Raw genomic sequence first — 533,040 nt, forward strand, 5'->3', positions numbered from 1 at the left:
GCTCTGGCATTTTGGACCCTATTGGATAAAGTGACATAACCAAACCAAAATTTATATAAAAATATCAAGAATATGATTTTTACACAGTGGTCCCAAATAGTCTAGTAACTACACTATCCATATATATCTATCAGATTTGGGAATGTTTAAGTTTGTTATTCTTAACTAAGTATATCACATTTCTTGACATTTCTAGTCACTACAGGGGCTGCTTTGCCGGATTGTGCGGTAAAATCGTGAATATGTTGTTCTTTCACTAATTAACTTTGCCTTTTCATCACCTCCTTTCTTTTCACAGTACAGTATACTCTTTCCATTTTGAAGCAGTATTTTGTGTAAATTTTCTTTCTTTGTTACAACATTGTATCGGTTGTGTGGTAGCTTATCAAATAATTATGTTGTTTGTAGTTTATAGCAGTTCATTGTTGACCAAATTATGTGTTTTTTCTTTCGAAAAGAATCTCTTGGGGGTATGAGTGTGATGATAGACTATGTTAAGAACAATTTTGGGTCAAAACATTTTCAAAAATACTAACCGTACTCAATACGTACACTGCTTGAGATTGTCAAAAACGTGTCATAGAACACAAAAGTGTAAACAAAGTGTTGATTCGAAGAAACCGAAAGCAAAAAATCGGACAAATTTATTTCCATTATAATTACTAGTCAGTATTCAATAGCTTATATATTAGTATATTTAGTATATTTAAGTATATTATTATGAATCGAATTTTACCAGATAATATATGAGATTTCAAACAATTGTACATATGAATGGTTGGTTTACAAAGGATATTTCCAAACAGAATGACGAAAAGTACTGTTGATTTATCCAGGTAGAAACGTAACACTGCTAATTGATACAGTTCAAAAATGAAAACTTAAGGACCTTATAGATTTTCTTTATTTCATTTTATACATATTTAAAATAGATGAATCATATGCAAATAAATCAACAAAAGCAAAACCTTCAGAAAAAAAATCTAAAAAATGTTGTTTATATCAAGTTTGAGAAAGGATATCCTTCTCCAATATCTGGCAATGACTTTGTAGATAAAGCCCACCCCCCTCCCCCTGTCCAAGTAAAAACAAAACACTTTCAGAAACGTATAACAAGCTAAATGCTTGGGACAATTTTTAGCACCTACATTAAAAGAGACCACCTTCAGCATCTATGTAACGACGCCAATGTAAGATTAACTTTCACTTCTGATGGTGGACGGTCCTGCCGCAATTAAACGAATAAATTAAACTGAATTTGAAATTAGGAGTAAAGCGCCACTGAAAATTTAGGTCTAAAACGTATGGCAAGAAAATAATGTATAACTTTTTGTCAATATATCTTTTTAATACTTTGTTATCTCTCTTCCTTGTTTTTCTTCTTTTTTTTTTTTTTCCTTCTCCTTTTTTCTTTCTAAAGTTCTCTTTCTTGAAATGATGAGATATAAATGCTATGAAGATGTTAAGAGACTACTTCGCTTTATGAAGATAAAATGAGGCGAACATATTGAGTAAAATATTAAATTCATCAATATATATATGCTACCCTTAATTTCACTTATTAAATATCTCGTCAACTCATATCCAATTATTTCTAAATCATTTCATAAATAGAACTAATATTCACTTCCCTGATACCATCCCTTACAAGGGCATAGCAAGGTTGCTGAGATAGGGCCAATGGACAAGGTACTTCCGTGGAACCTCCGATTCTACACCACCTACCACACATCTCCCCCCCCCCCCACCCCTCCATCCTCTGGTCATGCTGAAATAGTGCCAAGGTATTTTGTATGCAGTACCAGCATCATGTAATGATTTAGGTTGCTGTGTTGGGCTCAGGAACCCAATATGCATAATGCAAGGAAACCATATTGTAAATTACCCTGGATGCCATTTTCCCTCTTTTGTCATGTGGTTGTTATTTACTTGGTCTCTCCGATAAATTATTTCAGATAATTCAAACTACTCTAAAGATTTCTTCTAAATATGGCAGATACTATACTCTGTGTATTATTAACAATACAAATTCATTTTAATACAAATCCAACATACTGAAGTAATTGTCAGTATGTTCCTTTTCAAGATATGACAATTCTTAACATTTAAATTGAGCAATTGTTTAGATATTGTTACTAACCTAAGCTAACCTGGTACTTAGTACAGATCTTGATATGAGTCTACTCCAACAGAAGCGAACCTACAACCAAGGCAACATGGCATAGCCAGGATGCTTAAAACAGGGTAGGAGGGGTGGAATGGTGGGGGGTGGAGGGGGATCTAGAGGGGCACCAACTTCACATCTAGGGCAGTGTTTCTTAACTTTCCACATTTCATAAAGAACTTTCTAGCAAACTCCAATCCTTGAGGGTCAGACAGGATATATATCATTTTGATAATTCAGAAAATAGAAATGTTAATAGAATTTTTCATATTTGTGAAAATATTTACATATACATTGATTATTGAACACAGATTTCCTACTTTTGTCATATGACGCAAGTTACCCTGTCAAACATAATACTGTGTTGTAATTAAATTTCAATCATCATAATTCTGAGCAGCAGGTATCATTTCTCAATTTTGGCGATAAAATTTATTAAAGACAGCATTCCTATCATCTCATTGAGAAGGCTGCAATAATATGAAATTCAAGCAAAGAATTGTTTGCAAGAACTGTTGTTTATGGAGAAGGATAGCGGTCAGATGTATGTGAAGGTCTTGCATTTGGTTTCACTGAAGCATCCTAACTACATTTGAAATTGAATTTCAATCATCGGTTCACCTCATTTGATTTGACGTGGGTACCCAAAAGTAGTAGCATTATCCGCCCATTGACCTCGCAATACCATTCATATCAATCTTGTACACGCATATATAGACTTTTGGGGTCCACAGTCGTGGGGTACAGACTGTTATATTTTTACATAAAATTATTAAACTACTGACCCCCTTTCGTGAGGACATGTCCACATGTCCCATATTAGCGAAACAGCACAAACAACATTGCTTATGTCCTCTCATACATCAACCATCCACAATATCGGCTCTGTGAAGTGAATGTGTTGTACATCAGTAATAACGCTATAAAGTCTAAACAACGTTATCGAGGTTGAGCTCTGGTTTGGATTAATGCTGTAGTTTTGCGATACCAAAGTGATACATTGAACCCAAAGGTAGGACCCTCTATGCTACTGATCGGTAAGAGCAGGATAAGGGCCAGAGATAAGTCTTGTCCCAGTGGATGAACCAGAGACAGTGCCTTGTGAAAGAGGATCAGTGCTGTACGAAAAAAGCTTGGTTGATGAAAGATGGCTGACTGGATGGTTGAGATGAGAAATTCACTTCAGTTGGCAAAGTAAATAATGAATAATGATGCTATTTTACCCTGTAATGGCTAGCTGAGGTATTAAAACCTCTGCTACAGACCCGTCTTGGAATATTAATCCTTATACCTGTTTGTACAGAATATCTGTTCCACACTTGTCACTAACCTGACCAATTTGAGGCCCTCATTACAGAGTTTCTTTCAAGTATTTGTCTAAATATGAAACAGCTTGAAATAATTTAATAGGAATCGCCAAGTAGTGCGTTGAGATGGATGAAGAATCCTCAATAACAGTATGCAGAATGATTATGAAAGCCCGCAACTTCTCTCCAGAGACTGCTCGAGGTTCAGTCCAGAAATCGTATACTCATAGTCTGCTCAGCTTCGACCCTTGTTAGTGCCTGCACAGTAATTACAAGGAATGAAAAAGTGAAATTAATTAATCTGCACTTTACTAGCACTAACAATAATGCTGACATACTCCTAAAATCAGTAGTAGTAGTATATTATATACTGTATGGCTGTACATACTTTCCTCTGTCAGTAGAAGTGGTAATATATTATATTCTGTATGGCTGTACATACTTTCCTCAGTCAGTAGTATAGTAACATATTATAAACTGTATGGCTGTACATACTTTCCTCAGTCAGTAGTATAGTAACATATTATATTCTGTATGGCTGTACATACTTTCCTCAGTCAGTAGTATAGTAACATATTATAAACTGTATGGCTGATTGGCTGTACATACTTTCCTCAGTCAGTAGTATAGTAATTTATTATATATTGTATGGCTTTTTCTTCTTACAGTGTCGGGAGGCTTCTAAGTTGAGAGACCTACACGAATATAATATCAGATTTGAAGTAAAAATACTCAATCCAGCGTACAGTAAGTCTGACTGATATGTTTTAAGCCACACATCGATAACGCTTATCCTCTGTAGTTTTCAGTTTTGTTGAGATAAACTAAAACTCTAAGACATTTTGTTTTTAATTTTACAGATTTACTTGAATGCTCACAAAAAAAGAGAGGACAGATCTGGGGAAATTCAAATGCATAGTAATGCATAGTATAAACCCTTAGCATACTGCCATAGTGTGTATGTATGTATGTTTTTTAGATCCTCCTGCAAGCAGGAACTCGCGAAGAAGTCATCATTTGCTTATCAAAGCCACAAGCTGACCGAATTCAGTTCTTACATTCATATTTTAATGTCCATGATTATGAATTGTCAACAACTCTGTAACTGGACGACATACATTAATCTTGAAGTGACTCAAACTCGGGACCTTATAATTGAATGGAAGATTGTTTGCATACCTGTTCAAAGTCATCAAATGATAGCATTCCTGTACCATTCTGATCGGCTTCATTCATGGTCCGCAGGGCGATGGCTTTCAGCTGCTCCTCGGTAATGTTACATCCCACCATCATCTTTAGTATGACCAGGAGGTCCTCACCGGAGACGGTCCCGTTATTCTCCAAGTCGTAAATAGAAAACGCAACTGGAGAAAGAAAACAAAATTGTTCAATGTAGAATACCACATGGCCCATTATTTACAATTTACATTTTTGGATGAAAAACAGTTGTTTTATTCCAGAATAATGGGCTCAAAGTTTTCAAACGTACTGGAGAAATAAGTTTCGCACCTTGAAAGGATATCAGCAAAACCTACTTTGTATTGGTCTTACTGCGAAGGTTTGAAAAATAAATGAATTGTGGACAAATGTAAGAACCAAGCATGCATCTTATTTTTTAGTTAACTTTGAAGAGATAGGAAAACACAGTTAAAAGGCTACCTTACGGAGACTAAATAATAGACAATTTTAAAAGTACTGTATTACCAGCAAATATTATTGGACTGCTCTCAAAAGCCTATACAGTAACTGGTGTGGTGTGGTGTTATTCAGGAAAATGTCAAGTGAGAACTTGATTTTAGTCTGTACAATTTTTAAGGTATTTACATTTTGTAACAAGTGGCTGAAACAGTGAAATTCTAGGCCTGAATATCTCCAGGAAAACACTAATATTTACTATAGATCTACCAACAGTCTATCACAACATATGCATACGACTACATGAACAGACTAGCATACAAATATTGGGAAGCAGGTTGAAGGCCCCTAATTGTGTCTCTTATAAAATATTATGATTTCATCTGTACAACAACGGCACCTTAGCACCTTAATAGCACTGAACTTATTTTCCAAAGCATTTTGCTATGTAATCATGGATGAATTATTCCCTGGACAAGCTTGCTATCTGGTTAGAAGGAATAACTTGCTAGAAAGGACTTAATAGGATTATGATAGACTTTGTAGATATTATTGGATAATAACAATGACAGGAACAGCTTGTTCAATAGTACGACTGTAGCTTACTACTGTAGGACTAGATACAACTACACTAGGTAAGGCTTGTCAGTATTAGAGGAGAGAGATAGGCCTCGATTGAAATAGTTTTGATGGCAATAGAGCCAAGAAGTTGCCATAGTAATTTACAGACACCTTCAACTACTGATAACCTTGAACAAGCTACATAAGTGAAACAGGATTACATTATTTAGAGTATGGAGCACAACCAGTTGCTTTGAGCATACACGGCTTATGTCTTGATAGACAATCAATTTTGTTGCTTGTTCAAACTGTACTAAAGGAATGTCCAGGTTGGTCATGAGAAAGCTGGAAAACTTTTTTTTTCTTCAAAATCAGCGCTATACTATCACTTCATACAGAGGAAAAACATTACATTGAAACAAACGATATCTTGCAAACTAACATTTCAATTTAGATGCTCTTGAGTTAACGTCATTGTCTACTTCATTCTTCCTCTGTGGTCTAAATATCGCTAACGTCTTCACAAATTGTCTAAAGTTGATGGTGTCTGACTCTCGGCTGCAGTTAGCAAAGAACGCTTCTACAATTCTGGAGCCCAAAGGGTTAATAGCCAGCTCTGGTATTCTCATCAAGTCAGTTGGGCTGTGGAAATGATAAAAAAAAAATAAAAAAATTTTAAGAACACAAACACCATTGAAAAATACAGGTTTCTAAGTTGGAAAGTGAAGACACATTTTTTTTTTAATTGTATATTTTGCAGCTCCCACTAGGCAATCATTCAACGGTGATAATAATAAGTGTTTAAAAGCAAAATAATATACTTATTCAAAATAATAACCTATTTAAAAGAGAAATTTGAAGGGGGAAATGAAATGATGAGGAAGCAGCACTAAGGCATAATCTCTAAACACACGTCATAGGTAAAGTCACATGCAAAGGTACAGTACATCATACAGGGTAATGCACTGTAACATAAATTGAACATTATCATGTTATTTTCCAAGTAATTCTGTAAAGGAATAACTCTCACCACAATTTCCCAGCTTCACTCTTATCTAGGCTAATGAACCGGCTATAGAGACGACTTATCTGGTTTGGTGTAACTGTTGAAAGAATATAGAACAACTGAAATATGTAAAAAATATTAAATATGTCAAATAGCTTTAATCGCACTGAGCAAAAGTGGTTTATAGCCAATGAGACCCTGACCATTTAATTACATAATTAGTACAGTAGCATGATGGGCTCATAATTGAAGCACTTAAGGATTTGATCAACGATGTCTCTCAAGGAAAAATCCAAATCACTCAATTGTATGCATTTTTAATATGTGTAGTTTCTCAGAAATGTAATGATAAAAATATTTATTGTTCTGTGCCTACCCAAAGTGTAAATGAGCAAAATTTGACCACAAAATGTCTGCCATGTCAAGTTCTTTCATAGCCCGAAATTGACGCATTCGTCGATAAGCTAATTGTAACGTATGTGTAACTGTAAGTATACATCCATTAACTCTGGATGCTGTTTGCTTTTCTATGAGCCTCTAAGCTTAGACAGGTCAGGTCCCAGAGAGTAGTGGTATCATGTTGTCAAGGTCATTTTGGTTATTTTTATGGAGTAAGATTTCCAAATGCCAAAAATGCATGCAAAACTGGGAGGGGTGTTAAATGCTAAAATAAAACCACAACTTGATCAGCACATTGCTGAAATGGATTAAAACGCATGACATATGTAACTCTGCTTCGCTGCATAAAGGTTAGGTTGCCTACTATATCGATGCTAGTAACATTTGAAGGTGCGTCAATTACGAAGGTGCGTCAATTATGAAGCCTTTACTATACTACAGTAGTATTGTTGTCACTCTTCCTAAAGTTGAAACATCATTTGTTACTGAACTTTATTAAAACTAAAAATCATGTTTATCACAAATAAACACCCCAATAATGCAAATCAATGTTTACCAAAGCAACTTCTCATTAATTACTGGTTAGGATTAAATGGTATTGGAAATAACGTTAAATTGCAAAAATCTTAATTATTCCGTAGCAGAGTGAGCTGATGGAAGGTCATATTTAGCAAATACCTTTTGAGACTAGTTGTTGAATCCATGACTCTAAAGATGAACGCGAAATTTGTTGCTTGTGTTGGCTACATTGTTTTTCGCTATTGACATTGTGTATTGCAGTCATACCATGTGCTTGCCCATGCATTTGATAACTGTTTTGTTCCACAAGTTTATCTTGGTTGGGGAACCATGTTATGTGTGAAAGTTTTCATTTGCTGATTTTGTGATTATATACAAGCCTACAAAGGTAACAACAAAGGTTACAGCGTTAGGAAACGATTATGTAGTGTTTGCAATGGAACAAACCTGTCCGTAATAACTTACAGTAGGCCTAAGATGGTCTAACGTTAGTCTGGCTCAAGAGTCAAACCTCCATTTATAAATAAAATGTCATGCTTACAGCCTGTTTCTTTGCTTATCTGGATAATTTCTTCTTCTTGAAGGAGTAGAGATGTCTTGGACCCCATGTTTTTCTCTACGCAATCGATCAACGTTAGCTTATCTGGTATTTCCTTTGGTATTCAACCGGTTACCTGTATTCTGTAAGCCAACGCCGCAATACGTACGTAAATGGTAGTACTACCTCGGTTCTTACATTAACTTATGCACACGAACTAAGCCTCAGGCTTACAGTTAGGCCCAGGTCTTCTATCGGAGTTTGTGCACGGTCATAGAGCATATCCTGCTATATGTGTACGGTAAAGACAATACGAACTCAGCCAGAGCTGGTGTTAGTCACGAACTCACGGGGTGTCAGTGTTCAGATGTTTCACAATGATGTCATCATACACCATGAGTATACCACATGGAACGCAAGAATTCAGGTAGCAATTTGCTATATGATCAATTTTTGTTTCATATACACATTTATCCATCAAATGTTCCGGTTTTTATATTAGAAATTTCTATTCTAATTCAAACATTTCTCTTTAAACCAGGGCTTCCCTAACTGGGGTGCATGAACCCCCAGGGGTGCGTGAGTCTATCCCAGGGGTTCGTGAGACGTTTCTGAAAGTCAAAACTAGAGTACTTTTTGTTGAACTAAATTCTGATATATCATATAATTTAGTAATGTACAAAAGTCGTTCCTATTGACAAACTTTTTTTCACGTTCCATACGCATATGTTGCCATAGTACTAGTAGTACAGAACCGTGCATGTGATAAAAGAGAGGAGCATCCGTCTCATCGTGTGTGATGGGTGAGCGATGCGTGATACAATTCGTGATCTGATCTTGAAGTTTCCAAATAAATATTTGTTCATCTCTTGTTTTTACATTACAATATTACACTATGAACTTGATCTTTAACGGAGCACTGTTATAGTATAATAATGACTCAGATCAGGGAGATGTTCTGGCTCAGGTCGAGTCTCGAAAAGTTGGGGTTTCGTGGACAACTCTGACATCCGCAGGGGTTTCATGGGGGGGGGGGAATAAAGTTAGGGAAACCCTGCTTTAAACCGAAGAGGGTTCGTGTGGAACTTTTGCCTGCATAACCTAGCCGAAGTTTTGAGAGAAAAAAGTCGATGATTTTTTATGTCTCTTTTGGCCCACCGTAAAATTTACCAAAAAAATGAAAAAAAAATTCAATAGGGAAGATCCCGGACCTTTATCGGCGCCGGTTTTCTCTGTACTAACCCCCCCCCCCCCCAACCCCCCCCCCCAACACACACACACGCCTATCTTTTTGATAGCGTCTAAGGCCACTGAATTGCCAGATTCATTATTAGGTAAAAAGCTACAGGAAAATAATAATAGCATTAATTTTTACATCTTCACAAAAGAGGAGTCTATTATGCTAAACTGAAATTGCTTCATCAAGAATTGACAAGAAAATCTCTCCGTACAAATCCCTTATTATTCAGTCTTACTGTACTACGTTATAAGAAGAAAAAAGAACGGCAAACAAACAGATATAGTTAACTCAATATGGCGTCAGCCTGTAGTTGCCAAATAACGACCGTGATGATATTGCTCGATTACTTATTATGGACGTTTGTACACAGAACGATCATTCAACGCAGTTTCATATGCGATACTTTATGTAACAAGTTAACAACATTTGATATCACTATACATTTGAACCATAAATGTCAAAGAGCGGTTTGTTTAGGAATAAGCCCTTATATGGCGAAGGTGGCTGCTGAATTTGTTTCTTACTTCACTTTTCTGCCTTTAATTTTTAATTTTCAATACATCAAGCTTTGTTTTAAAAGTCATCAGTATTGCCCCTAAATTTAGTCTGCTAAAAATTGGTAGAAGATTTTATTTTAAATGTCAGCTGGAGGATCTGAATTTCCAAATCATTCGCAGACTGAGAGGAGGGTTCTCTTATAACATAGCTTAATGCCAAAGAAAGGAACATATGCTCTGAAAGTGCAAGTAAAATGCTACTTCAAGCTTGAAGTTGTGTCACTGTGACCATTATTTGGAACTCTAGCATATTTGGGGGAAACACTGGTGGCCTTTAATCTTCATAAGTTGATTTGACAACGTTACATCCACTGTGCATCCGTCATAGTTACCAGCGGTTTGACCTGTAATGACTCAAATTCATCAATTCCTTGACCTGGCACCCTACAGAATATCCTGACAAAATTTAGCCCCAGTCAGGAGTCTCGACCTTCGTTAGTGGTGTTGGACAAATAGGCTTACCATACAATGTCAAATCACTCTTAAAGAGAACTGCAGGGAGTGTACAAGTATAGTACACTGTCTGAAAAATTGAAAATATCCACCACATAAAACAGAGACATTAATAGTTGAACAGCGCCCCGTTCTGCCAATGACGCTACAAAAGTATAACATATAGGGCAGAACACACTAATTCTGTTACAAAACAGTCCCGCAATACAGCCACCATGAGACCCTTACTTGAATTTTGGTGAGTGATATTTCTTTAATTCCTAACAAATTGCTTTCGTGGGCTGGGGGGGGGGGGTAGGGATCGACCAGTTTAATTTCCCATGTCCCTTCGATCGAGTACTCCCCCCCCCCCCCACTTTCTCATGTCTGATGATATCATGCACCAATAATAACCTTAATGATAAAAGGTTTTATCAAACTAGGCCTATAGTCTATACTTTGTTTCTGCTATTAACCACTAATCTTGTAATTGATTACGACAGCGCAGAGGTCCGCCATCTTGTCGACGTCGATCATGTGTAGATATTGGCCTAATGGTTCATTAAACTCAACTGGAGAGAGTGAGTTCTTTTTTTTTAACTGTCTCTATTCCATCATTGCATATCGACAATAAAGGTTGACATTATTCGGATGATATCCGCATGCTTCATTAACACACAGCGAGATCTGATTGACCTCTTTATGAACTCTTGATGTATATGCACAAGTGACCGATTTGACATCATATCGATATATGCTAGTCTATACTCCTGATTAATAGCTAACAACTGGCAGTAATTACCTCGCATAGTCTTCTCATTGTCGACCGGTCATGACTCGATATTAAATTAGAATACACACCTTAAAAAAAAAAAAAAAAGAACAATCCTTCATAGTCTTGGATGGGTTACATATTTACACGTAGAAGTTTTCATTCTTCCAATACCGCATTTAGTTACAGTAGTTATATGGTAACGTTCGTTATAAAGGATTCTATTAAGCAAACTCGTATAATTATTATATTAGTCTACGGATATTAAATCAAGGTTTTTTTTTTATGCCCTCCTACATTCCAAGAATAGTTTGGACACGATGAAATATGCTTGCAGACATTTTTAGACACAAACTTTTTGGCATCATGAATACAGCTCCCTCACTACGATCCAACGTTTTTTCCCCTCTGTTTAAATCTCGCTGTTTCGGAGTGTGCGGAATGCATGTCGACAGCGAGCTCAGTAAGTTTCTCGCAGGGTAGCCTTTTAAATCTGGTCAAGTGTTGGCGTCGCACTACAGTGTTTATCACTGTGACTTGCGGTCGGAGTGTCATAGTTTAATTCATGATCAGTTCACATGAGAAGGGTGCGGAAAAGGGGACGTGATTTCTTCAGCCGCGAAAGACCGACCTGCTTGAACTTTTGATTCGAAACATATAAAGACAACGATTAGCCTACTTGTCAGAGATGTGATGTTTATTTGGGATCAATTTATTTGAGGTTTCTGTCTGAATACAGAGAGAAAGAGGATTATTTGAGGATTAATAGATTACTTCCGTAAGTATACTGATTTAGTTTTCCTATATTTCGTGGATATACTTTGAATATTCCAGAGCTGCCAGATATTACGTATGAGAATGATGTCGATTCATTTTACTAATTTTTGAGTCACGAAAACCAGGTTATTGTACAAAAACTGTGTCTATATATATAAATATATATATATGTGTGTGTATATAATATCTGTGTATCAGGTCGCTCTTGATATGTTAACAACATTCAGACATTTATAGTTATATATTAATATATATTTCCAATGGGCTTTCGATAGACTGAACCGACACAACTAATGTAACATATACATAAAGAAATTACGCCGTTGCTCGAGGTTCAGAGTGTATGTATATATATATATATATATATATATATATATCATTTTTATTGTAAAAAAGAATGATGCCGAAAGGTTCATGCAATCTCAAACTAAGAAGTAATTATAGGATGAGTTTAATAGATGTGATCTCCATCATGTAAGTATTTGGCACCGTGGTTGAGTGACATGTCAGAGGGTCTTGTTTTAGGTGAGATGGTGTGGGGTGGGGTGGAAGAGGGAACTGTAAACAAAGTCTCATATCGGTTTGTTAATGTTATATACTTTTTTGAACGGTGACGTATATACTTTAGGCAGAGTTACCCCTCCTCTTTACCCTTCTCTCTCATGCATTGTTTACACATAGACATACTAAAGGCCTGTAACTGGCATGTTGTAATCAAAAATATTATATATTACGAGATATAAGTTGAGTTTAAAATATGAATCAAAATATCATTACGTGTGTCAATTTAAAAATGAAAGGTAAGAAAATTTGAATCCATCCACTGTGGATGTATTCCGAGGATTGGTCTATTCGTTATCGATATTTACAAACTTTCATTCAATATTTTATTACGTGGCACATGATATAGGAACCATCCATTGATGCAAATAAACATGCATAATTATATTAGCCGAATAACATTTACCTAACTTACGTGTTGAATCATTTTATTTTGAAATAAAGTCAGTGATATTCATATAAGTAAATTTCATCGTATGTCCGCGAACATCCATATATAATAGACTATATGGAAATGGTTCCGCATGACTAGTAATATATGTGGGCATTAACTCGATGCTATCGGACAGGAAGATTTATGGAAACACGTAATCGAGTTTAATAAATTTTAGAAATTTTAAAATAACAGTCATGCACAGCGCATATAAATAATATAGAACGGTCCTGTAAAATGTAAGTATATAATTATCTGAGCCTCCGAGACTTTACGATCTGACCAAACTGACCTATAGAGGTATGCTGTAATAAATATGTATATCACTTATAACTTACTCGACTGCATTCTTCATATATTTACGACTAATTAAGAGAAGAATCTACATATAAATTCGCAGACAAATAGGCCTCTCAGTCAAAACAAGCAGTTAGCGAAGACGACAATCTTCGCTTAATTTCACCCTACAGTCGTTCCATCAGTATTTACGACAACACTAAAACAGATTTTATTGCAATAACATGCCAACAAGAGTATATGTATTGTGTATTAGCCGACCCACATAAGCGTATATTACGTAATCCGTTACGATATGGGAATCTTGCCTAATAATAGAGCTATATGGCATTATTCGTTGTTAAGTACCTGTATACCTGGGGTAGGGGAAGGGGCAGGGGGAAGGGGATGGTTCCGACGGTGGGCGAAGATGTGTTGGGGTTGGGAGACTAATATATTCATGTGTTTGAAGAATCATTAGATAGATAATTTGCATTAGAAAGCAAGGTCTGATCAAACAAAATGGAAACATTCTTCCCCTTAGTTACTTGCAACTCCCCACCCCACCCCATTGCAGTTCTTCTCCATGCCAATGATGTTTATGCTGGCACAATGTGACTTATGTGAACACACGGTATATATATACTGGCTGTAATAGACCGTACTACACTGATCACAACAGTTCCTCCACAAGTATGACTCGACTACATATATTTAACATAACGTATGATTTACATACTAACTATTTGCATTAATAGGAAGCGCGTTTATGATATACTTAAGCGCAGACCTATCAAAATGTTTGAATTATGACGTAATAAATCTTCCTACCAACATTTGGCGATAGATGCATTATACTTGAAAGCTTCTATGAAACGTTTTAATAAATTAGTGTTTAGTCATAAACTAGTAAGTTGATATAGAATAAACAATTGAGCACAAGTACAGTATGGAAATAAAGAAAACACCAATTCGACTTGCGTACCAGTCTATACAAAATGAAAAGGTAAAATATTCATAGGCGACTTTTTGGCAAATACACACTGAATGGTTTCATAGCGTATATAATTCAGTCACTATTCTGCGTTTGAATACTGTTATTCATAATCACAATCAGGTAAATTCTGGAGGAAGAAGGAATTTGTGAGATGGATACTTTTGATAAATGAAAACTAAAAACGTTGGCTCCCTGAAAGTGTTCTTTATAACGTAAATGATCAATGAGTTGATTCATTATAGTAGAACCCCACCATAAGTCATATATATATATATATATCTACACATATATATATATATATATCTACACATATATATATATATATATATTTGATATATGTATAGGCTCTATATATATATGCTATATATATGCTATATAAAGGCTATATATATAGGCTATATATATAACCGATATATATAACCGATTTATATAGCCTATATATATCCTATATAAAGCCTATATATAGCCTATATATGGGCTATATAGGCTATATATAGGATATATAGGCTATATATAGGCTACATGTGGCTATATAAAGGCTATATATAGGTTATTTATATTTATAAGCTATTTATAGGCTATCTATATATAGACATATAATTATAGAAGGGTTTTTTTCAAAGATTTGTCCTTAACTTAAAGATGTAAAATTAATTGCTTGAAATATACTTTCCATGCGTTTATGCACCCTTTCCTCCAACACAACTACGCATTACCGAACCAAAGTATAAACATTATACCGTATATAGATAAACTAAACTATATAAATTGGATTTTATTTACCGCTCATTCCTATATCCTTACGTGGATACTTACAATGTTTCCATAGCAACAGAAATGAAATACGTAAACATCTACTGGCACATAAACAAGAAGGTGTCATGAAATGTCACTTTAGGTAGATAAGATGTAGCTGGATGTGTTTCTCAAGTTATTCACAGACCTAATCTATCTAAACCCATCCAATCCTTGATGAGGTGCATACACTTCACTATACTGAAGTGGCATCAAAGCCGGTGTCAGATGACATAAAAACGACTGATTGCAAAAGGTTAATAATAAATAGTGTATAGCTGACTACGTAGCTTAATATGAAGTTTGAACTCTTGGGAAGACAACCCTTTACAAGTGAACTATAGAAATTGTGACAGCTCAGAGGGGTTCTAACTGAAGTATATAACTTATCAATACTCATAGCCTAGCTTTATATTGCTATTTGCTAAATATCTAAGAATTATTGCAATAACCGGGGCGAAACTGTTTGCACTTCGGGAAGGACTTTGACCTGTTCGTTTTTGAAGGGCTTTAGAGGACACTGCAGTATACATTATGAGAAAATATTCAATGAGACAATTAGTAGAGTTAGAGATTGCACATAAACAGATGGAGAGCGTATAATTGCCTGTGTGAGAATGTACATAGTATTATTCAGGGATGTATATATAGTCTTAGAGCAGAGAATGTGTCATTTCAAAGGAAGGTGGGTGGATTTATTATGTAAAGCTAAATGGCGTTGTCTTGACTTTCGAACCTATTGATTGTCAAGTAAGAATTGCCTAAGCCATGTATACTTAATTGAAAGACATTGACCAGAACTTAAAAATGCTTTAACAAACATGAATAGGATCATGTCTGTTTTAGATTGTCCTGTGAGTTTTATTCCACCCCCACCCCCGCCCGCCCACTTCATCAATATATTCCGGTATAGATCACAGTGAATATAAGAGATATATAGCAGTCAATGTATATATAGATTAAAATCCACATTACTGTTAGCTGAAAGCGCCATCTCAATATCGTGTCCTTAAGCCTGGGTTGAATGAATGAAATATATCGTGACAGGCTTATCCTAATCTCACTCCCCGAAGTGAATCACAGTAGACAGGGTCGGATTATGCTAGTGCGGGGCCTGTAGCATTCAGCCAAGGCGCGTTCCATTTTCGTTTTCATCTTTGTGTATATAGGGGCTATGACTTCACTTTCAAATTTTGTTGCGTAGTATATGTATCACATGTATACCACATACCCATTAATAACTGTGTTAAATAGTAACCCCAATTGTAGGTGAAAATTGACTAAATTCGCTAACCTTGAAAACCCAGTCGTTCATAAAAGTTGAATGCAGTATAGTACTATATAGTAACAGAACACGTGTAGAATCACTGAATCGGATTTGATAGTTTCCAAGCATTTTAGAGCTGGGCCCTTGAAAATGCGGAGTCTGTAGCATATGCTAGTTTTTCTACTATAGGTTAATCTGGTACTGGCAGTAGGGGTTCGAAGATGTCAACTGGGGTATATATGCTCTTCAAAAGCTTGACTTAGGCTTTAAAAATATTACTGTTGATTTAGTCTTGAAACCTGATACATCTGGAATGGTTGATTATGGTAATTTTCAATGCTCTATGTATTTAGAATTTCGTCAAAATACATCCTTTTTTATAGAAATATTATTTTTCTATGTGGATAAATGGATTAAATATATTGAAAATTAGAGATATTTTCAGTTCAACGTCCTTGATGACTTAATTCAATCGTTTGGTGTTTTTTGCCAGAAACATGTACAAAACTGAAATCACCAAATTAATAAAGAAAACAATTATCTTCGCAATACAAAATGTTATGATAATGTAGTTTTCACCTATATAAAAGAATGCACAAAATATTCAACAAACTGCTCCAGTTACATGAATATCCCTTAAGTCCCAGACTTTGTTATATGTTTCGAATAAATTCTTGTTTACTTTGCCCCCCCCCCCCCATCCCGCCCCGTTCTCCCAGGTATTGCAAAATAACACAAACCGACATTTCCAACTTCTTTTTCAATGTTCACTTCAAAGGCCTTTGCAGTTTCCTAGTCAGGCGTAGACTTACATAACAAATAATTTCATGAAGTGCTTGGATGCAATATGATACATCATTAAACGAAGGGAGGCCATGTCCCGTAACATTATAAACACAAGCTCCATTGGGCAACAATGCAATCATCGATTTTATGTCATTATATATAGTATCCAAATCATTCAAAATGATGGAGTTCGTTTATAGAAAACGTAAAATCGTTTGTGCTAATTATCATTTTAATAACTCAAACCCGACATCTTCCGCACAGCCTGGTAATAAGTTTAAATTATAACTGTAATGAATTCTGAACGCTAAAACGCGCGCGATGATTAATTACACGCGAGAAACTGCAAGGAGGAATTTGAAAACATTGTTTCATTTCTCTTATAGGGGTCGGAAATAACGAAACGTATGCACTCTAATTTACGTAATTGAGGCTTGTACTCGCTATGCCTCTACTGGTATAGTGCATGACAGTTCCTCCGTATGGTTAGGATGGAATGCAGCTATACTACTGCGTTCAGTCATAATTCTTATGAGTATCCGCCCTGTGTTATTATCGCGTAAGTGGTATCCTCGCTATAAATGCATGCGTCTGAAGATTCAATTAGTGTCTGTTACGCACATTAGGATTTTTTTCGATGTAGTAAGCGTTAGAGGGTTTGTTGGATAGATGTCATCATAGCAACAACGTTAGACAGTTTTTAATATGACAAACATTATTTTTTAGACGCTATATAGATACAGCCGAAATATATGAATATGCAAACACGTGTTGTTGGAGAATTTCCTAACCACTTATAATAACACTCGTTAATGTCCTTCCATGTTATGAATCAAAGCACTCGCATTCACAGTACAAACAGTATTTTCTCTCTGATTTTGCTCTTTTTTCTCTGTTTATATATATATATATATATCCCATATATATATCCCATATATATAGGCTACATATATATATATATATATATAGCCTATATCTGGTGGCTACATGTTTCCATGGTGATAATGCAGTGCATATACGATACCGTATATATGGTTAATATGTGCAGGTCCCAGCATGGCGATGTACCGGTTACGTATATACGCAACAACGTTTGGTGGGTATAATATGGTACAATGAAGTGTTACTGTAAGAAGGCAAGTATACGGTGGATATAGGATCCAGAGATGTGTATATACGTATGATTACATGACGTGGTGTTTGGTATATCTGCAGGTATATATGGTTAATAATGATATATGTGAGTAAACAGGCATGGTGGATATATAACATAGTAAGTGATAATGTATATATGGATATATTATCCTAGCTGTTGTCAAATATGAAAATCCATAATAAAAGATGGTTCCAAGATCTGGTATAATATATTCATATGATCGGTGTACTGATATATGTTCCCATAATCTTGTATTGAAACATATTCGTACGATGTCTTATAGTGAGTGTCGTAAAAAAGAAGCGAAACATTCTACATAGAATCTTGTTCAAAATAATGCCTATATATGTGCACGTCACAAATCCACAGGTGTGATCATTAAAAGGATGGTTACCGGGAATTAAGAACAGAGAAACTAGGTCATTAATAAACACGTGATACACAGACAGTTCTATTCTCTGGAATTGTAAGCAGGTGTTGAAAGTTCATGTATAAGGAATATCGAATCTCTTTATGCGCGGTGAAGAGTGAACACCGTGTATCACGTATAGACAAATGCCTACAGTTGTTGCACATGTTCCCCGTGCCGATATCATGTCGATAAGTATTAGAACTTTTTGATAGAATTAAAACATTAAATTTAAAAGAAATAGACAATGATGATGATGATGATGATGATGATGATGATGATGATGATGATGATGATGATGATGATGATGATGATGATGATGATGATGATGATGATGATGATGATGATGATGATGATGATGATGATGATGATGATGATGATGATGATGATGATGATGATGATGATGATGATGATGATGATGATGATGATGATGATGATGATGATGATGATGATGATGATGATGATGATGATGATGATGATGATGATGATGATGATGATGATGATGATGATTATTATTATTATCATTATTATTATTATTATTATCATTATTATTTGCTTGTTACAAATTTACAGTTCACATTTTAAGACGATCCTGCAGGAACGAAATGTCAGGCTCTCTGACTATTTTTAATTGATTTATTTACCTATTACATAAGGCTTTTTAGATAACGGAATCGGTTTCTTAACATATTTCCCCAAATAACAAGAAAAAAGGGGAAGGAAAACCGACACTTTTAGTGATAATCGGGTAAGTTCCAACACCGATTCGTATATATTTGAAATTCAACCTAACGAACCCAATGGCATGTGCCTGACAATCGTGCATCTATGCGAACAGCACATAATACTGTGGTATTTAATTATACGACTGTAGCGACACCGCCAACATGTCTAATATAGTAGCACATGTGCATCGGTGAACGAGCTACTGAACACAGGAGAGGCGCTCATTGGCAATTACTGCAGACACTTCTATTATCGGATAGACATACGTAAACGAAATGTGACAAGATATCTTAAATCACTAAAATGTTTAAAGAGTCCTCGCGAAAGGACAGTTGGAAATTTGCTTTAAAGCAAATCAAGAGACCAAATTTAAGTTGTAATGAACTATATAGACCTACTTAGAAAAACATCGTTTTTGTTGTTGTTTTGCTAAATTGTATCAATATCCATTCACTAATATTCGAACATCCTGCAAATCTTATCGTTTGTGAAGGGGCATTGAATTGGGGGGGGGGGGGGCTTAAAGCTACCCCGGCCTGTCCTATACTCCATATGCCGCCAGATAAATTAAAGGGAGTAAAGACACCCGCACAAAGTAACGTCTGATGCCGGTAATCTGCCCTAGTTTCGAATGAGGTGTAATTTTTAGACACCACCATCGATCCCAGAAAATACACACATCTTGGTGCAGCTACGGTCAATACCAACAATACAGTGTACATAGCAGCGATGGACATCTCAGCAGGGAGTTGTTATGGAACTCCCTGATCTCAGGTCCAGATAAAAGACAACAAGGTACCACGTTTCATTACTGTCTGCATTTTGTAGCGACAAGGAGAAAACTTCACTTGCAAGCAACGGAAAGTTTTTTTTTTTTTTTTCAGGGGGCGGCACGCGGTTTGGGGCGAGTCTTATGTCTTAAAGCTGTAAGCGCGAACATGCTGCTATATTCACAGATATACTGTAACATCCGAAGTGAGCCGGGTGAATGAGAGAACATATTTTAGTTATAATTTGCAGATTGAGAGTGGCAGATCCGTTATTTTCTCGATGGGACAGGGGCATGGGGGAAGGGGAGGGAAGGGGAGGCAAGATCGGTAGATTATGGAAGTCCTAATGTACATAAATAGCGTTGTATATGAGATAACATCTCGTAAACTATAAGGTTTGCACGTTCAAGGTAATTGGTCCGCGTGCTACTAACGAGTGCAAAAGTAAATTTAAAAACTAAGCATAAGTTGTGAGGGGTCCACTGACCCCCTTTCTGGATCCACCCCTGTTATGTAAATTTTGAACACACATTCCCAGTGACCATATACATTATATGTACAATGTTACGACGTAATTCATACTTATGCATGAATCAGTATTTCTTAATGTTATTCTATATTTTTATCAGTCACTTATCGCTGTGTCATTAAGTTTGTTATAGAAAGTTCAAAAAAGATCGCAGCTGCTGCACTCAACCATTTCATTTTATGGATGAATCTCAATAAAACAAACAAGGAAAAAACACAGTAAAAGTTCTAGTAACTGTGCTGGCACCCAAACATGTCACATATCGAATTGTTCGTATATGTTAGCAAACGTCTCGATGAATGATGCAAACGAACGGAAACAGTTACTTTTAAGACTTCACGACAGATGAACATGCAAGAAGAAACACTGAATGTTTTGGTTAGAATATATCACCTGTTATACTCTATAAGATTCGTTTCAAGATTTCAATCAATTCCCAAGCGAGTTTTGAATCAATGTAATGTTTCCTGTGATTACTTGCGTTACATCAGGTACATTAATGCACATCATGTGCATATTTTTTTTTTTTTTGGATAATTCTTGCTTGTTAATATACTTGCGGCTGCTATAGCTCCTCGAAAGGAAATTTGAAACTAAATTAATGTTTACATACTTTAAAGGCTTCTGAAACCGGTGCTGTGGCTGAGTGCATTAAGGCGGTGGCATTGAAGCAATGAGGCTAAGCCATTTGGGAGGTTCCGGGTTCGATACCCGGCCGGGTCATAGTAAGGTGGGTTTTCATCCAAGAGCAATAGACGGTTTTCTGAAATGACTTTCTAAATTGAAAAGATTCAATATTTGAGTTAAATTGCTGAATAAGAAGCTACCCGACGTGGAAGTTGTAATCCATTAGCCCTTGCGGGTTTCTCCCACATTTGTGTTCGCTTAAGCGTCCTAAAAATAACTCATCATCATCATCATCATCATCATCACCATCATCATCATCATCATCATTATAACAGTTTTTCATTGGATATTAAGAATTCATCTCATCAAGTCTCACTTTGGAACCTTCGATTGGTTCGTAATGCGTTTCTTGGCGAAGTAAGTTTCAACAAGACTTAAATCATTTAATATTTACTGATTAGCTGCCAAAAAAAAAACACGCACAGCGTATATCTTAGTTTGAACAATTATTATCTTTTTTTGACAGTTTTCATATAAAAGTTTCTGGTATAGGATTGTAGCAGACTTGCAGTAAGTCCGTATGCTAGTACATGTATTCTAGTGTAATTGGTTGTACTCGCACTCTTCTGGGATTTGTGCTCGTACCCTGTGCGGGACATTGTGAAATAGATATATATGATTTTCATTTTCATTTATATATATATATATATATATATATATATATATATATATATATATATATATATATATATATATATATATATATATATATATATATATATATATATATATATATATATATATATATATATATATATATATATATATATGCCTATATCTATATATATTAGATTCTTTTAATTTTATTAAACCATTTCATATATTTCATGTTACAGCAAAATGTGTTATTGAGGGCAAAAAATAAATAAAAACAATGAAAACATCATGTTACAACCAAACTGTTACATTTTAAAAGGTTCTTTCAGTATAACAATTTCATTGCTACTGACATGTCTCTTGGTTATCTGGACTATATTGATTATTGACATAGCAAATCGATATTTACGAACGATGCTGTGCCATAACGTGATTGGCAATGACCGCGCGTTTGTTCGCATTCCATCCGGCTGCCTCCCGTAGCGGAGATTCTCTTTCGATCGAGATGATATATAACATGCAGGCGATGCAAGACTGCTCACAGCTTCCGCAGGAAATAAAACCAGAATAATAGCTTTGGTTTCAAGAAGATGATATTTTTCTTACAAGATCCTCTCTCTCGCAACGACAAGATCATCGTTCTGTAAATAACCTCTAACGATGCGAAAAGGAAGCGAGAGAGCCATTAACCTTCTCTGCATCGCTCGTGTTTAGTCGCCAAATCATAATCCAGAAACTCGTCACGTACACAATGTCAACTATGTAGGCTAAGTTGAGCATGATGACGACGAAGATGGTGATGATGATGCGATGCATGTAAATCGATTGTGGCTTTGAGTGCTCAAGTTCGACTGTAATTGGGCAGTATATACCAGCAGTATATATATATATATATATATATATATATATATATATATATATATATATATATATATATATATATATACATATATATATATATATACATATATATATATATATATATATATATATATATATATATATATATATATATATATATATATATATATATATATATATATATATATATATATATATATATATATATATATATATATATATATATATATATATATATATATATATATATATATATATATATATATATATATATATATATAGCTTCAAGCAATATGCCAATATCTTTGAACTGATCTGTTGGCCAATCCACTCATCGCCAAAATATATGACGGGTTCAACCGTGCAATTATACGTATTGCAAGTTCCGTGCGTGGTCTTTGATGTCATCAAATATGTTATCGTTGTATAATGTTGACTTCAAATATATATTGATCTTCAACTCTAAACTATACGTATAATGGAACCATAGCCAACAGGTTTAACATGCAAATTCTCTTTTTATTTCGTTTCAGATTCTATGACAATTTTAACTGCAAGTACGAGATAAAATTCAAGACAAGGAGCGGCATTTTATTCAGGAAAAAACCTTGAAGTTTACATGACAACGATCTCCTGATATAATAATTACCAAATAATGAGAAGACAAAAAAATAGCGGGTTCAACCAGGAGGCCATCAAACGCGATTGTTTTTAAAATAAATGTTGAACTTATAACGGTTAGCCTGGCTGTAGATGTAATTAAATTAGTCTGTTGCTTACTGCGTCAGAAACATCATCCGTAACACATTCTCAGTTGTGGGCCGGTTCAAACCAGGCGAAACATTTAAACTCTTCCAGTTTTATTTCTTTATTTCTTGGTAAATTTACAGTGATCTGTAGTAACTGTTTATCGTGAGCTCGTTTTAATTCAGAAATGATTCCATTTACACACTTTGGCGCCATACTAAATCTACGTGAACTAAGTCCAATGATATCACTGATTTAGACCTATAGAACATAAAGCTGATCAACAGTGCGGACGAGATTCTCCTTGAAATATCGAGCGATTTTAATTTCACGGAACATTTGGTTTGATTTTTTTCATCCTGCTTCTCATTCGATTCAAAGATTAAACAGAACTTATGGTTTCTCCTCTCTGGATACTATTTTTGTCTGCCTTTTCGTGAACGATTAAGAGGCCATTAACGATGACAACAGCGATCAATTTCCACTACAAAATTGTAATATAATCTGTTTTGATGTCATCCTGAAATATGAACACGCTCTCTAAAGAGGAGAACTACTCGAAACTATGATATAAAAGAATATAATACATAAAAACAATAACGTTCATCGCACAACCATTAAAGCGAACGATTATTAATTCCATCAGTGGACGTCAATACAGAATTATTATTTTATAGTTTTGACTTCTTGTTTTTCCGTTTGTATTTTTTTTACGAGAAAAGAAGGTTGGAAGTTATAAATTTTCCATCATGCATAAAAGTAAAGCCTTCGGGAGCAATCCAGAGAAACGAAGATGTGTTCAAGTGTCTGACTCCAAGTCACTGCTGCAAGAGAAAAATAACAGTACGAAAAACGGAACGCCAAAACAACGCCTCGCAGCAAAGAGGAGACGTAAGTATATAGAAATAGATATAAAAACATTTATTTATATCGTAAAAATATGTCATAATTTTCTGATCTAAGAGTTTTGTTTTGTGTTTTGGAGACATTTTGTATTTTCCCCGCCAAAGGGCATATCGAGGGACCAGCTTACTACACAGGTAGAGTTATTCACGATCAACGTAAGGATTAATGACAACAGGTGGCTTAAAGCATTATTGGAATAGTCTATCATTTGCATTGTCAGTCGTGTATTTTGTTTTTGGGCTATTTCTCATCCTATTCTACATGAAAGAAGATATATATTTTTAGCAATAGCAGTAAGTTATAGTTATGTGTTCTTCCTATACAAATGTCAAATTGTCTGCATATTGAAGAAAAAAAACAATGCCTTAAAATATTTCTGGAAGACAATTGTTAAAAAACAAAAAATAAATTTAGTAAGGTTTAATATGGTTCTCTATCTATTTAAAAAAATTAAACAATAAACTTGGACCGAAACCATAGTTAAGAAATATGCACTAAATAATGAACCACCGTACTAGTTTAATCGCTCCAATAGTTCGTAAAAAAAGGATTATAACATTATAATAAATATAGATGTTATACTATATGTAATTAATACCGCGGCCTGAAAAATCTAGGTCCGTTAAAAGAGTGATGAAATTCATGATTAAGATTCTTAAATCACTAACAGCTTTTTATCTTTCTTCCTCTCGAAAACACACTTTTCCACGTTTGCACTCACATTAGTTTAACATAAACCTTAAGTATAATACACATCATTTGCCTGGTGGATCTCAAACTTAAAACTATGTAGCCTTTTCTCACGAGGATTCCCCTAAAGGGATGCTTTTACACTTATCAAAGGTCGTTCACTCGTTTAATGCAAGGATGGCCTTTATGCAAAGACGAATTGGGCATCCCTAGAGAAATTTAAGCACCAAAGTTAAGAGCATGTGAGCAAAAAAGGGTTGGGGCAGTAAACCTTCATTTCAACTCTTGCTTAAACTCTATATATTCTACCATTGCATGTTCCACTTTTCAATATATATATATATATATATACATATATATATATATATATATATATATATATAAATGAAAATCGTAATGAGTTGGAAAATCAAGAACAGTGAAAAAACTTCCAGCCTCCACCGGGATTCGAACCCGGGCCTCCCGCTTTGTACGCGGACACCCTAATCAACTAGGCCATGGACGCTGATTGTATGTCCAGAGGTTCTAAACCGGTAAGGAAGGTCGTAATTCCACTGTAGGCGTTTGTCACCTGTATCGAACAATACTAGTTCTGTTTTTGGTGACATATTTTGCCTTACTCTAGAGATCAAACATGATGCTAACCAACTCGAAAATTATTTGTGATTCCTAAAGCCGGATCTCGAAAGAGATACTTTGAACAGACTTTATGTTAATGAAATGATATATATATATATATATATATATATATATATATATATATATATATATATATATATATATATATATATATATATATATATATATATATATATATATATATATATATAAAACAAATGCAAATTCCTGAGAAATTTGAGCGAATTTAGATTAGTCAGTTTGCGAAACCAACAAACAAGAACCTTCACCTCGCACTAGTTTTCACCTAACAGACTAAATAAGATGTAACGCGATATTGTCCGTCTAAAGATGAGAAAGACGGCGTTCCACAAAAAAAAAAAAAAAACAACCCCACGCACTCAAGTAAAAGCTTAATATATGTATAAGCTGAAATAAAGCTTCTATCCTTTGGCGTTCTTGTTTTGGTAAGATTATAAGTTACAAGCTGTGGAAATGCTAATTCTCTAATCACGTAAAGTGACCTACATTTTGCTTGCCAAAATTCCAGTAACCTTAAGTTTAAAAACAAAAGAAGAAGGTTATGCGAGTATCAGATTGGTTTGATAAGGCTATCTAAAACACACACGTGACAAACCAATTTAGGGGCTTATAGCTCTGCAGCTCCTGGTCATAAAAAAAAATATACTCAGAAAATCGTTATAAGTGCATTTTGGTTCCGAAATTCCCTCGCTGATTGATTAGGTCTCAATCAAAGTTTCATTTTTGTTAGTTAAGAATAAACGTGACCAAGCATATACATTAACTTGTGACGGAGCGGAAAAGTTTCCAGACTAGATTACGCTTGATCAGTGCGAAGCAGAAGTAAATAAAGCGTTCATTTTGAAGAGGTTACACTATAGGGAGCTATTGTTTCCTTTGTTTATTGTGTTAAAGGGGTTTGGAGGTCTTGCATTTTTATCTCCCCCCCCCACCCTCCCCCTATATTGTTATGCCCAGGAAGTAATTATTTTCAAACTACATATTTTGAAGAATCTTATCTCCTTTTCTCCAGTTAAATAGTTAAATTCTTATACTAGTTGATAATTTTTAGTATATAGAACTTTTTAGTCTTCACAGTATTAATTGGAATATTTTATATGAATTTCACTGAAATTTCTTTTTTTTTTACATATTAATTTGTCATGGTTAAGATTGTTGTTTTAGTCCGTAGTACACATGTTATTAATAATGTCTTTTAAAGAACTAGTTCAATACATTTTTGAACCACAACTGTATAAGTGGCGTAGCCAAGAAGGGATGTGGGGGGGGGGGGGTGTCGGCCACCAAATACTGCCAGCCACCCTCCTCCATATTTTTGTAGAAATAGAGTATGCCTGACTCTCTAAAAAAAAACGTTGCCACCCTCCCCCCCCCACCTCTAGAACTGAATTCTAGCTTTGCCCCTGAAGGGTACTTGTAACAAGTCCAATCCAATTATCTACTGCAAACTTGAGTTGCAGTCATAAAATGAGTACAACTTATATTCTTTTCTCGTTTTTTTTGTCAACCCATAGACGTTTAGTAAAAGCTGGAACCCTATACTCAATTCGAGGTCTAGTCGTATAGAAACTGTTACACTTCTATTTCTATTATCATTTCGATAAAACTTTATCTTATTCACAAGTTCCAATATTTTATAACATGTTCACTGCTTCATGCATTTTGTTTACACTTAAAAAAAGTCGTATCAGCTTCAGGCTTAGTCAAATGAAAGGCACGTTATTTGTCAATTTCATACATTATGTATTTGATATTTGGAAAGTCAAATATAACCATATAAATTAGATATTGACTTCGGTATACCATATTATATATATATGTATATATATATATATATATATATATACACACCACATAAATCTTATCATCACTGTAGCGATGATCCCGTTCTTTGATGAACTAACGTAGCCTATATACAGTTCAGCCATCAATGCATATGAACCTATATATAATTGAGCCTAAATACAATGCATCAGTGAATTAGCCTTGTATGTCAGCTGCATATAAAGACGACGGCAAATAGAGAATTTAACTTTCAAGAACCGGGCTGTATTGATTTCTGCAAGACTAGTCAACTCGAACCAAATGTAATAGATTCGACGCCTCTTGCCATGACGAGGATAGGGGGAAATTGATGTATTTAACCACTGTGTGCAAACAATTTCTACCGTGCAAGAATCAATGAGTCCAGATGAATACCATAATGTATAAGCTGTTTACCAGAAAATTTATATAGGCCTAGACTACATATAGGCACTAACGGAAATGCGCAGGCACAGCCTCGCTAATCTGTGTATTTGGTATGTCCAGCTTCGAGATGAGTATATCTGAAGGGGGGAAAAAGCGATTGTAAGTATTTGTTCATCTTCTTTAGACGAAGAAGTAAACTGCTCTTTTATATACGCACGGTGGATCTAAACGTTGTTTGGTGGGGAGGTTGATGTTTTTTTTAAAGAAAGAGGAAATGTTAGATTTCAGAATTGGGCGAGTTATGTTATGCCTCAATATGGTCAAACAAACAAACGACTCAGTTCTATATCAAGAAAACAGTTGACTAAAAATTGTAGTGCCGATAGTAAACGTATGTGCTTAAGTTATAGAATTATTCACGGATAATGACAGCCTGATAGAGCGAAGTATATATGTGCATATTTTATGCTTTCCAAATAAGGTCCTTTCATGGGCAGTCCGTGAATGTATATTTTTCTTTATTTTCTTCTTCTTCTTCCTTCTTTTTATCTTTCAATGTTACTTCAGAAAAGCTACAAGAACTTATAGATAGCGCCCGAGAGGGAAACACTGTTAATATACAGAAAGTAGCATCGGAGGGATTTAACCTCAATACGCAAGATGAAGATGGATGGACTGCCCTGCATCACGCCGCCAAGATGAAACAGGACAAGGTCGTGGAACTTCTTATTTCTCTTGGAGTCAATCAAGCACTCAGAAATAACATAGGACAAACGTGCCAAGATATCATAACGGAGGTTTCTCTTGAAGAATGTTTTTGACAGCCTGATTCTCAGATTCATTATTCAACTATAATATACGGTAGAACGCCACTACGATAACAACAAGCTGTGTAGCGCCAATATTAACAACGTACCGTATAGCACCATGAGCAAAATCACATATACAGCTCTGCATCAGCATATAGTCTTGTTAAGACCCTAGTATGAACAGCCTAGTGTACCTTTCTTTTTCACAAAGCTATTTCCCCGTATCTATTTGCTGTACTGCCCAGAGAACGCCCGTGGCAACGCTTTGGATTGATGCTAGGTATCGGAGAGATCCTCGGGCATGTAAAATACAGTGGGCAAGCACATTCGTGGTAGGCAGAAACGGACTCTGAGGCATGGACAGTTTGCACGCGAGAAAAAGAGTATTACAAACGACTTGGCCAAGACTACATACTGTGTAGCGCCACCACCAACATTATACTGTATAGCGCCACCAGCAACATTATACTGTATAGCGCCATCAACAACATCATACTGTATAGCGCCATTAGAGACATCATACTGTATAGCGCCATCAACAACATCATACTGTATAGCGCCCATCAACAACATCATACTGTATAGCGCCCATCAGCAACATCATACTGTATAGCGCCATCAACAACATCATACTATTTAGCGCCATCAGTCACAACTGGTCGTCGTTTATATCTGAGTAATATGATATTACTGATGTGTACTAATAATGGTGAACAAGCAAGTATGGTAAACAGCGTAGACATATTGTATCGAAAACGAAGAATGGTAGGTGTAAATGAACTATATCGAACTCTGTATATATAGCTATGACAGAGGTGATGCGGATAAGAACATTTTACGATTAAGATATCTTAACTGTGTTATCTAGTTATGGTGGTCACAGAATTGATTTAACAAGAAGCATTGTCGCCAGGGTGATACATCTATAGGGGGTATTCAACTCTATAATCTAGCGCATATACTGCCTTCACTGCACTAAATGATGTAGCATATATAGCATTGTGCGGTAGGATAGATGTGAGCCGTGGAACTCTAAACGACGACGGAAATGGCGTAAATAATGATGATAGGTACACATGAGTTATTTATAGCTCTATGGTGTAGCCTTTACATACTGATATAAATGACGTAAGATATAGCATTGTCCGTGGTGAGAATAGATGTGTTAATGTGGAACTTTATACAACAAAGGCGGAAATGATATGAATAATGATGCGATTGTGCAATGTGATAATAGATTCACATGTCTGTTTAGTAGCTCTATGGTATAGCCCATCATTACTAACATAAATGACGTATGATAAAATGATTCAGCGGTAGGATAGATGCGCTTTGGAGATCTATACGACGATGTATATATATATATATATATATATATATATATATATATATACATATATATATATATATACATATATATATATATATATATATATATATATGTATATATATATATATATGTATATATATATACATATATATATATATATATATATACATATATATATATATATACATATACATATATATATATACATATATTTTCGTGCAGTGAATATAAACGTATAGTTACCAAATGATAATAATAATATGATAATATGTATATATATATATATATATATATATATATATATATATATATATATACATATACATATATATATATACATATATTTTCGTGCAGTGAATATTTACGTATTAGTTACCAAATGATAATAATGCATGGCAGGCTAACATGATCTTCATGATTAAAGAATACGTTTTAAGTAGTTTTATCATTTAAACAAAATATAAATCACTTGCTGTCTGTGGCAGGTAAATCGCAACGTATCGTCCTGTCGATGACATTTTAATGACATGCGTGGGTGTAAGGCGTGGGGGGGGGGGGGGTAGTGGTAAAACTAATGCTGGACTAAATCACCTATGCTGCAATTAAAAAAAAAAATGAAAAAAAAAAAGTTGATATGATTCCACAATCCACCACGTTTTATTCTATATTGCCTTATAGCGCACACGCGCCCGACGTATTATATTGCATCGTCGAATAATTATTCAGCTTCCCTTTTAAAATGTTTCGAAAATAATCAGACATAAATAAATAAAGAAACAAAGAGCACGGGAGAACTCATCGATCTCTGATCAAGGAAATTACTCTTGACGAGAATTTGATCACATCAATTTTAATACTTATTATTTCACTGCAAATTGCTTTGTTATTTTTGCAATATATCATATTGCATTCCAATTTGGCGGCAAATATAGCCCAGGATTTGCCGCGGGTTAATTTTCGTCAGTCTACAGCAGAATATTTTGTGTTGCATGATTTTGTAGACAAATCATAATTTTTATCGACGCCGTACACATATGCTTATATCATCAAACAATATTGCGCAAGAAGTTTCGAAAATATGGTGTATCAAATTTGCTGTCAAATATATATATAATGCGGTAAAATATAATATTTATCTTTCATGCATGAATACATTCTCCACATATTCATAATGTAGGTGACGTCACTACAGGTTTATATCGAGCAAAAGGCTTCCAGTTATCCACCGAGTTGTCGGTACTAAATGTTGGGTGAAAGTTTTCTTCCTTCTTAATCTGACCTTTGACATCCTAACATTCAAATCTCATTAAAGGTAATCTGAGCCATCACATTATTGTTCAATATAGTTTTGTCCGGATAACTTCCTATCCTTTGGAACGAAATTTTGGCTTTTATTTAGGTATTTATCTATATCAATAGAGGATGTTTATCGGGGTGAAGGGAGGGGGTTAAAAACTAATTTTCTGCGAAGCCCAGAGTGAACAAAAGTCTCGCTATATCTAGATGCAATGTGCAGGCCGGTAAGGTGGCTCATGCCTAGATTTTATAACGGTCCGAATACCCGATCTGTTGTAAGATTGTGACCGATTTTTAAAAAATTTTCGCGGAAATCTTTCGAGAGCCCTTGGTGTATAGTATCAACCAAACTTATAATTGGTTAATGAAATATTGCCATATTGATTAGAAGATATGTAGACAGAATGAACTTAGACTATATCATATAAAATATTAGCATTACCAATATCAGACAATATGAGTAAAATGTGTGAAAATGTTAGTGTGCTCATCTTTCAGAAACGATATATACCAGTACACAGGTATAGGGTATAAATCGATAAGTAACAGATATCGTGAAGTTCCTAAAACGATGATGACACGTACTCAATCTTTGCCACACATGCTCAAAACAATTCTTCCGAAAATTATTTCATTTATGTACTGAATTTTGGCAAATTTTGTAAATATTGTAAAAAAAAGGAAAGACAATAACATTCTTGTCCCTTGCTTACATTGTTAACGGAAAAAGAGAATTAAAGAAGCTGTCTAAAAACAATGGAGAAAAGAATTTGTGTATTTGTTTGATACCTTTTGTTATTGTTGTTGTTTGAAAAGTTATATCATGGGACTCTAAGTCAGTTTGTTGCTACAGTGACGTCATACTTTTGGAAGCTACTACAGCTGTTTACGAGAACGGATGCAATGTTATCTTGCGATTCATAGAAATAGTATATGGTTGATCTCCGTACTATGAAGTGACATTGTGAAGTATACTTTTTTTTTTAATTTCTTTTCTTAATACATTGACACAGGCGACATTTTTTGTCTTGAAGGATATTTAATTGATTTCATTTGATTTTCGTTCTTCGATAGAGTCCTCGCAACTACACCACTGATTAAAATTTCCGGTATCTTTTCTAATATTTAATGTTTTCAAAAATCAACACCAAGGACCAGTCTACCCATAATACCCCTTCCCTAAATCCAGTCAAGGGTTCTCATGCACCCATTAACTTACTTCCCCATAAAATCTAGTCAGATCTCCCAGCCTTTCACCTTTTCCCTCATGCCAAGGTACTGGCCCCAAAATTAGCTTTGTAAAAAAAAAAAGAAGAATAAAAAACAATTTCAGAAATATCTCGCTAGATAATCTGACCCTTCCGGTTCTCTCAGATATTGAGGAGTGCTAAGAATCAACAATACGTCACAGGCCTATGAAAGAAAACATTGCCAGGGGTGACGGTAATTATCTGGTAGTAAGCTGATGAAGTTCCATTTGCTTAGTTTCTAGCATAATCAGACCTGGAAATCTGGTAACCTTTAACAACATTCGTTCGGTCTTGCGACTTGTATTTATCAGTATCAATCGTCTGAACTATAGCGTTCGTTAAAATAAGTCATCGGATAGTCTACATGCAAATATAGAAACAACTATTCCATTACGCAGGCAAAAGGGACATTGCACTTTCAACAATGTGATAGTCTGCGTGTGTAGTACACACAACGATGCATTTCTATAATAGTCTATCCAATTCCTGGTGGCACAGACTCCGACATGGCGAAATTATGTTAGACATATAGTGGGATGTTTTTACAGCAACGAATTCCCAAATATTTTGCCACTGGCATCTACATGCCAATATCAATTTGGCGTTGATACTGTCTTGCCGCAGGGAAACTTTGAAAATTCTTTTTATTAAAATAATTACACACAGAGGCCGTTGTCTCAGAAAACAATATCGTATGACGAGACGACAACGGTAGATTGTCAGTAAAATATATCTTTGTCATAAAGGTTGTCATGGTGTTGTATATGTAAGGGAGAGGATACTGTCCATAAGAGAGAGAGGAATTGGAAGTGAGATGTAGTACGGTAACATGATGGGATTCCTAAAAGACAAAAACTCAGTATTTGAGTTGACTTTTCGTTGGTAAGTTGTCGAAACAACTAAACAGGTCATTAAACTTGACTATAGCTAAGTTTGTTACAACTATGACTGCCGGAGGGGAAAAAAAGCAGTTATTGGGTATTTTGCTTGCGATCATTCCCTGTGTACGAGTCTGGGCTATGAAACATTGAGAATGGAATACTGGCATAGAAACACAGTACTACGCGAAATCTAGGATGGTGTTTAAGTTTAATCAATAACCGATCTTATGTTGAATTTAATTACTCGGTAAAGTTGGTTCATCTGGCGAACAAACTTAAAATGAAGCCTTGAACAGAGATATAACAAGAGCAGCAACGCCGAAGAGGCTCAGTTAAGCTTTTATTTGAGAAATGTGTTCTGATTGGTAATATTCCTGAGCAGTTTAGCCATTTGTTTGTGGCGGGATGACAGTGTCATTTCCTTTCCTCCCATCTCCCTTTATCCTTGCCTTAGGCTCCTTCTTAGCCCACATAGTTTGTTACAATGTAAAAAAAAACTTGTATTCCTTCAAAGTGGGAAAACTGCCACGAACTTCATTATGCAATAGATCGTTGTACTTATTACTAGGGATAAACTATGCTCATTGCAAAAAGCAAGAACCAACAGTGTATGCCCTCCATAGTTTTCATTCATGCAATGATAGTACGAAAACGTGAAAAATATATTCCTCTGCTAACTCTCAAAAAATGTTGTGGATATCACGTTTAAATTGTGCTGACCAAAAATTGCTCATGAAAATTGCACCCATGCAATAATAGAACGACCTGCAACTCGTTTACAATCGACGTAATACAGAGAAACTTTAAAGAGCAGAAATCGGAATCGGCTCCAACAATGTGTTATTCTCATATGTCGTATCACACACACAAACGGTGGAATAGTTCAAATCGCGAATCTGCCAAGTAGTTCTTTTTTACAGAGAATGACATCGATCTAGACACGAAGCCTGAAAAACAAGTAAATATTAAAATATGAATTGATCAAGTCTCCCACATGTGGAATTATTTCCCAATGATGATGGGAAACTTAAGATGGAAGACATTGCTACTCACATCAAAACACATACTGGTCACAAATACTAAAATCTTGACAAAACAAATTTCATGATCATTGCATATGATCTTTTGCCTACATTTCATCATAACTGAAAACTCTACAGAAGGCCCTGTTTTGGACCCTCACGTGACGACAAAAATATTGTTCTTGAACAACTTTGGTTCACCACCATGCAAACGTTATATCCACAACATCTCAGCAAAGTTGGACAAACGCTCTAGGAGGAGTAGCATTTTTTACGTTTATCAGAAAGTTACCTCTCGTGGCCTCAAATGACTTCCCGAAATTTCAGCCAAATCGAATGAAAAAATGAGTAAATGGCAGTCATTCAACCACGGCGGCAAAAAGTAAGAGAATTTCGGCAGCATCGCTATAGCTTTCAGCTGAGCTAAAAATGATATTATATACCATACGTGAGTGTATTAAAGCCCGTGAACGTGATATGGAAGCTCGATAGTCTTAATAGCGACTACCAACATCGCAGGGAAGGAAGGATTACACCTATACCCATTGAATGGACATCAACTCTCCGTTCCAGCACACCAAACGGTCACCAGTGTACATTGCACTCATATTTTCTATACATATCCCAACAATGTTCCTTAATGTTAAAGTAATAGGCGTAAGAACGTGGGGTGGAGGGGGAGGGTGGTGAGGCAGAGGGGGACGTTGCCCTCTCTTTGAAAAGTGGGCGAGCAGTAATGTGTTTATACCTACTCACATTTTCAACTAGGTATGCAGGTCTCTACAGGGATAAATTATTCAAAAGGATCGATAGAGCAATAGAAGAACTAGGCAATCAAATAATCAGTTTTGAGTTTCATGTTACTCATATTACGTATAATTTTTGAAATTTCTTCTCGAAACCTCTTCTGGTAAAAACCAACCCCTACCACCCCCCCTTTCCGATCTCAGCGCTTTTCTTCCCCTATACTATAACTTTATGAAAGTTAAACAAACATTTTGCTGCCAACCATATACGCAGTTAACCTTCACTGGGACTATACCATTCCTAAACTAGGACGTCTGAATGCCTGCGAAAACTATCAAGAATCAAAGCCTAGAGCAAAGTAATTTTGGTAACTTGAAGCAAGCCTTAAATTGCAAAAATGTGGGGGCCCAGTATGGATGACTTTAAAAGACAAAAATGTAAGGTAAACTAGTCTTATACCCAGTGGCGTAGGAAGGTACTTTTGAGTGGGGGGGGGGGGGCTGAAGACTGATGGCCGGCCTGGGGGAGGGGTCTAAGGGGAGGGGTGTCCCCTCCCCTTTGGAATTTTTTTGCATTTCCAGGTGGCCTCAGATGCAATTTGGTGCAATATAGCACACTTCAACACCCAATCCATTTTGTAAAGAATTTTGCATTTTCACCTGGCCCTAGATGCAATTTGGTGCTTCAAATGGGATTTTTTTCTAACTTGCGGAGCGGGGGGGCGGAACGATACTTCCGCCCCCCATGTTTTTCACTGGGGGGGCTAGCGCCCCCCAGCCCCCCCCGGTTCCTACGCCCTTGCTTATACCTCTCGATAAAACGAAATGATTCGAAACGTGAAGATGCATTACAAGGATAGAAACTTTGTTTAAAAAAAAATGAAAAATCGGTCTCGGTTGAAATTAAAATCTTCTTGTTGAAAAGTAACCTTCATTAATGTTGGTTATCGGATTTAGAATGAAAAATGAATACTGTACTAATTGTCTTTCTCGAGAAGGACTCTGTCGTTGCTTGAAATCAGTTCAGAAAGTCTTTTATCTTTTTATTATAATTATTATTTTGTCTTGGTAGTTTCAGTTTAACCAATTCGTGGTCGAGCGGGGGAATCTAAAGGAAATACGTGTTGGCTGGCTTTTCTCTTTTTAATGTTCCCTCAAGGTTTTGCTATCGACTTCCCTCGTTTTTTCTATCCTTTTATATATTTTTTTTAGGAGATGAATGGGTCGGTACTTTAATCAAGCGTTATACACTGAATGTTTATACTGTAAAATCGATAACACGAAGTCGGAAGTTAAACTAAAAGTGTCTTGTGACTATAGCAAATACATTGCTAATGGTTAACCATATATACAACGAGTCCCCCCCCCCTTGCCCCCACCTCCCTCTTCTCAAATCGACGTTGCATGGTAGGAAAAGGTCGCGTTTGACCGAATTTCCTTCGGCAATCGATACGGGCTTTCACTAAATACAACTGAGAAATCTTCAAGTTTCTAATTTTTTTTTTTTCACGAGGCTTACGGTCGAGGTTCCGACATCCGAATTGAATGAAACTACTCTTCGTTTGAACGCGAACGGTAAATTAACAACAAAGTGTGAGAAAAAACAAAGTACGTATACCCTGTTACAAACATGAACCTTTAAAATATAGATATGTTTGTAAATATGCATTATAGATAGATCACTTGGAAGAAGAGTTACAAATTGAGGGATATACCTTCTTGCTTGACATCAAATTCTCGTAAAAATTCCGTGCATGACCAAATCACCTATATTCATGGAATAAAATAAGTACGGTCTTCGTGATGTACACACTAACTCAAAGATTCACGGTCATAACAAAGACATATGGTATCATTTTGCTTGGATATTAGGCGACACTTACCAACTCGACTCTTTTAAAGTCATGCTTTGTGCGATGTATCCAGAACTGGATTACAATCATCCGTATTATACAGTTTATATGGACTGTTATTCCAGAAAGCGAACGAAAATTCACCGTCCTGATACACGTACATTCAGAATCTCCTTACAACCACGCGGGCGTAATCGAGGTCAGACGACTGCGAGAAAGGCGGGTGGAGGGGTTGGGGTGGGGGGATTGTGCTGACTTATTACCAGACGAAATTTATGATCACCTAAACAAAGCGAACGAACAGGAATCCGACCTAGTGATCATCATTTGTGTTCGTGACATCTGGGAGAATTTCACGACATGATCAGACGTAACCCTCAGATATTCAAAAAGTATGCGGAAAAACTCGACAATTTTCTGACCTTTTTTTTTTTACTGTGACCTGATCGTGAAAAAGTGCCTGGAGTATCACGATTCCCTATACTGTATGTGATATTGGCCGTTAAGCATTATACGTGTTAATACTTCTCGCTCGTTATTTGAACCATCATTTGTGAACGTCCCTGTTATTGTTTCAGTGAATGTTAGAACCATACATATTCCGAGCGGGGGATAGGGAGGAGGTGGGTGGGGGGTTCCTCTCCCCTTTCCAACGTCACACAAGAATCTGAAAAATTAGCTATTAACACAACGGGGGCGGCTAAGCGTAATTAAGTTTAAGCCCCCCTCCCCAACCCTCTACATAGGAGTCGGTTTAAAAGACCACAGTACAGCGCCAAGTTCTTTATGAAATCCTTGATCCACCCATGGTATAGTAGGTGACCGTCATAATCACATGATAAATATCAGAGAAACGTTTGAAACCAGTCAGCCAAAACTCCGATCGTTTCAGAGCTGTATTTGTAATTACTCTTTGGCTTCTGTGCCCAGTTTCTTTTCGGGTAAACCACTCTAAAAAATATAAGGACTTAAACAATATGTCAAGCTTTCAAGATCTCCTAGACATCATGTCGAATTGATAATTGATAAGACAGTACACTTCTCTAAACGTAAGGCTCTCGTAATGTCTAGTAGGGGGGGGGGGGGGAGCCTCACCTACTTCATAAATTATGAATTGCTTTGAGAATATTAAACAATCAATGCATTAAGTCTCGTTCAAATGATTTCTTCCTGTAAGTCATAATCTCGCAGGGGTTGGTTCAACTTCGTTTTTTTGGGGAGTTATGATGGGAGAGCAAGGGTATATTAATCGAAATACGCCCAAAAGTAAGCAAATTGATTTGGAAATTTCTGAATTATAGGCCTAAATTGGCCCAAACTGGCCTGCCTTTACCTCACCCTACATAAATCGGTCGAGTCGAACATAAAGCAGAAGAATAGATTACATCAGCTAGAATATTTCTTCTTCTTTTTTTATACTACAGTATGTTTGAGCTCCTCATCTCTGATGATGTAATCCAGTATACATATAGTTGGCAAGTTTCAGGTAAACTGTAATTTGTAATTGGTCCATTAAAATATAAGAAAAAGTTTTAAAAAAAACAGAACTTTAAAAGCATATACATGATGTGTTTATTTTTCAAAATGTATATATTTGACTTTAAGCTTCATCAACAGATAAATTTTTATAATTTTAATAAAAAAATAAATATAACCCAAACTCAAAACAAAAAGCAAGTCGTCCAAGGAAAACCTCTGCTTCACTCAATCTTCTTCCCTGTTAGCGCATGAGCTTTTATGGCAGTGACTGTTAGGACCTAAAGAATATTCCCATGCGACCAAAATATGGTATATTATTCTCAATTATATACATATAAATTCCATTTCATTTTGATTTTCAACCCATTTACACAGTTAATTGTACATAAAAACACACAAAAACACTGACACATTGCACTTTAATGGCATCAGATGGCTGGACAAAAGCAAAAACAAAAACAAACAATTATCTTCATACATTTGCATAGCATGGAAAACTAATAAAAACTAATATTATAAATCAATAATAAAGAAAATTGCACATACTAATACTAGTAATATCATAATAATAATAATAATAATAATAATAATAATAATCACCTTACTTGATGTATTCTAACCAGAGCCTCATATAGACCAACAACTAGCACAGATAGAAAGAATGATGCAGTGCCTATTAATTTTCGACATCTTGCAATCTCCCACACCCCTCCCCCCCCACCCTTCCCTCATCTCTATAGGATTGGAGATTTAACAAGAACTACCGAAACGATGGCACCAATTACCACAGAACCTTAATATTAATTTTACTAACAACTTGAGTTCATACTCAATATCATATGTCAGTTTTGTTGTCTCATTTCACTTTACTTCAAAAACTACAAAATAAATGCAAACAGATAGGGCCACCTTGTAGTCATGTGAGATCTCCTTTTAGGTCAGAAATTTAAAAAAAAAGGAAGAGAAGTTTCTTTCTAATAAAACTTGAAGAGAGGGAGAGTAATAAAACTTAACAGCTGGTTATTTAGAAAAAAAAGCAGAGGGTATACTTTATATGTGTCCAAGGCAGAGACTAAACTTATAAAACTCATACACACCTTTTAAGAAAAAAGTTCTGAAACACTAAGGAAAGGGGTGATAAATATAAAAAAAAATACCTACTGATATTGAAAAGAAGTAAAGAGCTTTCAATGGACCAAAGCACAGAAATAATTACATGGATATTTGTCTATAAAATGTCTGATAGAAATGCAGTCATATCTCTATATCCATCCGCCAATCAATCCAGTTATCGCCAAGCCCCTTTAAGCCCCTCCATTTTCCTCTACTTCCGTATCATGAAAATTCTCGGCCTCTTTGCTAAGATCATGTGTAGCATTAATGTTCCCCTAGTTAGGGAATCGTGATACACACCTGACGATGATCAGGTGGTCACAGTTTCACTGCAAGGGGACTGGGTTGACAGTGGCCCAGTCGTGCCCAGCTTTTCTTGGGTGACTTTTCTTAAACAGAGAGCCAGTTAGCTATGTGTTACCTTGTCGTATACACTTTGCTCAAATAACTATCTGACTAATGTAGAGCAAGTGAGTTAAAACTTTGTCCAAGAATTAAGTGAGAACCAGAAAAGATTAGTAGAAATCCCATGTCAATCACTGGTAAGGATTGTACAGTATAGAATTGTAAACCAAAATGTTTCAATATCCAGAAAGTACAGTCTTCCTGCGTGAAATATAGATACATTTTACCAATTTTGAGCTTACCAATCCCTTTAGCAGTTTTCGAGAGTTACATGATATTGTTTATACACTGTGAAATATTTTTGAGAAAATGACCAAGTTTTCCACCATTTGAGATAACCTGTTGACTCCTTGAACTCCAAGGGACAACAGATAGGAGGTTTAAGTGCATATTCAAAGCAAGAGTATGAAGTCTGAAGCAGAATTTCATCACCAGGATGACAGGTATGTTTTGTTGAGTACCTTATATAGAGCCCTTCACAGAACTAGACTGAACCGAATTTGCCCAAACTATTAAAATTATAGCATTGGAGAATTCGCAGATTAATTGTAGCTTTAATTTCAAAGTTATCATATTTGAAACATTTTCAGACTTTGATGCCTATTGACCTCATGTGACCTTTGACCTCTACCAATTTCAATAGGATTCTTGCACTCACCAAGCTGGATCTACATACTAAGTACATTCAACAAAGATGTCCTTCGTGTTATCGTGTTTACAAGATTGTCAGACTTTCACTTAAATGTTGACCGCAAATGACTGTTGATCTCCACCAATTTCAATAGGGTTCTTGTACTCAACAAGCTGAATCTGCATAGCACGTAGAAAGTTCAACAAAGATACACTTTTTGAGTAATTGTGTTTACCAAGCCTTCAGACTTTGACCTCTGTTGACCCAAATGACCGTTAAGCTTCACAGAAAACAAAAGGCTTCCTGTACTTTATAAGACGGATCCACATACCAAGTATATGACGTCAATCCACCAATTAACTATTGATTTACCATGTTTACAAGCAGGTGTCACATAAACAATACACACACATACACCCCATCACCATCAGATAGATTCCTTCTGCCTCGGGCAAGGAATAAAAAAGAATCATGAAATTTCAACAATTTTAACGAAACATTACTCTGCTTAGTGAGTCATTTGCAGCCTGTTTTGTGTGTGTGTGTGTTAAGGGTATTATAAATGTCTTTAATTTCAAAGCGTACAACATTTCTTCTATAAGATATTCATGATACTGATTAGTAATGTTTTATGGAGAGCAGTATTATATGGATGAAGCTATCACTTTTCATAATTTTCATAATTTCACAAATATTTAGCCTTCAAACTGAATAATCTATTCTTCTCCTCTTATTTTAATGATACAAACGTCTAAACTACTTACCAACTTATTAAAATATCAATAATATCAATAACCATTTTAGCTTGTCAAATTTGATAGTTTACTTGAAAAAGCTGATTCAAGTTGTATCTGATTTCTATGTCTCTCAATAATAAGTGCAAAAGAGTTTCTGTGAGTCGGATTATCAGCTTTGAGTTTCCAAAATATTGTATATAAAGAAACATTAACACACAATATAAATATCAAAGAACTAGTCGTTTATTACTGGTTTCTATAGCAACCGACCCTGTCAGTAGATATATTTTGATAATAAACATTACACCTCCAAGAGAGGCTCCGCAGACAAATATCGCCATAAACTTTGCATGTGATAATCTTCTGTTTGCAAAAGAATAACATCAAACTCACCATGCAGGATATGTTTGCATATTCTATGAAAAGTTCCATTAGGAAAAATTATGGAAAATCATGTAAAACGTTGCATGAAATTAGTAGCGTAAAACGTTTGTGTCTTCGAGTAAATGTTTAATCAAAGCAGTTTGTTCCTAGATTTGTGTGGGGTTTGCGTGAGGTTTACGTGGGGTTTGCGTGAGGTTTGTGTGATTATACTAAGTATTTTGTGTTGCATTTTTACCATCCTCTGATCTCTACTGATTATTGTTCCTCTCTCAATATAAGACATCACTCTAGGACATGTCAAATTAAAAACAAAAACGAAAAAAAGATAAGAAAATTATCTCTTTTATCTCGAAAACACTCATCCATGTCTAATCCTTCTTATATTCCACAGAAACCAGTCTATGAAACAACATACTTCTGTATACAATAATTCACACAGTAAATTTGCCTTTTTTCTTCTTTTTTTCAAATGCCAATAAACCCCCTGCATTTACAGGTTTCCATTGAGACTGCCACAGGACGAACATTGCAAACTCTTTTTACATCTTTGAACAAATCTGATAAAAAGCGATAAAGGAAAACACTTCTCCATCAAAAGAAAAAAAAAGGTAAATCAGTTAAAGCCACCAGCGAGGACAAACCCTCGGGCTGCGATTTCATGTTTCTTTCGTTGACTTTTAGAATCCAGGTGGACAGGATTGCCAGGTTTATGGCTCCGATGGAAATGTAATCGACCACAAACGGCCAAATCAACCGAAAGACAATCTCTAACAGGCTTAAAGTGATTCTGTGCGTTTCGAAAGAGGAAATACATAAAACTGTTCGTTTTCAAAAGAATGGAACTTTGTTTTAAGCTGCTTATCTGACGAACCATGAAAAATGAGACTGTTTCCCCAAGCTAATTTGCCAAAAAACATGTTTCGTTAAGAAATTAATGATCAAAAGTATAAATAAACCTATCCGGTGAAGAAAGATTTCATTCATATATTCTGTTACACCGTGCCTTTTAAACAAGCCAATTAGAGAACGCATTGTAATGTATATTAAGTAACAAATGAAGCTCTCCGTGCTCGAAGAACAGCTGATCGTCGATGCGACTGGCAGACTACTGACAACAGTAATAAGTGTGCAAAACCTTTGAAAAATAAAAAAAAAATCCCATTTTGACAACAAAGTCAATGCTCCTCATTTAGAGCTTCATATTTGCAAATCATATATTTGAGGAATAAAATTTTCAATTATGTGTCAAACTTCATTGAGAAATGTGTGTTTATTCACTCTGTGTTTTGAAATAGTTGTCTTGTAGTCGTGATTCGGTGGTTGATGTGGAAACTCAAGGTTACATGGTTACTGACACAAAGGATACAATATATTCATATGACTGCAAAAAGCTTTAGAATGGATGGAAAGAAAAATATCCTCTGGAGTTAACGGAGACTTGGAAGAAGATTTAAAAATCCTTGAAAGTGATACCCTAAGAGGATGAATATCTAACTGCCAAACGAATGACGACGCCCGGATGCTGCAATGTGTTATAAGTCAACAAAAATGGCATCAAATGACGACTGAAAATCTGCTGGAATCCTACTTGAGAGCTCTCTGTTCCTCGTTAAAGAGGGTATCGGTAAATATGCAATTCTGAAAATCTTCCATTAAATTCAAGGTAGAATTTTCTCTTCTAAGTACTTGTTAAAAAGCCAAAGTTTGCTAAAACAAGAGAAACATCAGCTATGGGACAAACTTGAACTTATAGGCAACACAGTGTTAGAGGTCTCGAAGTATATATATAGATATATGACTAGATAGATATATATATATATATTATATATATATATATATATTATATATATATATATATATATATTATATTATAAAGAAAAACCATGTTTACTCCAAAAGAAAATATTATTAGAAAAAACCAGAGAAATAAGATATGACTCATAATTGACAAATAAGGAGTAATTTTTTAGAAAATATATTAGAATTTTCGGTCCCCCTGGGACCTTTGTCAGCAATACTTAATTGCATTACTTCGTCAGCAATACTCGACTGCCAAGTATTGCTGACAAAGGTCCCAGGGAGACGGAAAATTCCAATATATACTCTAAAACATTACTCCTTATTTGTCAATTATGAGTCATATCTTATTTCTCTGGTTTTCTCTAATAAAATATATATATATATTTATATACATATATATATATATATATATATATATATATACATATATTAACATATATTAACATATATATACATATATATATACATATACAACTTAACAGGATCTCATAATTGTGGAGTTTCAGCTCTCCTCAAGGTCTTCTCTCCCCTCACTCTCGATTCCCAGATTATGGAAAGACATTTCATGCAAATGGAGGTACAAACGCAAGGAAAAGACAAAAGCCTGAGAACTCATGGTCGACAGTGGCTGACACTGACTGTTAAACACAACAACATACCTAGAACTTAGTGTACTCTTACTGGGTGCAATCAACAAATAGTGTTACTCCACACAAAAAAACCATCAAAGTCAAGGTTAACATCTTGTCAGCCAAATATTTCTAACAGTAACATATCTCTTCAAATAAAACAAATTCAGCTTTCTATAGTAAGGTAAGCTTAACCCAAGGTGTTCCAAAGAGCACTAATCAGGTATTCAATGTTTATCTGAAACACGACAAACAGAAGATAGAATGGTGGTTTTAAACTAGGAACGTCCAAACCACTTACTCAAGGAACCAACAAACACACACATAGCGAGCTCCCTGGTTGTTTAGTTAATTAATGCCGGCAGATATACGGCGCACTGTGACGTCTGGAGATACCTTGCAAGAAGTACAAGTGAGTCGTTCAAGATGCGGGAATTATCTCCCTGAGAGGTGAAAGATATTGATCAATCGAATCACCAGTGGCGGCCCTTTCATATTCTCGAGATCATCATCACCATCATCATCATCACCGTGATGGCTGCCTCTCCCGGTAGCCACACTCAGAGAGATATGATGGCTTGACAACGAACATCTCTTTGTATAAAGGGCAAAGAATCTGACTCGCAAAGGACATGTCTATCATTAACTAGATAAAGTAAGGAAAAGCCCTCTGGCGTTTTATGCAATTTATTGTAAGATCAAGTGAATTTTACCATCCACCTGGCTTTTCAACAAAATTAAGCACAAAAAAATCCTTCATCTGCAGTTAAAGAGGGAATTCTTTGAGATAGAGCATCTTACATGTCACAGAAAAAGAGAGAGAGAGAGAGTATTGAGTCGAAATAATTTGATATTTAACAGCAGGGCGTGTCAAAATTTCAGTTGAAGTTAGTTACTTCAAAGACGTTGGCAGCTTTATGGCAGCCATTGGCCAATTCTCAGTTGCAGCTCAAAGCTTACATACATATATTATCTGAAAGAAGATTGCCAATGATTTAAAAAAAAAACATAATATCTCTAGATTTCTTTACAAAATGAATTTTAAAGATTGCTAGTTGTAAATTATTCCATTAAATCTACAAAATGTTGCTGCCCAGACCTTTCATATATTATATTGTAACCATGTAACCAGAGGACTTGAAAAAATTGTCTTATTAAACTTCTCTTCATTACCTTACACAAACCTTGACCAGCCATATTAATGAAAACTATAGTTATTGATACAAGGAATGCAAATCCTGTAAATTTCCTGAATATAAATATTGTATTTTAGTTCAAGAAATTGCTTTCAAAAGAGACGCACTTCTGGTTATAGGCTTGTTAAAAGCCAAATTTGGCATCTTGATTAAATTCACATAAAGAAACAGACAGATAACATTCAAAATGGTTGTGAATTTTATAACACACTATCCCCCTTCCCTCCCCAACCCCCTGGGGGCAAATTTGTTGCATCTGTCAAATCTGAACATACAATAGTGGATTATAATAGTAGATAAAGCCCCTAGGCTCATTTTGCTAATGAATGGAAATTTCCTCTCAGAGAGGGGCACGTCGTCTAAAGTGAAGGAAGGATCTTTGTCACTTCTTTATCGACGGACAAAAATTGCAGACGTTGAGACGCAATGTTCCTAATAGCTGATGTATAGAGAGGGACACATTTAATATGACATTTAATGCGTAGATGTGGCTCAAGAGGGGTTTGCTTCCTTCACATTTTTCTTTTGTTTTAGCGTAAGACACCTGCCATCTTTATTGGAAGTGGCTGAGACCTGAATGAAGATAGAGCTAGTTGGATGGATATTTCCAAAAGGTTTAAATCCAATTCCAACTGCTACGAACCTTCCCATGTACAACACTGAAGGTAAAGTAAAAAAAAATTATAATGAGACTGAGAAAGAAATAGAAGTTCCTTTCTTCATTTCATAGAACTGCTTCAAAATATTTCCACTAAATTCCGGCAAAGAAAGGAACAGAAAAAAGAAACAGAAGCAAAGGGAGAAATATACTGTAGTGATGAAGTGCCATCTGCATTGTTTTCAGACAGACATGTCCATCCCATTAGTTACGTGACATGAACACATCTCACGTCCAATCCTTTCAATCGCACACTGAAGTCCCAAGATCTTTGTTGAACCAGGCAAACAGCTGATCAACTTTAAGTGTTATATGGTGTGTGTTCATAGATTTGTTAATGATGCAAGCTGCCATTCAATCTGTAAGTATTGGTGTTTTTACATAGATGGTTAATGATGCAAACTGCCATTCTATCTGTAATAAAGTATTGGTGTTTTTACATAGATTTGTTAATGATGCAAACTGCCATTACATCTGTATTAAAGTATTGGTGTTTTTACATAGATGGTTAATGATGCAAACTGCCATTCTATCTGTAATAAAGTATTGGTGTTTTTACATAGATTTGTTAATGATGTCAACTGCCATTAAATCTGTATTAAAGTATTGGAGTTTTTACATAGATGGTTAATGATGCAAACTGCCATTCTATCTGTAATAAAGTATTGGTGTTTTTACATAGATTTGTTAATGATGTCAACTGCCATTAAATCTGTATTAAAGTATTGGTGTCTACATAGATTTACTAATGATGCAAACTGCCATTCACTCTGTAAGTTTTGATGTGTTTACATAGATTTACTAATGATGCAAACTGCCATTCAATCTGTAAGTTTTGATGTGTTTACATAGATTTACTAATGATGCAAACAACCATTCAATCTGTAAATTTTGATGTGTTTACATTAATTTACTAATGATGCAAACTGCAATTCTATCTGTACAAATGCAAATATTAATACCTAATCCTAGAACTACCTTAGTTTCCTAACAGATGTACAGTATCATACATGTAACCTACTTTACTGATATATATATAAGAATCGCGGCCCAAGTAGTGTTCTCATTAACTGTATATAAATACCCAGCAAATTTCCCATCCATTTACAGTGATGCTAAATAATTTGTAAATAAATCGTGTTAGTGAATCTGGCCACAAGGGGAAAATATTTTTATTCTAAACAAACGGCCGACAGCATCAGTACATTTAAACTTTAAGAATCCCCTGTACTGAGACCTAGACGATATTTCTATACTCTAAAGAGAGCAGGCTTCACTAAGGCAACAGTCAAAGCAACACTCCACTACTTGTGTACACAATCTTACTTCCATATTTGCCATGGTAACCAGACTATTGTTATTTACTATAGGTTACATCCCATGGCATTTAATATGCACAGCACACTTGCGGTCTCCTTAAATGGAATGTATCGTCTTAATTGAAATGGCATGTGACATGAATCATGTTAAAGCAGAAAAAACTTGAAGCTCACAAATTAATAGCCACTACACAGCTATGCATCATATCCTTTATAATGACCAGATAAAACCAGAATTTCATCGAAAAAAGACAATTCTACTTAAACCAGGCTTACAGACTGCACTTGACCTTTGCATGAAAGTCTAGTACTCACTTGTCTGTGGTTCCTACAGGACTAATAAGAGCAGCAGCAATACAGGACCAGGAAACAAAGAGATCTACGGACCAGACGATTAATCCTACTTTTCTTGGCTCTCGAGGTAATCTGGGAAGAGTTGAGTCATCACAAAGAGGGCAACATCTAGAGATGTCCAATACGAGGTATGAGATGTCAGAGCCGAGTAGTACAAACTACCGTAGCTGCTCTCCTTCAACTCAAAATCAATCCGCTCGTCCAACTCTGACGAAAAAGAGAGATTAAGAAAATCACGTCTTTGCTAAACAGATGGGGTAATTTTGGGCAGTTAAAGTTCATAAATAAAGTTCAGAAAGTTTTGAATGCTTGAACCCAAAAAAATTTTACTTAAAGAAAAAAAAAACAGTAATTCAGGGGTTTCAATGGTGGAGAAAGGGGTGGGGAGGAGGTGGAAGAAAAGGGGTCGGGATGGCTGGGAGGGATGGTTAGGAAGAATGGGAGAGTGGAAAGGGTATGGATGGAGGTGAGAAATGGGGTGGGAGGGAGGGAGGGAGGGAGGGAGGGAGGGAGGGAGGGAGGGAGGGAGGGAGGGAGGGAGGGAGGGAGGGAGGGAGGGAGGGAGGGAGGGAGGGAGGGAGGGAGGGAGGGAGGGAGGGAGGGAGGGAGGGAGGGAGGGAGGGAGGGAGGGAGGGAGGGAGGGAGGGAGGGAGGGAGGGAGGGAGGGAGGGAGGGAGGGAGGGAGGGAGGGAGGGAGGGAGGGAGGGAGGGAGGGAGGGAGGGAGGGAGGGAGGGAGGGAGGGAGGGAGGGAGGGAGGGAGGGAGGGAGGGAGGGAGGGAGGGAGGGAGGGAGGGAGGGAGGGAGGGAGGGAGGGAGGGAGGGAGGGAGGGAGGGAGGGAGGGAGGGAGGGAGGGAGGGAGGGAGGGAGGGAGGGAGGGAGGGAGGGAGGGAGGGAGGGAGGGAGGGAGGGAGGGAGGGAGGGAGGGAGGGAGGGAGGGAGGGAGGGAGGGAGGGAGGGAGGGAGGGAGGGAGGGAGGGAGGGAGGGAGGGAGGGAGGGAGGGAGGGAGGGACGAATGTAAGACGATTTCTTTTAGGAAAGTTAAAGCTTTGTAAAGCATCCTTTATCTAGGATCCAAAGTGCATCTCAAACAAAGATTGACATAACTCTGAAAAATTGTCACTTTAAAAGCTAAAGCCAATGTGAACCTTAAAGATTCAAAGGTTTGTCCCCTAACAACTCCCTGATCACAGCATCAATCTCTTTCATCATTCAAAGCGTGTATCAGGTCAAAGGTCAAGCAACCCAAGTTCAAGTACATTTGTAGATACTGAGATGTCTATGTAGGAAAATTAGGAACAGCATTTTTGGTCCCAATTAAATCGCTTGTTTAGTATGAGTGCATTTAATTGACTTCAACTATATTGAAATTTAAATCCTCAAAATAAGAAGTTTGAAAATAACTAATACTGCAATATTTCATAAATTGGGACAGCTTTAGTAAACACTGTGCAACAGCCAATCTCATCTAAAATTTCACTTTGCACAGATGTGTCCGTTCCATTAATTAGTGGCCCTGTGAGTTAATTAGGGGCTATGTGAGCTTTATGGCTTAACTCATGTACTTTCGGAGTTACGTATCAACATCATAGATGTTCTGAGGTTAAGCTTGATACAGTTCTTATTTACTTTGATGGATGTATGGCAATCCATAATATCCTATTTGGAGAGTAGATTAGATTTAGATTAGATTAGGTACTGAGAGGAAACGCCACAAATTATCATGTATACACTTGGCACAGAAAGCAGTCTCCATCTATTCAAATTTTTCCTACTAGTTTGTAGTGACAAATTAAAGAACCTTCAGCTAGTTTAAAACTGATAAAAAAAAATGGCTGACTCAATCACCCTGGAGATCTTCCACATATCTTTCACTTTAATATAACAAACGTAGAAGAATGACTGAATGCCACAATTTCATCGTTAAATTTAACCACTTGTTCATATTTGTGCAGTTTGCCAACACCTCTATCCCTTCAATAAGAAAGTGTGTTTGCAGTACTACAGATGAAGGTGCTACATAATGGGAATGACAGAAGAACATTCCAGTTCTCCGAATAAATTATGAGAGAGTCCTCGAGCCCAACGTTAACAATTTTCCATTGATGGTGAAGTGGATGTAAAATGTAACCAAATAACATCTTCTTTTTCATCAATGAAATACAAGTTTTTTTGAAATACCACACTTTCCTGTTTTATCTCGAGTGCTATCAGAATTCGGGACTGATCTTTTCATGACAAAACTTGACTGAAAATGCCTTTTACGAGAACTCTCGAGCATATGTCTTCTTCTGACCTTCGTTGACAAGAATACACTGTGATAGCAAGATAGCTAGTTGAATATGGTAACTTGATGACAAGAAATACCAGAGAAGCCATGCTTCTTCAAATAATACATAGAGGAAACTAGGAAATCCTTCACACATAACTATTAGCAAAGAGCACTATGTACAGTAACAATGACATAGATATGTATAGAATTCATGTGCCATTAAAATGATACGGATCCTCTCCTTCCCATTAAAATGATAGAGTTCCTCTACTTCCCATTATAATGATACGGTTCCTCTACTTCCCATTATAATGATACAGTTTCTGTACTTCCCATTATAATGATAGAGTTCCTCTACTTCCCATTATAATGATACGGTTCCTCTACTTCCCATTATAATGATACAGTTCCTGTACTTCCCATTATAATGATAGAGTTACTCTACTTCCCATTATTATGATAGAGTTCCTCTACTTCCCATTATAATGATATGGTTCCTCTACTTCCCATTATAATGATACAGTTCCTGTACTTCCCATTATAATGATAGAGTTACTCTACTTCCCATTATTATGATAGAGTTCCTCTACTTCCCATTATAATGATACGGTTCCTCTACTTCCCATTATAATGATAGAGTTACTCTACTTCCCATTATCATGATACGGTTCCTCTACTTCCCATTATTATGATATGGTTCCTCTACTTCCCATTATTATGATACAGTTCCTGTACTTCCCATTATAATGATAGAGTTACTCTACTTACCATTATAATGATACGGTTCCTCTACTTCCCATTATAATGAAAGGGATCCTCTACTTCCCATTATAATGATACTTTCCTCTACTTTCCATTATAATGATAGAGTTCCTCTACTTACCATTATAATGATAGGGTTCCTCTACATCCCATTATAATGATAAGGTTCTTCTACTTCCCATTATAATGACAGAGTTCCTCTACTTCCCATTACAATGATAGAGTTCCTCTACTTCCCATAATAATGATAGGGTTCCTCTACTTCCAATTATAATGATATGGATCCTCTACTTCCCTTTATGATATAATTCCTCTACTTCCCATTATAATGATATGGTTCCTCTATTTCCCTTTATAATGATATGATTCCTCTACTTCCCATTATAATGATACAGTAACAACTCACAAGCAATTTTGCCATGATACAAATAAAAATCCCAGCAAAACAATTTTCACAAAACTTTTAGGGAAGAATATTCCAACTTTGAATTCAGGATACAATATCAGGCTAAGGAGATCGTGTTCTGATACACACATATATATATATATATATATATATATATATCTAACCCTTGAGGTGACATACGGGGAATCAGCTCAGGTGACAGCTGAGGGCCTTTATAGAACAATGGGATCATTTACAAATCTTGTGACGGACTGGAAATTAATCACGTATGCACTCGAGAAAGGACTAAATCTGGAGACATCAGAACTGAGCCACAAGTGTCACTCTCATGATGAAATTACAGACGGAGCAATTAAAATTAGAAAACAGATTCTTCTCTGTACCGAATTTGCGCCTGCCTGAGTGAAATGATCAAAGGGATAAGACTTCTCTTGTCATGGACTGATTCCCCTTTGGCATGTTCGAGCTTAGTTTTTTGACACGTCATTACTTAGTTGTAAAGCAATGTAATAAATGCGAGAAGCTATTTCAGTTTCAGGTTTATTTTTAACCGTGTGAGAGAATACGATCTTGACCAGGTGATGATGTTCAAGCGGTGCAGTGACGCAAGAATTTAAGATCGATCTGGATCTCACAACTACGGTGAAGAAATGAAAATAGATTCTATATCTTTGCTCTTGAGGAGAGAACCATTATAGAATTACATCAAATCGGTCTTATTGGCGATTCAAACTTTGAAAGAAAAATTAAATTAAATTTAAAAGACGCTAAGGAACATGGCTAAGTTCTCTTCAAAAAACTTGAATTCTTGGAATCAATTTTAAACTTCCTTTCTTGCACTCTGTCTGCATATGTTTATTAAACCTATCAACTTTTGATCCAAACATGAGATGGAAATGAACTAAGTCCTCAAAGACACCTTTGACCTCTGCAGCAAATAATGAATGAATGGGATGAATAAACAAAGAACTAAAAGAGGTCCCTACCAACTTTCTCTTCACTAGTAAAATCTGATGCAGACCAACTTGGTATTGAATCCAATGTCTTCATAGCATTCTGAAACTCTTCAAGGACATCTGGTTTGGCATCTCTCTCGTCCAGCTGTGAGAACCGGCTACGTAAGCTGAACCTAGATGGAGGTTTGGCCTCATTAGATTTAGAGTCCTTGGCTTCCGACCACGACCATATGCCCCACAGACCACCTGATGGATCAAATTATCAGCAAAATCGATCGATCAATGTTATTTATAAAGCATCTATTGCGAACATTTCTTTAAATTATTGTAAGCCTCGTGGGAGTTAATTAAAGTGCATATGTAGAGGGGAGATAGGTAAGAGAGATGTGAAATAAACATTACCAAAACACACTTCATTCCAAATTATGATAGATAAAATATTTCTTATTTATACGTAGTTAATATTCACCAAGTTAAGATCCTGAACTAACACACAGTGACAGCAGTCCTCAATTAATTTGTAACAAGGGCCAGTGAAAACCATCGGTTGGACAAACGACCAATTAGATAGAAAAACTCATCCATACCCAGATTAGAAATGTACACAGTAGGTAGGTGGGTATAGGATACTCAAGCCTAAGGCCTCATAGGTCTGTATGCTCGAATAATACAAACTTGTGGACTTCTATTTCCTTTCTTGGATTCGAATGAAATTTTTTGTGGGCCCAGATTTAGCCTGTGGGGGACCTATTGAGTACCCCTGCACTATGAGATGTAAATGACCACCTTTCACGGTGTTATGAGGCAAATTTCCTGGCATGCATCTTGCATACAAATATCTATCACCACCAGTGATCGCTATAGTGTGGCCGAGCTTAGCTTACAATAGCAGATGGTCAAATATATTTTCAATGTCAAAAACTTATCTAGAAAGAAACTCAACAGATCTGTAAACTCTTTGAATAATCATTGACCATGAACCTCATGAATAGTCACATTTATATGAGATAAAGTCTCAAAATTTTTAAATTACCCGAGGAAGATTTTCTCTTTCTCTCAGACAGTGAATTGTCTTCATTAGAGTTGGTGCCATCTTCCACAGTGACCGACATTTCCTGTTCTGGACTTGAAGCATTCTCTGTGGCTTTCATCTCCTCTGCAGATTTGGTTGCTTCAGAATAGGGAATCGGTCTCATTGTGTGGTACGAGGGCTGAGGTATGCTCTCAAATCTATGCACGTTGACAGGCTGTATCGTGCAGTAATGCTTCACGATTAAAGGTTCTATCCGATAGGCCTGCAATAAGTATTGAAAGTTATGATCAACCCATGTCCGGAAATATTAAAAATTCAGCCACATATATTGAATCTGATCAAATTTGTTTACAAGTCTTTTTCCCCCGCTACCTTTCCTCCTATCCTGAAGGGATGAGCAAACAGTGGCTTGGGAGCTATATATATTTGTTGTAAGAAAATTACTATAAAGGTTAAAACCTGACAGCTTTGTTTGTCCTGTGGCACTAAATCATCGGAAGTTAGTAATCATATGTGGATCTTACCTTAAAGCAAGTTTTTCAGTCAAATAAAATAAACAATCAATGTTTTTTTGTAAAAAACTGCTAGCCAGATGGACGATATCATGAGATCAAATATGTATGTCACATCCAAAACCTGGGTAAATCTACGACAAGCATTTCATCTTAACATTTCATCAAGAGGTAAGGAAATTAGGAGAAGATTGAACAATAATATATTAACCTTGCTACACACTGATACTGCTGTACTGAACCTTCTCAAGAATGGAAAACCTGTACACAATTTTTCCAGCAAAACAAGATTTAAAGCTGATATTTTCTTTAGGTGAAAATGGAAAAGATCAAAGAAATAAATGGCTTTTTCATTGCTCTTTGCCATCTGTCCAACATGTCCCAGACAGGTTTTCTTTAATTCATATTATATTTATATCATTTTTAGTGACAGTTATATAATGAAAGTGAACATAAGCCTAAATGCACCAATTCCATTCCAACCTCATTCAAGATTCAAAACTTGGCCAAACTAACTTAGCTTCAGCGGTCTAAAACACTCAATTTTTATTATTAGCTTTTACTACCCACTTTTTCTGCATGGCAGGTGCAAATATCAGCACTTGGCATATATGTAACAGGGATATTTTACTTCTTTTTTATGTTTTTAATTCCCTTTTAATCCAGAAAAAACACAAGCACAGACAACCACTGCAAACATATCTAACAGTTTCTTAATATCTCCATCAAAAGAGAATACAAAAATGTAGCAGCAACTGCATTATTGTTTTAACGATTGATTCCTTCCAATAAATGCAAAACACTAAGTTGATTGCTTCCCTCGAGGATATAGATCACTAATAGAGCTATAGAACCTAAAGCATAAACAGGAAGAAGCTTCTCGGGGAAAAAAGGCTTCTAGAAGATAAAAAGTAAATTAAAGAAAATTGATGGAAACCATCGCAATTACGAAGCCAAAGGAAATCAGTAATGTGACATTTCAAAAATAATCCCCACAGTTTGTGAGTCTAAATGGCCAATCCTTATCAGTTCAATCCACCCACGGTTGATGCAAACGCTACGGTATGTGAAGTTTTGTAAACACTCGTGGGAGAGAATGGTTATCTAATCATTATCCTTCACTTTTGTTCAACCATAAAAAATAAAAAGGTTTGAGGTGGGTGGAAATACTCCTCCAAAATGTCACCTATAAGGTTACAGAGATTATTTCTTGGTGGCCAGCCCATATAAAACCATCTAGAAGTTTCGTTGCTGGCATAATTGCTTTGTCTATTATGCCTTTTCTGCAAACTACGAGGAGCAACCGGAGAGTGGGTTGGCGAAAAATATTGTTTAGTGGGTGGAGGGATTTTGCCAGAAGTCAGTTTCCAGAAATCAGTATCTATGGTTTTCTGAGCTTGCTAAAGGCAACCAATTAAGTTTTTTTTAAAACATTAAGTCCATAGTTTAAGGTGGCTTACATGTATTCTGAAGTGTAGGGTGCAGACGGTCGATGTTCGGTCCTCATGGAAGAAGACCCTAAGGGGTGGACCAAACAATTTCCAAACCGCTGATTTATAAGTCTTGAAAATTTACAAAAGGTTAAGAATTGAGCAGTGATTCTTACGGTATTATTCAAAGGAAAACAAACCAGAACCAAGAGTGGATGCCGCTCAGGTTAGTATTAGTAACCACGAGACTGAGGGCGGCATATCACAGAACTAAATCTCCTATGTCAGGATATCGTCTTGAACTCTTTTGTGTTTGCGCACGGTTCTAATTCAACCAAATGTCAGGTTTGAATTCCAACTTGCTAACACTCTCTTTTGAAATATGAAGCTTTGTTGAGTCACATTTATGGTTAACGCTTGCATAAGATTAACAGCAAATGTCACCATTATCTCAGTCAATGAAATTGCCGGCGGGAGCAGAATGCAATATCATTTACATGGTAATTGAAATCTACCTGACGTACAGATCCTTGAGGGATATCTAGAATAATTTGGTAACATACAACAATGCTCCAAATCTACTCTAGTTTTAACTTTTCTGTAACATTTCTAGGTTGAAAACTTACAATCTTCTCGAGACTTACCTTCTTTCTTTCCTCTTTAAATTTCACACATAGAGAATTGGACACATTGTTAATTCATTCACCCAATGTTTCTTTCTATCGTGTTCTTTTTTCTTGGGGGGGGGGTTTCCTCATTCTTCATCTTATACCATGATAGTGATAGAACTATCTAAACGATGGATTTTCTCCTCGTATGAATGGTAAGAAATATCAGAAATATGACCAGCAATTGGTTGAAACCAAAACAAACTACGAAAACAGTCTGTTTTTGTTTCAGCTTTCCTGCAAGGATCAAAACATCACACCCTCTAATCTTTAAGATATTTACCTACATAGGTAGATAAACAGTCTTTTCTACAGTCTTTTCTTCTCTCTTAGGTTTCTGTTAAAAAATATCGAAAGGTGTATTTACCACTGGATCAGAAGGAAAATAAATGTTGAATAATCTTTGGCAGACTCTCTTTGGCAGTAAGTGATCCATGGAACCCCTCTCCTGAGGGCGCACACCTCGTAAAGTTAGAAAGACTCCGAGGGGTGAGCCGACACAAAAGAGATTCTCAACCTGAAAAGAAGAGTTTAAAATGAAAAATTTATCGGACACGACTATTAGAACCCTGACAATCATCTTCAGAAAGAAAGAAGGTGATTAGAAAGTATTAAAACATTTGCAGCATTTAAAAATATACGGATTAGAAAATTAGAATAGGTATAGATCATTAGTGCAACCTTATTATGCATAAAAGTTAATCAGCCTTAATTAGTCTGAATGGAATAATTGGAGGAGAACTAAACAACACATAAAGATGTCATGAAATACAGCTTTTCAAATAGTTTTGGCTTGCTGAAATATGATTAAATAAAAAACCACATGCGATCGGGAAAGCCTTCTAGCATATGAATAACCATGCGGAGGCTAATGCCCCCAGAAATATGAATAACTGGAATATGAATAACCATGCTGAGGGTTAAGCCCACTAAAAAAAACACAAGTGTAAGAATTGTGACGGTAGTCTGACAGCAAATTAAAAGCCAAACAAGATTGTCAAATTGCTATGCAGTTGTAAGAATTCCTAGCAGAAATTAATACATGATAAGTTCTTTGCAATGAAAAAACCATTCCATTATTGATGAAAACAGTTAAGAATACAATAATTTTAACATTGCTGTATCATTACTCTCTACTGAATAAACCATGCATGGATTTTGATTATTTTCAATACTATTAGTGTTTTTAACAAAAAATCAGAATGAGAAGATTGCTAACTTCACTCAGCTACTAGATATTGACTTTGCGAGCCGCTAGAAGTGTAAAGCCTATCAAATTTTGTAGTATCACTAGGCTTAATGGGTAAACAGCATTAAAACACGTTTATTTCATAATTAAGTCGAAGACTTTTACATGGTTGTTATAACAATGGACACTTCATCCAATGCTCATTTTTATTCAGGAATATTATTTTCATTTTTCTGGCTATGCTCTGTTTAACCTTTTCTTAAAGACACACTCTGACTGATATTATGTTTTGTCGATATCGAAATCACACTGATCGACAAAAGATTCACTCCACCTTGTCTCATTAGCGCTGATTAGGTTTGTATCATTGTTTCATATAATGTACTAAAAGTTAACTACAATTACTGACCATAAAATTGAGACTTGAAGTACTGATAGCGACCGCGACCTGGTTGGTGGCTAGGAGCTCATCCTCGAGTCTGGCAACTCTAGAAAGATTAAAAGTAATAGCTTTCAAGTAACGAAAATCCTGGTTTTATTTTGAATTTAATGATTAACATACATAGTGGATTGTTGTTAAATTAACAAACTTAGGGTTATGTAAACTATAGAACAAATCGTAATACTCAATTCACAAGATAGAATTTCAGTTTCAGAGGAAAGGCTTATTTCAGACATTTCAGTTCTGAACAAACTCGGACAAAGATGTTCTAAAAACACATCCATCTCATATTTGTAAAATATGGCAGTTATGATTAAGATCAAATTGCAAGGCAACAATGGACGGCAACATACTCAAAATGAATTGACCTGCAATCAACAAGCAATAAAAGAAGTATTTTAAGAACTTTCCAATTCAAAAAGGAAAATACAGTATTCAGCAGATGCTCTAGACCCTAGGTTCTCAACCTTTTTCTATCCAGGGACCCCTTGAGATAAACTGAAATGTTTGGAGGACCCCCGGACAGTGACCGCCGGCCTGGGGAGGGGTTTAAGGGGAGGGGGTGTCCCCCTCCCCATTTGAAATTTTTTCAATATTTGGGGGTTAGATGCGAAATGGTGCATTATTTTGTGACTTTTGAAGTAACTTTATGTTCAAGAATTTATGTTTAGAAATGCATTTTTTCTGGGCCTGGAATGCAGTTTTCCTAGACCTGCAAGTATTGCTAGGCATAGGCCTACTTGGAAATTCTTCCTTTCAAATGATATATTTCCCAATTAAATTTTAATTTGGAAGCGATGAGTTGTCAGATACAAACTGGTTGATTCTGCATGAGGTCAGGAGAATAATGGGTTTTCTTTGTCAGAGATAGCTGTAAATGGCACCGTTTTTTTGTGTCAAATCCAAGTTTGTTATAACTTTTCCTCCACCAAATTTCAACTCAGTCATCAATTATGTACCACCAGTCTTTTTTACCATACTAGTCTTCCCCCTGGAACCAACCCGCCCTAGTCCTGCGGGACTAGGTGGGCATAGGCAAAAATCTGATTTGATCTGTGCTACTGCCTTTCATCTTTGTTACATCGAAATGAAAAATTGTAAGTGTATATAGTCTTGGAAATTACCAAAGTGGGCTACTATTGAACTCCAGTCCTCGTTCAGTGCATTGCTCAATAGCTTCCTCGTGATTCTGTAATCAAAGTCTTTATTCTTGAGACTTAAAACGCATAATGAATATAACAAACGGAACTCTAAGAAAACATTGGAAAAAATAATATAGCCAACAAATGAAAGAAACCTAGCTCTTGGATTCCAGTCCTTATTCTGCTCAAGAGTCAGTGGCTCCCTTGAGCCTGTACATCAGAGACCAGTTTTTGTACATTTGGCTTCACCTTTGTTACGGCCATCCGTAAGTCATTATGAATTGTGAGTTTGTTCCGGAAGTAGGTTTAATGTGCACAACGGCACTGAAAGTAGATTCTGCCAAGTATGCAGTTGCGAAAGGGATTATTGCTTTCGCCAAAGCGATCTTCGTTAAATTTGGGGCTATCAATGCTCCTTCAGCAATCCAAAATATCTTCTTTTGTTGATCGAGGTTTGAATTTCGATGAGTTCCTCCGCATCAGAAACATCTTCAAGTTTGGCACTAAACGGGTCGAGCACAAAACTATATTCATCTGCATCGGCAATATCTTCAAATCGTTCCAACATCTCAATTCGAAGAGCATTCAAGTGTGTCAATATAACAGTCTTCATTTCTGGTGTAGTGATCTGTCTATGAAAAGTTCTGACAACTCCTGGAACATATATGTAGTCATCCCTTTGTATCTTGTCACTCCAGAGTGAGAGTTTCCTGGTAAAAGCATCGACTGCCTGTTTACATGTTATGATGTTCGCAGATTCTCCCTGCAGCTTCATGTTCAGATTGTTATACTGGTCAAATATGTCGACAAGGTAAGCTAACTTGGTTTGAAAGTCGGCACTCAAAAATGCCTCGGCGTGATCACTCTTGATAACTTGATGACCCGCAGCTCGAATAACCGCGCAAGCGTTCTTCCCCTTGAGAGCCACCTCACTTCTGTATGAGAAACTATATAACTTGTTTTCATCGGGGAACTCACGATTCAACATTTATCGACTTCTGACGATACGGTCTGATCATCAGGGTCCAGGTATTGACGGCTAGCCTAGCCTACATTTCTAGAGGCATACATACTTCTCCCTTCGACTATATCTCTCATTCCATTTTTCACGAACCTCTTCACCTTTCGCGGACCCTTATTTTTTTCCATGGACCCTTATTTTTCACAGACCCCCTGCGGACCCCTTCGCCCTCACGGACCCCCAAATAAATTTCACGGACCCCCTAGGGGTCCGCGGACCCCAGGTTGAGTAACCTGGCTCTAGACTACCAGCAGCTCATTAGCAGACATACCTGGATCTATCCTATATTGCAATAAGACATCAGCACTAGCAGGATATCCTTAGCTTAATCACTAATCATTCACATATGCTTCTGACCACCCGCCCCTTTATTACTGTAAGTATTTTAGGTACAACCTGATGACAGAAAACATGGAGGTGAACCTATTTTGGACACTACAACAGTGTTTCGGTTGAACTATTGTAATACATTGACACACCTTCTACTAACTATTGTAATACATTGACATACCTTCTCCTAACTATTGTAATACATTACCATACCTTCTCCTAACTATTGTAATACATTGACATACCTTCTCCTAGCCTCGTGCAGTTCCTCTGCTAGTCCTTTCTGCTCCTCTGTGACTGTTTCCAAGTCGGGATGAACACGCCTTTCATGAGAGAGATACTGATCGTATAAGTGTATAGGATTCCATCCTGTCAGTATATCGTAAGTGATGACACAGCCTAAAGAATGACCAAAGATTGAGACTTTCCCGTTATTTGGTTCAAATCCCTCATTTCTTGCACAAAATAGACTATACAGTCGATTCAGCTCCCCCTGGAGACCCTTGATAATCTGAGAAGATGAGAAAGAAAGGGGGGGGGAGAAAGAAATGTTGGTTAATTTGATTGTTGTGCTTGTCACAAGGAGAATGTTCTATTGGTTTTTCATGTGAAACATATCAACATTCATGATTGCAGTTAATGAAGGATATGTATGTTATCAATCCTTTCTTCTTAAAAATTTTCCACGGGAATGTTTTTTTTTGCAGCAATTTCCTGAAACAATTAGTCTTGAGCCAATTACCATTGTAATTTATCAAATGTTAGGACAACCCCAATACCTTCAAATCACACAAGACTACCTGATAACCAAGTTATTACAACCGATTCCATCTAGTTCCTGAAGAATTTTGTCACACTGCAACCCTTAAGTAGCACTGAGTCCATTGCAATAACAATTTCTTTATAATCTTAAGTTGAATTGTTTGGCTGTGTAGAATCATGATAATATCATGAGAATATGACTTGGGAAAGAACTACAGAGTGATAGAACACTGGTAGGCAAATGACAGAGTTGTTTATGATAGATGCTGCATGGAGTTATGGCATTACATGGTCCATTCTGTTTTGGTAAACTGCATGCTGGTATGGTAAGTAATTCTCAATGTTACAAATTTATACAACTACAGTACTGTGCATCTCTTCTCTGTAATGTGACAACTGAACAACAATTTAATGTGTATATATGATCAATATATCAAATGCATACATAAGTCAGACAAGAATTATGCCAAAGCTTTGAGATCTATTCATCTACAAAATTTTACCTAGTTCGAACGAACAAGCGAATGAAGGGACGAACGAAGGAATAAATAAATGAAAATTTAGGACTACATTGTACTAGTTTTTATTACTGTACCATTGCAGACTTCAGTTACATTCTGTTAAGGAATCTCCAAAAGGACACTGGGCCTCAGTTATCACATTCTACATGTTCTATTTGGAGTGAACCTTGACATGTCATTTATGGATACTAACCTCTGACCTATATAGTGGGCTGGTGTAGTACATTATATCCATCACAGAGCTATTAAGTACATGTCTGAGTCCCTTCATTTTCTCTGGTGTGATGGTGGCTACAACTCCACTATCCAGCTGTAGAGGTGACCTCCACTCCACCGGGAGAAATTCAGCTCTGTGGACGCAACCTCGACTTAACAGCTCAGGGAAATGCTTCTTTATCACCTTATGTTTGCCTTTGCTGAAGCTAAAAAGGAAAGCAATTGAACACAAGATGGATTTAAAGATAAATGTAGTCCAACACCTGTCCAGTCTATTTCTGGAATTAAGCATTGACATAATAAAGTTGTTCTTTTGCTTTCTAAGTAGCCACGGTTAGCTCCCTCCCGATTGACCTGTGGTGCTGGGACTATTATTGGAATTAAAACTACAGCACTTACTTCAAAACAAAACAAATCAAATCAATACAATAAGATCTTGATGGACTTCATCCAGATGTTTCTTCTAGTGAGCAGAAACATAATTTCTACAACTGGAGACTGCTGCTATGAAAATGATGCGTCATAGTTGCTCAGATCATATTTTTGTACAGAGGTCATATATAAAGTGATACTTCATAGGTTTAAGGCAGAGCTTTCAGCTGTTAATTACAACCTCCTAACTTCTATAGCTATCATGTAGCAATTTCAGCTAAATCATTCATAGAGATTATTTTCTCATAGACTGAAGTATAATTTTGGTTATTTTGGTTAATTGAGTCTAATATTTGACTGTTATATGTCTATTTAATTGCCCTTAATGGCCAAATCTGCACCAATAATGTGAGGTTAAGTAAAAAGCTTTGTGTTGCGTGTGAATGTCACCGAAAACTGGTTAAAATTAATATTTGACAAGGCCCGGTGACAATCTACATCTTGAGTACCAGGAAATGAGAAAGGAGTACACCGTTGTTGTACTCACTCAGCACAGGTCTTTATAATGCTTCGTTTGTCCATGATTTGTCCGACGCCATGAACCACAAATACCAGATGCGATACAGGAGGCGGCTTGTCCTCCAGTGTGGCAATGACTGGGTATCCTCGCAACAACTTATAACCACTTGTTGAAGCTGACAAAATGATGAGCAAGAAATTGAGAAGTAATTTTACACATTCACGCTTTTACATGCACTGTATACCTGGAATTCATCATTGCTGGTACAGTACAACATTAAATACAAACAGTCCATATTTCAGAACAGATACAGCAAGTGTGATCCCTAAAGGTAGGTGGATGTTGCTATGTTACGAATGACAAAGCTTACCTGTCTCCTCTCAATATATGCACTATGATCTACCCGTTCTGCAAACAAAATGGCAAAGCTTTCAGTACTGTGTCCAATTTAACTGGCATCCACCTCACAGCCTATTTTCTCTTCGTTTTAGATGTACAACTCGAAAGTCATTACAGATGTTTCCTAGCATGTTCTATTTCATCCGTTGTACACTTGTTTGATACGTAACCAACACTTTGTTGAGATAAGCAGCTGTATACAATTCATTATATAAACCTAGTTTGCTGTCGACCAGATCCGCATATCTTTCTTGTAACGAATACCAATAATATGAAGCAGTTCTTGCCGACTAAAAAATATCAGTTATTTGGTTCTGAAACAGGGCAGGAGAAAAATTCAAAATAAAAACTGCAAATTGAGAAAGAATATGATAGTGATCTCACCCTTTGAAAACCCTATGGATTGACCTATAGAGCGTGCTAACCGATGGCCAGTGGTATTCCAATATAGGTAGATGTCACCTGCAGAGTACCAATCAACGTGATATTCTCCAACATTGAGGTGATGAACAGTCGCTGAAAGAAATAAAAAAAATATATAAAAACTCTATAGTTACTTCCTGGATTGGACAGTTATGTAGAAGATGAACTTGTGGAACAGCTATCACACAATAACTAACTCTTACTTTCATCAAAACTCACACAACGTTGAAATCATATAAAACGTATTCCAAGATGCCAAAAATACCAGAATGGAAATATATAACAATCAAACTGCACTTTTTCCCTACTATAGTGCCAAATTTTCACCAGCCTTTCATTTCACTTTTTGACATATACTTTCTCACACAAACTGAGTTGGTAGAAAGGTATGCCAGCATTTATTAGCACATGTGCATAAGAGCGTTTATCGAGGCTGTGAGACACCCATACATATTGCATCCGTTCCTCATGATACAAACCATTGTTGTAGCATTTTCTATGGCATCATGTGTTAACCAACTTCTGCTCCACTTATAGGAAGCTAAAAAGTAGGGACACCTCCTAAGAAACATGTCTTAACAATAAAATTATTTTAAATAAAACACCTGTTTTAACATGAAAAGTTTCATAGTACACAGTACTAGTTAGAGCCAGTGGACATTTTGATATAATTAACTTACTAGTTTTAGCACTGATAATCCCATCAGTTTCAATGGTCTGACCTTTGAACTTGTCCATGTGTTCCTTTTCAATCTTCAGAGCTAGTTCTGCCTCCAAGGGTTGCCTGGTGCTCTGATAAAACCAAGTTCCTCTCAATACATCACACTGATCATCTGCAACAACAAAGGGACAACATATAAAGAAGAACAAAAATACAATCAATATACAGAACTTAGGGAATGTTGTAAAGATGGAGTTTGCTATTACAGGGAAAATTCAGTCGTCTGAGAATACCAAATAGTGTTCGGATGACCGAAATCAGCTTTAGAGGTCGGACGGCGGCCGACTAGTTGTTGACATCAAATTCAGATTGCATTGTAACTAAATACAGTCAAATAGGTTAAATGATGGATTGGTATGAACATCCTCCATTGGTGATACTGACATAAATTGCATTGTAACTAAATACAGTCAAATAGGTTAAATGATGGATTGGTATGATCTTCCTCCATTGGTGATACTGACATAAATAAAATAAACATGTTACTAGACCAGCATCGATCTACCTGTTTTACCGGCCCAAAGACAGTATTCTATTCACCAAACCTACACATCTCTCCTACATTGTTCATAATGGTCATTCTCTGTTATGTTACCCCTTTTTTTAGGGAATACCAAATTTAATTTCTGTCAAAAGGTAAGACCTGGTTGTCCAAGGGACAACCCGAAAAATTTGGCTTTTATTACCTTGTCCTATACGATATGAAATTTTCACGAAACGTTATGGCCAGTTCCTGTATGTTTATATGGTGAAGGGCTGGCGGGGGGGGGGGGGGGGGGCTGTAGCAGCTAGAGTGTCTGCCATAAAACCATCAGGTTTTGGGTTGAAACATCCTCACCAGGAACCAGGCTTTCTTGACCATTTACAAATTGTGTTGTGGAGTCTTCCTGGGAAATTTGGTATTCTGTTTTGCAAATTGGGAACTGGTATTAGTTTCTGTTCTTTCGGTGGTGTCGAAACAACTTCGTTCACCATGGCTGCTGCACCACAGTGATGATGGATGGTATGCCATCACCTTCCTCAGTACTTGAGAAAGTGAAATCAGATGCTGAGGTACAATCTTGTCCGTCAAACATGGAACGTCAAAAAGTGTCGCTTGCAGGAGCAGGAATGATGCGGCAAATACAGGCCTTCATCGTAAAATCTCTGAACACTCATCAAAAAGAGTGTGTTCATTCAAAATCACCACATGGATAGGGTTTGAAATGGACTTCTGTTAGCTTCCTAACCCTTGGGAAAATACCTTAAATGTATGTATTTGTATGTATTTTAGATACTCCTGCAAGCAGGAACTCGCGAAGAAGCCATCATTGGCTTACCAAAGCGGCAAGCTGACAAAAGTCAGTCTCTTAGATTCATATTTAATGTCCATGATTATGGATTGTCAACAACTCTGTAACTGGACGACATCCATTAATCTTGGAGTGACTCGAACTCGGGACCTTATGATCGGCGTTAACCACTGAACTAACACTCCCAATACTCCCAAATAAACACTATTAAAAAAACTAACACTCCCAGATCAACCAAAGGACATGATATAAAGCAATCTACTGCCAGTGTATCACTCATATTCCATACAATGACAGGTGCTCAATGATAACAAACTCAAACATTTCAACCTTATATTGCATTAGATTATTTGTACTATTTTCTGGGCAAACACACGTACCAGACCAATAAACTGATGAACATTTCCTGTTCAGGACGTCGACCTCATACAGCCCCCCTCGGACAAGAACCACGTCGTCATCATCTGACAAATCACCAACAGTCACCAGTTTCTGATACTTCCATTCCAACTGACAAGAATCGTAACCTATAAATGGGCTCCACTTCTTTTCAGTGTCTTCCTTGTAAAACCATCTGATTTTTGTGACCGTCAGATTCTCAACGATGCCATCATTCTGTAAGGAACTCCTCCTCTTTCTGAAATCCGACCGGTCGACGTCAAATGAGGATGTCGGAGATTGCTGGTCAGAGTTCAAATTGTTAGATGGACTCTCAAAATAAAATGGAACAACCTCTCCATCGCTGGAAATATTTATAGGCTCATCAGCTCTCAGGGGCTCTCCCACTTCCTCTAAATTCATGATGATGATGTTTTATCCTAAGAAGAAAGAGAAGATTTTCAAATATTCAGGAATTATGTCACATATTACTTGAAAAGGGCCAGAGAACATTGTTGAAAGCAGAAAATTTCCACATGAACCCAAGTGCACATTTTCTGTGCTTACAGTTTATGTATGTTAAAACCCTGCAAGAAATATCCCATATTCATTAGAGGTCAACAGAAAAAGCTGATATCCGGGAAAATACACTCAGTAATTCCAAACTACGTAATAAGTATATAGCAAATTAACATAGGAATGTAAGTAATTGGAATGTTAGAAAATTGATTCCTTAGATCTGCAATGTGTAAATATATCACTGGCAACTTCTGAAGCTTTGGGGCAATGACTTGATAGCTGACAGAACGTACAGACACTCCTACAATAAATGCCTTGTCTTTTTTGAACACCTTGGTCAAGTTGACAAGAACCCACAAAGCATCAAACTGGTAGACATACTGTAGCAAGGAACAACTGCTGGTTTGGGCCAGCAGGGAACACCTTTTGCAGTAAAACTTGCTCCATACATGAGAGTGATTCACACAGGAAGAATCAACATTGAGAACATGAGTTTAAGCATAGCCACTAAAATAAAAGGCGTAAAGTCAATACATAGACTTTATCGAAAATGAAGAACATAAGACTTCAGATGGTTATGAGCAAAAGTTACTTGACTGAACTTATCAACATTAGGTATGATCACTTACATTGGTCTTGTTGAATGTTGCCATGTTGAAAATGATCAAACATGCATGTATGTCTCAACTATGATACATTGATGTGTTTAAACCATGTACATAAAGTGTTTCCCTAGGCACACAAAACGTCTTGATTCAAACTGTAAAAGTTGTGTTTGAAAATCAAATCAACGTTACTCATGTTCACACTTCATAAATGGTACTAGGCTATCATACTTGAGTATAATCAATATTACCTTACATACATCTTAGTTTGTCTTAATATACCTCCCTCAGGATCTAGGAATAATGTTGATGGTCAGAAATGTTAAAAGAATTTATGTTTAAAACCTTTCAGCGATGCTAGCATGCTACACTTTTGTGGCAACGTTGTGTACCTTTTTAGTGCTATAATCCCTTGAAGATTCTGTTTATCTCATTTACTATATTTACCAGTTTGCATTGTCAATGACACAGCCAGTTTGTACATTAAATGAGACAAAATTTGTACATAGCCTACATAACAAAAACATCATTTAAACACCTGTGTTATGTAGGTGACTTTCAGTTTTGTTGGTATTTTAATTCCAATTGGTACCAATTATTGTCCATATTTGGTTTCCCTCAAAATGATTGCTCCAACTACGTCAAAAGGCCATAGCCTAGACCTAACTTGAAGTCTCGAGTTGAGCCTAATGACTTTGGCAATAGTAAGTGATTCATCCAAATAAGTCCTACCGACAAGGTCGTGACAGGTCAAACTTTCGTCCTAAAATAAGGGTAAGTTCGGATGGCTCAAGGCTATGCTTATCGTTCATGACAAGTGCAAAACAACCTAGCTACCATGGAACTGGACAATTACGTTAGCCTAAATTTACGAATAGCTTAGGTCTACCTGATAGTGATACTCTAGTCTAGGGAGTAGGGATGCCAAATAACTACTTTGACTGGCTACACAAAATACCTACTATCCTATCATTCGAAAGCTGCACATTCGACCCTTCGAACCACAAACCTCTGAAACGACAGGGTAATAATATGCATATGAAGTTAATTGACTAGTACTAGTAGTAGTAGGTGTCGGGAGTTTGCCGTTTGTGTGAAAGTGACTGTCATATGCTATCTCAAGATGACCTGCTCCGTGCTTCAGTTTCCGTACGAACGTTTCAGTTACACAGAAACTCAACACTGTTTTCAGTAACAAAGTTGATATGATTGCGCAATCGACAGTAAGCTATCGAGATATGGAACGCCGAAAGGATAAGTTTTTGTTTGCAATGCACAAAATTCAAATCTAAAATGACTTACACGATGATGTACTAAAAGCATAAATTATGTACTTAATTTACGCGATGATTTACTAAATATATAAGCTTTTGCTCTACAAATATACGGTGATGGAATACATGCAATCATCTGATTTAACTCACAGAATGACGTACTAACAGTATAATATTAATGTTTATGCATACTAAACATGTTCGCGGATGGAGGGTACTAATTTTATACGAAGACGTACTAACTTTACAGGATGTACTAAATTTACACGACGAGGTGCCGAAATTAACAACGATGTACCAAAAATATACGATTATGTACCACAGTGAAACAGTGAATAAAATGAGAGATATGCCTGTATGGGTAACTGAACGATTGCGCATCGTTAATTCTTGTGCAGATGCAGTACAGCTATGCAACACTAAATATTTAATTACAATGTGTTCAAATGTAATTGTTGTCATTTATTTAGTTTCTTCCTCTCAGTTTTTGGCACTACGTGGCTATAGCGGTATTAAATTAGTATACATTATACACATTCAAAAGCTATTCTATGCTGGAATGGCATCTTGTAGTCCATAGGTTCTCAACTGTGACGTTTCCCATCCACTGACCTATACAATGAAATTGAACATATTCCCTTCATATGCACTTGTCATGAAAAAAAAAGAGTAAAATGAACTGGTGCTCACCCTCATCCACCAGATGGGGAAATTAGTGGTCAGGTGGCGGTCCAGGAAGCTGGAGTAAGCCTACATAGGAAAAGCTCCACATCTTGTTCCTGATAATCTGAATAGTCGTCGAAAGAGGCAGTTTCATAGTATCAGCCTGCAGTGTTCATCACGCGGGTACGAAATAGTATACGTGATCACTGTCGGTAAACTTTAAGGAGAAGCAGACGCAACCATCATCATTAACTTAATTCAATTAAATGATTATCGACACAGCACAGAACTTAATTTTTGACTAGATTTGGAAGCCTATTTGAATTGCTTCTGAAAAATGCCCTTAGAGCGTAGAGTTTAGTAAGTCTAAAAACCAACATCACAGAGCTACTTGATACTGTGCTTCAACATTGGTCAGCTTTCTTTGGTTTGTTTAGAACTTATATGTCATATGAGCTTTTGGGGTGGGTGGAGGTGGGGGGGGGGGTTAATGCTGGACTAGAGACTTCAGTAAATCTAATAAAGGATATACACAGCCATTTTGATCCAGGTTTTCTTCATACATTGCTGATATTTTCTTTAGTTGAGGTGGGATTTGCAACTGATTCAGTAATGAAATTTGTAAGATTTTTATTTTGATAATTTTGATATGAAAAGAAAGGGCATGAAACGAAACGATTTAACTATGGTAACTATAGCACTTTTAACTATGTAACTATTGGCATTGCATTGGCAATGGCATTTAACACATTTAATTATTGCCACTATGACATCACACATGGACTAAATGCTATAGCCACCTGACAAAACTTTACAACATGATATCTTCATCAAGTGCTGATCCAGGGGGATGTGGGATGTTACAACTCTCCCACCACACCCCCCCCCCTCCCCCTTCAACCACACGTCACAATGAAATAACTTGAAATTATTATACACAAACTGTACACCGAATTATATACATAATTTCTAGACTAAATATGCCCAGAAAAGTATACCATTTCCAGTCTATATTAACTTGTTTGTGTGTTACATATAGGAGTAGACCATTACTATAATCAGGGTCTCACACCCTCCTTCTTATAATCTTGGATACGCCTCTGTTCTAGAGAGAGCAACATATTATCTGTTTATGGGGCTGTTTATCACATGTGTCTCTGTCATGTCAGATAAAGATGATTCCGAATTTCTTTTCTTTACTTTTACCTAATCTATAAGGCCCACTTTGAATAGGGCAAATATATAACAACTATTTCCTGGGAGACTACATTATTATCCGTGACAGAAGAACTAAAAATTATAATATTACTAAGAATAAATACAATGATACAGCCATTTACGCAAAAAATATAATACACGAACTTTTCGATAAGAAATTTTAATTTTCCGATCAATTGAAAAAAGTCACATATAACAAACTATACGACCAAACTCCTACTATACATAACAAAACGATAAATCTTATTTACAACTGTCTTACTCGACTTGTACAGCATAACGATACTAATACTTGGCAAAATATTGCAACTGATAATTGACCATTTTTTTCACAAGATGACGACAAAATATTTTATAAATGCATGGAATAACTTTGCAAAGGAAGCTTCATATCTATGCAGATCTAACATGGTATACATGAATGCATATGTTACGCTGATTACTTCATAATTAGCAGTAGCACATAGCTAACTCTTCTTAACTTCAAATTTAATGCCCTTCAAATGTTCCTATATATTCAATTCTAAAAGGTATATATCACAATAATCTTTCTTTCTTCTCTCCATAATCCCTTGTCTACTAATCCCCTTACAACTATCTCTTTGTGTTCACCGTGTTCTGTATTCTGTGCGTGTTTTTGTACCTTCTGTTGCTGTTAATTGTCATTTAGCCTTTGAAGAAGATCCTGCTAGGATCGGAACGTCAGGCCAACTTACTTTTACACAGGTATATATCACGTCATATATGTTTTTGGTTATGAAAAATCACTCAGGAAAGCGCAAAAAATATGAAATAAATCAATCAATCATTCAAAACAGAAATCGAGAGCGAACCCAGTACTGTCAAATCGAATCCCCATTCTCAATATTGATTCCTATCAGCAATGTGTTCATGTATTATTATCATCAAGCTATCATGTCCCCTTATTCATCAGGACGGTGGCTATGCATGGAGCTTAAACGTGCTATGCGCGTGATCGTGATGTGCCATGCATGTGATCGTTACGTGCTATGCATGTGGTCATGATGTGTCATGCATGTGATCATGACGTATGGTAGTGTACCCTGCACAGTGTATGGTAACCAAATATAAAAGAATAAACACACTTCACATAGATCTTACTTAGCTAACGGCTGAGAATTACATCAATATAGATATCACATAATTCATCGATGACGACATGTAAATTTGGATATCAAATGTAGATAGAAGATGGATCCTGGGCACGAAATGTCAATATAGCAATGCACGTGCATACGTAACATAAAATCTCTATATCCTATATGGACACACAGATGGACTAAAGGCCATAACCTCGTACCTCATGGATTGATTTAGATAGATTATAAAATGATTCTGTAAAGTGGTTACATTATCGAACAATATTGAACAATTTTGTCTTGTTTTGATGTAACGGTCTAAATATAGGAATTGTCTTCGTGTCTTTATTTACTTCCGTTCGACATATTCATATTGTTCTGAATTCATTCCTTGTGTTGATCTCCATGGAATTTACTAGATGATGACGCGCATGCGTACATCTCGACCAATCACAATTCATCAGACGTCCAGCTTCTGTCCATCGTGAAAGTCCTGTGTAAGTGCCTTACGATCAGTCTCCGCACTCCTTTTGACGCTTCTCACTTTACAGGCTTTGAGTATGTAGAGACTACCAGCCAAGATCATAGATATCCCTGTAAAAGGAAGATTCGGATATATGATTGGAGCATGTTTCACAACTCCCCCACCCCCTCCCCACCCCTCCCACCCCCTCCCAAACCCTCCCCCACCCATGATGATCTAACACACCCCAACTTATATCCATGAAAAAAAGCAACCCATTGTAAATTACAAGTCACTTACTGGTAAATATGATAAACTTTATCAAATTCTACTCCTATGGTACTGCCAAAGTAAAATACTTTTAATCATGTAAATCTATGGCTAAATAAAATGTTTACAAACATTTTCCAAAATTATCAACATAGAGTATCGGGCAATCCGCTCTTTAAAACGATTGGTTGGACGAATATATCAACTCAGTCATGGTTGCTGGAACAGAAAGGTCTGTGAATGGATTGCCATGTATAGTCTTTCTGAGAGCATTTCTCCTTATAACATGTTAAAAGTTATCGCTAAAGATTAAAATCTGTGTAAAGGACTATAACATAAGTCTATTCCTCTAATCCACGCCTCACTTATATGAGTGGGTGTGTAGTCGCGAACTTTAAACAAACGGATATTAGCCACGCTATATCCCCTTCCCGTTGAACCTATAGAAATCCGGCGTATGCAATAATGTGTATATTTAATTACATCGGCAACTGTTTGACATTGAATGATAACTAGTCAAATAATTGGTGAAATTGACGATATCAAGCACGAAAGCGGTACAAATATAATTGATAAATATTCCGAAAATTGACAAATTTAAGACAAATCTAAACTTTTATTGTGAAATGAGTCTGTCTGTACATATACGTACCGCAAACGATACTGTACTTTGTTCGCAAGATAGCCAAGAAACAGATAGCACCAACGATGGCATAAACCAATCCGCGCTTCCATGTGTCAAACCAACCAACAACTTTGGTATATTTGTGGCAACAAGTTATCTTTCTGAAAATGGATAGAAATGAAAATAAATCTACAAGAAATGTGAATCAAGAACTTGGGGCTATTGATATATCGACATATAGCCCCAAGAAAATGTCAAAGCAGGCCTACCTTATAACGTCATCACTATGAGGTAGATACATTATAATGGAGTTGGTCTCTGAATTATTTAATAATCATAAAACACATTAAAATTCATAAATATTTATAAGTAAATATAAGTACAGTTGTACAATGAGCGAACAGTAGATTTGTGCAGCTGATGAAATTATGTTTTAGAAAGTTGTAATTCATTACGGATATTTCTGAAATAATTAGCAACTAGTCCCAAATTTTTAGCAGGATGAAAGTACTGGCCATTTGGTATGGTACTTTCCAGGAGGTTCTGATCCCTCTGACCCAAATTTCATTCAGACGTCGCGAATTGTTCCCATAAGATGAGTATAAATGTCTCAAGCACCCTGAGTGGGACAGGGGTGGAGGGATGGTTCGAGGGGGGCTGCTAATAGGTTGTCAGTGCAACTACTGCTGTTACAGTATAGAAGATCGGTGACCAGTTTTATTTTTAGTATGATATTTGGGGATAATATCGGTTACCTTTCAACTCCGTTTGCAACTGGTTTAGGATCTGCGAGAACCCCAAAATACTCTATTTTTAATGACTAAATTCGAATGAAGAAAAACTATAATATAAAACAGTTTACCTGCAACAAGTGAGCGCCAAGACTGATATAGATTCTAGAAGAAGCACTATCACACCAACAGATCTGTACAAAGAATAAATAACGGATAAGATTGCGTTCACAGTATGATTCGCTTTCCTGAAGATGTTTAGCTTTTGATATACTAATGCATAATGTAACCCGGTATTTGCAATGCATCGCCACATGCATAAATTACAATTCCGCCGTTAGATAAAAATCTCAAAATGTAACTTTTATTTAATGGATTCTTTTCATTTAATAAATACGTTGGATAAATTAGGTTCTTCAGTACATTTTTTGAGCATCTATTTTGATATTGTTGGGTATAGGAAGCCGTATGAAGGGAAAACGTTTGGCATGAAACAATCATTATCATAAAACCTATTTAGATCTACTCACATAACCACACTTCCACCCCCACCCCCCCCCCCCATTCTCTCTTTCACTATTCATCACCTTCCCCTATATACCAACCACAGTCATTCTCCTTCACTAATTAAAAAGTGTTAACGTTTACTGATAATTAACAAGTAAGTAATTGTTGTTGCTATGGAAACGAATGAAAGAACCGCTTCATGCATGCTTACAAGAGGAAAATTCCTGTGAAAAAGTGTCCATCTGCTTTGAGCAAGTCATACACTCCAACTGTTGATAAACCTGGCAAAAAAGAAAAGCAAAACAGATTGAAAATAAGGAATTAAAATATACCCAAAAAATTATATGAACATGAGACGACATTTGTTTTAATCGCATCCTTCTCCGGGCCCCCATATTGATCGCGGGCGGCCTTTATTTACCCTGCAGGCCCGAGGTTATAGCCCAGGAGAGCAACCACCTGATTTATGAACTAAGGGGAAAAGGTCTAAGTTGTTACGTCGTCCAGGGGAGGGGAGTCCTCTGCCCTTATTAAAATTTTGGTCAATGTGTGGAGCGTGGATTTTGTTGTTGTTATAATATTCTGTGTGTTGGTAGTGATGCAAGGGTGGGCTGAGCCCCCTTCATTTTATTATAGGGTGGGGAGGAGGATAAAATCCGCATCACCTCCCCCCCCCCCCCCGAGTATAGGTGATTGCTCTCTTGATAAACCAAGATCTGTTAACCACCAATCTTCGGGTATCAGAGTTCAGAGCCTATATTCACTTCGTGGCCAATTCACAGGAGACGGCCAGAAATCGAGTAACAATTTGTGAACCTTGTTATCCACAATAAACTTAGAATATTCACCATTTCTATGACACGGCATGTCATACCTTGCTGTAAATCACTTGCAAACACCACATCGCGTCCCAATGTACCATTCTAGCGATATTAAAATCGATTTTGGTCATTTCGAAAACATTCTTTTATTAACGTTTATAAACCTAAACTCAATTGCATATCGTTTCCTTGCATAGTGTCCAGCTGGCGATAAATTCACTGTTTTTTTAATGCGGTCCAAAGTTCAAATGTAAACTTCAACACCAATTACGCAATGTACAAATATAGAGTTGATAAACCCATAACACCAATCATGAGACATACCGCGGCCTATATGCTTTACATCACGCGGGTGGAACGTATAAAAACAATGAAGCAGATTGGGATGTATAGTTCAAAACAGAAACATAATAAAACCTCGAGAAAGAAAGACAAAATGGATAATTGCTTGATTAATGTCTTTCGCAAGGATGCTTCATATCCATTTTACATTTTGTTACAAAGATAAAAGCTCACTTGCTTACACGATTCCACGTAATGATATTTTACTAGACAAAGGCCTGTGCGATCTATCTTCCAAATTCTTCTTGAAATATATACTTTATCCTGGCTATATATAGGGTCTCCACTCGTGCATCAAAACCGTGATACTCCATAACTCTCAGTTCCAAGTTCCTGCTTAATGTCATTTTACCGACAGAGAACCCCGGGTATGCGGGTTTGACATTTTGTATTAAAATAATAAAGACTATATAATGAATCCTGCATGCATGATACTGCAACAATTGACCTAATATCTATCTTATTATGGTTTTATAGTTTAGCTATTGTACTGAACAATATAAGTAAAAGCACTGCCGAAAAGTAAATTAAAATTTGTTACCTAAACCCGAAATGGAAGCCCAAATAATAGGTAAGCAGACGAATGGTTGACAACAAGCCATCTTCATCCCGTAAGTTTTCGTCTCTATCTCCGCCTCAGCCATTTTCTGCAGATAATTATGCCGCTACTTGAAATATACACACACGCCTTTTGCGAGGTTCGCTTGTTTTAATGACTGATATCCCCCGATCCGTTATCCGTTATGAGTCACGCGTGGATTTCTTTCATCGCTCAACGAGCTTTGGTTATATCTCTGTTGTATAATCAAGTGCTTTAGAATGAATGCAAAGATGACTACACACGCAGTCGACTGTGTAACGTTCCGCATTGTCAGTGTATGTATGTATGTATATCCTTATTATTAATTATACCGTTATAATAGGTTATATATATATAGTAGCCTACATCACATGTGTAATATAGAAAGCAGTTGTGCATGTGTGAGGGTAGATGACGCTAACATATTTCTGCGAATTATATATGAGGGCTAATAATTTATTCAATACATTATGAAGGCATGCATACCGGTATTGAAAAAACAAAAAAACAATTGGTTTTATTCACTTACTCATAATTTGTGTTTTGACTATGTGAATGTCTGATCAATAAATTGTATCGATTTGTGAGAGGAATAAACGGATAGTATTTGTCCAGGAAACAATGTAGTAAAAAAGGTATCGGAGGGGACCATGCGATCAACTGCGGGCATTTGTGTGGGAGTTGGGAGGAGGGTACAAAAACGTACATTGCGTGAAATATGTGTATTTGTGTTTGTGTGGAGAGAGGGGGTGAGGTGGGCTTTGTTGGTTGGGCGTTATGCAGAAGAATGTTTCCCACAGTAAATATTGATTTAGTGGCCTAATCCTGATTATATCATGTGCGCGCATAGGATTCTCGTTCATGCTGATTTCATGTTCCCTATTAAATATATGAATATGTTGTTTAATGTTACTCAATACTGATATACGCAACACACTCTAGATAAAGTTGTTGTACAAATTACACGTGAACCAACATTAGATTCATATAATCACTGTAAAACCAATTTGGCTGCATGGGTAAAGTTTCGCCAAATTGAAAGGAAAAAAAATGACTATAACTTTAATTAATTTAACTGACGAGTAAGAAACACTGTAATTAAGGACATGTATCAAACTAAATGTAAACTCTAATTAGATTGCACGGTCGCACTTTATATATGTGATTTTGTATAGAACTGAGTGCACCGTTGGCTATATGAATGTTTTTTATTCTGACAATGAGCAGGCATAACTCCGGTATCTCATGCATCTCTAATTGTGTTTCATGGTTTATATATCAACAATCGGCATATTGTGAATCTGTTCATTATTACATAGCCTATGTAATTATTTTCTAATGTTTATGAATTTATATATATATATATATTTATATATATATATATATATATATATATATATATATATATATATATATATATATATATATATATAAATATATATATACACACACACATATATATATATAATATATATATATATATATATATATATATATATATATATATATATATATATATATATATATATGTATATATATATATTGCGATGCCGTTGGTCAACATATCTGTCGCCCTCTATTTCTCTAGGCTACATGTCACTGTTTTTTGCCAAATTTGCTTTCCATGTGGACAGTGACGTAAGTATTACAGGTCACATGACGTCTGCTCACCAGCTCAGCTGAATCAGACCCTGGGATTAATGAATCAGTCTTCGCTCCCGTTCTGAATCGTTCGGTTCGGTAGTAGCCCTGGCTCCGACCATTGTGGTCGTATTTGTATCTGTTTTGTATTTGTCTTTTATACACTTTTGTACGTAGTATCGTTTTAGGACTCTATTTCGGTAACCATTTTGTTTTTCTACTTATTATTGAGTGCTTAATGCCGATGTTTTGTCTTTACTGTTGCTGATTGTAGTAACTTACGAAATATACTCAGCGCTCGTTCTTTACTCGTTTATCTATGTGTAATATTCTTTGCATATTATAGCGAGGTTCAAGACTCGCGTCGTTTCTAACACACAACCATCCAAGCCGCATTTGTTTCATACCACCACCAGTCCTCAGAAGAGACTCTTTGACTGAATTAGCGTTTTTAAGTTGAACTTGGTGATATAATTAGCTTTAATTCGGACACTTACATGTCAGGTTATGGAACGCGAAAAGAGAAGACTGATTGTGTTGTCTAAACTAAGTTTGTTGTTGTCTAAACTAAAGTTTTTGCAGCTATTTTACCATATTGCTGTTGTTAGTTGGTGCATAAACTTACGTTGATGTCTAAACTCACGTTGATGTCTAAACTTTCGTTGCTATCTAAAGTTCCTTGGATGTCTAAAATAACGTTGATGTATAAACCAACGTTGATGTCAAAACTAACGTTGATGCCTAAACTCACGTTGGTGTCTAAACCAACGTTGATGTCTAAACCAACGTTGATGTCTAAACTAATGTTGATGTCTAAACCAACATTGATGTCTAAACTAACGTTGATGTATAAACCAACGTTGATGTCTAAACTAACGTTTATGTCTAAACTAACGTTGATGTCTAAACCACGTTGATGTCAAAACTAACGTTGATGTCTAAACTCACGTTGGTGTCTAAACCAACGTTGATGTCTAAACCAACATTGATGTCTAAACTAACTTTGATGTCTAAATCAACGTTGATGTCTAAACTAACGTTGATGTCTAAACCAACGTTGATGTCTAAGCTTACGTTGCTATCTAAAGGTCCTTTGTTGTCTGAAGCTCCATCGTCATCGGCGCTGTTTAATATAAAGATGCGCTTTTCACACGAAATCAACCATTTCATGAACTCAACCGCGCATATCTGAGTTTGACAAAGGTCAGGTCATTCGGGACTATTTGCTGGATCAAGTTTACATTTATCAGCGCTGTACTGTATACGTTCCTTGTCCGTTTCGTTTGAGTTCGAAGAAAATATAATACGCAGATTTCGGGTAAGATTCGTCAAGAATTTCCAAGTTTGCTATCCTTGAACTATAACATATCTAGTTTTGATGACCATTCTTTTAATATGATGATTAGATTATTGACATTTTTTGAAGTTTTACTGTATGAAAGAACGCCTTCGTTAAATCCATTCGTACTGTAGTATGTGTAGCGTACCGTAGGCTCATGTTACGTCCTTGGTTACTTGCCATAGGCAGGCCAGTAACCTATGTAGTTGGCTTGTGTGTGTGCGGGTATGTGACTGCACCCTAGCTTGTAAACACGATGTCTCCAGAAAGGTAACTTCTGCAGTTTTCATATTTAGTATGTGGCTTCTCCATAATTAGTACAAAGAAAGAATCCTATAGTGTTTTGTATGGAGGTCAAAGCTCACTTGGCGTCAGAAGAGGACAAAATGTGCAAATCTATAAAACGATGTATCTTCAGAACCTGAACATCAAAGGAATTTATATATTGATGGGTAGGATAGCCTTATGCAATGTAAATGTTTTTTTTTGTAAACACGATACCTTCAGATAAGAAATTATATTGCCTCTCATAATTTGCAGGTGGCTTATATATCATAAGTACAAGAGCCCTATTGTTTTTGGTGGAGGTCAATGGTCATTTGGGGTCATCAAAGGTCACACTGTATACAGCCTTACAGATACAATAGGAGTCACAACCCAATCAGCAAGAAAGAGATGGAAAGCAACCATCAACAGAAAAGCCCCATCCGGTGTAAACTGGCATGTCTACTGTGGATGATAGAGTATGTTACATTCATTGCAAGGATGGAGAACCAACTGCAGAGAATTCCAGATCAAACACAATGCCTGGGGTACTCCTTATTGCCAGGAACCAGAAAGGTAACCCAAAGAGTGCCTGTGTATTAAAGGTTTGGCTTGGTTAAAGACCACCGGTATACTGGAGAAGCCATCGATCAACATCTAAAGCTGTTTTGACGCCGCCAGCACAGTATACAGACCAGAACATGGTCACAACAATGTTTTGAATTGTAATTGTTCCAACAATTGTACATGCAATGGGGTGAAAACAAAAGCTGGATTCTCCAAAGATATACCATAGAAGTAATGAGAATCCGAAATCACCATTGATCAGTAAATCCTATACGTCTGAGAGTTCTTCTGAAGAATGATGATATTGAAAGAAAGTGTACAGGACTATCTTCAAAAGCTGCTATTGAAAGTCCGAACACACCCACTTGGCCAAGAAAACCAGGAAAATGGGATAATGGGAAGGGCAGCATAAGTTCGAAATAAGTGGAGAGCAAAGGTTTAGGTCTTCCACAAAGAAGCAGGTCAGCTAAGGAAACTGGATTCAAAAAGTGGAATTTTCATTGTACTTTTAATTTGACCAATATTTGTTTTGGTGATTTTGGTGATATGGATAATCCTGTGAACTTTTTAATTTTGCATGCTAAAAAGTATATTTATACTTGTAAGTTGAATAACAAAATCCCACATGTGCACGAATTTTATTTTAAGTTTCGCTTTCAACTTGACCTTCACTATTTCATTTCTAAGCAAAACAACAATTTGTGTAACCTTAGCAACTTCTATGATTTCTTTATGTAAGCTTCTTATGTAAGTCTTTTTGCTGATTCTTTTGTATTATGTGTTACGGTATTGTAAATAAATACAGTGGAAAAAAATTGTTCTTTTGAAACTGCGGTCAATCAGCACTGAACGATGTTTTTCATATCAACTTTTTTTGTTGTTGTTTTTTTTGTTTTTTGGAATTTCGACATCACTTGTTTCAAAGAGCGAGGATCTCAAAAATATTCCATCTTCCCTGAAATCTAAGTACCGCAATCTTCGATGTACCATTGATTGTACAGAGGTTTACAGTGAAATACCCAGAAATCTTAAAAACTTGAAAGCTCTCACCTCGTCAGGCTACAATCATCATAATACTGTGTAGTCTCTTGTAGCAATTGCACCAGATGGGGTGATAAGTTTCCAGGCTCTCTAAAGCATGGACGGGAGAGCGTCAGACCAAGTAATAACCCAGCAATCTGGATTTTTTTGCAGCGGCGGAGCGTCCATACAGTCAGGGGGGCGGATGCCCCCCACCCTGACGGACTCAAATGGACTGCTGGAGCCCTTTTCAGCTATTTACCACTTTTTACTTATTCGCGATTATTGACTTTTTTATTGCGCTCTCATCTACCTATTGACATTTGTCACATTTTGTTGGTGTAATTTTCTGACAAAATGCTCTAACGGCGGTCTTTAATTTATCGGCACTTCCGTTGTACGAAACTATTTCCAAGAACTGTACGGGGGTTTCGATCTATTTTTAGACGATACGCCACGCGCAGTTGTCACAAATGGCGATGACACATATTTATTCTTCGTTTATCTGCAAATTAAGAAGGCCCAGAAAGGGTCATTTCCGGCGATCTAGGGAGTATATCTTTACTCAAAAAATGTCTATACGCTCCGCAACAACCTGTGGTGGCGCTCATCTTAGACAGTGTCGAAAGCGCCTCTACAGACCATTCTCCCCCTCCCCCCGACCGATACCCCTGGCTCCGCCACTGATTTCTTGATTTGATTGATCTAGGCAATGTTAGCTGTTCGTGGGTTTAGAGAAGATTTAGTTGCGTCATGTCACACTGGAAATTCCACCAGCTAGCAAAGGATTGGAACAAATTATTGACCAAGTAAGCCTTTGCTTGCCCTATACCATTTCCCTACCACATATATACTACAGGGCTGTACAAATGCGGAAGTGGGGTTTGTGTAACCCTATATTTGCTTCACTAGGGGTGTTGTGTCCACACTGAGATCCTCTTTTATAAACTGTTCTGACCACCAGCAGGTGGACTACTGAGGCAATTGTCATTCCCTTTCTCCTGTCAGCCCCAAACTTACATCTACTTTAACTCTATTTAAGTTCTTCAATACGATTAACTTGAGAAGAATACAGTGGGATCGCCTTGAGCTTAGAGTCAATGTCTGCCAACATATCTCTACTAGCTCACAAAAGCTTGGATGGTCTGCATCTTCCGTTTCAACTTACTATAAGTATAACAGGGTATAGAGGTTGGTCTGTATATCTTCTGGTAGCGCCTTACGAAGACTTGAGATCCTTGCGAGACGAGATTCGACGAATTTTACATTTGTTCAAACCGATGCTGGCGAACCCTCAATTAGCGTATTTATGCATAGGCGTAGGAGCCTAATTTGATTTGGGAGGGCTGTAACGACTTGCCCGAAAAATAAAACCAAAATTTTTCGCGCGTTCAACATGCTAACGTGCATATCATATAGGCATTCATCGGTTATTATATCACATGCCAATAACATACAATCATTTTCCGTGTTATTACCCTTCCATATTGGTTTAACTATTGGGGGAGTTGTTACAATAATAATGATAATAATAATATCAGTTTAACCATTCAAAAGCACATTGCAAATTATTTTTCTTTCAGTAGGTGCCCAAAAAATTCTCAGCATATTGCCCGAATTTTCAACAACAAAAAAGTGGTTGGGGGCTGCAGCCCCCCCCCCCTCCAGCCCGCCCCCTCCTGCGCCTATGTATATATGAATAGGCGTATAGTTTCAATTAACACTGGACAGCAGTAGAAGTCAAGCCTAGGCTGAACAACGAGGCCGTAGTATAACATTATGACAATGGGGCAAACATGATATCTATAAAGGACTTCTGAGTACAGGAAAAGAACCTTTTGGAAGTGATGTTAATTTCTTCGGTTTTTGCTTGCGTGAAGATTCATGCATTTATACCAGTTCAGCTTTTATTCTGGATTTTTCTGGCACACTCTCGTTGAATAATTTATACAAATAGAAACACACATTCTGGAAGTTTTTTACATCTTTGCAGGAGTTATTCTGTATATCGTGCTATGAAAGTTGTAGCCTGTTCGGGACGAATCAAGGAAGTTCTTTGGTACGCCAAATACGACAAAAAATAATTACTCTTGAAATTCCTTGCTCATTCTGGGACTTTTATGGAATGAATCGTATCGACGGCTCGGCGATTCGGATAGTGGGGATGAATTATTGAGGAATTCTGGAGCTTTCAACGAAAACTTTGAGAACAATAATTTTAGTTGATATTGGCTGATAAGCGCACAACAATAAACTGTGCGCGCGAAGAAAGCAGGAAAAACCCACTGTGAAAAGATGCTGGGGGACCTTTTGTGATCAGTTGGGCCACTGTCCGGTAACGGTCTATCGGGCCCCGACAAGCTGTGAGGTATTCACAAAGTTATGGACATTAGAATGCCGCTTCAAATGTCTTCAAGTGGTATTGGGTGCAAGAATCCAATCTTATTTGTATAGTCTTTATCTAATTTGAAGAAGAAGAAAAATGGCCAAATAGCTGTTCAATCTGGGGAGGGAAGAGTGTTGAATGTGGAGGATGAATGACAAGAGTCTTATATATATTATATATATATATATATATATATATATATATATATATATATATATATATATATATATATATATTAATATATATTAATATATATGTTAATGCTGTAGGCAAATATGGCTACAGCATATATTGTAATTGTCCATGTATTCATTCATCATGGTAAAGTGTATAGAGAAATATCACTATAAGACCACTGGCTTGTATATAATATATTTGCCTACCCGTCTCTTTGTATTTTTAATGAAAAAAAAATAGTTTTGATAAGCATACGAACAAAATTATGAACGTGACACGGATAGTTCTCGCCGTGGTGTGAATTAACCTATTGTATACAAATACCGAAGTATTAATATAAAATATGTTACTTGATAAGGGGAAGAATTAATCGCAACTTTAGTTGAAGGTTCACATTTGTTCGCTTGCTTGGAATACATTCGGAAGGTTAATAAGGTTTGTGAAGATATTGAAAGGTAATATTTATCATCATTTTTTAGATCAGAATCACTTTTACGGATGATATCGAAAGGGAATATTTATTAATATTTTTTAATTCAGAATCGCTTTTAAGGATGACAATTTTGCAAACCTTGCAAACCTATAAATTAATATATGCGAAATTCTATTATACAACTGACAGGATATATCACAAATCTCCATTCGTCTGATTTAAATATATTTTGCATAATTCTGCCTTATCTGGGAAACTTCGTCTATTTCTGGTGGATATGTTACCTGTTTGCTCTTATTTTCAAGTCATTCATAAAGCAAAAATGAAAGTGCACTTACTTGTTATACTTTGTGTTTTACATATATGCAACAAGGATTTTCGTTTTATTTTTGGATACCGAGACGATTATCCAAAAAGCATTTCGACGTGGAACATAATATATCGTTTAACTTATTTACTGACTATTGCTAATATAAGTTATAGTAGCCTATACAAATAATGAATGGTTATGAGTGCAATAGTGCAAATATTTCATGAGTTGAAAGATGGAATGTTCCATTCAACGAGGCGCAGCCGAGTTGAATGGAACAAATTACATTTTTCAACGAATGGAATATTTGCACTATTGCACGAATGGAAACCATTCATTATTTGTTATATACAACATATTAGATTCAGATGGGTAAAATGCACTCATGCAACAGATTGTTTCGAACAGACAGGTTTCTCTGCTCTCTTACCATTGAAAAAAAGTGATACCAAAAAAGTATAACCCATGGTTCTATTTCATAGAGTGGAATAGAGCGGATTTTGCATGCAATCAACGAGCAATTGACCAATCAAATGACCAGAATACAATTAGGTGTTGTATAATAAAATATAACGATTATTACTAATATAAATTATACTTCTGAAGAGAAACGAAGCCATTTACCAAAAAATGTCACTAAGATGGTTTGGTAAGACAGTGTGCATCTTTAACAAGTGAAAAAACAACGACTAAGTCAGTTGCATATATTAGATATTGAGTGCAATTGAAAAAAATCAATCTATAAGAAAATCGGTGTACCATCTAAACACAAAAAAAGAGTGAAATAAAATTTGGGTTATTTGAGCCAAGAGTTTCAATAAAATTGGAAAATGTGATATGATCAGATTAGAGATTATTATTAATTTAATGATATGACGGATAATGTATGTTGTATCATACCGTCACCCTCCCATGCACTTATCTGCAATGACGACAAGACAGCTCGAAATATAAAATTTCGTGCATATGCATATTAGAAAAATTTGCTAGTTTGAAGATTAATATGTAATCGAGTTTCTTACATTTCTCTTCGTTAATCCTTGTCCGTTTTTTTTCCTTCTTCTTCTCTCGATTTTACTAGAGGTCTACATCATCACCATGGCAACAGCTAACATTGTTTTGAAGACCAAGCTATTCACGGCGATGCTTATTCGAAATTTTATTTTTCAGGGTTGCATAAAATCGTTCGGTGTAATTATTGCTGACACTGTCAACCACGTTAATGCATCTCTACCTGTAGTGGCACTCTCCTTCACTATTCTGGAGGGACTCAATTTTTTATCAGGTTTGGAATTCCTTTCAGGGGAAAATCAGTAACAAAACGCTTTATAAATCGGCGGTATCTCTATTCCATACCCTCATGCATGCAGGCCCGCCATCAGGCAAGGAAACGGGGGATGTTCCACTGTCCCCTCCCCCGTATAGATCACTGTTCCCCAATTTGAGCAACTACCGTGGATACACATAAAAGAGTTACAGGGCAGAAATGTTGTGGCCCTCCTCAAATTATTGGTGTCCTTCCTCCTACCCCCACGCCCGGTCCCTTACCCCGCCCTTACTTAAAATTCCTGGCAACAGATCTGCCATTTCCTATACCTTCCTACCACAAGGGCCTTATACTTTCATGTTCATGCATGCATGGTTATATGATGAAAGTTAACCTGTCGTTATTCACTGAATATACATTTTTTATTTAATATATATACTTATAATAGATAAATAATGTATATACATTTTCTTAAAATTTATTCCATTTTATCAGTGGCCCCACATCATTTCATTACGAGTTAATTGATTTGAAGCTCGTACCCATGACAAGGGTAATTTTTTCTTAATTCCCCTACAATTGACATGCCTTCTTTACAGCACCGATTTCCATACTGGTTACAAAATTCTTCCCGAGAAGGATTGTCGTGGTTTCTGGAGGTTTTCTCGTCGGTGCGGGTTTCATTTGTCAGGCGTTCCTAGCCGACAATATTTGGCTACTTCATGCTACAAATATAATCACGGGTAGGTAAAGCTTTGAAAAAACACATCATGCTATAGTGTACTAATTACTTATACTTCTGCAGTGAATATGGGCAAGGCTAACCGAGATTTTAGGACCACCCAACACCCCCTTTTTCTTTCACCATATACTCTTGAACGTGTCACCCATGCATGCACACAATGCACGTAGGCTGGAACTTGAATGCAGGCGTGTGATTTGCGTTTATCAACTGTTGCGTATAATTACATTATTATTATTGAATAATATATGCTTATATGAGGTTATGCTCTAATGAAAGTTTAGAGCAGTACTGATGACATTGTAAACCAAATCCCGAATACTCATTTTTGCCATTTCAATTGTTGTACGGTGACGTCAAAATGTTAACATCTTTCTTTGCATGCAATATTGCTACAATTCATGATTTTTGCTGCAAAATGTTTGAAATAAGGACATTCTCATGTGAGCGTATAATAATTCAATATTTTGTGGTAAAATGTTGCAAGGACCGTAGATTGTAAGTACATCAATTTATCATTTTGCTGCAAATGGTTAAAATTGATGACATTTGATAAAAATAATCATTTTTTGTCATTTTGCAGGAAAATGTTGAATTCTTAATTTCGTGTCCATAACTAAATATGATATCATACATCTATATGTATCATCAGTCTTTCGTGTGATATACGGTATTTATCCATTTGTATTCGTATTTTTTTTATAACCTCTTGTATAGGTACAGGATTTGGCCTGATGTATCTCCCAATACTTGTAGTTGTAGCAAAATGTTTTGGTGACGCCTACGGAAGTGCACTGACCGCGTGGAACATCCTTTCCAACACAGCTATGGCGTTATTGCCGCCTCTGCTCGAACACTGGAGGGAAAAATATGGACTAAACGGTGCCCTTCTTCTCTTGGGGGCTTTCACGTGGAATATTATGCTATGTGGGGTACTTACTCCGAGAGACTCCGAGCAAGACCCGACCGACTCGGATAAAAGACTCGAAGGTAGTGTCGATAACCAAAAAGTCGACGGAAACTGTTCGGTTTCAGAGTCGAGAAAACTTCAGCAACACGTGCTCGCCGCACATCCGACTTTACGTTTTCTTTACTTGGCACAGTTTTGCAACATGTTCGTCCTTATATCGTGGGCGATGTTTCTCTTACCATACGGCGTCGAAAAGGGCCACCGACAGGGCGATGCGGTCATTCTATCTACCATTGGTGGTATCGGGGTAGTCCTTGGTCGTATTCTCATATTTTTGGTGTTTTATTGGAAATACCACAATAGTTTAATGATGATAGTAACACCGTTGCTGCTGTTGGTATCATCATTCATACTACTGACACAAATAGAGGAACTTCCATTTCTTTGTCTCCTCTCGTTTATCTCGGGAGCAAGTGTTGGATTTATCTCTTCGTGGATATTCGCCTATACGAGATATGTCACGTGTTTCGCTCACTTCCAATCCGCATCAGCTTGGTCATCTGTAGTTTTAGGGGTCGGGATTATATCGAGTGGCCTTGTGTCAGGTAATGTATACAAAATAATCCAAATAAATAATGTAAGCAAGTTTATTTAGTGTTGGAAAGTATAGTAAATTGTACTCTTTGTTGTTGTTTTTGTTGTTGTTCTTGCATGTTGTTGCGGTAAACCTAATATATGATGTATTGTTATATTAGGTAGACAACATTTGATACAACGATTCACCGAAGAATTATAACGGCTTAAGTGTAAGATTTACTGCAACTTGCCATACACTAAGTTTTCAAACAATAAAGTCAGTGTCTTTGCCCATTAGCAATACCCCATTTTCCAACAGATACATGAAACAAGTGCCTAGGGGTCCCATTGGCAGTTTCAATTTTCAACTTGACACAGAAGTATTTTTTAGCACAAGTATACACACATACACAGATTATGTAATATAAGGTGTATATATATATATATATATATATATATATATATATATATACATTGCTACAGAGTGAACATTCCTTTTTTCAGGTCTGGTTCACGATTTTCAGGGTACCTATGATGATGTGTTCCTGTTCTTAGCCGTATTTGTTTTAGTCGAGGCCGTCTCCACCTCCGTATGTATTACTTGCACCAGACGTAACCCGCGATGTAACTATACTGACGAGGATAGGGAGTAAACCTGTCCAAGTATATCGACCTAACAGGCAAACTTGGAGAAATCAATCATATATATGGATAATCTAAGTTGATGTAATGAAATTGCGTTAGTTATATCGCGAGTCTTTGACTTCGCGTACGTGTTAAGACGACAAATGTGTTTGTTCTTGTCGAGTTGACATTTTCGCTGTCGAGTTACTTTGTGCAACGCAATAACTCTATAATTTGAACTTTCGACAAGATATGATATTATCATAATTTGTCAAATTTAGACAAATATCGTATTTTTTGTTCGTATGTGACAATATCATGCAAAGTACCAACTCGACCTGAGTTATATAAATTTCGTCACGTATCAACGTTAGCGTAGTTCTTCCACTCGTATAATATTGACAACAATCGAGTTATTAAGTTTTTTTTTGCTATCTGCAACGTGTTCATTATATAAATTCTGTTTCATAATGGTTAATATAAATGGCGAAGATGCCAAAAAATATATCACAGTTATCACATATTTATGTTTCGTCACAATGGTTTTATATTTTTTAACTTTCTCCTAGTTGTTGATCTTTGCACAAAAGTTGTGTTTTGTTATAACTGTTATACCTGGTAAAATGAAGTAGGTCTATAATCAGGGGCGTATCCAGGATCCAGGCCCGGGGGGGGGGGGCGCGAATTACTATCTAAGCGGAGCGCCACCATCGGTTGGCGCTCAACGTACAAGAAAATTTCTGGTTTTGACAACCCCCAGATCACCGGAAATGGCACATCTCGGGCTTGAAAATGACCAACTAGATGTTCACTATTGCCTGAGTAACCAAGTATTTTCCTAATATTTTTTTTCTCCATCCGTAACCTTTTTGAAGATTGTCACCAGTCACACATCATGTTCGACCTTATCGCATCTCCTGTGGATCATTGCTTTTGTAGGTGATTCTACGTCGCGGCCCACAATACCCGTCAGCCCCACTTTTTAAGGTTTTAAGCCCATTATTCGTTCAGAATTTGAAAATTCACACTTCTCGTGAAATCAATTCACTTCAAAACATACCCATAATGTTGCACAAAATTTCATCTATGGACAGCCAATACAGAAAAACCTCCATGTTTAGGAATGTTTGTCAGGGAAATTTCGAAAATTCGGACACAGTTAACATATTGGTGCATGGGCGCAGATCAGTCTTGGATAATGGTGGGGACGCGTGTCTGTTCTCTGATACTATCTAAGCGGAGCGCGACCATGGCTTCGCGCGTAGCGTACAAGAAATTTTTGGCAAATACTCCTCCCAGATCGCCGGAGACAACATTTCCCAGACCCAATGATGCTCCCATACCTCCTTCAGTGTTAGACCTCGTGGCTTAGAAATTTAGTTTGGGGAAATGCATGGACGTCTGCAGAAAAAAATCAGGGGAAAAAATAATCCAAGTAGACTTTTGTATACGATGGGTCTGGTTTTGTAACTCATCGGGAAGCGATTAGAGGGGTGGGCGTAGGGTTGTGGGGCGCGCATTTTCATGCAGATGGGAAAAATCTCAAGAGGTGATGGGTGCGTCCGCCCCCCCCCCCCCGCCGGCAATGATACGCCTTTGGATCCACTACATGATATTCACAAGAAATGTGCTCAATTCTCAAATCGCATGCGGAATTTATTTTTAGATTCATTGTATGAGTTACGGTATACTAGGAGTGGGGTTACAATTAGCATTCAGTTCGCGTTGTATAACATTTTGACTCTACATGACAGTGTTGCATCGAAATTATGTCTAGTGCAGTTCGCATATAGATCCTGGGCTAATACCGAAGTCCCCCGACTGTTCCCCGACGACTCGCTTGAGTTCAAGACCAGCCACAATTGGTTTCATAGCACAATTTTACCATTGTTTAAGGCGTCCATACACACACACGCGTCATGATATACTATATACAGTATATATATATATATATATATATATATATATATATACATTAGTGAGAGTGAGAGAGGAAATATGGAAACGTCAAAAATGGAGTTGTCGGTGTAAGAGGTAGGCTGAGGCGCACGCCCCTTCCGAAATCCTCGATCCGCCACTGACTACCCTGTGTATATAATAGGGATCAGAGCTCTATTATGACTGTTCCTCTTTCTCTTCCCGGTGTCTAGGCGTTTTCTTCTACTCCCCCCTTTTCTCCTTTTTCTCTCCTTCTTCTTTTTCTTTTCCCTTCCTTCCTCTCCTTTCTCCTCTTTTCCCCCTCTTTTTTCCCTTTTTTCTTCTCTCTTTTTTCTCTCCTCTTTTTCTTATACCCGGGGGGCGCGCGCCCCCCTGGATACGCGCCTGATAATGGATTTCTCTTGCGTGTTTTCTTCTGTTTTGTTTGATCTATATGACTCGGTCAGGGGGTAAGAAGCTTCCAAAAGTGGGGGGGGGGGGCACAACATCAGAGGGGTACTTTCTCATTCCACAACCACCACTCGTTATGCGATACACCGATACACACCGGCCATATCACACAAATATATACGATGTGTTAGTATATGCTATCAATAGTAATTATTGAGATTGTTAACCGTGCTACAAAAAGATATGGGATGCCATTTTAAAAATAGCATGTACAGACTAAAAATAAAGAATTGAACTAAAATATTAAAATTAACAAAGGCTTAAGATATCCAAAAGACAGTTCTTCATCAAAGGGGCACATTTGATTTGCCAGTAGGGCACATTTGCTATTTTGGGGGAAAGTGGGGGCACGTTCCCCCAGTGCCCCCCCCCCCGGCTCCTACCCCCTGGACTCGGTATATACGTGCTTAAGGTTCACTTGGATCGTTTTACACCTTTCAAACTGACTAAGTCATATAATATATCATTGTACACAATAATATATCCCTCTATATGAAACGTAACGATTTAGGTGGTTATATATGCCGTTTGGACACTGTTGCGTAATATGATGGAATATCTTTCATATATTCTGCATATATAGGTTGTATATAGACACCCATGCAGACAGACCTATTTTACGACTTTTTAAGTGCCGCATTAGACTGTGCATTCCGCTATAGAGAGGTACACGCATATTATATAAAGTAGTAATAGTAATTTGGGTCTCGTCTATCCGACATGCTCAGTGATTAACCTCCGCCACGTATCACGATCTTGCGCAAGGTTAACTGCTTCCTCGAAATTGTTAATGTTAACATCATTATTAAAGTCGTTAGTATATAAACATACTGATTAATGTACCGTTTCTATATATATACTGGCAATTTAGCTGCATCATTAATTAAGTGTATACGCGAACGCGCTGCAATAAATCACATATACGAAGAGCGTGCATATGTATGAACCCGCGGGCGTTATACAAACGGGAGCATCTTATATACCGCCTTCGAAGCGTTACCAATTTGTGTTTGAGCAGCACAGAAACGGTACATTAATGACGTGTATTCGGTTGTTATGGCTGGTCGTTGCGTGGAACTGCGTTGCGCTATTGCTACGGATGCATGAGAACAAACTGAAGTTGTTTTCACTATGGATACTGAGGAACCCGTACAATAGAGTAAAGCCAAAATTCTGGCGCAAATTTAGATAACAAATTCAAGTTGAGGCTATATGAAGTAGTGAATACACAATTTCAGATCTCCATTTGAATTAGAAGAATAAAGGTGTGCGTTTGCCTCGATGCGCAACGCACACATAGCGACCGTCTTTTGCGTACTATATCACGGAGAGTATCATTAATTGTTACGCAATAATCAATCACCAGAGAGCAATTTCCTATGTACTTGTGTACGTAAGGAAAGGTAGCTTTGGTTACATGACCGTGCACTGCTCAAGGAATCAATGATGTGACCGACAGGAAGGTTGACATACCGGGACAGGACGATTGTACTAAATATATAGTAAAGGCTGCCTCATACCACATACGGTAAGTTTAAGTTTAAAATACTTAGCGTAATTATCTCAATTATATAGGTAAATGTAACAGGAATACCTATATACTTGAATCTTTGAAATACATGGACTTTAAAGCAGAATTTTGCGTTTGGTCGCCGTTTTACTACTTTTTTGACATGTCCATCGAGTTTTTTCACATATATCAATCACAAACAGCAAACTAAGATATTAGCCAAGTTTTTCCCTGCCAATAACGTTAATTGACGAGTAGTTAAGGATATTTGCAGATAATGAGAAAAGTGTCCACGACAAATTCCACATTTAAATTAATCGCATACAGTTCCCCCAAACCCACTAGTTTGAATTCAACCAATCAGAGATGTAGGTTTAGTTATGAGCCGTTGCTAAAAATAGATTCAAGACTTTGCGTTGGTACAACCAGGGAGTTGTTATGGAACTCCCTGGTACAACTGCCATATAGACTGTACACAAATCAAAACATGGTGTTGTATTACGTATTGGTCAATGACGTTCGTGATGTTAATATTCATATTATGGGCGAGGTTTATTGGGATCCCAACGGAAAATATCTTGGAGACATACAAAGTTGAAAGTTCCAAATTTTTCGACTTTTATGCCACCATTTGAAGTAAGATCTAAATAGATAAGCTAGTTATGTATGTCGTTATCGCATAATGGAGTCAGTGGGGTTGAGAAAAATCATAGAAAAGGACGCAAAATGCTGTTTTAAACTGTAGCCAGTATATAGTGTTCCAGATCATTTACGCTCAGCCTAAACAAAATTAACGTTTAAAGCTATAGTTGAAAATAAACATATCTGTGACTTCATCCACTGTCTTGTGCTTACGAGCTTACCCTTTCCTCCTTATTCACTTTAAAACGAGTTGATGTTATTAGAGTGCAGGATTTCAACCGTGTTTTTTAAGGATACAATCGACGATAATGTAAGCATGAAAGTAAAACAAATATAAACCTGCAATTGTCATGTAAATGTTTATTTGTCCAAACCTATGCATGATAAACACAAGTGTATTGCAAATGTATAGCTTTGAATTTCCTTGATTTTATTGATTACTAAATTGCTTGGTTGAATTCCCTTTTTTCCGGAAGGAGGAGGTAGGGGGCTAGGCCTGACGTAAGGTTTGGTACCCAATTTGACTAAATCCAGTGGTTCAGTATATTATGTGTACACGCAACATGTATTATGATGATCTCATTCATAGCTTTCGAATTGTAGAATTTTCTATACAGTTAAGGAAAGTAATATCAATATAGGTATACCGAAACAAAAGAAAATCGTTTAATTAAAGTTCGTCGGTGAAATATTTCTAACAGGTTACTTTTTAACCGGACCCCTTTTTCCATTTTTTCTATTTCTGGCCTTTCAATTAAGTTGGAGTCACGTATATAGATCAGTGGCCCTGGACCAGGATCCATTTGACTTATGATACAAATTCTGCTCTGCTAATAATAACAGAAACAAGCAATATGTATTCGAGTATGTTTGCGTGAAGAGACCGGGTGTGGAGTAATTATAATTTATTTGGCTTTCTTGTCAACATTCCCAGTAAACCGTTTCACATCGTTCAACGTTTCCCATTCTTGAACTGAAATGTTTAACCTTGATTTATTATCATTTCTTCCAGAACAAGTTTAAAATCTACAAGCCATGAGTCGTCGGACGACAACAGATAAGATGAGTATGTTTGTTCCCTTGGATAACTCCGAATCAAGTTTCGAGTCAAGCACTAGCTCAGAAAACAGGGTAAGCCCAGACCATACCGTACTTCCCTAGCTCCGAAACTTAGGTGCATAAATCAGACCAGGCTCCAAGCCACACTCATCCAGACCGTTTCTAACATATATACATTACTTAAGTATACGTTTAATTATATTGTATGGTTCAGCGCCGATCTACCTAGAGGAACTCCTCTATGAACACAGGACAGGTACGGTACTTAGATCAAGCACACAACACATGATATGTGTACCTGCTGTACGCACTTCCACCTATGGGGACCGCTACATCAAGCACACAACACATGCTATTTATACCTACTGTACACACTTCCAACTATGGGGACAGCTATAGATCAAGCCTTCACAACACATGCTATTTGGACCTACTCTACACACTTCCACCTATGGGGACCGTTACATCAAGCACACAACACATGATATCAATACCTACTCTACACACTTCCACCTATGGGGACCGCTACATCAAGCACAACACATGTTATCAATACACTTCCACCTACGGGACCGCTAGATCAAGCACACAATACATGGTATTTGTACCACTGTACAGACTTCCACCTATGGGGACCGCTGTTTTGCAAGAGCAGGTCCACAAATCTGGAACAGTCTTCCCTTACATTAAGAAACAATCCAAGATTTGTCAACTTTTCAGAAGAGACTCAAGTCGTTCTTATTTGTAAATGCTCATTATCCCAGCTGGTTAACCCATGTTTTGATGACTGTTATGTTGTTTTTACTGTGTACCTTGCACAAGCAGCGCTTCTAAGCAGTTTCTAGCTGGATAAAAGCGCTATACAAAGTCATATTTATTAATATTTTTATAATACTATTTCTTCTAACCTATATGTCGATGCGAATCCTCAACTATTTTAATCCGAGAAAATAATTAATCAATTTTTCTTATAGCGACAATGATTTCCGACAATGTTCCCTTTCATTTCACGAAAGGCGTTAGACACCATAAGTAGTACAAAAGGATTTTCCAGCAAGGTTACCTCATTCAGTTAACAAAAGAAATAAGTTGAGTAGAGCTCGCCCCATTTTCTGTAAGGAATGCACCCTTATTTAATACCCCTGGCCCAAAGATCGATAAAGCTGATGGGGTTTTTCAATCACGGTCGATATAAATCCCTATGCAGTCCCACAACATGCGGGGGGTTCAGTTGCTACAGTAATAGCAAACAATAGCGTTTGGAAATGCAAAACCGCTTTCGAATGTTTGTAAACGTACGGGGATCGTTTTAAATTAACTCAGCGTGTTAGCGCAAAGCTTAGGATGCTCAAGTTTACGACCATTTATAATATACAATTTCATCTTATCCGTTAACTCTATGGAAACAGCTTTGCTTTACCCGCTTCATTGTGAACGAAAATCTTTCCTTCAGTCGTTGGCCATTCAAGTAACAATGGAGATTTTATAGTTTTCAAAGGTGTTCGCTCGTTTTACGAAAAGATAACACTATAGGTGTAATAGGATTATCATATAGTCTATTTGTTTGAGGAAATCTTGCGACATGGCGTTTAGCCCTCAGAGGGCGTTATCTCGGACCCCTCCAGATAGGGGTGGGTTAAGGCTAGGGTGGGGTTCAGTGATGGCTGCAGCTAAAAGAGACAGGAAACCAGTGAGTGAAGAGAGTGGAGATTCAGACGACTCCGATTCTTATTTTCAGGATAATAAAGGAACAATGTCTAAACAGGGGGATGGAGGGATAGGAGTCAAACTCGAGGATGAGATGAACAACGACCATCTACAGAAACTACAAGAAATATTCGAGGTAAAGTTCAATCAGAAAATCAAGTACATATTTACTATGTAACACGTCAAAATATCATGCAGCATTAAATGTGCCTCCGTTATAGGTTTTAATGGATTTTTCCTTTTTTGTGTTTGTTTTGGAAATGGCAATTGTTTTATAGAGTTAATATCCCACGGTTAGAGCTTTCTTTATAATTTACTATACATAGGTACAGGGTGGTGTACTTCTAACTTTATGTCGGGAGTATAGGGGTGAATAGGGGGAGGGGTGTACTGTACACCGCCTCCCTCCCTCCTTTATATGGATCCGCCCCTACTAGGCTAATAGCTGAGTATGCGGGGGGGGGGGCAAGGTGGGGTTGACACAATAGTAAAACCGACATGCAAATATTCTTCATAGTCAAGTTTGGTATATTCAAGGATTTTTTCCTTGGTTGGTTCTTTTCCTGCAGGAGGCTGACGAAGACGGTGGAGGTGGCCTGGACATGGAAGAGTTTAGAGGAGCCATGCGTAAGATTATGGGAGAAGGGATGGTAAGCTTTATATTAATGACATCATAAAACAAATGTAGCTATTTGCTATTGTGAAAGAAATATAGTTTCAAATCTCCTTTGCTCTCTTGTAAAGTGTATGTCCTGTATAGCATTATTATCTAAATATAAATATAAATATTTATTTATTTATATATTTATATATATATATATTTATATATCCATATAAACTCAATTTAATGATATGCTTTATAATTATGCTTTATGATATAATTTTGTGGTTTACTGGATCGATGATTAAATTTGTTCTATATACAGGCCTACAACTAAAATTACTATCGATATAGAAATGGTTGGTTGGTTTTCATTGGCATAGTCCACTGAACCACAGATTAATTGCAAACTAACCGGGTATGCAAGCTATATAGGCAACTCTGCAATAACAGAGTGGTTGTTTATCGGCTCATCGTTCATTATTACAGTTCTTATGATAAAAGCGTCAGTTTTTTTCTCTCTCTCTCTCTCAAAAAAGTTTTGATATGATGTATCATTTATTTATTATTTATTTATATATTTATATATATATGTATTTATATATCCATATAAACTCAATTTAATGATATGCTTTATAATTATGCTTTATGATATAATTTTGTGGTTTACTGGATCGATGATTAAATTTGTTCTATATACAGGCCTACAACTAAAATTACTATCGATATAGAAATGGTTGGTTGGTTTTCATTGGCATAGTCCACTGAACCACAGATTAATTGCAAACTAACCGGGTATGCAAGCTATATAGGCAACTCTGCAATAACAGAGTGGTTGTTTATCGGCTCATCGTTCATTATTACAGTTCTTATGATAAAAGCGTCAGTTTTTCTCTCTCTCTCTCTCTCTCAAAAAAGTTTTGATATGATGTATCAAATAAATAAACTTGTTTCGGTTCAAACCGTTCCGTATTTGTTGGAGAGAGACATTTAGTTGGCAAAACTATGGAGTATAGAAAGTAGCTACTGTACTCTGAAATCGAAAATAACCCTCAGCACGGTATATATTTCCTTCCTTTAAAAACACAAAGAAATGTTTCGCGCCGTATTTGATCTATGTTTCCACTTTACATTGTACTATATCGATAATAGTTTCTCTATGTGTTTGTTTTACTTATTATTCTTTTTCTGGAAAACAAAACAGGACGATGTAAGTATTGAAGCTTCAGTCTGGGTGTGACGTTTTCTTCTAACTCCAATTTTTTTTTGTTTTTTTTTTGCACACTCACCACCGACACTATACATATTTGGTTTTGTCAGAACTTACACGATTCATCTTCCTTTCATCTGTCATGAAATCTATAACGTCTCTAATCTCCCGTGAAATAAAACACATATATAGTCCTTGTATATAAAGGTTGAGAGTTCACACTGGAAGACTAGTGCAGTGGGGGTGGGGGCGTGGATCGGTAATGGCGGGGTTAACCATCGATCATCCTTTCAAAGTACCACAGGTACAGCAATGTTCTGATTTTTAACTCTCGTTTTGGGATTCACAGAAATCTGAAGAATTACCTTACCCCACTCCCATTCAGTAACCATAGACCTTTACCGCACAACATCCATGCACTTCCATCCTTCCTCCTCTTGCGTAATATATGTTTTGCTAGTTCTAAAGTAGCTGGCTTTCCTGCACTTAATGAAATGTTGTTGCACTTCACAACTTTGCACAACGTTGTCAAACCAAGAATGTACTGATATCAGAAGAATCAACACCCATTTAGCCCCCCCCCCCACCCGCTCCCCGCGGTCACATATAACAAACCTTCCAAAAAGCACCTTTTTTGTTGTACTAACTGAAGTTTCTTCCTCGGTCCAGTAAAATATTTTGCACTTTGCCACTTTTCTAATCAAGAATTGCATGTTTAAAAGAATAGTTACTGTATTTTCAACCAACGATCACTGGTTATACTTTTTGCAGCTTGCGAGAGAGCACAGTCAGTATAGTTATTTTAATATGCGTATAGTATGAATGTAAATGGGAACATATTTATTTCTAGTATCTAGTATCAAGGCCAAGAATTATTTTTACAAAAGTGTCTTGAACTTATAAATGAACAGAATTGGTTCAACATGGTTTATGTTAAATATAGGGATATTTTCGAGGAACTATTTTGATAAAAAAATGCTGCTGATTTTTTTTTTCAGTTCTCCGAGAGGGACTTTGATTATTGTAAATTGTTTGAGGTTGATATTGCAGGCATGGTCATCAGGATAACGTCAAATCCTAAAAATGCTCCAAAACTTATAAAAGTTTATTTATCATGACACAGTTAACTTGAAAATTGCATCGAATTAAAGACAGAAAGAAACTGCATCTATAGGGATATATTTATTGTCCTGGGCAGGGGTATAAATTAAACATGTAGATATAATTTTGCGTTTTGCGAGACCATTTTTATGCTACTCCTAGCATATTTGGTATGCAACAGTTTGTCAGATTATGTGAATTAAATTAATTTATGAAACTATTTGATAATATTTTAAATACGCAGGTGGACGATAGAGAGCTGGCCATTGTCTTCATGAAAGTAGATGCTAACTGTGATGGCACTGTCGATTGGGTGAGAAGTTAGAATATTTCAAATTTTCGTATTTCTTTGTATTAATTTACATATACCGTGTAAGGAAGACTATACTGTCAGTGGTAGGATGAAAATATAGGCGATCTTTTATGTCGGTATGCTTGAAGCCAATTAAACGAACCATTTAAGGTTCGGATGAGTTTTTTAATTATGTCTTTCGTTTAAGGTATACTTGTCTGTAAAGGACATTTATAATGCCCGAACATCCCTTTAATGCTTAAATTGATGACGTCATTTCCTCATTTCATGCGTACATTCACTGTAAATACTAATAACTGAATCATGTTAACCTCCTTAGTATCACAGCTCAAAGGATGAAGTTCTCAGTAGATATTTCTTTGATAAATATTCTAACCATGTTATGTCGTTACGATATATAGTCATGTGTTTCAAGTTATCGGAGTGTATATGCTGAGGCGTCTGTGCAATGTACCGTACTTGATAAGCATTCACTCTTTAAAGGATAAATTCCCGAGAAAAAAAACAACAACAAAGATACTGCAGTAATGATCCTGCAGTAATGATAGTTAATAATCCGTCACATATTAATATTTATATCTGAACTCTAGGGCATCTTCCGAAACATGTATACGAGAAGATAATAGCACGGTGAGGAGAGGAGAGGAGATGTGGGGATGAGGGATGAGGGTGAGGGATGAGGGGTGAGGGTGAGAGATTTTAGAGTGCACGGTTGAGAAGAGAGAATGTTGCGTGTATGGGAGAAGATAATAGAATGGTGAGGAGAGGAGATGTGGGGTGAGGGATGAGGGTGAGGTATGAGGGTAAGGGATGAGGGTGAGAGAGTTTTAGGAGTGTGTATTGTTGGGAAAAGGGAATGTTGCGTCCTTCAATTATACGGTCAACTCTATTCATTTCCTTACTTTTTTGTTCCCCGTTCCGACTGCCTCTTTTTCTATTTTTTGATTTAATGAATATCCATATTCACTTTCCATTTTTCTCTGCTTCCGACATCCAGGATGAATATTTATCATACATGCTGCTTGAATACCAGGAGAAAGATCACATGAGCAACTTATTTAAAGAGGTCAGTATTAATAAACTAATAATAGTTAATGTAACTTGTAATTTTTGATTCATCTTTAAAGTTAGTCATAGAACTTTGTTATAGAAATAGAAGTTCAAGTTTTTATCTCATCCGTGTTATCGACGTCCCTATGCGAAATCAATTACGAGTTATCGTATTGAAAATTCATTTGATTTAAATGTACTTAATATTTTTCTCTCTGTTTGTTTTATCAAAGTACGGCAGACCGACTTTTTTGTGCGGCGGGCGGGGGGGGGGGGGTGCGGGGGTGCGGGGGGGGGAGATGTGTGTTACTTATGAAAAATATAACTTGTCATATATGGTCTACATTTATTGGTCAAAAAATATCGTAATAACACTTTAAAATGCATATAATATGTTTAACATTCGGAAATTGTTCTTATTTTGTCAATTTCATGCGGATATAGAGGGTAAGTTTATATATTTTGTGAGTGCGTGTGTGGTTCTTATTTCTTCTCTTTTCTTTCACTAAAAATTGTGTCTTTTTGTGATACTCCTTTTGCAAATATTGAGTAAAACTCCTAAAATCAAATAAGGCTCTATACTCCACTACCCAAGCGGACTTGGAAGTGAGATGTCACGTGACAGAAGCAACCACCTGGTTGGAATTAATCTTATAACAATAATCTGATGCAATATGAATGACTAATATGACTTTCATACTTTCTCTTTCCTTGTTTGCTAATCACTCTAATAAAATAATAATTTTTCCATCTTTTTTGCTTTTCCATTTTTTTCTTGCGGTTGGACAAACCGAAACGTTGTAGGAATTACTATAACTTACATTGCAGTTGATCAAACTAGAACACATTGTTAAATTATTACAGTAAGTGAATTATAATAAATCAGGGATTAATGAGTTTGACTGCGATTTCTTCGCCTTTCGTCGCACAAACACATTTTTATATCCCTGGATGAACGGAATTAAAATTTTAAAAAATCCACAAGTTTACACTTTTTACTTCAATATTCGAACTCAAACTTGACCAGTTAAGCTATAATGAACTATGTATTTTGAAATAGAACTTAAAAAAGTTCAAATCAAAACAAAAACCTGTTGTTTCTTTATTTCGTTTTTCTATTGCCAATACCCATTATATTAAAGTTATTTATAAATATTGCATTTCCCAAAAATAAATCAAGATAATAAGTTTCAAAGAATTTACATTCTTGGCGTATTCCTGAAAGCAACCTTCAATATGGTTATTTAATGATGAAACGTTTTAACATATCCCTTTTCGTCACCTTATACTTGTTCCAGATACCATTTCCGAAGCCTTTACGAGTCATCGCGAGGTGAGACAGCCTTCACTCTATCAGTTACATGAATGTACCGTTATTAATAACATAATATGACATCATTTGCTGAAATACAACATAGCCATTGGTTTTTAAAGCCCGATTTCATGGTGTTCACCACAGACGAGCAAAAATTGAAAGCGGCAATTAAATTTCTCATGAAAAAGAAAATGCTTTGTGAGCGACAGTTATAAACTTATGATATAATTAACACGTCCACAATCTCGTGACAAAGTCGTGATGTAATTTGCATAGTAAGTACATGTAACCCACCGTGACTTTTGTTACAGAGCATTGCCAAAATAATTTAAGCGTCATATTTTTTCTTTCTTTTCTAAACAATATTATACCGTACATAACGGCACACATACTTTGTAATATCGGTCAGGAATTTACACATGCGCACTACACTGCAAAGTGTTATTTTTTATATTTTTTATATATTTCTTCTCTCCTTGACCAGCAATCACAGGGATACTCTTACTAAGGTAGGATTCTTCCAAACCGTCAACTTAAGACACAGTTCCATGAGTGAAGATAGTGAACAAGGCGGAAGGTATATCTCAGTCAGTAAAGAGGGCGTCATCAATATTTGGAACATTGAGATGAATATGATTCGATCTATTACGGTAAGGGATCCCATTCTAACTATAAATCACATATGGTGGGTTTGAAGTGGGTTGAAGTGCTTTTTATGTAGTTAAGCGAACCCAAAGTGTGATATAGGAGACCTTAAAGTTGTTTTAATTGCCACTCTCTCCTTGTGGTGATCGTGGATAACCACCGACTAGTACTTAGGCGGGGGTGGTGGTGGGGTGGGGGTGTGGGTGATGGAGGGTGCAGATTTCTAACGAGCAAAGAATACATACAAACGGCAGAGAGTCGGTCGAGAGGCAAGGAAGTAAATAAAAACCTAATAAGCCAACTCTCTTCAGACTTCAGACTCTTCAGTAAAGTTGGTTGCTTCATCTAAGTATGTTGTATATTAAGGTTTTAAAATACCTTGCCTGCAGGGGCGTGAAATTCCCCTTATATAAAGCTGACATCCCATCTGCCTTACAACCCCATTTTCTTTTCGTACCTTTCAGTTGGAGCAGCCTCGAGAGAAGACGAAACCTATGTGGCTGACTGACATGGTCTGTATGCCGAACGTTAACATGATAGCCATATCATCAACGGAAAGAGACATCAGTAAGAAACAAAAAAAAACCTTGAAAACAATTTCCCGAGTGCAACCGACTTCTTGCAGAGCACAATATAGATTAGCAGTCCATCGCCTTAACCACTAGGCCACTTCGGCTTGTGTTATGATATATTATGATCATAAAGTATGAAAAAGTTTTCCACAAAAAGTTTTCCACAAAAAACTGAAAAAACTAACAGTCGACGAGGATTCGAACCCACGCGTGCAGAGCACAATGGATTAGCAGTCCATCGCCTTAACCACTCGGCCACCTCGTCTTGGTTATGATATATTATATATGATAGCGTAAAACGTGTTACGAAAATCGGAACATGTTAAAATATGAAAAGTTTTGCTTTCCAAAAGGCTAGAATAAATAACAGTCGACGAGGATGGGATTCGAACCCACGCGTGCAGAGCACAATGGATTAGCAGTCCATCGCCTTAACCACTCGGCCACCTCGTCTTGTGTTATTAATATATTATGATAGCGTAAAACGTTTAACGAAAATCGGTACATATTTAAAATACGACAAGTTTTGCTTTCCCAAAGACTAGCATAAATAACAGTCGACGAGGATGTGATTCGAACCCACGGGTGCAGAGCACAATGGATTAGCAGTCCATCGCCTTTACCACTCGGCCACCTCGTCTTGTGTTATAATATATGGTATATGATAGCGTAAAACGTGTAACGAAAATCGTAACATCTTAATATATGAAAAGTTTTGCTTTCCAAAAGACTATCATAAATAGCAGTCGACGAGGATGGGATTCGAACCCACGCGTGCAGAGCACAATGGATTAGCAGTCCATCGCCTTAACCACTCGGCCACCTCGTCTTGTGTTATAATATATGATATATGATAGCGTAAAATGTGTAACGAAAATCGTAACATCTTAATATATGAAAAGTTTTGCTTTCCAAAAGACTAGCATAAATAACAGTCGACGAGGAAGGGATCGAACCCACGCGTGTAGAGCACAATGGATTAGCAGTCCATCGCCTTAACCACTCGGCCACCTCGTCTTGTGTTATAATATATGATATATGATAGCGTAAAATGTGTAACGAAAATCGTAACATCTTAATATATGAAAAGTTTTGCTTTCCAAAAGACTAGCATAAATAACAGTCGACGAGTATGGGATTCGAACCCACGCGAGCAGAGCACAATGGTTTAGCAGTCCATCGCCTTAACCACTTGGCCACCTCGTCTTGTGTTATACTATGTGATATATGATAGCGTAAAACGTGTAACGAAAATCGTAACATCATAAAATATGAAAAGTTTTGCTTTCCAAAAGACTAGCATAAATAACAGTCGACGAGGATGGGATTCGAACCCACGCGTGCAGAGCACAATGGATTAGCAGTCCATCGCCTTAACCACTCGGCCACCTCGTCTTGTGTTGTAATATATGATATATGATAGCGTAAAACGTGTAACGAAAATCGTAACATCATAAAATATGAAAAGTTTTGCTTTCCAAAAGACTAGCATAAATAACAGTCGACGAGGATGGGATTCGAACCCACGCGTGCAGAGCACAATGGATTAGCAGTCCATCGCCTTAACCACTCGGCCACCTCGTCTTGTGTTATACTATATGATATATGATAGCGTAAAACGTGTAACGAAAATCGTAACATCATAAAATATGAAAAAGTTTTGCTTTCCAAAAGACTAGCATAAATAACATTCGACGAGGATGGGATTCGAACCCACGCGTGCAGAGCACAATGGATTAGCAGTCCATCGCCTTAACCACTCGGCCACCTCGTCTTGTGTTGTAATATATGATATATGATAGCGTAAAACGTGTAACGAAAATCGTAACATCATAAAATATGAAAAGTTTTGCTTTCCAAAAGACTAGCATAAATAACATTCGACGAGGATGGGATTCGAACCCACGCGTGCAGAGCACAATGGATTAGCAGTCCATCGCCTTAACCACTCGGCCACCTCGTCTTGTGTTGTAATATATGATATATGATAGCGTAAAACGTGTAACGAAAATCGTAACATCATAAAATATGAAAAGTTTTGCTTTCCAAAAGACTAGCATAAATAACAGTCGACGAGGATGGGATTCGAACCCACGCGTGCAGAGCACAATGGATTAGCAGTCCATCGCCTTAACCACTCGGCCACCTCGTCTTGTGGTATGATATATTATGATAGCGTAAAACGTGTAACGAAAGTCGGAACATCTTAAAGTATGAAAAGTTTTGCTTACCAAACGACTAGCATAAATAACAGTCGAAGAGGGTGGGATTCGAACCCACGCGTGCAGAGCACAATGGATTAGCAGTCCATCGCCTTAACCACTCGGCCACCTCGTCTTGTTTTGTGATATATTATGATAGGATGATTAGTGATGATTAGTTCCTTAAAGGGTGTTCCTTATTATAGTCGGTTACAACTGTTGAATCTCACCACACTGGAGCTCAGGAGGTTACGTGGTGACTTGATTCAGGTTTTCAAGATTGTGTATGGTTTTGACAATTTATCTTCACTGACTTTTTCATGTTTGCTAATAGTAGTTGTACCAGAGGTCATTGTCTTAAACTCCAAAAGACACAAAGTAGGATTAATATTCGGCATAACTCTTTTTTCTAATAGGGTTGTGAATGAGTGGAACGGTTCGCCTGAGAAAGTTGTACTTGCAAGTAGTGTGAATGGGTTTAAGAATGCCTTGGACAAGCACTTTAAGCAATGTAATAGGGTCTGAGTCTTTGTGTCTTCAGTTTTTTTCTCTCCTATAGCTAGGTCCTTGATGGGGACTTGAGTGTCCCACCTGATCCCTTTTTTCTACTAAAGTAAACTAAACTAAACATAGCGTAAAACGTGTAAAGAAAATCGAAACATTTTAAAATTTATGAAATTTTTTGTACTCCATAAGACTGAAAAACAATAACCGTCGACGCGGATAGGATTCGAACCCACGCGTGCAGAGAACAATGGATTAGCAGTCCATCGCCTTAACCACTCGGCCACCTCGTCTCGTGTTATGATATATTATGATATAATATATTATGATATAACATATTATGATCATAAAATATGAAAAGTTTTGCACTCCATAAGACTGAAAAACAATAACCGTCGACGAGGATGGGATTCGAACCCACGCGTGCAGAGCACAATGGATTAGCAGTCCATCGCCTTAACCACTCGGCCACCTCGTCTCGTGTTATGATATATTATGATATAATATATTATGATATAACATATTATGATCATAAAATATGAAAAGTTTTGCACTCCATAAGACTGAAAAACAATAACCGTCGACGAGGATGGGATTCGAACCCACGCGTGCAGAGCACAATGGATTAGCAGTCCATCGCCTTAACCACTCGGCCACCTCGTCTTGTGTTAGGATACGTTAAATATGTAAAGAAAATTGAAACATCTTAAAATGCTCTCCATAACGATAGGATGAAATGAGGTTCGATCAAGGATGAGAACATTGTTGAATAATATTCAAATAAAACTTTAATATTTCAATTATTATGTAGACAAATTTGAATACAACCGTCGTTGCATGTTTCTTGTTTTTTTAATTAATATTATTATTTACAGGTTTCTATGACGTTAATGCTACAAAGTACGACCGTTGCTTTCATGTGACTGGATTAGACCACTGTGCATTGACTATGGACTACTGGTATGTGCTGGTTATTCATTCACCATTTACCCGTTTTCAAATTACCAGAGTTTGATTTCAATTTTACAATTAAAACATACAAACTCATATATTTCTCAAATAATCGAATTAAAAAAAAATGTATATATTAATTGTGTTTGGTGCCATATATATATATTTCCATTATGTAAATGTTGTATATTAATATTGTACAATTTTGTATATTTCTTACTGTTTTGTACAATGACATTTTTTATAAACTGAAAGAGAAGACAAAGATGGTCTTCAAACCTGGGTAACAATTCAGGGGTGGGGTGGTGGGGTGGTGGGGTGGGGGTGAGGGGTTGCGTATAGCACATTTTTTTTCAAGTTATCAATCCGTCTATCTGAAAAGAATAACAGCTGTCATTTATATATGTTACTAGCAAAAATAATTTGTCACCGTGTGTAGTACACCACAGATCTCCTCCCAAACTACCCCCCCCCCAACCCCACCCCAATTCGTCTTTCCCCATTGTTTATGCAATATTGCTACATTATAATGGTACTCAATGAAAATGTTGACATTTAACATATTTTATTTCAACGTGTTATATACATATCGAAATTGTAGTTCTATATATTATATCATGTTTGATATGATACATGTTCCGTTATTGTCTCACCTTTTTTTCTTCTATTTTTCTTCTTTTGATTTTTTTTTTTATTGGGGGGGGGTCCCGAAAGGAAAAACTATGGAGTCACTCTTACCGTCCTTGCAAAATTGTAATGGGGACCGCGGACTGCAGAGTCAGCAAATGACTATAACATGGATTGCAAAGTCGGTAATTACTATGATGGTTAGATTCGTCCAACACGGCAGCAGGTCACATAGGCCTATCAGGAGTCTATGCATGCTAAGTTCTTCACTACCGCCCTCACTACCTTTTGAAAAACATTTCATACTGTAGTTTTGATTTATGTTCCCAAGGTTCGATCCCAAGAATATGAACAAAGCGGTCCTTGTATTTGGTGATGCTGGTGGTAACGTGTCTTGCTTCCTCTTCACCGAGGCTCTGGGAGCAGCGCTCTTTGGATCTCAAAATGCTAAATCAGGTAATAAATATGAAAGCAAGAGGGTGGAGGAGGGAGGAGGGAGGAGGGAGGAGGGAGGAGGGAGGAGGGAGGAGGGAGGAGGGAGGAGGGAGGAGGGAGGAGGGAGGAGGGAGGAGGGAGGAGGGAGGAGGGAGGAGGGAGGAGGGAGGAGGGAGGAGGGAGGAGGGAGGAGGGAGGAGGGAGGAGGGAGGAGGGAGGAGGGAGGAGGGAGGAGGGAGGAGGGAGGAGGGAGGAGGGAGGAGGGAGGAGGGAGGAGGGAGGAGGGAGGAGGGAGGAGGGAGGAGGGAGGAGGGAGGAGGGAGGAGGGAGGAGGGAGGAGGGAGAAATGATTATTTCTGTTCCCCGTGACAAGATGTTTGAAACAAGGCTTGTTATTGCTTTTATGAAACGTCCTTAGTTGTCATGAGGACCCCAATTTGAATACCTGCCGATTGATAACAACCAATCAGCTTTAAGAGATTCGACAAGTCTCGATACCTGGCATATAATCTGTTGTAAAAAGCTAAAAAAAAAAGAAAATTGTATTCGAAGTGTATCGGATTCGAACCCACGCGGGCAAAGCACGGTGGAATCTTGGTCCATTGTCTTTCTTTTTCTTCTTTGAGAGATGTGTCCACTGGCCTACTCATTAGAACATTTATTTACAAAAATGATTGGGTATATACATTAAAACAAATAATTATTAATTCATATACAACGTATTTACTTATTTATATGTTATTACAAAAAAAAATTTCTGAGATCAATCGTCATCTCATATAATATATTATCTTGAAAATTGTCTAAATAGTATCTCAAGTCAATAATAAATCATTGAATTTAGTACTAGGATTAATTGTTACTGTTATAACCATACTTAAATATTCGTATACAGGTATCAGTAAATAATTATAACTTAGCATATAGTTAGTTAGCTTAAAATCAAAATAGCTTGCCTCTATATAAATGGTACTGTTGGGTATACTCTTTGTCCGCTAAAAGTAGAAAATTACCTTTTCCTAAACTTTGAAAAATTTATTTAAATTTTTATGACTCACGTAAACCTCATAAATATGACGTAACTTTTTCTTTTATTTAATTATGAAAATAGGCTGTATTATTAATAGCACCACAATTGCCTTAACCACTCTTTCACCTCGTCTTACGTCATGGTATATTATGATAGCGTAAAACGTGTAACGGAAAGTGAAACATCTTGCAATAAGAAAGCATTTGCTTTCCATGTAAGACTAGCATAAAATAACAGTCGACGAGGATGGGATTCGAACCCACGCGTGCAGAGCACAATGGATTAGCAGTCCATCGCCTTAACCACTCGGCCACCTCGTCTTATGTTTTGATATATTATGATAGCGTAAAACGTCTAACGAAAATCGGAACATCTCAAAATATGAAAATGTTTGCTTTCCAAAAGACTAGCATAAATAACAGACGACGAGGATGGGATTCGAACCCACGCGTGCAGAGCACAATGGATTAGCAGTCCATCGCCTTAACCACTCGGCCACCTCGTCTTGTGTTATGGTATATTATTGTATTGTATATTAGATCCTCCTGCAAGCAGGAACTCGCGAAGAAGCTTCATTGGCTTATCTCTTACATTCATATATAACTTACATTAACTTACATTCTTACTTACATAACTTACATAACTTACATAACTTACATAACTTACATAACTTACATAACAACAACTTACATAACTTACATTCATATATAACTTACATATAACTTACATAACACAACTTACATAACTAACATATAACTTACATATATAACTTACATAACTTACATTCTCTTACATTCATATATAACGTCCATGATTATGAATTCTTAATTGTCAACAACTCTGTAACTGGACGACATACAATCTGGGAGTGACTCGAACTAGGACCTTATGATTGAAGGGCACCGTATGACACCGTCAAACGTGTAACGAAAATCGTAATATCTTAAAATATGAAAAGTTTCGGTTTCCAAAAGACTAGCATAAATAACAGTCGACGAGGATGGGATTCGAACCCACGCGTGCAGAGCACAATGGATTAGCAGTCCATCGCCTTAACCACTCGGCCACCTCGTCTTGTCTTGTAGTGTTATGGAAGTATATAAAGTGTTAACTTTATTTAAGTACTTAAAAAGTCATTTTCATTTGTTGATTGGAATTTTGATTTGCGCAGATGGGGTTCGAACCCATTCGACATTCGCCAACAGGCGTGTTAAGGTGGATATAACATGTATCTCTGTAACTAACTATATGCAGAATAGCTAAGAGAAATCAAAGTAAACACTCTAGCACTAAATCAAAGTTTGTGCGTTCATTGGAAAGTGAAGAAAAGTTTATCGCAATAGAACAACCAAAGTTATGCATACTTCTTGTATAATTCAATTTAATTTTCATGTAAATTGGACCTTTTCCCCCCATTTTCTTCATAGTTGGATCTCGACGAGTTCCCTTCCCAGAAATACTGAAAGGAAACATGAACGGTGTTCGAGCAATGAAGTTCGCTGTGAGTATCTTCACATCATTATGTAGAGAACACGCACTGGGTAAAATGATGAACGGGTGTGACGTTATGAACAATGCAAGAAATAAAATATGGTTCATCCCACAATAGATGATTGGATATGCGCAGGCTCAAAGTGGAATCGTGGCGATAGCAACACGGGTGGGGGAGGGGGTCAGATAAAAAGGGTAAAAAGTGGTACTTCATATAGGCTGTACACCTGTGAGGGCTGTGATCCACATCTAAAGCACATGAAGATGATTCGACGAGGATGGGATTCGAACCCACGCGTGCAGAGCACAACGGATTAGCAGTCCATCGCCTTAACCACTCGGCCACCTTTTCTTATGTTATGATAGCGTGATAACATGATAACGTAAAACGTGTAACGAAAAACAAAACATTTTAATATATATGAAAAGTTTTGCACTCCATAAGATTGAAAGAATAACAGACGACGAGGGTGGGATTCGAACCCACGCGTGCAGAGCACAATGGATTAGCAGTCCATCGCCTTAACCACTCGGCCACCTCGTCTTGTGTTATGATATATATTATGATAGCGTGAAAAGTGTAAAGAAAATCGAAGCATTTTAAAATATATGAAAAGTTTTGCACTCCATAAGACTGAAAAACAATAACAGTCGACGAGGATGGGATTCGAACCCACGCGTGCAGAGCACAATGGATTAGCAGTCCATCGCCTTAACCACTCGGCCACCTCGTCTTGTCTTATGATATATATTATGATAGCGTGAAAAGTGTAAAGAAAATCGAAGCATTTTAAAATATATGAAAAGTTTAACACTCCATAAGACTAAAAAACAATAACAGTCGACGAGGATGGGATTCGAACCCACGCGTGCAGAGCACAATGGATTAGCAGTCCATCGCCTTAACCACTCGGCCACCTCGTCTTGTGTTATGATATATATTATGATAGCGTGAAAAGTGTAAAGAAAATCGAAGCATTTTAAAATATATGAAAAGTTTTGCACTCCATAAGACTGAAAAACAATAACAGTCGACGAGGATGGGATTCGAACCCACGCGTGCAGAGCACAATGGATTAGCAGTCCATCGCCTTAACCACTCGGCCACCTCGTCTTGTGTTATGATTTATCATGATAGCGTGGTGTTAATAAACTTGAAACATTTTATATTATGAAAGTTTTGCTCTCCATAAGACAATAACTTAAAACATAAAACAATAACAGTCGACAGGGATGGGATTTCATTTCATTTATTTGTTTTTTTCACATAAATATTCAAATGTGAATTTGTAACCAAGGGTGCAGAGCACAAATGGTTAGCTGTACATCGCTTTTTTTTTACTTTTTTATTTTATGGCAAAACGTGTAACGAAGCTTGCAACATCTTGCTCTCCATAAGACGAGGATGGGATTCGAACCTACTCATGCGCAGCACGATTGATTAGCAGTCCATCGCCTTTTTTCTTTATTGAAAGGTGAACCCACTGGCTCACCCATGTCTAATATATTCACAAGAAATGTCTTTCTACATAAAATTAAGAGTATTTTCAAAATAAGTTATCAATGACACAAATTGACTTTACAAAAGTTGTTCACCGCCTTAACCACTCGGCCAACTCGACTTGCTTATTTATGCAACTATTGTAAATTAAATAGAATATTACATGACATGTTATGAGCATGGTGCAGGTACATGCGGGTATATTAGACATATATGATGCGACGTGTCGTGATACACTGCAAACTTGTACCACCACACCCAATGTAACAATGAAATGACTGTGTAACAGAATATCCTCATCCTAAAGCCTATAACACCTAGAAATATTTTCTACAAATATTAAAAAAATCCAATTACACTGATTTGAATCTCTGAACACTAAAAGCAACTTTTAGGAGCGAATGTAATAGTCCTATGATGTCGACATGGCAATGTTGGGACCTTCAAAGAGATGGCTAGATCAGAAACCAAATAATAAATACGATGTGTTGCAAGTGACGTTACTTCGATCTGAACATGTCCCAATTAACTGCAATATCTCCTCTGTCTGTCCGTTCGTTCGTCCGTCCGTCCGGCCTTTTGTCCATGCGCTCCTTTCTCCGTTCATTTATGTTTTCAACTGCTTCTGTTCATTTCGATTTAGCCGTTGCACGAGGACTGGGTACGGAAAGTCAAGTTCATCCCAAATTTGAATTCATTTGTATCCTGTGCGACCACTAATGAGACCTCTATCTACATTGGAGATCTGGATCGCAAGAAAACAAATTGCTTCTTTAAAATCAGAAAAGGAATAGTTTGTTTCGACTATGACAAAGAGACAAATGTGATAAGTAAGTATTACCGTCAATGAAAACCTTATAATCTTAACTTCAGTTAGAAGATACTTCAGGGTCTTAATTTAAGTGTTTATTTTCTATTATTATTATTATTATTATTATTATTATTATTTTTATTTTTTTTTTATTTTTTTTTTCTCATTGTTCTTGGGAAATGGGAGATTGAAACATTTAATATTTTATTGACCACTTTTCATTTTCTCACGACTTTCATCTTTTGTTGTTGCGTTTGATAGTGAAGTATACTACAAAAACAGTCTGTAGCTTAAAGGATTCTGCGCAGCAAACAAATCTTGCACAACCCCCTTCACATTCAATGTTGCTCCCACCCCCCCCCTACATAAGAAGAAATATTGATGTGTTCTATTTACACCCAAAACTAACAAAGTGCTCATCTTCTCTTTCTGCTACCAAGTTACGGGCGGAATGGATCGTTCAGTACGTATGTGGAACCCTTACGTCACGACAAAAGCTACCGCAGTCATGAAGGGCCACACATCTGCTGTTACACACGTTGTTGTAAATGGTCACCATGGGCAGATAATAAGCGTTGGAAAAGATAAGGTAAGAATCATAATATCATTATTATGACGATTTCTGTCTTTAATGAAATGTGATTAATCTAGGTAATAAATATAGAACAACACACCAGAAAAAAAGTCCACTTCACGACCGGTTTCGAGCTTGTGGGACTCATCAGGCGAAGGTAGGAATCGAACCCCCGGGTCTTGTGTCACAAACCGAAGTCCGTACCACTCGACCACAGTGATTCTACTGGTGTGAATGCGTATAAATTGGCTTAGTATAACTGTTATTGAGGGCGTATTGTTATTGTAGAGAGTGCTTTGAATCTGACAATATACACAGAATAACCACTCTTTTTAGGCAATTCATTATAATTATATATATATATATATATATATATATATATATATATATATATATATATATATATATATATATATATATATATATATATATATATATATATATATATATATATATATATATATATATATATATATATATATAACCAAAAGCCTTGCTTCTACTCCACCGTCCTCACCAATCTCAGGCCAAGTTATGACATTCAAGCAATTTTGTTGCCTGCTTACCTGCTAAATACTTCCTCCAGCTGACTGTTCGCCGTTGTGTTACTTAAATCTATATATCCTTTTGTAGGTTCATAAACATGATAAGCAATCGACATTCAATATGTTGTATGTACAACAATAGGTTTATACACGAGAGCAATGATGTTATCAACCCTCGAATGAAGCTATGATTTTAAAGAATGTGACGTCAAACACGTATGAAATATTCACATGTATCTTCAATATCTATTTTTTACTCCTTACTTATTCAGGGTATCAAAGTTTGGGATATGCGAGATCAAACCTGCCTACAGAACATTAATCCGAGAAGTATCAACATTGGACCACATGGCATCAATACTGTATGTTTCCACGCTAAGACGGGATCACTTATACTAGGGTCTAACCAGGTAAGCATTGTGACTATAAGATCTTGTCATTATGTCAGTATAACATGCATGCTTCACTCTCATAATCTGAGTAACATATAATCCGAGATATAATCAGTTAAGTACAGACATTAAGACATATTATCTATATATCGTAAGTTTCCACTCCCTCAAACGGGATCATATATCTCCAGATCTAGTCAAGTAAGCGTGGATACTATACGACCAGTCGACCATATCAATGATAATAATAATATGCTTTTACTCTCTAACGGGAGCTAATTGTGTTAAGCACGGACACTATACATCCCACATGCTACCCACCGATAATGTAATGATCCTGTTCTAAATGGAATCACTGTACTACGGGATCTAATCATATGACCATGTACATTACGTGCGGATATATAGCCCATCGGTGTATGTATATCCACTTCTAAACATTAATACGATATCTAACAAGGCAAAACGTAAGCAGTACGAGCACGTCAGCTGATCCATAAATTACGCTATAAATCGAATACGGGATCGGATATATACCTCTGATAAGTATTTACCCAATATTTGATCTCCAGTTTTAGAAGTCTCATATGTTTTTTATTAATTACTGAATTTTTGTATTAATTTCCTTTTCACCTTGTTCATTGTAGCTTGCTCTTCTCGAGCATAAATGGGAGTCTGAGTCTGAGGATGACGAGGCCGTGTCTCATACTAAGCCAGTGACGTGCGCCCTCTATAACAGTCTCTTTAATCAGGTCGTCAGCAGTTGCCATGAATCTGTGGTCAGTGTCTGGGATCTCGAGACGGGAACGAAGACGATACAATTCTCCAAGGCACATACTTACACTGAGAAAGGAATCGAGAAGAGTGCTGAGATCACCGCTATGACCTTTGACCCTTCGTTAAGAAGACTCATTACCGGGGGTCGTGATGGTACAGTGAAGGTGTGGAACTTCAATAACGGGGCGTGTCTGCGAGAACTAGAGGTCTTTGATTACGTGGAGGTAATATTTGAAGAAAAATTATTGTTTTGTGAAATTACAAATATCCTATTTGCAAAATTCTGTCAAGAAAGGAAACTGAGTTGGGATATTATAAATAAATTGTGAGGGGGTAAAGAAAATTTGGCAGGAACAAGGTTTCGAACCTGTGACCTTAGTTGAGAATTTGATAAACTTGAAAAGGTATACAAATGTTATGTTCTTTTCTTGGCTGATTGTTTTTCATGCAGGGGTGAAACCACTATCTTTGGTTATAATGAGTGGTTCCGGGAGAGGGGGAGGGGTAAGATGTTATGTCGTCTTGGGAGAAGAGTATATGGGGAGGGAGATAAATCCTCCCCAAAGTATATGTGGTTGCTCCAATTTTTTAAGTACCGGAGTTTATTAGAAAAACAGCGCTTGAGCATATTTAGTGGCGCTATTCTGGAAAAGAAAACATGCAATCTGATGATGTCAGTAGTTTATTTCATTATTGCGTTTTATTTTGATCTGATGGTTGTACCTGTTCAGCTTCTTCAGGGCATGTGTCACATGCGTATGGTTTTCCTTCATATATTGTATAAATGTATAAATTACATTATCTTTATTTTATTCCTTTCATAATATTAATTTTCGTTCTTTGATTTAATAAATTCTATCTTTACTTCTTTCCTCCCATCATTTCGCATGTATTTTGAGATCATCATTGTTAAAGTTTGAGAAGGGTTGATGAGGTGAAATGTAAGGTTTTTCATATTTTATTTCAGGTCACGGGAATTGTTTGTTCCAAGCTGCGGATAGTGACCACCGGATGGAATAGAAGAATTACTACTTACATGTAAGTATTTCAAGATTGTAGTCTTTGCTACAGTGTCGTTAGATGCGGGATTTTGCTATGAGGTTACCAAATATCACTATAGGTTTAATATCTCAAACAATGCTTTCAGTGGTTCAAATAAGACACCGTAGATCAATAATTCAAATGAAAAAGTTCATTTGAAACCAAGCTGACTTTATTGTAACCGTAGCTATATATACTGCATGGAATGTCGGCATATTCATTTATAGAAATGCTGGAGCTGTTAACCATTTTAAACACAAACAAACAAAGTTTAATTATAATGCTGACGACGTCAGGTTCAAGCTCATTCTTGATATAATTATAACCTATATACTCCCTCCCCCCACCATTTTATTTGTACATAAATTATAATAATTAAAATGAAAGCGAAAATTTTGTTTTGTCAACTTCAAACCTCTACATTTTTAATGAAAGATTGAAAATCTATACCATTTCTCTATGGTGTGGGTCGTTGCAATTAAGATCAGATTTTAATTCTATCTACTCATACAGTGATTGGCGGGGGTGTGTTAAGACATTTTTGTATTTTGCTAACTTTGCTTTTCAGCCGTTTTGACCTATGATCCATCTTTATTTGAACCTTTTAACATCATTTCATAATTATACAACTCCCAAAGTAGAACTTATATCACTGCAACCACGCATGTAAGCGCCGATTATAGTGAATAATGATTTGTATTTTCTCATACAAAAATATTGATCGTCCAATGTCTATCTTTGAATTTCAACTATATAATCTGGCTTAATTTTTACTATTTTTTTTTATTATTATTATTTGTTTTCATTCTAGTGATTCTGACGAAGATGAAGATTCCAGACAATGGGCTGTCAAACACAGTGAAGATATCCTCTCCATTGATCACTACGACAGCGTATTGGCCACATCCTCTTACGATGGAGAAATTTGGGTTTGGTCTCTAGAGACCGCTCATCCCCTATGCAAACTCTCTGCCAATGAAGGCCTAAAACCTCAGACTGGATCTCACATTGTCAACTTAGATACCGACTTTATTCACAAACCGCCTGCCAAAGTACCCCTCGAACCCACACAAAGCGGGAACGGAGTCGAAAGTAAAGTGAGTAGTAACATTCAGCATCAATTGTCGGACGAACAGATCAAGAACTCTAACACTTCCAATGAGAAATTTACAATCGATCGTAACGGGAATATGAGAAGGATATCCTACGATGAAAGCCGTTCAAAGTTACCTGCTATTAACCTAGCGAAAAGGCCTAGCCTTGTTGACAATTCTTACGAGGCTAAACAAGATACTACGGGTTCGAAGACTTTCTTTACCGAGAGTATGACGAACTTTAGAAAAAGGATTGACGTCGAGGAGCAGGAGGAGGAGGCGGAAGAAGAAGAGGAGGAAAATGAGGCGAGAGAGAATGGAGAGCATCAAGAGGCTGATGATGATAATATTAACAGAGAAAGAGAATCACTGTCTAAATTGGGCTTATTGGAAAATAAACACGAGTCCGCCGTAGATAAGGTATGTACATAATTATGTCAAAATTGTACCAGATTGAAAATCTTTACGTCACTTTCTCTGACATGGTTTGGTATTATCAGTTATAAATTGAAAATGCCTGGCTGTCTGCATGTTGATCATATATTAATAACTTATTTTTTATATGTTTGCTTACCTGCTTTTGCTATGGATGAAACTTGGTCGAATGAAATATTTATAGTTTTCAGTATCGTAATATTTGTAACTAAGGTATAAATTATACTATACAGTTCAAAAAAGTTAAAGTAAAGTTTCAATCTATCCAAACGGAGAGTGTATTCCAGCTGAGCATAACGCGTTGCAGCGTCAATGACATTGGGCTGTAGTGGGCTTGCATATATGATTTCAAAGGTTGGCCCATATTACACTTTCCCTCCTCTTCCCCTCCCCGACTGAATTAATGATGGTAATGGACCTTTACGGAAGGGCTAGAGGCAAATGAAGGATTGTCTTTTTAAAGGAGGTGATGTGGCCCTGGATTGGTTGAATAGCCCGACTTCCTTTTAGGGGAGGGGGTGGGGGTCTGGGGATTCATCATAACAAAATTAGACGTGTACACGTGGAATGATGTATTTTGAGGTATAGTTAGACTGTCAATTAGGTCTATTTTCCCCCGACCGAGTATATAAAACTTCTCAGTCTGAACCAGTTTCAATCGACCGACGATGGAGGTGGCGACAATGCCCCCCCCCCTCCGCCCCTTCATCCACATCAATATATACAGGCCTCTCTTGGTCTGATAAGAGGGGGCTTTCGTAATTACACAATGGAAATGTTTGTTCCAAAACAATGCATCCTTGATTAACGACCATGAATTATATAGGTCAATGAAAATGTCAAAACATCTCCGCGGTTTTCTTCCATTAGGTTCTTTTCCTGCAGTCAAGACCAAACGATAAAGATACGGCGACCCTAATGGCCAGCGGTGCCGAGGGTTGGGTGAGGGCGTGGTCTATTCATCACAAAGGAGGGCTGCTAGGTCAATTCAACGCTGCTCAGAAACCTAGAGAGTCCATCTTAACAATGGCTACCGACTCCAAGAATGAATTCCTGTTTACAGGCGATACACTGGGATATGTAAAGGTAAGTTTAATTATATAATCAAACTCCTCTGTACTTCACATTGGTCCTATAGACAAGTTGTATATGTAATTATGGGCGGATCCAGGGATGAGCCAGAGACCCGCCCCGCCCCTTCTGCGTTCGTCGGCACTGAAATGAGCATATCCTATCCTTGAGGACCGACACATAGGCCTGTAATCACCAAATTCGGACCAGTCGGTATGGGGATAAGAGATGACTGCGTGTACCAACACACGCTTAAGACGGTGTACACTGTTAACACATACCGTACGATGATACTTAAATACAACCAAGAGGGAGAGGGCGGGGTGGGTAGGGGTGGGGGTGGGGCGGAGAAATTCTTTTGCAATGTTTGTAATCAGGAAAATGTTCGTTCTTGACAAAAGATAGAGAGAGTGGTGTCTTCTTTCCATGAATAGTTCCCATCCTTTCCTTTCCCAGTCTTCCGGAGGTGCTTATAAACTACCGTATTTTCTCTTGTTTGTCTCATTTCTTTTATTTCATTATCCCTCCTCCCTTCCCCCTCCCCCGGCAGGTCTGGGATATTTCTGATTATTGCATCAGTGAATCCAAGAAGGAACAGCAACCAGAAGAGGACGCTGCGGAGAAACACCCGAGAGAAAAACAATTTGCATTTTTGAAAGGAAACGAAAAACTGAAAACTTTGACACAAAAAATGATTGAAAAATCAAGGTAAGCCGCATCCATGAGAAATGTAGTAATAATATTAGGCCACGGGGATGTCTTTCTTACCACCCCCCTCCCCCCATCCTCGCTCACCATTAAAACCAATCCATGCAGCCCAAACAGAGTGGTCTGGGGACTAAAGGCCCGCGGAAACGCGTTCAATTATGGGACAAAAAATACGTGGGATTCACACTGTTTCTCATATTCATTATAAAGTGATGAGGAATTAATTAAATTGGCCCGATGACATTATTTTTTTCCGGCCATGACAGGTTGGCTTTTGACGCCACTGAACCCATCCCTGTTGGATAAGGTTTCAAGTTGGTATCTAAACTAAATAGTCTTATGGGTAATCTCTAGCAAAAGATAACCGCTTGGATACAGAAATCCTGCTCGATTAACCTTTATATAGATGTGTTAAATGGTTGTCATGTTATGATACTGACATTAATGACCTGTGCCATCATACCCCACCTGAACAAAGAAACGTTCGAGGACATGTCTCTGATCATACTTTCTCACTGTCTATAGAAACAACCGATTCACATAGAATCGCATACAATAATATGTATATTACAATAATATAATACCAAATATCCACAATAATATTGTTGCATATATCATTACATGGTACAATGATATATTATGATTATTTAAATATTACAATTGTATACTAGCATACGAATCGGCTGCTAGACAAGTCTGACTAGAAATGTCAAATATTCGCATTAGCTGTCATCATATTTGTCAAGTATATGGTATAATTCTGGTAGACATGTGAATATGAAATGTTTGAATAGAGGTCTCTTATCGTGGTGTTTTTATTTCTTTAATTTGAATTTTTTTAATTTAAATGATTAATATTTTGCAGAACGTTATATCCGGATCCTCCGCCACAGACATGTCCCGACCAGACTATAAAGTGGCCGCCATTGCTGAGTTCTTATAGAGCTCATTTAAAAACAGTGACATACGTAGAGTATGCAGAGGACAAGAAACTAGTTATTACATCTAGTGTGGATTGCTCTGTCCGCTTGTGGACTCTCTGTGGTAGATACATCGGTGAGTGACATTGATATAACACTGATATGTATAAAGACAAGTTACAAGGTTGTAAGGTAAGAGAGGAAGGGAAGGGGGGAGGAGGAGGAGGAGGAGGAGGAGGAGGAGGAGGAGGAGGAGGAGGAGGAGGAGTAGGAGTAGGAGGAGGAGGAGTAGGGGAGGAGGAGGAGTAGGGGAGGAGGAGGAGGAGGAGGAGGAGGATGAGGAGGAGGAGGAGGAGGAGGAGGAGGAGGAGGGGAGGTCTTACAATATCTTTAAGATATACAGAGAACATGAGTAAAGTGTAAAAGAATTTAAGTAACCGTTGGTCCTTAATTAATCAATAACTTTAAGGTGAAACTAATCATAAACCATAACAAACCTTATATATATATATATATATATATATATATATATATATATATATATATATATATATATATATATATATATATATATATATATATATATATATATATATATATATATATATATATATATATATATATCGAAATTTCCCTTCTCTTATCCAAACATAATATCGCGATATCTCAAGGATAAAACTTTCACATGTCCAACTGAGCTATAACTAATTATTATTAGTAAGGGCGGCAACATTTGTGAATGGAAACTTCAACAGAACAGAAATTGCAACACTTTTTGTAATTTCAATTTATTTCTTAAGTATATATTCTGGCATTTAAATTTCTGCTTTACGTTGAGATGTAATTAAAAATACTGAGACATAATTTGTGAAATTTAGTTCAAATTAATGTCTGGGCTAGTTTTAGAAACGATATCGAGGGCACAGAGTTTTTCATGGATATTACAAATGCCGTAATATCCCAACACTTCTTGGTTTTCCTTTACCCATCCATGCATCTATAGGTACATTTGGACAGAAGGGAGGATGGCCTTCTTTACCAGAGACCATTATCCCCAGTAAATTCCCTCGGAAGATGCCACGCGACGTCCAAAGGGTCGCTTCAGCTATGACTCTAAAGGTTCTCAATGGAGGAATTCAGCCAAAATGGAGGTGAGAATAATACTAATAAAAACAAATAAGAACACGACGTCTTATTTATGAAAAAGGAATTTATTTTCACAGACCTAGAGTTAAACCAGCCCCTATTCCACCAAATTGTCCCCCCCTCCATCAGCCCTGCAGCAGGGGAGGGGTTGTAGCTGTACGTCACTGTACATTGCCCTCATTACCATCGATGTAGGCCTACTATAAATATCAAAGTCTGTTATTATGCATGCATGCAAATAACAGCTTTGCAGTCTGAATCTGTTATTATTTATTTTTCTTTTCTTTTTTATATATTCCAGACTAGCAAGAAACATAATGATGATAGTCTCTCGTAACCAATTAAGAAGCGAAGAGGCGGATGCCAACTTTCAGCCTAGATCACCATCCTATGATGATGACGACATCACCGCGGACGAGAAACGACAAGAGTCTTGGGGGACTAGCGCCATCCTTGGCAAGTCGTATAAACCCAAAACAAGACATAAAATCCCACCGCTGCTACCAGAGATTAAACAAAACCAAAGTCAGGTGAGAAAGATTGGGAGAAAGTAATTGTCGAAATTTAAGTAACGATAGGGTTAGTGAGGGAGGTGGTATGGGATGGAATGGGAAAATGGGGTGGGGAGGGGGAGGAACTGTAAACGTAAATGTCGGGCATGTTTTTCCTATTTGCATATGACGTAACTTATATTTAATCAGTTGCAGTTGAAAGTATTTTAATGACTCTATTTAATCTTTTCAAAGCTTCCAAATGTAACAATACATGACCTTAAATGTCAAGAAGTTGGTCCCTTCACCGCACTCCCCCACCAACCCCTCACACACACGCAATACCACATTCAATGATGAAGGTATATGTTGTATATATCATACTATATAATCACTGATGGCCTAACATATCTCTTCTCATTTATTCTACAGGTGGTCGTTTACTCGTCTTTACCGTTTACTGATCTGGCACCGGTGAAAGAACCCGACGTTCCAGCTTCGTTACAAGAAATCCAATTACGTCATCATACGTCATCCAGTGACGCGGTCGACGTCCCCACAGGGACAAAGGGCAAACACGGAGGAGCAAAACGTACTCGTTTACAAGAATTCTTACAAAAACAGAGAACTGTTCGAATGATAACAAAAGGACGACAGCTAGCTCAAGGCAAACCTTAGCATTTCATCAATTTGTAAATTATGGACTTTAACATAAAAATGGGGAACGGTTTTCTAAGAGCGTCTTTTTCAATATAAAACTTTCCATATATTATTAAATAACACTGTATAATCATTGCAAACTTGCCTTTCATGATTAGTCCTATTTTTTCACGGCCCCCAGTCGATTTTCATTGCCCCATCACTCCCTCACCCCTCGTTCCCCAGGCTCCCTCGTTCCCCCTTCTTGACAACGTGCATGATACAATATGATCTACCTGAAGACCGTAGGCATCCCAATCCTTCACCCCGGGTCTGTCTTTACCCCTCCGACTTGGTACGTGTACATTCTGGATCACTAAAATTAGTCCAAATAATAATTGGAGAAAACTGTATATACCGTTTACTGTATACCGTTTACTGTATACATGCAGTTTACTATACATATAGTTTACTATATACCGTTTACTATATATATTTACTATATACAGTTTACTGTATACCGTTTAATGTATACCGTTTACTACATACCGTGAACTACATACAGTTTACCATATACCGTTAACTACATACAGTTTACTACATACAGTTTACCATATACCGTTAACTACATACAGTTTACCATATACCGTTTATTACATACAGTTTACTACATACCGTTTATTACATACAGTTTACTATAGTTTACTACATACCGTTTACTACCGTTTACTATAGTTTGGTATCATGCTTGATCGATGCTGTTCCGAAACTAACTCCCATAACGTCGTTTGTTTGTTTAGTCAATTAGTAATACTGCAAATAGTGAACTTATTCCTGAAAATATTGACTTTTATTTATGTAACACTAATATTAAAAATGTCCGTGTGAAGAAATTGGTGACGAGAAAATCATTACCTATATATACCTTTCCAAAAACCTTCATTTTGTTAAGAAATCTAGGACTGCCTGTCCTAGCCTGATCAATCTTGAGTAAAGTTTTTTGAGTATGATGATATTGGCAGTAGGTTTAGGAAAATTGCCTACACAGCACGAACTGGGATATCTCGTTGAACAATTATCGATGTAGAATGTTCCATTGCGACGTTATCTCTATTATACATACACGACGGAGATTGGTACATGTATATGACTGTAATTATTCCACGTGAACGTGCAAATTGCTTTATGCTTGTGCATATACATGGGCGGCGATCCTGGGGGGGGGGAAGGGGGGGATATATCCCCCCATGAAAATGGGTGGAGGGGATGTAATACACCATATCCCCCCCACCAAATGCCAGGGATAAGAATATTTCCATGCCTACATTTATGCATCATCGTTAATGTACGGCTCTTTTTTAGCTTCATTTCTCGCCTACCATAAACGCAGTGCGATCTTTTCAAATAAAGCGTCTTTATAAAGCAAGAATAGTTGACTGTAGGCTTCATTGGCCCTATAACAACAAAATGTATTATTGCGCCCACGGTATTGATATAGTACATATATGCACCCTCATAGTACTCATATAGGCCCTATATAGTAGGCCTACACACGCACATGTTCCCTCGAACAGCTGAGAATCTCATGTTACCAGGGTAATGCTTAATACACGTTTCACCTGGATGCCCTAGCAATCGGTACCTAGGAATGTAACTATGTGTAATTGTGTATTGCATGTGTATAGGCCTATAATAGCCTGCATGAGGCCATTTTCTTCATCGAATAATATAAAAGAGCTCTCGAACATTCTAACGTTGCGCCTGAAACAAGATTGACAGGGGCAATTTTCCCAAAATAACACCCGAAATTAAAAAAAAAAGTATTTTGGATCCTGATTATGAGATATTTCGGACATGACATCCCTATTTTAAAGTTGGGTATATGCGCTTGGAAACCTCGGGAAGTGCCGTTTCCGGCCATCTAGAGGGTTTGTTAATTCCAAAATTTTCTTGTACGCTTCGCGCCAACCTATGGTGGCGCTACGCTTAGATAGTCAACAAGGTCATATCCCCCCACTCGGAAGTACGGATCGCCGCCCATGTGCATATATAAGGAGTGGTCCAGATCTGCATCAGGAAAAAGAGGAGTCGATGTAAAGCAATTTAAGTTGATGTGAATTTCAGTTTAAATCGACATTTACCCATTTAAATCAATATATGTCATTGAATTAGACTTTGATCAGTTAAATTCGACTTAAATTTACGATCGATATATACCGGTTAAAAACAAATCGCCATATGTCAGTTAAATTGGCCATATATATCGTTTTTAATAGACATATCATTGCTTTTACCTCATAAACATAGTTTGATATCAACGATTTCGAGAATTATTGACAGCTCTGCAGTTACCAATATCTTACCACATTCTGGTGAACATAACAAACACAGAACTTTGAAGCTAACATGCTGTCTGCACGGGAACTTGAATTATTTGTAAGAAAGAAGAACTATCAATCACTTTCGAAATCGTCGATATAAATTATGTTAATGAAGCAATCGATTATATTTATGTCGTTTAAAAGTGGTATATCAAAGCATTTAGTCCCTAAATGTCTATTTAAATTGACATACCCACTCCCACCATTTCAACTGGCGCATGCGCAGGCTCTCAAATTTCTCTACGATCGCTGAAGGATACATTACTAGAACTGTTGAACCTATAGCGTTTTGTGGACTGTCTAGTCACCAACACAGAGTGAGGATTGTAACACTCAATTGTGTTGACCCTTACTTATTATTGAGTCACAGCTCGGTATAGTCTAGCACACAGATCATGGACCCTTAAGAAGCAACACATTACTCAACTTAGAAAACTATGGATATCATATACATGGGTCATGCTCTATTGTTCATCAGGGGACTAATTCCCCCCCTCCCCTGGAAATTTACATAAGCAACAAACATACATTCCAAATTTTCACAATTTCAGAGCAATTCCTCTCTAGAGGGAACACAAAATATCTCCAAATGACAGATTCCAGGACCTCCCGCCGAACCCCCCCCCTTGCCCCACCGGTTGAAATACAGTCCAAAGAAACTGTCTTCTTGTCTCTCTGATATGTATTATTGTGCTATAAAATCACTTCGAGACAACTAAAAATAACTTAAAACGCTGCAGCACTCTGGGGCTTCGGATAGTAATGAGTACTGGCAATCGGGGACTTCTCTAGAATCATGCAGGAATGATTTTCATTGCAGAAACATATCCACAAGAATTTCCTTGTCAATGTTCCAAAATGATCGACAGTAAATGCCATCTAATAAAACTCCGCAGAAAGAACCCCCGGCCCAACCCTACCAAAAAATCCAACATGGCGATGATTGCTGCGGCGTAACTAGGCCCGTGCTTCTGGCGGGCTCAGTGGCTTGGTACCGAACAACAAATGATCAAGTATCCGCTGAAGCCGGCGGGCGAAGCAGCTGGTTTCGATATTGAATGTGCAGTCAGTAAACCAAACGTACCTCTACTCTTTTGGGCCCATTGCATATTCCTTCAGATATTCAGATGGGCCCATTATGTAATATGCCGTCGAGTCCACCAAACATAACGGCCTGTCCATCAAATATACATACATGGCCTCATGTACTATCTAAGGCATATTTGAATAATTTATTAATGTTACTGAAACTAGTGGTAGAGTGTGTAGTATGTTAATTACAGTCAAGGCTGCCACTCCTAGCCTATGAGTGGCATCCTTGACTGTAAAGAACATATACTACACACGCTACCCCGGGGGAACCCTATAGCTCTACGGTAGGGGATTCTAGTAAATTGAGTATAATGATTTTCGAGTTGGTTAGCATCATGTTTGATCTCTAGAGTAAGGCAAATATGTCACCAAAAACAGAACTAGTATTGTTCGATACAGGTGTCAAACGCCTACAGTGAAATTACGACCTTCCTTACCGGTTTCGAACCTCTGGACATACAATCAGCGTCCATGGCCTAGTTGGTTAGGGTGTCCGCGTACAAAGCGGGAGGCCCGGGTTCGAATCCCGGTGGAGGCTGGAAGTTTTTTCAATGTTCTGGATTTTCCTTCTCATTACGTTTTCATTTATATATATATACATATATATAATTATACGTAACGCCAGGCCTAGTGACCAGTTCCAAGACAGTTCGGACTTTATACGTGTCGCTAAAGTTACCAAGAGTGCAACGAATTGGGGATGGAGTATGGAATGTCCCTTACTTTTTTGAGTGGGTTGATACTTAAGGACCCCATCTCCCCCTACGCACACCCTTTTTGTGACCTGAAGTTGGCAAAGCAAAACTACAAACCGTACTGGACTATTAAACTGATACCATATTCACAGTGCTGCCAAGTCACCCGCTTTGGGCGGGTGTCACCCGCATTTTCGGGTCGTCTCCCGCTCACCCGCCCACCTGTCCGAATCTCCCGCATTTTCCAAAAAACTCCCGCATTTTTGAAGAATCTCCCGCATTGTAGGCCCACAGAGTTTTTCCTGTGAAAGTGTATCATTGCTAGCGTGAAATTCATTTCATCACACCAAAATGCGAATTATCTCAGAACCGCCAGGATCGGAAATTACTCAAAACCGATCGTGCTAAATATGCCCGGCTGAAAGCAACGTTACCTATACGATTCGTGAAAAATAATACCGTTACGACACACGTGAACGCTACAGAGTCCGCAAAATTTCAGAGATTTTTTTTATTTCAAGATATTTTTTCCTCTGGAATTAAAAAAAAATAGACACAATACAAATATGGAGACAGTATAGATTCAGCTTAGATGACCCGGGAAGTGATGTTTCCGGCCATCTGAGGGGCCGTAAGATCCCAAAATTTTCTTGTACGCTTCGCGCCAACTCATGGTGGCGCTCCGCTTAGATGGTGTACGTAACCAACAGCACCAGACAATTTTCACCCGCCTAAAATACATCTGACCTTGGCATCTCTGTATTCAGCAGCTTAGGGAGGCCACTGATTCCACTCCAACAACATAACCTGTATTTAGTTTTTAAGGCCATTACTGGTGCATTTTAAGTTCATAAAATAACTATTGTGTAGTGGGGACTGAATTTAGTAAGTGAAAACCAAATTTTGTAGGGAAAACCGAACTTTGTAGGTGGAAAGCGTGGTAGGGAAAACGGAAAATTTAGAGTGGGCGGCCCTGATAAAAGTCCGAAGTATTTCTCTCCTCATTCCCACCAAACTGGAAATTAAAGAAATCTTGTGTTCAGCAGAGATATATATACTGAGAGTGCCATATCTAGGCGTCTAGAGGTGCCAAATATAACGAAGAAATTAACTGGTAAGTTTTCGTAAACCCGAAGTTTGCTTGCCCATTCCCCCTCCCCTCCCATCTCTTTTTTCAGCTGACGCCGACTAAGTTAGAAAAAACGTTTTCTTGCTTGAGTTTTAAAATTGATGACACAATGTAATCTACTGTTAGGCATGCACAGAGAAACTTACAACATCATTGATTTAGATTGTAAAGGAGTACTTCAGACAAATAGTTGGAAACCAGATGCCGGCTGAAAAAACTGCCAACACTCAAATCGGTTGAAGAGGGCGTTCTTCGGATCCACCGAACCACATGTTTCAATAGCAGCTGATTTGCGAACGTGTACACACATTAACTGTGCAAGTCGTATGCTAAATAACGGTATCCCATTTGCAGCAATTTGCATGTTGGCCTACACGCAGCTACGTTAGTGCAGTAACACCAAAGGAACCAGAGAAAATGGCGAGCTGCACATGTGCGTTCAGTGGTAATGGAAATTACCTCGCCGTTTCCAGCCCCGATGGACGATTGTCCATTTGGAACACCCTAGAGAAATGTTTGCAGCAGCAGTATATTCCTTCAGCCCATTTATCAGCTACTTTAACATGTTTATCTTGGAGACAATCAAGGAGGAGAGAAGTGAGTCTTGAGGTTGCAGCTTAACCTAGGCTAGGCCTAACTTTGGCCAGGCTAGGCCTAATGACATATTGTTGAGCCTAGCCTCGCATAGGCTTGACTTAGTAAAGTTAATCTAGGCGGAGCGGCCATAATATTGAACTTAACGGCAGACTTAGCCTAAGTAACTACCTAACACCTGACATTGGCCTATAGCCAACATTTAGGACTGTAGTTTTACCCAAATTAAATTTGGAGCCTAGCCTAATTAATTGGCAACCACATTTTTATTACTTTGTAAAATTGTATTAAGTAATTGATACCCAACGATGGTTACTTCAGGTTTTCACAGAGTTTACCTAATATTAGTAGCCTAATGCTACTTCCCAAGTAAGCTGTGATGTTTGTAATCTCCTCGTACGTTTTGGAAGGAAGGAAGAGAATTGCAGCAGTTGTAGGGTTTTTTCACCTTTTTCAGTGGAACACTTTTGGGTTTTTATTTCTTTTCGACACACGCAAGGAACTGATGGTAGGAGAGTTTGTTAGAACTCTTAAATTGTGCACTTGCAGTGATCACTAATCCAATGTTTAATGATTTATTTCACAGGAGCACAGTAAAAAAAGGAGGCGTTCCAAGAAGGCTCAAAAGGAATATGATGTAGAGGAGAGCCAAGTTGTTGATGAAACAGATCTTATTGCCATGGGAACTATTGGAGGCAATGTATTACTGTATAGTATGCTACAGGGGGATCTCAAGAGTAGGCTGGTGAGTATGCAAATTACATGGGTGACACAGCTTCCGTTAATCAATAATTATTAAAGATACGATCCACAGACCAAAAAATAAAATATAATCTGTATTATACTGGTCATCTCAGCAACTGTGATGAATATATTTTCTCCCTGACAAGAAGAGTAATTTCGTTTAAATATTTGCAAAAAAATTTAAAACTTATCAATTGGGTTGCTGAACAGATTACAAAGTATGCAATGCAGTTGGTGGACTTACCCTGGACATTGGAAAAACTGGAAGAACAACCCACAACTATGGAACCAATATTGTCCATTTGGAGTCAATTCAATCATTTTTAAAACATTTCTGTACATACAATGGTTATATTGTGTTCTTGTTTATTTCTTGTAGGAGAGAGGTCATGAGGACACAGTGAATGACGTTTGCTGGCATAGACTTGAGGACACCTTGTACAGCTGTGGAGATGATGGGAACATTGTAGAATGGGATTTATCTAGTAATACACCAAAAAGGTAAAGCCCTTTACCTAACTTGCATTGGCAAACTTTTAAGGATTTATCCTGGCGGTCCATAGCACACCTTTTTTTCAAAGTCTCATGCAATCTGAATTTGATGCAACAATGATTTGTCCTCCAAAGCTGAATTTCATTGGATGTCCATGCAAAATTTGCCCTGCTTTAGCATCATATTCATATAGGCTTAAGCCTTTGCAATTTTGTCAAAGTCAGTATTTTTTCTTGGTCTTGCTGTCGCTTACTTGATGCTATTTCTGTATCATCTATCAATAAAATCATGGAAGAAACTCTGGACATGTCCATTGTAAAGAGTAGAGCAGTATAGGATCTCTTTGCCAGACAAACACTGAAGCATAAAGGGGTCTCTTTGCCAGGGTCTCTTTGCCAGGCAAACACTGAATCATAAAAGTTATTGGTGGTGTACTGCATGAACTGCGACCACCACTATAGCTGCACTCACAGAACTTGCCTGTGTGTCAGAAAATACCATAATCATAAATACACAAGTATAAGTATTTGAAATCACAATATTAATAATCTCATTACACTATTTATTTAAACTATTCTGTATCATGCTGCACTTTACACAAGTTGGATAGTTTTCCCGGACAGGCCCCCAATTGTCTCCTACAAGAGCAGGGTACAATTTAGCGTGTTCGAATAGAGGCTATCCGACCAATATAAAGACACAGTAAAAGAAACTTCAACAACACATTCAAGTATAAGCTTGATAATAAATGTAATTCTGCAAGGTTACACAAAGTTTCGTCTTCCTTTAATTAATATGGGTATACGGCTAAATTATCAATACCTTGGATTCAAATATTAACCAGGTAATATCATGTAGTTCATGTACTACACAATGTTGAAACCATTTGCACAAGATTAACAAATGTTAGGTGTTTCTACATAGTTTTGTTTTACACTGTAATGCTTACTCAATACCCCAGCAGTTCGTTTACCCTAGAAAAGCTAAGTTATACCTCATACATAGATAATGTTGGTCTTACAACTTAATATTAAAAGTAGGTTATTGTGAACACGAGTGTTTAGTCTGTAACTTTTGTTTCTTTCAGTAAATGGAAGGCTGATAAGCACTCTGTTCATTCGCTAGCTGTCTGTCCGTCATCTCATGCACTCTTATCCGGAGGCAGAACGATAAAGTTGTGGAACCTCAAAGACAAAGAACAGCTTCAGGTAAGTTTGCAGCTTGTATATATATATTTACAATTTTTTTTCTTTAAATTAAAACACGGAAATGCTAATAGTTTGTAAATGAAGGCCAGGTATTCATTGGTTAGGTGCATGTCTGATCAGCCCACATTTTGTGAAAAGTAGCAAAAGTTTTGAAAATGTGATTGTGTGCTCACCATGGGTATTAAAGGAGAACCTTCAAGTTGACAGGCATCTGCTTGTAACTTTACCATAATAAACAGACTTTATGATGGTGGTGGCTTCAGTTTATTTTTCTCCTTCTTTGATGGAACTTACACTCTAAACCAATTCATGCATCTTCTACGCCATCCAGATTGATTATTAGCACCAAGGCCATTTAATAAACGAGAAAAGTGATGGCTTTTGTTGTATAGATATTCCCTGTATGGTTCGTTACAGTTGTTGGGGTCATTTTGAGATGAAATTGAGATATCATTGAAACTTATTGATACGAAGCAAGTTCAACATAGACTAATGGACTAACACCGTTTAGTGCGGAGGTATGTTATTGTAGTTGAATTCCAGCATGGTCGAGATTTGGTTTTGAAGGTTGCTTATATGTCTTCGACAGGTAGGTTCAGGTTCCAGTCGGAGTGTTAACCTTTGAACTTGTCTTTTATTTTTACAGCAATTCTCAGGTCATGCAAGCCCTGTAACAACATTACTCTTCGTTCATCGGAATTTATATCCGAAAGAAACAGATTCTTCCAACGATGCTGTCAAATCTACACAAGGTCTTCACTTCCTATCAGCTTCACAGAACGAAAGAGTTATCAATTTCTGGTAAGATGTTATGAACTTGTTAAATCGACTAGTAGTATAAGATATCTCTCCTTGCTAGTGATATGTTGAAGCAGAGTTTCTGTATTTTAGTCTGTCATTCATATCTTCAGTTATAATAAATTTGTCTCTGACACCTTGATGAGACATTTGATTTGTCACATTTTCGTGTCTGAACAATCCCTGATTTAACTTTGTCAGACCTTTTCAGATCCTTGTTACTATATTTTGAAAGTTTTAGATTGGAAACTAGGTCCTGGTAATTATATTTAGAATTTTTTTGAAGCTGTTATTGTGTAATTTTGTACCAAGTGTTTCAAAGGAAGGAGCTTATAATCACCAATGATGATAAACAATGCACCACTCATAGTGTCAGTGCTGATACAACTTTCCACTTTATCTGAGGTGCTATCCAACTGCTCTTGTCACTACACTCTCATCAAATCTAATTATTTATTAGTCTTTTGGGGGTATATTTAAGATTGGAATATCCATCATTTCTGCAGTGAAACTTTAATCTCTCTACAAAATTTGTCAAAGCACACTACATGGCAGATTCTGCCAGTTAAAATTATTTTTGCTGCATTACACTCTGCCAGTTCTAAAGCATCATGTATCCGATAAATTGATGTTGTTAAGTTTTTACGTTTGTTGAATATTGCTTTAAATTTGTGTCCAGTAACTTCTAGTTTCCTATTTTTCTTTCTTTTGAAGGCAAGTGAAAAGTAAGTACAAGAACAAAACACCAGTGGCTTCATTGATGCTGCCACATGAGCCCTTACACGTAGACATATCTCAACCTGGACAAGGAGAAAAAGTAAGTAGTAGTTTTTCAAGATTTTGCAAAATATTCTGTAAAATGTGGAAAGTTTTGTCTTTGTTCCACAGGTTTGTAGAGGAGTAAGAGATTGTTTGGTTTGAGTGAATGTTCAATAAAGAGCTGAGGATTGTTTGTCCAGAATCTGAATATCCATTGTTTAAAACTTGGGCAAGATTTTGGCCAAATAAACCACAATTGCGTGTATTACCAGCTACATTGTTTAGAAAGCGTCGTGCTTGAATATCTTCACAGAACTTTCTCTAAGTTGATGTTTATTCTGGTTCCACTACCAATCACTCTCTCTGAATTTTGGAAATTTAACTAGAGACAAAATCACTTGTTACAAGATGATGCACTATTTATCTGTAATAAAGTAATCCTTATGCAAATGATTCTCAGTGTTATGTGATAATGGTAGAATTAAACACTGGAACTTTTATTGGACGTTTTCATTGCGTGGGCCCAAATTTAGGTTATTCATTACCTCCTGTTAAGGTTTTACTTTTAAGAAATGATTCTTATCAGAAAATTACCAGAAAATGCAATGTAAACTTGTGGCAACCCTAGTTACTCAGTCATGTACCCTAGTTGGTCTGTCCATCTGCTCTTGGAAACATTTGATTTAATCCCCTTTTGCTGTTGTGGAAGTTTAAAGGTCTGATTGCTTCCTGCCTTGAGACATAACAAGGCACACTGACACTCCAGGTATCATTTAACAAAGACTTAAATAAAATAAATTAATAATTAAAAATAATATAATTAATAAAATAATTAATAAATAAAAAATAATTAGATAAATCATCTCCACTTGGGATAGTTGTCTCTTTTTCTCATGTAGCTCTCTCTTCTGTTTTCTTTTCATCGTAGGTAATAAAGGTAGCAGCTGTGACCAAGGATGGTTGTGTTCAAATTTTTTCCCTTCTCTTGAATGGGTGAGTTTTAACGAATCAAATCGTTAATAGACGAGGATTAAATGTATCTGTCTCAGTATAGCAGAATATTGCTACACAAAGTGACCAACTAACTGTGATGCGAAATCTAAATACTTGCTGTTGCAAACATTTTATCATCTGTCAAATCTTTGGTGAAGTTCAGTCACAGCTTAAGACTTGTTGTTAAAGTCCTATTGGACTTATTCGTTGGCTAAGCAGTGTGAACTTTGACCTGTTGTAGAAGGACACAATGATGAACATTGCACTTAGGACACCACTGATGTCTCTGATTACCAAGTGTTACTGAGTGTCCAATTCAAAGCATAATCAAAGGTCATACAGAAGAAAATGGTTATATCTGCCCAGCCATGGGAGGGTTAAACATACAAACAACTTAGGCAAGTTGCAGTCCAAAGGAAAACTAGGTATGTATGCTCACAAGAGCTTTGCAAGAATTGAAACAAACAAATAATTGTTATGGGTCATATTAATTTAAGAAATGTCTGGTAGCCCTAAGAAGTTACCTTAAAAAGGAAAAACAATTTCCAAACATGTTCTCAAGTATGAGAACACTAATATTGCATTTGACAGAGAAACAATTTTTTTATCGTTTAGGATGGATATATGAAATATTCTTTGAACAGTACAGAACGTGATGTCGTCTGGCCAAATGCAGATTTTGAAATGAAATGAATTTTGAATGAAATTTCCATATAAATTAAATATGTTTTAAAAAATCATTAAGCTTTCATATATGTAGTGCATCGGTGACTTTGTGGTCTTTGTGCAACACAAGATAAGTTTGAACAGCAGACTCTTCGTTGTTTACATTGTGTTGTCCAGCTCCAATGCAAAGAATGTTTGCATGTAGGCTACTGTAAAGTTTATTTTCGAACAGTTCTATGAAGCCTTAGCTTCTTGGTTCTAAGTTCTGCTCTGACATCGATTCCGCCATGTTTCACCTTTCGATGTTCCAAATACTTTTCAAGTAATATTAAAGAAGCTTCCTAAATGGAGGACCACAAAAAACTGTTATTTATGACAAATTGAATCATATACCAAACACTAAGGATAGTTTCTTATGTCATCGTTGACCTATTTTAACATTCTTTGCAGACATGCTAAAGAACCTTTCCAGCCGTCCCAGGTAATACAAGTAGCAACACCAGGGAACAAAGCACTCACTCCGAGACGCATCAACATTATCGCTGCACAGTTCCCAAAGACCATACAGGACAAACTACTGCTTGGCTATGGGTCCTCTTTTAAATCAGCTTTCGAATCTATGGTAAGTATTTTGTTTCTCTCTCCTCTGCCCCTTTTATCTTGGGGGGGGAAGGGAGGGGGCATCGCAGAATTCATACCTAAGCCTTGCAATCATTTATAAATAAAGTAGGAAACAGGTGAAAGACAAGTTTTATTTCGTTCTGTTGAACAACATTTGAAAATTGTCTGTATGCTACAACCCTTCAAATAGAGTAGTGAATTCGGGTTGACGTAAAGCGATGATCAAGTGAATCTTAATCCACCTTAATCCCTCAGAGGTTTGTTTTTAAATTGTTTTGAACATTTTCTTGATTCATCCTTTTAAAATTCCTTTCCTCTATTGGGTTCATTTAAAGATCTTCTGTTTTCTAGAACCAGTGGCGTGGGCTTAGTAAGGTAGTAACGTTACTTGTTTATTTCTTTCCCTTCGAAACATCAGGCTCTCGAATCGGATCAGAAGGAAGTCTGTTTGATACGAGATGATCCATCTATGTCCAAGCCAAGACCAGACTCCTCCGGGGACAAGGTAAATACCGGCATTGACATGCAGCCCTTTCTTTAGTATGTGTGTAATTGTTTTGGACATGTTAAAGAACTACTCTCGGCCTCAGCTTGCAAATTCTGCAAAGTCCCCATTAAGATTTATGTACGTATTTTAATAGGTAACCAATGGAGTCACACATAATCGGTAAGATCAGTGTGATGAACGTAGTTTACTTATATACATTCCAAGGGTTAATAGCTTCAAGGTCTGAGTGTTTGTTCTACGAGTAGAAAATGCTCTCTTCTTTGTATATTATTGCAAGCAGACATCAACAGAAGGGCTGTCTCAGCCGAAGCCAAAACAGAATCTGGTAATCTTATCTGTTTGGCATATATGTAGCAATCTCAAGCTGTTTTTAACGGCAAAATAGCCATCAGAATCAACGTCCCATTAATGGGTGGATGATTATCGAACATGTCCCCCTATTTTGAAGCTTTGATGAAACATTTTGACTAAATGTCACTTTGCCTGATGTCTAAAGTACTTCCTTTTCGTTCGCTTGCAATAGTTCAATATGTTATGTAGTTGAGATTTCTTCGCTCTTTGACAATTTGGGATTTGCATGTGAACTTTGACCTGTTGTAAAAGGACACAATGATGAACATTGCACTTAGGACACCACTGATGTCTCTGATTACCAAGTGTTACTGAGTGTCCAATTCAAAGCATAATCAAAGGTCATACCAACTAAAAGGGTTATATCTGCCCAGCCATGGGAGGGTTAAAATAAACAATTTAGTCAAGTTCAGTCCGAAAGAAAACTAGATACATCTGCTCACAAGAGCTATGCAGGAACTGAAACAAAAAAATAATTTAAGTTAACAATTCCCAGCCAGCACTGTGCTATTTTCGAGGCTTTGTTTCAAGTGTAATTCAATCCACTCATTGCTTTCTGTGAAGTGAAAAATTTAACTTTTGATTTGATTCATTCTTGACAAATGGTAAGAATGTGTGTCAATGGTCTCCAATATGGTAACAGATATACTGAGCTTTGATGATTATCAATCAACATGGTGACATATTTTTACACAGAAATTCCAAGAATTTTTACTACGTCTTTCTACTGGACATTCCTCACATTGTTATTTTCTTTTATTTCTTGATTATCGCTCTGAGAGCTTCTACATGTTGTATTGCATATCATCAGTGATTCTAATGTTAAGGTTTACTTTCTGCTGCAGGTGAGTAGGCCTGGTGCAGCAGAGGATGCCACAGTCTTGACGCCACACAGCTCAGCACCGTTGCGACCTGCTCTTGCCACCGACAGAGAGAAGTCCGTCAGGAGTAAACGGAAAGCGGAAAAACCAGAAGTGAGTCTTGCGCATGTGTTAAGTTTGTCACATAGTACACAATTTCTGACCTTGAACGGCTACTTCAGTTCTCTCGTTGCTGTCAACAGCAGAGCAGGTTTTGAAATGAATGTCTCCATACATGCATGAAATTAACAGAAGATGATGAGCTAAGATGGAGCCTGCTGCATCAGTCACCTTTCTATATTTGTGATGCTCTTAATTGCAGTTATCGTTAAGGCTAATATTTTTCTAACACCGTGATTCAGATTAGTATGGAACATTCAGTGAGGGTAACTCAAGCTTGTGTCTCCAAAATGATGGACATTGGTCTATAAGATAACATAGAACATGTCCCCCTATTTTGAAGCTTTGATGAAACATTTTGACTAAATGTCACTGATGTCTAATGTACTTCCTTTCCGTTTGTTTGCAATAGTTCAATATGTTATGTAGTCGAGATTTCTTGGCTGTTTGACAATTTGGGATTTGCATGTGAACTTTGACCTGTTGTAGAAGGAAACAATGATGAACATTGCACTTAGGACACCACTGATGTCTATGATTACCAAGTGTTACTGAGTGTCCAATTCAAAGCATATTCAAAGGTCTTACAGAATAAAGGGGTTATATCTGCCCAGCCATGGGAGGGTTAAAATAAACAATTTAGTCAAGTTCCAGTCCAAAAGAAAACTAGATACATATGCTCACAAGAGCTATGCAGGAATTGAAACGAAAATAAAAATTGTCATAGGTCATTTTAAGTGATGTGCCATATTTGCTGATAGAGACTTGAGGGAATTGAAACTAAAATAGGGTGCTTATAACTGATCACACACCCTTAAGGTCAGGGAATAAGGTCAGCCAGGGAATAATTTAAATGTTCAAAATTGTGTGTAGTAGTTTGTGATGTCTCTGAACTTTGTCGCACATAACACACTACTGCTTCTGTGTGCAAACACTGCTACACATCTGTGTATTGTTATAGCAGTTTGTCCGTTATGCATAGCATTTTGGGATGCGATACTGGATAAATTATTCCCTGAAATGTCATTCTAAATCTGATCACATTTACAGAAGTGGGATTTATCGAGGTTTGAACGGTCGTTAATTGGACACAGAAGGACCCAAATTGTTACCTACATATCATTTAAAGTGACAGCTATCACAACATGTGGCAGCTGCCATTTGTGCTTTCAAAAGTTATATAAGCTTACTAGCTCAGTATTCACTTTAGGTGCAGTTATATATCTAACATAGAGGAAACTGTACTAAAAATAATAAGAAAAATGCTGGATGTTTGCAACAATGTTGTTAACTGTCATGTAATGTGTAATGTTCTTAATGATTTGCCACTGTCTGGCCAGGTGTTAATACCATATCATTATCTTGAGAATTGTTTGTATGTTTATTTCACTTGATATTATCTGTTGGATATAATTTCATGGATAAATGCCAGAAATTGTGGAATTCATCAATGAGAGTAATGACTGAATACATGATGTTTTAACGTCACAGGTATCTTTGGAAGACAAGCTGAACGCCATCAGTCTGGCGCAGACGCAGTCAGGATCTGGCAAGACGGAACAACCAAACCTCAATTCCATGGTCACACTCTTGACTCAGGCCTTACAAAGTCAAGACAAGAATCTTCTACTCGTAAGTCAAACACGTACAAGTGAAAGGGATATTCTAACCACAAACAATGGAATACTTATTATTGAAGAGCAACAATATTCCATACTGCTGGTTGCAAACTCCATCTCACCATCTTGTCCTCATCCTATTATACTAATCTAGCTTTTTGCTTTTAAATGGAGATACTTTTGTTTCCAAGATTCTTTCCTGCTTGCCATTTGTTTCACATCATTGGGACCAAGAAACTGACAGGAGAGAATTATCGTAAGGCAAGCTATCCATCCCTGATTGTATAGTTATGAGTGCTGTCGTTGTTTATGGCCTTTTCGTTGCTTTCTTTTTCCTCACAGAAAGTCCTAACACAGACCAAAGTACAGTTGATACAGAGGACGGTGCACAGACTCCCGGTGGTTTTAGTGGAGCCATTAATACAAGAGCTTGCTAGGAGACTGGATCAGACACCTGAAAGGTCAGTATTGTAGGGAGAAGGAAAAGCAAAGAAAAAAAATATACGGATGCTTAATGGCTTGTGGTGTTGTCATATATGTCATTTAAATTTCACATTGTGTATCGATTTTGTCCATGCAACAGTAGTGCACAGACTTTCAATGCCAAATATTTTGATATTCCTAGAAGTTTTTACTGCAAATATAGAAATTTGATAGAAAATTATTTTGGTAGAAATTTATACTATTGGGTCTAATTTAGTTACTGCAAGAACAGAACCTTGCTGATCACAAGCATGCTAAAAACATGAATACCTTGTGTTCATTGATAAGGTAATGTTCTAATATTGGCAAGTAATGTCTAGTAAGCCCTTTGGATGTCTGTTTCTAGGAAATTAAGCAGTTGTTTTTCTGTCAATATTTCTGGGATGTATTTGTAGCACGTTCCTTTGACTCACCTATGATGATAGTCTATGCACCACTCAGAATACCGTTGCTGAGACGTCCCATTATATCTGAGGTGATGAGAGATTTGGAAACAAAGTGAACAGGAATATTTCAGCACAGTTTTCAAGTCGGGATTTTCCCATTAAGACACAAGTCTGGGATCGATGGTTCTTTATCTTACCCGAGGATCCACAAAATGGATTCTGGGTTTGTGAAGGTTATTGAAACTCTTTGTCTAAGTGGTTTACAGGGAATAATATCTTGTTCAGAACTTAAGATTTTGTGTAGCAGTTTGTACTTGGGTCCTAATAAATACTATGGTACCCTGTACAGTACAAAAACTGTTGTACATCTTTTGCACATGTATAGCAATTTGCACATTTTGCATAGCATTTTCATTTGTGATAGCAGATAAAATTGTGCCCTGGTTTATGTTTCAATACTGGAAGCTACCCTGTTTCATATCATGTATCGAAACATTTTGATATGTAGTCTGTGACTTTATGACCGAAACAGAGAAACATTCCTTGCTTCTTATTTGTAAGGTTTTGTTCCAAAATATTGTCAGAAATAGTAAAGGCATATCCTTGTAATTTTAGCAGAACAAAAGATCTTGCAATTTCTGCGGATGGTTCTAATTGTGATAGTTTTGTCATTTAGTGCAACATATTCTATTAGTATTCTACTTTGAAAATCAAGCCAGTAATTTCTGTAATATTCTTATAATTTCCCAGTGGGATTTCTGTTGTGTTTGATGATACATATCTGCAAAGTGCTCGATTTCTTTTTGAACCCCTTCCACCCGGACTCTTTTGAGTTATATGAAATGCAACTGTTGTATTAATCCCACTTTACATGGTGGGCAAGGAACTGCTTCCTTGTGACAGGCATCACCAGCAAGGAAATGGCCGATAGGGTTAGCCCTGAAACTCAAACTGGAATGCTCAGCTGTCAGGGACAGGACTTACATTCCAGAGGTCAAAAGATAGTTCCTTGTATTGGTGAGTTAAGATATCGAAGGGAGCAGTACTCTTAATGAACTTCCATCCTTGTTCCCTCCCATCACAGTGCCATTGTCACCACCATTTGGACAAAGATGGTCTTGAAGGAGAAGGCGTCCTACCTGACATCCTGTCCAGGGCTGGTCAAGATGATCAGCGAGATTTATGAGAAGATCAGCGCTAGGACTCATGCAGGACAAAAATTGAATAGACTCCAGGGAAAATTAGATTTGATGTTATCACAGGTGAGGAATTATTGATATACCCCAGTGGATGAGTGGGGATGGGGGGGGAGGGAAGAGTTGTAACACATGAAGTACAAGGTTGTATTCAGATCTTGCCCATCTTCAAAAGTCACTGCTGAAAAAGTAAGCTAAATCAAAATAAATTTTTCGAAGTTCTTTTTATGGAGGTTCTTCCTCTCACAAATTATTCGAAAACAGTAAAGGAGAGCTAAACTAGAATGAAATGAAATAGGGTTTTTTTTTTTTTGGGGGGGGGGTTAGTCTGTCACTGAGAGTGACTTGTAAATACATCTTGAAGCTTGAATGAAACTGACCACTTTTTCACTTGCTAGAATATTTGCCGACAGTACATATGGCCTTAGATGTGTGGAAATTTGTTTGCCTCTGAGTTCACCAATGATGATACATGCACCACTCTGAGATTTTGTTGTGGAAAACTTTGCATCATCCACATTTTATCTGAGGTGAAAAAACAGTGGCAAATATATTTGATCTAGTCAGAATACATTGCATGGCCTGGACAGTACTGTGGCTTCTGACTGGTCCTACAGCATTAAAATAATGGTGGCGTGTTCAATAATGTGTGAATGTGACACTGCTTGTACAGAAGGAAGCAAAGTTATAACTGAACACTGTTAAAATACATCTTTGAAGCAACCAGTGTTTGCAATCTTGGTGAATGATGACATCTTGTGATGTCAAGTCCCATTAACTGTGAAAGCAAAATATGTGAAGAATCCTTGGCCAGTACATAGGAACTTACCCTTTCATAATCTGTGGTAAGCAGATGGGCAGGCCACCTCTCAAGGTGTGTGTAGTTGTAACACATGAAGAACAAGGCTATATTCAGATCTTGCCCATCTTAAAAAGTCACTGCTGAAAAAGTAAGCTAAATCAAAGGTGTCTCCCGACAAAGAATTCCTGAAAATTGTTGACGTGCTATAAGGAGTGATCGAGCTATGAACTGCACCAGCTATCCAACCATGAAATGTCCTTAGCTCTGTTGGTGTGTGGTTTTTAATCTGTGAACAAGATCTTTGTTGTTGTCGTAGCTATTCCTGGTTTCATGTTCCTTCTCTTGTTCTTTTCAAGATCTCCTCCCAGAGCACAGAGGAAGATGACTCGTACAACAGTGCCCTGCTGGTTTATGAAGACGGTGAGTGGCCTGCTTAACATTTAATTTTCTTAAAAACTAATATTTTCTCTGCTATTAGGTGACAACCACATTCCAATAGCATGCACTACGGTGAAGATGTAGAGCTTTTTAGTTTTGACTGGATTTTATAAATATATGACAGCATATATAAATGTGCTTGAAAAAAGTCTAAATTGCATTTTTTCATTATAATATGCAAATCACTTCTCGGTTACAGATCAATTTGGCAACTATTTCTTTTCCTATGTGAAGCTCAACATTGATGTTTAATAATTTGAGGGTAATTTTTAAGTAGTTTCAAAACTTTACAGAGACATTCCTAAAGACCACTTGTATCAGAGGAATAAACAGTCATGAATTCTTATAAATCAAACCCTTTCAGACCAATAAAATGATTTTAGACAACCACATGTTTTGAATACATCTACCTAAACTAACCAGTCTTCGGTTTATAGAATTAAAAGTCGTCAGACATTAATGATAAGAGATTTTTTTCTCTCAGAATTTTTATCAGGGACTGAATTGACTAACAAAATCTTGTGACAAATTATTACAATGTCTGTCCAGCTGTCAGCTTACCTCACCATCCACGTCACCCCCCCCGGCACCACCCCCCTCCTCAACTCCATAACGCAATTCTCTGCCAATATCAATGGAATGCACCCCTGCACAGGTTGGTTCTCTCTTGAATCAAACCTAATTGTTCCAATGCCATTGTTAATGACCATTTCCATTGCTTTCATTTCTTAAATAAGTTATATTATTTATAATTAATATGAATTAAGTTTTGAATCCCATTTTATGACATATTCATTTCCTTTTTCATTGATTTAGACTCTGACGAGGAGGATAATTTACTGGACAACATGCCAGCAATGACTTCTGAATCAGAGGTAAGTTTCATCTTGACAGCTTCCTCAATTCATAACATCCCCTCACATTAACGCTAATTTATTGATCATCAGGACAGCCTCAAATTTTGCCCACTAAACATTTTTTATGGAGTTTCTTACTCTCACAAATTATTCTAAAACAGTAAAGGAGAGCTAAACTAGCATTAAAAGATTTTTTTTGGTTTTTTCGGGGGGGGGGGGGGGGGCGGCGGCAGGTAGTCTGTCACTGAGAGTGACTTGTAAATGCATCTTGAAGCTTGAATGAAAGTGACCACTTTTCGACTTGCTAGAATATTTGCCGACAGTTTGTTTGCCTCTGAGTTCACCAATGATGATACATGCACCACTCTGAGATTTTGTTGTGGAAAACTTTGCATCATCCACATTTTATCTGAGGTGAAAAAACAGTGGCAAATATATTTGATCTAGTCAGAATACATTGCACGGCCTGGACAGTACTGTGGTTTCTGACTGGTCCTGCAGCATTAAAATAATGGTGGCGTATTCAATTATTATGTGTGAATGTGACACTGCTTGTACAGAAGGAAGCAAAGTTATAACTGAATAAAACTGTTAAAATACATCTTTGAAGCAACCAGTGTTGGCAATCTTGATGAATGATGACATCTTGTGATGTTAAGTCCCATTAACTGTGAAAGCAAAATATGTGAAGAATCCTTGGCCAGTACATGGAACTTACCCCTTTGTGAAAGGTTTCCGTTTGAGAAGTCAAGTCCATTATTATATAGAATCTGTCTGTTTGTGATTGTCTTGTTCGATTTCTTGCTGATACGCAAAAGAAAATCTGTGATTCTATGTGTGGGTTAAGTCTGTAAACAAGATGCGAAATTTAAGTATCAGTTGAATTTCATAATAATGAGTATGTTGTAGTGAATACAGATCCACCTCAGTGACCCCTACTGCAGTTATTCTAACATTCAATGAATAGCACATGTCCAAGGTAAACCTCGTGTTCGTACATAGGTAAGGAACAACAAGTGCTTATTTGCTTCCCGTTTGCATTGCTTTTTGAGTCATGCTGGAGGAGGATGACTTGAACATTCCTAGCTCTAGACAGAGTTTTATCGACAAAGATGTATGTATGTATGTGTGTGTGTATGATGTATGTATGATGTATGTGTGTATGTATATATATATGTGTGTATTACTTTCGCCCTTGATGTTGACAGTGTCTTTTCCCTCTGTCGCAGGTGGATTGGGAGGAGGAGGAGGAGGAGGAGGATGATGATGATGATTCTGGAGATGGAGGGGAGGATGGGTCAGACATGGAGATGGATGATGGTCCACCAGAAGATAAGGTTGAGCAGAATGGGAAAGACGAAGACGATGAATCCAGCGAGGAGGAGTCCAGCGAGGATTCCGACGATGACGATGAGAAATGATTATGGTGGACACGATCGTGTGTTACCATGTGCAACCATGAAGGATTGGTATACACCAATGATTTGCCATTTGTGCCGATCTAGATGGCGTGGTACCGGTTGACGTGGTATCCGATGTCGACGATGGAAATGACGGGATGGATCAGCTCCCGAGTGTACTCGAGGTGGTACGTCCTAGTACCATCAAGAATGCTCCCTGTCGAGTGAATGCTGGAGCACAACGGGAACGTTGTAAGCGGACAACGATCTTGAGAGATGTGATGGCAATTCAATGGTTCTGGTATCTTACAAAGCTAGAATCACCCATTAGCAGCAGAACCATGATGTAATGTGATTTGAATGATACCCAAGCCAATTGAGCAGTAAATATTTTAAGGAATTAAGTGGTAGGGAGGATGGATATTATAAAGTGACAAAAAAACCCTTGTACTGTTTGGGCACTTGTGTTTTGTATTTTGGCACTTACTCCGAGCACCTTCTCAAATTGACCCTAATTTGGGGTGCATGCTCCCCCCATAGTGGGCACATCTTTGTAGAGACAATGTCAAAGGTTAGCCAATCACTTCCTTCTTGATAAATGCAACTTGATGTTTTAATTCTATCGCGTTAAAAGGTAGTGATGTGTGATTCCTGGAGTTTCTCAAGATACCATCCATAAATTTATTGACTATTACCACAATATTTTAACGTTATTTTTTGTACTGAATTCCTTTCATCATACCTGAGACTGTTTGTTATTTTAACATACTGTAACAAGGTCAATGGTAGTTATTGACCTCAATAATGGCTTGTCTTAAGATAATTCCTGACCGTTTTGATGGAGTTGTAAAAAGTTGATAAAAAGATGGCAAAATTCATACGATTACATGTACTATTAAACTGTAGTTCTAGTATCTATACTAGAATTCTCAAATGCCAGGAGTTCAAGTTTAAATCTATGAGGACTTGTACAGCAACAAAGCCATGAGAGCTAGTGTAGGTAGGGACAATACAAATCAGTTTGTAGCTAGGGACCCAATACAAGTCAATTTGTAGGTAGGGACTTAATACAAGTCAATTTGTAGGTAGGGACTTAATACAAGTCAATTTGTAGCTAGGGACTTAATACAAGTCAATTTGTAGCTAGGGACTTAATACAAGTCAATTTGTAGGTAGGGACTTAATACAAGTCAATTTGTAGGTAGGGACCCAATACAAGTCAATTTGTAGCTAGGGACTTAATACAAGTCAATTTGTAGGTAGGGACCCAATACAAGTCAATTTGTAGGTAGGGACCCAATACAAGTCAATTTGTAGGTAGGGACTTAATACAAGTCAATTTGTAGGTAGGGACTTAATACAAGTCAATTTGTAGGTAGGGACTTAATACAAGTCAATTTGTAGGTAGGGACTTAATACAAGTCAATTTGTAGCTAGGGACTTAATACAAGTCAATTTGTAGGTAGGGACTTAATACAAGTCAATTTGTAGGTAGGGACTTAATACAAGTCAATTTGTAGGTAGGGACTTAATACAAGTCAATTTGTAGGTAGGGACCCAATACAAGTCAATTTGTAGGTAGGGACCCAATACAAGCCAATTTGTAGGTAGGGACCCAATACAAGTCAATTTGTAGGTAGGGACTTAATACAAGTCAGTTTGTAGGTAGGGACCCAATACAAGTCAATTTGTAGGTAGGGACTTAATACAAGTCAATTTGTAGGTAGGGACCCAGTACAAGCCAATTTGTAGGTAGGGACCCAATACAAGCCAATTTGTAGGTAGGGACCCAATACAAGTCAATTTGTAGGTAGGGACTTAACACAAGTCAATTTGTAGGTAGGGACTTAATACAAGTCAATTTGTAGGTAGGGACTTAATACAAGTCAATTTGTACTGCTGGGTCTAATACTGATCCAAATTTGCAAAACCCTGAAAGAACAGTGTCTTGGTTGTGATTTTTCTCTTTGGACACATTTTACTAGACGAATGGCCCAGGTTTGTCGTTAAGGGTGACCTAATTATTTATCAAAAAGCAACGTAGCTTTGTAATATTCTTAAATATGTCTAGTAAACAAAAATATCTTGTATGAAGAGTGGGGGTGGGGGAGGGGATTTTCTGATTCATTCTTATGTTTTGGGATTTTAATATTGTGTGGGGTATGCCATCTGGTACGGTGAATGCCGTCCAGTTTTATGCCAAATAAAGTTGTGTTACAGTTGAGGATTTAATTAGTGAGAGTAACATTGGTGGTGGGAAGCGGTAATATTGATAGGGGAGGGGGCTACTCACATAGACACTCACACACAATATATACTTATATATGCTCTCTATAACTTACCAGTGTGTTGACCTCGTCATTCAATCCTTAATGCTTCATTTCTTGCACTCTACTTGATAGAATTTCTCTAATCTGATCTTCAGCTTTCTAAAGTTGCCAAAGATATTGGTTCAGGTCTATTGTTTCTGTCAGAATGTTCTGACATGATTTGATGTAAAGTGGGCTTTTAGTGAGGGCTGTGTATAGTAGACAAGAACGGTAATGAAAGTAACATCTAGAAAGGAAAGTAGTGAAGGAAGTAGCTTTGGCTTGACTCTAAATTTGTTAGCTGTGTGATGACACTCTTTTACCATTTGCACCATCAATTGTTTTCCTTTTTTTACTTTTCTTTTTTTGTGAGGGGAGGGGTGGGGGCAGTAGGAGGTGGGGGCAGGAGGAGGGTGAGCCGAAGGATGGTCATTGTTTGCTCTGAATTTTGAATCACTCTGTGCCTTTGTGTCTGTCTATCGTGGTTCTTTGTTAGATTTTGAGTCAAGTAGAACAATAGATAACAGCTTCTTGTTCTATTTGAGGTAGGAGGCTCTTTGGGGATCAAAACCCTTGCATCATAGGTTGTCACAATATAATATAAGTGACCTGTGAGTGGAGAGTGTATATAACCAAGGAATTGCTCCCTTCCATATAGGGCCGTTATTCTATTGTAGCGTTTCGGTTTATGATAGCAAAGTAATTACATTTTTCCCTCATTACGAGGGAATCAGGAAATTTATCCAAAAGGAATATATTTGAAAGACTAATTTAACAGATGACACTAAACTGTGTCCAACAATACCTTGTAAAGATTAAAGTATATAAGATACCATTGGGCTTCACAGGAAGTGTATTATGCTTCTTAAAAGCCTATGCTTCTCTTTCTGTGGTCAAATGTAAAAGCTTGTATTTAGCCAATCTCCTCTTCCCCATATCACTGAAGTTGAACAATATGTTTGCCCTTTTGCTTGCATGATCTCATTAATTCTCATCTTTTATCAAAACGTAATTTCTTTGTTAATTAAGAGCCGATTTTTCTTGTGGTTGCGTATGCTGCATTTTATAACCAACAACGAGACCAAGCTTGTCTTCCTTTAAAGTGTCAATGCTATCCTTTCATGCTCACGACAGCTGTAGGTGCCAGTGCCATATATTAATATTCCCTAAATCCTCTGTATTTTTTATTTTGGTTTTCATATACTTTTCTTGGATGGACTGCTTCACACTCTTGTAAAGGCATTATGGTTAATGGTGCAGCTATTTTTGTTCCAAATGATTATTACATTTAATTGTGATATAATGCAGAAGTTTGTAATTATTCCGGAGTGGATATGTAAGTCAGAGATTAGCAGACATATCTATGTTATCAAATGACATGGCATTCTGTTTTAAAAAAAAAAGATTTTATCATGTTGTGATAATAAAGTCTAGTAACACTGAAGATAAAACAAATGTACCTGTTCGTTTTGTTATTCTGATCTGGTCTTATGTGGTTTTGCGAGGTGATACATCAATATAGTTGCAGAACTATCAATATATCACCCCTTGATTTCACTTTCTGCTGTATTAATGCAAAATTTTGTTGTAAGCTACAGTACAGTAATTGCATTGCTGTCCGCTGTTGCGAACATTCCTGACTACAGGCCGGGGTTTAGCCCTGGCGCCAATGAGGAGCTTTGCAAATATGCAGGGAGCTCTGGAAAATATAGGATAATACTTTATTCTCATTTTGTAATATGGGTACAGAACATGAAGAGGGGAGGGTGGTGACATAATTGTCTCCAGGCACTTCCCTGGCTCTCAAAGACCCTGGGTACAAATATGATAAGCGATAGTATTATCACTGCACGGTATACGATGATGCTTAAAAGAAGGTGTATGGAAGGAGGCAAATAAGTTTCGAAGACTACTGACGGTACTAAGACTGCTACGTTTGCGTTAAGAGAAAAAGCAAAAAAAAGCCAACTACTCAGAAAATCAACTTTTAGAGAGGTGATGTCATATCCGGCCACCGCCATTGTTTTGATGGAAGTTAACAGCATGCTATAGTATACGGCGAGATTAGGATCATTCTAGCGACTGAAATCGTTTCTCCACCGGTGTGTCTCATAAAACAATTTCATTTCTTTCATCGTTATAGTCGGTTTAGTGCAATTTATGAACCAACATGCCGTTGTATGTGATGTACTGTTATCGATATTTTGCAGCCTTGAAACTTTCGATTCCTCCCACGTCGGCGAATAAGAACTACCACAGATGACATATTATTGAACGCCCCATTTATCGAATGGTGTAGTTTACTGATGATACCAGTTAAGCAACCAACTCTAAACCAGATGTCCATTTCTAATCCAATTAATATATTCCTAAATATAAGCACAAATTTAGCGTAATAGACCCGTTTTAATCAATCCATTTATTACAGTATATTTTGTCGCCAAGCCAAGAACAGTTATATCGTATACGACCAATCGGACTAACGGTTATTCACAACTAGTTCTATTGTGATAAAGGTAGGTATTTCGAGAACTTTTCATGTGTACGTTAATCCTTTGAGAATTTCGTATTCAACATAAATCACAAATAAATTGGCTGACAGAAGCAACAACAATGTCTCGCTGATGGGATGTCTTGTTTCAACTGGTGTTGCTGTAAATTTCGCTCATTATGGGCCGACAAGTGAATATAACAGTTTGATGTACCCCACGATACATTGAGCAAATGATTTATGACAACACCACACACAGTTTTCCCCGAGGGCAAATTTTCCCAAGCGAGAGTTATCCCATTACCCACACGAAACATGCAGTGGGCTGGGCAAATACTGTCAATGCAATACTCTGTGTAAACTTGAAACGAAAACTGCTGGGAGTGCCTTTTATCAAAGGTAGGCGACAGAAATGCGAACTCGTGCTGCCTGAACTTGATTGATGCATTTTGATAAATATCGTATTTTTATGGTATGTCTGTAGCCTAACTGAAAATGAAATGATGGACGTCCTGCCTAAATTAGGCATAACGTTAGGCCAAGGCTAGGCAGTGCTATGCGGTATTATTTGTACAATGGTGCGCATACTATTGGTGATTTAAGCTATATCAGTTATAAATGTCTATGCGTGTGCCGTAGAATACTAGCGTAGTACTAACAGACACACGAAAGTATATAGGTTTCCGACTATGCTGCTAGATGTAGTCGTTTAGACACAATCTGTTGCATTCACTCCTTAGCAATGAAATATCAACCATGCACAGACTACTTCTAGTCCTAGGCAATTGTTGATACCTCTTGCTAGTCATACTCATAGTCATTCACAGGTGAATGAACTTCAGGACTGAATGCACTTCTGGCCAAAGCACTTTGTGGCAACAACTATGATGCATTTAGGTCTAAATGGTAAATTGCACTCATGGAGGGTCAAAATTTCAAACACATTTTAGCAGAAAGTTGCTTTAGACAATTCTTTTAAAATGTTGCTAAATCTCTTTCTTCTCCCCACTAACTTGCCTCCATCTGGCAAGTGTAGTTTTACATGAAATTATATTAATCAGTTTAATAGTATACTGTTGTGCCTACTACTGTAGTACTAGCTTGTACTTTTCATTATGATCAGGTGACTATTATTTTCAAAGTTCTTTGTCTAAAATTTGTCAATGTTGAATATATTTAAGAAAACTAAGAGAATTCAAACAATTTTTTGGGTAAGGACAAAGTAATTTTTTATATTTGTCAGGTAAAGTACCCTATGAAAGTTTTGCAAACACATCCTCTCAATCATTTTGGTGTCAATTGAAGCTCTTTAATAATTAAGACACTATCTTATTTCTATTTGAAACATGCCATGAAGATGATTTGTAATTTTCATTACTTTACAGTCGTTTGTCAGAAACTGGTTGCATTCATTTCCCTGCCTGGTTTCATGGACCACTACTAACCAGTACTGAGGTGTAGTTGCCACTTGGAAAGATTTGGGAGCAAGGAGGCTGGATTCTGGGGAAAGAAAATGTGCCCGAATGGGGTTGATTTGTCCTTGTGGAACAGGAGCAGATCAAGAGGAAAGAGAGACCCATAAAACGACAAGTACAGGGGTCTCAACTCAACACGTCCCTAAAGGTAAGTACCTAATCAGTGGCGGAGCTAGGGGTATTTGTCAGGGGGGGCGAGAATGGTCTGTAGGGGCGCTTTCGACACTATCTAAGCGGAGCGCCGCCACAGGTTGGCGCGGAGCGTACAGAAATTTTTTGAGTAAAGATACTCCCTAGATCGCAGGAAATGACCCTTTCCGGGCCTTGCTTATTTGCAGATAAACAAAGAATAAATAGGTGTCATCGCCATTTGTCAGAAAATTACCCCAACAAAATGTGACAAATGTCAATAGGTATTTGAGAGCGCAATAAAAAAGTCAATAATCGCGAATAAGCAAAAAGTGGTAAAAAGCTGAAAAGGGCACCAGCAGTCCATTTGAGTCCGTCGGGGGGGGGGGGGCATCCGCCCCCTCTGACTGTAAGGACGCTCCGCCACTGTACCTAATAGCTAACCAAAAGTTACATTAAGAAAACTTAGATCATTTTAAATTAGACAGTCCACTCTGTGTTCGGTTCCATGGAGTGTAAAAAGAAATATTTGTTTAACAAAGCTTTACTCAACCAATGTGTTGGCAGGGAAACTTTTTTAATCCTCAATTACTTTGGAAAATTGAAATAAAGCAACATTTGGTCTGTAGGCATATAGTATACTCCATCCAAAGTGGAGTTTTACTAATGCCAAGCTAGTGTTCTATCTCACCAAACCTACACATCTCTCCTACTGTGTATGTATTGGTCATTTCTTTATTCTTCATTTGGCTGGATTTTATGGACAACTAAATTTGCTGTTCGGACAACCAATGTACGGTCTGGTTGTTAGAGGGAGAATCTTTCACAGTCTGGGTACAGCAAGTTTGAATTTTTATCTCAATACATTACATGTATAGAGATATTGTAACAGTAAGTGGGACTTTCTCTTCTCTTAAAAATTTTTCAGCGTCTTCAAACAAAGTTCTTTTTCTCTGGAATTTCCAGAGCAAGAATATATCATATAGACCAACAAAAGTTACTATTTTTTATTCCAGAATTGTATCTCATTCTGTGACTTTTTCACCGATTTATGTCCAAATCGGGCCAATTTGGACTGAAAACACACTTTGACAGACCTGTTTTGCACACGCTCCAAAACTTATGTTTTATGAAAGAGAATAGAATAGAACTGTCTTTCAACAGTGGTATCGTCTAAGATAGGGTCCTATGTATTATATATTTTATTAAAATTTTAAACTTTCATTTGTTGTTTACAGGTAGGTATTAATAAGAATTTTACTACATATATATGACATTTAATGGCTTTTATTTGCTTGATTTGATGTTTAAATGATTTTTCTTTCTTAAAACAACACTGAGCTGCCGCCCCTACTTTTAGTAAAAAGGTCCGTTTTTGATGATTAAGCCCCGCCCCCAAGTCTGTTTTGTAGCAGATTGGCTATGACTCATAACAGCTACATGTTAGATATACGAAAATGGCTACCCTCGCGAACAATTTTCTGTTCTGTAGTTAGGTACGCGGAAAAACGTGGGTTGTTTTGATATCTAGAAGTGGACACAGTTTTGATGGTAGTCACCACTACAGTCTACAGTAACATACAGTAGGTCAATAGGCCTAGCTCTCAAGGCAGGCATCAAGAATATGGTCGAGTTGTTCGCCTCTTCTAATTTGGCTGTTGTCATTGACGTCAAACTATATGACCAAAAAGTCCAACTGAGACTGACCTACAGGGATGTAAGTCTTCCGTATTTTTACGGAAATCCGGTTTTTTTTCATTCCAATAAAGTTCCACAAAATTGTTCGAATATCAAAGACACAACGCGGCAAAAATGCCTGGCCCGTTGCAGCAAGCTAACTTCAACTTTCACTCATCGATCAATCAAAATACCATTCCTGTTTCGCATCATCGCATTGCACTGTACAACATTGTGCCATGTGAATATCGTTGCGTACGTGCGAACTTCAAATCGCCATAACTCATTTCTGTTCTTTGAAAAACCTTGCCTAATTCACGTTGATTGGACTGCTAATTAATATCTTCGTAACTGCTGGTGCTCGACATAACTTTCGGAATTAACGCTTGTGATATTTGTGAGCGGCGGAAATCTACGGGATACGCATATGAAAGTCGATATTTGTGATCGCATTCGAATGTGAGACTGTTTTTTATTCCGTAGTTCGCTGCGACGTATTCGTAACTTTGAGGTAGCCTAACATAACGATAGTGTGTAAGTAGTAAGAACTAGGGGTAAGATGTGTTAGCGCTAATACTTCTGAGCTAGCCTAACATAACGATAGTGTGTAAGTAGTCAGAGCTAGGAGTAGGATGTGTTAGGACGGCATTCACCCGGGGTCTCCGAATAGTTTTCCGGTTTTTTTTTTTTGGCTGCACTTACATCCCTGGACCTAAGATGAAGGATACCACATAAAAAACAAGTTCTTAAATATTCTATGACATTACTAAACCTTGCAACGTCGTTCTTTCGACTAACAGGCAATGAGCGCTAAAGGCAAGACTAGCAGGATAAAGTGTAACCTGCAGAGACTATTCGTGGCAAAAATGCAAGTTATATATTTGTTGTACCATGATTGATATTGATAATTGTAGAGACAGAGCAAAGATTTGAAATTAGGAATAAAAACTGAAACTTCCAGTATTGAGATACTGCATCATTGATGCTCTTGTTTTCTTTTAGGGATTGAAAGTCATTTTTAGCCTTATCCATGTGAGGATTGTTAATGCACACTGAATTATATCAATCCTTCTTACGAGACAGGCTTGTAGAAGTCTCACCCATTACTGCTCAAGACGCTGCCAATTAATGTACCCATCCCGCGGAGGATGGTGTATAACAGCATTTGACCACGTCCTCAAACACCGAGGGATCTAATGGTACCCAAATCATCGTCATGGTGATCAAAATTGTTCCAAAACCAGTGAAAGAACAGAACCAAACCCCAGTTCCCAATTTGCCAACCAGAAATAATCCAGAAGACTCTGCTCTTGATCAACAATTCAATTGTTATAATCATGTAGTAATGGACCTCATTGGTCCTTGCAGCTTTAAGTGAAGGTAATAGTTAAAGTGTGGGTATAGAAGTTAAATTTCTCTGTTACTAATTTCACTTTCAGAAAACTGTCGACAACATCGACAGAAGAAGCTAAGCTCTCCTTCTAAGAAGCCCTTGGTGGTCAGTGGAGAATCAACTGATTCTTTCCGAAAGTTGGAACATCAACGTCAGACAGAAGGAATCTCTCACAATCCGAAAGATATCAAACCATGCATACCAAAGAACCAAACGGTTAGTTGTCAAGTTGTTGATTTGACAATAATCCTCAGCTATTCGCTGACTCCGAATATCAGAAGTTTTGAAAATGATTGTTCTTGAGTTAATGTTTGATGTGATAGATTTGAATGGTAAATACTAGCTAGACACTAGCATATAGACGTGTATACAATAAATGAAGAGTACTGTACTGTACATACTGAAGCGTTCAATCATTTTTGCCTTCGCTTGGTTATTTGCCATTTAGTACTAAGTAGGCAAGTTACACTTACAATACAGTACCTAATAATGTTGAGAAGATACCAGAGTGCCTTAAACTTGCCAGTTAGAAATTCACCGTTTCTAATATCAAACTTCACAAGAAACCACTCTGTTTTTTGTTTTTTTTTGCCACTGTAGGGATTGCCAAGGAATGAACATCATCAGAGGTCTAGATCTTCATCCTCCCACCATCAAAGAATAGGCAAAGATGTCCAAAAACATCAACGACGAAGCCATTCTTCAGAGGCTCGATCTGCAGAAAAGAGGACAGTCTTGCGTAACAGAAGGGAGCACCACAGACAATACGGTGGAACCGATGACACGAAGGGTGTGTCAAACGTGAAAACCAAGAGAGACCTTCCACACCCGGAAGTGAAAAAGGATCACGGCAAACATCGAGACACAGAGGTGAGCATTTCCAAGTCCAAGGGTCGCAGCAGACATCGGGAAACCGAGGTGACCGTCGTCAAGTCAGAAATGAAGATAACTAGGAACTCACACTCGCCGAAGCCAGAGAAGGAAAAGAAGGCCAAAGAAAGGTTACTACCATCAACCGATCCGGCGAAATATGTCAAAGTGGAGGAGAAGAAAACGCAGAAATATGTCAAAGTGGAGGAGAAGAAAACGCAGAGGAAGCCGAGGTCATCGACACCGGCATATGTCATACCAATGTCAGCCATGTTGAAATGATTGAAAACTTGCAACGATTTTAAGTAGTCTGACCGAGGAATGGCAAATCAGATCTATAAATGTACATGTCGAGTTTTATAGCTGTGTCGATGCGCTTTGAAAGTGAGAGGGCTTGAATTGCAAAAAGGACCAGTTTTCAAGAGATTGTCAAAACCGTAATGTGTTCTTACTAATTGGTAGTCTTTTAGTCAATGATAAGCTCAAATAAAACAAAATTCAACTGCTAGCTTTTGAGGATGTTTTATTCCATGAGAGAATCTGTCTTTTCTGACAGTACAAGAAGTAATTTAATGAATTGTGCCAATATGCCAAACCATATTTTTTTTTTTTTTTCCTTCTTATTAGTGGTTGGTTTGTTACTTTAAGACTTATGGAGAGAACAGAACTTCAGCGTTTGTTCTGTGAAGTTATTGAAGGTTTGTGCTTCGTCAAGTTTTCTGTATAGATGTGCTTTGAAGAGTACTGTAAATCAGTTTGAATCTTAATGTGACCACCTTTCAAGAAAGTGTGAAAACCATAATGTGTTCTTACTAATGGGTAGTCTTTGAGTAATAATACAAGTACTGCTGCTAGCTAATGGTGCATTTAAGGACTGAATATTTGATACACTTCATTTTTCTAACCGTCCATGAAGGTACTTAATTACAAAGTCTTTTTTGCAAATTGTAGGTTGGTTTGTTATAGATATTTATTTAATGTAATGCAATCCGAAACAAAATGGTGAATTAAGCTATACATAGCAATAAAACTCAAACTTTTGGAAATTATTCAAAACTGATCAGAGAGCAATAAGTAGAACATGCTTAACATTTGTTGAAGCTGAAATTACATAATTTTTTTTCTTATAAAATCAAAATGAATATTCATGCACAAGATATTCAGTATTTTCAGGGCAAGGCCATTGGGTTAAGTTTAGCTTGTGTCATGTAGTTTCTCTAACATAGTGTACTGGACATCATAACCATAATGGAATGCATAAAACCTGTAGATGGACTGTGTGTATAGAGTTGAACTATTCTTGAAAATAGTCAAACTTGGCTACAACCACTATTTTTCTCCCCTTCTTTTTCAAGTTGGGAATGTTTCAGCACATGATTTAAAGCCAGTTGTTACTTAATTTTGTAATGGTATATGTTTGATGATATCAACAGAAAACAAGTAGTATCAATTAATATCAATTATGTACAAACCTCAGAATTAAAAACTTTGTATTTTCAGACATGAATAATTAACCTAATTTTAAAATATATAATTCAATTTTGATAAGTAGTCAATATTCCAGTATTCTTATACCACTACAGGATATCCTGGGGGTATTTCTGATCAATCAAGAAGTTTTATTCTTAAGCCAAATAAAAGATGTCCTTTATTGTGTATAAGTTGAGTATTAAAGCCCAATTTTGTGTCGTGAAGAACTAAAAAGATATGCAATGCAACGAGCTGTGGAGATGGGCATTTGAAGCAACGAGTGTCACATGGAATTCTCAGCATCACATACTTTTATGAACTTAATAAGACATTTGGTGTCATTTGCTATCAATAGCTATTGACATATTTTTTAACAGAAAAGTTTCATAATTCACAATGATGTGACAGAAAATATGCACTTTGATATAAAAAACCTGACCAAAGTTTGTTGAAGAACAAACATTATTTTTTTTAGGAATGTTTTGAAGTAAAAAGTTGTAAACCTACAAAAAAGGAACAATGATTTTCATTGAAATAAAGTTTAATGTAAAACAATTGCAATAGTCTTAATAGTCCAGCCTTTGTACATATTTAACCCTTTTCAAGATTTGTATCAATATTTATATATGTCATCATGTATTTACTGGAATAGTTTTATGTAGCATAGCAACCGTTTCCTTGAAATATTTATAGCATGTTGTATTCTTTCTTTACGTTGAAGTTTTATTTTATTGCTGTATGTATCTTTAAAAGTACCTTATACTGTTGGACTATGCCAACATTACTTTTCAACACTGAGTATTAGTTTTCATTTTCATTATATATTTGATCCAATCAAAAAGCAGTATACAAACAACAAAGTACGAAAACACAAAGCGGATCTACGAAAACACAAAGCGGATCAGGATGTACAAAAGGAAACCAAATTCCTGTAGCCCGAAGGCCTGTACACTCTTACAATAAGGGACTTAGAACTAAAATAAATATATAATATTCACAAATAATTGTGTATCTTTTTGTTTCTTTCTGTTTAGAGGATTTGGGAGGGTTTTGTTACATGATGTAAGTATTATCAGTGAAAGATATCCTTGCTATATAATATGGTCCTTTAGTGTTAACTCTAACAGAAAATTCTTCACTGCATATATAAAATTACAATGACATGCTTACCTGAGATCACTTTAATATCCACTTTATAACATATTTTCATTGCTTCACAGCAAGCAAGCAAGCAGTGACCAATCACCTAACCCAAACTATAGTAAAATTGAGGTTAAAATTGCAGTCAAAACTCTGGCTGTTTCTCTTCTGACAGCCTGTTAAAAAAATTCAAGTGGTTTAATTTTGAAATTAATATTAAAATGTGTGTAACAGTGTATCCCATTGTATCTTAGATAAATTTGTTAACTGTGATTATTTAATGCAGAGCGTAGGCAGACTTTAACCCTGCTACTGAAATAACAAGATTTATTTTAACTTTCCTTAGTCCAATGAACTATTGGGACTTTTTTTGGAAGAGAAAGAGGTTACTGACATGCTATGAAATGATTTTCATAGCAATTTCATAGCAGATATTCATGATGAAACCTTCAAATTTAGGCCGATATTTATTTGTACAATTGTTGAGATGTTTGTTTGCAGAACATTATGCTAGATTTTTATAGTCGTCTTCCTGCAAAGTCATCCACTTTATTACTAAAATAGTATTTGATTGAAGTTTTGTTTTTGTTGAAGTTTATTTATTTCATTATTTTGGCTCCTACCTCTGTATATATGGTTTTTAATTTCCTTTTGAAATCATTGTCTTGGATTACATCATTGACTCTGTGAAGTTTGATTGTCATATTTTCTCCCAGATATCACATACACACTACCAGTTACCCTTTAGTATACCTAGCTATTCTTGTGTCGTTTATTTTGTATTAGATTGCTCAATATTTTGTTGAAGGTGTCCAAGCCAGTTTAACTTGCCTAAATTAGCAAAGTCACTTGATTTGAAAGATGCAATCTATTCATCATTTCACATGATAGAAAGTATTTATTCTTCTTCTTGAAAATATGGAGCAAGAATAAGGAATATTTTATGAGTATTTATTCTATTCAATTTAATCCTTTAACCAATAAATCCATTTTTTCTCCTTTTTCAAGTTTTTTTACACACATACATTGTAGCTTATACTAGCATCCATTAAGTTTTCCATGGTGCTGTACAGTCATGTGACATTTCAATGCGGATATGTATAGAAAACTCAAGTTAAGCTTTAGAAATAAAGCTTTACACAACAAATTCATTGCATGAACAGTCGAATGTACCTAACTGTGCTTAAATAATTTGTTAAATAATTGTCACTGACAGGACTGAAATAGACTCTATTATTGTCATTCTCCGAAAAAGTCTGTTGATCAAATTGAAGTACAGCATCTGGTGATCTGTTTACTTTTGTTTTTTGCTGGTAATGTCTTACCTGTTATATTTCGATGCTACTAATGTAGATGGCTGCATTCATAGTTTCAGACCACATCAAGATGGGCTACTATAAATTTCAAATTTTCATTTCTATATCAGAGTAAATGATTGAAGGAGCAGGGATCACATCAATTAAAGAAGTCATATTTAAACATCGTTATTTTCTCGCATATATCGTTGTACATCTTCCATCTGCGAATATTAACCAATATTATTCAGGAGTCAGTCTGGGCTTAGAATCTCAGGATATGAGGGAACAAGAGTCTAACAAGGTGCGATTCTCTTTCACCCCTCTGTTGCTCTTGTGGTAAAAGTTTCATCTAACTTATCATGTACAGTATTTAATTTCTGAATTGAAGATTGCATTTTGTTAGCACTGATGTAAAAGCAGTATCTACAACTACATAAATTACATGCAACTTACAAATGATTTATAACAAATTTGAAACTATGGAATATATATTGGTAAACCTGGCAAAGCACATTGACTAACGTTTTGCTGGTCTTTATTATGAATAAAATTTGTATGAAAACGTCCACAATATGAATTCCTCCAAAACCTTAATAACGTGATTCATTCATGACCAATTCATGCATATTCATCGTGATCAACAACGTTAAGGCTTTAGGTGTCCTTATCCTTCTCGTAGTGATCTCTATTTTAGAAAATCAACTATTTTTAATCTCATTATCGGCTGCCCATTGGTTACTTTCCTCCAAAGTAATGCTGAGAACTTAACAAAAAATTCAAATGCCCTAAGAGTAATTTACTGCTTTAAAATTGTGTGAAAGTTTGACACAAAGTGTCTGTGGCATATCTGTATATGTACTCACTGGCGGATCCAGGGCCTTTGTTTGGGAGGGGCCAAAGTGGCATTAGAGTGATATGGGGAGGGGTCTAAGGGGAGGGGGTGCCCCCTCCCCTTTTGAAAATTTTCTATTGCTGAATGCCCTCAGATGCAATTTGGTGCGACAAAAGTGTACAATGGTGATGTTAATTTACTTCTAAAAAAATGTTTCCCAGGTGTAATTTTCTAAAATATTTATTAAACAAAGTTGGGATCATCTTTCTCAAGAAATTTTATTTCTCATAGGTTATAAATTTCTTACAACCAGCCTGTAACTCCAAATGGTGTTAAACTGTAAATTCTCATGCTCATACATTCATGGGCGGCGATCCGTACTTCCGAGTGGGGGGGATATGACCTTGTTGACTATCTAAGCGTAGCGCCACCATGAGTTGGCGCAAAGCGTACACGAAAATTTGGGGATTTACAAACCCTCTAGATGGCCGGAAACGGCACTTCCCAAGGTTTCCAAGCGGCATATACCCAACTTTAAAATAGGGATATCATGTCCGAAACATCTCATAATCAGGATCCAAAATACTTTTTTTTAATTTCGGGTGTTATTTTGGGAAAATTGCCCCTGTCAATCTTGTTTCAGGCACTACGTTAGAATGTTCGAGAGCTCTTTTATATTATTCGATGAAGAAAATGGCCTCATACAGGCTATTATAGGCCTATACACATGCAATACACAATTACACATAGTTACATTCCTAGGTACCGATTGCTAGGGCATCCAGGTGAAACGTGTATTAAGCATTACCCTGGTAACATGAGATTCTCAGCTGTTCGAGGGAACATGTACGTGTGTAGGCCTACTATAGGGCCTATATACTATGAGGGTGCATATATGTACTATATCAATACCGTGATAAAGATAAAGACGGTTTATTTGAAAAGATCGCACTGCGTGTATGGTAGGCGAGAAATGAAGCTAAAAAAGAGCCGTACATTCACGATGATACATAAATGTAGGCATGAAAATATTCTTATCCCTGGCATTTGGTGGGGGGATATGGTGTATTACATCCCCTCCACCCATTTTCATGGGGGGATATATCCCCCCCCCCCCCAGGATCGCCGCCCATGCATACATTTACATAGCTCCCAACTCTTGAGAAGGCAAATGCTGGTCCATGCCACGAATCGCCGTCCTGGGGGAGGGGTATAAGGGGAGGGGGTTCCCCCTCCCCTTTTGATTTTTTTTGGAATCCTGGTGATGCCTACATGTAAAATGGTGGCACTTAGAAAGGCTTTTGTCACCCAAAATTTTCTGACAAATATGCATTTTTTTTGTGTAACATCAATAAATTGAATAGTAGGTGATAATTCATTCTTTCTCGTGGCATGAAAATGTTCGCTGCTCGCCACAATGAAAAGAAATATAGGCTAATTTGAGGTTCAAATGATGCTGTAAGGAGGTTTTATACTCTATTATGCTAAATGCTAAAGAAATGATGGTTGCTAAGTCAAAAATTGATGCAAATTTTTTTATGTATACTTGACAATTACAATGCGGTTTTTTTCGGACGCTTGTGCGGGTCAGCGGGTTTGGGTGTTAGAATGCGGGTCTAATTCCCGCGAATTGCGGGTCAGTTGGGAGCTCTGCATTTAATTTTAAACCAGAAAACGAGAAGGTTTAGACTAGTCTACCACTGCTATTCCTCTCGATTTTTTTAATTTCCAATCATATGATTTAGCGGATGTTCGGAAACACTTTTTGGCTCACCTTTGGGGGGGGGGGGGGCCATGGCCCCCCTTGGATCCGCCAGTGTATGTACTGTATTAACACAGACAAATAAAGTGGTGAAACATTGCAATATTATTTTTTACTTTCTTTATTATACACTCTTCCTTCATCACAATTGTTGTACATTTTTGTTATTTTCTTTTAAATGCATCTCACTTTGCTACAGATTTACAAGATGAAGTCATTGTCTGCATGTCCATAATGAAAAACTTCAGACACCATTGGTTTGCATAAGTACGGGCCATCCATTTTGCCCCTAAATATATTAAAAAGACAAGAATGGTCACTTATTACTGTAACTTCAACATCGGCTTCTACCAACTTTTTAGTGCTCTGACTCGCACCTTTCTGATACGACCTTCCCTTATTGGAGTCGCAAACCCAATTGATCATCTACGGCCTATCTGATGGAAATCTTTGTCAAGAACTACTGTACTCTCCAGTACAGAGCCTAGGAAAAAGTATGCCACAGTAAGGAGATATGGTAGTATAAAAAGTCGTGTCTGGGGGTTCTGGGGAATGACACTTTGTGACTGTGCGATGTTACAGTGCCACCCGGAGGTGACTTTCCCTAAAGTGTCTTTTCACATGAATTGTAGACAGTATTGACACCAAAATCAACTGGAACTAGAAAGTTCAAAACAAAGATTTAGTATTTTCAAAACTTATAGATCTCTAGCAAAATGTTAAAAGGAACTTTAAAACTGTTCCAAACCATTACCGAAAAGTGTTCCCAAAGGAATACAATTGTTCTTAACTGTGTTGGGATGTTGTTAACCACAAGAACACATATTTACCATAGTATTGATGATGGTTGGTTTTCCTTCTCCTTTCATGATTTGAAAATATTTGGCCGGTGGAAACTTTTACATATCTTGAAAACGGGCTGAAAGTAGCATGTTAACATTGACAACCAAGACAGATGAAGTCTTGTCCAGCTAAGAGATGAAAGATTTTTGAAAATATTAAGGCTACTTTAATAATCATGCCCATTTGCTTAACTCTTTTCACCAGTTGTTCAGTTATTTAATATCTATTTCAATGTTTCCTTGGTACAATTGGTTGATAAAGCTACATAAGATATTTGCATAATTCAACTTTCATATTCTTCAGTTCAAGATAATAAAGATCTACTGACTGTGATTAGATTTCACTACTATTGTTCACAAGTTTCAAGTTTGACCTGAAGTGCAGTACACCAGATGCAAAAGTTTGATTAAGTGTAATATCACAGAGTGCCAGAGACATTTTATGGCAATAGAAAATATCCAACCGACCAAGTTGACTAGAAGATGGATGAAAGAAATATGGCTATGTAGCGATATTCCACGCCCCTTCTACTCACCCCTTCCCTTCCTCCCCCCTCCCTCCAACCTCTTTTTTTTTACTAACAAAATTAATATGTTTTATAATGTATTTTCACACAACCATTTCATGTTACTGCCAACACTTTTTGCAACTCTTATTTCTGTTCAATGGAAGAATATTGCATTCATATTTAAGTTCCAGTCCAGACAACGTCCAAGATCATCGATGCTTCATCACACCCCTTCGTAAAAGTTCTGACACCATCTACACTTTTATCTTCACAGCTTTGGACATCAAAATCAACCTTTGAGGGATTTAATTTTCTTGATTTCTGTGAACAGAACATGTCTCCGTACTGTATGGGGGGAAGAAAGAGAGAGAGATTCCACATTTAAATACTGAAACCACAATAATCAGGATGAGCGGTGAATAAAACTGATTGTACCTTAAATGCAATTCCTGTTCTGTTAAGTAACAAGATACATGCAATGCAAATAACATTGTTGCAAACAACTTTTCCATCACTCATGACATCAGTTTTGTTTGAAGTATTGAGCCCTGACTGACTAAATGAAATTAATATTACAAAGATTATAAAGGAAAGTCTTACCTTTTCTGTCAAACAGTTTGACAGCTAACTTGTCTGCTAACCTTGGTCTCTTCAGAACTTTGGAGATGCCAGTGCCAGCAGAGCTTGACACTAAAACCAATACATCTCTGAAATGAGAATGATGATATCAGTTATGAACTGTATAGCAATATTCTCCAAAGAGTCCATCCAGTCTTTGAAAATGATTCATGAGAGTGTTTCTCATCAATAACAATTATTTGTTTTATTTTCCTTTTTGCAGAATAATGTCTTTAAACATGATGGAAAAGATAAACTTTATTATCATTATTACTTTTTTTTTTTTTTTTGGGGGGGGGGGTTGCGACTGTTCCTTATGGAATAGGGAGTAATAATAATAATATAATGAATATAGCGCCAAATACCAAAAGGCCTCTAGGCGCTTTATAAAACCTAAACAAATAAAAAGACAGAGAAATCAAAGGAATAAAATTTCTAGAAGTAGTTTTCGGTTGATCTGAGGACTCAAAATATAACAATCCTGAGGAGCCACCCAAATAACCCAAATTAATATCCAAATAGTATAGTACTAAATGAAAGTTATCAAAATCATGGCATGCTTTTACTATCAAACTATCATACAACTGCAGCTGTACAAAATGCATAGTTATAGAACTTTGTCTTTTTCTCCACAACAAAGCTTCATTCTTGTATTTAACAAAAGTAAGAAAATTAACAAGTAAATATGTAACACGATAAGTTTAAAATTAAAAACTGGGTGTAGAGTTTTGTGATAAGTGTGAAGGAAACTCACCTGGACTTTGCATCTGTCAAGAATGAAACAGAATATAAAAAAAAATATCATAAAACTGAGGCGTAAACATTTCTAAACATACAGCACATTGCTGATGTGTTTTACCTACCATTGTAACAAGTACATAATTAAGAAAATAAAATGAGCAATATCAAATGGTTCCTTTGGTGCCTTGAAAGGAGTAAAAGCAAAGCAAGATGGTAACTGTGATTTAGGGGTAACTCTTTGTAATATTTCATACATGTGAAATCTCAACCTGATTCAATGTGCCATAGGAAGGACAATGTCCTTTTAAATGATAGCGGTAAAGTCGATCTCCCTGATTTTGCTCAGTGGTTCAAACATTAATTCTCTCCTTCAGTTATGTCATTTCATTGATGGTTTGACCAGACTCCGCCAGATATAGAAAGAATGATACTTGAAAAGGTCGGTAGTCAAACTACTCAAAGCAACAAAAAATTTCCCTAACTTAGCACATGCATTGAAGTTTACTGTATTATTCAGCTAAATGGGTGGACTTATCCACGGAGGTGTATCAAAATATATAACTGATGGTTTTTTCGTTTCACTATTACAATTTCGTTTCCGTTAAGGCTTTGTGGATTAAAATTGCGATTGAAAGAATGGCTACAATTTGACTTACGTACACGGCAACTTTAGTGTCTACAGTATCAGTGCAGCTACATGTTTAACAGACTGAGTACGCGAATTCACCGTACATCACCATACTTGTTGACCATAACTTAGGCCTAACTGTTATGTTACTAACCATGTACTGTACGGAAAATGTTAGGCCGTCGCATCAGCCTCACTGTTATTTAGTGCTAAAGTAGAAGCTGAACGCCTGAACTGAAGGTATTATATGACAGAATACTCACATCTTAACAACGAAAGGAACATACTATAGGAAGTTACTCTTTTCCCTTGTCCGAGTGAAAGTTTGTGTCGCAGCGGTACTTTTCTTGCTCTTATTTATTGTATGCAATGAGAAAGTTCAATTTCTGGATTCCAATTTTTCCTCACATAGTACATGTGACCATTATACCTTATAGTTTCCGGCTATAATACCTGGAGAAATGTCTAAGCGGTCACCGTGTGAAATGAAGTAGTCATGGTTAAAACCAACAATCATAGGTAAATGCACAATTTGTGTCTGTACAAGTGCCTCTATTAAAACATAGAACGTCAGCGTTAACCCTGACTTTGTTCACCAAGTACTTTACAAACGCATGCCACGTCCTTGTTCAATTCTTGCGCAACTAACCGGTGCTGCTAAGCAGTTTGGTATTTATACGCTCAACGTTAGCAACTCGGGCCACTGCTTCACTCAGGTCGAACTTTCTATCACAGTTGTGATTTGAGATTATGAAATAGGCCTAGCCCTGTAATAAAGACATTTCCCGTTCGTTGGTTCCTGAAACATTATTTCAAGATATCATCAGAAGAGAGACAGCAATGTCGGTTGAGGTACGCAGACGTGTAGGATATGCCTAGTATGACTGAGTATGATTATGATTATGAAAGATGTAGGCTAGGGGATTTGATATGCTCAATGGTATTATTGTTACTGCCAGTGCTACTGCTAGTATTCAGTTGGGTCATACAGTAGCCTATATTCATCACAGAACTTTCAAATTCATTTCTATGAATATTTTTGTTGTCGGTACAACTATAGAGTGCAGGGTTACTTGAGATATATCCTCCTTCCTAGTATTCCTGGTTGTACAGATGGCTAGTTGACTCTTTTCCCACTACGCATATCCACTTTACAATATTAGCCTTGGATTTTTTTGAAATATATAAACATGTAAATTGTAAATGAACAACAAATTATAACAGCACAAAGTTGGGTCGATCTCAAATTAATGTCATTGACTTAGATTTACCCAATCAGTATATGAACAACTTCTCATCCACTTCAAAAGTTTAGCCTTGGACTCAAATTTTAGACATAACCCTTTTTTCCCTGTTTCAACACCATTTACATTACTGCAAAATTGATTTTTCAAAAGTTCAGTTTACAATACAACATGATCTTAGTCACCAGTGAAGTGAAAGTAAACTTCATTTTTGCCATGAGACTAACTTACTTAAATTTATTTCTCTAGAATGGAGATGAGCTGGAACTGGAGCTGTTTGATTCCAAGCTTTTGCAGGAAATTGATTTTGCTAAATCCCCTGTTTCTTTCCCAAATGGAATATCAATCACAAACCCTGGTGAATCACTGGTTATGAGGTCACTTAAGATAAGTGACTTTGATAAAGGTAAGTTTGGCTGATACCTTGAAGTCAAGATCCCATTATAACGTTAAGAACAGAAAGGTCACAACCATTTGGCATGCCACAGTAGCTTGGTGTGTGTTTATAGAGATAAAAAACAATGAAGGAATGTAACTTACTGTAGCTTTACTTGTAAGAGATTACTTCATGCACAAATATAATTTAATATGTAGAAACTATCGAAAACAAACTCTCCAAATAATGTTGCAAAATGTGTTGCATCACTAATAAGTCCCTTTGAAATTACTGAAAGTTCTACCAATTCCTTTGACTGAGTTTTAAATTTGAAAGAATGTACATGCTCAAATGCTATCTGGTTCTCTTCTCGAAAAGAAATTAAAATTGTAAAAAATTTAATAATTCAGTGTTGTATATCTAGATCTTCTTTCATCCCAACCTGTCTTCTTTTTATAAACTGAGTTTATTTATTTTTCTCCTTTCTTAATTTTTCTTTCACTTTTGGACAGGTTATATTCAACTCTTAAGCCAGTTGACAGACACCAGCAATACAACCAAGGAGATGTTTCTAGGTGAGACTTAATGTTGTATTTCCTCTATGGCTACTTGCTGTAATAAAGGTTCGTAACCTTTTGTAATGTATACCAAATTTAGTCCTAAAGGTCTTTCCATCATACTGGACTATGGCATCTCCAAACTATGGTTTTTCTCAAAATCAGTCTTAATGATACAATTTGAAGAATTTAAGATAAATTTGAGAGAAAATTGGCTTTTGAATGCGGCCCAAGTTACAGTAATATTTAGCAGTAGGAACATGGTTGTGATTATGAAACTTGGTAGGTGAGATCTGAAGTAGGCCTACTATGAAAGCAAAGTGAATCCATTTCCTGAGTTTTCCTTACAACCCCTACATTATGAGCATAGTATATGGTGTTGTGTCAGTTTGCAGTTTATTGATTATCTATGATAAATATGATATAAACTCTGCACTATATATTTTGTTTCCATTATAGTTTATACAAAGATGTCTAATGCCACAGAAAATTACAAATTTGATTCCAAATGATATCCTTTTCTTTCCATTTTTCCCTGACAGAAAGGTTTCATGCGATGAAAAATTGCAAAGATACTTACTATGCTACAGTCATTGAAGATACCTCAACTAATCAAATTATTGCCGGAGCCACTCTAGAAATTGAACAAAAGTTTATCCGCCAATGTGCAATAGTAAGTATGTATGTATATGTGATCTTCCCGCAAGCAGGAACTCGCGAAAGAAGCCATGGAGGCTTATAGACTCGCAAGCTGACCGAAGCCAATCTCTCGGCACACATCCATTTAACGTCCATGTCGGGAAGTTGTTATTGAACAACACCCTTGCCAGACGACACACCTTGCTGTCGGCGGGGAATCGAACCGGCAGGGAATCGAATCGAGTCCTCAATAAGTTCTGCCTGATATGTGTTGGCTCATTGTGTTAACTTGTATGTAAAGAAATATGTTTTGGAGTGGTGTGTGGGTGCACACACCACTCCAAAACATGAGAGGGGGGGGTAGGGAGGGATTCAAATACCTATGAATTAAATACACATTATGTAGAATGATGTCAATGGAACTGGTCTCTCTACTAGCAATTGAACAGCAACTCAGATCAATAGCTACAGTTGAAATCCAGTTCTGGCTCAAATCAACAAAAGTTTGTTGTCATTTTGTTCTACTGACATATGAAGTCTGTCTTCGATGGTGATATTCTAATCAGTGCTTTCTCAGTTGATCTGACCAATTGTATATGTTGATAGATGTAAGTGCAACACAATATATCTGCTGCACTGTGACTGGGAGTGAAGGGGGAGGAGGGCAGGGGGAAACAGGGAGACTTACTCTACCTCAGAAATTAATTCTTCTTTGATTTGAAAACTTCACAAATGTTTATTTCTTGGAGAGAAGACTCAGTGTATTATTGATAAGTATTTATTTATACTAATCCACAACAGAAAATGGATTGGGATATTCTAAACAAACTTGAAAGGTATTTCTTTTGTTATATTTCACTTTTTCTTTTGTTTCTTCTCTTCAGAGAGGAAGAATAGAAGAGGTTGTCGTCCTGGAGGAATATCGAGGAAAACAACTTGGGAAATTGTAAGCATAAACTTAAGTGTCTTGTTTTGTAGTTGTACTTCACAATCAACAACCAACTTGAGACCCTAGAAATTAATACCCATCCTCTGTATCCCATCCAGCTCCCCCATTTGGAGAAATTGTATTGTTGTCTGTCTTGCTCAGGAAAAATCAATGTCACTACTGAGTACCCTATTGCCTACTCCTCCACCCCCCCCCCCCCCACACACACATGCATACATCTATTTTCAATTCATATTTTTAGGATTTTAAAGTAATCAGTTATCCCACTGATCACAAGAGCTGATAGAAAGGAGCAGTGGTAACATATTAAGTTGGAAAACACATTGATATCTTTTTGTTTAGTATACCTTCATTTAAAACAAGGAAATTACTTTGTAACTAAAGTCCTGAGCAAAGGCACACATACTAACAAAGGCTACAATACCTCAAAGGTGTTTCTTGAAATTTCATCTGTAAAAGTTCTACTTGATGGCTGTTTTAATTTAATCTACATTTTGGACCATGGCGATTGATGTAAGTCAACACATGAAATGTAGTTTAAGAAAAATTGAAAATTGTGCAAGCTGATACTTAGGGTACAAATATTGTTTTTCAGATTGTTGTTAGGTACTCTGTGGAGCTTCATACTTCTGTAATGTTGGATATAGGACAAATATAAGTAATGAAATGCAACCAAGGCCTTACATAACTGAATCTCTGACTGTAATGTTTGGATCCTGTTATGTCTTTTTCCTTGTAGTAAAATGAACTATTATGATTATTATTCTTTTGTTTCTTTTTTTGCTGTTATATTGCAGACTCCTTTCAACTCTTACTTTACTGAGTCAAAAACTTGGCTGCTACAAGTTAAGCCTCGAATGTGCCGAAGACAACATTCCATTCTATCAAAAATTTGGATTCAAACCACACACAGAGTGTTACATGGTCCTGCGATTCCGGCCAAAGTAACTTCAAACCAGACCTCCAGGGTTAGGGTTGTGAGCTCTAACTAACTTAATAGTTTTGTTGATGTTATTCCCAAGTGCAATCTATCACATTAACCTAAGTGCCAACACAATTTTGTTGCTAAGTATGCTAGGAAAACCCCTGCTCAAGACAAACAAAATGGTCACATTGCTACAAAATATTTCATTATCTGATCAAAGTTTAAATTTCTCTTCCCTTTTTTCTTTTAAAAAGAATTTGATGCCACTCAGCTTCTGTGAGCAGATTCATATTGCAATTAAATGACCCACAACAGGATTACAACTCCTGCAGTCACTGGATAGAATCCCGACTCCAGCCAATTAATTTAATTCTCACATCGATATGTCTTTGGTCCAGTGGGTTGGAGAAAATGTGCGCATTTTAGAGTAATTGTCATAGCGTTAGGGAAATAAAATCAGCCTATACATGCAAAAAGGTTTAAGTCTGAAACTAGAACAGTAATACTTAACTACTGTAAATAAAATAGATGTATTCTAAAAAACTCATTACAATAAAATTACTGCTGTTTGAAGAATGCAAAGTCCCACAACCATTGAGCTACTAACAATCTGGGGCCTGTTATTCTGGAATTGTACAAGAGATGGAAACCGAGAACGGTTAGAACAAGAAATCTTGGAACCAAAGATAATGCTCAGGTATTGCTGTGTCACAAAAGTCCTGTTTCTTTAAGATCACAACGAAATTAAATTAAAGAAATTATTCAAAGTTACATAAGCTGCTCATAAAACAAGCAAATTGTTTATTCTTCTTAATATCAAATAGTGAAATTTCTTTTATTTCCGCGTAAGTTTGTTTGAAAACTGATGGCAGCAATATTTCGCCTCATTCCGTCTATTTCCTACTGGACATATTATTTATTGATTTTACCGTTTTTAAATTTCCATAAAAGGAGCTCTGAAGGTCCAATTGTTTGGAATCAGATGTAGTTTAGAAGAACTTTTTTGCTTTTTCTTTTTAAATGGGCAGAATTAAAACTTCCTAGAATGTTGAGAGGTTAAGTAATGTTGAGAATGTTTTGGTGGAGTCGTGACTTCATATTGGAGAAAAAGAGATGAACAGGTTACAGGGAGATGCAAGGTTTGATGAGAATTTTCATCTGTACAATATTGTCTCGTCTTCACGAACCTTGAACTAATTCAATCTATGTCAACTTTGTACTACTTGCATAAAGGGTAAGAGTAATGAAAAAGAGGAAAGATTAGATAAAAGTTTATTCTCCCTAACACCTAAAGTAGGCTCAGTTACGTGGCTCCAACACTGCGATATCAAATTACATAATAAACCATTGTAAATGTATTATAATTGCAGTCTTTAACCACACTTATAGACAAAACATAATGGATCACATGATTGAGGAGGTTCTGCTTTCTTTTGCCTCTGGTGGATTCAGAGGCATCAATATGGAGGTTGTGGGGTTTGTCGTTCTGCCCCTCGTCAGAGTAAGAAATGGGTGTCAAATCGACGCCTGTTTGGATTCTGTTCAGAACCAAAGTCAATGTGCTTTACACCCACGGGCATGAGAGTAATTATGAAGCAAATTGCTGCATTCTTGACAAACACGCGTGGAAATAGTTAAGTGTACTCCATGAGTTATGTAAACGCTATTAAGACTGGTGTAGAGGTTAAAACCTCAGCTACAAGTTTCCATACATGATGCATGAATTGGAAGTATTTGAGGGGAAAATATTAGCAAATCAGAAGCATATGGAAACCCAGCACCTCCCTGTAACTTGGTGGAGCTGATATTTACAAATATATTTGTAAGCAGGTTTAACCTGAGGTCATTTCATAGTGTAATTATTATTCATAGTACTTAATGAAGGGTATATCTATCATATAATACCTAACTTCCTGAATTTCAAATTCTTTTCAATGGCAATAGTCATTAGTAATATTATCGTTATTTTAATCCCTCATTTTTGCCACCGAAGTCAAACCAATTGCAAGATTTTTCCATCCTATTTCATACATGTTGTATCTTTTAAATCTTTTATTGAAAAGTTCTATGAACTTGTTTATCATGCCTCCTGCCTTATAAGAGTTTTAGAAGACAACTAAGGGTGCAGTTTAAAGCACAACGAAAAGAAATCAGTAATTGGAAGTATGTTAAAGATGAAAATTTTAACAAAATGCTGACAGGAATACTTATTTCTGTGATCCAGTCTCTCAGAATTTCAGCATGGTGTTGCACTTTTGCTACATCCATTGTAGATTCAGTGACATGTTGTATTTCTGATAGTTTCCATATTTATTTGTTTTATGATTGTATCTGGCTTTACAATCTGCTTCTATATCAGTAAATATTGAAGGGAAAAAAAATTGAAATTGGGTAGATTATGTCAACTTTGCAGGGGGAGGACCCCTACCCTACATCGGAATCCACTTCTATGACCCCAGGACAATACCCCCCCCCCCCTTTATGAGATCCTTCATTCCATTAACACACTTTTTTAAAGGTTCAAGCCCCTTCATAAATCAGTTTAGTCATATTTTGAATCCCTTTAATTACATATTGTTATGTGGGATATCTAGAAATGGAAACAATTGGACAGGAGGCCTTTGAACTTATTTGAAGATGGTTACTGGTGGATGGCGTTGTAGTCATCATATATTTCATCGTACCATTTTTTCTTGTTCACACCATAAGATTGATGGAACATTTGCTTCTTTTTTTTAATCTTTTTTTTGATAACATCTTAAAGTCTATGTTTTCTGTGAGTTTCTTATTTTCTATTATCTTTGCATGGAGGAATGTTGCAGTTGTCTTCCAATTTGTAAGTTTTAGATAAAGGTAGAACTTATTTTACCTTAACAATGCCTTGAATAAATTTATCTATATCTGTTATCACTTTAAGTGTTTGGTCTCCTCATGTCATCATTGGTCAAATTTCTTGCTCCCATCATTCTGCCATCCCACCCCCTTTCCCACCCCCTCTGTCACCCACTCTTCCACCTCAAATACACATCCTTATCTTGATGAGGAGATTCAATATTGACCAATGCTTATGGACAATAGATGGATTGCAGGCTACCCTATGCAACTGATTAGAATGCTTTGGTCAAAGAGAGTGACTATATTATTTTCAGAAAAACTTGTGAAATGATTGTGTATTTGAACCTGTCATATTGACATCAGGGACAGTATCATTACTGTATGTTCATGGGGAGTGGTGAAATTTCATTATTTGGAGGTCTTACCTTTTTAGGATAATGGTCAGATACAAAGTTTCCGAAAAACCTCTTCCAGAATCGAGCGTTTGTCCAATATAAAAATCAAGGGCCAAAGTACTTAAGTAATTGGAACTCTTTATTATCTTTCTGTAAATGCCAAACGGTGATTAGAAAGTGAACGTAATAGAGAATTAAATGATCTGTGTCGCCCTCTATCTGTGAATGAAATTTGTGGCTGTAAACCTACAAATTTACATTCAAGCTGTTTTTGGGCATGGAAAGCCAAATATGTACAACTTAAATATTCAGGGACTTTCCACAAATTTGGGGACAGTTCCGAGGACCCTTATAGTGATTACAGATACATGAAATCCAGGGAAAATTCTGGAGACATTTTAACCTGGGGAAGGTACATGACATACAAGGACCATTCTTGATTTGTTTGTATTTATTTGTGTAAAACTGACTTGATGTACAGTATGCATAATCAGACTACACTAATGATCCTCCATCACTGTACTAGTTCCTTTCCTTGATCCCACCATTTCTACGTCTTTAAGAACTCTACAAAAACGAAGCTAAGTAAGCCAATGAGACTCCAATTTGTCATGTTCTTAACCAACTTGACTGGTAAATTATCCGCATCAAATATCTGACGAATGCCTTTGGTTTTGTTATTCTGTCATCGTGCATTGTTCCACAAGGTGTTTCGCTGTACCGAATGTTCAATGAAACATTATCGTTCTATGTTTGGTAACGTTCGTAGACAAATTCCTCGCTCTCTGTAGCATCGTAGGTCACGTGTATAGAACCTAGTTCCAAAGAAAATTCGCCATTGACGGCATCTGCCATGGTCAGGCCAATGGAAGTAACCCGCTCTAAATCCACGGGACTTTGTTTGTCTTGCACGCGACCTTGGCTTGATAGGAAGAATTTTGAAAAAGGTATCTGTAAAGAAGAAAATAACGATTGTTTATGAAAACAAACTCAATCGTCCAGTATCCAAACCTGTTTATGCCACTGAGGCTAAGGTCAATTACAGTTTTTCTTTTTTTATCAAGGCATTCCAATAATTTTGTCAGCAAATTTCAATCTTCTCAGGAATCAGAAATGGCTAGTAGGATGTAATAAGTATAAAAGGTAATGTATAGCCTATTGGAATAACAAGTGGAACATTGCCATACATATATATCTATATATGTATATTGTATAGAAGGTCACCTTTCTGTTGAGATCCCTTTGTTGCCACTTTTATGTGTTCTATTCCATTCTTTCAAGCACACTTGGCAGGGAATGACCCTCAGGCTCCCTATCTTGGCCCTGCCCCCAACTTATGACTGAGTATGACAGTATGACTGAGCAGCTCCAAGAGCACAGGAACTTTAACTAAACCGAAATTGTCTTAACTGCTTTTGTGTGTGCCACATTGTCACAATCAATTATGTAAGCAGTGAAAACACCCCCAACCTTTTGAAGGTTATACCAAACACTACCGTAGATTACAATACCCGTGCATAGATGAGAGACTGACTTACACTGACATTCTGCCAATGAGGGCCTCCTCTAGTAAACAAGAAGTAACTCCAGACATCATCATGCGTCAGAGTAAAATAACTGTTGCAGTACATGTTTATCATGTAGGCCCTTCCGTCGCCTCTCAGCCGTAGATGTAACGTAGTGAAAGGTGTGAGGTCTATTTCGACCTTCCGATTAAACGAACCCTGTTAGACAGAAGCCAACAAAAAAAGAAGGAGTGAGTTGAAAACTTTCCTAAATATTTGCATCTCTTCACATAAATGTTCTTTTTTTGAAAGTGGGCACAAACACAGCCATCATCTTTAGTTTGACAGATAGAGTATCTTTGTGAAATATCCTACTCTACCAGTGGTGTCTGGGAGGCTGGGAGCATGCCATCATTAGGTCATATTAAAGAGGTTCACATAAATTTGCAAAATCCACCTCCATTATGGAAAATAATTGTTATACAGAAAAGAAATGAAACAAAGGTTGCAGCACATATGGGTAGATGATGTCATATTTAGACTTGATCAAGTCTCCAGCCATGACACTAAATCTGTGATATCTTTCAAGTGCTATAAGATTTAGCCTCACTGCCAGTGTTTGGGGGAAGTTATTTATGACAGTTATGTCTAACACAAATATACATGTCCCCTTTAATATTATTGTTATAGTTACACTTGTAACAAAACTGGATCATCTTATGTCAGCAGGAAAAGGGAGGGGGGGGGGGGAATAGAATATCGACAATGATCAGAATGGCTAGAAATCAGGATTTAACTAGAACCTTCAATTATCTCTATTCTCTCCACTGCTTCTCCAATTGACTGGACAAGGAAGTCTTAAACCAACTACTGTTCATGCATGATAAATTGTAAAAGGAACATTATTCCCTCTCTGGAGATTAAGATTTGAATTCTGGGAACTTTAAGTTAAAACCAATGCACCAACTGTGGTGCAGGTTTCCAATTGTGATGCAGGCTTCCAATTGTGATGGAGGTTTCCAATTGTGATGGAGGCTTCCAATTGTAATGCAAGTTTCCAATTGTGATGCAAGTTTCCAATTGTGATGCAAGTTTCCAGTTGTGATGCAAGTTTCAGTAATTACCTAGCAATTTACGAGTGACTTATACTGTACACACTTTACTTTATACATTATATATATTAAAATTCATATCATATTAGTTATATATACTTAACAAAAAACTTAATATTTCACTGAGGATAGATACATCTGTAAACAGTGAATGCATTTTGCAACATCAACAGAGAATACATGGATAAATACACTGTATGGTGATTATAATACTGGTCAGTGAAATGGCGATTTGTTATTAGGATAACACATTTTTAAATAACATTGGTAAATATTACTCACAAATTGTTGAAGAGTCTTTAAAGTACAGAAACCACTACGGACTGTTTCTCCATCCTTTGGAACATCTGTGTTTAGGTTGCCTGTAAAGAGTAACTTGTTGTTCCTGCTGATACCAAGTTTGGCTGTGCTCTGTCCACCTATTGTGGCATCAGTGACAACTTTGAATTCCTTCAAACTTTCAGGACCCTTATATTCCCACAGGACTCTAGATCTATCAAACATAGTATCTATATTAGGGCTTTTTAACTTTGTCACAAACTCTTGCGTCATAAGTTTAAAATTTCTGGTCAAGGAACCATAAAAGGATTCCTTTTCCTCTGAAGAAAATGACCGATGCAATGTTTTTAAAGTTCCGGCATGTGCTACAGGTATCGTCCTAAGAACACCTGAATGAAGAATGAAATGTCGACACAAGCCTTGGTACTTCACACATGCCATCATCTGAATAAAGTATCAGACAACTTGACACTCAAAGTTAGATCAATAGATCAGGTGACAGCTCCTGGCATAGGCCTTCTCTGGAAGATATAAAAAAGAAAGACAAATTCAGTGCCAAAGTACAGCCATTCCTTTGGGCATTACCATCCAAAACACAAACATAAAAGCAGCAGGAGGGTACAGTACTTCAATATGTGATTTCCGATGCATAGCTTGGGATAAATACACTCGTCCTTGATACCTGCTGTATGATCATACAAATTGAATGACATTAGGAACACTCACTAAATGTATCTAGACTATTGCTAAACTTAAGAATAATTATTGTGTATAATTTATAATACTAATTTGTGTAAATCCAATATAATATGTCGTTAACATTGTTTCCTAATGTTGGATATAGGCTAAGCCCAAGCTTTATTGCAGCTAGTATCAGGGCATCATTTGTGTAGCAGTTTTGAAGACTCTGAAATCTGCCTCTTATAAAATATAAGATATGTTCTGTATCAAAAAACTATGCTCTTGTATAGCAAATTAAACATTTTACATAACATTTTGTGATGTGATACAGAACAAATAATTCCATGAGAATGAAAACAGTATAGGGTAGCCTTAATAGTATATGATAGTCGATCTAACATGGATAGGGTCTCAAATAAGCTACTAAAAGGCTTCCTGATCCTTGGGTCTCTAAACTAATAGGCCCCTTCTGATGTCTGTGTCTACAGACTGTAAGTGTAAGTAAGCCAATGGATATGTGTCTATTGTCTAACTTAGGGCCAATTTTGATGCTACATACAGTCGTTGAGTCATCCTACTGCCACTGGAATAGCTCAAATTAGCCCTAACGAATGCCTGCAGCCTCGCGCAGCCAATATGCCTTGTAGTTGTATTGCTAAGATCCTGTTCGCTTATCTGCTGTGTGTAGAAATGTTTGTAGTACTACGCAAAATTTAAAATTTCGATGAGAATCCTGTTAATATGACTTATGTGTCATGTATCTAATACCTCAGGCGCTATAGAAACTATATAGGTACAGTATGCTATCAATTACAACTTGCAACTCCGTACACACAAAATCAGCGATAATTTTATCGCGGAACTAGACCCCAACAGAATTGAATTCAGTCAATGCATGCAATAATTGATTAGACCTGTCTGTACTAGCCTATTTACGTAAGTTCTGGTCTTCTGAAGAGTACTTATAACTGTCATATATGAGCTTTGGGTACATTATACGGAATATTCGTACCTCGCTCCACTTCCTGGCATTTATGTTAGTTCACTCTAAGTTCAATCTTTCGAAAAGAGTTTCAATTTTGCACGTTTCCACCTCTTGTTACTATCACCATCGAGTTAAATAAATCAGATTGATTAAACTCGTAGACTATCACTGAGTGGTTGCTATTTGTATGTAGCGCCACTACATTGCGAAGTTGCATTTTTTGCATTGAACTATTAATATCATGATAAATATAAATGTATCCATGGAGCTGCTATTCATCTTACCTGGTTACGTCATTTTATCAATTCGATTCCAAAATAATAGGCAGTGGCGGATCCAGGATTTCGCCGAAGGGGGGGCCCAGATGGGAAATGCCTAATCGTCGTCCTGGGGAAGGGGTCTAAGGGGAGTGGGTGCCCCCTCCCCTTTGGGAAAATTTCACAAAATATGGAGGTCCTCGGTGCAATCTGGTGCTACTTTTCGTGAAAGTTTGGAGTAAAATTTATTTCCAATAAATCATGTATTCATGGTTTGCCGGGCATATATTTGCAATTTCGAGCAATGAGCTGGGATTTACGTCTTTGGGGAGTAGGTGGTGATGAAAACTACTTTTTACCAGGCTACTCCAGGCCATTTCATCTTGGATGCCCCCTTCCAGATGGAGACTATTGATGCAGTCAGAGTGCCCCTCTCACCTTCACTTTATCAGAATGATGGTGTACTCTTTTTGCAAATTTATTTTACAAAAAATTACACGCACAGTGGCGTAGCTAGGATTTTTTGAGTGGGGGGGGGCATGGGGGGCTGTTCTTTCTTGTGGGGGGGGGCGGAGTTTACTATCTAAGCGGAGCGCCACCTTGGTTGGCGCGGAGCGTACAGAGAAAATTTGAGATTTCAGCACCCCCCAGATCGCAGGAGATGGCACCTGTGAGGCAAAATAGCAACCAAAATGATGTGCAACTTTGGTGACAGAAATGCAAAAAAAGTTTTTTCTCTTTCATGCTGACTGGCCTTGCCAACTCAGCCAGACTTTAAACTTGAGGGAAGTTGGCATCATTTGTCGTTTCAAGCTGTCAAGGCCTTTCTCCCAACTCAAACCCCTGTGGGCTACCGGTAGATTTGCAGGATATGCCCACATGTGGACTTAAATAGCATTAGAGGAAGGGGGTGGAAGACTAACACGCATCGATGTTTCGGTAATGGTCCACATTGATGGCTCGGTGCTTATTAGGCCATTTATTGGGTTTCTTGAGGCAGCTGTCATCAGAATCTGGCTTTTTGTGCCAATCGATGACCGATAACATGTATTGGTATGTAAATTTCTTCTTCATATATCTAGCAACACTCTAAAAACAAATGAGTGGATTTCATTCCATTGGAGTGATCACTCGGCGCACTTCAAATTAAGAGTAAAATTTAACTCTATTGGAGTTAACCCTCACTCCTAATATGAGTGAATATAACTCTATTAGGAGTTAAGATTTACTCCAATGGAGTGGAAATTCACTCTTATACCGGAATGTGCTCAGTTGACACTCCCATGGAGTGTAATTCACCTATGTTTTTATCAGTACAGTACAGTGCATATCATCATAGACGTACGTACTTACGTACTACGTACGTTCGTATATCAGACGCACTCGATACCCACGATACGATACGGTCCTGGAGAAACTATTTCCACTCATCATTTTTTAAGGCGATACAGTAGTGAGTATTGAACAGGCACAGCCGCATGTTTGCAGGAAATTCAGAATTCCCAATATTTTATATCTCTACCAGTAGTGAAAATCATGTTTCGACAGTTTCGTGGACATAAAAAGTTGTTTTGTGGAATATTCAATGACATATCAGGGGCGGATGCAGGATTTGTGACAGGGGGGGGGGGGGGTCTGACTGGTCCAGCCGCGCCTGAACGTAAGACTATCTAAGCGGAGCGCCATCATCGGTTGGCGCGGAGCGTACAAGAAAATTTTTGGCTTTACAAACCCCCCAGATGGCCGGAAACGGCACTTCCCGAGTATTCTAAGCAGCATGTACCTAGCCTGAAAATATGGATCTCATGTCTGCAATTTCAGGCCCCCCGTAGCTACGCCACTGATCACGCATGGGGCACTTTCCCTCGAACGCGGAAAAAACAATCAAAAAAAAAAAAAATCAGGATTTTCAAAAAGGGTGGGCCCGGGCCCCCCGGCCCCCCCCTGGATCCGCCCCTGATAGGTATCGTGAATAATCTAAAGGTTTCCACAATTAATTAAGACATTTTGAATAATCTAAAATGTCTTCACTTTATGCATATATTAATTTGATTAAACAAAATCAATATAAACGAAATAGGCTAGAGATGTATGTTGAACTGTAAACGTTTGAATTATTGTTGCTGTACAGTCGGTACAGTCGACCAACGATAAATGATAACTTTAGTCTGCAGTTACAAGTATCAACTGTTTTAATAAATTATATAGGCGAGTTGCCGTGGTCGCGCTATACAAGTACCCTTTCAATACAAATGTCGGCTAAAAATGGCAACCAGGTAAAATTTGTAAACACATCATTATCGATAATAAGAGCTCGATGGTACGTGAACCATCACCCCCTCCCCATTCAAAACGATAGCCGCCAATGCAGTACATTTCTACACTGATTGCTATTGACATTTTCAGATTTTGGTACAATTTGAGCAACCATCCGATGGTTACATAAGTGGATAAGTCGCATATGGGCGCAGACCCTGGTGGGGACAGCGGGATGCGTCCCCACCAACTTTTTCAGTGGTGGGACATGATACCGTGTTCCCACCAATTTGTCTTGACCAAACGCTGCATTTCAAATTCCCCTGTATTGAACTTTGGCGCAGTTTGATCCAGCATTGTGCAAATGATATGCTATAAAAGACGAGAATTATTACTATTGGCACTGTTAGGCATGGGCGTCAACAGGTGGGGGACGGGGGGGACATGTCCCCCCCACTTTCAAAAGTGGAGGGGATATCATATCATTTGTCCCACCCACTTTTCAGAGCAGTTATTAAAAAAAATCACATGCATATGCGCGATTTTCTATTTAAGGTCAAGAAATCTGGACTCCCTGGGCCCCTGCTATCTATCACTTGCACCGTCATTTATCTCCCATTCTCCCAATATCCTAAATCTGCCCATTTAATTCGTTCGGGGGGTATTGTGTATTGAATCTTGCACACATGTTGTTTGTATGGGTTCCAAGGGATTAGGTAAGCCATACAGGTAGATGGTGATGAGTTACTATGTTCATATCACTACCTCCAGTCCCTTGGACTGGACGGACGAATAGGGGTACATGTATTCGCCGGATATGGTAGATCTTTATTGTTGAGTGCCGGCTAGGCGCTACACACGCTCTGCGCGGTGCCTTTTTCTGATTATTATTAAAGTACCTGGGCACATAACAACTGACGTCTCGCACCTACATGCATGTATTATATATACCACTCCACTCATCCCGGAGGTGACGGCGCCACTTTTTCAATATTTCGTTTGAGATGGACGCTGTGTAATTCGTCTCCCTTGGTGTCAGAACGGCATCTTTCTACCAGTACTTTCTGTCGGAATTTAGTTTTGTGAGACAAAATTTCTCCTCACAGATCTGGTTCTGATGTAACTAAAAACGACTCAGGAAGGCCGTCTCCTGCGATCTAGGGGGTCTTATGTATCCAAAATTTTCTCGTACGCTACGCGCCAACCAATGGTGGCGCTCCGCTTAGATAGTATAGTGTCCCCCTCACTTTCTGAAACCTGCTGACGCCCATGCTGTTAGGCGTGACTTCTCCGCTGAAGATTAACACATTCAATCATGTGAAACATGTTAATCTATACACGAGACTGGTAAATTGTGGTCAGCAAAACGGACTGAGTGAGAACAAAACAATCGTTAACAACTCACACTGTGTGTTGCCAATTTGAGCTAGCTTCACGTCCTGCGGTGTTTACACTTTCAGTTGAATTTCGGGAAATATTTTGAGAAGATAACATTTTGGAAGGAAAGTATTTGGATGTATCTAATTATATGTCTCTGAAGTAAGAATAAACTGGGCCTTACAACCTGCTACACTAGAGTACCCTTTTCATCGTACTGTGAGACGTATGAGCTTTCTAAAATGAATATACGACTTACGAGCATGCAGGAGCAACATTTATATACATCGATGTAACTTAAATTATCACTAGTTCTCATATTATTATATTTATCCACAGTTGTTAAATATAGGACGGAAATCGCATTTGCGGCAGTCTATATATAATTGTTTTCTCTGAGAGGACCCCATACCCATCGTATACAAAAGTATACTTGGAATTTTTGTCCCATGATTTTTTTCTGCAGACGCCCATTTAGTACCCCAAACTAAATTCCTAAGCCATGAGATCTAAAACTTAAGGAGGTATGGGAGCATCATTGGGTCTGGGAAATGTTGTCTCCGGCGATCTGGGAGGAGTATTTGCCAAAAATTTCTTGTACGCTACGCGCGAAGCCATGGTCGCGCTCCGCTTAGATAGTATCAGAGAACAGACACGCGTCCCCACCATTATCCAAGACTGATCTGCGCCAATGATAAGCCGTATTTGAAGGTGCTTGCAGCCTCGATTGGACATTCTTGATAGTTCAGCGCCAAAACTGAATCCTGCAAAGTACCGTTCTGACGAGTGTTCTAAAACCTACAGAAAATCCGATTTAACTTGGCCGACTCCAAATTTCGCAGTTAACGCTGCGAGTTAAAAGTGGTTCGTGAAACAGTCATGGTTACCACCGAGTCCTTTGCGAAGCACTCATGTTTAATTTTTAGTCCTTGGTTAAACACTTGTAATTTTATTTGTATTTTTCTTAATTCTTGGAGTATAGAATATTGAAGGATGTTTCACGAACCTTCAAGGTTAGCATTGGGTCTTTCATGTCACAGGCATTTACACTTTCGAAATCCACTCATTGGAGTTATGGTAATGTGAAGGAATTTTCGTGAACCCCCAGGCCTGGTAGCGAGATTTTTTTTCCCAGCGCGGTAAAGGACAAGATTAGCATACCTCGCTTCCCATTGGCTGGGGTCCGCATACATAAGATACATTACAAAATCAACTAGCAGCTGCTGCACTGAATCGCTCATCACATTTCCCAAGGCCACTTTGCTACCCTCAAAAAAGAAAACAGTCTAGCAGCAGATTGTACAATGGTACGCGTTTGAGTAGAGTTCATTTATTTGTCGGTGTGTTATGCCATATGGGTGTAGAGGGTCTGTGGTTATGCATCGCACAACTATGTTGCTGAAAGAAGTTAATCAAACTGAAACAGTTTCAAGATGATAAAAAAAATCACCATATAATATAAACGTAAGACAATTTATGTGTTCAATAACTATATAATCCACAGTGGCAGTGGTACTTTACTAACATGCATGACTAAATACTAGGCCTATATCTTTCGTATTATATTATCTGAAAACCGTGCCAAAGGGTCATAATAAACCGTTTCAAAGGGTCATAATTTTGAAAATCAAATCAATGTCTATGCTCAAAATTAAGAGTCTATCAGTTTAAACTTAAAAGCATCTCAAGTAAATAGTCAACCAGAAACGGTCAAGCTGTCCAATGTTTTTAAGCAGTTTTGAAGCAAGCAAACGCCTGGTTCTTATCTGCGTACATTGCCATCGCAGTACTCTGTACAGCAAGTTCCACCATCACTTGCACCCTTGTCAAAACTAACTTATTCGATTTATTGGCTTTTCAGCTTTGGATCATCAACCTAAGTAATCATTACCTTCAAAGAAGGACAGTCATCTTCAATGAGACGTGTACACTCACAGTCCATAGTCGCAGTGTTGTTTTACTTATGGATGTAAATATACACAAACAAGTCCGCGCAAAAGCAAAGAAAAAAAATTTTAACAAATTTGTTAACAAAGTTGTCTCAAGACAGTCGCCAGTTCATACAGTACGTGTATGCGAATCACGAGCCACTGCGTGCATGCACATGTATGTTCATGTTAATACATACACGCATAGCGTAAGCAAGAACTTCCCAATTCAGCGTCAAAAGTGCAAGACACAGCCAATGAGAAGCGAGGTATGCAAATGATAGCCTTTACCGCGCTGGGGAAAAAAATCTCGCGGCCTAATGAGTCTTTCATGTTACAAGTCTTTCCATTCTCGGAATACTCGTATTTCCTTCATAGTCTTAAACACTCACGTTTACCATCATTGGGTTTTAAAAATATATGCAAGTATATGGGCCCAGCTTCATGAGCCCTCCTCATGTTTGGCAGTGAGTCTTTCATGCCGCATCCCTATCATGAAAGATTGAAACACCCATTTTTACCTTTGATGTAGTTGATCAAACACAAACCTTTGAGTCATTCATGCATTTATATTGAGGGATGTTTCATGACACTCAGGTTTGGCGTCAATTAATCTTTCATATCACTAAACTACCCCACAATGACCCCACAATTAAGCCCCGCCTTTTTTAACCAATTAGCAACTGCCCACCCCTGCCCCGCCCTCATAAATTGCTGAAGCATGAGAAGTAATGGTTCTCTCCAGAGGGTGGTATTGCATGGGCAGCCCTCCCAAAAAAGTCAGCTCTTATTTCGTATACACTTCCAATCTGAAAATTATTCTTTTCACTTATTTACTGTACCCTGAATAAATTTATTTATAATACTATTTATGTCTGTTTACTCCGAAAAATCTAGCAGTGCTTTCAATCACTTTCAATCGTCCGCACAAGCACATGTGACGTTTCACAACACTACATGAAACCCTTGGAAAGACATGTTGAGCGTCTCATGCAGCATGAAACCCCTGCCTAACTTGTTGCTAGTTCTTTAGTTGGAACTTCAGTTCTTTTTTTTTTCAAATTTCAAGGACCGTTTAAAATTTCGAAGATGGAAAAGCCTCGTTATGAAATACATATTCTATACCTTTTAAATTCGGGTATTTTCTTCCATTTTCCTATGGCCATTGTCAGTGTCCAGTACTACGGTAAGACGGTAGGCCTAGGCTAGTTGTCGGTTGTAAGGCGGGAATTTATCGTGGGGGGGGGGGTGTCTTCCCACAGCCCCGAATTGTGGGCGTACTAAACTCTTCGATTTGGGGCTGGGCAGTCCAAAACTGCATAAAACCCCCAGCATATAGTGAGTTCGTTCACAACAAGAGTGAGCACTGCAACCCAAGCAGACGACAACTTTTGGAATGCAGGTTTCCCGTACATGTAGCATACATGATTGAGTCACATGTAGTATAACGTTAGACTCAAATAAACCAAACACCCGAGAGATCACCCTTTGTGATTCAAGATTTTCTTTTATAGAAGAGGTAAGTATCGTTAAATGCATCAAAGATTTAGTCGATGCAATATTTGCATCAAGAGAATAACTCTACGACTACGTACTGACTGCTCGTGAAGTTAGGCGTAAGTGACATTTTGCGTCAGCTCTTCGCTAACGTACAGAACAGAGCTGTGTGTTGTTACTGTGAAGATGACTTTGACTGTTTAAACTCGGTCATATCAAAGTTTACTTTTGTGTGAGGGTAAGCTAGAGCTTAATTATTCGGAGGTCGTCATTAACAAAGATATATAAATAAAATAATTTAGACAACATAGAGTAGATACAAGTGAAAAAGGTTCAATAATCTCAGAAATGTATTATGGTAGGTTGAAACACAAAACGTGTTAGGCCCTAATACCAAAGTGAAGACGTGGTATTGGTAAGAAGAAATTAATGTAAGTTGGCCTATATGTAGTGTCTTTATTAGTACTAAGGAAATAAGTAATGTATGCAGTACAAGAAATAAAAGCTAAACAAAGTAGTAGATTGAACCTGCAGTATGGTCGATACCACTTATTTGGTGCACCCAGAAAACGGTGCACAGCTTGTACAAATTGTTCCATATCACCGTGACCGTAGTACTCAACATACTTGTCTAATCACTGGTGTACTGTTTTACTACTGTTTTACTATTTAAATACACATTACCATACCATTACAATCCAAAGCTATTAATGATATCTGCAGTGTGGAAGGCACCCTTTATTCCTTGCCTACCTTGATAAAAAATAATATATAAACACAATCTTGCGATGACGACGATGATAATATAATAATAATAACTCCTATTCCTAGTCTCATAATTTCATATAGTGCAGAATCCATGAAAAGTTGCTCAATGCACTAAGCAGGTGATGTCAAATAGAAACATCTAATCACAATGTCAAAAAGATGAGTTTTAAGATGATGCTTAATCTGATCAAGGGAGTCCAGAGACCTAACATCTACAGTACTCGAAGTGAGTTCCACAAATGGGGGGCAGCATGACGGAAGCTACGACCCCTGTTCGTTTTCATTCGAGACACAGAAAACCATCGGGCTTCATCAGACAGTGGTTACTTCTTGGGTAAAAACTTGTTTTATAGTAATGTGGTTAATACATGAAGTGAAAAAGATTGAAACTTGAAAATATCCTGTGTTTTACTGTATATCAAACAGGTCAAGTGAAATGTAGTTTCAAGTCTACGGGAACCAATCTTACATTCACTCTGAAAGATTGTCAAGTTTGTTTTAATGACGTGTAAGTGTACAACTTTATTAAAATGAAGCAATCTTTAAAGTCGATAGTTAACAGTGTCTATTAATTGATCACAACTGTAATTGATCACAATTGATTGATTGATCACAACTGTAAATAGGAAATGAAAATGTTTGTGTCATTGGGAAAGATATAGGCAGAATCATGTAGAACTGCACACTTAAGTTTCTTAAAAAAGATAACAAGATAAACTGTTTCAAGTTCATCCTTAAATTGGAGTACACGCCTATTGGATTGTTGACATCATCTAGCAGTGAACATAATAATAATGTTAACTGTTTGTAAACATAAATACATGGCATGTTCAGTGACTAACCTGATTAGCAGATCAAAGTTTCAAAAGAGTTTGTTAATCTGAAAGATTGTAAAGTTTGTTTTAGTGACATTTAAGAGTACAAATTTATCAAAATGAAACAATCTTAAATGAAGCGATCTTTAATAAAGCTATCTTTGGAGATTTTGTAGATTAAATTATCAGTTTGTAGGATCCAGGTAAACTCTTATCAGTCTTTTTCAAGTATGTTTACTGTTGTTTGCACAACATTTATTAGGATCTACCATGTGCAGATAAAAGCAGTATAATCAACATGAGTAGCCAGTAGCAACAGTCTCCTATTGTAACTGGAAATAATTCAATAAATATAAGGCATTTGAGCTAAATTCGAAGCCTTGATATGATGGGTTTTGGGGAAGTTTTCCTTTAGAAACAGATGATTTACCATGAATGGAGAAAAGGTTAGAAGCCCAGTAATCAAATAGACAGATGTAGTGTGATGTTATAGCATGACTTAGAAGATTTTGACTTATTGTGGACTTTGGGCAGAAGAAATGATTAAAAGCATTGGGTTTATGTCGCGATTGACTGCATGGGTGGCGCCATTGACTACTGAACTAATGTAAAATGTGAATATCCCAACCAGGAAAAATTCTTAACGGTCGTTGTACCAAAGTCCTCATAGGCGTAGGAGACTGGGGGGGGGGGGCTGCAGCCCCCCAACCAATTTTTGTGTGAAATTTCGGGCAACATGCTGAGATTTTTTGGGCACCCACGGAAACAACAATAATTTGCAATGTGTTTTTCAATGCTTATATTATTATGATCATTGCAACGACTCCCCCAATAATTATAACCAATATGAAAGGGTAATAACACGAAAAATGATGGTATGTTATGGCATGTGATGTAATAACCGATGAATGCCTAGATATGATATGCACATTAACAGCACCCAAAAAGATGTGGTTATATTTTTCGGGCAAGTTGTTACAGCCCCCCCAAATCAAATTAGGCTCCTACGCCTATGAATGTCCTAGACCACCAAATTTTCTGTTTGGAAAATCGATTCAGCTTTGGAGGTCGCCCAAGGGTTGACTAGTTGTTTACAAGAAATTCAGATTACATTGTAACTAGCACACGCACAAATAGATAACATGATAACTTTCCAAATGTCATTGGAGACATGGAAATAAAACAAACATTTGGTAAGCCTAAAGTATGATCCACACAAAGGGAGTTTACTGGCACAAAGCTGCTTCACTATTCACTAAGCCTACTCATCTCTCCTACAGTGTAAATATTGGTCTTTTTTTTTACAACACAGTACACACAGTACTGTATGGTAGTTTGCTGCCTTATTTTTTGATTTGTTATAATAATATTAATCCAAGTTTTTTGTTTGAGCAACCAAAATTTATTTGGGACAATTTGGAATGTACAATTTAGAGTACATATGGCATAAGATATGAAGGATGTGAAGACAGATCTAAGCCACTTGGTAGTTTTTATTGAAGACATTTTTGTATTCAGTTATTAAATTTTTCCTTTATTCATTTTACATTTGAGTTTGTCTTTAAATCCTGTCCCTGCACTGTCTGGGTATGTATCCAATAAAAGCGGTTACATCGTACTACAAGGTTACTGTGGCTTCTGACTGGCACCCACAGCAAAGAAATGGTTATATATAGGGATCACTACCAACTAAGGGCCGGGTAGCTCGGGTGGTAGAGCGCCGGACTTGCAACCCAGAGGTCACTGAGAGCTCTGTATGCTGTAGCTCATTGGATGAGAGGCGATGATATCGGAGCGTTTGAATCTGCATTGCATATAAAATACAGTACATACAGAGAAAGGAATGTGAGGCAAACATTAATGATGTATGTTGTGGTATGTTGTGATGTGAAGAATGTACTGCACATATATCTGTCTGGAGCAGCTGGCATGAAGGTGAACGAATGTGAAAAAGGAGTAAACATAGTTTGAGACAGTCTTGTTTGTCAGTCGCCCCAAACCGCGTGACGCCCTCTGAAAAAGTTAACTTTCCGTTGCTTGCAAGTGAATTTTTTTTTCTTGTTGCTACAAAATGCAGACAGTAATGAAACGTGATACCTTGTTATCTTTTATCTGGACCTGAGATGTCCATCGCTGCTATGTATACTGTGCTGTGGGTAGTAACTAAAGCTGCATGTATTGACTGTACACTAGTGTCTAATTACCGACGGTAGCAAGCTGTGTGTGTATTTTCTGGGATCGATGGTAGTGTCTAACACTTCTGTTACACCTCATTCGAAACTAGGTCATATTACCGGCATCAGACGTTTCTTTGAGCTCGAGTCTTCACTCCCGTTAAGTTTGATCAACTACTGTACAGTATCTTCCTCCATAAATGTGTCTCTCATTTCTTGTTTGTCATTTCTTTTTGTTTTGTGTTTTTCTTGCTCTGATTGGCTTAAATGTAGCTCAGCGTTTATATGTACAATGTACAGTGAATGATGCGTATACCCGTTGATCAAGTGTGCAACGGATTGACTGTGTACAAGTCTTGTATGCACAGTATCTATTAAATTATGTTGTGCAAGTTAATAGGCAGGTCTAATTTTTTTTCGCAGGACCAGTTTAACGCCTGTGTTGTCCATGATTTCTGTCTGTCTGTGTACTAGTCAGGCGCATAGCCAAGGGGGCCAAAAGGGACACGGCCCCCCCTTGAGCATATTTTTTTTACTTTTTTTTTTTTGATATTGCTAGTAATTTCAAAGTAAAAAAAAGTTACATGCAACTTACAAGGCCTGGGTAGTGCCATTTCCAGCGATCTGGGAGGCATTTTCGGCCAAAATTTTCTTGTACGCTTTGCGCCAACTCATGCTGGTGCTACGCTTATATAGTTTGCCTACAGGTTCGCCCCTCCCTTGGCAAATTCCTCGCTACGCGCCTGGTACTAGTTACCATTACGTAAGAATGATCCCTTCAATTAACATCCTTAGTACCAGTCATCTCTGATGTGAATATGAAAGTGCTTGTAAACAGGTTTCTAAAAGTAATTCACCTGCATGAAACAGTTTGCCTTGTGTATACAGGGTATGGAATGTTCCCATTAGACTTCCTTTATTAAAACAAAATGTAATTACTGTGAGCATATTGTGATGTTACTACATACAGAAGTACGTGTACATGTTCTTTGCAACAACAATTTTACATGATTAATATTCATGATGGGTGGGGCTTTATGACAAATTGTCAAAGACAGCTGGTAAATATAATATCTCAACAAACACACCCTGAATCAATGTGATACTGTACTTGGTAGATAGATTACTGTACCCATGATGAGTAGATGTGCCCTATTGTTCTTGGTTCTCATCTCATGAATATTAATGAGTGGATAGGGCTTATCCTAAAATGTCAATGTCTCTGCAACCATAGGTCTGATTTGAGTTGAAAAATCCAGAACAGTGAAAAAAAACTTCCAGCCTCCACTGGGATTCGAACCCAGGCCTCCAGCTCTATATGCAAACACCCTAACCACTAGGCTATGGATGCTGATTGTACAGTATGTCCAGAGGTTCGAAACCGGTAAGGAAGGTCATAATTCCACTGTAGGCTTTGTCGCCTTTATCGAACAATACTAGTTCTGTTTTGGTGAAATATTTGCCTTACTCTAGAGATCAAACATGATTCTAACCAACTCGAAGTCATTTGTGATTCCTAAAGCCGGATCTCGAAAGAGATACTTTGAACAGACTTTTGTTAAAGAAATGGAGGTATACCACGAAGGCAAATTATTATATAAATTTGAAATCATAACAAGTTGGAATCTCCAGGACAGTGAAAAAACGGCTAGCCTCCACCGGGATTCGAACCCGGGCCTCCTGCTTTATATGTGGACACACTAACCACTAGGCTATGGACGCTGATGGTATGTCCAGAGGTTCGAAACCGGTAAGGAAGGTCGCAATTCCACTGTAGGCGTTTGTCACCTGTATCTAACAATACTAGTTCTGTTTTGGTGACATATTTGCCTTACTCTAGAGATCAAACATGATGCTAACCAACTCGAAATCATTTGTGACTGATATATATCATTGAAGTCCTAATGAGTTGGGAAATCAAGAACAGTGAAAAAACTTTCAGCCTCCACCGGGATTCGAACCAGGGCCTCCTGCTTTATATGCGGACACCCTAACCATCTTATATATATATATATATATTTATATTTATATATATATATATATATATATATATATATATATACGATTCCAAAAAAAATATAATAATGTGGTTTATTGGATCGATGATTAAATTGTTTCTATATACTGTACAGGCCTACAACTTAATTGTTATCGATATAGAGACAGTTGGTTGGTTTTCATTGGCATAGTCCACTGAACCGCAGATGAATTGCAAACTAACCAGGTATGCCGTAAAGAAATATTACCCAGTTTCTTCACATTCTGAATAAATTTACTGTATTTATGTACATGCATAGTTAGCTTAATCTTTAATGAGCAAATTTGGTTATTATGACCTACTTAAACACGTGTTCATTCTTAACGTTACTAGATGGTTAATATTAATAAATGTGTGTTATTACCCCAGATAAGCATAAGTGCACTAAAATAATTTAATTTTGATAATTATCCCATCGATAAACAGAAACTATATAGTGTGGACAAACTTCCCATTCGAAACTTCTTTTTCACCATGTTACACTACTACACTTCTTGATCTACAAGTGTGTCCTTTCGTACACCCTGCTTATTATTAACACCCTGCTTATATTATTCCAGCCTCTCATTGTTCCAAATACTGTAACACTGATAATTTATCATTGTTCATAAATTTACCCAATCCAGGCAAGTTTTAACACTTGCTGAGATCCCAGATCTGGGCCAGATATAAGAATCCAGATCTGGGCCAGATATGGAATATCAATCTGGGTCAGATCTGCTCCAGATCTGGAATGTATTTCTGGATCAGATAAGAAATTGGGCAGATATAGCATTATATAAAATGACATTTTATATGGCCCATATAAAATTTTATCTGGAAAAATCTATTGAATCCATATCTGGGCCAGATAAATCTTTATCTGGATTGACTGTTTATCCAGTTATATCTGGCTTTATATGGCCTGATAAATCTTTATCTGCATATCTGGAATAACTATGTAAGTGGGTTATGTTGATCAAATAGGAAATAAGTAGCCAAAACTGGACTAGCATTGAGGGTAACTTTCCAGCTTGATCAGTTATCTCTGTTCTGGTATGGAGACCCATACAGAGAGCAAGACACACACGAAATATAAACACAGAACTCAACTGCATTGGAATATAGTAAAACACATTTTTACTTAACATTTTCAAACTGATATATAATTCATTTACATTCAGATTTTGGGCCCAGGTAAATCATATTTTAAAGTACTTACTAAAATAAACTGGCATCGCGCGGTACCACTAGTACACTTAAAAATATAACTTCTTTCACATAGTTTTTTCGCGTAAATTCCCAAATTTGGGAATTTACGTATATCTGTCATGATACGACATGGTAAAACTTCCCCAACCAGATGTGGTTAAAGATGGCCAGATACACAGATATGGTTAAAGATGGCCAGATACACAGTTATGGATAAAAAATGGCCAGATACACAGTTATGGTTAAAGATGGCCAGATACACAGTTATGGTTAAAGATGGCCAGATACACAGTTATGGTTGTAGATGGCCAGATACACAGTTATGGTTGTAGATGGCCAGATACACAGTTATGGTTAAAGATGGCCAGATACACAGTTATGGTTATAGAAGGCCAGGTACACAGTTATGGTTAAAGATGGCCAGATACACAGTTATGGTTAAAGATGGCCAGACACACAGTTATGGTTGTAGATGGCCAGATACACAGTTATGGCTAAATATGGCCAGATACACAGTTATGGTTAAAGATGGCCAGATACACAGTTAAACAAGTTTTATCAGACCAGGTTGAATGAAATTACAAAGGTTCTAATGGCTTGATATAGTATATTCAGAGAGACTATAATCAACTTGATCACATCTTTAAAGATAAGTTTGAAGAGATTATTTTGACTGGACAGTGGAAGTTTACCCATCGTGCTGGAAAGCAAGCACTATCTTAAAAACTTACCCATCTGCATTAATAAGTAATATTACCGCATACATTAGGAGACTATATGCAGTAAGAAGGACAGAGCCCATTTTGTTTTTAAACCCTATGAAAATGTACTTTGTTCAAAGAACTACCCTAAATCTAGATCCAGGGATGTGCTCACACTGTGCGGCACCGGGCGGCTGTGCCCAGCAGTTCTGAATGCCGCCCAGCACAAACAGTATTTTAAACATTTCCACCCGGCACTTTTTTGATGATAATTTAACAAATTTTACCATAACCAAATCTGGGAGAATACATGGCACAGAATAGGAAAAATAGCACCACCTAAGCATACTTCATGTGCAAAATTTGTCCAGTGGGGAGGGTATACCCCACTCATTGTCCTTCTCCCTGGGTGTGGATTACACTACCGCACAATCTGCCTGGCACTCAAATACAGTATTCCTGAGCACATCCCTGTAGATCCAACTCTAAAAAGAATGTGGGTAAAAAAAGCTGGTATTGCAACATGATACAGATCTAACACTGTTTAAATTTGTTGTACAGTAAGTATGCTTTCTGTTCTGCGTTAACAAAAGCAGCTAGAATTCGAGAGATAGAGGGATTCACAGTTCAGCCTAAATTCAGAATTTTTCTTGAGATTTGTTTTCTATATTTTATATTTATGTTTTGGTGTTTTGTTTTGTTTGGTTTTATGAAAACACACTCTTTTTACATTTTATTCTTCTGCAGTACATTATGTTTATCTCCACACAAGTGGCTCGTGCAACATTAAGGGTGCTACTTCGACAAAGTGCAAATACCTGCAGCCAGCGCTTTGCGTCAACTTCCAAAAATTCTCTACCAGTGGTCAGCGCAGGATCCGGGGAAACAAGTCATCTACTTCAAACATGTGCAAAGAAGAAATCAGATCCACTGGAATATGAAAATCTGCTGGTAAGTTGAAATCTAATATTACAAGGAATTTTTTATATTTCTGTTTTTAATTGAAATATGAGAATGTCCGTGTAATTTTAGATCTTGAAGGTTCAACTATGGAGAAGGTTGAGGACAGGGATCCTTTAACCATGGAGTCTCTTCTAACTCCATGCTGTAACCTAATCTGTATGGTTGTTGAGAAAGCACTGGATGTATGCTTACAGTGCATACCAGAGCTCTACATCTAGTTGAGTAAGAGGGCAGGGGAAGGGGGAGGGGGCGATGGGATACAAGGAAGGAATCTAACACCATCAGAAAGAGGGCAGGGGAAGGGGGTGGGGACAAAGGGATACAGGTAGGAATCCAACACTGTCATGTAGAGGGCAGGGGAAGGGGGTGGGGACTAAGGGATACAGGTAGGAATCCTATACCGTCAGTAAGAGGGCAGGGGAAGGGGGTGGGATGAAGGGATACAGAGTAGGAATCTAACATCATCAGTAAGAGTGGGGGAAGGAGGGTGGGGATGACGGGATACAGGGTAGGAATCTAACACCCTCAGTAAGAGGGCAGGGCAAGGGGGTGGGGACTAAGTGATACAGGTAGGAATCTAACACCGTCAGACCAGCAAGCTGTTGACTTTTTTTTGTGATTTATTTAAACCACATTTTGCTAAACATGCATCATTGGGAGATGCAGTCTATATTTCTCTTGCCAAAGCTGGTGTTCTATGCACCAAACCCACACATCCCTCTCACAGTGCACATAGTACACACTGTATTGGTTGTTCTTTTTCATGCAAGGTATGCTAAAAAATCTAGAGTCTGATTTGCCCGTCATCGTCAGCTGATGTAGATTTGTAACGTTACTTTCCCTTGTGTAGATATAGCTAAGTTTGCGGTATATGGCTATCATATATGTGCACTCAAATATCATAACGTTAAATCATTGTTGTCACATGCGTATGTTTTGACAAGAAGCGTTTATGTCATGAAGATGCACATGAGTTGTTTCTGAGACTATCACGTAATATTTGATTTACCTTGATCACAAAATGTTATGAGTTGAGACAATCTATGAATTTTGTTAGAAGCTAACATCTCTGATACTGAAAAGGACTTTTCATCTCACAGTATGTTGCTCTCTCCGTATTGAGAGTTGCTAATGTATAATGTGCCTTCATACTACAGTAATCTCTTGGTCGTAAACTTGCATAAATTTTCGCGGTACCTTTGACCATGTGCTGCAGTTATTTTTGGGGTGATTTTTTGGGTGCAACGTCCATGTCTAAACTACTGTATTTCATGCATCGTCAAATGTAGGGAGATTGATTTAATCGACATGCGTAAAAAGTTATTTACATTCTATCATGTTCGTGGAGCTGGTTGTTTGCAAATACTGCAAAGCAGCTAGGGTACATGATTGATCAGGTGCTCTATGGTTTCGCGAGCAACTTGAAGGGCACAATTGAAGTACCTTTAGGCAGTACACTACACTGAACTACTGCAGTTAACTAAACCTGCCAAGCAAGTTCTTTCGTAAAGCGAAATCCTTTCGGAGTTTTGATTTGCATAGGGATTGAGTGGTAAATGACATAAAAATACAGAAACCTCGCTCAGGATTCTGACGACGTCTTCAGCTTTGACTACAGTGTCACTGTTTCTGTTATGTTGCTGTGTTGGAAAAATCTAACGGTAATAGTAGTTACCAACTTTGCGATCCGTGTTGCAGTCATTTCCGACAAACCGCGGTCCCCCTCACAATTTTGCAAAGTCACTCATTTCCAGGAAAGCGAAAACAAGCTCGAATAAGTTCTGCTCGGGAGACCAAGGGCATTAAATTATAATGCTTCATATATAAAATTTTATGTATTTGATTAACATATAATAAAATGCAAAAAGGTACGGTATCATAACCCTCATATTTTCATTGTATCAACAGCAAGCATCTCTGGGTAGCCAAGTCAAAAATAGTCAAATCGTTAAGAAGCTAATTTGTCAGGATGGCATGGTTGATGTCACTTGGAAAGATGACGGTACCAGCAGGTAGACATGCAACATCAGCTTTTTAGTTTGAATATCTTTCTCTATAAAACTTGAGCAGCAACGCTGCAGATGTGGCCCTAATTACTGTAGGGTGTCCACAAAAAAACCCCATATGATTACACGTATGAAAATTAAATCACAGCCGAAAGCTACTGTATCACTAAAAATCACTGATTGGAAATTTCTAGCAGTGAACACCAGTTTTTTATCAACACAGATTATTACCACTGTATGCCAGGCAGCAGAATTGTTTACCTTTCAACTTGATAAGATGAACATATACCCTGCATGCTATTGATTTAAAATTCTGGTGCATTCTGTGAGGAACATCAAAATTTAAGTCTCAAGGACCAAGGGGCCTGGATTCTTGCACTGTTTTGGTAAAACCAAGGGCCACTTGAATGTAACCAAGGGCCACTTGAATGTAACCAAGGGCCATTTTGTCATATTCTTATAAAGTTCCCAATTGTAGCATTTCTTTTACTTACAGAAATAATATGAAGAAACAAGAATTCATATATTATGAATCATTGCTCTTCTTTTCTTTTCCCTCTCTTTTTCTTATTGTTGACATTTTTTTCGGAGGGAAACGTGTGTGCGAGTAGTTGAATGGCTGTGCAGTGTACACTAAATGAACATAAAATAAAACATACTCTTGGCAATTGAGACTCTTGTTATTTTCCTAGTTGATGCGAGTCTTATAGTCTTTTTCGCTTTTTAAAAGGTTGATTTCCTGTTAGACTTAAATCAGAGTAATTAACCTTGTAATTCTGCCAATGTATTAACAGTGTGAATGTGCATGTTAATAGTTGCTCTAGCATTGTATTTGCCAATACTACTGTAGAAGACCTGTTGTTTAGAAGACTTTATTTTACGCAAAGAAATATATATAACAAGACCTACTTAAAATAGACACAAGTCACAGTTTCTCACTGCATTCCATTTCAGATACCATTCGAAGTGGCTTTGGTTCAACTGCTTCTGTTCTGAATGTATGCAACCCAACAGTGGCCAGAAAATTGTCAAACCTGGCGACATTCCATGGAAATTAACTGCTGTAAATGCCAAAGAATTTGAAAATGATGGTAATATCCTAGATTCTTCTGTCTTTATCCTTCTCTATTTTAGTCCCTACCCTCTTCCCTTAATCCTCTCTTTGTCCCTCTACAATTTATCTCCTACCTCTCCTCTTCCCCTGTTGGTTTCTTTCTTTCTTCACTCCATCCCTTGTGTATTAATCCCCTTTCTTCTATCTCTTTGTGTTCACCATGCTCATTAACCTGTCTGTATTCTGTGAGTGTTTTTGTCCCATCTGTTACTTGTCATTCAGCCTCTGAAGAAGATCCTGCTAGGATTGAAACATCAGGCCAACTTACTTTTACACATTCCCTTACACAGGCTCTTTAGTGGATAAGCAGTTTGCTAACAGTTTTATTTTAGTTTAAATAAGAACTTGCAAGAACTTACAGTATACTTCACACCTCTCTTTACACCTGCCTCCATTCCACAAATGCACTCAAATCAGCCCAGCCTCCAAAAAGTGGTGCACCCCACCCCTCCCCCTCACCCCCACACCCCCACTGACCTACTTCACAGTCACACCCATGTCCTCCTCCTGTTAAATCGTGTTGGTTTTCAAGATGATATCACTGGTATGCTCTGAATAAGTAACCTGTTAATTTTTTTTTTTTTTACATGAAATGTCAGTATTTGAGCCTCCATATACTTTGCTATCTGTATGTTTTTGTACACTGGTACCAGTTGTCTGAAAACCATAGTACTCAAAAGTGCAGGCTTATAGTGTAACAAGTTCTCATTACCCAGCATGCATCATGTGGAGTCTCTTATTAATTCCCAATGCTTTTGGTGGATTTTTATCATCAGCAGAGGTTAGAAAGTTAAACAGTTGTAAAATCGGGGTAAATTCAAGGCAAGAATATGTTATGAGAGGAGATCAGAAATTGAAATATCAATATTTCCCTTATGAAGTATGTACAGTAAGGGAGAGTAAACCATTAAATGAAGAAGTCTTACGGGTGGTTGCAGATGACCACGATTCATAATATTCGACTGTGAATGCTTTCAACAGGTCAACCGTCCAGATGGTCATAATGTAATGCCTTAGTTACGCCAAGACTTATAATACTAACATTCTAGAGCTAAAATTGTAGGGCTTTAGTTACAAGCTGTAATAATTGTGCTAATGTTTATATCACTTTCATGCGATGTACCAATGTGACTCATTCTGTTTTATTAAGGAAGGTTGATTTTTTATATTGTTTTTATCATTTATTGATGACTTCTTTGAAACTTGCTATATCCATCCTTCCATATTTCGTTGGACAGTTTTAAAGCTCTCTCTTTCCCCCCCCCTCTTTGAATCTTGGAAGAAGGAAAAGGAGGAATAGTTTTTTGCCCCTCGTTAAACTCATCCTTAGCAAGATTTCTTAAATTTATCAAGGTATCATGTAGACATAAAATTTCACTCTCACCTTTCTTTCTGCCACCACTGTCTTATTTTTTAATTTTTGTTTTGTATTTACAGATGGAGCTTTCATTGAGGTTCAATTTAAGGAGGTCAATCACATTGTCAGACTTCCACAGGAGTGGCTAAAGCTTTACAGTTATAGTACAGATAGTCTACAGGCAAAATCAGAGATGAGGGATCCTCCATATTTCACTCAGGTATCATAATTAAATCACAATATATCCCAATCATTATTAATGTATCGAATTAGTAGCTCACTTAAATATTAAAGGGATTGTGTGAACAAAAAGTATATTGGATGGTCTCATGAGAAGGGAGGGCATTGACCGGAGGGGCCGGTCATAGAGGGCGCACAGTGTTAAAAGGTTACCACTTCATTCTAGGCACGGTAGAACCAGAGCGCTATTAGGTTGTGGGGAGACAGGTAAGCTTGTCACTCGTCACTCATATGTAGCCAAACAAGTAAGTTTTGAGATCTCATGTAAGTATAAATGGATAGTATGAAAAAAATATATTAACAGAATTGATTTTGCATCACAACATTGGATCACAATAGAGCATACATAGTCACTCAATGAGGAGAAGAATATCTCACAGGATTAATGGTGCATACTGTGTGATAAGCCTGTACCCTAATTGTGGGTACTGCTTGTCGAAAAAAGAGGGCATAACTGTCACGGTTCGTTACGACAGATCAGTTTTGACACCACCGATGAAACAATACTGTTAATACTCATCAAAGTCCTAATACTGGAGAGCCAAGTACTGTCGGCACCAGGAGTCGTAACACCATTTCAGACTGTAAATTTATTTAAATTGGCATTCCAGGTCATTTCCCTATTTAGAATGTGGTCTGAGTATATGTGCACCATTTTATATTATAGAGTATAAGTAAGTGGGCTTGACGTTTCCATCCCAGCAGGATCTTCTGCAGAGGCTGAGGTCTCTGAAGAAGATTCTGCTGGGATCAAAACTTCAGAGGCTAAGGCCTCTCAAGAAGATCCTGCTAGGATCAAAACTTCAGAGGCTGAGGCTTCAGTCTCTGAAGAAGATCCTGCTGGGATCGAAACGTCAGGCCCACTTACTTTTACACATTCTCTTACACAGGCTCTTTAGTGGATAAACAGTTTGCTAACAGTTTTGTTTTATTGAGAATATAGAGTGTGATATTGTAGCATGATACTTGCAGCTTTGGTCAATGTTTCCCATTGACTAATCTTTATCTATAATGATTGATGAAAGTTTTACTTCTGTTACAGGGCCCAATCAAAGCCTTTGACTATCAGGCAGTTTAACTAATCTTTATCTATAATGATTGATGAAAGTTTTACTTCCGTTACAGGGCCCAATCAAAGCCTTTGACTATCAGGCAGTTTCAGATACAGAGAGTAGTCATTACTTTGAGTAAGTCACCTCTGATTTGTGTTTTTGTGATAAAAAATCTGGCTACTTTGTCACAGCCAGTTTTATATGTTGGTATGTTATTGATATAAACTGTTTGATATGTTAACAATCTAATTAATAAGTAAATCTTACTATTTAGTGTCTCCGTCTGTTTCTCAAGTCCACCTTTGTTTCAATCCTCAGGTGGTTACATAACCTCAACCTTAGTGGTGTGACCATAGTTAATAATGTACCAACAGAGACAGGAGCAAGTGGAAAGGTAGGTGCTGAAAATGTCAACTCTCATAGTATGTTTAAGGGCATTGAAGACTCGCCCCAAAATGCATGCCGACCTCTTATAAAGTTAACTTTCCGTTGCTTGCAAGTGAATTTTTTTTCTTGTCGCTACAAAAATGCAGACAGTAATGAAACGTGATACCTTGTTATCTTTTATCTGGACCTGAGATGTCCATCGCTGCTATGTATACTGTGTTGTGGGTATTGACTATAGCTGCATGTATTGACTGTACACTAGTGTCTAATTACCGAAGGTAGCAAGCTGTGTGTGTATTTTCTGGGATCGATGGTGGTGTCTAACACTTCTGTTACACGAAACTAGGTCAGATTAGGGGTATCAGACGTTTCTTTGTGCACGAGTCTTCACTCCCTTTAAACATTCTCTAGAAGGAACTGGAAATAATAGAAAACCCAAGAGATAGATTGTAAAATGTAAGATCATTGGTTACTTGAAAAGATATACCGTTGCAGATTGTCTGCTTTCTCCCTTTTTCTGTCCGACTGTCTGTATGTCTTTCTGTCTGTTTGACTGTCTGTATGTCTTTCTGTCTGTTTGACTGTCTGTATGTCTTTCTGTCTGTTTGACTGTCTGTATGTCTTTCTGTCTGTTTGACTGTCTGTATGTCTTTCTGTCTGTTAACTGTCTGTATGTCTTTCTGTCTGTTTGACTGTCTGTATGTCTTTCTGTCTGTTTGACTGTCTGTATGTCTTTGTCTGTCATCCATCAGTCTGCATGTCTGTTCGTCTTGTGCATCTTTCTTCTAATACAGTTTACTATGTGTACTGTTAGTTATTAAATGAAAACTCAGTCTGCAGTTAGCTGAGATCCAACCAACCAAAACAGCAAAGAACTTGAAGATGAATGCATGCATCATGATTAGAAGTAAAGGTTAAAGTTGAAGGCAGAGAGAAAGGGATATGGGATGGGGTGGAGGGGTCGGAGAAGGATTTTATATGCAGTACTTATACTAACATACGTTTTATATTTGAATTCTATTGTCACATCTATTATTTTATTCATTTTCTTATATACAAAGGCTTTTTTAGATTAGTATGTTTTAGTCTTTGTTCTTCTCAAACTGATCAAGTATGTAATTGTACTTTATAACTTTTCAGGTCGGTGAACTAATTGGACCTGTTACAACTACTCTCTATGGCAAGGTAAGACCAATAAATGGCCATTGATTCTTTGCTCTTGAACTGTTAAACATCAATACTGTTACTCTGAGCAAATTTAAACTACGGTGTAACACCGTAGCAATCCCTGGATGCATCTGACATTACACGAAAGGTTAGTACTTAACAATGTTGAACTGAGTTGAATTATCATTTAGTGCTAATGGTCAGAGGTACTAGTATGGTCAGAACTACTAGAACTACAGCTGTACTAAAAACTGAAGTAAATTCAGGTGTCTGAACTATGAATCTCGCTGGAAATTTAAATGTTGAGATTTAATGAGTTTTATCTTTGGCTCCAAAAGAATTTAAACAAATGACTGCATGAATACCAGTCAGCTAGTGTGCTTCTGCCAGCACATTTATCCAATGCTAGGTTGGATCCATGTAGATATATATATATATTTGAAGTGGTAAAGAGTTGGAAAATGCAGAACAATCAATAACCTTCTAGCCTCCACCAGGATTTGAACTGATTGTTTGTCCAGGATTCAAAACCAGTAAGGAAGGTTGTTGTTCGCCACCTGTATCGAATAATGCTAGTTATGTTTTTGGTGACATATTTTGCCATACTCTAGAGATCAAATCATGATGCTAACCAGCTTGAAATCATTTGTTCCTGCTGTTAGGTTTCAGATGTGGTTGCAGTAGAAAATCCAATCAACGTTGCATATTCATCAATCAGCTTGGACGTTCACCAAGATTTAATGTACTACGAGTCTCCTCCAGGCCTACAGCTCCTTCATTGTTTAAGGTACTGAGAATCCTTACTTTGCCTGTGATGGAAATATTTGCGAAACATAACTTTGTCGAATTTGGATCTCTCAAGTGTGGTTGTTCTGATTTGTGGCAATTTCTGGATATATAGCATTCTAACAAGGAGACAATTGTTGTACTGTAGTTGAAGGATAATTATATGAGATCATTTCAGAGAAGACTTAAACCTTAACAAAATATAATAAATTAATCAATAATGGATACTTGGTTGGAAAGTTATGGTCAACGCTTTAAGCAAGTCAATAAATGTTTGGCTGGATTGAGCTGCAAACCATGCAGCTACCATATGATCATATTTACCAGCCAAGCTTTCCTATTAGTTGTTGGCAATGCCTATTTTAGCCATATCTTTGCTGGTGATGCCAGTCAGAAGCTACTGTAATTTGCATACCTTGGGATACCATATGTCCCAATTAATTAGCATTGTCCCATATCTTGCAACTGAAGTATATCGTCCCTCGGGCATACTAAAATGTCCTGATCTTGTAATGGTCTTTGTGACTTTCAAAAATATTACTGTTGTGAAGATGTACAAAACCCAAAAAAATTGCACATGAAGTACACATCACTGTATGTGATCAAATAAATAAATTTGTTTTCAAGGAGCTGGAAAAGCTGCATAACGTGGGCTTACATAGTTGCAACAGTTACTAACACTAACGTTTATCAAAGAAATAACGCATTGCATATACGTCTGATTATTTTCACGTTTTGCTTGATTTGCAGATTTTGTCCGCAAGTCACAGGAGGTGAGAGTCTATTCATCGATGCCTTCTATGCAGCTGAGAACTTTCGACAGGAGCACCCACACCACTTCCAAACCTTGCTTAAAGTACCTGCCACGTTTAAGAAAATACATTTTGACAGGTGAGTGGTTAACTTTATCTTTGCTATCTAACTTTGCCACTGGTTTTCTAGTTTATGTCATGTTTTTTTATCTGTGGCATATTTTGCTTTCTTACTTTGCTTTTTTAGTTTGTTTTTGTTTATTGCTTGTATCATATTAAAGTTGGTGCTTTTTTTTCTGTTCATATTTTCCTTTTTCTGAATCTGTAATGAATAAAACAAGAAGCAAATATCAGGTTAAGTTTTTTCAAGTCTTTTATTTTCTTGCTCTCACTTTTTCAGAGACAACCCTGCAGCATATCTGTACCAAAGACCTCACATCACAGTTAACAGTCACCAAAAGGTATGATGCTAAATTGTACAGATGACAAGATTCATCTCTTGTCTAATTAGTCTTTGTAATGTTCTCAGTTCTTCATGCATATGAAAACTTTTGCTCTTATAAACGACCCATTATCGGAGAATTAAATGCTGTTGTATATGCACAGGAAGCGTTGTTGTTTTCGCTCTCCGAAATTGCTGTGAGAGCACTGCACATCGGGTGCAGTCAGATTAGCCGTGTAAAGGAGGACTTCACAAAATTTCTTACGATGCTTTTGATCTGCTGGTGAAAAGTACGAGCCTTAATATTGACCAATCTTATATTTTATATCACTAGAGAGAAGAGTCAACAAACTTTTCTTTGGCATAGGAAAGCAATTGGTTACACAGTCACACTCCCAGCAAGCACAATGTAAGCATTGAGAGATAGGGACATTTTGAAGACGTTCACTGCTTTACGAAGTGGTTTTCACTTTTTCAGAATAAAAAGTACAGGCTTTAGTTCACACGCATAATAAATAACGACACATTATCATAAAGAGGACACAATATCCTTCAAAATGACATAAGAAAGAGTTTTCTGAGTGCTATACTTAGAAAGCTATGAAAAGAGTTAGCGCAAAATGTGCTTATTTTGTAGCGATATTTGCTCCGTAAAGGGGTGCTTTGTGAAGAGTTCCGCAAAGATTCCATATGTCACCTTACATACTAACTTTGCTAGATGTTTATCATTGATTGGTTCATCTGTTTCTGTTTGTGTGTTTGCTTGTTCGATACTCAAAGTGGACGTGTAGCATTGAACTATTTTCATGCTTTCTTCTCTAAACAGATTACAAATGTTATTTGGTCACCACCTTTTGAAGGCCCACTTCAAGTCTCAGAGGTAAATGATAATTCCAAAATGTAGTCATTTTGTTTTGTATTACATGATCAGTCAGAAATCTCTTTTCATGCTTTGAATGTTTTATACTTATGGATTCTTATAAGGTTGTTCCTGAATTCTGAATTCAAGCTTTGCTGCAGTTGTCTTTGATATGCAGGATGTTATTGACAACCATTGTTTGTTCTTGTCTTATTGTTGCAATGTTTTTAGGACAGACAATAAAAGTTGCATTAAGCATTTTAGTATTTTTGTCAAGATCTGCTTCAGCAATACTCATCTATTGAGGGAAGCATGAGGCACCTGGCAGCATTTTGAAATCACCATTGAAATGAACATTAAATGGTTAAATATATCTTAGGAAAACAATAAAAGTTGCATTTAGCATTGAATTTTTGTCAAGATCTGCTTCGGCAATACTCATCTATTGAGGGAAGCATGAGGCACCTGGCAGCATTTTGAAATCCCCATTGAAATGAACATTAAATGGTTAAATATATCTTAGGAAAACAATAAAAGTTGCATTTAGCATTGAATTTTTGTCAAGATCTGCTTCGGCAATACTCATCTATTGAGGGAAGGATAAGGCACCTGGCAGCTTTTTGAAATCACCATTGAAATGAACATTAAATGGTTAAATATATCTTAGGAAAACAATAAAAGTTGCATTTAGCATTGAATTTTTGTCAAGATCTGCTTCGGCAATACTCATCCGTTGAGGGAAGGATAAGGCACCTGGCAGCATTTTTAAATCACCATTGAAATGAACATTTAATGGTTACTATATATATTTATGGCTATATACTTAGAGTTCCCTGGTTATCTGTAGGCAGTTTAACCTAACGGTATTATTCATATGACCTTGAATTTCCCCGTGAAAGTCACTCTGAATAACTGTGTGTTTACTTTTGGCACTGTTAACTACAAAGTCTCCCTGATTAAAAACAAAAACAGAAAAATATTGTGCAAGATCATAGGTACTATGGAAAGATGGGCCAACACCGGTGGATGAATTACAGATGTCATTGAGAGATTAGACTCAATGCCATTTTCAATTACTGTACTTTGGACATTCTAAACTAGGTTTCTAAATATAGAATTTGATACCACAAGCAAAGGTTAATGAGTTTGTGTTTTCATTGTTTACATAGTTAACACATGTTACTCTAGCAGTTGTAACATAATTTTGGTTAATATGTTAAAAACAGACAAAAGTGTCATCCATTGGTGCCTAGTTGGTGCTCAGTTGGTGCTCAGTTGGTGCTCAGTTGGTGCTTAGTTGGCATTGTCACCTCTTGAATGATAAAGAAAAAGGACATTTGATATTTTCAAAAATGGTTTAAAATTTTTCAAGCATGTTTGTTGTTGCATTTCAAAGCCAATTATTGTCAAATATAAGCCCTGGACCTAGCAGGGGCTTGTCCAAGATTTTAAAATGCTTAAAACTTAACATGTTAGACATACAACGTTGAAATATGAGGCATATATAGGCAGTAAAATAAGTTTAAAATTAGGTTAACACACAAGGTTGAGCTGATATAAACTACTTCTGAGTAAGCTACTTTTGATAAACTACTTGTGAGTTTTTTGTGTCGAGTTGAAGATGGTGGTGCGTACCCCCCCCCCCACCCTCCTTACGTGGACATGCACCTGCCTAATACCCTGTTTTAACAGAGATGCCTAGCCCGCTTTGTCCCTATGACTAAAGTCATTGATGCTTAGGATATATACAGGCTAATCTTGCCTTAATGGCAAAAGAGAGAAACTGCTAAAACTTTGAACCCTAAATACTGATTGAAGCTGATGAGTATTGTCATATTGTGAGGCATGTGCTTAATATTCTGTGAGTCATATTCGATATCTTTTCATTCCAGGAACTAGTTGAACCCTACTTTGAAGCCTACCAGGCATTTGCTGAGACAATACACAAAGCTCCTGTTGTAAGTGTAAACAAAATTTGGATCAAACAAATATTGATTATTAGTTAACTTTAACTTTATTATTTTATGCTTCCTGTTACAAAACCAAACCATTTGTAGACTTGGGTAAATATTTGCTGTATTTCCAAAGGAATTATTATGCTGGTTGTCTGCTTGTATAGTGTTATAACATGGCAATTTGATGCCAATATACAAGTTTGACAAAAAATTCAAAACTCTTCTGATTATAGAAAACAAAATTATTCCAAATAATCTTTTTTTCACAGTAATATTTGATTTTTGATTTTGTGTCAAAAAATGGGTGTTATTGTCTTTAGTTGTTGATTTTGCAAACTCAAATTTTGTAAGACTTACATTTCCAAAACTATAGACAAACAATTCCATCTCATTGAACTGAAAAGCTGTCGCTGCTGTGAGGTTAACAGTGGTTTTAAAAAAAATTAAATAATAATAAATAATAATAAATAAATAAAATAGTATCAATAAATAATATAAAAAATAATATAAATAAATAATGAAATTAATTAATTAAATGAAAAACTTTTTGACTGATAAGTTTGGCCATTCAGGAATTCATGAATAATCAGCAGATCAATCCGATGTCACTTGATCTCAGTCAAAGAGATGTAATAAGTGTGTGTACGATGTGACTTGGCTGCTGAAGTATGAGTCATCAGGACTAATAGAACTGGGAGTATGATCATTAGTATAGTTTTCAGTTCTAGATTAAGTTTGCATTTGAGTATATGAACATAGGAGAGTACCCATACCAGCAGAAGTGGAAACCAGTGTTATCCTTATGAATATTCATACCATTTAAAGTGAGGCCATTGGTGTGTGGTCATTGGAGTACCCATGCCAGTGGATGTGGAAATCAGTGTATGTCCATATGAGTTCCCATGTCAATAGAAGTGGGAATTGGTATATGACAATCAATACTATTAGAAGTGGGAACGAGTGTCGTTCCATATGAGTTCCCATACCACTGCAGGTGGGAACTGTTTTATGACAATACTAGTAGAAGTAGGAACCAGTGTATGTCCATATGAGTTCCCATACCACTACAAGTGGAAATTGTTTTATGACAATACTAGTAGAAGTAGGAACCAGTGTATGTCCATATGAGTTCCCATACCACTAGAAGTAGGAATTGGTATATGACAATCCATACTAGTAGAAGTGGGAATCAATGTATGTCCATATGAGTTCCCATACCACTACAAGTGGGAATTGTTTTATGACAATACTAGTAGAAGTAAGAACCAGTGTATGTCCATATGAGTTCCCATACCACTACAAGTGGAAATTGTTTTATGACAATACTAGTAGAAGTAGGATCCAGTGTATGTCCATATGAGTTCCCATACCACTACAAGTGGAAATTGTTTTATGGCAATACTAGTAGAAGTAGGAACCAGTGTATGTCCATATGAGTTCCCATACCACTAGAAGTAGGAATTGGTATATGACAATCCATACTAGTAGAAGTGGGAATCAATGTATGTCCATATGAGTTCCCATACCACTAGAAGTGGGAATTGTTTTATGACAATACTAGTAGAAGTAGGATCCAGTGTATGTACATATGAGTTCCCATACCACTACACGTGGGAATTGTTTTATGACAATCAATACTAGTGGAAGTAGGAACCAGTGTATGTCCATATGAGTTCCCATACCATTAGAAGTGAGAATTGGTATATGACAATCCGTGAGGGTAGAAGTGGGAATCAATGTATGTCCATATGAGTTCCCATACCACTACAAGTGGGAATTGTTTTATGAAAATACTAGTACAAGTAGGAACCAGTGTATGTACATATGAGTTCCCATACCACTAGAAGTGGAAATTGTTTTATGACAATCAATACATGTAGAAGTGGGAACCGGTGTATGTCCATATGAGTTCCCATAACACTAGGAGTCGGAATTGGTATATGACAATCCGTACTAGTAGAAGTGGGAATCAGTGTATGTCCATACCAGTACCCATACCAGTAAGATTGGGAAACATTATGCAGATACCCTTCTCCTTCCTATCACAGGTCACCCATCGAATGGTTCCTGGTGATTGTTTAGTCTTTAACAATCGTAGAATGCTCCACGGTCGAAACTCGTACGAGCTCAACGGTGGAGCGAGACATTTTCAGGTATGTCTGCATATTCAACTCTATTTAATGTAAACATGATTAGCCTTGACTCTTATTTAGAGGATATTTTTGAATCTTTCAAGATAGTAGATAAATGAGCCTTCATATACAGTATGGACTACCAAGGGCTTCAGAATACTTTTAACAATTCAGTATTTATTGTTGTTATGTAGGGTAAGAAGTGAACAGAAAAGCTAAAGGAAATTCATGTTGATTTTGTCAGAGCATTTATAGCAATAGTGCAGGTTGCATTTCAACACCAATTTCATTTTCCAGTAAGTTAATAGTTTAAATTTTGTCAAATCTTTTACTTGTCAGAGTGATTTTTGTTTGTTGTTGTAAGTCAAACAGAAGCTTGATTTGATCATGTTGGTTGTGAATTTTGCATCTCTCCCACCAAGTCAGGTGACATTTTAACTCGAAACTGGAGACTAAAATATATATTTTCTTGGGGTTCTCTCCACAGGTCTGTTATGTTAACACAGATGATTTCATTCAGAGGGTACAGGTAGAACACATCCGAAGAAAGACAGGGCAGTTTGCTAAAAGGGTTGGCAATCAATGCAACTTTTAAAGTTCTTTTTTTCCCCCTTTTTTCTCTCTATGTCAAGATCAAATATTTCAAGTGCTATTATGTCTTTAAAAAGGAACTTGGTCTTCCAGAGTAGTCTTTTCATTTATAAGAAGAAGAAGATTATATTTACTTTTAAGCCAATAATTTTTTTTTGCTTTGAATTTAATTATTCAAGTATTTCATCTCAAGGAAATGAGAACAAAAAACGGAAGGGGGCAGAAATATGTTAGAAATTTAGAAAACCATGTTCTAATTATCCTGGTGAAGTTTGCAAACATAATGTTCCCTCCAGACTACCCTTTTCAGTCAAGTGGGGCCGAAAGCATTGCTGGTTGAAGTCATGCCCAGATCATTACGCTTTGTCCTTGGGGCAAGACATTTAATCCCAGTTGCTTCCTCTCTTCACCCAAGTGTATAAATGGGGACCTGCGAGGTAACTTGTAAATATAGTTGTTTGCTTAATCAGTCTCACCAAGGGATGTGTAGATGTGGCACACTGTGGTACCCTGGCAGAGACTGTTGAAATTGTGCTTAACAAAGTTACTGGTGACCAGGGGTTACCGTTGTAAAGTTGTGTGAGAAGGCTTTCAGCCTTGATACAAACAAGACTGTGAACTAACTAATACAATAGTAAATGCGCAATACTGCATATCTGGGATAACTCTGCATTGCAATTTTTTTTTGGCTGAATCAATATGATGATATAGATAATTATGATACTGTTGCTCTCTACCAGCATTGGGTGAGCATAATTTGTAGATCTGTGATTTGTTTTTATGTATTTATTTAAATTGAATTCATATCAAGATGCTCTAATATGCACTTGGTTTGTTTCAACCCACATATTATCTCATGAAGAACCTAACCTAGCTATTTCTTTTTCCTTTATATGCTACAGAGTTTGTTTGGAATTAGGTTTCAAATTTATATTTAAGAGAAATTTTATACATCCTTATAGACGTATTCTGATTGTTATTATTTATAAAAAATGTAATTTATGAGAACATTTGCGATCCTATTGTTGTTTTTTTTGTACTAATACCAAGGAAAGTATTTCATCTTTGCTTTATTCATTGAATACAATGAATTTGATAGATATATGTATATGTGTTATTATATAAGGGGAAATGAAAGAACATTTCCATTAGAATAAAAAATTAACTACATTTCTTTGCTGTAAAATTATTATATTCTTTTACAAGAAGGTTTGATAGAGAGGAAAGAAATTTTACATTATGACAGGATTCACTTTTAGGAATTAGGAAGGAATTGTCTGGTAATAATAGCTCAATAACGGGTTTCATTATTCTACCTACATCAACAACGGGTTTCATGATTCTACCTATATCAATAAGGGGTTTCATGATTCTACCTATATCAATAAGGTGTTTCATGATTCTGCCTATATCAATAAGGGGTTTCATGATTCTACCTATATCAATAAGGGGTTTCATGATTCTACCTATATCAATAAGGGGTTTCATGATTCTACTTATATTATAAGGGGTTTCATGATTCTGCCTATATCAATAAGGGGTTTCATGATTCTACCTATCACAACATGAGTTTTATGATTCTGCCTATATTAATAATGGGTTTCATGGTTCTACATATTTCAATAAAGGGTTTCATGATTCTACCTACATCAATAACGGGTTTCATGATTCTACCAATATCAATAAGGGGTTTCATGATTCTACTTATATTATAATGGGTTTCATGATTCTACCTATATCAATAAGGGGTTTCATGATTCTACTTATATTATAAGGGGTTTCATGATTCTACCTATATCAATAAGGGGTTTCATGATTCTACCTATATCAATAAGGGGTTTCATGATTCTACTTATATTATAATAGGTTTCATGATTCTACCTATATCAATAAAGGGTTTCATGATTCTACTTATATTATAAGGGGTTTCATGATTCTACCTATATCAATAAGGGGTTTCATGATTCTGCCTATATCAATAAGGGGTTTCATGATTCTGCCTATATCAATATGAGTTTTATGATTCTGCCTATATTAATACGGGGTCACATGATTCTGCCTATATTAAAAAGGGTTTCATAATTCTACCTATATTATAAGGGTTTCATGATTCTTTCTGTTCTGGCCAGGCATTACATATCACATGGTATTGCAGTAGTACAGGAAACTTAAATGACATTGTAAAATCAAAATCATAGCCGAGTCCCTTGAGCCATTTATTGTATTCTTTGTAACAAGCTTGTTTAATCTAACAGACTGTTAATTGCTAGCAAATCTATTTACCACTGTGTTTAGTGATCAGTGGTATCGTTTATGTTAGCTATGATTTCACCACATTACATAAAAGATGGTTTAACTTTTGAGGGGTTTCAAGATTTTGCCAATAACGAAAAGGTTTTTTAATGTTTATCAATAAGGGGTTTCAGGATTATACCTATATCAATATGGGGTTTCAGGATTCTGTCAGTATTCATAAAGGATTGCATGATTATACCTATATCAATAAGGGGTTTCATGATTCTGCCAATATCGATAAGGGGTTTCAGGCTTCTGTCTGTATTCATAAAGGATTGCATGATTATACCTATATCATTAAGAGGTTTTATGATTCTATATATATCAATAAGAGGTTTTATGATTATACCTATATCAATAAGAGGTTTTATGATTATACCTATATCAATAAGGGGTTTCATGATTCTGCCAATATCGATAAGGGGTTTCAGGCTTCTGTCTGTATTCATAAAGGATTGCATGATGATACCTATATCATTAAGAGGTTTTATGATTCTATATATATCAATAAGAGGTTTTATGATTATACCTATATCAATAAGAGGTTTTATGATTATACCTATATCAATAAGGGGTTTCATGATTCTGCCAATATCGATAATGGGTTTCAGGATTCTGTTTGTATTCATAAATGGATTGCATGATTATACCTATATCATTAAGAGGTTTTATAACTATGAATATTGGTAATGGGTTCCATAATTCTACCTATATCATTAAGGAGTTTCAGGATTCTGCAAACTCTATTAGGGGAGGAGGGGGGGGGGGAGTTGAAATACAAAGAGTTGCTGTAAAGGGCTTGAACATGGTGACCATTATTTGGCAGTACCTCTAGCATATTTTGGTTTATACCAAATACCTTTTTAACACATGAATTGAAAGCTTTGAGGTTAGTATGGAGTTATGAGTTGTTAAAAGTTGGAGGTATTGTCCCAGTTGAATGCTTGCTAATTGTCTAGGAATTATTTTTTGAACAAATAGTAGTATATATGACCTCGGCTGTCTTCTCCATTGAACCGTCGTCCAAACTACTATCTGAAGTTGGAATACAAATGAATATATATCCATAGATACTTTCTAATATGTTAAATTCTTGGTTTACCTGGATTTTTCTATTCCTTTCCTTGTTTGTAAACATTCATACTTTGCAAACAAGAAATGCGGTGAATTTTGGAAATATATGATAAGAATGAACAGTCTCAGTGGTTTCCTCTTTTTGACTCCATGTTGTTGTTGTTGTTTCCATTGTGGGCATTATCTGCCCATATGCCCTCTTAATTGTTAACGACACAATGGTCCTTCGTAAATTGCAACTGAGAAGCCGAACGATTATATGATCTCTCTCTGTCAAGTTTAGGAGGTAAACGAATTGATGAAAGTAAACTGTATAGCAGAGTTTCCCTAACTTTATCCCCCACGAACGCCCCGTGGATGTCAGAGTTGTCCACGAACCCCCAACTTTTCAAGTCACGATCTGAGTCATTATTATACTATAATACGCATAACAGTGCTTCGTAAAAGATCAAGTTCATAGTGTAATATTGTAATGAAAAAAACAAGCGATGAACAAATATTTGTCTGGAAACCTCATAATCAGATCGGCTCTTTATCTTCACGAAGTACTGTCATGCGTACACCAACTTCACCAAAGTCATGCGGCATGTGTCTGTTTCATAATCGTTAAATTAAACGAGACCATAGGTTGAAGTTTGATTGAGATTCTACTGAGACATTACACGAACGAAGGGATTACTTGAGATTGTATAATTGAGGATTAGCTTCAGTTTTTAAAGTTACCATATGCGATTGAACACCACGAACTTCTGGGAGGGAAAATTATGTGATAATAATCCTGCATGAGAATGCATTACATGGGAGGGCAAGTAATCCCTTCGTTCGTGTAATGTCTCAGTAGAATCTCAATCAAACTTCAACCTATGGTCTCGTTTAATTTAACGATTCTACTTCCCCATTACACTTCACTACGGAACTACTTGAGATTTCAAAGCAGTGTTCAAGCGCATACGAACAGAAAGATTACAAACGAACACAAATTCAAAGTTTGTATCTTTTTTAATTTGCTTGCTGAGCAACAGAAACATTTCTTTTCTTTTTAAACAAGAACTGAGGTAATTTCATTACCACTTGGTACCACTTGGTACAAAGGATAACACAACATAGTTACTTTCAATACTTTGGAAATCAAAAAAAAATTATTCTCATTCTTGTGAATAAAATCTATCATAGCATCCTCTTTGAGGAATATTCAAACATTGTTATATCACTTCTACATCTTGAAGTATGTATATCACCTCATACCTATACATAACCCATCTGTTAAATTATACCACACTTTTTATGTAATGCATATAGTAAAACTACTTTTACACTTATGCATCCAAAACTGCCATTGCAAAAGTTTTGTTACTGACAATAGGTTTTTTGTAATACTGAGCAAAGGTTCTTTCCGAGGCCCACCCTACTGTACGTAAAATATCATCTACAGGCAGATTTCTTGAATCTGCAGCGGAGGTAGAGGCTGCCCTGGTACTATGGGCCGCATATTGAACTACATCAACCCCAGCCTCCTCCAAAACAAGTTTAATCCATCGTGATAAAGTATTTCTCGTTACTGGTTTATGTGGTGGAACATAACTAATGAAAAGTTGCGATTCCGCTCCTCTTAATGAGGATGTGACGTTAATATAATGCTGAAGTACATGATAAACATCAAGATTCATGTCAGCCTGGTATGATGCCAACACAACTCTTAATGGATTGGAACCAGGCCGTGACTGCTTTAATTTATTAGGTAAGAAGAAAACAGCTTCCTTCCCATCCAAATGAAGATTATTGACATCTAATAATTGCAGAGTTTGTAGTCTCTGAGCAGATAACAAAGCAATAAGCATTACTAACTTATGGGTTAATTGCTTTAAAGTCAATGATAATGTAGGATGAAGAGACCGGAGATAGTTCAACACAATAGACACGTCCCAAATTGTCGTGTATCTGGGGGATGGGGTTCTCAATTCGAAAATTCCTTTGAGAAAACGGCTGATGAGAGGATGTGAGCCAATAGTATTTCTTTGTTCATGATCCAATAATGCAGAAAGCGATGACCGTGCAGTGTTAATGGTACTATAACTAAGGCCAGCATTGTAAAGACTCGTTAGAAAGTCAAGCACCTGATTTACAGAGGGATGAAGTGAATCAATTTGTTTCCTTGAACAGAACTTAAACCACCTATCTTGATAAGTGCTGTACTGTTTTTGAGTGGATACCCTCCAGGATGCCATGAGGATTCTGGAAGTTTCTTCTGGAATGTCAAGGTTTCGGAAGCGTTGCCAGACACCAGGCATGCAACCAACTGAAGGTTGTGATGAAGGGGGTGTAGTTTGCTTCTGTCTTCGGATAGAAGTAAGACTTCTTTCCCCAGCGGTAAATACCTTGGAATAGCTATGGTCATGTGTAACAGTTTTGTGTACCAGTTCTGAGTTGGCCATAAAGGTACCACAATTACTCCTCTTGCCTGGTCCCTTTGTATTTTTTGCAGTACTCTGGCAATTAGGCTAAAGGGGGGAAAAGCATAAAAGATGTACTTATGCCAATTAAAAGAGAATGCATCAATGAATAAGGCATCTGGGTCTGGTCGCCATGAAACAAAGGGAGCGAGTTGTTTATTTGTACGAGATGCAAATAAATCAATATCAAAGTTCCCCCACAGGGAAGAAATTGCATGAAATATTTCTGGATTTAGCATCCATTCTGTGTTACTCTTAAATGTACGGGACAGCATGTCAGCATGGACATTAAGCTTGCCCGGCAAGTAACAACAAGACAACCACACTTTGTTTGATGCAGACCATTCCCATATAGCTTTTGCTATTTTGTTACATTGTGACGAATGAGTACCTCCCATAGCCTTAATGTATGCAACAGCTGTCGAGCTGTCAGATAAAATTCTTATATGCGTATGATCGCCCTTTAAGCATAACGTTTTTAGAGCAAAATAGATAGCAAGGAGTTCAAGCACATTTATGTGATATGTTTTCTCAACGGTATTCCACTTTCCTTGTGACCGTGTAGAGAGGGTCGGGCAAAAAGCACCCCATCCTACCAGAGAAGCATCAGTTTCTAGTACGATATCTGGGTTAGGCTCTAAGATATGCATGCATGCAAGCGGAAGGGACTCTAACCACCATTTCAGCTCTGTATAGTCCCCCTGAGCCAATTCTATTTCTGTATCAAAATTTCCCTTGTATTTTTTCAACAGAGAAATCTTAAGTTTTTCCATATCCCTGTAATGAAGGGGTCCATATTTAACTCCTGGGAACAGCGAGACAAGGATACCAATGATATGTGCCAAGTCCCTGATAGTCTTTTTGTGTTTGCCCTTAAATTTTTGTATCTCATTTAAGGCAGATTCTATCCTTTTGGGTTTTGGCCGAACAGTCATATGTTGGGAATCAAGCACAAATCCAAGGAAAGATAGCTTAGTACTTGGTTCTAGTACTGATTTTTCGGGATGAATGATGAAGCCTAATTTCTGAAAAAATTGTACAGCCGTATGCACTGCAGAAACACATGCACTTTTGGTATTAGCCTGGATATAAATATCATCAATGTAGCTCAGGCAAGAAATACCCAATTTCCTGAGCTCAGCCAGAATAGGTTTGAGTAGTTTAGTAAAAATGCGAGGTGCTGAGGCCAACCCATTTGGTAGGCAAGTATACTGATAAAGTTTGTCTTTGAACGCAAGCCTCAAAAATTTTCGACTTGAAGAACTAATAGGTACTGAATAATAGGCGTCTTTCAGGTCAATTGAAGCCATGAAACACTGCGGCTCTACTAGCCGTAATGCAGCCTGCAAAGTATCCATTTTAAAATGGTAATATTTGACACTTTCATTTAGGTTCTTTAAATTCAATATCATTCTGAAAGAACCATCTGGCTTAGGCCTGAGAAACACTGATGAAATAAATTCCCCTTGGGAATGGGACGTTTCCTCCAAAACATTCTTTTCCCAAAGTTTAGATATTTCATTATCTAAAAGAAGCTCTTCGGTTGAATTAGAGCATATATATTTTGTTTTGGATCTACTATACTGAATTGGCTTTTCTTCATCAAATTCGATGTCATAGCCATGAACACAACTTAGTATAACCGAGTCAGCTGTGATTTCTTGCCAGTGCTGTAGAAAATGTTTCAAACGGCCGCCAATGGGTAATTGCTTTGTTTTACAAGGCTGTAAAGAATGTACCGTAACAGAATTGACACATACCTTACCTCTTGTTAATTCCTCGTGCTTTTCTGAGGATTTCTCGGCAGTTGATTTGTGTACTGCCTGTGACGTTGGCCTAAAAAAGGCTGGTAGCGTCTGTTGCCTCCTCTGTATGGGCCACGATAATTGATTTTACCTCTAAAACCTCCACCTCTAGCTCTCCCCCTAGTGGGAGTTAAGCAACACTTGCTCATTTTATTTGCATCGGTTATGTCACGCACTTGCTGCGATATGTCATCCCCAAATAACAGAGTAGACATAGGCACTGAGTTTGAACAAAGATTTTTATACTCTGCCTTAAGTTCCGGCTTGAAAAGATCACGCCGAAAATGGTTCAAGTCTATGTTAGATGAACCAAGAAAGGCCAAGGCATCTGTCAACTTCAACAGGACATTCTCCTTATCCTGATCAGCCTTGCCAGTCAATACATCATTAATTAGATAAGTCAGAGCAATCATAGCCTTAACGTTCCCTGACTGTATCTTTTGTAATCTCAAATCTTTGGTTCTAGCTTGCAGCTGAATATTGTCCCAGATCAATTTGTTGACCTGAGATGTCTGCAATAGTTCCATATTGCTTGGATGTTGATATTTTTCCATCTTTTCTTTCAGTTTTTGTGGTGCCAATTTTTTGGAACAAATATTTTTGACCAAATTTGCAACCTTTTCTAGTACCGCAGTACCGACTTTATTGCCCAAATCAAGGCTAGAAACAATGTTACTAAAAGCAGTTTGTTCCTCCGTAGGGATTTTTACAGTTTGCTTTTCAAGTTCTGAAGAACTTTCAAGAAGAGAGATGAGATCATCATTCTCATTAGCAGTATCATCTGGTGAGTTCAATAAGTCTAGAAGCTCATCATCATAGTCCAAAGATATCCCCTCCTGATTGTGAGGGGGAAGAGAACAAGCCTCAGAAAGAGGTCGATTTTCAGCAGAGGTTGCTACCTCATTTTTAGCTTTCTCTTCATTGCCAGGAATAACTTTCTGGCACAACAATTTAATCTGTGCCTGCATTTGAGCAAGCATATCTTTTACATCGCTTTGGGCGATTTGTGTACCAGAACTTCCTTCTCCCGAAGGCGAAGGTAAGTCAGGTCCTGCCTGGAACTCTAAGTCCATCACAGTAAAAAATTAAACCCCGAAGCAAAATGCCAATTGGGTAGTTATAACGTAATTAGCAATTACTGCTAATATTAAGTTAAGCAGAACGCAGATAGACAGCAAAATACTGCTACTGCAAAGCTTAAACAAGTTAAAGCATAAAGCCAGCAAAATACTGCTCATGCAACATGTGTGCCGCCTGTAAATGTAACGTATGCCTACAACAATAATGTAGGTTCTAAAGGCTAGTATTATTATTAAGCCATGTATCGTACAGCAACTCTCAAGTGCTCGCAACAACACCAGAACAAACCAACTTACGTGCTAGAGGCTTCGTTTGCAAGTGACAAGAAATTGAAATGACTCGACAGCATTGTTTAAATGCTGTGCGATTTTTTTTTTTTTTTTTTTTTTTTTTTTTTTTTTTTTTTTTTTTTTTTTTTTTTTTTTTTTTTTTTTTTTACGTAATTGAACACAAGCTTGTTAAAGAGCAAGACAAAAGGTGGCAGGCACAACACTATCTGAAGCACATAGTTCAAGCGCGACGGTTTTGTTAACAAAACCCTCAACGTTAAACCATGCAAAGGAGAGAGAGCCGCAAAATACGTCTACTCTCTCCAAATCCAATCACACACTGAAGCTAATCCTCAATTATACAATCTCAAGTAGTTCCGTAGTGAAGTGTAATGGGGAAGTAGAATTCAGTTATTTATCACATGTACGGTACGGTACGGTACGGTACTACTATATGGCAACATATGCGTATGGAACGCGAAAAGAGTTTGTCGATTTTGTACATTACTTAATTATATGATATATCAGATTTTAGTTCAACAAAAAGTACTCTAGTTTTTACTTTCAGAAACGTCTCACGATCCCCTGGGATGGGCTCACGCACCCCCTGGGGGCTCATACACCCCAGTTAGGGAACCCCTGCTGTATAGGGTCAATCCCAACTACCGATTTCTACATCTGACGCAAAGTTTAGAGTGCTACAAATTTGTTAGACGTTTTCAAAGAGATTTTCATTAGATTACAACATCCTCTATATTATTTCCAGACATATTGGACTTCCATTAGAATTTACCGAAGTGTGTCAGTAAGGTAAAATGCATTGAAGACAGCAGGAAATGTTCGTTAAAAACCTTTATCGCAGTGACCATTATTTTGACTTTCTAGCATATATTTCGGGGCAATACTGAAAGTTAAGTTCTGCTAAACTTGTGTCGACAAGTTGTCTCCGTGAAAAATATTGCTTTTGTTATTTTTGTTTTGTTTTCTTAAAAGTTTATTGACGTTTGGTGTAGTATAGACCGGTGGCCAAAATTATATAAATAGTCTATATTTCACATCGATTAATCTTTATTAAAACATCAATAACGGGTTTTCTCATCATTAAAAGTCACCAGCAGCACAAACAAAGTTGGCTTACATTCAGTCACGTAGGCAAAGATCGAAATTTTTTAAGAGGTTTCAAAATCTTTAAAAAAACGGAAGGAGATATATTCCTTTTTTTCTGTGAAACATATCCTGACCCGTTCACCCCACCCTACCCACCCCACCCCCCATAAAAAAAAACCAGGAGGAATTGGTTAACTTGCAAAGTAATTAAAGGTAGAATGCAGAATGTGCGAAGAAAACTCACAGCCTTTAAATTTAATCTAAAGCATGTTACTACAAACCTCTCTGCTTTCGATTAGAACATTCTGATATCTTAAAAGTCTGCCCGGAAAGGGTCATTTCAGGCGAATTGACGAATTCTATGACGTTAACTACATATATATGATAAAGGTGAAAATTCATTGAATATTTCTGATTATTCAATGCTTCAATACGAGTCCAAAGAACAAGATATTCAATCACGTTATTTTATTTTCCAATCAATCAATCTTGAATGTAGATCATAATATTAATTTGATTAGCTGCTATAATGAAATTGACAAATTTTTAGTCATCACCCATGCAGGAAAAATGTCACGATTTAAGTACAGACATTGACTTGTATGAGTGAGAGTAAAGAACATAGCTTTAGCATTATGAGACAACCATACTACAAAACTGAAGTTTGAAACGGTTTCTGAACTGTTGCTGTCATTCCGTCGGAAATGAAAAGAAAATAAATTGCTGGTCTTCCCCTGCTGGGGGTGGGGGGGGGGGCGATCATCGTCAGTCAATGGAAATGGTTCATTCATTTTGTTACATTCAGCCGGGGAAGAATGAAACCATTGCTATATAGAGGTGAACATCCCCTATTCAGCAGCACACTACAATCGTTAGTATTTATTGGCACAGCCTTGCGTTTAGAGCGAATTTTAGATATAATGTATAGTCTACGTGTGCCTCCGAATATACCATTTGACATTTAAATTTGTCATTTTTCTTGCGGAGTCGGACTACAAACACGTCTCCCTACATGGAAGTCGGCATCAAAGACCCCAGGACCACATCCATTCATTTATGAAATCCTTCATTCGCCTCGTGCCCTTCGATAAAAGGTTAGCTCCGATACCTAAATCAGTCGGTGGAGGTGGGGTGGGGGTTGGGTGGGGATTATAATTTTACCCCCCACCCCGTTCATCTTTGACATCCATTCCACTCTACTGGGTCATCTCTCTGTCTCATCGTGTATAATAATGCACACGTATATACTACTAGGCTGGCGTTACAAAATCAAAGCATAAAAACGGCTTGTGGCAAGTCCGTATTCCTATATTATTACAATCCCATCTCCGATCAGGATCTTTACTTTCATCGATTTTGTTTAAGGTTGCATTGAACAAACAGGATATATATTCGAAATGCGTGCTAGTGTTTACCCGCTAGAATGTTAATATTTACTAATAGACTAAGAATAAGTTGACCACAAATTTGCTTAAAACAATCAAGCCTGACATCCCTGGTCACACATCGCTGTATACAACAACCTACTTTAATATTCTCAACACCAATCATCACTACGGCTTGAATAATTCGTTGAAGCTCAAAGCAGAACACCCCTGCTGCACTCGCCTGTAGACTGATACAGGTCTCGGAAAGCAACCACTGGTTGGTCTCATAAGCAATCTGTAGAAAAATAAAAATCGGTATTAATCAAAATTGACACTGACCCCCCCCCCCAACCCCTAACCCTCCTCCTTCCTCTGGTATAGGGATGATGCCTTTTTCGTCAATTTTCTTTTCATTTTTACACGTTCAGTCTCCCTGAATTTTGCGACTTCGCAATGCCTATGGGAACATTGAAGGAAAGAACTATACCAGGGTCGTCGCTAATATTCGACGACTGGGGAAGAGGAGGAGGGGGATGGAGGGGGCTGTTGACATTCGACAAAAAGCTCTGGTTTTGTTCCGACAATAAGTCTTCAGTTTCCCGTAAACCATGTACTCCTAGCTCAAGCGCCATGGTTCTGACACTATACATTTTGCAAAAGATGAACAATCACGGGAACCATTTTTACTCTCATATTCCATAGAATTTGAAAGGGAATGAAAATTTTGAAATAAAATATCGAAATTTTGAGATTTAAAGGTAACATTTCGAAACTATAAATGTCGAAAGTTGGGATAGTTCGAAATATAAAACTCAAACTTGAGACATGTAAAACGTTGCCATCTCGACCAGTGTGGTCGAGTGTGACGAAAACTTGCCGCGGAAGTGGCAAGTAGAAACCGCTCATTATCTGAGATAGCAGAAATAATGTTATATAATGTAATCGCACGGTACTACTTCATCCTCGAAATCAAACTGAACGAAAATAATTCTACCTGACAGCCTGGGGGATTATGAGAATGTAAAAGTTCCCAAATTCCCCATCCCAATCCCCACCCCAAACCCCAAAATAAAACCAAGCATGATTTCCCTGATAAACCTCCAAACTTTCAGGCGATAGTCGCTTTGGCCCGGCGGAAAATATTTCTGGGTGACACTTCCCGCTATGCAAAAAATGAACAATCACGGGAACCATTTTTACTCTCATATTCCATAGAATGTACCCTTTGATCGGTAAAATTAACACCCATATAGGCTTTAAATTGCATCTAAACAATTAATGAACGTGTGTAAATTTAGGGAGGGCGGATAGAAGAACTTATATGGTGATGTACAACTGAAGCTTACACGTCACTATTTAGGCGGTGCACCACCATCAGTTGGAGCGGCGCGTCGAAATTTAAGCAAAAAGGAAATCCTAGATCAGCAAAAATGACACCTCTGGTAACAATAAATCGCATCTAGACAGTTCTTGCCCCCTAAAATTATTAGTATATTGTGCATTGGATCGATCAAGAATATGTTCAGCACCCACTTCGAAATTCTCCCCGCGGTCCCCACTTCTTGGAGCACTTGGCAAATATTGGGGGCTGAACATACCTTTACCCCCCCCCCAAACACACTTTTTAATGAGTTACTGTTACTGATTTAATGAGTTACTGTGTTAGTACCAATTTTGTAATTTACATTATTCGATTTGCATGCATCATTCCAGGATTTCGAGCAGTAAAGAAATTACATCGGCATTGCCATTGCATATTGTTGAATGACACGGGGGGGGGGGGGGGTCATGTGTCAGTGTATTGAATTTAATTATTGATATACCCAATATGCAAATCTGGCTTTCGTAAATCGTTTCTCTGGATTTAGTTATTCAACGCATTCAGTAGAGCAGCAACGTTGAAATCAATTCCTGAAGCTAGCACTGTAGCACATGCCGCGGATTCATCACATGCAGAATTGAATCGCTAGTGTGTTAGCTCCAGGATTCGTAACCTGTGCTGCGAACCATGTGCTAGCTCCAGCTCCAGTTATTCTGCATGCTACATGTTACGATGTTAAACACAATTTCGACTTAGATTCGAAACAAATAGGCCTATTTGATAGAGCTGTTGTGGGGGAATAATTTTGATTAGGGTTGTGCACATTTGTCTGCAAAAACGACAAAAAAAAGTGAACTAAGGTCTGGAAAAAAGTGGGGGGGGGGGCAAATGCCCCCTCTTGCCCCCCCCCCCCGTAATCCCGCCCATGCTTCGTATTAACACAACTGCACTATAAAGCCCGAGTGAAGGCAACCCGACTTGTTAAGAGCGATGTGACGTACGCACACTAAAAGACTGATGACTTCAGATATCAACGACTTCTGCTTCCGGTACTCATTAAGGTCATGGGCAAAATTATCTCCAAGTCGGTTGCTACATTTAGTGAACCTGAGCCATAAACTGCCGCACGCAAATTGACATATTCTACATGTTGTGTTTCCTCCGTTAAACACCCAAAATCTTGATTAGAGGAATAGCATAGTCTTACACACATGTACACTGTCCGACCATCCACGGTTGTCCCACTTTAAAAACGGTCAAATGCAGTCTGTTCACGTTCAGTCTGGCAGTGAGAAGTCGGCTCAACAAATGTATGTTTAACGTTTTGTAGGTAACGCGAAGCCTACCTTATGACGTCACGCATCAAGACGACCTATCTGACCATATTTCATAAAAGGGCAAACCGAATATCGTGGTACATCTGTCTCGGAGGAAAAACGAATTGATTCGAGGTGCGACTTGTCGCTTACATCTATCATCATCATCATCATCGTCGTAATCATCATCATCATCATCATCCTCATCATCCTCATCATCATCATCATCATCATCATCATCATCATCATCATCATCATCATCATCATCATCATCATCATCATCATCATCATCATCATCATCATCATCATCATCATCATCATCATCATCATCATCATCATCATCATCATCATCATCATCATCATCATCATCATCATTATCATCATTGTCATCCTCATCGTCATCGTCATCATTATAATCATCATCATCATCACCTCCATTGCCTGGCGGGACAGGTCCGTGAAAGAAGCTTCCATACTTTAAAAGGATCAGGTCTAGCTGATTTGTGGTAAAGTCCACGATCGGTTCCTCCGTATTGTCTTCGCATGATACTTCGCCGATACTATCCAAACATTCCTGTCAGATTGTCTGAATTGTTGTCGTTTTGTGCAAGATGTTCGGCTTCTGTTCCACCTTCAGTTGCATGGCATTGTTATTAACGACGTTCACACACGTGTTAAATTCACATGCTTTACATTATGTCGTCGAAATGTGAAGCATAAATACCACTGGGATCGCTCATTGTCAATGTACAACGGTAAACCACGAGTAGTAACGCTATGATGGCTGATTGATTTAAAATTCTGAAAATATGTGAGTAAATTACGTTCCAGTGTAGTTATATGTTATATTCCATTCCTACATTAAATTCTTGAAAATAAATGCAAAGGAAAGCCTTTCGGTTCGATTTTACTATACGACAATCCAACTTATAAGTTTCGCTTTCCAACTGAATTTAATTCACAAAATTATGTGCGGAAATATAAAATGTAGGCCTATATATTCCAAGGGCTCCGGGTTGAGAGATCAATAACAACCTGAATTGATTCTCATGCGCACAAGGTTGCTGTTCACGGAAGTTGGCGATATCTCTTTGCGTAATTCAAACCCTCTTACACACGATATATGAACGAAATATGTGGAATACGAGGGAAGGTAATTGTACCATGGAGCTATCTGTTTATAGCTCCATGGTCAAACGAACGAACTTAGTTAAATCCCTTCGCCGATGTAGGTCGCACCGCACAGCAAGTATAGTGGGATCGGCACCATATATCTAAGTGTAAGCAAGGACTGCGCTCCGTGTTTTTGTCAGCTTATTAATTATTATAGGACGCAGAAATTTGCGAAATTTTACTAACGTGATTATTTTTTCCGTAGACCAAATCATAAACATAATTTATAACCTAACTATGCCTCAGAGTTCCCACCGACAGGACCACACCCCTTTCTTTATCAGATCATGGATCCGCTCCTGATCCCTCCATAAAGCTGTAACATACCGATCGTACGTGGCAGGGATATATTACTCTTCCCACAACTCACTGTACCACCATTGCTTACGGCATAAAAATGTGTTGTTGGCGGGTTCGACCTTTCTCGTAGGCTATTGACTGTGACATTAACTGTGACAAGCGGGATCTAGGTGAGGTGAGAGCATGGGATGTAATTTCTGTGAAAACATTAAAGTTTTATGATGGTGGTCAGACGGGAGCCTTGGGTTATTCCTTTGTAGTAAAGATTGCTGTCAAGTTATTAACCATTTACAAGCTAAAAAAACTTAAAATAATTATTGAATCACAGTTTATACAAGTTGAGAGTAGGATAATTATCCATGTAAAAGGTTGATGCCATCGACTAATGATCATAGAGTTGGATACACATTGATGAATTATCTCCACCTAGCAGTACGCTAATGAGCGATTGCTCTTCTCAGAGTGGCAGAGCGCATCGATAGTGGCAGAGCGCCTCCATAAAGTCACAGGACGTCATTAATTTGGTGACGAGTGCCATTATATTGTGAATACTGCCTTCTCACCGATTCAAAGATGGATACGGCTGTTCGACTCGCGGTGGAGGAGCTAGCTCCCTCAGGACTCGAAAATAAACATTAACATGGTAAAAGTTGTAGAGTGAATACGTAATATGTCTACACAGTAAAAGGAGGAACTTCTTGATGACGTCACTTGATGTGCTTCTTGATGACGTACTTCTTGATGACGTCACATTCATATTTAGCATACATACTATGTACGAGAGTGTAATAGCTATTTCATGATCACAGCTAGCATCCTTCCCTCACTAACCTATTAAGGATCTCAGCCTATACCACATTTGCCGTATGAACCTAACTGTAGTACCCTTATGAGAGTGTGACAGTAAAACCTGCCAATAACAACAGGTTTCGTTTCGTAACTATGGTTACGTTATCGTATTCCACTCAATTAGGTCCAAAACTATAAATATATACCTGGTGCGTAACCTTCAGCCTTCACTCAGTTGATAATATCAACTTCCGCCCAGGTTGTTATATGCAAATTAGGTTAGGTTCGGTACATCCGCTTCAATGGCGGTTGGCTGCATTTAAATGGACGCAAGTGCTGTTGACCTTAAAATGAGTAAATACATCAGCTTCGGGCATATTTATTCCAACCAAACTTGTTTGATTTTAGACGTGATTCAATACAATCTGGATCACGAATACAATATTGACGGATGTGATGTGAAACGAGAGGTGACAAAAGAAATGGAACAAAGAATGAAAGAAAACTACAGCTCAGTGTTAACAGTCGGTTGTAGTAATACCAGTCATGGCTTCACCAAACGGCCGGGGGGGGGGGGGGTTAATGCACGAGGGCACGTTTTAATGATATTGTGTAACGAAAAGCTAACAAGCTCAACCCAAATATAGCTGTTTACCAAAGTCCTTAGTGCAGGCTTGAGTTGAGGGAGGGAGGGGTGGATGGGGCTTATGGCCCAACCTTTTTGACAGAAGTGTTTTTTCATGCAGGTGTGTTACCTCTAAATCTGCTGCAATTTCCACACCACTGAAGTATATATGTTTGACTCCTGCCTCTTTCTTCCCCTTCTGTCTGCTCATCCGCGAACCATTTCAAACCTGTGTTATGTCCCTGTTTTGGATATACTGTTATTTGTTTATTTCTTCTCATTGTTCGTGGAACTGGATCAACATCGAGGCCTGTTTTTTATGCTGGTAACAAAGTGAAACGAAGGGGTCGTTGATTCTTTAGCATACAAAACTTACCCTATAGCTCATATACCCAGTAGGAAAACAGTGATACTTGAAAGCGAAGCTTGTTTGAACCTATTTCTCGCCATTCTTGTCAAGTTGAACAGTGTAGAACCTCCTTGTTCATACGAACTATTGTTAACCCGTGCTTCTATATACCAGCCACTTAAAACCCCATCACTTGACCGACAAAGGAGAACATAAATTCGTCCTTTATTTGTCTGCTTTCCCCAAGCAGTGAGCTGTGTTATTTGCACCGAGTGACAATCTCCGCCCCCTTTGCGCCCTCAGTTAACCCAATGTATGTAAACGTATAGTCTGAGCAAATAAAGGGGTTTTGTCAAATGTTTGAGTTTGTCATGTTTGCCTAATCACCGGGGGCTGGTTCGACCAAGCGAGATAATACCGTTATAACCCAGCACCTGCTGTTCATATACACAACGGCGGCGAGTAGAGGATTGTGACAATTCCATTCACTGATTTTACTCGGGATACCACGACGACATGAATGAGCCAAACCTGGCGGCAGGACGCTCTCTCTCTTCACGAAATAATCAGTCTGGAAATCAGTTTTGTTTTGTTTTCTAGATTTTGTGGCAAATGACGTCAGTCAGAGTACTTTTAGACGACGGCGCCTCTGTCTCCATATTTGATCAAATTATTGTGTTAACTTTTTTCGTTGTTTTCATCACCGTTAGAACTTTTACTGACATTTACGGAGTACTTTATTTTAAACACAATTGAACTTGAAGCAGAGAGAGAGAGAAAGTCTTTTATTTTTGTTTTGTTTTTCTTCCCGTTTCTTACTTCGTTAATATTACACACGGTTGTATCTCTCTAATTGCGTGGCTGGTTTCCCCTACGGAATAATGGATATTTTAATAACTGCCATCTAAGGAACCGGGTTATGATGTATTAAATATCATCGTTGTGGGAAAACTTCTCTACTCACATATCTCTACAGTCGAAAGGAAAGCGAATTATGAATATCGAAAACGGTCAAATTCATTTTATGATCTGGAAAATTCATTTGAAATCTTTAAATAAATGAATTAAATTGTCAAATGTTGTTTTATCCTGTGAAACGAAGGAAATTCGCAAGACTCAGTCGGGAATAATTGGTTTAAAATACTAAAAGAACTTTCCGCTGCTGACAATATTATTTTATTGGTTTCGGGACCGACGCTTAGTTCTGTAGATTATATATATGAGTGGTTTGGTGCAGGCCTTCATATAGAATGCAGTCGAGCAAGGAGCTGGACATCCTACACTAAGGTGAGTCTCTTAATTTTTAATATTAGTCATTAATTCCCAGTCATGTGGTTAACAATTTCACCATTTAAGCTACACAAAAGAAATTAAAGTTTTGTATTTATGTTAAATTTACCACAACCTTGGGGGTTGGGGGGGGGTCAGGAAAACCCAACCCAAATAATTGATATAAGAAACTTGTATTGTATATTAAATCTAATAACGTAAACTAAAAAATGCAATTTATAGGTGGACTGTTTATACAGTAATTCAGTGTAAAAGTTGCATCTATATACGTTTAAGTCGCCACAATTGTACCCGATAGTAGTATAATGTATACTCTTCGTTCATATAAATTATTACAGCCAAATTAGAAAAGCAAGCTAGGGGGATTATGGGAGCAGAACTTATCAGCTTCAAAATTAGCAGAATATTGTAGTTATATGTTTACTAGATAGTAAATTTTAATTCATAGGAATGAAAAGAATTTGTGTGTATCGTCCTGCTTATTATTATGATGAAGATTTTTTTCGGACATGGTAATATTCTTATGAAGGTTAATTATTTAATTAGAGGCTTTTGCATTTTGCGCTTAATAAATTCGCCATATTATTATTTATATTTTCACACTCTGACCTACGATGGTCAGCATTTCGACGCCCAGACACTTGTTCACAATAAGATAACTGAATTTTCAACAGTTTCGAGTTTGACTTCATAGACATTTATTTGAAAGGAATCTTGAATACTAAAGGTAATAATGAACAACATTTCTTTATGGAATATTTGTGTCCAACAGCATCGAACACTTGAAACTGAAAATCAAATAAATATAAAGCCCAAACGATACATGTCTGATATATACACGAATTCTGAACACAACAAAAGCTACAAACTTATGCACACATCATAGCCGCCGCATCGATGAAGAGTTTTGTTTTTAGATTTGAACAGCTTATTTCCAAATGGCATCTTTTATAGAGAAAGCAGTTACATATAACGCAGAATCAATGAGTATAAGCATTGTAAGAGTCTATATAGGGAAGTGTGAAATGACTCGGTTCTGTTAAAATAGCATTGAGCATGAGTTTGGTCGGCAATTTTCATAAGTATTTATTATGAATATTTCTTAAATTAAGATTACAAGTAACCAAAGGTAAGATATCCATCTAGATCAGAAGTTCCCTAACTGGGGTGCATGAGTCCATCCCAGGGGGTTCGTGAGACTTTTGATACAATTCGTGATCTGATCTTGAACTTAATTTCCAAATAAATAATTGTTCATCTCTTGTTTTTTTTTCCATTACAATATTACACTATGAACTTGATCTTTTACGAAGCACTGTTATGCGTATTATAGTATAATAATGACTCAGATCGTGTCTTGAAAACTTCGGGGTTCGTGGACAACTCTGACATCCGCAGGGGTTCGTGAGGGATAACGTTAGGGAATCCCTGGTCTAGATTATTCTTACCAATATTATTAATGTAACCAAGTGAGTTATTAATGAATGTGATTCAGTCCTCAACATTCGTCGGCCGGACACTTTTTATAGTCGTTTATGAAAACACATGTAAAAGCAAATTTCAAAACGTTTGACGTTTGCTTCACTACTTGAAGTGAAACCTGATTAAACAAACTAATGAGTTACTTTGTTATCGGATTTACTATCGTACTAGCAATGAAGAAAATTGATCAAATTTACAACTAAAAAATGCTGCTTTATTATTATTTACTTCAAATGAAGACTCCCTTGGCAAACATAATGTCAAGTCTATATGGTTACAAAAATTTGAGAAATTCCATTACAGTTGTATTTTAAAGACTCTCCCTAGCTTCCTATACTTGAACATTACACTTTCATGTATGAAGACAATTATAGGTTAATTGTAATTGGCCCTTTATGCCAAAATACTTGTATTGGGGTGAATTTGAATGTTATGTGGACATTGAATGTCACTTTTGTTTATCATAGTTACAGGGATGCATTTAAGGGTATGTATCCGAAAGAAAATGCATATCACACAACTCATTTTCCTTGGTAAAAAAATCAAATATTTTACTTTGGAATGTATTTACCAGAGAATGTGTAGACAATGAGATATGCAGTGTGTTCTAAAAGATGTTTTATTTACATGCTTACTGTTTTTATTTATGGCAATTACTTGTGTAGGCCTACTGTCGTTTTCAGTTTTCAAGTGCACATACGCAGAATGAAATCACAGTTGAGACAAACAAGAAATTCGCCTAAACAACGGTAATCACGAGATTGACAAAATCACTTCAATTCCACGAAATTTGGCAGCAAATATTTAAAAAGAAATATATTCCACTTCACGAGAGTGAACAAATACGTTTGTGCTTGTGTTTGTACCAATTGACGTGACCCGAAACCACATACGCACATGCGCATTTGAAATTGTGAAACCACTATAACGTGAAGAACAAATTTGAAAGTTTATGAGTGTCAGTACGGTTGCATGTCGTGCATGACCCGAATGTACCGCGCGGGCTTTACATAACAGGCCTGTTTATTGTTGCCTTTAGCCGGTGTGAGGGGTCGAACAAGTATGAACTTGAAGTTGACCCCAACGGAGACAACTCGTCCCATCAGTCCTGCATCCTGTTGGGTTGTCATAGCGACTTGCATATGGGATTAACCCTATCAATTACAATTGCCTTTGAAGTCTCAATTTTGGGAAAGTGACGTTAACTGTAACAGTAGATTATTTAGCTGTACGTAGTGATACCCTTGTAAATTATTGGAACCACCCACCAACAAACCTTGGCAGAAGCAGAAAGTCTGTGCTAAAAAAAAACCTTGATGAAAAGTCTTGAAGACCGACCCAAATATGCCATGAAAGGGATTTGGGTGACGTTTCCCAAAGAATGTCGAGGAATAAGAAACCGTAAAAAAAAAATGAAACACTTCATTAATTTTAAAACAACAAGACTGGGCGATAATAAATCCCCCGGGCGTTTGCTCAAAGCCTTGCAGGGTAACTGAACACTGTCTGAAACAAGATAAGTAAAATCACCGTATTTAGTCCATGATTGAGTATATCTGTAATGCTATTTGATAGCACGACATGTTAAACCAGTAAGAGCACCCCCTTGGCGCATTCGGCGTCCCAGGAGTGAGTATTGCTTGGGAAAGAAATCGTGACCTGATGTTGAGGACGCAAGGAGATAACAACTGTCTCGTTCCTCGTGGTTGAACCAGAATCTCAACACGTATTGATTACACTATCAGTTTATTTAATCAAGATAATCCATCTTTCATGGTTGATTTGATGGAAATGAGGTCAGCGAAGATGGTCAAAACTGGGTCACAACTTATGTATGTGTGTGGGTGGCTTAGTTGTGGTCGTATGTTACGGACCATGCAGTTTTGCATCAATTGCGTATGATTTATTGCACTAAGTTATAGACCAATTTCGTTCTGTTTTTCTTTGCGTAATGATGTGTTATCAAGCTTATATAACACGTGGACTAGCTTCAAGTCTTTGCTCTGCGTATATGTTAACAAGAATATATAATACATATACTAGTTTCGTTGTTTTGCATTGCGCATATGTGTTATCAAGCATATAATACATAGACCAGCTCCAAGTATTTGCTTTGCGTACATGTTAGCAAGCATATATAATTCATATAGACTAGTTTGGTTGTTTAGCTTTGCGTATATATGTTAGCAAGCATATATAATACATGGACCAGCTCCAAGTATTTGCTTTGCATATATGTTAACAAGCATATATTATACATAGACCAGCTCCAAGTATTTGCTTTGAATATATGTTAACAAGCATATATTATTCATATAGACTAGTTTGGTTGTTTTGCTTTGCGTATATATGTTAACAAGCATTTATAATACATGGACCAGATTCAATTCTTGTCTTTGACAAATACGTCATTATGACGTTGTTTGTATATTGGGATCAATTGTGTTAGTAAATTTAACATAATATGGATAATTGGGTATATGAGCAGAGTACACCCCGTCAATCATCCTTAGTTGGGATCATCCAGCCCCACCCCCCCCCCTTCCTTCGTCCCTTCAATCAAGCGTTTCGAAATATTGTCAGCAAGAACAAACCGTCCACCTGTGCCCAGGCGCGGCGGAACGGAAAAATTATTGGGGGGGGGGGGCTAATGTGTGGAGACTTTCTAAGCGGAGCGCCACCATCGGTTGGCGCGGAGCGTACAAGAAAATTTGGTTTTTTTTTCAAACCCCTAGATGGCCGGAAACGGCACTTCCCGAGTGTTTTATGCTGCAAATACCTAGCCCTAAAATATGGGTCTCAAGCCTGCAATTTCTCAGATTGCACGTAAAAGTCTGTAAAAACATTGTAATTTGTATATTCGATGGTGTTTTAAGAGAGTAGCTATTACTCGTAGTGTACTCGCAAAGACGTTTTTGAGTGTAGTAAGCGCAGTGGCGGAGCTAGGGGTATTGGTCGGGGGGGGGGCAAGAATGGTCTGTATAGGGGCGCTTTTGACACTATCTAAGCGGAGCGCCACCACAGGTTGGCGCGGAGCGTACAGAGAATTTTTGAGTAAAGTTACTCCCTAGATTGCAGGAAATGACCCTTTCCGGGCCTTGCTAATTTGCAGATAAACGGAGAATAAATAGGAGTCGTCGCCATTTTGTCGGAAAATGACACCAACAGAATATGACAAATGTCAATAGGTATATGAGAGCGCAATAAAATAGTCAATAATCGCGAATAAGTAAAAAGTAGTGAAAAGCTGAAAAGGGCGCCAGCAGTCCATTTGAGTCCGTCAGGGGGGGGGGGCATCCGCCCCCTGACTGTATATATGGACGCTCCGCCGCTAAGTAAGGGGATGTTGGAGAACTGGCTGAAATGAGGCAAGTCATTGGCCTAAGACGAAGTTGTGTTACGCTTACCGGTACTCACACTCACTGCTTCCACTTTTCACGGTGCGTGAAGACGCGGTCGGGGTGACAATGTGGTCTATAGCCAGGGGACGGGCCGAGGGTCCCCCAGCAAATACTAAATTATTACACCTATATAGTATACGTGTGCATCGGACAGATCGACAAGTATGCATTGAAAAATGGGCAGATGCACGTTTCGGAGCCTTGGTAAATATTGGGGGGGGGGCTTATCATGCATTTGCCCCCTCAACTTTTTCATTGGGGCGGCTGAGCCCCCCCCCCCCCCAAGCCCCCCCCCCCCGGTTCCGCCGCCACTGCCTGTGCCGATATGCAGGGCTATTCCTAGTATTTTATAATTCCTTAAATAACATTAAACTATTTATGGAAAACAATATCAAACTGAAACTGAGCAGTACTAAACAAGAAGCTTTCCCCTAATTATAATAAATTCCTTGATTATCGAATAAGAACATACCCAAAAGCGAGATTTGTCTATAGTAAAGTTGCCATACTCAGCCATCCAGGTCACACGTAACATTATGTATAGTTGGAGAACCCTTTCATCGGCCTCTCTCTCCACTTCATACCTTTAACATGCTGTCCTTATCATCATGATTTCAAAACTACCCAACATTCTTCAATCTATCCCTGACTTTCTTCGGATCGAAGAAGCCTTTTACCATTTCCTCATGTTTTTTCTGGGTCACATGCCAGTTCGTATATACAAGGAGTATTTCTTGAAATCTAAATCTAGGAGTTGTTTTAAGTTGTCAGGTGCCTAATTCATCAAAGCGTCATTCGAAACTGGGCCGGTTGTCAGATTTTTGTCTTTCCTCGGGCTGTAACAAGCGAGAGATGTATTGTAGAGAGAGGAAAAAAAGCTCTTTTGACGCAGACATGCATACCAGCGTTCATGCATGAGATTATACATAGGCCTATAGGAATAGTTTAAAAACATTATGATGTTCTTCGATTCGGACACTTTTGGCCTTCCATAGAAACAAATGAAATAATTCCCTGAAGGCTGCCGGTAATTTCTCCCAGTTGGGATCATTGATCAAATCCAAGGGAATAAAAAAGAAAGAAAATGTCGGTTCGAATATATCTGCTTGTCATCCGTTCACTAACGTCTTCTCGTCGATTTGCCTCGCTATTTCAAGATATCGCCGAGTTTAGTTTGACAAATCACTTCCCTGGTAGCAATTAGGGCCAGGTGTCACGGAAATCTTGAATGGAGAAAGTATATACATATAAAGAAGTATATACTTGGTTATCGTTCGGGATATAGAAATGAGTCAACTTCCTTGAGGCAACTTGTGTAGGCCTATACTGAGTGTATATATATAAATAAAAATATATAAATATATATAAAAATATAAATATATATATATATATATATATATATATATATATATATATATATATATATATATATATATATATATATATATATATATATATATATATATATTGGTCACACGCTTAAAAAAACATGTATTTGGATTTTCGACACAAAGTTATAATTAATGGAATAACCGTGATAACATACACTTTTTTGGTATGAAAGAAATTGCTATACTGTCTGTATTTTCAATCCCAGCGTGATAGATTTGATACGGTACGCAATAATATATTAAAACACTGTAGGCTTATTTAGTGCAGTGGCCAGGGACTGCTGATTTCTTAAACTATTACTCAAACGGTCAAATTTGGCACTAGATTTACGCCTACATATTGCGTTCTTAGTATTCTTGTATTCCTATTGTGTCAGTCGGAGAGCCTATGCAGAACATCATTCAACCCCCCCCCCCCCCTCTCAAAAGATATCGCTTATTCTTCATTATACATGCAGTTCATTTGATTATTCAAACTTAATATTTTTCTACTCTTCTATATCGTATATATCAGCTGTGTGTTTTCCCACTCTTCTTTGGCCCCTTTCACAAGCGTTGATGTTTGCAAATTGCTATAAAACTTATACATGAATAATTCATGATTAGTTCATATCATAAAAACGATGCGGAGGATAACACGGTATTGATAAATAATATACTGCCACTTGACACCATCAAATCCCTCCTTGGGATTTGGGCTTCCGTATGAATCTATAAGTCTCTTCTTGTGGGGTTTTTATTTTTTATGTCAAGTATAGCAATTAACTCGAGCATATATACAGGCTATTTTCTCCTTCCACAATAGCGAAGCAGAACCTATTTCACGGGCCCCGGACACGGAGAATGCATCCCACATGTTTTGTGTTTGTGTTGAGGCTCTAGGACCAGTCGTTCTATATACTAAGAAGTAATTCAGGATTACGGAACTTTGTCTAGCAGGTAAAAATCACTGCCACTTTGTTACTGATGAAAAGGAACTCGAATTTCTAAAGTTTAAAAGAGGAATCATTTCAAGTGCACAGAAGAGCAACCTGATTCTTTCTCCACCTCTCTCTCTCTACTGAGCTTTATTTTAAGTCGTTTTGTAGATAAGATAATGTTACACTGCATCGGTTGCATGAAGTTCGAACTAGGATTGAACGCGCTGCATGGAGGGATTCAATACGAACCAAATTCGAACTAGGATTGAACGCGCTGCATGGAGGGATTCAATACGAACCAAATTCGGAAGAATATATGTATGTGTGGTTCATCGGCCGGTTACCAACTTCTTACTTTTGAAAACAAAAGTGCAGCAAGCCAATTGTAATATTCGCCAAAAGTAAAATAATCGATTCATACATAAAACATGTAAAGAGCATTGTATTAAATAGCACAGTGAACGGCATTAAGTTAGTTCATATATTATCTGTGAGTTTGCCGACAGCCTCTGACAGTACAGAGTGTGGAGCGTACTTTATGTGGTAAGTTTGCTGTAGATTTGATTTATTTATTTAATTTTTTTGGGTTTTTTATACCATCCCTGAAAACTCTAAACCTTTAACTTAAGAAAATGTGCTTGTACTTTTATTATCAGTTTATACACATTAATTGGTAGCACAGTCACTTATTTCCGCACCGTTCACGTTGAATTTCTCACCTGCCCCCACCCCATCACCACCCAACCCCACCCACTTATTCCACCTCTCACCGCATTTGGAATAGTATCGGCCACTACTTGGTAATGCTAATAACTATTATAATCAGTACCGGTAGTGTGTGTAAAGGTACCCAGGAGGGGACGTGGATTGGGGGTGGACGTGGGGGTGCATGGTCAATCGAGGGGAAACGTTCAATCTGAGGGATTTTACGGTCAATATGCGAAAATTGAGACCACCCCCAGCACACAGGACGCCCTTTCAAAAAGGTTCATGCCTCTACATAAATCAGTGGGGGAATTTATACCCCCTGCTCTCCCCTTCCATACACCCGGGTACACACCCAATCCTATCTTTGAAATCCTATCTACGTTACTTATTCTACATGCTAGATTTGATATTGGTTGATATTTAACCTGTAATTAATTGTAACGTGTTATAAACACCCCGTGCGATATGTCATTGTCTGCTTCGTGTTCACCTTGTGTATAGTACCAAGTTGATCGACAGCGCGCTTCAGACACAATACTCGCGTGCCGACGAAGTAAAACCCAGTCATAGCATAGACATTATATGAATAATAAAATAATAAATAAGACGCTTTTGTAGATTAAGTCATCTTATTGCCCCGGTTTATACCCTTGTTGTCATCACGTATTTATTTAGTTTCTCCTCCTGACCTCTGGGAATCCATCGATGACAAACAAACATGGCCGATGTTAAGTCATCTGTTCCACTGTTGAAAGTCGGCATCAGTCACTCTTTATGCTGTCATGGATCACATGGGACGCCAGGATGGCCAGCCGTATGATTTCAATATTTCTGTACCGTGATATTAATATGATAGTTGATATTTATATAGTGTGCATGGATGATGTGGTACCGTGCCAGTATACACTAAGATAAATACCAGGTTTAACGTATAGCTAATTGGTACCGTCTGTTGGTTAAAATCATATATGTTTATAGTATCAAACGGCGCCCTCAGTCCCGGATAACGAGTGCCCGTCGTATACGTATCCCTCCTCCTCGGTACGTCTGACATTGATGAACCCCGACACAGGTTTGAGATGGAATATGGGGGCAGCATTGAGAGACAAATGTAGGCCTATATGACGGCACCAAGCCCGCTTAAAGGTGGTTGATGTGGAAATTATGGGGGGGGGGGGGGGGCTCTGCATTGTCTCTTTACATCAGTTATATAATTCTTCAGTGTATTAACACATTTTCACATAAGTCATCTCAAACTTCAATCCTGCATCCAATCTTCCCACATCCCCTCATCTCCTTATCCCCTCATCCCCTCATCACCTCATCCCCAATCCCCCCACTCCCACCCCATCCCCCATCCCCTCACCCCTCACCCCTTACTCCTCCCATCTTGATTGCGCCAAAATCGTATGTAAGCTGCAGGTAAACTGCTATTCCCTCTGTCATGTTCATGTACCTAGCTATGGTTTGTAGGACAACGTCTGTTCTATCTAGATAATCTCAAGATCTCATCAACATTCCGTCATATCCATTGGCCTTTTGGCGATTGATTTTCGAGCGTTCTGAGTTTTTCACGTTCATGTGCTATAGGATTACATTTGGCAGAATGAAGAATGGTATAGGGAAGCCTAGGGATGGTTGGCATGGTATATAATATTCTCATCTGCCAGCTAGCAGCACTCCTCCACGCTAACATGGTAGTAACAAAATAAAACAAAACTGTTAAGCAAACTGCTTATTCACTAAAGAGCCCGTGTAAGAGAATGTTTAAAAGTAAGTTGGCCTGACGTTTCGATCCTAGCAGGATCTTCTTCAGAGGCTGAATAATATGATAATAACAGTAATACTGGTTCTAGTTTATTTTGTGATATATGCTGTTCTATAAGCAGCTAGACAATTACATTTTGACCCCCCCCCCTTACCCCTACCCATTCCAGATTAGATACCTTTCAGTAGCAACTATAGGATAGGAGGAGGATTTATAGAAGTGCGAACAACACAAATTCTGCGCTTATTAAAAAAAACGTAAACTTTAAATATTTCACAACTTAAGGCATGAATAAAGTTAACCTTCTGGAATATAGAGAGTGCATGGTTAGCAATGGTCATTACCAAATACTTTCACGTGTCATTTGTACACGGACACGATAACCCCCCCCCACACCCCCACCACCACCGCCGCCATCTCAACACACCCTCCATCTCCCACTACGTGTCCCCCCACCCCGCACTGGCTGTCTGTTATCCCCGCTGCTTAGTAATATAAAATAAAAAAAGAATTGGGCGATACATCTGTAGTCGTCTGCAACCCACTCATCATCCCATCAAGTATCTAGGTTATTACTCCCTGCCATGGCCTCCTTGATAACATTCGTTAAGCATATAGCACTATATATAGTTAGTTTATTCATTACAGTTAGGGTATATATATATATACAACGCTGGCCTATTTATGTAGTACAGTATACACGTCTGGTTTCTTCAAAGTCGCTGCATGTATGATCATCTGCCTATGAAAAGGACAACTCTGAATATTTTATCCTCGCAAGAAGTACATCAATATAATAGACCCAGCCTCTAGTTTTGTCTTGTCTGATGAAAACAGACAAAATAGATTTGAGGCAAGGCATGGGAAAGCGAAGTTAAAAGTTCATCTTGTAATGGTTTCGCCGTATTCGTTGAAGAATTGAAAAAGCACATGTAGGCCTGTATGTGTCTCTGTGTTCTATTTATTGAAAGACATGTAGGACAGCATAGGATACGATAAAATGTGTGGGTACCTTAAAGCGTGACAAATAAGTGGCACTGTTTCTCTTTTATACGATTGTTAGTCTAATAGATTAAAATTTCATTCAATCGTTTCAATCTAACTGTAGTGCGGCGAAAGTTTGCGTTTTACTGGGTAATATTATTCAGTGCAAAAACCGGCTGATTAATTTGATAAAGTGTATCACATTTCAGACAATATTTAGGTCCTCTTTTTTTTTAGAATCATCTGAAACTTTCAACATTCAATCAATATATGAAAGTAAACGAGAATAGCTTAGAGGGACTGGCAACTAAATGATATGTGTTTTTTTCATATAGGCATATTTACCCGGGAAGTATAGAATATTGGTTATAACCTTGTTTGCATTGAAAACTCTGATATTTGTCAATTCGTATGACTCCCAAAAGCAGGTAAAATTATAGCCAATTTATACAACAAGAAAGAAATCACATTTTCAAAAAGATAAAGAAATAAACGAATAAATAAATGAATAAACAATCCAAACGAACAAACACACGCAAGAAAACAAAATGCAAATTAAAAAAAAATTGTAATTTATATAGGCTGCATGTCATCTAATTATGATAACGTTAAATGATGTTTCAATTACGTGAAGCCCCTGCAGTGCGACACGGGCTATTCCACTTCACCAATCACACATCTTAATTATAAAACACAAACTGCAAGTGTGTAGGGACAGACTTTTAGGTAGAGCCATAGTTACAAACCTTTCACATAGCCATATGTTTAAAATAATATGATGCATTATAGTGTGTACCATATTAGCTACATCACTATAGTTTCCGTCACACCAGATGGCTTCCCATAGTAACGGTTTGTTGACCACCACGGTGCGTAACATAATCATCCAATAAACCTATGGAAGCATGCTCCCCCTTTATAGCTATAATAAACCGGAAAGTGATAAATTTCATTCAACGATTAACTGCTATAATATAAATTGAGATTATGGAAAACCCAGAAGTTTCTTTTTTAAGACCTCTTGCCCTCAATGTGATACTTAATCCAGCTATTAAAATTTACGACTGAGTTTTTTTTTCAAGTTAAATATTCTAACGATCCTTATGGAAGAAACTTCCGACCTATTTGAAGCTATAAGTAATCTTTTGTTAACACCCAAACTATAGTCAAACCTTTAGTATGTTATCGTCCAGTGAGTAAATCGAAAGACTTTTACAAGTGGGGGTGCTAATTGAGCTGAAGAAAGTCAGTCCCTTCTATAATCCTTTTAATTGCTGTTTTCTACTGTGGAAGGCTTGATTGAGTTGCCGTTTCTCAATTTGTGGTCATGAAGGTCATTTCAGTGGGTATTTCTCCTTTCTTTAACCCTTGTTTGTGTGCTGGTCATTATATAGTATAAGCATCATTGATCCGTCGATAACAACTCCAGATTCAATAGCAACATCCATGGACATTAAAAGGATACCACCGGGGCGTCTCTACATAATTGATCACGTGACTGGTGCACCCCGTATTCCACCCCTTTCTTTATGTTTTTCTGAAACGAGACTCATTTTCTCACCATCTGTGAAAAAGCGAGTTTCATGGTGGGCCGCAAACCCTGCCTGATTAACTGGGATCTGGAAGTGAAATCAGTTTCCTTGTTACGTATAGCATTTGTAGAATAACAATTTCAATGTTACCGTAGTTTTGGTTTTCTTGTCCGTAACTCTTGGGTTGCACGCTGCGAAATGTGTACAAATCCAGCTGCAGCTGACATGTATCAAAGAGTGGTTGGAGCTCCTACAAAGACCTGTGCATATATATTTGACCGCCTTTACATGCATGGTAATGAGGTAGGTATGTATATATAGCCTACTCCGGTTGGAGTTTGAATAGTTTTAGTCTTGTTTGTAACAGGTAATTTTACCTCCAGACGATTTGACTGTATATATGTAGATTTAACAAGTAAGAGGGTGTTGGTACATAATCTGCCAAGAGCAGTGTCAAAACGCATTTTTTTTGTACCTGTTTTTCTTGATATCTCTCTGTATATTATGTACTTAAATAAAGGGGGAAGGAGTTGGTAAATATTAATTATAAACTTCATCTCATATTTTCCTCTTTTAACCCTCAGTTTATGAAATGACGTAATCACCGACGGGATCGCATACTTGAACCAGCCCCGATTGATCGAGGACCAAAGATGTGGACCAATACTCTCTTAAAATGTTAGACTGAAGAATTCAGTCTTCTTTGAGACTGAAATTTTTTTCAGTGTTATACACTGAGTTTAGACTGAGAAACACTCTACTTAGACTGTATTATCAGTTACACCGTTCAGTCGCTGTTTTGGACTGACTTTATTAACCAATCAGCTAATCACATGTGGCATGTCATCTTACCATTTTCAGTCTCTGTATTCCACTGAAAAATGTATCCAATCAGAGAACAGAAATGCGCCTACGTCATCCGAAAACTTGCAAATACGCCGCAAAAATAAGTGTGACAACGAGCGCTACAACTTGTGTACATATATACTACTATATTCTTCGCTTAGCCAGGTACTCGCTGTACTGTACGTACGCACGCCGTACACACAGCTAGGCATGAACGAGACAGACGACCGTATGTCTAAGCTAGAGTAAAGGTTATAAATTAGCAATGGCTGAGTCTTTAAGAACTTTTCTTACAAATAAAGGTTTCCACGAAGAAGTGATAACAGTGTTCGAGGGTATGTATGTATGTTTTTTGTTGTTTTCCAATTAATACAGAATAAAAGCTTGGCAGTTCGTAACGTTAGTTATTCTAGGCTTGTGCGCGAGGTAGGCCTAGCTAGGCTGTACTATAGCAAATAGGGCCTAGGCTGTTGTTATAATTGGTGGGGCCTATTAACACGATCGTCGGGCGAATAAGCACGCCGGTCCTGCATATGTACCCGATCGTCGGGCAAATCAGCCCGCCTGTCCTGCGTATGTACCCGATCGTCGGGCAAATCAGCCCGTCTGTCCTGCATATGTACCCGATCGTCGGGCGAATAAGCACGCTTGTCCTGCAGTATGTACTCGATCGTCCCAAAATGAATCTAGGCTAGGTTAACCTCATAACAAATACTTGGACATAATAATGCTCAAGAAATTGCAAAACACAGTACTATTATGCATAGATTGTAAGCACCCTTAATTATTTGAAAAATGTAGTGACTGCTACAGCCATTACAGCATGAAGCTATCACGGTACCAGATCGTTGGGCAAATTAGCCCGCCTGTCCTGCATATGAACCCAATCGTCGGGCGAATAAGCACGCTTGTCAGGACTGCAATATGTACTCGATCGTCCCAAATGAATCTAGGCTAGGTTAACCTCATAACAAATACTTGAACATAATAATGCTCAAGAAATTGCAAAACACAGTACTATTATGCATAGATTGTAAGCACCCTTAATTATTTGAAAAAATGTAGTGACTTCTACAGCCATTACAGCATGAAGCTAACACGATTCTGTTAAACCATTACCCTTGTATTTAAATCATGTGGAAACTGGAAAAGAATTGGTATGCTTTTGTTATTTTATTAAACATATAGTGGGCCATCAGTCTTTATTATAAGATTTTACAGTAATATTACCATTCACTAATGTTATGAAATCAGTTTCTTTTACAAGCAGATAGACATATTAGTGAAATCAGTAGGCTAAAATGTAAATCATATTCCTTGTTCACTGGTTTTCTATGCTGATGTAATGGAATCAGGAGATGTCATGAACAATTTATCCTTAAAAAGAGAAATTTCTGAAAACAACTAACAACAAACCTTGCTTGGTAACCATGTACCTGCCAAAATCAACATGATAACCCATAAATGTTAGGTTGAATTTGAATCCACCTTCACATAACACATCTCACCCGCCATGGATGACATATTGCTGCCTATCGTGAATTGATATATCTCCTTTGTACAATGCCAGTCATGTTCTTGTTTCTCCATTCTCTCCTAAATATTATTCTAGTCTAGTCTCTCTACCTCTCAACATATCATTTTTTAAGAATGTTTTGATTTATACCATATTGCTTGTCCTTTATCACATTTATTTTTATCTTCACCAAACAGGAGGGCACATATTGAGAGTACAGCACAGGGCAGACAAGGACAATATTGACAGCCTTTCATCCTATCTCTCGGACCAGAATTGAACCCCAAACAATTCTTCATTGTGGCAGATAAACTGGCCATTCCAGCTGGGACAGAGGCGTAGAACATACATTTAACATAGACTATGCTCCCCCTCTACAACACTAGTTTTGTGAGTTCCATGCTTCCATGGTGTATGGAATTTTGCAACCAACAGAAGTGAAGTCTCTCGTCCGTATCCATGCCACATCTATAAGGGCAGCCAGCATGGAGTTACTTCAAGGAGTGAATGTTACTTTTTTATTGCTCTGTAGTCCGGAACCACGTGTGTCAGCATGGAGTAGCTTTAAAAGGGTGTGAAGACTCGCGCAAAAAGAACGTCTAATGCCGGTAATCTGACCTAGTTTCGAATGAGGTGTAACAGAAGTGTTAGACACTGCCATCGATCCCAGAAAATACAAACACAGCTTGCTACCGTCGGTAATTAGACACTAGTGTACAGTCAGTACATACAGCTACCGTCAATACCCACATTACAGTGTATAAACGATACAGCGATGAACATCTCAGGTCCAGCTAAAGATATCAAGGTATCACGTTTCATTACTGTCTGTCTTTTTTAGCGACACGAACAAACATCACTTGCAAGCAACAGAAAGTTAACTTTTTCAGATGGCTGCATGCTGTTTGGGACAAATCTTCAATGCCTTTAAGGAGTAACTAACACATACCCTAAAACGTTAAATTGATTACCCGGAGTTTACAAACAGTTTTATATGAATAGGGAGGGCTCCAGAAATAAATATTTAATTGATTTTTGGTTTTTAAAAATGTTTTTTAATGATACTGATCTAATTATGAATGTAATTAAACAAACACCTAGTTGCCAAAAAAACTTTGTTGTATGATTTTTCGAGCATGTTATTTTAATGTTTACTTTAATGTTCCTACATTTCACTGCACTCACTATGTTGAAGGTTTATTTAATTAAGCAATTAATTAAGCTAATATTATTTATTGTGCACAATATTCCATAATTTGTTCCATGAAAAGCAAGTAACCTGATTATTATAAAGTCAGTAACTGTAGAAAATTCCATTTGAGAATATCCTTTCCTCATTATTCCCCCCCCCCCATTTTTTTTAAATTTTAGTGATGTAATGAGTCAAAACTGTTTTCAATTTTTTAGTCGACTCTCGAGTGACATTTCTTTTTCAGCTAGAGGCCGACATTAAAGGATTCACGTGAGATAATTTATAAAACTTTAAAATTTGATTGAAATCCCAATCAAAATCACTATATATGATTACTATCAGAAAGTTAAGAAATAATTGAGGGTGGTATAATAGTCACATGTACTGTTTTTGCATACAAATTTGCTTTATATGAATGCCATATCATGAAATCGTGAATGCAGTATATAATAGTTCATGTTTATCTAATAGCCATTATGAAGTTTGTGCCATTCTGTCAACTGCTTGCTTGTAACATTTTGTTTTGTGTGTGCTGGATAATGACTTTCAGCAATCGCCAATCTATATCATTGAAACACAAAGTATTAAATGTTCACCGCACTGATATATAGTTTGACCATTCCTAATATTTTATAAATAACCTGCTGAAAATTTGTCATATGTTTTCCCCATTTTGAAATCATTCTAAGAAAATTGTTGCTACTATACATTAATGATTCACAACTGGAAAAAAGGCAATGTACCAGATCCATTGTACTATCGTCGTGTTTCCATCATATCCCTTTTGTAAAGGCAAGATCGTATAGTTACTATATCCTTTACAGTGGAAAATTTAAAGTTCAGTGAGATCGGGAGATGGGATCAGCTGGGTATATAACCACTCAATTTACAGCTGTGTTGTCAATGAATTCCAGGATATTACCACCTGGTGGTGACATACAAAGAATTTAAAGTGCTTTCTGTTACAGTGGTGTTGCCAGACATTTGAATCTTGGTTGGTGATATGTCTATTTGTGAATTCCTTCTCGGGGGAGGGGTTCCCCAGGCCACCCATTGGCGACACCACTGATCTGTTCTCAGCTCACCTAATCCTTTCCAAAAAAATTAAAGAACATTTTAGATCCAGGCCCAATTCAAGCAGAAATTTGACAGATTAATATTGAACTGAAAATATGTCACTGTTATGTAAAGTATCTTTATAATTTGAACGTTTGTTGCAAAGATAACATGTTTTGTTGAACATCCCTCAGAATATTGTAGTTTTGATTTCTGTTTTTTTTTAATATATTAAAAATTATATAAGAATATATAAGTGGGTTAGTGGGAATAAAATTACTGTTCGGTGGATATTGACAATTATATTTCTTGATGGAATACCATTTTTAATGTACTTTGTGTGTGACTGTCACAATAATTTTCTGGTCTTTATAGCCTAACATGATTGGATGTGAAGGTGAAGTCACTCCATGAAGTAGCACCTTTCAGTAAATTCCCCTGCATTAACAGATCATTGAATGTTGTCTTGATGACCTTAACTGCATCTTTATTGAAGAATTCCAGCACTTAGCCAACACGGAGGATCTATAGAAAAGCTTGCTCAATCCAGAATTTGCAATTTATAAAATTGACAGTATAGCTGTGATGTGTAATAATTCAGTCTAAAGGACCGACTGTTCAGTCTGATATCAGTCTTATAGACTGAAAGTATTCAATCTTATTAAGACTGGTGCTGCAATAAATCAGTCTAAACTGCTGACTGTTCAGTCTAAAGTGGTTTGATTTTCAGTCTATTAGACTGAAGAGTATTTAGTCTAATTAAGACTGACCTTCAGTCTTTACATTTCAGACTGGAATTCAGTCTAAGTAGTCTGATCCCTTATCCCATCCATCATTAGACTGAAATTTCAGTCGATTAGACTGAAATTTCAGTCTCTCATTTTAAGAGAGTAGGAAACTGAACGTCGGTCTCCTCTTAGCAGTAGCTGGCACCTTTTTGACGAGTATCTCCATGATCGGTACGTTAGAGCAGACGTCAATGGAGTCACGTGATTCTATTTCACGTCCAGCTAAGAGTGACGTATGGGAAAGGTTGGGTGACGTCACAGATCTCCTCCGTCAAAATCATCTCAAAGTCATCCAACTTCGACAGAAACTGGATCGATTAACCTTCAAATTTAATGAAACAGATGAGGATGAGAAAGATACACAGAATGTCTTGATCAAGCGGCATTTGATGGACACTGTACACGTGGAGCAACCACCAGTGACGTCACGTGGTAACATGATGCCTTTTGTAGAATTCGGAAAAACAGCAGAGAAATTTGTCAAAGAAGACATCCAGTTGATTTCTTCTCAAATTGATAAATCGGAGAGGATGTTTGATTGTAAAGATATCGCATCTAGGGATGAGATTAGCTATATCGGTAACGGATACACAAAGTCGGTAAGTTTGGTGTCCATCAATGGGACCAAAGTGGCCTTGAAGCGTCCAACTATGGGGGGCAAAGATATGACCCATTGCGTGGAGAGTGGTACATCAAGAGCTGACTGTTGGACGTTATCTAGTTACAAAGTATTGAAAGAAATGGCGTTATTGCATCAACTAAACCACCCTGGTATTATAAAGGTGAGTATAGGCTTGTTTTGATTTCATAACCATTCTATATATATTACATTCAATGTAAACTTGAAATTAATTTAATAATGCCCAACATTATCATGGTCATTAACATGGTTCTCGTGCAAAGTTTATTCAACGCAAATTTGTAAAATTAGACTGAGAAGTTTGGATATTTCAAATGTAGACTTTTCTAATAATTGGAAGAATTAGGAAAACAACTTACGGTCGTAATAAACAAGACTTACTATTCAACAAAGTGGAACGGATCAAAGGAATTGAAGGCTAGCACGTTATTCGAAAACAGTGAGGGACCTCTGGATTACAAACCCAACGCTTAGGCTAACAACTGAGATATCCAGCCCTTAGTTGGTAGTGTTCCCTATATAGCTATTTCTTTGTCAATGGAGCCAATCAGAAGCCACGGTACCTTACATGCCGTGTAACCAAAGATCACGCCCCAGTTTCATTAGATACGACTCAGAAAGCGACACTAGGGAAGGAATTTCTTGAGAATTCGACTTTACATCGTATTCATAAGCTCCTCTTATGCCTTCGTCTCTCTTACTTCTACGTTATACTTCCGACCTCCACCTCCCCACACATCCTTCATTGTCATGTTAATTTATTCACCCCCCCCCCCACACACACCGACTTCCCATCCCTCGTTGTCATGTTAATTTATCAATCAAATGGAAAGTTTAAGGAAACAAACCACGTTCGATATTACGTAAGCTATTGCGTATATATATATATGTATGTATGTATATATATATATATATATATATATATATATATATATATATATATATATATATATATATATATATATATATATATATATATATCTTTACATATGCAACTGTATAACAGTTATCCATACCTTATATTACTCACTACAGCTTATTGAGCTGTCACTAGCAATTATCTTGAAAACCCATTACACTTGATACAATGTCACGCAGGATTCTTTCTCTTTCAAAGACTATACCTAGCACTCTGATTAAGTGAAGCGCGACTAGCTTCCTCTTACTTTAAAAAATAACCTAAGTAAGATAATACTTTGTAAAGTAAGGCATGTGTGAGGGGAACAAATTGCAAAATGGGTCACATAACATCATTTTCGTTCTGGTTGTTGATGTGCTGTTCCCATTATTATTGGTAACGATGCTTTGGCATCCATCAGAACCTATGCAGTCAAGTCGGCGTGTGTGTATGTGTATGTGACGCCCTTATGGAAAGCCATTTTAACAATTTTAATCGGGAATTTCGGATATCTCGAAATAATTTCAGATATCTCAAATTAAATTACAGATATCTCCAATTTATTTCAGATATCTACAAATAATTGCAGATATCTTAAAATCAATTTCAGATATCTCGAATTCAATTTCGGATATCTCGAATTCAATTTCGGATATCTGAATTAGAATTTCAGATATCTCGAAATCTATTTTAGATATCTCGAATTCAATTTCAGATATCTCGAATTCAATTTCAGATATCTGAATTAGAATTTCAGATATCTCGAAATCTATTTTAGATATCTCGAATTCAATTTCAGATATCTCGAATTCAATTTCAGATATCTGAATTAGAATTTCAGATATCTCGAAATCTATTTTAGATATCTCGAATTCAATTTCAGATATCTGAAATAAGAAATAATTTCAGATATCTAAAATTCCCGATTAAATGTTAAAATGGCTTTCCATACGCCCTAGCTTGTAAACACGATATCTCCAGAAGGAAACATGTGATTGATGTCATACTTGGTATATATATTGGTCGTGGTCAGTAGATGATCCCTACTGTTTTTGATGGGGCTATCATGCATATTGATGAGGTGTCGGGGTTTAATGAAAAATTCTGAAAATGTCGTTATCTCTTCAATTACCGTATGTCCGATTTAGTTCGTACTGGGTCTGGTGATGTAACTATATAGTAAGTTCATATTCTTTGCAACAACCAAGGTTACCTCATTAATATTCATGATGGGTAGGGTTTTATGGGAAATTGTCAAAAACAGCTTGTAAATATGATATCTCAACAACCACAAATTGAATCAATGTCATACTTAGTAGGTTAATGCCCTGTGATGAGTAGATTGTTTTTGTTTACCATGTCATGAATATTTATGAATGGACATGGCTTATCGTAACCTTTGGTTCATGCTGGTATGGTGATGTTGGTACAGAATTAAGCACATTTTCATGACATTTCCATCTTTATGTCATTAATATTCATCAAATTGTAAGAAATGGCTTTTAAACACAAGACAAGAACCAACAGTTCTATGATTTTCATCCTTGACATATTTGGTTTTCACATTACTTTCATACAATCAACCGTGTACATTTTGGTGTGCATATCATGAATATTAATCAGTGAACATAAAATTCTTAATCAGATATCTCTGCAATAGTATGTGTCTAATTAGCTGTATACATATGTACTTGGATAATACAATGAAAGTACAGTATCTAAATATGCTTATGAGATCATAAAATTTGACCTCATTAATATTCATGCATGTTCCCATTTTTATACTATGTCACTACATAGACTTTGTCAACATTATAACTGACTCCTGATACCCTTATATGTTGATGCATTAGTCAATAGACAATCTTCTTCATTTTGGTGTGCAGAAGTCCATGAATACTAACATGCATGGCTTACACACTATGAATATGCTTAGGCGTTTGTGAACGACACCTCAAAACAAAACCAATTCCCCCCCCCCCCCAAAAAAAAAAATGGCAAAATGTCAGAAAATGAGAAAAAATAGTTAACAAAGATTTTTGTTTGTCCTCGAGTTTTTAAGCAATTGTACATGAAATGATCTGGAGACTACAAAAAAAATGCTATGAGAGGATATTCCAGTTTTGAAAATATGATTGATCGCTTTGGATCTATCTAGCATATGTTTATAGAAATCATGTTTTATTGAAAAAAAAATTTTTTTTTACTGCGTCAACTCATCCATTGTGTTACAACCGTGACTAAAAAAAGCTTTAACATATAATATAAGTTATTATTACATGTCAAGTTGTCAACGGATAATCTCCTGCTGATAAAGAAAGGTCACGGTTTATATGTATTTTGATAATTTAATCCAAAAGCTTTTCTCTGCATGTTAAGATGTCAAAGTCACCCTGCATGGTGTAATGTTATATCAATTGAGGTAATAAGCTGTACACTCATGTGCGTGCGTGTATCGGTAAGACCTAAAAAGAGAGGGAAATAAGGCAACTCTAATAAACTCGAAAGCTTCCTCCCTGCAGAAATTTTCATGAGGCGATGAAAGGAAGCCTCCGTATAGTATAATATCACGTATAGTTATTATTGTTGCGGCCAATAGATCAAATCTGTTCCTAATTGTAATTGGATACAATTCCGATTCATCTTTTAGTGCACCATGTCAATCTTTTGGAAGGAATTCTTTTAAAAGAATAGTTAATTGAAACCAGCGGGTCGACTTTGTGTTGAGCTTTTAAATTCGGAATTCGATTAGTTTGATATATTCTCATGGGAGGTACAGAGGAATGTTGCATCGAAATCGATTCATTATTGCCCTATATATATATATATATATATATATATATATATATATATATATATATTCTCATGACATAAGAGTGACGTTTCACAGTCCATGCATTATTAGTCCAGACTGTCCTACTTAGTATAGATCACTTATTGATGGAACTGATTTTTTTCACCCATGCATGGCACCTTTTATGGCCTATTTGTCAATCATGCATTCCCAAGTACCACCATACTTAGTCAAAGTGGTTAAATTTGCGCATTCATAACCTAAAGATATACAATAATAACTTTTAAAAATCTGGTCAAAAAAAATATTAAAAAAATGAATACAGCACAACAATAATAATAACAATGCCACGGTCAATGTAAAGTTATTAGTAACGTAAATCAAGCGATCAATGGTGCATTTGGAGATCACACTATATGGTTTTAGTTTACGTCTCTTTCTACTAAAGTAACAATCAATATATATATCTTGCAGCGATTTTCACTTTATAATTCTGGATGAGTTCTCTCAGACTTTGTAGAATCATTTTCTTCAATTCAAGAGTAAAAAAAAAGAAGGCTAAAGCTATTTTCTTTCTCCCTTTTTGGTTGATAATCATTCTGACATGTCTTGAAAAACAGCTCCAGGCTTCAAGGAAATGGAAAGGAAAAACGAGATAAAGATTTTCGTATTTGGTCAGTCAAGAAGAAAGAAAAGAATGAAAGATCAAAACTTATAAGAAGCTGTATTTGAAAGAGGCCTTTTGGGAGGGCATACACATGTAAGGAATCCTCGACAATTAACATATCAAATTTAAGTTACAAGTTTTGACAGTATATTACCCGCGTGCTCTTTCGTTTTCGTCAAGTCCGTATAGATTTTGAAAGATTATGGCTTGTTTTGTATAATTTATTTAGCCCCAGTTGTTTACGAATATTTGGTCAGAAATATACGATGCAGTGGTGCTCAGGATTGGTGTTGATGTTGGGGGAGGGGGGGGGGGGCATTCTGAATTTCCCGACTGATTTAGGTAGAGGCATGAATTTTTATGGAAGGGTCAGAGGCGAATCAAGGATTTTTCAAAGTGGGGTATCTGGGGATCTTGCTCAGAAAAAAAAGATCGACTTCCAAAAAGATTCGACATCAAATGGTGCATTCTGGGACAAATTAAAACTTCAAGTTCTAGGTCTATAATTAACACTAAATGAAAGGTTGTGCTAATAAATAGTCTGGGTTGTTTTATGACGTCGACATTTCGGGTTGTACATCCGCTGCAGTGGTCTAATTCTTTCCCGGCTGTATGTAAACTTGTCCCCGACTGAACCATATCCCCGACTGACGATGAGACGAGGTAGGGGTCGTGCCTAGCACTCTCACCCCCCCTTCTTTACGCACGCCACTGATATGGTGCAAACTGTACAATCCAACGCAAAAATTTGGTTTTACTATACGCACGACTGCTTCGATTTGAACAGTCTTTATCATGCATGTGAGTGATTATTCTTGGATATTATAATAAATTGTGTCGGAAAATTAATGAGAATATTGATCAGTTATTCATCACATAACCACCTCCAGATAAAAGTAAGAAGAAAAAACGACTGTTCATGCAGTCGCATTGCGAAGCGCATCATAACCATTAAATATAGCCATTATCATTCATCGTTGCCAAAAGCTTGCCATCTTTATATGTAAATGTCTACGAAAAGGCCTTGATATATTTTTGTTTAGGAATTGCAAATTAGGTTCCTTTGCAAATCTTCCTTAAAGGAGAATTATCTGTATAAGGACGAATAAATTATGCCGATACTGAGTACTGTGCATTACATGTTGATATAGATGATTTGAATAAGCCTAGAATCAGGTGTTTATTTTATATCCTGTTTGTCAACTGTGATTTCTTTCTGTGAGTCGTACTCTTTCTTGAGATTATTACATAAATCATGGACCACAATAATAACACAAAAGATTAATTTTATCTGTAATTTTTAGTCTCATCATACAAACCATAATTCATACTTCCCTTTACCGCATAATAATAATAATACCATATCGTACTCGGAAGGGCTTTGAGAGGAAACACATGTTTGTGAGAGCAAAAACAAAAAAATAAAAAGGAAGACATGAAGATTTTGTTTAAGGAAGAGATAACTTGCACTTAATATAATAAGCACCACTCCAAATCCTTAAGTACTTAGTTGCATTAAAACGTGACAGATAGGATCAAATTTACATAAAACGTCGTCGATGGAGATGGATCCATGCAGCGTATATGAATTTGTATGCACGATCGATAAATGTCATGGGTGTAAGCATGTATATATAGCTATATGGTTAAATTTAGAAAATCTGAATGTTCTTGAATATGAAAAACCTTCCCGACTTGCTGATGCTTTTTAAGAAAACTTCAGGCCACCTAAAGAATTAATTTTCTTCTTGAGGTATATATATATATATATATAGATAGATATACATACACACCTATATATATATATGTATATATATATATATATATATATATATATATATAAACATACACACACACATATATATATATAGCCTATACATAGCCTATATATAGCCTATATATAGCCTATATATAGCCTATATATAGCCTATATATATATATATATATATATATATATATATATATATATATATATATATATATATATATATATATATATATATATATATATATATATATATATATTCCTTCTTCCCCTTCCATCCTGTTTCCACTTCCCCTCTCATTTTTTTGCATTTGCTGTATATATACAAGGTAAAAAAAAAAAATTTGCGCTAACTCACCTTTGCCAATATTTTCTTTTTTCTTTCTCTTTTGCTATGAGTCATGCTTTTCTAATTTCCTTGTGACTCAGTTGAGGCATAAATTGTAGATTAATGTAGGCAAACGTTGCAGATTTATTGTAATTTTCTTATTCCATGCGCTTCGTTTCCTCCCAATTGCATCGGGAACAATTATTGCTCTCAGTTGTCTCTGACTGTTCATTATAGGATCGACGACTTGTAGAAATTGCAGACTCTTTGCAGAATTAAATTGCAGTAATACTCTTAAATTTACGATATATTGGTTTTTGCATTATAAACAGGCAAACAAAAACTGCCGTATATACTTGTAATACTTTATTGAAGCTGTTCATAAATAATTAATGTACTCTCTGTATACTAAGAGTGGGCGGTGGCTTTGCGAACATGTGCTTCACGAAAATATAGGATATGGTGTAGGATAAGTTGTATTAGCAAGATTGGGAGTATAACGTATGTGTTTGCAGTAGAAAGTCGTTTTCATTAAGTTACGAAATTGGTTGGCTTTGAATTTTCGCCATACTAACACTAGAAAAACAAAATATTCGAATGTCAATTTTAAGTTTGTCATTAGAACGTTATCAGCGATAACAGCCCCAAAAAAGGAACATATTGCGTCATTTGAAATATACTGACGGAAATTTTGCTTAAAGACGGTGTATATATGAAAAGCATATAGTCAGTCAAATTTGTATACACAGTTTATATATTTATACACAGAATTACATATGAATCTAGTGATCTACACTGCTATAATTGGATTTTTAAATATAAAAAACAAACACTAAAAGCATTAAAAATAAACTGAAAAGATGTTTTCGCGAGAAGACCGAACTAAAGTTACTAACTTATAGCAAATGTGCTAGGCTGATAGCAGTACCGTAAATCTGGTTACAAGAGGACAAAACATCTAACCACAGACAGCCGAGGTTTCGCCTCAATTTAAAATTATACAACTGTTATTTTGTTGTTGCTCGCCTGAACTGAAAACGAAATTCTTCGAAACAACCTTTATTCATTATACATCTAACTGAATAGACTTTGTGAGTTTCCTTGGACAATACCGGTTCAATGTACCGTATATCATAACGGTTCACCCAAATAACAGCAGTAATACTATAATGGACTAGATCTGCTACATTATCCAGCCCAGGCTCTTTTGGTTGTCATTTACTGCGATTTTTACATTCATCGTAAACCAGTGAAATCTCCCCCACAAAAATATCAACTTTCATTTGTCTGATAACCTTTGAAGGAGTTTTATTGGTCGTTAAGACGACTTCATTTGACAGGCCGGGAAGTTTTACGACTCGTAAAGTCGGTTAAGTGTGCCTCAAATAAAAACAGGCAAAAGAAAAAGAATAGAAATTGTAATAAAGAAAAAAGATAAAGAAAAAAAAAGGAAATTCTGACTTGGTCTTAAACAATGGAAAGATGGAACTCCCGCGGCATTCTGTTTATTTATTAAGGAGGAAAATTTTATTGATTAGGAGCCGTACGGTTGTTGAACAAACTGGTTCTATAAGCAATATAATTACGTATACATTAAGACCCAAGTGATGGAGTAGGACTATATACATCGTAAAAATAACTCTGCTGTTGACAGGCTTGGAAACAAAATGACTAAAGATGATAAACGATTTGAGCATAACCAATAAGATATACTGATCTCTCTCTTGTCAAATTTATACCGAAACTATGTTTATGACAGCCTCGATAGGAATATATGCAGTTAGAACATCTTGAAGCTGGGATGTTAAGCCAGTTAGTGCGGGCAAACAACCAACCAACTGACTCACCGGGTGAAAATTGACCTCATGCAACTTACTATAGGTCTACGCTTATATCTGTGCATAACATGCTATAACATCCTACAGAATCTAGATACAATTTATAGGCTTCTGTTAGATGTAGCAAATGATAGCAACCAAATAATGAGGGCTTGCAATGCGAACCGGGATATTGTCTGACAATGTCATATGATCCCCACCTCCCCTCCCTCCCCTCCATCTCTCCCCTCCCTCCCCTCCATCTCTCCCCTCCCTTCCCTCCCTCCCAAGCCCACAACTGCTCATGCAGGAAGCTTGTAAAATATAGGAGTTCCCTGGTTTAAAGGAATGCCCTCATTCCCCCAAGTTACTTGTAGCCTATTTAGGTATAGTGTATGCACGATTAGATTACTTTGTACAGCGGACCGGACCAGCGATATATCTTTACACTTAATTGTTTCAAATTTTGCTTTTTGAGGAAAATGCTAGCGGTTCAATCTAATGATAACGCACAAGACGGTTCAACAAGTAAGGTATAAAAATGATAATATAAGGAATACGTCGCGAGACATTACAAGACATGGCAAGAAAAGATCAGGAAAGGAAACTCTACTTGTACTTCCTGTTTTCTAGTTTTAATTTTACCAATTTCTTAATTTTGAATATTTTATATGAAACACACATTACTGATTTTGTTATTCTTGTCTGCTTTGCTTAGCTCAAAATGATGCACCTTCAAAATTTACGTGAGTTTGAGGGTCAAGTATACTTCAAGCCTGGTTAGCGAATTCACTGTGTACAGTAAGAAGCTCTGCTTCTACAATCCATGACTAGGGGTTACTCAGCGTAATTGGAAGTTGATTGATATTACTGTCACGTGACTGACAACCATCTACTATGCAGTGTCAATCCTTTGATTCTGTTTAGCCATTTACATATAAAATCTGTGTATACACGTCTCTCTGTTAGTTGTTGTACATGTGAAGAGTTTACCTGGCGAGTATGTATGTGTCAGTGTTTTTGTGATGGGAATATTTTAAGCTGCGCTCTTCTAAAGGTAATTGAGTTACAAGCCAAGATTTCCATGCATCGGTCGAGAGATTTTAAACTGATAGAGAACTATAAGATGACTCAGAAGGCTAGCGCCTCAATTGTAGGCTAATTTCACCCTCAACGAATTGCTCACGACGATTTTGTTCAAATAAGCGAAAAACGTCGAAAATGTGGCACTGATTTTATCAGACTCTAGATTTGTTGTTGCATGCTAAAGGACCATAGAGGTTGCTTATTCTTACATTGGAAACTTTCATCGTCTTAGCTTTGCCAATGCATGCATTGATAATATGTGTCTATATATATATGAAAACACTACGTGCTACTCGAAAAGATTGGCCAGGCTGTATACATATCAAAAACACGCAGCATTATATGAATCGGCCTCACAAGTTCAATAAATAAATACATATATCTCTATATATCTATATCTATATATCTAAATATATATATATATATATATATATATATATATATATATATATATTATATATATTATATTATATATATATATATATATATATACATACATATATATATATATATATATATATATATATATAGGCTGTGTACATACCACAAAACACACAGCACTATATGAATCGGCCCACAAGTTCAATAAATAAATACATATATCTCTATATATCTATATATATATACACACACATATATATATATATATATATATATATATATATATATATATATATATATATATATATATAGGCTGTGTACATACCACAAAACACACAGCACTATATGAATCGGCCCACAAGTTCAATAAATAAATACATATATCTCTATATATCTATATATATATACACACACATATATATATATATATATATATATATATATATATATATATAGGCTGTGTACATACCACAAAACACACAGCACTATATGAATCGGCCCACAAGTTCAATAAATAAATACATATATCTCTATATATATCTATATATATATACACACATATATATATATATTATATATATATATATATATATATATATATATATACACATTTACATATACATATACATAGGCCTATACATATATGCCTATATATAAACATGTGTTTTGTTTCTTTCCCAAAATTGTCTTCAGTGCACAGTCATACATATATGCATGTAATACTGATCATATTCGTTAAAACCAATTCGCAGAATGACTACTGGTATACTGAGATTTTACCTTCCTTAGGCTTAGTATTACTGAAGTCTGTCTTCAAACTTAGAAATAATAAGAAAAATATACTGGGGCGTATTTGTCTGTCTGTGAACTTCCCAATTTGACTGAATTTTTATACTGTGCAGGTGAACGAAAAAGTACAAACGCAGTTCACTATTTATACATCTTGTAATGCTGAAATGAGAAAAGACAAGCGAACCGTAAATAGCCTATTGGCTATTCTTTGTCGGGTTCCTATACTTTAATCAACCAATCGAAAGCCTAGGGTTGGCTTAAGGCCTTTACAAGTCAGGCAGAACTAATGTATGTCTTTTGGGCACACGAGTTCTTTGTCAGGGTGACATAGTTATTTCTTTGGTCAAAAAAAGTGATTCTCTTCTTTTATACGAAAAGAAAATATCGAATTTTGAAATTCGTTTTGAAGGCGTCACTATAGTAAAATCTTGACGGACATTTGAAAGTGTCAATTAGCTTAAAGGAAATATGTAACACTTGTTGAGAGGGAGTTTTTTTGGTTTGGCTTTCAATGTCTAGTTTATGAACAGTTTTGGAAAATTTCGATTATTCAGTCGCAAACATGTTTAAAACGATATATTGTGCTTTCTACACATCAGAACATGTGCGTGACATAGCTAGACATTTTTCATACGGGGAGGGGGGAGGACAGGAGAGGGGGACCCCTTCCATTTTAAAGTAAAATATCGGGTGCTCCATCCCCTCCCCCCATTCCTCCATTCCCCACCCCACCCCCCAACATATATCCATCCTCCCAATTCTCAATTATGTAACTGATGCATGGTTGAGTTCTTTCTTATTGAGATTTTTTTTTATAAGAAAACAACACGTTAACGATACGGTAGTCCATACAGAGGAGGGATGTCACGTATTCATCACTATAAGCAGATACACTATAAATCTCCCAAGTAAACGTTATCTGGAGGTTGTTCAGTGTTTTGTATAAGCAGCTTCCTCAAATTTTGTTTATCTAAGTCGTAGCAAAGTATAGAGGCTATTAATGTCGAACCTTAACTAAATAGAACACTCCCATGCAAGAAAAGGAAGAGAGAGAAACAAGGAAGCAAGAGAAAAGACCGAGAAACAACCAGATGGATACACTTAATTAACAGTTAATTAACAGTTATGGGTGATCATTGGATTGATAAAAATGGCACAAAGATATATACAAGCAAAAGTATATAACATATAGCTTTAATGGAATTTGTACACCATACGCCAGAAAAAGAGTGGCAAAAAATGTTATCAAATGAAGTCACTCTCCTTTTCAGAAATTCTTTTTTATTATAGCTATGTCTTTATGTGATTATAATATGACGTCATTTTGACATCGATTCATTGTCCTCGTCTAAAAATTCTTAAAAGTTCTTATAGTTGACTTGACCGTAAATGAGTTACCTTATAGGCCTATACTGCAGGTCAATATGCCGAAAGGCAGAGAAGGACCCAGTACCGAATGCAACAGTAAAAAACCAAACGGAGGAGTCATCGATTAATTAATTTAATAAAAGAAAAAATACTTCATTTGCGTTCTTTCAGGATTTTTTGTTGTTGGTATGTTTGTGTCTGGGTTTTTTTTTTTCTGTTTTTTTTTTCTTGCGTTTTTGCTTTTGTGAAATTGTGCTAAAGTGAATAAGAAAAAGTGAAAGAACGGCAAAATTGAAAGACAGATGCCCTAAGACTTCCCATCAAGCTTGTCAAAGCAGTTCTTGAATATCGTAATTTGCAAATGTATTTGCTGCCTCTGGCTGTATACTGTATTGTTTTTGCTCATTTCAAGTAAAATGCCCCGGCGCGTTTAAACTACATTACATTCGGCATGGCTATATAGTATACCTGCCTTGTCAATAAAGAAAACATGTGCGTAGGTGTTTTGTAAGTAACTGTATATATTTGCGCTGTGGTAGACATTGAAGTTGCAAGGGACTACTGTATATAGCGCTTACACAAAGCTCAGAAGAAAGAAAGAGTTCAGACCTTGTACTGTATACTACTGTGTGGGGAGGGAGGCGAGGGGAGGGAGGAGGGGAGGGGAGTGGAGAGGAGGGGAGGGGTAATAGAGTTGATCATAGATCAAAAGTTATACATCCTTCCAGTTTCCTATCGTTTACAAAGCCCGTAGCTTCGGGTCTAAATCTCTATCGTGCTTAACCGGCCTGAATTCATCTCTGACTTCCTGTTCTCAACATTAAACATTTCCAGAATGTGAAGTGCTTCCTGATTCCCGAGATAGTCATTACACATTAGCTTGTTGCTCTATCCAGTAGACTTGACTATCTGTTTGTTTTACATCAGATCAAAACTTCAACGACAATAACGAACAGAACAGACGATGAAATCGGTTTTATCGGAAGTACATAGTTCTTGTTTCCAGTCATCTAACCTCTTATACCCGGAAAACATATATCTGTCTTCGACGTATGGCAGATACATACCGGTTTAGATTTCTTTGCTGTTTGTATGGCTTGGTACGTTAACAGTGTCAAATTGTGGCAGGTTGACACACATATATATGTGCAAATAAAGTTAGAAGGGCATGGGAGGGGGAGGGGCGAGGGGGGAGGGCGAGGGACGGATCGAGGACTGACTTCAAAAATTGGCAATATGTCGACGAAATTCTTAGTTACGTCACTGATTGCATCATGCATGAGATTTATTAAACTGTTCCAGAAGATAAGCTTCACTGCAATCTACAGCATGCTATACGACAGGAGTTACTGTAAGGAACTAATTGCTAGATATATAACGAACTAACTCCGCGATCACGCTTGTTGTACGGTTAATCAATCTCCCGCCATTTCTATCTTTAAGTACGGTATCGTTTTCTAGCAAGGCTGTCGTCTGTCGTCTGTCGAACGCTATGAATAATGTCTCACGGTATATTCTTCCGCCATTCTTTCTCTCGACAATAATATTTATAAACCATACTAAATGGTGCGCTCAACCAGGTACATATCAAATCAACAAACTGTTTCTGAGTCAGTGTGGGAAGTGAAAACGGAGCGCTGTGATATCATGTAAACATGTCTTGATTTGATTGTATAAGGAACGGGACCCGGCACGATTTTACGGCAACACTTTGAAAGTATAACAATTCGCCTCTCATATTATAGGCCTATACTAAACCTATCCCCGTACAATCCCTCTTTGAAAGGGGGACAACCATGATGTTCCCTTAAATATAGTAAATAATCCTTCCGACTGTCCTGCCTTCAAGGTCAACGTCAATATTGCCATCATATATTAGATTAGGAGGCTATAGCATGCTAAACTAGCTACAAGATTTACAACAAAACAAAATATTCCTATACAGGTTTTGAGATTCTCCATGAGTATTCCCCCTTATACACAGAACAGTGTGTTAAATTTTACAATTAAATGTCTCCCTCAAATGGAAACACTTTGATGGAGGCAGGGAGTATATATATTGGGTTATGTACTTGAATTATGACCATTATAGGACCGACTAGCATATTTTAGAGTATGCATGTGATAATTAAGCACACTGTATACGAATGCACGCAAATCCTAATTTTCATAACAATGTCAACATTGCGCATTCTTTCCTGAAGGAATGCTCGCGTCAATGAAGATAAAAAGAACTGTCAATAAGAAATAATATGCTGTACTATTTCTTGCGTAAGTTGTGCCAAACCATCGAGCCAATAAAAAAGAAACATTATGTTATTTTTTTCATCAATTAAGAAGCCTTTTAAAGTCTAAGTCGATACGTTTTGCCAAACCTACCAATTAAACTTGAATTTGATCAAGAGAGGGCACCCTCCTTGATGTTTTAACCAAATGAAGGTAAATGAGGGGGTAATTAATGATTCCAATCATTCCATTCAGTTCTCAACATTTCGTCAACCAGACAGTTTTTGGTTACTTGCCGTCGGCAGGCAACTAACCTATGCAGTCGAATTGGCGTGTGTGTATGCGTGTATGTGTGTATGTGACGCCCTAGCTTGTAAGCACGATATCTCAAGATTTGTAACCTCTACAGACTACAGTTCTCATATTTAGCACGTGGCTTCCCCATAATTAGTACAATAACCCTAAATTTTTGATGGAGATCAAAGGTCATTTGTTGTCATCAAAGGTCACACTCTGTAAAGCCTTGTAAGCACAGCCTTCTAATCACGACATCCCAAGATAGTTTACATCACTCAGGGAGTTGTCCCATAACAACTCCCTGTTTGACACAAGTACTTCAAACAAATCTTTAGGACCATACCACGAGGCTTCAGTGGCAGTAGCCGATATGCAGTGTAAATGAAATATTTTTTGATTTCAATTTATATAGCATTTTAACCTTCTTTCCCCCAGTATACCTGCATGTTTCAACTCTATCTGTCCATATAGAAACCAAAGTTTCCTATTACAGTATTTTAAATTGACATGTTACATGTTTTCAGTTCAGTCCCATATAAGTGATTTAATTGTAACACAATACACATCGGTGATATTTTATTCTTTGCTGTCGCTAACGTCAACACTCATCTGTTTTGTTGTCAAAACCATATAATTCATTAGGTATAGGGTTCTCATACCGCTGACATTTTATAAAGCAAAAAGCGAAATCAAAATGATGGATTTCATATTTCATGTTAAATCGTCCATGCATGCACGCACCCGCCGTTTCGTTATCGTATGCGCATTGGAGGATTGAAATTCTTGGCGCGGTTTTTTCTTTAAAACTTCTTTCAAAACTCAAAACAATAAGGATAATTTCACGAAAAAAAGAAACGGTTTTGATTAATGTCTTCCGAAACAATCGTTACGTGTGTGGATATGTTAAATGTCAGAATGTATAAGTAATGTGCGATAGCACGTAGTGGCCTACGCGGGTTAACTTAGAGGTCGCAAGAAGGGAAAAAACTGGATTTAAAGTAAGAGAAATGAAATTATATACCGTGTTTGGTTGGGATTGTATATAAGGTACAATAAGGTAACCCACTGCATGCTTGCAGTATTTGTCAGTTTGGTTTTTTTTTTTTTTTTTTCATCTGTCTGTCTATATAACTTATAACCTTCTATATAACCATTTAGCCTCTGAAGAAGTCTGTCTATATAACCATTTAGCCTCTGAAGAAGATCCTGCTAGGATCGAAACGTCAGGCCAACTTACTTTCACACATTCTATTACACAGGCTCTCTAGTGGATAAGCAGTTTGCTAACAGTTTTATTTTATATCTATATAACTTATAATATTTATTGATTGAAGCAAAGATATCGTTACCTATATCTCACTTAGTGAGGTACTTCGTTCATTAAAAACTAACTGAGCACTAGATACGCAGATAAAAATGATTTATCAAGATGAAATGTGAATTTTAGCATTTCCCTAATTGATGATCTTTATCCTGATCACCGATGTATACAAACATACAGACACAAAGTCCTCAGTCTGAATACAAAACAAGTGCACAGACACAACGACACAGGTGTGTCTTACATTCAGACTGGGGACCCCATTGTTTTTTCCATTGTTCAAATCCACGTATACCACAACCATAACAATACCCCTAGTTCTTCTGAGGACGTGGTAATTTGTTTCAAATGACGCCTGAGGACTATAGGAATTCCTCAGTCAGAATACAAACCAAGTGCAAACACGCACCCCAACTACCCTCAACCCCCCCCCCCCCCCCATCACGCCCTCCCCCTCACACACGTAACGGTGCTTTTACTATGGAGCTACATTCACATTCAGACTGAGGGCCCCATTGTTTATTTGTTGTTGTTGTTTATTTATTGTTTGAATAATATACAATAATGACAATGCACCTCAACAATGGAATGGATCTAAGAACGTGCAGATTCTTTTCAAATGAACATCTGCGGACCTGAAATTACTCTTCTTTTTTTTCAAGTCCTCAGCTTGAATGCAAAGTTGTGCATATGATATCCAATACTGGGAGGCAGACATGTGGGTCAAAGGTTATTATTAACCACAGTTGTGATTTCTTTAGCATTCCCTATCCGTTCTCACTGCCCCTTACGCACTGTATATGCCTTCAGCCAATGCTTTGAACATAATATTATACGGTTTATGTTATGCCTTTAATAATAATGCAAGCAGCTTTAGGCTATGAAATGTGTTTCTGAGAAAGAAACTCATTGTGTATGTATTACATGAATAATATCGTAATGATGTGGTAAAAACATCGTGGTAACATTTAGGGGTTTTTTGGCAGTCAATTTAACTCTGAGTTTCTTGAATTAGGCGGCGCTTACCGAGAAAGGTATTATAAACAACAGAAAGGTCTAGCCAATTATAAATAGGATGTCTTCATGGTGGTGTTTCATCTTTACCTATCGTATGAATTAACCAACGATGGCACACTTCCGTTATGCGATCCGCTTCACACACTAGTCGCTAATCAGCTACATGGAAACGCAGTGCTTTCACTTAAAAGGAAACAACACTGTCCTTTTTCGAACCTTTCCAGGTAAAGGAAGGTCAACCTATACTGAGGAATAAGAGTCACCCGGATATTATAGGAAAAAATTTACGAGCAATGGTATTTATACAAATCAAAAACAAAACAAACAGGAATATGTTATATTTCATTCATTGGCCATGTTTAGGGGGTTATATAGTTGTATACCCGCAATAAATTACTCCTTGGGTCGAAGTCTGAAACTGTCAAGTTTTACTATGTTATGATATGTCATGACTTCTCAACATAACAGATGAGGGAAAACATTCATCCCAGGTTTGGAAACTCATGATAAAATTCTCATGGTTAAGATAAAGAAAGAATAAAGAAGTAGCCTATTTTGTCTCGTGATTGGAACGTTCTGGTCACGTGATATAATGTGCTATCTGAAGTAAACCTCTACATATATATATACCATACATCGTAGAAAATCACAATGTAGAAAGGCGAAGATATTTCAATGTTAGGCTCATGATAAGACTAATAATGAATGCAGCAAGTTTTCTTTCGCACGTCACAGTATATAACCACATATAAGTGTCAAGTGTCAGGTCTGGCTATACAACCAGTCACTGGCAGCCCAAGGCGCCTAATTGCAAAATATAAAATAAGACCAAAAAAATAAGTAGATACTACGACAGAGAATAGGGTTGTACAATCTATCCTCTACAAAATCCGATTTCGAGTTTAGGGTAATCCGAATCCCCGATACGAGTTTGGACAGTGAGTTATAACGTATCGGACAGTCGCAATTGTGATCGTGATGGCCCACTCTACCCCTCATCACCCCTCCCCGACATTCAATGTCCTTGTCACGTCACGTCTACACTCATTAATATGAGACACATGCCTAAACTTGCAGCTTGGAAATTTGATAAATGATACTGTTCGAACTTGCTCGCTGCAAATTTGTGACAAACAACAATAATCCTTAGTTTTTGGTTCCTTGCTTTAGCAAAAGGAACCTATGCAGTCAGGTTGGCGTGTGTGTGTGTGTATGTATGTATGTATGTATGTATGTATGTATGTATGTATGTATGTATGTGTGTGTGTGTGTGTGTGTGTCTGTGACACTTGCTTGGGTACGCTCTATCTCAATAAGGGAATGTTGGATTGAGGCCAAACTTGGACTATAGATCCGCCATATGGAGAAGGTGTGCCCTATTGTTTCTGGTGCCCACAAAGGTCACCAAAGGTCAGTTATGGTCCAAAAACCGAAAATATTAAAACTGCAATAACTCCCAGTGCCAATGTGCGACAAGATTGATATTTTGGGACAAGTTGTGAACTGGTTAGGGGAGCATTTTCAAACTTAACGATCATGTGATCCGAGGTCACCAAAGGTCAATTAATGATAAAAAACTAGTATTTTTGCGATAACTTGAGAACGAAATGTCCGTTAGGGTTGGGAGTTGCTTCAATGTTATCCAATTGTCGACCCGCATCTGGGTGACCCTTGACCTCAATTTGACCTCTGGTGACCTTTACATGTTTTTGGGGATTTTTACAGTTTTGATGCTATTTTCAGATGTCAAAGGTACCTTCTGATCATAAATGTCATCAGGTTGACCCCGTGTGACCTTTATGTGCAAAGTTATATGGGGTCAAAGTTTTTCGGTCAGAGTTAGGATGGTTGTACAGACTTGTCGTTTTGTTTTTTGGAATCAGGAGATTAAACTACATCTGAAACCAAGGTCAAAAGGTCAAAGGTCACATTAGAAAAAATGTGCTTATTTTGGGAGGAAACGAGCAAAAAAGAAAATGTTTGGTTTTGATGCTAGATATGGATATCAAAGGTACCTTCCGATCAAAAATGTCAATTGGTTGACACCCGTGTGACCTTCGTGTGCGAAGTTATACGAGGTCAAAGTTAATTTTCAGACATTTAATGCAACAACTCCCAGTTCCAAGGTGTGACATAGTTGATATTTTTGGACAAGTTGCAAATGGTATAGGGGAATATTTTCAAACTTAACGGTCATGGGATCCGAGGTCACCAAAGGTCAATTAATGTCAAAAAACTAGTATTTTGGGGGTAGAAAATGGGCAAAGAAGAAAATGTTTGAATTTTTATAGTTTGATGCTCTAATTTAGGTCTCATCAATCAAAAATGTCAATAAGTTGACCCAAGGTGACCTTTGTATGTTAAGTTATATGAGGTCAAAGTTAATTTTCAGACATTTAGTGTAATAACTCCCAGTGCCAAGGTGTTACACAGTTGATATTTTGAGACAAGTTGCAAATGGTATAGGGGAATATTTTCAAACTGAACGGTCATGTGATCCGAGGTCACCAAAGGTCAATTAATGATAAAAAACTAGTATTTTTGCGATAACTTGAGAACAAATTGTCTGTTAGGGTTGGGAGTTGCTTCAATGTAATCCAATTGTTGACCCGCATCTGGGTGACCCTTGACCTCAATTTGACCTCTGGTGACCTTTTTAGTGTTTTGTGGATTTTTACAGTTTCGATGCTATTTTCAGATGTTAAAGACGTGTACCTTCTGATCATAAATGTCCATAAGTTGACCCCCGTGTGACCTTTGTGTGCGAAGTTATATGAGGTCAAAGTTAATTTTCAGACATTTAATGCAATAACTCCCAGTTCCAAGGTGTGACAAGCTTGATATTTTTGGAGTAGTTGCAAATGGTATAGGGGAATATTTTCCAACATAACGGTTATGTGATACAAGGTCACCAAAGGTCAATTAATGATTAAAAACTAGTATTTTTGCGATAACTTGAGAACAAATTGTCCGTTAGAGTTGGGAGTTGCTTCAATGAAATCCAATTGTCGACCCGCATCTGGGTGACCCTTGACCTCAATTTGACCTCTGGTGACCTTTTCGTGTTTTGTGGATTTTTTACAGTTTCGATGCTATTTTCAGATGTTAAAGACGTGTACCTTCTGATCATAAATGTCAATAGGTTGACCCCTGTGTGACCTTCGTGTGCAAAGTTATATGAGGTCGAAGTTAATTTTCAGACATTTAATGCAATAACTCCCAGTTCCAAGGTGTGACAAGGTTGATTTTTTTGGACAAGTTGCAAATGGTATAGGGGAATATTTTCAAACTTAACGGTCATGTGATCCAAGGTCACCAAAGGTCAGCTAATGTTAAAAAAGTAGTATTTTGGGGGAGAAAATGGGCAAAGAAAAAATGTTTGAATTTTTACAGTCATGCTCTCTTTAGGTCTCACCGATCAAAAATGTCAATTGGTTGACCTCCGGGTGACCTTTGTGTGTGAAGTTACATACAAGTTCAAAGTTAATTTTTTGACATTTAATGCAATTAAATCTCAATGCCAAGGTGTGACATGGTTGATATTTTGGGACAAGTTGTGAATGGGGTGGTGGAACATTTTGAAACTTAAAGGTCATGTCATCTGAGGTCACCATTGTTATCATATCTGTTGACACGCTTGTAGGTCTCTTATATTTCTTACATTTTCGACGCCATATTTAGATCTCAAAAGTGCCTTTTGATAAAAAATCTGATCACATTTTGTGATCACAAAAGTGTTGGCTATAGTGTTGGTTACTTTATGGGAACATGTAGGACCACAATTACTTGGACTATTTCAGCCCAATCTTGCTTGATAATATTATGTGTATTGTCATATACCCCTACGCAAGGAACCACAGTGCCCTTGGGCTCTTGTTTCCCAAGAATTTCACATTAAATAACGAACATTAAATAACGTAAAAGATCTTTACTTTATCAATCGAGTGAAAAGGTGGATACATACCTTTTCTGCGTCCAACTACCGTATTTTTTGTAACTTGAACAGGGAACACATGATGTGGTACATATACATTGTGTTCCGACAAGCATTGTATGAAATTATTTCTCTTCAATGGTGCGGCCGGTTGTAAATAACCCCCTAGATTTCATAAACAGGTTCATAAAATTATGTTCTTAACTAGAAAATGCTAAATGTTGATTCACGTGTTTCTCTTTCATATTATAGTTACTTGGCTTTTGTACTGAAGAGCAAGTGAACCATTTTGGCAGATTCTCCGATGTGTCTCTGGTCACTGAAGTAGGATCACCAATTGACTTCTTACGATTAGTGCAAACGCCCTGGGAGGATCGACTCAGAGTAAGTATCCATTGGATGACGTAATGCAAGTCCGATTATAACTTAAATATAGTTTGACTATTTATGTTTATGAGACAAACCGTATATATATACGTGTCACAAACTGTTTGAAAAAGAATCTTGTTCTTGGTGTTCATACATCGAACGACCGTATATTAATACAAGAACTGTAAATCGGGATTCAATAGACATTTCAATTTCTGAGGCGGGAAAGAGGCGCCGGGGTAAAGGGGGGAGGGGGAGGGGTGTGAGAATGCCATGTCCATACCACACGTGCATATCACTGAAATACCCACGTGTTAGTAATTCTATCATATATATTTAATGTACGCAATTATCTGTTTATGTATTTTGCTGTTGTAAGAAAAAACAAAGAATGAATAAATTGAACTGCCCTTTAGACTTTGGATTGTCTTCCAAAAGAACGAAATGTGATTCAATGAGTTATTTACTTTACAGAGGCGTCGAGAGCCAGACCGGGACCTCGGGGTTAATTACCAATATGTCAACGATATTTATATATAAGCACTTTTCATTCATCCATAAATATGTTATGAAAATAATATCGTAATACATTATTCTTTATCACATACTCTCCCGGACCCTTTAACTTTTCCCCGGGTGCCCTAACTACCCCGGTTCCGGTGCTATATACCCCTGACCCACCCTCCTCTCATCAGGTCTGATGTCTTCTTGATCAACCTTCAACGTTGTATTGAAATAATTATCTCCCATTTGTAATTACAGATGATATACGACCTGACCAGCCTGTTGGTATATCTAGCCGATTCACCGCTAGGACCTCTCACTATACACGACTTCAAACCAACACAATTTGTACTGGTTAACGGACAGGTACGTACTACAACGCTCATCAAGTAATCGTGAGTTCGACTCTGTTCGTAATTATTAGTATATGCATAAATTATGTCGTCATAGCTCGATTGCTAAACAAAAACAAAATTTTCAGGGTCATCGAAACCGGAGGCTGGAGATGTAGGGGCATGGTCCCCGAATAAATATTTGTCTCAACAATGATTCTCACGCCGCCGTGATGCCGCTGTGGTGCCGCCGTGGTGCCGCCGTGTTGCCGCCGTGGTGCCGCCGTGGTGCCAGCGTGGTGCCGCCGTGGTGCCGCCGAAGGCAGGAATTTCAGCAATTCTGAACTTTGGACTAACACCTTCCCCCTTCCGTAATCTCAAACCTGTGTCGGGATCCCCGATCTTTGAATATCAATTTGTGACTTTTTATTCTTTCAAAACTGATGATAATTTGCAATGTACTTGAAGTATAGAGAGTTAACCAGATATGTTAAGCATCAGATACGTGTATATATACTAGGATCAATAACAATGTAACCATACATCGGCACTACCACACACACACCCAACACTAACTGTCACTACAGTAGGGTACTGTGGGGGGGGGGGGGTGAAGTGTATGCACCAAATATCACTGTCGCTTACAGAAAACAGTGTGCGTTGATAAGTCGAGTAGTTATAGTCTTTGCCAAGTCGTTTGTAATACTCTTTTTCTCGCGTGCAAACTGTACATGCCTCAGAGTCCGTTTCTGCCTACCACGAATGTGCTTGCCCACTGTATTTTACATGCCCGAGGATCTGTCCGATACAACCAATCGTATCAATCGAAAGCGTTGCCGCGGGCGTTCTCTGGGCAGTACAGCAAATAGATACGGGAAAATAGCTTTGTGAAAAAGGAAGGTACACTAGGCTGTACATACTAGGGTCTTAACAAGACTATCAAGTAGTCTGCGTGGTTCAGTTGTACGACAGGTCACCACGATCAAGTTGAGTCGGGCAGAGTGCGGCGACCATGAGAAACTATTGAAGTCATTTCGAATTTTTTTCATGAATTGAAAGTGCTGCTTCTTTTATTAATTAATATCTTTCGTTTTTATGTTGTTTTTAGATGAAACTAGCTGATCTTGACGACATTGATACACGTTTACCCAGTTGTTCACGAGCCAATCAGTGTGTAGTGCCACTCCCCGGTGATAAATATCAACATATACCATGTAACTCGGCAGGGTTATGCCCGGAATACGCCGATAAATTGAACCTACAGTTGGCATGGCAACACTTCTATCTGTTACAACAACATGGCGGGCCGATTTGGCTTCAACAACAGCTAGATGTCTTCTTGAATAAAACAAGTGAGATCTTAATTTTTAATTTTTTTTCGTTTTGTTTAATTAAATTCATGGAAACATGAACCATCTATTGAGAAAATTGTGACATACATCTGAGATGTTATTTCGTGTATGGGTAGAACAAACGTAGGAGAGTTGGGGTTACAGGGGCAATGCAAATACACATATCGCTCCTCACGGTTATTAGGCCTATTAACTTATCTCGATCAGAATTTGAACTAAGCGTTTGGGATAATAAATTAACTACGGTACATAACCAAGGTAGTACTGAAGAGTGTAAACAGTATTATAATACACGGGACAAATAATATACAGTTTTGAGTATTCTATACTGACAAGCAATATAAACTTGGTGTTATGGTCTTCTTAATGCCAAGCGACACACTGAGGCTCTACTTTTAAAAGGAAATTTTGAATCGAAATGATTAGGTTAATCTGATGGATTGATTCAAATCCAAATGTATAGGCCTATATCTTGCTCTGTATATTCTAGTCAGGGCAGATTTACAATTTAAAGTCTTTTGCTTATCACCATGGTTACCAATGTGACGTCAACATCACTTATGACGTCGAAAGTAACTTTATACCGGGTGTCCTCTCCATAGGGTCTGCTGAGATTTCATCGCGGGAAGCACTGCGTCTACTTGATCAAGTCGTGACGTCATATAGGAAGGGCAATTACAACGTCAGCGGGCAAAGCCGAAAATGTAAGTTACCTGATTGCCTTAGCAACGAAACGTCCCCTGCAAAGAAAAAGCATGAACAGAAAACATTACAATGAATAAACACATAGCCTATAATGTATATGCCTGTCAAACACATTCTACTATTGTGTGCAGCATAATCGCAGCGACACATACCGTATGTGTTTTTTTTATTAGCATATGAGCTAAGTATGCTAATATATTAGAAGTTCTGCAACATTTTGCATGAGAAGAAATACTTAGGCCTACAGATACGGTACCGGTAACTATTACCATTCAATCATGTTTCGAATATAGAGCAATCTAATTTGTAGACAATATTTTGCAATTATCCTTATCGTGTTTATGCTTGGATGTTAAATGCTTGGATGTTCCAGTAGATCGTTTTGGAGACCCAGTCCACGTACGTAGCACCAGCTCAAGTACACTTTTCATGCATGCAATTCTCTGTCCCTTTTTCGCTCACTGCTTTGGCATCGGGAGCCACAATAAAGCAACCTGTGCCTTCCACCTAAACAGCGCGGCGACGCGACCGCAATATACACGTTACGTGTGTTATGCTACCACTGCATGAAACTGTGCTATACATTATACGTATATTTACATACAGGATTTACACTGTACAGTGGCAGTATATTACAAATACCGTGTCACGTGAGTAACGGTGTACCAGCGAAACCTATGAAATTGGCCCGCCCTCTAAAAATTTCCTAGCTGAGAGAATGCCTTTAAGTTATTCCAATAATGGTGTAAACATTAGGGTGATTAATAGTGTTTGAAAGTGCTTTAGTTTTGGAATTCGCTAATTAAATGGGAGGGGGGAGGTGGGGGGGGGGCTCCGCGACGATAGATGTGAGGCTGGGACAGCCACTTTGCTACACGTTCTCCACGTATTTAGCTCATACCTGTTCACACCGTCATGGGTATATGTAAATTTGCAAGTATCGTGACAGATGAAATCATCAGTTATTACACGGTGGGTATGTATAGGATGTTGTTGAAAACTGAGTAAGCGACCTTGGAATAGCACGAAATTTAGTTTGTATGGCCCAGTTGAGCAATTAGTTGTACTACATAACCTATATAGGCCTAAGTATACAAACAAAGCAACACTTTATGCAAAAAAAAAACTGTCCGATCGACATGGTATCCATATATACAAAGATTCTTCGAAGATCTAGTTGTCAGCTGATCTACATGTGACTAGATGCATGGTAACCGACCGATAATTCCCATTCGTCGCATGAAATTAATCTTCTTTCTTTCGTTTGCTTTGTTTTCAAACAAAATGCATACAAAATAGTGGAACAGAATTGTATGTCTTTCCGTGTACGTGATGTAGTTGACTATAACGAAATACTATTTAAATCGTTTAGGATCAAGAAAGGCTTATATACGTTAATAACTTCGGGGAATTGCAATTGTACACGGAATGTGTTGCCATAGTAACAAATAATACGACAAAGCTCTGAAAAATCTTGAAAACTCTGTGAGAACTGTTAATTTCGTGTTCTAATTTATATTCCGTTTTTTTTCCTTTGATGGGATCTAAAAATTGACATGAATTAGAAAAAGAAGGAAACGAGGAAAAGAGAGAAACTTAAAAGTCATCTCGCAGTATCTCAAGTAATTTAGCGTTATATACCCTTCCTATACCATTACACGATACAATGATCCATTAACCACCAGTGCCATGCATTAATCGAAAATAAAATCTCTCCGGGAACTGACAGAGATCGGAGTTGGGGGCATGACTGACATGAAGGGATTGGGTGAGGGGGGGGGGATGGTCAGGCTGGAGGCTACAAACCCGGGGCCCAGTGTCAATTTGGGTTTCTATAAACGAACTATTCCTGAGCGGTGTGTGACGTCAGAGGATCAAACTCATTACGACATACAGTATTGGGACTATGTTATTCTGTGCGGAGAGTCCCTTTAATATCAGAGACTTTCCAGGACGCTATGTCCTACCTCTATATCCATGCCATTCCCCGGCTGCTGTGTTCATGCAGACAAGGCAATTTATACATTTTAGAAGCATTTGTAGTTATCTTTATATTTATCTGTTTCTTTGGAAATTTCGTGTTTACTTTCGTTCAGATATGTTATTATAAACTTAAATTCCGTTCTTTATTTCGTTGGTGACATAGATTCCTATAACTACACATCAGGCGTAGATCTACCTGGCCGCTTCGACTACTGGTGTACCTACACGAGGAATCCCCATGCCAACAGCTGTGTCTTCTCGGCAGCGAGTGAAGACGAAGCAGAGTACATATGTTCACTCGATGATAATTGCAGAGCGTTTGTGATAACGGATGAAATAACTTGGACAGGTATGATGTACCAGTCAGTATATTCAAAGTTCCCGCATTAGGCCGTGGAGTGGTTGCTTGAGGTCCAAATACAGAATTCAAAAGTTAAAACTTAACCCAAAGAACAATATAGTTAAACATTAAAACAAGTTTAGTTAACAAATAACATAAAGAAATTACTACTACAGGGAATTTGATTGAAAATATATGTTACCTTATCTTCATAGCACCTTCTGGACTGCGCATGATCAGGGGTGGAACCACGGTACTTCTGGGTTTGATTTATACGCCTTCCTATAAGAAACTCAGGAGGGGGGGGGGGCGGCGCTCTCATGGACGACTTAGCCTTTTGCCATCATCGTCGTCATTATCATTATTATTATTAAAGGAATATATCAATAAAGGGTACATAGGAATTGTATGAAAATTTCACCAGAATGCTTAGATTATGTTCCTCTTTAACATATCAAAAAGAAATGTTGACCTGGACTATTCTTTTAATCTCAATATTCGTTTCTTTTCATTTGCTTCTAGGAAGACGTTTAGTGTATTTGAAAAGTGGTTTCGGCCGACCAGAGAAAAAACCCGGATGTAAACTATTTGTACGAATCAGTTGATGACAATGACCTTGTGATACTAGTGTGAATAGATTACAATCAACAAAACTATGTATTTCAATGGAAGAACGTCAACGGTTTACACTGTGATAGCAGTGGTATAACAGGAAGGAACTAGAACTAAACGTCGGAATAAGAACAACAACAGAAACGAATGTGACCTTACCTATCACAGGATAATATACATGGTAATGGTTCGTCTTGTTAAGATCCTAGTATGAACAGCCTAGTTCACCTTTCTTTTTTCACAAAGCTATTTTCCCGTATCTATTTGCTGTACTGCCCCGAGAACGCCCGCGGCTACGTTTTAGGTATTATAGGTTTGTGTCGGACAGATCCTCTGGCATGTAAAATACAGTGGGCAAGCACATTCGTGGTTGGCAGAATCGGACTCTGAGGCATGTACAGTTTGCACGCGAGAAAAAGAGTATTACAAACGACTTGGCCAAGACTAGGTAATCGTGTCAAACTTAAATATACCAATGCATTCCATGGAGTTATAAATTTTGTAATTATTTTGTAATTGCCATAAAAGTGGTAAATACATTGGTGGAAAAGCCGAGCCGTGGAGGATTGCGACAGAGTTCCTCTACAATAATTACTTGGAGGTTGAGCCCATCACTTTCTCCCCCTCCCCCACCCCCCTCTGGCTCTCTCCCTATCCGTCACCCCAAAACATGTCATCATCCACATATATTCATGCAACAAGATGACCCAATTAAGGAGAATACTACTATAGTATAACCAACCAGCCACAAAATCCGGGATACTGCCCAAGTTGTTCGCCACTATCCGGAGATGGCCATGCAGATTCCTGTAATACAATGATAACGTGGCTGTGAGCGTGAGGCCATTTACAGTTCCCCTTAGTGTTTGTTTCTTCGTCATATTTTCAAGCTAAAGTACTAAGTGCGTTAACAATTTTTTGGAATACCAGGGTCGTATGGTACGGTAATATGTGGCATATCATCTTCTTAAAATTATGTCCACGTGTTTTTGACATTCTTTTTTCGACTTTCACGAACATGTTTGAAACATTTTATTGAATAAAAAAACTTGTGCAATGTAATGTAAACTTTATAGATCTAACTGAAAGGAATATAAACGTTTCTTATTCATAAATACTCTAGTCTTTTTACTTTGCGTATCACACAAATGAAAAGTAATTCTCTTTATATGAAATTGAATGAGCCTCAAAACTTGCCAACAGTTAGATGGAAAATTTTACAGCTCACGTGTGCTGGATGTGATTGTGTATTGAAAAGATACCTACTCACCCGCTCACCCACTCACCACCTTACCCCATCACTCATTACCCCTTCCTCTTTTAAAATCCAGGCTGGATCCACCACCATTGGGATGAATCAGAGTGCAAATTTGACAAAAAAAAGTTGCTACTGTCTGACCGTGCAGACAAAGAAGTTACACAACGTGGTCAATATGGGATGATTCATGCGAGATTTATGAGGGCATAGTCAGTCAACATCGCTGAAAATATGACACGATTTCAAAGGTAGCAATGTTGGAGATGGGGCTGCATTGGATTAGTACATGAACGTTTCCGAGAGTACCATATGCGAAAAATGGATTTCATAACGAATAGGTGGGGCTATTAACAATCAAGGGTCTTTGTAGTCGACTCAGAGGTTTGGGGTGTCCCATTGGTACAAAAAAGAAAAAATAAGAATACCGAGAGGTTAAATGGTGAATTCTGGAGCATATTTAGACTATAAATTTAGTCTCTAATTAGGGTTGCATTTGGTTGTACTAAATACCCTTTTCAATCTATTCTGAGGTTGAAAAGCGGGATGTATATTCTGGAGTGGTATATGACTCTTCCTCGATTGAACGTTTTTGCCCCGAACGGCGAAAATATATGCGGAAAGTTTGCAAACATAATACACTGAATGTAACAGTGTGTAGGCGGTGACATTTTGGGCATCAAATCATCACATGGTGCATTGACGTCAGAATGGTGTTTATTATTCTCGTTTTATAAATACCATTCATATGACTACGTGGGACACTAACGGGAAGTATCTCTCAATGTGAACAACTTGCCGCGGTCTGATTTTTGTGTTGATAAAATTGTCAGTTATACTGAGTTTGGTATACCGGCGACCAAACTCAACAAATTTTCACTGTTTTGATAGAACCATCATTTATCCCCGCACAGCCACATATCAGATAAGAGCAAAACTTATTTAGTATGATAACAACTCATAGCTGCTAGAGAAATAAATATGTAGCCAAGTTGAGACCAGGCGAAATCAACCTCAGCATTAGTGGCCTACGTTATATACGTGATAAAGATGTATGATAAACGACCTACTCTCCTCCACTCCACCCCCCCCCCCCCCCAACAAAAGAAAGCGAAATAGGCCTACAATCCCACTTCATTTGAGAGATCTCTTATAGTTTGGAAGTTCCTTCACAAGTACAGTCTAATTACTGAGCAAGTCGTAAAAAATGAGAGGAAATTTAAACCACTTTGCCTGTAATTAGTCCCCCCTCCCCCTCCCCAGTCCCCCACCCCTTTATCCGTTTCTTCGTCTATTTCATTCCGGAGAAAATTTTTAGTGCATCATACTTTCATCGCTTCAGAAACACTTTATTTCACTTTTATCTTTTTGAATACCGTAAGAAGAAGGATGAAGAAGGGGAAAAAAGATGAAACCCAAACATTTCAACCACTTTGTTGCACCAGGATACGCAATGGAAGGCTCAGACAAGTTTGAAAGTATTTTTGTTTTTATACATAAACTAGAGAATTGTCAAACAATGAACTATCCAAACAAGTACAGTCATACAGACCTAACGGACACGTCAACACGTCATCTCCTTATTTATATCTATTGTCCAACTCAGGTGCAACATCTTAATTGCCACGAGAACCCAAAGTCAAGTTGCCAACAAAAACACCCATTTCCGGAGCCTAGTCAGGGTTGACTCTGCCGTCAAGTAACTGAACGTACAACTCGGTGTAACAGTCGTTCTAGCTGACACGACCAGTATTCATCGCAAAACGCATAAGTGTCGGGCCCTGCTTAAAAGAAAAGAAGGAATACGATCCCCTCCGTCGGTGTCAAGGGGGTAGGCAGCTTCCAAAAAGTGGTGGGAGCACAACATCAGAGGTGCACTTTCTCATTCCACAACCACCACTCGTTCTGCTATAAACCAATACACACCGGCCGCATATCGTTTAATACATATGATGTGTTGGTGTGCTATCAATACTTGTTTATTGAGATTGTTTATTGTTAACCGTGCTACAAAAAAGGGGCACATTTTATTTGCCAGTAGGGCACATTTGCTATTTTGGAAAAGTGGAGGGAGGGGGGCACGTTCCCCAGTGCCCCCCCCCCCTCGGTTCCTAGCCCCTGGTCGGTGTCCATGCCTTTCAATAAGTGTCAGTCTCTTGAGAATTATTTCTCAATACCACTTAGTATCCCACTTTTTCTTCAACCGCAGAAGTGGGATCTTATCTTCAGCTCTTTGAAGTTTGAACGTGAAAATGTTTGGTAGACATAATTAATGAATCTGAATTGCATTGAATTGAATAAATAAGCTGCTATAAGCATATTCAAAAAAGCCCATGCTATGTGGAAACGTACTCACGTGGCCATTCTATCCCACATCGATAACAAATACTGTAAGATGGAACCCATATTTGCACACAAGTGCTCTCAAAATCCTGTTTTGCATATTCCTCGTATGAATAATCAATAATGACGGGATTATACCCACCCAATTATATTTTCTAATACTAATGGTGGACCGTTGATTGGGTCGGCTTTATCAATTAAATCGATCGATACATCGGCATCATCGCCATCATTTTCGTCAGTTGACTGAACCGTAGCAAATATTGTGCGAGTCGATCAAACCATGGAGGTAAAAACAGAGTTTTACCTCCACGATCAAACTCATTTAACTTTAAAGTGTTCAAAAAGGGCGCCATGAAGATGTAGGTCTAGCGGTACTTCCCATTTGCGGAAGTAGATCCAAAAATAGCCATGTTTACATGGTGTGTACACTGTTTTAGAAATGGTTTTCCAGGTAAACCAACAGACATTTTTAGCACTGTTCCCGGAGACAGGCCCACAGACGGAGCTTCGAGCCGCAGTACAAACGATATGGTTGCAGTAGTAGAAGTTTATGTTTATTTTCTGCTGAAGAACGGTGAAGTTTTACAGTTTCATTCGGAGAAAACAGGTGAAGTTTTCGGGAAGCTGAAAGTGTGGTTCCTTTGACCGGTAACTTTTAAAGATTTGGCGCAGTGCAGCAGTATATTATTTATTAGGTACAACGGGGTAGTATAATTGTAACGTGTACGTACCCTAAAGCCACGGTGGAATAGTCTTTGGTGTACACTCGGTCAATATAGTCTGTGTCATTTCCGCGAGAGACAACACGAATCTCATTCATGGTCAATCAAAGATACATTTCACGACTTGTGTGGGGATACAACTCAATTTTAGACTACAATTAGGACGTTCTTAACATGGTATTTGTAACTTACTATGGAGCAAGGTTACAGTAACTGACACTTGACAGTCAAGAGACTGATTCGTACGTTAATGGTACTATAGCCTAGGCCCATAGCCTAGTGCAAAATAAGGCAAGTACGGAATACTAGGGAGTAGCGGTACCAAACATCTACTACCATAAATCCAGCAACTTGGGATAGGAGCTTCCTATTCGCTCCCTAACTCAGGCTAGAAATTTTATTTCAGCATAATTTGAGTTGACAGTTGTTACTAATAACGATGGCAACAACCAGCGAAGAACCAACTAACTTAAAGTTTGTAACATCACAAATTAAGGCCCTCAGATTGCTTCCTGGAAACAAGCAATGTGCTGACTGCCAAGAATGCCTGTGCCCACAGTGTTCAATGAAAGGTAAGTTGGAAAGATGTTGTTAATTTGCTTGTCATATTTATTCTTTTTCACTGCTTAATATCATATGTCTAAAGTATGCTACCTTGTGCTGCCAATGCATCTCAAGGGTCAGTAAACAGTTAATAATTGCTGCCATTTGCTTGTAACATTTTGTTTCTACTTTAAATGGTCTACACAACTTTGTTTGTCATGGCTGCACTGCAGTGACAGTCAAATGGGGTGCCTTTTTAATGTCTACCTCAGTATCTGAGAAAGTGGTCATATGCCGGGCATACACTCTTGTCCGTCGGATGGGGCTGTAAATGTCGATCCTGGGAGCAGGAATGGGAGCGAATTCACACCCCTAGGGGTGTGAATTCGCTCCCATTCGCAGCTGCCTCGTTATCCTCTGAACACTTACCAAAAAGAAGAGGCTCGATACTGTATTAAGTTGGTGTTCATCCACGATCTAACACGGATAGGGTCTCAAATAAGCTGTATGGTTTCCTGATCCTTGGGTCTCTATAAACTAAACTATAGGTGTATTTATTTAATGTCTAGCATACATCAATATTCTTAACAAAAAAACAACAAAATAAAATCCTCAAACTGAGGATTTTACCTTAAATTTATGAAAGAGAATTATCAAGGATGCATAACCTTTTAGGATTTGGATCCATGTTAAGAAAAATGTTACACAGAATCAAATGCTTGTACAGTAGTTGTATAGCTGTAGTAGAATTTTGAAAACTTGAGGTCCGAATAAACAGCTACTCTGCAGTACTACTTCTGACAGAATTGATGTTATTTCACTTAAAGTGATGCATTCTTTGTGAGAGAATTTGTAGGAGCTGTTATTTACAAGCATCATAGATGTGTTTTTGTTTGGAAGCAATGTTCCCCTGAGATATTGACAGTAGAAACAATCAATACTTGGAATTTAGACTCTGTGTAATTGATACCACTACTTTATTTCTTGTCTTAAAACCTGTATCGTCATGACAGCTATCAGTTTGCTCGGTATGTAGTTGCCCGATTGGCTGTACTGTACGTGTAGTTTTATTCACAATTTGCCCAAGTGCATGCTACTGAACAAATTTAGAGCTGATCACAGACTTGACACTTCTATGAAAGTACTGTGAAAACTTTATGGAACTTACAAACTTGCACAGGAATACGACTGTTGAATTTCATTCCTATTACTTCCTATCATAATTATGTAAGCAAATGGATTCCAGACAGAGTAAGACCCAGAGTCGGGCGGGGGAGGGGGGGGGAGGGGGAGGGGAAAGAGAGAAAAAAGAAGGAAGCTCAGAAGAAACATAGGACAGGGGTAGATCTGCAGTATTAGAAGGTAATATATGAGGACACTTTGATAACACGTATTCTCGACCACCACTTTTGGCAGCTCTCAGCTTCCGAATACGCAGTGGAGAGCTGGACGGGAACTTGTCCTTTCATTGTTTGTCCTTACTTGACATTACTTAGTCAGATTCGTTACTTTTTCCTTCAATCAACTAGTTTTAGATTCATGATCTCACTCAAAACAGCCAAGTGACACTTTTTCCTGTTTGCTGACATTTAGAGGTACAGTACTGTATCACCATATTGTAAGTTAAAGGTAAAAAGATCTAAGCTCTTCCTTATATATACGTTTTTAGAATTGCTAAAAACTAGTAGAGCATATTGACTTCACTAAGTTCACTCCTCACTTATCTGTCTCTTACCTTTGAGGAATGGTTAGTTCCGGAAGGAGGAGGTCAGTGACCTTGGAAGGGTCATTGGGGTCGGGGGGGGGCGCAATGCAAGAATATTACCAGTTGATAGGCTAAGGTAAGTATCCTCGTTCGTAAATAATCAAACCAGTAAGGCTTGGGGGATTTGCCTATTCACATGGCTGCCAGGTAGATAATGTGGGTGGCAGTGTGTATATGATTATAATTGAGATATATTCTGACTTTGGCAGGGTGAATTAAGTAGTTCTAAGAAATCCCTGTTTTGTTTTTCTTTCCTTTCTTGTCTATCTGCTAGCGAGACGAGCATTATTGGAACAGCACTCTAGGTATCTTTCACTGTATTAATCTCTGTAGTTGCTGGTGACCACACTTTGAAATTTAATTAAATGTTATTTGTGCCAGTGTCATAAACAATGCGGTTTCCCTTTCCCTTTCCCAGAAAGAACAATAATTATTACTTAATAATGGTGCAGTCAGAACATCTACTGTACTGTAGGGCATCAAGCTTCCATTATATACTAGGGATGATAGATAAAGTAGCCACAATTTTTCACATGTAGCACATATAATTGGTACAGTTCCCTTACTGACACATATCCTAACAAGTTTACAGTACATATATACATAGATGCAGACCGTACAACACAGCGTGAAATGTGACCAGCCCAGCCTACACTTTCTCAATTATCACTTTAACACTACATGTACTGTAAAAATATGATCTTTGCCCTTCGATTTGCCAACGAGAATCAACCATCACTCACTTATCAGCTTCGCTAACCAGTAAATTAGTTTACTCCGCTAACAGCTTGCAATTAATTAATACTGAGGAAGTAAGTCAATTTTGAAGTTTGTCAAAATGAATATTCGTAATATGATGCTACTGTAGTAAGTCTTCAGTTGCCTCTGTCATATGAAAGACTTTAAACTCACATATTTTCTTTTTAAGATTAATCTTTATAAAAAGGGGGAGGGGAGCTGAGGTGGTCGTGGGATGAGGGGGATCATGGGGGGGGGATAAGATTGATGCAAAAGGTAACACAAATGACTGAAGTCAGGTCAAATAGTTTGAGGGATTCATTTGGGCAATGAGTACAATTGTCAGTTTAAAAAGATGCACCCCACCATGCTGTAACTTGTGTTAGGTCCGCCATGTTAAAACGCAACATTGTTATACTGACATATGAGTAAAATACAATGTACAGGGACACTGAGTGTTATACTGTAGTGCAGCTATCAGATGACTCACAGTTACTGTACTTTAGTGTGTAAAAGTTAGAGGGTCTAGAGGGCCTGGCGTTTCCATAGTAGCAGGATCTTCTTCAAAGGCTAACTGAAATGTTCTTTCCCTATACAGGCATTTTGCAGATACAAGCAGTTTGCTATAAACAGTCTTTTCTCTGTTTGAAGTTACAGTTAGATACTGTACTGTACTGTATGTGACTTAATGTAGTGGTAAGGTCCAAATGATGTTACTACTTAAGTACTTACTACTGTAGATCATAAAAATATTACAAAGTAGCCATGCATTAGGATAAGTGGTAATACGTACTTGTTGCACGTTCTAGACATGTAACCCATGTCACAGAGCATTTCCTGCCAAGCTTGTGGAGCTGATAATTTGTGGCCATCATTCATGTTTGTGTGTTAGAAGTGGTTACTTAGGTTGCATCATGCTTCCGAAATGATCAATTATGGTAAGTGCAGCGTACCACATGTACTGTTTCTAGCCTGTGTGCATCCGTAAAACAGTGATACTTTTGAACAACACAAAGACCTGTAGCAAATTGGGACAATATACACTTAAACAGTATTTATACCTTCAATGCAAAACCGGGATAATTAATCAGGACGTACGGCAACTCACTTGTACATGTATGTAATATACTGTGAGGTCAGGTTTGATTCAAAGTTGTTTTTTGATATCACCGTTGAAATTATGAGATTCACTTTACACACACACTATGTTTTATTTTTTAGCAGTTTTACAATACCATAGTTCTCTATTACAGTGCTCAACATTTCATATTAATTATATACTGTATACATATAATGTGTCAGATACAGTACGCTACTATTGGCATAGAAACTGATTTCTATGGCAACCATTTGTATATCTGAAATTTCTTAAATTAGGTTTGGAGGATTTTGAAAGGCTTAACTACAACAATTCTATTTCACTTTCCATGTATTGTGTTGTGTGTTGAAAGAATTGATTAATTTATAAACTAGAAAATTATATTTCATGTACTGCTATAGATCTCATTTTAAGTTTGAATATGTCTGTTCATAATGTATGCAGGTTCCTAAACCTGACTCTGTATGAGCCTGTTTAGTTACATATATATGTATTGAAGACTCAGTACCTGTGCAGTCATACCTAAGAAGTGATTCCACAGGTGAGAATTCAGTGTAACTAGATCAGAGTCGACCAAAACTTTTTTTTTTACATATTGTATGCAGACATTTGAACTGCAGGGTCATTCTGGCACTCTGTCTGTCACCCTGTGTCCAGCTTGAATGATTGTCCCACTCTGTAGGCTGCATTTTAAATATCTCAATAGCTCAGAAACCTGAGTTACTGTATCCCCCCCCCTTCCCCCACCAAGAATACAATGAGAGGAGGCTCTGATCAGTACAAAAATGGTCGTTGCACCCCTGATTCATGACATCACTGTACCTCAAATTTTTTCGATGGAAGTACATTTGAATAGAAAATTTCTTGTATAAATTTATGCAATCCAGATTATGGAATTCTGCATCGTGAATTATTTAATTTCCTTGGCGAAGGGGAAAAAAAACCAATGTACTGTAACTAATCATGACATGGCATGTCATGTTAGGCTTTGACTCAGAAGAGTTATTATATCACATACAATAGTACAGGTTGTGTTAAGTGTTTGTATTTTATAGCCGGTCTACAGTATGTCCAAATTAGTGACTGCAATAAGCCTAGATAGCAGTCAAAGGTCATGTAAAGTTAGATAAAGTAGTTCTAATCAGAGTTGTATCAGTCACACAACTTTTCCTAGATAAAGTCATATTTAGCAGTTTTTTAGTTTCTTTTGATAAAAAATGCTTCATGCACCTCTTAATTCCCTACTGAAACCACATCAAGAACTACCATTTATTACTTTGACTGTGTCAAGTGTCAATTTCTAATTTAACGAATGATAAGCAATAAAAGAAATAAAAGTAAAAAGGAAATAAATAAAAAGGGTGTTACCTGCTTTTGTTTTTACATGATCAATCATCAGGCTACCTGTAATTGATATGAAATAAGGGAAGCCTTTAGGAAGTTGCTAATTAACGTTCACTTGGTAATTAAAAGAAAAGAAAGTTAGAAAAGAAAGCTCTGCGTTCATATATTTAATTAGTTATTTACACAGTTGTAGTTTTTTCGGAAGCTGCCGGACAAAATGCAAATAGTTGCATTGTACAGTTAAGTGTATTGAGCTCAAGTTCATACAAGATATATCTCTTGTTAGCTATTTCCTTCTATGTTCTTACCCAGAAGCAAAACATTCTTTATCTCTTTAAAGCAAATGATGCATCACTAATGTGCATGTTAATCTTTGTTCCCAAGTTACTTTCTCTTAAGATGTTGGCAAGGAATTACAGTAAAGTACGCAGTTAAGACTGAGCGCATCTACAGTAAACATTTTGTCATTGAGAGATTTGAATCTATTCATTTTAAAGGCATTGAAGACTCGCCCCAAACCGCGTGCGGCCATATGAGAAAGTTAACTTTCTGTTGCTTGCAAGTGACGTTTTGTTCGTGTCTCTACAAAATGCAGACAGTAATGAAACGTGATACCTTAATTGTTATCTTTAGCTGGACCTGAGATGTCCATCGCTGTATCGTTTGTATACTGTGCTGTGGGTATTGACCGCAGCTGTATGTACTGACTGTACACTAGTGTCTAATTACCGAAGGTAGCAAGCTGTGTGTGTACAGTATTTTCTGGGATCGAGTCGATGGTGGTGTTTAACACTTCTGTTACACCTCATTAGAAACTAGGTCAAATTACCGGTATTAGATGTTTCTTTTTGCGCGAGTCTTCACACCCTTTAATAATTACTGTTCATGCCTTTGTAGAAATACTTGTTTGTTTGTTTGTCTCATTTATATATGTAAATATGTAAGTTCATACAGTATACTGCAAAATTCGCTTCATTTGTAAAACATAACGTAATCCAAAACAGCGTACTCTGTTTTCTTTCTTGAAAGAATATATTTTCCTTTAGAAATACCTTTCTATTCAATGTGGTAATTTTATATCCACAAGGGAAGATTTACGGTATGAATAGTAAGGCATGCTCTCAAGCTATCATCACAATTTAAGAATCACCCACGATGGAGGCCTTCCTAAGTTGTAAAACTTACGGCAACCAAAACAGCATCCTTTTTCTTGAAAGAATATATTTTCCCTTTAGAAATACCCTTGTATTCAATGTGGAAATTTTATATCCACAAGGGAAGATTTATGGTGTGAATAGTATGATGCATGCTACTCAAGCTTTGCATGACACAAGTTTTAGAAGTACTGTACCTGTACCGCAGTTTTCTTTCGGTGGCGGGGTATTGAGATTGACCATTTCTTCATGATTAACCCTAAATACACGTGGCACCAAAACTGTGGCATTAATGAACTATTTCCTAGTTCTATAATTTATAGCAGACAAGTTGCATAAACTGAAGCTGTCCTGTTTAATAAGCTGACATAAATAGTTTGATAACTGTTCAATTGTACCTCACAGTCATTTCTCCCACCCCCCCACCCTACCCTTGCTCCCTCCCTCCTCTTTGATGGAATCACCTAGGACAGTGTTCCTCAGGTACCAAAGAGGCTAATTTTATTGAGCTTTTTTTCATACCTTTGGAATCATGAAATCAAATCTTATAGATAAAGTTAGCAAATATTAATTAATTTACTTAAAATGATATCGGGCATTTAATTCAATGATCACATTTTCCAAGTACGTGGCAATTAAGGACATGTTATCAAAGTCAAATTGCTCTCGATTTCATTGCAATTGAGACTTAATTTCTTTCAGATTTTGATTTTTGCCATCAAAATGAAGTTTCAGTTTTTTAAGGTCGATACTTTCCATTCTCTTTCAGTGTATTCAAGGAAAGGTAAGCAGCAGAATAACTAATTAATAAATGTTAATCAATCATACAATTAGTGGAGTAGATAGTAATTCTCCTTCACCCTGAGTTAAATTTACTGAGTTTCACAACAGTTTTTTTTTTTCAGTTTTAAAGATGACTAACACCTAGTTTCAAAAAGCAAATAAACACCTTTTTTTCACACCTGTATTTATTAATTTAAATTGGTTTATGGTTACTTTGTTATCTAGATCTATTAAAACCTAACATTCTGTGTTTTATCATTTTTATGTTCAATTTAAAGATTATGCAGATTTTATTTCAAGGACTGTTGCATGGTGCTGCTGTACAGTTCTGTTCTTACAGTGCATATTGCACTTCACTTAATAAGTAACCTGCCGAGAATTTCATACCAAAGATTTTAAAAGATCTGAGGGAGATATTACTTGTTATGCCAGCTGTTCAGTTTTCCATCAATAGGATTGAACAAAATAAACATGGGGCAATTAAAGGACCCATCTTGAAACCCCTCCCCCCCTCAGAGGGATATATTTGAGGAATTTACAAAATATGACCAAGTACCTACAGGTAATCAAGTTTCGTGAATCAATTTATGCTGAACTTGGAACATAGATACATACAGGAGATGTATGGGCAGTGACACAGTCAGCTAACTCATATTTGTATTTTGTACTGTACAGCTACAGTAGTTGAGCTACAAATCTGTAAACAACACATAATGTAATATAATAATAGTAATAAATAAGTTTTTAATATAGCGCCAAATACCAAAAGGCCTGTAGGCGCTTTACAAAACCTAAAACAAATAGAAACATAAAAAGACAGAGAAATCAAAGGAATCAAAAGTCTAGAAAACACATCAACGAAAATTAAACAGACTTATGTAAAATACGAACACAAAAATCTTAAAACACGAGAAGATTTTAAAACAGAGCAAAAACAAAACAAAGGATAAGCACATAAAATAGAGTTATACAAAAGTAAAAGTCTAGATAAAAACACGAGTATATGAAAGTGACAAAATCACGTTGAGAAACTAAAAAGATGTGTTTTTAAAATTTTCTTAAATATCAACTGATAATTTGCTCATCTTTTCTGATTTACATGTTAGGAGTTAAATGAAAAGTTACAAATGGCTTAAGCAAATCACTAGTAGCAGCTGTGATCTAAGTTTGTTAGATCTCCCAAATTTATATCCAGGACCCCCTCCCACCCCCAGGCCCTCCCCCACTCATGTTAGTGCATCCTGCACAAGCCCCACAAGAGGTTGAGACATCCATTTAATGTGCATTACAAGTTAGAGACCATAGTCACCAAATTCTTAGAGAACACTTCACCTTGCATTATATATAATCACATGCAAAAAGACCGATCTCCTTGAATCCCTCTCACCCATTCCCCTACCCCTGTTCGACCCCCATTCCTTCCTTGCACCTTCATATATAGACCACCATGCAATAAAAATTGAGTGTCAAACACCATTCATCGTACAGTTTACATGTACTGTACCCTTTGCATATTCATACGGCCTGTTTATCGTTACAGTTCCTGTAAGTGTACACTAGTGTACACGAACCGTCTATCTGTAAGCTGTTTTGTAGAACAGTGAGTTCACAGGTTGGTGCAAAGAAATTCAGGGAAACTAAACTTTCCAAACATGTTGGAAAACAAGGAAATAAACTGTACTGTACATACTGTTCACTTTGCCCGGTACAGTATGTGGATGTGATACGAGAAAATTTACATTTGAAGGAGCCCTGACATTTTTTGGAGGTACAATGTCCTACTGTAGCATCCAGTTTGTTTGGCTACTTTTACGGTTTGATTGTGCACATTTAAAGGCCAGTGTTTACTGGAACTAATAAGTATTTAAACAAAAAAAAGACCTGGAACTAATAAGTAGTTAATAAAAAAAATGATTGATAACTTTGCGTTGGCTTAGACAAAACAAAACGCTAAGGAAAGGCAGAAAATGATACTGAACAGAATTTATGACACATTTCAAAAACTTCGATTCGTGGAATTCCATGATGCATTTTAATCAACATTGTTGTTTTGCAGTGAAATGTGAATATTATATGTACGATCCTTCAGTCACTGTACTGTAATGAGAAAATAATAAATATTGTACAATTTAGCAATTTACAGTACTCACTTACCTGTCTCCTCCAAACAACTACATGTCTACTCTGATGTGTCTATAGAACTTGAAAGAGCTTTTAGCACTGTACAGTTGTCTTTTTCTCTCTATACTATTCTGGTCAGTTGCACTCAGACTTCTCCTTCTACCATTTGAATTGTGTCAACAAGAACAGTTCCTTTGTTTTGTTTTTTTATTGAAGGGGAGGGGGATTTGGATCTCTAAAGCTACAAATATCTGTAAAGATCAGAAAACAAGTAGAAAAATGTGAAATTGTCAGTCAATTTACAAGTAAATGTATAGCACAGGTACATGCATCTATGGTGGTGTAGTAACTTTTGTATGATGCTAATAGCCCTCTTGCACCTTGGATACAACACTGGTTTAGTTTGCAATCCACTGGTACATGTACTCTTTTGTAAGAGACACTTCCAATCAGTTAAAAATTTAGAAATAAATACTAAAAAATATATGCTCAGTGGATTCGATCAGGATCTACAGTTTATATGTGCAACCCCCCCTCCTCCCCCCTGCTGCACAGCGTTAATGTGAAATGTGAAATTGATCACCAGTTTTATCAGTTCCTGGCAGGACAGCACATGTTCTCGAGGCTTGTTCCTTATCAAATTGCCAAAACGTACACAACTTCACTGTACAGTATGTTTACTACAGAGAGACCTGCACTAGAGGTGTCAACATGTACAAGAGAACGTAAACAGTAACTGTGAAGGAGGTGCAGTGCATTACTGTTCATAGTAATACAATCTGATTAATAACAGAGAAATCAATCAGCCCTGTACGATACACTGTACTGTAGATGGAAGTGCTGGAGGAGAGGGGAGACAGGTAGGTAGTGTAACTTGTATAGTGTGGTTTGTTTGCTTTACCTACAGTTCTGTGTCTTATATAGTGTTACCTCTCTTACCTAGAGGACATTGTACAAAGTGTGCATTCCCCATACTCCAGTAGGTACAGTATAACATAGTCCTTCAATTTGGTAACTTTTTAACACTGAACCGATGGCCCCTACCATCTGGGGTTATTACCCAGTTCCTGTTTGCATATGATCCTACCATACATGATCCAAAGATTATGGAGGTTAAATGTTTTGGGTTAACGAGGCAATTTGGGGAGAATGTTCTAAATTCCAGATATATACAAACAAAGTTTGTACTGAGTCAAAGAGCAGGAAGCTGCTAAAAAGCATAGAATGTGAGAAATTAAAAGTATCACACAACCAGTTAGTATTTTGATTACAACTATAGCATACAGTAACACTATAGTGTATGTTAGGGTACAGTATTTATCAAAGACTGTTTGCTTGAGCTATGGAGTTCTCTGGCCTCGCCCTAAATCAAGAGTGGGAGTTGTCATATCGGTCCTATATCTAGTTTTGCGAAACTTGACAAAAAACCTGTATTTTCTGACGACGGATTTGTTACGGTACAGTGACTCGGTTGCTAGTATTAAGTACAATTTCAATTTCATTTATTGATTATTTAGTTATGTTTATTTATTATTGGAGAAGAGATCCTATGTATGGTTACAAAGCATTCCAAGTCAGTCTTATCATGTTCAAGTACTTAAAACCTGTGTTCTGCAAATTACTTTTTTCGTTCGGCCTAACTGCACTGTATAAATGGAACCTTGAATTAGACATGGACCTGGTGTGTCTCAGGCCTTGTCATTCAAAAGATTCCAGGCGTGCTAAAAAACAGCACTTCGCAAGAAATTCAGGGTTGCTTCTAGGTGTGTTCAAAACTTGAACACATTAAGATAGGTGTCCTGCTTCCAATTGGTTTGTGTGTGTGATTTCAACTGTTCTCCTGACATAGGTTACTGCACATAATATAGCATATATGTACCATCTGTTAACAAGCATTCAATTTCAAAAGATCTGTTAACAAGATAGATCACACACATTGGGTCCGATATGATATCGCCCTCGCAGCACCTTCTCTCTAAAGGCTGGAGGACTCCCCCCCCCATGGGGATGAATCATCCAGATTGTGAAATCACATTTGATACTGGATGCATTTTCTGATTTGATAAATTTATCTAGCCTTCAATTTTCAATATGGTTGGCGACTTTTCCAAGCCTACCACACAAGTATAAATATTTAATTATTAATCTGACTTAAAGTAAGATTACAACTTATATTAATAATTACACTAAGTACTTTAAGGCGTACACCCTTTTAAGTTTTCACCAAAGTCCTGTTTAATAAGCTAGTGATTAAATATTCCATTCAATCCTCCACTTTTTTGTTGCATTCACGCTTGTCATGTACATCATACTTATTTGGTCCTTTTGTAGTTCTTTTAAAAAAATTTTCATTGTGTTTTTTCTACTCTTTGTACTTATTCTGATATGTTGCATTCTTGTGTTAAGTGCCTAGAGGCCATTCTTGGAATTTCTGTGCTATATCAAGCACCTCATTATTATTACTTTTATTATGGTTTTTGTTCTTATTATTATTTTTTTTTTTTGGCCCTCCATTTATTCGAAATCTGCTTTCTGTTACAGAATGAAAATAGAACATAAGGTAATACTAATATAATAATAATATAACTCACAGTCACCAATGAATCATGAAGAGGCACAGCCAAAGGCTTGAATGGACATGCAAATACATTATTATAATTATTATTATTATAATTATTAATATTAATATTAATAATATTATTATAATTATTAATATTATTATTATTATTATCATTATTATTATTATTATCATAATAATTATTATTATATAGTAAACTAAATCACATACACTCAAGTACTTACAATGCAAATTGAAAATATATTTCTTGACATTTCAAGGAATAACTGAGTTTTCAAGTTTCACAGTTTTGAGTGCTCAGGGTTTTGTCTAGAGCTTATAAAATACCATGGTTTCAATACCTGTACATACCAGTGCTGATAGTCGTAATTGATTAATCGCCAGAAGTTGTGATTACACTTTGGAAGTTCGATAAATCTCGCTCAAAGTTGCAAAATACTCGGCTACAAGCTAGTACTTCACATAATCTGCTTTTGAAAAATAGCCTAACCTATCAAAAACAACACTAAAGCAGTTGTTTGTCAGCAAATATCGCAAAAGTATACAGGTAGTATATATATACTACTATATAAGTTATACTTTTACAGACATGTAGTAAAAGTATACTAGTTAGTCTTCAAAAGTGTGTTTACTGTACAGTACACGTACTGTACATAGTAATCTTGAAACTTACTGAGTTTTTGTCTCTTTATTGGTTCTTGTGTACAGTAAATGATACGGCTACAATGTGCATCTTTGGACTTGCATATAGCACCCTGACAATTTTGCATAGCATTTTGTGATGCGATACTGGATAAATTATTCCCTGACACATCTTAGAAGACTTAGATGGCATCTTGGAGTATTAGCTCATTACACTGGTTAACGCTGGTGCCTTTCAATCATAAGATCCCGAGTTCGAGTCACTCCAAGATGAATGTATGTCGTCCAGTCACAGAGTTGTTGACAACTGACAGTTCATAATCATAGTTGTTAAATATGAATCTAAGAGACTTACTTCGGTCAGGTTGCGGCTTTGATAAGCCAATGATGGCTTCTTCGCGAGTTCCTGCTTGCAGGAGGATCTAATATACATACAATACATACAAATACATACTGTATGTATCTTAACACTGATATGCAATTTAACCATTTTGCATAGCATTTTGCTACAGGTAGATGCAAAACTGGATTAATTACTCCTTGCATTTTTACTTTACTATTTGAAATTAAGTATCAGGACAGATGCTCAGTGGTATCCATCAGGATGGCAAATAAACCTCTACTGTTGCATAGCATTTACATACTGTACACTCTGAATAATGTGTGGCAACTTATTGTTGATGTCTTCTATTATTACAGAAATTTTGGCACCTTCCAAAGGCACTATGCAAGGCCAAATCGATCACCATTATTAGTTCCTGTCATGGGTTAAACATGTTCCCCATCAATGTTCCTCGTTAAATTGCCAAGATATTCAAAACAACTGCAATGTACTGTATTCCGATTGGCTATTTGTACAGTACGTTCGTTTGGTCTATATAGTGAAAACCCCATGTCTCCCTGATAATTTTTATTTATTGTTTTTGTCACAGTTCATACAGAATATATCCTGTCGACCTGACAACTTGTTTGTTGATAATACAGTGAACTTATGGTGCCTTTACACTAGACCCGGAACCGATCTCCCTGATCTTATCAGGTAATCATATCACCGGTATCAACCATAACATGCTTGATCCCGTGTGAATTTAGCTGCTACTGTGATCCCTCCTCCTGCACAGGGGCGAGTGCTTAAGTGGATTAAGTGGCTTCCAGACTACTTCAGTTTACACACTGGTTATATATGCAGCACTACGTGCTCAACTGCACTGTGAAGTTCCCAAGAGGAAGTTTGTCGTTGCATATAACGCATAAAGGTCAGCGATGATCTTGGGTCACCGTTGATCCTACACGCATGATCTCTTGCTGGGGGTCTGATCCTCCCCCCCCCTCATTGCCAGGATCTAAAATCGGAGGATCAGATCCAGATTGAACTCGAGCAAGGATCTGATCCTGAGCAGGAGATCAGATCCGGATCTAATGTAATAAAGCCACCTCAGTTTAAACCTGAGACCAGGCTCTCCTAGCCGTTATCAAAGTCATTTGAACTTGACATTTTCCAAAAATTGTTATTTATGGAATGAAAAGTACTTTCAGAAATCTGTCAGTTTAACATAATGTATCGCACAATATTATGAACATACACTGTCAACTATTTGTTTCTTTAACTAAGTACTGTACAGTAGTCTGAAAGAGTGAGAAAAAAGAGTTAGAGCTATAAATGACCAAAAGTTAATTTAAAAGTCAATTTTCAAAACCATTTTGGTTTGTGCAGTTCTTTAGTGTTTTGACAACCCTGAGTTCCTGTTGGTTCCTCACTGCTCCAATGTCTTAACATCATAAATTTATTTACTTTCTTTTGCATTTTAATAATAATGTAATCATAATAATCAGGCAGTTACTTTGCATGACGCTTAAAGCGACCGCGAATATGTGAAAGGCGCTAATATGGACTACAACATTCAGGTTACAGTAGGTGCCTTCCTATTCAACATTTAACTGACATTTGGAATCTTTCCAATTAAGGAAGTCATTTCGATGATAAACCCACCTTACTATGTATGTATGAATGTATTTTACATCCTCCTGCAAGCAGGAACTCGCGAAGAAGCCTCATTGGCTTATCAAAGCCGCAAGCTAATGAAAGTCAGTCTCTTAGATTCATATGTAACGTCCATGATTATGAATTGTCAACAACTCTGTAACTGGACGACATACATTAATCTTGGAGTGACTCGAACTCGGGACCTTATGATTGAAAGGCACCGGCGTTAACCACTGAGCTTAAAATCCTGGCCAGGTATGACCCCGGCCAGGTATCGAAGCCAAAACCTCCCGATTGCTAAGCCTCAATTGAGCCTTCAAATGCCAATGCCTTTATCCACTCATCCACAGCACCAGTATAATATATTACAAGCCTTAATGATGACTTTAATCCCTAGATTAGGACAGACTCAAAAAGAAATTAAATATTAACACTCAGCAGTCTTAGTATCACAGAAGGTAAATAGGCTGTAACTTCCCGGAAACTGTTCAACCTTCCTTTTTGATTTGACAGCATTTGGTTGTTTTAAAATCATTGTGACAGTTTATGTGTCATGTTTAGTCGGTGAATAAAGATGCACCCCCAAACTTAGCCATACCGTAGTGTCACACATTTTAATACACAGCATGAGTGTCCATTTGACTACATGAAGGATACAGAGATTAAGATTAAAAGATTAAAGGAAATGGCTAACATTTTTTATTAATGATTGGTCTTGTTGTAAGTTGTAACCAACTTTAGCCCTGTAAGTAACTGTAATTAATTAGCTGAGGGTGAAAATTGCTTACCTGTCTCCCCACAACCTCAGCACTCTTGCCGTACCTTGCCTATAGAGTGAACCTTTTGAAAGAGGTGCCATGTGTTTGTAAAAAATAAATATTTTAAGTAATATTTTAATTAATTTGAAAAGTATATACTAACTACTGGCTGAAATATTTGAAATTTCACTTTAAACTACTTATTTTCTTTTGTTTTTTTGTTTTGCTAACTTTTTGCAACACATACTGTACACTATGGATGCAGAATTCAATGACAACTGCTGCAATTAAAGCATTAACTGCTAAACTTATTCTATCATCTTATATAATTTCGACACCATATGGAGACATATAACATACCGTACAGCAGAGCAGTACAATACCATCTCTTACTGTATGTCTTAAAATGTCTGAAAAGTCAACGGAACTGTGTCATTACCATATGTAGCTTGTACTACAGTAGTTATAAATATGGCAGGACATAATAACCATAAGCCAGTGACTTTGTACAGAATACTGTACAGCCCAGTACTTTAAACATCTCTTTTGATCTTGTTGTAAAGTACTCTTACAGGTCACGGAAGTAACTCCTTGTCCATTGCTTTCATAAATGAGGACTCTTTCATTCCTGGAAACGTATGCATTCTTTACCTTCTTTGTAATACACCACCTTACTTTTAACAAAACATCATGACCTTATTTTTTTGGTTTTCTTTAGTACTGCGGCTCTAGTGGCGCAACTTTGGCTCTGCCGTTCTGAGCTCTAAAAGTAAATATGCTGTATGCTACCCTTGCTAGCACATGTATACATATATATGCCTATTGGCTATTAAAGATCATGTGTAGCATGATGTTCCCCTTCGAGGGGAATCGTGATACACACCTGACGATGATCACAGTCACAGTCCCGATGCAAGGGGACTGGGGTTGAGAGCGGATCAGTCGTTCGGTAGTGTGGTTTTTCATGCCCAGGTTAACTTTCCTGGGTGACTTTTTGTTTTCTATGATGGAGATGGGTTTTGCAAATTCTGAATCTAAAATATTGAAGGTCTTTAAACATGACATTGGTTCCAATGTCAACACTGGTTTACCTTGAAAGTATGGTAAGAGAATAACAAACTAAAGGAAACGATTATAATATTAGGAGACACAAACCAAAGCATCGTGATTGGTCTAAGGACGGTATATACGGTAGAGATACACTTTCAGTGACCAACAACTTTACAAAACAGCTGCAAGAAATCTTATTCCCATTTACCAGATCTATCAGTTTTAATTATCACACACACACACACAATGCAGAAGACTTGATCAAGTCTGATGAAGTCACCATAGCAACCATGTGTTTCAGTTGTAAGGATTTTCTTTACTTGGCACTATGACATCACAGATTTACCGCAAAACATGGCAGCCCCAGAATATCTCCCAAACGGAGCATGAGTTTCCTTAGCCGTCTGGTTGGGGGGGGGGGGGGGGCGGGGAAGGGGTTATAACGAAGAACATTGTCATGTAAGCTACTGTAATGACGATGAATGGGTTAATGTCCCCTTGACAAGTGCAACGAAGAAACTTCACCACGAGCAAATGCTTTGCTTTAAAGTTTCAACTACAGTATAAAACAAATATAAAAAACCTTTGTTTCATGATTGAATATTTTTGCACCAGTTTGTGATTGATGTATGTACAGGTTGTTCATGTGATTTTCATTTTAGGTGAGAGTTTGATAGATGATATTATTCTGGATGATGAGGAACACCTTCATCGGTTTGGTAAGATTATTAACTCTCTTTTCTGCCTGTAGAGACCACCGCTGCCTGAGATCCGGAGACTGCATCCTATTTAACCACTCCAATATTTAACAATGTGATTGAATCCTTCTCAACCTATTAAACCACTCCAATATTTAACAATGTGATTGATTCCTTCTCAACCTATTAAACCACTCCAATATTTAACAATGTGATTGAATCCTTCTCAACCTATTAAACCACTCCAATATTTAACAATGTGATTGATTCCTTCTCAACCTATTAAACCACTCCAATATTTAACAATGTGATTGAATCCTTCTCAACCTATTAAACCACTCCAATATTTAACAATGTGATTGAATCCTTCTCAACCTATTAAACCACTCCAATATCTAACAATGTGATTGAATCCTTCTCAACCTATTAAACCACTCCAATATTTAACAATGTGATTGAATCCTTCTCAACCTATTAAACCACTCCAATATTTAACAATGTGATTGAATCCTTCTCAACCTATTAAACCACTCCAATATTTAACAATGTGATTGATTCCTTCTCAACCTATTTAACCACTCCAATATTTAACAATGTGATTGAATCCTTCTCAACCTATTAAACCACTCCAATATTTAACAATGTGATTGAATCCTTCTCAACCTATTAAACCACTCCAACATCTAACAATGTGATTGATTTCTTCTCAACCTATTAAACCACTCCAATATTTAACAATGTGATTGAATCCTTCTCAACCTATTAAACCACTCCAATATTTAACAATGTGATTGATTTCTTCTCAACCTATTAAACCACTCCAATATTTAACAATGTGATTGAATCCTTCTCAACCTATTAAACCACTCCAACATCTAACAATGTGATTGATTTCTTCTCAACCTATTAAACCACTCCAATATTTAACAATGTGATTGAATCCTTCTCAACCTATTAAACCACTCCAACATCTAACAATGTGATTGATTTCTTCTCAACCTATTAAACCACTCCAACATCTAACAATGTGATTGATTTCTTCTCAACCTATTAAACCACTCCAATATTTAACAATGTGATTGAATCCTTCTCAACCTATTAAACCACTTCAACATCTAACAATGTGATTGATTTCTTCTCAACCTATTAAACCACTCCAATATTTAAACAATGTGATTGATTCCTTCTCAACCTGTTAAACCACTCCAACATCTAACAATGTGATTGATTTCTTCTCAACCTATTAAACCACTCCAATATTTAACAATGTGATTGAATCCTTCTCAACCTATTAAACCACTCCAATATTTAACAATGTGATTGATTTCTTCTCAACCTATTAAACCACTCCAATATTTAACAATGTGATTGAATCCTTCTCAACCTATTAAACCACTCCAATATTTAACAATGTGATTGAATCCTTCTCAACCTATTAAACCACTCCAACATCTAACAATGTGATTGATTTCTTCTCAACCTATTAAACCACTCCAATATTTAACAATGTGATTGAATCCTTCTCAACCTATTATACCACTCCAATATTTAACAATGTGATTGATTTCTTCTCAACCTATTAAACCACTCCAATATTTAACAATGTGATTGAATCCTTCTCAACCTATTAAACCACTCCAATATTTAACAATGTGAATGAATCCTTCTCAACCTATTAAACCACTCCAATATTTAACAATGTGATTGAATCCTTCTCAACCTATTAAACCACTCCAACATCTAACAATGTGATTGATTTCTTCTCAACCTATTAAACCACTCCAGGGCAGGTCCAAGCTATTTGCACTGTGACGTACGGGACATTTCAGAGACTTAAGTGTGTCTAAAAGTTATAAAATTTTCCAGAAACTTTTTCAGGTTTTCATATTTGTTATTGCTGCTACTTTATTACAAACTCATGAAGATTTCTTACACTTGCTTTAATTAGGTCCCATCTTAATTAATGTACAGTGTGACGTACGGGACCAGAGAATTTTGTGTTTTTTTTGCTAAAGAGCAATGCTGAAATCCCTCTGAAATTAGGAGGGCAGTGATCAAGCTGTTATAACTAATGAATAGCCTAACCTTCCAAGGGCTAAGCTGTAACATATTAGAAAAAAATATGAAGCCATTCCAGTTCAGTGATTACACAAACGAAAATTGTCCTGTGACGTACGGGACATGTGACGTACGGGACAATTTGTCCAAATAAAAATTGACTATGAAAACTCATATTTTTATTCATGAATATACCATAACAAGCTGATTTCTACATAAAAACATTAATTTGGATATGCCAGAACAATGTCATTGGTAATTTAATGCCATATTTCCTTCTTTCGGGGATCGAAAAGAGCAGTGACTGTACTTGTGAGATCATTCCACTACATAAAACATGGAATGCGTAAAGTATAAATCTACTCTACACATTCATCAAATACTCATAACATCAATTTTAGCTTTGTTAGACCACAAATGATCCAAGATGCAAGTTTTGGTGCAAAACTGTCTCGGTATATACTGTACAACACTGTATCATACTCCACACTATTGACCCTCAAGTTGAAATATGATCCATCCCATTCAAAACATACCAAAATGTCCACAGTAACATCCACATAATGTTTATCTATGAAACTAGTACAACAAAGAAAACTCTATAGACCTAATACTGGTTACCAGACCAAATACTCATCATAACATCAATTCTAGCTTTGTTAGACCACAAATGATTCAAGATGCAAGTTTTGGTGCAAAACTGTTTCCAGTATATACTGTACAACACTGTATCATACTCCCCACTATTGACCCTCAAGTTGAAATATGATCCATATCCCATTCAAAACATACCAAAATGTCTGAGGTAACGTCCACGTAATGTCCATCTATGAAACTAGTACAACAAAGAAAACTCTATAGAACTAATACTGGTTACCAGACCAAATACTCATAACATCAATTCTAGCTTTGTTAGAACACAAATGATTCAAGATACAAAGGTTTGGTGCAAAACTGTTTTGGTATTTACTTTACAACACTGTATCATACTCCCCACTACTGACCCTCAAGTTGAAATATGATCCATCCCATTCAAAACATATCAAAATGTCCACAGTAACGTCCACATAATGTCCATCTATGAATCTAGTACAACAAAGAAAACTCTATAGACCTAATACTGGTTACCAGACCAAATACTCATAACATCAATTCTAGCTTTGTTAGACCACAAATGATTCAAGATGCAAAGTTTTGGTGCAAAACTGTTTTGGTATATTGTATACTGTACAACACTGTATCATACTCCCCACTATTAACCCTCAAGTTGAAATATGATCCATCCCATTCAAAACATATCAAAATGTCCACAGTAATGTCAATGTAATGTCCATCTATGAAACTAGTACAACAAAGAAAACTCTATAGACCTAATACTGATTATTGAACAAACTCATGAGTGATTGTCCTCTGCAAAAATTGGGCGAGCAAAACTCTACACTTGTAACTAAAAATCTCAATGTCTACTATCTAAGTTCAGGACGCAAGAACATTGTTGCACAGTCATGATAGTCACACTTCACAATAGGCCTACGAAATGTTGAAATGCAAACTCAACATTCTTGAAGTCGTCCTCATTCAACGTCAATGTTGAATAGCATTGTAGATGATTCTGTATCCCACACACACACACAATTGACTTCCCGATAGTATATTGAACAACACCTGGGCTGTTGGTGGTCATCAGTCAATGGTTTATTTGAAGCCATGTTGTGCTCTTCAGGCATGCAGGTATTATAAGTTGCAACTACCATCTTTCAACAAAATAAATTGGTAAGCATTGGAAGGTTTCCAGTAGAGGTCCCCATTGAAGCCCATGCATGTTTATTATGTATAAATACAGGGTTTCCCCCACACTATGTCCTGTACGTCACATTTTGTCCTGTACGTCACATTTTTAATTTTGATAATTAGATTTGCTGTGAATATTTTTTCAATTTTTTTGGGATGGATTTTGTTGAACAATGTTCTTAATTAGAACTTTACAGAATATCACCAAAAAAAAATTGTTCGTCCATATCAAAACTTGAAAAAAGTGCTGAAAATTGTGACGTACGGGACATCAGTATTTGGACACTAGCTAATTAGCATATTTAATTGATGAACCCCCAAACATAATATGTCAAAATTATTGGAAGGAAGGGTGTATCATGTCCCACATAACTTATATTCAATAAGTTCATATTGCTGGCAGGGAAATAGGATTCCAAATGTCCCGTACGTCACACTGCAACTTGAATTTATGCAAATTAGCTGGCTGTAATTGTTCGAATAGGCAAAAAAAATTTAAAAAATTATGAAAATCTGAAACTTCAATAATTCAGCTTTAACATGACACCACATTTAGGGTGCATTAGTAAAGTTTGAAATTTGGCTTCTAGGGATACAATAGCTTGGACCTGCCCTCCAATATTTAACAATGTGATTGAATCCTTCTCAACCTATTAAACCACTCCAATATTTAACAATGTGATTGAATCCTTCTCAACCTATTAAACCACTCCAACATCTAACAATGTGATTGATTTCTTCTCTGGTTTGCTCGACCTCTAATATGCCTTTAATGGTAACCCAGAGACCTTGCCCTCTACTCACTTAATCCTTTTCCACATTTTTTTGTTTTTTTTGCTGACATCAAGGTCTGCTTTCCCAGTTTTTGAAGGTCACACATGTCATATGACAGTCAATTTTTTTTTATGTCACAGAAGTGTTATATTTGCTATTAGTCATGCTAGATTGCAGGGGTATATACTGCACCTGAAACCATGAATGGAAGATTGTTTCTTATAGTTGATGCCCACAAAGGAGTGTCACAAATAAAAAGCTGGTAATCTCTGATCTTTCCTGGTTCTCATTTAATCGTGGGACAAACTTTAACTCCACATTAATTAATTGAAAATTTGAGCAAATGGTATGGCAAGGAATCACAAAACCAACTGGCTTTCTGTTATAAACCTTTTTAAAAGTTTTTAGTGCATATAGGGACTAGGTCTTTAATTGTTGAGATTTGGGAAATCTATGAGGGTATGGAAAAGATTATGTAAAGAAAATAATAAGCATATGAAATACTTATAAACCTTAGAACTGTTCTATTCTGCAAAAAGTTTTCAATAAAAAGAGAAATAAAGATTGATCTCTTGAAATGTCAGTGTGATATTTTCAGAATAGGAATTTAAATGGTTTATATAATAGGATGTTTTTGGTCTTCTTTTTCTATATTATAAATTATATTCTTGTTATTTGTCTCTTTTTTTTTGGGGGGGGGGGGCTGTTGTCTACATTGAAACTGTTATATGTGAAAGAGTTTATTACAGCTTTGATTGCACATACTGCACAAGATAAAATTTAGACACATTGGTTTTTGGAATTTAAAAGGACAAAAGTTTATCATACATAGTTGTATAATATTACACACTGTGTGATGCAGGGCTTATGAGTTGTTACAATAAATCAGGTAAACAACATCTATGGCTGCGCTATGGACAGACGAAGCAGTTAGATTGAATTTTCTTAAGAGTTAATATATTGACCATGTTGAAATTTAAATTGTTCCCTCTCCTTGTTTCCTTTGGTCTGGTAAATTTACTCCAGGGCTGTAAAAACTGCTTGCAAATTGTAAATATTCACAACTTGGTCTGCAGGGAATATGATATATACTGCTTTCATATATATGCTCTGATCGATGATCTATGAATGTTATACCCCAGAAAGTAATAAAGTTTATTTCACTAAAGTATGATGAGCAAATGGTGTGTTGAGGAAGTACTACAAGTCTGGGTTTATTACTTATATATATATAGTACGTGTTTTAGTTGAAAGTGGAAGTGTACGTTGGTAGAGAAGCATCGAGGTCAAAAAGTGCAATCATTGTTGTCTCCGAGAGTCGAATAAGTGTTAAAATGTGAGACGTTAGTCGAGATCCCTTTAACATGATCGCACCCACGCCCGTAGATACCATGGTCCTGCATAGCAGCACCGTGACAATGGTGTTTGTCAGCACCGTGACAATGGTGTTTGTCAGCACCGTGTCAGCACCGTGACAATGGTACGTGTGATTAGTTTTGGTTCCTGCTGGTTCTGATCCTTTTAAGTCTCACAATATACATGTAATGCAGAATCAACAGCTGATAGGTTTGAAACTATAGAAACTGTAGATAGAGACTCTAATTGACATAGGTTTGATATTGGGCATGGGGTGGGGGGGGAGGTGGGGTGGAGTGGAGTGCAGGGGGCACACCAGTGTATGTTCATGGTGGCGCCACACTGTACTGTGAAATTTTACATTACGTGTAAAGCAAGGTTAAATATATATGTCAGATACAACAACGCACAAGTATAACTTCCATTAGCAATTGCTATATATACAGTATAGTCATATGTTAGGTATCTACAGTAAAGAACAGTACACTGGTACTCAAGTTCAACAGTTACTATATACTGTAGCAATGTTACTGGCCATAGTCGCTACTGTGTATCATATCATGAAAAATAATCAATGATGTGTATACATGCACTTCCTACTCTAACAGCATTCAAGTAGAACAAGTTTCACGTTCTGCGTGAAACTGTGTTTGTATTGGGTCTCAAAGAAAAGGAAGTTTACCACACTTTGACATAGAATTTCAGGAATTTGGTACAGTAAATAAATTTGAATCTGTCCTTTGGACATCACACTGGGCCAAGAAATAAGTTGAAAACATATATAGTAGGTAATGGGTTGATCTGAAATTTGTGATGGTTGCTTATAATGAAATAAGGTGAAAACATATATTTATAATACAGTAGGTAATGGGTTGATCTGAAATTTGTGATGGTTGCTTATAATTATAGACTCAATGACGGGACTAATTTGATACGCAGTATCTCACAGACTGACAGTTTGTTAGTTTGCTGGGTTGCTTGTTGTACTGTCTACAGGCTTGAGCGAGAGAGTGACTAGTTTGTTAAGATGGTGTTGTTACGAACACAGGCAGTCGTAGAGGTATTGGGAGAGGTGGGACCACTCTACTGGTCCTCATTTCTTCACACCAAACCAAGGGACAGTTCATGCCATCCCATCCTAACTCTAAAACCCCTCAACAAAGAGTATGTACACCAAATTACATATGGGAACTCTAGCGCTTATTATCCCATTACTCTGAAATGGTAGGTGAGCGGCCGGGAGCATCGATCTAAACGACGACCACTAACATACATACCAATACACGAGAAACATGGACGATATCTAGCCTAAAGATGCGAGGGAAGAGACTGCCAGTTCGCGGCACTACCATTCGGCCGGTCCGCATCTCCCGCAAGTGTTTACCAGAGTGGCGGGCCGAGTTGTCTACCTCCTCAGGAAAAAGGGGTTTGACACTGTGTACCTCTATGACTGGCCTATAGTAGGAGAGTCACAAGAGAACAGCGTACGTAAAACCCTAGAATTTCCTACAGGGTTTAGCTTGGATAGTGAATGGTGTGATATGGAACCTCATCCCTGCACAAACCGTCCAGTTTCTGGGGGTGGTACTGGTACTTCTCATGGGAGAGAGAATCAGATAGGCGGTGGAAGCTAGTAGACGGAATTTTATCTAAACAAGAGTCTCCAGCAATAGATGTGGCTAAGGTCATTTGGGCTGATGACCAGCATGGTGGATGTAGTCTCAATAAGCAGACAGAATGAGACACTAACAAATTCATCTGCAGGCGGTCATCGACCCAAAGAAACTGGACAAGCAGGCACAAGTCTTTGAACAGAGGAGATAGTTTCCAATTCTCCGGTTGTGGTCCACCACAGAGCATTGGAGCCAGGGTACAAGCAGGCACAAGTCTCTCGAACAGAGGAGATAGTTTCCAATTCTCCGGTTGTGGTCCACCACAGAGCATTGGAGCCAGGGTACAAGCAGGCACAAGTCTCTAGAACAGAGGAGATAGTTTCCAATTCTCCGGTTGTGGTCCACCACAGAGCATTGGAGCCAGGGTACAAGCAGGCACAAGTCTCTCAAACAGAGGAATAGATTCCCATCTCTGGTGGTGGTCCACCCCAGAGCATTGGAGCCAGGGTTATACGTACTTCCAATGACGTCGATATCAATGGATGCCTCCCTAACGGGATGGGGAGCTCTCTGGCAGAATCGGACAAGGGTTTTGAGATAAGTTGCCTGGAAGCTGTCAGGGCTTCTTTCAGACAGGAGGGCTTTGAGAGGCGGCAGGCAGCTCAAGGATATCGACGATGGCAACTTGCCGACTGCAAAGATTCGGGTAGGGGTGCCACAGCAGACAATTACTTCCTGCAGTACTTGTTAAAAGGTTTAACCAGTTCACTCTTGACATAGTAGAATGTGAGTGCTAAGGTTGTGAGGAGACAGGTAAGCTCGTCACTGGTAAATATCCAAAGCCGGTTAGTTTTGGAATATCTTTAAAGTAAATTATCTGATCGTCAATACAGAAATCTTTATAGAGCCGGAATCAAATAGAGCAATTTCTATTGGTACTTGTCACGATAAGTGCCTTTCTTTTCCTCATACAGATATATACATTAATTATGTTTAGCTTGATAATAATGCATTTTATTATCCTACTGTATCTTAATCGCTTTTGATCGCTTGAACACATTCAGGCAAAGTTCAAAACCCCTACAGGCCTACCTTGATCCTGGATACCAATCTCTATACAAAGGGACTGTAAAGTATGTTTCCTTTGGTATGATAATGTTTATTCAATTGTAATTTGTAAACAACGCACAGCTCAAAGTTTAATAGCAGGTTAGGTTTATCTCTTTGATACATGCGCTTTGAATCAAACTGATATGGGATATGTTAAAATACAGGAAATTTGGAAGGATATTCATGTACATATCACTTTTTGATATTTCTTTGAAATGTAATGTTACACACAGTTTCCTGGCTCATGTACATATATACACAGCTCTTTTTGTTGTATGACTGCATAGATACACAGTTATCTATACTGCATGATCATACATACAGTAGTTGGTACGAGATCAACTGGCTAGTGTTGAATTACATGCTGTTTATTAACTGAGGCTCATCGGTACCTTTTACAAGTTTGTGGAATTTGTCTTTTGTTCTGTATTGTTGTTGTTGTCTTCTTTTCTTTTGTTGTGCCTTTTATGGGTTTTCAAACTACCAAACCTTTCAGTCCCTCCAAACACTAACAACAGTGTAGTGGATAAGGCTGATGGGTGCCAGAAGCTGGCTTGTGGCTAATGACCTTTCTATATATAGATGTGATCCCCAACACCCAATTTTCCCCGTACCCAATTCCTACTCCCTGTTTATGCATCCGCCAATAAGCAATACAAACAAATTCACACTATTCATGAATATGTCGTTGTGACTTGAGTACTATAGAACACTTGTGTCTGTCATTTGGAATTTGCTAATTTCATGTATGTACAGTATGCTACAATCTTTTCCCAGCTCCCCCCCCCCCCATACACAGTAAACACACACCCAACCTCCATCTCTCCTTTTATGTCCTAACACCATGTTCCTACCATTCTGTATCCTCATATATGTATATACATACACACACAAATATATATATAAACATATACTTGTATGTATTTATTTTGATTCTCTTTGTTAACCAACAATAGATGCCATTGTCATAATTAACCAAGCAACTTTATTGTCTGTCATCCTCTCTTATAGTAAAGCTAAGTTTGCCTGCAACTTCTTCAGTGTACATCAATGTGCATGTTCAACACCTCCTCTGTTCCCCTTAATTGCATTCCTCTGGTTTTTCACCTTTCTTACCATGTTTCCATGAGCATGTTTCAATGAATGAGTACTAATATCTGTATTTATGTAAGTACAGTATGTGTACTGTATGTACTGTACACAATACGCTTGGTTTAATATGGCTGTATGCAGTATATCATGCAACAGTTGGCATATAATCATGTGCCTTTTCCTAACAGTTCAGCTGAAATTGGTTTCTAACAGGAAGTTCTCTTTGAGAGCCATACTGAGCTCAAAATGTAGAATACGGTTAAAAGCCCATGTGTAAAGGTCGACTGTCCTATATATAGGAAGTCTTTCCATTAATTGTTGGATGTTGTACAACTTTGTTGCCTTAACTGACATTTGAACAGTCAGGTCTTCAGAATCGCTATCAAAGTATTTTTTAATTCACAAACAGATATTCTTAAAAGTAATTTTCAATAGTGCTGTATCTATTCTGGAGGTTTCTCAACTTTCCCAAATCATTCCCAGATAATAGAGAGATTCTAAATTCAGATATATGTTTTTACTTCAATGATCTCTTACCTGTCTCCCATTCCACAATTGCACTTTCCTATCTCAATTCAGATATATATGTTTATGCCATGAAGGAAGGATTTCATCTGCTTTGAGGATATATATAACTGCAGTATAAATTTGTTGTTGAAGTTTGAAGCCAAGTGGGTGACAGTTTGACAACTTTTGCTTAGAACTTAAAGTAGTGATGACATTGTATATCTTATAGGCTACATTTATCTTTATTAGAAAAAACCCTTCTACAGGTCTCCAGATTGAGTTCGGGAAATTGCTGGGAGGTGGTGGACTAGTTCAGTTAGTTCTAATTCCAGACATCCCAGTCTGCAAAGTAAACGACAAGAACAATATGGGGGGGGGGGGGGGGGAAAGCCCCTCCAAATTATGAATTTCTAAAATATTCTATCGCAGTTTTCTTCAATTAATTATAGTGTCCATATTAAGTGAACGTCGAGATGACAACGATTAGGAATTAAACTGGTAGCTTGAAACTTCCCATTTCAGGCTTAATCAATTTTTTTATTTACACATTTTTTATTTACAAATCATTATTTACACATCATATAGCTCAACTAAGCTGGTTTGTAATAAGCATGCTTCATAGTTTAATATTAAATTACATACATGATATACTTTCTCCTTTTATAATTTGTTATCCTTGGATTGCGTCAATATGTGGTACAAGTTTGTGTGCATTGTTGAAAATTTGCTTTGAGAAGTTTTTGTTTGAAACATTTCTTGGCACAGACTTACTTGAAAACGACCCTTTTGAGCAATTTTCAAACTTGTCAACTACTCTTTAAAACTGTAGTGCAAGTTAGGGAATGCTTTAGCATACAGTACGTGTTGTTTCATATTTTTCTCGCTATTTAGGATTAATATTGGAAGCCTCTGAATTATCTTTTGGATATAAAGGTTTGCGTTTATTGGGATCAATTTTTAACGTATCTATTCAATCAAACATACGACTGTAGTGGTTTCGTAGGCGAAAACCAGTGTACGGTGGCCTCATCCTACCAACTCTAACATTAATTCTGTTTTCAGCAGAAAATAATCGGCCCTATATGTGGCTCGGGAGAGAGTAATAATCCCTCACAGCGGACGGATGAGACTTGTAAACAAACTCTAGGACCGTTGCTTTTGACTGATTATAGAGTGAACAAGTAGAGCCTTAAACACTGCATGACCTCCCACAGTGACCAGTCACTGGAATTACTTAATAGGCAGCTTTCTTGTTCAAAAGTACAGCTTTATGCACGTAATAAATGTGACCAGGCTTGATTATTGCTACCGCCCATTTCTATAGACCCCGATAGTCTATGCCGCGGAATACAGCCCATCAATTTGATTATGCCTACTTGCATGTTATGCACAATGTTTTTTGCTTTCACTTTGCACCGAAAAGAACTATTTGAAGTGCTTGATCAATAATTGTTTATAAACCGCCTAAACATAATCACCACTTTAGCTTCAAAGCAGTCTATAATGTTGCAACAGGTAAATGATGATCATGGACAATTAACTCTGGAAACATCGGCACAGTTTCGGCATGTGAACATGTCTTTGTTCTTGCCGATGAAATGGAGGTAAAAACAGTCTAGGTGACTTTTATTGCTCAGCGGAAGCTATTCACTGTATACTATAAAAGTAAAGTAACCTGCATCCTCCGGATTGAAGTTTTAGAAAAAATCATCTCTTTCGTTCGACTATAATAGACTCATTTTTCGGTGAAGAAAAGAAATCGTTCGGTAGAATCCAAAACAACCTGGAAATGGGCAGAAAAATAGCAATTAATTACTGTACAAACCACTATCGTTGCTGCAATAAATACTCTACTGCAGTCATTGGTTTAAATCCTACTCTAGCAAATAAATAAATATACATATATATATATATATTTATTATATATTATATTATTATTATATATTTATTATTTTTTCTAATATCACTCTCTCTCTCTCTCTGACGTTACAGAACCTCACTGGATCAGTGAAGAGTTAGAGATCATAGTATGTTCAGAATGTAAATCCATTCACGAGGGAGTCACGGAAACGACCTTCCGGTCACTCCAGGTGGCCTCTGAATGGACCGCGGAAAGTATTCAGGTATGACACACTGCTCTGAACTTGAGGATGCGACCACTTTAAACACACAGTATACTTATACAATATCAATTAGTTTGCTGTGAAGTAATATATCATAGTTGCTAACCAGCAGTTGGATAAAGGACCTGGAACCATTGCTGAATTAGGGCAGAACTTAAAGTTTCAAGACTGGTACCTTGCAGGAAAAGAGATTTTTGTTGTTTCATGGCTAACTTCTTCTCCTTCCCCATCCCGACCCTTCCAAACTCTCCCCGTTTGGATTGAGATTGTTGGGGTCGTCATGTGACATACCATGTGACAATTGCACAAACTTTTTACCTTCCGATGTGCTGCACGTTTGCAAGACAAGTGGGTTGTCAGTGAAACCAAAGTTGTCACTTTCAGCAGACAAGTGGTTTGAAGCACTAAAATACAGTATCTCCTTTAAAAAGCTTTCAAAAGTCAGAAATTGTTTGTTAATTGCTCTCAACATCAATAAGTACAATGCTCATTTAATTGAAACAAAAGGATTACACTGATGGCAACTCCCTCAACTTTGCAAAGTGGTTTTAATTGTCATGTTCTGATTGTGTGTTAAAAGTAAGTGGGCCTGACATTCCCATCCTAGTAGGATCTCCTTCAGAGGCTGAATGACAAGTAACAGAAAATACAAAGGACCACATACAAGGGACCAAATACTTAGGTTCTGATTGTATCAATTTTGAAACTTGATTTACAGGACTGGTTCTGTTGCTGTGAACATTTTGTCAAAGTTACAGAAAACAAAATGAAAAAAACTATCAGACATCATTAAAACCATGTCATTTTGTTTAGATTTGATGAAAAGACAGCACACATTTTTGCCCCCCTTTTTTTGGTTGACTGCTTGGGGGCAAGGATCAGGATCGAGGGAAACAGGATTGTGTTGAGCAGTACAGACTAGAGTACTAAACCTTCTACCAAGTTTATTGTCAGAATTGCCAGTGGGTATTAATATCAAGGCCCATTCATTTTCTTTTAACACACACATATATACTGACAGATCTGATACAGTACTGTTAGATTGACTAACTAAGTTAAATACATGCTGGCATCCTGTTGACCAGTGAGTTTAAATCAGAAACTTTTTGTCCTGATAGGCATTCATACAGTAGGACCTAGCTTTTCTTTCCATGGTTTCTTTTGTACATGTTCCAGGAAGGGAGGAGTTATAAAACAGGGACAATTGTTTATCAGAATGTAAACAGCCAGGCATTAACGATGTGCTAATTATTGTGTATATCATACGTGACTAAATCCTTTTTGCCGTGCAGCTGATCGGGGTGGAATTTTTGACGTACAGTAAGGTCGACTTGTTCGAGCAGTTTGTAAACTACATTCACGATATTCTTTGTGCAGCCTGTGACATATCTGCGCAGCTTCACACTCGCCATTTCGAACCGAGTGACGGGTAAAACCGTCACCCGCGTCATATACTACCGAGATGAAAAAAACGATAGCAACATCATCAGCTCTTTACAGCAGGAGACACAAACCCAACCATATCATCTCTAGCTTACATGACAGAGATCTGTGCATAGAACACTTCCTACAGAAAGCATATTAATAAAAAATTATAGTTCTGTTTGCGTCAAGATGTCCTATTTTGGGATCTGCGGTTTTGTTAATCTGTGAATGTCATAGGAACTGAAACCGTTTACATATTTCTTCAGATGTTATTCTTTCTCTTCATATTTTCAAGTTATGAAATTTTAACTAACATTGCTGACACCATTGCCTTTTAAAAGGTCATGATCGTCAATATTCTAAGATTCAGCAAAATCTGTCTCCATTGCAGAAAAAAAATTAAAAAATGGTCAGTATATAGATAAAGAGAATCATAAGAAAACAAAAGAAACATGGAGCAGGTTTGGCTCGATGATATGTCGACAATTATACAGAAATTGATCGAGTCTTCAGTCTTGTGTGCTGGAAAGAAAAACGGAAAAAAAAAATAATGTTAAATCTGTGATAACTCTCAATTGGAAATTTTGGAAGTTTTGTCCTCTTGAAAATGGTTTGATTAAAAAGTTTGGTTTGGTTTTTTTTGGAACTGTTTTTTGAAAACTTGACTCTCATTTTTATTTTGCCTCAACCAGAAAGTCAAACATATCTCAAACGATGTCACCAATGCAATTTACGAGCGTGAACTGCCACCAGCTTTCAGGAAGCCCACAAGATGTTTCGATTGGTAAGGTATTCTGTTCAAGAACGAAAATCTCTGTTCGCGTAAAAAAAATAAGAAAGGATGGAAATTAAAATTATTGAGGACATATTCCGGGTGTTCTTGTCAAAGGTTGTTCAGTGGTTAATCATATGTATGGTGCATATTCAGTCCATATGATAAGAGTATATTTCAGAATCCTTGAAGGTTAATGAAGATGCCCATGGGAATACCACGTCTTTGTAAAATGTTTGTTCTATTGTCTAAAGTGTTTCATTGACAGGGACTCCAACACTGGTTTGGGATTGGGGAGTGAAGGAGGGGGGGGGGGAATGTGGTGGGTTGGCCAGGAGTCCAACCGATGTACACTGGTGTCGAAATTGATGCCATAGGCAGCGTACGTGAACAAAATTAATTGCTGTGAAAATTATTGAGGTCATGGCATCCCTGGTTTGAATTTGGAAATTGGATGTAAATCTTGAAGAGAAACTTTTGAAGAGAAATTTTGCAATGTGCTTTGACAGTATGACATCACATCTGTTTGCCTCAAGTTCACTTTTGGGCAGAATGTGTCAACGTCAAATGTTGTCGTCTCCAAAACGGAACATAGGAATGAATGAAATATATATGCTCTTTCTGCAATCCAGACTAAACTTTCATTGGGATTATCCTTTGAATGTCAAATACATGTCCCTGATTAATGGCTTGTTTCGGGTATGAACTTTGCCGTAAGTCAGATACTTGTTTGCAATGTGAACCTGAGTAGTAATATTTTGATTGTGTTTTTAATATGGAATAATTATATATGGTACACACTTATTCAGCCTAGATATTAACAGTTCTAGTATCATTACTGTTTAATAGAAAACGTACATATGTGGGCTTCATTTGATCTTAGAACTACCCTTTGCATGACTGGTGTGTTCGGTTTATGGCACAGATCTTACTTCTATGCTCCCTTTGATTAACTAAACATGACATGGTACTGTCTTTAAGTCCATTTTCTCACACACCCACAGTACGTTGGTCACTTATCATATAGAATCTTGTACACTGTCAAAGTACTTTAGATATTACATTTCAATAAATTCATTAATTAGGGGTGGAAGGAGGGAAATTCCCTTTTGTGCTGCTGAACGTGGATCATCTAGTAATTAATGTCGCACGGAAAGTCAATTAGTGTGAAGTACCACTGTGCATACATACATTACACTCTTTGATAATTTTTTGTGTAGTTTACTTTACATATCTCACATCAAAGGTCTGATAAGTTCAGTCATTGAACCTTTATCTGCAGCGGGACTTGTCGTTGATGTAGAAGTTTCGAAGGCACATCTCAAGCTTAATTTTCAACCGACTCTTTTAGAATGGCAAAGTCCATCGGAAAGGGATTAAACCATGCGTCAGTTGTGGGGTGGGCGGTTGGGGGGGGGGGGGAGGGTTGTCACAAGATTGCTGACCTTTGTTAACTTGTTAGTTGAACAATCTTGTCAGGACGAGAACATGATTTGAAAGAGCAAAGAACGTTTTGGCCAAAAGCGAAATTTGAAAGACTCAACTAAGGATTTGGCAAGCCCTTTACTGATCTGTTATACTGCATAACTGTAATGCACTTGCTTGGTGGACACCTCTTATATCATCATTTCTTTGATGGGGACATAAATATCCAAATTTAGCAAGAATTTTTTCTTTATCTCATATTTTCTGGACCACCTCATTGACCCTGGATCCCATCATGCTGTAGCCTCCCTCCGACCCCCCCCCCCTCCCCTCATCTGGTCAGACTTGATCTCCAGCTGTTTTCAAAAAGTCCTAAACAATTTCGGCTTGATAGTACGCATGGAGTACACATGATTTCATTTGACACTTTAATCTTCCCATTTGGAGTCGGCATTGAGGTTGGAAGGAGGGGTATTTGGCTGGGAGTGGGAGGCAGTGAGTTCATACAGCCTTAGTTTTACTATATACAGTAGGCTAGTGCAATATAGAATAGAGAGATGGATGGATACAAGTCATTGCTTGTAATATCATCAAGTTCGGGAGAATGGTACCGATTGCAATGCCAAATGGTTTCTTTTTTTCCCCCCGTCATGTTAAAGACGTATGCAAGCCAGCCAAACTGTGTACCGTTCCACTGTAGTTTTCTAAACACCCTCTTCCAATTTTTACCTCTTGTAACAACAGGAGGTTTCGTGAACACTGGATAAAATCCAAGTACATCAAAAAGTTATTCAAACAGAGGGGTAACCCACCAAGGTACCTCTGGGGCACAAAGACGGGCTACTTGTGGAAACGGGGTCGAGACGACAGCCTATTCATGAGACGGTGGTTTGTACTGGACGTGGAGAACACACCCATTCTGAAATATTACTCGGATGCAAACGTAAGTACACATTGTTGTTGACGACGGCCATGGGTACTCAGCTTCTAACGAAGGGTCATCAGTATTGGCTGAAAATATGCTAGAAAATCAAGGAGAATGTTCACCCCCCATGGTCAGGCCTCAAGAAGCATTTGACTGTGGCCACTTGTCAGTATTTATCCAAAACTACTGTGATATTTCATTGAATAGATTTAAACATTTCTCAGTATCTGGGAATAAACTTTTAAGATCAGAGCTTCTCAAGGAAAGTACCATTGAAAACTTCTTGCAATTGTAGTTAATGTGCTTAAATTTGGGGTGAGTTCTGATGGTTTGGAGCAATATTCTATTAGCCAAACTATGGCTTCAGCCCAAAGGAGTATTTCAGTTAACTTTCCCTAATTTAACCCTAATTAAAACAATTACACTTCATTCCTTCTTTGAAATTGTCTAATTTTATCCTCTTTCTTTGTCTTAGATGAGGAGGGGTGTTGGAGGGAGGGAGTGGGGGGGGGGGAGAGAGAAAGGGAGGTTGGGATGGGGGCAGACCAGGAAAGAATTTTTTGATCAAATTGTTAGCAATACTTTTTAGCAAGCTTCAATTGGCAACCAATAATGATGACATTCAAGTTTATTCGATAGCTAATATTATTCACACCAAATTTCCCTGTGTGTATCTCTTCACCCAACTCTTGCTCTATCCCCCTCTGTCACTTTCACCCCCTTTCTCATTTTTGCTCCAAAAAAAAAAATGAGACTTTGAAGGGAAAAAAGGTGACCTTTCTTTATAATCTCACTGTGCCACCATCCAGGATGTTAATCAGAAATGCAACTTTATTATAACTGATCCATTAGTTTTATGAATGTCAGACCCTAGGCTGCCACATTTTTATCTTTCTTGAGTATGCTAAAAAATCTAGTGGCTAAGATTACGTCCCCAGTTGGTAGAGTATTGTCCCGAATAACAGCCCTGGACATTACAGTAGTTTACTTTAGAGGCTGTTTGGGGTAGCCTATAATGTAGTAAAACAGGGACTTAAGCTCTGAATTCATGTGGGTCTACCACTGATAGTTTCTATCATTATGCATGTGTTTATGTTCTCAATGTGTATACTGGCAGAAAAAGTGCAAGTGCCTTTTATTTTCGACTGGCAAACGGGAAAAATCCACTGGCATATTTGGCCAGTAAATAACCTGAATTTTCAAGGGTCTGCACTCTGCATATTACGTCACTTTCGGTGATCATGCACTGAAGAAGAGCTACTGTTGCTCCAAAGCTCTGCAAAACCCAAACATTGGCTGTTTTAAGTTCAATCATTCACTTAATTTAATTTGTTGTATCTCACTTGAGATCCAGCCATTCTCTAAAAGCAGCATAACTGCTTGACAGTTTGTTTCTATTATTCCTTGATATATATATATATATATATATATAAATATATAAATATATATATATATATATATATATATACATATACATATAAACATATATACATATATACATATATATATGGGCAGGTCCAAGCTATTTGCACTGTGACGTATGGGACATTTCAGAGACTTAAATTTGTCTAAAAGTTATATAAAATCTATTTTCCAGAAACTTTTTCAGGTTTTCATATTTGTTTTTGCTGCTACTTTATTACAAACTCATGAAGATTTCCTACACTTGCTTTAATTAGGTCCCATCTTAATTAATGTACAGTGTGACGTACGGGACCAGAGAATTTTGTGTTTTTTTTACTAACGAGCAAAGATGAAACCGCTCTGAAATTATGAGGGCAGTGATCAAGCTGTTATAACTAGTGAATAGCCTAACCTTCCAAGGGCTAAGCTGTAACATATTAGAAAAAAATATGAAGCCATTCCAGTACAGTGGTTAAACAAATGAAAATTGTCCTGTGACGTACGGGACATGTGACGTACGGGACAATTTGTCCATATACAAATTGACTATGAAAACTCATATTTTTATTCCTGAATATACCATAACAAGCTGATTTCTACATAAAAACATTAATTTGGATATGCCAGAACAATGTCATTGGTAATTTCATGCCATATTTCCTTCTTTCTGGGATACGGAAAAGAGCAGTGACTGTACACTTGTGAGATCATTCCACATAAAACATGGAATGCATAAAGTATTAATCTACTCTACACATACATCAAGTACTCATAACATCAATTCTAGCTTTTTTAGACCACAAATGATTCAAGATGCAAAGTTTTGGTGCAAAACTGTTTTGGTATGTATACTGTACAACACTGTATCATACTCCCCACTATTGACCCTGAAGTTGAAATATGATCCATCCCATTCAAATATACCAAAATGTCCACAGTAATGCCACGTAATGTCCATCTATATACAGTAACTAGTACAACAAAGAAAACTCTATAGACCTAATACTGGTTACCAGACCAAATAGTCAGAACATCAATTCTTTCTTTGTTAGACCACAAATGATTCAAGATGCAAAGTTTTGGTGCAAAACTGTTTTGGTATGAATACTGTACAACACTGTATCATACTCCCCACTAATGACCCTGAAGTTGAAATATGATCCATCCCATTCAAAATATACCAAAATGTCCACAGTAATGCCACGTAATGTCCATCTATGAAACTAGTACAACAAAGAAAACTCTATAGACCTAATACTGGTTACCAGACCAAATAGTCATAACATCAATTCTTGCTTTGTTAGACCACAAATGATTCAAGATGCAAAGTTTTGGTGCAAAACTGTTTAAAAATTGGTATATACTGTACTGTACAACACTGTATCATACTCCCCACTAATGACCCTGAAGTTGAAATATGATCCATCCCATTCAAAAATCAAAATACCTGTATACCAAAATGTCCACAGTAATGCCACTAATGTCCATCTATGAAACTACATAGTACAACAAAGAAAACTCTATAGACCTAATACTGGTTATTGAACAAACTCATGAGTGATTGTCCTATGCAAAAATTGGGCGAGCGAAACTCTACACTTGTAACTAAAAATCTCAATGTCTACTATCTAAGTTCAGGAAACAAGAACATAGTTGCACATTATCATAGTCACACTTCACAACAGGCCTACGAAATTTTGAAATGCAAACTCAACATTCTTGAAGTTGTCCTCATTCAATGTCAATGTTGAATAGCATTGTAGATGATTCTGTATCCCCCACACGCACAATTGACTTCCCAATAGTCAAACAACACCCGGGCTGTTGGTGGTGGTCATCAGTCAATAGTTTATTTGCTGCCATGATGTGCTCTTCAGGCATGCAGGGATTATAAGTTGCAACTACCAGCTTTCAACAAAATAAACTTGTAAGCATTGGAAGGTTTCCAGTAGAGGTCCCCATTGGAGCCCATGCATGTTTATTATGTATACATACAGGGTTTCCACCACACTATGTCCCGTACGTCACATTTTGTCCCGTACGTCACATTTTTAAATTTGATAATTAGATTTGCAGTGAATATTATTTCAATTTTTTTGGGATGGATATTGTTGAGCAATGTTCTTAATTAGAACTTTATAGAATATCACAAAAAAAAAAATTGTTCCTCCATATCAAAACTTGAAAAAAGTGCTGAAAATTGTGACGTACGGGACATCAGTTTTTGGACACTAGCTAATTAGCATATTTAATTGATGAACCCCCAAACATACTATGTCAAAATTATTGGAAGGAAGGGTGTATCATGTCCCACATAACTTATATTCAATAAGTTCATATTGCTGGCAGCGACATAGGATTCCAAATGTCCCGTACGTCACACTGCAATTTGAATTTATGCAAATTAGCTGGCTGTAATTGTTTGAATAGGCAAAAAAATTTAAAAAAATTATGAAAATCTGAAACTTCAATAATTCAGCTTTAACATGACACCACATTTAGGGTGTTTCAGTAAAGTTTGAAATTTGGCTTCTAGGGATACAATAGCTTGGACCTGCCCATATATATATATATATATATATATACAGTATATATATATATATATATATATATATAAATATATACATCTGTTTAAATACTTCCATCAGTTCAAAGAGGAAATAGTTAACCCCTTTTCATCATAGTTGTTTGTCGTCTGGAAACACTTTAATCCTTTCTTAGTTTTCTTAATACATATATATTGGTTTACTCAGGGGTCAAATCTGGAGAGATATTTTGATAAGTACATTGTTTGCGGTTTAGGATTGAATCATAAGCTTCATACATATACATCACAGACAGTTTGCATATATATCACATCACAATAAAATGAGAACGTACCACTGAATTTTATCGTTATTCGCTGCATATGGTCTGGTTTGTCGCCTGACAGGTCAATGAAAGGTAAAGCGGTGACTTGAAAAGCAAGACCGTGTTACCGCTTCCTTTCTGAGTCTATTGTAAGTCACTGTACTGTAAAAACAGCTTGTGAATATACTGTCCATGAGCTGTGTGTAGCTAAACAGTGTGGTAACTTAAATGACAGTGAACTTTAACACTGTTACTGTAGATACACATATTATTATGATGTTTGATTTAGGCAGTTAGGAGGGAAGGCATTCCTTCGACATGCAGCTCCTAATAGAAGCTTTGGATTGAACTGGTAAAACAGAATCAGTTTTGTAAACATATTTTTTTTTTCTCAAGCAAATCATAGAAAATCAGTGTGCTTTATATTAAAACAGTCCACTGTTGATAAATTTTAGTTTTGTGCTTAGTACTACACACATTATTACAGTGCTCTGTACAGCACAATTTATGACTTGTACCAAATGCAATGTATTATAATGCAATGTAATGATGATGTCTTTGTAATGGTTCACTGATTAAATACTGTTGACCCATTGACTCTCAGTGAAGAGTAATACACTTTAAAATATTACATGCAACCAAAGCGCATGCAGGTATACAGTATGAATCCAATAAATGGAACCTAAACCATTGGCCAAATATCCATAGCATTTTCAAAGCTTGAAAAGCAACCAAACAATGTTTCACCTCATCGAGATGCTCAGCTGCAATCAATAATAATAATAATAAATAAGTTCTTAATATAGCGCCAAATACCAAAAGGCCTCTAGGTGCTTTACAAAACCTAAAAAAAAATAAAAAATATCAAAAGACAGAGAAATCAAAAGGAATAAAATGTCTAGAAAACATATAAACGAAAATTAAACAGTATGTAAAATATGAACACAAAAATCTAAAAACACGAGAAGACTAAAACAGACCAAAACCTGTAAAAAACAAAACAAATGCCCAATAGTCTAATGTCTACAGTATATCCATAATCAGGGTTTCTTGGTTCTGTTAAAATGTTATTTTTTTTAAATTTCAGAAAACGTAATACTATTCTGTACAAAATCTTAAAACTTTTATAGATTTTGAAGCACAGGGGAATATAGTAAAGAAACAAGTAGTTCAGAAAATTTCTGCCAGATGCGATGAAATTTTTGGTTGTTAATATATCCTTAAAATTTGTCTTTGGCTATTTCCATGTATTTTTTTATTTCTTTCATTTTTTTTAAAGGAAGAAAATCTGAAAGGTGAGATTCCTCTGATGAGTTTAGATCTCTGTCTGACAAGAGAAACAAAAATGGAGAATCCAAATGCCATGCAAATATTCTGTCCCGAAGATAGAAATACCACCAGAGTGATATACCTCTACTCTGACACGCCAAAGGTAAGAAGAACAGTATGTTTGGCTGAGACTTGATAAGAGTCTGCTAGAACAGACCAGTGGCATTTATACTGATCTACTCTGACATGCCACAGGTAAGAAGGACAGTATATATTTAGTTTGGCTTAGACTTGATAAGAGTCTGCTAGAACAGACCAGTGGCATTTATACCGATCTACTCTGACATGCCATAGGTAAGAAGGACAGTATATATTTAGTTTGGCTTAGACTTGATAAGAGTCTGATAGAACAGACCAGTGGCATTTATACCGATCTACTCTGACATGCCATAGGTAAGAAGGACAGTACATATATTATATAATTTGGTTGAGACTTGATAAGAGTCTGCTAGAACAGACCAGTGGCATTTATACTGATCTACTCTGACATGCCACAGGTAAGAAGGACAGTATATATACTGTTTCTTGTCATCTGTTATCTTTTTTTTATCGCTAAGTCTTTTGAGTCATCCGGTAATGTGGTATCCTTGCCAGTTGATCGAATGCCAAACCTGTTTGTTTTATTGGTGATTCCAACAAGTTATGACCATGCAAACTATGTTTTTGTGAGCCCCGGGAGTTTCAATTTGAAAATTTGTAGCCAGTAAAAGTGTGTCAACTTGCTTACAGGATGTTTGATTCCGTGCGATGTTGATGTATCATAGGTATTACCATAGTAACATGTTTTCATTTACTATTATAGATATTCAAGAGATATCTACATGTGTGTATTTGTTACCCTTGCTATTTAGAAAACTAACATTTATCCCCACAGTAATTTTGCAGAGTTGCATCAGAATGTTCCCAAAAGAATATAATATTAATATTAACTAAAATAATATTGTCTAATTGTCATTAAGACCTTGTAGACATACAACTGAACACCACAAGGGAGATTGATATAAGAATCAAGGGAGCAGACCGTCAACTATTATTCCGGACAAGTTAGAAGTTGCCTTGGAGTTTCATTGAAGACTGTCGAGCACCGCAGCAACTTTTCAGCTTTCGAAAAGGACACCAAGGAAAGTTTTGATAATGTGAAAGTGCACCAACGTGGTTCTTTCTTTACCGAAAATGAGAGAAAACATTTACAGGAAAGACAGAAAACAGGAACGATCGATAAGATCTTTTGTCAAAATCGTACTTTTAGATCTTTACGTTTACCCACAGTCTTTTATTAATGGCTGTTGTCTAGCAAATTTATCTGGCCGGAATTTCGTACAGCTTTCGAGCCCTGTTTTGTAGTTTGATAACAAACTTCAACAGCAAACTTGATTTAGAGGGTGAAGCAGTTGTCGGCCTATTTGAGCCCCGCCCCACACACCGAATGGCCGATGTGGGTACACGACGACGAAGACGGGTGCTCTTTTGGTGCTCGTGTGGTGCTCGTGTGGGGGTATCTCGCCGGGATCATTTCCTTGCAAATATCACTACGTGTTGACGATGCTAATTAACATTGCCATAATATTGATATATGGTCGTCCGAAGTAGGCAATCGCTCAGTCTTTGTTGCCGACCGGCTTAACAAGCATGGAGCTTTTTCCTACTCTTGTAGGTTACAGCCTATACCATGCCCTTGCACTGTGAGTCCCCAGAGAGATCTTTTAATTGCAAATATCTTAGTTTTAAATATTAAAGCAACTGTCTCAGTGAACCTGAAGAACTAATGCCATTCAGTGGTGTAGGATATGTCATCTCTGAGTTCACAGCGATTGTTTAGTGTGGACTAGGTTAGTAAGTTCCAAGGGTTAGGAAGCCAACATTTTGAAACCCCTCATTTTGAAACCCCTTTCAAGGCGATGATCTTGGATTAACACTGGCTTACACCAAGCCCGTCTCTTTCAATGAGCGTTCAGAGAGTTACGAGGCAGACGTGTGATTTTCGCACCCATTCCTGGTCCCAGGAAATGGCATTTGACGCCCCCATCAGGGGGGACAGGAGTGTACCACGGTCAGCATCTGACCACTTTCTCAAATACTGAGGGCAGTGAAGTCACCCATTCCATCATCTCTGTAGTCGTGTGAACTAAGTTGTTTCGAAAACTATTGAGAGAACAGGAAGATATAAACCGTTGCACTCTACTTGCGTTACACTGGAATGTACAGTAACTGTATATAATAAAACGTAATATACTATCATGCAACATACTGTACATTCCTGGATCGTCAGGACTTGATACATAATATGCCCCATCACACGAACTGTTCTCTAAAGGGATATTCTGTATGAAATAAAACTGCCATAAATGTCAAAATCCTTGTAACATTCTCGTAGGGTGATTTGGTAAAGATATGAATTTGTCTTACTCACTTATAGAAGTAGTAGTAGTAAGTTGAGTCTCGTCTATCCGACATACTCAGTGATTAACCTCCGCCACGTATCACGATCATGCGCAAGGTTTATTGCTTCTCGAAATTGTTAATGTTAATGTCCTTAAATTGCGACTTTATTTTTCCAAGCAAAGGTAGTCACGGGCCTTCCTACTGGTTTAGTAGTGTGTCTCAATGCTTCTCTTAAAGCAACCTTTGCTGGAGCGTTCTCCTGGAGTCTTGCTACATGACCGAAAAATCTCAATCTTCTATGTGTGACTATGGATTACCAAGGTGTTTGGTTGGTTTCATTGTAGAGCTCATCTTTTGATATGCAAAGAGGAAAATATTATTTCTACAAAACAGTTGCATTTAAAAAAAAAAAAAAAAAAAATCTTAAATTACAGAGAACCTTAGCAGCTACAGTATAAAGCAAACCTTCCAAATGTATCAGGTTTAAAGGATAAATCAAGAAGAAGATTATGAATAGATAATTCAAGTTTTGAAGAACAGTTGCCCTTATGACATCACAGACCCTCCAACTGTGATCTAGCTACTTCAAGAATGAAGGAGAATCAAGAGTTAAAACCAGTCATTAAATAGGTTTCCATTCAATCAACCAATCTTGAGAATAGGGGCATGATACTAGTGAGATTAGGCTTTTCAGCCAACCTTGTGGAATATTTTGTCCCTTAATCACATCATCTGCCACAAGAACTTCCCTTTAATTATATATTTTTTCTTCTCATTTTTGTTCCCTCTCTTACTTGTATTTGTTTAGGAGCTTGTGGAGTGGTATCAAACGATAAGGATCAGGAAATACCATCAGATTTGCAAGAGAATGCCAGACCTGTCGATATCAATGGTAAGAAGACTCAGTATTCCTTGTATAGGCTACGGTAGGATAGGAAATTCATTCCTTGTATAGGCTACAGTAGGGTCGGGCATGTATTCCTTGTATAGGCTACGATAGGGTAGAGCATGCAGCCAACATCAAGTTTTAGGTCAGATTGAATGATTTCGACATTTGCCCAGGGAGTTGGTTTGCCGTACATCTTTTCAGTGGGACAGAAAATCATTTCTGTCATATTTTGCAACCACAGTAAGACGATGGTAGTCGAGGGATTGATCTAACCAACTTTTCAAAAATGTCCTCAGTGTTTGGCGCACTCCCAAGTTTGGTTTTGTTGTTGGTAATTTTACTATTAGAAACAGTTTAAGGAAACGTGATTTTGAAGATGGCAAAATGTGTAAGGTGATGCACAATCCCATTTGAACTATAACAGGGATCATTTCTACTAATATTCAAGACCGATATGTTATACTCTTTGTAACTGTCTGCTGTGCTGAAGATCTTCAGCAATTAATGTAGTATGTAACCGATATGAAGGTGTGGGCAGTTCAAGCCAGAAATTAACATGAAGATCTGCTACAAAAATCAAATGTCACAAACTGAGTAGGCCTATTAATCTCAATGAATTATGAGTTGAGAGGGGGGGGGGGAAGGGGGTAGCTTTTAATTTCAGTGTCCTGATGGTTCACAAATTTGCTTAATTCCTTACCTGTCTGCTCACGACAGAAGCACTCTCTCCCTCTAATTTGTGTCTAGAGTGAAGTGGTAACGATTTTAGTACTGTGCACCCTCAGCGGCCGGTCAGTTCCTGGTCAAAGGCCCTTCTCCCTCATTCTTCCTCTTTCTAGTGTCTAGAAGGGGTATTTTCCTAGCAGGCTTTGTAATGGTCACGAATTTACACCTCTGGTGACCATTGCAACAAATTTTTCCACGATCGATCATCATGCCTTACACAGTATCACCTCGTCTCTATTCCTTGTTCATATAGTTACAGATAAACTTTAAATAGGTAATGGTCCAACATTGCTGCTCTAGTGAAGTCTGTTTTCCCTGTCAAGTAGCACTCTCGAAGCATACAGCTTTCAAAAAGGAAAACTTGTGTGTGAGACATGACATTTGATCTAACGTCTAGGTCAAACAAGGGAGTAAAGTTCCATTGAAACTGATTATTTTGCCTCAACCTCTGGAAATATGATGGACTTTCTGATAAAAGTTTAATATCTTCTCTTCAATTTTTAGTTTCTAACGTAGGTTCTGCTTGCTTTTATTTCTATTGTATCTTTGTTTTAGGATGTGGATTAATGAGGATAAAGCTTTTTAATAATGAATGTTTTTTAGTGCTAAAAGTGAATAAGAAAGGCAAGCACTCTGTGAAACATTTTAATATCAGAGAAACGATAGAGTAAAATTTTTGTTGTGGAAAAGAATGGCCGGAACTTGTGCGTCGCACAGTGATGGAATTAAAGCCTATTACAGTTGTTCCACCTGGAAATTATTACCTTTTGTTTTCCTTCTTTCCTTCCTGGAAACACAAGATATCAAGGAAAGATTATGTTTCGCCTGATGTTATCATGACCTATCGGATAACATTGTATGATTCAAGATGTTTACAGAGAAGTCTTTCGTTAGCCTATGTTTGTATCTAATTTCAACGTAAAGAACGATAATTGTAAACGTGAAATGAAAAGCAAAACTGTAACCCTTCCAGACGTTTTTTTTGTCCTAAGGTACTACAAAGGCTTGGAAACGACATACTCCACGAAGGTCACTTATCAAAGACTGGCAAGAAAGGTACAGAAACATACCGGCGGCGATGGTTTGTGTTGCACGGCAGGAAGCTGCATTACTTTAAGGAAGCTTTGGTGAGTTTCCAGAATGTGTTATCGTTAAGTGTCTTGATGTAATATATATATATAGTTGTCTGATGATCGCTCAGCGCGTGAAACTCTGAGTAACAACTACTAGTGTTCCACTTATCTCAACTAGTCTCAACATATATCAAATATATATATATATATATATATATATATATATATATATATATATATATATATATATATATATATATATATATATATAAATGAAAAATATATATATATATATAGACAAGTGGTTTGAGGAGGATTGATGAAGCATGGCTTTAACAAAAAGTCCCCATCTAAAAAAAAAGGTATAAAAAGAGAGTGTAATAAAGAAAACAAAACTAAAAGTGAAAAGGAAAAGGAAAAATGAAGGAACGATTAATATCAACCAAGTGACAAGTGATAATAATCGTCAAGCACAGTAATGGAGATTTAAGCTTGCATTGAAGGGAAAGTAAAGTATTGCATGACCAATATGACATAATGGACACATTACCTACATTTTGCGACATTCTCGAAAATATGAGATGAGCGGTTATTGTATGAGTTTGATGAAATGAACTTTTTTTTATCAACAACTTCTACAATCGCTCATATGAGCGTTGTTTTACTATGGAAAACTTGCTCTGCGAGTACCAAGTCCAGAGTACCAGTATGGAAAAAAGGAACTACATTTGACTGACAAGTTTTATATTCCATCAGTGATGGGGTTGGGGGAGTCACATCTACTGTATGCTGTGGAAGATGGGTAGGTGATTTGAAATTGGGGGACCATTCCATTTTAAACAGGGAATATGCCCATTTATCGCAGTGAAATTCCATACGAGCTGCTCATTTTGATAACTTTAACAACCTAGAATCATCAAAATAAGGTGGTAATTTTGATTCTTTCAACAACAAAATCTACGAAGAGCATGTCATATAAGACAGTTGCATTTTGCTCTCTTGTTCCTTTCACTGACTTTAAGAACCCGAGAAAACTTTCAGTATATACAAAAGCCACAACAAGTCAAGATCACAGTTTGGTGTAAGTTGCACTTTTCTTAGTGAGATTAGAAACAACGTTGTTATGACTTTTGGTTGATCTTTCAGGATGCCAACCCAAAAGGGACGATATCGTTAGACGGTGAGGGTATTTCAGTCATACTCACTGGACAACGAGACAGGTTAGGCTTCCATTTCAAGCTGAAAACACCTGAAAGGATATATCCGCTAATAGCTGAAGACGAACAGCAAAGAGAACTATGGATAAAAGCTATCCACCAGAGCTGTTACCAAGGTAACTTGACAAATGAAGTTTGATTTTAAGTACATGATGTGTCCTTTTGTCACTGCCACTGTACAAATGATTTTAAAGCCATCCATCAGACCTGTTACCATGGTGACTTTACAAATGAAGTTTGATTTTAAGTACATGATTTGTCCTTACAACACTGTCAGTGCACAAATGATTTTAAAGCCATGCATCAAACCTGTTACCGAGATGACTTTAAAGGTAAAGCATGTGTATTGTGTAGGGCGTGATGTGTCCTTATCACACTGTCACTGCACAAGTGGTTTTAAGAGCTTTTAAAAAGGTGACTTTTCTTGTGACATTGATAAAAGGAATTAGCTGACATCGCATTGTTTAAATCTTAGTATTGTGTTCCCCTCCTCCACCCCTTAAAGGGCCTTCCCCCCCCTTTGTTTATCTCGATAGTAAAATTACAAAATATGACCACTGCATGCTCTTTTTCATGTCAACTATAGATCAAATCTTGGCTAGCAGACTCGCTGACAAGGCATCAACCTTGCCCATTCGCCTCAACCGGGACCCCACGGAGCCCACTCCGACGAGGTCCAACACCACTCCCGCACCATCGCACGTCACGCCGAAGGTGCAGGAGGAGAGCAACTCGGACTCTGATTCCATGGGGGAGTTGGTCTCGGGATTAAACTACGTATACCTCCAGAACGGGAGCATCCTCGCCAACGAAACCTGGGATGCCGAACACGGCCTGATGGTTAAGGGTGAGGTTCTCATGCTGAAGATCTCCCCGGGGGGGCTGACATTCGAGTCGGACTCCAGCGACATCACGGTCACCGTCCAAAAGGTAGACCTGATCGACATCAGTAGGAGCCAAGAGTTTGGTGACGTTTCTCTGATGGTCAAGTGCAGCGGAAGCCCCGCCCCTCCGGTTGTCTCTCTTCCAATGAGGATTGAACTCTACCACTGTGCTATTCTGTCCAGTAAAGAAAATGTCAAACCTGTACTCTGGGTTAACAAAGGTGAGTGATGCAAAAACCGATCAGACCGAAGCAAAAGCGACATTTCTAAAATATTCAATCGATTGAGGGGGGGGTGAGGGGGGAGCTTGAAAATTGTCCAACCATTGCCTTTTACCGACAGAGAAGAGAGTACACGGTGGATACATGGTGCCATGGATACACGGTGCCACACTCTGCCATCATTCTCTGCCATCATTACCATCTCTGCCATCATTCTCTGTCATCCCATTCCACTCTTTTATTTTATCAATCGCAGATTCAGTCGGTTACTTTTTCAGCATCCATTTTCACTTTAATTGAACTTATGCACTATTGCTGTCATTCCACTTCTAAATATGACAAGCTGAAATTTGTTTATCAAACAATTATGCAAAACATTGACCTTCGTCTGATTTGGTTTCATAAGTTTGGATTCCATTTCGAGGGCCATTAATTATGACTTGTTTGATAGAATTCTTTGACCTAAATAGTAATATTGTCAGTTTCTTTTTGCAATTTTTTGCCATCTTCCATCATCTTTGTAAATTCAACTCACAGAATTTTTCAGATCAAAATAAAACACTTCACATTACTTACCCAAGTTGCGTTTTAATAAAATCCCATTATTTTTTGGGACAATTCAAACATGTGTATATGCCAATTGCAGATTCGATATTTGATCTCAAAAGGTGTAAATTTATGACCTAACTGCCGTTCACATATTTTTTGTTCAGATTCGACGTGGTCAAGACTGACCATCGAAGAGGATGACAAGATCAGCTGCGAGGTCCTTGAACATACCTACTGTATCTCGACAAAGTATTTTGGAAGTTTGGCAGCCTCTTTGGAAGGAGAGAGCGTCCTGGGCAAGAGAATGCGCTGTGCTGCATTTTGCAAGTTTGAAGAAAACAGTGAAAATCTAGATGTGATTGTTTACATTTTCAACAATCATGTCAGTGAATTTATGTGGAAGGTCAGTGTATCTTGATTTTGATCTTCAATTATTGCGAACACTGTCCTGGATTGAGTCATGGATCATTATTGCATTAGGAATGTGAATTTTGTTCTCATAACTCATGAACAGTTATGTTATGCATGTGGATTCTGTTGTCATGACTCGTGAGCTTAGCCATTAGACATGTGAACCCTGCCTTTATGACTCCTGAGCTACTCGTTAGACATGTGAACCTTGTTGTTATGACCCCTGAGCCACTCCATTAGACATGTGAACTTGCTTTCATGACTCCTGAGCCACTATTAAGCCATTCCATTAGACAGGTGAACAGTGTTGTTATGACTCCTGAGCCATCCATGAGACATGTGAATCTTGCTTTCATGACTCCTGAGCTACTCTTTAGACATGTGAACCTTGTTATGACCCCTGAGCCATCCATTAGACATGTGAACTTGCTTTTATGACTCCTGAGCCACTCTTAAGCTACTCCATTAGACATGCAAACCTGCTCTGACTTCACAAGACTCATAAGCTACGTACTCCATAAGACATGTGAACCTTGTTGTTATGACCCCTGCGCTACTCCATAAGACAAGTGACTCTTGTTTTGTCATTTGTTTTGAAATTAAATGGCAAATTGAAAGTTTTCATCTTCACAACTACACATCTTCATGATCATGATTTACTATTTTGATAATTTATTGTTAATTATTGTTATTGATCATGATTTACTAATTGATAATTTATTGTTAATTATCGTTACCTTTTACAACCATATACACTGCCCTCATGGTTCAGTGTCACTCTCTGTGCAGTTTTTAATCGCACCATTTTTTACTCACTTCCTTTGTACTGATAAATCTTCTACAATTTTGCTGCGTGCTTGTAATACAACCGAAAGTGCTAGTGATAAGGACAATTCCCCCATTTGATGTATCTTGTGATATGCAGTCTTTTATTGTTTCTCTAGGCTCCACTCTCAAGTCACTTATAATATAAACCCATTAATACTCTACCAATCCCATTACCTTTTGTAAATATCGCACTCTCTCGTTCAGATGATAAATGTCAACGAGGTAAGCAATAACCACTCGACTCTTTTGGACATCAGCAATGAATTCAGCCTACTGAAGGAGAACAAGGACCTTACGCTTTCGATAGAAACAATACAAGGACTTCAACTCATGCCGGGAAACTTCACATCCCTGGTGAGTACAATCTGCATGGTAACATTGAAAAGTATCTAGAATTGATATCCAGTGTCAGGGTTGAGTGCACGCACGTTGATTATTAAGATTATTAAAGAGCATCATATAAAGAGTGTATTAAGTTAAAGGCAGTGTGTGATAGCAAGTTGAGGCAGTGTTCGGTATCATGTTACAGAAGTGTTTCATATGGAATGATGTAGCAGTGGCTAACCTGCAGATTGAAGAGTTTATTTTAATATAAGATTATTAGTTAGGGCTTGATATAGAGTAATATTGCTAGTTAGGGCTTGATATAGAGTAATATTGCTAGTTAGGGCTTGATATAGAGTAATATTGCTAGTTAGGGCTTGATATAGAGTAATATTGCTAGTTAGGGCTTGATATAGAGTAATATTGCTAGTTAGGGCTTGATATAGAGTAATATTGCTAGTTAGGGCTTGATATAGAGTAATGTGTGATATGAAGTAATGTCAGATAGTAAGGGCTTGATATAGAGTAATAGCAGCTAGCTAGGGCTTTGATATAGAGTAATAGCAGCTAGTTAGTGCTTGATATAGAGTAGTAGCAGCTAGTTAGTGCTTGATATAGAGTAGTAGCAGCTAGTTAGTGCTTGATATAGAGTAATAGTTAGGGCTTGATATAGAGTAATAGCAGCTAGTTAGGGCTTAGTAATATTAGCTAGATAGGGCTTGATATAGAGTAATAGCAGCTAGTTTAGAGACACACCTCTGCTTAAAGTAGCTAATCTGCCGTTGAGTTTCATTATAGCTTCCTGTCTTTCTGATGATTCCATTAAAAAAAAATGGGGGCTACCCCATTTCTGTGTCTTTCCCGTTTCCCATTACAACGCAGACCCAGTCTATAAGGGACATGAAATTATTTTGTTATTTAAGATTAGTTAATTTACATGGCTGAATCATCAGTTTTAACTAATAACTATGGCTTCCCCTGTATACAATTTACTATTTCCAGTTGATTCACACTCCCCCCACCATCTCCACCCTCCCCTCCCTCCCCCCTCCCTCCAGCCACTGTCATGCCCTGCACAGGCGGCCAACGATATTTTGACCGCAGGGAAACATCCGATATGTTCGGATAGAAGGACGTATCGTTATTAAGTGCATCTCCGAACTCTGATGCTAAATGCAACAGGTCTGTTTGTATAATATTAGACACTTTGGTACAATATTTTGAAGCGGTGTCCATGGTATTAAACAAACTGTCTCTATGATCAAACACTAATACAAGATGGAAAGTCTAGTACTTGATTTATATATTAGACATACATATATCAAGTAGCTGTACTGCGAATGAAATATAATGACATAAATTTATTATATATATATATATATATATATAGAACTAAATTTGACTTAACTTCCCATCCGATATCACTTTCGCTTCCTTCTTATGTTTTGACCGATACGGTACCTGATACTCTTTTACTTGACAATTTTCTGTTTTAATTCGTAGAGAAAGCCAGGATACATTGTAAGTTCATCAGAATCGATTCCTAACGAGGGGTCTTGAATTCTCCTATCAACAATATTAACATAAATACTGATATTATATCACCACCACGCATCTGTGTAGCTTGTAAAGTTCGCTGCGGCTTTCATGTAACATTTGTGTGTTACTCTGTCTACTGATACCCCCGTGGCATATTATGCTGCTGTGTATTTATCCGTTTCACTCGTCTGAGTCCGGTCGTTCTTTGTAAACATTTTCACTCGCAAGTGTAATCAGTGATGTCATCGACATAGATAACAACCATCATAGGGCTTTTGTATCAAATAAATCAGTTTTGGATTGATCATTCATCAGCTAGATACATGTTGTGTAATAGCGCCCTCAATTTTTATACATTAATATGATTGGAGATTGGACATTTTGGGGGGGGGGGAGGGGTGAGGGGGTAGTGGTGATGCCCAACAGTTGTAAACTTTAGATATCGACAGTGCCTCAGTTATGGGCGGCGGTCTTAGAGATGTTTAATTATTATTGTTAAATGCCGCTTAATTTTTCATAATTACAAATTAATGACTAATATGGTTCTGTGTGGACTTTTAGATTTAATCTCTTGATAACGCCCTCAATCTGATAACACATTGCAGCAAACTGGTAACGTAGCCGTGAAGTGTCTTCCGGAGGTAATTTTTTAGTCCTTTCGACTTGACCCTTGGTTTGAAGCTCTAGCTGTGCACGTAGACCAATTGAGTCATTATCATCCAGATATTAAATGGAAGCTATCCCATGTAACCATTTCTTTGTTGGTCAGGGGGTGGGGGGGGGGAGGATGGGATGGGGTTACCAGTTAGAAGCCAAAGTTCTTTGTATACCCCATAAACAAGGAGTTATACCTCAATTTTATTCAATACATCATCACTTTGCATGCTTACAATTACTTATTAACTGATAAATTTAGCTAAAGAACGAATGTATATCAACTCGGCATACATAGTTGTATGAACTTGACAATTTACATGATGTTTATATCTTTTCAGACACGAATAGCTTACAGATAGTATGGATAATATTTCATAATCGTCAAGTCATATGCATCATGCACTCAGACACAAACATATATTTCCTTTCATTAATTCTTACAATTCTTCAAATTGTGAAAACCATGTTTTACACAATATTTCAAAAACGATAGATGTCATATTTAGTATGTTGATGTATCAGATCTAATTGTACAAGAAGCCTGTTTTCATTTCAGGACAGCTTGTGTCATTGTGAATTTATGGTTTTTCACATCACACTGCTTTTCACAGTAGAAATACTAAGATCAAGTACGTTGTACACCATCACTATACATTACATCAGATTCATGAAGAAAACTGCTCATGTTACATCATCGAAACCACGATGTATTTTTGCAATTCCGGTTCATTTACACAGCCTATTTTTACCCAGGGTTCAATTATTTTTTCTTGAAAAAAAGTAACTTTCAGTTTTATTTGATTTTGACACTTTGAGTGGCTACGTATGCCTATTAGATATTAACACACAAATTAACAAACAAGTTAACAATTAACATAGCAAATTAACAAGTGTCTTCTCTCACCTGTTCAACTACCCTAAAAATATATGCTGATCACCTTTCATATTGTCTATCAAGATATTTACTGATTTATATATAAGTCTAACATTGAAACTGGGAGCAGGCATCATTTTTAAGTAACATGCAGGCATGAGCTTTTCCGCGAATTCGTGGAATATCCGTGATTTCTTTTCTACCTCCGAGATTTACACCTCTCAATTTCTGTGAATTTCTAACAACATCGTTGTATCATTGGATCCGTCGTTCGCATATTTTTCATTACCTATGGATATCCAACCTGCAGGGAGACAAAAATTATTACCCTAACACACTGTAACATATGCAAACTGGAGCCTATATTGCAATTTTTGCAAAACTCTGTGATGTTTTTTTTACCCCAGGCTCATCCCTGAACATGTGAAAGGATCAACTCAAAGAACTTGTTGACAAAATTATAACTGTAGCATAGAAATATGGTCAAGTTCTGATAAATCGTAAAAATCTTTTCTTATCCCTTTGAGATATGTTAGGTGTTGGTTAAGGGTCTCACATGCAAAGTTGTGCTATCATTTCCATCATTTTAACAACATTAGTGTACTAAAGCTTACATTTTGCCAACATATACAACTTAATGTGCATACTGTTTTTTTTTCTAACATCCATGTTTCTTCTCCTAAAATTTCTGTTGGGGGCACTCTGCAACCTTCCCCTCTCTGACTATGCCATGAAACAAGGCCAGTGCCTTAAAACAGATGAATAGGAAAGTTTATGCACAGAAGACCTTGTTACTTACTAAACAGTGATTTTCTCAGCGTTTCAAGTTTATCTCTAATCTTCTCGGGGTGTGGACAGAGTGAAAACCAAGACCTGTAAACAGCTACAATTGAATCCATCTTATGACAATAAACTTCCTTATTATAAACTAAGGCAGCATCGATAGATCTTTTAACCAGTAAGACTTGGTTACCATGGTAATATCAGTCAACTAGTAAGAAGTAACCATAATATTAATATTAAACCCGTTTACAACATCGACCTGGTAGACCATGAAAATATTGATTAACTAAGAAAGCTATAAGGGTTGTAGTTACCATGGTAATATCAGTCAACTTGTAAGAAATAACCATAATATTAAACCCATTTACAACATCGACTTGGTAGACCATGAAAATATCGATTAACTAAAAGCTATAAGGATCGTGGTTACCATGGCGGCAATATCTATTAACTATGAGAACCTAGTCATCCTGTTCAGCTTAAATCGTAAGTTTTTCCTCAAATTTTCTCATTGGCAGAAAATACCATTCGCAGAGGTTTGGTCCAAGAGCTTCGTTTCCTACCACATTGAGCTAATCCAGACCGGTAAGGTCGGGCTATGTAAGATCATCGTCGCACAGGAACAACCAGTCAATGGCAACAGTTCGGCAGTCTTGAATCTGAAAAATACCTCCGAGGTAAACTTGGTCAAAACTATCATTTGCTTCTTTTTTACAATTTTTTTTTGAGTATATATTTTGTTTGGAAAGTCGACAGAGAGCAAAAATGTCAAAATAGATAGTTAGTTCAATACCACAACCATGCATATTTCATGGTAGGCATTTAAATATCAGAAGCCGAAGAGAGAAAAACAGGCTGGAGAGGATATTAGTGTGTCACATAGATATAAAATGAACTTTATTCAAAAAATCGATCAAATTTAACTATTCCATCAGGATGAAATCTTGTACATTTTGTTCAATAGCCTTTCATGATATTTTCTTACCCTATCGTCACATGCAGCTTGATTTTGGGAGTCGAGCGGTCGGGAAACTCGAACGTCAGCTGACACCTCATGCCATAGCGGTGGCTCCCCCCGTACCGGACCGGTTACCCGAACGGCACAGCTCCGACGCTGTCCTCCTAGAGGGGCCGAGAGATGTAGATAAACCGCACTTTGCCTCGCAGAGGAGTAACAGCGACGAAGAGCTTCCGTCAGGAGTGCAGGCACTGTTGCCGTTCTCCGTCAAACAAGAGCTAGCCAAGGTGTTAGACTCCGCCTCGGAGGGGAAGAACTGGAGGGCGTTCGCCATCGAGATGGGCATCAACCACACCGTCTGCGAGGGCCTGGCCGGAAAAGTCAGTCCCACGATGGACGTGTTCAAATACTGCGAGTACGTCGATTCGACTCTGGACGAGGTCAAGGAAGCGCTTCGATACATCAGGAACGAAGAGGCGTTCCAGATATTTGTGAATTACGCCACAGAAACGTGAAAGAACGAGGATATTAGAAGAAAACATTGACGAGATTTCTTTTATTTGGCTTTCTTCCGAATGAAATCTCATTGCACAGTATTTTGGTGCACTTGAAGGCTATTACTTAAAGGTAATGTCAGTCATAGATTATTTTGAATATACAACTGTAGCATGAACATTCCTAGATGAATGTGAGTACATATTATTACAGAATCAAAAGCTAGCCCAATATTTGATAATACACCATAGCATCAAAGATCTGCTAAGTGTGAGTATACACCATAGCATCAAATATCTGCTAAGTGTCAGTATACACCATAGCATCAAATATCTACTAAGTGTCAGTATACACCATAGCATTAAATATCTGCTAAGTGTGAATCTACACCATAGCATCAAAGACCTGGTTAGTGTGAATACCATAGCACCATAAACCTGATAAGAGTCATATGCCACAGCATAAAAAAATCTGCTAAGTGTGACTATACACAATAGCACCAAACGTTGGTAAGGGTCGATATACTGTACACCATCGCATCGAAAAACCTAGTAAGTGTGACCATACAATAGCATCATAATTCTGGTATATGAATGTACGCTGGGTTATGTTATATGAAACAATGTTTGTGTGTGTGAGCAGAATCATTAATTACAGTTTTGCTAACAAGAAATAGAACCTCGCAGTTATCAAAGTCAGATATCGTCTATTTTGATTATGGAGAAAATGCATTTATTATGCATTTATTGAAGATTTTATGACCAGCTGAAATAGGTTTAAAGGTCCATAATAATAATAATGTGACATTTTTTTTCTGAACGGATGTGTTTAATTACAATCTTTGTTTAGGGATTTAACGAGGGTATGAATATCATTTGCACTACAACTACCAGTAGGAAGTTTATAAAAAATGTATGTTTGGTTAAATCTTTAGGAAAGATTTATTAACAATTTTTTTAAAGGATCTTTGCTTTAATATCGTTAACATAACGAAGTGCCAACGTGCCATGTTTAGCAGATGAAATATTGATATCGCAGCTTTCCAATATTTTTGTATTATGAGCTAACATTTGTTTTCTAATTTGAAATTTTTTGGCAATAAATTCAAGAGCAGTTTTACTTTCTTAAAACTAGAGGACAAAATTTGAAATGAAAATTACACTATGTAGAGGAAACTCTAACAGCTATATTTTTTATTGAAAAAGAAGAAGAATTTTTTATCTTCATTTTACCAAAACAACAAATTTGTGTCTTAACATTGTGCTGTAAATTTTTAGTCTTTCCACAATGTATGCACAAGTCCTCCAGTAGCCTATCTGCATCCATTGAGGTGCAATTAATTTTAGATTATTTTCTACTTTCTTGTTTTACTTTTGAAATAATTTTTTTAAATAATTAATTAAGTTTTGAATTTATGCAGCCATTATGGCAAAATCGAAAGTGCAACACTGATATTTTCAATCCAATGCTTGTAAAAGTCTCTAACAGTACCACAAATAAACCTGTAGATATTCATTTTATCACTTCATAAGATAGATAGAAATAAAAAAATAAACAATTACTTGCAATTAACATCTTGCCAAGTAAAACTGCAATTTTAAAAATTGCATCGTCTGCATGAATTATTGATGTAAATATAGATGTACATATTTATGGTAAGCAGTATCTGTTCAATTTGTCAATTTTCAAAGAAGACTTACTGAAATTTTTGAACCATAAGTTGAAAGCGCAAAGTCTCGTGAGAGTACAAAGCATTCGATTAGCTTGGATTTGTGACTGGAGAACTTAGGCTGGAGAGAAGGTGGTTGTAGCCTGGACTCTAATTAAGTAAACTGTATAGGGATATTCTGGTGGTAAGCAGTGTAAAACTTGAATCGAAGAGAAAAATATTTCTGAAAACTTCCTCTTAATATCTTACCTCTAACTCTAGATATGGTTGATTGAGTATATCCTTATTTGATTGGCTAAACCTTCCACTACTCCAGGAAGGTAGTTCACAGTAGGTGTGGGCAGGGGGGGTGGGGTGAGGGTCTGTGATGTCATCTTACTTAGACCGTTGTGATCTTCTTGTTGATTTCTCCCAGAAACCTGATATCATTTGGAATGTTTGCTTCTTCGCTGTTTAATTTCGTCTGTTTTAAGAATTTCATCAAAATGTGTATGATTATGATTGTTTTATTTTTTTTTATAAAAATATTAATCATGATAATAACAAGCAACTTGTATAGAGCAATACAAGATGGCTTCAAAGCGCTTTTTAAAACTTCCATAAATTATATGAAAACATCTAGGAGTAATAAAAAATACAAGAAAAAGGTCCAATATATGAAAACAAAATACAACATAAAAATATCCAATGTGGAGAAGCAAAAGGAAATATCTGAAATACAAATATGAAACAACAACAAATATAAAGGGGTCATAAACAAAATAAAAGAGAAACCACTATTTATCAAAAATCATATACACATGAAACAGGATAAACCAACTACAAATATTGCACAAGAACCTAATAACACAATCTCAGTTGTCGCAACAATCACCAAATAATAATTAGGCCAGATAGTTTCATCTCTCACAGAAATGCAGCCGTAAACAGATAAGTCTTGATTATGGATTTGAAAAATTCCCTGAGATGGTGCATGCCGAGCGAATATTGGCGGGAAGTCTGTTCCACAAGTTGGGACCCTGCAAAAGCGTAGGATCTATTGCTGTAGAATTTTGTAGAAGAAATTAATCATGCTAAGCCGACAATCTTAAGATGCGTGGGAGGGCTCGTACCTAGCTAACAAATCCGATATGAGTACAGGTGCTGTATCGTTCAGTGCCTTGAATGTAAGCAGGACTATCCTCATTTTCCTCTGTGGATAATTGATGGAAATACTATGTCAAGAAGATCAAACACATTCGCAGCTGAAATGTCCTAATGACATTCATTCATTCTGCTGTTGTCTGAAGCAGTTGAAAAATATCACAAAATTTGACAAATTCATATCTTGGCGATTAACAAAATGCTATGGAGATGTGGTCATCGCCTAAAGATTCAGAAAAATTGTCAGCAATTTTTTTTTCTCTAACCAATCAACTTCAGATATTTTCATATGTGATATGTTTGAATTAAAACTTAAAGGATGTCACATATTTAAGCAATATTTGTTGTGACTTTCATACCTATAGTTGACAAAGTCACAATGGCTCAGATATCACATATTCTGTTTTTCTTTATAATTTGATGGGAGGGGTGCGGTGGGGTGGGGGATGAAGGGTGGGGCATAGTCTCTATTTTGTCTTCGATCTTTCTATATATCATGATTATTTTGACATATATTAAACTGTGTATGAATTATTGATGTCTTTGAAGAAGAAAGTGTTAAAACTTCACATCATATAGAAAGTGACTTCTTATTGTTTATCAGAGTGATCTGTCACAGGAGTCTGATCTGTCACAGGAGTCTGATCTGTCACAGGAGTCTGATCTGTCACAGGAGTCTGATCTGGTCTGTCACTCATAAACCAGGTGTATGGTATTTGTTCTCAGTAATGAGTGACAGATGTTGGACTTGAATGAATAAAAATTTGGAACTTTGCCAACAAGAAGTTGTAACAATTGAGGCCTAGAGAACAGTTACATACTTTTTCTTAATACTTTTTTTTTTATACTTTTTATATTCCATGGAGAAGTGGTAACATATATGGTATTATTTGGCATCACCACACAATTGGTGCTATACCTCTAAAAGCTTCCGAATTAATTAGCCAACAAAAGAATGGTTCTTTTGTTTATCTATTTGTACTTTAGCGGTTTGTAGAATACTCAAGAAATTGAGTGAATACTTTGATCAAAGTGTCGAAAACATTTGTCTTGTGTTTGTGGTTGCCTGCAGAAGGTAATTTAAAAGGACACCAAAACAATCCTTGCAAATATAATTATTATTATTATTATATTAATATTTTATTTGTTTGAAGTTCTCCTTCATTACGTCTTTCTTCAAGAAGGGAAGATAATAATTTAAATAAGGTATAGTCAGTGACTTTGTTTTTAAGAAGTTTAATATGTATGAGAAGGTATAGATTCTTGTATATCTGTTTCAGCGATCTTTGATATTTTTTATCAACTATAACTTATTTAATTGTTAGATTTGGTACTGAAATTACTGAAACAAATAATCAATTTTTGAAATGTTCCCATTTATTGTAATAAAAACATGTTTACATGATAACATTTTGTATATCTTATAGTCTTCTTGTTTTGAATCCTAGAATAATGTAGTTGTTATGTTGTCATTAATTTAAGATGCATACTCGGAAGTTTCGTAAGGAAAAGAGGGACGAATAAATTTTAACTATAAAGAAATTTTCAATTGTTCTCAGAATTATTTTCTTTATGAATTTTATGACCTTGTTAAAACTGTTGAAATCATCTTCACTTATGATAAAGAACAATTACAACAACAATAATAACAACAACAAAAACAACAATGTATTTAAGTTTCACCCACATTTCTTGAAGGAAGATTAACAAAACCGGAATACGGTACCGGTGTCTTTTGGTGTTCTCGTTTCATTTGTCCACTATCTCAATTTCAATTGGCATCTTGAAAAAGCATCCGAATCATTCAACTTTTTGGTTTACTGGTTAAGAAGAGTCATCCAAGGTGCGTTCTGGGCACTAAAAACTAGACAAGGCTGCTCGACTCTCGACCCCATATATTGAGACTGTATTCTTCTTAAGGGAATTGATACTACAAAGGAGGCTTAACCAGAAGCGGAAATGTCATCAATGCTGCACACATACCTTTACTGCGCACGTAACTAAACTTGTGCACGCACGTAACTTTACAATACACATAACCTTACTGCGCGCATACTTTGACTGCGCACGTAACTTTACTGTGCACATAACCTTACTATACACATAAGTTTACTGTGCACATAAGTTCGAACATGCACGTTCGATCCGGATCATCATCGAACGAAGTTATTTCCCTAGTGTGTTTAATTAATGGAGCATAATATCATCCTTTTAGACTTGCACGTTTAATTTTGAAAGCATTTTAATGCATGCGCTTGGATTTTTCCTAATCTTTGCCATTTTGACGAATACGTGATCGTAATTACTGGCTAGCCTATTTTGAAATAACAGAGTGGTCACATTGCATCATAATGCACGATTCCACACACAAAGAAACTGTTTTTTGTGTACTTATCTTGATTGCCTGATACCAGGAAATTGCATCTAACACTATCTTATTTCAAAATTTGCCTGGGAGGAGACCCCCCCACATTCCCTTCGTCGAGGCTTCGCGCATGAGACCAGAGGCCCCCCCCCCACTTTTTGTAAAACCCTTGATCCCGCGCGCCCTGCTCTTGACCTATGCACCGGCCTTGTCAACACTCAATGCAGATAGTCAGCATTTAAACATTCTCAACTTGAAGTTACTGTTAGACTTAGCTACATATCCTGTAAATGGAGACGACCTTTTCCACAATTTGAAAAAGGCAAACCTTTGACAAAGTCCCCCCACCCCCCAAGAAAAAATGCCATCTTTTAAAGACTTAACAGGTCTTCAGAAATTTCTTTATAGCCTACAATGATGCATTCGCAATCATTTACAGAATGCTTGCACGTGCATAAAGCGTTTGGTGCTTCAAAGTTTCTCTGTACACTTACCCGCACTCTTACACCTCACAGAAAATCAATGTTGCAACAGAGGCTGGGAAATCTCAGCATCCTGTCATTTGAAATGGATTCGACTCTTAGTATCATACATGATGAGGTCATGAGGACTTTCAAGCACCAGAGTAGACGTCTTCTGTATTGTTAGAATCCTTAACATTATGTTTAAAAAACTGTAAGCTTAGTATTTAAAAACAAATAAAGTAATCAAGGGTGGAATCCCTTCCCTAATACTCTCTGCCCAAGGAGGTGCCCTCTTTTCAGTGTCGGTCCCCCCACCCAATTTTGAGAAGTCCTGGCTACGGGCCTGGGCACTGCAAGGGGTCTTGAAACAAGCAGTGCATTTGACGCTTCGGACTAAACTATCGCGACCTATGGCGCCTCAACCGTGCGGCGCCTCGGTCGTCCGCATTTCAGCCTATACGCCTATAAGATAATCGGCCATTTTGTAGCGTTAAAGCAGCTATGTTTGTGTTTTGTACCAACTCTGTCTGATACAATCAGTACTGCCTGTGTGACATGACGATACCTTAGCTAAATCGTGGATGGCTAATGAGTGGTGGCAGCAGATACAAATGCATAAAGAAATAAAGTGGTCATACAAAATTACTGCAAAATTCGTTTCAATGTATTGCATTTTCTTGGTTTACCTATGTTACCCCGCCCTGTAGTTCCCAGCATGTTGAAAATGCGCATTACTATCGTCACACAAAGTTTTCGTCGGTATCCTAGTATACCAATGTACATTATAAGCAATTACTCGCACAGAAAATCCTTTTTGTGCGTGCCGTAGCGTATTTCACTCACAAATCAAAACACGATGCCCAAAGTATTCATTCGATAAAAGGTAATAAGTAATTGCTTCCATATCTGAGCCTGTTAGAAGTATTTTGGTGAGAAAGCTGATCCTGCAGATTATTCCCAATAATTAGAGATTATTAGAATATAAACTCTGAGATATCTCGATTCATGTCTACATGCAGACATGTTTCAACATCGATGACCATAATTTGACTCTAGCATATTAATTCCATATAGCGATTGTATCAAACAAACCAAGTGTTCTCCTTCAAGAAAATTGTCCGGAAAGCAACAGAGGCTCATCTTCTTCAAGACTTCCGTTATCAAAGAGGATCTGGTTAGTGTGGCTTGGGTGTTGCAGAGCATGAATGAAAGCACATATAGTGAAAAACTTGGGGAAATTCATGCATGCAACTTAAGAACCCTCATACCGCCTTCCAGGAACAACACAAGTAAGCTGTTAACAGGTGGCTAAAGGGGTTTGTTTACAAGTGAGTAAAACTTTTGACAAGTGACTAAAACTAAAACTTTGACAAGTGACTAATACTGCAATACATTGAAACGAGTTCCCATAGCTAAATATCTCCATGGTCGTAGGAGAAAAAAATATTAAGTTGGCTATGCATAGTCAACGTGTCAGCTATCATGTGAGGGGTACGGTTTAGCTGGTGAGAACTTCTACAAGGGCTTGAAGACCACCATTACTTTACGATTTAGTGTGTAAGTCAAGGGGACATTTATGTGGAGTATGCTACCTTTGGGGTAAATTCATATTACCTTTGGAGTATGGAACGCCAAAAGGACCACAGTGACATGTACCACTACTAATTTGACATGTACTACTACTAATTCGAAGTGTACTTCTACTAATTTGAAGTGTAATACATGTAAAATGTCGCGTACTACTACTAATTCGAAGTGTACTACATCTAAAATGTCGCGTACAACTACTAATTCGAAGTGTACTACATCTAAAAAGTCACGTACTACTACTAAATTGGAGAGATGGCGCTATTCACAATCTTTCCGAAACCATGTCATCGAGTTGCGCATCTGCATTAAAATAATGATGAAGAAAACATATTCTTCAATACTCTGTTGATTCAAATGTCTATTTTACAGCTTGGTCTGTGGCAAATATAGAAAATAGCATATAGTTTGGCACAGCTGGGGAATCAAATGCATTCTTGACATTTCAATGACGGGGAAATTGCTGCTTGTGAATAATAGTGTGTATAACAATTTTAAGAGTTAAAAACTGAAGCTACATTAAGCACATTCTTGGGGATCGATGGTTCCACCTGCTGGGGCTTCGAAATCTTGTTGCTTTTCCACCACCGGATTTTTATTTTTGTGATGCCCAATGGTCACAGACAATGGTGATTATAGTATTAGTAATGTAGGCAAGGATAAGGGGAACATTCAGGAAGACTGACACGTACATATATACTCCTAATCCTACGCATACTAAGCTCTGCATACACACATTACTGTGCCAAAATCTAAATTTAAACGGTAACGTATATTTGGGCTCTTAAGTTATGCTCGGAATTAATCCATGACCTAGTACTATAGTAGGCCTATATTCAGGCCCTTTGTAGAACACCTAAAATGCATACGGTACTAGACCTGTATATAATTTAAACAAGTAGCAGTTTTGGAATATCATTTAAATTAAACACTATATCCTAGCCGCAGCCTGGCCTAGCATATAGAAAAAGTCTAGGAAGCCTAACTTTAGCTCATTAACAGTAGCACCTCACCGGTCTTTTCTGAATGTAAAGCAGCATTTTGCGTTTGGGCGCCGTTTTCTATTTTTTTGACATGTCCATCGAGTTTTATACATATATATATATCAAATACACCAGTTTTTAACTCTTAAAATTGTTATACACACTATTATTCACAAGCAGCAATTTTCCCGTCATTGAAATGTCAAGAATGCTTTTGATTCCCCAGCTGTGCCAAACTATATGCTATTTTCTATATTTGCCACAGACCTTAAAGGTATAAACTGTAAAATAGACATTTGAATCAACAGAGTATTGAAGAATATGTTTTCTTCATCATTATTTTAATGCAGATGCGCAACTCGATTACATGGTTTCGGAAAGATTGTGAATAGCGCCATCTCTCCAATTTAGTAGTAGTAGTACGTGACTCTTTAGATGTAGTACACTTCGAATTAGTAGTAGTACTCGACATTTTAGATGTAGTGCACTTCGAATTAGTAGTAGTACGCGACATTTTACATGTATTACACTTCGAATTAGTAGTAGTACATGTCAAATTAGTAGTAGTACATGTCACTGTGGTCCTTTTGGCGTTCCATATTGGAGAAGCTCAAGGCATTTGACTAATAATGTTACCAAATATTAGCACTTTGCAACAGATCATCATGAATAATATCCTACTTTTGAGTCTGAGTATACCAGCTAAATGCATCTTATCATCAGGACGACAGGACTGTTTGACGTCACGATTTGTACAGGGCGGGAAACTCATCACTAGAGTGAGAAGCGATTGGAACTGATGCGAAGTGAAACCAGATAAATTAATTTAATTGCTTTATATATAGTACTGTCGCAAGGCTAGGTAACAAAGTTATCATTATTATATCTCTCTGTTGTGGGTGGATCAAGTTGTTAGGTTTTCGTGTCCTGGCTCTGCAGGCTTCAGTGACTTTTCCTAAAAGTATTTTTCTCTGTGTCTCTTATCCAAGATGTTTATACTAATGTTTGAAGGTGCATTTGCTCGACTGTAATCCTTCCGATTATCACACAATATGGAAAGAAAACTGTGGTTGTAACTGAGGGCGCGCTCGAACAAAGCTGTATAGAGACCCGATAGGGTCTCTAAAGCTGTACTCAGTCGTATCAATATACTGAATACCATCTTTTGCAGGCTATAGATGTGTGTCTTTCTTGTCACACATCTTTCATCGTAATAGATCTTCGTTAGTACAACCGAACTTAAATCACCATGACGTCATTTGGTGACCTCTAGGTCACACGCTCTAATCTTTCAGTCAAGATGGATTTATTGGTTTCATCACCTCTGCCATTATCATCGTATAGAAATAATAAAGCATGATATATGTCAGCTTAATTCATATACAGAGGAATGTAATAGCGTTTATATATGTTGTTCTTCCGATGGCCTGGCCTGGCTGCCAGGATAAATATGACGTCATCGGTAATATTATGATGCTAAGTTCAAACCGTCTTAAATTTCAGTTCAATCAGTGTTGTTTACGTTTAACGATGGATGTCTTGATGTGACTGGAAGCAGACGTTGATATTAAATTTTGAAGTACGTATTTTGTCATGAGCTGCAATGTGACATTTTCAATCGATACTATATAGATATATACGTTGGGCCCTCCCTCAGATAAACAAACGGATTTTAGCATAGTATTAAGAATATACCCAACGCGTTGAGTGAAATAAAGTTCTTTAATGTCATAACATGTCACAGTGTGGTATTTTCACTGCTGAATGAACGATATGACCTTCTATTTAATGATTATAAACCTTCTTGAAATCGACCGACCCATCAGCCCACGAGCTTCTTTCAACATCGTATAATGAGATGACTGTACTTTACCAATGTCAACTGTTAGGTCTCGCTCCAGCATTGATTTGTGTTATTATTTATTAAGAAAACCATTTCCTTCTCGATCCTAGGGGTATTTGTACTGGTATTTGAATGCTAGGGGTAGTTGTACTGGTATTTGAATACTAGGGGTATTTGTACTGGTATTTGAACACTATAGGGGTATTTTTTACTGGTATTTGAATACTAGGGGTTTTTGAACTGGTATTTGAATACTAGGGGTATTTGTACTGGTATTTGAATACTAGGGGTATTTGTACTGGTATTATAATACTAGGGGTAGTTGTACTGGTATTTGAATACTAGGGGTATTTGTACTGGTATTTGAACACTATAGGGGTATTTTTTACTGGTATTTGAATACTAGAGGTTTTTGAACTGGTATTTGAATACTACGGGTATTTGTACTGGTATTTGAATACTATAGGGGCATTTGTACTGGTATTATAATACTAGTGGTATTTTTACGGGTATATGAATACTAGGGGTATTTGTACTGGTATTTGAATACTAGGGGTATTTGTACTAGTATTTGAACACTAGGGGCATTTGTACTGGTATTTGAATACTAGGGGTATAATAGGGGTATTTTGGAACGAACTAGCATAAATTATAATGCAAGATTAAATACTGTTACCCTCATTTAAAGGGAAAAAGACTCGCCCCAAACCGCGTGCTGCCCTCACAAAAAGTGAATTTTCCGTTACCTGCAAGTGCCTGCAAGTTGTCTGCAAGTTTTTTTTTGTCGCTACACAATTATGCAGACAGTATACAAAATGTGACACCTTGTTATCTTTAGCTGGACCTGATATGTCCCTCGCTGCTGATGTACACTGTGCTGTGGGTATTGTACTTGTACTCATATCAAGAGGAACTCTACTTGTACTTTCACTCATAACTATACCACTCGTACCACTAGTCTGCCATATGTCTATGGATTTAAGTTTATAAGTTTTGAACAGTTGAAAGGACTTAGCCCCACAGCCTTAAGTCTCGGCAATCTCTTGAACACTAGGTCGGGAGCCTGAGCCGATATATTCACCCTATGCACAGTGGACAGTCAAACAATGTTTTAAAAGGCTTGATTTATTAGCTTCTGTAGTTGACAAGTGGATGTGAAATTGTGAAGTGTAGTTTAGGCTTTAGAAGGACTGACCTATTGAGGAACATTTGTATTTGCCTTCAAATACCAGTGGAACTCCTGGCCTGCCGCATACACGGTGTGTTGGTGTATACAGAACATATTCCCAGTAAAGGCTATTCAAACCACGCTTTGATTTCACTACATATTGCAAAGTACAAGCACTCTTTTGAACCTTACTCCTGAACATATTAAAAATGACAAATAGTAAATACTGAAATTGCGAAATCACAATAATCATTTTGAAGAACAATACCGCGGTGTCTATATCGCCTCTGAAAGCATACTTGGTCCCAGTGCTGTAATGATACTTTTCCTCTTTAACTAACTTACAAAACATTAATTAAACAAAACAATGTTAAGTCAAATAGTGGCTTATTTTTTTGTCTCTCAATTTTTTCTGCCTTGTGTATACTGAACACTATTCATGATCATATTTGAATCGATAACATATTAGTATACTCATTAGTACTCACTTCACAATTACTTAATGCTTTGTAGTATTCGAACTCGTACCCAAATCAAGAGGAATTCTACTTATATTCCAACGTATATTCATGCGCTTGTGCTCGTGCAACAAGTCTGCAATATGCCTAGGATTTATGTGTTAATTAAAGCAAACTATGAAAGCCACAATGTCTCTGCACTTTAATATGTACATTTCTAAACTGTGTGAGAAACCTAAGCATATATTTATGGGACGCGAAAAGGGTCACTTTAATCTGACGGGTGCATTTCAAATGTCAACATTGTTCTGAGACAATTATTTTGTGAGGTTTGAAATCTCCTGTTTTTTTGTTGTTGTTTTTTTTATAAGGGGGGGGGGGCGTTTGAGGACTGAGATATGAAATATACAACATGTGTGTAGGTCTACTGCAATTAACCCAAATTCAACTTAACGCGCGGCGCGCGCGCTTAATGTGGAATGCTGAGAATTATTGTCCATGCCTTTTCCGTCAGTGGCGTTTTTGCGGGTATGCCCTATTCTGAATTTACTACCTAGGACAAACGCGAATCTTGATTTTATATGCAGTGCTAGCAATTTTTTTTTTAAATTTGATAATAAATTAAGAACTTTCAACCCATTTCTCAACACATAGATATAACATAAGGGATGTCTAGCATATCCAGATCGATTGAATACACCGGGAGCTTATAGTTTTAACTAATATCAAACTTTCAGTCTGTGTCTGTACATTGCTCTATAATAAGGCATCGATTGATCGACGCAATATCGTATATCGTCCGGTAATTCGTCGCTATTTGGCGGTGTTTGTAAAGGTCGGGAGAAAGCAGAGCTGTGAGCTGCTTGTGTTATCCAACCATTCTGTGTACACGCTACAATGGCTTCGTAGGACGTTTTCCAAGTTCTGATGACGTCATGATGACGTTCCCATCGTAAATAGCTCTCCTTGAAAGGAATACCAATCATGCGAAAATATTTCGGCAGTAAGATATCCGGGTAAGTAGCCAACTCATCCCCGTCAATGACCACAGGGAATCGCCCAGTCTGTTCGATGACGAACTTCCATAACTTGTAAGATTTCTTATACAGTTCATCTGAGGGATAAACATCGACGTCATTAACAATGTTAAATGTCTCCCTCTCCAGTTCTCCAACCTCGTTCATGAACGCGTTCTTGTATGAAAGAAACATATTGCGTGGATCCCTGATGATGAAGGTATACTGGAATGCTTTGTTAGAGGGCAGAGAACGATAGTGGCCGTCGATGGCGAAAGCAGAGTCTTTCACGAAGATTAAATCTTTGCCATATTCATCAGCTTCGAGCTGACTCTTGACCCAATCGTATCTGAAAATAGGTCAATAAACCATTATTATATGGGTGTCAATTTCATATTTTAGGCCGATTACGTAATCGATGGCCATTCAACCCCCCCCCCCTCCCCCCGAGAGATCACCACCTCCACATTACGAGGAAGGAAGAAAGGAAGAAAGAGCATTCATTCTCATTTCACGTCTACAATACAGACGATCTGTTGTTCTTTTCAAACAAAACTTTTTACCCGGACCTTCTGGCAACTGTTCAACAGTTGGAGGGTTCACCAGAATTCGCTCGAAATCTCAGCAGGCTAAAATTTGCTTAAGTTTTGAAATGCCCAAAGCATGTTCATAACGTCAAAAGGAATTGTATATGCATTATTATATATTACATATAACTGTGGAAATGCATTACATACAAAAAAGTGTAACGTAACCAGCATGACTAGGTGGGCAATACATCACTTTTGGGGTGGGAATGGGAGAGAGTGGGAAGTTGGGGGAAAGGGGGAGGAGTGTGAATGGGAGGGGGGGGGGTATTACCACAGCTATCCTAATTATATAATTTAGAATGAGAGATAAAACATTGTCCATGTTTAGTTTTGCTGTGGACACATGCACACACTTGAATTATACAAGCTCTTTGTGAGGTGGTTTGATGATTACTAATAGTTTATGGCAGGTTTGCCGGATGTGGACAGGTGAAACCGTAGGATTAAATTTTAAAGCGATTGAGACGGGTTTCCAAATTAACCCAGCGGTTAATAATAATAATAAACAGTTCTTATTAAGCGCCCGTAACAGAAGTCTCAGGGCGCTTTACAAATAAAAAGGTCAAAAAATACATAAAAGAATACAAGTCAAACACACAGCAAAAGAAGCATATGACCGAAAGATAAAAAGTAAAATAGCACACAAAAGGACAAGGTTAGTCTCTAATGCTGCATAGACAGACATCCATATCTCACTAATTTGTGGACGACACAGTTTAACGTCATCAGACATTGATTGGAAAGATGATGTCATTATCCTATATAGATGGCATAAAGAAAACACTAGACAACACGCTTGTGGTTTCTCGTGGAAGTTTCCGTTTTCGCAGGCAACAGTGTTTCAGGTTTGAAAACTGTTTTCTATAATGATGATGTAAGAACAAAAACACACACAGAGAAAGAGACAACAAAACACCCAGTTATGACAGGTTTAAAGTGATAAATATAACGCTGAAAACCCCACTTGCCATTTATATAAATGTTGGAAACTTTCCCTGATATGTATGATAAATTAATGCCCTAAAATGCTGGATTACAAATCCAAATCCATGTTGACAATGTTACTGAAAGTTCCAATTTTTTTCGATAGAGTAAGTTATCACCCAAGTAAGTATATCAGAGAATACAACCCTTCCAGAAATTCCAACATATCGAAAACGTTTCGTATCATCGTACGTACTGAGATTTGATAAAGTTATTTTAAACTGATTCATATAGCGTCACCCACCACCTTCTTGGGCTGGTAACGTTCCTCCCGTCGTTTTTAATATCATAATCATATTTCGACAAGAAGCGTAGGGACTGTGTTGTGGTTTGTGGTGACCTCCTAAAGCATTTTCCCAGACTTAAAACATTTTACAATTTTAGTGCTCGGAATATTTTGAAACAATCAGTGACGTGTACAGGATTTCAATGGGAAGAGCGGGCAGGGAGGTGGGGGGGGGGGGGTTCACCCCGATTGATTCAGTACGGTAATGGAGCCAAACCTTTATGGATTAAGGGCCAGAACCGAAACAAGAATTTTACGAAGGTAGGATGTGGTCCTGTGATAATTGAAACCGACTTGCCATGTAGGGGCTCTGGCCAACCTCCCTTCCCCGCCCCCGGGGAATAAATCAAACTTGCACATTCTCATGCATTTTTAGACCATAAATGAAGTCTTCAACTGGCTCTAAATTCAACTTTTTAGTAAAAAACTATATTGATTTGTTTCCTGTAAGGTTGAATAGGTTTGGTTTAATTCTCCCCTGGCTGTATGTAAAACCTCCCCCGACTGAAGCATTTCCCACGACTGACGATAGGAGTTGAGGGACGTGGTCCCCTGCCCCCTCCCGCTTGAGGGTCGGAGCATCCAGAAAGGACTTTTGCAAAACTAATGATAAGAAAAAAAGAAATAAAACCCAGCAATTTTAGGTCCCTTATAGGCAATTCGCATTGACCTTTACCTAAAAAACATGATAAAGATGTTGTGACAATGAAAATGTAAGGCTGCTAATGTTGTAACACTAATGCAACACAGATGCCCGTTGCATGAAGGGAGACTAACATTACAATCAAAGCCAGTTGTTGTAAGTTACATAAATGTCTCTTTCACAAAGCGTACCCATTATCGAATCAAGTGTCCCTTAACATCAATAGATACGAAGCAAAGTAACGGTCACACCAGTAACCGACTTAAGTTTCGATTCCAAACATCGGGGTATGAATATTAACATTCCCCTGGTGGTTTGGAATAATAATAATAATAATTTAAAAAAAAAATCACAATATATCCATAACCAGTGAAAGCTTTCTGAAATTGGCGATTGCCATTTTAGGTTGCATTTCTGTACTATAGGCCTATACTCAGGTTCGACGTTATGTAACTATATATAGGTCACTGTACTATGTTATGTGTAGCTTTGCGCTGCGGCTCGGAAGTAATATGATTCAAGTTAATCTGTTAACAATGTCAGAGTACAAACTGCGCATAAGAGAGAAACGCGTCGTATACAACATGAATCTGAAATATCTGACACTTGTGAACGAAATATCAAAGATTTTAACGACTTCCTCAATGAAAGAAGGCTTACGATCATGTGAACTCTTGAACTGCATAGCCTATGCGCTATTTCGGTTAGAATTAGCAAACTGATCATATAATTTATTCTGACTTCATTAGTCAGTAGTGTGCAACCTCAAGATTCTAGGCACGTGCTGCAAGCATGGCGTTCAAAAGAACACAAGGTTTATTTTGACAGTTCATCACGTATATATATATACACACGATCACGGATGCGATGACCGTGCTTTGGTTTTGGTTTTAACGAGTTTGGTTAGAATAATAATAAACGTAGAGAGCTCCTAACATTTAACCTGTGTGTGTGAACAGTGAAGCAGTCTAATGTGAAACTACGTTTCAAAAATATATTTATTACGTCTATATGATTTATTTATGTAAAACAAATAATGATAACACAAACCTAACAATTAATTTACACCTAAATTCCCCATATGGCTTCCCCTCAGCATATATATAGGTTACGGCTACTATCAGAATGACCTAACGTACTTTTATATCTTCAATTAACAGTGTAAAACAATTAATAAAGCAGAGCTTATAGGTAGCGGAAAGTCCTAGTTTTTCTCTACAAACTAATTGTACCGAATAATATTTTATATCCTCTAATTTTCCTCATTTTTTTTGGGGGGGGGGGGGGGGGGAGGTGGGAGTGTAAATTTCTAAAACATGAGATCTCAATATTAAAAATGTTTAGATGCAACTTACAAGGCCTTGTAGATGCCATTTCCGGTGAATCTGGGAGGCATTTCTGGTAAAACTTTCTTGCTACGCTATATGCGCCAAACGACGGTGGCGCTCTGCTTAGATAGTGTCATGGCGGTGCCTTATGGGGAACGGCCCACCACTAAATATATCTTAAAACAGGCCCTGACATATACGCACATTAAAGCTGAACTATGTAAGAATTGGACGATACATAATGTTTCTCGATGTTCCTCAACTGCCCCCCCTCCTCCCTTGAAATGCTACCTAGGCTACGGCCCTGAAGTATCTTTATTTTACAGGTGTTTATGTTTCCGATAAATTGAATGGGCCCATGTACCCATTGGTGCTTTTTAAATGTACTTATGATAACATAAGTGAGCATGTTTTAGACACCTGTGTAACAAGATCATTTTATTCTTGTGTGCAAAGTTTAACAATGTTTCTGTCTTTGGATTAACGTTCAATTTTTACGCCCTAAATGTACCCCCTGATGTTAAATAGACAAATCTTTCTTAATTTTAGCCTAATCACTGGTCGGATGTGTACTGTTGTTAAATTTCAGGGACCAACCAGAAGCCAATAATATGATTTCTGGCCCGCCGGGGCTGCGCCCGTAGACACAATCAGGGGGCCTAAGACAGGTGTCTGGACTCCGCCCTATAGTATAAGGCTTTGCGCCAAGGTGTTATCGGTGTGCACCCTGCAGTTATATCCATGTTTGGTAATTTATGCCCCCTCCCCCAACCCACTTTTCAATTGGGATTGACGCCACTGAGTGGCGCAAATATCGTGAGTACTAGTTCAAATACGGCAGCGCCTTGCCTGGGTAAAACTTATAGTTGAAGCCGAATGTCACCCGGGCTTCAATGAGATGCTTAGTTTCATCGCCTTGACTATAAGCCTTCACTTCTGTGAGCCCCCGTCTGTTACGAACTATGAAATTATAGTTGCGTTCCTTCTATAGATAATCTGAGTTATAGGAAAGATTAAGCTGAAACACACGCACACCTATACGCACACACACATCAATCATCAACAATAAATAATAGGATAGGCTATATACACTGTCTGTCTGTAGGTTGTGTAGGGGGATATATAGCATTCAAACGGCTTGCGGGGAGAATAAAAGAACAGCCAAGCATAGGTTTTCAAAATTGTTTATCGGAATGCAAACGTATATATAACGCCGCGATGAATAAGAGGCACTCAATGTATAGGAGCTGACACTGATGTGTAAACTAAAATGGTTACACTAACTAGATACTCAAGTGTGACGTGTTTCTCTGTCTTTTCGAACATTATTATCTGTAATTCAGTAAGTTTAAAACAAAAACACGTTTCAATTGACCTAATCAAGAAGAAAAGAATTTCAAGATTGAAAAATTAATTCACTTTTTTTGTTACGACTGGAATAGGACTAAACATGTCAAGTTGATGGTAAAGCTTTGATAGTGATACCAATTAAGTACAACCCGTGGCACTATCAGCGTCTTATTGGTTTTACAAACGTGGGTGAGGGCATGCGGGGATGCGGATGGGAAAAGTGATGGTGACATCGGTGTCTTTTTCAGTTTGCTGCAACTTAAATTTACAAGACAACTGTTACAACGTATCAAGAAAAGGTTTCTATCATGTATTATCATACACTACCGAGAACGAACGAATTATATTTGTTTGGAAGAAACTCCCTGTAAAGCGGAGATGGAGAGGAGGGATTTACGAAGGAAATTGTAGAAGTTGTTTGGCAACAGTACTTCTTTTAACTTACCGTACATTAAAAACAGAGCAGTTTGAATTAAGTTCGCCACAATCTGATTGTATCATACATAGGGACCGCCAGCTGGAGGCATGACCTCCATGTAATTTTTAAAGTAGGCGTCAATTTCAGCATAACTGAATAATTGGTTTCTCGCCACCCCCGCCCTACCCCACCCCCCATTACCATCTCGCATCTCAAACTACTGAACCAAATTTACTTGCGAAATTATCTAGTGACAAACTCCATTCACTATTCCCCATAATTGTCAAGTGGGAGTTAAACGCCGTAGTTACGTCACAATAATTAAAGGAGACCCCCCCCCCCACACCCGTGTCCGACTAACTACAGACTCGTGAATGGAAGAGCTATCCAGTAGGTTAATTGCTTGTTTACTTTTTACGTATATTATGTTCCTAAATTCCTAACCTTACGTTGAAGTCACTATACAAACCAGTGGCGTAGGAAGCTACTTTTGAGTGGGGGGGGGGGGGGGCTGAAGACTGATGGCCGGCCTGGGGGAGGGGTCTAAGGGGAGGGGGTGTCCCCCTCCCCTTTGGAATTTTTTGCATTTCCAGGTGGCCTCAGATGCAATTTAGTCCAATATAGCACACTTCAACACCCACTCCATTTTGTAAACTTAATTTTGTATTTTCACCTGGCCTTAGATGCAATTTGGTGCTCCAAATGAGATTTTTTTCTCATTTGGAAATGAAAAAGGGGTTTTCTGACTTGCGGAGCGGGGGGGCGGAATGATACTTCCGCCCCTCCACATTTTTCACTGGGGGGGCTGGCGCCCCCCAGCCCCCCCGGTTCCTACGCCCTTGATACAAACGTCTGTAGTGAAATTTTGCTTGTCTACCTCATTGATATATTTTTTTTAGTTAGGACCTGAATATTATATATTGATTTCTCAGTAATACCATCCGCGGGGACTAATGTTATCAACATTTTCAGTCAGGTGCATCAAGATTGTGTAACCATACATACAAACACACTACGCCTACCATAACGCAAAAAGCTTGTAGAACTTGACCTTCAAACATGACTTTGATATTAAAAGAACGAAAATTCAACGAAGTCAGCTTGTATACTGTAATAAGCCGCCCCTTGACCCCCCCCCCCCCCTCCTCCATCCTATATCTACGAATTATCCAGGTTAACCAAGAACGATTTTAATAAAAAAATTATCATTACTGAACTGGTTCATATATATATATATATATATATATATATATATATATATATATATATATATATATATATATATATATATATATATATATATATATATATATATATATATATATATATATATATATATATATATATATATATATATATATATATATATATATATATAAATGAAAATCGTAATGAGTTGGAAAATCAAGAACAGTGAAAAAACTTCCAGCCTCCACCGGGATTCGAACCCGGGCCTCCCGCTATATATATATATATATATATATATATATATATATATATATATATATATATATATATATATATATATATATATATATATATATATATATATATATATATATATACTGTATACCGTAGATAAGTTGACTTAATATGTACCTACCGAAACTGTCTCCAATGGTAGCCTCTTCCCCGCGGTGTTTGCTCCAGAATAGGTCGCATTCTCTCCAGGCCCTCCCGAGCCTCTCTCTCCATCTGCTCACGGTCACTATCTGGATGAGTCAGCAGCTCGTTATGGTAACTGTACAGGTAAGGCTCATACCAAACCTGCACATTTTCTACGAAACTCATGCATTTCACAAACACAGTGGAGCGAGACCTTGGAATGGACCAGAGGAACACCCTTCTTGGACCATCCCGACCAGCCCCTGGTAGGTGGTGGTCTTGGGCGGTAGAGCGGGTATCGACAAGGTTACCTGCAGTATGGGGAGTTAATTGCACATCGGATGACATGGTGAGCGTCTCGGTCTATAGAATGTAACGTTCGGAATGGTGAAACGATCTGCCTGCCATGCACCTAGTGATGTGAGTTGAATTATTGTAACGTATGCGAGAAGATGACGCACAAACCACACGGGACCCATGCGGTTTGTCTTGGTTAATCAAAACAATCCACTTTCTTTTAATTAAAAACTTCTTTTCCCGAGTTGTCGCGGTACGAATCTGGTTTAGCGGTTTACCGCCTCCATGACAGACATAACAACTGCGGTGCTGTTGTGAATATGTATACGTAGACTGTTGTATGTCAAACTTAATCGCTATAGTTCAATTGATAACAAAAACCTTTTCTTCAAATCTCCAGATTGGTGAATGTCGTGCCCGGATAAACAACACTTTATGACATTCTTCAAATTGTACTCCGATCGTCTGCGCTTTTCTCTCTGTCTCCACCTCCTCCTCTCTCTCTCTGCCAGTTGGCGTCGCTGTATCAACACTAATTGGTTTGATTGTTTTGCAAGTTACAGCTATCATCGTGTGGATGCAATGAAACTTTGGCATAGTTACCTACAATTTCTAAACGACACCGTTGAATTACTCACCTAACTTTCTTTATTCGTAATCTGATCCTGTGAACGGTATTTACCGCTCGGATGATCGGCAGCAATTATTCTCTCCTTTCTCATTGGTCAATGTTATTTCTCCCGATGACGTTTCCGTTCCTGATGACTGCACACCACGTGTCCAACCTTTGTTGATACAAATCCGTTTTGAAGGCCTCAAGCACAACCGGGAGCTCTCTGGCACGATTTACTATACAAAATCATGGCATACACTAACTTGTATCTCGTGAAACTCACTTGACGTCACGCGATCGCCATGACTACCAGTCTCCGGCGATCATCACAGTCTCAGATGTATAACGGGACTGGGGCTTGAGATTAGATCAAGTTGTTTGGTTTTGGAGCACAGTCACTGCCTTGGGTGACCTTCCCTAAAATGTATCATGTAACAATGTATACATCTTGACAGGAGCCATAAACAGACATCACTATTGCAGATCAATATGCTAGGAAGTCAAATAATGGTCACCCATGTTCAAATTGTAATTTTTAGAATGTTTAAATGGGGGTGGGGGCGGGGAGTATGTGACTGGGCCCCACAATGTTTTCATTTTCCTCCCCCTAAATGACCTCGGGCATAGGGCCTTACCTCGACCTCCCCCTCCCGTTACCTTGTCAGACCTTTCTCAGTCTAGATATTGTATTTTCTCAAATACTTTCGATTACTATCATGTACTGCCATTTGTAAATCTTTGACGTCATTTCGTATACTTACATATACACCAAAAATCAGCTCATACTGCCTCAATCGAACAAACAAAATAAACAAACTCTAAGGCTATCGACATTCGACCATCAAGAGAGCTCGTATATGTGGTTATCACGTGACAATGATCACATTCTTCCACGCAATACATATTGGTCACATTCATAGATTGTACCTATACAGGCCTCACAGCATGACAATATATTAGTATCTCTGCTGACATTTAAATGAGGATACAAGGTTTGATATATATAAATAGATGTATGAATCAACTGTTATGGAGTTTTGCACTCTATAACATATAGGATACTTTTTATTGAGAACACACACACACACATACATACATACACGCACACACACACACAAAGCTGTACCTATATATCTAGCGAGAAATTAAATCATGTCAATTTGTTGAAAACTCTTCCTTGATACATTAAAGATGTTGTAGATTGGTAAAGCCGTTTTAAACGAATGTGTCTTGTTCCTATAAGCAAGTGTGATACGCATCCTACTGCTCCAAGTTGGGACATTTTTGTCTACACTGTACTTTCATAACCCGCTTCAAAGCACTTGTATTGTCAGTATGAGCAGTATGAATATCTTGCTCCTATCAGAGAAAGGTTAGGAACTGTTCATACTGTCAAAGCGAGTGCTCTGAAGCATGATATGGGAGGACAGTTTAGAGAGGTAATAGCATTAGTAAATGGCCCAACTAGTATGGCAGGCCATCAGTCTCAAATCGTCAGGTGATTGCACGTGATGTATCTTCACAGGTCAATCATCACCGAAATCGGGATTTGGAATATGTTAATGAGCTAAATCGATGATATGTCGATTTAAATAGGTATATGTCAATTTGAGTTGCTAGAAACTGGTATAAGTCCACGGAAATTGACTTCTACCGATTTAATTCGTCATATCATTGATTTAAACTGGTATATGTCGATTTAAATTGACATATACCGATTTATTTTACTTATCATCGATTTAAATTGGTATATGTCGATTTAAATCGATGATATGTCGAATTAAACTGATATATGTCGATTTATATCGATGATATGTAGAATTAAACTAGTATATGTCGATTTAAATCGGTAGAAGTCAATTTAAGCTGCTGGAAACTGGTATAAGTCGAAGGAAATTGGTATATGTCGATTTAAATCGGTATAAGTCGATCTCCCACGATTTGAGACTGATGGCCCGCCATACAACTGGCTGCCTACTGTGCAAGCTGTTTGCATATTATCACCTGCTCTTCCCATTTCTCTGCTGCCGAGCACGTGTTCCTTGCAACTGTCAAGGGAGGGAGCAAACCCGAAAGAACAGCGTTAAGTTTTCAGCGTTTTAAAGGATGACGTAAACTTTCTAAGACGGGGGCCATCGACTTTGCCAAAGTCTTGAGATGCAAATTCCTAACATTAGCTTGTCGGCCTCTTAGCAAAGATTAGGTGTAGTATATGTTTACTTTATCATGGGACCCGTGATACTCAACCGACGTAACATCATGCATGATCATACGATTACAGTCTAGATGTAATAAGACGTTAATGGATCGTGGACAGTTAAGTCGTTTGATTGTCGTGTCCAGGCTCTATCGTGGGGGACTATATCTACGAATATTCCTATACAGTAAGAGCTTGACGCTGTTCTGTGCGGTATTACTCACTCCCTCTGTAAATACGTACCAACTGCAACAGCAGAGAGCATGCATTCGAGTTAGGCAAAAAGTCGACTGCAGAGAGTGAAAAGAAACTTCGGATTAAACATTTCAGTCTCGGCAGGCGCGGCGGAACGGAAAAATTATTGGGGGGCTAATGTGTGGAGACTATCTAAGCGGAGCGCCACCATCGGTTGGCGCGGAGCGTACAAGAAAATTTTGGGTTTGTCCAAAGCCCCAGATGGCCGGAAACGGCACTTCCCGAGTGTTTTATGCTGCGAATACCTAGCCCTAAAATATGGGTCTCAAGCCTGCAATTTCTCAGATTGCACGTAAAAAAGTAAAAACATTGTAATATGTATATTCGATGGTGTTTTAAGAGAGTAGCTATTACTCGCAGTGTATTCGCAAAGACGTTTTTGAGTGTAGTAAGGGCAGTGGCGGAGCTAGGGGTATTGGTCAGGGGGGCAGGAATGGTCTGTCGGGGCGCTTTCGACACTATCTAAGCGGAGCGCCACCACAGGTTGGCGCGGAGCGTACAGAAAATTTTTGAGTAAAGATTCTCCCTAGATTGCAGGAAATGACCCTTTCCGGGCCTTGTTAATTTGCAGATAAACGGAGAATAAATAGGTTTCGTCGCCATTTTGTCGGAAAATTACACCAACAGAATATGACAAATGTCAATAGGTATATGAGAGCGCAATAAAATAGTCAATAATCGCGAATAAGTGAAAAGTAGTGAAAAGCTGAAAAGGGCGCCAGCAGTCCATTTGAGTCCGTCGGGGGGGGGGGGCATCCGCCCCCTGACTGTATATATGGACGCTCCGCCACTACGTAAGGGGATGTTGGAGAACTGGCTGAAATGAGGCAAGTCATTGGCCCAAGACGAAGTTGTGTTACGCTTACGGTACTCACACTCACTGCTTCCACTTTTCACGGGGCGTGAAGACGCGGTTGGGGTGACAATGTGGTCTATAGCCAGGGGACGGGCCGAGGGTCCCTCAGCAATTACTTAAATTATTACACCTATATAGTATATGTGTGCATCGGACAGATCGACAAGTATGCATTTAAAAATGGGCAGATGCACGTTTCGGAGCCTTGGTAAATATTGGGGGGGGGGGCTTATCATGCATTTGCCCCCTCAACTTTTTCATTGGGGGCTGAGCCCCCCAAGCCCCCCCCCCCCGGTTCCGCCGCCACTGAGTCTCGGCAAGGTCTGTCCAGGTTTGTTCCATTGTCCGTAATGGAACTCGCTGAAATACTGGAGATCGATTCAGGCGCGTAGCCAGGAATTTGCCAAGGGAGGGGCAAACCTTTAGGCAAACTATCAGAACCGTATATATGGCTCTGCAAACTATCTAAGCGTAGCGCCACCATATGTTGGCGCGAAGCGTTCAGGAAAAATTTGGCCGAAAATGCCTCCCAGATCGCTGGAAATGGCACTTCCCAGGCCTAAACATTTTCTATTTTGAAATTACTAGCAATATCATAAACATACAAAAAAATATGCTCGGGGGGGGGGGGGCGGTCGCCCCTTCGCCCCCCTTGGCTACGCGCCTGGATCGATTCCTTGCAGTCTGGTCCCCGTCTGTTGTTTACATTCATGCCAGTCAATCTTACGCTTGTTTACATTCTAGTCTCTCTTTTGTTTGTGTACATTCTAGTCTCTCTTTTGTTTGTGTACATTCTAGTCTCTCTTTTGTTTGTGTACATTCTAGTCTGTCTTTTGTCAGCATGGTACTTTCAAATGACAAACTAGAATGTAAACAAAAGTGAGACTAGGATGTAAAGAAACAAAAGACAGACTGGAATCAATGTAAACAAACAAAAGACAGACTAGAATGTAAACAAACACAATTGAATAAACAAAGTACTATTAAAACCAGATTGGAATTTGTATCCATTTATTTCAATGAATTTTGTTCACAATTTTGCATAGTATCAATTAAACAATAGGCTCATTTAGACAATTACATAAATCTAGTGAAGGAAACAATAGTGCGGTTCAACTAAACTTGAAAGCATAATATGCAAAGGTTACAAAGATATTTACATTTCTTTGATAAAACGGTTGTTTTTCTACGTCTCTCGCCACTAAAGCTACTATTTCATTTTTTTTTTACTCGCAACGGAGTTTACAATAGTGTCATTCACACAAATTCTGTAATGTCTTATAAAAACATGACTTAATATACAAAATGTAAAAACATAAATGCATGGTACCAAAATATTCACATTTTAAAATTTCTTTATAACCAAAATATACAAAATATTTACAAAATATAAAATGCATAGTAAATAATTCTGTACAAATAAATAAATAAATAAATATATAAAATAATTAATCATTCAAAATATCAACTGAATACACCCTTTCTTTGGAATAGCAATCTGGCTAACCTTGTACTGAACTATGATAATTTTGTAATTTAAGTACTGTACTTATGCAATAATATCATGTTAATTAATTATTCCATTAAAAGTGACCTTTGTTTGTAACTAGGGTCTGTATCCCCCAAAAAATTACAAATTTTGTAGAATTCTATGGTCTTACATATTTATGTTCAAACAAGAATGTAGTTTTGATGACATTCATTAATCTGTTACCCTTTTCCAAATTTTTACTCCTTAACATAAATATACTAACTGCATTTATCATAAAATCAATAAAATTATATGACTTGAGATTAATATTAAACCATAAATAAATATATTTGTCATTTCAAACTGAAATGAAGATCGTCTCATGTAAAGTTGTTTACACAACTTAATTTTTTTGTACATTCACAAAATACCAGTAATGACTTAATTAATTACTTATCATTGTTTACCATAAATTGTAACCTTGAATAGATTTTTGCAATGTCTTTGATAACCGTAGCTTTGAAAGATGGATTTCATATAAAATTCAACAAAGAAGGAAGAAATATATTTTTTGTTTTATTTTTTCTTATTTTTGTAAAAAATCAGAAAGTTGTTTTACACTTTTTAAAATTGTGACAAAAGTATGAGGGCCTGAAGTTTTGACTCGAGCAGGATCTTCTTCAGAGGCTGAATGACAAGTTACAAAAAGTTTAAAATTGTTACATTCACAAATACCAGCAATGCCTAATTAATTTAACTCAATCATTATTTACCATAAATTGTAACCTTGAATAGCTTATTGCAATGTCTTAGATAATAGATTTTTTTCACATAAATATGAACAATAGACAAAGGCAAATATTTTGCGTTTCTTTTGTTCAAATATTGCTTGCATATTCCTTACTTGTTCAAAAGTTTAAAAAATACAAAGTTAGTCTCTTCAAATACAAGGTAGGAATGGAATAACCATTTTTTTTCAATTTTTTTTTTCTTCTTGTTCAAATATTTCTGGTCTAGTCACCAAGTTCTTATATACTTTTTGAAACTATAAAAAAAAAATCTACTAAATATTACTATTATTATTATTAATTATTATTACAGTGGGCTATTGCACATTATATGAATATTTCATAGATACTTCAACTGAGGTGAAAACTTTTTTATTGTGGAAGAACTAGTTCATCAAGGTAAAGAGAGGAAGACACACAGAGAAGGGGAAAACAATGCTAACCTGTGCAAGTTTCCCCCGTGTAAGTACCCATGACAAGTTTGCTTGCTCTCCTCTGGAGAAGCATGGCGCCCTCCGATACCACGACGACCCTCCCGCCCTCCTCTGGAGTCACCGAATCGAGGAGAAGGTACTTGCGGTTGAGTATCAGAGAACACGAAGAGCATGGAAGTACCAGAGTTGTTATTTTCTTCAGGGACTTCTTTGTAAGTAACTTCTGATCGCAAGCTGGACAGAACTTGGGTAGCTTTGAGACTCGAACCGTCACTTCGCCGCTGGAACTATTCGTAGCGATCGGCTTGACGTAGACTTGGAATGTGGAGCTGCAAGCTGCCTGCTGAATCATACTTTTGGTCTTTTTCTCTTCCGGACAGATGCTGCATCCTAGCAACGAAAGAAAAGAAGGCAAAATTTACTGATTGGATGAGAGATATGAGGAACAGTGGAATAATACAGAGTAAATGGAACAACATTCAAATAGTCTAGCTCGCTATGTCAGAAGGTCTTGGCCATTTTTCTCATGCTTGAAATACTTTAAGTAGACAAGGCATTAAAAACACATAGCATTGTAACACTGAATACCACAAACCAACAATACATTTTGCACCTGTCCATTAATATGGAAGGGAGAAGAGGTAATCTGCCCGATCTCCACGACCAGCGGCGCTAGAATGTTTTTCCAAACAAACTATTGTACGACTGCAATCTCCGACTGCTGATGTTTCTGGGACTTCTACAATATTTCCATTATCTATCCCCTCTCTCAAATTGCTCATTAAAAACTCATGACAGGGCAAAACCATTGTGCTGATATTACAACGGAACGACTTTATCTAGTTTTTTTCTAATCTTTCGGATTTACGAAGGGAGAAGAGGTAATCTGCCCGATCTCCACGACCAGCGGCGCTAGAATGTTTTTCCAAACAAACTATAGGACGACTGCTGATGTTTCCGGGACTTCTACAATATTTCCATTATCTATCCCCTCTCTCAAATTGCTCATTAAAAACTCATGACAGGGCAAAACCATTGTGCTGATATTACAACGGAACGACTTTATCTAGTTTTTTTCTAATCTTTCGGATTTACGAAGGGAGAAGAGGTAATCTGCCCGATCTCCACGACCAGCGGCGCTAGAATGTTTTTCCAAACAAACTATAGGACGACTGCTGATGTTTCCGGGACTTCTACAATATTTCCATTATCTATCCCCTCTCTCAAATTGCTCATTAAAAACTCATGACAGGGCAAAACCATTGTGCTGATATTACAACGGAACGACTTTATCTAGTTTTTTTCTAATCTTTCGGATTTACGAAGATGTTCAGACTATTATTGAATCTTTTCAATTGTTTTTTTGGTTTGTTTATCTAGTGATTCATCCATCATATGTAACCTTTGCAACTTAACTAACACATCTTATTAACTTTCTGTACGGATAATAGAAAAAAACAAAATTTGAATACAAAATTGAATACTTACTGTCGCTTGTTGATGTTGTGGTTTCGACATCCTGACAACCGCCATGACTGAGGCTGAACGTTTGTCCAGGATCCGGACAGCATTCGTCCAGGTCTAGGGTTCCGTCCTCCAGGTCGCGCACAGTGCCCCCACAACAAATACTGGTTTCACTGTTGTAAGCTGACCTCTTACAACAACTGTTTTCCCCATTTGTGATTTTCCTTGGCTTGTCCATGCAGCAGATCTTCCTTGATTTGTCTATGACCTTCTGGTTGCAACACTCGTGGGTACTCGCCTCGTAGGTGACCCCTCCGCAGGTTGGCAACAACACGTTGTCCCTGCAAACGTGCGTAGAGCTGCTGAAAATGACCCCGGAACAACAGACTTCGTCGGCATCCAGCAGTCGCACGCCACACCACCTGGGATCGTCTCTGATATTGGTGAACTGCAATCCATCGCAACTTCCGTTTCCGACGTAGAGCAACCCCGAGCAGCAGGTACCCCCGGGTTGGTCGGACACTGAAGAATCACAAGTGGCGTTCAGATGTTCTCTTCCTAGTACAAACTCATCGTTCAGGCAGGTGCCCATCTCTGGGCCCATCAGGGTTGTCCCACAACAACGGTGACCCGGGATGGAATCGTGCAGTGTCTTGGATTTGCAGCAAGTCTTTGACGGGTCGTTGATATCGTATGAAGCAGTCCCACAGCAAGTCTCCCCATCTACGGATTTGGTTATCCTGAAAAAGTAGTGATGAAAAAGTTGATAAACATTTCTGTAAACACATTTTTTGAGATGCTGAATATCATTGCTTGTTTCCTTTATTAGAAATTTTAAAAAAAAGATAAAAATAAAAAGCAAATTCCGATTCCCTTTTTATACCGGCTTTCATGGGGTGAATGGATTTTGCACACATCATGGCTGGTTTGTATTCACTTGAATCCTGCCTGACAATGCCACAACAATACAGGGCTTTATATCATTTTTGCAAGTAAAACGTAGGTCAAGTTGCCATGTCTCGGGATCACGTTTTGAAGCAATACATTTCTTTCTTGTTCACATTTCTAACAAGAGCAATAATTCATCTCAAGTTCCGAAGAGAATGGGGGAGGACGATGGGTTGGGACGGCAGGATGCGGTTAATGTTTGATCCCAAAAGGACTTGCAACAAGACCAAAATATATCAAAACCTCGCTATCTACATTTCAAATTGCTGAACCCTCCGTTGAATCAAATCTCTCTCCCTCTTCGGCCTCCCATCTATAAAGCCCTTCCCCAAAACTGAAGATTTATTAAACTTACTTCACGTTTTCACAACACAGTTCTGTGTCAGGATCAAAGACCCCCGAACCGCAGCATGAACCCTCTGTTTTGTTGAACAGGACGCCATTGCACACCATCTGGTCTTGAGAGTATGCGATACGGCCTTGGCATTCCTTTGGCAGGCCACCAGTGACATGGAGTACCCCTTCACAACACACATGGTCGTTCGATGCATTGTCAAACATGAAATTTCCGCAACAGGATGGATCTGGATGGGATGAAATGCCAAAGCAAAAATATTATAATCAACTGACCAAAGCTATGGGGGGGGGTGAGAAAGGGGGAAGGGGAGTTGTTTTGTGATAAATGTCAAAGAAGAAACAATACATCTGCTTCATAATCCATTATAATCGACTGACCAAAGTTATAGGGGAGGTGGGTAAAGGAGGTGGTTTGTGATGTATGTGTGGAAAGTATTAACCAATATTCAGTAACAGTAAACAGTCTTGCCAATGAAGCATGGATTTTCATGGGGTTCATTAGAGGAGGGGTAGGGGGAGGGGGTACTTCTGAATCTCTCCTCCCCCACCGACACCTCTCTAACGTTAGCATTGTACTACCTCATGTTATCTGAAGTATTTTTCTTACCCGGGACATTTTTAAGTTACTTTCATTTGCATTACGTTATAAACGCCTCTTTATTCACCAGCACGATTGTCTATAAGTAGTATAAGCAACAAAACTTGATAACATTTGCCATATTTGCTTAATGATAATAAGGTGGAAGAAACCCCTTAAAATTGTCCGGACCCTTTCTGTAGCGACACAGTAAATACACCGCTATGACCTTTGCTATTTTTTTATTATTATTTCATATCACTTCCAATTTTTTGGGTGTCTGGGTGTGGGATGATATGATTAATGGTTTCAGTCAGTGTATGCACAGCGTGTGCTCAAACTATAACGATAATATCTGTAAAATAATGTCTGTAAAATTATGTAGTTATGAAAGATTACATATGGAACCGTATATTTTAGAGCATCACTTTTCAGAGCCTTGCCCCTTTTCCTCATTTTTTGTGTGTACATTTTTAAAGTGAAACTTGATATAAATACACACCTTGTATGCCTCCTACACACCAGAGTTGGCCGTTGCAACAGATGTGCTCGTCTCTGTCATACCTAGAATAGCCACCATCTTTGAAATAGCACACCGATTGATTCTCGGCAAATTCCTCTTTTGAAACCACCATGAGATTTTCGTCGTCACATACGTGTGTCCTCGTGTCGAACATGTTGCCATGACATCTGGTAATAATGAAAAAAAAGGAGAAAGAAAGAAAGATTAAAGATTATATCTAGATGTTAGAATAAGATATCATCACAAAATCCAAGAAAAATTTCACAATATTCACCTCTTTTCAAATCAAACATGGTATGAATTCCTCCTGTAGATGCCAAAAATTCTACTGTCAATTTCTGAAATCAAGTCCAATCGACTTTGCTTCTGTCACAGAAACTTTTAGACCACTATCTGTAGTGTTTACGACCACTGACAAAACCTGTGGTAATATTTACAAATTCCAAGAGTAGGGTCATCATTTCAAGAAGCTAACACATCCATGGTTATTAACTCAGTATAACCTGCAGGTACTTCAAGGAAAGGGGGAAAGCCGAAAGGAAATTTTGAATCCAATTTTTTTTTTTCTTGATTTCAGCCAAATTTTCAGCAATATTTCCTATATCACCATGCATTAAAATCAATAATGGCATCTGGTACATATTCTTTCTTTAACTCCCCCCCTTGTTTTTTTGTTATAACATCATATAGGTTTAAGGATAGTGAACATGGGAGGGGGAGGGGGGGATTCAAACAAGTCAAAGGGTAAAAAAAGGTTATTCATAACAGTCCATTAAATAGTGTGATAAAATAATGTATTAGGCCACATTCTATTATTAAAGCATGTAACACACATAGATTAATACTGAAAACAGATGAAAGTACATTCTGAAAACAATATGTTCTACTCACGAGTCCGATACAGCTGTTGGAATGTCTACAACATTGTTAGTGGATGGATTACATGACTGGAAATCTTCAAGGAAGACATCCCCTCCGCAGCACTGTCTCTCACCTCCACAGGCTGACTTCAGATCATACAAGTTTCCATAGCAACAAATCTGTCTCGAGAGGTCAAACAATTGATTGCCATATTCTGTGAAGCAAAGACCATCATTTGGGTTTCTCGGAATCAGATTGTCTCTGCGGTCGCAAAACTGTTTGGAATGAGAATAAGACGGAAATTCAGTTTACACAGCTTGATAGAATCACTTGATACAAGGGTGGGATTGGGGGGGGTGGGGGGAAGAGGGTGCATATACGTTACAACACTAAAAAACAGCAACGATGTCATTTAAAATGTTATCGCAGACCCTCCCTCTTTGAACAATCCCTCCCCTCCCACATTATTGTTGCATAGATTTTTACCACAATAAATCAAAGTACTAGTGACTATTGTTTTTTAACTTTTTCTGTCAAACAGGTGCATGAACAAAGAATGCATCTATAGTTGTTATGCAGTTACATATACAAGTGATGTTTAATACATTGAAATCCTGTAACTTACACAACAATTATTGATTAAATTTAAAAAATAGCCCGGCTACTCTTTCCATAGCAGATATATTACAGATACGCCCCGGGACAAATTTGCATACAAGAGTCTGGGCTGAAGTTAGTCTGCTCTAATGTTTCCATGTACCCTCTTTGTCATTTTCTGGAACAAAGTTATCAACCACAATGCAATTTTTTTTTTTTTTTTTTTTTTTTTTTTTTTTTTTTTTTTTTTTTTTTTTTTTTTTCAGCTGGGCCCTGGTCAGTCTAGTAGGCATCTGTCCTTTTTTTCAAAGTTCTGCTCTTAACTGAAATTGGGAACTTACAAATTCCTCAGTATTGAAGGCTTGCGTCCCGCAAATGGCATTATCCCCATCTCGGCCTTTGATGATCGTGTCCGGGCCAAAGATTTTTTTTTTGCAGAATTCGTTGGCTTCCAGGACCAGTCCTGCGCACAGTCGGTCTGATCCGACTTTAATGTCCAGTACTTTCACGGCTGTGTTGGCAAAGAAACGATAGATTTAAAAGAATAAAAAAAAGAATAGCAAAAAAAAAAAAAAAAAAATGGAAAGAAAAACATGACCCAGCCTAGTTTGATCAAAACGATAATGAAGAAAATTTGCAAATATTAAATGATAAGCTATTTTAGTTACAGAATACTTGGTGGGTCTTGCTGCGACTGTATATTACCCCACAGTACCTTTATACCTATAACTCAAGGGATCGATATAAATGGTAGGATATGAATGCTCTTTATAATAAGGTCACAGGAGCAAGAGTACTCGCTCATAAACAGAGTGAAAGTCACAAATAAATCGACCCCCTGACCTCTCTTCTCATCATCATGCTTAACTTGAAATTAAACAGAGTTTTTTACTGATTGTATTCATCATCATAATCACTGTTACGTACCTCGGGACCAGTCCTCCCGTGTGTACACGTAACAGGTCTGGACTGTGGGATCGTGGACCAACGTGTCACAACATTCCATCGCAGGGGATGTCTTTCTCTGGATCTGGTCGGAACAGCACAACTCTGTCTGATCGTCAAAGAGCTCTACAAAGGAAAACGATTTTTTATTTTCATTGGACATTCTGGAGAGAGTGAATTGCAAGAAGGAGAGAAACGACAAAAATAACGGAAGAAAGACCAGAATGTTTCTCATATCGTCCGACTGTAGAGGGCTGTCCGAAAATTTCTTGTAAAAAGCGGTTTAGATGTTAATAAAGGAGTGAGATAGAAAAAAAAGAAGAAGTATGAAACGATTCCTAGATGCTCCTTGAACTAACAATGCATACACCATTCATAATACATCCTATCATAGAATGCAGGGAGAGAAAGGTGGGGGGGGAAGGGGGTCATTCCTTCTTTTGGAACATCTCAGTCATTATAGCCTTGACACAGGTGCACTTTATTCTCAAGAATAGCTTGAACTAAAACCTTGCACAGAGCTTTCTTTTTCTCTGGCATAACAGGGGCAGTTTTGATGGGTGGAAAGAATTGCTATGTTAACTAAAATATACAATGGACTACCTGAATGCTATCAAATATATAGCAGAATTGTTGCCTCTCCTCCTTCCCACCCCCTGCCCTCCACACTCCTACAATTCCTCACCTACCAACACCTCATCCCCCAATCACCACATCTTCTATTAAAAGCAAAAAAAGGACACATATCAAGAAGAAGAAGAAATAAAAGAGTTTTGTAATCAGTGATCATATAACAGCACAGCAAAGGAGAATAAAAAAATAAATAAATAAAAAAAACCAAAAAGCAAACAATGTATGACTGACTAACCAGTTCCACAACATTGTGTTCTGGATGTTTCTGTGATTGTGTGAAGCTTTCCTTGGCACAGTCTCTTCTGTGAGTTTAAGAAAGCAGTGGTGCCTGCACATTCGGTGATGCCCGGTATCTCAGGTATTCCAGGGTTCAATTTCCCACCGCAACATGAAGTCGTCTCCCTGTTGTACGGCAAAGAGCCACAGAAGGCTCCGGATGCTGGAGTGAAATAGAATCAAAATGGAAACATTCTTAATCAATACTCTAGAGGCAAGTAAAGAGAGGCTGCACAATCAAATAAGGCAGAAAGTGTCTGCTTTGCTATACATATATAACTCTGCCTTTCTCTTCTTTATACCTACGGAGTACGGAACACAGCCGAATGGTGCCAAGTTCACGACAATATACACTGCAATGACTGCACTACCCCATCGTGCTCCCCATTAGGCAATTGACATGTCATTAACCTTGCAAGTATATTAGCACAAATGTAGTAGTAGGTCATCCAGTTCTTGTACAGAATGCAGGCTACTAGACCATCTAACCCCCCTCACACTTCACACTTCACTTCACACTTCACTTGCACACTTCACTCTACTCTCCCTCCACCCCCACCCAATTCCTCCTGGCTCATGCAAGTACGTGTTGTCTTAAGGTATTTATGGACCCTTTAATAAAAGTTTTGTTTCTTTCACAAAAATTTTCTCTCTTCCTTATTTGACATCAAGAGAGTGAAACTACCTGCTAGTATCCGTGCTGGAGTTTTATCTTGAGGCTTTCGATGGAAAGCTTTTAATGTAATCAAATCGAAATATATATTACTTTTCGAGAGGAAACATTTACTTGGTAACAGAAGAGCCATTTGCTTCAAATAGGCGCCTGAACAAATTTTGATGCAAATGTGGGTTCGTCTGACCCTTTCAAGAAATGAAATGGAATGATCGAAGGCTCCCGTACAGCACTGGGGGTAATATTAACACGATAGAACAAGGATATATATATACAAGATGCTGGAACCAATACCAACATCTGTTTATGACAAATCATGGTTTTGATGTTCCATGAGACATTGAAGAGTTTCAAAAATGGCGTTACAGAGCCACCCATCGGGCCACCAAATCGGCTTCTCCCACAAACACATGCGGCAACTTGGTGTTCAGTGTAAAATGACTGTTTCGCAGGCTGATATTATATTATTATTATTATTGTTATTGTTATTATTATTATTACTAACCAGAGCCTACTTCTTGACACAAGGTATTGAAAGTTTCCCACCAGCAACACACCGAATAGAAAGGATTGATGGCAGAACTTCCACATATCTCGGTTTTGCCATCTTCAATTGGTTGCAGATTCCAATGTCCATTCGATGATCGAATTTCAATGTGTGTCCTTGTGTCGTAGGGCTGAATAGAAGGGTGTTGTCCACATACCATACTTTCTTCTTGTGCATAAAGTTCCTGATGGAAATATAAACAAACTATGTTGTGGTTATACTGATAGATTTTCCCAGAAATGGGAGGGGGAACTGGGAAGGGAGGGTTGGGGAAGAGGGCTGTTTTTTTTCATGCAACTTAGTGCTTATAAATATGCAATATTAAACTTGTGGATTAGTTGGCCACTGGTATTAAAGTGTTGCATACACAAAATGGTAAGTTGTTACTTTGTACTTTAGTTTGAGATGAACAACAAATGTGATATTGAACTGGTTCAAACATCAAGGCCATTTCTGTATATGTTTATTTTAATTATGCATATTTATTTATATATATATATATATATATATATATATATATATTCCTTGCTTTGTTTTGTTAACAGATGTAATTCAACTGCATCCTTCCAGCTTGTTCACTTGTCTTAGTTTGTATGAACTAAGGCCTTGACACCAAGGCCAACAAATTCCAAAGAAAAATAGAAAATGGTACACAATATTCATAGATGTATGATATCAAATGGAAAATGAAACCAAATTCCTTTGTAAAAATGAATCATACATACATTGAAGCAGCATAGGTGAGTGTCTTCTGAATACGGTGAACCAGCGCAGCAGTGAAGACCTCTGGGTTGGTCCGCATCGTTGGTGATCTCTCTACAGCATTCCTCTGCACTGAGAGGTAAAGTCCCATTGTTTGTCTTGCAGCAGAATTCAGAGGAAGAATCATAGCTCTGGTCCAAGCAGCATGCATCCCCTGTAAACAATCAACGACGAAAAAAAAAGTCCAAAGAAATGAATGTTTTTTCAAATGTCCTTCTAGATTTAGAACTGCAGTTTGATAGGTAGCTGCAGTTATATTTCCTCCTCCCAAGCGCAATTCAAGTTTGACTTTTAGTATATAAGATTCTGGGCCTTGCATAGGGCTGCTCAGTATATAAGGTACCCCCCCACCCATTCTGGGCCATACATAGGACTGCTCTGTATATAAGATAACCGCCCCCCCAATTCTGGGCCATGCATAGGGCTGCTCGGTAAATAAGGTACCCCCCTATTCTGGGCCATACATAGGACTGCTCTGTATATAAGATAACCCCTTCCCCCATTCCCATGCAATGGGCTGCGCAGTGTATATAAGGTACCCCCCAAGTTGAAAACTAATATCTGTCAGTTTAGTATATAATTAATGGAAGGATATGGTCAGAGGAAACTTCCAGACACGACGTAATACTAAATATTTATGAGAACCCCAGCAATAGATTTAAGCTGTAGGTAAGACGCTAGATATCAATTATTTGCTTTCACATACTCTGAATGACATGAAAACCAATCTAATTTGCATTGATGAATATTCATAGCATCACAAATCACACCTACCGTCTGCCTTTGGAAAGACGTTGCCCATACATTCCATATCTGTACTCGAATTGTAAGGTCGACCACTCTGGGAACATTTCATGTCACTGTCTACATCCAACAGTACCTCTCCACAGGGACTGGATTTTGTACGATCGTACATGACATCGTTATCTGTGATAAACATTGCGTCCAGAAAGTATATTATCGCATAATGTAGAGCTAATTACTATTCCTCTCTCTGACAAAGATGATTTCAATATTTTTTTTCTACAACATTTTTCCAACTCTCTTACCAAGACATCAACTTAAGGTTACATACATATATAACATTTTTGAAATCTTATCTCAACAAATGCCGTAATGAGAGATATTGGCAAAGCTGTAGCACACACATATGTAATGTATGAACGATGGATCGTAGACGGAAATGTCTTTTATTGCTTCAAACGAGCATAAATTTAATTGTGACATAAAATATAGGTTTTTATTTGACCAGTTTTAAAAGAAAGGAGTACTGGACAGCCATGGCTGGAGTGCCCATCTAGACTGGCATAGTGGTGGATATGGCAAAATACTGTACAGTACTTAGTGGGTATGGTGCTAACCCACTCAGTACTGCCTGTCTTTACCACTACCCTGTTCCCTGTATGGTCCCGAACTTTATTACAGGGAGACGTTTAGGGGAGAGAACCACCAGCATTTTATAACTATGAGCGATGCAGGAAGAGGATACCGACTATAATGTCACTAATACACAAGCACAACCTCCTATTTGCACAGTAACAGAGTAAATCAATGGGGACTTTTCCATTGAGTTTATAACTGTATGTGACAGAAATCACACACTATACAGCCAATTCACTTGTCGGCGTGAAATCAGACTTGATTTAGTCGATTTTAAGAACTAATAATTAACAAATATTATATTGTTTTTATCACTTTATGTTATATCTTGAGCAAAAAGGAAAAAGTTAAATCCCCCCCCCAAAAAAAACTATTTCTTGAAAAGTTTGACAACAAATGTAACTTCCTAAAGCTCGCAAACAGTGATGTCCAGATCTAACAAAAACTACATTCTCTTACAAAGGCTCTCTAGTGGATCAGCAGTTTGCTAACAGTTTTATTTTATTTTGAAAAACTACTTACGGCATCCATATCGATGGTCTAGATGGTTGACTACCTTTCCCTTACAGCATAGGTCGGTCCCCGTATCGAACCATAGTTCGCTGCTCGTTGCATCATCATGGCACCTCTGCTCATTTGCATCTCCTGAGAATAAGAACACACATATATATTTGTTTTTTACTACAGTACATAATTGAAGCACCTAAAATGATTATGAAAAGAGGGCCTTAATTTTCACCCTTACAGGACACATTTTTCTGGCAGTTGACTATTTTTAATGCAAAACTACATTAAATTCGGATTGCTTTGTAAACTTAGATTCCCCCCCCCCCTCTTTCTTCACCACCCAATATGCAAAATGATAAATTGGTACTGTATGGTCCTTCATAACATGAGCAGATATTGAAATAATACAAAAATAGTTGTGGTAGACAGGCCTATATGATCCACCTAATGGGGGATTTTTTTTTGGCTGCAATTTAAGCTGGTGTTTTATTCACCAATCCTACACATCTCTGCTACTGTATAGTGTACTGTAGGTTGTTCTTTGTTATTTTGCTTCCCTTTTGGGACACCAAACTTGCTGTTCAAAACAAACAAAACGTAAAGAACTAGTCCCATTCGGGGAACCAGAAAACACCCTTAAAAATTTCCAATACTTTTATAATTCGCTTCCCTTCCCCCGACCCATCCCTCGCCCTCCCCAGTCTACACTGTTCAAATTAAAGAGTCTTAAATGTCAGATTTATAACGAGATTAACCAGGAATTCTGAAGGCAATGAATAATTCACAATAAATATATCATTTTTGGGTAACTTTGATGCAAAGGTATTATCTTGCTGACTGGGAAGTGACAGTTACTGGATATACTGTGGTACAACTGTACATGTACATATTGTGAGAAGTCTTAAATCAAGTCCCTCCACGATTCTATCCATTAATCTATTTTTGCCTCACTAAATTACTATAATCAATGCACTCTGATCACTATGTTTGAAGTTTCTGTTAATACTGTAACTTTTAAAAGCTAGTTACTTCACAATATGCCGCTTCGCCCTTGATCCTGTACATACGTAGCTACTGGGCAGAGCACATATATATACTATGCATAGCACACTAAGGTCTGCATCTTAAAGTTTTTAAATGGCTGAGTAACTAAATGAATTTCAGTGTACAGTAATACCACAAAAGGCACAATCAGGGGAGGGGGAAAAAAATGATCACTAATTACTTTTCTACTAAGAGGAAGTCAGCAATTCATGATAATTATATAAACATAAGTAATATTTATATAGCGCATAATCAGCAAAGCTGCTCAAAGCACTTTACAAATGTAAAACCTAAAAACAAATAGTAACAAAAACCAAAATATTAAATATATAGAATGAATAAACCAAAAAAATGTAAAAGCAATAATATAAAAAACACCCGTACTAAACGATACTACAAAAAATAAGAAATTAAATTAAAAAATTAAAAAAACAAACGCAAAAGTCCAAAACAAGTTCAGAAGTAAGTAAATAGTAAAATAGATTATATCGTAGTCAATGTTTAAATATGAATAAGTATGAGAAACTATAGTACAGTAAGACGATTATTGTAAAAGCCTAAAACAGAGTAACAGAAAGTAAACAGAGTAATAAACACCCAATACTAAACGATAATAAATAGAACACTAAACGTAGTCAAAATAAATAAATAAAAAATTAATTAATTAATTAATAAGTATATAGTTCCAAACGTAGTATGATCAATTATTAAATATGATTTGCACAGTTATGATTTTATTTAATGATCTCTTACTATATAAAATTTTAGAAATGATTGATAAAAAAATCTGTGGGTCATCTTTGATGTGTTTGTGCAGTAAAAATCATGAACTGGTTGCAATCATTTAATCATATTTATAAAGGCATTTAAAAGCACAGCTAGGCCTAATTTAAAAGAGTAATATAACCGGCTATGATCTACTTCAAGATACATAAAGATCTAGCTAAATATATCTAAACCCTGTTTTATTTGCAAACATAAAATAAACACATTAAATTGGAACAGTGGGCTACTGTTCATGGTGGTACTGTACTTGCACTTGCAGAAATCAGTGCATTAAAAGAATAAATTCTTGATCAATATATATATGGTTTGAATCCTAGAAATGGTCAGAGTAATAGCTGTTGAAAAGGTTAGTAAATAAACATTCCTATATACATATATATACATGCTGATCACATATTTAATTGATGTATAACATTGCTTAGCTTCTTAAATCCTAGAGCAGTTTTGAGTAACTTGACAGGTTCCAACTTAGCAAACCACAATGTACTAATATAACAGATCCTGCCTATATCTGCTCTATCTCTCCTCTCTTGTTGAAAGGAAATATAAGAAAATTCTGTCAGCTTTAGCTGCGGTTGCTTAATTGTATGACATCTAGTTAAGCAACAGTTTTTTGATAAGTACTATGTAAAGTATGTCTTATTACTAATTAACTATATAAGATTGGCCAAAAAGAAATGTCAAGTTTATTATTACTGCACATTGGTTTCAAAGATAATTTACAATGAAAATGATTAGTAGATTGAAGCGTGAAAATTTTAACCAATTAATTAAACAACAACCTTTCCTACTGTACCATATACATTATACAGTAGCTAGCTTATTATAAAAGATGTGAAATAAAAACATAGCTCAAATGGCCCTAATGACATTTGATATTGCCGGTTCTCAATCAGAGCAAAAATTTGAGAAGTTGCTATGAAATAATTCAAGCTTAGAAGAGATCAGACCCTCAATAATGCATGAACTCACCAAAAACGGATGAAAAGGATATTATTACTGTGGCCAGTAGGGTTTTTGAGCACATATTGCAACAATGTATAATTTGTAAAGTTCACTGGAAAGTTGGTTACAGTATATATATGGCAGGAACATATAAAGCTAGTCTCAAAGCTATGGTAGGTCCTTATCCTTTCAAGGCAAGTGATTGAATGAGCTTGTTGCATACAAAAAGCAGAAGTAGGGGATTTTGGTTCCTTAAACTCCCATCCTGGTATTGTGCCATCATTGGAATTTCCCCACTTAGACCTAGGCTACACTATAATGAATCCTGAAATTTACTGGGAAATAATATTTTAGTGGTTGCTTTGAATCTCATGATTTCTCTGATTTTACACAGGAAACGACCCCTTGGACCTTCAAAGCAGGCGCGTAGTCAAGGGGGGGGGGCGAAGGGGGCAGCCACCCCCCCTTGAGCCTATTTTTTAATTTTTTTTTAATGTTTTTATGATATCGCTAGTAATTTCAAAAGAGAAAATGCTAAGATGCAACTTACAAGGCCTGGGAAGTGCCATTTCCAGCGATCTGGGAGGCATTTTCAGCCAAAATTTTCTTGTACGCTTCGCGCCAACCATGGTGGCGCTACGCTTAGATAGTATGCAATGCCGTATTTACGGCTCTGAAAATTTTTCTACATTTTCGCCCCTCCCTTGGCAAATTCCTGGCTACGCGCCTGCTCCAAAGGAATCTAACTTGGGGCCAATTATATAGCCCAAAAACTTTGGCATGCCATTTTTCAACATAGGTAATTATGAGGAACAATTTTAGCAACTACAGAATTAACTGTAGCTAATGGTTGCCCTTGAAAGAGTTTTTAGTATTCTAACTTATTCCTTTAGTTATGCAAACTTTTTAACACGCATTCTCTACCGTATTATTAGGCCTGGGCAAGTACTAAATAGAATCAGTAAAAGGGCACACCTGCAACTAACATTAGGGCATAACGATTGCCTAACACAGTAAAAGTAACAGTTAGTTTAAGGTTAGTTAAAGTTGAAGGTGACGTGGAAGAGCAACACGTTTCTTTGCATGAAACGGACCAAAACCTAAAGATTAAGCGAATAGAAAGGATCCTAGCTTACCCTGGATCAACTTAACTTATATTACATACCCTTGTAAGACGGTCTTGCAATGATTGGACAAAATTAGTGACTGGATTTCATCGTAAACATTCGCCTGACCTAACAGCAGTAGCACTTGCCACAAAGTGTGCAGTAGTTCTGGATTTGTGCAATACAGAGTACTGACGTCAAGCTACTTCGCAATCACAGGTTACGCTGTTTGCACCTCGTTCATTGTACATTGATAAGTGGAATTTCCCTATTGCGCAAGAGGCCTCGAGAAGGCTACCCTTTCCCTCCTCAATGCCAAAACGCTACTCTATGCCATTGCAAACACACCATACGTACACAAAAGATAATCAAAGAAAGTAAAACGTAGTGCGTTAAAATAATGTTCATCCTTTGATGAACAAGCGTTTGTCAAAGTACATTTTACAAGAAACATTATTTACAAAATTCAAAAACCAGATATTTGTACTATCTTAAAGACAATATATTTTGATATGAAAGAGATCAGGCCGTAGATAATGTATGGACTCACCAAAATCTATTACAAGCAATAATAATAATAACACTTTCACTATATGGCCTCTTGCTGCAGTCTTGAAACAACTCTTTGACAGGTGGAGATTCATTCGTAAAGTTATCTTGAGTTTTTTGTTTAAAAATGTTGGCCAAAATATTTATATCCTTACTCGTCCCCTTCAATTTCAGTTATGAATTATTATCGAAGTTCGTGAAAGGAGCACTTCCCTTAATAGGAACTTCCCATGCAGGTAATAAAGGTCCCTTATTACCTGAATGGGAAGTTCCCGTATATATATATATATATATATATATATATATATATATATATATATATATATATATATATATATATATATATATATATATATATATATATCCATGTATATATTACCAGTTTCGAATTAGCGCCCATAGCCTATAGTGGTTAGGGTGTCCGCATATAAAGCGGGAGGCCCGGGCTCGAACCCCGGTGGAGGCTGGAAGTTTTTTCACTGTTCTTGATTTTCCAACTCATTACGATTTCAATTAAAAAATTAAATTAAAGAAAATTCATTTCTAATGAAGACCGAAGATATATATAACGCTGATATATACATATACAAAGTTGACCAATCAACTTAATCAGTTAACAAAGTGCTATAGTTTCATTTTTGTTTAACAATTGCAACAAGATTTCTCACATTGTTATATGTATCGTAAATTTACTGTATGTCGTAGATGCTGGTGAAATATTAGACAAGACACCCCATATGATGACTTAGATTCGAGTTTACACAGGAGGGAACGTTTTGTTTGGTTTTGGTTTATCATTATATCATTACATTAAAGGGAACTTGTTTTTGTATACTTTGATTATTAAATCAAAATATTTTTATTTTATTGTTGTTATTAATTATTCGCAACGATGTTATACCACAAAATAATGCGAAATATCATTTGGTTAGAAATAAGATTCCAGTAAGAATCCGATAGTCTTTTCAGAGAATCCTTTTGTTCTGTTTTTTTCTTCCCCCTTTCTTTTTCTTTTCAATTATAACTAAAACAATCAAATAAACCTTTCATCACATTTTTTTTCTGACTGGTTTGTTGCCCAGGCGGTATACTTTGAATTATATACTAGACACTATATCATTTCACATGGATAACAGTATAGACATATATGTCTTCAAATACTGATCAAAATTAAAATTGAAATAAAGAAAGAAAACCATTTAACTAATTAATTAATTAATCAATGGAGATAATCTTACCTGATGTAATATAAAAACACACGGTTAACCAAATTGTTAATCCTTTCACTAATGATATCATTTTGTCCGTATAGTATATATCTTGACTAGAGTGTTGTTCGATTAAAAGTGAAAATCTTACCCGAAATCGGTTCCTTATAAATCCTCGGTCTCCATGTTTTCATTTTCGAAAATGTTAGTAAAGATCACCTGTACCAGTGTGACAAACCGATCTGCTAATTTTATCGACCGGTAATTGTTTTTGATGACGTTTGTTGATTATACAAAAAATCACCGTATAGCAAAAAGGTCTTGTTTCACTCTATATAGTATGTGTAAGTAGAAGAGTTAAACGGATCATACGTAGATTTACTTGCATCACTTTCGTTTTGTAATTAAAGAGCGGACATCCGGGTCTGATACTTGCGTTGCTCTTTGAGTTGAGTCAATACAGTTGTAAAGTATACGCGAAGTTAGTCGAAGAGCGAAACTTGCTGATAAGATACGGATGGATGAAGGGGAGTTGGCGATTTATCTCCTGTGGAGGATGGTTCTTGCGAAAATGACTTGTCGATTGTTACTAGAATAAGCAATACTCGTGTAAAAAACCCCAAAAAACTTTCTGTTTCTGTTTAATAAGAGAACGGCTGGTCATTTTGGGGCTATATTTATCTTGTGGACATTTGATAATGTATCCATTTCATGTTTCAAACTCTGCCAAATTCATCATATGGAACACCATACAACGTATATGTATATATATATATATATATATATATATATATATATATAATGTGTGTGTTTATATATTATATGTATATATATATGTATATATTTATGTATATCCTATAGATACATATATACATATTTAAATATATACATATATACATATACATGTATACATATGTACATTTATACATACATACACACATACACCCATACATGTATTCAGATATACATATATATATATATATATATATATATATATATATATATATATACATATACATATACATATATACATGTGTAAAGATATATTTAGAGTATAAATAAGGTGTACATTAATAGCCTAAAACGCTAGTTTTTGCTAATAAGTACATTTTATAGGGTTTAAAAAAGGAGGGGAGGGCGGGGCCGGGAGGGCGGGGGTAGGTACACCCCTAGTAGTGGTCCACTACTTTCCAGGCTTAATGAGAGTCTCATCAATATGATTAAACCGTTTTGTACGCGACCAATGCCCTCCGAGTCCGAGTCCACAGAACCGAGTACGAGCCGAGTCCACTAGGTCCGAGTCTGAGCCAAGTCCGAGTCCAATGTACTCCGAGTTAAGAGAACCCGAGTCCGAGTCGAACCCAGAGTCCGATCCGAGTCGAAGTCCAGAGAACTCAACTCCGAGCCGAGTCTGTCCAATACTCAAAGTAATATAATTCTTGTTCAATTAGAGGGATGACATGTTAGGGAATGCATAGAGGTTATCAGGTTGGCACCAAATCATTACCGGTAGCTAACGTTTTTAATTTATAATTAATTGTATTAGTAAATATATTAACATGAGCATGCGGCGCAACCGCCTTTTATGTGATAAAGAGGAATTGAAATATCAAGTGATCCATGGGAGTTATGGTGTTACACTTTGCAAGTTTTGTAAAAAAATTGAAGAATATTCTGTCTGCCGGCGAAGTGCAGAGGGCAGCTGTTACCCCTGATGTTGTTTTGGTGGGGGGGGGGGGCAGAGCTACAGCTCATGCCAGAAGTATACGTGGTTTCATCCCTGGACTATACATATAGGACAGTATAATTACATGTTCAGCTAAATTGTAAAGGGTATAATAATCCATTGGTGACAAGGATGCTTACAATCCGGCTTTCCAGTTCCGTTCTTTTTTTCTCAGAGTGTTGCCACCGTAGTTATATATCTCTCGTATTGAGTCCTGTTCTTAATACGATTGACCTATACATGTGTTGTTCGTACGTACTGGTAGAAAGCTTTAAAGCGGAAAAAATAACGCCATTTTCACTTTCTCTTCGAGACTAAAAAGACAACCACAGGTGACCCAATTTGGCTAATCATTTATTCACGGTCATCACGCGGTGATTGAAACTAATTAAAAAACAATGTCAACCTTGGTGTTGTGCCTCTTTTAATGATATGTGTCAATTTGTTGCTGTGGGGGGTGGGGGGCGCATCTGAGTACCGTGTTTGGGGATGGATCTGAGGAAATATTGGCAAAATGCGTTTTCTGCCCCGCGGCAAGAAAAGCATTCCAATACCACAATACCAGTTAATACGTATTGCAAATTTGTTTAGGATCAGCGTGGAGAGGCGTTATGTGGGAATGCAGGTTATTAATAATAAATTTAATTGACCAATAAAATAGAGGGAACAACTTTCCCAGTGTCCCTCCATTAAGGGTTCCAAATCTAAAAAGAATGGTGGTAAGGGGGGGGGGGGGGAATGACATGGAATTAATTTTTGTCCTCGAAGAATGTAGAGGGCATGTATCCATGTCGGAGTTACACGTTACATGCATTTGGCTGGACCAAACGTCAGCGAATTACTAACCGTTTAATCCAATGCTATAACATTGAAGTTATTGTATGATGGTCTTACGCTTTGTTTGTTTCATTTGCGTATCTTGTATGCTAAATGAGTTGTGTAAACAAGAATGCAAGTGGACATTTGTCCTTCCTTGTGCAACAATAGAGTGTTAAGTAGCAGAGTCTTTATAGGATAAAATTACCAAATTGGGAGTAATAAAAACAAAAAACAAATCACGTCTACCCTTTTAAGGTTTCACCGTTCTAAACTTAAAGCGTGATACTGAAACATCTTAAAATATGCTATCCCATGTCCCAACGACCCCTTCATCATCTCCTCCTCTCCCCTCCTCTCCCATCCTCTCCCCTCCTCTTCTCCCCTCCTCTCCCCTCCTCTCCTCTCCCCTCCCCTCCTCTCCCCTGATGCTCTTTATCAGTGAAGAAGTCTTGTAACACCACTGTTCCAGTGTCAGTTTCGAACTCATTAAAGCTCATGAAAACATACGTTGCTGTACCAAAATTATACCTAAAATTAAAGATAACGCGACTGGAAGTACAATAACAAAAAAACTTCAGTCTCGTTCAATTACCCCTTCTCGTCTGAAGTTTTCCTTCACTTTATAAGCGTTCGTTCAAGTTCAAAGAGTCTATTATTTCGTTCATTGTGAATCTGCTAGACAATCACTTTACATGCCGGGGGGGGGGGGTGGGGTTGGGGGTGGGGAGGGGTGAGTGGTACGGTCTATACATAAGGTATGGCGACTTGTGAAGCTGCCGCGCGATATGCCCTGCCATCGATGCCATCCAGACGTGCCTTTCAAGTCTTCCATTTTTGCCAACGAGCACATTTGATACCGGCCTTAGCGATACATCATCATTTCTGTTAACAGCAGTTCAGTGACATCTATACTTTCGGTACAACAACGTATATTTAAAGTACAGCGACATATATTTTTAGAACAACGACGTATAATTCAAGTATACAGCGACGTTTAGTAGTATTTTAGGGGGCAAACGACATTTATCGTGACCCCTTTTTGCGTTCGATACATTATTTTCTGTAAACAACTATAATATAGCTATTATCTCTATATAGGACACCTGTATACCACACGCCTACGCTGCAAAATATACTAACAATTTCTCAAGGATGTGTCGGGGGCGAGGATATGTTAGTAATGATGTTTGTTACATGGTGTTTGACAGGCTTACATTTACCTGGAATCAGGCGTCCTTAAGTCACGTGTAATGTCAAGAAGAAGAGAATTTACTTCGGCAAACCAAATATATATATATAAGTTTGTATTATATGGTATTTAGCATATGAATATGCAAATACGTGTATCGTTCCCGGATTAGAGTTTCAAGCTCAGTGCTATATATATTACGTATATAGCAGAGCGTACTAATGCAGTTACTGTATAGTGATGACATGGGCACTTGCAACTTGTAATTAATCGTAATTCGAAGGTCCTCAACGATAACGTTGCAACCATATTTCCATATTTTTTCAGCAGAATCATGATCGAAATTTGACAAAAACTTCGATTACAGGGTTGGCAAGGGAAAACATATAAAGTGATATGTGCGGGCCGCTAAATTGAATTGAACAGAGGCCTATACCGCTAGATTCTCGTTTGTCAGAAACAGCTCTATACTGAGAGGGTTGTATATCCCGTTCATATGGATATTTCAGGTTACATTGAGGGATATAAACTTATACATGTAAATATTTACGGTGCTTGATCAGGCGAGACACATATACAAAAGCTATACACAAAAGTAGGAATTATGTCATTGTTGTGTACGAGGTAAATCTTTCTATGGTGCAATAGTCTGCAGCATTATCATGCTTGGTAAAGGTTACAACTTAAAAGTTTTCCATCAACTTTTCGTTGGCGGTATATGACGTCGTTTGTCTTTGAGCTGAAGGAAATAAAGGTGAGGGGCAGGGGAGGGGGTTGGGGAGTTCATAAAGGTTCCTAGCATTGCAGCTTCCCTCGTCAGCTGGTCTCCGGATTGTTTCTCTGATTGCTTTAACTTCATCTGTTTGATCAGGGAGTTGTTTCCATAACAACTCCCTGGTTTGATTCAACCGTTGAAGTACAATACGTCGTTTTCATTTGCGCAATGATGCACGCAGCTTGAGAGTGGTTCCCATCACGGTTCAAAGCTCCACTGTTTATGTTAGATTTCCTGGGTTATAGGGGAATTTAAAATGACGCAATGGGCAATAACAAATTTCCCTTGCACACCTTTATTATGATTCGTAATTAATGGACTCAGTCATCATGTCGAAATTGCAATTCCTATTAGTTCCCAAAGTCCGCACACTACCTTTTATGGCTTTTGGAATGCACTAACTGAATACAACCTGTAGTAGCAATACCCATGTTTTAGGTATCTGTTGATCAATATATCGATGGAATTTGTTTGGAAAATTTCCTTAGAAATATATCTCCGATAGCACTGGCGCAAGTTTCGATAACTAATTTATGGTGTATAGTCCAGCTAATTAAAAAGGGTGGATTGCAAATACAATCCTTTGTTTTTAATACAAAAGTACAATAACAAAGATCTAGAAAGAATAATAAAGGGACATTCTTTCATCTTTCTTGCTAACCCCATGTACACAAAGTACCGTGCTCATTAGCACAACTACAACCTTGCGTTTAGAGCTACTTATAAAAGCCTTACATACCTCAGAATGCATCATTCCACACCCCAGACCCCACTTCGTGGGATTCCCGACCAATGACCCCAAGGCAGCACCCCATACGTCATAAATATCCTTCATTCGCCTGTGGCCTCCCATTATGCATTCAGGCCCTTACCTACATAATTATTTATGAAAAAAGAAGAAAGAAAAGAGTGAGTTATGTAGAACGGAGTATAAAGCAAACATCCCTGAAATAACAGTACATCGACAATAGTCCCTCTAACGACTCGTGCATGCGGAACTTAGTATATGCGCATGTGTAGTATCTATTTGCGAGATCGAAAGTATCCACATGACTGTTGTGGTAATTTGATATGAATGGAAGTCCCCTATGTACAGTGGCGAACCTATTTATATCGTATTACACATTCCGCGTCATCCGACTGGTATTGAAGCTCATGCATATGCATGCATTCAATAAAACACTGACCCCGGATAGCGGATCCAGCGGATTTTGGTTCTTCGTCTGAGTGAACCGCCATCGAATTTGTTCATTTGTGGCCTCGAAATTATAGAAAGTCAAATAAAGGTCAAACAATGCTTATAATTTGTGTTGATAACAAACCTTTTAAAACCACCGTTAATTCATCCCCGTCTCCTGCTCTTTTTGAGAGAGATATACTGTCTCAGGAAACCCGATTACCAGTTCTGGAAATAATCTTTGAGGCTTCAGAACCACCAAGAAATCTCTTGTCAGATATCTTAGCAATTTTTTACCCGCATAAATTGGGAGGGGGGGGGGGAGAGAGAGTGGGTATTTTTGAGCTTTATACCAGCTAAAACCAAAGATATCTGTTCGACAACTATAGTTCCACCTGTATAAGTGCCGCGGTGTGCTCTCCACAGTGTCACAAGTATAAGTAACGATGACAAATTAAACATACCAAACTTCCACCTCCACATCCACCCTCACAACCCACCCCACCCCCTCCCACACCCCCACACACACCACTTAAATCTATGTAATATATCCGTCTGTCCATCTGTGTCTTTATTTAATTTTGTTTTTTTATTTCGTTGAAGGTCACCTCTGCTAGGATCGGAAACGGCCAGACCCTCTTAAATTGTGCATATTTGAACATGTTTTTCCCCTCTTTAAACTAATATATTTAATTCGATAAACCCACGTCCACCACATAAAATAAATAGACATATCCACGATTTCCTGATCCTTGTGGTTCGGTTCGCAGTCAATGTATTTATAGAGTATCATGTAGTGACGTCACTACTAAATTTATAACGTCATTTTTGTGATGTATTTTAAAAAATTTAAAAATTCAGGAGGGCCAAAAAAAAAATAAAAAAAAATACGTGGTCCATGATCTATACAAAATCAAGGCCATGCACGTCCTACTGATGTAAGACTTAGCAAAGCTATATGTAAGTCCCACGTAATCATGCAAAGAAAAACTTCCTGTAATGTCCTTAATTGGAGACGAATCCAGTACGGTAATCTTTCACTAGTTGGGATGTAAGTTTGCCTTATTTTAGCAACACCGTGCATATTATATAGTTACCTCTAGTTTGATAGGCTTCCACACAACGAAAAAATATATATAGGCCTATAATAAAAATAAAAAAAATAAAAAAATTAAAAACATTCTTTAAAAGATCTTAGTAGAACCGCTCGGTTTCTCCTAATCAAAATCCAATTCTATACAATATTTTATCATCTCTGTTTCAACTTCTGGTCAATATATAAGTTCGCCAGGGTAGGGTAGGGTCGGCGAGGGTGGGGTGGGGGGGGGGTGAGGGGACTTGGGAGGGGGTAGTACATTCCCTTCCTTGGATGATAGAGCCTTATGATGGATAACATATCACGTTTCATATCACACAGCTCACAGAAGATCGCTCATCCGTTTAATTAACAACCAATGATCACGGATATGAAGTGTCTTCACTTGACGCAACACCGCCATCATTTAGTTTACTAGTTCCATTCAAAGTTCTGTTTCTTCCATATATAAGTCCTGTTTCCAGATTACTGTATATTAGCTGTTTGGTTGCATATATATATATATATATATATATATATATATATATATATATATATATATAGTGTGTGTGGTAAAGGAACCGGCAGACGAGAAAATAGACGAAAAGGCAGTTAAATGTAAAACGAAATGTAATAGAACTGTCCTTGTTATTACATGAAATTATACAATAAAAACACAACGTACCGGTACTTACAACTTAAGTTAACGCGCGCAGAGGTACCTCCTTTTGGTAGGGTCCGGCCGCTTCGTACGAGACTGATGATGTTAATGCGTTTTCCACAGGTAAGTATTTATAAAAGTTCAGGTTAGCAGGTTATTAATTCTGAGTTGATTACGATATGGACGTCGGTGCCGGGGCAGAGTTACAGGAAACGGAAAAGGGTTTTTACAAGATAAAAATCCAGGCAGGTTCACATGTTACGGCAAGAAGATATAACTCAAACAGCAGCAGCCGAGGATCTGAGAGGCTGCGTCACGGGAAAGAGAACCAGACCCACGTGGAACTGTTCGTTATATTATGGGGAGTTCAGCCGACCGTATACCTCACCTTGGTTTTCAGCATGGCGTAGCTTGACAATAAAGGACTCGGTAAAAAAAAACACGGTATACAGACAAAAGCAAATTGACTATGCATAACAATATTTATATATATTCTGTATATTTAATTGTGTGTGCTTATATTAGGTGTTTATGCAAGCTAATTGTTTGTTTAAGTGTGCTTGCTTAGTGCATGTTTGGCACAGATAGGATTGTAGGTCTATCATGATCTACTATTACGGGGCTGGCTCACAAAACAAGGTTTCAGTATAGCATTTCAATGAATCTCCCCAACCGTTGTGTATATATCTATACGTTGTATTTGCCACACTGTATTTATATCGTTGTTGCCACTATCTACTATTACAGGGGTGGTTCACCAAACAAGGTTTTAGTAGCATTTCAATGAATCTCCCGAACCGTCGTGTATATATCTACACGTTGTTTGCCACACTCTATAGAGTGTTAGCTCAGTGGTTAACGCCGGTGCCTTTCAATCATAAGGTCCCGAGTTAGAGTCACTCCAAGATTAATGTATGTCCTGCAGTTACAGAGTTGCTGACAATTGACAATTCATAATCATGGACGTTAAATATGAATGTAAGAGACTGACTTCGGTCAGCTTGCGGCTTTGATAAGCCAATGATGGCTTCTTCGCGAGTTGCTGCTTGCAGGAGGATCTAAAACACATACATACATACATACATACATTATGAATACGGTATGCAGTCACAATATTGCATGATGGGACAAACCCCACGAAGATTTAGCGAACATGGTGCAGATTTCACATGAAACTTACAGACTTTGTTCCGCTTACGCAACTCTTTGCTTGCATCGTTAAGAATTTTTAGCTTATTGTATCGCAAGGAACCGGATCATAACATTTGGTCCAGCCTGGGTTGTATACCAACCATTGAGTCATCAATCAAATATGGTAAAGTTATTGGTCCTTTGTAACCATTGGCACCGGTTGTATGCAATATTTCAATCGGGCGGGATTTATGGGCGCGATATTTCACACTAGAAACCTCGTTCCCACACAGCACGTTAATTTTCTAGCTATGGCCTGATAACACATGAAAACTAGTCACTGAAATAAAAAACTTTTTAATAGTCACTTTCGCGGACCCACCATGTAGCGTTACTATCAACATTGATACACAACATTAAACTTTTGAGTCTGCTGGTGGGAGAGGGTGGGTGGGGTGGGGAGGTTCACTTGGCTGCTTAAAGACAACTTGATTTGGCTAATGTAAACAGTCAAGGGCGGCGGAAGCACTTTTAATCTGGGGGGCACCGACATCAAAGGGCACATTGCAGAAATTCGATTGGACTGATGCAGCCTTATATTTAGTTTCCTTTATAACTCTTATTGTCTTATCTTATTTGCGTATACACATCACTCCATCAACGCCCCCACCCCCCCCCCCCTCAAGGAAAATATACATACTAGCACTGCAATATCCAATGTGCAAACTGGGAAAAAAGGAACAAGTTTTCTTTTGAGACAAAATGAGGTGTAATCATGCTAGTTGCTAATGTAGGAATCCTCCGAGTTAGAGTTTATTTCTCGTTAATATCTTAACCATTTTTTTCCATTCGAAATAGCTAGAGTTTGACCCACAGAAATTCATTAAAAGTCATGGGCGTAGCCAGGATTTGCAAAGTTGTATGCACGACTATCTGAGTGGAGCGCCACCATCGGTTGGCGCGGAGCGTACAAGAAATTTGTTGGTTTTACAAACCCCTCAGATGGCCGGAAACGGCCCTTCCCGAGTGTTCATTCTGGTTCCCTGGCCTCTTGCTAACTTGAGACACCCCAATTTTTATGTAGAAAAAGGGCACATTTTTAACCTGAGGAAAGTGGGGGGGGGCACGTGCCCCCTGTGCCCCCCCCCGGTTCCGCCGCCCTTGTAAACAGTACAAAGTAAAACCAGGAAACAATGGTTTTCTTCAATCTGTGTAATATTTCAATATATAAAGAAAATGCTTTGAAAGAGAATAATTAGTCAAAATAAACCTAAAAGAAAAAGATTGTGAAATGTGATAAAAAATGTCATTAGCAAAATAGTTTATGTAAATAAAGCATATAAAGTTAAATATCAATTAAGTTGGTAATCAAATCCATAGGATATGATCAAAAATAAATTCTGTATCAAAGATATGATAAATTCTTTTTTAGAATGCCAAAGGTGAACTAATCCAAATCGAACATTTAAAAAAATAAACTGTGAACAAACGGAAAGGATGCCAATCACAAGGGTCAGTAAAATTCACGGAAAGAGAATAATTATTAATCTTTATATAAATTTATACAAAACTCTTTTATTTTGAATTATTATTAATGTTATTACATTTTCCTTATTCATGTAAGTTATGAAAGAACTACACTTTTTCCCGTTTCAGTATTTTAAAACTCCCATAAAATTAGCATCTTTATGATACAAAGATATGTGACTCCATTATATGAAAGACCCATTACCTGAATAGCAATGCAATTTTTTTACAGCAATTTTGACCTTCTAAGCTACACTGCATCTTTTGCAAAGATCGAGTGACATTTTCAAGAGCAATTTCAAAATGATGACAACAAATGAACAAAGAATAATGATAATAGTAGTAAATAGTAGTAGTAAATAGAAGTAACAGTAGTAGTAAGTAGGAATAATGATAATAATAATAATAATCATAATAATAATAATGATAATAATAATAATAAAAAATAATAGTAATAATAATAAAAATAATAGTAATAATAATAAAAATAATAATAATGTTACTCTTATAACAAGAGTTACTAATGTGAGCCATTTCTGACTGTTTCTTTTGAATATTGTTTTATAAAAACATTTCTTGTTTGATGACAAATGAAGACTCATTTATCTTAAAGTTATAGTAATGAAACATAAGCATTTGAAATTAAACAACAACAAATTAATAAATAAATAAATATATTTATATAATATTTAAAATGAAAGAGAAAGATTAAATATATAATAATAAAATGGCTATATAATATATATATATATATATTCAGTGATACAAAATAATATTTTTGCCTGCATTTTTCTCCTTTGCATTGCGGTCACATAAAACACAACATTGGCAAACCTTTATTTCCACCGATGGATTTACTTTTGAAATTGAAAAACGTTCTCCAATTTTGTCAGACATATTGCCTGACTTAGAATTGATATGTCACATTTGTTTGGTTTTTGTTCTAGTGGTGACATATATAAGTATGTATGTTGCTGCTTGATGCAGACATACAATGAAAGTGTGACATTTCACCTTGCATATTGCTTTCATGAAACATTGAATACAAATAGCCGTAGAGGTGGAAGTAAAATGATAAAAAAAACAAAAACAAACCTCCTAATGAGAGGAACATAACATATTGTTTGTAGATTTAAAAACAAATCCTAGTTGCAAATCAGAAATAGACAAATACCCACCCCCTCCACTCCCCAAAATTGTCTGGACTACGATAACTTAAGTAAGTTATCATAGTAGCCTCCAAATATACATATACGCCACTTTAAAGGCTTGCCAAAATCAATGAAAACTTTGCACTGATAAGAAAATTGTAATATGATTTGAACAATTGCACTGTTAAGGATAATATAAGTTATCTTGCCTCTCTGACTACTGCATAGACTCCTTATAGGTAATAAAATAGCTTTGCATTCATTTGGTTTGGGCACTGTTTTTTTGTGATTCACATTTCATACAGTAATATAGTTTTTTGTTTTGGTTAAAATATATATTATATTACAATTGTTCTTATATAAATATTCAATAATTCATGAAAGACCTCTTGAGTATTGATAACTTGTAAACAAATAGGCACTCACACTCCATACCATATACATTTTTTTCCATTGGGGGGGGGGGAGAGGGGGCTTCTCAATGAATAGTGTAGTTAGTGGCAGAAAATATACTTATGAATGTAATTATGCATGTATGTATGTATGAATGTGTATATGTATGTGTGTGTATATACATACACATGCAAAAAGAAATTTGATTTATATATATATATATATATGTAATATTTAGTAGAGAATATCACCAATTCTTCTATGATCAAATGGCAAGGAAGAAATTATAATTGCCTGAAAAAAACATGAGCAGTGCTAATAGATGTGGGCAAAGCTAACAGATTAATTTACAACCCCGGCCCTCCCCCCTCCCCATATCTAAAGAATTAAGTACAAAACCACTACATAGCAGCACATGATACAACCGAGCCAAATCGCATCTTACAGATAGCGAAACCAGAAAAACAATAGTTGCCATTGTTATTGCATACAACATACACATCATTCCTCATGCTCTCGATAACTTCTTGCAATGTGATAAAGCAACAACGGACTTGTAATGAGGAACTAGAAATATTGCCAGGAAGGGCGAATGCTACAAACGGCTAGTTTCAATGTCCTCATGATGAGGAGTTTCATTTCCATGACATATTTCAGCACAAACAATATTAATTGCACGATCTCTTCTCTCATTGTTTGTCTCTAGCTTTTGAGGTAATGTTTCCCTTTTCTTTTGGCTATTTGCGTATGTTCAGATATCGGACAAAGTTAAAGTCGAAAATTTATATATATATATAGCGGGAGGCCCGGGTTCGAAACCCGGTGGAGGCTGGAAGTTTTATCACTGTTCTTGATTTTCCAACTCATTACGATTTTCAATTATATAAATAAATATATATATACATATATTTTTTGTTCTGTTTTGTGTGTGACTGCAAAGTCTTAAAATGTTAAATAACTAATATTACTGAAAAATGCGAGAGATACACCGTTCAAGAAGGGATTAAGCAACCCCTCGCCCCTCCCCTCCACACCCATCTGTGGAAACCTCTTCTAATGTATAGTGTAGAGGCAACTCACTGTTCAAAGACATTTCTTACTATCTTCCCATTTTTCGGTGGCAACAGAACATCGTTACTTTGCAAATGGAATTGTCCATTTTCTTGGAGCATGCCGGAAGTGAGGAGAACATATTTTCCTTGCCTTTGAAAGGTCTCGCAGTTACAGCCCTCGGGTAGCACCATCGTCTTTATCTTCCGTAACTGTTTCTTGCTGAGGACGGCCGGGCAGTCAGGGCAATCTCGAAACAGAGGAGTCACTTTGACTCCAATTGTATTCTGGTCAGATAACGGGCGCGTGATTCTGATGTTAAAATGGTGCTGAGACTGGCCGGCTAACTCTTCGACTGCTCTCTTCGACAGAATGGTATCTTGGCATAGTGAACATTCTGTGGAGAGATATGCAAAAATGAGAAGGAAAATATCACGTCTGCATCTGAAATGGACCATTGTTGATGTCAAGCTTTCCAGAGTGATTCCCAAGCTTTGATGCCCAACACCCAGCATCTTTCATGGGACTAAGCCCCGATCCATCAGACCGCCACACGTCAGAATCCGTGCAAAGAATGATCTATGAAAGCTAGCTAGAACTATGGACTTGATATTTAGATAAAACTGATTAATTGACCTATGTGAGCGAGCTCCAAAAAATATTGTATGTAAATTTAACGGAGTCCATAAACAATCCAGTGACCCGCCGAAACTGTTCTCTTACCCTAAAGTGGGTCGCACTTCATTATTTTACAGAACACATGAGATTTGAAGGATGTCTTTACCTTCTGTCTCTGGTTGGACTTGTCCATCCTGACACTGCATGGTTTGAAGGTCAAAGTACTGACCATCTCTGCAACAACCCTTTGCGTCCCGGGCTTCGCGGATGTCCGCCACTTGCTTGATTCTCTCGCCACAACAGACAGCTGTGAGATTGTTGTAAGCCGTGGAACCGCAGCAGCTGTTTTCATTTTCCTGAGTCAGGTTCTGGACTCTGCCATTGCAGCAGACTTGTCGGCCATCCTCGATGACCGTGTCATCGCAGCAGATGTGAGTCAACGGGTTGTAAAGTTCATCTCCGCATGCCACGCTGGAGTAGAGTTTCTTCTCTTCAATTCCTTCGCTGAGGTGGTCATCTGCCCGAGCTTCACGGGTTCCAGGGTGGTGTCTGGCAAACCGAAACCCTTCGCATGCTCCAAATTCTCCAGAGTACAAGATACCTCCGCAACAGGTACCCAGTTGGTTGTCAAAGTCGGTGGCGTCGCAAGTCCTACTGAGTAGTGCCCCGCTCACCTGGTAGTGTTCATCGAGGCAGCGATTCTCCGGGAATTGCTCAACCAGCGAAGACCCGCAGCATCCTTGGCCGGGTACCATCTCATGGAGGGTACCTTGGCAGCATATCTGGTCAGTACTACCGCCATGATACTTTGTGGTACCGCAACAAACTTCGCCTTGGTCTTCCTTTGGCAGGCTAATATGCAAAAAGTAAATTGGGACAAAAAAAGAGATAGTTTTCACAACAGCTCAGGGGAACATTTCAATTCTGAAAAACAGACGAGAACAAACATTTTTATGGTATCTCTTAGGCTGCAGGTGTACAAGGTGAGGTGAGGAAAGGGCATGGTTGTGGGGGAGAAAAAAATTGGGACTTCTTTAAGAGAAATGGGTCAAGAGGAGGGAATTATAAACCTGGGACCTTTACTACCTAAAAGGAACTTGTTCTAGCATTTTCCCTCTCGTATGTCTCGTCACCGAGAACCCTTGACGAAAAATATTTTCACCCTCCTGCCTCCATTTCTATGTTTTTTTTTAAATTGGGCTTACCGGACACCATCGCAACACAAGTGAGTGCTGTCATCGAAAATGCCGTCACCGCAGCATTCGCCATCTGCTCTCAGGTAAATGGTATCGCCGCACAACTGTTCGTCAGCTGCCACTGCTACTTGGCCAATGCAAGTTTTGGCTACTCCTCCTGTGAAATGCCAGATGCCCTCGCAGCAAACAGCTTCTCTAGCGTTTGAATCGAACACTCTTCCACGACAACACTGTGGATCTACAAATGAAAAAAATGGAAATTTATAACTTTCCTCTCTCTACATATTTTGTGTGTGAGTGGATGGGACAAGGTCATCCTGGAAAATTTGCAACATTAATAACACAGACTATTTCAGAAAATGAGAAAGAGAAAGGTCACGTTTCTAAAGGGTCGGTTGAGCTGCACCATCTGTTGAAGTATAATAACCCTAGCTATGATAAAAATGGGGGCAGCATTTCAAAACTTACCTTCCATCCCTGCTATGGAATATACATGGTCGTCACAGCATTTATGTGTGCTGTCGCTGATGGGTTTCCCTTGGCAGCAAGTTTGGCCAAAGGCGCTGAGCTGATTATTCTCCTGACACATCTCGACAGTAAGCTCTGTGATGGTTTTACTGTAAACATGGTCTTTAATACAGACTTCCGTGACTGTGTTATAGAGGGACAAACCGCATCTGAAACATCAATAAAAAATTTAAAAAATGATAACGTTGGTAAAGGGGATCTTCCAGTGGCAGATATATTCGGACATTTGTAAGACGAAAAACAAAAGAAGAAAAGACACAAACAGAAAGATCTCACAAAGCTGATTGAAAAACCTTATTTCAATATTTTTGTTTTTACTACCTTTTAGACAAACAAACCTTATCTATAAATAACAAAAAAGTTCTGAGCAGCATGATTTTGTACTTGCAATGTCACTTGTAGAAATAGCAACAAGATCGATTCAAAAAAACAGTTGAAAGTTATTAACAAACCTCTCAGCAAATTCCGAAGGTATTGGGAAAACACGATCCTGAAAGCAGCTTTGTTCCTCTGGGTGGTGAACAGCATGGCCACAGCAATGTCTTTCCAATCCCCAAGGGTTAGATCTTTCGTGCACACGTATGTTACTGCAGCATATCTCGGTCCGAGTGTCGTAGACTTTCCTTGCACCTTCGCAGTATTCGTGGTGTGGTTTCTTCACTACCAGGGCGCCACCTTTGCATATCTATAGGGGGGAAAATAAAGATAAAAGAATGAAGATTAAAAAACTAGATTAAACAAGTCAGATAATGTATCTTTATACTTTCAAATGTTTAGTACATGCAACAGAAGTTACCAAAACAATATGGAGAAAAAAAAAGAAAAAAAAATGAAGTGTGGCAGAACTAGGAACAACAATTTGTGTTTTTTTTTTTTCATTTTGCAAACTGCTTGGTATGTTTATAACTTGAACTAAGACTTGTTCATGGATACAACTTGTGGAGAAAAAAAGTCTAAACTGATACTTACATAGGTATCACTGTTGTAAGTAAGAATTCTCTCGATCGTAAATGGCCAGTTATCACTTCGCAGCGAGCAGTACGAATCTTCGAGCACGTCCCTATGGACAATTTTACCTTCGACGCAAAAATCCCTGCTCGGCAAGATGGCGGTACCGCAGCAAATGTCATCCGGACCCTTCCTCTTAAGGTTCTCCCCACCACAGCAGATTCTCTCATCAGTATTTATAATCTCTGGAATAAAGATAAGACAAATCAAATAATGGAAGAGAATAAAGACAACATACATTTTTAAGGACATCATTAAAGACACAGGCGGGATAAAAAACCCCAAAAAACAAAGAAATCCCCAACACAGTTTAACACATCCTTTTTGTGCGATGACTTGATAAAAAAACTACAATTAAGAATGGAAAATGTTGTAGAGATTGATCCTTTTTGAGGTGCCACTGTTAGGTGAGGTTCAATATCCCTCTGTGGAACATTATTACTTTAATGACAGACAAACATTCTTCCTGCCTTAAAAGAACCTTGTTTTGACAACTTCTTGATTTCAGATGATCACAAGGTCAATTATAATCCAAAAGCTTGGAGTTTGTAATCCCAACCAAACATTTACTTACTGGGTTATTCTTCGACGACTGTTGGTGGGCAAATACAGATATGTCTTGTAACCTAAAAGTTTAACATTTTACCATTTAATAGCCACTGGCTAAAAAATAAAGGGACAGTGTTTCTAACATCTCGTGGCTTAAAGCGAATTCTGACTGGCATTTTCCTGAATCAGTTTTACTGTACAGGCCTTTTAGAGCAGAACAAATACTAATTGCTGATAAAAAATAAGCAGTAATACAAGGAATATGTTAGGTATGGAAAATTATGACTATTGTTTTGCCTTTAATACCATGAGTTAAAGATCTTTAATGTCTACCGGCAGAAAATTGAAATTCCCATCCCCATTTTTTTTCTTTTGTCTACTGGCAAAATCAAACGGCAGAATCCACTGCCATATGTAGCCGGTAGATATCCCTGCATTTCAACACCTCTTTTCCTTTTTGCTTTCTTTTTTTTAGTAATGTCCAGAGAGATCGGTCTTACCGTTCCCGCAACAAGCATCGGAGGGATGTTTATCTCTAACTTGACCATTCTGGCAGGATATTTTGTCTGAGGTCCAGTAACTCTGCTGACCGCTGCATTCTTGGATGCCTGGGATCTCTGGTACTCCTTCTGTGATTACTCCTCTGCAACAGCTGGCATTGTGTCGACTGTAAGGCATGTGATTGCAGCAGGCACCATCAGCTGCCGAAGGGAATAAGTCAATAATTTGATCATCCGAAAATGTTACGAGGCGAGGACGCCATTTTATAGAACACTGTTTCTTTAAAATAGAAATATCATGGAAATTTCTGAACGCTTTAACAGATGTGCAATGATTTTAGTTCCTTGCCATTTTTTTTTAACCATCTGATCTACTTTGACGAAAGAAACAAAAGAACTTCTGATTACCTGACCCGACATCGTGAACTTGTCCATAACAGCAAACTTCTCGGTTGGGGTTTAGTGTCTTTGAACCACAAACGCTGTTTCGTCCCAGTTCGATTGCCTCCTTTCCGACCCCATGGACCCAGACGTGAGTCGTGATATCGTACAAAACGTCGCCACGACACCTCAGATTCGATTCCTTAGCGATGACTCCCTAAAAAATTGACAGAAAACAGGATTCTATTTACCAGTTCAGTTTAGAGTACATTGAACGCTACAGCTAACGAGTCTATTAGCCAATCAAGGATTATTCTACAGATCATAACATTATAACTACAAATTATACTGATAATATATAATAATTTAGAAAATTAGACAAACATTTAACAAAAACACAAAGTGAAAGGCTGTTTTCTTATTGTAGGCCCATTTACTTCAGATTCCAAACACTAAGATAATACATAGAATTTAAGGGGAGAGAAAGCCTACTAAATCCCTTTTGGGAACTACTTGCCCCCTTGCTCATGGAAACGGTTACTTCATACCAATTTTCACAAACATTTTCTCTCACCTCCTCTCTCAACCCTCCCTCTATATTCTCTTCTGATTTTGACCATAAAATGAAAAAAGATGAATTGAATACTCCTTCCACATTTAAAACTTCCTCACAAGCTGGTTAAGATAGGAATCTCTGTCTGAGTCAGTAAGGACAATGTTTGGGCACTCTGAAATTTCCCAGATCAATTTCTACATTAACCAGTTTAACAAGAACATTAAGAAAAGTTCCTCACCGAGTCACAGCACATTTCGTTATTTACATGATAGAGTTCGATGTTTCCGTCGGACAGGCGACAGGTACCGTAAAGCCAAGCATCTTCTTGTTCCGGTACCTGGTGGACTACTCCATTCACACAAATTTCAGTAAGTGTGTTGTATACTGCATGCCTTCCGCAGCAGTTGCCGACACCATGTATCACCTGACCGTAACAGCATGTGTCAGTGGTGGGGTCAATGTAATCTTCTCCACAACACTGCAAGCCTAAATAGAATCCAAAACCAAATTAGAATGAACACAACCACTGAAACAGGATTTTTGTAAAATTGCTATTTTTATCTTTGTCATGTGATCCCATTTGTCTCTCCTATTTATAAAGATTTACTACAGAATTCAAAAAGTGATCAAATTCTGTAAAAACCAAAAAGACAAAGTACATCTCGTTTACATTCTTCTAGACTATATTAAATAGTGAAAATGATGAGAAATCGTTTAAAGTGCATTTGTCACACTGTAATATATGCATCCTCTACCCATACAATACCAACCCCTCCCCCCCACACCCCCCACACACCCTTATCAATGTAGAAACAACTTACTGTCACTTCTTGGGAAAGGGTGATCATTGCAGCACTCCGTTTCTATCCGTTTGTGGATCCTATTGTTACAGACTATGTCTTCATTTACCGAGATCAGAAACTGGCCAGATGGCACTGAAAGGGAAAAAATAAAAATACATCAAAACGTTGGTTACTATATGACCAAACTAGTGATACATAACTGTTATAGATGAAAACTACCTCAAAGGGACATACAGTTTCTGTTGTTGCTGTTTCTATTGTTGTTGTTGTTGTTTTTATTTATTTATTTTGTTTAGAATCTCTCTTGACACTATTTCAACCAGTAAGAACAGAGGATGAAGAGAATGCTAAGGGAAAGAACAGAAAAAGACACCAAGCAAATATAATTCATTCATTTACAATTACACAAGCATCATTTCTAACAAAACTCTCTTTTCCTATCAATTAAAGATGATGACAAAAGCTGGGAGACCGCAGTAACAATAAAGTAAAAAGAAAACGGTGAGGCAGTCCATTTTTTTCAATGTAAAATTAAAATGTAAAATTGTCATACTATTTTGTCAAAGTTTCACATTTCAGACCACTTTAAAATATCTTAACATGTTCCTTTCATTCATTGAATCTTATTGTTCATTGTAAAGATCCTTTAAAAAGGAAGCAAACTGTCTGTCTCTATATGTTCATTTCATTATTGGACTTAATAAAATAATAATATGATATTTGGAATGATGATCAACAAAGTTGTCACTAATTAATGTAATATTAACATGCAAAATACAATATCTCAACTAAGACTAGCTTCATATGACATGGTAAACACACAATAATTGATTTGTCAAATAACTTGACGGAATGAATGAAAATAACATTTTGATTGACAATTGACTTCTGTGCACTTTTAGACACTAAAAAATCCATACATGCCGAATCATTTAAGATGACCCGGTGAATACTTATCAAATATATACATAAGCCAATGCCAGATTCATCACATATCAGAGGTAATTTATGAGGAAATCTTACCTTCCACACAAGCATATTCTTCATTGGAGTTATCAAAGACTTTTCCTTGACAACAGAGTTCTCGCCATCCGGTCTTGTACTCTTTGTCGTTCCAATAGTCATAACAATTATCATTCCCGTAACCTACAATAAAAAGATGGAGAATACATGTGTAACGCACAATGAATTACGCTGTGAAAAAGTAACGAAATTCTGCTGGTGAATGCAATCCATGCATAATTGTTGCTTACATGGAGGAGGGTGTGGGAGGGGGGGAGGGGAGGGGCAAGGGATGAGACATGATTGAAAATGGGTACTTGAAGTAATATAATATATAATATAATATGGGAATGAAGTAATATATGCTCAAGATTTGTCCAGTACTTTGTTTTTAAAAACAAACTATTGTTTTCCTTTCCTTACAAGGAGCATGATGCCCATATTGAACACCAGAGCATTGAATGGCTTAGGATCTCACCAACATTTGTAGCTTTGTTGATCATTTGCAACTACTAACTATTAATTGTTAGTCATTAATAGTTGACGCGAAGCGTACAAGAAAATTTCGGCAAAAAATGCTTCCCAGATCGCTGGAAATGGCACTTCCCAGGCATTGTAAATTGCATCTAAGCATTTTCTATTTTGAAATTACTAGCAATATCATAAAAAACATACAAAAAAAATATGCTCAAGGGGGGGTGGTCGCCCCCTTTGCCCCCCCCCCTGGCTATGCGCTTGACCCTATTAGCATTTCATGGTTTTACTACACAATACTGAATGCTACCTAACTGAATGTATCTCACTTTCTAGATACATGTGTAAATACAATACGGTCATGTATTCATACTGCCAACAATATGGAACAATTTGTAGCATAAGTACAGTAATGTTAGTATATGAAATTGTGAGTTCACCTAAGGTAGTGACTGTATTATACTAGTTTGACACTGCAATTACAATTTCATATTCATATAAGTTATATTGATTACAGTAGATGTATTGAGACATTGTGAACTTTAAAAAGTTCCTTTTGCTTGCAATAATAAGAAGGGAACAGTTAGTCTATAAAAATAAGCCTAAGATTTTTATATGGTGAATTAAAAAATGTTATCCCCCCACCCCCAAAAAATAAAGTACTCATATTCAGTTTATAAATTGCTGTATTCAGACAACAAGACTGGGTAGTTTGATTCCATAAAGCAGTAGGCCTAGGCTCAGATTGTGGTATTTGGTACCACCTATGTAAGTACTCTGAACTTCTTGGTTTGCCATGGTTTGAGGAACTATCATACATCAAACTCAACTTCTACACTGCTACCCAGTAACACTAACAGCCTAGTCTGGGCCTCGCCTATGGTGCAAACTCCCAAAAATACTCTCTTCTAAAGGACAGACGGATGAGCATAAGTTTGGCAATGGCAGTTTGACGATTTAATGTGTAAGTTAAGTACTAACTTACATATGCTTTACCTGTAAGCTGTAGGCAAATTGGTTACGCCTATGCTTTTGTTGCCTAATAAGTAATAGGCATATTCCAGCTTTGTCTAACTCTAAGTTACGAACGAGCACAGTGCGGACCGATAACTAAGCCTAGGGCCTAGGCCGGTAGTTCGGCTGTGGTTGTTTTTCTTCCTTTTCTTAGCTTTCAACCATAGTCACCAACATGCGAGCTGAACGTAATGTCTTTTTCTTACTCTCCCCTCACGACATACTTTTAGGTTACAGTTAAGTTACCACGACTAAACATAACTCGGCTAGATTTTCTGCAATGTTCCGCCAGTTAATATTTTCATGGAAGTACACTGCCATGGCGTTTACAGTAGTATTCATGAAGTTCCAACTTCCGAGTGTTCGGGAACAATGGTTGACCTTGCTCTACGCAAACATGCGTCTTCGTTGTTTCATAGTTCTATATGCTAACGCATCCCTGTGTGCCTTGATTGCGAAATTTTTGAGGTCAATTGTCACTATTATCTTGGTGACCTAAACAGACAAAGCTATTATCAAGTTTCACTATATGCTGATAAACATCATATATTGCGTACCTGGTCGACCGTCAAGTTGCTTCACTACATTCTAAAGCAGCGCTTTCAAAATTTTCTTCATTGAGACCACCCCCCCCCCCCTCTTAGCCATCCAGCTAAGCTGCGACCACCTTCCAGAAATATTTTTGTGATGGCTGTCCTGGGGGAGGAGGGCTAAGTGTCCCCCCCCCTTGTGATTTTTTTGCTGATATAAGTGGCTAATTAGATGCAAAATGGTGCTACCATATGCATCATTTTATGTATATTAAAGTGCATGTTTTCTTTGTAGGAAAAGTAGCCTAAAGTTAATAAATTACATTTGATGAAATAAAAATTTCCGAAATGATAATCAATCAATATCATATCAATTTTTTTTAAATAAAGCAATTACCCACAATGTCGAGATAACAAATAACTTTTGACAAATAAAGGACATAAGATACAGTTTGTAATGTAAACATCGATAAATATAACCGGAAATGTAGCTATTGTTTAACAAACATGATATAAAAAAATTGTTGGCTGATCGCGGCGAAAATTGCCCCCCCCCCCTTCACTTTGGGAACCTCTGTACTAAAGGAAGTTGTAAAAGTGAGGAAGTGCAAGTGTTTGCCGCCCACGCCTTATTTCCGACATACTGTGTATTAACATTAATTGTCTTCGGATTAGGCTATATCCCTAGGAACAATCACTGATCCAATAAATACAAAACACCGATAAGCTTAAGTCGAACTCTGTGTACAAAGTATGGAACGGTTTCAAGCAAGTTTTCAAGCACCAGAATGTGCCCTTAATTTTTTTTGAACCTATATAATCAGTCTTCCCGCACAAACAGTAATTTAAATGACAGACAAATTCCCGGCATGAAGTGTTGAACAATTATTGAACTCTCAAGAACGGTCATTTTGATCGTTAAGGCCTGGTACAAACTGCCTATATAATTACAGGCGTGAAAATTTCTAGTTTCACAACTCACCAAATGTAATAGTACTGAGATATATTGTCGTGCTGCAACTATAGTTTACTATGTACGGTATGTTAAAGATAGAATGTTGCACTAATGTGATGTACCAAATCCATGCATGACACTTGTAACATGCATATGCATATCCCGATTGTGCTATAGTTTTTTTCTAAAAAAAAAAAAGGTCTTAATGCATAAGAGTTTCAGAAAGACTATATATCAAGTTTACACGATCTAGATGCGTAATTTTCAACTGGGAATCAGCGATGAACCTTCAGGCATAGCTCACCAGATGAATGATAAGAATATAAGATCATACAGTGTACACCACTAAAGGGAGTTATAGCTATACCGAATGAGGCAAGGTGGTAATATACCAGTGCCTGTAGTGTATATTTGACGTCGTTTCACCGGGACGGATTTATCGACGACGCAATGCTTGGTCTATAATTCCGAGAAAAAAAAATCGACTTCTATATGGATATATCCGAGAATGCAACATTAAAAGTCGATCAATACTTGTACAATTCTTATTATGATGTTTAGAGAGGGCCTCTGAATCTTTGCCTATACCTCAAACTATAATATGCCGAAAGACAGTACTTTTGCATCGACGTATATCAGTCGATCGCCGGTTTTCCCAGCTTGGCTCAAACCAATTTTTGCCGTATATATAATTGAATTTCAAAAGATATGTTCTCGTTCATTCATGTTTTGAACGGAAACTTGACTTTGACCTCAGTTCCATCGAAAAATTGACAATCATACTAGTAATTTTCGAGTAATATGCACTTTTGAAATAGAATGTAGGGACGTGTAGCTAAATAAACCGAAACAATATTTAGATTGAGTTGTTTGTCACAATTAATGATATAAAGGTTATTTTGTAGGCTTATCCCCTCTGTAAGAGACTAAGTTAGTATGATAGGATGATATATCATCCAATGTATCCCTATATATAGATTGATAGTATCTATAGATTGACTGTATTGGTGTAAAGGATGTATATAAAAGCAACAAAAAAAGTCTAAGTTTGAAAATAATTGAAAGCCAAGCAATAAAACCATCACGGCTGGTCAAATATTAAGATACAGTTGTTTTACCCAATTAAAATTTTAGTCATGTTCGATCAAGTTTATGAAAACGTATTCAATGCTGTGAAAACTGTGTCTGATATACTTTATGGTCATACATCTATTTTCTGATCCAAATGGGGTAAAAAGAACACCTTGAACTATTGCTAAGTATATACAATATAACTATATAGGTCTCCCATATTTACTCTAAGTTGGAAAGAGTTAACTTCAGATGCAATGCCAACTATAATCCTTATAGAATACATTATGATGCTAATATTTTGTTAAATTTTTATATATATATTAGTGAGAAATGACAAACATTTCTCGGTCTTAATACTTCTTTACTTTTCTCTTCGATCGTATAAAATGTTTGAAAAAAAAAAAAAAAAACTATAGCAAGATTGAAAGAAATAGTAAATCCTTACCTTCTACTCTTCCGTGATTTAAAAAGTAACCCAGAAGGGTAAGCGCTGCTAAAAGTTTATTCATTGTTGTCTCTCACTTTGCGTATTCTAAGTTTACTGGGTCTGCTCAAACCAGACGGTCTTTTTATAAACAAAATCAGCTTGATTTGCCGCCATTGTTAATTCAACGTCGTTGGTTGGATCCCCTATTTTTAGAACGGGGAAATACCCTTCAAACCATGCGATAAACCTCAAGGTATGTACTTTGGACCTCGCGCTGGATGTATACGGACTGTGTACAAGTTTAAAAATATGCATACAATTAACTGATCAGTTGCATGAATGGATTGCGTAACGCGTCCGGTATGAAAGCTCGATTGAGCTAAACTGAAAGTTGTACATTATAATGACGTTAGTTTGACAACAAAAATAACATCGAAAATTTTGGAGAGTCATTATTTTAAGTATAATTATACTATATCAGGGGACTGTTTTAGAAACAGATTTTGATTGGTTCAAAGATTCAAGGTATTACTTTTCGGTAACAAGGTATGATTATAAGTCATGCGTAGTATTTATGGCACAATATATGGATGCTATATATTGCAAAATGACAAGCATTTCAATCCGGTAAATTGGTAAACAGAAGGAAAGCAAAAACAATAACTTAATAGTTTTGAGTTTGATCTAATAATTACGTAAAACTGGAAAGATTTTTTTTTTTATCTGAAAACTTTTTAAGTCGTGGCATGCAGGGCTTGACTTGAAGAACAAGAGGGAGGGGGGGGGGGGAAGTTTGACATTTGCCTTGCTTTCAAAAGGGCACACCGGGCAAACGAAAGGAAACAAGGCTTTTAATACAAAATAGAACACAAACACACATTCCGGATTCGTGACAGAAAACCGGAACGGATCATGGAATCGCTTGTTATACGAGAAAATAACGTCTAAATGACTACGTTTTCCGCAGCTGTTTTCTGGCGCTGACATCCGGTACCTATCATAGTTTCCGGTAATTTTGAGCCCTCATAAAGATAATAATGAGGTCACCTACACCTGCAAAAAAGGGGGAGAAAAGGGAGAAGGGGAGAAGGGGGAGAAGGGGTGGATGAATAGATAGGAATACCGATGTATTGTTTCACGCCACTGTATCACACTCATTCCGGCCATGACGTCATACATTAAGAACCGTAATCGTAACAAGTTTTTAAGTTGGTATATAAGCTAATGATATCATTGGCGTAGTTCTCGAAACGGGAGGTGAAAATATCGGTAGAAACCGAAATTGCTATACCGAAAACGCGGTGTAAAATAATACATTGAATGGTAAAACGTAATTACATGCACGTCCATGAAACGTGCTTCACTTTTCACTGTATATGCCTATAAGTTGCGTTCGTATAGCTATGATTTTTACACTGATTTGCAAATAACAAGGGGTAGAAATCAGATCGGTCGATTTGGATGGGAAACCAAAAAAAAAAAAACCCCATCTATACTTGTTAATCCATCCATGGTGTGTCAGAGAAAAGAAAAAAAATGTGACCAACTTTGCTATGATTTCACAATATTGGATAATTACATTTACAAGAACCTTATGTAGTGATGATAATGCTATAGCATATATACACGTGTGAAATGGACGTATACATAATGTATCCATGGTAACACAAGGGGTTTGTCAGTCCGTTACGCCTCCTCCTTCAAAACCTATTTGTTCCCATCTTTAGGCTAACTATCGTAAAACTAGAGCCCAGTACAGGATTTCAAAGGTGGATGGTGGTGGTGGTGGGTGGGGGGGGGGGGGTGGACGGGAGCTTAATTCCCTAAACAAATTTAGGTAAGGCCTTTACGGAAGGACGTCCTCTGAACCGGGGAGTGGTGCAATTCTCCCCAGACTGAATGTAAATACAAAATCCGCCTACTGACCGTTCTACCCACTACGACTGAGGATGGAGGTGGGGCATGCCCCTCACCCTGCTTTGATGGCAACATTTCATCATAAAATGTCGATAACCCGTTTTCGTATTAAGTTGGTGTTATTAAGTTTGACACCACGTTGCACGTTATACATGGCTCATTATCATGATGTAAATAACTTAGGCTACCTGCAATAGCCGTTCTCTTCCCGGGGAAACGTCACTGAGCCAATGGTACACAACTTCATACCTTTGGCACACAAGATATTGGGTTGGTAGGAAGGAGGAAGAAATTGCGACTACCATGGGGAGGGGGGAGTAGGGAGGGTATGGGGGAGGGGCGAAATGTAAGGTGGAAAGAAAGGTAACGTACCAATGAAGTAAATTATTCCATTCTTTAGATTACAAGGTTTATCGTTATGAATTTACATCCCTATACCGATCCGTTTAGTATGTACAGGTAATGAAATGTGGGTTTTTGGAGGGGGTGAGGAAGGGGTAGTGGAAGAGGGTCGTGAGAATGAAATATACAATGCCTAAAGTTGGTTATTTGGCGGATGTGAACCTTTCGTTGTCAATATTGAGTAATAAGTGTATATGACGTCACAGGACCTGAGCTATGCGGTCTACTACTACTAGTCAAACAATACAAGTTGTATTGTTTGTGTATTCACACTATAAATAGTTCACATAGGAATCCCCAATACTGCGCTATATGCATGGTATAGCTGCTGCCACATCTATAAAAAATAAAATAACAAGTTTCTTTCATTACTCAGGTCTTTATTTTTAACCTTTCTAAAAGAACAATTTCGAAAATTCAAATGCAAAACAACGTGGATCACTTGGCATGTCCGTGACTCTAACGAAAAATGGACAAAGACTCCGGTATTTTTAGTGTTCAAATTTAAAATCAGGTCAGCTGTTTCAAATATAGGCCTATATTATTGCATCATTTAATATTAATTCGGTTCATCCTCTATACATATATAGTTAGAGAGGCAGGTACGGCGGAGGGGGTAGGCTACAATCCCGTGGCCCGAGGTCAAGAAGGAGACCGGCAATATATAGGATATAAAGAATACCGTGTTCTCTTTTCATAATATAAAGGAGGGGAGACGGGTGCATGCAAAAAGGCATAATATCTACCCGGTGTCCCTGTATTTATATTACAAAAAGGAACACAGACAGCTAACTTTAGCGACCCCATCTTATATGCGGACGCGAATATAATGTGTGATATTGAAGGTGTATAGGTTCATTCTGGTATAGCTTGTTGAAAACTCTCTACGTCCTTTTATGTATAGTTTCATGTTTCGTAAAAAATCAGAGCAAAGTAGTTATGATAAATTAAAGACCATGAGAGTCTCGGCATATATATATATATCCTCCTATATGTATTGCAAATGGGTATATCGAGGTCTCAACGAGTTTACCATATAGGCCTACACGCAGTGTGAATATTCAAACAAATTTCGCGAACTGTTATAGTCTAGGCATGTGCATGCATTTAGGGGTAGCTATACATCCGAAGGAGAAACACACAGTTCCATAAAAGTTCCATTACAATGAAGAACGCATTTTATTCCTATATAATGTTTGAAAATCAAGAGTATCAATATACGCTGTTATTGGTGAGTATAAAACGTATTGCGCAAGTACCAACATATAGTCATTGTACACTAAGAAATGAATGCCCCCAGGGTACGTTTGTTAATAACGGAACAAATTTAACAATCATCGTGTATATTTAACGTGTTTTCCCCATTTATATATAAATAGTTAGTTTATGCTTACCGCTTTCTTGCCATAAAGTAACGAAATTAAAACACGGTTTGTTTTGTCATTCCCCCCCCCCCCCTATTATAACGAGTATTGACTTTATTACACCATTACCTTTGATTAATCCAACAAATAGGGGCTAAACGAGAAATAAAATTTACGATGACATTTGGTCACGCATTTTTAATAGGAAGTTTTGAACTCAATATATATTTGGTATTAACGGAAGCCTTGAATTATAAATGTTACTCAATTAATAAGGGCAAACATTTATTTCTTTGTAAAGGGAAGCGCATCAATTTGTAATGCAGGCTATATCAATATCGTTTCTGAAGAAATGCTTTTGGAATATCGATTGTGTTGTATGTGCCTTTCTAAAGAAATGATGGGATCATTCTATAAAGTGCACTCAGTGTAATGCCAGTTTGTATCACAGTGCAAAGAATAAATGTTACGTACATTCTATATATAACTGTACTAGCTTGAAAACGTGCGTCGAGGATCAGAGTGGACCCGGCATGGGGACAATAACGCAACTTTTCAAGTCTTTATTCTTCCTTAATTATATTTTAAAATAAGAATAACGTATTATAATCCCATGTCTCCCAATGTTCCCCTAATCGACCCATTGGGGGCAAGGCGGGGCTGTAGACCCCGAGCCCTCTGACCCCGCCCCCACCTCGTTATATATGTTGATGCACAATTATTTAATGAAGAGTATTAGCTTGATTAGTCACGTTTCGTTTCAAATCATAACTTTATATCAACCTTATAAGTTGTCAATTTGACCAATTATAGCTTGTTTTTAAATAACTATAATTAATAGAGATGATATAGAAGGTATCTGGGCGACTGAATGGTGGATAGTAATTCAAGTACAGCAGATATCTTAGTCTCGTCTGGTAAAAGTACTCGGTATCTTTAGAAGGCTGCAAACAAAACTGAAAAACCTACTTTAAAATCCCCCAGCCCCTTCCCCGTCCCCCGTCCCCCATCCCCCGTCCCCCGTCCCCCGTCCCCCGTTCCCCGTCCCCTCTTAAGCTGTAGTGTGAGCACTACCCCTGAAGTCTTGCCATTCATAAACGTAGCAAATATAGCAATGATGTTGTAAAATCTGATGTTGGTTATACTTTGGCAGCTTCAGATGTCTCAGTCTAGGCTAAGTATGTCTTTCCCGTTACATGCTTATAGAATCATGCGCCGTACACCCCAATACCTCACCCCCTCCCATCACCTCCATGACAGCCATATCCCGGAAATTGTAGTTCCGATCCATTTTCGGCAGTCATCAAGACCAATACAAATGACATGTGTCTTAGAACTGATTATGGCACACTTAACGCTAAATCAGCTCACATTGAACAACGACTGCGGTGCTGGCTAGGTGAATGTCAGATCGGACCTTATCGGGACAATTATAATCACCGGGCCCCAAAATCGGGAGGTCTTTGTTCATTGTATAAGCTACAGCACAAATCCTTGCAGGGTATACTAAACTGCACAATGTTGGTTAGCTCGCGATTAACCAATAGCAATAAATGTGACGTAAGCAATTGCAGCTTAATTCAATGTCGAAAACGAAATACGTTCAACTCCTCGTATTTCGTAATGACTTAGATCAAAGTTGTATTTACTATTCCGAACCAAAGTCCAACAAAAGCCATTGAAACGTATCGAAGGGTAAATATTTATGGCATTGGGGGTTCCTGGATGACAGTTGAAAGCAATTGCTTGTTACAGTATGAGTATAGGTGACGGAGAACCGCATGGTAGGGTTTACCAACTTGCACATGGAACATGTCACCAATTAGGGACCGCGTGGTTAAAGTTTCATGTTATTGATACCTTTCAGTTAATTCACCCTTCCGTTTCCACATGTTTATAAAATTACGCAACTGTTCTTCCCATGAGCTTTTCGTTTTTTTCACTCAAGTTTAACTAGATATATGTTTGTAGGCATATCCTGCAATTCTTCTCATCGACGAACTATGTGGAAGATTTGGTCCGCATTCAAAACTGTGCCATTAACTGGTGGAAATCTGTTTTACCTCCATGGTCTAAGCACGTGATGATATCAACTTCAGCTCAGATTTGTGCATGCAAATTAGCCAATACGCACAGTTATACAAATTAATATATACATACAAATGCACACATATACATTTATATATATATATATATATATATATATATATATATATATATATATATATATATATATATATAAAACAAAGATTCAATTGTTCACTTCCTGCTGCAAGAGTGCTCAGTACGTAGATTATATTATAGTATACCTATACTGTTATTTACAGCATAGATTTACTTTAAGGTGGCTGTTAAAAATCACATATCATCAATACAAATAATCAGCCCCCCTCCCCCCTTCGCACACTACTGTCGATATTATTCAACACACTTACATGCTCATCTACACCTGAACTATAGAAGCCGAAGCTTATATCCTCTTCATACAGTATATATATCTACTTAAGGTAACAAGGTATACTTCAATTATCACAACTGCATATAGGTTTCAGAATTTGATAATTTTCACACCAGATGCATGTGATTTATTGGCATCCATACACACATCCGAAAATACCAATCTTCTTCATAGTTGACCATAAACCTGCAGTCGGACGCTTACAATATTTTATTTTTTTATTTTTTATAAATACCAAATAATTCACACAAAAAGATCTTAATTTTAACAATTCAGCGAGAGCTGTAAATATAGCGACAGAGTGAAGACAGTGTGTAACACACTACATGTTAATCATTGTATATGACTTGAAGTCATAACCAAATCTTGTCCAGAAAAGGACATCAATTGAATTTAATTTGATGATTACATTTGTAAAGTGTGACCTGTTCTAGGTATTCATGACGAGTAGAAAGAGGGGGAAAATGTGGGCTGCATCGAAAGGGGAACACTGTTTAGTGACAGCCCCTCAACTTTCCACGGTACAATTATTGTGGCAGTAAAGTAACACATTTATACGACCGTGTATTTAATTGAATGGTCTTTAAGGCGTAAAATAACCCGACGCCCTTCAGTATTTAACAACTGTTTCAATGTAAAAGGACATTTCATGACATATGTGTGAACTTGTCGTTCTATTCATTATTATTTGTTTAATTCATAATTATAACGTGATTTTATATCATAATTCTAACATTCTAAATAATTCCGTGCAAAGGTGCTAACGGTTTTATATTTAATATTCCCCTTCGCAGAAGGGAATCTCAGAAATCAGGATCACGGTGCGCTATATTTATTCGTTTCCGAAGGAACTCGTGATACTATATCGCCGTCATACCGCCGTGCATCATCTAGGCGCGTAGCCAAGGAGGGGGGGGGGGCGAAGGGGGCGACCGCCCCCTTCCTTGAGCATATATTTTTGTATGTTTTTATGAAATCGCTAGTAATTCAAGCTTAGATGCAACTTACAAGGCCTGGGAAGTGCCATTTCCAGCGATCTGGGAGGCAATATCAGCCAAAATTTTCGTGTACGCTTCGGGCCAACTTATGGTGGCGCTACGCTTAGATAGTTTTCAATGCCGAATCTACGGCTCTGATAGTTTGCCTACAGGTACAGTTCGCCCCTCCCTTGGCAAATTTCTCGCTACGCGCCTGGCATGATCTCATGTGAAATAATTGAAAGTAATAGCCTATCAATTGGAATGATCACATTAATTGTATCTCCAAGAAAAGTTATACAAAGACATTGTTATTATTACACGTCTTCCTTGTATCCTACCTCATAAGGGTTTGAGTCACCTTAAAGGCATTGAAAACTCGCGCGCAAACAAATGTCTGATGCCGGTAATCTGACCTAGTTTCGAATGAGGTGTAACAGAAGTGTTAGACACCACCATCGATCCCAGAAAATACACACACAGCTTGCTACCGTCGGTAATTAGACACTAGTGTACAGTCAACACATGCAGCTAAGGTCAATACCCCACAACACAGTGTACATAGCAGCGATGGACATCTCAGGTCCAGATAAAAGATAACTAGGTATCACGTTTCATTACTGTCAGCATTTTGTAGCGACACGTAAAAAACTTCACTTGCAAGCAACGGAAAGTAAACTTTTGAAGAGGGCGGCACGCGGTTTGGGAAGAGTCTTCAATGCCTTTAAGTTATAACGCACTTACCTTAGCTCTCTTATTATACAATATTTATTTGGGGGCATCAGTTGGTGCTCTGAGATTCAATCTTTATTCATTTTAGAGACAGAGAGAGAACAAATATAATCATTCGTCTAATGTGACATAAACAACACCGTTTTCATCATTCAGATGTATACCGTTATTGTCATGAAGTGGTGTTATATTCCTCCTTTAGGTTCCTATCAAACTCCTGCAAGGTATTTTTACCATTTGCACCTTTGACCTTCAAATTTCCCCCTCGTTTATTCCACGTTGTCCTAATAGAGAAATACATTAGAAATTACTCGGTCCATTTCCAGGCGTCTAGTTAACTGAGGAGCCCGTATGTTCAGACAAAGAAAAACATAACCAAAAGTTAGGACCACGTGTTGCTTTCTTTCTGACTCATGATTGGTTCATCCATTGATATATTTGATGAATATTCATGATGTTCCGAAATAGGAATTATTGAACCAATCAATGGTCAGATGCTCCATCACGTGTGACCCGAAGCTTTCCAACTTATCAGCAGTTTTATAGCTAAAGACAAATTAGTTCTGGAAAAGGAGTCATCTAGTACTCACGATCATTATAATATGGCCAAATAATTTATACATATTTATAATTTCCAATCAGTATCTTTGAAATAATTATTGAAGTTTTAATTGTCAAGGAGAGAATAAATCATCTTTTGATTTGAGCGGAGCTTCTTAGAGCTAGGATTCCAAAATAGCCTATACCAAAATATTTCCCCCGGGGGCAACGATAGTACCAACTCTATACCGATCTACAGGCGATATTCGCCACAACACTTATTTACCAATTTAAGTATCCTCTCTCTGTCTATGAAATTTATCACTATCAAAAGATGGTATATTTTTATTTTTCATTGAAGATACGGCTCAATTCCCAACTTTCTTTTTCATTTTCGCCGTGTAATATACACCTGTTTATACTCGTTTCCGAAGCATTCTCTCTACATAAGTGTCGTCCCACAATTAATCGTTTCATTGACTTACACATTAACCTCGTCACTTTCAAGACCTGCCAAAGCATAGATAGAAGTTTTCAACGGACATATCCAACCCACCACATGATAGCTGAGATCTTGGCCTGTCAAGGCAATTGCAAATTTCCATATCATGAATGTTTAAAGTTTGAGCTAGAAGAGGAGCAAGTTTAGCATACTGAACCCCAACTCTTCCATCTGCTCGCTTGGAGTAATATCAACATTTAACCAGAAAAATTAAAACTTGATTTATATCACCTTCAGTCCCCCTTATCTTCACACCATTTGTTTCTTACATTATGCTCATTCATACAACGGCAGAAAATCAGTGACGGTAACTGATAATATGCATTACTTTAGGTCAATGTAGCTGTTTCTTTCCTACAATGGTTAACCTATCGATCGGATGTACACTACTCTAAATTGTGGTATACGGTACCTATGTGCTCTCTAATACCTCATATATGAAAGCTTTACCATTTCTCAGCACAACATTCGCTAAACTGGGCCAATGCTATAAGGTATGCTCTTCCCTGCGTAAAATTCAGTGCCGAAATTCTGTATATCTCTTCAAGAAAATCTTTACCACTCTTAACTACTTGATAACTATGTATAATTTTGCATGCGGCTTTCTTATTATTTCTCTCTCTTTTCTCTCTCTTTCTTGTTGCTTTTATTGTCATATATATTTGAGTGTTTCTGCCATACTGATGTCGATAGGGGGCTTATGTATATATGTACATTCACCTGCAGCTTCTCGTGCGTTCCTCCCACTGATCTGTACACTAGTTAGTGTACAGATCAGTGGTTCCTCCTAAGCAAGATTCCTATGTTGTAATAATTGATTATTCTTTGCAATAACGGTTTTGACTTAAATTAATGTGTTATAGTAAAGCAAACTCAATATGATTTTATGAAATTTCGATCAAGGGGACTTCATGGGTTTTGAGAGTAGACCAAGTTGGTTGGTTTCTCGAGCCCATACAATCTCTATCTTGGGTAACTTTTTTTAATTTTTTTTTAAAGTAAAGTGGTTAGTTTAAGGTTGAACCTGCCTGAATTTTTTTGATGGTAAAACTTGGTGATCTATAGGCTATGTAATATTTGTAAGCAAGACATGTTAAGGCTTAGTTTCTTATTCTCACCGCAACGTAACTGGTTTGAACTAATATCTACGTTAGACTTCGATCACCGTATAGAAACTTTGACTTTGGAGCGGTTTTTAAAATTTTTTTATTAGATGCCATTGGCACCCCATGGATGTGGTTCATTTTACCCAGAAATCATTGCCCCTTTTCTCGATTCCCATGTAAAGTGTTTTTTCTTATGTAAAAACCTATGTCAAAATACGGTATTTAATTACTATTACTAGCAAGCATGTTACTCGGACATATAGGCCTATGACACTATATGAAGATGCATGTATACTCCTTTAACTGAACAACATGGTTATTATAGATCAGACAGAAATCAGAGCCCGTTACCAAGAAAAGCATGTGACCAACGCTATTGTCTTAGCAAAATTCATTCCATAAAGTAAATATTCATATAGCAAGGGATATTCCTGTGGCAGAAGTTCATTGTTTAACACAATTCCTGGATATTTCCTGCATCAAAGCCATAATCCTCAAAAAATTGTAGATTGGAGAATGGTTTTGTGTGTGTGTTTGAGTGTGAATATAAAGGCATTTTTAATGAAAAATGTGATCCATTCCTTCTGGTCATATCACTTTTTGTTTTTTCATTGCCGTAAGCCTTGATATGTGATTAGTTTTAGTTTTCTGTGATAGAGTGCTTGAAATGTTGGCCCGTCCTGTCCAAAAAATTCGAATCTAACACTGAATTACGTCAATACGTGACGTCAGTGTTGCACATTGGTCAGACTCGATCCGGTCTCACTCTAAGCTTGGCCTTGATACAATACACAGGATTGTGTTCAGACTTCGCGTACGGCTGTGATTCCCAAAAAAATCTCTCAAACAACAAATATCTGAACACTAACTTGCGACGTCATCGGGGAAATTCCATCTAAATCACAATTTTACTTTCAGAATATTTAACTTTCGCTCGCTACAATGTAGCTTGCTAATACTAGCATCCCTGCAGCCACCGAAACGAAGTGCCGCGATGACGTCACCTTCTCTCATAGTTATGAACTGTTGAAAATTATTTAGATTAAGTTGGCGCGAGGTTCAAAAATTCACGTCTCCTGAATGATAGGATGAAAAATTCCCGAACTAAGACTGTGGCGATGAAAAAATGAGTCAGTTTAGTTTTCATATACCCAATAGATTGCCACTAAAGAAGTCCTTTAAGTTGGTGTAATTCTGTGAATGCATCTGGCAACAGCTGACTTAGTGATGTTACCATGGCAATTGAGCTGCAACAGCTGACTTAGTGATGTTACCATGGCAATTGAGCTGAAAGAGTGTTTAATTCTTTTCATTATGTTCAAATAATTGATCCACTGAAATAATATTCTTACAGGACGGATATATATATATATATATATATATATATATATATATATATATATATTGAATGTGTAGCAAGTGGTAATAAAGAATAACACACCAGAAAAATTCCACTTCACGACCGGTTTTGTCCTTTTGGGACTCATCAGGCGAAGGCAGGAATCGAACCCCGAATCTTCGTGTCACGAACCTAAGCCCGTACCACTCGACCACAGTGATTCTACTGGTGTGTTAAAGCGTATAAATTGGCTTTGAATAACTGTCATTAAGGGCGTATTACCCAAGTATTAAGATTGTACAGAGTGCACCCCTGGCGCTTTGAATCTGACAATCTTTACACAATTTTACACAGAATAACCACTCTTTATAGGCAAGCCAACCCGTAAATAAGAATTGAATGTGTAGCAAGTGGTATGACAGATATGTAGAATAACGCACCAGAAAAATTCCACTTCACGACCGGTTTCGTCCTTTTGGGACTCATCAGGCGAAGGTAGGAATCGAACCCTGGATCTTCGTGTCACGAAGATTGTGTAAAATAATCATTTTACTGTACCTTTGTTGTTCCACACGTAGAAGCGTATACACAGCGACCCTATATGTACAAGTACCATGCACAGCATTGTGTTTTTTTATATGTTGCCTTCAGGACCAATGTAACAAAATCCGCGTAGATGTTGAGATCTTTGTATACCGCTAGGCAAGCGACAGGGAACTGGAAGGTGACTTATAGCGAGACGAGCATGGACGGCGATCATGGGGGGGGGGGGGGACGGGGGGGACGGGGGGGGGACATGTCCCCCAATATTTTAGGTGGGGGATATAGTATCTAATATCCCCCCCCCCCAATATTTGGTGGCATAGTTTTTTTTAAGCATATGTTTTGTATTTTTTTATGATATCGCTAGTAATTTCAAAATAGAAAATGCTTAGATGCAACTTACAAGGCCTGGGAAGTGCCATTTCCAGCGATCTGGGAGGCATTTTCGACCAAAATTTTCTTTTGCGCGTCGCGCCAACTTATGGTGGCGCTACGCTTAGAAAGTCTGGGTACAAGCTTCGCCCCTCCCTTGGCAAATTCCTCGCAAGGCGCCTGTCTAACCGTGTCACAATTTGTTACTATATATGACCAAAAGTAGTTTTTACCTTTTTTTCGAAATGAATAGCTAGACGGACCGCATCCGTAATGAAATTTGGTTTGCATCTTGTGTATGAGTGTAAGTACGTACAATCATATATATGATCCACATCGATATGGGTTCACTGGGTTTCCATTTGGCCTGTTTCCTACAAGATTTCTAACCGCAGGTGCGTAGCCATGGATGGGTGGGGGGTTGGTGAAGGGTGGAGACCGCCCTCCCCCTCGAGCATATTTTTTGGGTATTTTCTATGATATCGAAGTTTTATAGTAGCCGTTAAAAGAGGTTTTCATATTTGTACACCAATAATTTAACTGTCTGAATTTTCGAAAATTCCTTGACCAACATTCTTCATCATACTTCCCTCTACTCGTGCAATTTTGACTGGTCTGTTAGGGGTTGAGTTTTTTTTTTCTATATTGGTTGTCCATAGATGAAATTTTGTGCAACATTATGGGTATGTTTTGAAGTGAATTTATTATTCAAATTCTGAACAAATAATAGGCTTGAAACCTTGAAAAGTGGGGCTGACGGGTATTATGGGGCGTTACTTAGAATTACCTACAGAAGCAATGATCCACAGGAGATGCAATGAGGTCGAACATGATGTGTGACTGGTGACAATCTTGAAAAAAAGTTATGAATGAAAAAGAGAAACTATTAGGAAAAACTTGGTTCTCAAGCAAAAGTGTACATCTGGTTGGTCATTTTCAAGCCCGGTAAGTGCCATTTCCGGTGATCTGGGGGGCTATCAAAACTCCGCTTTGATAGTAATTCGCCTGCATCCAAGCAAATGTCCCCCCAAATATTTGAAACAGATCGCCGCCCCTGGAGACGAGGGTTGTTTCGGGGGTGGGGAGTCAAAGCGTGAACAAATTTGAAAGATACTGTCAGAAGAATAAGGTCCTCGATTAAACTACGGAAGCTATACAACCGTGAGGCAGGCAGGACAATTATAAAGTTGGCTTTAGACGTTAACCCTAACTTGCCAGGTCGGAGGCTGGCGAGAGACTCGCAAGTTACATTAGTACAGTGGCGTAGGAAGGTACTTTTGAGTGGGGGGGGGCTGAAGACTGATAGAGTCTAAGGGGAGGGGTTCCCCCTCCCCTTTGGAACTTTTTTTGCATTTCCAGGTGGCCCCAGATGCAATTTGGTGCTCCAAATGAGATTTTTTTCTCGACGGTAACAGAGGGTAACGTCTGTATAGTGTTATAGAAAGTCATATCAATACAATCGTTCGTTAAACTTAAATTCTCTGACATTTTAAGTGGGGGAAAAATTGGCTTAAAGGGGAATTTTCCTGTGTTACAGCATAGACCATAACTTGAGTATATTTAGAAATAACCAAAAAAAAAAAAAAAAAAAAACGACGAAAAACTGTCTGCATGTTTAAGGTCCACATGATCACAGATATGAGTTTTTTTTCAAATTTGGTGCTATTCCTTATTTTTTTTAATGAATCTGGCAAAAACAGAGTAAATGATGTCCTCACGACAATTCTGCTGGCTGAAAACGTTTTTATATTTCTTTCAAATAATTAACTAACTTTAGATGAATATTATATCAAAACAAACCAAACGATAACAAACAAACCATAATTAAACACAAGTAATAATAAAGTGCAAAAGAAGACCTGACATACAACCACCTGATTTATTGACAACGTATGAAAAGAAAGGAAGAAAAATACAAAACTTTAACTTAAAAAAAAAGCTGTATGTTAAAACTAAATCAAACAGTAACAGTAATAACAGCAATTAACAGTAACAAATGAGGATTCAACAGTAATGAACACTAACAAGCAGGAGTGAACAGTAACAAGCAGGGGTGAACAGTGATACACAGTAACAAGCAGGAGTGAACAGTAATGAACACAAACAAGCAGGGGTGAACAGTAATGAACACTAACAAGCAGGCGTGAACAGTTATGAACACTAACAAGCAGGAGTGAACAGTAATGAACAGTATCAAGAAGGGGTGAACAGTAATGAAGAACAGTAACAAGCAAGTTTATTTTGCTAACTTTTTTACTGGAAATTTGATGGTTTTATTGTTTGTAATTTACTATTTTTATGTTGTGAGACGCGTTGAGATGTTTTTACATGTAATGCACCATTTAAGAATATATTTACATTACAAGAGTGAACAGTAATGAACACTTTCAAGCAGGAGTGAACAGAATAACAGTAACAAATGAGGATTCAACAGTAATGAACACAAACACGCAGGAGTGCACGGTAACAAGCAGGAGTGAACAGTAACAAGCAGGAGTGAACAGTAATGAACAGTAACAAACATGAGTGAACAGTAATGAACAGTAACAAACACTTGTGCACAGCGATTTTGACTAAATGCCAGCAGTCAACATTCTAATATTGTTATTTTCTTTTTAGCTGAATTTTGGAAGGGACATCTTTTCATAGAGCTGTGTTTTGTTTTTAAATCTTTCTCTGTGAGGAAGATCAAAACAAGCAAACAAACAAACCAGATACTGTAAATCCTATAATTAAATGAATATATGGTAAAGAGGTTAAAGATTTAAAATTTGAATGAGTTCTAATCACTTACAAAGTTTTGATGCTGTTAGCTTGTTGATGTATTAGAAATAAATGTTACAAAACCAACATAATATCTATTTAATGCCATAAGCTTCAAATACTGATAAGAGACTCCAACGTGAATAATAATGCTAATAAAAATGTCACGGCGCTTAAGCGACCATGAATGGGGGTGAAGCCCACAAAGGCTTGAGGATTACAACTTCCACGTCGGGTGGCTTCCAATTCAACAATATAATATTAATAATATTTCAAATAGTACAAGGATTAAAGCAGCTTCAAAAGGATAAACGAAATACTCCAATAATATATTGTAATAATGCTTTTAATAGTTCTAATGCTTTTGTATAAACTAACAAACCCAAACATTCTGCGTATGCTATAAGTAGCAGAATATGCTAAAAGCACTTACAGAGAAACTTGGTATGCTAATTAATCAGTTCTTTGTAACAAAGCATGTCACAGAAGCCTAAGCTATACATTTTGATATAAACTTTTCATAAAAGTATGTTGAAGATTTTTTCTAAGTCCCATCCTCAAATATTATCCTTGAGTAATCTGCGCCAAAACTCGACGGAGTTTCTTGTTCATCTCCATCAGAGCATCTTGAGACGACAGATTAACCCGCCCTTCAGCGATAGACTGATTCGTAAACAGGACAGCGATCTTTCCGTTCCCAGAGCACGGACATCCCGATCCAAAAGAGATGGATGAGCCCTTTATTTTCAGGTGTAAAATGGAGCTGGGTATACGTTTGAGAACTTTAGTAACCCTGGCCTTGCAAACGTCGCCTGATTTTCTCCTCCTCAGAGTTGGAGGTGTGAGAACGACCACTGAAGGATACCTGCGTAACATGTCCGCTAGATCACCAGATGTAACATCTGTGGGGAACTCCATGCATGAGACTGAAAAGATATGCAAGAATATTAAAAGATGTCAATACATGTACAATCCCCTGCACTAGTCATATAAGATAACTGCAAGATAGTGAAAGCAACTTGATATTAATGGTTGTTTGTGGGTCATCTTAAATCAGCAGAAGATAACATATGCAGTAAAGTGATATGCACTCTCTGTGACAATAAGGGTTAAAGTGTTTAATACACCAACATGGTTAGCAGGGTCGGTAGTGTGGTGTTTAGGAATGGGTATAAGTGTAGATAAAATGGACCTAGAACAACATTCAGTGTTTTGAAACACCAAAACGTTTTCATAAATGTGAGGTTCATTGATAATAGCTCTGTGACCACAAAAAAAAATTAAAAAAAATTGGCTTTAGTATAACTATTTAATACGAGGAACAAGACTTTAGACGGACAAAGTTTGGAAAGAAATTTGAGGCCAACGAGTGGTGCATGTTTAGTAAACGCCTGAGTGTTCAAACAGCAAAGTTTGTGAGGCAATATGATAAAAAACAATTTAAAGAGCATTTCAATAACAGTTACCCTTTCCCCTTACTCCCTCTCATCCCCATTTTAACGAACCCACCATTGTTTACTGTCACTTTCATAAAACAAAATAAGTAAAAAGAGAAAAATTAACATATAGTAATATCCTAACACATGAACAGAGCTATTGTCCTCTTTGCTGTACATCTTGTGAATTGCAGCATTTTGGTGTCAAAGGTGTTTGTTCTTTAATAGATTTGACCGGTGGAGTGAACCTTTTTGAAACGAAAAGCATGTAATGCAAGGTTATGAAATACATTCCGAAAGCATTTACTCCCAATCTGTTTTTCAATCCTTTTCAAACTTTCACAGACTTGAAACTAAAAATGTTCTGTAACTATTGCCTAAACTCCTTTATGAAAAGCTGTAAGTCGGAAATGTTGAATGTGATAGCGATTTCAAAAGTAACCGGTGTTAGATGCTTGGTTTGTACGAGACTGGCAATTATGTGTACACAAGTTGTTTTGAAATCCGCATAATTTCAACAAGTAGGAAATATTTCCTCAACATTTCATTTCATTTTTTTTTTATGTATTACAAACATTGAAAAACTATCAAAAATGATATTTGTTCAACATGAATTAATAGTGCTTAAAATGATGCTAACACAACGCCACAGAGTCTTTGTAATTTCCAACTTAGAAACATACATCCTCATGATACAAAGTGCTGCAATAATCATTTCTCTTTTAAAAGCACCCCAAACATTCCTTCCAAAATAGCAACTTTCAGATTAGCTACCACAAAAATATTATATTTCTATTTCTTCATTTTTTGTGTACATAAAACATGAATACTATAACTCTGAGGAAGCTGGTGCCATCTTAAAACTGAACATTAGATACGACATTGTAGATCAGAAATGCTGAGGACAGGAGAGGAAAGTCAAAGGCGAGCAATTAGATGAAGGAATAATACATACTAGAAGAGTTGTGGCTCTAAACCCTAGTTATAGATATTATCTCACAAAAAGGTTGCTTTCACAATTTGGCTTTTTATATAGTTTTATCAAAGGCATACAGCATTTTTTAATTTCAAAATATAACTTTATCATGGAATGTGTAAAGATTTTTTACCGTATTTGTGTTGCTAAGGCAAAGAATGGAACAGCTGATTGTGAGTAGCCATGGCTATACTCACAATCAGATGGCCGGGCCATGCCTTCCAGCTATATACACGCCTGTTAAGATGGCATGTTCACAGTGCATTTTTAAACCCATTTCAAAGACTGCTTAGTATTAAGTTCAAATGATCTTTACTATCAGTGAGTTCATACTTCTTGTAGTTACCAAGAACTATCAATACCTGCCGTTCGTTACGGATAAGTAACCATTTTAATCTCACCATTTCTCCCACTTGTACTCCACGACAAACTCCTCCGACATTCTTCCGGTGATTGGGCCGTCTCATAGATTTGGTTATTACAACAGATTTCGTCATCAATGTCGTAGACATCCTCTCCACAACAGGAGGTCACACCCGGTAGAGCCCGGTGGAGCTTGCCTTGGCAGCAAATCTCTTCATTCTCGCTGAAGATAGTATTTCCACAGCAACTGGCACGGCTCCTCTCTGTCTTACCCTTCACCACTCCGTCGCAGCACAGTTGAGACTCGGGATGGAAGGGTCTGTTCTCCGGTCCACAGCAGGCGCCATTTTGGATGGGATAAAGGTACCCACCACAACAGGTTTGTTCCATTCTGTTAAAGACACTCACACCGCCACAACAGCTCTCTGAAGCCTCATCCAGCAGACGTCCGTCGCAGCAGTTACTCTCACCGGGAAAACATTCCATGTAATAACTTCTTGTATCTCTTTCAGTCTTTGGTACAACTTCACCATGGAGACAAAGCTGTGAACTTCCATCGTAACTCACTTGCCCGCAGCATTCAGTCGATTCGCCATGCGATCGCTCGACTATGTTGCCATGGCAACAGATGCTATCTACATCGGGCACAATCTCCGAGTCGCAACATTGCGATCCGGCCTCGAAGTAGTGCAACCGTCCCTCGCAGCACTGGTGTCTGGTGGTATTGTATAGGAGGACACCACAACATTGATGACGGTCCCGTCTGCTGTATATGAATTGGGTAAGATCGTCCTCACAACAGGTCTGAGTGGCAGGATCATAGGTACGTGGACCGCAGCAATGTCTCCCCTCTGATTCCCGATGGAGTACGCCATGGCAACATACCAGTCTAGGGTCATCACTACTGTAAATTTCTGAACCACAGCAAGATAGCGAATCTGATGTATTCTTCAAGCTGAAGGAAAAAACGGTCAAAAAACGAAATCTATAATTGACAGAGACTATAGAAGACACTTGGGAAAGGTTTGGCATGACACTTTACGTTTACATGGTAGAAATACCTTGTGGAATTATATGTGTTTCAGTAATCTTAATTTTTTGCACCTACAAGTTCTCTCATCAAAGCTGCAGTTATTTTCAAATTTTCAAAATGATTCATAATGCGAGCTGTAAGTTGTCAGATTCTTACCAGAACTTCCTGTTTGTGGGTCACGAACCCACCCAACGATGGAAACACCCAACGAAACAATTATGGAAACACCCACACGAAACAATAATGGAAACACCCAACGAAACAATAATAGAAACGCCCAACGAAACAATAATGGAAACACCCAACGAAACAATAATGGAAACACCCACACGAAACAATAATGGAAACACCCAACGAAACAATAATAGAAACACCCAACGAAACAATAATAGAAACGCCCAACGAAACAATAATGGAAACACCCAACGAAACAATAATGGAAACACCCACACGAAACAATAATGGAAACGCCCAACGAAACAATAATAGAAACACCCAACGAAACAATAATGGAAACACCCAACGAAACAATAATGGAAACACTCAACGAAACAATAATGGAAACACCCAACGAATCAAAATCAATTAAGCTCGTATTAATGTTGAACACCTATCACTGATATGTTATGGCCTTTGTGTCAATAGTAAAAATTCAATGTTACATTTTCATTGTTTCATTTTTCATAAGAGACAATGCATTGTTTCATAAGTTCAATTCATTGTTTCATAAGAGACAATTTCATAAGAAAATTTCATAAGACAAATTTCAGAAGACAAATTTTCATAAGACAATTTTCATAAGACATTTTAGACAAATTTTCATAAGACAATGTTTCATTAGAAACAATTCAATGTTTCATTAGAAACAATTCATTGTTCCATAAGAGACAATACAAAGTTTAGGGCATACTTTCTGGTTTATTTTTTGTCAACTAAATTAACACCATATCACAATTTCACCGGGAAAATTACCCTGGGCCTTAGAAAGCTTGTAGATCATGTGACATCCCTTCATACAGGTAGGTTTCTTTACGTTGAATTATAGTGTAATTTTCTACTTTCCGACATTTTCTAAAAGTTTCTATTTTTATAACACAATGAAAAGATGAGAAAATTTAAGGGAAACCACCTAACAAAGTATTTTACAAGGGGAAAAAACATTTAACTGCATCTACAGGTGATTAAAATTATTCTGGTAAGACGACGGTTTCACTCGCCACTTAATTTATGTACCAAAGTCAGTTGTTTGAAACAAATATGAATTGTCCGATTCCGGGAATTTTATTTACTAAGCAAACTGAAATAGACACTTTCACTTTTCATAAATGAAATCCTATCAGTACGATCCACGTCCTAATTGCCGGATGTCAACCCACAACTTGGGCGGTAGTTTATTATGAGCGTCACAACTTTACGCTGGTCAACTGACGTTAGTGGTTTAATTCCTAGTACTGTACACGTCAGTTTCGTCACAAAGAGAGTGAAGCATCTAAGAGACTAACAATTATCAGAAGCAGCTTTTAGATTTGTGGAATTAGTAAAAAAAGAGCTAAAATATATCAGTCTAGGTACAATATTTCTTGAAAATTAGAACACAAATTGAGAAGATTTTAGAAATTAAAGGACACTTGTAATCAGAAAAAGTGTTCTGAAGTTGTCAGCAATATGCTGGTTGAAGCTTGGAGCATGACTACAGGTATTCACCTTTTGACTTTATAAACACATTTTTGCTGCCAATGTTGTTGTCCTCTATTCAAGTGACAGAATGAGCGTTTATGATCTTATCCATATTAGCACAAAAATAATATGAACCCATAGCTTAAAGGGGACACACACCCAACCATCACCTTAGCTTAAAGGGGACACACACCCAACCATTAACTTAGCTTAAAGGGGGCACACACCCAACCATCACCTTTGGCATATATGACAGAGATATCTGTGAACAACTCCTCCCTCCAAACAGTTAAGAGACATCTTGTTCCATTTTGAAGGTATCCTAGTCTAAAAATAGTAAATCTGTCACGTCACATTGAGCCACTATGGTCAGACACCTTTTATTTGGCCTTTGTTTTCATTGTCATGTTTTCAAGACCGGTAGCAGATTAACAAAATGACTGACTCTGAAAACAATGGCATCATTACAGTAGGTCATGTTGAGAGCTGCAATACTTTGGATTCAAACATTTGCAAAACCCGTCTCCATGATTGAAAATAAATCGCTCAATAAAGATAATAGACATGAAAGCACATTTGATGATTTCATATTTAGACTTGATCAAGTCTCCAGCCTTGCGTATGACGGCTCTTACATTAAAACTGTGGTTCATGACAGTTCTCTCTCACACAGAGACCAATCAAGCATGTTTGGTTTCTATCTCATTTTACTGAGACATAATTTTTTTTTGACAATCGCAGAACAAAAATTGAAATATATACTTGAATCAAGCAAATCAAGCATATCAATCATCAAACAGAATAAAATACCAATTTTTACATAGAAAAGTCGATTTTACTGTCTGAACGGCTTAGCAAGATAATATTGCTAAAGTTCTTCTCTGGATATAATTTACATCTTACCATTTGTTTTTTTGTTTTTTGATGACATATGAGAGGATGATGGTAGGGCTAACATGAAATAAACAAATATGTCTCAATGTGAGGAGAAAAAAATGTATTGAGGTATGTAGTGACATCAATGAACATGTTTTGACACTTGTTAAATATTTATTTTGGGGGGAGGGGAGAGGGGGGAGGGGGGAGACTGGATCGTTTGTTTTGAGTCAGGACGGAACATTTACAGAGGCTTGGAGCATAGAGCGCTACGCTCTTTGTATGGACACAGATTTATGCAAAATGCAGCAGGTAAATCTAACACAATTAGATATTTTATGAATATGCATTTAAAATGAAGCAGCATCTTTCTGAAGAAAAGGACTTCATTGATATGGATTTATGAAGTTTTAATATTGTTATTTAATTGAATTAATTAATGAACATTGCATGAAATATTTCATATCATCCATGCAGAACATTGGATTAAATCTGTATTCAATGCAAAGAGGACTATTTGTGGATACCTTTTTAATTTTAGCAATGGTAATGGAGTGAAAAACCCAGATTTACATTCAAGTTGGCAATAGGTAATGATACAGGGAAAAAAAACCCAACAATTCATTTATTAATTCAGTCAATCAATAACTTTGTGTTTCATCAATGCAATACCTTTATGAGTACAGAGGAGAATTGAATCCTTCTTTAGAGTATTACATAATTAATATTTTATTTTCAGTTCCTCTGGAATATTTAGTATCAACCAATGTGATTTGTAACCATGGAAAGTGAGTTTAACAGGAAGTGAGGTTAATTCATTCAATAACTCAGTGTAACCCTCCATTTATTCATTTCTATTTACTTTGTCTTTCATTGTTTGGGATGAGAACTGTGTCAGCATTTAGTTGATGTCTGATATTTTATTTTGAGGTATATTTATAAATACACTTCAAGGATGTGCCCAGGATTTCCTGAGTGCCGGGTATACTGATCGCCGTCCTGGGGGAGGGGTCTAAGGGGGAGGAGGTGTCCCCCTCCCCTTTGAGAAATTTTTGAAGGTGCTCGGATGCCAAATGCTGGCATTTGTGTAGCTTTTTAAGCACAAACACTAGTTTTGCTAACAATTAACATTTTTTAAATTCTTTGTGTGAAATATATTAAGAATGTTAGGAATTTTAGAAAATAGTGCTGGGTGGGATTCACAATTTTTAAAGCAGTGCTGGGCGGTATTTTTTAGTGCAGGACGGGGCCGTCCAGTGCCGCCCATGCGTGGGCACATCCCTGCACTTAATGCCACATTCACTTTCACAGAAGGAAACATCGATACAGAGACATGATACTAATTTCAATGACAGAGACAAAGTCATTAGCTTCTTTAGAAATAGACAATTAAGAGGAAATGGCCTCTTATATCATTTCTGCTCAGACCTCAGACCTCATGCATATATTTTGCCTTTTGGAACTGGTTGATATTTTCCTTAAATTTTGACAAAATTTACCTGACAAACATTTTCTTCCAAACAGAGTCATTGGTCAGACACCCTCCTAATTTTGTTAGTCAAAATGAACATTTACAAGTTTTTCTCTCTTTTATGACTATTGCATGCTATAATTTTTTCGACCAGACACTTAAAAAAAAAAAAAATCATTATTTTTATGTTTTCTTTGTTATTTGCATGGGAATGTAACTTCTCAAGCTAACCTGCTTTCTAGAGGTACTTTAAGTCAAATGGTGTTGAAATTATATCCATTTATTTCTCTCTTGCTACATCTTTCTCTGCCTACTAAGCCTTTTCAAGTCTGAAAACTCTCCCATTTCAAATCACAAACATGTGAAAAATCCAAAAATAACGAGCAAAAGTCATCGTTGCAAAAATTGCAAAGTGAATAAGTTCATACTTTATATAGAAACATACATAATAAGTTCATTCTTTATATAGAAACATACATAATAAGTTCATTCTTTATTAAGAAACCTACATAATAAAAGTTCATTCTTTGTATAGAAACATACATAATAAGTTCATTCTTTGTATAGAAACATACATAATAAGTTCATTCTTTGTATAGAAACATACATAATAAGTTCATTCTTTGTATAGAAACTTACATAACAAGTTCATTCTTTATATAGAAACTTACATAATTCATTTGTTATACAGAAACTTACATAACAAGTTCATGCTTTGTATAGAAACTTGTATAACAATACAGAAACTTACATAATCTGGTTCTCACAGCATAGTTCAGCCTCTTCGTTCAACAGAGCATCTCCACAGCAGATTCCGTTGGAGACGGGATAGATCACAGTCCCGCAAACTGTTTCTCGTTTAGGGTTAAAGGACACAGACCCCTGACAGCTTCTTCTTCCACCGCGAGTTGACTGTTCGACACCGTCACAACAAATGTGATGGCGCTGTCTATCGGTAGGAAATATCTCATCGCCACAACATTCTACATCTGCAATGATAGATAAATCGGGAGTTCAGATTAAAGATGAGCTTAAAACATTGTGTTAACGAATACTTGATCCATGAGATTAATTATTATCAATTGTATACAGGCTGAGATACAATAGGAGTGATCCTGTTTACTACCCCCTAGCAGGGGAGGTGATCACTCAGAGAAAGATCAAATGTATTAAACTACACCCTAGCAGGGGAGGTGATCACTCAGAGAAAGATCAAATGTATTAAACTACACCCTAGCAGGGGAGGTGATCACTCAGAGAAAAGATCAAATGTATTAAACTACACCCTAGCAGGGGAGGTGATCACTCAGAGAAAAGATCAGATGTATTCCAAAGAAAAGAACCCAAAAAAAAGAGCTTCTTAATTGTTTCAACTACTGACACCCCTTTATTAACTGAACAAAAAAATTGCACCACCTTTACCAGGTTTGTATAAACTTACTCTTGCAGGAACTTATAACTTGTTTGATTAATGTGCCTATCATTATACTACCACTAGAGTCCTGCCAGAGAACATAATCAATGTGTCATAATGCTGACAACCCTCCACTGAAAATGGTATCATCCATCTTAGCCCTCTGACTGGATTACAAAAAAGTTGTTGGGTTTACCATACTGTATATCCTCTCACAATATTTGTTAATCATAAACATCAATCATTTGTGGGCAAAGGCTGGGAAGTGGGAAAAGGTTTGTGTAGAGAGATACCCCTCCCCCACTCCAAGTGGGATGTCCCACTTGGAGTGGGATCTCCCACTCCAAGTGGGACCCCCACTCTAGGTGGAAAACACCAAGTCTATAAAGTACAGTGAACTATATTTACAAAGGTTAGAAATTATAGAATTGAGTGGAGAACAAATATGAAATTGAAAACTTAAATATATATTTTAAATTTTACTTTTCAACAGTTGTATCATAAATATACATAGACAATGCTATATGACTATAGTTCAGATGGTGATTAATAAAATTATGCAAGTTGTGTCTGATATATTAAACTGTGTCAAATGTTGTTTTCACTACCAAGGGGACAGTTCCATAGAAATCCATCCGTAAATAAATTGTTTCTCATATATTAAACTGTGTCAAATGTTGTTTGTTTTGCTACCAAGGGGACAGTTCCTTAGAAATCCATCCGTAAATAAATTGTTTCTCATATATTAAACTGTGTCAAATGTTGTTTGTTTTCACTACCAAGGGCACAGTTCTTTTGAAATCCATCCGTAAACAAGTTATGTCTCATATATTAAACTATGTCAAATGTTGTTTTGCTACCAAGGGGACAGTTCCTTAGAAATCCATCCGTAAATAAATTGTTTCTCATATATTAAACTGTGTCAAATGTTGTTTGTTTTGCTACCAAGGGGACAGTTCTTTTGAAATCCATCCATAAACAAGTTATGTCTCATATATTAAACTATGTCAAATGTTGTTTTGCTACCAAGGGGACAGTTCCTTAGAAATCCATCTGTAAACAAGTTGCCACTATTAACACAATAAGATCTGGAAAAAAATGATTAATCATCAATCACAAGAAAAACATACAAGCATCATTCTATTATATTCATTATTCATAAATATAAACTTGTCTCAAATGGTCATCGTATTTTAATTTTTCTTTGACTGTTTGCTCTTATGTTTACATGCTATAAATGGTTGTCAAGGAGGCATATAGCTAAATGACTCAACTGTCACTGTTATTGTACATTGTGCTTTGGACAATACTTAAGTTCTTAACCATTTAAGTGTCACTGGCAATGGAAAAATTAAACAAATGTGCATGATAATGTATGACTAGATGTTTGTTTGAACTGATGAACACATATTTATGGATATCCATTACTTTCCTAAATGTTTAATTTCGATCGTGTGCACCGATGTTTACATAGTTTCCTGCAGACCTAGTTTCCTGCATATGAAGTACATCTCTGAAAACAGTTACAGGTAACTCAGTGACTTAATTGCTTACATTTTTAATCAAATTGTAATCAAAAAAGATCAAATATTATCAAGATTCCATTTTCATATTTAGGATCAATTGACTTTATGCAAGACGCTTGTATTGACAGAGGCTCATGAAGTTTCTAATATAATAACAAATTAAAAAATTAAAAATTAAAAAAAGTCTTGGAGAAAAAATAGAAAAATTAACTTAAAACAATTAAATGTCACAATGATTTTGCATGGGAAATTACTATACAAAAACGGCCATATTGATAACTGTATGAATGAAAAGATGAGCAGCATATTGTAGTTGATGGAACTAATTTAGTTTATCAAATATTATTTCGATATCTCAAAACTGAGAGAAAAGAAAAAATCACAAAACAGAGACCAAACATTTTATAAATCTATTATTTTCGCCTGCGTTTCTTGTGACGTAGATGGAGTTCTCTAGTAACTTTCTACCAAGACCAGAGAGAACGGTTGGTTGAAGTGATTAAGGGCAAGAATTCCACTATGGAGTGATGCACAAGGTACTGTACAGTACACATGGTAGGTTGCTCAACCTTCGTAAGACCTAATAATGGTCAGCTAATAAATGATATTGAAAGTGAAGATATTGGGCCAACTATTTCTTGGAAATCTTTTCAAAAAGTTTCCATCAAAGCAACAAAGAACATCATCATTACTTGTATTAGTATTACTAGCAAAAGTAAATATATTATAAAGTAATGAAAACAAATGTCCAAGGAGGCAGGTTAGATTGACTGAAGATTACTAGCTTACTAGCATTAACCATAACAAGTTTTGGTTTCTTTTTAAGTTGATTTAAATGAAAATATATAAATACTACCAATAATTTGAAATAAATGGTGATATGATGTCATATTTATATTCCACACGAAATAAAACTACCATCTGGAAACTTTTTACTCTGCATTGTCACATTCTGAAAAAAAAAAAAAAAAAAAAATAACCAAATTCTCAAGGTTCTTACGAACTTTCACTATTTCCACTGTTTTTCTTTAGATTCTTGAATAAATAAAGAGATGCCACAATTAAAATGTTTACAAAAGTCGAACAAAGCAGACGCTGAGGTGTTGTAAAAATAATTTGTCGGAGGTCACGTTAAAAGTACCGGATTTGGACAAAGGTCTCGGATGTTCATGGGGAAAGTTACAATAAATAAATAAATGTAGTGATAATTTGATTAAAGACTTAAAAATTATGACATCATTCCATAAAAAAAGAAAGCAAGGGGAAAAATGTGAAAATTTAATAAGGAAGAAATATGGTCACAGGAAATGTCATCTGACAATTTTTGTTTTTATCTTTCAAAACATTTAGTTATTATATACAGTAAATCAAAGATTTGTTCTCAATTTGAAAGTTTAAATTTTCTTCAAAACAGTGTAAACTATTTCCTGTTTTTCATGGTTTTCATGGTTTTTATGGTTGCTCTCCTGGAAAACTTAAGGAGTTCATTGCTTATGGAGTCACAAACATCTGACTGGCCCCCAAAGTATCACTTAAGAAGAAATTCAAAGACATTAATACTTAACAGCTAAGGCTTTTGATGACATATCTCAAGTCTTCCATATTTTTTGTCAGTTCAAATGCTTGTACTTTTCTTTGCCCCTTAAACCCACCACACACTGCCCGACTGAACCCACACAACTCGACCCGCTGTGACCTAGTTTCGATAGCAATTGTGAAGTCACCCCCCCCCGCCCCTTCAGGCCATAATCTAACAACTGACTGTCTCAATCCAGACAACTGCTGAGCGCACAAAATTGCATGCCAAACTGCAATTGTACAAACTTTTAATATTATATTAACCAAAAAATTCAGTTCTAAAATAGCAATCAAAATAATGAAATAATTAATGCTTGAAATAAACATAACCAATTTTTTCAATTGTTAATTATAAACGACATTGCAATGAGAACTATGAGTCCAAAAAGTGTCAAACGATTTTAATATTCGAATGAGTTAAAACTAAAGGCAGGCCACGTATATTTAAGAAGAAAGTTATTATAAAGTATCATACTCTGGAAAAACATAAACCAAAATTTGGTCCCACAAGTATAAAATATCCCCAAAATCTACAAATGACTGTTTGACTTCAAGTTTAAATTATTTTGCACCCGACTGCAAACATTCTGTTGTGACAATTTTTGATGATAATTTTATCAGTATATTAGTAATTTATAAACCATTATTCACTACATCCAAATGTTTCACAATTTTCCATTTTTTCCCCTTCTCTGTCTTAATTTGATTTTGCTATATTTTATTTGCAGATTCCACCCAGTTTGCTTCCACCAAAACTACCTGACAATGGATTTCAAACTACAATTTGGAAGCATCGTGAAATGGTGATACTAAATATCCCCTGCTTTTTAAAAAAAAAAAAAAAAATTTAAATGGCAAATAAATGTTGTTTGTCTTCTTCTGTTAAAGAGAGAAAATAAGTTGGAATATAGTTTCACTTTGAAATATTTCTATATTTTTTTGGCCTCTGCCTTTCCTGTCCTACAGGTGACTATTTCATCAAACCATCCCGGTGATATTAACGATTGCACAAGATTAGCATCCTGTTCACCAGTTCATCTTCTACCAGGTCAAAAAACAATGGACGCAGAACTAAACAGTAGTTGAAATGCCCCTCTATTGTTGTCTTTACCTCTTTCTATTCACAAGAAGCAATCCAATACCTCTTTGAGAGCAGAAAAAACAAAACAAATACAGTCGATTGACGTACGCAAAATAATTAAGGTTTTTTCCCACTGTGATGTAGATAACTTTTATCCTGAATTATCTGCAAAACAGTCCCATCAGAAGTAAAATCAGAGTTCAAGGATAGAGTCTCTGTCTCTATTAATCCAAGTTTCCAAGAAAGTTTTTTTTTGGTGGTATTTTACAAAACAATGAAGACACCCATTAGTATTGATCTCTCCTATTGATGGAACATATTTTTTAATAGAAAGTGAACTTGACAAGTTAAAACAAATAGATCTCAATTTTATACCAAGTTGTTACATATTTTGTGGTTCAAAAAATTAAACAGAAACCTCTCTTTCTTATTATTATTTTGTTGCATTTGAGAAGTTGATCAAATAGATTTTTCTTTCTGGATATTGTAGATTGAAGGCAGAGGTAGCATAAGAGGGTTCACTCAGGTGGGATGGGGTGGGAGAACAAAACTTTGAGGGGTAGTGGAACATGTGAATTTGTCTTGAGGACCCCTATATCAACTCAGTACTTCCTGACAAATAGATCCTCATTACATTCTGTACCACAAATTGCGGAACCCTTTTATTAGTTAACATTTCTTTTATAACTCCCCCACGAAAGGACACTTTTTTTTTTATTGCACTTTCCCAAGAAAAGGGCACTTTGTAAATAAAACTGGTCCCTTACAGTATAAAATGGGCATCTTTTACAAACATTAACAAAAACAGGTCACTTCTAAGTTGAGAAAATTGGCACCTTTGAGCTTTTTTGTTTTACAAAACTGCCCCGGTCCTCCTTCCACTCTGTCACACCTGGTTAAACATTTCATCTGATATTATCTTACAAATGAAAGCTGGTTTGTAATATTTTTAGAGTTTTATTTATGTAAATGTCATATAATAGTCTATACCAAGAAACCCCCACCCCCCCAAAAAAAATCATATCCTTACATCAAGTTTCTTTTTCATATTGGGTGAACATTTTGTTGTACTATGCTCTCATACCATTACAGTTGATCTCTTTGATCTAAGGAGAATTAAAAAAGAACTTCTAAACATCTTGTGACATGGGGATGAATGCACAGCTATAATTGTGCAAGCTGATCTTTCCCCACCTTTATCCCTCCCTTTGGTACCAAACCCTTACATTGGTTCGCCTCTTTTCCCTCTGATTTTACTTCTCCATCCTCAGGTTACCACCTCTCATTTCACAGTTAAGATCAGAGTGGTGGGAGAAGGGGAAGATAAAGGCGGGGGGGGCGGAGGGGGGAGGGTTAAGGAAGGAGGAAAATGAAGGCAGAAGGGGAAAAGGTAACATCCATTGTTTACACCGCCAGTGGGAAATATGGTCCTGTTTTATATATCCGTCGATCATTTCTGGATATTCTGGTTTTTACTTGATTATAACAAGGTTTTCCAACTTAGTCAAATTACTGTATAATAATTATCAAGAATAAAAAAAATTTCATACTTTTGTCAAAAATACATGTCTGTTCATATTCAATATTTTTTTCCAGTTTTTTTGTTGTTGATGCTATAATTTAAACTTAAAACTTCAACTTCTGTCCTATCTTGACTGGAGTACGACTGAGACTCAAGGTGAAGGTCTTTATTGCTGGTAACCATCACTTCCATTGTTGTAATTCCCACAAAGAAGCTATAAAGTTATTCCTAGGTCAACAAAGAAGCACCTCCTGTTTAGGTTAGCAACGCCACCTGTGGTCCTATTGGCGTACCGTACACACCAGTGGTGTTGAATGGATCCAGCAAAAGCTATACTGTGACCTCACTATGACTAATCAACAGTGACTAACGGAATTATAAATAAGCTACAGGGAAGTCCATGTTTCTGGTAGAGGTCACTTCCAGTGGTGGCAGCATTCAAGAAAAGGGAGTTGAATGGTTAAAGGATGCATAGTTATTGTATGAGCCTAATTGGTTAAAGGATGTATAGTTATATGTGCCTAATTGGAAAAGACTCTTGCTACAATCCAGTGGTCTGCACAAAGGGTGGGGGTGTGGGGGGGGGTGGGGCACACAGTCTTGATGGGGGAGGGGAAACAAGGAAGCTGCATTCAATGCATTCAACCACACTTCTAATTTAAAAAAAAAATGATCAGGCACCCCCAATCCATCATCAGTCCGGGGGGGCGGCGGGGAGTGGATATTTTCAAAATTTAAAGGTATTTATTAGCACAAAGTTGCCATTAGTCCTACTTCAAGACCTAATTTAAAGTTGCAATATGATTCAGATTGCACCATTCGATGTCTGAACTTCCAGCCATGCCCCTGTTCATTTAGGAAGTCAAATATTTCAAACTTCATGAATAATAGCTAAGGAATTCAACTTATTGCAAGGAAAATATAGACCAAGCAAACGGAAAAAAAAGGAATAAGGAAAAAGGAAAAAGGAAAGAGGAACAAAATAGTTGAGAACAAAAGAAAACTCAAACATACAACGTTAAATTACAAGATATCTAAAACCTAAAAAATGGTGATAGAAAACAGAAAATATTCATTGGTTTGATGATCTCACAAAAAAACAAGAACAAAATTGAATTTGGAAGTGAATCCTACAACTGGTGGCTCTATTTAGATCAGGTGAATAGCCATATGGAATGTCAGGGAATACAAGTATATAGAGGGCGGCAGAGGAAGTTGATAGTGAAGAAAGAAAGATAAATTCCCACATATCCTAGTGATTTTCAGATCCACATTTTTTAACCAAATAATCATACCAGGATTGGAAAGGGGGTACAGACCATCTCAACCAGCTGTGTGGATGACATGCTGTTCTCGCAAGAAAGATATCAACATAACCAGAGAGCCAGTTGGCATGTTTGAGATTCCTTGCCATATGGTTTGGTAAAAAAAATTCCACTAAACAATCTGACTAATTATGTAAAGCAAGTGAGTTAAAATTTGTCCAAGGGTCTAAGTGAGAGCCAGAGAAGATCAGAGATTTCCATCTATTATAGGTAGCCCTCACTTGTGGGTATCGACCAATCAATTCACTGATAATGATTTTACAAATGTTCACTATCCAGAAGAATCAGTCTTCCCATGTCAAATACAGACATCCAGATGTTGACCTGAAATGAGTTTGGACCTCCACCAATTTCAAAAGTAATCTTTTGAAAACTCATTAAGCTGGATCCACATTCCAAAGTATGAAGTTCAACAAAGATGTACTTTTTGAGTTATCATGTTTAGAAGGTTTTCATATTTTGACCTCTCTTGACCTTTGAACTTCACAGAAACGAATAGGGTTCTTATACTCGATAAGATGGATCCACATACCAATGATATTAATCCACCATGAACTGTTGAGTTAACGTGTTTACAAGAGTCACATACACAAGCATGCCATATCACCATTGCATAGTTACCTTATCCCTAAGGAAAGGAATCCAAACAATAAAATCAAAATTTAAGTAAAAAGTGTTAAAGCCCAGAGATGTTACTTTTAGTTTTCCTCTTTTTTTTTAAAAGTTTCTATTAATTGTAAAATACCTGATTTATCAGAAGTGCTGGCTATAGAAACAGCTTTTTTAAAATAACTTTAAAACCTGGTTTGCCTATATAGCTGCTGTGGGCAGTAGCTATGTCATTGTGATTTACATTCCAAGGTCAAATAAAAAAATTAATTTACCAAGCTGGTGAAAATGAATTTCCACAGTAGCATGCTAAAAAAGGGAAGTTGTTTGAATAAAGATCCTAGTCACATGATAATACAGGCTATGTCAGCAAGTTAAACTTTTCCTCTGAAAGGTTCAATAAGATCTGTGTCTGTGTGTGGGTGGTGGTTGCTTTGTAAACCCAAGGTACAGTAGCAGTACATTCACACCTTGCACGGCAGATAACATAATTGTATCGATAACAGGTAGTAAAAAACACAACTACCTGCCAAGCATGGTACGTAATAGCAGGAAGTTGTTCCACAGTATGACGCACAGGGGTGACATGTATAAATGAACTAGAATCCTATAAACTGCATCTTGGGAATTTCCAACTACCCGAAAATGATAATAGAGGGCAGTATTAACCATTTCAAAATACTTACACTGCTCTTCTGAGGAGGAATGAAATTTTGTGTTGCAACCTTTTTAATACAGAAAAACCTTACTGCAGAATCACAGGAAATCCATCACACATGAGACAATAGAAAATGTTGCAAAGTGTTGGGACTATTTTAATTATAATATTCAGAATGTTAATTTTGTCCCTTTCACAGAATATTGTGGAACAAAATCCAGGTATAAACAGAAAGCAATGATTATCACATTAAGATTAAATGGATACTCAAGTTTTACCACTCAAATGATGATATGCGAGGTAAAGAAAATTCCCAGATTTTGATTAGCAGTCTGATATCCCAACCGGCTATTCCTTGTAACTTTATTTGGTCTCACACCAGCATTTAAAGGAGCCACTGTCATTATTAGTGGCCTCACACCAGCATTTATGGGGACATAAATATCATTAGTGGTCTCACACCAGCATTTAAAGGGGCCACTGTCATTATCAGTGGCCTCACACCAGCATTTATGGGGACATAAACATCATTAGTGGTCTCAAACCAGCATTTGCAGGGGCCACTGTCATTATTAGTGGTCTCAAACCAGCATTTAAAGGGGACACTATCATTATTAGTGCTCTAACACCAGCCTTTCAAGGCGATACAACTTTTATATATAAACATAATCCATTTGGGAGATATCACACAGGGCTGAAGACTTGAACAAGTCTAAACGTGACAACATCGAGCCACAATGTGCTTCATTTTGCTTATGTTTTTCTTTACTTATTAAAATGTTGAGTTTCAGTCATGGAGATGGATTTTTGCTGAATTTGAAAATATTGCCAACAACACTTAGTATAACGTAATGATGGCATAGCTTTCAGAAAAGCAAAGAAATGTGAAAAATTTTAGACCCTGGTGACCCTATGACAGTGAAGAAAGCTCTCTGACCAGACCTTTAAACAGCACAAGTGGGGTGATTGGGCTGACTTGTTCTTTTCAAAGATCTTTGTCATACAAGCCAAAGATGAATGATTTGGTTTGGTTTGTGTTAACTTTAAGATGTATACCTGTATCACCTAGCTGATGGTTGAATGTCCATCCATATCAAGGAATGTAAAGAAGATGCTATTTTTGACAGAAAATGTGCCCTGTGACATCAAATGCTGTTTCAGTCATCTTCTATATGTACCTAATTTGCATTTTAACATCATTTGAGTTGTACTATACTTGAGTGTCTGTAAAAAGTTGTTGCTGTTTTGTTTTTTCTTCTCCCATTCTGACCGTTGCATACCTCAAATGACCTTTGACTTCCACCCTTCTTATTGGAAGCCAAAAATGCAGCCACATCAATCACACTTGGACAATAAAAACCAAAAACTCTAAAAATTTATAAAATTCAAGAAGAAAGTCACCTTCAAAACAAGTTGCAATCATTTAATGTTTATTTTATTAACTAGGGAAACACAGTTAAATGGGGAACTTTTCAAAAGTTTTTTTTAAGATTTAATATTTAGCTATAATCATAACCAATTATAGATAATTTCACAAACAGTTGCTTCACAACATATCTTGGGATGCCCCTTGGAATGCAATTCTTGTCAAACAAACTGAGAAATTGGGTCAAAACAGATAAACATCGTTCCTCTTGTGGTAAAGTTTGTTGGACTTTGAAATCCATATCAGTAGAAAATATAAAAAAGTAAACACACTGCCAGTGTTTCGATATTGAAGGTTAACCATATGTATGATTGCTCTAATGAAGTAAACACCAAGATGCCTATACACACCTATACATCATAATACAGTGAGAGCTAGTGTCATTTACATAGTGTTTAGTCATCACTAGGTCAACAGAGGACAACTCAGGCACCCCGGTAAATTTTGATGCCAACGATTATGTCATTATTTGTGAAGTACTAAGATTTATGTGAAAAATAAGTTGTGCTAAAATAAAGTAATGATAAAAAATAGGTGCCAGACAATACAAATAACACAGGTATTGAACAACTTAGTTCTTGTATTGCACCCTAGCGTCTCAATGCCCAATGTCAAAAGGTTGGCAAGTTTAACACAATGTTACTCTCTTACACTGCTATAAAGCAAACTGGACATTTTTCTCACCAAAAACCCAACCCATTTTTGCCAAAACCAGCATCATTTACATACATGTGCTTTATCAGAAGATGCAGTCCTAAACTTTTGAAGGTTGGTTACTCAAATGAACATCAAATATACAAATAACACAGGTATTGAGCAACTTAATTCTTGTATAGCACCCTCCATATTGCTTCTCAATGCCCAATGTCAAATGTTGGCAAGTTTAACACAATGTTACACTCTTACACTGCTATAAAGCAAACTGGACATTTTTCTCACAACAAACCCAACCCATTTTTGCCAAAACCAGCATCATTTACCTACATATATGCTTTATCAGAAGATGCAGTCCTTAACTTTTGAAGGTTGGTTACTCAAATGAACATGAAATATACACTGTAAAGAAAAGAGGAAACAATCTCCCCCTATCTGGAGCTCTCTAGGTGATTGGATGGATCCTGCATAGGCTTAGGTCAGCGTTAGGCAAGAACTGAACATGGCAGTCAACTGTTCTTAATGGTTATAATCACAAAGTCTGTTCTTATATTCACAACCCCTTTCGATCTCTTTCTCATATCCCTCCAGAAATTTGCTAGACTAAGATGTATGATTACATTTGTCTGTCACTTACCCCTGGACTGCTCTTCATGAAGTTTTGAACCACAGCAGATTTGAGTGGCTGGGTCGTATCCAACTCCATCACAACACTGGCCTCCATTAAGTGCCTCTGTTCCAGTATCATATAACTCTCCGTCACAGCATGTCCACCCAGGTCCAAACAAATCCGCATCACCGCAACACCCCTGTTCATCTTCGCTGTAAAACTGATTCCCACATCTGAGAGGCTTTCCGACCGGTCGAATGACCCCACTATCTTCACAAACCTCTTCTGAGGTACGGTAGGCTCGGTATTCGCAACAACTGCGATCATAAAATGATGATTAAAAAAAACAGTAATTTGAAGAAACTTTCACTATGTCTGAATTCCAACATCCGTCAAAATATACAGTATCGAACTTCTGACCATTGACAAGCTAACATGAAACTCGCTTTAACAATTAAATTAATTCTAGCTAGATGAGCCTCTGAGGTTTAGTTTAAGGGGTGACAAATATGGAGAGATTGTTTTCTCTGGTGAGTAGGAAACAGCAGATGTCATTACCAATGTTCATTCCTCTCATTCGTTTCCAAGGTTGGATAACATTAATACAATACCAGGGACCATCACAATAACAGAGCTATGAATGTATCCTCCTCTTTACTTAGTGTCAATGGTGGTTCCCTGTATAAACATGTAGCTGATAAACTTTTGATTTTAGTAGATGGAGGGTACCCATTATTTATGTATGATGACAGAGAGTGGAGGAGGGGAGGGGGTTGATTGAGCCATCTTATAATTGCATGTTACTGTAGATCTGTGTGAGGGGGTAGAGACGGGGAGGAGAGGAGAGGAGTAGAGAAGTGACATAAAAAACGGGGCAAGAGAGAGAAACAGGAGAGGGGAAGAGAGAAAGGATAGGGGAAGCTAGAGATGGAAAGAGGGGAGGGTATGTTAGGAGACGGGAGAAGAACAGAAGAGAAGAAAAGAGAGGAGAGATGAGCAGCTTTAGGTTTGATGCATTTTCATTTTTAAAAATTGTTTATTATTTCAACATCATTATATATGTTGTTGTTCGAGAGGAGGTGGGGTGTTCTGGTGTTGGGGGGGGGGAGTGGGGGGGGGTAGAAGGCAGTTTTAAAACTCCAAACATCTTTGCTAATAACATTAACACCCTTTTATAAAGTTAAAATTGAACAACTTACTCTCCTTGGCTCTCCGGTATACTATACACCATTCCACTACAGCAAATCTCTACAGAAGGAGAGTAAGCAGCCAATGATACACCGCAGCATCGCCTCTCGTTATCGTTAGCGTCGTACTTGGAATGGATGAATACGTCCCCGCAGCATATCTCAGTAGCTTCCTCCATGATCTGGTTCCCACAGATCGACACTGAGGTATCCATTGGTATCAGAAACCCATGAAGGCAAATCTGTGAAAATGTTACAGGAAAAAAAAAGGCAACCATTTATAGCAAGCATCAATTGATGACAACAATGACATCATTTAATCCAGTTTAATATGCAAATCTATGCAAATCAAACATGACCATAATAAGGTCTGCTGTGAATATATTGCAGGCCTACTAGAGCTTAAGTTTTAAATGAAAACTAATCATTAATAACTACTACTCCACAATGCAAATTAATTCATAAAACGTAAGGTTATTATTTTGTGATTGTTGCATGGCTGGAATTGCCATGTTCAAGAATCCATCTATCATAATTAAAAGTGAGAATAAAAGTGCCAACTCTATGCTGGACGAATATACACAGGAGACGTGGAAACTATTATTGTTCTTGTATCCTTTTGTCTTGATGAGATTCAAAGCAGATTTGTCATAATATTAGTGAAGAAACTATTGGCTTACTGACGTACTTTAGAAATTACTGGATACTACTAAAATCCAGCAGTGACCGTGTAGTTCCCTTGTTTGACTAGTGAAAGTTCCCTTTGGTTTCCAATCAACTTAACGTCAACTTTGTGGGCAACTTTGAGTGACGAACAGCTTGGAATAAACTTGTAAAGATTCTGTTTTCGATACTTACGGTAGATATGGAGTTGTATGTCACCGATTCTTCCGGGGATTGACCAGAACAGACCGTGTCGTCCTCGTAGGACGACTTTACAATGGGAACCTGATTCATCCAATCACAGAGTTCATCGCCTCGCAAGAGATGAGTACCGCAACAATCGTGTGTGTACGTAGAATAACCGGCGTAGAAGGACTCTATCATGAGATGAAGAGATAAATAGGAGACAGATGAAGAAAATGATAAAAGGTAGATCGATGACTGAAAAATCTTATTCATCAAACTGTATAGGTCACTTAAATGTTTTTAAGGCACTCCTTAAAACTGACCTTTTTCGAAATTATTATTCATTTTAAACCTCCAGTCTTATTGTTTTGTTGCCATCTTACCAACTTTTTTAATTGCTGTATATTAAAATTTATTTCTATTTCTATTTTGGTAGTCTTATTGTTACTAATTTTCAGCTGTAATAGTTTGGTATTTTTAGTTTTATTGTATGCTGTCATATTTAATTGCTTTCGTCTTTAATTTCAGAATTTTATTGCTTTAATAATTATTGTTAGGATATTTGTTTATTGTTGTAAATTTTATAATGCAATATTTTTAGGTTGTAACATTTTTAAGCTGTAATAATTTTAAGTTGTAATATTATATATAATTTTGTGAAGTGCTTTGAGATCATTCTTTGATGTAGGGCGCTATATAAGAATAAATTATTATTATTATTACTTAAGCGTCAGTCTCTTTCTGAAAACTGCTTACCTCCCTCAGACCTTGTGGAATAATGGTGGGAGCTACTGATGGCATGAAGCTTAAAATCAGGCTTTAAAAGAGGAAAGGTGTGTGGGATGGGGGGGGGGGGCTAGGTAAGGCAGTCAGAGCCCCATGGTCAACTATGAGTGGCAGAAAGATATGAAGGTGGCCCAGAATATGTAGAATATAGAATATGGTGTTCTCAGTTTCATAATATATTTTAGGAAAATTTAAAAAAAAATTGCAAAAGGGTGACTTCTGGAGGCATTATTGGATTTTTTCCAGGAAAGTTTCCTGATGTGAAAAAAATCCATTAAGGATATTAAATTTGACTAAACTATGGAAATAGACTGTATAGAATGTGTTTAATAGCAGCAATACTGTAAAAAGCTCAACATTTAGTCTTCTTTTGTTTGTGTCATATGTTTTCTGTTACTATGATGTTGAAAAAATTATGCCTCATCTTAAATTATTGGTACCCTTCCTTGAAATGTTGAGCTGCCACCCCCAACCCCCGGCCTCCCCCTCACAATTTCTGGCTATGGGCTTGGTGTTACCTCTCAATTTACAGATGGTTGAAAATCAGTTTCAAAATAATCTCATATCCAAATAATAAGAGTCCTGTATAATCCAGATTTCACTTTGTGTCACATTTGAGCTAATTCTTGTTTTCCTTAAGTACGTTACCATGAAAGAACGAAGAACAGCAAATCCCAGAGTTGGGATCGTAGGCCAGTTCTTGCCCTGCTTCTATCATACAACAATGTCTGTCGGCGCCCAGAAAGACTTGGCTGGTGCGTGGGCAGCAAGATTCGATTCCCTCCTCGTAGGTGGTTTGGCCACAGCAAGATGTTTGGTGACTTCTTCTTTCCAAGACAACGGTGTCGATCCAATCCCCGCAACAGAGCTGATGGCCTGGATCGTAAGCAGCTGTTGGTGCGATAAATATAATAATCATTGACAAGTTGGATTTTGTGATCGCCTGCAGGTTATCGAAAGTAATTTACAAAAGAGATTTAAAAAGAATGAGATCCTTTTCTTTTCTACTTCAGGCTTTGAAATTCAAGCTATGTACTGGCTAAATTCCAGAAGATTTCGTCAATTTGCCAATACAAAAACAAGGCACTAAAAAATTTCTGTCCTTGGACATTAACGACTTAAACACATGCTGATAATTTTGGGGTGGGCTTTCTTGTAAATTTCTTAGACAAGAATTGGGGTACAAGACTATACCACACACACAATTACAAAGCAACATGTGAGATTTGGTAGTAACAAAAAAAAAGCATATAGCTAGAAATATATCTATGTTACTTCAAAACATTATAATATTTCATTATAGTCTCAATAATATATATTAAATGAATTCTTATAAACTCAAAAACTGTGGGATTATATTCCTATTAAACTTGTTTCTCTAACACAACAGACCAACTTTTCAGGATTAAACGTTCTTCCAAAACAATTAGGTTAAAATTGATTTAATTGTTTGATCAAAAGTAATACTTTTTGCCTTACCGCTTCCACAGCATTCCGTGTGTTCATCTCTGTCAAACAATTCCCCGTTACAGCAGATCTGCTCCCACGGCAAGTAGGAACGGGATCCACAACAGCTCTGTACACCCGGTACGGTTGGAAAGTCGTAACTAACCGCAGAATTGCAGCAAGAGCTGGTTGAAAGGTCAAAGGGCTCACCGCCGCAGCAACTCCTTCCAGCTGAAGTAAATAACATATAATAGTAATAATAATACACAGTTCTTATATGGCGCAAATATACACTAAAGTCTCTATGCGCTGAAAGGCCGGAAAAATACAAAAGTGAGAAACGGTGAGTCTTTAGAGGCATTTTGAAACTGGTTACAGACTGAGCTTCTTTTAATTCCAATCGGAAGGCCATTCCAGAGGATAGCAGAAGAGAACTGAAATGAGTGAGAGCCGTATATGACTTTGGGGACACAGAAAGGGCAACCAGTAAAGATTTCAAACTGTATCGGAGGCAACGACGTGGCGTATACTCCTGGATGAGGTTTTGTAAGTATGTTGGAGACATTTAAAAGTTAACAGCAAGATTTTGAAACTAATCCATAGTTTCACTGGAAGCCAGTCCAGATTGCGTAGGATTGGGGTAACATGTTCAAACGGTTTAGTGCGGGTCACCAGTCTTGCCGCCAAATTCTGTATGTGTTAAAGCTTATTCACTTGATGATCAGACATATACACGACAATGTCATAAACAACAGAGCAAATACCTGGTTTAAGAGCTTTAATTGTTATCAAGTATGGGTTGAATATTTCATTCACTTTGCAGAATATTTTTCTTTTTTGGGGGTAACTATATACTAAGACATTTAGTTTAAGTTCCTTATGTCTCCCTGAGTACTCATATACTTTCAGAAAATTAGATCGATTATAGTTGTTTACAAGTCAAGCTTCATTTAATTAACAAAACAAAGAGTTAACCTGTTATGAAAGATATGTGTGATGGATGAAATTTTTAGACTAATATAGATCCATGAATTGCTCTCTCTAAGTGTCGCCATCGACTTGAGGAAATAAAAATGGCTGTTTTAACAATATCTGAAGCAATACCTATTTGTGAAAAGCAGTACGGGTGAAAACCCTGTGGCGCACTTATCTATACTGGTAAAGTTGAAAGGACAATAAATCATATTGATGAACTGGTATAGACTGAAATGGCTTTATTAAAAAATCATCCAAATTTGCGAGGACATTTCAGTACCCCAATCTAATAGCATATTCTTCAAATAACTTTGGTCCAGAAATGATATAAATGCAAATTAGTTTTCTGGCATAGATACATCTGCTAAGGAATTGTTGTCAACTCACTCTAATCGTTGATTTGATTGGAATTGCAACAAAGAGACTCACTCCAGTTATTTACAAAACTTCTACCAATGGGGCTCTCTACCGTTTCTACAGAGGGGTCTCTCATATTGCCCCCGTACTGTTATATGAAATCCCTGAATTGAATTATTTAACAGAGTTGCATGAAAGCTCTCACAGGCTGCGTAGATGCTTAATTAACTTGCATGCTGACGGGATGGTTGATTGTTTAGTCTATGGTTCAGCTTTTGCGGTTTTTGGCCGAACCAAACAATAAACTGTTTTAGAAAGCACAAGTTAAAATGCTTCTTGACTTTGCAAACTTCTAAAATAAGTTTCAACAGATCTTTTTGTGAATAATTCTGATCGAACTTGTATATACTTCTAGTGATTGACTCATGGTACTTTTATGAGCTGCTGACAATGAGAACTTGTCAAGTTTCGCATTGTTATACTGTTGCTATCTGACAAAGAACAACATATTTTATTCTCATTTACAAAAAACCAACAGCACAAAGAGAACAAGTTTGATGTTTAACTTACAATGCCAAATTGCCAAATCTGATATATTTAGTAAAAAACAAAAACAAATAAACAAACAAAAATAAACGTACCAATTTCAAACAGAGCTCCTAAACAACAAGTTGAAGTTTCTGGATTGTAAGGAACATCCATGCAACAACTGGTGACATTTTCTGTTTTCTGATGGATGGATTCAGCACAACATAGTTCCTTGCTAGCATCGAATGCGACAGAACCACAGCATTCATGAATCCCTCCGAATATATTCTAAACATGAAACATGAAACCATAAAATTTGTGATCATACATTTACACTGAATAGAGAAACAGAGTCCAGAAACATTGACTCATATTCTCAATCAGTCATTTTCAGTTTCATAAATCATAAATATGACAGAGATGTATCATTAGGAATTTTATTTACCATTCCACCTTTAAATCTTCTACAAAACAATTGTCTGCAATAATGAATTGTAAATATTGCTCCAATTTTCTAAGACTGTGCACACGAAACACCCTCCGATTCATTAATCAGAGGTCTTGGCACCCAAAACACACTTCATCTCTCTCAATACCTCCGAACAGTACTGTCATGCAGTTATCCAGGGAGCCTGGAAGGAAAAGGGGGAGGGGGAGTCCAGGATGTTTATATCCCCTGCCCCCTCTCTCTCTCCCCACCACATAAAAAATTTGGCCAAACACCTGCATAAAATGAAACGAAACTGGGCCAAAAAAAATGGTAGGTTCATGTAAACGTTACCGTGTGACATGAAATGTGAGATATACTCGGTAACATCGTTCCTGACCTCCCGTCACCCCTACCACTCCCTTCTAGCAGATCTGTGATTTTTTGACTCATGGCATAAGAATTCTTACCTCTTATGAACCCATTGGTATTAACTACTCACCTCATTACAACATGTCTGATTCCTGACATCATAGAATTCTGACCCACAGCATCGGTGATGTTCAACCGTTGGCGACTGGTGCACCTTGGTGGTTCCATCCAGGTATGAATAACAGCACAGTTCTGTGTTGGGGTCATAAACACCATGAGAACCACAACACAAGCCTACCTCACTATAAAGAGTTCTGTCCCCATTGTGACCTCGGCAACATGTCAGACTATTGCGATTGTACGGCTCAGTTCCACAGCACCCGGTAAAATCTATGCAGAAATGGACAATTATTTGTGAACTTTTTTAAAGTTATGTTTTTTTAGGGTATATAGAATATCTTTGATAAATCTTACTTTTGCCTGTAAGGTGACTATAGCTCAATATAATTGTTTTTAACTAGTTTCCATAGTTTGATTAAAATTTGGTCAAAACAAACTGGTTTTAATCCATTTCTAGGCACAAACATTTTCTTAGCTCTTTTCATATTTATGTAATTTCACACTGAGTTTTCCATTTCTCATTTGCTGATTATAAAGTGTTTTTTCTGAGAATTAGTGATCAACATGCAGAAAGCCTTTACAGCCAATGTTATGATTAGTCTCAATAAGATAAAAAAGAAGGGGATTTGTCTAATTCCAAGGAGTTATTCATAGAATGTAACTACCCAGTCAACCCAAGGGAGTCTGCTGATAAGCTTGAAGGGCCAATTGGGAGAGTAACAAGCAATATGTTATAGGTCCAACAACGTATTTAAAACAGACATTGTAATTGGTCAATAATGATGACATAAATTCAATATTTCCAGGTTACCTTCAACATTCGGGTGGACTACTCCATCACAGCACACTTCCATTGAAGTATTGAATACATACTGGCCACCTGAAAAGAATGGTAAAACATTGTGAAATAATGAAAGGGTGTCGTGTACTGCAATTGTCACCAGTGGCATGTAGAGCATGGTAGGGCCCTGAGGACAATTATGTCAATTTTTCACAAAGTTGTGACTTTTTTCCTTTACCAATATTCTCAAACATCGGTTATCATATACTGGTTAGGGCTGCCAATGGCATAAACGTTAACGTTCGGCCTTACCGTAGCCCAACATAGAAAAAGGACACTAACTTACAGTTAAGGCTAACATTAGGCCTAATTTGTCAGCCCCGGACATGGAGCTGGGACGGGCATTTTTTTTCTTTCTTCTTGGGCTCCTATACTTCGGTTGGAGGCCTACCGTGGTCAATTTCATCGAGTTTAGCTACAACGACCCTATCGTTTCCTGGCTAGTCAGTAGGCTCATTTTCAGTCTTTTTCTACTGTTTTTGTTAAGTTGTTCATGTGGACGCTGTAGGGAAAATCCCTTGCTCTTCAGTGTTGCACCACAGGAGTAATCAGAGCCGTATATATCTCTGAGAGTCATCAGAGCCGTATATTTAGATACGGCTCTGGGATTAATTGTACTATAGCCCCATCTAACCTCTTATCATCGTTTAACATTTAGATATGACATCGGTTGGAAACCTGTACACCTTTTGTTGTTACCATGTCCAGCATTTAATTGCTCCCTATTCATTTCGTGGGGGGGGGGGGGAGGGGGGATGGCAGAGCCCATCCAGTCCAATGTGCAGCCCACTGTGGGACGTTATTTAAAGCTACGTAATTTATTCTCAAATAACTTCTTGAAAACTTTTGGCTTTTTATGGGGAAATATCGATTTGTTCCTCAAAAATGTCGACTTCATAATTTCGACTTTCAACCGTCTGATATCGCCTACTTTCTCCAAGAATAGTGTTGATTATACCGACATGTCAACAATTTGTGTCGAATCTCGGCATTTTTTTTTACAAAATTTCAACTATTAAAACTCAAAAGTGAATATTTTCAATAAACGATATTCAGATACAAAAGTCGAATTTATAGGACTCCGTGGCGAAATTTCGACATATAATTCAATTAGAACTTTAAACTGTTTTACTGGAAAAATGTCGACTATTTATCTCTCTCAACCTTTCAGCCGTAATTTGCAAAATCGCCACCTATGATTATCTCCATCCCAAAGTTGAGAGTCGTTTATGATCATATGACAAACGCATGGAACTTTCCCTGTTCATGTATTATATCATTGATGACGGTCCCTTTATAGAATTAACGTATCACTCAGTTTCCTCTGTAAATATCACTCCGGCATTTTGGGAATGGGAACAGTCAATCGGAAGGAATAATATTACTGAGGGTAGGGCTGTTAGGAACAGTGTGAGAATTCGCTTTAAAAGGCTTCACATACTTGGTATAGAGCAATTCTCTTGTCGAACCTAACAATGTCTCTCTCCACCCCCTCCCCCCTCTCTCTTGTTTATTTATTTTTTTGTCTGATGTTTCATTTTACTGCTGGATGAAGAAATTCTTGGGGTGCGCCATCAAATATCAAAGTTGTCATTCTCTCAATTAAAGAGGGCGTTAAGCATATCGCTCAGCGTCCGCATCAATAATTTCTCGTCTAAGAACTCATATACGAAGAGAGGGCGTGATATTGTAAAAAATATTTACTTTTAATATTTAAACACTATAAACGCTGCTTACTAACTTTTCGCCTTTCTATGGAAAGGTTTAGAAATACCATACTCATGGATTTCCTAGTATATGCAATCATACTCAGTTTTTTAATTGTTTTTTTAAATTTTTGACATTCAGGACTTCCGTTTTCGTAAAGCTTCAAGTGATTTGTCACCAACAAATGGTATATTAGTAATAAACATGATCGTCATACGATTTCGAAATTTTTGCGTAAGTACCCTTAAATTTCATTTTCAATTATTTGCATTATGGGCGCATAAAATAAGACAAAACCAAAAATTCCAAGAAGACCTTGGTGTTCATTAACTTGGATTGACTAAACAAATATGCCAATCTCTATAAACACTTTACAATAGTGACGTATGAATCACGGGCCAAGTACACAGTATCACGTTCATAAATATGTTTATCTATTATATAGATATAAAAGCCCCTTGCAGGGTAATAATTGCATGACGAAAGAACGTATAGGCAAAATGTAATATGTATACATATTACGTAATGCGTGTTAGGTAACATGTGTTTATTGAGTCATAAACAATGGTATAGAATAGTTGAGGTACCCGGTATCAAGTATGAATAGAATGGAAACTTAATTATTTCGTCTCCTCATAAATTTCGATGTATAAGGTTTCTTTTTTCCCATAAACTGTACGTTGATCATAAAATGAGCATAGTTTTTTAATTTTGTTTTTATACAAAAGTCAGCCAAGATGGAATCTTCATGGGCACGAAAACCAAGCAAAATTTATCCGGCACTAGCAACCCCAGTCCCCTTATACATCGAGACTTTAACCACGTGATCATGACGATGTGACGTCAATTAAGTGATTAATATCACCAGTTTACTGAAGCGACATATCAAATTTTTCTTCAGTCTGGATATTTTGGTCAAAACGATTTCAAAAATTATCCCGTGATCATACACGCTCGTGGAAATGGAACCAAAAAAAAAAGTAGATTTCAGCTGTTAAGTACGAAAGCGTAAAAGAGACATTACATATTCAAAAACAGGAAATATCTTAATAGAACCGTTGTGAACATTTGCATATATTTTGCTTGTTAAAATATCACAAAACTGGACACCGTGTTGCACGAATCATATCATCTTGCAAAAGTACGTCAACAGTTAAAAAATACCGTTTAACGAGATGAAATATACCGTACAAAATCATGAAAATCTGAAACATATTGTTTTGCACATTTTGGTATGGTTTTGCAGAAACGCCAATAGGTCTGAAATTTACCCTTTTTTTGGCGACATGCAATTAGACCTACCGTATCTACGAATCGTCACAAATGTTGACAAACATACATCGTTTTACCCTCTTAGTACCATGTCAAAACGTTACCTTGCAGTTCTTTGACGTTCCAATCAAGGGGAAAATGACGAAAGTGTAGCTAACAGAAAGGAAATAATAATCCCCTCTGTGTATTAGAATATCATTGGCATGCGTAATGGGGGGGGGGGGGGGAGGCTGTCTCCATCTCACACCGTCAGGACAGGGGAAATAGTTCAGTCGGGAATGATTCACATTCAGGAGGGGAAGAATTAGACCGCGGCTACGGGTCTTCCCCTCACCCCACTCTGTTTTTCAACCTCACACAAATTACTTATTAGTACAACATTGCATTTAGGCTACAAATACAGACTTTATTACAGTCTACATGTACCTAAGAATGTAACATTTGACGTCTAAACTTGTACTATTCTTCTGAGGTAGGACCCCTATAGAAACACCCAGTATGTGAGCTGGCTTGTATACGACCCCAAAGCGCACCCATACGCTCCTTTATAAAATCCTTCTTTTGCGTCTGGTCCTCTCATTACCACCCCCCCCCCCCCCGAAATACCTTTGAAATCATGCGAACGCTACTGATTATGATGAAATATATACTTACAACATTGCAGAGTTTCATCTTCCGATCGGTAAATCCTTCCATCACAGCAAAGCTCTGTCATTGGGTTGTACTTCCATAATAAGTCTGAGCAAACTTTTGAAGTACTAACGCTTATGACTATAAGAAAGAAGAAAGTGACCAGTTTACAGAAAGTCCGTATAATCATCGTCCCAGAGGAACATTGAATTTTAAACTGGTTATGATAATAATAAAATTCAAAAATTTCCTCACGACCGATTAAGATAGGGCCTGACCCTTTATGGGAGGGTCATGCAGAGACGATAGAAGAATTTTATAATGTAGGGGTACTGTCCTGGGCTTCTTGAAGCTGTCTCCTATGTAGGGAGAGTTCGGGTATCCTTCCCGGGAAAAAAAGATTAATAACATATTTGTAGATCTACTGACGTGCTAATAGCAATAGAACCCCCAACGCCCCCCCCCCCCCTTACACAGGAGTCGGCTTCAATTACTAAATTGTAGTCTCCTCTATAAAACCCTTCAATCGCCTCTGGCCCTTCCGCAACATTTCATCCTTCCTATGATCTTAATCAGCAGTTAGACATTTTGAATTTTCCACGGCCGCCACCTTTAAAATCCTGTACATGCCGCTGTTTTGTATATTGCTCACAATGAAAAAGACGTTGCCTGTTAAGTTACTAAAGCAAAATAGAGTTTCCTGGGTACCAAGAAAACGTTTCACAATTTTATGCAATACCTCACGATGTAAGAAAGTATATAAATACTGACATTGGGGGTGTGGGGGGGGGGGGGACACTCACGCGATTTCGTCAACTTTCTTGGAAGAGTTCATACAAAGGTCAGTATATGACAGCGTATCCTACCCACTGAAGGAAAAATTTAAGTTCAGTGATATACCAACGAATGTTGCTTATATTAATCCAATAGGAACGGCGTTTACAATTAACGGGATTAAAGATTATTTATCTTTCATCATTTCTGTCTGTTGTTTGCAGGGTCACAATTTACAATAATCGCTCTATTTAGAAATCATATCATCATATCAAACCAATTAACGTTATATTTGTGTTACAGTATAGAAACAATATGAGGTCATCAGTAATGGTCTCAGATTTTATAACATGCTAAGTTAAAATTGGTGAAAGTCTACAGCAGTAGGCCTACTTTTCTGGGAGAATCTGAGTTATTCCCAGACATAAAGGTGTGTTCAGTTAGCCAATTAAGTGTCGCAGTGAGCAGGTGAGGAATAAGTAAAGAGGGTGCTAGTCAAATGCTTGTTGAATTTTGAGCACGGGTGACCATAATCTGACTTTGTAGCATAATTGGGAGGGTGGGGTGGGGGGGGGGCACATGATACTGATAACCTATTAGGTGTTGTCAGAGGCGTAGAGGGGCAGGTCGGCGGTCGCTCCCCGGAGACAATTACATCACCGGGAGTCCCCCTTTTCATATACTTTCCTTATTGCCTAAAGTTTATTATGAGAATGAAAATACACTATTCTTAACCTAAAATGAGTACCTTCCCGTGCTCCTTTCTACATTTCGTGGGCCCCTACTATACCACATGCCCCTGGTTTGTATCCCTCACTGACCCCCCCCGCCCCCACCCTCCCGACCCTCTCATCAGGCCTGTGTGTTTTTACAAGTTAAAATCGATTTGGCACTTTGCGACCTTTTCAAATATGTAATTTTCACAAATTTTGTTAACTTTATAAGCTGGTGAAGCAATCTGTGTTGGCTCAATCAATAATAGGCGAATGTACAGTTAGTATATGGTCAAGCTCAATGAACAATACTAAATATTATACCATATCCTATAATGAGTTTTATAATGTTTCAAGCTATAAATACTTCGTGGGGCAGTTCTGACCATTCAAGCGATTCACAATGTCGAAATGACTCTTAGACAATTGCAATTGTCAACAAAGGAATTGGTTTGCCGGTGAACGTTCGTTCAAGTCTGGGCATGATTAGTAACCGTTTTTGTAAAGAAAGTTGAATACAACCGTAAGGGGCTACACAAACCTTATATCTGTCATCGTGAACATGCGGTCAGAATTATGTCTACCATCCTATAATGTATAGTGGTGAAAGACACCCGAAACACAAAACCACGTCAAAGAAAATTGTACAATAGGATAGGCTATACCCATAGAAATCGATTTCTATGGCTATACAACAACGGCCGATCAGTAAATAGATCATCTGGTCATCTTCTATATATTAACTACAATGTAAACTCAATTAATTTATTGTCAGTAGGCGGGCTTTCGGTCTACTAGGCTACTTCTTTGAACTATACTAAAGTAGTGTCCGTGAGTCAACAGTTAAGTTAATTTACCACTGATCGGGCTAAACTTAGGCGCAAGTTACATTTAATTCATTAAGTAAGTATTTCATAAGTTGTCGCAACTAAAAACAAATTCTTATGGAACAAAACGGCGTAATGTTTCAATGTACTCACCAGAATGATGTAATATTACAAAAAGAATGGCACATGTTAATCTTGGTTGCTTCATTTCGGAGACGCTTGTACTTACAGGATCCTTCCTCTTCAAAATAAAATTTCGAAATGGGGTTTTACAACTAGGAACAGGCACATAAGTTCCCACTTCTATTAGTATCAGCCAATAGAAATCATCGCGTATCGTACTACAGATTTGCTCTAACGTGCTTAGGCCTACCTACTAGCCACCACTCCAAGGGCGTAGGAACCGGGGGGGGGGCGCCAGCCCCCAGTGAAAAATATGGGGGGGGGAAGTATCATTCCGCCCCCCCCGCTCCGCAAGTCAGAAAACCCCTTTTTCATTTCCAAATGAGAAAAAAATCTCATTTGGAGCACCAAATTGCATTTAAGGCCAGGTGAAAATGCAAAATTCTTTACAAAATGGAGTGAGAGTTGAAGTGTGCTATATTGCACTAAATTGCATCTGAGGCCACCTGGAAATGCAAAAAAAATCCAAAGGGTGTCCCCCTCCCTTTAGACCCCTCCCCCAGGCCGGCCATCAGTCTTCAGCCCCCCCCCCCACTCAAAAGTACCTTCCTACGCCACTGCACCACTCCGTACCATCCATCCTCTTACTCGGCAATTGAAAAGAGCAACGGCTCCATTATCAACACCCAACAGTGTAAGTGTATAGTAGTCACTGGTCCAGGATACACTACCCGATGTTGGTTTCAGTTGTAGGCTACTAGGCTAAATCTAGCCAGATTTGCAAAGCTTTTCTCTCATTTGAGACATAAAGAAGAATAAGAAGTAAAGAAAAATAAATAATATATAAAAAGTAAAATATATCATATAAAAGTATATAAAAAATTGAAAAAAAAACTGTCGGAAGCCTACGTCTTTCAATTCGGGGGAATCCCTAATTTGTAATTTACGACACTTGCTATATCGTAGCACATTGCTACAACAGTACTAGTTCGAACGGAAATTTCTCGTTGAAACACATTGGCGTGCTAGTAGTAAATCATGACTTCTGGTACTGAGAAAGGTAAGAAAGAGTCATATTATCTTAATCAGACCAACTTCAGTAGTTGTTTAATCTGACCGAAATTAGGTTATTTCAACTAGTTTTAAGCTACTAAGTTGCACCTAACCATCGCGGAATTGGCTTTCATGCATGGACAAATACTTGGCATTGCATTGTTTCTTACTTCCCTCCCATTCACACAATGTTATGCCGTCTAAGCTAGGTTGGCTTACCGGGAGTAACGTTAAAAATAGGATGTCAGGAATGTCTTCAAAAACTTTCGTTAGAAACATGGGCATAAGTTTCGCCAATATTTAATCAACTGAGTTTGACTCGATTGGACTTAGCCTATGATACTTAATACAGTATAGCATTGTGGGCTTATACGATGTCTATCAAGGGAAATTCCAAAGCACTCAACTGTATCCTTTTATTTATGTTTAATTCCTCAGAAATGGATTGATCTCAATATATTTATTGTTCTGTGCCTATGCAACGTACAATTGAGCAGAATTTGACCACAAAATATCTGCCATGTTAAGTTCTGTCACACCCCGAAATTGATACAGTAATCGATAAGTTAACTGTATATACATCCATTGACTCTGGATGCTGTTTGCTATGCTCTGAGCCTCTAATCTAAACTCAGACAAGTCAGGTCCCAGAGAGTAGTGGTATCATGTTGAGGTAATTTTGGTTATTTCTAGGGAGTAAGATTTACAGTGCAAAACTGGGTGGAGGGTGTTAAAAACTTCAAAGAAAAACCAGAATTTGATCGGCACATACCAAGTCATGTAATATGTAACTCTGCTTCGCTGCAAAAAAGTTTAGGTTGTCTGCTGTATCGATGCTAGTAAAGATTTGAAGGTGCGTTAATTATGAAGCCATTACTATATACTAATAATAATAATAGGTCAAATTAAAATGTTACATTAACTTAGGCTGTATAGGAAACAAAAGTTCAGAATGTGGTTATATTTGTAGCAATTGTACAACTGCAGCCATGAACTGCAAGACACTATTAGACAGGCAGTGTGGGAAAATGTGTGTTGCACGTTGAGTATCTCAAATGAAGTTGCACAATTCCCTCTGCCTAACTATCCAAGGTTATTAATTGTCATGTCTTTTCACCGTAAAAATTGTAATATATATATGCATGAAAATGGAAAATCAATGATCGAATAAAAAAATAAAATAAAATCCTTGTTAAAACCATTTTGATTCAGGTTGCAAACAGTGTGTAGCCTGCTTAAAGGGTGTGAAGACTTGCCCAAAAAGAAACGTCTAATGCCAGTAATCTGACCTAATTTCGAATGAGGTGTTGTTGACATATTGAGGGAGGCCACATGTTTATTCTCAAATTCTAAAATCTTTAAATACGTACTGTACTGTAACCTGTAGGGTCATATGGGTTTCCAAAATCTGTGAAACATGGTTTGTAAAGTCTAGCAACCTGTGCCATCTTGTAATGTCATCTCCGCAAGTCTTTGATGTAAATTAGTGTTGTCATACTACTGTAGATGAAGAAAGGGGATGGTGGGAGGTGGGATGGAGGTTGGGAGGGGAAGGGGAGGTTGGAGGAAGACACACAGTGATATAAAAGAGGTCTCTGGTGTCAGACCTGGGTCGTAATGACCCCTGGATGTGTCTTACATTTTATGTAGTATCAGTGTCTGCCCTAGAGACTTACTACATTATATATTGACTTTTTTTCTGTCCATTTAATAACTTGCCTCAAAGGATGCTAGACAGAATGAAAATATATCAGTACAACATCACTATCTGTTTAATCTCCAATCTCCTATTAACTGACACCATTGAAGTGACAGTGTTTTTTTCCCTTTTTTTTACAGTTCTGGTCATTTTTCTGCATAATTTCACAGATACCACTGACAGCTGTTTACTGTAGTTGTAGTGCTTATCATTTCATAGTTACTGTAGTTCATCTTGTTGATATAGATATTCCTAGTGCTGATTGTTTTAATTAAATGCAAGACCAGTTTAATTTTTAAGGCATCTGTGTGAAATTAGCACATTTCTAGAACAGTTGGCTACGTAACTACTTTTTATTGCTCACTTCTCAATTACAAACTGTTCCTCTATACTACAGTATATATACGGGAGTCATTTCTGAAGCTATTTTCCCCATCCCCTCCTTCCCTCCCCTGGGCCAACTATGCCATATGGGTGAATATCTGTACTTACAGTATATCATAATTCAGGTTTGAGTATTGCTGTAATTTTCTAATTTCTGGATCGAATATAATTTGCATTCATCAGATAATCCATTGCATATGAGCTGGTCTGATAGCGCATGGATCCCTCACCTCAATCAAGGCAACGTCATGGATTACTTCTCAGAGCGAAGTAATCCGTTCTACGATCGATCTTGCAATAACGAAGTCGTCAAAATGCAGAGAAGAAGTCCTGAGCATCTCAAGTGAGTTGAAATTAAGAATCTATGCAAATTAAAACTTTACACCAGGGTATATTTGCATGTCTTTTTGTGTTGTCTGTCTGTCTGTCTGTCTGCATGTATGAATGTGTGAAATATCTGTACATTACAATCTCTATTGAATCTTTGTTATCTTATCGCTCCTATAGATAGGATGAGATATTGTATTTGCCAGTTGGCCCATATACAGCTATAGTAGATGCCATAGTAACAGTTGCCATGGCAATGGCTAATTTCCTGAGTAGCTACTCTTGAGGGATAACCTATGGTGGGGTACCCCAAGGTCACCGAAAGTCCCTGACTGAGGGAGGGGTCAGTAGACCTGTGTGGGTATGTCTAGGCCTCACAACTGGTGACATATGGGAGAAAAGAAATTCCTTTTCACCAGTCGTCAAACAATAGAGAACAAGGACTACCAAAATATGTGGTTGCAAAGGAAACTGAGGTCAAAGGTCACATGGTTAAAGGTCGAATGCATATATTGAGCTCAATTTTGTGTCGAAAACATTTTTAGGCCTTATTTTCTTCAGACTTGGTGGGAAGTACCCTAGGGGAAACCCTTGTGTATCGCAGATTCCGGAAGCAAATGTCAGAGGTCAAATATAATCAAAACTTTTATCCATGTCTTCCTTTATTTATTGACAAGAATGTCATTCATAAATTGGATAAAGTTTGAAGTGGTGGTGTATTGAAAATTGGCCAATCCCCCTCCCCCCCCACACCTCCGTGACAGCTGGTGGAAAATGGCTCAGTCAAGGGATCTTTTACCGAAAGAAGATGAGATGAAAGGAAGACAGTGTGAAACGTGAATTGGTTAAAAATGGTTTCTTTTGAACTTGTTTGTTTTTGGTACAGATCAATGACTGGGGTGGAGTACGAGCTTATCCATGCTCAGCAACCAATCTTGTTTGTCATACGGAAGCAAAGGAGACATTCTCCAGAGCAGGTCACCCCACTGACCTTCTATTACATCATTGCAGGGGTCATCTACCAAGCACCTGACTTAGCTTCCATCATAAACTCAAGACTTGTAAGCATGTTGATTTTCTTTAAATATAAATGAAATGCTTTCAGATTCACTCATGTTAACATCCATGTATGATTTACAACTGCTGCACAGAAAGCATATTTACAGTATAGTTTAACATGAATGGCAACTTATGCTACAGGTGTTCTTCTGAGATCAAGTTTCTTCCACAGTAATTAGCATCGCAGTGTACAAACCAATCTAAGGCCAAGTGATTGTTCACTGCGGGAGGCAGGGCTTGAATAAAACATTTTGGGGGAAGTGGGTCCAACTGACAAACTTGTTTGGCTTCTTCGCTTTTCCGAAGCAAATTTGCCAAAATCAAAGGAAAACATAAGTTAGCTTGGGAGAAATGTGCAAGACCCTAGTATCAATCTAAAGCGTTGCCTTGGGCATTTTTTGGGCAGTACATCAAATAGATATGGGAAAATAGCACAGTGAATCCTAACCAACAAGGCAGTTCCATGCTCCATCATCAAAAATGTTTTACAAAATGACAGATAATCGTGTATTGTGGATTTGACTTTGCACATTTCTAAAGGGCTCTTGTGTCATTAACTTATGAATTTTAATATTGTGAAACTCGGAATGAAGTGTTTACAACTTGTTAACGTTTTGTCCTATCATAGTAATAAAATGCTCTTATATTTTAACTTCAGATTGGGATGTCCACATGTTTATTGTTAGTAGTTCACTAGGGCCGCTAATACTATACTATATACTCTGTGTAAGGGTTGCCTGTGCATAACCAAGCCGACATGATATCAATGTCCAATAAACCTCTTTAATTGGTTGAGAAATTAATGTTTTGAACACATGATATATTTATGAATGCCTTTAAAACACATTGACGTACTTCGTAATGTAATGTAATATTAGATAATGTAATATTATACTTTAAGTTTTCGCTACATATGTTTCTAAATTTATGCTCTGTGAAGTTTGTGAGCAACCTCTCCACATGAAAAATTCCCGTACATAAAACGTAATGCATGTGCAGATAGCGAACCATTTCACACAGTTAATTCCCATTGAGAATTGGTCATTGATCAAATTCAGTTTACAATTTAAACTTGCTTCAAGTTCACCAAGGTACTGCTTTCATCACTCTGTGAAATATTTGTATTGATAGCCTTGCTAATATTGGGGTTTGACTAGCCCACGAGTCACTTGCCAAAATGTCGAGCGTAGTGCATTTTCTATTTGCCAAAGCTAAAACTCTACTTGGCAACCGTATTTGTCGAGGCCTGCCTGAAAGTGTACACCATGTATAAATAGATCATTGCTCTCAATATCTTGGTATACCTCCATGCTCTCACCATACTTAATTGGTACACGATTAAGAAACTGTTTCAGATGTAATTTGTATCTAAGTTTAGTCAGAAATTACTGCTAAATATCTTAAGCAGCTCTGAATTCCCCATATTATAGCCTCAGATATCTACTTTGACACAGAACACTTGACCCTAACCCATCCATATTAGGGCTTGTTATTTCACATTGTGTGACAGATATTGTCCTAATATTTGCCCAAATATGATGCTGTTATGACTCAGATTAAGAGAAGTACAGGCTGTTGTCAGAAGAAATTTCAAAAGATCTTTTGCAAGAAATATCTACTGCAAAATTTTATTTTATTTTAAGAAATATATACCACAGTAATGCTGAGCTGCTTGAGAGCATGTCCTGCATATATATTTTAACTGTGGTGGCATGTAATGGTTTTAAATTTTAAATTGGTTTAAATTTTAATGTTTAATATTTGTTGTTGTTGCAATGTTGATTGTTGAATTACCTCATACAAAATTAGGCAGGGAATCACTAAGCCTGTTTGGCATTTTGGCTACATTATGATATATTAGCTAGAACTAGATGCTGGAACTTTAAAGTAATTAGTATCTTCCAGTTTGCTTGTAACGTACGGTCTCAAATCAATCATGCTGTTTGAAGAATTTTAAGTAACAAAATCATAAACAGAATAAATTTACATTTCAGAGTGGGAGAAGAACTAGTGGCTTCTGGGGCTATGGTAACTATGGACTGAGCTACCCAACACTTTTCAGATTAACTGTTTCTATTCGCTTGAGGAAGGTGAGGGGGGCATTGTTATTTGTGGGATATAGATAGGGGCATAGGGAGGTGTGGGTGGGGGAGGGGTGATTTGAGAAGGAGACACCTCTTGATTTCCTTCTCTGTACTACAGTAGGTTCTTACATTTTACGTTTGATGATATCCCACCAGTTAACATCTGTGTATAACATCCAGTCTGCATTTGAAGAAGTGCAGAACTTTTCACGTTATCACCCCAGCAAGGGATATTGGTGGGAGTTTAAGGACCAGGAGAAAGAAAAAGGTAAGTTTAATTTTGGTTTCATCCATCTAAGAATTGATTTCAGAGAGGAGAGGTTGGTGGGGGTGGGGGGGGGGTGGGGGAGGCAGAGGGGAAGGAAGGAAACCCCTTGACCATCCTTCACACTCAGCTTGCAACCAATTGTCTATACTACTGTTTCAGTGTTTGCTGGCTAGTGAACCCCCCCCTCCCCCACCCCCTCCCCTCCCCCCAGTGCTGACTCATTGATAGTTCATTGACAGGACTTGTGTGTGTCTGTGACTGTTTTTGCGATGCAGTGTGTGGCAATGCAGAATGAACTGTTGTAAAATTTCATTGTACACCTGTATGATAACCACTGGAATGCCATTTCTGGTGCCGTCTAAAGCTCTTACAATTTTTTCTACACTTCATTGATTTTTATGCTACGTTCATAGAAAAAAACGAAATTAAGACAAAAATGTAAGAATAATAACAATCAGCCCAGCCAGAGGAAATACAGTGTTTGTTGACATTGCAGTTTCATATTCAAAAGTGAAACCAATAGCTTAATGAATAAATATAAAGTGAAAGGCTTGCCTTTAAAAGTATAATCTGGTGGCTAATGTTGATCGCTTACAGTACTACCAAAACTTCTGAAAGTTGTTCTGGATCCGTAGGCAAAAAAAACCCCGTATCCTTATAGCATTTTATAAATTGCGAAGATAGGAATTTTTCAAATTTGTCAACAAGCAGAATGAATGATGTCATCAGGGCACTTGAGTCGAGGCAAAGAATATATATCTTTAAAGAAGATATATTCTGAGGAATTCCTTAGTACGGAGAACTTTTTCAGTACTAGACAAGCATTACAAAATGTATCATGTTTTGCCCAGATGACAACATAGTGTAATTGTCCTGTTGGAATAGCTGAAGGTTTTAATAGTCAGTCAACATAGGTTACATTCAATCAACCACACCTCAAGCTATGGACAAGATATTCAGATGGGGTTTCAACTTATATTGTAGAATAGTATTTTTCTTTTTAATGTGAGTTTCACGTTCATATTTGTCACCAGAAAGCTCTTGTCATAGCTAAGACATTAAGTTTCAAACCTCTTGCTCTGTGGAGATTTATATGGAGTGATTCAGTACAGACTGATCAAGCTGGTATGAACCATTGAACTAGTTTGTTATAAAATAATGAATTCTTTGGGGTCAGGAAAGGAGGTGAGGGGGTTGTGAACATGACACATTTTACTTTTTCTGAAGCATTGCAGCCATCGTGCCTTCTGATGGTCTTGGAAGCGTGTGTACTAAACACATTTCAGATGAGCAAATCTTTTCACATTTGCACATGATCACAATTTTGCAACACAGTTTTGCATATTACCACCTGTTTTGTTGTTGTTTTAACATTTTTACAGACAGTCTTTCTGCTAAGCCCAAGGAGGAGATCAGCTCTCTCTTCCAGCGGCAGAGGGTGGATGTTCTCTTGGCAGAACTAACCAGGTCATTCCCGCCCAAGGTTTATCAGGTACACTTAATACTAGATAAGTTTTAATCTTGTGGATAATTGCTTTCAACTTTTTTTTTTTTTTGTGCTGACATTTGACCAACAGAAAATATACTAAATTAAAAGAAAAATATGACAACCTGGTATCCCCTGCCCCCCTCCTCCCTCCCCCACCCACCACAAAGGAACAAAATTATTTAAACAGATTTGACCAAAATGTTATTCAGGTTACACTGTTTGAAAGGCTTGAGCAGAGAATGCAAAAAACCTTTAATGTTCTAAAAAATCTATGTTTAATAATATTTGAAGGAATATTGGCAATTTTTGACAAAAGTTAACAAAAAAAGACACACACATATGCAAAAATAATAGAAATAAAGAGGTACAAAACTCTTTCCTGTGGGTACACGAAATATTACACGTATCAAAGGTCTACTCCATAACATTTCAGGATTTGTAAACAATGCATTTACGGATGTCTGCAAGGACTGTTGTTATAACTGTACATTGCACAACTTCAGGAATGTGTTCTTTCTTCTGTTATGCTATTGCATCATAGCATGTTTTGTAACGTCCAAAAGGAATAAAAGAACTAGTTGCAATATAAAGGGGTGTTCCATGGTTTAAATTTAGAACAAACCTTGTAGCATCGGCATTTCGAAAGCCGTTTCCGCAGTCAGCTTATTTTCACAACACTCCGAGGGTTTGGTTACACATTTCAGTTCAGTTTTTTTTAAGTGATTTAAGTTTTGAGACTTGGGAAAGTTGTTATTCACTTTTTATTCAAAAAGGAAAACAAATAAGAATGGAAAAGCTAGAATGGGAAGCATCCGACTGGCTATTTTGTTCCTGTGGAAATTGTGGAAGCTACAGAATTTTGGACAGATCAAGGAGGAGAATGCTTGCTCATGTAGTCTTTTGTCAAATTATTGATGTCTCACACACACACACACTTCCATAAATCTTCTTCTTGCAGTCCCAACAACAACCCTTAAAAAAAACACAAAAAAAAACACACTTTCTTTACAAGTTTTCATTTGGTGAAAATATTGCAGACCATACTTACACTGTTATTATTTACGGAGATTAAATAGTACAGGTCAAAAAGATGTATTTTGCTATTTCAGAAAATGATTCAACATTTTGCCACTTTACTCTATTATCCCTCTTCACTACTCCTCCACCCCATCCAAACCCCCTCTTCAACCCCCTTCTTTCTCTTTACTCACCCACACCCCCTCTCCTTATTAACGGCCAAAGACATTTGACCTTTCTAGCATTATACATGTTAACACAGTAACTCCCCGGTCTTCTTTCTACCTACCCTACCCCATCCTTTCCAAAGCAGAGTCCTCGGCTGACCGAATATTACTATTTTCAATCACGCCTTTGTTTTCTCTTATTTGCAAACTTTTGCTTTGAACTGTTTTACAGTGGACCTCCTTACTTCTAGGAAACTTTAGGAATTTTGATTCTTCTCTCCTCTTATCCACTTCTCCCTTTATCTATTTCTCCCATTATCCACTTCTCCCATCTTCTCTTTCTCCACTTTTCCCTTTTTACCATTTTCTGCTCCTCCCCTCCATCCCTTACCCCATCTCTCCTTCTTCCCTTCTCTCCTCCCCTCTCCTCATCTCCCCTTCAGCCTTTTGCTCCTCTCCTCCTCCCTTTTCCCTCCCCCCCTTCTCTCCTGCTCACCTCATTGTCCCCCTCCTCCCCTTTGCCCCTTCACTCTTTCCCTTTTAATTTTAACATGATATCACACACAAGATCTCTTGTGCTCACTCCAATCTTCTTTACCCTCCCAAACAACAAACTCCCACCCCCAACTCTCCCCTAACACCCACCTTACACCTCATACCACCCACAGTATCATCCTGCTTTGCCCTGATAGACTACTCTGGGTTTGTCGAAGTAGATCAAAATAATAGTGTATGTGTTGGAAAAGTGTAATGCTTTGCAAAATCCTAAGTTTATTATGTATTTGTAAACAAAATGTTATTACTTTCAGTATGTCATGATACAAATAGTTCATAAACTTATAAAATTGCTATGAAAACTTACATTAGTTGATATATATATATTCCCTGAGATATCCATTATTTTCTCACATTACACTGAGAGTCTCTAAATGATACACATTGTTGCTTCACTGATATTAACCGCAGTAGACTGACTGTTTACACACGTGTGTGGTTAGGGTAACTCCCTTTCCAGTGGAATTCTCCCTTAGAGATCAGAAATACCAGAATAAACTAATTGAAGAGACACTGGGAATTTAATTGTGCTATTTTTAAAATGTCGGACTTATTATCAAGCTATTTTTACATTTTATGAATGATTTATTCCTCTTGTGAATGGAGGAGGAACTTGTTACGTTGGATTTTTTATTGGTTAGACTAATGAAAGAAAGAAAAGAAAATGTAAACTACATAAATTTATGTTCCTCATTTTGGTTGTAAAACACTGAGAAGATTGCGTTTGTCAAAGCAGTGTTATATGGCTGCCGAATCAGTACCTAGGAGATGAGAATTGGGAAGTGATTTGTTTATAGGTTATTTGGAGGTACTGTAGGCCAGAGGGGTCAAAAAGTTAGACTACATATCTCAAGAAATGTGAGTTGGATAAATATGGTTTATGCTAAAAGTACAAGTAATAGAGTTTGCAACCTTTTAGTGAATGTCATCGGTGGTCAGCAGAAGTATCCACTTAAAAAAAATCCTGGTAAACCAAAGAATGGAACTGTTGACAGACGTCATACTTGACATATGGTCTCTCTGGGATATGTGCAAGACCTGTAACCTAAGGTCAAAGGTCATTAGAGGTCATTAGAAATATGAGATTTGACATGGCAAATCTGTAAAGGCAAACTTTACAATCGTAATGATTTATTTCAAGGTATGAAAAATAAATGAATTAATTGATAAGAATGTATGTCAACCAGATTAGACGGTGAGTTTTCTTTCGTATGTTATTCATCAGTTTGTGAAAGTGGATATTCATCATTCTGTGGTATAAGTTTCAAAAACAATCGATCAATCAATCGTTCAATAGGTCATCAACATTTCGTATATGAATAATTCGTATCATCCGCAGCCCAAACCGGGAGATAAACCCATCCCGGTCTCGAGGAGCGATCCGTCGGGCGCCATCAAGGAGGAAGTCAAAGAAGAGATCAATCAATCCCAGAACAACGCCAACAGCTCGATCCCGGGTAACGTCCAGACAGGCAGTTCGTTCTTGGCCGCCAATGTCGTCGGACAGGGTATCATGAAACCACCGCAAGCCAAAAGAAGGAAGGGAAAGTGAAAGTCTGTCCTCGGAGTTGTGATATAGGACACCATCGGAGGAAAGGATCTCTCGGTTACACCACGGGACCAAAGAATAATCCCATGAATATGTAGAGTATTGGTGGTGTAAACATCACTGCTGTACAGTGTACTGAGAAAAAGATGATCAGACACCCATAGATTACAAAAGAAATAAAAGAAAAGTTAGAACTGAAGGCTGGGTTCGTCAACGATAACCTCTAACAGAGTTCCATTCCACCTTGTGTAAGACTTGCTAACTGTCTTCATGTAAGATAAAAGAAGACCTTGAGCTATTCAGATGAGAGAAATTATGAAGGGAAGAAGCAACATTTCAACGTTTTTCTTCTGACAACTATTTTGTCGACATCCTGGAATTATGTAGGAATCATAATCTCCACAGTCATTTCACATAGATATGGACATTATTCTTCCATATTATCCAATTTGACATGACTTATTGAAATGATTCAAGTGGTAAGACAGTCCAACTGGTCAGTGTATGGTTAACTTGTGTTGCTGTTATTATATTTGTTGCCGTTGTTTGTTTTTGTATATGCATCCGTTTACAATGTACTATGGTGTACCGTAATAAGGGTCACTGTAGTCGTTCTGATCACATTTGTAAAAGTTGGGTAGCAAGGGTGTCCCCAAAATGAGAAGAAATGGTGTCAGTATTCCTCAAACTCTACCCTCCACCCACTGTTATACTATCTACTAGTGACTCCACACTTGCTTACCATAGGGGGACCGGGGGGGGGGGACGGTCAAAGGTCAAACGTTGAATTTATGTAGAAGTTAATGGTATCAAATTCCTAATGAATGTCTATTTTCCTTGGTCATCTTCACACACTTTTAAAGGGGAAAAAAATCTGGCATCCTGGTAAGTAAAATCATGCATATTCATTAATTATTTGTGAAGATACTGCAATCCATATGGAATTTTTTTTTTAAGGGAGTCAATTAAAACAATGACTATCATGGGTCTTTCCCCTTCATTGTAAAAAAAACCCAATTGTACAAAAAAACTTGATTTCATTGAATGTATAAGAATTGGGTTAGTCATAGGTTATTTTTGGGCTATGCTATTCAGCGGAGTTAGTAGAATAAGTTAAGAATGGTGGTTTCCATAACTTTGCTTGGTTGTTTCCCTGTTCCTATTTTCTGTTCTTGTTTGAGGGGGGCGGGGGGGGGGGGCCAAACAAAAGAATTATTTGTGTTGATGCACTTGCTACCATGCTCAATAGCTCTCAAATGGTGTTGTGGAAATGCTCTCTGAGATATTTACTCTCATCGAACCTACTGTACATGCACAAATTCATTAGCACAAAATATAGATTTGAAGTTATTGTTGCATCAATGTGCTTAATTTGTAAACCATCTTTAATATCAGATAAAACTCTTTGCTAGGTAGAAGAAATTACCAAGCTCACAACACCTTTATGATAGATGTACAATGAATGATGTAGTTATTTGTAGTTATTTTTAATTGGTACCTTCTGATAGCCTCAATTCAAGTGTACATTGAGACATACCGTGTCTACATACATTGAGACATACACTGACACATACAATGAGACATACTGTGTTTACAATATAGTGTCTAAAATATGATTTTCAAAGAAAGAACGAACAAACCAACGAAAGAACAAAGAAACTTATCTTACATTTGTTGCATAATTGGGGACAGCAGAAATTAAACAGCATGAGAAACATCAGCAACTTGATCAGGTCTACAATATAGTATAGCAGATATAGCAGATTTTTTGGGTAGCCTAGCCTATTTTGCATATCAGAGTTTGGGCAGTAATTGTTTATGTCAACCGTTTATGTTGCGTTATCCTCTGAACAGCCATTTGCGATCTAATGCAGTAATAGTGGGGTTACACGAACAACATCGCAATACATTCACAATATAGATATGCCTTGCAACTTGAAAACATTTGGTGAGAACGAATATTTTAATATTTTTTTAATAAAAAACAAAACAGTTGTAATCATCTTCATCAAGCACTCAGTTTAGTTTGCAGTGATGGGGGAGGTGAGAAGGGACGAAGGGTTGGTTTGGGGTACATGAATTTTCTATGTTTTTGTGTTCTTTTCGTCTTAAATCCTTTTAAGGGGTTAAGGTGTTTCTTTCAATGTCATTGCATCTTAGCAGTGGTTTTACTTTAGCAGTAGTATTTTCTTGTTTCTTTCTGGACATTGGAAGCTGTACTCTTATACATGCAGTCCAGGTTCCATTGGGTCACATCATTTCACATTTGGTAATCAAATGTTATTTTCTATTATTTAAATTATTTGTATGTAATTTGTGTATATGACATGACAAAGCATAAACAACCCCCAAAAAAGAATGAAATGCTGTGATTTTGTTTGTTTGTAAGAACAATATTCAGGTGCGTATCCAGGGGGGGCGTTGGGGGCGCGCGCCCCCCGGGTAAGGAAAAGAGGAGAGAAAAAAAAGAGAAGAAAAAAAGGGAAAAGGAGGAAAAAAAGAAAAGGAGGAGAAGAAGGAAGGGAAAAGAAAAAGAAAAAAAGAGAGAAAAAGGAGAAAAGGAGGGAGTAGAAGATAGCCAAGACCTCGGGAAGAGAAACGGAGGAACAGTCATAGTAAAAGCGCTGATCCCTATTATACACAGGGTAGCCAGTGACAGATCAAGGATTACGGTGGGGGTGTGCGCCTCACCCTACCCCTTACACCGATAACTCCATTTTTGACGTTTTCATTTTTCCTCTCTCACTAATGTATCTATATACATACTATATATGGTCTATTATGACGCGTGTGTCTGTATGGACGCCTTAAACAATTGTACAAATTGTAGTACAATTGTGTTATATGGAACCCACTGTGGCTGGTCTTGAACTCGACCGAGTCGTCGGGGAACATGACGCATTTCGGGAAGGGGCGACCGCCCCCCCCCCCCCGAGCAAATTTTCTTTACGACATCGCTAGTAATTTCAAAATAGACAATGCTTAGATGCAACTTACAAGGCCTGGGAAGTGTCATTTCCAGCGATCTGGGAGGCATTTTCTGCCAAAATTTTTCTTGTAAGCTTCGCGCCAACTCATGGTGGCGCTTCGCTTAGATAGTTTGCCTACAGGCTTCGCCCCTCCCTTGGCAATTACTCGCTACACGCCTGTTCGAATTTGTAAAGCAAAGAGCAGATATAACATCATATCAGTGAGCATTGAAATGCATGTTCCACGATGAACAGCCTCAAAACTGTCTATGTGTGTATTCAAAGCGTAGGAGCCCAATTGGATTTGGGGCTGTAACGAATTGCCCGAAAAAGAGCCGAAATTTTTCGCGCGCGAAGCAACATATCGATGCCAATATCATATAAGCAAGCATCGGTCATTACATTGCATGGCATCGTGTACCTTACGGTCCGTGAAAGTTGCACAGTGTACCGCCGGATGCTAATGTAAACAACCAAATGTCTTATGTAGATGGAGAAAAAGCATACAGATCCATTTATGTCAAAACTGTCTTTTACAGTAGTAATGTCGGCCAAGCTTAGAACTTTATTTTAATTACCAAGGAGATCATTTTTAAGCTATTCATTGCTATTTATTTTTCTTTCAGAAGGGGCCCGAAAAAAATGGGAAAAATTTGGGGGGGGGGGCTGCAGCCCCCTGCCCCGCCTTCTACGGGACCTACGCCTATGTGTGTAGTGTTCGGTTTCGATATACCTGATATCGGAAATATCTGCAATTTTTCATTTCCTTCAACGAAGTTTTATAATAGCCATTATAAGAGGTTTTAATATTTCTACACCAATAAATTAACTGTCTGAATTTTTGAAAATTTCCTGACCAACATATTTTCTATATTGGTTGTCCATAGATTGAATTTTGTGCAACATTATGGGTATGTTTTCAAGTGATTTAAGCCCATGAAATATTGGGCTTAAAACCTTGAAAAGTGGGGCTGTCAGATATTGTGGGCCGTGACGTAGAATCACCTACAAAAGCAATGATCCATAGGACATGCAATGAGGTCGAACATGATGAGTGACTGGTTACAATCTTCAAAAAGGTTATGGATGGAAAAAAAACTTTTGGGAAATACTTGGTTCTCAGGCAAAAGTGTACATCTGGTTGGTCATTTTCAAGCCCGAGAAGTGCCATTTCCGGTGATCTTGGGGGTATCAAAACCAGAAATTTTCTTGTACGCTCCGCGCCAACCGATGGTGGCGCTCCGCTTAGATGGTAATTCGCGCCCCCCGGGTTAGAAAATCCTGGATACGCGCCTGATATTGACTCTATTTGGCCAGCACCGTTTTGTAACAAAATCTTCCCAATATGCTCTTCCTTCCCTCCAACTTCCCCGTCCCCCTCCCCCCGAAACACGCAACGACACACACACCTTGTCCCATTAACATAGCTAAACAAGATGCCGAACTCAAACTTTTCTGAAAGATGAACCATTGTTTGATCCGGTAAACATGTAGAAGAAATGTTCACAAAATTAAAAAGTTACTTTTAAGGGTTTTGGAATAATAATTGAGAGATCATTGTTCCATGCAACGTTGTTATGGTAACACAATTTGAATGACACGGTCATTGACTTAAGGTTCAGTACCATTAAGCGGGTTTGGTTGTACTGTGACGGTCCCGCACAACATTTTGACGCCAATTGCACATGCATAATCCACCGGCTGTTCACCCGCAGCTAGTGGCCCGTCGCCACACAAAGGATATGTAATGCGGCACAAGGCTTGTAAATCGTCGCAACTGTTTAAAACAAATCAGCTTGAGAAAGGCCAACTGATGCCCACAAAATGACAAATTTTAAACCAGCACAAAATTTCTTCTCCAGAGAGGATTTCACCACCGACGGAGCCAAATGCTAAATTTTCTGTGAGCAATCTAACCTATATGAACAGCATCAAAATATGTATGTTTTTTTTTATTTCAAGAGAGTAAATCAATGCTAGCCATCTCCCCCAATATAGGTTTGAAACTTGAAGACATTGTATATTTTTTTATTGATGCCAAAAATTAGGTAGAACTTTTTCGGCAATTAAAAGGTTTGCAGGCAGACAAGACGAAAAAAAAACTCACTTCAAGACAAATGATTTCTCTTGTAGGTCAGGCAAGTCATCACCACCCCCCCGCCCGCCCCCACCCAATATTGTAAAATGCCAATAAAACAACCCTGAGGCGATACCGATGGTATCTCCTTTCAGAAACAAGTGAGCAGGACATTCTGTCGCAGAACGGACTGAACCGATTCATGTTGTAACTATATAGGGTGTCAGAACACGGGAGGAAATAGAAGGGTGTTACGTTTGGCTGTTCGACTTGAAGGTTGGTATATCACTTTCAATGAATCGGTTTTTTGACGCCTAATTTCAGTATCTCCACGGTATCTCCAGAACGGAAGCTTGGGCAAATTTCATAATTTCCCCTCATTTTGAGTTAGGAAGAAACCTACTGGTTTTGAGAACGCCACCATACAGTAGGTCAAAAGTATAAAAGAATTGTCAACATGCACAATATCTCAAGAAGGGAATTTTAAACAGTTATCATACTTGGCATATAGAAGTATCAAATTGCGTAGAAGAAGCCTACAGTTTTTGTGAAGGTGAAAGGTCATTTGCGGTCACCAGAGGTAATAATATGAAACCTTGTTCAAATGGATCTTTTTTGTAGATTATATAATTTTACCAAACGTTATTATACCAATCAAGGTGCGCAGGAATAGGAGATCAAAGGTCGTATGAAGTTATTAGCAGTCAAAACGGAAAATGATTCAAACCTTCATCTCTGCTAAAGGCTTGCACACATTGTCAGCAAATGCCTGAATGGATATGTTGCTTTAAATTTATGTATTTTTGGAGTTTATTTCAAACCAATTATGGCCCGCCAGACACATTTGCTGGAAAAGTTTATGTTGCCTTGTTGGATAAAATCAGGGCTTAACATGATTCAAGCGCATGATTCAATTGCCTGCCAGTATAAGAGAAGGTCTGAATGGGTTGTTCCTCAATTTAAAAAAACCCAGTTAAGCAATGAATGCCTTCTGCCAGTCACAAGGTTTGAAACTTTGAGATATTTTCTTTTCTTATATTAGTTATTTATACAAATTTTCGATCATAATGTGAAAGCGGGACACGAGCTCAAGACTGGGCACTGCAAGCCCCAAATCTTTGAAAAATGTTCACTCTTCCAAAAAGACTTTGGTACAAGTTACTGATAAACTTTCATAATTTGCGAAGAGGTACAAAGGCAAACCACAGTATCTCAAATTGTGTTATGATTTGTTACACGATGATGCAGACCGACAGTTTAATGGTTATATTAATTCTTTCAAGGTGTGTGAAATATATGAACCATGATTGATGGTACAAATCACTTTATAAAAGTTAATAGAGCTGTAACATAGAATTCAAGGGTAACTTTTATAGCAGTGGAATAGAGAATAATCCAAAGTAACCTTACATGGAATGGCAGACCGACATGGAATCGTTATATTAATTCTTTCAAGGTGTGTGAAGTATGAACCATGATTGATGGTACAAATCACTTTATAAACGTCAATAGAGCTGTAACATAGAATTCAAGGGTAACTTTTATAGCTGCAGTGGAATAGAGAATCATTTAAAATATTATTAATTCCCTACGGTAATATTCAAGTACCTGAAGCTTTGTATGTTAGTCCATTATTTTGCTAGAGGTAACGTAAGTTGGCTTTAAATAAAAACCAAAGTGGAAATATATCTATAACTGAGAAAATAACTGATTATACGACGGGGTGACGCCTATAAGGAACGAATTTATTGTTTTTATGTATTCTGAAATAAAGTTCTCGTTTCACTACTCTAAAATGTATATTAAATGCCAACTTTACGCATTTACGAGAAAGAACCCCTGTGACAAATTTTAGGCGGTACAGGTACGATTCTTGCAATGTCATCTGCGAATTAATCAGGTCACAGATCCGGAGTCTATGCATGCAAAGTTCTTCAACAATTCCCTAATTTACCATTTCGGGAAACATTTCATACTGTGGTTTTGATTTTCTACTCGGTCATCTCTTTCGTCCATAACTTCGTTCCCCCTTTTTGTTTTTGGTAAAGAAGGAAAGAAGCACTTTGCTTGAGATCAAACGTTGCACCCGGACAGACGCTAGACACTTCCTCCTGTCATTTAAACAAGAAATTACAAGACCGATATCAGTCACATGTTGAAGTGTATTTATGTTTCCCGGAATACCCCCATTACCAGTAGGAAATAGTACCTTTAAAAGTTATTGTTCTTGGAAAACTGAAATTTGAATCAATCTAGCATTATGTTATCATCGACTTCTATTCAAATGACGTTTATATGACTTGATAGCGGTGTGATGGGGCATACCCTGACTCACTGTCGACTAATAACGAAGGCAAAGTTGTTCATGATACGTTTATAGCTCTCCTCTGAAATGTCATTATATAGATATTGTATGATGGTCAAAAAAGCTGCAGGTTTCCAAAGGCCGGAGACATTTAATTTGTCTTTTAAATTATCTAAAATGAATGAGAATACTTTGGCAAATAAGAAACTTAGGAAAAGTACTAGAAGCATTTTTAGCACACATTGAATAAAATATAAGAATTGATTCTTGTTACATTACATAAAGTTATAAAATGATTAGGAGAACAAGCTTTGCCGTATCATTTGTTACTCAAGTTCCTAACCGGGTGAAGAGGGGTGGGTTGGGAGGGGGGGGGGGTGGGTGGGGTTACCAGTGTCATCCGAACCCCTGTTTATATTAATAATATTAATACGAAATTAAAAACACTTAAATCTTATTCATATCAAGAAGAGGGAAAATTACTACTCAATTTCTTGAATACCTCAGTCCTTTTAATATATATCTTGCACAAAGTTGAAAGAGCTATCGGCCAGATTCTTCAACATATTTCATCAAATTTACGCTACAGATGGAAGAGTCCATTTTAAAGAAACAGAAAAATGACTATATTTTCCCGAATAACATGGTTTAAAGAAACCTTTAGTTTATGGTAAAACAACAGAGTTACTCTTATTTCCGTAAAAAATATATTAAGTTTGTATATTAAAGAAGCATTTAGAAACATTTATTACAGGAAGGACTACAAAGTTTGTACCATATATATGTATTAAGATATAAATTAAATGGCAGCAGAAAAAAAAAAATAGAAAAAAATTGTCTCTTTTTTTCTTGACACGAAATAAGAAAACTATAAGTGCTAAAGACTAAATGCGGTGACTGAAGAGAAACAGGAAGAACTGGCATTTGGTGACTGAAAAACATTTTTCCCCAGTCTTGTTTATTTTAAGGTCTAATAACACATGATTCCAATTCTCACATTGCAATTCTTTGAGTATTAGTAATGGCAAAACTATTTTTTTAATATTTACATTTTTTATAAATACCGATTGTGATCTTTTGAGTGTGGTTTGGAATGTGACAAAAGAATCATCTGTGCATGGTATCTCCACTTTCAGTTTCACTCATACATGCCTTCCGTGTCATAAAAGAATGTATCAAAAAGTAAAATTAAAGGGTCCTTATGTCTCTATGAATATCACACTTATGATTAAAAAATGGATCTGTAAAGGACGGTTTCGCTTTTAAGAAAAAAATCTGTAACTTTAATACAAAGAAGTATAAAACACAACCGTTTTGAAGTACCATATACCAAATGCTTCATTCAGAAAATTGTTGGTTGTTATTCTACACAAGAGATGATTACAATGATTAAGTGAGTACTTGTCTATATATTCGTAAGCTTTGAAATGGATATATTCAAACTTGTTCACGTTGTTTCGGAAAGCTTTTTGTGATGTTAGGGAGGGAGCCAAACTGCAAATTCAATAAAAGCGACACTAATAGACATGGCCATCTCACTTGAAAAACTGGGTGCAATAACAAGTTAAAGTATTTCCGCCCACATAATTAACTACGAATGCCCTACTTATGAAACACTCTGCAAGGAATGGAGACATTCGCCTCTTTTGCATGAGTGGGATCGAGTGTGTCTCGTTGTTTGGTTGTTCTATTTACTTTCCTAGTGTCTCTTCATTATTGTTCTTTAAGTTTGTTATACATCCAAATTATATTTATATATATATTAGCCTATTCCTTTTTGATCCAAAACAGTCAATTTTATGGAATCAAACCGTGGTCACATGTTGTTACAAGTTGTCACAAGTTATTACATTATATAATCACAAGCTTTTTTACAAGCTTATTAACCGCCAGCCAAGGTCCGGTTCTGAAATGGACTTTTCCAAACAGATTCATTTCACACAAAGACTAACTTGTTCACACTGTACGCCACAAAAAGGGGAAAGTTTGTCAGCTTCATTGTTGTGGTCATAGGTGTTCAAATAACTAAACAGTGGGTTAGAGAGGGGAACTAAGGTTTTGATTTCAAAGCAACACATCCCAGGACAATTGATGTAGCCTACAGGTTTTCACGTGATGTTTTGTTGCAAGGGGGAAGAATATTGGTAAATAACTTATGACGTAACCTTGATAAGACCGATAAAAACAAAGAAACACTTAGTATATCCATAACATAGTATGGTATGCCGTGCGTGTTACTACTCGTTAACTATAACAAGAAATCACAAGACATATATTTAAATACGACTTTTGTAATCCCGTGATTACTGCTTCGAATCCCGTGCAACTATGGCCAAAGATTTATTTGTTCTTTTCCATTGTCGATAATTTCAAACTGTTCCGTTTTCGTTGTTCATTTAATTAGATAAGTAATCTATTTATAAGTATGTATACAGTGGCGTAGGAAGGTACTTTTGAGTTGGGGGGGGGGGGCTGAAGACTGATGGCCGGCCTGGTGGAGGGGTCTAAGGGGAGGGGGTGTCCCCCTCCCTTTTGGATTTTTTTTTGCATTTCCAGGTGGCCTCAGATGCAATTTGGTGCAATAAAGCACACTTCAACCCACCCACTCCATTTTGTATATAATTTTGCATTTTCACCTGGCCTTAGATGCAATTTGGTGCTCCAAATGAGATTTTTTTCTCAATTGGAAATGAAAAAGGGGTTTTTCTGACTTGCGAAGCGGGGGGCGGAATGATACTTCCGCCCCTCCATATTTTTCGCTGGGGGGGGGGGGGGGCTGGCGCCCCCAGCCCCCCGGTTCCTACGCCCTTGTATGTATACGTTTGATTACAAAGTTGTAAAATTAACTCCTCAGTTAAACATGTCAAAAAGAAAAGAAAAACAAAGCGTGAGAGAGAGAGAGAAGAAAGACTTGAAAAAAAGAGACCGTTTTGAATTGCTGAATAACACAAACCTGTTTTTATCTTGTATGTATGTATGCGTGTATGTATGCGTGTATTTATGTATGGGCGTATGCGTATGCGTGTGTGTGTATGTATTATGTATTTTAGATCCTCCTGCAAGCAGGAACTCCCGAAGAATCCTCATTGGCTTATCAAAGCCGCAAGCCGACCGAAGTCAGTCTCTTACATTCATATTTAACGTCCATGATTATAAATTGTCAACAACTCTGTAACTGGACGACATACATTAAATCTTGGAGTGACTCGAACCGGGGGGGGGGGGGGGGTTGTGTAAAAGGAAGTGGGCCTGACGTTTCGATCCTAACAGAATCTTCTTCAGCGGCTGCTTTTTATGTTGTTTATATAAAAAAAAGCAATCCTTTGATGCTGTTTTTGAATAACATGGCAATTAGGCTGTGTGGATGATAGTTATTCAAAATGCAATGTCTTATTTTGACAAATCCGTGTCAATTTTCAAGGTCAGTAGCTAGACCATCGAGGTCAAATTCTAAGGGCAATTGTGAACGCTTCCAAGATATATCAGCTTTCTATTTTCGGGTTCTGCCTCAAAAAAAAAAAAAAATAAATAAAAAAAATACGAATGCCAGTACGGGAGGGAGGGTGGGTGGAATGGGAGCAGGACATGTTGTGCCATATGGGTTTATTTGTATGACACAGATACTAACAATTGAGAGAAATGTCAGTAAGCATAGGCGTACGAGGCGGGGGGGGGCAGGGGGGGGCAGATTGTCCCCCCAAATTTCCAGAGGACAAGAAATTCGGGCAAAAGTCCTGAAAAATTCGGGCAGCCTAAGAGGAGAAAATATATATATATATATATTTTTTTCTCCTCTTAGGCTGCCCGAATTGTTCAGGACTTTTGCCCGAATTTCTTGTCCTCTGGAAATATATATATATATATATATAAATATGCAGTAGCTTGCCCGAATCTTTTTCAAATTTTTGCCCGACAATTCCATGATTTTCTTTATTTAGCATCATGATGCCCGAATATTTCCGTGTAACACCTCCGTAAGCGCAGTTCATCTGGGCTACCACGCTTTTTGAAATCAATTTTTTTTCTAACTAGTCAATTGTATACCTGGACCAAGGGCGGCGGAACCGGGGGGGGGGCACAGGGGGCACGTGCCCCCCACTTTTCCTCAGGTTAAAAATGTGCCTTTTTTCTACATAAAAATTGAGGTGCCTCAAGTTAGCAAGAGGCCAGGGAACCAGAATGAACACTCGGGAAGGGCCGTTTCCGGCCATCTGAGGGCTTTGTAAATCCAAACATTTTCTAGTACGCTCCGCGCCAACCAATGGTGGCGCTCCGCTCAGATAGTCGTGCATACAACTTTGCAAATCCTGGCTAAGCCCGTGACTTACAATGAATTTCTGCGGGTCAAACTCAAAGCTATTTCGAATGGAAAAGATTTGTTTAGATATTAACAAGAAAGAAAACTCTAATTCGGAAGATTCCTACATTAGCAACTAGCATGATTTCACCTCATTTTGTCTCAAAAGAAAACTTGTTCTTTGTTTCCCAATTTGCGCATTAGATGCAGTGCTAGTATGCATATTTTCCTTTGGGGGGGGGGGGCGTTGATGGAGTGATGTGTTTACACAAATAAGATAATACAATAAGAGTTATAAGGGGTACTAAATATAATGCTGCATCAGTCCAATCGAATATCTGCAAAGTGCCCTTTGATGTCGGTGCCCCCCCAAGATTAGAAGTGCTTCCGCCGCCCTTGACCTGGACATTCCCAACATGAGTGTATATAAGAAACGTATTCTTGTTCATGGACGGTGGGGGGGGGGGTGCCTACAAGCCTAGAAGTACAGGTTTATCGTATTCTTTGTTATATTTTATACTTTTTTGTGAGACAAATTGCAGTCTCACCCGACACAGCGACATTATCCCGCCTACGTGTCGTTGAACAATGTATGTTTTTCTGGAGGTAGCTGAGTACTGTGTTAAAATAATAAATAAGGTAACTAAATAGGAGCTTAAAAAAGATACTGTCCCATTTTTCCCCTTCAAAGTGATGTTACCATTTTTTTCTTTTTCTAATTTACCAAATTTTTGCGGAAGTGTAAATTTCTAAAACGTGAGATTATAAAATAAAGAATGTTTAGATGCAACTTGCAAGGCCTCAGAAGTGCCGTTTCCGGCAATCTGAGAGGCATTGTGTGCCAAAAATTTTCTTGTACGCTACGCGCCAACCGATGGTGGCGCTCCGCTTAGAAAGTGTCACGGGAACTTCCGGGCACAAAAAGTTCTGCCCCCCAAACTGAAATGGTCCCGTACGCCTATGTCAGTAAGCAGCCTTTCAAGTTTTGAACAAACACTGATTTGGGTATTGGTTTTTACTGCTTTTGTTATTTAGCCCCCCTCTCCCTCCCCCATGGCATCTCTTTAGAGAGAAACCGTCTCCCTTCTCAAGGAACAAGGTGGCATAGTGGGCTTGAATATGACAACAAAAGTAACCCAACTAGGCCAATAGACACAAATAATAACAACAGCTTTACAAATAAATTATTTTGCACATATCACATACCGATGGTATATTGTTTATTCTCACACAAGCTGTCTGGGTAAACTTGATTGTTAATAACTGGGATGGGGGGGGGGGGGTATTTATCCTGTAAGTCAACTCCGTACATGATAAACTGTATAGAAAGAACTTAATTCAATATTATTTCATCAATGACCCTCGCCATATGTCATTAAACTTCACGTTCCCCTCGACTACCCCATTATCTGCTTTCTACCTATTAGAGAGTTCTCTGTCAGATACGACCCCCCCACCCCATCCCTTCACTCCTCACCCTATCTTTCTTTAACTTATGACTTAATAAAGAAGTTGAAAAACTATGCATCTAAAGCACTGAGCAGCATCACAGCAAGTTTTGTCCTTTTACAGAATTTGAAGTTTACACCGCATTTTTGGTTTGAAAATCAAAGTAGTTTGACACACATCTTGCTTGCATACCACATAGGATAATGATGATGACAATAGCGAATTATGTTGAAAACCAGGCCAAAAGGAAAATGATGTGGAAATACTGTCAGGGTTAACAACCCAATCCATCAATTCCACAGAAATTAAATAGAACAATAATGACATATATGCATAACATGCTCTCATGAGAGCAGCTTATTCAGAGTTACACAGATCTCTCTCATAACTACGGCTGGAGATTTTCAGAAGATATCATTTTACACATTGTAGATTAATATGCTACAATTACTGACTCATTCGCGGCAACCAAACCAATCGCTTTCTTTAGCCCCTTCCTCCCCCACCCCTTCTTCACAGCTGATTGATTAGTGACTTCCCAAATCAGCTGGTTACATTCATTTCTAAGAATTACTAACCCGGATTAACTAATCCGGATTAATTAAGTATGTATTACGGCTCTAAAATGTAAACTTTCACCCAAAGTGCATCCTGACCATGGCAAAAAGCATTTGTGACCAAATGTGCATACCCTGAGTAGGCTAGCCAAGAGTCCAAAATGCTATGAAAGAGTTGTTGGACATTGGTGACGATTGATGTTAGTTTTTATATATATATTCTCTCAAGGTTTAACACATCTGAGCGACCATAATTCAAGAAAACTAAATAAAAGTTTATCTTCACGCCTTTTCTAAAATTGCTCGACATGGTGTAAAGAAATTTACTCGGTGGATACAAACACAACTGGGTTTCATGAATCAGACAGAATTTTAACTTGACTGCTTAACTTTACTATTAAAGTTCACTATGTAGTATTATGATCAAGATCTTCACGGTTATTTTGGTATTGAACAGAATAAAAATGAACCAAAATCATTGATGGATGATACTTTCAATTGTTTTTAAGCAAATCAACGAAAGGAAGCAAGGAGACGACACAAGATTAACTGGTTATGCTGAATTTTGAGAGTCGGTGGAAAGCCACCTATTCCAGATATGATCTTTCAACTTGGCACATGTGAATCAAACTAAAAAAGAAAACGATATATATATATATATATATATATATATATATATAAATATAACTTTGCAGACATAATTTTACAGTGGTTCAAAACAAGGACACTTAAAACTAAGTCACTATATTTATACCTTTCTCAAACCCAAGCTAAAATGAACATTGTTAAAAGATATTTGAACAAAGGCAATTTAACGTCACTTGACTCGATTTAATACTAATCAAGATGACTTTTTCAAAGAAATGTACATAATGTAGGGTCGGCATACCACCTGAAAAATTGTATTTTTTTCTGTTTCTCAGAGTAAAAAAGTGACCGCACAGAGAACATCAAATTATGCTTTTTGTCCTGATGTTAGTCACACCATGAAGAAAAAATAACTTATTGGTGTTTGTAGACATTAATCTGACAAATGGTTAAACTACTGCCCATATTTCACACTAGCATTTGTTTTCCTTCACAAAAGGAAATCACCAAAATATGTAGCTATATAAATGAACTGACAAGACTAAAAATCAACAACTCATGCGGTCACCATGGATTTGAACATGTAGCTAGTGATGTCAAGACACAGAAAACCATGAAAATATGTCTTCACATAAGATCTGGTTTTAAGCAGTCATGAAACTAGCAACCACAGTGTGTATTCATTCCCGAGACTATGTGCGGAAGAAAGGAGCTGTCCCAGGGGAATAATTTATTACTCAAACTTTGCATGGCAGCTCTGAAGGTTCTGAACTTTGTCAACTATAAAATGATATTGTTCCTTTGTACAAAAAACTGCTAACATATCTTTATAGAACTTATGAAGCATTTTGCTGTGCGATACTGGATAAATTATTCCCTGGTCCCTATTGAACAGTTAATAGATATGGCAATCCTTCAAGCAACTGGATGTACCCTGGAAGTCTGTAAACAAACTCATCACGTTTAAAAAAATTTAAAACTCTGAAATGAACCCAGAACACATTTTACTGTAACTATTATACATAAATCTCTTGTAGAATTCTACAGGGTTCTGTTAAAAGATGCTCTCCTTTTTAACATTTACTTCAAAATTGATCCAACTATTGGAACAGACTTCTCATTTCTAAATTTGCCGCTGGAACGGGACAATCTCTTTCTTAACTGCAACGAGACTGATGGAAAGATAAAATATTAAAAGTCAAAATAAGTAATATTAAATAAATATCTTTGCATCGTGATGTAGTATTAGAAAAGGTGACAACCATTAGCATTGCACTGCACTTGTGAATAAGGGTCGTTGTACCACGTATAATTAACCGACACCTGATAAGAAATGATGAAACACTTAACAAGTTAAAGTTATTAAGTAACAGATCCCAAACCCCCCCCCCCTCACCCCTATTTTTCACTCCACCTTCATCAAGAAGCATTCACAAGCCGGTAAAAGTAAGAAGACGAGTCCTGCAGCAGTAAGTATGGAGGAGAAAATTCCATGACTTTTCCGTTGTTCATGACGAGCACCCTGTCGCTATTGAGAATGGTCTTGATGCGATGAGCTATGGTCAGTACGGTGTTATCAGCAAACTCTTCCCTAATCGTCTGTTGGAGGAGATGATCTGTTTCCATGTCTACACTGGCCGTGGCTTCGTCGATACAGAGAATCTATTGTAAAATAATACAATTAAGAGCATGAGAGTGTGTAGGTGTTCATATCGGATGCTCCTATTAAACACATGCTTTCAGATGCGTTCACGTTTCTGTGTCTGGAGTGGTTCTGAAAATATCTCCGGCAACATTTGTCCATGGAAAGTCTGTCTGTTACAACCAAGTTATTTGAGATTTGCAAACATTTGCATGTTTTTACCCCTTTTGAATACTGCAGATCTTCTAAAGGGCTGACAAATAATGGTTCTGTGTGTTACACCTGGTAGTACTGCCAAATTGACGTGTCTTAATATTTAAAAAAGAAAAGAAACAAAAAAGGTACATCTTACAAGCTAAAACTGGAACTGACATGTAGCATGTACTTGCCTATAGCAACTGTATGCACACTTCTCTTTCATTCTCGTCATTAGTGGGAAGGAGAAAGAACTCGAGAACTTTCCGATAATTTAGTTTTGCAAAATACTAAAAGATTTCTTGAGTGTTCTGCTGCTCTCTGGATTTACTGTTGAAACAAGTTTAATTTTACATCAAGCAGTTGACCTGCGTGCTTGATACGCAGAGTGATTTCACATCAGTCAATTCAACTACGAGGGGGTGGGAAATGTGAACATCTGCATTAATAGACAAGTATGGCTTACCTTTGCCTCTGTTAGTATGGCTCTGGCCAAGCACAGCAGTTGTCTCTGTCCGACAGAAAACTTTTTACCAAGCTCTCCTACTTCAGCGTCCAGACCCCCCAGCCTCTGGACGACCCCTCGTAGATGGCTTTTGTCTAACACCAGCCATAGATCCGAATCGGTGTGGATACCTTTCGGGTCCAGATTCTCCCGGACTGGGGCGTTGAATAGAAATGGATCCTGTGGAATGACAGCGATCCTCGACCTAGAGGAACAAGACACTGTCTAGCTTAGAGTGAATTACTTATATATACATCTTGCTAATTCCATCAAACTCATGTGTTTCAAGGGTGGCATAGTGCATTTACTGTAGTGAACTATTCTTCCACACAGTTGCACAAACGATTTGACCAACATTCAAATACAGTAAACATGGAGTTTGGTATAGTGTCATTGGATTTTATCAAATGTAATGTTTGTTCTGGTTTGAAAGTTGTAAGCAATTTTCTTATCAAAAATGTAACTTCAAAACAATTTTTAAAATTTAAATTTTGTTGATCGAAAAAGGAATTTCAAAACAATTTTTAACTTTGTTTATCAAAAAAGTTATTTCAAAACAATTTTTTGAAGAGGAAAGAGAAGAAAGCATTCAATTTTTAGCAGATGGTGAATGACAGACCCTGGTCAATTCACATCATGGTGAACAGTGTTCACGTTGTGAACAAAATTCTTATCTTATGGCACATGGCAAAGTGCTGACCAACTCAATGAGTAATAGCGACAAGTGAATTTCTGCCAACTGGTCTTAGACCTACCAGAAACATGTGTTAACCTTAATTCCTCTACAGATGATGGGTCCTTGTTTTAAATCTTTACCTCCTATCGTAATCCCAACGTAAATCTCACAAGAATCATATATTACCTTAAATCTTCTAGAGGTAGCTGTGATATTTCTATACCATCTATGGTAACAGAGCCTTCTTGAATCTCCACCATCCTAAATAGCACCAGAAATAGGCTGGATTTACCAGAGCCTGTCCTTCCAACAATGCCAACCTTTTCACCAGCTTCCACACTGAATGTGACCTCATCTAAGGCATTTGGTAAATGGGAACGGTAGCGTAGACAGATGTCCTTAAAGATAATCCTGCCCTGTGAGGGCCAATTAATAGGGGCCTATGAAACAAAATCATAAAAAAAAAATAAATAGGAATAATAACAGTAAGGCTAAAAAAATAAAAATAACACATATTGAGGGGGCAATGCACAAATTGTGAGGTAATGAAAGTAGTTGTATAGAAAAGTGCTTGATGAAAGTAAGTTGGTTATGTTCCTTGAAATGGGGAATCAGGAGATCAAACATGATTCTAACCAATCATATATATATATATTTAGGAGAAAGTATAAACAGAGTTGTAAAGAGCCACATCATTTCACAAAGTTGAGTTGAGTTATCGGCAGTGTTGTTACTCGAGAAGACTCATCAACTCAAGCCATTATACTGTCCCTTTTAGAAGGGCACACTTCAAAATCCCTTTTGATTCTGCTTACTCTTGACAACTTTTGCAAAACTGGGGGAATTTGGGGGGGGGGGAAGGAGTTGAAATGGCTATTTCAATAAAATGTAACTTACAATCATTCCTGCTTGATCCCTCTCCGATGGTACGCCGTCTATGTACTGTTGTGCTCTCTCCATGCTGATCATATTCTTTTCCGTCTCCGTGAAAGAAGTGACCAGATTGATGAGAAGACTGGTGATGGATAGGGAATAGGAGAGCACCAGACCAACAAGTCCTTCATAAACACACAAACAAACAACAAACAAAAAAGCATGATAAATATTTCAAAATACAAAATCAGGTCACCGTCAATCCTCCAGTCATTCTGTTTAAGGTCAGAGATGGAGCAGGAGGAGGCGGGGTGATGTGTGGTAGATGAGGGAAGAAGCATAGTCTAATAAAAAAGACACTGAGTATTGGGTAAAACAATACCAGCTTCAACCTATGTCACATCATCAATGTAATACTTTTATTATGCCAATGCCCACACAACTAGCTTAACTCAAACAACTACATAACAATATAGTTAAAAAACTACTGCATATTTCCTCCAAACTGTACTGTTACACTTTGTGTAATGGAGATAGCTTCTCATGTCAAGGTGTTACGTTGCAAATTGGCAATAAACGTAGGGTGGAATAACTTGGATGTGAACATTTTTTCTTATCCTTTTTGTTGCTGGTTTTAATGAAACACGCTGAAATCTGCCCAAAAACGATTACGATACCCAGAAGAAGATATCCCCCATGTCTCTATCTACAAAGATAACTTTCTAATTTTATCCATCAGTGGAATGGGAAAATGTACATTGAGATGGCGTCATATTTTATATCATATATCTTTCATATACCAAACGTGACTCGTTAACAACTGGGTGATCAATTTTGCAAATGTTTTACTACCTGGACTAATTCCCTTGAAGTGATGCTGTATGACTGCAATGAATGCGACTGCCGTAACCACCATAACACCCAGCATCTGCAGCCTAAAGAACAACCAGGCTGTCACTGCATAGCTTGAAAATCTGGCTTTCTGATTGGTTTCCAGTCTTTCCTTGTTTTCATTCTTGAATCTGAAATAACAACGATACTACCTATTAGAGACAGCTCTTTGCGGTGATCGTTGTCCATATTCTTGACATTATGTCATACTTCACAAACCGGTAACAATATTGTTTAATATCTTTCACTGGTTCAAACATTATACTACCAGGTTCAGCTAATGGCCTCTAGTCCAATTGATGTGAAAATAAAACTAAAATTTACCTGGGTGCAAATTAAAGGCTGAGGGAGAGGGAGGGGGGAGTTGCAGGGTGTAATGTAGTTAGAAATCAGTTTGATCGTCTTCATGGAATATCTTTCTACTCAAAGACTTGTCTTAAATCTAACCAAATCCATAATGATGCAGTGAACAATTTCAACATACCTGGAGAGATCCATACAAACACTTTTGACTTCGTGTGAAATGTCCAAAAAGAATGGAATGCATGCAAGCACCTGTTGTGAATGGTGTATTAACATTGGCTTTCCAACCTGACATAGATGACTCTGGGAATGTTTTTAGGAATCAAAACCTTGCTAGATCTGAAGATAAATTGGAAGATTGACTTCAAGTGTAATCTCTACTACCCTAGTCTTTTTATAAATTAGGGATTGATTGTTACCTCTGCGAAGCCCTCAATGCTCTGATTGTTGTAAGCCCTGCCAGAGATTCTGAGAAATGTGCATAAATCGGTGACATTGTAATGCTGTATATTCTCTTCAACTCTCGAGATGTTAATCTGTAATAATTCTGCAGAGGGAAGAGGGATATCCATCCATTTTTATGCAAACAATAAACATGTAAACTTCAAAAGTTTAAATGATAAACTAACAGCACTGAGTTAGAAAGGCTTATAAAGTTGTACTATGTGACATCCATGTATATGTCATAGATATACTACAGGTACAAACACACAAATTGCAACGTATTTCAAAATACAGAGCTGCGAATGTCTTGTGTTACATTTGTAATTGTACAATAAAAAGACTTGGAACTCTGACATTAGATAAATACTGAGCATACCAAGGAAAATATATATGACAATAACAATAGCTTTAGGGGGTTTCTGCCTAACCTAAGCATCTGGGTGGATTTAAAAACCTGGAAAAATACTGAGAACTCCAAGAAAAAATATATATATGACAACAACAATAGTTTTAGGGTCTTTCTACCTAACCTAAGCATCTGGCTGGATTTAAAAGTCCTGTAACTTTCGGATCTAACGTAAAGTTTGAGATGTCGACCTTCAACTCTGGTATCATTTGCAAGCAGGTGTCCCTCAAAATCATTTATCCCCCCCTCACCTCCCAGAAATGGGTGGGGACCCCCTCAATGTAGACCCATCCCCTAGGCCACAACAAACTAGTCTACTCACTTGTATAAAATAATAGTAGATGGCAATTGGTATAAGAACAAGGATGAACCACGGTAACCCCACACAGGTGACCACCAGGGCACCAAGGGTACCATACAGCTGTGCCAGGAAGATGTTGAGGATAAATGGAAGCCCTTCATCAATGGTACAGATATCTGATGAAAACCGGTTCATGATGCGACCTATCGGAGTCTCGTCGAAAAACTTGATGGGAGCCTGTGTTGTGGAATGATTTAATTAATAATATAATAAACAATTAAATCTTGAATAGATCTGTCTGTTATGACTAATTTATGACATGTCCATACCAAGATGGGCAGAAGTTACACATTGATCCAGATTTTAATTGTTTATGATAAAATCAAGAGAAGTCAGTTGAATGATGAATGTGGAGATTCAAATTACTTTACTATTAAAGGGACATTCCCTGTAGCTGATGTAGTTGATGATGAATAAAAATGGCTGAGATGTTCTGTATGTAGAGGTCAAAACCACATTTTATATTGCATATCATGGCGGTGGTATTTTGTGATTAATGCACCTGACAACAATTATGGAATGATGTCATCACAGCAATTCAGTTGAACACGTCCCTGTTCTTTCTGTAAACTATTTAACTCGGTGGTATTTTGTGATGAATGCACCTGGCAACAATGGTGGAATCACAGCAATGCAGTTGAACACGTTCGAGTTCTATCTGTAAACTATTTAACTCACTAATATTCATAGAGGAAAAGATTATTTCTACAACACAAAGTTGTGATTTGATCGAAATTCTAAATACAGAGAACCTTAACGGCTATTAAAACAAACACTCCTAACACCTACTTCTATGCTTCTTAAAGGGATATTCCCGTGGCATAAAATGTGGCACTTATATGGAAAAGAATTCAAGGATAAATCAACAAGAACATTATAATAGGCAAGTAAAGCTTTCAAAAATACTTGCCATTATGACCATGTACTGTGATCTACTCCAGGGAAGAAGCTAGGGTTTAAGCCTACCAAACTTAAAATCCTACTAAATCAACTAAATCTTTAGGTAGTGATAAGATATTGAAATGGGGTCTGCAACGAGACAGTGTAGTATATTATTCTTTTCCATATAAGTGTCGCATTTTCTGCCACTGGAATATCCCTTTAAGAAGCATACAAGTAGACCTGTGTTAAATAAGAATATTACAGATGGACATTCACCAGACCTAATTCTAGCTAGCTACCGAGACAGATAGATAAACAGATGAAGTAATTTCCAAAGTAATCGAATGAACATCTGCTGAATTAAATATACGTGCTAAACTATTCTTCAATACTTCCTCATATTGTTTGACTAACACTGACAGCTACGAGATATCAATGCTTTTTCACCTTGAGAATTTGTCTGAGGATCTTGCTATGGACTATTTTAGCTGCGCAGAGACCGCTGTAGGCGAACGAGAATGCTCGTATCAAGGTGAAGACGGAATTGGCTGCGGCGATGCCTCCATAAACGCCCAAGTAAAACTTCAAATCTTTAGAAGATGGTTGCGTATGGTTACCACTGCTGCTAGGAAAAAAGAAATTGAATTTTTTTAGGACTCCTTAAAAGTATCAATGATACTATTCATAATGAGCAGCATTCAGAGGGTTGAATAACTGTAGAATTGAAGTGGAAACATTTTGATGATATTTTTTCTGTTATTTTCACACTTGAAAATTTTGAAATTAAATCAAAAGGTTTATGGTAGTGCAATATATGTAAAGCACTGGTGCCCATTCTATACTGTAACACAAATCATCAACGGAAAAAAAAAAGAAGAATCCTTTATGACAAGAAAATGTTGAGATGGGAATCTCCACTATCAGTATGGATGTTTTGAGATTTCTGAGTTAGCATCAAATTGTCTGCTTTCCATTTAAGATAAAACTTGTAAATGGTGAAATATGTTGGTCTTGATGAAGTCGGGTAAAAAAATAATAAACTATCACCAAAGACAAGGTAGAGATGAAACTTCGGAATAAATATCTGTAGCTTAAATTTCACGAAGTTGCTTCTTTCATTGGTCAATTCAATAGGAAGAGAAAGCAGGGGGTGCCTCAGAAAGTGAGGGCGCAGCGAAAATGGTTTAGGTATATAGCAAGGGTTCCCTAACTGGGGTGCATGAACCCCAGGGGGTGCGTGAATCCATACCAGGGAGTTCCTGAGACGTTTCTCAAAGTCAAAACTAGAATACTTTTTGTTTAACTAAAATCTGATTTATCATATAAATTAGTAATGTACAAAAGTCGTCCCTATCAACATACTCTTTTTGCGTTCCATACGCATATGTTGCCATAGTAGTACCGTACCGTGCATGTGATAAATAACTGAATGATGAAACAGACACATGCCACATGACTTTGGTGAAGTTGGTGTACGCATGACAGTACGTCGTGAAGATAAAGAGCTGATCTGATCTTGAAGTTTCCAAATATTATTGTTCATCTCGTTTTGTTTCATTACAATATTACACTATAAACTTGATCTTTTACAAAGCACTGGGTTATGCGCATTACGTTATAATAATTACACAGATCGTGTCTCGAAAAGTTTGGGGTTCGTGGACAACTCTGACATCCACAGGGGGTTTGTGGGGGGATAACTTTAGGGAAACTCTGGTATATAGAAAGTGCATGTTAAGACTTGAATAGAGGAAAGAGAGGAGAGACATAAGAGTATATTACTGATCGGCCAGTGAATTATCAGGTCTGTGATACGGACCTTGTGGGAGTAATGCCATCCAGCTGCTCATGGATATAGTAGGTGATGCTATTGGAATCGTGTGCCTTCACCACCCAGTACGACAGCCACCAGTCACTGATGTTTCGTGATGCTGAACGAAAAAAAAGCAAAAAAACAACATGTATGTATTAAATAACTTTGTAAGCTGTCATTGAAGTTTTTGTAATGGTCGTAGATTGTAAAATATTACCCGTTCATTTATAAAAAATACAATTATACTATTTAATTTTGCAAGTAACGAAAATAATATCCAGGTGTTACAATTTGCTTTGCATTTGCTAAAAATATGGAAACAAATTTTTATCAAAGATTCAAAACCAAGAAAATCATGATAAAATTAGGTGCTTTGCAACATATGGTCCTTGTTTCATCCAAATCTGTGCTACTTATATATTTATTTGTGCTACTTATTTACTGATTTATTTAATTACTATTTACTTATTTTCCCTCTGGATGACTTTTCAGTCATGCCCAGTCCTGAAACAAATTTAATTTCTTGTAGATTTCCATTAACCTTGACCAACTGACATTTATGCCTTTTTACATGCTCCAGGTTGAACAAGCATCAAGCAGTTAGTAGTATCTAATTAATCTAATCTAATTAATCAATAATGGAATCTTCAATGAATTTGCATTGCTAATACAGAAAGCTTGTAATATTTACATAACTTAAAGATCTCTGAAATTGGTTGACAGATACAACAGAGAAAAAAATGTCAATTAAACTCACTTCATTGATCATCTTTGTGAAATAATCTGGTAAATTTGTCTGTGACATAAACTCATAAAGACAAGAATGAAACAAAGATAGGAAAGATCCCAGACCCTAGGAACTGGTTTTACACATTACACCTCGCTTGTTTGATTTTTATTTCTAATTTATTTCTATTATTATTTTCTTTACCATGTACCAAGCATCTTTCCCCCTTTTCTCATAGACCAAGGAGCAATAAAGAAGACCAAGAAGCAAAAATCCGCTCAAAAATAAAGATCTAGACACTTTGGATGGTAGAATGAGAAGGAGGGGCGGTGACCGGAGGAGCCGGTCGTAGAAGGTGCACAGTGTTCAAAGGTTACCAGGATATTCTAGGCACGGAAGAATGAGGGTGCTAAGGTTGTGGGGAGACAGGTAAGCGAGGAACGAAGTAAATATAGCAGTGTTATAACAATGATAACCGTTTGAGGAGAGGGAGGGAGGCTTGTGCTATGTATTAACAGCCATTTTCTCTGAAATCTTTACAATACCGACAACAATGATCTCACCTTGCATGAGGAACAGAGAGATGAGAACTATCCAAGCCAAGACACTTCCGACAGCCCTCCAGTAGGCCTTGTAGACGTGGACCTTGACAACGCCCGTCTCCTTCTCTTCATCCTGGACTAATTTCACATCCGATTTCTTCTCCTTACGAGATGAACTGTCACTGCTCTCGGTCTCACTATCGCTGGCTTTCTCTGCATCTTCTGATTTGTAATCCAAATCTTGTAATACTGCTGTGTTACTGAATATCTTGTCTGGTGGGCCTGTCCATTGAACAAATAGAATGAGACTTTTATTATTTATATCTAGAATCTGTATTTTTATTGGGGCTACCATTGTATTACTTTTTGTAAATCTAGTACTATTTGTTGGTTAAGAACCAGGACCTGATGGCAGCAACAAATACATGAACCTAACTTTTGCATGAAACAAAGAATATGGGAATGTGGGAGAGCAAATGATGAAGTGGGGGAGGAGGGAAAGGGGGGAGGCTGGGACCTCTCAGTTGCAAACAGCACACGCAAACTCAGCCTTTCCTGTCCAGCTGTGGTTAATAATGTTTGTACATCAATACACCATGCTTCTTTATGCTTTCTGGACTCCTTGATATTGTTAAGTGAAATGATTTTTTTCCTTTAAGTTTTCTTAAAATAGTTAATAGCGTTGCTGTCAACTGAGACAACATATTAAGATACTAGATGTGCAAGGTAGTCAACTAATTTCAACAGCTGTATTTCTGGTTTCTTGTGTCAAATCTTTTGAATAGAATTATTACAATTTAATCATACTGAAAAACATCAGTAAGATAGATTAAACAAGCTTTCATTATATACTATAACAAAAATTAAATAGAAATGTAGACAGTATCAGGCTTTGTCAACTCAACTTTCATGTATTTTATTATTAGTTTCATTATTAGTATTAGTCTAGGCCTACTAGTACATATTTGTAAAGCACATTTGAGCATTTTCCATGGAAATTGCGCTACATCAAATGTCAATTTTGTTATTATTTTGAAAATTTATAACAAATATGTAAAGTAAGAAGAAAAGCTTTGATGGATAAAGTTTTTTTATTTCAAAGTACTTCTTAGTGATCCTTGAGGCATTCAGTCTTTTAGCAATTTCATTTGCATTGTTGTCATTACTGTTACAGAAATGTACATTAGGTAACATTCTATGAGTAAGGGATACAAATTTGTACCATATGGTGTCCCTTTGCAATACAAATCAACACAAACTTTCTGTGTTTAAAATTAAAGAAAAAAAAAGAAAAAAAAAAGAAAAAAAAAGAGGAATGATTTGGCAAAGACAGGTGGCTCCCTTTACATAAAGTGCAAGTAATTTGCCTTCTTACTTTTTAATATCAACTTACAGAGAAAATGTGCCTTACTGATCCACAATGCAATGTTGAGACAATCGAAGCCATGAAAATGATACCCGATTTATGTAAGTAACTGTGTATGGATAATTAAAAATCCATACTGCCAAATACCGACAAAACAAATAATACTGTGCCAAAGGTTTTGTTATTGCTTCGACTTACCAAAGTCTCTTATTCTCCCTTTATGCATAACAATTATGACATCTGCCTCCTGTAGGTACCTAGTGTGGTGTGTGCAGAGAATTCGAGTCTTGTGCTGGAGCAGTCCCATGATGCACTCGGAGAAGAGATGAGTGCCAACGTGAGCATCTACTGCCGACAGTGGATCATCCAGCAGATAAATATCTTTATCCTGTATTTAATTAACAAGGTTCAATAAACATATGTCATCAAACTGAAATGTTGACAATATTGAATGAATGTGTATAAGAAGGTTGGCCTGACGTTTCGATCCTAGCAGGATCTTCTTCAGAGGCCAAATGACAAGTAACAGTAATAGAAGGGACAAAAACACGCACAGAATACAGACAGGTTAATGAGCATGGTGAACACAAAGAGAAGGATGAAAGGGGATTAGTAGACAAGGGATGGAGAGAAGAAAGAAAGAAACCAACAGGGGAAGAGGAGAGGTAGGAGATAAAAAGTGGAGGGACAAAGAAAGGATTAAGGGAAGGGGGTAGGAATTATTTAACGTTAAAGCTCTTATTTTTTTTATCAGTACTAATCTGTTTTCCACTATGTAAATACATTGTGTTTCTGTATACATGAATGTTACGATGCATTTCTTGTCGCTCCGACAGGCTCTTTCTGCTGGCCTGATCGATCAAAGAGACCTAACAAACTTCAACCCACTGCTTTATGTGCAAATTAGGCTAGGAATCAGCTCTGTAATAACGTTATCAAGTACCATAGGCTTTAGGCTAGCTGATGATAGGCTAAGGATTATATATATGAATATGTATGTCTATATATGCAAATGAGACGCTGCTCTAACTTACCTGATATACTGCCCTCGCTAGAGAGACTCTCGCCTTTTGACCACCGCTAAGTGTCACTCCATTTTCACCAACTTCAGTTTCATCTCCAGCTGGTAGGACCTGTGTTGCAATGATATACGACTTATATTACTTATGTACAGTAGTACTCAAATCACTGTGAACACACTATAGGTGCAGGCTTCTCGTTGTAAAGGCACTGTTAGCCAAAGAGATACAAGAGAGTGGGAATCAATGTAAAGGAAGAAATCATTTTTAAACAATTCAGTCATCCTTAAAGTACCTTCGCAGTTGGTGATTTGAACTGCAAGCAAACCACTATGTCAAAGGCGCTATTTCTGAATTTCTCAAGTGCTTTCAAAACGGCCCTACCGAATCAGTTCATTCAAGATTTACCACTGAGTCATGGTTATCACATTGGCTAGCTCATTTCTCATTTCTTCAGAATTATCACTTGGGGAGTGAACAAGTCTTTTCTTCACAGATAGAATACCATGAACCAGACTCATCCATAACCTGGACATCAAAAGGGCTAGAACTTGGAACCAGACCATCATGTTTTGACATTGTCTCCTTAAAAAACACTAAAAACATGAAAGAAAAGTTTTTATCCTTCATGTATTTTGTGGTTGATTTTGGGTATATATTTGATACTGTTGGATTATGAAGTACAATTCATAAACCTTTCACTCAAACTTTCATTTCAAAATACAGAAGATTTTTTTTGGTTGGAAAACTTCAGATTTGTTTTCATGTGATTAAGGCTATTATAAAGATGAGAACGCTTGTGATCAAAAGTTTTAGAACAGAACTTGGTAATTTAAATGATTAAATCAGTTATGTTCATATGGCCTATCAAGATGGAAGGATATCTCAGTTTGAAAGCTAGCTATCTGATTTTGAACATTTTAGGATGCATTTGGTGAAACCGCTGATTGGAGACCAAACACAAGAGACTGTTTAACCTTCAAATATGACACCAAACCATAGCTTTAATAATTCTCCTAATTTATAAACAAAAATCTTTATATCTTAAATTCCAAGATATAATTAATACAACATGTAAATTTCTAGATTTAATAGTCCACCAATTACCGGCAGCTACAGTAATAGTACATTCCTAGGTCATTGTAAATCAAAAACATGTTAAAAAAAGTGAAAGCAACATCAGAGCTAGATAAAAATGTTTGTTTTTACATCATTTGATGTAACTGTAAAAATATTTGTCTCAAGTGGAAACTGGAACTTTTTATGTGAAACTTTGTGTAAAAATGCTGTTTCTTTAAAATTAAGAGTTTTAAATGATAAAATTCATCAATGCATGTGTAAGGTCAGTGAAGGGAAGCCACTGTTGAAGACAAGAAAGGACTGTCAAAGAAGGCTAATGATTCTCTACTTCTTTAAGAGATGAACAAGTCATTTCTCTCTCCTCTACACCCAAGTTAGAAGAATTTCAAATACAAACTGGTTCAAATAGGAATTACAAGTGGCAGCAGACAAGACTAGTTTTCCTCGATTTCTACTTGAAAATATCATTTTTGATTTCTTATTTCTGCCAAATTGTCTAGTCATGTTAAACTTATTTTTAACACCTAAACTCTTCATTATAATACAACAATAAAGTATCAAGTTTACCTTAAAATCTTCCTCCAGGGCACATGCTTGCACAACCTGGTTGTAAAACCGAAAATTGAATGTATTTCCAAAGAGGATGTTTTCCCTGACTGTGGCATGTTGGATCCAGGATTCTTGACTGACGAGGCCAAACCCACCCGTGAGGTCTGTCACGCAGATGTGACCTGCCTCTTTTGTCATCTCTGCTGTGATCGCTGCCAAGAGAGAACTCTTGCCAGAACCTACTGTGCCTATCACACCGACCAGTTGTCCCTGATTAAAATAAAAAAAGAAAGAAGTAAAAAAAAAAATGATTATAATCCCAGTTTTTATTTTCGGATTGTACTTTATCATTGAATACAAAACTAATGGCTAATAGATGGTACATCAGTATGCCTGCTACATTAAAGTGGGTAAGAGGCTGATCAAATCTGTTGTGCTTGAAGGGGATACAATGAAAGGCTGAAAGGTTCCCTGCTACCCAGCCCCCCCCCTGGCAAAGAGAAAAACAAAGAAGACTGAAGGGTCCCCCACCCTCCACATCCAGTCTAGGTGGCATTGCACTGGTCATGATAGACAAGTATGACACTGTGCTGTTATTGAATTTAAGGTTAAGCAACTTGAGGGGATGGGAGAACAAGCCTTTTCCCAAATTCTCTCAGACTTTTCTCCCTTTTCCAACAAATTTTCTCATGAAATTGTTCAAGGTTCAAAGAAGCAGTATAGCAGACACTTCAACGAAAATAAGTTACAGTAGTTTCTGGTAGAATAAATGTAACCTTATATGGCATGTGCAATGTTCCCTGTAAACTAATCTCTGCTCTGTTCATACAAATTACTGTAGTTCTCTACACCCATCTCCTGAAACAGTCTACTGCATGTGGCATGATGACATTGTAAACAGCAGAGCATGGTGTACTGTATATTTTACTTCCTTAAACAGTATTTATTTATTTTGCATGTCAAGTGCATGAAATTCTCAAGATCATGAAATTCTTCCACTACCTTCTACACTTCCCTAATATAATAATTACTATTCTTTACCATTGTTCTATTCTCCCCTTTATTATGCAAGTCTTGAAAGGATTGAATTTTTTTAAACATTTTTTATTGATTTATGTCCTTTTTTTTTCCATTGCTTCCTATTCCTAATCCTTTTTGAAATTTTCACTGAAATAATCTGTAACTGAGATGACAACTTCTGAGCAATGTTATCTTATATTTAATTATCAACTAGGAGAGTTTTCTCAATCATCAATTTAATCTCCACAAAAGTCCCTAATGATATGATCAAATAAGTTATAAATCAATTAAGACACCAACCTTGAGAATATGAAGATTAATATTTTCCAGCCATAGGGTTCCATTCCAATCTTTCTGTTGATTCTGAGGATCCTCGCTATCCTCCTCGGCATCCTTTGTCGTCGAGGTAGCCTCCTCTTCAGAGGTTTGTCGCTGCCTCTCCCAATGAAAATAGCCATCACGGACGCCTAAGCTTGTATCGGGGGAGTTGTCTATATAGATCAAAAGAACAATTCAATCAAATCTCGATCCATACTTTTCTTGAAACAAAAACAGATAGCGATCAATCGCAAAGCAATGGACAAGGATTTTGTGGACATAAATGTCACAACACAAGAATTGTCACCAGAAACATGAGAAATCATTGAGCAGAAATAATGGACAAAATTTAAAGGAAACTTGCACATGCGGATATATACTTAAGAGCTGCAACATTCATTCTATTATTAATAAAAATGCCAAAATGAAACCAATTTCAAGTCTAAATCATATATATCTTTTTTGGGGGGCTTTATAATGTAGTAAACAATCTGCTCATGCACTTCAGTAATAATCTGAAACTGATGTCATAAACAGAGGCAGGACATGATCTTAATGTTTGGTTGACACCTGCAGACTATTAGAGCAAGTTGAGGGCGGTATCACTACTCCACTTAAACATACAGCACTGAGTCATTTGTGTATCGCTTTTCGTGATGTCTGGTAGGGTTATGTAGTGGAGATAAATATTCATATTGCAATATAGCGCTTTGAAACGCTGTATTAAGCGCTATATAAGTGTTATTTATTATTATAAATATAATTTTATCTTGCCGTCAGAATGTGCTCCAACGGAAATCACTTTGTTAGTCTGTTGATATGAACCACACTTTCATCTCACAGGTTGATACCTTAGTAGAAACCAACTTTGCATATATTATCAGAATCAGGGCTGAACTCCATACTGCCTCATTTTTTATTTTCTTAATGTAAGAAAGAAACTTTTTGAATAACTTGGACAAAGACATTGATCAATTTACTGTATGTGAACCACGACACTGGTTGGTTTACAGTGATGTCACAAAGCAGACCAGATATAAGTTGATTTAAACGTTTATGTACTGTACTTGACAAACCTTGCAAAATACTTACAGTTTGGCAGTGTAAATTATTAAATTCCTAGAATGATTGATCAGATCAAACAAAGTTCATTGGAAACTTTGGACTCTTGTTAACATGCTCAAGGGTTTACGACTGTCCCAGATCACTTTGATCTTATTTAATATTAAGGCATTCGATGAATTCTAAGAGATTGAAGATGAAAATTCCATTCTTATTGTAAATCAATTTGACAAGAGCTCATTGGTGTCTATTAGACAAACAGAAGACTCAAGAAATTTACACATTTTTGAGCAATATCTGAAAATATTTAATATTGTATTTAATAACAATATTAAAATCAAAATATACAAACACCTGATATGTACGTTCCTTGCTCTTGGTTGCAATATTTGTCGGCCGGAGCAAGAACGGAACAATTTATGCTGACTGCGATGCTGATGATCGCAAAGGGTATTTTTAGAATAGGTTTGGAAAGACCAATGTTACTGCATTTAATTTGGGTAATTTTCGACAGTATGTCTGACAAAAGCACTGTCATTACATAACATCCAAAAATGTTAGATACAGTAAGTTCCAGCTAATGCCACAGTACTTATTATTATTATTATTATTATTGACCAAATTTATATAGCACTCTTTTCATGCTAAAGCATGTTCAAGAGCGCTTTACAATGACAACAAAATGCTTAAAATATGAATATGAAGAATAAAATTGACACAGCTTAATAATTTACTGTGGCAGTCTGACATGTCGGCATAGTAAGGTTGGGAAAATAGTAATGTAGTACATCCACATTAATCACTACGGTAACAAACACAGGAATATCTGAAGACCCTGAATATAGGAAGTGATTGGTCTTGTTAAGTTTCAGATTACTTGTAGATGAGTAGGGCAATAGCTAGATATTTTAATACCGGAAATTATTGAATTATCCACAGTGTGTCAAGACAGATTTATGATTGAGTGTTTTTTACTGGCTTTTTTACATTGAAAAGAAGAAACAAAATTTGGAATGTCACAAAAACAAACAGCCAAGCAGAAATCACAAACAAGCAAGAAGCCATTTCACAGTCCTTAGAAATCAGCCCTACTACTTGCTGAGTACTTATGTGATATAAAACTATATATACTACCGGGAAAAACAAGAAGAATATAACACACGTACCATTGATACATGCTTTGGGTGAGTAGTACTGAGACCATTGCAGTTCCTTCAAATTCATGAATGATTGCACTCTCTTCATGGACACCCATGACTCCACAACACCATTAATGACCCACGGGAAGGCATTCAGAGGACCAATCAACATGTTGAAAAGGGCCACACTTGTGAATACCTTAGGAAAAGACGATACAGGGCATAACGTGAGTCACTATAAGAAATAAGTCAGGGTAGAAGTGAAAAACCATCTTTAAGTTGATACAGATTTAAAAAAAGAAAAAGCTCACATGCGCTACAAGTACAGTATCGTGGTCATTACATAATACTATAATTTTGTATTTCTTAGAAAAGTGGCAGCATCTGCCCATTCTTTGCTTGGCTAGCATGGATCAATTTGAAATAATTTTAGGTATTATCTCTGTAATTTAGGCCCTTTCTGTGAAATTGCAAAACACAAATGAGAATGTCCTTTGCAGAATGGCTGCATGATGCTACTTTTGACATGGTACCTGTACTGTTTGTTATGTAAGCCGAGCACTAGGTCAAGAAATCACAGCAAACAAACCACTGTATTTAACAAACCGAGCGGTTTGATACTCTTGTGAGTTAAATATGTCACTGCCCTCAATCGCACAGAGAAAATGAAGATACACATTAAACTACAGTACTGACATATAAATTAATCGTATCAACTATAAAGAGGAGACTTCTTTTGTTGTGACAAACAGTGCAAAGTTTCAAGAACTCCCAACCTAGTGTCAGTTTGATAAATACAATGATGTAAATAGTCTATGCTGTACATTATACTGTAATTGGATATAAATAGTTCCAACTTGATACAGTAGTACTACAAAGCAAAATCTGTAGTAAAGCCACCATATTTTAGAATCTGATGAACACATTGGCTTTTTGTCCAATGTTGCTATTATGTCAATCAAATCAATGAAGTCATCGATACTACTATGGACAATGATGAAATGAAAACACAATAAAAGGAAATATATTTGTGTCAAAGTTTGCATTCAACAAAGAAATCTACAAACTACACTTCCCCTTCCATTTTTGTTTTGGGAACTTTTAAACATGTCATTCAGGATTGCAAACTCATTCAGATCTTGAAGAGGCAATTGGGAACTAAGAATTCAATTCTTGAAGGGGAAGTTGTGATCATAATTGCTTTTCAAAACTAATTTCAAAGGGTTTACTATCATTAAAAGATAAACATGTGACCTGGAAAGAGATAAAATAATCAATTGGTTTAATGTACCTTAGCGGCAGTGAGATGTCCCATATTGAAAGCAGCATATGTTGTGAAAGTTAAAATGGAAATCAAAACAGGAGTCGTAGCCCAAAAGTAAACACACATTGCATCCAGGTACTTGATTCCCCGTAGGCTCTTTAACTCTCTCGACCTTAGATCCTCCACACGCTCGGTAAAGTGCTTCTCCCAAGCGTAAAATTTGATGACACGTATTCCCCGTAGTATCTCGTTCATAACCTGAACACGCAATAAACAGAATAGTTTCTCTGTATTTATATTATATATTTTATGTCAATAAATAAGGGGAAGTGGGAAACATTATAACAGCAAGGTTTATAATAATTCCTTAATGTCCAGAACATATTCATATCATTAAGATGGTGCTGTTACAAGAAAGGCTAAATATTAACGTGTGGCTCTAACAGATTTGATATTATGAAATTTATCAGGAAAACCTTATTCCAATAATCAAATGACACACATTGCTATCATACTACATAATACTGTGTCGTTAAAAGTACTGTTAATGGCTGTAATGGCAAATTACATTTATGCCAGTCTTAAATAGGTCATTCCGTACGAAAAAGTCACAGACATTCAAGTCAAAGAGTTAAGATTTAATGATATCTCCAGTTGTCGAACTAGGATATCAAATTTAAGTCAAGAATTTTGCAACCATATGAAAAAATTTGATGCCCAGTACATATTGGATGATAATTGTCAGTATTTAATAATTGATATACAGGGACAGCTTACAGTACAGGGTCAGATCCAAAACCTCTGCCAATGTTATGGACGGAATTCACAGAGATAAAGTCCCATCAAAAATAGTGTGAGAGTTAGTATTTGGTAAGGTATGCATGATTCATCTAAGTTGGGATACCTCTACCATATAACGGAAAAAAATTAATTGGGTAGTGCAATATTAGTCTGTATATGCAAATTAGGTGTTCGTTATGGACGGAATCAGAAAAATGATCGATATCCACCAACCTTCATAGTGGGTCAAAACTCTGTGAAGTGTTCAGGATTTCAAAGTATCAGGTACTTTTCATCACAGGCCTGGTACCTTAGCTTTATCATACTCCCACTTATAATCTTCAATGTACCTCTATTAACCCACTACCCCAAACCAAAATTCTGTGTTATGGACGGAATGCACAACGTTATGGACGGAAGGTTTTGTCCTGATTTAGGATCAACTCTTGAATTGTGAAGTGTGTGTTATAAGTTAATACTTATGGCCAATATGTGTAATAATATCAAATAAAATTGAATTTATTATAAGAAGGGAAAGAGCTAGTCCTGAAATAGGAATTGTTATGGACGGAATGTTATGGACGGAAAGTATTGAATTAGCCTGAAATGAATTGCTACAGCACATGAAAAGTTTCACTCTTGCTGAAGGTACTCATCAGGTGGCTTTCAGCACTATAAGCAGAGGCTGTCAGTACTTTTCCCATTTGTTTTTTTCACTTTTGTGGCTTCACCTCCTTCAAACAATGCCAATGCAATCAAAGTTTCACCAGTCTGCAAAGCTTGTATGAAAGAAAACAACACATGCAAATAAAACTGTGGACATGGGAGGCCTGTATGGTTGAACAGTCATGAAAATTTGAAATAGACTTTTCAATCTCAACAAAATACGTCGATTCATATTTGTCAAAATTTTTCGTCACCATCACAGCTCACAATCTCTTTGAAACTTGTCCCTAATATATTCAACCACCTTTGTTGCAATTCCCACTTTGCTACTTGAAATAAGGAGGACAGGCTGTTCTAGTTTCCCCATGATCATTCCTAGTGGGATATTTGTCTCAGGTGATGGCCAGAAGAAAGTATTGGTAGGGCCCTTAGGGTGTAGGAAGGAGACATAGACATCATTACTGTCAACTGATATTTGGTCCACCTTTTCCAACCACCAGTCTCCTTCATACACAAAAACCATGTTGCATAAGGATGACAACTTGGATTTATAAGGGTCATTCCGTGTCAAATCAAGAATGGCTGTTGCTGCACCCGCTCCAAAAATTCCCAAATTTTTTGTATGATTGGACCATCATGAAATAAGCACATTCTGAAAATTTCAGTTGCATTGCTTTCCAATTAGCCGATTTATCACACTGAAATTCCGCAATTTGGCGCCACCATGGCATTTTCTTGACTTTTGAGGTCTCATTTCTCAGCAATTAACCTTTCTACTTCCTTTCTATTACAGATGCCTATAGAGTTTATCCCATAGAATAGGAAAATAAAAAATTAGGCTACAAAAATATTGTCTTGTGGAGTTAGGTCCACTTAAAAGTGTCAAAATATACGATTTTTGTACTTTTCACTAAAAAATGTGCTATTTTTAGTGATGAATTGCTCCTAAACCATTGCTTCAGGGTACTTGATTCTTTCAGAGGTTATTATGTCTGGTACAAACATTACAAAATAATGATTACAATGCTTTCCTATGATATGTTTGCAAGTTGTGCAACTCTAAAGTTGCTATTTCATGCTGCGATTCAGCATGAGGTAGGAGTTTTGATGCCAATTTTTTACCAAAGTAACCATGTTAGAGCTGTCATGGTTTTATACTTCAACTATAAGTATAAAGTTCTTACCCCTAAGCAAATTTCAGGGTTCTAGCTGTTCTCAATAATAATTTAAGAAGTTGTTAAGCTGCTCCGATGTACAAAAGAGGTCGTCTTTGACGGCCAATAACTCAAAATGCGTAATGTTGAAAAAATCTGATAATTTTTTCTGGAAGAGATATAGTACCACCCTGTTTGTACAAAAAATTTCAGGAGGGTGTTTTGCCTTATTTTGAAATGAAAAATCCTCAAAGTTTGGGATTTTTACAGAAATTACTTCTTTTCTTTTTTTTTTTAAATTAGGGAAAACATCACCTGAAAGCCTAGAAAAATACTGTAATGTACATGTAAAAAAAGGTTTTCCATCCTAAATAACATTCATTCACATTTGATGTCTTTGATTTAACTTAATAAAAAACATTCTGCATAGTTTTTCCAAAGAAAGTAATTTCCATCCATAACATTCACATTCCGTCCATAACGTTTTCCTAATTCCATCCATAACACTGATGTTTCATTGAACCCCAGCTTATCAATATGCAAGAAACTGGTAATTTTTCACTTCATCCTTAATGGCATTGATAACCTTCAGAAGATTACATGCAAATTTTATCACTGAAGTGAACTTTAAAATTGCCAGGAGATTAATGACATCAGGTAGCGTTATGGACGGAATTAATGATTTTCTTCTCGATTAGCATCTTAATTAGGGATGCCCTACTTAATTTTTCCAAAAACTACTTTGGAGAGATCAGTACCATAAACAATTATTCAGGTGCAGATTCCTGTGAATTCCATCATTCCTTGCAGTTCAGTGGCACAAATTGCTGTTTCCGTCCATAACGCTGGTTTAAGTGCATTGTTGATATAATTAAGCAGTACTCGTTAACAAAGAAACATACAAATTTAATTTTTTAGCCAAGCAAGCTTAAATTGTTCTTCTTTTGGACAAAACTATCAAAATTGATAACTATGATCATCTAAATTTTAGCCCTAAGGTTGACAGGTTTTGGATCTGACCCTACAATGGATGTTAAATGACTCAAAACTGGAAACTATTACAAAGCCTCTCACTGACATGCTTACATCCATATGGAATCCATAGTTACTGACAGTGTTACAGTAGTTCACATTTTTCCTTGATGCTTTTTGAGAATTTTCAAAGGGGCCACACTCCACAATCAAAATGAGATGTACTGATTTTTATCCAGTCTACTGGACAATATAAGTTAAAAGAACAATAAGGTGATAACATATTTCTCAGAAATGAGCTTCCAAAATATGGCCAAAAATCTTGAAAATTGTACTATAGTGAGACCAAATTTTTGGAGCCTTCAAGGTGTTTGCATTTTGTCTGGCCAAAGTGAGAAAATTTGTCTTTTGAAATGTGTGTAATTTACACAGCAAGAATTGTTTTGTTTGTTGTTTGCAATCACTTAAAGGGACATTTAAATATGCTTAATATGAGATCTGTAGTTGTCTTCTTTCAGATACCTATTCACACTTTTTTCAACCACTGTTTTTAACCCCTGCTGACCTTAAATAACAATTGATCTCCACCAAAACCTGTAAACTATCGCACAGGTCTGTACCTGAACTGGTGTTTCTGCATATACTACTGTACTGTAAGTGTCTAAGTTTTCCTTCCTTGAAAAAGTTACACAAGCCACATGTGACTCACACAAATCTATACTCACCATCACAGAATCCATATCATGATTACAAAGCAATATGAAGTGATATTCTCACCTTTACTCTGCCGTCTTTATGGTTCATCATTGCTTTACTGTAGCCCATAATCTTCACTGTCAGCCATTTGTTGATAGGTATAAGCAGGATGGCAAAGCCAAGTCCAGTCAAGAAGGCCAACCCCAACTGCTGGTGTAAGAGATACAATGCCACTCCGATCTGAAGGGGTAAACTCCACAGCGAATGAAAGCTATTGCAAAAGTTGACAATTCTGTCCGAGTCTACGCTCATGAAATTGACAATCTCCCCCGTAGAGAAGATGGACAGTGAGGCTGACGTGATAGCTAAGGTCTTGTGGTAGATGCTTAAGATGACAGCCGCACGGATTTGTAACATTATGTTGTTGATTTGGTAGTTGAAGTGAATTCCTAGAAAAGCCACGATCAAAGTTGAAAAAAACAAGCCAGCAGCTAATATGAAACCCTTTTGGCTTCCATTATTATCATCATCGTCGGAAGTTTCTATATTAGCTACCAGAGCATTGAGTAGAAGAGGTCCGGAAAAGCTCAAAATGTCGATAGCAAATTTAATGATTCCCAGGATAAAATACCTCAATCCAAACCCGTTAATCAATCCTCTCATCAGAGTCAGAGATTTTGCTGGCATCTTTGGCGGTTCTGTTCTGGTCACATGACTAGCTGAGGCTACAAACTCCCCATCAGGATCAATGCTGTCGTGATAGGACTGCTCCCCCACTTCATTATCAGATTTGGAAGACCCCGGATAAAATTGCTTGAAATAATGCTCAATGAAAGTCGTCTGCAAAGTCCTTGGTAACTGAAAGACATCGCTTGCAGTGTTAAGGCCTCCTTTGGCACCCTTTCTCATCAGTGAATTTGTCCACCAAAGGGTCAACTTTGAGGCCCAACTGGCACCTTTACCAGCCACTCCCAAATCATCGTATTCACTGTACCTATTTGGGGCATATCTCACTGTCGGTCGTCCTGCAAGCAACGGTTCTGTTTCATCCTGTACATCGGCATTGATGCTTGGATACAAGTTCCTCCTACTCGGCTCAAAATAAATCCTAACCTGTTTGACACTTGGTAATAGGGTCAGTAAATAAAGACACTGAAGACAGACCCAGACTAGGCAAGTCGAGAGCTCATAGTGAGACAAACCCGGTTCACGATTCCATAACTGACGGACAAATGTACACAATCTTATAAGAGTCGCCCCTAACGTCAAGCACCATGATGCGATAACTGGCTTGTGGCCTCGGACAAGCTCAGGGTGAGCTTTCCGTAAATTCCACAGGTAACCCACATGGGCAAACCAGGAGATCACCACTAGACCATCTGCGACAAAGTCTATAGGGGCAACCGAGCTGTTCCTATCAGTGAACAAAAAAGTCACATTCAAGCTGATTACAATCAAGTAAAGGAGGATTATGAGAAGTCCGAGGATGCAACGGCTACGCAGCGCCAGGGAATTCTTGAGGTTGGGGCTTACTGTCGACCCTACTCGATTGATATATATGCTGCTCACAAAGCCAAAGATTACATGTGCAATCACTACAAAAAATAGCAATTCAAAGCAATGACCACGGGGATTTTCTCCCCAAAAGGTGCAATTAGTTGATGAGGAATGACAGAGGTTATCAAGGAAAGAGTCTTCCATTATCAGATCTGTCCGAGGTGATTTATTTTGCCTTGTTAAGAGTCAGGACGGTAGCTCTAGTCTTAGGCTCCTTGATATTTCCCCCCACTTCATCTACACACCTGTAAAAGAGCCAAAGGGAAGATTCATGGATAATTAGAAGAAAACATCATAGAGAATAGCAGAAATTTTCGGTCCTAACATTATAAATTGGCACTTTGAGACAGAGACCACTGTACAAACTTTGGTGGTGAAAAGCTTGCTTAGCATTTTAAATTTGTAAACAAACAGTAATGACACAAAGTTTAACTTTCTATGGGACTGGACAGTAGGAGATTAATTAGTTGAATGACACAACTAAATCAAACAGCAAACTCTGAGAACTAACTACTGTAGCATACTGGTAATTCCATTGAAAGGCAAATTGTGTTCTTACTTGAGCATACAGCTAGTTTAAAATAAAGGAAAAGAAATACAACAATAACTATCAAATTTTGAAGCGGTAAATTTAGCCATGTAGACTAGTTACCATACAGTATATATATGCCAAGCTAGACATTGTGCAATTCACACTATTGTACGGTATACAACTCCCTTACATAACTTTATTCAAAGTTGAACGAACATATATTCCCTTTTCCTGACAACTATAGGCAAGTCGATCCAACCCCAGCCAGTTTCAGTCCCTTTCCCATTAAAGTGGGTACTGTAAATAACTTCATTTTTTCGTCCTTCGCTGAAACATTGCATATAAGAAGCAGAATCTTGTGTTTGTATCTTTGCTGCGCATGATAGCTAGCTTGGGCTATTGAATTTGATGTACAGATAAAGAACTCAAACAGTGGCGGAGCGTCCATACAGTCAGGGGGGGGCGGATGCCCCCCCTGACGGACCCAAATGGACTGCTGGTGCCCTTTTCAGCTTTTTACAACTTTTTACTCGCGATTATTGCCTTTTTTATTGTGCTCTCATCTACCTATTGACATTTGTCACATTATCTGCAAATTAGCAAGGCCCGGAAAGGGTCATTTCCGGCAATCTAGGAAGTATATTTACTCAAAAAATTTCTGTATGCTCCGCGCCAACCCGTGGTGGCCCTCCGTTTGGATAGTGTCGAAAGTGCCCCTACAGACCATTCTCGCCCCCTCTGACCAATACCCCTAGCTCCGCCACTGACCTCAAAGTCTCAGTTTTGATGTAAGATAGAAATCTCAGTACAGTAGCTGCCAACTACAGTAGGCCTGATGTTCTGCGAGCCATTTAGTTTCAGCCAGTCATTTCCCCAAGGGCCTAACTGAGATATTTCCTGGTAATCTACAGTCAACTAATTTGTCACATAACTAATATTAGCAATAAGACACTTACTAGTATAAGGCACTTACTTATACTTTCTAATCATCTTTTACCTGATTAACATTACATTTAATATTTCAACAAACGTGCAGTATATTCCATACCTTGCAAAAACGTTCCAGTTTTTGCCATGGCAGAAAGCACCTATTTGTATGGTAAAGGCGTTTTTCTACCATTTTTCTAAGGAGGGAACATCTGCGCATACATACACTGTAATGCATCTCTCGATATCATAGCCTAGTACTGAAGACAGGGCATTATTGGCTGGCTTAGAACTAGCCGATTAAGTACTATATTAACTTAGTACTACTGAGTACTGTGGGAGAATCACCTAAGGCAGCCTAAGTTATAGTAGGCTAGCATAAGTATAGGCTAGCCTGGTTACGCTAGTATTAATAATTAGGCCTAGTAATGCCGACGAAAAGTGTGTAACTCCTAAATGTAAATGGATATTTACGGGATCGTGCAACTTGTGGACATAACAAACGAAACGTATGATTACCCAGATTTTTCCTAACAGCAAGGAGTCAAAAGTGGTTCCTGTTTCAGCATACGTGCAGTATTCGTGTAACTTGTTCGTCTATGAGTGGGTACATTCGAATTCCAGGTGTTGTGTGTACACATGACGTACAATTTACTGTGCAAGTTGCAAAGTGAGATAGCAGACGGCAAAGGCAACGACAGTGTATTTTTTATAGAGGTCAGGTGTATTTGTAAAGTTAGTCCATTTGTGTATAGTGTCTGCTCAGATAAAATATCCTACATTGTAGCTTATACATCACATTTATATGGACAATGCATAAGGGCCGTGAGCTGGGGAAGGAGGAAGGTGAAACCTCCAAAGTGCCCCTATTCATAAATCAGAAGTGTCTCGTTCCATTTGGTAATTAAGAGAAACGAACAAATAATAATCAAAATGTATAACTGTTTTGTTGAAAAACATTCAAATATATGGAATATGTGTTAAGATCGAGTACACAGAGGGATCATTTATGTCTGGCGGCTTTGAGGTGATTCTCCCCCAATCATATCAAAGTCACATGTCCCACTGCCCTACGAAGTCTCCATCCCTTCTCTTTGTACATTGGCAGATTGAACCTCTTCCGTCGCCTAATCTGCTATTCACCTTACAATATAGGATTTGCATTGTTCCAAGGATAATTGAAGTAACACAAGATGATGATGCTCTCTAATCTATTCAGCGTGTTCTCTCTACTACTAGAATATACGTGACCACAGAAACAATATGAACTTTCCAAGAAGTGATAACCTCTGACCCTTATTATTTTTCTATGACTATAATAGTTGCTTTGGGGTATCAAGTGAGAGGATTTGAGAGATTGGAATGGTTGATTGTATTACTACAGGTGCTTAATACATGACTGAAAGAAGGTATAAAAGGTAGCATCGTTTAAACACTACAGGCAGTGTTCAGTCAATACATCCTAGTACCTTTACTTAAGGTTCCGAGTACCAAGTACCATAGTCGCTTCGGCCTTTCTCGCTTCGGCGCTTCTCGGCCTTTTGGCTAAGATCATGTACGTGTAGTATGTGTTCCCTTTCGAGGGGAATGGTGATGAACACCCGACGATGATCACACAGTCACAGTCCCGATGCAAGGGAACTGGGACATTGAGTTACTTGCTGTGAGAGCTCGTCCTCGGTTTCTGCCCAGTGACATATCAAACATGACTATCGTAAATGTGTATACTCGCCCTTCAGCAAACTTCACGGTTTCGAACGCAGCGTTGAAAAATGCTTTAACATCAATTTTAATGGAGAATCCGCGTTCATATATCATTATTGTTGGGGATCTCAACAGGGACCGTTTACCATTCCTCGAAACAATGGGCTACAACAACCTCGTAAATTTTGTCACCTTCCCAAGATCTAACACCATTTTGGATGCTGTGTACGTTAAAGGTTGGAGTTACTTCACTGCCAAGAAAATGCATCCTATAGCTACATCAGATCATTTCAGTGTTCTAATTATGCCACGATACACAGAACGTTATCGAGAAGTTCAAAAGATACCAAGACCAAAGGAAAGAGACACCAGGAAGAGTAATGTTGACAATTTACGAGTGATGTTGGATTCAACAGATTGGAGGGTTTTTACAGATACGTGTGACACCTTAGATGAATTGACACAAGTAGTATCATCTTACATCAATTTTACAACTGATATCTGCATTCCTTATAGGACAATGTCACACTCAGAAGTTATGAAAAGATTGCCAGCCGATGATAAGATCAAGCAGTTGGAGAAAGAGAAAAAGGAAGCAATTGATGACGGTGACACTACTCTACGGAACAGGTTACAGAGGCAAATAAACAAACATGTGTTCAAGAGGAGGAATGAATACTTTCAAAAGGTAACAACAGACAAACAGTCTCTGTGGGATCTACTCAAATCAATACGGAAACCAGATGAACAGCAAAGAAACTTGGTAACTGATGAGTTTGGCCAAAAATTAAGTCAACACTTCGGACGTTTTAATGATGCTTCGAGCAAAGATATTTCATTTATACTACCAGACCTATCAACTGCTGAACCACCAGTAATACTAAAGAAAGATGTAAAAAGACAATTTGGACTTGTTAAGATAGGAATTGCGTCTGGTTTTGATCAAATTCCCTGGTGGGTGTACAAGTATTGCTCTGAAGAATTAGCTGGCATATTCACTAATTTATATAATGTAAGTTTAAATGAGAATTCAATTCCGTCCCTATGGAAGCACGCTAAAACATCACCTGTGCCTAAAATCTCTATTCCAACATCTGTAAACGATTTTAGACCAATTGACATGTCCAGCATTGGTTTTAACTGTATGCAAAAATTATTATTTCCATACTTGACGCAGGCAATCGTATCACACGGTGATAAAAATCAGTTTGCCTACAAAAAAGGCGTGTCCTGCACAGATGCTATACTCAAGCTCGTACATTGTGTTTGTTTCTGGTTTAAATCAGAGTGACACAACAGTCACTAAAGTTTTATTCTTAGATTTTTCAAGTGCTTTTAATACGGTTTTACCAAATCGGTTAATCCAAAGTTTGTGTAGTTTTATCAATGAGCCTTGGCTTATACATTGGTTGGCTAATTTTTTACATGGATGGTCTCGACAAGTCAAGCTACAGAAAGGTTATTCAGAGGAATCAAATATTACAGTGGGAGTCCCCCAGGGAGGTCCTCTATCTGCGTTACTTTTTACAATATACACAGATGATATACGTTCTTCAATGGGGTGTGATGTAATTAAGTACGCTGATGATACAGCCATATCCTGTAACATTTCAAAGCGGACACACCTTGAAAATCAAAATGACTATAAATACTGTATTGATAATATGGTCAATTTGTGTGAGCAGAAGAACCTCTTACTTAATCCAAAGAAATCTAAAGAAATAATTTTTGAAAACATTAACATTAAACATCAAGGTCTCATTCAGACCAGGGATCAGAAAACTTATGTTCAAGGCTCCATTGTTGAGCGGGTGTCTCATACTATGTACTTAGGGGTTGATATTGACGCCAAGTTAACCTTTACTAAACATATATCTAAATCGATGTCTAAGGTGTATTATATTGTATCAACGTTGGCATATATTACTCCTTATTTTCATTCTAATGTAAGAGATAAGGTTTTCAACTCATCAATTCTGCCAGTGATTGTGTATGCAGTTCCTGTCTGGTATCACTTTCTACTTGAAAAGGACAAGAAAAGAATTAGAAGTTTCTTGAAATACTGCTCCAAAATATTTAATCTCGACTATGAAAGCCTTGTTGGTAAAGTAAACACTGCTGCTAAAAATGAATTCATAAGACTAGCTAAGAATATACATAGTTCTAAAGATCACCCACTTCACTCCGAGTTGATCTCTCTGTGCAATAGAACCAGCAAGTACAATCTACGTAATCCTACTATCTTGCCATCTTTTAGAATTATGCTTTTTAAGAACTCATTTATCTACAGAGCAGCCATTTATATTCAAAATGGGTTCTTAGAATCTCTGTTATAATCCTTTTAATCTTTAATCTTTAAAACTTCTATTCCTCTATCTTATTTCTTGTTTTTGTTTCATGCTTTCATTTTTGTACATGTTTACGTCTTTTATGAATCATCTTTTATGTGTCCTATTTATAAATGTTATCATTTATACTGGAATAAAGAAATTGAAATTGAAATTGAATTGGGGTTGAGAGCGGATCAGTCGTTTGATAGTTTGGTTCTCGTGCCCAGGTTCTATCCTGGGCGACTTCTCCTTAAAAAAAAAAGTACCATATGGTCCGAGTACATTCTTAGGATGCGAGTACTACTGAGTAATATTTCTCCCTAGTGATGGTCGTTGTAACTAAATCAGTTAACAGTTTAATGTGACGATATTGCTCGGATGTCGTTATTGTCTACCAAATTCAGAATGTTTCTTTCTGATATTGCAGTGACAATTGTGGCAGTAGCAATTAAACAACTTCCAGATGTTTTTACAGGAATTTAGACGAAAGTGCACAATATATCATGCTAAAAATTGTTCCGTAAGCTAGCAACATATAGGCCTACCAAACTCATGCATTCCTCATATTCGCACAGCCTATACTATTTTGCTTGGTTCTATTTGGCTACTTGTATATAGCGCTGGATTAGAGACGTATGGGTGAAATGGCCTGCCATTACAAAGTGATACGATGGAATTCAAAGGATTAGAACATTATTCGGCTTGTTGTTGGTAAGGTCATTTTAAAGTTGTACATAAATTAGTACTCCTAGTACAAATATCATTACTAAGTTCAGCATCCTAGTGCGAGTACTAACTGACAACTACGGGTACTTTATTATCCGATTACTTTTCAGCGAGTGCTAGCACCGAGTCATGATTTGCAAAATGGTACTCGAGTACCGACCTCCTTTCGAGTACTATAGGCTACAACGCTGCTAAGTTGGGGGCAATACTGAATGAACAATTAACCTAGCTGTAATGCTCAAGTCAGAAATGTGCGACAAATTCGACGCAGCAAGACATAATATCTAAAAGGAAAACACGTTTTAAGTTTAAAATAATTTTAAGGAATATAGGCTGTTGCATTTCAAACTGTCGAAACGAAGATTTGGATGTACGTAACCTCTGCATATAAAGATAAATAAAAATTGCTTCTAAGTATCACCAGTTTACATCTAAGCACCTTAAAGTACAATGATTCATTTTCTACTCATCTAAGCCAAATCTAATCGGTCGTGTATGGAAATTTGCAAGTATTATGACTGTCCAACATCATATGACGGGTAGAAATTGCAAATTGAAAGTTTCAATGGATGCTGATCAGGCGAACTCCCAAAGTCCTTACTCGTTATAATGTGTACACGACGGTCAACGGAACACTCGATTGTGGAACCCATCAGGCTTTTACATGGAATAGTAATCTGGAATCGCGCCCTCTTTTTAATTCTTCGCTCCAACAATTACGACTGGGTGGGTTACATACTCGAAAGAGAAGGTGGAGGGTGGGTTGGGGGGGGGGTGAGGGGGTGCGGGGAAGGGAAGGGGAGTGGAAACAGAAAAAGGGAAACTAGACGAGCGAACTTTTACTTCGTTTTGCCGAGGGAAGGTGCACAGGAAATTTGGAAACATGGAACGTAAGGGTCAACCCTGACTGACAAGCACATACTACAATCGTAAACGAATAATATATAGAGCAAGTTCATATAATCATGATTGATAACCAGATGAGTACACACGGAAACATCACCAAAGCATATCCATACATATCTGATTAAAATTTTGAGAGAAAATGACATTTAAAACTTACCACAAGCCTCAAAAATGTTAAACGGTACGAATATGGTTGTAACGTCACATATTTGCATATTTGTAACCCAATTAAAAGGAAGGTATTACAGTGTGGTGGGGGAGGGGGGGGGGTGCGGGGGAGGGAAGGGGAGTGGAACCAGATAAGGGAAACTAGACGAGCGAACTTTTACTTCGTTTTGCCGAGGGAAGGTGCACAGGAAATTTGGAAACATGGAACGTAGGGTCAACCCTGACTGACAAGCACATACTACAATCGTAAACGAATAATATATAGATCAAGTTCATATAATCATGATTGATAACCAGATGAATACAAACGGAAACATCACCAAAGCATATATATACATACCAGATTAAAATTTTGAGAGAAAATGACATTTAAAACTTACCACAAGCCCCAAAATGTTAAACGGTACGAATATGGTTGTAATGTCACATATTTGTAACCCAATTAAAACTATTGCACAGATTAGATCGAAACAAGTAATTAAGTGTTGTTATATTCGATAAAAACATGAATTCCTAGCATTCTTTCTCTTAACATTCGTCAAACGGATCTGCGAATCACTAGGATAAAAATAGCAGTTGAAGGTTAAGATTATTTGCAAAGGTTCTTTATAGGAAATATATTGAGTATGGATTTAAAAAAAGCCAGTCTCTGTTAATGACATGGTTTACCTGAACTAACGTAGTGTGAACGTGCAACATTTGTACCACAAACATGAATAAGAAATTTGAAGATTATCTAACGGACAAAACACAACAAACGGAGTATGATTCGAGAGCCTGGAAGGAAAATACAAAATAATATTATATAAGGAAATATGTCAATTAAATTGAAGTTACCAAACAACAAAATAATACCACGTTACTCTAAAATGTAGAGACTTTTGTTGTGACAGTGAAAACAATAACTAGTTGTGTGGGGACAATGAGGAAGGCGGTTAATTAAAAATAAGGTATCAAAAACATTGTTGAACGAAGAAATCGTTCTCGGTTGATTCTGACTAAAACACAAAGTAATGACACTTCCGTGGAAATACATAGAGCGGGTTGGAATAAACACATAGTAAAAATCATCGTCATTTCAAACGATTATGGTTTGTCATAGAAATCAGCAACAGAAACAATAAAGGTGTTCACTATTGCCCACAGCCCCCCCCCAACCCCCCAAAATTGTTAGAAATTTAAATATGCCTACTGGTTACTCCTGCTCAAACTTGAACAGTCACTCCATTCCTTTCAGCAAAGACAACAGAAGGTTGTTTAATCTGGATGGCGCAACCATTTCATATTAATCTCAAATCATCTCAGAAAACTGGATCCTCTGTGCTTTGCGATCCACAAGCTTCAGTATTTGAATCATTTTTAACAAAAGGGTATATTATTAATTTCCACCAACCCCCCCCCCCTCTGTACCAATTGGCATAAATATCGGAGGGCAAATGTCTTCCTCATTATAGTCTCTGCCATGGGCGGCGATCCGTACTTCCGAGTGGGGGGGGGGGGATATGACCTTGTTGACTATCTAAGCGTAGCGTCACAATGTTTTGGCGCGAAGCGTACAAGAAAATTTTGGGTTTTACAAACCCTCTAGATGGCCGGAAACGGCACTTCCCGAGGTTTCCAAGCGGCATATACCCAACTTTCAAATAGGGATATCATGTCCGAAATATCTCATAATCAGGATCCAAAATACTTTTTTTTTTTTTAAATTTCGGGTGTTATTTTGGGAAAATTGCCCCTGTCAATCTTGTTTCAGGCGCTACGTTAGAATGTTCGAGAGCTCTTTACATTATTCGATGAAGAAAATTGCCTCATGCAGGCTATTATAGGCCTATACACATGCAATACACAATTACACATAGTAACATTCCTAGGTACCGATTGCTAGGGCATCCAGGTGAGACGTGTATTAAGCATTACCCTGGTAACATGAGATTCTCAGCTGTTCGAGGGAACACGTGTGTACGTGTGTAGGCCTACTATATGGGGCCTATATGAATACCATGAGGGTGCATATACTATATCAATACCGTGGGCGCAATAATACATTTTGTTGTTATAGGGCCAATGAAGCCTACAGTCAACTATTCTTGCTTTATAAAGACGGTTTATTTGAAAAGATCGCACTGCGTTTATGGTAGGCGAGAAATGAAGCTAAAAAAGAGCCGTACATTCACGATGATGCATAAATGTAGGCATGAACAAATTCTTATCCCTGGCATTTGGTGGGGGGATATGGTGTATTACATCCCCTCCACCCATTTTCATGGGGGGATATATCCCCCCTTCCCCCCCAGGATCGCCGCCCATGGAAGTTGCTATATAAGCAGTATTATTACTGTGATTTTTAATCTTACGTCCACGGGACGCAACATCTAAAAAATGTTTGAGTCGGCTCAGTAAACCTTGCGTCTAGGCTGCTGTCCTCCATGAAAACCTGCACTTTAAAATACCTCTACATGCAGGAATACGAAATACGTAAATACATAATGACCCTGACAATACGCTGGCTTGTGCTTAAGGGAAGCGTGCAGTGGTATGCCTAAACAAGTACAAAAACATTTAATGAAGAAACTTCTAATTAATATACAATAACAAAATTACTGTCAAATTGCGAAGAGAGAAATTTGGCTGCAGAGCTTGTTAATAACCATATATGCAGGCATAGACGGCATACCATTGCAAACAACTAAAGTGTATATGATAATGTTATAGGCTATGTATATGCTGTGAGTTGTCTGAAATCAAGTATAACGAGTGTCTATAGACATGCATGCCAGCATAAAAATACGGCACTAGTCAACTGATTTAAGAGAACCACTAATGTTGCGTGCATTTGCCGTGAATGTCGAAAACAAGTAAAACGATTTATAATAGACAAAATGCCAGCATAAAAATACTGAATTAGTCAACTGATTTAAGTGAACCATTAAATGTTGCGTGCAATGGCGTGAATGTCGAAATAAAATGAAACGATTAAAGTTAGATAAAATGCTAGCATAAAAATACGGTACTTGGCAACTGATTTGAGTGAACCATTAAATTATATCCGTGCATCTGCTATGAATGTCGAATATCAAGTAAAACGAGTGTCTAGACATAATGCCAGCATAAAAATACTGTAGTTTTCAACTGATTGAATTGAACCATTAAAGGAATAACGAAGGCAAGGATCATATTTAAAAAATATAATAAAATACCCTCCTGAAATTTGTTGTACAAACAGGGTGGTACTAAATTTCTTGTAAAACAAATAATCAGATTTTTTCAGCATGAAACTTTTGAGATAATAGCTGTCAAAGATGACCTCGTTTTGTACAGAACAACTTTGTAAGTTGTACAAACTGTATACGATGGGTCATTCCGTGTCAAATAACGGATGGATGTTGCTGCACCCTCTCCAAAACTTCATAAATTTATTGTATGCTTGGAACACCATGAAATAAGCATATTCTGAAAATGTCAGTTGCATTGCTTCAACATTGGCCGATTTGTCACACTTTGAAATTCCGCCATTTGTCGCCACAGCAATTAAACATCCTACTACCTTTCTATTACAGATGCATATATAGTCTATCTGATAAAAAAGGAATAACAAGTTGGGCTATAAAAACATTGTCTTGTGGAGTAAGGTCAACTTAAAAGTGTTAAAATTTTCGATTTTGGTATTTTTCACTAAAAAATGTGCTATTTTTAGTGATATATTACTCCTAAACCATCGATTCAGGGTACTTGATTCTTTCAGAGGTTAGTATGTCTAGTAAAAACAATATAAAATAATGATTAAAATGCTTTCCGATAATATTGCTATTCATGCTGCGATTTAGCAAGAGGAAGGGGTCTTGATGCCAATTTTTCACCAAAGTAACCATGCTAGAGCTGTGAGGGTTTCATACTTTAATTATAAGTATACAATCCTTACACCTAAGCAAATATCAGGGTATTTGCATTTTTCAATATTAATTTATGAGCTTGTAAAGTTGCTCTGATGTACAAAAGAGCTCTTCTGTAACAGCCAATAACTCAGAACGCGTCAAGTTAAAAATTCTGATGATTTTTTGCAGGAAGAGAATAGTACCGGTACTACCCTGTTTGTACAACATATTTCAGGAGGGTCTTATTTTGAAATGAAAAATCTCAAAGTTTGGGATTTTTACAACAAACAAAAAGTTTTTGACTGTTTTGACGTTCCCTATGTTTTGAGCTTGGGTATTGTACTTCAATTCAATACTGTGCAGATTTCAATGTCATATAAACAAATACTATTTGCATTGTACTTGCCTGCTACTGCTTTAGTTCATTAAATTGATAGACTATAAAATGAAAGTCAACCAATACACACATGTAGGCTACAAAAAAAAAAAAAAAAAAATACACCTAACACTATTACACACTGCACATATACACACTGTACATGTGTGTACTGCAAACACTGTACATGTTAGCGTTTCCTATCAAGAGTTATTTATTCCACCTCATATATAGAAACAAAATTGATTATTTAGACTGCAAACGATGCATTTCTTAGCGATATTTAGACTGTAAATGAGGTCTACATGTAAATATCCCTAAACACATTGCTCAAATTACTTTTTAAAAGGTTGAAAATATAGGGGGGGGGGAGATTAGAAACCCCGTATAAGTGGTGCATTCTTCAACTGCTACATGCAAAAGTTCCCCGACTGAACAATGTCCCCCGACTGACGATCTAAGCTGGGAGAGGTAGGGGGAGGGGGCATGGTCCCCCGAAGCTCGGCTTTGTTCAAATTAACTTTGTGGTTTCCCCCTCTACAATACTTCTACAATAGTTATACACTGAGATTAGCTTAGGATTTAGATTTTAAAGAAAATTTAATGATATAGTTGAGACATCCCTCTTTTCCCTCTTATCAAATACAATACTCTTAGAAGGACGTGAGCTCGTTTGAAACAGCGAAGGGAGATTTCTACGTATATATATATATATATATATATATATATATATATATATATATATATATATATATATATATATATATATATATATATATATATATATATATATATATATATATATATATATATATATATATATATATATATATATATATATATATATATATATATATATATATATATATATATATATATATATATATATATATATATATATATATATATATATATATATATATATATATATATATATATATGGTGTGCACAAGTGGGTGAGAGAGCGGGTCATTGTCCAGTCGTGGATTTTTTCAATCACTGGGGAAGAATTTATCCACTCCCCCATGTGGCCGACCCCCCCCCCCCCCTTCAACCTCACACGAAGTATGTATATATAAGCACCATTTGACATCCAAATGTTTATTTTTTGTGAGGGCGTTGTGGTCAAGTGGTTAAGGCAGCGGACTTGTGATCTAAGGATTATAGGTTCGAGCCCTGGCCAGATCATTGCGTTGTGTCCTTGGGCAAGGCGCTTTATCTCCATTGCCTCTCTTCACCCAGGTGTATAAATGGGGACTTGCGTGGTAACTTGTAAATATAGTTGCGTGCGCCGGTTTGTGGCTGCACCCTATGGGAAGTCCCCCGGGGGACACGTGGTTGTGGTGCACTGTGGTGCCCCACTGGCAGGAGAGATTGATTGAATTGTGCACACTTTGGTGTGTAGGTGTGACAAGTTACCAATGACCAGGGTTAAGTTGTAAAAGTCGTGTGAAAGGGCCTTGGCCCTGTACAAGACTGTAAACCTAAATAAAAAATAATAATAAACCCCCTACATGGGAATTGGCTTCAGTTTCCCCAGGGCAGAAACCCTCCTTTACAAAATAATTGATTCGCTTCTGGCCCTCCCATAAAACTTCATAAAGCTCTGACCTAAATCAATCGATTCAAGTTTGGATTTATTATTATTCATTAGCGCATTCTTGCGTCTCTAGAGCTGCTTCACATACACCTAACGTATAGTCTAAATATGTCTCAGAAAGCACCATTTTGAGGGCTAAAAATGTGTTTCCCTACGTGGGAGTTGGGAGGTTTCAATGATCCCAGAGCAGCACCCCTCCTTTATAAAAGCTTTGGATCCACACTGATCCTTCTGTCAAGGTTCACGCCCCTACAGAAATCAGTCGACAAAATTTGAACCCGTTCGAAATCCTAAGCACGCCACTGCTATTACGCCTAGACAATCTCTTTTCCTCCCCTCTGTGCATTCTTATAATTCAATTCCTCTTCAAACTGAAATAACATGGGCGGCGATCCGTACTTCCGAGTGGGGGGGATATGACCTTGTTCACTATCTAAGCGTAGCGCCACCATGAGTTGGCGCGAAGCGTACAAGAAAATTTTGGGATTTACAAACCCTCTAGATGGCCGGAAACGGCACTTCCCGAGGTTTCCAAGCGGCATATACCCAACTTTCAAATAGGGATATCAGGATCCAAAATACTTTTTTTTTAATTTCGGGTGTTATTTTGGGAAAATTGCTCCTGTCAATCTTGTTTCAGGCGCTACGTTAGAATGTTCGAGAGCTCTTTATATTATTCGATGAAGAAACTGGCCTCATGCAGGCTATTATAGGCCTATACACATGCAATACACAATTACACATAGTTACATTCCTAGGTACCGATTGCTAGGGCATCCAGGTGAAACGTACGTGTATTAACAGGGGCGTCGGAAGCTATTTGGGATTGGTAAGGAAGATCAGAGTGTGGCCATCTACCATAATTATCGGGGGGGGGGGGACGTTTGGAAGGTCAAACTACGCTACGCGCCACCATTGGTTGGCGCGTAGCGTAATGGAGAAAATTTTGAAAAATGCCTCCCAGATTGCAGGAAATGGCACTTCCCGAGCTTTTCTTCTGTGCATTCTCCCTTGTCTGTTTTTGTACCCGATTAATCTTCTGAAACACATTTTGAAGTATGTTTCATTTTGGTTCTTTATTTTATGCCTTTTTTTTCTTCTTAGTGCTACTTTTTTTCTCCCTTTTTTTTGCGCCGTGAATATTGGTCCGGCGAACCGCTCCGACGCCCCTAATTAAGCATTACCCTGGTAACATGAGATTCTCAGCTGTTCGAGGGAACATGTACGTGTGTAGGCCTACTATAGGGCCTATATGAATACTATGAGCGTGCATATATGTACTATATCAATACCGTGGGCGCAATAATACATTTTGCTGTTATAGGGCCAATGAAGCCTACAGTCAACTATTCTTGCTTTATAAAGACGGTTTATTTGAAAAGATCGCACTGCGTTTATGGTAGGCGAGAAATGAAGCTAAAAAAGAGCCGTACATTCACGATGATGCATAAATGAAGGCATGAAAATATTCTTATTCCTGGCATTTGGTGGGGGGGGGGGGATATGGTGTATTACATCCCCTTCACCCATTTTCATGGAGGGATATATCCCCCCATCCACCCCCCAGGATCGCCGCCCATGGTCTCTGCTACTATAGATTACAATTTCATTCATCTTTCGATATTATCAGTTGCTTGGGTAAGATTGTCATTTCACCCTGCAGGTTTTATCAGTATTTCTGTATATCCATTCTAAATTCCTCTTGGGACAGAGATAGTTGATGATCTCTTTTTAGTTTTTCTAGAATACCTCCGATTGTATTGCTGAACCCTACATCAATGACCTCTCTCCTACCTGAAGGAGTATGGACTACACACTTATAGTTAACGATTCCTGAAGCGCGACCTAACAAGTACACTTGACTGTGGTCCGTCAATCTACATTCTGACAAGCGCTTGGTGTCGGTCAGAATAGCTCCTTCAAAAATAATCAACTGATGGTCTGGTGGAATACTCTCCATTTCACTTATCATTTGCTTGAGGTCATTGACGGTTTGTGAGTCGTCCAAGTGCAGTGTTAAAACCTTGCCGTTTCTCAGTTGGCAATGTAGTTGTATGAACCTCACTTTACTTATCTCCAACTTAATGATGGAGTTATCCTTCAGAGTATAGTCTGACAGATGTTTAGCTTCATCTAGTGTATTCCCGGCAATAGTCAGGAGTTGCTGTTTGGCGGTTACATTCAATTCTCTTTCTATGAGCAACTTTAAGGTGGTGATAGTATCATTTGGTCGAACTTTAAAAGGCCTCGCAAGACCACCAGGGCACAGTATTAATACACACATCCAACCAGGTGATATTACCAAAAGAGTAAGGCGAGAGTTATTTTCAATGTTGTTGCTAAAGAGTGTCGTATCATCGTTGAGTTCATGGCTAACGAGAAACAGGCGCTGCTGTTTAATGGATACACCTTTGGCACTTTGAACTTTGGATTTTATCGATGCTATGGTGTCAAATGACTTCACACTTAAAGGCCAGATAGCTCCGTCTAGTAACTGCACCTCTATCTTCAGGGGCATTGAGGGGCGCAGCGTAAGCTGAAGGGTGAAATCTGATGCAAATAGGCACTCTTGGTCTTCCATTTTTCTTTCTTTGTACCATAAACTTGTTGATCTGGATGATAGCCAGTTTCGGAGTAGATAGAATATTTTATTGAAGAAAAGGTCGAGCCAGGGCTACCGATCACATTAAAGGAACAAGTTGATGTCTCTACTTTCAAAATGTGGCCGCCTCCTCCTCTTAGCCGTAAATCCATGTACACTGTACACCCATTACTGATGCCATAACTTAAAATACTCCTTTCGTCTTGCAGAGCGTAACCACTGTATATTAAACGCACCTGATCTGGAGGAAAGCCTGTCATATCTTGTAGTTGATTTTTTATATCTGTAACTGTGGCGCTGCGTACTACATTGAGCTGGAAGGATTTCCCGGATCGATCTTTAACAAGTACCTCTATGCCACGGCGATATAAATTGACAACGTAGAAATTGAAAAGATCTGCTAGATGTGAGATATTATCATTTTTGGTTGATTTTAATGATCCATTTTCAGTAAGCAGATCTTTCTGCTGCATGCTAGGAGCCAACACTTCAAACTTGTAATTTGGCATTACCTTCATTTACGTAGTTTCATCTAAAGATGTTTCAAGAGATATATTTGATCGACCTACGCTATTTGAGGGGCCTAAGCTATTTGGATACAAGTCGCCTTTCGTGGTAGTGTTCGAGTCTTCCCCTGTCGTTTCCCTCATGCTCATTCTCCCTAGTGCCTCTTGGGTGGAACGAAGACAATCATCAGTGCCATCATGATGTACCGTGTCTTTAAAATTATGAGATATTGCATTTCTGTTTCCCCGTTGGCTTCTCTTTCTTGGCTTATCCATGATGATGCCTGCAGAAAATATCAAATGTAAAACGGATTGAGATCATGGGTGTCCGAAAGTAGCCCCCCCACACATATATGGAAAATCAAGCTAACAAAACAAAAACAAGAAATATCACAAAATGCTGCAGCTACCGGCCCCTTCTCCCGATTGGGGTTTCGAACATTCCAATAAAATTTAATTCCTCTCTGACATGAATTTTCGTGCTTCAAGCTCGCTATGAGAGAAAAAGAACGCAAATGCTGCAGCAGGCTGCGGAGGCTTCGCCCTCTGCAACCCTGTAGTCTGTTCCTGAGATATATTCCACAGAGAAAAATGAGAGCAATTATTCCTTTTTGTATTTATGTATTGATATGCTTCAATATCGCTATAGCAGACGCCAACAAAGACTATGTGAAAATACCGTGTGGTATACCAAGTGAAGTATTATATGTGACCATAGGCTAGGTTTTGCACATTTACTACTGTTGTCACTAGTCTGCTATATTCACATCGACTGTGAGCTATTCTTCGAGAAACTGAGAGTTCATTGATACTGAATTCTGAATATGCATTACAGTGCGTTCTCTCATTGGCTTCTTTAAATCAAGAGGCATGGCGTAAGAGAATACATGAATAATAAAAAAAAAATAATGCTTGCAAGTGAAGTTTTCTTCTTGTCACTACAAAATGCAGACAGTAATGAAACGTGATACCTTTTTACTTTTATAGCTGGAACTTAGATGTCCATCGCTGTTTCGTTTGTACACCGTGCTGTGGGTATTGACCCCAGCTCTTTGTAATGGGTGTACACTAGTGTCTAACTACCCAAGGTAGCAAGCTGTGTACGTTTTTTCTGGGATCGATGGTGGTGTCTAGCACTTCTGTTTCACCTCATTCGAAACTAGGTCAGATTACCGGCTATAGACGTTTCTTTCTGCGCGAGTCTTTAAACGAAGGTCCAGTTTTTGAAATGAATATTTTCTGATTTCCTAATTCCAAACGCACGGAATCACTTTAAGAACTCCAAAATTGCATACTTAGCGCATATAACCAGATTCCATACAGGTCGGTGTATGTATAGCAATTCTACTGAAGTATACATATAGGAACAAGGAAATATGTTAGCTGACTTCATTATTTTCTGAATGTCGAATCGGGGGAAACAACCTTAGCTGGACTCACAAAATTCTTCTTTATCAACCGATTATGCAGGTTTATCAAAAGAAAACATTTGGAATGCGCCCTTTTACCGTAACGTTTTACCTGCCTCGTGCATTTTAATAGGCTCTCGCGGTCTGAGATCACGGGATATTTGAACCGTGCAAGTGACTTTTCCACGCTAGTTTCCTTTGCTAGGCTTGGCAAATTGATTACGTAACACGCTGGCTGAAGTTCCTAATAGTAAATAAGTCACCGTTAATAACCTTGAAAGGTGAAGAAGCGGGCAATGGCGAAAAATGTACTGCAGTTTTACTAAAGGGCTGGTTTTCAAATGTCCAGGTTTTTCAACGATAAAATCAGGATTATCGCTTGAAAAATCTGAAATATCGCCAATAAACTTGGATTATCAAAGGGAAATCTTGGATTATCGGTCGAAACACCTAGGTTTTCGGAGGAAAACCTAGATTTTCGGCGAAAACCTGGATCATCTTTCGTAATACCTGTCATATCGGCGAAAAAAATCTGATTTATTTGCGAAAAACCTGCCTTACTAGTCGAAAACCCTGGATTACCAGCGAAAAACTTGCATTATGAACCGATAACCAGGACCATCAACCGATAAACTTGGAATACCGTTCCATTAACTTGGTTTATCGGTCGAAAGCTAAGATTTTCGTTATTAGTCAACGTTTTGCGGAACCAATAATCCAATTTTTGGCGAAAACTTAATCCAGGTTTTTCGGCGATGAACTATGACCATCGGTCGACTCAATTTGACTTACCTTTTGTAGTGTGTTCTAAGCGATAGTCAACGAAGTAAATTGTCCACCAGTATATTACGTGAGATAAAAACGAAATCCTTGCAATATGGCCTCTATGGTCTCCTTTGTGGTTCGTGTATTTGGTGGTGGTTGTATCTTGTAACGTTTGTAATAGCAAATATAGTTGTTCTGCAACAGATACCCATAGGCTCTAGTTGCTCCGTGCCAGTTGCCTTATATAGAAACTGGTATGCACTTGGACTTTATACTGTTTTATTCAGAACTATACCGTTACACAAAAGAATGCGTATTTACTTCACTCGTACGTAAATTTACATTCAGTGATCCCATTTCACCATCTTTATCCAATAGGCCTATGGTAAAGGATATTGTGATGAACCTCGATATACATCACTCTGCGGGTGTATTAAGACAAACCTCAGGCTTCGCAGGCAACGGAAGAATATGCTGAAACCACACAGGAGAAAATAACTAAGAAGGTTGTGACACAGTCAACATACACTCAACTAAATTGAACATATTTGTAGAACAGCTTAGGAGGCTTCGATAAGTCGGACACTTTGAATCAAAATTACTTTTAATTGTTATTGAGGCTTCGAAAAATCTAATTACTCACAAAGTTACAGGAAATCTTCTCACCTTTTTTGTATGATTTTAATTATCTTTTGACCTTTGGTCATTTGCATTAATTAGAATGATTATACGATGATCATTTTAGACCACATTGAATTTTCATATAACATAATTGAAAAACAAAACAAAAACAGTGTCCATAATTCCCTGTAACCAAGTTTAGATTCCTTTGATGACATTTTTGTTTCCACCGTGTTAAAGCAAGTTGAATATACTGAAGCAAATATTTAACACGAAAGTATTTGATTTTGTGTTTGTGTGTGCTTCAGTGTATCAATGGTAGCACCTGCAGCCTCCGTTATGACAACAGCAATTTCAGACCCAACTCTGAGATGTGTGCTAAGTTATGTATCATGGTGAGCTTGTAGATATGTGGTACTTTTAGGCTAGGTTAATTGTAAGTTGCGCAAAAAAAGTTTCTTTTAAATTTGACATCCAGAGCAAAATAATGCAAATGCAGCGAATCGGGTCTGTAGTCAGGAATTCTGAGTTGCACCGAAACTTAAGACCAGACCAGATCTGACCAGACTCATGACTGCCAAGTTTAATCTTACACAAAGCTACACTATATTGTTAGGCCTTAGTAGGCGCGTTGCAGGGCTATATATGCTACATGTCGCCGTAGTAGCACTTAATTATCAAACAGACTAATTTAAACTCGGTAAGAAATGGCACTCTGACGTTTTAGTGTGTGATTGGAAATAATGCTATAAACAATGTTCGGGCGGGGGGGGGGGGCCGCTATCGATTAGTAGGAGCGAATTTTTACATTTATAATTTCGTACCGTCAACTGTTATCAGACACATTTCTTTATCTTTGGGTAGGCGATAGAAGGCAAAGGGGGAAGTACCATTTAACCCGAGAGCTACAAATGATCAAACGCTATACTGTTGACTTGCTTCCCTTTATCGTTACTTGAAGTATAGTACTATTCGTCAAAGTGGTTTCGCAAAGCAATCGATAGCAGGCGGTAACCTCCAATGGTACCGCATGACTATTAAATTTCTTTTTCTTATTACAATTGACACGTCCACTTACCGAAGGGAATAAGTCTTTGGTAGTAACACAAGTCCAGCTACGTGTTTGTGAGCTTGTGTAATTAATGCAATATGCAAACTGAAAAATGCGGTTCCTGCTCCTAAATATCTGAGCTATGTATAACAGAACCATGGAAGACATATGCCAATCTTTGTAGATCAACACCCCACATTTCCCCTCCCCTCCCCTTTTTTTGACTCGAAAATTGTATAAAATTATTCAGTGTTGAAGCATCACTGATGGTAATAAGAGTGAATATGGCACTTTAACCTGGTACAGCGAACAACGGTAGCCTGCAAGTATATGGATGACGTCATTCAAGTAAAGATTTAGACAGGCTAGGTGCCTAGGTGGCAATGCCACACCTATACCGAAGGACCAAAATGAAAGGCAACATAATACATGTGATCACACTGCATTACTGTAGCGAGTTTGTGAATGAAACATACCAGATGTTTGAATATCTGACAATACTGGCAATTCTTTGACAATGTACCCAAGGAGAGTGAAAACAGCTGCTGTGTGTATCGTGTTTGCTCTGTCACCAGGCAATTGTAAATATGTGTGATATTTCGGAACTTATTGATCGACCTTGTCGAAATGTTAGTGTCAAAGAAAATTGACAATTACCAATGACATTATTCATTAACAAATAGGAGAGCGACTATGTTCGGAGATCAATGTATTGATGGATAATATATATATATATATACATATATATATATTTATTGATATATATTTGAAATTCGTAGTGAGTTGGGAAATCCAGAAAAGTGAAAAACCTTCCAGCCCCCACCGTGATTCGAACCCGGGCGCGAATTTTTTTCCCAAACAGGTTTGCAATTACGGAGTTTTCCGCCAATCAGATTGCTCGTGACGTCAGCATCAATAATGGCATCGCTTCGAAGTTCGAAGACATGCACCGAGTTACACACTGACACTTAATTAAGTCTAGTCACGGGGTTTCCAATCAAACGCCCTAACTTTACTTTTAATGCTTGAATCACGTGTTGACCATACTTATGATACATACGCTACATTCTATTGGGTTCGTGTTTACGTTATTCAAGATTTATGAGCCGTTCTACTGCAATCGGAATTCGTTTCGTGGAATGGGTAGGCCTACACTAAAATCAACTTCACGAGTCTTGAATGAATATACACAAACAGTTTAGTGTATAGTCAAGGCTTCATAATTGACGCACCCCGTAATTGACGCACCTTCAATTATTACTAGCAACGATACAGCAGGCCACCTAAACTTTTTGCAGTCAAGCAGAATTACATTTTATATGAATTTGAATCCATTTCAGCTATTTGCTGACCAAATTGTGGTATTTTTTTAAGCTTTTAACACCCTCCAACAGTATTGCACGTTTTTTGGGCATTTGGAAATCTTAGATCCTAAAAATAACCAACATTACCTCAATATTATAAGACTACTCTCTGGGACCTGACCTGTCTGCGCTTAGAGGCTCAGAGCATAGCAAACAGCATCTAAAGTCAATGGATGTATACTAAGGCCTGGACTACACGGTTAGCTAATCGACGAATGTGTCAATTTAGGGGTATGAAAGAACTTGACACGGCAGACATTTTGTGGTCAAATTCTGCTCAATTGTACTGTGCATAAGCACAGAACCTTAAATATTTTGAGATCATAACATTTCTGATGAACTACACATATGAAAAACACATAGAGTTGAGTGATTTGGATTTTTCCTTGATATACATCTTTGATCAAATCCTTAAGTGCGTCAATTATGAGCCCACCATGCTACAGTATGATATTTTTCCGTCAATGCACTATGTACACAGTTATAATACATATAGGCCTACAGCGCATGTGTGATGTACCATGTACGAACATTTCACTGTGCGTTGTTATCGACTAATGCCTTCACAGAAAACTTCGATCAAAGTAGATGATCATGCCATACTAGTGTGCTCAATATGTCTAAACCAATTCCAAACACATCTAAAACGAAAAGCTTCGGGTAATTTTGAACGGCTATATCTTCGTTGCAACGAATGGATGCAGACACTTTGGTTATCTGGAAGTGAAGGTTTCTATCGTGATGACGTAACTTTTCCGACCAATCATGAGCGCCTATTAACACGCAATTGCAAACCTGTTTGGGAAAAAAATTCGCAACCCGGGCCTCGCGCTTTATATGCGGACACCCTAACCACTAAGCTATGGACGCTGATTGTATATCCAGAGGTTCGGAAACGGTAAGGAATGTCGTAATTCCACTGTAGGCGTTTGTCACCTGTATCGAACAATACTTTTTTCTGTTTTGGTGACATATTTGCCTTGCTCTAGAGATCAAACATGATGCTTACAACTCGAACTAAAACCGAATCTCGAAAGAGATACTTTGAACAGACTTTGTAAATGAAATGGAGGTAAACGACAAAAGCAAATGAATATATATATATTTGAAAACGTAGTGAGTTGAATAATCCAGAACAGTGAAAAAGCTTCCAGACTCCACCGGGATTCGAGCATGGGCCTTTATAGGTGGCAAAAGCTTACAGTGGAATGACGACCCTTGTTTCTGGTTCGAACCCATGGACACACTATCGGTGTCCATGGCCTAGTTGGTTAGGGTGTCCGCAAATAAAGCAGGAGATGCGGGTCCGTATCACTGTGGAGGTTTTTTCACTCTTCTGGATATTCCAACTTACTACCTCTTCAATTTCATATTTTATGGTTGTAATTCAAAAGTTATTTGTTCTTGCTCAATTTGTATTTTAGAGTCCTCTTTTATCTTCTGGAGGATAGCTTCCATCGTGTCACTTCGCGATGCACCAATATTGAACATCACATCACCAGCAGGAGAACGTAAACGAAACACTACCTCTCCGGACAATTTCGAAAACAGAAGAACTTTACAAACGTTACTGATTTCATAGTATGAAAGACATTTTGCGTCTTCTAATAGTGTCCCTTTATAAAGAATCATTTGTTGATCTGCTGGAAGTCCCTCTTCCTGACTGATTAGATGCTTTAGGTTCCTTACGGTTTCTGTGCGATCCACGCGATATGTTAACATCTTGCCGCTTCTCATTTGAATATGGAGAGTTATGAATTCCAGCTGACTTACCGTCAAATGAATAATAGAATTACTCTCGATTGAATAATCTGATAGATTCTTTGCATCCTCTAAAATATACCCGGCTTTCATGAGACGCTGCTGTTTTGCGCTGACGTAAAATTTTCTTTCAATGATCGCCTTTAAAGATTTGACAGTATCCCGTTGATGGACTTCTATTGGCATTACCAGACCAGTAGTACACGTTACGTATAATGTCATGTACCCAAATGGTTTCACTATGAGGGTTAGGTGATGATCGTTTGTAATGTTATTATGAAACAGAGTTGTATCATTCTTTAATTCCCTATTTACACAGAACAGTTGTTGTCGTGCACTGGGAATGTTTTGGGAACTTTCAAGCTTTGACTTTATCGATGCTATGGTGTCAAAATAGTTAACTTGTAAACGACATGTTGCTCCCGTCAGCGATTGTACCTGTATATTCATGGGACCGTCGCTACGCAGAATGACGACGAAATTGCTACCATCTGTCGAATACTTCGACACGGGACAATTATCACTGGTTTCTGTGTTTTCATAATATATAATCTGTCGGTCAGGGTGGTAACGATATAACCAGTAGATTCTTAATTTCACTACGTTCATATTGGACTCTGGCGTGACTCCAGTTACAGAAAGCTTCTTACCAGTTAATGTCGTCACAGTCACTTCGAAGCCACCTCGCAATTTTTGAACCAAATGTAAAACGGATCCTTGCGTGATGCCACACAACGACAGAGGTCGAGTGAACTCCAATTGCAGTCCACTATATATAAGACGCATTTGATCTTGGGGGAGTCCTTCTTTTTTAAAAATTTGATCCGCAATATCTTGAACCGTACCACTTCTAAGCACAGCGATTTCAATTGTTTTCCCTGTCAAAGTTTTGACAAATATCACTATACCATGTAGGTATAAATTGACAAAAGAAACATTTGGAAAATATGTGATGTTTGAAAAATTACCATCATAAGTTGTCGATTTGGGAGATGTCCCTTGTACACATGTACGCTTCTGATCTTGTTGTAAGCTTGTGATTAATTCTTGCAATGTTTCACGTGGTCTTAGTTTGAATTCATTTAGCGCCCCGGAAGATGTTTTAAAAACCATCGTTGATACACCACTTAGGCCACCTTTCGTACGTTTGGCGTCTGTCGATATCCACAATTCTGTGAGCTGAACTTCATCCATTAACTCAGTCAATCTTAATACAGGTGCCGTTTCTCTAAGGTGACGATTTTCTTTTCTTCCCTTTCCATCGTTGTTTCCAGATTTGTCCATGTTTCCTATAAGAGTACAAAATGATGTATTGCTATATTTAACAACTATCTCTTTTATAATATCAAAAATGATAACAGCTGCTAGAACTAGGACTACATTGTGAGCTGACATTTTGGCCGGTTATGACCCATAGTAGAAAGCAGAAATTATTCCATAAAAGCCATAACTTAAATTTCCATACATAATTTATAGGCAGTGCCTCGGCTGGGCCTAATATAGGTCATCGACCAGTAAATTATAATATTTTTGGGCACAGTTCAAAGGTCCGGTTTATGTACTGTTGACCTGATATGGACTTAACTTATTTAATGAAACTTGTTTGGCATCTTTAGTAATTTATACAGTGTATTGATCATAAACAAAGCAGTTGAAGTAAAACTTCACATACCGAAACATACTCGCATCCTTTGACTAAGGGTGGGGCTTGTGATATTCATTTTGACTTCATACACAGAAAACACAAGTACTCACAAATGCGAGTAAACTTAGATCCCTGATTTTACTATCCGTGGTAGTATTTATACTTGCCGGTATTGAGTAAAGATACTGATTCGGAGCAGTTGATTTACTAGTTTAAATGTTTACAATTACTAGGCAGATAGTGAAAGTACTGCTTTCAGTGTTGTCCCTGATTTCACTAACCAAAGTAGTAACATATTACATGGTCAGGCATGTAAACTTACTAATACATATTTATAGTACTGATATGGTAGTTAGTAGATATACACAGATGAGCGATGATAACAAACAGAAATTTAGAGTTTATTTCTCTTTTTATTGAACTTGTAAAGAACATTTTCATATTCCAACATCTCAAAACACAAATACCATGTTTTTGATAATGAAGTTCTTAAGATACATATGATAAAAAACTGATGCTGTACTTCCCCATGACATACTAAACCTCTGACAATAATCAAGCAGCAAAATGCATGAGAAATTACGATTAACTTCGAGAGAAACACAAATGCTACTGTGGTAAAGTCAGTTGACAAAATCCATCTTCTTAGGTTCTTATAAATATTGCAATAGGTCTCTAAAGTTTTTTGGCAACTTTTACTTAAAAACAGCTACTTTATACACTTAAACTCAATGAGACCTCACCGACACATTTGCAAGGACAAACCCTATAAACTGAATTAGGTGAAAAACAAGAAACACAGATAAATGACTAACACAGATAAATAAACAACCATGAACAAAACACAGAACAAAATGTTTAAAACACTGATTTCTTTAAGTATGCACATCCTGCAATGTGATACTGTTAGCTTTTGATTTAAACAAATGCAATAACAGAAAACTTATATGTATTTTGGAACTGTTGAATCAGTAATGCTAATCATTTGGTAATCAATCAAGCTTAAAAAAATCAATTAATTCTGGCCTTAACTTATCTTTACTTTTGCGATCAAATCAGGCAAGCTCAGACTGAAACACTAATGCTGGTTTCTATGTAAACCAGCCCTTTTTTTTTTTGATGGTATAATTTAACCACCATGAGAAATCACACAAATACCGACCTCTTCCTTTGCAATGAATCTCTGAACATGCTTGAGCTTTCCATCCTGTTATCCCGCAAAGAGATTTCTTCTGATTATCCAAAATTCAGAAAAAGTCCCCATTCTACGTCAAAACAAATAGAAATGGCTTCTCTCGACAAGTACATAAGTGATCTAATTAAGGCAAGAAATATTGCAACAGTGTGCAACAAAAATGTTAAAGTAATGAACACAAAAAGATAAAAATCCTCAGGTAGCAAAGCTTTGCATCATATAAACATTAAAAGTCTTTATATTTTGTTACGAAAGTTGCAACAGATCTTGGGATCTTTTTGGATTTAAAGCCCAATAACAAATCCAGGAAAAATAAAGTCTTGTTACTTTTCTTTGGGAAGCTGATGTTGAATGTATAAAAGGCGGCAATCAAGCATTCAAACCCTTCAATGATTGAGTCTACTTCACTCACAACTTCGTTCTCCGCCTTAATCTGAATGTGTTTTGCACTTAGGTGATTCGGTCCTGATCCAATGAGACATGGCGCTGAGGACAGAGGCCCGACGTTGTCAATCTTTCTGAACCACAGGTGTGGAGATAGTTCTTGCCATGTTTCCTTCTTATATATTTTTTTAGAGAATTGACAATACTATATGAGGCTTCACAATGATTAATTCCACAGAAAACTCTGAAGTTCTGTTCTCCTGAGTGGACCATTTGAAGATGGTTAAGAAGGTTAATTCGAGTTCGGCTCTCATATCTACAATGGCAGCATCTGAAGATGCCTGAATGCTGTGTGTACACATTTTCTGAATCAGTAAGACTGAAAGAAGAAGAAGCCATTCTTAGTTGAAGACTTGAGAAAGTATTTCAGTATTGTCACAATGGACTAGCTCTTCCAGCTAAAATTTTCAATCAAATCAGGGAGGCCAATTAAGAATGTACCAACTTTAATGTGAAGAAATCTTGCTTGCCCTTGAAGTACAGCACCTGTTTGAAAATGAGAGGCATAAAAAAGTTTTGCATTAAACAAAGCAAAGGCACTACCATGGAAAGTTAAACTCTAATTCAAGTGCTTTCATAATGTGCAATTTAACAGAAACAGTTCATTAGTGTTGAACAGGAGGCCAGGTTTAGTTAGCAAGGAAATCCTCCTACAGGAGTCTTCGAAGTCAGTGACTCTTTGTTGGTAACTGTAGTGAAATATATTTATCATGACAAGATAAGGACACAAATGATTGTCTGGATTTGCAAGAAAAGGCAAGCAGGTTTTTTAAATTCAAAGTGGCTGTCAAATTAGGCACCTTGATGTGTAGTACACCATGTGCACCACATGTCTATGCCAATAATATAAAACAGCCACTATAATCTAGAAACACAGGCCTGTACATAGTACATGTATCTTACAGTACTCAATTACACTTGAACACTGACCTGTATGTGTACCTTATTTACTAGGGTAAGTCTATGGTTAAAGCTGTACACTCATCAATCCAGATGATTCATATTCTCCCAACATAGTTAAGTTTAGCTCTTCCTCGCACCCCCACAGATTAGTCTCATTCCCCCACAGCTATCTTTCTAACACAACAAGTAGCTTGCCAACAATTTTCAAAGAATACAGTATCCTGAGTACCTTGCAGTAATTATAGAATGCTGTACAATGTTTTGTGTTTAAAGAACGCAAGAGCGGTTATTAAGTCTGGGAGGAGGATTATATCAGTTAACTTAGAACAAGACGCCTTAACATTTTAGAACGATTTAGTTCCATAAGTCCGCTTGCACGATTAACATACTGCGCAGGCTTAAAAAGGTTATATCAGCTGTTCAAATTTCCCTGTGGTTTGCTGTTGTTACATGTGCTGTACTAATTATACTACTCCGTACACCACTGCACATAAAAAGTTTACTGTATCAAACCAGTCCGTACCACTACCAGTACATGTGCGGCACGTGTGCATGTAGAAAATGTGAGGAGCGGAACTGTGGGCTATTGTGTGAGTGTATGTACACACTATGCGTACACAGCCTTACCACGGATTGAGACGATAATCGTTTCTTGCAGTTAAATTTCGTCTGAATTAGTTGTAATTTTGTTGATTCTACAGTTGTTTTGTTATGGTTCTGAGCAATTATGACTTGAAATTTGTTAAAATAATCATAAAACTGTCCATCATATGAATAAGTGCAATTTGTTATGGAAGGTAATAGGCTACTAACATATGTTCATGAAAATCTATATCTAGCGTTTTCTGGGGTTTTACTTTTGCAAATCTAGCGTTTTTGGGGCATATGCCGCTGGTAACGCTGACTACATTGTTCAATTCACAGTAGTTACCACACCAATCACATCATAATAATGTGTCCAATACTTTCACATAATACTTTTATAACTTGGGCAGTACGTGTAGGCCTAAGCTGGCGGGCTTATTACAGAATCACTTATAATATGCACTTGGATCCTACATACGTTCAATGCAGTGCATTGCTGCAGTGCAAAGAAAACGTCAAACTAAACGTAAATTGCTTAGGCCTATGGAGATTGCTTCCATAGCATACACTACGCCAGTAGTCATGTGATGATAATGTTGTTAGTAATATTTATCCGCCATTACCTTTGACTATTTGGAAAGGCGAAATTCGGTTGTTGCCGTGTATTTCCGCAATAATACTAACTTTGCTACACTAATTGGGCAGTTTGTTGTAAGCTGACTTTGTTTGGACGAAATGACTGGTTCCAAAATCAGGCATATCAATGCAAAAGCTTTGTGTTACGCTTACGTTAGGCTAACCGCAGAGTTTAACACGAGGCCTCTTCCGCTAATGATCAGTAAGATGTTCAGAATAATGTGATATAATTGCATCAAAATTAGAAAATATTTATTTTAACTACCTAAAAATAACATACATCATAGTACTAAACAAAACACATGACAACTTACCTTGATTTTCCAAAATATCAACAAATATGTCCATAAATTAGAAAGAGCAGTTGTGTCTTATCTTGCATGTCTTGGTCGTTGCGTCGCTCTGGTACTACATAGTATAGTCAGTATTGCGAAGTTCGGCATACTGCGAAGTTCGGACCACCCTAAGAAATACACGATTTTACCATGAAAACCTAGAGGAAGAGTCAAATTTCACCAAAAAGTACGAAGCTACAGTTATTTTCTCTCCAAAATGACCCGTGTGCAATAAATTACTTACATATTTGTCGATAAAATGACGAAGATCTATGAAGTCTGTTATAATTACTGAAAGAGCAACTGCGCCACCAATTTTATCACCAGCGCCACACTGTGGGTTGCGTGTCCGAACTTCGCAATACTCTAGCAAAGAAATACCAGTTCCACAATCACGAAGAATCTTCTTGGAAAACAACGTGAAAACAGTTTGCAGGAAAGAAAGTTTGGCCGTGTATCGTACTATAACAAAATTCTCCCACCATATGAAGTATATTTTCAAATGATTTATACCAGAAGATTTAGTTTTGGGGTGTTTTAAGTCTTAAGTGTCCGAACTTCGAAGTCACCATCCTACTAACTGAATGGCATGGGCAGTACTTCTACGAAAGGCAGTTCGCACAATTACGAGGCGGGTAGTTTAATCGCTATGTAGAGTTGTAGAATCACTAGTTGATCACTCTTAATACTTGGAAACAATCTGTAAATGTACGTGTCACGTTAGTATTTCGACCAACTACAACATTCTTAATCTACTCACGATGAGTAACTTCGTTCACATCGTTTATTGTAAGCATTAAGGAAGTATCGAAACTCAATGCATGAGTAAGTTTACGAATTAGATCAATGAGTTGACTACCTTAGAATTCGGCGTCTAGCATCTGTACACATTGCCCCATGTATTTTCAGTACTGATTAAAATTTGCAAGTACATGTATGCGCATATTTTGTGAAATAAGAGTCGCACTACGAGTTGAGGTGCATCCCTACTCATTAAAGGTATAACACCTTACTAACAGACGAGTAAGCAGATTTTCTGTGTAGGAAAATTGGTTTCCCAAAAACGATTTAGAATCATCCGCGCGAAAATCAATCTTTAGATTTGGAGGGTGTCACATTAATCTTTGGAAGTTTCAACTTCATAATTATGACTCATTTTTAATCTGTTTTTGATATGAACAGTTGAATTAGTTGGAACAAGTCGAAATTTCAACATAGGGAATTCTTAGAAAACGTCACTACTGAAAATATCACGTAGGCCTAGCGGGTGAAATACATAATTACACATGGCAACGTTCAAGTATACCTGAGCCTAGATCTATAGGGGCCTATTGAATGAACAAAATGAATGCTTCCACCTTGATTTATTTAACATTAAAGGGAAAGCTCGGTTAGCTAATCAAGCTTATCTACCAGAAGCCCTGGCAAATATAAAAACTACAAGCAGAACAAAAAGAATGTAGTCAAATTAAAAATAAAATAGAATACAAACGGAAACAATAAGACGACATTGAAAAGGAAAAAACATACCAAATTTGAAAAAAAAATGGCATAAATACAACATGGAACAATCAATGAAAAGAAATCAAGTGCATAAGAAATTAGTTAAAGTCCTGGACAAAACCTTTAAAGGTATTTAAGGAGTTGGCATTCTTACATTCCGCTGATAAGTCGTTCCACTCACTAGCAGCAACATATGAACGTGTTTTCAGATGATACTGGGTATTACCACGTTTTTTCGAGTGAGGACCAGTTCAAAGTTTTAAAAAGATCTTCAGATCTAACATCAAATGTTGCATTGAGAAAAATTCTTTGTTGCAGCCTTCTGTATCCGACTAAGTCCGAGAACATTTCTGACATTACCCATACCCCATACTTAACTACAATACTAAAGCATCGGTTAAACATACTGTATCCATTTTAAAATAGCTGCAACGTTATTCGTATCAATGAATGGTTTTATACGTCTTAGTAAAGCCAATCTACTGGAAAGTAGCTTACAAACAGAATCGACTTGTTTATTCCAGGATAATTTATTGTCAACTTTTACGCTAAAAATCTATTCGCTGCAAACATTTTCAATTAAAAAAAAATCTTCGACGGTAATATTTAATTTGTTCGGAATGGATTTCAGCCTTCGTCTTGAACCAATCAACATGCTGTTAGTTTTATTACTATTTATAACCGATATATTTTTCTATCTAAGATTTGTACGTAATACAAGATGCATAACTTACAGATTTTTGCTTACTGACGATGAGGCGTCTGCAGTACAGGATTGCTTGACAATGCACACTCGGAACGCGACTGTAATGCAACTAACCGAGTCGTGTGATTTTGGAATCCACAGATGAGGTGTTGCTGTATTGTGAAACTCGGAATTCCCCCGTGTCGTAATTGCCTACAAGGTGGCGTCACGCATATGCAACATGTCTCCTCTCCAAGCGGTTGTTTTATTATACTAGCAGATATACCCGCATATAAAATATGCCAATATACTGGTTGTATAGTTATGGCTGTTATGGCTGTAACTATGGCTGCTCTTTGTGAAATTGTACCGATTGAAAGGTGAAGAGGCATTATTAGATAGAATTAGGGGCTGTGCCTGTGGCAGGGAGGCGGTGAAATATTGGTCAATTTTTTGACCAGTATTTCATGACCAATATTTCATAACCAATATTTCATGACCAATATTACATGACATTACATCTTTGTCATGTAATGACAAAGATGTCATTACATCCTTCAGACAATGTAACAAATGAGAACATATATCTACATTCACTGCAACTAAGTCTGCACCCTTCAGGTAATGTAACAGATGAAATTTGGTACCTGTCAAGCTAAATACAGTAGTCAGTAACATGTTGTCTCTTTACTGTGGCTATCACTAAGCATTCACTGTTCATAGCATACTGTGTATACCATTGAAAACTATGCAAGATTTTTCAGTAGAACACTTAACCCCAGTAGACTATTGACAGTACTGTCCTTCTTGAAAAGTCATATGGTTATCAGGGGCGGATCCAGGATTTTGAGAAAGGGGGGGCCGACATCCCGATGGTAGCACTTTAGTGATCTGCGTCCTGGGGAGGGGTCTAGGGGGAGGGGCACCCTCCCCCTTGGAAATTTTTGGTTAATTGTGAGTGCTTAGATGCAAAATGGTGAAACATTTCGCCAAAAACTAGAAAAACCAGAAACGTTGCAGACACGCTTTTTTGTGCACATATTTTTGCTCGATAGACACATATTTAAGAACGCTCAACAGTGCATGTACAATGGATACACTATTATAGCGTCGATTCGTTTTTTCTTTTGCGCGAAAATTATGACGCCAGATTCACCCCAAGAAAAAACATAAAACAAGATATGTTCAATGAGATAATTATGATATACTTATTAATGAAAGGGGGGTGTAGGCGGTTTTACACTATCTAACGCAACGTAGTCGCCAAGAACCTGAAGTATTTTTAAGGGAGGGCCCGATAATAAGCGGAAACGGATCACCGACCGAAAAAATATCGGAATTCTTTGACTATTTCTTGCTTCCTATTCAGGAGCGTAGCGAAGGTTTTTTGTTGGGGGGGGGTGTGGAGAATTTGATTTGCCGACGGATCTGGAAGTGGTGACTGAAATGGGGGAGGGGTCTAAGGGGAGGGGGTGTCCCCTCCCCTTTGGAAAATTTTTAGTTTTGAAACGTCCTTAGATGCAATCTGGTGTATATTTTAAGTCAAATTTGATTTGCCGACGGATCTGGAAGTGGTGACTGAAATGGGGGAGGGGTCTAAGGGGAGGGGGTGTCCCCCTCCCCTTTGGAAAATTTTTAGTTTTGAAACGTCCTTAGATGCAATCTGGTGTATATTTTAAGTCAAATTTGATTTGCCGACGGATCTGGAAGTGGTGACTGAAATGGGGGAGGGGTCTGAGGGTAGGGGGTCTACCCCTCCCCTTTGGAAAATTTTTAGTTTTGAAACGTCCTTAGATGCAATCTGATGCATATTTTAAGCCAAATTTGGCACCGTAGAATTTCCATTTCGATATTATTTTTATGGCAGTCGGCAGAAGAAGAATTAATTGGGACCAATTATCGAACTGTGTTTTCTCTTTCACCGATCGTTGAAATAGTGAAACTTCGTGATGAAAATGTTCAGAAAACTTTCCGGTAATGAGAAATAACAACATTCATTGATATACAAGCGAGAAACGTTAAAAATTGTGTACAATTCGTGAGCCGTGTCCTTAAGTTTTCCACGGAGAACGAATGACCTCTGCGATGACGTCATTCTGAACAGAGGATAATAACAATACGTTGTCACACGATAGCACGACTCATGGGCTACGGCCTGTTAATACGGAAGCCTTTAATTCCATTTCTTTCACTGAGTTGCCAGGCGATTCTGGCACTCGTCTAGCTGAGCCTGGCTACAGTAGCTATACTGACGGCCGTGACATTATCAGTTATTTGCCGAGAGGTTTTTAACTTGCAGGCGTCGGGTGATTGGATTGGTGAATGAGTTTATCAGATGAAGAACTGGAAAATCGAAATAACCGATAAAGAAGCTCCCGTTCTCCTTTTCTCTATTCAGCTTTCCTTCTTTCTTCCCCTTCCGCTCTCTTCACCTTTTCTCCTTTTGCCGACAGACCCAAAATTTGCCGACAGCGACCAAATTATTATATACACCCCCACACCCCCCCTCCCCCCGCTCGCTACGCCCCTGCACGCGGAATTATCCAAACTGTTTCCAAAAGAACCGATTCTAGCCTATACAAAAGGGCCCAAAATCTCAAAGGTTTACTTGTTAACTCAAGGTTTCATACTAACGAAAAATCAGCTGACTCTCAAGGTTCACACGAAGCTCTTTTAGATGCTCTTATAGCTGCACTATGAGTCCATAAAAACTCGTGCACAGAAAATAGATGCATTTTGAGAACGAGACGCCCAGGCCGAATATAAAATATTCAAAGGCTACTACTGATGAAGCTCCTCCTATAAAGTTTGAGAGCAGAAACCGGTCTAGATGGTCATAAGAACCTACACTAGTCTCTCCTACTATTAACAGTACACTCAATTCACCTAATAGGTGCAATTATGTTTCACCACGAGGAGCATGCTATAAGTTCATGTTCCTTGGCCCTCCCTTAAAAATACTTCAGGTTCTTGGCGACTACGTTGCGTTAGATAGTGTAAAACCGCCTACACCCCGTTTCATTCAGATAATTATGATATACTTGCTAACTGTGCATTGATTTTCCCTGACAGTATTAGTCAGCACTATAGTACTGAGCCGTATCTAATTAATACGTGATGTCGCGTAGGCCTGGTAATTGCCTTAGTTTCAAATTTGGAATAAAAACGATCGCGTTTCAGGGAAGAGCAGCTGGATATATATTAGGCTTTTCTTTCACAAAGTTATGCCTATTAGGAATTTGAAGTACTCTCACATAAAAAAAACGCAACTGATTTCCAAAAAGGGGGGGCCGGGGCCGGGTCGGCCCCCTGGATCCGCCCCTGGTTATGGCTAAAAATGGTCACGGTCACACTGAATTCCTGAATTCGAGAATAGCTAAGGATAGTGTGTGTACGGTGACGTCCCGGTCACACCGAATCCGAGAATAACATAATTCGCTCACTGTTTGAGGCACATGTTCACTTGCAAATTGAAGGGCCGATCACACAACTCACCAATCACTTACTAATTGTCCCGCTACTGCCGTGGCGTGTAGGCCTACATCTACAAACTGTACAACTTCGTTTCATTTAACGAAGTGATTATTCGCAGGGCAGCCCGGCGAATAACGTACACAGACACCGTATTCGCAGGGCTGTGACGATTTTGAAAATAGGTTTGTTAGGTTTTGCTATATTGATACCAGTCAGTTTAGGGGCCTTGAAAAAGTCAACCTTTTGGGCCCAAATAGTCTTAGCCACTTCATAAGCTAATTTTTGGAGCCCAGCAGTTCAAGTTTAAAAGCTTATTTTAAGGGATTCCCCAAAAGCCGATATTGCCTGAAAGCCAATATGGTCAAAGGTGTGACACCCCCCCCCCCTCCCACACCTTTACATGCAAATGAGCAGTCACTCTGCAAAAACAAAGGTGAAAATGATCGAGGGATGACATTTTAATGTTGGCGGTACTAATGCTAGACTGGTTCAATCTTAATGCCCTAGGCTCCCAAAACCAATCCTAAAAGCATTAAGATAGAAATCCCAAAGGCCAATAAATTCCTCAAAATATAGTGGCTCCCAATTAAGACTCTCAAAAAGATAGCTGGTGCCCAAAAGCAAACTCGAATAGCCCCAAAAATTACTGAGCCCGTTAACCCAGTCTAAGGCTGCCCTGTGAATAAGATGTATGTGTCTGGCTATTCGCAGGGCAGCCCTGTGAATAAGATACTTGTGTCTGGCTATTCGCAGGGCTGCCCTGTGAATAAGGTGCATGTGTCTGGCTATTCACAGGGCTGCCCTGCGAATAAGCCCCACCTTCATTTCAACAACTTTTATACCGCAGCGCTACGTCGACGAAGGAGCGCAAATATCACCTAAAACACAAAGCTCACGATGCGAAAAACAATCTGTAATGGATATTTCAAGATGATTTATTCTTAAGTTACCAAAACGCGACAATTATACCAAAACTAAACCCCCTTAGGACAATAAGAAAAAAAAGTTATGTCTTTTCCGAAAATTGTAGTCTAATTGAGCAGCAGACGACTGAGAAAAGTGATTTCAAACAATTATAAGCTTAGCCAAATTATAGTAAGGATTCAAATGAAAACAGCTGCTACATACGGAAGCGTAGAAAGGATATTGCACTGACGAGTTACCATCTTGACAAAACGACAATTATCTGCAAATTGACGAGTTGACGAGATGGTAAAGTGACGAAATTCAGAAAATTGAGGTTTTGACGAGATAACAGATTTGCAGAAAATTGATGCATTGACGAGATCCGTTATCTCTTCAAAACGTCAATTTTCTGAATTTTGTAGAGATGGTTAGTAAGTGTGCAACTCGTCAATTTGCAGAAAATTGATGCATTGACGAGATCCGTTATCTCGTCAAAACGTCAATTTTCTGAATTTTGTCATCTTGTCGAGTGGTAGTAAGTGTGCAACTCGTCAATTTACAGAAAATTGATGCATTGACGAGATCCGTTAACTCGTCAAAACGTCAATTTTCTGAATTTTGTCACATTACCATCTCGTCAATTTGCAGATAATTGTCGTTTTGTCAAGTTGGTAACTCGTCAATGCAATGTCCCTTCTACGCTTCCGTAGCTACAACTAGAAATATGTGGTGAGCTGCTAGTTGGGCCGGTTAAAAGCTAGTAGAAAGCAAAATTATTGCTGGGTGTTACGGTACCTTATTCCTAAATATTATGTACTGGGCATGATATATTTTACACTATCGACAATCCATGCACAAAAAAAAGACAAAATAAAAGTGCAGTGGACTTACCACTTCGGAGGGTGGGGTCAAATAAGGAAACTGAAGTTAGTATTTAATTCAAATTCTATGAGTTCGATCTACATATATTGCACGTGCTTGATATTGTGTGCGATTTTTAAGGTGGGGGTATTTTTGGTGTGCGTGTGTGTAAACTGGAGTTCCTATATAGGGACTCGAGTGTAGGTGAAGGTGTGTAATGGTTAATACGGAATTTGCGATGGCACTTATACGCCTCCTTAGGTTAAGGCCGTACAAATTGTGTTATCGGGAATTCGTTTGGAGTGTGTGTAACAAACACGTGTGTCATGAATTCATCTTAAACCGTAGGTTCGATTGCCATCAGGGAGAAAGTGCAACAGTACCAATAAAAAAAATAATAATATATTCATTTATAGAGCGCAACCATGTGCAACAAAAAGTTGAGAGCGAACCGGAAAAAAACTGACTTTT

At 37.4% G+C, this 533,040-nt stretch overlaps 21 protein-coding genes, 2 long non-coding RNA genes and 23 other non-coding genes across 70 annotated transcripts; 11 read left to right on the forward strand and 35 right to left on the reverse strand.

The window, feature by feature from the left end:
* Positions 1-610: 610 nt before the first annotated feature.
* On the reverse strand, positions 611-8,482 carry LOC139971661 (calcineurin B homologous protein 1-like). The gene is made up of 5 exons (XM_071978325.1): positions 8,133-8,482; positions 6,698-6,770; positions 6,110-6,309; positions 4,651-4,835; positions 611-3,729 (listed from the first exon to the last, which is right to left on the reverse strand). The coding sequence occupies exons 1-5, from the start codon at positions 8,197-8,199 to the stop codon at positions 3,676-3,678; spliced, it is 579 nt and encodes a 192-aa protein (XP_071834426.1). The 5' UTR covers positions 8,200-8,482; the 3' UTR covers positions 611-3,675.
* A 21,879-nt stretch (positions 8,483-30,361) lies between these two features.
* Positions 30,362-32,142, forward strand: LOC139970755 (uncharacterized). The gene is made up of 2 exons (XR_011794204.1): positions 30,362-31,306; positions 31,615-32,142. It is a non-coding gene; the product is annotated as an uncharacterized lncRNA (long non-coding RNA).
* Positions 32,143-44,047: 11,905 nt separating this feature from the next.
* On the reverse strand, positions 44,048-67,900 carry LOC139971673 (phospholipase DDHD1-like). Of its 2 annotated transcripts, none has more exons than XM_071978344.1 (12): positions 67,696-67,900; positions 65,612-66,049; positions 63,899-64,051; positions 63,180-63,311; positions 62,424-62,571; positions 61,482-61,710; positions 60,251-60,516; positions 57,480-57,558; positions 56,249-56,398; positions 53,272-53,533; positions 52,269-52,484; positions 44,048-48,049 (listed from the first exon to the last, which is right to left on the reverse strand). In XM_071978344.1, the coding sequence occupies exons 2-12, from the start codon at positions 66,030-66,032 to the stop codon at positions 47,889-47,891; spliced, it is 2,217 nt and encodes a 738-aa protein (XP_071834445.1). In that variant the 5' UTR covers positions 66,033-66,049; positions 67,696-67,900; the 3' UTR covers positions 44,048-47,888. The 2 variants fall into 2 exon arrangements, with proteins under 2 accessions (XP_071834445.1, XP_071834446.1); XM_071978345.1 differs by having other exon boundaries at positions 67,692-67,900.
* A 2,055-nt stretch (positions 67,901-69,955) lies between these two features.
* Positions 69,956-75,516, reverse strand: LOC139971662 (uncharacterized). Its single transcript, XM_071978326.1, has 5 exons — positions 75,289-75,516; positions 73,796-73,865; positions 73,209-73,271; positions 72,374-72,507; positions 69,956-71,582 (listed from the first exon to the last, which is right to left on the reverse strand). Exons 1-5 carry the CDS (start codon positions 75,389-75,391, stop codon positions 71,449-71,451), a joined length of 504 nt encoding a protein of 167 aa, XP_071834427.1. The 5' UTR covers positions 75,392-75,516; the 3' UTR covers positions 69,956-71,448.
* Positions 75,517-83,102: 7,586 nt separating this feature from the next.
* LOC139972145 (monocarboxylate transporter 12-B-like) lies at positions 83,103-88,118 on the forward strand. Its single transcript, XM_071979116.1, has 5 exons — positions 83,103-83,156; positions 84,635-84,749; positions 85,331-85,474; positions 86,191-86,988; positions 87,464-88,118. Exons 4-5 carry the CDS (start codon positions 86,208-86,210, stop codon positions 87,610-87,612), a joined length of 930 nt encoding a protein of 309 aa, XP_071835217.1. The 5' UTR covers positions 83,103-83,156; positions 84,635-84,749; positions 85,331-85,474; positions 86,191-86,207; the 3' UTR covers positions 87,613-88,118.
* Positions 88,119-91,349: 3,231 nt separating this feature from the next.
* Positions 91,350-121,235, forward strand: LOC139971800 (cilia- and flagella-associated protein 337-like). 2 transcript variants are annotated; one of them, XM_071978542.1, is made up of 24 exons: positions 91,350-91,499; positions 93,136-93,254; positions 94,921-95,025; positions 95,459-95,539; positions 98,046-98,114; positions 99,112-99,180; positions 100,463-100,497; positions 100,964-101,129; positions 101,589-101,691; positions 105,277-105,361; positions 106,311-106,435; positions 108,872-108,945; positions 111,080-111,266; positions 111,688-111,836; positions 112,639-112,776; positions 113,406-113,759; positions 114,503-114,573; positions 115,388-116,090; positions 116,976-117,191; positions 117,727-117,884; positions 118,750-118,940; positions 119,808-119,955; positions 120,252-120,480; positions 120,874-121,235. In XM_071978542.1, exons 2-24 carry the CDS (start codon positions 93,159-93,161, stop codon positions 121,117-121,119), a joined length of 3,798 nt encoding a protein of 1,265 aa, XP_071834643.1. In that variant the 5' UTR covers positions 91,350-91,499; positions 93,136-93,158; the 3' UTR covers positions 121,120-121,235. The 2 variants fall into 2 exon arrangements, with proteins under 2 accessions (XP_071834643.1, XP_071834642.1); XM_071978541.1 differs by lacking the exons at positions 91,350-91,499; positions 93,136-93,254 and having other exon boundaries at positions 94,447-95,025.
* Trnas-gcu (transfer RNA serine (anticodon GCU)) lies at positions 102,068-102,149 on the reverse strand. Its single transcript has one exon. It is a non-coding gene; the product is annotated as a tRNA-Ser (tRNA).
* Positions 102,255-102,336, reverse strand: Trnas-gcu (transfer RNA serine (anticodon GCU)). Its single transcript has one exon. It is a non-coding gene; the product is annotated as a tRNA-Ser (tRNA).
* Trnas-gcu (transfer RNA serine (anticodon GCU)) lies at positions 102,444-102,525 on the reverse strand. Its single transcript has one exon. It is a non-coding gene; the product is annotated as a tRNA-Ser (tRNA).
* Trnas-gcu (transfer RNA serine (anticodon GCU)) lies at positions 102,633-102,713 on the reverse strand. Its single transcript has one exon. It is a non-coding gene; the product is annotated as a tRNA-Ser (tRNA).
* On the reverse strand, positions 102,821-102,902 carry Trnas-gcu (transfer RNA serine (anticodon GCU)). The gene has a single exon. It is a non-coding gene; the product is annotated as a tRNA-Ser (tRNA).
* Trnas-gcu (transfer RNA serine (anticodon GCU)) lies at positions 103,010-103,091 on the reverse strand. Its single transcript has one exon. It is a non-coding gene; the product is annotated as a tRNA-Ser (tRNA).
* Trnas-gcu (transfer RNA serine (anticodon GCU)) lies at positions 103,199-103,280 on the reverse strand. The gene has a single exon. It is a non-coding gene; the product is annotated as a tRNA-Ser (tRNA).
* Positions 103,389-103,470, reverse strand: Trnas-gcu (transfer RNA serine (anticodon GCU)). Its single transcript has one exon. It is a non-coding gene; the product is annotated as a tRNA-Ser (tRNA).
* Trnas-gcu (transfer RNA serine (anticodon GCU)) lies at positions 103,578-103,659 on the reverse strand. The gene has a single exon. It is a non-coding gene; the product is annotated as a tRNA-Ser (tRNA).
* On the reverse strand, positions 103,767-103,848 carry Trnas-gcu (transfer RNA serine (anticodon GCU)). The gene has a single exon. It is a non-coding gene; the product is annotated as a tRNA-Ser (tRNA).
* Trnas-gcu (transfer RNA serine (anticodon GCU)) lies at positions 103,952-104,033 on the reverse strand. Its single transcript has one exon. It is a non-coding gene; the product is annotated as a tRNA-Ser (tRNA).
* On the reverse strand, positions 104,613-104,694 carry Trnas-gcu (transfer RNA serine (anticodon GCU)). Its single transcript has one exon. It is a non-coding gene; the product is annotated as a tRNA-Ser (tRNA).
* Trnas-gcu (transfer RNA serine (anticodon GCU)) lies at positions 104,798-104,879 on the reverse strand. Its single transcript has one exon. It is a non-coding gene; the product is annotated as a tRNA-Ser (tRNA).
* Positions 104,983-105,064, reverse strand: Trnas-gcu (transfer RNA serine (anticodon GCU)). Its single transcript has one exon. It is a non-coding gene; the product is annotated as a tRNA-Ser (tRNA).
* On the reverse strand, positions 107,683-107,764 carry Trnas-gcu (transfer RNA serine (anticodon GCU)). The gene has a single exon. It is a non-coding gene; the product is annotated as a tRNA-Ser (tRNA).
* Trnas-gcu (transfer RNA serine (anticodon GCU)) lies at positions 107,868-107,949 on the reverse strand. Its single transcript has one exon. It is a non-coding gene; the product is annotated as a tRNA-Ser (tRNA).
* Positions 108,437-108,518, reverse strand: Trnas-gcu (transfer RNA serine (anticodon GCU)). Its single transcript has one exon. It is a non-coding gene; the product is annotated as a tRNA-Ser (tRNA).
* Trnas-gcu (transfer RNA serine (anticodon GCU)) lies at positions 109,206-109,287 on the reverse strand. The gene has a single exon. It is a non-coding gene; the product is annotated as a tRNA-Ser (tRNA).
* Positions 109,398-109,479, reverse strand: Trnas-gcu (transfer RNA serine (anticodon GCU)). Its single transcript has one exon. It is a non-coding gene; the product is annotated as a tRNA-Ser (tRNA).
* Positions 109,588-109,669, reverse strand: Trnas-gcu (transfer RNA serine (anticodon GCU)). The gene has a single exon. It is a non-coding gene; the product is annotated as a tRNA-Ser (tRNA).
* Positions 109,778-109,859, reverse strand: Trnas-gcu (transfer RNA serine (anticodon GCU)). Its single transcript has one exon. It is a non-coding gene; the product is annotated as a tRNA-Ser (tRNA).
* Positions 109,968-110,049, reverse strand: Trnas-gcu (transfer RNA serine (anticodon GCU)). The gene has a single exon. It is a non-coding gene; the product is annotated as a tRNA-Ser (tRNA).
* Positions 121,236-125,018: 3,783 nt separating the features above from the next.
* Positions 125,019-125,091, forward strand: Trnac-aca (transfer RNA cysteine (anticodon ACA)). Its single transcript has one exon. It is a non-coding gene; the product is annotated as a tRNA-Cys (tRNA).
* A 1,596-nt stretch (positions 125,092-126,687) lies between these two features.
* On the forward strand, positions 126,688-146,037 carry LOC139971664 (WD repeat-containing protein 43-like). The gene is made up of 16 exons (XM_071978328.1): positions 126,688-126,974; positions 127,558-127,716; positions 128,095-128,216; positions 129,296-129,416; positions 130,063-130,217; positions 130,929-131,031; positions 131,902-131,966; positions 133,083-133,254; positions 133,672-133,758; positions 134,958-135,086; positions 136,584-136,724; positions 137,054-137,172; positions 138,665-138,842; positions 139,935-139,998; positions 140,833-140,891; positions 142,103-146,037. Exons 1-16 carry the CDS (start codon positions 126,795-126,797, stop codon positions 142,292-142,294), a joined length of 2,046 nt encoding a protein of 681 aa, XP_071834429.1. The 5' UTR covers positions 126,688-126,794; the 3' UTR covers positions 142,295-146,037.
* Positions 146,038-147,225: 1,188 nt separating this feature from the next.
* On the forward strand, positions 147,226-157,403 carry LOC139971667 (uncharacterized). The gene is made up of 4 exons (XM_071978331.1): positions 147,226-147,472; positions 148,459-148,696; positions 151,794-151,963; positions 152,348-157,403. The coding sequence occupies exons 2-4, from the start codon at positions 148,597-148,599 to the stop codon at positions 152,897-152,899; spliced, it is 822 nt and encodes a 273-aa protein (XP_071834432.1). The 5' UTR covers positions 147,226-147,472; positions 148,459-148,596; the 3' UTR covers positions 152,900-157,403.
* Positions 157,404-159,224: 1,821 nt separating this feature from the next.
* Positions 159,225-161,434, reverse strand: LOC139971669 (uncharacterized). Its single transcript, XR_011794441.1, has 2 exons — positions 161,071-161,434; positions 159,225-160,815 (listed from the first exon to the last, which is right to left on the reverse strand). It is a non-coding gene; the product is annotated as an uncharacterized lncRNA (long non-coding RNA).
* Positions 161,435-163,154: 1,720 nt separating this feature from the next.
* Positions 163,155-170,063, forward strand: LOC139971668 (glucosamine 6-phosphate N-acetyltransferase-like). Its single transcript, XM_071978332.1, has 6 exons — positions 163,155-163,309; positions 163,951-164,107; positions 164,590-164,652; positions 165,177-165,307; positions 166,158-166,219; positions 167,020-170,063. Exons 1-6 carry the CDS (start codon positions 163,298-163,300, stop codon positions 167,168-167,170), a joined length of 576 nt encoding a protein of 191 aa, XP_071834433.1. The 5' UTR covers positions 163,155-163,297; the 3' UTR covers positions 167,171-170,063.
* A 435-nt stretch (positions 170,064-170,498) lies between these two features.
* Positions 170,499-175,107, reverse strand: LOC139971666 (complex I intermediate-associated protein 30, mitochondrial-like). 2 transcript variants are annotated; one of them, XM_071978329.1, is made up of 4 exons: positions 174,967-175,107; positions 173,277-173,794; positions 171,916-172,101; positions 170,499-171,328 (listed from the first exon to the last, which is right to left on the reverse strand). In XM_071978329.1, exons 2-4 carry the CDS (start codon positions 173,715-173,717, stop codon positions 171,125-171,127), a joined length of 831 nt encoding a protein of 276 aa, XP_071834430.1. In that variant the 5' UTR covers positions 173,718-173,794; positions 174,967-175,107; the 3' UTR covers positions 170,499-171,124. The 2 variants fall into 2 exon arrangements, with proteins under 2 accessions (XP_071834430.1, XP_071834431.1); XM_071978330.1 differs by lacking the exon at positions 174,967-175,107 and adding an exon at positions 174,883-174,906.
* A 6,701-nt stretch (positions 175,108-181,808) lies between these two features.
* On the forward strand, positions 181,809-209,233 carry LOC139971670 (gamma-butyrobetaine dioxygenase-like). Of its 4 annotated transcripts, none has more exons than XM_071978337.1 (15): positions 181,809-181,943; positions 190,689-190,892; positions 192,813-192,916; positions 193,865-194,001; positions 195,462-195,601; positions 196,747-196,808; positions 196,992-197,067; positions 198,201-198,245; positions 198,890-199,014; positions 199,764-199,904; positions 200,166-200,226; positions 201,034-201,087; positions 202,959-203,024; positions 205,070-205,174; positions 205,641-209,233. In XM_071978337.1, exons 2-15 carry the CDS (start codon positions 190,695-190,697, stop codon positions 205,746-205,748), a joined length of 1,422 nt encoding a protein of 473 aa, XP_071834438.1. In that variant the 5' UTR covers positions 181,809-181,943; positions 190,689-190,694; the 3' UTR covers positions 205,749-209,233. The 4 variants fall into 4 exon arrangements, with proteins under 4 accessions (XP_071834438.1, XP_071834435.1, XP_071834437.1 ...); XM_071978334.1 differs by lacking the exon at positions 181,809-181,943 and adding an exon at positions 182,047-182,276; XM_071978336.1 differs by lacking the exon at positions 181,809-181,943 and adding an exon at positions 182,361-182,492.
* A 511-nt stretch (positions 209,234-209,744) lies between these two features.
* Positions 209,745-214,738, reverse strand: LOC139971681 (uncharacterized). 2 transcript variants are annotated; one of them, XM_071978367.1, is made up of 2 exons: positions 213,329-214,738; positions 209,745-211,611 (listed from the first exon to the last, which is right to left on the reverse strand). In XM_071978367.1, exon 1 carries the CDS (start codon positions 214,439-214,441, stop codon positions 213,335-213,337), a length of 1,107 nt encoding a protein of 368 aa, XP_071834468.1. In that variant the 5' UTR covers positions 214,442-214,738; the 3' UTR covers positions 209,745-211,611; positions 213,329-213,334. The 2 variants fall into 2 exon arrangements, with proteins under 2 accessions (XP_071834468.1, XP_071834467.1); XM_071978366.1 differs by having other exon boundaries at positions 213,324-214,738.
* An 8,504-nt stretch (positions 214,739-223,242) lies between these two features.
* LOC139971674 (extracellular tyrosine-protein kinase PKDCC-like) lies at positions 223,243-270,151 on the forward strand. Of its 5 annotated transcripts, none has more exons than XM_071978346.1 (9): positions 223,243-224,351; positions 237,125-237,204; positions 242,042-242,720; positions 263,522-263,653; positions 264,401-264,508; positions 265,583-265,826; positions 266,429-266,530; positions 268,678-268,863; positions 269,377-270,151. In XM_071978346.1, the coding sequence occupies exons 2-9, from the start codon at positions 237,194-237,196 to the stop codon at positions 269,457-269,459; spliced, it is 1,545 nt and encodes a 514-aa protein (XP_071834447.1). In that variant the 5' UTR covers positions 223,243-224,351; positions 237,125-237,193; the 3' UTR covers positions 269,460-270,151. The 5 variants fall into 5 exon arrangements, with proteins under 5 accessions (XP_071834447.1, XP_071834452.1, XP_071834450.1 ...); XM_071978351.1 differs by lacking the exon at positions 223,243-224,351 and adding an exon at positions 231,835-232,091; XM_071978349.1 differs by lacking the exon at positions 223,243-224,351 and adding an exon at positions 236,197-236,350.
* Positions 270,152-273,321: 3,170 nt separating this feature from the next.
* Positions 273,322-332,109, forward strand: LOC139971671 (uncharacterized). Of its 5 annotated transcripts, XM_071978338.1 has the most exons (16): positions 273,322-274,361; positions 281,202-281,216; positions 291,011-291,067; positions 303,340-303,470; positions 305,588-305,679; positions 307,837-308,035; positions 313,551-313,703; positions 316,791-316,874; positions 318,590-318,724; positions 319,817-320,003; positions 320,474-320,992; positions 321,706-321,944; positions 322,985-323,134; positions 324,608-324,625; positions 327,476-327,634; positions 327,960-332,109. In XM_071978338.1, exons 1-16 carry the CDS (start codon positions 274,229-274,231, stop codon positions 328,428-328,430), a joined length of 2,742 nt encoding a protein of 913 aa, XP_071834439.1. In that variant the 5' UTR covers positions 273,322-274,228; the 3' UTR covers positions 328,431-332,109. The 5 variants fall into 5 exon arrangements, with proteins under 5 accessions (XP_071834439.1, XP_071834440.1, XP_071834442.1 ...); XM_071978339.1 differs by lacking the exon at positions 281,202-281,216; XM_071978341.1 differs by lacking the exon at positions 291,011-291,067 and having other exon boundaries at positions 273,323-274,361.
* A 7,464-nt stretch (positions 332,110-339,573) lies between these two features.
* On the reverse strand, positions 339,574-349,611 carry LOC139971675 (uncharacterized). Its single transcript, XM_071978352.1, has 2 exons — positions 348,309-349,611; positions 339,574-341,455 (listed from the first exon to the last, which is right to left on the reverse strand). Exons 1-2 carry the CDS (start codon positions 348,656-348,658, stop codon positions 340,816-340,818), a joined length of 990 nt encoding a protein of 329 aa, XP_071834453.1. The 5' UTR covers positions 348,659-349,611; the 3' UTR covers positions 339,574-340,815.
* Positions 349,612-353,522: 3,911 nt separating this feature from the next.
* LOC139971676 (uncharacterized) lies at positions 353,523-372,208 on the reverse strand. Of its 5 annotated transcripts, none has more exons than XM_071978356.1 (13): positions 372,061-372,208; positions 366,287-366,409; positions 365,159-365,311; positions 364,348-364,538; positions 363,581-363,806; positions 362,362-362,565; positions 361,476-361,619; positions 360,890-361,059; positions 359,982-360,226; positions 359,070-359,257; positions 357,989-358,217; positions 356,710-357,425; positions 353,523-355,611 (listed from the first exon to the last, which is right to left on the reverse strand). In XM_071978356.1, the coding sequence occupies exons 1-13, from the start codon at positions 372,101-372,103 to the stop codon at positions 355,226-355,228; spliced, it is 3,018 nt and encodes a 1,005-aa protein (XP_071834457.1). In that variant the 5' UTR covers positions 372,104-372,208; the 3' UTR covers positions 353,523-355,225. The 5 variants fall into 5 exon arrangements, with proteins under 5 accessions (XP_071834457.1, XP_071834455.1, XP_071834454.1 ...); XM_071978354.1 differs by lacking the exon at positions 372,061-372,208 and adding an exon at positions 371,940-372,030; XM_071978353.1 differs by lacking the exon at positions 372,061-372,208 and adding an exon at positions 370,703-370,861.
* Positions 372,209-382,442: 10,234 nt separating this feature from the next.
* Positions 382,443-396,344, reverse strand: LOC139971677 (uncharacterized). Of its 2 annotated transcripts, none has more exons than XM_071978359.1 (12): positions 396,217-396,344; positions 391,746-391,868; positions 390,741-390,854; positions 390,158-390,405; positions 389,391-389,580; positions 388,983-389,183; positions 387,895-388,118; positions 387,378-387,610; positions 386,866-387,074; positions 386,407-386,635; positions 385,368-386,053; positions 382,443-384,980 (listed from the first exon to the last, which is right to left on the reverse strand). In XM_071978359.1, the coding sequence occupies exons 1-12, from the start codon at positions 396,278-396,280 to the stop codon at positions 384,610-384,612; spliced, it is 2,892 nt and encodes a 963-aa protein (XP_071834460.1). In that variant the 5' UTR covers positions 396,281-396,344; the 3' UTR covers positions 382,443-384,609. The 2 variants fall into 2 exon arrangements, with proteins under 2 accessions (XP_071834460.1, XP_071834461.1); XM_071978360.1 differs by lacking the exon at positions 396,217-396,344 and adding an exon at positions 393,459-393,612 and having other exon boundaries at positions 382,444-384,980.
* A 13,812-nt stretch (positions 396,345-410,156) lies between these two features.
* Positions 410,157-446,735, reverse strand: LOC139971678 (uncharacterized). 2 transcript variants are annotated; one of them, XM_071978361.1, is made up of 14 exons: positions 446,655-446,735; positions 445,413-445,500; positions 442,970-443,086; positions 439,307-439,375; positions 438,506-438,765; positions 437,690-437,864; positions 435,750-435,947; positions 434,919-435,161; positions 433,494-433,675; positions 432,648-432,877; positions 431,476-431,765; positions 419,797-420,034; positions 414,027-414,943; positions 410,157-412,139 (listed from the first exon to the last, which is right to left on the reverse strand). In XM_071978361.1, the coding sequence occupies exons 1-14, from the start codon at positions 446,718-446,720 to the stop codon at positions 411,778-411,780; spliced, it is 3,435 nt and encodes a 1,144-aa protein (XP_071834462.1). In that variant the 5' UTR covers positions 446,721-446,735; the 3' UTR covers positions 410,157-411,777. The 2 variants fall into 2 exon arrangements, with proteins under 2 accessions (XP_071834462.1, XP_071834463.1); XM_071978362.1 differs by lacking the exons at positions 442,970-443,086; positions 445,413-445,500; positions 446,655-446,735 and adding an exon at positions 439,623-439,880.
* Positions 445,203-459,026, forward strand: LOC139971679 (mediator of RNA polymerase II transcription subunit 6-like). 3 transcript variants are annotated; one of them, XM_071978364.1, is made up of 6 exons: positions 445,203-445,335; positions 448,702-448,861; positions 449,732-449,906; positions 452,145-452,256; positions 453,639-453,748; positions 456,824-459,026. In XM_071978364.1, the coding sequence occupies exons 2-6, from the start codon at positions 448,716-448,718 to the stop codon at positions 457,034-457,036; spliced, it is 756 nt and encodes a 251-aa protein (XP_071834465.1). In that variant the 5' UTR covers positions 445,203-445,335; positions 448,702-448,715; the 3' UTR covers positions 457,037-459,026. The 3 variants fall into 3 exon arrangements, with proteins under 3 accessions (XP_071834465.1, XP_071834464.1, XP_071834466.1); XM_071978363.1 differs by lacking the exon at positions 445,203-445,335 and adding an exon at positions 446,284-446,442; XM_071978365.1 differs by lacking the exon at positions 445,203-445,335 and adding an exon at positions 447,267-447,288.
* Positions 459,027-469,865: 10,839 nt separating this feature from the next.
* LOC139971687 (ATP-binding cassette sub-family C member 10-like) lies at positions 469,866-498,311 on the reverse strand. Of its 2 annotated transcripts, none has more exons than XM_071978374.1 (18): positions 498,156-498,311; positions 494,702-496,422; positions 490,380-490,610; positions 489,116-489,287; positions 486,870-487,060; positions 485,568-485,819; positions 483,936-484,034; positions 483,100-483,289; positions 481,557-481,817; positions 480,273-480,384; positions 478,901-479,075; positions 477,533-477,748; positions 476,780-476,907; positions 476,019-476,188; positions 475,191-475,351; positions 474,480-474,733; positions 473,579-473,822; positions 469,866-472,937 (listed from the first exon to the last, which is right to left on the reverse strand). In XM_071978374.1, the coding sequence occupies exons 2-18, from the start codon at positions 496,319-496,321 to the stop codon at positions 472,695-472,697; spliced, it is 4,719 nt and encodes a 1,572-aa protein (XP_071834475.1). In that variant the 5' UTR covers positions 496,322-496,422; positions 498,156-498,311; the 3' UTR covers positions 469,866-472,694. The 2 variants fall into 2 exon arrangements, with proteins under 2 accessions (XP_071834475.1, XP_071834474.1); XM_071978373.1 differs by having other exon boundaries at positions 478,901-479,078.
* Positions 498,312-510,882: 12,571 nt separating this feature from the next.
* LOC139971699 (uncharacterized) lies at positions 510,883-516,900 on the reverse strand. Its single transcript, XM_071978406.1, has 2 exons — positions 514,628-516,900; positions 510,883-512,710 (listed from the first exon to the last, which is right to left on the reverse strand). Exon 2 carries the CDS (start codon positions 511,897-511,899, stop codon positions 510,988-510,990), a length of 912 nt encoding a protein of 303 aa, XP_071834507.1. The 5' UTR covers positions 511,900-512,710; positions 514,628-516,900; the 3' UTR covers positions 510,883-510,987.
* Positions 516,901-517,256: 356 nt separating this feature from the next.
* On the reverse strand, positions 517,257-527,527 carry LOC139971692 (uncharacterized). The gene is made up of 2 exons (XM_071978387.1): positions 527,378-527,527; positions 517,257-520,686 (listed from the first exon to the last, which is right to left on the reverse strand). The coding sequence occupies exon 2, from the start codon at positions 520,679-520,681 to the stop codon at positions 519,011-519,013; it is 1,671 nt and encodes a 556-aa protein (XP_071834488.1). The 5' UTR covers positions 520,682-520,686; positions 527,378-527,527; the 3' UTR covers positions 517,257-519,010.
* Between the last annotated feature and the right edge of the window lie 5,513 nt (positions 527,528-533,040).

Source organism: Apostichopus japonicus, chromosome 8, assembly GCF_037975245.1.
Source record: "Apostichopus japonicus isolate 1M-3 chromosome 8, ASM3797524v1, whole genome shotgun sequence".
Classification (NCBI taxonomy): domain Eukaryota; kingdom Metazoa; phylum Echinodermata; class Holothuroidea; order Aspidochirotida; family Stichopodidae; genus Apostichopus; species Apostichopus japonicus.

What these genes read in the sequence shown, in the direction of transcription:
- LOC139971661 (XM_071978325.1), bottom strand. Translation starts at nt 8,199, where the DNA reads ATGGGGTCCAAGACATCTCTACTCCTTCAAGAAGAAGAAATTATCCAG. An exon ending in GATAAGCAAAGAAACAGGCT is followed by an intron (nt 6,771 to 8,132) that starts GTAAGCATGACA and finishes TTCTTTCAACAG; the next exon opens with TTACACCAAACCAGATAAGT. An exon ending in CATTTGATGACTTTGAACAG is followed by an intron (nt 3,730 to 4,650) that starts GTATGCAAACAA and finishes ATTACTGTGCAG; the next exon opens with GCACTAACAAGGGTCGAAGC.
- LOC139971673 (XM_071978344.1), bottom strand. Translation starts at nt 66,032, where the DNA reads ATGAATTTAGAGGAAGTGGGAGAGCCCCTGAGAGCTGATGAGCCTATA. An exon ending in GATTATCAGTGCTAAAACTA is followed by an intron (nt 63,312 to 63,898) that starts GTAAGTTAATTA and finishes TATTTCTTTCAG; the next exon opens with CGACTGTTCATCACCTCAAT. An exon ending in GCCCACTATATAGGTCAGAG is followed by an intron (nt 60,517 to 61,481) that starts GTTAGTATCCAT and finishes TCATCTTCTCAG; the next exon opens with ATTATCAAGGGTCTCCAGGG.
- LOC139971662 (XM_071978326.1), bottom strand. Translation starts at nt 75,391, where the DNA reads ATGGCTGAGGCGGAGATAGAGACGAAAACTTACGGGATGAAGATGGCT. An exon ending in GGCTTCCATTTCGGGTTTAG is followed by an intron (nt 73,866 to 75,288) that starts GTAACAAATTTT and finishes CTTTTTTGCCAG; the next exon opens with GTTTATCAACAGTTGGAGTG. An exon ending in AAAGTACAGTATCGTTTGCG is followed by an intron (nt 71,583 to 72,373) that starts GTACGTATATGT and finishes TTCCTTTTACAG; the next exon opens with GGATATCTATGATCTTGGCT.
- LOC139972145 (XM_071979116.1), top strand. Translation starts at nt 86,208, where the DNA reads ATGTATCTCCCAATACTTGTAGTTGTAGCAAAATGTTTTGGTGACGCC. An exon ending in ATCGAGTGGCCTTGTGTCAG is followed by an intron (nt 86,989 to 87,463) that starts GTAATGTATACA and finishes TCCTTTTTTCAG; the next exon opens with GTCTGGTTCACGATTTTCAG.
- LOC139971800 (XM_071978541.1), top strand. Translation starts at nt 94,765, where the DNA reads ATGGCGTTTAGCCCTCAGAGGGCGTTATCTCGGACCCCTCCAGATAGG. An exon ending in ACGAGTCCGCCGTAGATAAG is followed by an intron (nt 116,091 to 116,975) that starts GTATGTACATAA and finishes TTCTTCCATTAG; the next exon opens with GTTCTTTTCCTGCAGTCAAG. An exon ending in AAAATGATTGAAAAATCAAG is followed by an intron (nt 117,885 to 118,749) that starts GTAAGCCGCATC and finishes AATATTTTGCAG; the next exon opens with AACGTTATATCCGGATCCTC.
- LOC139971664 (XM_071978328.1), top strand. Translation starts at nt 126,795, where the DNA reads ATGGCGAGCTGCACATGTGCGTTCAGTGGTAATGGAAATTACCTCGCC. An exon ending in TTTTCCCTTCTCTTGAATGG is followed by an intron (nt 131,967 to 133,082) that starts GTGAGTTTTAAC and finishes CATTCTTTGCAG; the next exon opens with ACATGCTAAAGAACCTTTCC. An exon ending in AAGACAAGAATCTTCTACTC is followed by an intron (nt 136,725 to 137,053) that starts GTAAGTCAAACA and finishes TTTTCCTCACAG; the next exon opens with AAAGTCCTAACACAGACCAA.
- LOC139971667 (XM_071978331.1), top strand. Translation starts at nt 148,597, where the DNA reads ATGGGGTTGATTTGTCCTTGTGGAACAGGAGCAGATCAAGAGGAAAGA. An exon ending in AACTCAACACGTCCCTAAAG is followed by an intron (nt 148,697 to 151,793) that starts GTAAGTACCTAA and finishes TTTCACTTTCAG; the next exon opens with AAAACTGTCGACAACATCGA. An exon ending in GCATACCAAAGAACCAAACG is followed by an intron (nt 151,964 to 152,347) that starts GTTAGTTGTCAA and finishes TTGCCACTGTAG; the next exon opens with GGATTGCCAAGGAATGAACA.
- LOC139971668 (XM_071978332.1), top strand. An exon ending in GATAAGTGACTTTGATAAAG is followed by an intron (nt 164,108 to 164,589) that starts GTAAGTTTGGCT and finishes ACTTTTGGACAG; the next exon opens with GTTATATTCAACTCTTAAGC. An exon ending in AACCAAGGAGATGTTTCTAG is followed by an intron (nt 164,653 to 165,176) that starts GTGAGACTTAAT and finishes TTTCCCTGACAG; the next exon opens with AAAGGTTTCATGCGATGAAA.
- LOC139971666 (XM_071978329.1), bottom strand. Translation starts at nt 173,717, where the DNA reads ATGATGGCATGTGTGAAGTACCAAGGCTTGTGTCGACATTTCATTCTT. An exon ending in TAAAGACTCTTCAACAATTT is followed by an intron (nt 172,102 to 173,276) that starts GTGAGTAATATT and finishes TCTGTCTAACAG; the next exon opens with GGTTCGTTTAATCGGAAGGT. An exon ending in CTCATTGGCAGAATGTCAGT is followed by an intron (nt 171,329 to 171,915) that starts GTAAGTCAGTCT and finishes TCTTCTTTACAG; the next exon opens with ATACCTTTTTCAAAATTCTT.
- LOC139971670 (XM_071978337.1), top strand. Translation starts at nt 190,695, where the DNA reads ATGTTTATCTCCACACAAGTGGCTCGTGCAACATTAAGGGTGCTACTT. An exon ending in TGGAATATGAAAATCTGCTG is followed by an intron (nt 190,893 to 192,812) that starts GTAAGTTGAAAT and finishes TTGTATCAACAG; the next exon opens with CAAGCATCTCTGGGTAGCCA. An exon ending in AAAGATGACGGTACCAGCAG is followed by an intron (nt 192,917 to 193,864) that starts GTAGACATGCAA and finishes ATTCCATTTCAG; the next exon opens with ATACCATTCGAAGTGGCTTT.
- LOC139971681 (XM_071978367.1), bottom strand. Translation starts at nt 214,441, where the DNA reads ATGGACTTAGAGTTCCAGGCAGGACCTGACTTACCTTCGCCTTCGGGA.
- LOC139971674 (XM_071978346.1), top strand. An exon ending in CCTGGGAGGATCGACTCAGA is followed by an intron (nt 263,654 to 264,400) that starts GTAAGTATCCAT and finishes TTGTAATTACAG; the next exon opens with ATGATATACGACCTGACCAG. An exon ending in TGTCTTCTTGAATAAAACAA is followed by an intron (nt 265,827 to 266,428) that starts GTGAGATCTTAA and finishes TCCTCTCCATAG; the next exon opens with GGTCTGCTGAGATTTCATCG.
- LOC139971671 (XM_071978338.1), top strand. Translation starts at nt 274,229, where the DNA reads ATGGCAACAACCAGCGAAGAACCAACTAACTTAAAGTTTGTAACATCA. An exon ending in ATTACTTTAAGGAAGCTTTG is followed by an intron (nt 318,725 to 319,816) that starts GTGAGTTTCCAG and finishes TTGATCTTTCAG; the next exon opens with GATGCCAACCCAAAAGGGAC. An exon ending in CCACCAGAGCTGTTACCAAG is followed by an intron (nt 320,004 to 320,473) that starts GTAACTTGACAA and finishes TGTCAACTATAG; the next exon opens with ATCAAATCTTGGCTAGCAGA.
- LOC139971675 (XM_071978352.1), bottom strand. Translation starts at nt 348,658, where the DNA reads ATGTCATCCGATGTGCAATTAACTCCCCATACTGCAGGTAACCTTGTC. An exon ending in TACCATTGGAGACAGTTTCG is followed by an intron (nt 341,456 to 348,308) that starts GTAGGTACATAT and finishes ACCTATTTTCAG; the next exon opens with ATACGATTGGGTCAAGAGTC.
- LOC139971676 (XM_071978353.1), bottom strand. Translation starts at nt 370,796, where the DNA reads ATGAATCTCCACCTGTCAAAGAGTTGTTTCAAGACTGCAGCAAGAGGC. An exon ending in AGACCATCGATATGGATGCC is followed by an intron (nt 365,312 to 366,286) that starts GTAAGTAGTTTT and finishes TGTTTATCACAG; the next exon opens with ATAACGATGTCATGTACGAT. An exon ending in CTGTGTTGTGAAAACGTGAA is followed by an intron (nt 357,426 to 357,988) that starts GTAAGTTTAATA and finishes CTACTTTTTCAG; the next exon opens with GATAACCAAATCCGTAGATG.
- LOC139971677 (XM_071978359.1), bottom strand. Translation starts at nt 396,280, where the DNA reads ATGAATAAACTTTTAGCAGCGCTTACCCTTCTGGGTTACTTTTTAAAT. An exon ending in AGAATATGCTTGTGTGGAAG is followed by an intron (nt 390,855 to 391,745) that starts GTAAGATTTCCT and finishes TTTCCCTTTCAG; the next exon opens with TGCCATCTGGCCAGTTTCTG. An exon ending in AGTTCACGATGTCGGGTCAG is followed by an intron (nt 389,184 to 389,390) that starts GTAATCAGAAGT and finishes TCCCTTCGGCAG; the next exon opens with CTGATGGTGCCTGCTGCAAT.
- LOC139971679 (XM_071978363.1), top strand. Translation starts at nt 446,421, where the DNA reads ATGACTTCTGGTACTGAGAAAG. An exon ending in GACTTCTGGTACTGAGAAAG is followed by an intron (nt 446,443 to 448,701) that starts GTAAGAAAGAGT and finishes TGCATTCATCAG; the next exon opens with ATAATCCATTGCATATGAGC. An exon ending in AGAAGTCCTGAGCATCTCAA is followed by an intron (nt 448,862 to 449,731) that starts GTGAGTTGAAAT and finishes TTTTTGGTACAG; the next exon opens with ATCAATGACTGGGGTGGAGT.
- LOC139971678 (XM_071978361.1), bottom strand. Translation starts at nt 446,720, where the DNA reads ATGCCCATGTTTCTAACGAAAGTTTTTGAAGACATTCCTGACATCCTA. An exon ending in CACGGAATGCTGTGGAAGCG is followed by an intron (nt 435,162 to 435,749) that starts GTAAGGCAAAAA and finishes TCGCACCAACAG; the next exon opens with CTGCTTACGATCCAGGCCAT. An exon ending in CATACAACTCCATATCTACC is followed by an intron (nt 432,878 to 433,493) that starts GTAAGTATCGAA and finishes ACATTTTCACAG; the next exon opens with ATTTGCCTTCATGGGTTTCT.
- LOC139971687 (XM_071978373.1), bottom strand. Translation starts at nt 496,321, where the DNA reads ATGGAAGACTCTTTCCTTGATAACCTCTGTCATTCCTCATCAACTAAT. An exon ending in CTCTCTGTTCCTCATGCAAG is followed by an intron (nt 480,385 to 481,556) that starts GTGAGATCATTG and finishes TTTTTCGTTCAG; the next exon opens with CATCACGAAACATCAGTGAC. An exon ending in TCCTCAGACAAATTCTCAAG is followed by an intron (nt 477,749 to 478,900) that starts GTGAAAAAGCAT and finishes TCCACAACACAG; the next exon opens with GCTCCCATCAAGTTTTTCGA.
- LOC139971699 (XM_071978406.1), bottom strand. Translation starts at nt 511,899, where the DNA reads ATGGAAGACCAAGAGTGCCTATTTGCATCAGATTTCACCCTTCAGCTT.
- LOC139971692 (XM_071978387.1), bottom strand. Translation starts at nt 520,681, where the DNA reads ATGGACAAATCTGGAAACAACGATGGAAAGGGAAGAAAAGAAAATCGT.